General features: G+C 32.6%; 6 protein-coding genes across 8 annotated transcripts; 3 read left to right on the plus strand and 3 right to left on the minus strand.

Moving 5' to 3' along the window:
* Window positions 1-1,858: 1,858 nt before the first annotated feature.
* LOC126979262 (uncharacterized) lies at window positions 1,859-289,636 on the plus strand. Of its 3 annotated transcripts, XM_050828544.1 has the most exons (3): window positions 1,859-2,126; window positions 287,982-288,049; window positions 289,500-289,636. In XM_050828544.1, the coding sequence occupies exons 1-3, from the start codon at window positions 1,939-1,941 to the stop codon at window positions 289,505-289,507; spliced, it is 264 nt and encodes an 87-aa protein (XP_050684501.1). In that variant the 5' UTR covers window positions 1,859-1,938; the 3' UTR covers window positions 289,508-289,636. The 3 variants fall into 3 exon arrangements, with proteins under 3 accessions (XP_050684501.1, XP_050684499.1, XP_050684498.1); XM_050828542.1 differs by lacking the exons at window positions 287,982-288,049; window positions 289,500-289,636 and adding an exon at window positions 2,833-2,976 and having other exon boundaries at window positions 1,859-2,194; XM_050828541.1 differs by lacking the exon at window positions 1,859-2,126 and having other exon boundaries at window positions 287,690-288,049.
* LOC126979240 (uncharacterized) lies at window positions 22,165-25,174 on the minus strand. Its single transcript, XM_050828515.1, has 2 exons — window positions 24,261-25,174; window positions 22,165-22,252 (listed from the first exon to the last, which is right to left on the minus strand). The coding sequence occupies exon 1, from the start codon at window positions 25,164-25,166 to the stop codon at window positions 24,291-24,293; it is 876 nt and encodes a 291-aa protein (XP_050684472.1). The 5' UTR covers window positions 25,167-25,174; the 3' UTR covers window positions 22,165-22,252; window positions 24,261-24,290.
* Window positions 97,154-125,908, minus strand: LOC126979211 (sodium-independent sulfate anion transporter-like). The gene is made up of 12 exons (XM_050828466.1): window positions 125,644-125,908; window positions 120,530-120,713; window positions 117,990-118,185; window positions 116,703-116,923; window positions 112,152-112,329; window positions 108,071-108,235; window positions 104,819-104,980; window positions 104,485-104,625; window positions 101,053-101,198; window positions 99,375-99,734; window positions 97,860-98,004; window positions 97,154-97,540 (listed from the first exon to the last, which is right to left on the minus strand). Exons 2-12 carry the CDS (start codon window positions 120,704-120,706, stop codon window positions 97,491-97,493), a joined length of 1,941 nt encoding a protein of 646 aa, XP_050684423.1. The 5' UTR covers window positions 120,707-120,713; window positions 125,644-125,908; the 3' UTR covers window positions 97,154-97,490.
* On the plus strand, window positions 264,706-278,026 carry LOC126979246 (uncharacterized). Its single transcript, XM_050828521.1, has 6 exons — window positions 264,706-264,949; window positions 269,334-269,500; window positions 270,999-271,182; window positions 272,698-272,837; window positions 276,896-277,115; window positions 277,790-278,026. The coding sequence occupies exons 1-6, from the start codon at window positions 264,889-264,891 to the stop codon at window positions 277,849-277,851; spliced, it is 834 nt and encodes a 277-aa protein (XP_050684478.1). The 5' UTR covers window positions 264,706-264,888; the 3' UTR covers window positions 277,852-278,026.
* A 110,696-nt stretch (window positions 289,637-400,332) lies between the features above and the next one.
* On the minus strand, window positions 400,333-430,974 carry LOC126979248 (uncharacterized). Its single transcript, XM_050828524.1, has 6 exons — window positions 430,717-430,974; window positions 415,601-415,767; window positions 413,596-413,779; window positions 407,778-407,917; window positions 403,334-403,553; window positions 400,333-401,716 (listed from the first exon to the last, which is right to left on the minus strand). The coding sequence occupies exons 1-6, from the start codon at window positions 430,745-430,747 to the stop codon at window positions 401,625-401,627; spliced, it is 834 nt and encodes a 277-aa protein (XP_050684481.1). The 5' UTR covers window positions 430,748-430,974; the 3' UTR covers window positions 400,333-401,624.
* Window positions 430,975-516,286: 85,312 nt separating this feature from the next.
* LOC126979021 (uncharacterized) lies at window positions 516,287-516,607 on the plus strand. The gene has a single exon (XM_050828168.1). The coding sequence runs from the start codon at window positions 516,287-516,289 to the stop codon at window positions 516,605-516,607; it is 321 nt and encodes a 106-aa protein (XP_050684125.1).
* The last annotated feature ends 19,607 nt before the right edge of the window (window positions 516,608-536,214 follow it).

Consider the following 536,214-nt stretch of genomic DNA (forward strand, 5'->3'; position numbering starts at 1 on the left):
TCTGCAACCTCGATTTCTACTTTATCCGTCAAAGAATTTGTTTTCTCTCAATATTCAGCCAAGTCCGCAAGGAATTTAGGAATTTAGTACATTATTATGTAGAACAAACATAAAAGCTTTATAATGTATATTTGATATATATACAATGAAATTCAGAGAAAACCGCATTCAAATTTGTTAAGCCGTTTTTTGATATAACCGTGCACAAAACAAAGACAAACCGAAAATACAATAACAAATCTGAAACCTGTTTTTTTGCTTTGCTTATTTAAGTACGTATATATTTTTTTTTAAATATAACTAACAGACACTGCATTTTTACGATTAATCATATTATGTACAGATATATATATATATTTAATTTTCGTACTAACAAGAATGTTAAATGTCATATATTCATTGACCATACATAACGTTTAGGTAATAGAAATAACACACAACACATTACAGACCCACGATCTGTTTGCATTATCTGTCCTTGATTCTCATCAATAAATACAATAAAAGTATCTGTGTTTATATAAATAATATAAGTACATGTAATATTATATTGATTATTAAACATGTCCTGTTCGTACTTATCTTATATGTTAATTATCTACAGTTGCAGTTTGCAGTAATTATTTATCTCAGTAGTACAGTGTTGCCTGAACTCAAACTAGCTGGTGGCCTTACCTTACTTATTACGTATACAATTATTAGTTTCATATTTATAAATTTATTCAAACAAAACAAATCTTATAACTATATTTAAAATACTATGACTATATAAAATTAAAAATATCATTATGTGCCAGCGTTTGGGTTTCCAGTAGCCTTACGGCCATTCCCAATATACTATCTAGAGATAGAGATAAATTACTACCTTATACTGTCAGTAATTAGCTGTCACCAATCGCATTATATTGGGACTCGACAGTTGCAATTTCCATACAAACTTCTATCACTGGTAAACTATACGTCGTCCCATTGACAGACAGCGTGTACGGATAATGTGAGTTACCGTCCGTAAGTTTATTGGGACAGAAAGGTCAACGATAGTTACGATTTTTATCTCAAGTAAGAGATGAATATTGGGAACGGCCGTTATTGAGGCGCGAAACTAGTATTTTGAACATTCTCCGCGCCTCTGGGCTCCATGGGCCAAGTGTCTCGACACCAAACGGGACAAACATGTATGTATGTATTTTTAAATCATTTATTTATCATAATATGTTGATATTATCATTATCACATACACGGCTTGTACAGTTATAATATATCTTTATGTTAGTTTGGGCATAATGTCATGTAAATATTGATTAAAGTGTAGCAAAAAGTTTTCTGCCACTTCTGTTTACTAAAGCTCACTTTTTTCAAAGTGATATAATATCATCTTTTGGTGATAAATAAATCATCTTTTTTGACGTAAGTGAATAAATGAATGCATATTATTTTATGAATTAGGTTCAATAATTATTTAGCTAACTCATAGCACCTTACGTTTCAATTATAGAAATTTAATACAGATATTTAAGTATTAGCTTTATTACAATTGACTTCTCATGTTCAATAAAGATGAAAATGAATTTATACATTAATTGAACTAAGATTGTAATTTATGTAATTTAACCTCATTTCGAGTAAGTAACAAAATTAAAAAAAGTTTGATAAGTAATATCAGACTTTTTTTAATTTCTTAATATTTCTTTTGATAATAGTATTTGAAATTATTAATAAAAAATATAAAAAGATACAACAACAAAAACAGTTACAAATAAACTACAAATTTTTACTGGCAAATCAAATCACATGGCAACATTAACCTTGACAGACTATAAGTGGCTGCATCAAACAATCTCTGACATTATTAGTTCAAACTTCACATCAACAGCGCGCATCATGCGTACAGTATCTGTATTCTCTTAATTCATTGTATGTTTGTTTTGTAGTATTAAAATGGCAACTGGAAGAAGCTTATCGGAAAAGCCACATTACAAACTAGAAGATGCGCCACAACTATTTGAAAAGTTTATTAAAGATTACGACAGAAAGTACGCAAATGATGAAGACAGAAAGATTCACTACGACGCTTTTGTGAGAAGCTTAGAGAAAATAAACAAAGCAAATGCTTCCAATACAGCCACCTTTGATATTAATAAATTCGCTGATTACACACCGGAGGAGAGCAAACATTTGTTTGGATTGTCAAAACGTGAGTACTTCACTGTAACATTAAAACATAAAACAAGCCATGTGTTGTTATTAAAATAAAATACAAACAAAGCTGTGACCTTGTTTGACTTTATAAGAAGTTATGTGCTCGTATATACTATGTTAATTTACGGAAGAATCTGCAATAAATAATGGGAGCTTCATTAGCAAATTATACACTGTAATATATGTTTGTTTGCTGTGTAGCGTCATGCGATACAATCGGGATCACATCATTCTTCTCCCGTAATACAAAACTTGGAATGATTGGAATGGAATGTTTCATGTGCTCTCCCGTAACCCCCGATAACAGTAACGAAACGATATAGTTGTATAGATAGTTTCATACATCTTCTTATAACCGGTTGTACACAGTATCGATATCGTAACCAAGAGCAATGTCGTGCCGATATCAGCAGACGACACAATGCACTTTAAAATCACACACCAGTAAAAGTTTTTGTTGGCGCAACCCACACTGATATATGACATCCAAACTCACGATATTCGTGTTTCGTGTCGTTACCGTTATCGTCCAATATATAAAAGGGCCAATCATACCGAAACCAAACAATATATTATAATAGTACAAGTACTGACACGCAAAAATTTAAATTATTCTTTTTTCTCAACTTTCAGGTACATGATTCATAATATTGAAGTTGATGATGTCAGAGTACGTCACACAAATACATTGTATGAATACTCATTTTATATCTAAATCTTAAACAGTTTGTAATCCATAAAGCGATGTCTTTAAAAATTATAAACATTTTTAATTAATATGAGTTTTTTATTACAATCCACCAGCGTCATTCCATCAGGACGCTTGCCATCGCGGCGGGTAATAACCATTTGGTTCTAAAACAAGCGGCAAATTCCCTGCGGATGACTTCATTAATCATTGTAACAGATACATAATATTAATTAATATAATTACTTAATAGCACAGTAATTAATATCAACTTGGTCCTTGATGGCGAAGGGTTAATTGTCTTGAATGAAGGTGACTCAGTTGATAAGTTATTTATCGTCCGATTGAATTTATTTTGTTATAAAAATGGCACCTTCACGCAATTTTGCAAATTTATTTCATCTTCTCAAATAAAGTATATCCGATACTAGTCATATGGGAAATAAGGGTTCTTTCTCGATATAGTTAATAGTAAGTTAAATAAGGTGAAAAAAAAAATATATCAAACATAAAAAACAGTGTAGTTGGGATATAAAAGGGTAACTTTTCACAAATTTCGTGGATTTTTTTTGTAAAAGGCTAAATAAAATAAAAAACTATAATTTTTCATATAAATTTTCTTCTTAATCTTTCACATAATATTTTGATTAGGTATCACAATTATGCTATTGCTTTTTTTCCATAAGACTTGTAGTTTTGCCGGAAATCGAGATAAACTATTTTTCGGTTGGGTCGAGTTAGTAAGTCTTTTGTTGGGCGATGTATATGCTTCTACAATATGATCCCAGAAAATGTACAAAACAAATGTGTTACGAAATTTAAAAAATTTGTTAAAAAACGTTTGTGTGGGAAAGGTTATTGTAGCATAAACGATTTTCTTAATGACACCACGGACTGGGAATAAAGCGAACACACCGGCTCTTTAATTATAAATGTTTATTGTACGATATCACATTGTAATCCATATTTTATATAAAAAAAAGCCTGCTGAGTTTCTTGCGCCCATTCTTCTCAGGTCTGAGGCATTCTATTTTGAATGGGTGGTAGTTTTTGACGTTCAATAAGTGATTTTAAATCCTATTTTGAATAAAAATATTTGAATTTGAATTTACCTTTAACCACACCCTTCCACTTCCCGACCTCGGATCATCCGTAAATTAATTTTCCTTAAATTTTTGTGATATTTTCTTTCTTTTCCAATGGATTTCATCCTACTACATATATTACTATTTTTTGTTGCAAAAATTATCGACCCCAACCTATTGAGTCAGTGAATTTTTATGTCTTATCAATACCACAGAGGATAGATGTTACAGTCAATAAATTTATATTTTTTTTTACTTTTTATGAGTTTTTTAATAAGGTACATTGTAGTATTTCATTTTTTCAAACCGATTCATTTAAAACTTAAAAGTGCATTGTGTTAAGTCAAAATAAAGAAAAAATACTAAAAAGTGTAAAAAATAAAAAAAAGAAAAAAAAAACTTAGCTACTACTGAAATTTTATAATTTACACAGGTAGAAAATAAGATAATGCATGCTTATATAAAAGTAGTTCTTTATATTACTATATAGTAACGGATTTATCATATCTGATCTGTAAAAGGAAAAAGTTTATTTGACTGCCTGGGAAAATGCTAAATATTGTTAGGGAAATGTTTTCGTATTCACACAGTATACTGTTTTCAACTAGCCGTCAAAGGAAGTGAAGAAGACGCTACTAAAACGGAAAGTTGGGATCAAAATCCACCACCATTGAGAGCTTTACCGGTTACACGTACCGGTTTATACCTGAACGTGTCTGTTGAAAATTTATAGCAATGAGAATGATGCAAAATGTTTAAAATGTTGGAGCAAAAATCGGAATCAGGGGGAATAAATGCACATCATATATTATCTAGATACATCTGGATATACTTCGTTAGCTAAATATTACTTCCAAAATGAAATTTATAGCTTATTAATAGAGGTAAGACTAAGAATTCATAATTGAAATATTTTAATTTATAATATAAAATCACTTATTGGAAGTTAAAAACTACCATCCGTTCCCAAAGGAATGTCTCAAACCTGAGAAGAACGGGCGCAACAAACTCAGCGGACTTCTTTTTTTATATAAAAATATGGTAACGATGTAAAATTGTACAATAAAATATATTATTTAATAGCTTGTGGGCGGTCACTCATGTCCCCAATCAGTGGTACCATTAATAAAGTAATTTATGTTATAGTAAGTAACCTTTACTACACAAACGTCTTTTAACAATTCTTTTGAATTCCGTAATACATTTGTTTGGGTGCTTGTTGTAAAAGCATATACAACGCCCCACAAAAGACTTACTAACTCGACTTAGTCGAGTAGTAGGTATTATTAAGTTTATGGAATGGAATATGGAAAAGATTTAACTACCGGAGATAATCCTCTTCTTGCGCTACTCTCCGACAGTGACGAGCCAGTAAGTGTTTTATTGTTCGGTTTTATTTGCGGTTCAATTAAAACTTCCTCAGCGGAAATTGCAGTTTACCCAGGGGAAATTATTTTAATTATTTCTTTGAGACATATAAAATTGAATTTGAAATGAAAATTTATGTTAATTTACTATGTTTTATCACTTTTAAGTTCCTTGACATTTTTACCGATTTCCACTTCTATTATTTTTCTTTGGATTCTTGATTATGAACAGATTTTCATCTGGAATGTAAAAGTAAAGTATCTATTTCTATTTTATCTATAACCCAGCCTTTTTCTAGTTGTAGGCAAAGAGAATTTAAACACTACGTTGTTGTAGGTTGGGCCCGCTAAAATATTTGAAGTTTATTGTCACATGACAACTTTGAATTCCTTTCAAACATCAATAATATTTAATGTTTACCTTCTCACGCTGTTTTAGGAAGTGGTGAACCAGGTGAAGTGACTATCTAAGATGATTGACCATAACACTAGTTGTAAGTGGGAATGAGACTAACATCACACGTGGGACTTTTCTTAGTATATGTAATGGTTATGTGGACGTGTTCAAATATTGAATCAAAATTTTTAAATGAATGTTTATATCGAAATGTAAATGGTTATTATTTTTTCAGTATATGGATATAAGCTGTAGATATTAGGTAGTAAATCTTTGATCTCAACAAAATATTTTTCCATAGAATATATTCCTGTGATCCTTAAGGCATTACTTTCAATCTCAATATAAATACAGCCATGTGTGAAGCTTCGGTCTTAATAAGAAGTTTAGAAAAGTATTTTGTCTTCGAGTAAGGTATGTATTAAAAGTATCCAGTTGTCTAACCCCTTGTTTACACCAAGGTATTATACATGTATTTGACAAGTTTCATGCATTTTTTTTGAATGCAATGTTTTCAAAATACAAAAACATGAAAATTGTCGTCCACAAAATTTGTATGAAACTTGCCTGATGAAATTGTTTGTCACCTACTAGTTGTCTACATGTGTACGAACTCATGTTTTATACTTATTGTAGGCTTGTAGCTAAACTTGTGCAGATGTTGATAGATATTTCTGTTTAATTGACTACTGGTAGAGACAATAGAACTTCACTTTCTAGTACTACGGAACTTTGCTTCATGAGTGCAGTATAGTTGTACATCATAAAAAATTAAGGAAATTCATGAAAACCACGCAAGGACTGGTCGCGATCATTTTTGAGGAGACGACACCAAGATAGGACCTATCGTTCCTTATTGAATAACTTAAGAATAGAAGACAGAAGTGGATTTAGAAATCTTGTTAGAATGACACCAGGAAATTTGGAGAATTTGCTTCAAAAATTATACATTTTTTAGCAGACTTCACATTATGGAGATACCATCACTCCAGCAGAGCAGTTATTTTTTTGTACATGGAAAAGGAGGACAAACGAGCCTACGTGTCACCTGGTGATACGTGATCACCGCCGTATTCTTGCAACAATATCACAGGACCGTTGCCGGCTCTTAGGGCCGGTGTACGTGCTTTTTTTGTTGGCTGTTTGTTTGAGATTTCTAGCAATTGGTGATTAATTTTCATCTTTATTGTATTTGCATCAGATATCAAAGAAAAATCTAGTCAATGCATCACTAATACTTGCGAAACTATTATAAAAGTATTGAAAGATCTTAATGTAAGCCAAGATAAATATTGCTACTAAAGTTTGTTTCTTTGACCACTCCATTTATCTTTTTATTTTCATCTTTAAAAAAAGAGGTTTGTCTGGTGTTTAAAACATTATCCAACAAGCATGGATAGAGTATAGAACTTGTTTTAAATATGTATTATACATAAACTTGAATAAAATTAACAATACTTGTTAAAAACATGTATGCTTTATATTGGTGTGAACGCTGTCAATGTATTAGACTTAATCAAACATGTCTCAGACCTATAATTAAACGCAAATGTGTTTTAAACTTGTATGTAGACTTGTTTGCAACACAGTGTGAACGAAGTATGTTTCAGATACTTATACGTTTTGATGAGTATTCTACAAGTTTAGTATAAAACAAGTTTTTGACATGTTTCTCGGTGTAATCGAGGGGTAACGCTCCAGTATATTTGTAGTCGGTATTTTCTTATTAGGTTTATTTGTTTATTAATTATTACATTTGAGTATACATACTATATACAGACGAAACGACCAGTGTTGTTTACAATTCATTGATGTCTCTTTTTGTGCCAAAATCAAATTACTTTTTCCATTTAGGTCATTAATTAGAATAAGTTATTTGTACTACTTACTTTAATTATGACGAAGATATTTCTTCATATTATCTGTATTTTTGTAAGTTTATTAAGATGTAACCTTTTAAGTAAGCAGAAGTGAAATAGTTTGACATTATACTGTTGTGTACTAGACCAGTGATGATAACAATATTCCACGCAAATAGATTGCTTGAGCAGTGGTATAGAACTAAATGATGCCCAATTCGGTTTTAGACCAGGCTTATCAACCGAAACTGCGATACTGTGTCTCAAGCAAACTGTCCAATATTACACGGCAAGAAAAACACCAGTCTACGCCTGCTATCTAGACCTATCGAAGGCGTTCGATATGGTGTCGTATAATATCTTGTGGGAAAAATTACGTCGTGATGCTAGTGTAACAGATGACATTATTTCACTCCTAAAATTCTGGTACGGTAATCAAGAAAACGTGGTTAAGTGGGTTAATGCCTATTCGGATGCCTTTGGTCTGGAATGCGGGGTGAGACAGGGGGGGATCAGCTCGCCTCGTATTTTTAATTTGTACATAAACTCCCTCATTGAGGAGCTCAGCCATACCAGGACTGGGTGTCAAGTGGCTGGTGTATGTGTCAACAACATCAGCTACGCAGATGACATGGTTGAAAGCAAGAAAGCTGCTGAGAATATGTGAATGTTATGCGGAGGCCCATGGTCTTCGATACAATACAAGTAAAAAGCGAATTAATGATATTTAAGTCGGGTAATAAAATTTACGAACATAAAGAACCTCTATCGCTGTGTAACGCACCACTAAATATGGTAACGAAGTTTAAATATCTTGGCCACTGGGTCTCCGACAACCTAAGTGATATCCTAGACTTAGAGAGGGAACGTAGGGCGTTGGCTGTCCGCTGTAATATGCTGGCCCGAAGGTTTGCGCGTGGCAGTGAACAAGTAAAAATAACTCTGTTTAAGGCTTATTGCCAATCATTTTACACGTGCAGCCTTTGGACCGGCTATACTAATAATAACTAATACTTATGGATGTATAGTGTCCGAAATAAATAATTATTATTATTATTATTATTCTTGATCAATGAGTTTCCTAAAGGGTGTAGGGCCATTTGCAGGAAATGTATTTTTTCACCACTTGCAATATTTGCGTAGTTTTTCTCAAATTTATATAAAAAAGTTTTTGTAATGACTTAGAATCGTAAATCTCTTCAGATGTTGTTAATTGGCCAATTTATTTCAAGTGGTATAATAATAAAACTTTTGAGGTTACTGACATGTGGGATGTTGATTCAACAATAATTGTCCCGATAGACGTTTCGGTGACCGGTCTTATAGCAAAGAGCCTCGACCATCATCTCAAGAGGCTCTCGCTTAATAAGCGTCAGATACAGAAGGTAGCTATTTTGGGTACGTCACGCATCGTGCGGAAGTCTTCAGTCTGTCGCCCTAACGACCGTCGGAATTGAAGTGAACCTATGCCAGTCGCACTCTGTTTTTTATATTTATATTGATAATTTTATTTTTTATAAATTTGTTGTAATTATAAACAAAGAAAATATGACTAAGTTGTAATAAAGTATATAATAATAATATTGATACAATTTTACACAAATTACCTTGCACCAAACTAGGCAAAGCCTGTAACTATGGGTTCAAGACAACGATATATTGAATGCAATATATTTATATAAATATATATAAATACAAAACAAATATCCATGACTCCGAAACAAACACACATATTCATTATATAAATGTGTGTACCTACTCGGATTCGAACCCGAGACCTCCAAATCCGTAGGCAGGGTCACTAGCCACTGTACTATACCGGTCGTCGATAGTACAGGTATACTTCATGTTGTTGTGTGATACTACTCTTGAATGTATGTTTGGAAGTATTTTAGCATGATTATTCAGACGTTGATCTGTATCTGGATAACAAATGTTTGAAAATATTAAGAATCTTTATATTTAATTTTGTTTGTACACTAAAGATAACATTGCATGGTAGAATAATGCATAGGACTTAGATGAAATGATGGCTTCTTATTTTGTAGCTCGTAGCATCTTGTCATTGCTCGTAGTCGCTGACGTAACCACCTAATATTTCATCACTTGGGCTGGTTTGAATAAAGAACACGCCTGTCATTCGGACGCAGTGCTCGATATAACAATCGTTAGTTGTGTTGGCCTGTTATTCCACGGTCAGAATTCCAGAATTTCCACGTCGGATAGCTAGGCTGATCCATTGACCGAAACAGCTGCCAGTGCTTGGGTTGCCAGTGCTATTGAGGCGATAAGACAGTTTATTATTTATTTTACTGTTTATTTTAATTTTACAACTTTCATATGTTAAAACAAGATAAGAGTAGATTTATAATAAAGTAAATCGAAAAGTACTTTTAATATTGAATACAAATGGGTTTGAAGAGTATAGTATACAGGTAAATTTTTACTGATTCGAATTACGCGTAGCTCGGTTGGTTCATTTCTAAATTATTCTCAAATAGCTTATATACTAACTTACTTAACCTTTTGAGTTCCGGGCTCTCCAAACGTTGAATGTCGCCTGTTTACCGCGGGATTCAAACATTTCACGTGTAGCAAAAGAGTGACCACCACCGTGTGACGTTTACCAGTGGGAGGCTCCTTTGCACCGGATGATGGCTAGATTATGGGTACCACAACGGCATCAATTTCTTCCGTGAAGCAGTAATGCATAAGCATCACTGTGTTTCGGTCTGAAGAGCGCCGTAGCTAGTGAAATTAATGGGCAAATGAGACTTGTCATCTTATGTCTCAAGGTGACGAGTGCAGTTGTAGTTTCGTTCAGAATTTTTGGGTTATTCAATCATCCTGAGTGGCACTACATTGTAATGGGCAGGGTATCAATTACCATCACCTGAACGCCCTGCTCGTCTCAACCATTATTTTCATAAAAAAAAGTCAAGTATAGTTACGGTTATTTCAGTGAATTTATCTGAAAGCTAGTGAAACAATTTATTGAATTTGTGCTCCGTAAATTATCGAAACAGGATTCGGTGATGAAAAAAACCTCACACTTAAAAATACAGACCAGCTAAATGAGACGATTCATTGGTCGGCCATATTTTCAAGTACCATCGGATGACATTTGCGGAGTTCTTCATCAAAATAATTTACTTCGTCTGGTAACGAAAAATTAAATCTCTATTCGCTGTTTTCACAAAGAAAAATGGACAGTATAAAGGGAGACGTTATATCAAAGAGAAAAACATGTTTAAAAAACAAGAATTTGAAGTGTCCCTTTCAATAGAGGGACGCTTCAAGGATTTTATATTAAATTTGTAACAGGAAGGTGTGACATTAATTACAGGTGTTCATACAAAAGACATTAAATTTATATTAAACTGTTATTAGCTCCTAACAATATGTATATTTTTTACAATCATAAAAACAAAACTTTATAAATTTAAAGTCACGAATATTTAGAATACGTCTGTTCAGTCTTTTTGAATGTTTGTTCCGCATCTTAATTAAAAAAAAAACACATTAATGACAAAAAATGTTTCTGAAATATTATTTATTTTTATTCCATTATTTCACATAGCCATAAATTACTTTTTTGTATACATCGTTTATTTTTGTATTTATCCTCATATTATATTATAAAAACTAACTGTGCCCCGCGGTGCTACCTGAAGCTTATGAATTATCCCTCAGGAACAACATTATTTCACGGCGAAAAGACATAAACAAAAACACACAAAGGCCTCCGGGGTCTAATACTTCCAATAATACCCAATTAAAAAAAAAACAATAAAAATTAAATTAATATTTGTGTAGCCGTTATTACGTCTTGTGAATATTCACACTTCAACAACTTGGATTTGAAAAATGATCACCAAATCGTTCTCTGCACCCTCGAGAACCTCGGGTACGATATCCATATTGCTGAAATCATAATTTTGTGCGGCGGCCATCTTGGATATCACATATGATCACAGAATTGTTCTCTGCACCCTCGAGGACATCGGACACGATATCCATATTGCTGCAATCATAATTTTGTGCGGCGGCCATCTTGGATATCAAATATGTTCACAAAATCGTTTTCTGCACCCTTGAGAACCTCGGACACGATATCCATATTGCTGAAAACATAAATGTTTGCGGCAGCCCTCTTGGATTTCAAAAATGATCATAGAATTGTTCTCTGCACCCTCGAGAACCTCGAATACGATACCCATAAGGTTATCATCATAATTTTGCGCGGCGGCCATCTTGGATTTCAAAAATGATGCCAAAATCATTCTCTGCACCCTCGAGAATCTCGGACACGATATCCATATTGCTGCAATCATAATTTTGTGCGGCGGCCATCTTGGATTTCAAAAATGATCACAGAATTGTTCTGTGCACCGTCGAGAACCTCGGACACGATATCCATATTGCTGAAAACATAATTGTGTGTGGCAGCCCTCTTGGATTTCAAAAATGATCACAGAATTGTTCGCTGCACCCTCGAGAACCTCGGACACGATATCCATATTGCTGACATCATAATTTTGTGCGGCGGCCATTTTGGATTTGAAAAATGATCACAAAATCGTTCTCTACCCTCGATCGATTTGATAAAGATAGTGTAATTGAATAATCACAACGTAATAAATTCTTCCCCTTTTCATAGAATTTTCAGCTGACTTTATTCATTGTGTAACAGTAAGAGGCTCTATCTAGATGTATAAATGATCTATGGTAAATTGTATTATCTATGGTAATTACATAATAATCTCACATAATATTATTTTGTTATAGCAAAAGCAACTCACTGAATATTGTGTATAAATCAAAAACAAACAAAAACTCAGCGCACTCACGGAATTAATGAAATCCTGCCACACCTGAGTCGAATTTTGTGGATAAGGCAAGCAGGTTAACTAAGTTTATGCTCGGGAAATAAACTTAATTCAATTACTAACGAACATCATAATGTATATCTAACTTTCCATTTGAAAAATATAACTCATATATATTGGCGCAACTTAATGCACAAATGGTCTTCTTGTCTGTTTAAACTATATTTAAAGGGCTTCTGAGCTGTTCTCCTTGACCAAAGTGACTTAATAAAATTCGAGAAAGCCCTTTAAAAATCTGTTCTGTCGGAAACTGACAACACAGTAACGTATCGAAGGACAATAAAGTAAAATCAAATAAGTTGACTATATTATGACTGAATAGTTTATATTATGCATAAATAAGATGCAACTGTTGTGTAATAAGGGGTATTAAAACACGAATGTGGATTAACGAGGCAAAGCCGAGTGTGTTTATATCACATTAGTGTTTTAATATCTTATTATCAACAGTTGCATACAATACTTTATCTACACCCATAATATGAATCCTCTATAAAAGATTCTGAAACAGTTAGCTTACTGGTACCATTAAAAAAGCCAGTCCTAGTAACCATAATATCATCCAAAGGAGTGTTATTATGAAAACGGATGATATAATGTTGTACTGAATTTCATTATAACACTCGTTTGGATGATGTAATGGTTATTAGGACATTGGACGTTTTAATGTTTGCAATAAGTTAACTGTTTTTTAGAATATTTAATAGAGGAGTTAAAGCATGGTTGTAGATAATAATTATTAATGAACTAACAAAAACTATCGCGAGAGTGATATTAAAAAATATCTTGACAATATATTTAAAAACCTTGTGGTCTGCATAAGTTTGTCCAAGATGAAGTTTTTATAGATTGACATTAAAAAGAGCCTGTGGAAATATCGTCAGTATAAGCGTGAATGTTATCATTTATCAACAGCAATACGTTCGGTAGTAATCTACATTGAGCAGAGTAATGTGTGTGTGAGCTGCGGTCAGCCACATCAGAACACGTGCAATGTTGATGTGGAAACCACATCGCTTGCTTTAATATCTACATTATAATTCATATCCCATATAATTATAATATATAGTTTGTATATTACACTTAATGCACGGATTAGTTCATGAAATTTAATAAATAGAAAGCTTTTACTTTGTGTGCTCAAAATTTATTATATATTATTGAGATACTAGTGGCTCGCCTCAACTTTTTTTTATTTTTGAAGGATACTAAGGGCTTTTGAAATCACTAAATTGAACCAAGTTCCTTAATCTAGGAACGCGTGTCAGAGGGCACGAATAACATTAATTTTAGGCCAACATGTATAATATTACAAGATTAAATCATGAACTAAGGAAAGACCTTCTAAAGCCTCGGAACATACTTGACGTATAAAAATATAATTTATATTAAACTTGCTATGTGTGTTACCATTTGAGTGACTTTGAATATTTTGTATTAATAGCTGCAATCCATATCATAAAATCATAGTCATTACTATTCATGCAATAGTCTCCTCCTCTTGAATAAAATAAAACTGGAATTTATCTCATTGGAGGAAAAAAGTTTAATTTCCGTGGGGTAGATTTAATTTAACCGCAAATAAAACCCAGCTATAAAGTATTAGTCGTCGGAAAGAGGTCAGAAGGAGGGAATGATCACTGGATCCGTTGAATTATTGAATACCGTCTTTATTCACGTAACAGTATTACTATCCCTCTTAGTTCTAGTCGTTTATATAATAATTATTTCAAAGATGAATTCTGAAACGTAGAATACCTTTACTTAATCTGTATGTCTCAAAGTTGTTTCAGCCCAATAAATTGATATTTTAGACAACAAGCGATAAGATAAGAAAGGAAAGAAAAAAGGTACTTTGGAAAAGGTTGAGGTTTATTTATTTATTTATTTATTCAACACATACTGTTTAATGAGAAGTGGCATGAAACTGACTGTCATTCTTTTAAATCAATATTTACAACTTCATAATTATGCATATTATTTTAATTACAATCTATTTTATAAAATCTGATACTTTGTATTGCTAAAAGATTTCACAACCCGACCTAAGACAGTATATTAACAAGCTTTGGCTGAATGCTTTTCTCCTTTTTCACAAATTTATTTTTGATTGCTTATTTCAACGAGTTCCGGCTTCACAGCCTTTTTAGTTCTTCCAGCACGCGGCCACCTTGATCTTTTATTGTCTTCGACAGAGTATGCAGTATGTGTTGGTATATCTACTGATGGTAATATATGAATTTGATAGCTGGCTTTTAAGGTGGCTTTGAAATGATTACCGTTAATCATTTTATACCAACTTTGTGCAAGGCAATCGCTGTAATTATTTTTCTTTATTGCGAATTCAAATTTACCTCCAAAAATGTGTGAAATGATAAAAAGTTCTAATATTATAATTGCTTACTATGCGTTGCCTTTTTACCAAAAAGCACTTGCTTTGTTAGATCTTTTGCTATTTTTTTTCTCGGAAACGCTAACGATATAACTTCATCTTTTGAGCAAAGTTGGCATTTTCATATATTTTACAAAGAATGATATAATGTTATATTTTGATATTATTATTCATCAGAAAATAAACACTTACACTTTTTACAGGTGAGGTCATTATCAGGTTCTTGATTTTCTCTTTTATGCTTATTTATTGATGAAAGAGTTACATGTTCCTGGGATTCCGCCATTTTATTTGACTGATTATTATTTTCATTTTATATTCTACTAGCTGACCCAGCAAACGTTGTATTGCCGATATTAAAATCGCGATACAAAAGTAACTGTTGATCGTAGATGGGTGAAAATTTGAAGTTGTATGTATTTTTTAATGCTGACTCATAATCAAATAAATTTAAAAAAAAAATGTCAAAAAAATAAAAAAATCGTGTGGACCCCACCCTTAACCTTTAGGGGAATGAAAAATAGATGTTGGCCGATTCTCAGACCTACCCAATATGCACTCAAAATTTCATGAGAATCGGTCAAGCCGTTTCGGAGGAGTACGGGAACGAACATTGTGACACGAGAATTTTATATATAAGATTTATAATTCATTAATACCATTTGCACATATTAAAATATTAACTGATTAAATAAAACAATTGATAATGAGAAATTGAAGGTTATATTAGCATGAGATATTAATGTGACGTTGTTATTGAATTTAACGAATATGGCTGTATGGGCTCGAACCCTTTGCCTATAATGGACGAAGAAAGCAAAAACAAATGTCAAGAACATTCTGATAACTTATATATAATTTATTGCTAAAGTAGAAATAAATAAGAAAATTATACACTTGGAGATATTCAAAAAATATAACTGATCATATTGAAATGTTCTTTTTAAATCTGTAAAATTATAACGGCTTAAATTTTTTTTTCAATTGACTTTTTGCTGCAAAATTTCTAAGTTACCTCCAAGTAACGCCTAATGAAGTTTTACGTCTTCAAAATTTTTACATTGGAAAATGTTGTCTCTGTAAGAATGAACTCTCGCCGATGGAATTTCGTAAAATCCGTTCTTAGCTGACCTCTACTCGACGAAAGGAATATTCCTACCAAATTTCAAGTCGCTACGCCTTATAGTTCTAGAGATATAATGATGAGTGACTATATACGTGGAAATCTGTTATATATATATTTATAGATTGACCATGGGAAATGGATTTTCTAGATTAAGACCACAAACTTTCAAGAATTGGCCTTGAGATTTGTTAATGGTAATGGCGAATTAAAGACGGATCGGAAATTAAAGATTTGCGGGCTAACTCAACACGCAAATTCTTCATGAAGTATTTGCTGTAGATCATGAAGAATTGCTATTATCATTGCTGCATGTCTTTGATCTCTTCATGTCGTTGTTCCTCCATGGTGCCCATGAAATATTATTGTTAAAATTTATGGTGTGCATCTTCGGGAGATTGCAATGATCCAATTCAATGGTGAATCTGTCCTTGTATCTACAAAATCAAAAGCAAAGTCCGTATTACTGATTTGTAAACACTTATTTTAGAATTAGCATACATAATACATAGGAATAAGTATAGTAGGTATGTTATTCTTCTACTGTATTGTGTGTAAGAATATAAATAAATTAATACCCTGAATGTCGGATTAAATCGTCGTTCTTAGATAATGTCTGCCCCAAATGAATGTGCTGCCGGTAGTCTCCCACTAAGGCAGCACAATCCTGGCGTTTCTCCGGAAAAAACTTGCAAACAACGTCCATTGACTCAATGTGAACGCTAGTATGCAAGCGGTAATCAGTACTGCAATCGTATCGAAACTTCCTTCTTCATAAATTTCTTCTTGTGCGTCGAAAATTATCTAGTTGTTGATCTCTGAGGTTTACTGGCTGCCTCGCTTTGCTCTTGTGATTCAGAAAAGCAACGTCGAGCCGATACTAACGCGGTGCTTTTTACCTGCAATTTCGCAATGTTTCGAATCCTAGTTGCATTACGTCTATGTCGGGAAAGATAGCACAATAAGCTAATAAAAACTCGAAACAAACACACCCACCCAATGACATTCTATACATAAGCACTTCATTGCACCCACCAGTCAACTTGAATAACTTGACGTGCACTGTCAGTTGTATTTTATTACTCATGTAGCGTGAAACTAACAAAAAACTTCATTGAATTCTTTCTATTCTCGAGATGTCATGAAAATGTCAATCCATAGAAAATGTATGAGAAAATTAATGTTTTTATAATAATATTTTTCTGTGATTTTTTCGATATTTTATTACTTACTATCCTATTCCATACTAAGAGAAACCCAAAAAATCAAACAACAGAAAAAATGGTCTAGCCGTTCTTGAGTTATAAATGGTGTAACTAACACGACTTTGTTTTATATAAATATATAAAAGTATGGGCAGCTGCTGGACTCTAATATTAATATATTTAGATATAAAATATTTCAGTATATATTGAAGTATGTATTGACTCATCACTGTATGTCTGTAAGGATAAGGCGAAGAGACTTGAAATTTGGCAGGAATATTCTTTTCACCAACTGGAGGTCACTTTAGAACCGGTTTTATGAAAAATCTCTTGCAGGTGGTTCCAAGATATTTCATAAAATCTTTTCGTAAAATTCGTAATAAAGTTTTTCTTATAATGAACAGAACATCCATCGGGTCACCTAGTTCATTTGTATACTTATACGAATCTCACAATAGCTAGTCATTGTTGGAATAGTATAAACGTTTCAGAAATCTTGGTGAGTCCACACAAGAACCAAGATTCCTTTCAAAGTGACGAAAGAAATAAAAGTACGCGATAAAAGAAAACCGTGCATATGCTGCGGTCAGCTTAACATCAAAGAACCCATTTTAAGAAGCACCTTACTAAGATACTGAGAAATTGAAAATTAGAATTAAGATAAAAAGCTGCTAAAAGCTGGTTATTTGCAGGGACTAAGCAGTTGCGGCGGTACCGGCAGAGAAAGCATTAGAATGAGTTTCATCAAGTTTATAAAGTATTGCAATCAACGAAACTTATTTTTGTATGTTATCGTCGTTTATTGTTGAGATATAAATAACGGGATCACACGGAAATTACATTATATTACTTTTTTTCTAGCTGGCCCAGCAAACGTTGTATTGCCATATAAAGTAATAAAAAATTTTTGGGGTATAGAAACATATGACGACCGATTCTCAGACCTACCAAATAGATCGTACATAAAATTTATCGTACTACAATTATTGTATTTGATTTCCATCTTGTAAACCCTATTGCGGATCTGTGGATAGAACAGAATAATTTAAAAATTGTGATACAAAAAGAGGTGTTCATCGTAGAGAGATGAAAATTTGATGTTTTATGTATTTTTCAATTCTGAATGATAATTAAATACAAATAAAACATTTTGTCAAAAAAGTAAAAAAAGTATTTAGAGGTGGGTGACCTTATTCATATATATCATAGGGATATGAAAAATATATGTTGGCCGATTCAAATTCAAATTCAAATATTTTTATTCAAAATAGGATTTATAATCACTTATTGAACGTCAAAATCTACCACCCATTCAAAAGAGACTGCCTCAGACCTGAGAAGAATGGGCGCAAGAAACTCAGCGGGCTTTTTTTTTATATAAAATATGGATCACAATGTAATATCGTACAATAAACATTTATAATTAAAGAGCCTGAGGGTGTTCGCTTTAATCCCAGTCCGTGGTGTCATTAAGAAATCGTTTATGCTATAATTACCTTTCCCACACAAACGTTTTTTAACAATTCTTTTAAATTTCGTAACAAATATGTTTTGTACATTTTCTGGGATCATATTGTAGAAGCATATACATCGCCTAACAAAAGACTTACTAACTCGACCCAACCGAGTAGTAGGCATAACAAATTCTCAGATCTATCCGACACGAGAATTTTATATGTATGATTTACATATTTTATTACTTTTGACAGAACGAAGTCAATCCGGGCAACTCGTAAAATAAATGACTAAAGTATACTATATTGTTCTAGTACCTACTACAAGTACATTATTTGATATTAGTATGTTACGAGTATTTGAAGAACTCGCTTCACACATCTCTACGGAAATATAAATACCAACATCTTCCTTCACGTTACTCTTCATCACATAACTAAGCTTTCTTTGTGGCTTCAAGTCTGTATGATTTCCCGATGGACTTTACTTACATCACGTGTTCATGCAATCATGTTTGCACATGAGTATAACCGACAGTTACATATGTGCTTCATTTGAAACACAGATTACTAAATATTTATGTTACAGTAACGTATTACTGTATTTAAATGTTATTTTCGGATTTTAAATGATTGTTTAGAAAAAAACATGGGTGTCAACAATATTCTTCAAGTTGTAAAAGAAAAAGCTCTGACTTCAAATATATGTATATCTCAAATCGAGGTAACTAAAAATTTTGTTTGTAAAACATAAAATTTGAGAAAATTTAAGATTTATATAGGTTTCTATTATATTATCAAGTATTTTTAAGACATTATCTACAATCTATATACAAGATTTAAAAAGGATTCGCTCAAGTTCAATCGGTGTAGGTATAGAATGTAATGGTATTGCGTAATTTATTTGGCTCAGGTTGCTGTAATAATTAATAACTACTAAAATGTTATACGAGTTTAAGTTATAAAATTGTTGTAATTTATTTTTAAGATATTCCTTTCTATATTTGAAATCGATATTTTATTCATAAAATAGTTATGAGATGCTGGAAAATATACTACTAAGTATAGGAACCAGAGTAAGTACAGTGTTTCAATAATAAATAAATTTGTATTTCATCATTAAAACAGAAAACAGTGATTTTTTTTTAATGAAAGTAAGGGACTAGACGAGCAGGACGTTCAGCTGAAGGTTATTGATACGTCCTACTCATTACAATGCAGTGCCGCTTAAGATTCTTAAAAAATCTTCACCTTGAGACATAAGATGTTAATTTGCCCAGTGATTTCGCTAGATACGGCGTCCATCAGACCGATACACAGTAATGTTTACACATTACTGCTTCACGGCAGAAATAGGCGACTTTGTGGTACCCATAATCTAGCCGGCTTCCTGTGCAAAGTAGCGTCCCACTGGATCTTGATCGTGATCTTTTGATTAATACACCAGTGCAATCTATTTTCGCTCTTTCGTATGTTAATTAAAAGTTTAACATCATGTACAGCATAGAACTACAATGACTACATTTGATAAGCTCACTCACAGGTAGAGTCACTTAACCGTCATAATAAACAAATAATATAATTCATCTACATTAATTAAATTCCCATAATATAATTTCAGATCAACCTGGTTTCTGAGTCTCAACAACAACAACCTAGAAAATAAAAACATACCAAAAATCTGGCGCAACGCCGGGGTCATTGCGTTACTTACGCCTGGCAAACCTGCTGACGATCCCAAAAACTTCCGACCAATTTCCCTTCTTCTCTTTAAGAAATCTGAATTAAACCTTTTGCCAGATTGTCAGGCAACTGCTGAGCAACCGCCAATTCCAGATTACTACACAATAAAGACGCAAACACGGAACTTAACATCACATGGCAAAACAATTGTCCCATAATAGATTCCCCAAATACTTGGGGAACGGTCGGCAGTCGCAAAGCTGATTGACGTAGCTCTAAATCAAATCAAAATCAAATCAAATCAAATCAAATATTTATTTATTATTACAACAAAATACAAAATACAATCAGTGTTGGGGTCTCCTTTTAAGCAAAGAGTTGCCTGTAGTAGGAGGCCCCGCTCTTCCATAGCAAAAACATAATAATGAGGTGTAATAATAGATAAGTTGACCTTAACATATACATAATTAATTAACTAAGGGAAAAAAAAATCTACTAACAATAATATACTAAAAATCTATTTATTTGTAATCTAAACTTAATGTGCTGTGTGTGTGTGGGTGTGTGTATGTATGTATGTGATTGTATGTATTGGTGAGTGTGTGTGTGTGTGGGTGTGTGTGTTACTTTGAAAGAAAACTTAAAGATTTAGTACGTAACTATAAGTAGGTTTTCTGTGTCTTAATAATTAAATGACCTTATCCACTCAATTATTATTTTCTTGCATTCATAGTATGATTTTTCATATATATTGTTTAGTTTATTTATTTTATTATACAGTAAGGCCGCACGTTTTTCATACTGTATACTTGCAAACGATGTTTTGGTGTGAGGTACATGAGCAACAGTGTGTTTAATTCTCTTATTTAGTAATGTACTATTATAAGGAATAGTTTTATGTATTTTTAGTACCGTATGTACTATATACAACTTTCTAACTGTTAATAAGTTACTGTCAGAATAGATGGTGTGCGTGGGATGACGCCGTTTTTTAAAATACATAATTTTAATTAAAGCACGTTGCGCCCTTTCAAGTTCTAAAAATTTGGATTTTGCTGCGCCTCCCCAGATAGGTATACAATATATGAGGATAGACTGGACTAACGCTACATATATTTTATTCAGAAGATGCTTAGGCGTGTTTGCAGAATTTGAAGAATTTTCAGGAACAACGTGTCTTAAACTTCTGAAAATCCAGGTAAGTTTCCGAATTCTCTTAGTAAGTTGCTCAAGATGTGGGTACCAAGATAATCGCTGATCAATCATGATTCCTAAATATTTGGTGCTGGCAACTTTCCTTATAGTGGGGCATTCACAAGTTTTACCATATATTATGTTATCACACTTATGAACTCTAATATCAAAGTTCTTTGGCTGAGAGGGATTAGATATGCTGAAACAGATATAATTAGTCTTAACTGTATTCAGTGTTAATAAATTCATTTGTAACCAATTAGCTACATGTATTATTCCTGATTCAGCTTTTTCTCGAACCTCATTCCAAGAACTTCCGCTAAAGACAATAGCAGTATCATCAGCGTAAGATAGTATACGAGCACCTTCTATATTCATGTTGCAGAGGTCATTTATATAAATTAAAAAAAGGGTAGGACCTAGAACACTGCCTTGAGGAACCCCAAAGGATATTATCGCATCATCGCTTACATTCTCACCAACCCTTACTCTTTGTGTTCTGTGAGTGAGATAACTTCTAAATAATTTAAGCTGTGTTCCTCTTATTCCGATCTTCTCTAGTTTGTCTATAAGGTTTGGTATTGAGACGGTATCAAAGGTTTTTTTAAGGTCTAAGAATACAGAAATACATTTGTTACCTTTGTCTAATTGATCTGTCACTAAAGTTGATAAAGAAGCTACTGCATCCTCTGTCGATTTACCTCGTCTAAACCCAAACTGGAATGGAGATAATATATTAAATTTATTTAAAAATTGTACCAACCTATTATTCAGTAGCTTTTCTATTATCTTTGAGATACACGGTAAAACAGATATAGGTCTATAGTTATTAATATCATCCTTATCCCCCCCTTTATGAATCGGTGTAATTATAGATCGCTTGAGGAGGTCAGGAAAAACACCTTTTTCAAAACATAAGTTAGCTAGATGAGTGATAACATGTACAACTTCATGACGTATGTGTTTCAAATAGCTCGTAGGTATGTTATCCCAACCCGCTGCACTAGACGACTTAAGACCAATTATAATTCTGTTTATCTCCTCTACGTCTGCCTCCAGTAAGATCATAGAATGTGGTATTGATTGATTATTGTCATTCTTTAAGGATTGCACAGAAGGTGGAATTTGTTGAGCCAGTTGTGTACCAATGTTAACAAAATAATCGTTTATGAAATTCACCGACTCTGATGCAGTATTTTTTATGTTGAATAATTCTGAGTTTGAATTATTAGTTTTATTAGAATATGTAATTAATTTAATATTTTTCCACAATAGTTTATTATTGCTTATGGAGTTAGCTAAAAGATCCCTTTCGTATTTCCTTTTAAGTTTTTTTATTAAATTATTACAATAATTTCGGTATCTAGTATAAGTTATTTTAAGTATTACGTTGTGCGGTTCCTGACGACATTTTTTTTGTAATTTATTTCTATTTTTTATGCAGCGTAATATACCCGAAGTTATCCATGGTTTTAAAGTACGTTTATTGTTTGGGATTCTTGTATTGGTGGTGTTAGTTAAAATTGATTCTGTTAACATATTAATCAGTTTATCAGTCAGTAGGTTTGGATCATGACAGAATAGTAATTGAGGTAAATTTTGATCTATTAGATATTTAAGGGCCTTATCATAATCTATGATTGTTTTGATTTTATGAGCATTATATTTTAATTTAAGTTTAGATAAACGTAAGAAGGTCGTAAAGTGGTCAGTAATAGAAGTATGGAGAATCGCTATATCTGCCGAAACATTCTTTTTATTAATTTTTAACATAAAATGATCTAAGCATGTTTTATCTCTGGTGGGTATTGTGTGTCCTGGGAGAAGCCCATGCGTTGCCAGCATATTAAGGTAGTTGAATCTATTCCTATGCTGTTGGGAAGATTCTGTGTCTTTATAAATAATGTTAATATTTATATCGCCAGCTAGTACAATGTTTTTATGAGTTGTTAATGTACCAAGATGGGTACTTAGTGATTCTATAAAGGTATCAGTGTTAGTGTACGATGGGGAGCGATATATACATAAGATTGTATTATTCAATATGTCTACTTGCATACATGATGCTTGAGATAGCATGACTTCCTTGACTTTATGTCTGAGTTCTTCTTTAACATATATCGCTACTCCATCGTTTTGGTTATTCTGCCATGTGGTATGATATGCACAGTAATTAGATATTTGCGGTATTAGTTTATTACTTTTAAGCCTGCATTCTGTCAAAATGATAACGTCAGTTTGAAATTTAAAATCTGCCAAAGTTAGTAGAAAGTCGTCAAAGTTGCAATATATACTACGGATATTCTGTGATATAATAGTCAAATCATTTTTATTAACGTTTAAAATTTTATTTAAATTTGAACTATCACATTCAAAAGTACGCGCGATTTTAATTTTGTCTATTTCCTGTAAAGCTTCAATTATATCAGCCATTTGTAATAAGAAGAAAATAATAAATTTTGTAAATAAAATAAAATGGGTTGTATGTTAATGAATGATGAGGATGTACTAGTATACCAAAGTGATATTTGTACAATCTAAGTGTGCAATATTTATAAGTTTGAGTGCAAGATGTGTGTATGCAATAAATATGATTATAAATAAGAGTGAAAGGTGTATTTATTGTTGTGTTGGGTGTAAGTTTTTTGCGAGTGAACGTGTGTAACAGTTTTATATATGTATAACAAGAATGACTACATTTATGAACTAAACTACTATGACTAACCAGATATCTTATGACTACAAGAACAGATAGTCATTTTCTTAAAAGGAGTTGGTGAACTTGCTCTTCACTTCTGATCCGAATTATTGGGGAGTTCTCGTCCTTCCTCACAAAGACCTTGCCATATGCCGTCCAGCAGAACTTGTACGCCATTGATTTTACCAGATCGCGAGCACGAAAATGTAGCCGTGAGCCCTTCATCGTTAAATGTTCTCCTAAGAAAACCGGTGTGTCTTCTTGGAATTTTAGGCCAAGATGCTTACAACATAACTTATTTTTCTGCCTCACATTAAAAGACTTACCCAGCCTTAGAAAATTGGTTTTTATCAATGTGGAGCCGGTTTCCACAATAATTGGGCTCGGTTTATCATTGTTTTTTCCTCGTACTCTGAATATATCTTTGATGTCGGTTTTACTTATTTTACAATCTATAGTTTGTGAGAGACATAGGGCCATTTCAATAAGATCCTCTTTCGTTTCGTTTTGCTTTTTAGGCACGTTTTTTATCTCAAAGTTAGCTTTGCGGCTTCCCATCTGTAGGTCTTCAATTTTATCCTCTAAAACAGCTATATACTTTTTGTCTTCTCTGGATTGGTTCTCCAACTGTGCTATCTTCTTTTTAAACTCTTCGTTTTGCAGTGTGAGGTATTCCATCGATTTTCCGATACTAAGGTTGGACTCTTGTATATCCTTCAGAGCCGCTGTAACCCGCTTAAGCTCCTGTTCATTTGTATGCGAGCTGCGTGAGATCATTTGACGCATATCATCTCTGAGTTCGTCCAATTGCTTAGTGATTGCGTCATTAAATTCATCTCTAGATCGCTTTAAGCGTGGAAACACATATCTTTGCGGAGTATTAGTAACAATTCCCGTCAGCTGAATATCAGGATCTGACGCGGATTTAGTCATATCCGAATCCATAGTGTTGCTTGTAAGTACGCTTCTCGCGACGACGACGTCTTCTTGTCTATGCGCTCCTGGTAACTCGCGTAATTGATTTAAGAATTTTGAACGATATATTCGTTTATTTTAAACACAAATATAATAAATTTTAACACGTCTGCACCGTGCAACTGGCGTAATTGATTTAATGATTTTGTACGAAATATAATTTAAACAGAAATGTAATAAATGATCTTGTTACACGTCTGCACCGCGCAGTGGTCCGGGGGTAAGAGGAAATCTAAATGAGTCCAGTCGTTTAATATGTTAATGTTGTCTGAAGCGAACCCCTACCAAAAAACTGTACCAGCTGGCAGGAATAGCCACCACTGAAGTGTAAAGACCGATGTCCAGCTCGCTAGAAAGAACAAAGCAGACACAGGTTAGCCGCCAGGAATAGCTTCTTACACTCAGCGCAGCACTCAACCAGCCCGCTGAAACTACGCGCTTTGCTATGTAGAGGTCACGGCTAAGTATCTCAAACCCGAACATCAGCGTGAAGTACAGACTAGCCGAAGGATGCAACCTCAGCTGGCCTATATGGACGTCGCTCCACCGCCTCAGAGCAGGAGTGGGGAAGTCTAGGGTAAACTTATCGAGGTGGGCTACATCTCTGGACATGATACGGAGCATCTGCATCTGCGGTCATCTGAGACAGACCATTACGCACATGACTGCGTGCCCTACAACCTGCACGAACGAGGACCTACACGAGGCTACCAACCGAGCTATAGCGGTTGCGGCTTTTTGGGCTGCCTGTATTTGAGGTGCCCGTCGACTCAGGAAGAAGAAGTCACTAGTAAATTTCATCATTTCTACTTTATTTCTCAATTATTTTTCTCAATTAATCATTGATTAAATCAAAATTTCTCGATATACTTCTCAACTGAAATATATTTTCGGACCAATCTGGAAGTTAAGATTTTCAAATGAAAGGATAATTTGCAAATTCTAAAAAAAACAGGTCGGTACGGTCCAAAAGAATAAAATAGCTTTATTCTTCGTAAGTTCCAAAGCCTTTCAGTATTAGCAAGAAGGACAACGTGGTAGTTGGTAAGCGGCAGTTCTGGTGAGCACGGACGATGTAGGAGAACTGAAACCATATGATATTACACCAGCAAAGGTGTAGATCGGTTGACCTGTCGAGGCTGCCTCTCTTCGAGTTGCACCACTATTGCTTCAAACATCAAATGCGGGGCGTCAAAGAGATTTACATATATACACTGTATATACAGTACAGAAAACATTCATTGGTAATTTTTTTATCCAAATATGCCATGTGCATGAGATAACCTCATCTCTAACGCAAGCATATAAGTTTATCCCTTTCAAAAAATTCTCTACGTCGTTAAAGCGCATTTCAAAAATTATATAAAAGTCAATAACCATGGTGAACATTTCAGCCAAAGTTTGATATTGTCCAGGTATTGTATCGAATATATTATGACTAGGAGAAGTCATTTACGGAAAATATCTGCACTGAAACGACAATAAAGGAAATTGGCAATGCTATTCAAAATCTAAATTCTACTTTTATGGTTTGGGTTAATCTGGGGCTTAGCAGTACTATTGTAATGTATTTTAGTGTATGACCATAAGACTTTTCCGTTATAGATTGAACTCATGAATAAAATTATGGAATAATTTTTAATAAAGTGTTCCGTTTGCTTTCAGTAATATTAATTAAGTAGATCCAGCTGTTTCTATGCTTAGCCAGTATAATCAGGTAAATGTATTTATATACTGGTATTTAAAAAATTTAAAGATACCAAAAGCTGTTTTTAAGATATTTGCTTATCAATTTGTAACCAAAACACTAAGAATGTTATGAAATAATAACTCTAAAAATAATAACTGAATTCAGAGCTATAATATTATTCTGAAAAACGCTAAAAATAGAATTCCGCTCTCCAGTCGTATACAAACACATGTACACCATCACGATTAAGTGGAGTTCACTTTATTGGAAGACGTGAGTCTCACTTGAAAATATTTGCCCAAGTTTTTCTATTTCTCTCTTACAGTTGCCAGATATTTTTCATTTAAACAAAAGTAACACATCAACAATATTTTTGCGGGGCCTTTCCTTTGAAATCCGTAAACAAAATTTTTTTCAGTAATGATTAATTCTAAAGGCAAGATCGTGAATAGGCCCATCAACATGGCGTAGCTAAAAGCTCTTTATTCATTGCCTATAGGACCATAAAAGTTATTCCTTCTCAATTTTTTGCCTTATCTCAAAATCATTATTTTTTTTGAAGCAAATGTGAGGACAATAATAAACTATTATTAATGAGCTGTCCTTCATATTGTTAGCAAGTTTGAAAGTTTCCTTCACTCTATTTGGTTCCTGACAACTTTAACTACTAAATAACCCGTGACTCCATCGTAGAGGTAAACCTGACAGGCAATCTCCGGTGCCATCAATCAAACAGAGAGAGAGAGAGAGCGTACTCTTTGTAAGAGAGACAAAGTTAGAAACGTACGAAGGCTTGTTATATAAGATAAAATAAGCTTCACACAATTCCAAAACTCAATTTCATCTTTGCCAAGGTGAAACTGCAGAACAGCTCAATATTTTTTTTTGTGATACGTATATTATATATAAATATTAATTTGATACGCATAAACATGCGTTTATTAATATTTATATATTAGCCAAAACTGGCAAATATTTATTTGACTGCTTGACTTTTTTTTTAAATGTTTCACTCGCATTTCGTTAACATTAAAATACATTCTCTTTAGATTTAATGATGCTTAACTTACATTCCTTACATTACTTACTTCCTTAAAATATGAAATAGAATAGAAATATATTTATTTACCATAGAGAGTGCGAATAATACAACATATTGCAATAACACCAACAAGATACAAGAATTTCTTATACAAAATAATATCTGTATGAACATTGAAGAGTTGATTAATTTCTTAAAATTTTTGAAACAATAAAATAATCACATGTTACGAAGATTTTTCTTACTCATAAAGACCTATCTCTTCGATAAAAAAGTTAAAATAAAAAATAAAACAGGATTTAAGAAACAACTAACATGTGCAGCGCATGGAATAAACCTTAAATTGATACGTCAAACAATTTTTTCTTATTCCCAAGCCGGCACTTCAAACAGGTTGAATCCCAAGAATTCTCTAAAAACACACTCACACTCCCATCGGGGTAGGCCGAGACAATAGAATGCCACTTGTTTCTATCCTTACAAACCTCACGCGCTCACTCTTTCGTCACTCTTTTTATACATGCTCGCCGGATCCGGGTGCTTCGGTCGTTACCTTTTCCCAAACGTCCTCAATTTTCTAAACAGATACGACTTAATTGATTCAATTTTGTTCGGTATTTAAATTCACGTGCTTATTTTGTATTTGTATATGTTTCAATGAATTTCAAGCGAAGTTGACTATAATGCCAGTGATTATATTAAAAAACACTAATTTTAGTTTTAGTTAGTGAGAATGTTAAGTAAAGTTTGGACATAAACATTTCTCGAGTACACCTTATAATTTTATTTCATGAATATATTTTTTGAAGTTATATCTCTTTTGGCGCTCTTGAGAAAATTATGGGAGTGAATTCTATCGATGCACGTACCGTAGGTTACGTCACCATAATTTGATAGCTTTCCCACTAATATAGTTTGAACTGATATTTAACCAGTTACATTTTTGAAACATAACAATACTGCACGGTGCTGATAATTTTGTATTCAATGTATAATTATTTGCTTGTGGCGGCGTCGTATGTTGGCTCGCCTCGTTCCCTTAAAAATGTGTTAATAAATAAATCATTGTATTTGTTGGATGCGATTACTAATTATGACAGTTTTCGTGATCATCATGTTCACGAAGCTTTCTTACACAATCAATGAATTGAAGCTGTAAAGGTTGATGCATCCAGTATACGTGAATTTATATTTATATAGTTTGTGTTCATTATTACTTTTTATGTAATATAAAATTTGCTTTAAAACTAATTTGTTAAGTATATTACAGCCATTATAAAATACTCTATTTGATTGAAAAGAGTGGCCGTTGACTTTCTTATCTGTTCTTCTCACGAGCTCTACTTTTTTGGAACATAATATAGTAGATTCAGTAATTTAGAAGAAATATTTATAGTGACGATTCATAATTTAAAATGACTTTGACATTATATATTATACATACACCAACGAAGTACATATAACTTTTTACGTGTTACGTTTTGTTATAAATTTGATGTTATAGTTTATAATAACATTACTATGGGTATATATTTTGACTATACAACTATGTTGATAGAAGAGATTGATTGTTTATTAACATGAGACGTTCAACACAGTAATAAGACAACACTGCTTGATTAATTGCCTCAAGCGTTTCCTTGATTGATTGATAACCTAATAATATTGTTGTTGCTAGTTTTTATTTTATTTTTACATCAAATAACTTTTTTTTTGCATTGAAAATTGTAGTGTAATCTGTGGCTAAATCGCACAATTCTTCAACTACATATTTTCGGTAGTCGATCTTTTCAAGTAATTGTAAATTTATAAAAAGTTACAAATATTTACATTTCAAAATAAATCGACATAAATTAGTAGATAAAATGCGACAAGCTTAAACTACTTGTATATGCTAGACTGATATTATTTTAGTAATCATAAAACAAAGATCTCGTATTCAAATAATATTTTTTCATATCTTATTCACTTAACCTAACAATATAATTTCTCTTTAAATTCCCCACTTCGTCAAAAGTCAAATTTCTGATTTTTGACCAGAAATATTCTTAACCATGTAATAATTCAATTATATGCAATATTATCAAGAAAAAACCCAAAATATTTCATAGCTATTGCTAACTAATATATGAACAAACACCGTGTTCTCACAATAGTAAAGTAAACACAATATCACGGTAGAGAAGAGGATTTCGATCACGTGTTCATCTTGATATATATATTTCTTGTGTGCGTGTGTATGTCACTGAACTCCTCTTAGACGGCTGGACCGATTTTGATGAAACTTTCTTTGTGTCTTCAGGTGGATTCGAAGATGGTTTAGATTCACAATTGAACTACCTCCTAAACGGCTGGACCGATTTTGATGATATTTTTGTGTGTTCCAGTGAATTTGAGATTGGTGTGTGTCTTCAGGTGGATTCGAGAATGGTTTAGATTCACAATTAAACTACATCCTAAACGGCTGGACCGATTTTGATGATTTTTTTGTTTGTTTCAGTGAATTTGAGATTGGTTTAGATTCTCAATTCCGTCCATATTATATAATTCTCCTGCTCATGCGTATGTTAGTGAACCCCTCCTAACGGCTGGACCGATTTTTCAAATTTAAGACGTGTGTACAGGACAACGTCTGTCGGGTCCACTAGTATACCGTAAAACGTAAAACCTTATAAAATATAACATAAGATATTTATCAGAGTTTGTGGAGATTATGATTTCTTCTTCTATCCTATACATTTTATTTAAGAGGTATATTATTCAGTACCTATTTTAATTCATTCAATTCACGTTTACAGCAGAAAATCTTGGGAATAACAATGGTTCATTAGACGCTTGATTCTATATTGCTATACAATTTGTTATGTTTTTAAAGTGATAACCCTCACTTCTAGGATTAATACACAAATAAAATTTGATGAACGATGCGGGACTCGAACCCATGATCTCTGCCGTTCCGTGCCACATGAAGCCACAACCTTAGAGTTGACAAAGCATGCAAGATTTTATGGCGAAACGTCACTCGAACGGTTAGCTCAGTTGGGAGAGCACTGGCACGGAACGCCAGAGATCGTAGGTTCGAGTCCCGCATCGTTCATAAAATTTTGTTTTTCTTATTTTATTTGTCCATATTGCTATAATAAAAACAGAAGTTCTGTGATCTCATCAAATAGAAAGCATTCTATCTGCTGAACATATTTAAAAATAACAAAGAAAATCGAGCTATGGCAATCCGTTAAAGATTATAATAATTTGAGATAATTAATCATAGCTTTGAATGTAAACCTGTCGAGTAATAGTACTCCTGTTATTAAAGTTGTTAAAACTTGTGTAGTTACAAGAATCTTGACTGAACAAAGTTCTGATAGATGCGCAGGTAGCAATAATGAGCAACTGGATACTCTTGGATAAAACTATATAATATCAAAATGTCTGTAATTAACTAAGAGGCCTATTGAATTTAAAAAAAAAAAACAATTTGATTACAAAATAATCCACAAACTATTAGTAACTTAACAAAAACCGAAAATAAATTAGAATCTTATATAATTTATACGTCTAGATATAGTCTCTTGCTGTTAGAAAACCGATAAAAACAGGCCATATTAGCTTAGTGTATGCGACAGGCTACGTCTTACACTTGCGATCTGTATGACTCTTTGTGTTAGTGTGTGTGAATCGCTCAAAATAGAGGTTAACTCAATCTAAACTCAATTTTATTCGACGTTCTCACAGCTGTCATAGTCTATTTAATTATAAATGATCCAAGCTCATAATATTAAAGCGGTGGGAATAGAAATGGTTGTTTGTCACGTATTAATATTATTTTTAAAAGATAAGATATAATGTTGAAGTTTTAATAATTATTTATGATTGTTAAGTATTATTGTTTCGGAAACTCTTATAGTTTTACGCCAATGAGGCCTAAACATAAAAATATTTTTTTTTTATTTGTGTGTACTACAATAAATTATGTAATACAAAAACTTAATAAAAAAAAAAACAGTTTTATTGCGAAGGAAGTTGTATGGCACCGCCATCTTAATAATAGATGCTTATAGAATTATGGACAAAAGAACCTACCGGGTCTAATATCTGTCTACCACTCATATTCCCTTGCTATAAAACAGACAAAAAATGAGGAATAAGTTATAACAAAACTACTAATAAGCCTGTGTAGATATAATATTAGGGTACAATATAGTCATATTCATATCTAAGAATAATAAAGAAGGTAGTTGTACAGTGTATATTTTTTTGGAAGGTATGAGTATCATTTCGACTTGATCTGACTGCGCTCAAAGGTTCTTTCAAAATCGCAATGTGGAGGAATTCCGCACATTTCGACGATAAGAATAATATTTTAGTTTGAGGCGTCGGGCGTTATTTAAGTAGGTCATAGGAATCAGGGCAGACAGCTCTCCGGTATACTCATCGTGATTTATGCAATTATATGATAAGATACATAATCAAGTGACGTCTCCAGGCATTAAAGTAGCACTGATGCTATCATTAAAGTCAAATGCTAAGGTCTATGGTCTCATTGATATTACAACTCTCCAAATCTATCAAGACTCCCTTCAAACATTTCTGTCGCAAACTTTTTTGATAGTCGAAGTTGAAATCATAAATGGTTATATAACTTGTACTTCCTTCGCAGACGTAATCCTGAAACGCAATCTCCGGCCATCAATCAAACCGAGATGGACTGCACACTGAGAGAGGACAAACGTTTTCAAAGCAAGGATTGTGAACGCACAATTAAACGGACATTCCTGTCCATGACAGCTTAAATGATTTATACTTTGATAGATGTATTTATATCGGGTAGTAAAACTATGAAAAGCAATAAACGCAGAATATTATGAGATTAATTAAAATATTGTATTAAAAATGTTTATATCTCAGAGCTATCAAATTATGGATTATAAATGTATAAAAATTATGGAAATGACTTGTAAGTATGAAAAATATTCAGTCTTATAAAAGTATATAAAGGATTCTTAGATCCTGTTTAACTTTGCAATGAATTTCAAAATAAGTTTTTAATTGTTGAAACACTAAATTATTAATTATAGGTAAAATTTAAATAAATGAACACTCGCGAGGCCTACATTCCATATAACTTGTAACTAGAGTGACTCGGGTACGCCAACTTAGGCGTAGTATTTTTGCAGTAGTAACATAATATTAATACTTTTTTATTTAATAGGTTTATACAACTCTTTTACAGACGTATACAGACAGTATAAAATTTTATTACTCGCACCTATTTCCTTAAAAATTCAGTACCCTAAAACCTGATTTTTACAGATTAACAAACTTCATACTTTAAATTATTTTTAAGAAATATGATCCTCTCCATCAAACAGACGAACAGATGAACACACGATTAAGTAATCCCATACAGGATTGTCATTTACAGTCCAGGTTGGAAACCAGAATGAACTAAGCTTTAATATTAAACTTCCTTTGCAACTATGTTGTGCAGTTGAAATTAATTACACAACAAACGAGTTTCAGAAACAGCAATATGGATAATAATATATAAAATGAACACCCGCCTTCCGTTTAACTAATTAACTTTGTGATTCCAAGTATCAAAACTAAAACAAGGGAAATAATTAATTGTGTGGAAGGAGTCTAGATATTTTTATGGTTAGAAAACTGAATATAGCAGTTTTATTGATTTATTTGAGTTTCACATTTAAACAAAGTAACGAACCTTTAAAGTCACTTTAGTCCATTGAAATGTTACATGAGCTTTGTATTGTTTTTAAAGTTATAGAGCAAAAAGAAATATGTCATAGAATTTTTCTTACTTTTTTGCTAATAACTTCTTTAATTTTAAGTAAAGGGAAAAAGTTATTGAACATAATATTTGTAGCCAAAGTGATTTGCTACTAATTATGTCTTTGCGAATTTTTTGTAGGACGCATAGTTTCCGAGATATCGTGCAAAAGATGTTTGCACCCCTTTTTCCAAGATAGCGGCCGGCGGATAAGGGCTGCAACCCCACAAACTTGGGGTTAAGCCATTATTGACCCCCCACATATGTCCCAAAAATAAAATTGCTTACTCTAAAAATTTCAATATTCCATCCTTAATTTGTAACATTTCAATGGACTACTTCGTCTAGTTGACATATTCATCTCTCAACCGATTTCACAGAAACTAGGAGGTCCTCTATATGTATTGTACATGGACAAGCCGGGCAAACGAGAAAATGGGTCACTATGTTAAATAACCGCCTATATTTATACCGAAGAGCTTTGAAACTAATTAACCGATTCCAATTTTTTTCATTTAAAGTGTGTACTTCCACATCGGTCTCATTCCCAAAGCACATCTTATTCATATTCCCTGAATGCCGTAACATTGATAGGCCAACATGTATTGTTTTTGGTTTTTTAAAAAATAAATCAAGCATTTGTATACATAAAGTATCATTTGGTTAAGTATAATTGATGAAAGATTTAAATACAGACTAACTAAAATAATAATAATGACACACTTTTACACAATATACTCGTATCTTGCCCCAAATTTTCAAAGCCTGTACTATGGGTACAAGACAACGATATATTAAATACGATATACTTTCTTAAACATACATAAGTATATATATATATATAAACATCCATGACTCGGAAATATTCATAGTATTATAACTGTTTGCACCTATCGGGATACGAAAACGGGACCTATAGTTCCGTAGGCAGAGTCACTAACCACTGGGCTATATGGGTCGTCAAAAAATGTCACAGAAAATCTTAAAACAACGCGGACTTTACAGTTCTCATCCAGTGTGTGATTTAATGAACACTTCAGTTGTTGTCTTTTTTTAATGTCAATGTAAAAAGGAAAAAACGACTCGTCAATAATTTTATAGAAAGGAAATAAAAATTAATTTATAAAATTCAGGAAAAAAACAACTTTTTAAAATATTTCATAAAAGTAATAATTCCGACCTTTCATGTTATTGCATCAGACAGATGTCGCAATTCAAACGCTTCTCTGTAATCTGTTTGGGAAGCCTCGCCTATAGTTGTTACATAAATTAGCTCCAGTAAGAGTACCCAAATGCGAAGGCCAAATAAATGGACAACGTCGGCTGTTACGAACTAACTAACGCTGACTACCAAAATACAGAATGTAACGGAAGTTTATTAGAGGTCCAGCGCGCGTGATCACCACAGACAATTAAACTGTTTTGCCTCTAGGCTTTGACACTGACCGAAGCCCATAATTGGAGGAAAAAATTAAACGAAGTTAATTTTTCTATGCGGACACTTTTAATTATTTGTACGGAGTCTTGTATCCACATGGCTATACATAATATATCATTGATGCGGCTACTATGTATATGAATTAGGGGGAGGCTCCTTTGCACAGGATGCCGGCTAGATTATGGGTACCACAACGGCGCCTTTTTCTGCAGTGAAGCAGTAATGTGTAAGCATTACTGCTAATTCGTATTTCGGTCTGGAGGGCGCCGTAGCTAGTGAAATTACTGTGCAAATGAGACGTAACATCTTATGTCTCAAGATGACGAGCGCAGTTGTGGTGGCACTGCATTGTAATGGGCAGGGCGTATCAATCACCATCAGCTGAACGTCCTGCCCATCTCCTCCCTTTATTTAGATAAAAATTAGATATATTTTGACGGGAGCTCCACTGATTGAATGATAAACATAAGTTATAACAATAAGGTGTAACGTAGACTATTTTATATTATAAATATTAAGGGTTCTGCGCAAAATATTGCACATAATCCGATTATTGCATCAAATTTTCACGGTAATAGAGGCGAGTAAATTCACATGCGGCCGCTTGTTCGGAACGAACCAGCAATAAAATTGCTGTAAAAATATTTTGTCGTAATTATTGCCGACGGCTTTAGCCTCAATATGAACAAGAATAATAAAATCTCTTATAAATGACTTTTTTGTAAATATATTAAAGCTTTCCATAATATTTATTGTAATAATTTCATACTCTATCGCCGATCTGTAGGATTTGTTCTCCTTAAACACAAAGGGAAGATTATTTAAGTGCTATATTAGCAACGCATAAAATATTGTGCTAAATCTAGAAATAAGTTAAAACGATATCTTAATATATATAAATCTCGTGTCACAGTGTTTGTCCTCAATGGACTCCTAAACTAATGAACGGATTTCAATGGGGATTACTTCATGGAGTGCAGTTTAGTCCAACTAAAGAGATAGGATAGTTTTTATTTCGATTTGGGACCCATAATTATTTTTATTTTCAATATTTGTTTTGTTTGCACATATTTTCTGTGAGAGTATTTTTGACGCGCGGTTTGACAGTTCTGCTGTGAAACAATTTCATTATAACAACAAGGGGCATATTATTATGTTACAATGAAAAATTATTGACAAATTCATCAAAAACGGTATTTTATTTATTATGTACAGAACAACGTCTGTCTGGTCAGCTAGTAGTTTTATATAAAATTGATATCATAAAAATAATTGCAATCACGGAATTGTTTGTGGCAACAAATTGAATGTAATCAATCTTGTTTTTACAAATCTTTCAGAATCGTAATTGACGAGTCAGACATTATTCTTTCTTGGTACGAAATGTAATTAGCAGGGAATTGAATTCGCAAATGGCAATACTGATCAATATATCTCAAGTTAAATTACCGGGAGTAATTGCGAATTTAGTAATACCGGTAATTTATCTAATAGATTCGATACTCCTGAGAATTATTGCTGTCATTTACCTACGTTTATTATAACATTTGGTGCAGTTATAAACCGTGCAAAATTATAACAATCTCAATTCTAATACATAATCATGTTTAATCTGGTAGTTATAGATATAAATTCTCAGATCACAACATCAAAAGATTAATCGCGTGTTTGTTTTCTTCCGTTAGAAATGGCTTTTCTAGTATATAAAAGGTATTTAAGTCACTGAAATCAACGAAAACAATAAGTTGTCAACAAAATTGAACCTAAGCTACGGCATAATTTTTTTTTATGAAAATACAGGACGATACGAGCAGGACGTTGAGCTGATGGCAAAGGATACGCCCTGCCCATTACAATACAGTGCCGCTCAGGATTCTTGAAAAGCCCAAAAATTCTGAGCGGCACTACAATTGCGCTCGTCACCTTGAGACATAAGATGTTAAGTCTCATTTGCCCAGTAATTTCACTAGGTACGGCGCCCTTCAGACCGAAACACAGTAATGTTAACAAATTACTGCTTCACGGCAGAAATAGGCGCCGTTGTGGTACCCATAATCTAGCCAGCACCCTGTGCAAAGGAGCCTCCCACTGGTCACGTAACTAAAAACAGCAATGATGCAGTGTCATGTCTGCAGTTAAAGAATGAAAACTTTTAATAGGTATGCAGTAGGATGATGAGGTTTGAGGACCCCATTGGGGTTTATTTATTATATTATTAACTTAATTTATGTTAATCGGCTTTACTTTTAGTTGTAGGACCTCCGAATGGTCCGAAACAAGCTGGTACCAATAACGATGTGTTTGTTGTAAGTTAAGCCGATTTAAATAAATAAACTCATACACTATTTGAATTAAATTTATACTTAAATTATTATTTATATATATTTAAAATTTGTACCATTTGAATTACACACTTATTATATTTATACACTTTGGTTTTTAGCGTTGAGAAGCTAGTTATTCGCATCAAACCGCTGTACAAATAATACACGAGTGAAATGAGTTTGTACCTTCAGGGGTCCTTAAACATATTTTATCATAAATTCAAACCATTTCGGTGATTCCATGGAAATATACTGGTTTTCTTTAAATTTTAAATATTCTTAAATAATAGGAAAACAATAAACATAATATATTCACCGCAAGTTCTGTATAGTTATCTCAAAGTACGAAATACTTCGTGTACAAATTCAAAACTTTGGCTGGTTTATGTATAGTCAACGTATTATATATATATATTTAAATACAACAAATATAAACCATCGTAAATATGTACCATTGTAAATTATAGTTGAAATCATTCTTTTGTTTTAGTTTACATTATTTTTATTCACTTTTTTGTTCAGTAAAAATTTATACTATATTACCCGAGAAACACTTATTAAAATATAGAACTACAGTTTCTTAGCTTTTTAAATACTACATCATTAATTATTTTATATAATACAAATTCTTAATTATAGACATAAGTTTTGATGAGTTAAATAAATTTTTATAATCTACTTTATATTTATATTTAAAGCAAACAATATTAACACTAATTAAAGATTATACCATAATATAACAAAATAATTATTTTTTATGTTTGAAAAATTGTGTATTATATTATATTGTTACATATCACAATAATAAAAGATATCTTAAATACATTTACGGGCCACTGAGGTAAAGCACAATTTATCTGAGTGATCCAAATGTATGTTAGGTTCTGAGTCCCAATAAAAAAACCTGTGACTAAGAATTTTTGAAATGAAGCAATGAACTTGTTATCCTCTTAATTATATAATAAACGGTGGAAGGTTACTCAGGCGAAACCTAAACTACTCTAAGATATAACATCTTATAAACTTAAAAAGTCTAAATATAACTACTTATGCAATACTATCACACGTATCGATAAACGCATGTTGATAAATCAATTAATAATAATATTGACATACTCATACATAAATTATCTTTTTTTTTTCATGATAATTAGGGACGAGACGAGCAGGATATTTAACTGATGGTAATTGAAACGCCCTGCCTATAATAATGCAGTGCCGCTCAGTATTCTAGAAAAATCCAATAATTCTGAGAGGCACCACACTTGCGCTCGTCTCCTTTAGACATAAGATGTGAAATTTCATTTTCCCAGTATTTTCACTAGCTACGGTGCCCTTCAGACCGAAACACAATAATGTTTACACATCACTGTTTTACAGCCGAAAAAGGCGCCGTTCTGGTACCCATAATCTAGCCGGCATCCTGTGTAAAGGAGCCTCCCACTGGTAGGTATCTTGCCCCATCCTGCATAGCCTGTGCTAAAGTTGAAAGACAACGATATATTTAATACGATATACATACTTAATCATACATAAATACATATCCATGACTTGGAAAAAAACCTCCACATTAATCATGTAAATGATTGCACCTATCTGAATTTGTAAACCTGGACCTTTAGCTCAGTAGGCAGAGTAACTAATCACAAGGCTTTGGCGGGTCGTCGTATAATCAAGACATCTGGCATCGAAGCAATTCTGTAGACTTCTAAATCACGATACATGAAATGTATTGTGATCAATATATATGCAGGAAGCTAAGGGCATCATGACCTGGAGTCAAAAATGGTTGGGCATAACTGTAAATAGAATATTTTGAAATGTTATACTATTCGGTAAGAGTCAAATCAAATATCACTTAACAGGAAATCCAAAAAGTAAGCAATATTCGAAGAAAGATTTAGAAACGTTTAGACCACGGGGACATAGTACTTAATACAACACATCAGTGCCTGGTTTGTGTCGCCGAAATTCCAGAGTATTAGGTATATATTACCTATACATACCTGGTTAAAAAAATTGTCGCATTAATCTCAATATTTTACTAAATATACAATTAATAATGTAATCCATAATACGTAAACCAAAATATCACATCTTATATAAATGAATGTCTGTCTGTTTCTTACGGCTCTCTCTCAAGGTGCGGGAGAAATTTTAATTGGGGGAAAGTTTATATTCTAACGATTAACTAAAGCTTTTGTAGTAAAATGAAAGTTATTCCCAAAAAAATCAAACGCATGAGATTGTGACCTAAATAAGCAGATTTCAACTTAAACGAAATGTACGTTGGTGAAATTGTGGGCACACGAGAAATTCACTAGAATCACAAAAGCCGTAAATGTCCAGTAGTCACACACTGTAATCAATTTCTAAAAGCTAACTCGTGTACCACACAAATTGGCTGTAGTTAAAAGTTTTAATGGGTTGCCTGTTGACTTCAAACTAATGGGTTCCTAGACCGACACATTTACCGAATTTCTTTGTTGAATGTGCGGCTCAAATTCCACTACATATTTATTAAAAATTTATGAAATTACAATATACTAGCATACAGACAAACAAAGGTAACTAACTCCACAAACATAAACAAAATATTACTAGCTCAAAAAATATGCATAAGAACTGTGGCTGATACTAGCATATTCTAAGTCTATATGTAGTTTGAATTTTGATATGTTATTGTGTTTGAAATTATGCTTATTTCTTAAGTTAACTTTCAAATTTCCTCACAATAAAAAATCAGTGAACTTCGAGTCTGATTGGCTAAGAAATGCTTCAGTAACATTGTTCAAATATTACACTATTTAATATGTAATTATCATAAACGAATTAGTTAGCTAAGAACTAAATAAATACAGCTTCTCATCTTTACTATGACTCGGAAGCAAACATTCACTATTAGAATTCGAGTCTGAGTTACCAACCACCAGGCTACGAGGTCTCGTATTAATTCACAGTTCGTAATGTAAGCAAAGCTTAAGAATTTGCCACGAGTATGAAATTCCTGTAGTTTATCCTGTGCTGATTGTTCGAGTCCTACTACTCGCGAAGGAAGGGTTCAGTATCATTGTTCAAAAACTACACTATTTACTTTGTAATATTTTTGTAAAATAATATTAATTTTTAGCAGGAATCGCGGCCATATTGTAGATTCCACATTAGTTTCTATTATTTCGTTATCTTGCCAAGTTAACCAAATAAACTTAATTAGAAAATTTGGAAATAAACTGGAATTTAGAAAAATAGACCAAACAAGCTGTATTCACATCAGTCAACTTACATCAACATCAGGCAAAAGCTGCAGAACTCAGTCTATTTGCTAAGTCATCGAAATATTGGCCCCAATTTAATATCTATAGTAATTCCAAGAAAAACACTAGAGTTCACTACAAATTCCAGAGTTTTAGAATCGAATATTACTTTAACCTCTATTTTATTTTTACTTTTTAATTATAGATTATTATTTGTGAAGCAATTTAATACTTTTAACATAGTATCATTAAGCATTTTGCTATCAACTGCCTTTCCGTTTTATTTTGACTAAAGGTGACGTGTCATGAGCAAATAAAACTCTATCCTCGAGTTTCTCTACCATAATAATGGAAGATGGTTAATATAGACTGAAAAGAGAAACGGGCCAAGGGTCGAGCCCTGAGGCACGCCTATATCTAAACCGGAGCCTTAATAAGTCTACTGATTTGTAAAACGATGAAGCTGTAAATGTTGATTTCAATGATTGATTTTCTTGCCACTTTTTCTCATTAAAACTCAACCTTTTACATCGAACTGGCGGTATATTTAAAAATAAACGAAAACTTGACATTCATAAATGTCATTTCCTTGAGCTACATTAATAAAGTGATTTCCATTTGATTTACTAATGGCCCACCACTTTACAGAAGCTGCTCAACAACCATCTGCAATAACAATAAAATATAATCCAGATTTATTTAACATATTTGACCAGATATTAAAAAGACTACTACAACAAGAATCATAATATATGTAATATTATGTGATCCATTACCAATTCATGTTTTAACATTGCTCCTACACAATAAGTACAAAATTTTAAAACAGCCATTAAACTTCTCAGTTAGTCGACCGGGTGAGTTTCATTTTAAAATCGCTTGCGATATTTCATTAGCGCTGTAAAAACTATGCAAACGTGAGTTGTACGATCTAGAAAATCCTAAAAACTTTTCCAGAACCTCGGTTTCATTACCTGCAGTGCATAACGTTTGTGATTAAATTGAAAATTCTGTGGGAATGTACAATTCATTTACACTATTGGAGTAATACGAGTATTATATGTTAAAAAAAGTCTTTGTGCGGATATATTATATTTATTCATTATGAGATTTGTCATTAGCTCATATAATTTATAAAATTATATTATATGCGATATGGACTGAATAAGGATTCTTTTACACTAAAATCGGAACTTATAGCTGTGGTTAAACTTAGCACCTAGGGATGAGATATTGGATTTGATACGACCAAAATTATTAGATATCGCGAATGTTTAATTGGTTTATTTTTAATGGCGCTGATTAGGTCAGCCCGTTCCTGCCACCACAAGCAGCGCTCGTTCACGAGCATGACGCATGAGCCAGCCATCGCCTCCCTCAATCACATTTAAGGGAAGGGGACGACCCGTCCCCAATAAATACGTTAAAACAAGAGTTATTGAGTACGGTCATGTCGGACTATCACTGTATCAACAACAATAGTAGGCCTTGGTACAGTAGATGCATCAATCTACACAAACCACATATAAATAAAGGTATTTAGCGACCATTTTATTAGCAATTATTAAAAATATAATATTTAAATTTCAAACCATGAAGCAGAGTTTCCGGCTACAGGATCATCCTGCCACCACAAGTAGCACACGTTCATGAGAATGACGCATGAGCCAGCCATCGCCTCATTCGACCATATCTTAGGGAAGGGAACTACCCGTAGTAGGAATCTAAGCCCTTGGTAGGACGCTTAGTCTTGGATGGTGGAGCCCAAACAAAGATCTCAATCTTCTTCGGTTCCTAGCCTGATGTTTCTTTGGATTGATTTTGGCTTGAGTGCTTTAGACTGCTTTAGTTTGCTAGGTAACCGACGGCACCGCAAGGTACGCATACCAGTGGCTCCACACATTCTATTTTAGCATTATCTTGTGTACCATTACAATTGCTAATTTTATTTTGCCATTCATATATATTTGTAATAAAACCATACTGGCGAAAATCAATTGATCACAAAAAGATGACATTTAAAAGTTGATTTGTTATTATATTTGTATGCGTGCTATAAAATTTATTTAAATAACATCTTCATTATTTTACAATTGATAGATGCAACAAGCATCTCCAAAGAGCTGTAACAATAGTATTTGACTATAAAAAAAAATTCACCGCTATTTGGAATGTAAATTAGATTCTAAGTGATGAATGTGTTGAAAATACTAAAATGGCTGTTTTATTGGCTTTGAATTTATTATCATAATAATACAGCTACCAGCACTATCACTGTTTGGATCATAATTTACAGTAAATTGAACAGGATTGTTGTACAATGATTACCTTCAGCTCACAAGCGACGTGGCAATTTATGTAATCTATTGGTTGATGATACACAGTATTCATGCTGCAAAGTTATTTAATGTTTTTAATTTACTTATTATTGTTATGTAAGCTATCAACGGCCTACTATGGGATTTACTCGATGGTTAAAGATAACTTATCATTCCTCATCCCTTACCTCACCCCGTCACAACATTATGATATGTCAAAGTCTTTTGTAACCGGAAAATACATCATAACATCCCACAACAACAAGGAAATATCCTAATAAATTTCAGCACGTAGTTTGATTATCAGATAGTTATACCACTGGTGGTTTAAGTATCAAAATCATGATATTACAAAATGATTCAAACTGACTGTCTCATACTGCACTAATACAAATAGTAACTGAACTCAAACACTAGACAGAACAACGATATTATAACATATACATGTATATTCATATTGCCACGGTAACGAAATCTACTTGGATGAATCAGCTGACTGTTGCTCGTATATTAATAAAAAGAAACAACTTTAGCGCTCACCGCAGGCCGTATCTCGTTGTGAATTATGGCGTAAAAAAACCACAGAGCAAAACTATTAAAGTTGCACGTTGTGGTATGATAATGATACCTACAAAAATTTCATTTTCGGTGAATTTACAAATTATAAGTGTTGCTTGATCGATAGTTAAGAACGCCTCTATCCCGTAGTAGCTTTATTATTCCAAAAACCCTAAAATACATAATATGTGCAGTAACTCATGACAACTGCGACCCTTGCTCTGTGAATAATAAAAACAAATCTATCACAATGGATTTTATTTCAGTATATAATCTCATTTTAGAGATTAATATATCATTATGAGTAATTTTCGACGCTTCTGGAATCTAGATAATATATTATATATCCAAACTAATATAAGGAATGTATACAAGATTAGGTATAAACGATGCAAGATTCAAACCTAACTTACGCCTCCAAGAGGTGTTACTTCTAACTATCCATAAAAACATTCATTTAACCACTTAATAAGTCTTGGACTGTTTGATTATCTCTATAACTAAAATCATTGGTCACTCGTCGAATCCTACTCGGATGGGCAGCGTTCGGGAAGCTCCGTAAAATCTTCTCGTCCCAAATACCACAGTGTCTGAAGACGAAGGTTTTCAACCAGTGTGTGTTGCTAGTAATGACTTACAGTACGCAGACGTGGTTGCTAACTATGGGCCTTATGAGAAAGCTCATGGTCGCTCAGAAGATAGTGGAGAGGGCTATGTTCAGAGTTTCCCAGCGAGATCAAATCAGAAATGAAGAGATCCGTAGGAGAACAAAAGTTACCGACATAGTTCAATTGATTGCGAAACTGAAGTGGCAGTGGGAAAGACCTCGAATGACGACTACGTGCCAGAAGACGCAGTGCTGGTAGGCCCCCCACAAGATGGACCGACGATCTAGTGAATATCGCCGCATGAGGGCAGTGCAGGACCGATTGTCGTATAATTGTTATAGTAACCTTCAATAATTAACATTGCAAAAGAAAGCTTGCAACGAATTATTTCAGTGTGATGTTAGCTCACTTATATAACACTTATGATAAACCAGGAGTTAAGAATATGTTGGTTGGATTAGTGGCAGAGATAAATTAAGGTGACGTTGATATATAGCGGCCGGGCTTTGTGGACCACAACGTTAAATGAGTTTCTCTATCTATTTACTAACATTCCATCTTGGGCTTGACAAATTAAGTCAAGGATAATCAAGTAAAAACGAGTTTTTTGAGTTATGAAGTGAAAAAAATGTAGCTACAATTTAATGATTACTAAAATCGATAGTCATTTTTTATTACTACAACTAGGAACAACTGAATAGCATATTAATAATTCTTGTATATTCACAAATAATAACATTTTCGGTATAATTGAGGAAACGGACCAGTGTCAACAAGTGTGTCCATAGTGGTAATACCACAATCTATCAATTTATACGCTACGCTACTACAGAGAGAGAACATCTTACAGACCACGGCTTGATTGACACGACTTTCTTCAGCGTAGCTGTAGGCTTATATAACACGATTTGTTATGTTTTTAAAGTGATAACGCTCACTTCTAGGATTAATACACAAATAAAATTTGAAAAACAAAATTTTATGAACGATGCGGGACTCGAACTTACGACCTCTGGCGTTCCGTGCCAGTGCTCTAACCAACTGAGTCAAACGTTCGAGGGACGTATCGTCATAAGATCTTGTATGCTTTGTTCAACTCTCGTTGTTCTTGTTGTGGCTTCATCTACAGGATCTACTTTTCAGTTGATAACCTGCCCAACCCCAGTATTAGCATATTAGGAAATTGACTTGAGATGTCGCTCTTGTAAATCTAAACAATTTATTATGTTTTCAATGGTTTTCAGAGGTCGTGGGTTCGAGTTCCGCATCGTTCATAAAATATTGTTTTTCAAAATTTATTTATATAAGACGCATAATACCAATTGGCTTGAATTGCACACAATATACATTAGGGACGATCGGAGCATAACTTTGTCCTTACCTTACATTTCTCTCAATTGATAAAGTAACCCACGTGTCTCCTTGTTGTTGAAAGTTATACCGTCCTTGTTTGGATCTTTTGTTAAATGGACTTGTATAAGACAAGTACAATAGATCACTATATCTATGCGAATGTTGCATTTAATTAAAAAATTAAAAGATAATACAAACATAGCCTCAGCTCTATACAGTATAAAATTTTGATCACATATACACAAATTTATAGATTCTCTCAGAAACACATTTTCAAAAATGTATAAAGCCATATAACACCAAGAAATCCCTAAAACTTTAACCTCAACCCTTAACTACCAACTATAATGAAAATCGATTAACGTATAAGTACTGGTTTAATAATACAATAAGGCTTAAGAGTGGAACAAACAAAGAATAATTAATTCGGGTAGTATTTGCCCAATTCCTTGAAGTGTTTATTTAATACCTTCTCTCTTGCCTACGGGTATGTGAAAGATCCTTTAAAAAGAAACTATTAACTACTATTAACTAAGCAAATGTGAACGAGTGTTGAATAACATTATTTATCATGTCCTTAAGATTTTGTTTCTTACTTGCAGTTTATTCTAACTTAAATATCTAAATTCCACGTGATATTTTTATATCATTTATTGGAAAATAAAAATGTGTGTGCATGTAATCTTTACGCGCGATTGAAACTTTTACTTACTTTTTTTAAATACTTTTTTTAAATACTTTTTTTGCTTATCTGAAAGCTCATAGACAAAATATGTTATTTTCGTTTGCCCTTGTTTGTCCCACCTATTCTAGGACATCAAGTATATAACAAATATTCTTAAAAAGTTGAAAGACAAGAATCAACCATCAAATATATAGTTACATTAATTAAAGCCGTGTTATTAATAAATAATTTAATAAAATTAATGAAATTATTAATATCACAACTATCAATATAGCGTTGTTATTGAATATTAACGAATATGGCTCTATGGGCTCGGATCTTTTACCTTTCCGATGGACGAAGAAAAATTAACGAATGTCGCAAACGTCAGACTGAGAACTTTTATTTATTAAAAAGTAGTCATTAATACACTTGGAGATTTTCAGAAAATATTACTGAGCTATTTGAGACAAATTTTTAAACCATTAAATTATAATGGTTAAAAAATGTTACAATTGACTTTTTTCAGCCGGAAGTACTAACGTTACTTTCGTCAGAAAAATATTCTGAGTTACCCCCAAGTCACGCCTAAAAGAGTTTTACTTCAAAATGTATAAATTATATAAAGATACATATACGTTTAAATTATATGTATAAATTGTTTAGAGATACACAGAATAACCGAAAGAAACACAGCTATTTTTTTAACCTTAGAATAGCAATTCAATCAAAGTTGCAATATTAATTTAAATACCTTATATACATTTGAAATACTAGTAATAGTAGCCGCGCGCTAACGTAGGCAGTAACGCCTAATTCATGCTTACTAATTGTCCCATGCTACGCCGTAGCCGTTCATAACTCATAGGTGAATAGCACCCACATAAGGGTGTATAAAAATTTGTTTCCTAAATTTTTAATTTGTTTGTATAAATTTTCAATTATGTACATACATTTTTAGATTTATTATGTATAAATTCGGTTAAGTAGTATTAAAAAATAAAATTAAAATTTACTAAAAAATAACCGACTTCAAAAACACTATTCCAAAACAATAGATACAATATGCACTAAAAAGTATAAAAATACGCAATTATTTTTATCCTTTTTGGTGCATATCATTGTTGAAGTCGGTTGTTTTTTTGTTAATGTTTTTTTTCTAAATCGAGGTAATGACTCCTTTCATTTTTCTCTAAATCTCGTAGTTTCCGACTTGGCTATCACATAAATGAGTGTGTACTTACCTCATATATATATAGTGTATGGTCGAAGCGTTGCTACGCGTCGACTTACAATATGTATATCGTAGAATCCAGTTTTTCACATGGTCAACTGAATGTAGCTTGTTCACGCGTATGACAGAAAGAAAATTTATTCGTTTATGCACCACCACAAAACTGAAAAAGGGCATAAAAAGCATTTATTTTCTCAAAATTGATTCCTTAAGAATTGTTTTTGATGTCAAATTACTAAAAGTATAATTAAAAATGACCCAGCGAAGCAGGTATTCACAACTGGTTGATATATAAAATTATTATATAAATACCAAATGTAAAGATAAACATAAATACTTCCAACTCCATTGCTCTGTGATGAGTTCTATCAACTGCATAAGGTTGGAGTGGGCCGTGGGAGGCCTAACATTTGTACTCTTAGTATATATTATTTGATATAAAGTAAAAAGATTTCGATTTAATTTATCTATTAATATCAAACTCATAGTCGATATTGATATTCACACCTTCACCAATATTATAATGGGTCCGACCAAGCTTACTTAAATCACCGGCAGATGGTGTTATAAAAAGGCGCCGCAGAAATTAAAACGTGCTATATAAGTTCACCGACATCTGCTAATAACATTTCCCTTGAGCACCATCGTAGTAAGCTCCCTACAAAAAGAGCGGTCCTAATCCTCAGACACACAACAGACACCATACTACTGTTAATATGGTGAGGAAAGTTTTTCTAAGGACCATGACTGCTCTTTTTGCAGGGTGCTTACTAATAATAAAACTTAATCCTTTAAATTTAAATAAATGTATAATACAAATTAAACTTATTCTTAGACTTTAATAATGTGTGTTTAGTATTAGTAATTAGTATCCTTTACACGCGAATGCAGTGGAACTCGATAACAAATGTAATAGCTTTAGCCTTTCGGAATTACTAACAGGTTTATATACAGAGAGGTTTTTGAGAAGGGCGGTGATGGCCAAGTCGGAAAATACGAGATTAAGAGAAAAATCGTGAAAGGAGTTATTTCCTCGATCTATAAAAAAATAAAATAAAAAACAAGCGACTTCAAAACCACTATTCCAAAACAATAGATATAATATGCACTAAAAAGTATAAAAATAATTGCGTATTTTTATACAATCTAAGTAATTAATCTTATTCTAGTTACGATTGTTATGTCTTCCTTCTTACTCTTCCGTAAATCTTTTTCAATAAAAAAAGAATTATCGAAATCGGTTGGCGCGATATACAGATATTCGTTAATTTATCATCCACATACGTAAAGCAAATTTAAGACTTTTATGGTTTTCTCATGGATGTCATTGTTAGATCTGAACCAAATTTCAATGGGACCACACGAAAAGCACCAGCTTTCAAAAATGAATTATTAAAATCGGTTCACCCAGTCGAAAGTCTTGAGTTAACAAACATAAAAAAAAACATACCGACGAATTGAGATCCTCCTCTTTTTTTCGGTTAAACAGAGTGTCAATGAGTTATTATCTTCTTGACACTTCTCCCTATTAAAGCTAAACTTTTTGCGAAGTGTTGGTAAATGTAAATAAAAAAAGAAAACTTGACATTCATAAGTGTCATTTCCTTGATCTAGATGAATAAAGTGGTATTGATTTGATTTTGGTTTAGATCTGCCCGAGTTTTAATTTAGTTTCGCCATTGCAGCACCACGCTGTAAAGACTAAAAAAAATATTTATTAGATATTAAACGCCATATGATTATTACATAGTTCTAGTAGTAGACAGGTCTGCTACAATGGGTCTTAGCATATATGGTAATAAATATTAAAATAATAAACCAAAAATCATAAAATACATAAGGTTGTATTTAAATGAATCCCCTGAAATTTGTAGCGGCTAATCATTCCGAACTGCTTGTGCTTCACGGCTGAAACGCGGACGAACCAAATTGATGAACATAGGACGTGCCTTACCTTTTATACTCTCTTGATAAATTGCATTGTTTTATTCGCCGAACTTGAAGATTTTAAAATTATATTGAGAATGACCTGTTACTTTATTATAAAGGATTGTTGTTTATGTTATTTACATCAATGTTTTTTCGGAAAATTTAAATTATCAACGATCGCAATGATACACAGCTATTTTTGTATTTTTTTAAATACCTAATTAAATATATTTACTTTAAATATATTACTTGTCTGGATTAAGCACTACAAATTCGTCGAAATATTTATTTATTTTAATTGCTTTATTATTTTGATAGTTAGTAGAGCAGTCTACTGGATATCATTAGACCTAATGCGATATTAATACTACTACCATTATAAAAAATCAAAAGTTAGGTAATAAGGGACTATTATCAGTAACTTAACGGGTACTGTGCGCCTATGTTGCGTGAGGTACGTTACTTTTCAAATTTTCCCTCACCTCATGAAAACTCATAAAATATTTCTTTGCGAGGCTTGCGAGGATCGTACTTAGGAAATAAGTACGATAATAATAATTTGTTGCTCTGTACTTAGAATAAATAATTAAAAACTTATTTAACACTTCAAATACACATTTAAAATAAGCTAACTAACAACTTAAAAACTACTAACTAAAATATTTTTTACAGTTAAATATATAAATTGTACAATATAGTTATATCATAGTTATCTTCCATTTTTCCACCGTAAGATGGTGGTATTAATGCATAGATTTATTTTTTATTTATTATTTGACAGTGACGAGACTGGCCCTGTCCAGATTCTTGAAATACCTATGATTCTGATTTTTAAATGAGCCACGGTTTTTGTCAAATTGAGACATAAGATTTGAGTCTTATTAGCTCAGTAATTCTACCAGCCACGGTGCTCTTCAAACCAAACAATAATAGTAGTACTAACTTTTATACAGAAATAATTTTTAAATGTACTTTAAACAATAAAGGTATCTTATATAACTTTAGTCAGAAATTTTGAAAGAAGCTAAACTGCATTAAAATATTGTTGAGTCTGTGTTGTGCCAGATATAGAATCATTGTTAATGCAAAAAATAAAGCTTAGTACAATTTTAATCACTGATTTATCATCTCAAGTCCAGCAAAAGAGACTTCGTAATTTCCCAAACTACCGAATGTAACTTATACTACTTAACAAAGCTGTATATCCATTACAACAAACTTCAGTTTCAAACAGAGCGACCCAACCGAAACGGATACTGTGTTTGAATGATGCTTTAATTAACCTTCTGGTTTCCATCACAATATAGTATGAAATGACTACAGCCATTAAAAAATTCAACATTTTCATTTAAATAATAATTTCATTCGTTCAGAAATATTTTTATGTCAACTAATAATGTGACAAGAATCTCTAGTGTCTTTTCGTCATCTCCCTTGAAATTAATATAAACAATAATTTATTAATTAAACTAAATATTTTTTATAAGAATATAAATCAAATAATATATTAATTTACGCATTGAGTTGAGAGGAGTTCTCACGGATAATACGATATGTGGACGGTTGGCTTACTTGGTAGAGTACTGGGAAGTAACCCGCAAAGAGGCGCAGGTTCAAATCCCGCATCGTCCATACATTTAATTTGAACTTAATTTTTGTCTCTTTTATGGAACAAACGAAAGTACGAGTCGCCGATTTTCGGTGATCACCGCCGCCCATATTCTTCTGCAACACCAGTGGAACACTTCGACTTTGCTGGCTTTTTGGAAAGGTGTGCATACGAACCCATGTTTACATTATACCGATCCATGTTTCAGAGATATATTTAATAAGCTGTAGGTAGGTATCTACCATACCTAGGAAACCTATACCTATATTTAATAATCGGTACTTTATATCCCAATTTTACAAGTCATTACCAAATCGAAATTACCTCTATTTGTTATAAGTAAGTATAATATATCGATAATATCAGGTTATATTTTTGTATTTGTAGGTATAAAATTGAAATACTCTCTGGATGTACTATTTATAATTAAAAAATTTAAAGAAATAAATATTATGACTGTTCATTGTCAGTACATTTATGAAAATTTAATATACGTTCACAAAAATCGTCACCTTTTTGCTCTTAATAGTGGTTTTCATTATTATAACACTAGAAATAAGGGATTGCTTGTAACTAATTCTAGTAGGCTTCATAAGATACATAATAGCTTTAAGGGTAAATGTATACACTTCTATAATAAAGTCCCAGCCACTGTTCAGGCATTATCTATAAATTAATTAATTTAAATGTTTTATAAAAAAATGGCTCTGTCGTAAATCTTATTACTCCGCTGCTGAATATCTAAATGATCGGACAGCCTGGGACTAGATTGTGATTATTTTATAGCGATAGAAATGACTGTACAATATTGTATATTTTTACTGAAAAGAGCGCAAAAAAAAGATTGCTGGGAGAGTTTCTTGCGCCGCTTCTTCTCTCTCAGAGCGCCATTTGTTTCCGAAGCGGTAGTAGTTCTAGTAGTTATTAGAAATGACATCAAAAAGAATTCTAAAGGAATCAATTTTGAGAAAATAAATGCCTTTTATCCCTTTTTATATCTGGTTGTGATACCATTTGAGAAGTTTTACTGAAGACTGAGAGACTTAAAGCAGTGACAGTTAAAAGTTGTACAAAATTAGTTCAAGAGTTTTCAATGCAGGAATTTTGTTGTAAAAGATGCAGTTCGTTCTGTATACTTGTGACATAGATAAAGAGGGTTCATTGTTTTAATTAGTTTGAAAATGTCTGAGTATATCAAATATCTACATTTGTGAGTCCGACGAGCTCAATGACTATTGAATCATACATTAACCTATGGTTTAATTGAATCGTCATGTATCCGAACCATTTTTGAACAGATTGACCACCGCCAATGAAAATTAAATCCTCTTCAATTCAATAAATGTAGAATAATTTCTATAGAGAATAGAGAATGAGATGAGGTGAAGTTCAAAGTTCAGGCACAGATGTGAACGGTTTTCAAACTCATTATTTATGCTCTCGTTGTAGAACCCAACTAGGTACTAAAGCCACAGCAAAAGTTATGGTTTGAACACAATATACGATTTGCATGAGGCTTCATTATGCGAATAGGGAATATGGTATGAACTGAGATTTTATTTGTAGACTTTTATTAAATCACCAGTTGACCCGACAGACGTTGTTATGTATATCTATACTAATATTATAAAGAGGAAAGATTTGATTGTTTGTTTGTTTGCATTGAATAGGCTCCGCAACTACTAAACCGATTTGAATAATTCTTTCACTGTTGGGAAGCTACATTATCCCCGAGTGTTATAGGCTATATAACATTTTCAAAAAAAATTGGGATCCCTACTAAAAGTCCATTAATGTAACCCAAGGTGTAAATACGTACGCGAACGACGTCGCGGTGTATCAGCTAGTAATAAATAAAATAATGTTTTTTATGAATTTGTCAATAATATTTCATAACATCAAGAATTATTTCGTAAAATATACTCCATGTTGTTTTCATGAAATTGTTTTACAGAAAAACTGTTAAACCTTCTCTGGACTTCCACAAATAATTCAAGACTAAAATTAGCCAAATCGGTCCAGCCTTTCGCGAGTTTTAGCGAGACTAACGAACAGCAATTCATTTTTATATATATATAGATTTGAATTTATCATCGTTCTATTAGTTATATAATGAGTTCAGTATCTATTTTATTAATTAAATATATTAAGTTTAATATTATATACCGCATTTTATTTAACTTTATCATCATAATAATTTTTATTTAAAATAAAAAAGGGTTATTTTAGTAAAATTGTATACTGCGCTTAATAGTTATCAAGCTGTTTCCCACAATGTAATAGGAATACTTAATATCGTATATTATAATATGTTCAATTCCACATCAACTTCTAAATGTAAAAAATATAGAATTTTGTAACCTAAGTAGGTAGGTACTGTGAAGTTTAAAGTTTATTTAAATAAAACGCAATGGCAAAATTTGCTTTGCAAATTAATAATGCAATGTGATTAAAACTGTAATGAGATATATTGAAACTGTGTAACTGTATAAGCCTGTGTTATCCATTTGTTTGATATTGACACTTTCAGTATAATTTTGGTTTCGTCCGTGTGTGTTCAGCAAATAAAATAAACCAAATATTAATATGTCGTATTTAGTGCACAGATTATGTAATATTATTTAAATGTAATGTTGATCTTCTTATTAAGTGGGTTATCTTGTTTTTATAATATTAGTCAGTAATATTTTGCTGTCGCCAACAAGATTTCAGTATTATTTATTTTATCCATTAACTTAGTCAATACATGTATATCAAGGTTAATGTCAACAAGCCTTCCAGGGAGCGCTTTTTAAATTAGCTAACTATAATATCGATAAGTATACCTAATTCAGAGATTATCTGTTGATAACGCTTACATAGATAAAACGATAATTTCTTACTTCGTGTTAAGATGATGACATGACGAAGGATCAGTATCAAATGATCATTGAAATCAATCAATGATCAAACTCAAACCCACATGCACACACTCACTCACACAAATAGTTTTCAGACTTGTTTTAATTGTGCGATAATCGTAAAATTTGGTTCTTAATCGTTTTTGTTTATTTCTATATTGTTTACCAAATATTATGTATCCGCTAAGGAAGTTGCGAGATATTTCCAATACAAGTGTCCTAAGACAACTTAATGGAAAGTCTCATCCACTAAAATGTATATGCAATCTCTGAAATAAACGAAATTTATTATTATAATGTAATGATGAGCTGAATTTTATGACTTAGGGACCTTCAAGGTTAGAACTTGCTCCCACCTTAAAAGCCGGCAGCGCTTCTCTCGAACTAGAGTGGTAGAACAAATTCTACTCCGTAATCTACTGCCAAATTGAACACTTTACTGAAAACGGAATAATACATAGATTTTTAAGAATTATAAGTATAATACCTTATACACAAATATTCAGAAATAACAAATTATAACAGCGTTAAAGGCCAACAGGACCCAACCAAGCTAGTGCATTTTAAAGACAGATTGACAGAAACAACAGAAAAAAAACATTCTAATTTTAAGCATCTGTGCTATATAATGGTTTGGTTCCCTAAAGAACCCGAGTGCTAGATTTATAAATAAATTAATTTGATAAAATGAAAAAGAGATGTATAATTATAAAATCATGATTTCAGTCCTAGAACGGATACATAGAAAAGTACGCGCAAACCCAGCTAATGCGACAAAAAGATAATGATGACATATATTAAATAGCACAAGCCTCACTGATGACAGAATATATAAAGCTGACAAATACCCCTGAGGATTAGCTCTTACAGTATCCGCCCATTTATAAGCGTAGAGTGTATAGACAATAGAGTAATATTTAATCAGTATTACAGTTGTTTTATCTAACTACACTAAAAGAGATGAATATGATTTACCGTAATTTATTAATTAATTAGCATGCCTCCTAATAATTTATTTACTTATTGCAAATCGAAATCAAGTAACAAAACGGACATAAACAGTGCATTAAATACGTTTAAGCAAATTATTATAACAACAAGAACAATATCGTACAACATACAATATAAATAAATTAATATTAGCCAAAGATGAATTGTAATACTTATTGTAAGTAATTTTTGTACTTCATATGAATATAAATATAAATAAAATGTATCTAGAAAGGACGTCAGCAATTTATAGCAACAAAATTTCCGCTCAAAATTCTCTCTGTTTGCATATCACTCTGTTATTACGGTATAGCGTTGACGAATTGAGCCAAAATGGTTGTCTACAGTACGAGTAACTGACACTTTATTTTATTTATATCTTTACTACATGGAATAAATATTACAACCAATATATAATTTATAATTAATTAAGTGGTAATCACTTCTGACACGTTTCTAGCCATTCAAAAGATGAAGACATAAGTAAATTACTAAGATTAAATATTGGTCATTCGTAAAGATTTGTGTTATAATATCTGATGATAATCAAATCCATCATACTCGAAACGTTGTTTAAATTGCAAAATTATCAAATGTGATAATTACAATAGTAATAAGAATAGACTAGAATCAACCAAAAATAAAAACATATTAATAAATATGTTTTTATTATTGGTTGATTCTAGAATTGACGGAATCATCCGATTATCCAACATTTATATTTTTTTATGAACATTACTTTTTAAAAATTAATGATAAATAAATATCCTTAATTATTTTTCGTAGACCAATGAATAATGAAATTTACATCAATGAAGTACCATTGTTAAAAGACCCATACGACTTGATTATAGGTACCACAACGGCGCCCAGGACGCCGTAGCTAGTGAAAGTACTGGGCAAATGAGACTTAACATGTTATGTCTCAAGGTGACGAGCGCAGTCGTATTGCCTGCCAGCCAGAATTTTTGGGTCTTTCAAGAATCCCGGGCAGGGCGTATCAAATACCATCAGCTGAACATCCTGCTCGTCTCGTCCCTTAAAAAATACTTACAAAGGAGGAACACAAAGCACATTGCTAATAGCTCATTGGCTGAAACTCGTTGTATAAAGGCTGTGAATGGGCAATTTCCTGAAGAATCGGTGTTCTCCCCATGACGTGCACTCACTACTTCAAGATGAATGTAATCCGTCACGAAGATGCTATTCTTAACTTGCTTTATTTTTAAATCAATACTTCGGTATTGATTTGAAATTTATTTCGATAAAGATTTTTTTAATTAAATACAATTAAACAAAACATATTTATTTAGGGGTTGTAGTTCTATTATGCTCTTTACATTTTAAAAGATCTTACTTGTCTTAATATAGAAGATGACACAATTAAAGTGAATTAAAGTTTATAATATTTTTTTAGGGCTTAATATTTTTTTAGGGCTAACAACAAAATAAAATTACAAAAACTGATCTCATTAAGTATATGTATAATAAGGGCTCCACGAAGCATATAAATGTATTATTAAAACGTTTATATCGTCATATATAACAGAGATTGGAAAAGAAATAATATAAATTTTCGAAATATTGACTTAATTTTTGTCCTAAAATATTTAAATTAATTTATGTTACTTTTTCGTTTAGCGGCAGTGCGACCACAAAGGCCAAGTGGAGATCTTTTTCCGTTGTTGTATTAAAATTACAAATGTAAAAAATAAACTTTTTCAATTTCAAACAACTACATAGATTTTAAATACATTTTAGATACATAAAAATAGTTAATGCGTTATTAACGGAAAGCTAAATGTGTTTTTTCATCATAATTTGTTTATACAAATTGCACATTTGTATGTGTATACAATATACAAAAATAGATACATACTATACATTTTTCTAGCCATTATTCCAAATAGGTCAGTCCCATCGCTCATATTTCATCAGAGGTTTATCAAGAAAAGCAAGTTGGAGTTAATGACAAATAAAACAAATTACACCGTACACACAGTCACCAAGAGAAGCAGTCATCAATCAAAAAGGCATCAAAATTACATATCAATTACAGCTAGAGTTCGGGTTCGAATCCCGGTAGGATTTATATGATGAATATGGATGTTTGTTTCCGAGTCATGGATGTTTAAATGTATTTATGTATGTTTATATGAATTTATGTATGTTTAAGTAAGTATATTGTATTAAATATATCATTGTTTTGTAACCCATATCACAGGCTATATATGCTTAACTTGGGGCAAGATAATTTTGTGAAATGTGTGTCAATATTATTATTATTATATCAATTAACATTTTAGTTAATTTAATTTATAATTTCAAATAATATTCTGTAATAATTGTGTCCAAACTGTGTAAATAAGCAAATTTCGGAACATGTTAGGGGCTTACAACGTTAAAGTAATCCGACCCTCCAACCGACACATACTGCAGACGAAAGCTCAGCCCAAATATTACTTAAATAAATGGCTGACGATTAGACCTTTCTGTTTTTAACTTTAAGTAATATTTGTTCCTAAGCTAATTTTGAATTTTATAAGTATAACGTACCTATTTAAAATTTTATGCAATACTGAACCATTCTTATTTAAATTCTATCATCCTCCTCATTTATAATTTCTATTTTGTAAAATACCTTAAATTTTGATTAAACAATAATTAAAATCGAATACTTAAAGTTATTATAAAACAATACACAATTTTGTCATTGTTTTCGTGTTAGATTGTAACAATAAATGTTGTAAGTTGTTTTTAAGACCAGAAATAAATATCTGAGTGTTTTCGCAATTATTCAAATACTTCAACGCATCTTAACTATCTTTCACACTAACTTTAATGGTCGATTGTACTTTTTATTTTATTTTTTTTTATATAAGAAGGGGCAACAGGGTTACGTTACCTATAGTCTTATCATGTCGTGAAAACTGCCGCCGGTAACTGATTCAACATATTTTTTTATGGAAAAGGAGGACAAACGATCACCACCACCCACATTCTCGTAAAACACCAGAGGAGTCACAGGAGCGTTGCCGGCCTTAAATAAACGTGTACGCGCTTTATTTGAAGTTTTGCATGTCGTAACCACCCGGAAACACTGCACTGGGAAGCACAGGTTAGTTGTACGTGGAAGAAGATACCCATTTTTGCGTTTTTCATTTCCAAAACGTATCAAACTCTAAATTTTGCGAGTTATGGTGGATGTTATGTTGCATAGTAAAATGGAAAAAAGTTGTGGATATTATAATCACTAAAATATTATACATACTTACATTATTTGTATATTTTAATTTTTGTGTATTTTTATGTTATTTATACTTAATTATTATTTTATTTTTATTTACCTCTGTAAGTCTTTTCTACTTGTATTATTCTGTGTGGTTTGTGTTTTTTATTAATAAAGTTTTCATTCATTTCATTAATTCATTAATTCATAATGAATATCCGTCCTAACGGATTGCAGGTTTGATTCTTGCTGGTAGTCATTGGAAATATTTCGTCGAGAGTTTGAAATAAAATAATTAAGATTGAAGAGAAACCGGTAAAGATATCGCGGATTACACTATCATTATATTATCATCCTCAATTTGTGTGTGGTTGTGATCACCTACCATAAAGTGAAACAATTCTTATCTCTTGATAAGCTTAAGTATGAAATATAATTAGCAGAAATTATCTATTATGAGGAGAACAGCAGAATATCATAATGATTCTTATGATTAATTCGTGGCATACTTAAAGGAAAAGTAATTATTGTTTTCGTTTATTTCCTATTCACGGTCATAGAATTAAATGAGAAGGAATATTGTAGGAAATTAGAGTAACTCGGATCATTTGTATTTAAAATTTACCTTCAGGATATTATTGCAATAAACATTTAACATCAAGAGCTCTAATTGAAATGAACTGTTGTTTATTTCTTGTTACTAATTTCAAAGCGATGTAATATTTCAAAGACAATACCTATTCTTATTGTAAGTTAATTACTAAAACGTATAATGATAGTCTATTATATTGTGATGTTAAAAATTTAATAATTCAATATTAAGCAAAGTCTAGGACAGCCAACTTAATAATTGTTTTAAGAAGTGATTTTACCACTGTCTAACTAGTTTTAGTTTTAGAATCAAGAAATAGCAGTTAAAGCTCTAAATAACTTTCTTATTAATTTTTAAAAATCAAATTAATGTGGCACACCCCGTGGTCCGTACTTATAAAAAATATGGCAAATGTATAAGTGATACACGAAAAGCAACCTCCTTTATAAGTTGACAAACCAGATGATTCTAAAAGGAATTCATACTGAAAAGAGCTGAAACATAATATAGTAGCTATCTCCGGTAGATTCACGAGCCTATTGTTTCTAAAATGGCTTTATTTGCTGCTTGTATTGTGTAACAGAACCATAGAATTATATAGAGTTTAGACAGACACAGTATGCGAGAGAGAAGAACATCTCTATCAGAGATACAGCAAGAAAGAAAAAGAAAGCGAACTGTTACTGTAACTGATTTTGAGTGACAAGTCGTAAACAGTAAACAACTGAACATGCTTGTAATTAGCTCTATAGTATTTTGAATATTAAACTAGCTAATACACTCATTTTGACTAGTTAAAATTTGTTACATACTATCTGGCTGAGGGCTGTCGGGTCGTATATACGTTAGTATATTCTAAGTTTGCGATCAGAACAGAAATCCTTATTGGTTATAAAAAATTGAAAATTTGTACAAATAAAATAAATATCTTATGACCATTTTATGAGTGTTTTTTGTATGTGACTGTGAAAAATATAAATAATTTAGTCACATGTAATAACTACTTAATAGAAGCTATATGATATAAACAAAATAAATAAAAATGGTCGTTTCACGTAATGGTGGACGACTTACTCACGAATTTAGTTCAATCTTGAAAAGGAAACGGTTTCTTTGACAGACAAAGTAGCAATCAATGTTGCGAAACGTTTTCGTATGCACACAGAATACTGCGCTCAATCAGTCCTCAAAGAAAGCAAAGGCGACGGAAGACGGAAAGTTGGCGATCAAAGTCCGACGGCATCCTATACCTTAACAGTTTCCGACATACGAGTATACCTGAATTGGTACATTAATAATTTATGTAACAGAAACTTCATGCAGATTTTTGAGTAACATGTTTACATAAAAAATGTTTTTGTGAATATGAATATTAACTTGAACGTTTTGATAACTATCAGAAGATCGTTAGAATCTTTCAGAATATCTGAAGTTTTTGAAGAGAAATTTATTTAGTTTCCCAACCACAAAGTCAAAATACCTGATCCGACTTACAGAGTGCGGTATCATTCTTTGAGCTCTCACTTGAGTGCAGTTTATCCGAACTGCTATTACAAACTACTTATCTATTGCATTTACGTTCTCAGTTGGTCTCACAACTTGAACTCCTCGCTACAAACTTTTATGTAACATAGAGATGTTTTACGTGAGATAAGTCTGACACGTGTTTTTGTTTCGTTGAAGCTCATGGAATAATTTGATAACGTTTTGGATTTTACTCCTTAAAAATCGATTTTCATAAAAGGCACCCGGTATAAGAACAATATGGAGAGTAAAACCTACTCATCAAATGGGATAGTAACGTTTTTGGTGCGCATCATTTCTCGCACACCTTTCACTTATTGTGTGTGTATATATACTTGTGTGTAGCCAGCATACAGTGTATACTGCCTGATAGCTTACGAACGTAGTATAATATACCTATTAGGGGGTACCAAAATGTAACTTCCTTGATGGACCTTTTAAAATTGGAATTTTGAGTTCCGCTTTTAATAGGAGTTGTGTTTATGCATTTCCTGACATATTTTGAGCGTTAAGGATTTATTAGATTTTAAAAGAATTCTTTAATTAATACGCTTTTATTAGCTTCTGCTGTATGTCTGTTTGTAAGCGACTCCATTGGACTTGATTTTGTTTAGTACCTGTTCAAAGACAATCGTTCTTGAGGAGTAAACTCCAGTCGTGCGTTGGAGCTGACACACACTTTTTTGTTTGTGCATAGTTATTATTTCATTAAAATAAAGCCGTAAGCTAAAATTCTTGTAGTGGTAATCATAGACACAAAGTAGATATAGTAGTATAGATATAAGCATACAAAGTAAGTAAAATAAAAATGGGATAGTTTTGTGGTCCTAAAAATGTCAAGATGGAACTATAGAAACAAATATAGGAACAAGGGGAACAAACAAACATATGTCTAACACTAATACACCTGATGAAACGCATTATAGCATCCTAAGAAAATGCAACATGCTTCACTCCCATCAGTGTTAATCTTAGCCTTCTTCTACGGAAATATTGATAGCTTTATGAAAGACGTTGAGTTATACATACAGTTAATCTGAAAAGAGCGTAATGAGTACGGAAAGATCTAAAGTCTTGATTGCAGCAACATACATTTTTATTTACTTTACTTTTGTTTTTTATTGTTCTTTGCTTTACTTGGGAACTCTAGAACAACAAGAGATTGAATTTCCCATGGAATGCATGGTCAGACAAATTAAACACCTGCATTAAAGTGAAAGGTGGTTATATCTGATTTAATTATTTATTATAAATTGCTGAAACTTAAATACATAAATACATATTATTTTTATTAAGATTATAATATGCAATAAAAAATAAATATATTTTTAACAGATCATATTACAAAACTAAGAATGCTACTTGTTTATGAATTATTAATTAATTAATTATATATTAAATTATTAACCACGAATAGATGAAGTTATCAATACTACCGTGCACCCTCAAGCACACGCCTTTTATTGTTGTATATACAGAACCAAAATTGCATAATACTTTAAAACAATAAAAGTATGATTTGTAAAATTATGAGCATGCAAAAATAAACATGGCGGAATTCTTAATAGCTTTTAAAACAATGTTTATCCAAATGTCCTTACAAACTTAGTAAAACACAGAACGCTATCAATTCATCGGAGCGAACATACTATATAGCAACGTCGAGAGTAATTCATTGGGATGTGTTGTCGAAGCAAACACTCACTGTATTCTGAAGTTCATCGCACTTAACTAACACTAAATTGTTTCACCCAACAACCACAGATGTTACACAATGCTTATTATCATAATTAATATACAGTTTTTACCACTCGTTCTAAGAATCTGCATTTTTAAAGCGAAAAGTTTTCAAGCGTTTTGGTAGGAGGGAAAGAAATTAAAATGTATTGGTATATCTAGTATACGTGTAATTCATATTACGATATGCGCGTCTTATGAATTTTGTATAGGTGTGACAATATTATAAGTATTCTATGGATGTGTGGTTTAGTGGATGGTGTTGATCGTGGGCATTTCTTCCAAGTTATTCAGCATCAGATATGAGACGACCAAATTGTTTTTTGTTTTTTCGTGACTCGCTCAAAAATCCAACTTTATTGGGTTAATGCAGTTTTCAGTGGGAATTTCGGTTATGTTCGTTAAAATGAATATTTTTCAATGTACTTTACAAATTCGCAATTACATCACTCTCATATTGTTGTTGATCCAAAATTTATTGATTGTTTCAAAATTTATTATTTATTTTCTACCGTTTGAAAGTTCCGATATAGCAAGGCTTCAAGGTTTTAAATGCCTTGCATTATTCTTATACGGAACAACTTGATGTTTTTTAATATATTTGTGTGCGTTTTATATTCACTCGCTTATTTTAAAAATGCATCCATTAATTTCTAAGGATTAAGTTGGTTAGTTAAGCAGCCTACTAGAATACAATTAAGCAATTATTTCATATATCATCCGTGTGACAATGAAATTCACTGTTCAAACGGAATGAATCAAATAAGATCTTATCCGAAATGCTCAAAAATCATACTTGAATTTATCTGATAGAAAAGTAAAAAAAGTTGGTGATTTTGACACAAATAAAATAATTTTAACTGAATCAATCAAAACATGTTTTTTGTGGTAGAGACGATAGGTTTTCGTGGTTCACCGACACGAATCCTAATGAAAAAATTGTCCAAACGCCTTATGAGATAAGATTTACTGATGACCTCGTAACATAACAACGCCAGTGAAGTCACGGGTATCCACTCATATTGTATCAAAAAACACAATAATATACATGAATGATGAAAAAATGAACCGCAGTATAGTATTTGATGTCTTCAACCAACGGGTCATAAATATAATATAACATCTGTGTTTCTAGATTTGTATTCATTTGAAATTTACTCCCTCCCCGCTTCAGTAAATGAAATTATAAAACATGAAATATAAACCGTATATTTTCCCATTTACATGTAGATAGTTCTTTTTTATATTTGTCAATAAAGTCCCAATGCTTGATAGCATCGTTATTTTTACGGTTATATATTTCTGGACTCAAAATCAAACACATTTTACGACGGATTGTGAATCACAGCAACTCCCTGAGGAAGTATTAAATTGAAGTGCGGTTGCTTTACGGATATAAGCTCCACAAACAGAATATCAAGGATCTGTGCTTACAATTTCTGTATTTGAATTTCATTCGAATAAACGCGTGCTTGGCAATCAGTCAGCATGTAACGATGGATTACGTAAGAACTAAAAAAAATTTAGTTCGTACCTGATGTTATGTAATCATAAAAATGTTATGTAAGTATCCATATAGCACCTAATCCCATAACAATTGGGAACTGTACTCTCGAAATGTCGACGAGTACGTCTACCTCGGACAAAGAATCTAGTAAGGCAGGTCCACTTTCGCGAAAGAGGCCACTCGTCGAATCCAACTTGGATGCCCAGCGTTCAGGAAGCTCCGTAGAATCTTCTCGTCCCAAATACCACAGTGTCTGAAAACGAAGGTCTTCAATCAGTGTGTCTCCAGCCAGTGATGACTTACGGTACGCAGACGTGGTCACTAACTATGGGCCTTATGAGAAAGCTCATGGTCGCTCAGAGGGCAATAGACAGGGCTATGCTCGGAGTTGCCTTGCGAGATCGAATCAGAAATGAGGAGATGCGTAGGAGAAACAAAGTTACCGACAAGTCCAAATGATTGCGAAACTGAAGTGGCAGGGGGCAGGCCACATAGTTCGACAGACAGATGGCCATTGGGGCAGTAAAGTCCTCGAATGGCGACCACGTACAGGAAGACGTAGTGTTGGTAGGCCCCCCAAAAGATGGACCGATGATCTAGTCAAGATCGCCGGAATACGTTGTATGAGGGCAGCGTATGGAGAGGATCGTCGTGGAAATCTTTGGGGGAGGCCTTTGTCCAGAAGTGGACGTCTTCCGGCTGATGATGATGATGATGTTATGTAATCACCGCGACCCATACTCACTGGTAACAGAATAATCTCAAAAGCGTTAACTTTACTCGAACCAGCGCTACATAGCCGCGCGTGACAACAGAGTCTCATTCCAAAAAATATTGTATTCAGCGAACACAAAAAAGTTTTAACTTCATTAAGAATTTTTGATACAATTTTAGTAGTCACGCGTCTCACAAATTGCTTATTTAAGGAGTTTAAAAAAAATCAAATTTAATTTGCAATTTTTTATTCGGATTCGCGTGATAGTTTGTTTTACCTCTTGTTTTGAGAAAAAGAGCAAGACGTTACCCTCATGGTAAGTGACAGTAGGAAACTCCGCTGCGGTAGCATCCTAGCATCCTGTACAAAAAACCATTCCACTGGTCAAATTGAATGAATGAAATAATCAAACATAAATTATTCAATACCTTAACCTCAGTCCCCCTGAAAAGACAACAAAACTCCTATTTAAAATTTAATATTTATACAATAATCTTGTAAATTTTTCTAATCAACCAAAATAAGATTTTTTTTTACAAAATAAATATTGACAAGAAACATATAGACACATAAAAAACAGTAAATACAAAAAAATATCAAACAGAAATCTAAAGGTAAACGGTGCAGTTCCCTTGATTTCTTATAGATCTAATCATAAGAAATCATGAGAAATCTTATCAGATCAATTTTTTTATGAGTAGGTACGAACTTTAAAACGATCAAACGGCGAAAATACAAAAAAACGTACAAACAGAATTGCATCCATGCTTCTTTATTGAAATCGGTTGAACATTCCGTGGGAGGTTCTTTTGCACAGGATGTCCGCTAGATTATGGGTACCACATCGGCGCCTATTTTTTCCGTGAAGCAGTAATGTGTAAGTTATACTTTGTTACGGTCTGAAGGGCGCCCTAGCTAGTTAAATTACTGGGCAAATGAGACTTAACAGGTTATGCCTCCAGGTGACGAGCGCAGTTGTAGTGCCTTTCCTTTAGTCTTTCAAGAATCCTGAGCGGCACTTCATTGTAATGTAGGGCGTTTCAACTACCATCAGCTGAACGTCATGCTCGTTTCGTCCCTTATTTTTATAAAAAATAAAAACAAAATTTAGTTCTTTAATTTGATATATAATATTTAAAGTTGAATTTGAATCATTAAGATCGTTCGTTCTTTTCTTCATTATACATTGAACATGAGGCATGTTCAACGTTTGTAGCGAAAAATTCAGACAGTGGCTTCGCAGAGATATAAATCAGAAACTTCCTAACATTGAATTTTGATATATATCTTGTAAACTACCGTTTAAAATCTAAAGCGTTATCTTGAAGGGAAAACTTTGAGTTGAGAGATTTGTGTTTCATTCATTTTGAAATACTGTGCATGCAAACTGAATAACGTAGCAATTTCAGCTGTATTTATCTTTGAAGCTATTTTAATTAAACTGCAATAAAACTGCCTTGGAGACTCGACAACTAATTAACATTTTTATTTCAAAGATACACATCATTAGTTAACTACGGATTTTATTTCAGACTGACCGTCGGTATCCAGATAAAATGGTAATATAACTAAATATTATGGATTTATTAACTTTTAGATGTTTAACTAAAAACATCAAAAATCTTTATTTATTACGATTATTAATCCCAGAAGTGAGGGTTATCACTTTAAAAACATAAATTGTTTAGATTTGCAAGAGCGACATATCAAGTCAATTTCCTAATATGAAAATATTGGAGTTGAGCAAGTTGTCAACTGTAGAAGTAGATCCTGTAGATGAGGCTACAACCTGAGAGTTGATCAAAGCATACAAGATTTTATGACGATACGTCACTAGAACGGTTGGCTCAGTTGGAAGAACACTCGCACGGAACGCGAGAGGTCGTGTGTTTGAGTCCCGCATCGTTCATAAAATTTTATTTGTGTTTTAATCCCAGAAGTGAGGGTTATTACTTTCAAAATATAACAATTTAAATATCTTTATTTTACTAAAATTTGCAGCGTTACTTATTACGAACCTTAAATTGAAAGAAAAATTAAAAAAAACATACAATAAAAAGTGACAAAACGAGCACTTCTGAGATCAACGATAATTTTTTTCATAAATTTTTCATAAACAGAGCAAACACTAGTCTTAATATGAACTTAATACAGTATCAAAAGACACTTATATGCTATTTTACTTTAAGCGAAGTCTCATCAGAGCGAACAACGTAATCATACAACTTGATACAAGATTACACTTTACGCCGACCGCCTACAATAATTCTTCAACGTTTTCTTCGGAAACGTCGAGTAAATTTGTCGGAGAGTTACTTTATTAAAAGCATTTGTTACTCTCCGCTGAACCGAAGTATTAAATTAAAAAAAGCAAAAGCGACCTTTTTGCCGTTTAAGATGACATTATCATTTAAATAATTCGACCCGATTTTGAATGCATGGAATATGCCTCAGTATTTATATGCCCAAGCGATCATTTAAAGTGTTTGTCAGACTTATTACTTATCACTATTTTAAGAGCTGAATTATAAATGAAAGATTAAATCATAAAGCATCTTGATTGCACTAATTAATTAACTGCTAAGGAATATCCACAAAAATTATCTATACATATAATATTCTTAATGAATCCTACACACGCTATCATTACTCGAACAATTTCTGCTCAAAACTCGGTCGTATGTGTAATGGTCCTCATCGAGCGTTGAACACTCAGCAAGACCCGAGATAGCCTCTTGTCGCGCGCCGATGTGGGACGTTGTACTCTTGTGAAATTACTTTGTTATCCAAGAGAACAAGTAAAATGTTCAATTAGTGCTATTCTTTAAGTGCAGTTTCAATGATAATTTTTGTTGCACGCCTCAGGAGGAAAGCGATGAGGTAGCGTTCTACTCTCGACTTGACAAAAAAGCAGTTTTCTCGAAACTAAAATTGATTTTCTTGAAGTAAAACTTCTATTGGCGCGACTTGGGGGTAACTCCAAATTTTTTTCTGACGGAAGTAACGCTCAGTACAAAAGTCAATTGAAAGATTTTTTTAAGCCGTTATAATTTAATATTTTAAAAAATATTTCAAATTGCTCAGTAATATTTTTTAAAAATCTCCAAGTATTTTTATTGTTTATTTATTACTACTATTGCAATAAATTATATAAGTTTTCAGAAATTTTCTGACTTTGTTCTTGATTTTTTTTTCGTTTCCATTATTAGGATAGGCAAAGGGTTCGAGCCCACACAGCCATATTTATTATTCAATAACAACGTTATATTGATATGTGCTAATAATAAAGTAACCTTCAATTTCTTATTATCAATTATTTTATTAATGAGTGAATTGTTTTATAATGTGCGAATTTTAGTAATGAATTATAAATATAATATATTATAATGAAAATAATAAACAGAAATTTTTTACACTTTCATCAATAAATAAGAATAAAAGAGAAAATAAAGAACCTGATAATGACTTATGTTTATTTTCTGATGAGTAATAATATCGAAATATAACAATATAATATAATTCTATCCAAAATATGTGGAATCTCACTTGATAAAAGAATATAAGGTAAATATATTATATATTAATAAAGGGATAATTTATTTTAGGTAGAGAAAATGCCAACTTTGCTCAAAAGATGTAGTTATATAGTCAGCTTTTCCGAGAAATTAAAACCAATAAATCTAACAATGTTCCTAGCTCTTCAGTAATACGTGAGTGCTTAGTTGGTAACACTGTTTTATTTTATGTAAATTTAATGTAATATATGTATGGGTTAATGATTCCTAAAGATTATTATTAAGTTTTACTTCAATCGCGCCTAATGATTACTTGCACATACTTTTTATTTATTTATATCGAACTTACAGGTTAATACATATTACGTATATGAGTGCACTTATATCAAGTCAATTAATCTATGAGATAAATAAAATATATTCCAATTACAATTATTCTGTTTAACATAGTAGATAATAACATTAAAAATTATCTTGTCTGGACGTCCGTGTGTATATGTGGTAGTGAAATTAGGATTTTTTTAAATAACTAAAGTAAGAACACCCTGCGGACTTTCTCAATTAATAAATTAATATGAGTTTTCAATTCACTGTCGTTTAAGTATTATTTATGAAACACTATATTATTTAACAGATGGCCGTTGGGGCAGTTAAGTCCTCGAATGGCAACTACGTACCGGAAGACACAGTGTTGGTAGGAAGATGATGGACCACTAGATGGACCGAATGAGGGCACCGCAGGACCGATCGTCGTGGAAATCTTTGGGGGAGGCCTTTGTCCAGCAGTGAACGTCTTCCGGCTGATGATAATAATATTGTTTATAACTGGCATTGATTACTTCTTCACAATTATTTTTACTCACCTTATAATTTTCCAAACTTTTTGTTCATTAGGGAGCCAGGTTAAAGAATTTCATATATTCCATAACAATATGTATGTTTATTATTCCTTATCATTTATCACTGAGTGGGGAGTACAATATTTTTTAATGAAAATACGGGACGAGACGAGCAGCACGTTCAGCTGATGGTAATTGATACGCCCTGCCCATTATAATGCAGTGTCGCTCAGGATTCTTGAAACACCCAAAAATTCTGAGCGGCACTAAAACTGCTATTGTCACCTTGAGACGTAAGATGTTAAGTCTCATTTGCCCAGTAATTACACTACTACTTACTGACAATACTTATTTACTTACTTTTCTACTTATTAACAATAAAGTTAGAAGTTTTCAAATAGTAGTTAAAACATGATGGAAAGGTGAATATGACTTAAACCTTTCGGATATTGCTAATAATTTATCATGATTGGTTTAATAATTTGACCATCTTTAGTTAAGTCTACATGAATACTTTCACTACAAATATAGAAACTTTGTAAAGGGCTGACAACGCTCCTGTGATTCCTCTGGTGTTGCAAGAGAATGTGGACGGCGGTGATCACTTAACATCAGGTGACCCGTACGCTCGTTTGTCCTCTCCTCCCTTAAAAAACTGTTGAAGCTAATTAATTCTTGAATCAGAATTTGATAAAAATCTTATCATTAAGTCTTAAAGCATATCATTAAATCCACACCAATACTTTTACATGCTATGATTATCACATGAAATACTAGTTTATTTTATGGAAGTAAACTTTATTTAATGTTGACTAGGGATATCACATGTTTTTATACAGACTCGTGTCGACTACTGCGCGATTTACTTTCAAAGCAGCTATACATTTATACTTTTTTTAATTTATACATTTTTATAATAAAAAGTTCTTAACACTTCACAGTTCATGAGTTGACTTTTATATTTTTGAGAAGAAAATTTGATTATTTGTGTAAGTAAGCGGAAAATGTAAAGAACTCTCGGAAAATGCCAATCGAAGTGTTAACGTCATGCCAAAAATAAATAACAAAATTTCATTTTTATTATACTTGAAAGTATTCCTAAAGATTTGTAATTTAATTTGATGTATCCAATATTTTTCGGAGTCATATTTTTATGTTGGAGTAAATGATTTTTCAGAGCTTTATTAAAATAACGAAAGCCCTGTTAAGATGTTAAATTTAATTAAATTTTTATATTTGTATTATCATTCAAAGCCTTCAAATAACATCGTGACTTAACTGTACTATGGAATTTAATTAAATGCTTAAGTTAAATAGCTTTTTTTGAAAATAAAATACTACCTTCGAAGAATTTCTTATACGTAACACTAACTTCGCAACCATCTTCATAGTATCAATCAATTTATTTTTTTGGGTAACGCAAATGGTTAGATAAACCGTAGATCTTCGCAGATGTAATCCGAACGTGCAATCTCCGACTCCATCAATCAAACAGAAAGACCACCCATTGTGAGAGAGATATAAAGAAAAACATATTCAATGAAGGGATTGTGAACGAACAATTACACGGTATTTGAAACTTATCTTGTTATAACTAGCATAAAAATAACCTTAATGATTGAACACATCTTACTAAAACTTTAGACTATGTACTACAATAACATGAATCAATGAGATATGCAGTATCTGCAATACCAAGATTGTGGTTATATAATTTGAAAATATTTGAAGCCACTACACGTGTATTGCAGGAACATATTTCTGTTACAAATTATATTTAGAAATAAGTCCAAATGAAACACATTTCAATCTGACACCAATGTTTATATTTACCACGAGGCTGATGCAAACATGATTACACAGCTTCAATGAATATAAACATGGAAATATAGTCATTTGGGAAATCACACAGACTAGAGTCACCAACATATTAGGAAAATAAGTTATATGACGGAGTGGTTTCTACCACAAATACTTCTGTACTACATCTGATATTTTATCAAATGTAATAAAACATTTACATTTTGAAACTCGTTGGTATTTTTACAGCTACCAGACTCAATACTGAGTAGCCTGGTCACTAATCACCGAAAGCACGCTAATAACCAACCACCTTTAATATTTTTAGTAAATGTAATAACTTAATCACCTATTCAAGAACAAAGTAATAATAATTCATAAAGGAAAGCTTCTGAGAGCGCCTTCATATTGAAGTGACAACTTGGCATATAGTAAATCATTTAATTCAAACAAATAAATATACAATCGGAAAAGTTGTATAAATATCTATTACAAACATAGATTTATTGTATACATACTTGATTACAAATGTGTTCAAATATTTTTAATTTGGTATTGAATATATTGACACACGGCGATAAAAGCCATTTAAAACTTACATACATTGAAAAGTATGAACAGTTGAATTTTAAAACAGAGAAATAACTGTAAAAATATTCATCAATTCGCGAGTTTGTAATTGACTTGTGATTAAAACATACTGATTCAGTGGATATTAATTACGGTAACAATAATATTATTATATATGAAATAATATTACCTAATGAAATATCTCGTTACTACATACAATACAAATTTATTACTTTATCTACTTAGAATGTTTTCTTGTAAAAACCACGTATTGAACATTACTAGAAGTTATTAAGTATTTTAAAATGTACGAAGGACCGAACTATAAATCGTTAAAGGTCCCAAACAATAACAAAAATGTCATTTTGATTTGATTGAATTTTTTCGAAACAATCTTGTATTTGAGCTTACGCCTTGGATTAAAAAAAATTGAAGAATGAATGAGTCACAGAAATTATTGTTTTACTAAAATTCTCGAGATTACGAGACCTAGTATTCCGATACTAGGCGAGGCTGTAAGGGAAGTGTTGTCGAAGAGTTGATTCACCTGATTCCTGCCGCCGATTTCGATATGAATACGACAAGGCCAAAAATTAGGATATCATTCTCACCATCTGGATGTGTGGCGGTCCTTCACCGTGCGGTTTTCAAGGAGGGGCCAGTGGGAGGCTCCTTTGCACAGGATGCCGGCTAGATTATGATTATGGGTACCACAACGGCGCCTATTTCTACCGTGAAGTAGTAATGTGTAAGCATTACTCTGTTTCGGTCTGAAGGGCGCCGTAGCTAGTGAAATTACTGGGCAAATTAGAATTATGTCTCAAAATATGATATCTTATGTCTCAAAGTGACGAGCGCAATTGTAATGCCGCTCAGAATTTAGGTTTTTCAAGAATCCTGAGCGGCACTGCATTGTAATGGCAATGCGTATCAATTACCATCAGCTGGACGTCCTGCTCGTCTCATCCCTTATTTTCATAAAAAAGGAGCTTTCTTCCACGTACTACATAGCTGAGGAACGAGATTTCTTGTGTGGTGTTTCCGGGACGATACGACATGGGTACCTTCAACAAAAGCGCGTACATCTTCCTTAAAGGCGGGAAACTCTCCTGCGATTCCTCAGGTGTGTGGCGGTGATCACTTACCACAAACTCGTAAAAAAAACTGTTTTATCTTAAGATTGTTTTATATTTTGACACTATTCTATTAATTAATTTATTATATTTAAGCAATGCAATGTTTATATGAGCTGTAAAATATCATACGCAGATGTAATACAGACAGAACCAAATAGAACATCTATCCATTGCGACGTATCAAGAACCAACTTACAAATAGTTATAAAGTTTCTGAAGTTAATTACACCAAACTAAACTAGGTTTATTCAGTCTTCGTAGCTCGTATTTGGCGTCAGAAGAATAACACAATTCCAGAACTATCTACTCTGTTACGGTAGGGATGGTTCTTTACTTTTCAAAACCTTGATTTGCATATATCAGTGATTTCATTCAATGATATCAGCTTATAATACACCTTTGGTATTGTATTTTATATAGCTTTATTGATAAATATACAAATATAGAGAAAATTAAAATTATAATGACCTGTTCCCACGAATCACGTCAGAAGACAGTTGTCTTACGGCCGTTTTCAATAACCTATATATCCTTAGTTTAACTTACTAGTGGTAGACAAATCTATTCTTTTACGCTTACTTACATTTCTACAACCTATCGTAAAACATAAACCACTGGACTATAACCAAAGCTACATTGGACATAACTATGGATAGATAAGAACTTGTCATGAAACGGTAACAGCAATGTATCCGTAATTAGAGATACGTTGTTGAAAACGGCCGTAAATGATTATGAATATTAGACCATTGGGTTGAATCAAGTGTCATTTGAAGTCCTTAAAATTAAATCATGCCTAAAAGAATAGACTTTATTATGTGTAAGTCTAAACTTTCAATATAATGTTTGCTGTTCTAACGTCAGTTATATGTTGTGACCATTAGTATATTTCGTCTCAAATAGTTATCTAAGTTAGAAATAATTATTAGTGATGATAACAAGACGCCATCTAGCCTGGATACTAATTGGTAGTCAATTTACGTTGATACTTACAAAAAAAAGGACCAGCTCGTTGGATATATTCAATAATAATTGAAAAAATAGCGCTTAAAGTTAAGTGTAGGACCCCAATAGTTTCCAACCGTCATCAATCACCAACCATAATAATAGTTTGTCGACCCGTGGTTAACATGAGTTCTGTTATATAAGTTTGTATATAGTTCACAGTTGATGCTTCGACTAATATTGATTTAGGACTATCTGAAGCTAAACAATTGTTTCGCATTTTAGAGGAACATGTCGTACAAATTAGTTTTTTATTTATTTACTCCTCTGTATTCATATTGTTTTTATTTACAATTTTTGTAATAGTAATCTATATTTAAATGAAAACTTTTTGTACGATTAAAACGCGTGTATTGTATTATATAGTATTATTTAGTTAACCTGTCGCGACGTTTGGCGTTAAACTTCATAATGACAACTACCTATGACAGGTACTATCTTGACTCATTTCATTTACCCCTAAAAACGAGATCTGGAAAGGTCTTGAAACGTCATGTTAACTAAAATAATAATGAATATGTAAATTTTACGCAAAAATCTACTGTTAATACAAAGTTACAATTACATACTTTAAAAAGTGCGTGGCCATTCCCAATGGCGACGTGCTTGCACAGATCCCCTCCGCTGAAATCGTAGTCTTGGTGATTTCAACGGGCGCAGTGCCGAATGGCTTGTATCACGTACCACAGACTACGCAGGGCGATCTATGCATAGTTTCGCATTGGCGTATGATCTGTCCCAATTGGTTGAGTCGCCAACGCGGCTCCCGGATGTGGATAGCCACATGCAGTCCTTATTGGATCTTCTGCTGACTACACATCTTGATAGTTACCAGGTCTCTGTCAACGCCCCTCTCGAAACGTCCGACCATTGCCTGGTCAAGAGTGTAGTGCCTATCCGACGCCAACGTCGCAGACTACCAGCGTCCCGCCGCATTTGGCAATACAAGTCATCAGATTGGGATATATGCGTTCCTTTTTTGCATCCTACCCTTGGGGCAAGGATTGTTTCCCTTCGGATGATCCTAGTGCCTGCGCCGTTGGAGTAGCCGATGTGATACTGCAGGGCAAAGATATTTTTATACCAAGCTCTGTAGTATCGATCGATGGCAGATCACAGCCCTAGTTCAATGCGTCATTTAAAGCAGCATCTGACTGCAAAAAACAAGCGTATCGAACTTGGGTTGCAGCGTAGGGCTCAAAGGATCCGAACTGCAAAGTTCTAAAGAGGAAATATAACCGTGCCACCAGATTTTTTAAGCGGCAAATCGCCCGTGCGAAGTCAAAGCATGTCATCAAAATCCACATGCAGCTTTCCAGTTATCCGACTGGAACACGCAAGTTCTGGTCGTTGTCGAAACCTGCTCTATGTAACTTCAACCAGCCGTCCATGCCGCCGTTGTACATGAGGAATGACACCCTGGCCCATACGGCAAAAGAGAAAACCGATCTCGTGTGCGCTATATTTGCCTCCAACTCGACTCTTGACGACAACTGAAAAACACCGCCGACCATCCCGTTGTCATAGCTCTATGACTGAAGTACAATTCAGACAGAACACTGTGAGGTGAGCTCTGTTTTCGTTGGACGTCAGGAAGTCGAGCGGGCCGGATGGCATTTCTCCAATCGTGCTCAGAACGTGTGCCCCTGAGTCGATGCCGGTGCCGGCCATGCATGTCTCTCTCGGGAAATCGTTGACCAGTTCCGGGAGAAACTTGTGTCTTCTAAAAAGCCCCAATTGCCGTATCACCGCTCTTCGACAACACTTCACTTAAAGCCTCGCCTGGTGTCGAAATACTGGGTCTTGAAATCTCGAGCGACTGCCAATTCCGTGGCCATCTGGAGGGCAAAGCCAAATTGGCTAGCTGGGCGTCATTAATAAAGCACGGCAATACTTCAGGCCGGCCCACATTCTAGCACTCTACAAAGCGCAGGTCCGGCCACACATGGAGTCTTGCTGTCATCTCTGGTCTGGCGCACCCCACTATCAGCGTGCAACGCAGAGCAGCCCGAATTGTCGGGGACCCAGTGCTCTGTAAGCGGCTGGATCACTTGGCATTGCGTAGAGATGTCCCTTCATTGTGTGTCTTCTACCGCATTTATCACGGGGAGTGTTCCGAAGAGCTGTTTAACCTGATTCCTGCCGCCGAATTCCACCTTCGCACGACATAAAACAAGTTAGGATATCATCCCCACCATCTGGATGTGTGGCGGTCCTCCACTGTGCGGTTTTCAAGGAGCTTTCTTCCACGTACTACAAACCTGTGGAATGAGCTTCCTTGTGCGGTGTTTCCGGGACGATACGACATGGGTACCTTCAAAAAAAGCGTGTACTCCTTCCTTAAAAGCCGGCAACGTTCCTGTGATTTCTCTGTTGTTGTAAGAGATTGTGGGCGGCGGTGATCACTTAACACCAGGTGACCTGTACGCTCGCTTGTCCTCCTATTCCATTAAAAAAAGTACCGTTTTATAGTAACCTTTAAAATAATAGAAACACGATCAGCTCTAAAAAGGTCAAAACAGTTTGAACTTCAAAGCTATAAATCGAATAAAACGTATTTTCTGCAATTACAATTAATAATAAATCTAGCTACTGGACTAAGAGTTCGTCGCAGTTTGAAGATAGGTGATCACCGTTGCTGTTGTTTTTGTTGTTGAATTATTTTAGAAGTACCAACCAAATTGTAGCATTTCAGATGTTTTCCATTAAATTAGAATTTTAACAAGGTTGATATTAACATAATTCCACATCAACCAGCTGCTGATTCCGCAAATTAGGGTACGTTCAACACATGTTAACTTACTTATGTTTATTATTTTATGCAAAGCAAAATATATATGTAAAATATTTTGCTAAATATTGTCAGGTAAAAACGATTTTATCCAGCTTCATATAAGATGAAATTTTAATACAACACGTTTGCTCATCAATAAATTTGGCACAGTGAGAAACAATATTTTTCTAATTATTTTGAGATGTCCAGTAAACATGAGCCCTGTTGAACTGTATATTAAATATATTTAATATTTTTTAGAGCGCTCTTTGTTTCCGTGACGATGGTTTTATTGACTCTTATGACTTTATCAAATCTAATTAATGAGCAAATATTAGCAAATAAATGATAAAAGTAGTAATATAACCACTTATATAACATGCTGCTTATATTCATATATTTACAAATTAAGCTATACAATGCGATGTATAAATGTAATTATCGCTTAGAAGTCTAAAGTCTACTACTTACTATGTAAGTACTTGTTTGTTTCAAGACGAGCCAGGAAATAACAACGCAGGCTTGTGTTAGATGTAGCTCGTTAATTAGTGCGGAAACATCGCATCGCCGTACCGCGAAGATTGTTGGCATGTATTTCGAAAGCTTATTGAAATTTATAGTGCCTATGCCTTGTAGTATAATGGAAACATAAATTATAAATTTCTCTTTATTTTTGAAAATTAGTCGTAAAATATGCAAAGGCCAAGTAACGGTTTTCAATAACGTATCTCTAGTTACGAGTACATTGCTGTCACCGTTTAATGACAAGATCTTATCTATCCATAGTTATGTCCAATATAGTTATAGTCCAATGCTTTATGTCGATAGGTTATTGAAATGTAAGTAAGCGTAAAAGAATAGATTTGTCTATCTCTAGTAAGTTAAATTAAAGATAGATAGGTTATTGAAAACGGCCGTAAGATAACAGACACCTGACGTGATTCGTGGGAACACGTCATTATAATTTTAATTTTCTCTATATTTGTATATTTATCAATAAAGCTACATAAAACACAATACCAAAGGTGTATTATATCCATCCTTGAATCAAACCACTGATATTTGCAAATGAAGGCTTTGAAAAGTAAAGAACCATCCCTACCGTAACAGAGTAGGTAGTTCTGGTATTGTGTCATTCTTCTGACGCTGAATACGAGCTACGAAGACTGAATAAAGCTAGTTTAGTTTGGTGTAATTAACTTTAGAAACTTTATAACAATTTGTAAGTTGGTTCTTGATACGTCGCAATGGATAGATGTTCTATTTGGTTCTGTCTGTATTACATCTGCGCTGTAAAATATTTACAGCTCATATAAACATTGCATTGCTTAAATATAATAAATAAATTTATAGAATAGTGTCAAAATATAAAACAATCTTAATGATAAAACAGTTTTTTTTTACGAGTTTGTGGTAAGTGATCACCGCCACATACATTCTCTTACAGCACTCTCTCCCAAAAGCAATTTGAAGACGAGCAGCACAGTCTTGCAGAGAGAGAAGTTTTAAAATCATAAAAAAATCATCGCTCTAAGATCTTTTCGACTTAATTCCATTTTTCGTTGTGTCCAAGAACTTTGATGTGTGAAAAAAACAATTGACACATAATTTCCGCCAATTTCTTATTACTAAGAACGTTGCAACGTTTAAAACATTACATTCGAAATTAAAATAGTTCCGATTAAGATTAAGTGCAAAACTTTTACTGTGCCCCATGTGTAGCCGAGTGGTTAGCGATCCTAGCTACTAAGCTAGAGGTCCCGGGTTCGAATCCCGGTAGGTGCAAGCATTTATATGATGAATATGGATGTTTGTTTCCGAGTCATGGATGTTTAAATGTATTTATGTATGTTTATATGAATTTATGTATGTTTAAGTAAGTATATTGTATTAAATATATCATTGTCTTGTAACCCATAACACAGGCTATATGGGCAAGATAATTTGTGTAAAAAGTGTGTCAATATTATTAAGTGTCAATATTATATGTATTGTGTGTAGACTGATATACTGACACTCATAGCTAGCCATCGAAATTCTAGCTAAATAGCTATGAGTTTATTTACACACAAATAATATTCACACATTTTTGGAAAGCGCTTTCGTGCTGATATGTGATCGCAGAATGTTGGTAGTAAGACTATTTATTATTTATTTGATTAATTTAGATATTGTGTTGTGTTATTATGTCTAGATATTGCGACTTTAGTTAAATAGTTTTATTACTAATTGTTAGGAAATTAATAAAGTATGATGCGATTTAAACTGTAAAATCTGTTTAATAGTGAAATTCGGAAAATCATTAGTCAGTCCGCATAGCCCATTAATTCAGTGTTTCAATTTAAAACAGGTCATTTAACTACGGCCAATGAATGCGGTACACGAACAGCTGAAGCAGATTATAGAGTATTCGGTCTGGTGTTCACGGCTTTTGTTAATTACGTGAATTTCTTTGGATTGAGTAGTAATTGTTCATTATTAAAAAAAATACGGGAGTATCACATACTGGCATCGAAATGTAGTTTTTGTTTATTTCTAAATACGTGTCTTCTCGGTCACACTCATAATTCTGATAGCATAAAAATATAAAAAATAGTGGACATGATATAATATTACTAACTGAACCAGCAAACGTCGTATTCCCATATAACATATATAAAAATTTTTGATGCAACCGATTCTCATACCTACCAAATATATCGTTATATACAATTATAGTATTCGATTGCCATTTTGCAACCCTATAGCGGTTTGATGGACGGAACAGAATAATATAAAAATCGTGATACAAAAATAGCTGTAGATCGTAGAAGGGCAAAAATTTAAATTTGTATGTATTTTTCAATGCTTATATCATAATAAAATAAAAATAAAAAAATATTCAAAAATTATAAATAAAATTTGGGGTGGACCACCCTTAATATTTAGGAGGATTAAAAATTCATAGTAGCCGATTCTCAAACCTACTGAATATGCATATAAAATTTGGTAAAAATCAGAAAAGGTGTTTCGGAGGAGTAAGATAACTAACATTGTGACAGGAGAATTTAATATATAAGATGTTTGACAATATATTATATTATTTGCGGCTATGACAGCAAATAATAAGAACTTAAATTGGTCAATTCTATAATTGCTGCCAAACAAATTTAATTGTATTCTCAAAGATGGAGAAGCCTGATAATATTTTAAATAAGTTAACAAAACAAATACAAACATAACACCAGTTAGGTGCCTAATTAGATATAGTAAGTAGGTATATTTTTCTTCTGTCATTGTGCGAGTTGTAAGGTTGCTTTGGCCTTGTCAGATTGACCTAACTTACCTAAGAAGGAGTAAATAGCCGCCTAGTGACTGAGCGAGCATCTTCGCGAAGCAAATCCTCGGTCGGTCAAAACGTGCCTCACTAAGAAATGCACGCGCTGCCTAGCCGAACCATTCACAGAGTACTTGTACACGTATAATGCGAGCGATTCAGGGAGCATACTCCTAAAATCGATATTCGATAAATCGTGGTATTAGTCGTATCGAATCGTACTCTTAGTTACATCGTAATCAATGTCGAAACGATGATTGAACGAACGAAACATTATTCGATATTATAGGTCCTAACCCTACTCTAAGTTGAAAATGTCAGAGACGAATATTCGAATTTCACAAATAATCAAACGTCACTTTTACGATAATCTCAACGACACCTTCTAGGCTGTCGATGCTATTATCGTTTCAAGTTGTATAGATATATTTGCCATACAATGTACAAACTTAATTAATATTATTGAAATAATTATATGTGATTTACGATTCAACAGAATTTTTTTACTACTAAGTCATTTAAGTCATTTTGTTGATCGTTTAATGCAAATGGCCGCCTGAAAAATAGGAAGTCGACGAGAAGGGTTGAGTTACTATTTTTTACATTTTATTATCCGCAAGTTTTGTATTATTTATTCAATTTTAAATGGACATATTATATTCGTTACATATTTTTTTTTAATATACATTATGTGTAAATAATACCAAATTGGTAGTGCAGAGTCTGGCATAGTACTCGCCTAACTATGTTTTGACTTTTGACACTTAACAGCGACATAGCACAGATAATGTTTAGATTTGAACATATTTCATCCACACTAACATCGTAAAAAAATCAAAATAATAGTCTATGGTAACGATAAACGATAGGGAATTCGAATATTTGTTAGAGTAGGATAGTTGCGATATATTCGGAGTATTATCGTATCGTTCCGATTGTATCGTTGTCGATTTTGCGAGTAGACCTCCTGCACTGCCACAACATACTTATTACACGTATTATAAGTTTCGATATGAGAATATCAAAACGGATATGAAGATTGCCTTAAAACCAACTAAATTTATTAGCAAATACTGTATAAGAAACAGGAATATTTGTGTGATTGTAAAATGTATTTTATAAGTGTTTATGGCTTTAATATATATTACGCTAATTTAAACTAATTCAAATTAAATTGATGACTTCTTATATTTAATCGTTAATAATATCTTCCTTTGTACTGATCTAGTGAACTGCTATCAAAACAGCCAAAAACTATGTGCCATATTTAAATGAAATTCATTCAAAGTCAATCTCTTAATAAAGTTATTGAAATTCTCGTTAGCTGGTACCGTGGATGCTGAATTGCAATTTTTAACCTCAGTTATTATTAGATAACACTGAAAGCTATAGTAAGATTTCAAAATTATATTTATAGCCCATATCAGGAACGTTTTATCTGAGCAAAGAATACTAAATTTGAAATGAGTTTCTATGTTTATAGAGTACTCACCTATTAAATGGTTTCATTAACTAAATTGTGGTAACGAACTTAATAGATTGCTTTCGTTTAGTGAAAATTGATTTAAGAAAATTATTTGAATCAATCATGTGGGTCAAGCAGTTTCTAATATGGTTATGTATATATTTAATCGCAAGTCTAATGTGTAAATATATTCATACATATTCATAACAGTAGTAGTCACTGACCATTTTCTATTATCATGTCACTTTAAAAAAATAAAAATTTCACAATAAAATGATTTTAACATTATTATACAGACACAAGCATTCTGATGCCGATAAATATTTGTCGAAAATAGCACTCGCTTATAAACCTTATTTGAATTTCATGCTGATCCAAAGTTCAGATCTGGAAAAGCCCCAAACTGTATTGAATTGTGAAAAACGAACAAAGGTCTATGATTGCGGCCGATCAAACCGTGTGATGTAACAATCTCGTTTGATCCACAGACTCACTCACGAATGTTGTTACTTCTTTAGACAGTGGATGAATGGAGGCAAAACAAGTATAAAAGTACAAACATCTATAATACTATTCTTTAGCTGTCTAAATAAAAATTAACACCCCATGTAGTGATCTTTTTTATTTCTGTTCTAACTGGTTTTACTTTGAATTGATAATATATTGTATAGATTTATTTAATTTTGACTTTATTTCTCACGCCGTTTTCAAGGAAGTTACTTTTAATCTAGTACAGGAATTACTGATTTTATCTTAGATTTTTGAAAAGAAATAAAACCAATATACATCAAATGGTCAAACATTTCCGTCAAGCTTTTGTTTCAATGAGCAAAAACCTTGTTCAAGAATGTACTTTGCATCTGCAAATGCATCTTATATTTTCTCGTCATAATGCGATATTTTCTTGAATGAATTATTCATCTCTATAATTGCTTGTAAACAGACGGACGGACACTTCCGTGCTCGCGCAACAATATGCTTGATTATTTATCTATATGAAAACTTCATAGACGCGTCGTCGTATTTATGTCAATGGCATGAATAACTTGAAAGGAAATTTATTTTCTTAAAAATTTTGAATCTTTTATTTTTTTCTTTTTGATCGCAATTAAATAAATACCACCACTTCGCTGAAAATGAAACTCTGAAAGAGAAGAAGGTATCGTGTCGATAATTTTGTAATTCAGTAGCTAATAAGATTTACAGCACAGCTGATTTTAAATAAATCTTTAATTTTTTGAGATATAAAGGCTGTTAAAGTCTATTATTAATAATTAACTAAAAGGAACAAGCTTTCTTAAGCGATGTTTCCAGAATTATTAGTTATTCTTCTAAAATCATTTGATTGTTAGTTTTCAGCAACTGTAAATGACCCGTCTGCTTACATTTGTAACAAGATGATCTTGTCACAGCTGTCACTTTCGAAGTTACAGAAGTCGCAAATATTTTAAATTTTGCCTTTTTTTCGTAGATTTTACTGAATTTGTGGTAATTTGCATTCCTGGGTACTCTATGGCCATTATCATTGGAGCGATTTTTCTGCCAAATTAAATTATTATCCATGCATTTAGCGAGACAATATGTTGCTTATGTAGATAAACAATAAAGGAGTATACAATAAACATACAATTATAGCATTAAAAAGATAACTAAGAAATAGTATATATGATACCACTTAATGGTTTATCGAATATAATATGTGAAGAACCATCATTCCCACCGCGCCCAATTTTATTGTTTTAATTAATTATCTAACAACACTATACAATTAATAAAATAAAACAGGGTAAGTACTCTTTACTAACTAGAACAAACATAATATGCTGACCAAAAAGACATTGCGACAATATTTAAAAAAATGTAGGAACCAGTAAATGTAGCAGATGTGGCTCAAATTACAGTGACGTCACGTATGAAAATAATGTATGTCTTTTAAATGCTTAACTTACCTAATTATAAGTCCCGTACTTGTATATCATGGTTGAGTCTATATGACACAATCATTAACTTTCCGATGCAAATAAGTATCAACTAGTTATCGCTAAACTAGGAAACATGTCGTGGAATAAGACTGATATTTTAGTCAAGTCGCGCGCCGCTGCTGCAGAAAATATTATGATCTGCATAAAGAAACTTTGTTAAATATTTTTACAACTTTGTTAAATATTTTTACAAAACTATTTCGATTGGGTGGCAGTTTTTGAATTTCAATAAGTATACTTGAAAAATATATTTAATGGTAATATTATTATTAATTATTTACCAAACTACTATGTATTTAAAAATCGTTCTGGTCGATTTTCGTCAAAAGTTGAAGAAATTTAAAAAACTAAATATGCAGTTATTCGTTACATATAAATCGAGGGCATGACTCCTTTCACGACTTTCCTCTAAGTCTAGTAGTTTCCGACTTGACCATCACTGCCCTTCTCAAAAAGGCTAAGGTTAAAGCTATTATAATTAAGTTTTACTGCATTCGAGTGCAAAGGAAACTAATACTAACACTAACACTAAACAAACAGTTTTAACTTTTAAAGCTTAAAGTCTATTAGTATTTAATATTATAATTATTTATTTAATTGCATTAATAGTATTTATTTTATTTAAATTTTAAAATTTAAAAGAGCCTTCATGCTAAGTAAACTTATGCATGTAAGCACAATTAAAAAGAAATAAGTAACATTCTTATTTGAATTCGTTTTTATAATATATTTATAATATTATAATTAAATTACAATGTTCCGTATAATTAACTTTTAATATTGCTGCCTCAATTAACAGGCTCATTCATTACTTCATCTTCTGGTAGAGACTTTCAAGTAAGGACCGAAGGCCCGTCTTGCTTCCAATTAAATTCTTCAATCTAATTTTATTTATTGAAGCTAGCTCGAAGCAAATATCAAATAGGTAGATAATATAATACATGTCTAAAATGAAAATTTCTTAGTGTTTCAATGTTAATTGCACTGATTTTTTAAAGAAATGTAAATATTAATGGCTCCATAATTCCAACGCATACAGATCTGTAGGTAGACAGAATTGCAACAATGAATTCATTAAGAACCTAAGTAAAAGAAATTTAATTAGTAAACGCCAATTTTGATTGATGATTCATTGAAAGAAATTACATAAATTACATCAATGATACACCCAATTTGAAATTGGAATAATGGAAAATTACCTACCGGAAACTGAAGACAAAACAACAATTTAAGGGTAATTAAAAATACAATATTTTATCTAAGGAGTCGGGAATTCAGAAAGTCGGAATATATAGTTGAGTTTCAGAGTTATTTTATTGTTTTGATGTAAACAATTCCAAAACCAAATTTATAGAGTAATTTACAATAATATGTATTTCCAATATTAACTTCTCATGTGGGTTTCTACAAGTGATTACTAATTTACCTTCTAGCCTGTAATATTTCATATCATCATACATTAAGCTTCACAGGGTATCTGAGAACATATTATTTTTCTAGGCAATTCGTTTCGCTCGTGCGGGATCAAGTTATTATAGAAATCGTAGGTATATTCTGATCCCTTATTTTATGTGAAAAACAAGGAAATATACACCGGTTTATAGATAACCCGATGTGTGCTTACGACAGGCAAAACATCAAATAAACACTTTTCATCGTCGCTATAAAGATAGAAGACAGGATAAATCGTGGGTTTATACAAAAATAAAATTTCTATACAAGCCAAATCAGTAAAGTTAATATTATAATACAGTACCAAACTGATTTAAAACCGAATATTTTTGAATTATATGAAAGGAACTAATGGTACTACTGTAGACCTAGCCAAGATACAATCGTTTGATATTTATTCTCCTTCTATGATTGTTAGCGCGTTATGACTAAGTTACGTTCAGACAATTCGATCGTTCTGACCAAGTGACATAACGGAAAAACTTGAAGCATTTTATTAGTTTTCATAGCGCTAGCTATTGTAGATAGTAAACAATATGGGCAAGCCTGCTGGTTAAGATAAAAACCCAAAGTTATGAAAATATTGAATGTCTTAGAAACAATTCCAAATTTTAAAGCAAAGACGTTTTAAAATTTTTGAAAACAGATTTCGATACATAGATGTTATAATATATACAGGTCAAGATAATAAAAGAGTATAAAAAGAAATGATATTACCAAACTATTTAATTAAAACGATACCACCTAACAAATTTGATTTTATGAAGGTAGCGTACATATTATGTTTTGATAGAGACGGTTATGGAATGATACCGTATGCGTTATAGGAACTTACTAGAGTAAGTAACTACAAATGTTCAACATGAATATTAATTTAAATGTTTAAAACAGTGCAATGAATTCTGTAAAGATGAACTCGTATTATTAGATAGATTAGTATTACCATGTTTATGTTTTAAAATTTCTTTTAAATTAATTATTTAGGGTTACCGACGAACCTGAACGAACTAACGATGCCATATTATTAGTGAGATTCTATCCATCAGTCTGTGTGTTGGCAGGCTGTTTGTCATAAACCGCAATATTATTGCGGTTATGACAGCAAATAATAAGAACTTAAATTGACCAATTCTAAAATGTGCTAAATTTCTAAATGGCTGCCAAACAAATTTAAAAGAATATTTATCTTACAAAAGTATTTAATGAGTACATACTTAAGTGCTTTTGTTATTTATAATTTGGTTGGGGAAATGTTTCCTTGTAAGTTCCGGCAACGCTCTTGTGATTCCTCTGGTGTTGCAAGAGAATGTGGGCGGCGGTGATCACTTAACACCAGGTGACCCGTACGCTCGTTTGTCCTCCTATTCCATAAAAAAAAAAGTTATACGAAAACTCAAGTTTTATTTTTAAACTTTATTTACATTCAATTAGTTCCAGTAGGTACTTAATTGGTAAGCACATAATATTTATTTATTTGTTTGATCTGAGATCTTTACTTATTTGATCTGAGTAAAAGTATTCTCAACCAACTTTATTTATTAGCAAATGCTGTATAAGAACAGGAATCTTTGTGTGATTGTAAAACGTATTTTATGAGTGTTTATGGCTTAAATATATATTACGCTAATTCAAACTAATTTATATTAAATTCATAAGTTTTTCAATTTAATCGCTAACAATATCACGTTGGTACTGATCTAGTGAATTGCTATAAAAACAGCCAATAAGTATTCAAATAATGTTAACTGTAGACAAAGATTACCTGTGCTATATTATTTTAATGACTTTAATTTGAAGGCACCTTTTAATAACGTTAAAATTCTCGTTAGATGATAACCTTGGATGCTGAATTGCAATTTTTAACCTCATTATTAGATAACACTAAAAGCGCTATTATTAGAATTCAAAATAATATTCATAATACTACAAACACATAAACCTATTACATTAAATGGTTTCATTAACTAACTCGTTGTTACAAATTTAATAGATTGCTTTCGCGTAGTGAAAATTGATTTTAAAAACAATTATTTGAATCGATCAAATAAACACTTTTCATCGTCGCTATAAAGATAGAAGACAGGATAAATCGTGGGTTTATACAAAAATAAAATTTCTATACAAGCCAAATCAGTAAAGTTAATATTATAATACAGTACCAAACTGATTTAAAACCGAATATTTTTGAATTATATGAAAGGAACTAATGGTACTACTGTAGACCTAGCCAAGATACAATCGTTTGATATTTATTCTCCTTCTATGATTGTTAGCGCGTTATGACTAAGTTACGTTCAGACAATTCGATCGTTCTGACCAAGTGACATAACGGAAAAACTTGAAGCATTTTATTAGTTTTCATAGCGCTAGCTATTGTAGATAGTAAACAATATGGGCAAGCCTGCTGGTTAAGATAAAAACCCAAAGTTATGAAAATATTGAATGTCTTAGAAACAATTCCAAATTTTAAAGCAAAGACGTTTTAAAATTTTTGAAAACAGATTTCGATACATAGATGTTATAATATATACAGGTCAAGATAATAAAAGAGTATAAAAAGAAATGATATTAACAAACTATTTAATTAAAACGATACCACCTAACAAATTTGATTTTATGAGGGTAGCGTACATATTATGTTTTGATAGAGACGGTTATGGAATGATACCGTATGCGTTATAGGAACTCACTAGAGTAAGTAACTACAAATGTTCAACATGAATATTAATTTAAATGTTTAAAACAGTGCAATGAATTCTGTAAAGATGAACTCGTATTATTAGATAGATTAGTATTACCATGTTTATGTTTTAAAATTTCTTTTAAATTAATTATTTAGGGTTACCGACGAACCTGAACGAACTAACGATGCCATATTATTAGTGAGATTCTATCCATCAGTCTGTGTGTTGGCAGGCTGTTTGTCATAAACCGCAATATTATTGCGGTTATGACAGCAAATAATAAGAACTTAAATTGACCAATTCTAAAATGTGCTAAATTTCTAAATGGCTGCCAAACAAATTTAAAAGAATATTTATCTTACAAAAGTATTTAATGAGTACATACTTAAGTGCTTTTGTTATTTATAATTTGGTTGGGGAAATGTTTCCTTGTAAGTTCCGGCAACGCTCTTGTGATTCCTCTGGTGTTGCAAGAGAATGTGGGCGGCGGTGATCACTTAACACCAGGTGACCCGTACGCTCGTTTGTCCTCCTATTCCATAAAAAAAAAAAGTTATACGAAAACTCAAGTTTTATTTTTAAACTTTATTTACATTCAATTAGTTCCAGTAGGTACTTTATTGGTAAGCACATAATATTTATTTATTTGTTTGATCTGAGATCTTTACTTATTTGATCTGAGTAAAAGTATTCTCAAAGATGGAGAGACCTGAAAATACCGCATGAGAACCAACTTTATTTATTAGCAAATGATGTATAAGAACAGGAATCTTTGTGTGATTGTAAAACGTATTTTATGAGTGTTTATGGCTTAAATATATATTACGCTAATTCAAACTAATTTATATTAAATTCATAAGTTTTTCAATTTAATCGCTAACAATATCACGTTGGTACTGATCTAGTGAATTGCTATAAAAACAGCCAATAAGTATTCAAATAATGTTAACTGTAGACAAAGATTACCTGTGCTATATTATTTTAATGACTTTAATTTGAAGGCACCTTTTAATAACGTTAAAATTCTCGTTAGATGTTAACCTTGGATGCTGAATTGCAATTTTTAACCTCATTATTAGATAACACTAAAAGCGCTATTATTAGAATTCAAAATTATATTCATAATACTACAAACACATAAACCTATTACATTAAATGGTTTCATTAACTAACTCGTTGTTACAAATTTAATAGATTGCTTTCGCGTAGTGAAAATTGATTTTAAAAACAATTATTTGAATCGATCGAGATAAATTTATGAATTTCAACTATATTATTATGTGGTTCAAGCAGTTTATAATATGGTTATGTATATATTTAATCGCAAGTCTAATGTGTAAACAATCAAACATACATAGAAATAACCTTATTTTGTTTTGTTATTTCGAAACAAACAATTTAAAGGTCCATAAGCTAAGTAAACGAAGACTAACTAGCTGGGCTCTTCATGTTATCTATTATTCAATGTGTCAGGGTACGAACAACTTGCGTCTGAAGCTCTAGAGCTTTTCCACAATTACCTTGAACTTGAATTTTATTTTACAAAAAGTTTCTGCGATTGAAGATTTTCTGTTTTATATTTAAGTCTAGACAAATTGCTTTTTTATATAATTGTTCTTAATACTATATAAACCAAGAAACAAGGGAATAATATACACACTTTTTTGAGTTGAGACCATTGAGCGTACATATACAGACGATCAAACCGGAACATTGTGATGAAAGTCAACAATTAAAATACAAATATGAACGACAATTGTTATCTGTTAGATTATTAAAAATATATTATTAATTTTCTAAGTTATTTATTCCGAAAATTATTTCTTCAAAATATCAAGTGTGAATAGTCTGTTAGTAATAAACGTTTATAAACCGTTATAGCTTTTTCAAATATTACGGTTCTTAATATTATAACAGCGAAACATGTAATTTTAAATTTATAACAAATTAATAGTTTCGTTCTATGTTATTTTCACGTCATATCTGACAGCCTGATACTGCGCTTTCTCGGACTGACCGACGAAAAAAAGTGCACTAATATTTTAATATCGTGTGCGATGTGAGGAACAAAGATATTTATAATATTAAATGTGCACGTCCTTGTTGTATACGAAATGAATATTTTGTTACTGCATCAAATTTTATCATATTATAAATCTAACTATAATATACAGCTGTTAAAATATTATGTTTAACAGGATCTACAGTATTTTGTTCTAATTGTAATTAATTTTTATAATCTGTATGTTTCTTCTAGTTCTTAAGATTAGTTTTTTTAGTTTTATTTGTGCGTGTGTCTTAGAAAATGTTTTTCTTTCTTACTGTAATACTTAGCTATTGTAGTTTATGTATGGATGTTTATAAAGTTTTATAAATATCACAGAATGCTTATCTTTTAAGTTATATCCAATCAGAACGTTGGTATTACTAAGGTACGAATTAAATATTTTCTAGCCAGTAATAAAAGAGGTCTCTTAAAATCTCACCCCATAGCACTTATATAGAATAAGGGTTTGTCGTTGTATGCGAAAGGAATGCTTAACATGTGATTTACGACCCGGATGAAACTTAAAGAAGACACAACACATCGTACCCTTTCGATCAGCCACTTGCCACATATTTACTTTTGGCGCCGGAGACAATCGAGGTCAAAGGTTACTTGATATTTATTTTGGCAACGATTACGACAACGTGACGATCTGATGTTAATATAATATATTTGTTTACATTGAACTTAACGATTTGAAAATGTCAGAATGTATTACTAATTATAACATAGTTAAATATTAAACATTTAAATGCCAAAAGGATTGTTGTTAATGAAGCTTGATATAAGTTTCTTATATGGCAATTAATAGTTTAAAATAAATCAGTTTCCACGGAAAAAAAGATCTAATATGTAGTGATTAAACAATTGAAATAACCAAATAAAGTGGGGCAAGTTGACTGATCGGCGGGCTGCGGTAAGAGGGAGACATAACGACATTACATGCCGACGAATAACAACTATAACTTTCTTTCGAAACGCGTGTAATGGGTCCGCCATATTATCCCCTTGCGCTGCTAAATTCTATGCTCGATCACGATTTTGCATGAAAAAATAATAAAAAAGTATGTATATTGATGTGAACAGACCGCTGTAGTTCTTCACATTTATGTTTCATGCCTCCTATAAATAATTGATTGCTGGCCTTCCTAATACAAATCACACTCTGCAACGCATTGGTGAGCACTGATCGTGTTTGGTCTGATTGAAATTTGAAAAAGGCGGCACTGAAAATTTCAGGAATCAAGGAAGTGACACAACATTACTATTTAAAAATGTATTAATTGCTTTTCGGAGTATTCTCCGCGAAATTTGACACATTTTTCCATACGATGGAACCAATCATTGAAGGAACCATTCCATTCGGAAGTTGGGGTCTCCAATATAGCCGTTTTGTAGGCGTCCACAGCTTCATCAGGTGATAAAAATCTCTGACCACGCAATTTATTCTTTATTTTAGGGAAAGTATAGACATCATTAGGGCTTAGGTCGGGGATGTACGGCGGGTGGTCTAATAATTTTATGTTTTCTTACTCTAAAAACTCTTTTGTTCTGTGCGCGGTGTAAGAACTCGCATTGTCGTGATGGAGGATGATGCGGCGGTTTGCAGTTCTCCTTATGGAGTTCAGAAACGACCTGTGGCAAACAAATGCTAGCATACCATTCTGCATTAACCGTTCTTTGTCCCTCAAGAGGAATAGTCGCAACATGGCTAGTTTTGGAGATAAACGTGGCCACCATTTTTTTTGCAACTATCTGAAAACGAACAATTTTTTGTTGGCTTTAACTTATTTTCGAACACCCAAACTCGTGACTGGTTTTTTGTTTCAGGTTCGTACGCGTATATCCAGGATTCGTCACCTGGTACGATGTTGTATACAGCATTTGAGGATCCTGCGTGGAATTTTTCGAGAGTTCTGACGCACGCGAGCCGCTTTTTGCACTTCACAGAGCAAATGCGGTATCCATCGGGAAAACAACTTTTTTACACCTAATTGTTCATGCAAGATAATTTGTATTTGACTCATGCGAATGTCTATAATTGCCTGAATTTCGCGGTATGTCACATGTCGATCTCCCTCAATCAGCTTACGCACAGCATCAACGTTTTCTTTGGTGACTGCAGTTTTTAGAAAACCTTGACGGGGATCATCACTGAGCTTGACACGTCCACGTTGACATTTAGCAAACCAGCGATAAATTGTGGTTTTGGATGGGGCTTTATCACCAAATGCAGAAATCATCCGGTCAACACACTGTTTTTGTGTTAAACCACTTCGAAAGTCATAATAAATCATCGCTCTAGAATTTTATCGAGTCAATTCCATTTTCTCAACGACTAAACAAGTTTGAAAAGACCTTGTGACAAGACCGAGAATCTTTATTTAAATAAATAAATGGTATTCGATTTTTAAATCAAGGAGTTTTCAATTAAAAATATTTTAATATGACAGGAACAGTGGAAATATTCCATTCCCGATACTTTTAGTGCAGCCCTCGTATAATGGTATTGTCCATCGTTATTATTACTACTTGTTCGCAATTGTTGTAGTTTATATTATGCAAATGTCTATAATATATGTGTAACCAGGGAAACTAGAAATCTAATATTTTTTATATACTCAAATATCATAAACCCTGCATTAGAACTGCACATGTGACCACCATAAAAATAGACTGTGTTGTTTGAACGAATTTCTTATCTGTAAAAATACTGTCGTTGCTAAATAATAACATCGATCTTGATAACACTATTTCATTCAATTTTCGAACATCTCTGTAAAACAAAGATATTTGATTTGACCTGTATTCTAATATCATTAGATGACGTATAGATGACGTTTAATTCGAAATGGAATGTCAATTTGCAAAGTGACAAATTTTGCACGTAATTAAGATATCGAACGATATCATAGTTGAGGCCGACTCAAGTTTGTCTCTGATTTAAAAATAACTACGAAGCTGCCAGGAAACATTTCATTACCACCATTACCGATTAAAATGTATGGTAGTCATAATATGCGGCTCCTGATCGCATGCCAGATAAAGTAGTGTATGTATGTAACTGTACATAATTAGACATTAAAGCACTCGTGTAATTTTATTTTAAACCCACACTCGTGTCTAATGCCCAACATAAACTACTATAAATGTATTATACGAGTAATACCTGATAGTGATAGAATATAATATGAGAAAAGGCCAGCGGCCTTGCAACGAGAAAGATTGTGGAATATATTGCTGAATTACTAAAGAATGAAGTATTTCTAGCATAGTTTGCTCATTTTTTAAAATTCAGCTTATTGTTACTATTTGTGTGCCAATGTAAAACGCTGATACTATTTCGTACAATACGTACAAGCGATCATACTATGATCTGGTGTACCTACTTAAGTTTTAAGTTCTGTCTAAAATGAATCGGTGTTCATAACAAATAAAACTAACTCTCTATTATTGTTACTGTGTCAGTCAAATAAAGTGCTATTCTTCAAATTTATATTTTTCCTGTTCATAAAGTGTGGGTTAAAAGTTAATAAACATATTATTGGCAAACTGTCATTATAATCACAGAGTGAAACTTTCCAGGGTTCACCTGGGTTAAGGCTGAAGTGCGCAATCATTATTTTCTACTTTTTGCTTCCCTGTTGTAAACAATTGTAGATGTGCATAATAATGTGCATGTTTGAGGTCAGTATTATTATGGTATTTTTAGTTTTTGAAATCATGATTTAATTTCTTCTTATTCATTGATCTCAATACACCATAAAAAACTTATTGCTCTAAGTTCAAAGTGTGAAAGTTATTGTTTATAGAGGTTAAAGAGATTCAGACCGGTCCTCATATATTGGAACATTCTGTTACTTACATAAATCGATACACGTTATGCTAATATAAAGGAAATAAGGTGTTCCCAGCTAATATGTTATTATGCAGTTATAGGTGTTTTATTATAATATTGTTACATTACTATTATAGCAGTGTGTGCCTAAGAAAAGTGAAAAACGAGTTTGTATATCTGACACAATCTTTTATAATGAATGTCAAATATAAATTTATGTGTATATTATATGACTTATATATTAGCACAAAATTTGTATTCGAAATGATAATAATTATCGTATTACCTACAAAAGAAAAATTTCAAATTAAAGCTAAAAAAATGCTATCTAGAATATAATAACCAGGAATACCTATGATGTTAATTTTAATATTACTTCTATATGTTATATTGAGTCTTAAGTAATGAAAAAATTATTGTAATGCGAAATTACCACTCGCACATAAACCTTAGAGGTTTTGGGAGTATGTCTATATTATTATATATATAAAGATAATTTTGTTCATTGAATAAATGAAATAAAATAAATAAATATAAATTATTTAGTTTGTTTTTAACTTTCCCGAGGACCATTTAATTTTTCGGGATAAAAAGTATCTAACACATTGTCTGGCAATATAAGGTACCAACATGCCAAATTTAATTTTATTATGTGCATAAGTTAGTGATTACTAAGCTTTATACATTAATTAATTTTCTTAACTTTTCCGGAGGACCTCTTTATTTTTCAGGATGAAAAGTATCTACGACGTAGACCGGCAATATAATGTGATGATACATGCCAAATTATATTTAATTATTTGCATTATATTGTGTTCACTAAGCTATATAGTTTATTTTAGTTTCTCAACTTTCCCGAGGGGACTATTTAATTTCTCTGCATAAAAAGTATCTAACGCATTGTCTAGCAATATAAGGTATCAATATCCTTAATTTTATACTAATTAATGAGTTGTTGTGTTCTAAGCTAAAAGGTACTGTAGGTTTTCAACTGTCCCATGAGCACTCTTTAATGTTCCGGGATAATAAGTTTCTAAGATGCTGACCGCGGTTGTAACGTACCATCTTTCAAAATTTCAATTCAATTGCTCCAATACTTTCAGATAATAGCCCGTACAAACAAAAAACAATTAAAAAAAAATCGAGACTTGTTCTTTCTCTTCTTATATCGGTCATCCTCTGACTCGAGAAATTTCTGTACAGTTCTATTATAAGTATAGATGTACAGACGTCTGTCGGATCAGCTAGCCATGTTGTTATAAATAATTCGTAAGTTAGGCAGTAATTATCTTTTGTGTTCATGCACTGGGAACTAAATCATACAAGTGCAATTGTGTTAGCCAAAACCAACATTAATAATAGCTTTTGTAACTACGGTGATATAATGAAGAGAATCTACCAACACAGGTCGATATAATAAATGATGGTTCTAGTCTGCAGCTCTATCGCAGTAGCGATCATTATTTTCAGTAAATTGAACAGTTCGGTGAACCGTGATTACCGCCAGCCGACGTGAACGTGGCGGTTACGTTATCTACGTTGCTAGATCATACATACAGTATTTTGTGACGCATTATACATACGGTGTCATATTTGTGTTAAAGACACATACTTTAATAAAATATTGGTATCTTAAGATTCCATTCATACTTCAATTTACTCTCAAATACGATATAATATCGAATTACGATTTTAATTTTTTTCTTGGCTACATCTTAATTAGGAAGCTTCATGTATTAAGCGGTTCAAGGGAGGAAAATGGAAATGCTAATTTCATGCGTTCAAGCACTCTTAAGTGGCACAACTCAGATCACCTTAATATTTCAACCACAGCAGGGTGTGGAGTGTGGACAGACGCGCAATAACTACATAATAAAATTATATTAATTCATTTTATCTTCTGTATGAAATAAAGTGAATTTAAGATCTCAGACACTTGATTTATTTTATAACAGTAAATAAACACGATCATTAAGAATTAACTGGGTGGTGCTGATCACTAACCATCAAGTGAGTCCTGTGACACATCCCCTCACGCAATAATCTTCTATTAATATATGGTTAACCTTCTGCAACTGACGTGACTTTGGTGGAAATATTTCACTGATGTGTCAGACGTCACTTTAAACAGGACCTATTTTATATGATTTGTATAGTTTAATCATTTTTATAGGAAATTATGGTTTATCATACATTATTGTTTTATTTAAATATGAAAAAGATTATTAAAATTAAATCATATTACTTAAAAAAAAGTTTTAAAGAAATATACAACTTTTAAGGATTCTTACTATCAGCTTGATTAAAACATTATTTTTTTATAAATTTAGAAACTCAATTTTTTTTCTTTTACATTAATTACTAATTATATTTTAAATCTATAAATAAAAACAAGGCGATCACGTAGTTCATTTAGGCACAAATTAGTCTCAAAGACAACGTTATTTTTTTACAGTCTTGAAAGAGTTGTACCTTACATTGAAGGCAAATTATTTTTTTACAGGAGCAACAAAAGAATCTAGCCTGTCTTTTGTTTTAAGTTTGCTTCGACATATACTTCATAGTTTTCTTGCTGGTGGTCCTGCAGGCTGAGGCTGAGGCTGGGAAGGAGGCAAACCTTTACCTAAAACTCTTTTAATGTCAAACGCCCCTTTTCTCTCTCTTATTGACAAAGATCCCTTGGCAAACACTCATTATAAACTCGTTCTTACAAAACTGGAAGAACTTAATACCTTACCAATGATTGAAGAAATTTTTCCCAAAGGCAATTCACGTTCCAATCGGTGTTTGTACGTACAAAGCTATTCACACCAGAAGCATCTCATCAATACAAACATTTGATCCTAGAGTGAAGATTTTTTGAGAATTCACCACGAATTAATGAAATAGACATGAGATAGTTTCGGAAGGATCACTTGCCAAGCGTTCTTCACGGTGAAGAAAGCTTGAGTTAGTTGTGGTCCGACATGTATAATGTTTTGAGCTGGATTTCTTCTGGTGCAGGCGACTTAAAATTTTCGACTATAAAAATACATTTTTTTTTTAAGTTATTTGAAGCACCTTGACCACGATTATCAGTAGCTATTAAATTTAGTGGTATATTCTCGTTATTGCTGTGATCGTTTTTACATTCATTGGATTCACATTCAATTTGATTTTCACAGTCGTGACTCACTTCTCTTACCCTATTTTCACGTACAAAGCCAGGATCTTCAAAATCACTAAATGCTTTCTGCTTTTCTAATTCCTGCTCAATTTGCTCTTCATCAAGAATATTACTTCGAAACTTTCCACTAGGTACTGTCTCGTTTTGTAACTACAGTATTAATTTTGGTTCGAAAATCTAGTTAACTAAGAAAATAGGCACGTCAAGAATTTGAAAAGGAAATAGATCGAAAAATTCGATTCGTCTTACCATTACACCATACATTTTGTATGGTAGTTACATTTGAATGTGATTTATCCTTTAAAACCACAAAAAACAAATTAAAATATTTAAGTATACTTTTCTTACTGAGGACACGTATCACGTACACTAGGGCACAAGCATGGCCTTAGTGAGATGATGCCTATTAGAATTAAGTAATTATTGCTGTACTTACGTCTGTGAGACACCAGTACCTCAAAACACCAAAGGTTCGCACGGCAAGGTGATCCGGCCGCAAGTGTCTCATAGTTAAACCATTTTAATAAGGCACTGAGCGCGACAGCAATAAATAACGCGAATTAGCGATCTGACAACGCATCATTTAGTAGCTGAGGTACAAAACGTCAACTATTGTTTACGTTAGCTTCATATAACATTTTAAAAATATTTATAGGTCAAACTTTTTTAGTTAATTTCCAACACATTGCATGGCGACTAGCGGTTTTGTTATTAAAACTACTTGACCGTAATTCGAAGCTTATATTTGAGATAGGCACTTCCGTTTCCCGTAGATTTTACAAATTTTTCATACTCTTTGTACCTGTGGATGACGTATTTCCTGTGTCTCACCGGCAGTGGCGCCACCTAAAGTGGGGGTGGACTGAGGCGTTAAACGCAGAAATCATCCGGTCAACACACTGTTTTTGTGTTAAACCACTTCGAAAGTCATAATAAATCATCGCTCTAGAATTTTCTCGAGTCAATTCCATTTTCTCTACGACTAAACAAGTTTGACAAGACCTTGTGACAAGACTGAGAATCTTTTTTTAAATAAATAAATGGTATTCGATTTTTAAAACCAAGGAGTTTTCAATTAAAAAGATTTTAATATGACAGGAACAGTGGAAATATTCCATTCCCGATACTTTTAGTGCAGCCTATGTAACATCATTCTTAGGGCCATAAACCGAACTGTATGTAATAACACACACGTGCATAGTAATATTACATACTAGTGCGTAATACAATTATCCCTACATAGTTAATAACTAACTGGAAATCATATCAGAGTAAACAGAGCATTTTTAATTTAACCGGGTAATGCAGTTTTTTTTGTAACAACAAAGAGGTTTTATGCCGCTGAAAATCCATTTACGGTTAGAGAATTTATTTCTCATAAGAATTTACATATTCACTTTTAGAGAAAACAATTTTATAACTTAAATATAATAGTAAATTCTGGTAAACTAAGTTTATATATAATAAATATAATTTAATAAAAAAAATACGGGTCGCGGTCGGGAGAAGAAGTGAAAACTTGAACATTATGGTATTATCCTTCTATCGATGAGATTATCAAACGGTGGTAAGACTTGTCATAATTCTCTCATTTGTAAAAATGGCGACTATAAGCGTATCTTCTAATTGTATTTGACACTAGTAACACTTTCACACATTTTGTTGACTTCTTCAGGAATCAGTTGTCGTCATAAATGAGTATCACCAATATTACTTGTGTGTGTGATGGTTGTGAGACCTGTAAATATATTTAATGTTACTCATATCGACATGCACTATTAGTAAATATGTATAAATGCATGCCTTTCTCTAAAGTGGTACAATAATTATTTGTTTACCTAACTAGTCTTACTAATTTTTTAACGGTTCAAAAGACTTACTAACACGAAATCTAAAATGGTTACGAGAAATCTAGAATTGAACGATGCTCGAATTTACAACATGTGCAATGATCGCTTCATACAATGTATTTTTATGTGTATTACAAAGATAGAAATGAACGCCTTACATAGTTTTATTCTCTGTTTTTATACAAAACAATATATTCTATATATTACCTATCAGTATACTTGGTAACTGGCTGCTATCACAAAATATTGGTTCTTGCAGAACAGTAGCCAACTGTTTCCTTATCATTGGCTTCACATCGCACCAGATTATAATTCCGTCTTGTGACCACTCATTTACTACCTGTTTGGAACTCTGAAATAATTGAAAATTATAATATAAGAACCCTACAAGAACATATACTAGAAAGAATGGAGTGCTTAGGGGCAGTCAATAAATAGTCAGAATGAGGAACTTTTTGAAATCTAAAAAGTAAATACTGGCTTGTAAAGATAATATTGATTAGAAAGATTTTGGTTTCAGTTTTCTACAAGACGCTACAACATAGCGTCTTGTAGAAAATGGATAAAATTAAATTGTGTGCAGTTATTAATTAGTGTGAAATATTTCTGTAATAATAAGTTAATCAAAATTTAATGGATATTTTAAGTGCAAATGATCTACTGTATCCTTCAGTTGCACGTTGGTGTACCAAATCAAAACGTAGAGGAAGTTACCCCACCATAGGTAACCCTCACTCAGGTTGCCCAACAATTGTGGTGACCTATTAAATGGTTATAAAATTGTTTTAGCAGATCGTCAACGTTAGAAGTAGTAAAGTAATAACGTAGAGGGCTATGTGCCACTATTTTATATCAAAGGATGAAAGTCATAGTGCGCTTGATTCCTAAAATGCTTAATGTTGCATAAAAGCAAACCTGACTGAACATTTCTAAATCATCTTTGAAACTGTCACAAAGAAGAACATGAACATTACTATTAGCTTGATTAATGAATATAAATACAACGTGGCTACACCATTATGACCCAGAGATAAAATAACAGACTATAACCTAGAAGAGGCAAATATCTCCCAACAACTAACAATTTGCAGGCGAGTTTTGACTGCGTCAAAAAACTATGGAACTCTGAGGCAATGTAGCAAAAACGTTCCATTACTATAATGCCCCGGCTCACAGGTCCATCATTGCTACGGCTGCACTATTCGAAATATTGTTTACGATAACTTGAGCATCCTCCAACTTCACCTGATCTAGACCCGAGTGATTTGTATTTATAAAAGACAGAGATTCAAAGATAATAAAGCGGCAGTTACTGCATTACAAGATTTTTTAAGTAATATTTAAGTAAAAAAAGATATTCCAAGTAATTCCAAGAATCGACTAGACTAAAACGTAAAATAAAATTAGATTTAGTTACCGGCAACATACGCATTCGCACTATTTATTGGACGCCCTAAGCTTCAATGACAATATTTTGCATACTGCTTTTTGTTACATTGTGAACGCTTAACAAAAAATCAAATTGAGTCGGACCCAATAGTCATTCGTCATAGACATTCGTCAAATATACGTTACTGCTTGCCACCTATTATTTAATGAATATTGAACTTCATCTGCACCATGAATAGTTCTATTGTCTAGTAGCTTATGTTATAACTACGAAAACGCATCAGGGGTCAGTAGTTAAATTATTTGAAAATTTCTTTAAGTGATATTACTTACTTGTAAAAACGTATAATCTAGTCTACTGAGAGCATCACAGTATATCACTAATATCTTAGCTGATACAGCTTCAAATAATTCTCTCTCAGTTCGTAAACTCACAGCATTTTGTAAATTGACTATATTTGTTTCATTTTGTGTATCTATTTCTGGTGTAATTTGTGTAATGACATTAGGTGTAAAAGATGCATCTATGTTGCGTGAACTGAGTGAGTTTATTGCATGCTGTGCAAGTACTGACTGCAGTGATATCTGTTTTGGATGCTTAAATGCAAGAGACGCCAATTTGCTACGAACGGCCTCTGCACTTGCAAAGTAAAGACCACCTTGGGGTCGAATTGTGTAATAACTTGGAACACCCTGAAAGAAAAAAAGTATTTTAAATTATAAAATAGAGAACCACTTTTACGTGATTTCTTGTACTGATTGAGTTATAATATATAAAAACGTTTATAGTGTCATTATCATTTCAATATTAAAATTAAATTAATGGCAATCATGTAATACCTTACTATATTATTCTATGAAAATAAACCAAGTCAACAGTCTTTGTAGTCAAACCAAACGTTTTTTAAGAATACCCTCAGTTTTATTACTGACCGCTCAAGTACTAAACAGTAATATGTATGGTAGACAAATTTTATTTATATTCTCGTAGAACTGTAAAAAATGTTTTTCATAAGTTAAAATCTTATATACGCTATATTTTATGTACTGAAGTAACTGTAAAAAACAATGTATCTTGAAGTAACTAGTATTAAAATACAGGCCCGGCCTAGTTTAATGCTAGTGACAACTAAAATAATATAAAATATTTTAACTAACTATTAGAAACACTACTTATGTAAAACTATAATTACTTTCGTCTTACGCTTATTTCTTGTGATAATATTCATATAACGTCTTCACAGCTATAATATTGTTTTAATTTTATCTTTGTATTTTTAGCTGTTCGTATTATATTTGCAAAAAATTTGTATCGTTAAAATATAGAATAATAGATTAATGATTAGTATAAGATTAATATTAATGTTAGTAGTTATTATAATAATGAGAACGTTTTAAAATTTTATTAAAGTGTGTTTGTACCAGTTTTCGGCAGTGTATATAATGCGGTGTTAAATTTAACGTTACATGCTATGGATATGTATAAAAACGTAAACGTTTAGGTAATGTACGAAATATTATTTATTTTACTTTACTAGGTATTCTATATAATATCGAATGAGGTAATTTGTTCGAAAGATGATTTTTTAAAAGGAGTGTTAAGTGATTCAATCGATCGAGATTCAATTCAAGGGATCTGCGCTGCGAGCGCAATGCAGGTGGAATTCTTTTGGGTTGTTATAAAAAAGTAACCACAACAGCTGAGGCGAGAGCGAAGCAACACACTAGAAATACTTTTGAATACCAAATACTGATTGACGATAAAATTGAGTTGAACAATACTATCGTGTTACCAAAAAAGGAGTTTTGTTAAAAAAAATGGATGCTCTACACAATTATGGAATACCTACAGAACAATACATAACCCGAGGTAAATAATTTCATACAGTTTTAAATATTGCCTGGACAACGCAGTTTTTCTATACATAGACACTGTATTGAATGCCTGAATTATACAGATTGCCGGTATCATTTATTTTTTTATCACTAATAATATGTATCGAATACTTACATTAATAAATCTGATGTCTATTTTTGGGCGTGACTGGTAATATAATATTAAAAGTGCATCAATAGCCATACCACACCCCAGTCCCACCTCAACTCCCAGCAACAACCCACATACAAATGTGCCCACAAGTGGAATGAGATCCAGTCCTACGGCAAAAAATAATTTCAATAAAAAGTTTATATTTTTATGTCTGTATCTGCAATGTGTTTTAGAATGACCTATATTTCACGTACAACCAAATTTTTGCATAAGCTTACTTGTACCTTCTTACTAAGTCGATGCAACACGAGTAGTTTTAGGACGTTGATAGTAGACTAGTATAACGGTCATTTGTCATCATCATCATCATTAGCCGGAAGATGTCGGTCCTGTGCTGCCCTCATCCAACATATTCCGGCGATCATGACCAGATCGTCGGTCCATCTTGTGGGGGGCTTACCAACACTGCGTCTTCCGGTACGTGGTCGCCATTCGAGGACGTTACTGCCCCAACGGCTATCTGTCCGTTGAACTATGTGCCCTGCCCACTGCCACTTCTGTTTCACAATTATTTTGCCTATGTCGGTAACTTGATTCTCCTACGGTCGTTTGTACTTCTAATTAATAAACTGTTGTGTTGTGATCAATAAGAAATAGAACTTACTACATCATAGTAATGATGTATTAGTAAATAAATCGCCACTTGAGTTTTAATTGTAACTTAGAGTACAGGGAAGAATCAATGAGAACAAAATTCAAAGAAATTAATATCTTGACTCTTGCTTCTAAATATATTCTTGATGACCAAAAGTATTACGTTAGTCAAAAGAATTGTTAAAAAGCGTTTGTATGGTAACTATAACATAAATGACTTTCTTAATGACACCACAGATTGGAAATGGTGCGGCCGCATTCAGGCTATTAAATAATAAGAATAATTTTACAATATTACTTAAAATAAATTACCTTTCGAGTTTTGCGCCCATTTTTCGCAAGTATGAGGCATTGGTTTTGGAATGGGTGGTAGTTTCTGACTTTTTAATAAGTGATGTCACATCTTATTTTGAATAAAAATATTTGAATTTAAATGCTCTGCAACTTGCTCTATACATTAACATTCTGGGATTCGTTGTTCCTTTGAAATTATAATACTCACATTACTAGCAGTCGCAATATACTCAAGCAACAACATTATACTGTGTATGAATGTGAAGATTAAAGTAATAATAGATTAAGTGTCAACATTATTATTATTATTATATACAAAACAATCCTGTTTAGGATCTAGCCCTAAGTAACAATTAGCCAAAATTCATTTGATGCTGATTGCAAGTCGGAGCGGAATGGATCAATATTATGCAAGTGTTTTAATTTATTGAAAATAATTGAAGTGCGGTGGACAAATGCATTAGCTATGTAATTTAAACGGCTACGCGGGACACTGAGAAGGTTTCTTTTCCGAGAGTGCTGGTATGGTAGACATAAATTAACTTTGGAAAGGAGGTATGGTCAATTGACTTAACATTGAGCTGTCATCATCAATAATGAAGCGTCAGCGATGTTTCTACGTAATGTGAGTGGTAATAGATGTAAACGTTTACAACGATTTTCATAAGATTTATCAAGTATTTTTAACTTATAGCAAATTCATTTGGTAAATCATTATTTCTACTTGTAGTAATATCTGAGACACAATATTATAATTATCAAAATAGGTAAATTTTCGGGTAAAACTAAGTACGACACATGTAGCCTTAATAGATCTTTCTGAAGTAGCAGTGCGTCAAAATAATCTACAACTCTATAGATTTTCATGTCTTAAGCAAACATTAGGTAAATAGAATTCACAAAACGTTCATTCAAATGTTGTTGATGAAACATACGAATAACAAGGGACCGAGCAGTGAGCCTTGTGGAACACCCGATGGAATAGTGACAATAGCTTAATAACAATGTAACAGTACATTGTGGAACATGATAATGATAATGATAATGTATGTTACCTGTAGATTTTCCGATCGTTTTTATAATGATTATAATATTAATAAAATTAATATAATATTCATAAATTCAGCCTGGCCTCGCAAAAGTTTCGTTATCGCATTAATTTTGAATTGGCAAAATAATGAATGTTAAAACAATATGTAGTGTGCTCGTTATTAAACTACATATTATAAACATTTTATAAATATAGCAATAAAGTCGGAACACTTTTTTGCTTAATCCTCTGTCGTATAATACAATTTATTTGTCAAACAACAACTAGGTAGCTGGAGCTTAGTTCGTTAAAGCAAATGAAAAGTAATTAAAATTTGAGTTAGTGGTGAGAAAGCTGAAACTTAGTTCTCGTATACGATTCTTTTATAAGCCAATGCTATTAATTATTACTTTATGTGGAAAACGTAATTAAATTAACACTGACTCACTTTTACATTTAATTTATTAGACATTAGATTTTACGTGACTTTGACAAAAAAAGCAATGGTGACTTTTTTATTAAATAATTAATTTAAAGAAAAATATGAAATTGTATCAAACACATATATTTTATTCCCTTTTAAATCGTCTAAAATTTTTACATCCCTAGACACCTACCCATCCTGAATTCGGCGAGTATACCTCGAGCAGAACTTTTATAATATTCAAAATCTTTTAGCACGCGTATTATCTTTTGAGGAGAACACTATATTTTTGAGAGACTACAATAATACTAATCGTTTGAACAAATAGGTAAGACTTAAGATTATCTTACAAAGCAACTTGCCGACTGTAGAACTTATAGCGTGCTTATTAGTCTATATGGAAGATGTCAGTATATCAGAGGAATAATCTGATAACGAAGCTGAAGAACATGATGATCTAGGTAATCTTGAAAACGATAATACCTCAATACAAAATAGTTGTCCAATCCAAATGACACTAAAGATATTATTGAATGAACGAATATTGATGGATGGTGTGTTAGAGCCACAAATATATCCTGTTGTTAAGCTCACGTAATAATCCAAGTATTTTGACAATTGTCGGTCCCATCATATTTGAGATAAAAGCAAAACATGAACCTTAAACAGGGGAGAAACAAGGACAATAAGGCAACTCATATTATGGAATAGAAAACGTTTATCTGCAAGTACCAGTAAAAATATCAATACGTCATCCCATGGATGGATTGAAAAATAAATCACCATAAAGTTCCATAGATCGCAATGCAGACAACATGAGTTCGATTTATATATTTTTCACGCATTGAGAATGATTGTGATGAAATGTAGCTAAAACAGAACTACTACTCGAATAAACTAAATTATTTAATATGTCGGAATGTTGAGACTACGGTATAAAAATAACATTTTTACTATGGACAGTTTGAGACAAGGTCTATCTATAAAATAAAAGTAATTTGTAATTATGTTCAGCTGCTGTCAAGTTATCAACGATACTTTATGTACTTACTGCTCGTTTTCCATAGCTTGCTTACAATATCTATATCCACCATATGCAGCACGGCACAAACTATCACCGCAGCTAAAGCAGCTCTTGGTATGAAGTAAAAATACGGAGTTAACAGCCAAAGCGTAAATAATACTATTAAACCTGCCGGAGAAAAATTAAAAAAAAATAAAACTTAACATGTCGTTTTGTTCGAGCACTGAGAAAACAATTTTGTTATTAAGCATACAATATATAGGCAAAATTATGTATTTAATTTTGAAAACTAAAGCGTTGCGGGTATTTTGCGCTTCTGTTATAAATTTAAGACTTGACGGCATCCATTACAAAAGCTTACTTGTATAAAACCCAGCTGCCGGGGTTCTCACTCCGGAAGCATCGCTAACAGCACTGCGTGTGAACGAACCGTTGACTGGAAACGATCGGAAGAACGATCCCACTATGTTACATATACCCAGAGATATAATCTCTTGAGTGGCGTCCAAGGTCTTCCCTTGCGCTAAAATAAAAGAAATAATACATTAAGTAAATGTAGTAAGAATACATACTTTGCTTAATATTGTTATAAAGATAAATATTCGTTGACGGGACTGTACCTGTAAACACAACATTGTCACGGAGTCTTCCAACCCATAAGCCTTAAGGGTTCGGGATGGCTGGAATCAGCAGCTGTATGAAATATTATTTCACGCAAAATAACCTGAGCTTACTCCCCCCATCTGGCTCTGCGTTGAATCATTGCTCAGTCAGTGAGGACATTATTTAGTGATGATAAAATGAAGTTAGAAAATTAACATTTAAAATAAGCCAAACATATTGAGCGTACAATTTTAATATGGCTACATTATGATTGCGAGGTCACGTAGCGAGATGCCGCTGCAAGTGTAATACTGATAGTTGTTGGTAGATAGCCCGGCGTGGGGCAACAAACTGACTTGATACAACTGTTTACTTCCACTTTATTGCTATTGGTCTTGCGTTTTATGTATATCAGCATTATGAAATGAAAAGCTGTTTTTTTATATATATTTGCTGCTAACTTAAAACATACAGTTTATACGTTGGTAGAATGGAGATAGATGTACAGATAGGAGGACCACAATGGACAAGAATAAAAAGGAAGGAAGAATGGCAGATCTTGGAGGAGGCTTTTGTCGAAGGATAAACAGATAACAGCAAGAGGACACCGACTGTTTAAAAATTACTTCATATAATTAATAATTAAGTTGATTTAGATATAAAAGTTACTTTAATTTATATAAATGTATGATATATATTGTGTTATTAATAGTTGCTACCTTATGAAAATTATGTAATATTAATTAAAAAAATCTTATTTTGCAAATTGTAAAATAGAATAATTTTATGAAATTAATGTACTGTCATCGGTGTTCGATAAAACGAAGTTTGAACGAAATGTGGCCGTTTAAAGAGGGCTAGAATCGCATCGAAATGAGTCGGTTAAAAACAAACATACATACAGGTGAAGCTTATAATAAACGTGTCATAAAGATTCGTAAGAACATAGTAAATAATTATTAAACACGTAAACATCGAGACCAATCTCTATTATACGAGTAGTGTAACACTTTGCTATTAAAAAGGAGTACGGCAGGTATATATTATGCTATTTATTTGTGAGGGTCCCTGAAACTCATCCAAGGTAAGCAACTAGTTTCATATATTATCATAAATTTAGAGGTCAGTTAAATACTGCAGGTACAGTCCTAATCAGTTCTACTGATGCTCATAAGTTACAGTAAATGTACTAAGCTATAATAATATTTTACTCTTCTAATATAACTTACCATATGAATGTTACGTACCACAACGGCACCTGTTTCTGCCGGGAAGCAGTAATGTCTATACTTTATTGTGTTGTGGTCTGAAGGGCGCCGTAGCAAGTGAAATTATTGGACAAATGAGACTTAACATCTTATATCTCAAGGGGACGAGCGTAATTGTCGTGCCTCTCCAGATTCTTTGGTTTTTCAAGAATCCTGAGCGACACTGCAGTGTAATGGGAAGGGCGTATCAATTACCAACAGCCGAACGTCTGCTCGTCTCTTCTCTTACTGTTATTAAAAAAAAATAATTTGAATTTTATGACAATACTAATAATATAATTATGATATAGTTTTGTATGTTTGTTCTTCATATTCTAAGTGTGTGCATTACGCTCTATAAAGTAGGTTGTAAAAGTGATATGAGACAATATCACAAAAGCAATAAGACAGTCATAACATGTCGGTGTACGAAGGTAATGCATCATCTCGGGTACATTACTTTCAACGGGCGTTAACTCATATTGCATATACTTTAATGTTTATCTTATAGGTTGCTATGTTCTGAATACAATGCATTGAATAATTAACCAAATTTATTTTACCTTATGGTGCCGTTTTAATTTTATATTTTTCTATTTTGTGCATGAATTATTTACAATTTTTAGATAAGACATTTTTTTTTAAACTGTCTCCTAGACAGTCTGTTATATCCAAGATGGCTGATTCAATTTCAAGGACAGATACCTCCTGTTACATGTAATAAAAAGTGACTTAAGTTACTCTGATACGGCCTTGAATCTTAATAATATGCATAAATCCAGTGTCCTGATGTTTGTTTTCAGTGAGCTCCTAAGCTAATTAACGGACTTTAATAGGAATTACTTAATGGAGTGCAGTTTAGTTTAACTTGAGAGATCCTCCTCGCGTCGTTTTCCTTATTACTGAGGGTCGTGACTCCCCCGCTGCATCAGTTTCTCCCGTACGATTCCCCTCCATATGCTGCGATCCTTAGCCTTATGAAAGGCATCATATGTAATTTATTTCGATTTGGGACCCATAATTAGTTTTGTATGGATATATTTTCTATGAGAGAATTTATTGACGCACGGTCAGACAGTTCTTCTGTAAAACAATTTTACTATGACAAAAGGGAGCATATTTTACGAAATAACTCGTGATTTTATGAAGTATTATTGACAAATTCTTAACAACAGTATTTTATTTGTTATATAGTACTTACAGTTACAGAACAACGTCTGTCGGGTCAGCTAGTTTAGAAAGAGAATCACGTGTTGGAGTTTGGTGAGGCCCTTAAGCCTAACCCTTATGTTGGGGGTATGCTTTAATCTTTTAAGGACCTTTTTTTATGAAAACTGACACAAAATGACTGTGCAAGGCAAGAAATTAAATGGTATTTAAATATCCGCAATATTTGAATACGAAAACTCAAAAATAAATTGATGTCAGTATTACTTTTAAAGTAAAAGCCAGGGGAGATGAGGTAGCATTAAAACAAGTCCTATGCTAATTAATCCGTTGACGACATAAATAATAATATAAATTAGAAAAGTCGAACGCTCGTTCGTCTATTACACTAGTATGCTATGCTTATGCTTAGTACTAATCTTGAGCTCTGTATTCATAATATAATGGTGACCAATGAACAGGCTTCCATATACAAAATTTCATTTATCTGTACTGTTGACAGACGAAGAGTTTATGTGAAGTTAATCCTGGATGTCAATTTAAATTATAAGAAATTTATAAAATATAATAGCTTGTGAAAATATAATGATACTTACAAAACGCTTTAGCGATTGCAACATTAGAGATGACCCCCACTAGCGGCACGATGAGAAGCCCAGAGCCAAGCTTCGAGAACATTCCACCGACATTTATGGTCGCATTGCCGACGGTGGAGTGAAAAGGTGGGACTTCGGGTCGAGGCAACCCAGGTGTTATGTGACCTGAATAAAGAATTATGACCACAGTTATATATAAAATGAAAAAACTTCTAATATACCTACACAAACTTGTAAACACTCTTTTGGGTTGTTAAAAAAAATGCTAATTGGGGCATTCCCCTTCCCATGGACATACCAACCTTTCGGTTATCAAGATCTACATCCCATTTGCGCCAAGCCACTACGACTCCGACACCAATGGAGGGGCACTGATACCCAGTGAGCTCCCCTCCCCCATATCCCCCGTGTCGGTAAAGCTACTTCCACCACGTTTGATGGGTAACCGCCGAGGAACCATCTACTTCAGGTTAATTGAAGGCCACCGCGCCCGTTGCTCGGATAACCGAGATGAGCAGGCGACCACGTAACGGAAGACGCAGTGTTGGGAGAGATGAAGAAGATGAGACAAATGAGCCTGAGCCTCTGCCGAGCATTAAAGAAGCTCTGAAAGCAGCTGATCGTCGGTCCCACAAGATGGACTGACGATCTGGTCAAGATCGCCAAAATACGTTGGATGAGAGGAGCGCCTGACTAATCGTCGTGGATCTCTAGGGGAGGCCTTTGTCCAGTAGTGGATGCCTTCCGGCTGATGCTGATGATAATATGGTCAATTGGTTGAGTCGCCAACGTGGCTCCTGGATGTGGATAATAGCCACATACCGTCCTTATTACATCTTTTACAGACTACACATCCCGATAGTTACCAGGTCTCTGTCGACGTCATAAATAGAGCACGGTAATACTTCAAGCCGGCTCACATTCTAGCGTTCCACAAGGCGCAGGTCCGGCCACATATGTGTAAATTATTTTGCCCTAAATTAGGCATATATAGCCTGTGTTATGGGTTGCAAGACAACGATATATTTAATACAATATACTTACTTAAACATACATAAATACATATAAAGATACACATTACATGACTCGGAAACAAACATCCATATTCATCATATAAATGCTTGCATCTACCGGGATTCGAACCCGGGACCTATAGCTTAGTAGGTAGGATCGCTAGCCACTCGGAGTATTGCTGTCATCTCTGGTCTGGCGCACCCCAGTATCAGCTCGATCAATTTGACCGCGTGCTCTGTGAACGGCTGGATAACTTGGCGTTGCGTGGACATCGCTGCATTGTATATCTGCTACCGCATTTATCACGGGGAGTATTCTGAAGAGTTGTTTCACCTGATTCCTACCACCGAATTCCACCTTCGCACGTGGCGTGCACAAATTAGGATATCTTCCCCACAGTGCGGTTTTCAAGGAGCTTTCTTTCACGTACTACAAAGCTGTTGAATTAGCTTGCTTGTGCGGTATGTCCGGGACGATATAGCATGCGTACATTCAAAAAAGCGCGTACACCTTTCTTAAAGGCTGGAAACGCTCCTATGATTTCTCTGGTGGTGCAAGAGAATATGGGCGGCTGTAACCCGTACGCTCGTTATTCATAAAAAAATAAATCGTATTAAAATACTAGTTTGGCGTCATAGAAATATAAACAGGATTCTGTGGCATACCCCTTTAAGATGACCTCAGCTGAGTTGATCTGAATTCTTAAGGTACTTTATATATCAATCATCTACAGACGATCATGAACTCATTTGAATGTAAAACACGAATTATTAATTATACACCGCAGTAAGATGGATGAATCAAATTCAATAAACCAAGAAGTATACTGATAAATGATGAACGTTACTATCATAAGAATATCATTTATACAGTTTAAGTCTTCCTATACTTGCAAATCCTAAAGGGAATCAAAACGGTGTCTACTCTTAAACAACGTTAGTAATCTTTAGTTTATTTGGTAAGCCCTCATCATTAATTATTCTTTATCATTGAGTGAAATCATGATTATCCCCGGAAAATCAATTGTTCTAAATAAATTGAAGGTTATTTTTTGAAACGGAAGTCTAGTAATTTTCTGCGATGTAATTACTTGATTGAAATTATTTCCACAATGATTACCTGTATATCTTCGTATGACACATACTACGAAGTTATTGCCGTTTTATTATATAAAAAAATCATTAGGTCTTCATACTCTTGACAGGAGATGAAATACTTAGTCCAATACAAGCCTTATTTAACTGGTCTAAGGTAAGAAGTAGGCAAATTAAATTTATATATTTTATTCCTGGTATTTATTAATTATAGACTGAGACGTAGACCATTTGATCAACAAGCGCTTCAAAAGCCAGACACCACCCGCACCACCGACCAAGAATAATGTCAGAAATATTATCTTTCAAACCAAAAATAAACCGGTACTACAGACAAGACACGTCAAACTTAAAACATTCGTTTTTGCTTTTTGTGTGATATATAATATTTTCTCAATACAATAATCACAATTATCAATAACTCCATGGCTATTCAAATAATCGTATTAAGTTACTCAAGGCGAATCTATACAAACAAGTTTTTTATTACACATTACATCATATTTTAGTTCGCTTGTAAAGTGCTTGCATCCGCAATGTATTGTCAGTAAATTGTCTTGGTAAACGTTCATTGCTATGAGTCAATTCCGTCTGCGAAACCGCTGATAAAATACTCATATATTATAATATTCTCCTCTGTTTCTTTAGGCTCTTTAAAATGTGCTGTGGAGTACCGCTAGGTTTTATTCTTGGACCATTATTCTTCCTAATTTTTATGAACAATCTACCTCTTCTAATAGAAAAAACAATATTGTATTGTTTGTGTATGGAATTATAGCAACAGCATATAGTCGAGTTACCCATTCTAAAGCAACATTTTGTCGTTTCACTCGCAAATAATTAATGATCATCTGTCTGACAAATTCATACATCGAACTTTGCTGCATTCAATTCAACAAGTTTGGTTTCGTATAGTGATTAGCAACTATGAAATTTCTAGGTCTGTTGATCTAAGTTTACTGTTGCAGTTGTATTGGACAAGTTAGTATTTGGTATTTAGATATTGTATAATTTGATGAGATAACTTCGAACTAGCTTTGTATCTCTCAGTTAACTCATTTGGTCTGTAGTTGTATCATAGTGAAAGACCATAAACGTATATACTGAAGTAGAAATTATGAGTCATGATAATTATTATTATTATTATTATTATTGTACTAAAGAGTTACAATCATTAAAATCGATTATTTTTTTTGTAATTTCGACGGTTCCATACTTTTTAAAGGAAAATAGCTTTTTAACTCCAGATACCCGTTCGTCGAGATTTTTTTCAGGAACGGGTTGGGAAGTCATATTGTACAAGCATGTACTAGTCTATCGTGGTACCTGGCCAATATAGTCATCGGGAACTCTATTTTTGTAATGAACCTTACATTTGTATTTCAAATGTGACGATTTATGTATTATTTCCGAATCCATATTCTTTCTAAGCTTTTTCAACTTAAATTATAATTTTATTTATTAAATTAAACTGTCAGACGCGTCAACCTGTAAATTGTATGTGCAATTCGTGCAATAAGTTGTCGGTTGCCCACGAAAGCGAAGTTGCTTTCACTGCTCGTCTTTCGCTTGGGTAATATACTATTATTTCATTACAAAAGTTATTGGTATTTATTTTCTAATATAAGTAATTTTTATTTGATTAGAATAATACAATTTTATTTTGACGTATAACTTACATTTTATAAGATATAAATATATTTTATACATAAGTATCTATCTGTACTCTGTGCTAGTAGCTTCTTTGACAGCGAAATCCAACAGATAAATAAACATCGGAAACATATACTAATAAGAATACGATATACAATATTTTTTCAGAGAAATATACCTCCTCTTATTTCTACGAATAATACCTGGGGTTTCGCGCTCGTAAAGTATACAATTAAAAACGTGAACCAAAAAATGAGCGAATATATTTGATGTTGAAAGTTCATAAAACTCTTTGAACAATCTGTAACGCTATAACTCACCCGTCAGAATAAATGGATTTCGTTCGTCTTGTTGCAGTATAAAGGCAACCACAGACGCTAGGACCACAACGAACGCGTTCCGGGACACACCAGCGAACCACACGCTGCGCTGTAAGATCACTTCGCAGCTACTCGCTTTTTCTTCATTTGACTTTTTTATTCGAATTTCTTTAATGACCTTAAAGTGTAAAAAACAAAGTGCAAATTCGTAAGAAAACTAATAACGTGATTGTTAAAGAAACTAAGGTTAAAATCACAGTTTAACAGAATTACGAAATAAAAATAACAATTTAAAGTCTGCTGAGATTCAATAATATTTCTACGAGTAAGCCAAACAGTCTATCGAATGTTCTTATTGCATCACTTTGCATAGATTATGAAATTAATTTGTGTATGTTTTGTTTTTTTTTTTCCCATTAACATGGAACCAACAACAGAGCTGGTGTGGCTTGTGAAGCGGCTGACAAAGCTAAAGCATGCAAATACTGTGATTTGAATTTGATTGTGATTTGATCCCATTCGGTGTCGAGACCCTTGGTTAAAGTATTAGTCTAGCTATTCAAAGGGGGAACGCTGCCAGTATTTTCGGAACTTTGCTTAAATGGACTCCTTTTAATAATATATTTTACATCTATCATATTCGATATGTAGGTCCTTATTACCCCCAAATGGGGCTTGTAGGTGACCAATTAGCGCTCTAGGGTAATAAAGCCCTAGGGCGGTAAGTAATTTAAAAAAAAACTTTCGCGTACATCTAATCATCATACTGGCAATAGACATCATGCATGCATGTCGAATGACAAAATAGGTCGCTTCGCTATTCAGCCTTGTCTTCGTATGAGTTTAATAGTCATAAATTTCAAATATGGAACGCCGAAGCAAATTTCATTTTTGAAAAAAATAAAAGAAAAAAAGGTGGGAATAGAAAACTTTTACTTTAAATATTGTTTGTTTTTGGGATTTTTTATAATTTCGTGCTAATTAGGAAATAAACATGAGTTCTGCAAGTGATGAAGATATATGCTGCACTCCCGATTCAATAAAAATGGAAGCTGAAGCAGCAATTAACAATGTTTTGCCTGAAAGTTTTAAAGAGAGATATTTGAAAACTTACGACGAGTTCATGAAGTGGCGAAAAGAAAAACGATTAAAGTCTTTATCTGAGACTGTATTTTTAACATACTTTAGTGAGCTATCAAAAAAGCTGCAGCCATCTAGTTTGTGGTGCATTTATTCAATGTTAAAAGAAACTACGAGCGAAGTACTGAGCGAGTACCAAACACGACATCAATATCAAGAACTTTTAAAAATTATCATTTTTTCTAAAAAGACAATCAGCTGGGCACAAAAGCAAAAAGTCAAAGGTTTTTACAGCGCAAGACGTGAAAACATTCATAAATGAAGCTCCTAATGACATATATTTAGGTGTAAAGGTACGTAAAATATCAAATCACATAATGGTAATACTTCATCATTTATCTTTTAAATTCTTACAATCCTATGAAACATACTTATTTTTATATTTCGCTTGTTTTAGGTGGTTCTTATCTTTGGTATAACTGGCGCATGCCGAGGTATTGAATTGACAAATATAACAATCTAGAACATAGAACATCAGGGTCAGTTGTTAATAATTAAACTACCGAACATATACTAAAATTGACCGAACATTTGTAGTTCCTCAAGAATTCTCTGAATTCGTACAAAAATACAGAAATCTTCGTCCTGAAAATGTAAACACGTTTTTTTGAAGTACCACCAAGGCAAATGCTACAAACAAGTTATTGGAAAAAATACCATCACAAGTATACCATCCCAAGTTATTTAAAGTTAACAAACCCGGAATTGTAGTAAGGTTACATTGAAGATTCCATACAAAATAAAAGTAAAATTACCCAACAAATAACGGAATCTATACAGCTTTCAAAAAATGAAACATCTTTCTCAAGAGATGATCCGCAACCATCAACTTCTGTTGAAGAAAGCTTCATCCCGTCAGATTTTGTACATGACCAACAAATATCACAATCTCAAACTAATAACATACCCAAAAAACACCTGTCCCTAATTTGAAAATTGTTCTCATTTCACTATAAATTCTAACTAATAAAATGTATTTCTATTGTACTACTAATCTACAATTAGTTATTATAATATTATATTTTTTAAGGTTTTCAGTTTTAGGTTCATTGTTCTAGTATATAAGTTTAAGGTTACGATTCATTAACATCCTCAGCCGTTAATACTTACTGATACAATTGTAATTATTGTTATAAGTTTGTTTTTCACTTACGTGTAATTTTTTCAGTTATTTATGTTATTGTTTTATTTTTAATTTACTCTTTGTTTCGGCTCTGTCAATATTATTTATGGTACGCCGATAAAATTGAAATCAAGAGTATATTTAAGATTTTAATTTTTATTTATGTGCCGGTAATTGTTGCAAATAATTTATATACATTTTCGCCTTTTAATTTTAGAAAGGGCTCTGACAATAATAGAAATATTTCAATATTCAAATTCAAATATTTTTGTTCAAAACAGGATGTGATATTAATTAGTGAAAATCAAAACCCATTCCAAAAATTATGCCTCAGACCTGAGTAGAACAACAAACTCACCGGGCTTCTTTTCTTTCCATAAAAAAAATGGTTACAAAGCTATAGTCCAATTAAACTTATTATTTAATAGCCTGAGGTCGGTCGCTCTATTCTTAATCTGTGGTATCTTTAAGAAAGTCATTTATGTTTACTAACCCTTAGCACACAAACGTTTTATAACAATTCTTTTGAATTTCGTAATATATTTGTTTTAAACATTTTCTTGGATCTTGTTGTAAAAGCATATTATACATCGCCCCACAAAAGACTTACAACTCGACTTAGCCGAGTTGAGACAGTTTCTAGTATATTCTGCAATATAATACACCTAATTATTTTGTTAATTTTAAATTATGTAAAATATTTTTAATAAGGTCTTGTTTATTAGTATTATATTGAATTGATTTCAAGCAAATATAATTACTTCAACAACAAAATTCAATAATGAACTTTGTTATACAGAATTACATACAGTTTTAATTAATGCTTTACCATGTCATAGCAAATGAAATGAAATTTATGTCAAAATATTAAATTAAGTTGTTGGAAAATGCAGGAATTAGAATATTATCATTTTGCATTGACATTAATATTTTTTGATGACGATATAATTATAACATAAATGAAGTTCTATACCATTTCAGGTGGTTAGATCTACTTATTGTAACAAGAAGTAAAATAACGAGTAATAAGTTTTTTTTTCACTTACGTGTAATTTTTTCTGTTATGTATGTTATCAGTTTCTTTTTTAATTTACTCTTTGTCAATATTATTTATGGTACGCCGATAAAATTCATTTTTACATCTATAATTGGGAAAATAATATTGTAATTTGACAGCAATTTAATAATTTTAGATCATATTGATCTAAGTAATATATATTTAAACCGTACAACTTTGTCACCAAATACTGTTGTAACTTAATAATAGTTTTCTGTATTTATTATACCTACTTAACAATGTTGTAAGTGGTTGTAAGTCAGTGTAAGACATTATTCTCAACAGCCATACATAACGTAATGACATTTTGGTTGAGAGATTGCGTCAAATATTTTTTACTTATAAGTAGATAAGACAGATAACTTAAGCGTTAAAATAAAAAAAAATGCTATCAAGCTTCAACTTTAACAATAATACACTGGTCATCGAGCGAGTCTCCCGTAGTGGACTGTAGCAGACTTTACCTGAACGAGCAAAACGCCGAGCGTAACGGCTTAAGCTCATTCAATACAATAAATAAAATAAATTAAGTGCTAAGTGCTCTTAAAGAAGTTTCTACCCAACAAATGTAATTAAGCCAAAATAGTTTGTACAACGAACAAAGCTTTTCACACTAACTAGCCGGGTCGAGGAACTAAAATAATATATAAAACGTACTCGTATTATTACAACAGCGATTGTTACAGTACTTATTAAATGGCAATTTGGGAACAATAGAGATGTAATAAGTTGTAACATTAGTTGGTACTACTGCGCGGCGGACAATTATATGAACAATTATGTTCTGCAATCGTACATACTTATAGCCAATGTTCGGTTAGTTTTAATGGTCCACCAAATGACTTTCGTACAAACTTTGACAATAGGGCTAGATTTATTTATTCAATGACTTACTAAATGTGTGAATAGCGAATAGTTTATTGTTGTATTGTAATACCACAGAGTAGGGATGGATGGATACATAAGGTAAAATACTCTCAAATAATACTAAAAATACTCTTTCAACATATTATACAATAGATGCATGTAATGTTGTAATTAATATTACGTCAGAATTTTAAAGAAAAATCTATATTACTTACTAATTATTAATTTCACAAGGTACCATTTTAATAAAAGCAAAAAATACAGCAGTTTAAGCATCAACCATTGATGTATGGATTTCTGAAAAGTGACAATAAATCCATAGTAAACAGTTGTAACAGATATTTAATATTTTTCCAGTTCATACCTTCATTCCCATCAGAACAATACAACAGACAAGTCCAAGCAAGGCGTCGTGTAACTTAGTGTCTCCAATGTTGTGTACGAGGCCACTCCAGCTTGTCATGAAACTCTCCGCTTCATACTGTAAGCCCAGAAGTGATTTCATTTGTGACGACGCGATTGTTAAAGCTGCCGCTGATGTGAAACCGGACACCACTGGCGTAGAAACATATTCCACCAGAAACCCTGGGCAGTACAATTAAACACTTAAACATAAAAACATTTTTCATAAATTGTTACAAAGTAATAATATTTTGTGATAGTAGAGCTTAGAACTAAAAAATGCAGCTTATTCATGGTCTCGTAAATGGCATGATTATTCGTAAGTGAATATGGTAATGATGACACTTGGATGGGATAGTTGTCTTCCCCATTAATTATTCTGTATATTTTTTCCCTTTTGGATTTCTCATATCTTTATGCTTAAAATATCATATATTTGTCATGTCTTAACTATTTTCTGATTCATTTCATTCACCTACTTCTATGCCTCTTTGCCTTCGACTCAACAACCCATCTGAGTATATATCAGGAGGACGTAAAACAACACATTTTGTTTTTTTTTCTGCTCTCGCTTTTTTTTTATGGAATAGGAGGACAAACGAGCGTACGGGTCACCTGGTGTTAAGTGATCACCACCGCCCACATTCTCTTGCAACACCAGAGGATTCACAAGAGCGTTGCCGGCCTTTGAGGAAGGTGTACGCGCTTTTTTTGAAGGTACCCATGTCGTATTGTCCAGGAAACACCGCACAAGGAAGCTCATTCCATAGCTTTGTAGTACGAGGGTAAAAGCTCCTTGAAAACCGCACTGCGGAGGACCGCCACACATCCAGATGGTGGGGATGAAATACTAACTTGTGGCGTGTTGTTCGAAGGTGGTTTTGTGTTAACTATGGTCGAACTACAGCTGACGTGTGGACTGTAGCTGTCCTTTAGTAATGATACATATCACTCTTTGAGGATACAAGAAAGGACAGAGTACTTTTTCTTGCTAAATAAAAATTATTTATTTATCAGTATTTTGTAATTATGTGTAAGTCACGAAACATTCATACGTATAATAATTTGTATTAAAAGAATAGCAATTGGCGTGAAATAATTTACAGTCTCATTAATTTTCGCTGTCCTTTAGGTAGTTTTGTTAATATATAGAGTTAAATATGCTTATTAGTTGTACACTTTTGTATATTATCTTATATCCAGTGTTATTATATATAGATACACTGTATCAGATAAATTACATACACACCTAATTGTGCTACACCAGCTATGAGTTGTACAACTCCACCGATGAAGCACAGAAGTATAGCAAAGTCAGGGTTTGTCCCATTAGTATAGGTAAATGTAAGTAGAGAGAGCAACGCGGTGGGTCCAATGTTGATCTGAGGAACTGTGCCCATCACGCCGTACACGAAGCCTCCGGTGAGCGAAGCGTACAGTCCATACTGAAATAATAAAATATTATATCGCAATGGAAGAACTTCATTGAAGTGAAATGAGTGATTTTTCGCGAAAGTGAAAGCCTTAACAGAATTCGACAACTTACTACTGATATTTTCTGAGCAAATTAAATTTAATATCAAGAACTTTTCAGTGACTAAGCGGACGAGAGAAGGTCATTTTCTATTAGGATACTCTACTATTATGTAAGAAGTATAAATAATTAATGAATTAGGGCTTGACTACTAGGAAATTGAGGGGTTAAGTAATCATATCGGTGGACACATAGATCAAATCAAACCAAATCAAAATCACTTTATTCATGTAGGTCAAGGAAATTGACACTTATGAATGTCAATTTTCCTTTTCTTTTTACATTTAGCTCCACTACGCAAAAACTTAAGCTTTAATGAGAAGAAGTGGCAAGAAAGTCATAGTCACTCTTCTAAATCAACATTTACAGCATTATCATTTTATAAATTATTTCAACTAAGGTAATTTAAAAAATGGTCAAATGTCAAATACTTAAAAGTAATTTTAACTTACACGAGTAATTAAAAAAATGTAAATTAATACGTAAAAACTAAAGTGATTGAGTAAAGTATAAATCCACACATATCGTAAATAAATAAAGGTGTTTATAAGCATTTTATCAGCGATAGTAATAAATATAATAATAACTTTAATTTTAAAAACATGAAGCAGTTTCTGGTAACAGGATCATCCTGCCACCACAAGTAGCTTTCGTTCATAACCATGACACGTGGCCCAGCCATCGCCTCGCTCAACCATATTTTAGGGAAAGGAACGACCCGTCCCACGTCACAGCCACAAGCCTGTCACAAAAACTCAACTAAATAACAAAAAAGAATGTTCATCTATATATCGGTCGCAGTCTTGGTCTAGATCGTGGGTAGTGATTGCAATGTTTGTGATATATTTTATATTATGTGTATGTTATCTGCATTTTTGTTCCACTGAAAGCACAGTGTGTGCTGGATCATAAATTTCTCATATTACAGCATTATTATTTTCTTTGAAGCGAAGTTTTAAAATAAATTTTTAACTTTTCTTAGAAGTAGCATAAATATTTTACCTGCTACAAATATTACGTCATTATTTTAATGGATGTACATGTAGTTGGGATGGATACTTACGTGTACAAGTCATTAGCATAATAAGAAAACTTTTCATTCATCTGTGTAAGCACAAGTTTATCTATGTGAGTATTAAATTTAGTTTACTGATTCAGACGATTGGATTAGCAAGGTTTAAATGTAGAGTCGAACGTCTATAGAAATGTTATAAATTTAAAAAAAACAACAATTTCGCAGCGCAACACTGTTGTTACTTCATAATTTTGATGTAGGTATTTATTTATTGTGCCTAATTTTTGGTACAGATTATATTATTATTTCGTTTTGGTATGTGGGTTAGGCAAAAACAACTTTTGGGTGATGTATCCCTTCTACTTGCGTAGTTAAGAGAAAAATTACAGCTGGTTTTAGATAATAGATTAATAGAAATTTATAAAAAAGGTATTTTTTTTACTATTCTACAGGAACCCCTGAGTGGGCGGAGGTCTCCACCAAAGAACTCTCGAAGTGTCTCTATCCTGAGATTTTTGTACCCAGAAAGGTCCGGCTATTTTCTTTAGTCCGTCCTCCCATTTTGTCATAGGTCTGCCTCTATTTCTTTATCCAGGTGGGCCGCGCGATTTTCTGACATTTTAGGGATGAATGGAATGGCCGGCCCATTTTAATCTTAGTCTGTGTTCAAAGTTCCAGGCATCTATTCCATTGGTTCTGCGCCTTACTTTTATATATTAATAATTCAGTATAAATTACTCTGGTAAACTATCTCTAACTGATCGTGATGTAAGCCCACTCAAGCTGACTTTACTCGAAAGAGCATTACAGCCCAGTATTATTTAGTACCCACAAAATAAAGTGGTCACAGCGCCTAAAGAAGTTTAAAAGGCCCTACAGTCTGAGCTGTCTTTTAAATCATACAAAATTTCCAAAAGTATTTTTTTATTATGAAAATATGGGACGAGACGAGCAGGATGTTTAGCTGATTGTAATTGATACGCCCAGCCCAATACAATGCACTGCCGTTCAGGATTCTTGAGTAACCCCAAATATTCTGAATGGCACTACAATTGCGCTCGTTACCTTGACACATAAGTTGTTAAGTCTCATTTGTTCAGTAATTTCAAGCTACGTCGCCCTTCAGGCCGAAACACAATAATGTTTAAACATTACTGCTTCACGGCAGAAATAGGATGTAATATGATAGTAATGATGGAGTTGTGAATTTAAGAAATAAGAAAACATTTTTCAAGAATACCTGTGGCTCAAATCCAGCGAGTGCGGCGTATGCTATCGACTGCGGTATTAAGGTGAGTGCCACAGTGATCCCTGCTATCAGATCGCCGATACCGGTCCGCATGTCGTACGTCCTCGCCCATACCGCTATCGGGAACACGCGACCAACAAGTCGCTTGGGATTATGCTTGAACCACATCCTTAAACTAAATTCAAATTTTATTATTTTTATTCAAAATAGGGTTCATTATCAATTATTGAACGTCAAAAACTACCACCCAATTAAAAAAGACTGCCTCAGACCTTAGAAGAACAGGCGCAAGAAACTCAGTGGGCTTTTTTTTTTAAATATTGATTACAATGTAATATCGTGCAATAACATCTATAAAGAGCGTGAGGGTGTTGGCTTCATTCCCAGTCTGTGGTATCATTAAGAAAATTCAACAAATTCATCAAATTAACAATTTGTTTTGTACATTTTCTGGGATCATTAGCATATGCTATATCACCATCACCCAATAAATGACTTACTAACTCGACTGAACCGAGTAGTACGCATAACAAGTTTATGTTTGTTCCATGGGCTTCTTGATAATAGGATATTCTTTATTTGGTTTTTGGGCGTCGAAGTTTTCAAAATATTTCCGGTTAAAGTTTGTTTAATTATTGTAAAAGTCTAAAAAGAGAACAGCCTGGTTTACTTCTAACCACATAATCTATAGTTTTTATGACACAAAAGGACGAGAGATAGCAGTTGTTCTTGTGATGATAATAAACCCACAAGTACTGGGTCAGTAATTTCCAATAGCTACGACACCCATCAAATCAAAACCCATGAACCAAATGTTTGAGGAGAACTATACGAAGTAAAACATAGAGTAAATTGAAAATAGCAAATACGGGCGCGTAGTTTTGTTTATGATATCGAGTTTGGATTTATTATGATTGGAAAATTTCAATGTCGATTTGTTTAACAACAACATTTGTTGCTATGTTATTGTGACTCTCTTAAGATATCTGAAAAAATGAAACATTGAATATGTGACAAGTGACAATTAATGACAAGCACTACACTTTAGCTTTCTTCTTCTTCGTCGGATTACTCTTGACAGAGCAGTCGTGGTCACATCGAACGACGAACGATTCTACGCCAGTTATCCCTGGCTGTTGCTTCTCTGGCACATGTGTTGAGGGGAGTATTGGTTAGGGCTTTGATCTGGTCTGTCCAGCGCATAGGGGAGCGTCCTCTTGACCTACTGCCGTTGACCCTTCCCTGAACAACAAGTCTCTCTATGGCATGCTCGCACACTTTTGCTTACCACAATACTTCTCACACTAATTATACTTCTTCACGCATACCTATTTTATCTGTTCCATGACACTAGTCAAAAATAAAAACAATAAGTCTATTACTCGTATATAGACTTTTTGTTTTGGGCTCTTAAGTGATTTGACTTCAGGACTTCAACACACTTCAGTATTTGTCATATTATGTAAAGAACTTTAGATTTTTTTATTGCATTGCTTCTATTTGCGTGACTGAAAAATCGAATCTTTTAATTAGTTGCATTTGGATAATTGTTTGCAGCAGCTTCAAGGGATCCCAGATTCTGGTATTTTTTGTTAATTTCGTATTAATTACGTCTCGCGTTTACGTAAAGAAGGACAGATAGACGTACTTTTATAAATAAATAAATCCTTTAGAGGCTTGGAACTCTACAGATATAAAATAAAAATGAGAAAAAGAACTTCATTTGCGGGTGCATCACGTAAAAGGTACTGGATAGATTTCAATTAAGGCTTCTTAGTTTGATTTCTCAGACATTTGATATAAAGTTAATTAAAGTTTTCAGAACCTATTTTTATAAGCACTGTGTGTTCAGTCACAAGGACGAAGTTGCGGGAATCAGTTAGTAGTTTAATAAAGGAATTTGTGTCTAAATTCAATTTCAAAACATTATTATCCATTTAAATTGAATTGTTTAAGATACGAAACGAATACAATGTTATTGGTGGAACATTAACATCCTTTGATAATATTCGTATTTGGAAGTTTTCATTACTAAGACATTAAAATATAGTTGACACCTAAAAATTATCATTAACTCTAATTAAATGTAATGATTATACAACGTGTATTTTAATTTATTTTCTGTTTTAACGGCAGATAAAGTGAAAATATAACACCTACATAATAAAACTGGTTGATATCTTGAAAGGTTTACTTTGAAATTGGGGATTTTAAGGTTTTTGTTTTTTTTTTATGAAAATAAGGGACGAGACGAGCAGGACGTTCAGCTGATGGTAATTGATACGATACATTACGATTCAGTGCCGCTCAGGATTCTTGAAAAACCCAAAAATTCTGAGCGGCACTAAAATTGCGCTCGTCATCTTGAGACATAAGATGTTAAGTCTCATTTGTCCAGTAATTTCACTAGCTATGGCGCCTTTCAGACCGTAACACAGTAATGTTTACACATTACTGCGTCACGGCAGAAATAGGCGCCATTGTGGTACCCACCTCCCACTGGTAAATTGATATTATAGACTGCCAATTAAATTATATAGATTCGTTCTTCCTTGGCTTAATGGATTTTAATATAGTAATTGGAATTGTTGACTCTACCTTCACCCACAGAGTCCAAGATAACATTTCAAAAAAAATAGGCTTGTCTTAACTTCTTATATTAGCTTTCTCCCTATTTAGAATAAAATTACACGGAAACAAGATCTAAGCAAGTGAACCCTCTCTTTGTTTCTATAAAATAATATAATAATATTTTACTGACGATGTGTTACTCGGGCATTTCAAGCAAATACTTATCATTTTATGTTGTATTATTTTTGAAGCAAGAGGCAATGTGTAAAGTTGATTTATTTATGTATGTTTTAGTTACCTTTTTATATAGGTAGTACATGATTGTTATCGGTATTTTTTTTTTGGTTAACATAAAAAAGTGGGGAATAATTTAGGCCCAAACTATAAAACTTTTGGTATTTTATCACCAACTTAACTCCAAAAAGACTTAACTATAGATTTTTATTATTATTTTTATGTCTCGGTGGAGAATTAATTACAAAAAAATTAGCTTTTAAAGACTACATTATTAAAATATAAAATGAAAATAATATTTCAAACAATTGTGCAATAATATTTCTAAAATACTAATATAATAAAATAATAATACCTAACTATATAAAATCCTCTGTCTTATAACCGTGACTGTTTTCGTAATGCTCTTGTTGACACCTTTAATCATATTTAAGGCGCGGTATCCACAATTTCTCAACATCCACATAAATTGGTTTCTTAGAGAGTTCATTACAACATAACGCAATAAAAATATTCCGACGCAAAAAAATCATAAGAAAAAGGACTTAAAGAAAGCTTTGAACCGAATAGAACATTTATAAGGGATAACGAAATTCCGTTTTTTTTTTAAATTTAATAGAATTTGTATTTTTCTAAAACTTAAACCGAACAATTATTCAATTTAAAATGTGTATTTAGAATAAACAAAAGAAAACCAGTAAAATATATGCCCATTTGCAGCTTAGCCACATGATCAACACAAATATTGTACTTTAGGTTGTAGCGTTTACAATCCTAGTCAGTCCGCGCCTTAACAACTTATTAACAGTACCGTTTTATGATAACACGATGTAGGTACTTAAAAGATAAAGGGATTATTGTAACGTTATTCAGTGGCTGTGATAAGTATTACAACTATTGCAATGTATTGACAAATGTTATTAAAATATATATAGGTCATATTAATAAATCAATCAACTAGTTATTGTTCGCGACTTAAACAGCGTTAAATTCGTATCGCATTCCGTTGGCAACCCTACAGACTATTAATAAACCCCGTTTACTGTATCCCTGATAATCACCAGTGGGAGGCTGCTTTGCACAGGATGCTGGCTAGATTATGGGTACCACAACGGTCTTTTTTTCTGCCGTTTAATAATGTGTAAACATTATTGTGTTTCGTTCTGAAGCGCGCCATAGCTAGTAAAATTACTGGGCAAATGAGACTCAACATCTTATGTCTCCAGGTGACGAGCGCAATTGTAGTGCCGCTCAGAATTTTTGAGGTTTTTCAAGAATCCTGAGCGGCATTGCATTGTAATTGGCAGAGCGTTTAAATTAACATCAAAGTCCGTCTCGTTATTTTCATTAAAAAAAACCGGAATAAAATTTATTTCTTAACAATATAGTAATATATATATCTGTAATAAAAAGACAGAAAAATCAAAAATGCTCTCGATCTAGTCTACCAACTTTCTCTGTAGATATTAACCAATAAATCTACAAAACTTCTGAAACTATTTAACACTGACACATCAAGAGATAAATTAAATCAATAACCGTCTTCATAATGTGGATTAGCTTCGTGAATTGCAATTGTTTGCAAAAATTATTTGTGTTATTGTAAAAAATATATAATGCTTAAACTTTTAAACGTTGAAGTTTATAAAAAAAAACTACGTTTAAAAATCGACTTATAAAACTGGAAAGTATAAAATAACCTAATAAAGATTTAATTTAATACACCTCTTATGCAAACCTCATACCTTTACTATTTATAAAATACTACCTTTTGATAGAGGTTACCTAAGATGAATCATGTAAATCGGATCATAAATCTCAGCGTAATCGGTGAACATACATAAAAAAATACCGATCGAATTGAGAACCTCCTCCTATTTGAAGTCGGTTAAAAATAATGTTCGGAATGCTTAGCTAATTGGTTGACCGTATTTTAATATATATGTTATTAATCCTGCCCCAAATTAGGCAGATATAGCCTGTGTAATGGGTTGCAAGACAACAATACATTTAATAAAATATGCTTACTTAAACATACATAAATACATATATACATACATAAACATCCATGACTCTGATTCATCATATAAATGCTTGAGTACCTACCGGGATTCGAACCCGGGATCTCTAGCTTAGTAGGTAGGATCGGCTATACAGGTCGTCTATATACATATACCTCACTAATATATCATAATAAAAAAAAAATAATAAAAATTTAAAGGGTTCCTGTTGTATGGAAAGGTTAAACTTTGACAATCTTAGAATTAACAAGTACTTTATTGTTTTAAGTAGATACATACGTGAATAACTAATTAGGTACACCCGCAACTTAATTTTGAATAACAGTAACGAAATTTTTGAAACCAATTGATAATATCAGCCACATTATAAATGCGCAATACACTTAGTTTACATTTAGTTTTTCTGTATAATTTTCCACTTAGTTACCGCTAAAACTCCCGGTTAAATAATAAGTACCACAGAGTAAGCGCGAGTGAACCTTTTATAAACTGCGCGTTCGACAAAGCCTAGGGCCGTGCTGTTTCGTTAACAACTGACTACTTGAACTGTTGCATTCAACCGCCTTTAGTCCAAATGATAATAGTTTTCCTCTTGCTAAGTACAGTACATTCACAATAGCGGTAGGTACACTACTGTTTGCATAAGAGATGAAAAGTTATATTAATTATTGTACTGCTGGGGAAACTTACGAATAAAAATATGGGTTATATAAAATGATATAATTAAACAAATCTTGGTGTAATTATTATTCAAGTAATGATTATTATTTACCAAGGCAAACTGTAGACTTATTATTGTTGCATAATTTTTAATGTATCTTATATCTAAGATAGGTAAAGGAGTCTTACTTGTACATCTTTAATATATTTTACTTTAGTTTTCTACATATTTTATACATATTTTGCGAATTTCGGAACCACCTCTTTATTTGAATATAACTTATGATTCTCCAGAGTGGGTTTTTGAAATTCGCTTCCCGATCTAGCTAGATCAATCAAGCAAATATTTTATTTATGAAGGTGACTTTTTTGCAGTAGAAGGTGAATTATTACAACTAATGATTTTGTCACGGAAAAGAATTCAAGGCCAGTTTATAAAAACATAAAAATTATAAGTTACTTTGCTGTTGTTGGTAAAATGTAAATATCTTAAGAAGTATTTTTCTATAAAATGTAGTACATAATATTATGTACTCCACATTGTCTTCTTCAAGAAAATTACTGAAATGCTGCAATAGACGATATGTCCTCCTGTTTAAAATTTTCATATCTAAAAGATATTGTAAGTAATAGTACAATATGCTGATTATTTCAGTGCGTACAGCATCCAAAAGGTATTCACATACACGAAGCGAGACAGCATCCAGATCTTTTGTTTAACGATTCTCTTTCATTCTATTTAAAAATCAAGAATTAAGTTCAAGGAGATTTTTTATTTTATATTTTCTCGTCTTTAATAAAACTTCTCTGTTTATAAAATTCAACTAGCAAAATTTGTTTTTGTTTTATTTAAAAAATATATATATTACTACCTGACCCAGCAAACGTTGTATTGCCATCATAGTTAACAACTGTAGTTAATCTACCAACTATAGGTTGCTAAGATTAAGTTTGTTTTTACCTCCTGAGAAAGGTAGAAAGATACAAAGATTCTCATTAGTTATTCATTTTAAACTATTCTTTCAATTTGACTTCTGAACGACGGGGGACACATCAAAGGAAAAACAAAATTGTTGTTTTTAAATAATTCTGAAAATTTTCATATTTATTCAGCTTTTATACCTTCTCTGGACTTCCACAAATAATTCAAGACTAAAATTAGCCAAATCGGACCAGCCGTTCTTCAGTTTTAGCGAGACTAACGAACAGCAATTTATTCATATATATAGATAATAAAATAATGCAGGTATTTCATTCATTACTGTAAACATTTTATACGTTTGTTACCAATTTCGTTATTATTGTAATTACCTAATTAGTATTTATTGTAACTCTGTGAATAGGTAATTATTGTAACTTTAAATATTACGACTAAAATAATGTATAGTACGAGTATATACGCTACGATTTGCCACTCATGTTAGTTTAAGTATATCAGTAAGTGAATTTATATTCTTTTTCAGATAATAAAATATTCTGAAATCATAAAAAAAATATTTATTTTTATTTAGAGCCTTTCCTTGTTTATTTATTTTTGTGACATTTGCACATTTTTCTAGACGCCATAATGAGTTATCGCTATCGCACGTATTTTAATTCGCATTAGCAAATATTAATACGTTATTAAAATGTTGACTAGACTATATTAATAATTTGATATTATATTTGGTGTAAAATATATAAGATAATTTGCCACGTTTTTGACGTTCAATAAGTGATTTTCAAATATCATTTAAATTGAATATAATATTATATGAATTAAATATTCATACATGGTAAATAAATTTCCTTGAGCGGTGTTTCCAGTTAGATGGTTAATTTTAGAGAAGGATGTTCACCTGACGGTAATTGATACGCCCTGCCCATTACAATGTAGTGCCGCTCAGGATTCTTGAAAAGCCCCAAAAAATCTGAGCGGCACTACAATTGCGCTCGTCACTTTGTGTGTTAATTTTCATTTGCTGAGTAATTTCCTTAGCCACGGCGCCCTTCATTCAGTATGAAATAAAATAAAATAATGTTTACACATTACAGCTTCACAGCAGAAATAGGCGCCGTTGTGTCCGCTTACAGTTAACCCAGTCTCAAAGGTCGGCTACAAATTTCTCGACTTCTAGTAATACGGATGTTCATAGCGGTTGGTTTTTTACTTCAAATCACGTGAGCTTCTTGCCCCATCATATATAATATTTCAATTAACATTCATAGAGTCCGACACTTAAAGCAAATCTATGTAGTCTGCACACAATATTTTAACAACGGTTTTTCCCAAATGATTTCATAGCAAGTAAACATTGTAAGAATCATGTCGAGCTGACGATAATATTTTTATTAGCACCCAAATAACCTTTACCATATAACTACGGTAGTTACCTTGAAATACTAATATAATTATGTGTATAGGTAATTTTTTATTCTTAAATCAATAAACACTCCTTGATTTCTTTACGTGCGCTATGTGTGTCTCTACTTTTTTTTTATTAAACAGTTTGACAATACCGACTTCAATAGCATAATATATTTGACTATAAGTTACCTAAATATTAAAACAATAATATTTTGCTTTAGATGGATGTCGTGAATTCTAGTTGGAAAATTCTAACGGGGTCCGGTGAGCGCTAGCGTTGTCACTAAGAGTAACATAATGCGGAGCGAGCAAAATATTCGTCAATTTTAACCATAAAGAGATATCTTGGCATTGTTCTTGCGTCCATAACATGCTAATAAAAACAATATTTCGGACTAAGGCTAGCAACTACCAACCGAGTAATTTTGACAGCGTATATTGGCAGCGATATGCCTCCCCCTTAGGATCCATGGACCTCTATTACTTTCCCGGTGTTGTTACTGAGGTACAAAAACACAAGATAGCGATTACAAAGTGTTCAATAATTCGCAAATTGATTATCCCACAGCTGAAAACCATCTAACCAACGGACATAGTTTTCATCTGGAACCGATCTCCAAGACTCACTTTTAACTTCTGAGCCACGAAGCATTGGCTTCAACTCTCTTCAGGTATCGTATTCATTTAGACAGTTTCTTTCATTTTATCCATGACCCATCACCTAAACAGCAACATGTATAGAATTTGAAAAGTCTTACGGCCTTACAAATAATCTTGGTATAAAGTTATAACTGATGATAATCAAAGAAAATGCAAAATGTTTACAATATCGTTGACAACACTGTCAGTACAATGATAATTCTGGCCTATGGACTTGCATCCCGTGCCACTAAATAAATTAAAAAATGATAATTCTGAAGTTTTCCGATTGACAAGCTGCCTTGCAAATAAACGCGGGAAACGTTATATGTCCGAACAAACCATTCGTTAACCAAATATCTATTTGTAAACATTTTACATATTCTTGGTTTATGCTTAGTTATAACTTTATGCCAATTTTATTTGTAAGGCCGTTACAGTTTTAGAGTCAATATTAAATTGCAGGTTTCTATTTACAAAGTGTATTTTTATTTAGTGTTAAATATAAACATCAAAAATATAAATTACTTAGAAAAAAGTTTAAAATATTAAAGCCCTCTACGCACATTTTTAGGCATGACAGGCATATAACCTGGTTTGTATTTAAAAAAATTGCTATAAAATAATATTTATTTGTGCGTAAGTTGATTGGAATGACACAAAAAAGCAGTTGAGTGAAATAATTGTACATTTATAAAGCTATATAAATAATCTATTATGCAAAGGTCAGGATCAAGATGCATGAAAACCCGTCTTGTTGACATTGTAACCTTGGTCCTATGATATTTGTATCGATTCTGGGTCATACCAGTTGACCAGGTCTCGAGGTAAAATATCGCTGATAATGAAAGGCGCCTAGATAAAGATTATATGACTCATATAGATTATATTTTCTTTAATACTGTACAATCACGATTTACAAATTACAGTATCGAAATAATGTAACTTTTCTTTTATGTAATTTAAAATGCTAAAAAAAATAAAAAGCAGGACTGCCGATAAACAATTAAAATAATAGATTAAGTTTTTAAATTATGTGTAGTATATAGGTACCAAAGTTTTGGACTTCATAAATTATTGTTAGTTAAATTATAATAAACAAATAATATACTTCTATAGCAAGTAGGAACTAAACAGGCAGAAAGCTTCATATTAATAATTATATATAATCTAATAGCTATACATATAGCAACTATTAACAATAGGATTAAGGATGTTTATGACACAACTCAGTATTCGTTTGATTTGTGATTATCGCGGCTAGTTTACTAAAATTGGTTAGGGCCCCTAAAGATGTTTTTAATTTCATAAATCACATTATCAGCATATCATTATATGAAGTATTGGGAGGCAGTTTCTTCCCTTAGAGTCAAAATCAAGTAATTCTCATATGATGAGGTTGTCATCATTTCAAATAGTATTAAAATAAATTTATTCAAAACAAGACAATGCCTATAACTTTATTTCGGGTATACAATGAATACGTAGGTCACACTAAAAGTTTTGCGTAACTTAAGAAAACAACATGTTATAACCATAATAATTTTATGTTTATTGCTTTTCAAAATACTATCCTTTACATTTTAAACATTTTTTCATACAGGAGGAACACAGATCTTAAGGCATGTTTTCTACGTGCTGATTGAACGCTTTCACCGCCTCTTCGGAATGTGTAAAAGTGAAACCTTTAATCAAATCTTTGATTTTTGGAAAAAAACAGGAATCACAGAGTGCTAGGTCAGGGCTATGTGCAGGATGAGTGACGAGTTTTATTTTTTCGGAAGCTAAAAATGACTTGGTTTTGTTGGCCGTGTGTGAAGAAGCGTTGTCATGATGTAGGAGAACGCGGCTTAAAAGTCGTCTTTCGCGAACATTTTTTAACACCCTGAGTAAACAAATGTTAGAATACCACTCGTGATTGACACTCTTTTGATTTCAAGTGGGAGGCTCCTTTGCACAGGATGCCGGCTAGATTATGGGTACCACAACGGCGCCTATTACTGCCGTGAAGCAGTTATGTGTAAACATTATTGTGTTTCGGTCTGAAGGGCACCGTAGCTAGTGAAATTACTGGGCAAATGGGAATTAACATCTTATGTCTCAAGGTGACGAGCGCAGTTGTAGTGCCGCTCAGAATTTTTGGGGCTTTTCAAGAATCCTGAGCGGCACTGCATTGTTATGGGCAGGGCGTATCAATTGCCGTCAGCTGAACGTCCTGCTAGTCTCGTCCCTTATTTTCATAAAAAAGTGGAATTGTGCAAACGGGACCCGTGGTTGGGAAAAAAACGCGATCATTTTTTTACCATCGTTTCTTTCTCTTTCGGGTGTTGAAATGAGAACGGGCTAACTAAAGTGACTGCCTCACATTCACTAGATTGCTGTTATTTTCGGGTTCAAAACAATAAATCCACTTTTCGCCTCCTGTAAGAATATCATAAACAGCACTAAAATGTCCATGGTCGTACTTCATTAGCATCTGTGAGCACCATTCCACGCGAGCCCGCTTCTGCTCCGCTGTCAGTTCATGAGGAATCCAATGACAATAAAGTTTCCGAACTTTCAATTCATCGTGTTAAATTTTCTTAATTTGGTTTATACCAATCCCCAATAGTCCTCGAATTGTCTCATCATCATTATCAGGTAATCCTCGGGTTTTCTTCATTTACCCACTTAATAGTAGCCACGTTATTTTCGTTGACGGCAGTTGAAGGCCGCTCTACACGAAATTCGTCATGTGAAGAAACCCGACCTATATATAGGAAAATATTCATATATTAAAAATGTGATCTATGACGTTATTACAATAGATTTATGCTATTAATATACAAAAATGTGTATAAGCCAAAAATGCTAAGACTTGATCATAAGTAGATAATCGGGGAGTTAAAATACATCCACTCCCCATTCCTTAGGGTAGAGGGGATGGCTGAAAAATAGAGCAGCATGAAAACATGAATCCATTATATCCATGTCAGGTGAAGCTGAGCCTTTTCCTCATTCTATTTGTTTATATAGCCTAGCCTAATTTAGCATTTAATTTTTTGTTATGTTCTATAAGCCAATAAAGTATTTATTTATTTATTTAAATTACTATTTATTTATTTATATCTATTATCTCCAAATAGATTAAAAATACATTCACAACTATACATTACAACTTCATGTCCATATGGCATCGATAAGAAATATGTGCTGTGCGAGTAGACATATTACTTTCTCTATCTTTAATGCAGAGGAAGAGAGTTACTAAGAGATAATGAATAACGCTTATCGCAGTTTCTATTCTTTACTTGTAAACTTTTACTTCCATTACTTCCCTTTCGCGATAAAATCTATTATTTTCATCAGATAAGTAAGGGTCTGTTTAGTTAGTAACTTCCTCTGCAATACGATGATATTTTTTTTGAATAGACTACTAATTTTATGTATAGAGTTTACATTGTAGTGTACATATTATTAGATGATATAAAAATCCAAAAAATATATACCGTCGTTTCAGATCTCCTCCTTCTTTTAAGTCGGTAAAAATTCATATAGCAACAAAGCCCACCTCCGCCTCCCCCGCCTCCCACCGCCTCTATCATTATAATTGTTTTTTTTTTCAGTTGTGATTTCATGAAACATACAGCAAAATAACACAATTCTGCTAAATAGCATCTATATTTGAACGACAAGGACAGTGATTTGTCAAAGTAGACGAATTATATTATAATAGAGTACGGTTGATGTGCGGAACGGTTACATTGAATGCAAGGTCGTGTCTAATACTCATTTGTGACTGATTTACTTGAGCACAAGGAATGGTTCTGTACTAGCTTGAGTAAAAAAATTACTGAATTCGAAATCATTTTATTCAGTGTTTTATTCAATATAGGGATGTGTACGCTAAAACTCTAAATTCATCTGACCCTTTTTATCAACATATCCACTTATCCTAGTATTCCTGATCTTATAATATTTTAGAAAATTACTTTGTTTATTTGGAGGTGTTGCCTACATTTTACATACTTTTTCGTTCTAGTCTTCTAGTAAATCCTCATACATTTTCTTACACTGAAATTAGAAAATAATACTCAATAATTTATCATATTATGACTAATCAAATAATATAACAATTTAGTAACATAAAATATAAGAATTCAAATGAATTAAACAACCTTGATTAAAAAGTACTTTGAATTTATAGCGATACGGATTGTAAATGACATTAAAATTCATTTATTTCCTTTACGCTTATTATATTTTCTGCTGCATTCTTGTTTGTTGCTGTATTAAGTAAACATCTTATATTTATATTATCTCTAGTACTAATACCTCTCCGACAAGCGATGGTTGGCAGTCAGCTTTGAAAAATAAACTTTGTTCTTAGCGAATAAATTTTTCCGCACACGCAATTTTTGTCCACTCTCGAATGTTGCGAAGTAAAGATTTTATTATTATCATAGCATAGCATCTTATGATGATTATTAACAACAAATAGAGTTGAAGTAAAAAAAAACAACGCTTTTAATATTTTTAATAGATAAGGAAGGTTAAAGAGTGTACAGGCACATCAAGCAATCGATCCGTTCACATAGTAGTTGCTTGTGACGTTACTGCACAGAGTATGTTCTGTTCTTATCGGTGAAAGGTCTAAGACTTATTTCAATCAGCCCTGCAAAATGGCCTTGCTTCGATATAGGACTGCTATCAGATTGGATCGAAGTGGTGACTTAAAAAAATAAACAACAGCAATTTATTGCCAAGGTGAAACCGAGGCACATCAGCTACATCCTTGGCAAGTTGTGATTTGTGAACCTCTCCTCGGAAAACAGAGCATTCTAGTCATTCGCTAAGGCCGTCCAAGATCCACAGATCACAATATTAAAGAGTAAGCTACTATTCCGACTTAAACTAGTCTGATAAACAAGATTTGTTAAATGCTGTGTATAATTTCATGTCTAGTGCCCCTGGTAGTAGTAGATATATCAATATGAAATCATACTTTTCCCATTTATTACAACTACAAAAATATATGTTTCATAAATAAAAATAATAAAATTGACACCAAACCTTCGAAAAAGGTAGTGCAGTATTCCCAGAAATCAATTCAAAATAGTCCCACCGCTATGGTAAGAATAAGCGGTTCGTTTGTTAAATTTGACATCGATTTCCGTTGCAACCAGCGATTAAACGTGTCGGAGAACAAAATTGCTAGTGCTTGCGGTCACCGCACCAGATGAAATTGTATTGGTTTACTCACAACACAAACGGTCTAATAGAAATTTACTGACTGCACGAAATCTTTTTTATTATCATAATATGTTTCACTAATAGAGGATACCTTTACGTACATCTTATTCCAGAATAGTCCGGAAAATAGCCGAATAGTTATTCTGTTTAGACTTGGTTTGAAGGAATTATTGACTCTAAGTCATTGTTATAGCAGATAATAGCGTTTTATTAGATGGTTGCTCGTTTCTTTATTTATTTTCTTATAAAATAAATTGGATTAATACTTAAATGCTTCCATTTTATAAAGAAGCAATAAATAATAGATTTAATAAGAACTTCTCGTCATCGGCTGAACATCCTGCTCGTCTCGTCCCTTTTCATAAAAGAAGATATGAATACTATTTTCAAGGTGCTCATGGTGAACAGAACAAATTGACGATAATTGTAGAAATTCAAGATGGCCGCAGCTCAATTATCATTGCAACAATATGGATACAGTTTCCAGAGATCTCGGGGCCGCATAGAAGGAATGTGGAGCCATTTTCAACATACAAAATTGCCGCTTTGCAGAATTATATATATATATATATATATATATATATATGTATAGTAATAATTCGTAAAAAGTCAGCAGTAGCTGACTTTGTATTATTTATTCATCATTATATAATTGGAAAAAAAAAGTAAAAAAATCGAATCCCATTAATGTTGTAAACGATTAATATAAATTTTCCCTCAATACTGATTGCGACAGTTATTTAAAGTTACAAAACAGTAGGCCATAAATCGTTCTCGAATCTCTGAAACATTTAAATATTCAGGAGTGGAGGAAGGTCCACAAGCCGGTATCGATACGCCTATCACTGTCCCTTTGTTCAATAAATCTCTGTTTACTTTGCTGAAAAGGTCCTCACGAGTACTTAAGTTTCTTTCATCAGGTTCATTAAGCGAAGTGATCCTATGCAAATATTTATATATAGTTAGAATGTTTAGTTACCAGTTAGTTTATTTAAATACATTTTAATGTTGATTATATTTTTGAGAGACTAGGAGTAATGTGTTGGGGAATGAAAAACTTGACGGTACCGGCACGGTACACTTGTATTTTTACTGCTATTTGAATGACGGTGATAGATGAGCCTTCTGAATGATTTATGGATTTGAAAAATAACATTAGCATATTGAAATATAGATCGATTGCAGGATCACTTTAAATCTGGACTAAACATTAACCTAAATAAGAGTTCAGATATTGAATTAATGGCCATAAGTCAATAACTGAGGAACAAGTAAACAAATTTAAATTCCTCGAGCATAATGTCCAATAAATTTATTAAAAAAAATATACAGAGCTATAAAAGTAGGCTAGAATGTTGTTAAGTTTGTTACAATGTTAAAATTCTATATTGCAGTGGACTGCGTTCTAAAGAGCAATGCGTTTGTTTATGAATGAAAAGTACTTTTACATTTTTAAGCATTGTGGAGGCAAAGTACAAAGAACGCATTCGAATGTTTTATAAATCCATCAAAAGATCAGGCCCGAGCCAATTTTGAATGCATGTAAAAGTTTCAAACGGAAATCACGCAAAGCAAATCGAATCCTCGGTCTTGGAATCGTCACATTTTCGATTAACAACTCACTTCTATATAATCAAAATCGTCATCATCTTAGCCGAAAGACGTCCACTGCTGGATAAAGGCCTATCGCAAACATCTCCATGTAGATCTGTCCTGCCCTGCCCTCATGAAACTTATTCTAGCGATCTTGGCCTGATCATCGGTTCATCTTCCACCTTCATCTCTTCCAATTACTGGACTTTCCAGTACGTGGTTGCCATTCGAGGACTTTATCGCCATAAGAGCCTTTTGTCCTTCAAGCTATCTAACCTACCCACTTCACTTTTATATAATAAAAATAATATAAATTATGTTAATTTGTTCCAATAATAAATCCTCTATGGTTCTTTACTTCCTTACGAAATTTATGCACACCGATGTATTCATACACTTCAAAAGCATTCACATCAGCACCAGATATCTATACTTACCTGGCATAATGTTACACTAGATAAATAATTAATAAAATATAAATTGATAAAATAGTTAATACTTTAGGTATATTTTAGCTAGACGACTTGTTTTAAGTTTTTGAAACCATTGAGCGTCTAAGCTTTTCTTTTATGAATAGGTAGAGCATTCAACACTCTGATAGCCTCAACCATAAATGAATTTGAAAAAAAAGCTGGTAATGTTATGAGGAACACATTAAATTCGATTAGCCTCAGACCGCAGCTTGAGCACACGAGAATCACCCAAATATAAACCCTTTACTTTAAATGTTGAGGAGATTTTGGGTCGAAGAGAATACAGTATAGAAGAGAAAGAATATAAGTGTTCCGGCGAAATCGAATCGGGAGCAACTTGAGCTTTGTCCAAATGTGTTAAAGTGGATGGCACTAGAAAGTTGCATAATGCTATTGACTGATATAATAAAATCGGCATTGGCATCAATGATAACTCTCTAAACAGAGAGACATAAAAAGCATCAAAAGGCGCATCACAATTGTCCGCTGTTTTTACATAGCAATCACGACCTCAATGAGAGCGTAGAGTGTGACTCTGATACTTGAATTTGAGTATAATATGTAGATAATATTGAAATAGATATTAATGATAGTACATTTCTTAACCGTGATAATATGTACGTTATACAGATGGAGCACAAGCCAGAGCTGCCAAGGAATTCACAACAATGTTCGGTAAGGCCTGATTAGATTAATTGCTGTCGACGCGGTGCTCTCCTGATTGATAACGTTGTAATCTTGTTTGTGGCATGATTAATGTTATAACAGCTGTACCTCATATTTTTATTCAGTCGTAATTTTGCCTAATAAATTTGAACTATTAATATGGCTGAAATAAAAACGCCTTACAATAAAATTGTCTCAATATTCACCGTCGTGAATATTAGCAAACAATTCTAAAGCACAAATTTTATTTGTATTTTTTAGAAACCAGCTTAATAAGGAGTCTTTAATGTAATAAAAAAATACATCATTAAATCCCATACAATTCTGTTTTCTGTGGCAATATAGAGTTTGTCGCCTATTTTTGCATTCCGAAGTGAATTTATTTTTTAGTTCCCTAGTAAGGGATAAGGGGGATTTATAGTATTAACAATAGTGTTAGTCGCTCTCTCATGTAATTACACCACAATATTATGTGTTTGATCTTCTAACTTGGTTTTCAACGCATGATGTCTCTACTCCTTCTTCTTGTGTTCCAAGTAGCTGCTTCACCTGATATCTGATGCTGATTACCATCATATTATGAAAATAACAATCTTTTCTATCGCTTTTCTTTGCAGCGTAAGCCTAGAAGTTTTTCAAAAAATAAAAGATGGCAATACCCTGTCAAGTCACGTCTTACAGCTTTGTCAGTATGTGTCGACCACAAAACAGTTTAGAGAGATGTATTTTACCTGTTCTGTGGTGTCGACTGAAGTCTAATTACCTTGGATGGCGATTGTCATGGTGTACAACAGTTTATTATTCTACCTCAGTTTATTATAATTATTCACATTTATAATAAATTACTTAACGGCAATACTTTTGGTATTGGTATGAAATATATCCATAAACGGATGGGTGAAGGACACTTCCAATTCGAATCTTTTGTTGGGTATATTAGTTAAATGTAAATCACCAAGTATCCATATTATCAATAAATTTTGTGTTATTAGTGCTGTCATTGTTATAGAACAATACAAAACATTTTTATAATCCTTATGTAATGCGGCTATGCAGGAGAACCTGGTAAATAAAAAATATTAACAAAAAAAAATACCGACTCCAAATATCCTATTCCAAAACAATATAATATGTTAAAAGTAAAGAAAACATTTCGTATACTTCAACTACATAATAATCAATATAATGTCGTGACAATTATTACAATTTTTCTTCCACACAGAATCAGTGTTCTTCCACCCACTTGTCCTCTCTTCTCGTCACAATGCGCGTGCGACACAAGCACATCACACCTATAATTTTGTATTTAGTTACAAACCTACCTCGGCTTACACCACCACTCCAAAAGTAACAATAAGTGTAACGACATGACCCTGCTGAGCTAGAGGTCCCGGATTCAAATCCTGGTAGGTGCAAAGATTTATATGATGAATAATGATGTTTGTTTCCGAGTCTATATGTTTATAAGTATTTTATGTATTTTTCAGTAAGTATCTATATCGTATTAAATATATCGTTGTCTTGTACCCAAATTATTAAAAATTAATTTAAATTATGACATGTGTCCATATTATTAGTTTTTAAAAGTCTGTTGTTTTTGTTAATTTCTTTGTTTGTTTGATTTTAAGTGATTCTGAAGTACACTAACTAATTTGTTTGCATATGTTTAGACCTACTAAACGTGCTGCTCATATGACCGCACAAATTAAATAAAATAAAGGAAGGCGCATTGCAATTTTATAACAGACAGAAATTCCGCCACAAATTGCTTCCTTACTGTTTGCCGTTAACGAGTGCCATTGATCATCATATTCGACGATCATATTCATAAAAAAGATTGGCCCGAGTATCGTTAATTTGCTCCTAAGAATTGAAGAGTTCTGTTACTTTGTCATGGATTAGTCAGAACCTAACCAAACTACCCTAAACGTCCTTTTCAATAAAAATATAATCATCATAATCGGATCGCGTGATATTTAGTTATTAGTTATTTGGGGCGCACATACTTGATGCTAATTTAAGACTCACATGGTTTACTCATGGATCTCAATCTCAGAACCGGACCAAATTGAAATGGGACTACACAGGAAGATGTAGCTTTTAAATAAAATAAGAATCATCAAAATCGATTCGTCGAAAAAATAAAAAATACGGTAGAATTAAGAACCTCTTCCTTTTTTGAAGTCGAGTGACAGACCAGCTAAGAAATTATTATCTGAAGTAAATGAAACCAACAAGTACTTGTAATTTTCCATTATTACAGTAATAGCACTTAACGTCCACAAAATAAGATACACCAGCTTGGATGAACAATAACCATAACAATAACCCGAATAGTGATAAGGTAATAATAATTTACCATAAAGGCACTTACTACGTACGTTACACCACATTAAGTCCACTCAAGTAACGTAAAGAATAAAAATGCAGAAGTGACATGAGAATAAAATACCAACAATAAACTACCACGCAACAATGTGTATATTATGTCGGCCCTCTGACAGCTCTATCTCAAACTGAATGAATAATATGCTTTCTTTGAGGTATTGTTATAGAGTTTATTTGATATTGAATGTGCAAGTAGTTTGGATAAATCATTTTTAACATATCATGGGAAGTCGTTTATGTTCTGTCACTTTTTTAATCTATATATATAAAAATGAATTGCTGTTCGTTAGTCTCGCTAAAACTCGAGAACGGCTGGACCCATTAGGCTAATTTTGGTCTTAAATTATTTGTGGAAGTCCAGAGAAGGTTTAAAAGATGAATAAATAGGAAAATGTTGCTAAATTAAATAAAAACAACAAATTTGTTTTTCCTTTGATGTGTCCATACATAATTTCTATGAGAGAATTTATTGACGCACGGTTTGACAGTTCTGCTGTGAAACAATTTCATTACGACAGCAAGGCGCATATTTTACGAAGTAATTTTTGATGTTATGATATATTATTGACAAATTCATATGAACAGAAATTCATTTTATAATTGCAGTTCCCTAGCATAAACAGTATGGTATAAGAAAATACCAAAATAAGAAACATGCGAAGAACATTACACTTTTTTTTATATTTATAATTATTAAAAGAGACAATTTCCTATAGGTACAATATTATATAAATGCTGTGGATTGGTGCTGATATTATAAGATAATGGAAGAACAGTAAAGAACTATAATACTAAGCAAAAATATTAATATATCTTCTTTTAACATAAAGTGTCGTAAAAATAAAGTCCTCAAGCTATTTTCCTGATTTATGTCTCAAGAAAGCAGTAAATCTGATGAATCACCTCAGCTTTAGTCGACACTCATATAAGTACATTTCTACAATCGCCAGAGGTCCAGGGGAGTTCTGACTAATGTTTCGAGATGATAGAATTTATAAAAACCACAACCTGAGAGTTGAACAAAGCATGCAATATTTTATGACGATACGTCACTCGAACGGTTAGCTCAGTTGGCAGAGCACTGGCACGGAACGCAAATTTTTATTAGATATAATTTGTATATAGCAAAATATCTTCAAAGAAGAATTTCCAATAAATATGTGAATGTGGTATTTTATTGGATTTCAACCGTTTACTTCACACCTATCTATCTTGAATCCAACAATTTATTACGTTAAATCCACAATATTTGGTATTGAGAACTGTTGTTGTATATTTGCAACTGTTATTTCTCACCCCGTTCCTCTCAAACTTGATCACTAATAATTTTTTTTTAAGTAAAGTGTATCAGCGATGAATCACTAAAGAAATAAATTTGTGTTACAGGGAACTGGATGGTGTCTATCTCTTATTAAGTAAATTACAATCATCAAATGAAAGTTCGAAAATAAAAACAACGACGACATTTTAAAATATTTATAAGATTTCTACTCAACAAAAATTTTCGCTTCGTCAAAATAATTTTATTTTCTGCGACAGAAAATACTAAACAATTTTCATTTATCATGTTGCAATTATATCATTAATTAATTAACTATCAACTCATATACGTTGTTATTTATTTTAGACGTTCTGAGGTTGGCTATTATTTATTACTGGGCTAATAACACATAAATTATGTGTTCTGAACTGACATAATTGTTACATCCGGGAAAAATAATGAACTTACTTCCCATAACGTATTTTAAATCGACGTATATTAATAAAATAACAACAATTTGACATTACATATTTTAATCTAGGATTTTTCCAACATAAATAGTTCCACACAGTAAGTGTGGTGGAGTACTTCACTTACCATAGTTAAAATATTTTAGTTCTCTCTTTCTTAAATCAAAGAACAATGAAACAATTATGATAAAACAGAAAAATATACGACAGATTATTTGTAGCCATTGTGAAATTTAAAATGATTTCTCCACAATATAAAGATTGTTTTTTTGTTGACAGTCCTAGTTCAAGAATACCTCCACATTGCCTAAAAATGTTAAAGTACACTTAATTATTTTTAATGTATTCCGGTGCAATTAATAATAATTTTAAACAATGTTCGGGACTACATTTATAGAAACGTATTAATATATTACTTAAGAATCATTTTTAAATTGGATAACTCTTCTAGTAATAATATATTTCTGTATCTGTTTCAAAATTGTACATTTATTCAGCCAAGATAATATTTCTAATTAGTCATGTATAACTTTAAAAACATTAAAGTTTTCTTTATTCATTTGTGTTGAAATTCGCAAAGTGACTACTCTTAATTCATATTAATAATTAAAAACTCTTAAAACAAAAAAATAATCTTAATAAAATTAAATTGTTACATTGGATGCACATTATTGCTTCAGGACCGAAAAAATCCTTTGAAAAATCCATTCCACTTGGTAGTAGTCATGATAAACAAATACTAACAATTTATTTATAAGTAAGAAAACAGTAGTAATATTACTCACTGTGTAGCTTCAATGATTGAAGACGTTTATGTATGAGTAGAATTAATCCGATCTCTTGCAATGTATTGTGAACGACATATGAATGAAATGAGAAAACTGCAATTGGTATTCTCATGAAAGTTTATAATAATAAAAAAAAACCACTAATATATAGTTTATTATCTCATCTTAGAGAAAATGAAACACCGAAAAATTTACGGAACAATTAACTCAGTTTGAGAGCCCTAACTTTTTCAAAAGCGACTTAAATTGTCTTTGAATAGGGAAATCGGCTTCCTTATGAAACAGCCCGTCTTAGAGACGCTATTTTATGGTTTACAACATTACCTAACCAACAACTCTCTTCTAATAGTATTTTAAGCAACAGTAGTATAATGAGGGTCCAAAAACAAGAGTGGTGTGGGTTCGCTTGCGGCTCACATCGATATTAAAGATGATGTAAATACTGCGTAATAAGAGGCTGGCTGTATAAAATTGAAATTTTGTTTAGTATGAAACGAGCAGTGAGATTTGACTTATGTTTAAAATTGTAATTACAACATTAGGCGATGAAGTATAATCCTTATATAATAATCCTAAGCTTGGAAGCGAACAGTTGTTAAAACGTTGTGGTTTTCGGCTATTTCTGTTTTTTACAAGATTTTACCCATCATCTGTCAATCTATCGTTTCGTATAATCGAGTGAATCGCTTTTTTTCTAGAGTTACAATGAATGACGTTATGAACGTTATTTGTCCAAGTTATACAACGTGTCGCAAACAATAATTATAATTTTTTTCGATTACTAGGTAATTTAAAATAAAACAAAAATTAAACAAACATGAAATGGAACAAACATGGAGGAAATGTGTATACATACTTATCTCAGGAGAGTGGTTTCATTTTACCTTCAAGAAATTTCAAATCCCTTATAAGAACAGTCAACGTTTCAATAATTAAGTGTCAGAGACGCCTTTGCAAGATTTTTAGATAACAATGTTAAAAATTTTCGTCGTTAGAATCGTAATCGTTTTCACCATCTGGATGTGTGGCGGTCCTCCACAGTGCGGTTTTCAAGGAGCTTTCTTCCACGTACTACAAAGCTGTGGAATGAGCTTCCTTGTGCGGTGTTTCCGGGACGATACGACATGGGTACCTTCAAAAAAAGCGCGTACACCTTCCTTAAAGGCCGGCAACGCTCCTGTGATTCCTGTGGTGTTGCAAGAGATTGTGGGCGGCGGTGATCACTTAACAACAGGTGACCCGTACGCTCGTTTGTCGTCCTATTCCATAAAAAAAAAATTCGTTGCTGATTTTAGCTAATGTATAATGATAAAAACAATAATGGCCAGTTACAATTGTAATACAATATACGTGACAGTCTTTGCCGAGAGCTTTTTGAAATCTTTATACTTAATTTTGCAAAGTTGATAAGTGTAATTAATTATTTTTTCTAAAGTTTTCAATATTTATTTTTTATTTTCCTCTTAAGTGTACCGTAGTGGTGAGGTTAAAGAGGTAAAGGTGAATGATGGGGTAGAGCACTAAGTGTAACTCAGTAGTAAATGGGATTTCATTATTTGGTTGTTACTTGTAAAAATTCTTGTAAAAATAGGAATAAAGTTCTCAGCCTCACTTTACACATTAACATGCCATACATTTACATGCCTTCATATTACACCCTTATAGGAATCAATTGTATTATCTAACACATGTTACATTATTATTCAAGAGACATTGTTCAATAATTATTGTATCAACAGTAATATACTGGAGCTCTCCTCCCAAATGCGCAATTTTATTGAGACTAGGTACATGTAAATAACTCGTGTTTGTGAAACGTGTTCTGAAACAACGTTATACGAGGCATGAGATGTGAATGTTGATGGCTTTTATATTTCGGGTAGTGAATTACATGCTATATTACAAACTGGGACATAAAAATAAATACTATCTTTTTTATAAAATAAATTATTATAACAGGAACACCTTGCTACATTATACCCACGGTTGTTATATATTTATTATAAATTTTATAGGTATAAAAAATATTATATAATAATAATATAATATTGACACACTTTGACACAAATTATCTTGCCCCAAACAATGCATAGAATGTACTATGGGAACAAGACAACGATATATTCAATACAATATACTTACTTAAACATACATTAATATATATAAACATCCATGGACTCGGAAATAAACATCCATATTCATCATATAAATGCTTGCACCTACCGCGATTCGATCCCGGGACGTCTAGCCCAGTAGTAATGTCGTCTATATAATTTGGCGTTTTTAGTTTTTACTATAAAGAATCAAATGTCATAAACCAAATAAGATAGATAGACAGAGGACCATTCGAAAAATGTTCTGACGCAGACGGTTATAATTCAAATGTTAAACACAAGTATTTTGCTACATGTGAAAGAGAGGCTTTCATCAATAGTCAGAGCGTGTATTCTCAGATACTTCGGAAATATCACGCGACGGAGACGGAGAGCATGCCATAGAGAGACTTGTTGTTCAGGGAAGGGTCAACGGCAGTAGGTCAAGGGGACGCTCCTATTTAAGAAGTATTTTACAGGTGATTTAGGCACCTCACTTTTAAAATAAGATTAAAAAGCACTTTTTGAATGTCAAAAACTACCAGCCATTCTAAATCTGAGAAAAGGGTGCAAGAAACTCAACGGGCTTCTATTTTTTTAATAAAAAATCGTTTTAATAAAATTTATTATCAAACAGCTTCATGGCGGTTGCTCCATTCTAATTCTGTGGTAGATATCACCTTATTATTTACAAGGAAGTGAAGCTCAGGGTTCCTAGTTGAACCCAAAATCGATGAGGCACTGCGATTACGCCCGTCGCTTTGAGACGTAACATGTTAGGTCTTATTATCAGTAGTTACATTAGCTACGCCGCCCTTTAAACCAAACACATCGTCAGGAAACATGCCGCAGTGAACCCATCTAGCCCTCATCTTATGCAAAGAAGCCTCTCAATACTATGTTTTTTGCCTTAACAAGTAGAGGCAATATTATGGGAATAGTATGTAGGTTTCAGGTTATTTATTTGTTTAACTTGCCAGATATTTTTGAGAATTATTAAGTTTTATTTATTTCAACCATAATTATAGCCGAGTTGTGAGTGGGTCACTTACTACTAAGCTAGAGATCCCGGGTTCGAATCCTGGTAGGCGCAAACCATTTATATGATGAATGTGAATGTTTGTTTCAGAGTCATAAATATGTATTACGAGTAGTATTAATGTATGTTTAAGTAAGTATATTGTATTCAATATATCATTGTATTACATCCATTCCACAGGCTATTCCTTATTTTAGGGCAAGATTATTTGTGAAAAAGTGTGTCAATATGTAACTGTCAACTCTTAAAATGTATTATTAAAACATAACAACTATGTAACTGAGAATAATTTCATTCGAGTATTTCTGCCTATAGAGCCTCCGCCGATATTTTTACATATATTTTCACTATGTACCCTGCCATAGTACCATACTACTATATAATAATATTTTCTATTTAAATTTTATTGCGCGTTGGTAAAGTACCTGAAAAAGATAATTTATAAACTATGGATCATATCTAATATAAACAGAAATAATTTAAGCGTACCAATAACTCATTGGTATAAAAATTTGAAATTGGATTTAAATAAAAAGTCGTGTAATTCCATTATTCAGGTTTCTTTGGAAGGCTGTATAGCGGTCATTAAGCAGTGCTAAGTGAAGTGGTGCTTTCTGAAAGTTCTGCGTGTAAACCGTTTTACAAAGACCGCATTTCATTTCCTTTTTGTGCATTTTATTTCCTTTAAAAGCTTTTGCACAGCATTTTTGAGTTCCATTAGAAATCCAAGTAAGGCCACTATCATTCAACTGTGTAATTGTTTGTTCTTTATAATTCGGAAGATCTTTTACAACATTTAGTGAAATACACACATAACGTGTTTTATTCCAAATATTTTGTTATTAGATATAATAAGTTTAAAATAAAAATAGCGACAGTAATCAGAAATCACTGTAATAATTTTTTACGGATTCTATAAATATGTTGGTGAAATCAAGTATGCATTAATATTATTATGTTATATGATTAATATAAAAATAAAAAGAGCGCTATTTATGTAAATAAATTTCATGTAAATTTTGTGAACAAAAATTATTTAAATTCATTCTACTTATAAATACAGGTACTTTTAACACTTTTGTTTTATTTTAAAGGTTCTTCCAGAACCCCAATTTTTTTTTGTTTAAGAAGATAGTATAGATATATATAGATCAATATTGAAAATAATTTTTGTTTAAACAGATTAAATTGGCCATCACATGAAAATACCACAATTATTTCACGAAAACCACAATTTATCTCACAAGTAATACATATTATGTACTTACAATTACATTGTTAAGTGCGATGGCCAAGTCATTCTATCTTACTGAAAATTTAGGCTTCTAATCTTATCCACAATGGCATTGGCATTTATTTTCTCAAAATTGATTCCTTTAGAATTATTTTTGATGTCATTTCTAATAACTACTAGATACTACTACCGCTTCGCAAACAAATGGCGCTCTGAAAGAGAAGAAGCGGTGATTTAGAAACTCTTCCAGCATTCTTTTTTTGAGCTCTATTCAATAAAATTATACAATATTGTACAGTTATTTCTATCACTATAAAATAATCACAATCTAGTCCCAGTCTGTCCGATCATTTAGATATTCAGCAGTGGAGTAATAGGATTTACGACAGAGCCATTTTTTTATAAAACATTTACATTTATTTATAAATAATGCCTGAACAGTGGCTGGGACTTTATTATTGAAGTGTATACATTTACCATTAAAGCTATTATATCTTATGAAGCCTACTAGAATTAGTTACAAGAAATCCCTTATTTCTAGTCTTATAATAATGAAAATCACTATTAAGAGCAAAAAGGTGACGATTTTTGTGAACGTATATTAAATTTTCATAAATGTACTGACAATGAACAGTCATAATGTTTATTTCTTTAAATATTTTCTTTGAGAGACTGTCTATAACCAAGCAGATATATAGCACGAACAGCTCTCTTTTGCAGAGAAAACACTATATCAATGTCAGCAACATGACCCCATAGTAAAATACCGTACGTCATGATGCTGTGAAAATAACTAAAGTACACTAATGTAGCGGTCGCAACATTCGTGTACTCTCTAATCTTTCTAACTGCATATGCCACAGTGCTGAGTCTATCAGCTAGATGGGCAATATGTGGACCCCACTGAAGCTTTTTAACTAACGTGATACCTAAGAAGACCGTAGTGTCCACAAGTTCCAATCTCTGGTCATTTATAAGTACGTTGGATTGTACCTCCGCTGTGTTTGGTGTGATGAACCGTAAATACTTTGTTTTTTTACTGTTTAAGTGCAGATTATTCGTCTCAAACCAACGCACTAACTTTCAGAGTGCATTGTTTACCCCGTCATCTTAATCTGCACGTCGCGGTCGCTTCATTTTAAAAATAAGTGTTTTCGCTTCATGACAAACTACTTTAAAGAGCTTGGAGTATTTTTTACATATATTTATAATTCTTCACCATTATTGTAATGTTTCTCATAATAAAGGTCATATAAGCGTTTACGACTTTTGTGGATACCCATTGTTGCCCAATCATTAAAGGAATGATTGTTGTTTACTTTTACCTTTACTGGAGTAAAAATCTGGGTGGCCTGCCTCCTCTCAGGTACCATGTTTAACCAATCTGAAAGATATTCACCCTGTGTTTTACTATTTTCAGGGATATCTTGTTATGAATCTTCAGGAAATTAAAACGCATGACTTTATCGTCAATGTTCCGCAAAATGTTTTTAATTAAATGTTTGTAATTTGTATTTTATCAACGTTAATAATAAAGATGTAGAGAGGTATCACAATATAAATGAAGCTCTAAATATCCCGAGTAATAACACAGTGGAGCGTTAAATATGATGAATCACTCGAGCTTCAGACCACAATGATATATATGAGTACAATTTCAGAAGCGGCAAGGGTCCAAGGGACTCCTCACTAATAACCTCAAGAATATATAATTTATTAGGTGACCTGTTTACAGAGAACATTTCTAATATAAATGGTAATATTGCGGTGATTTTTTAGACTTACTTCAACCATTTACTTGACTCCTAACTTCTCGGATCCTGAAACTTATTACGTCATTTTCGCGTCTCGTCGTATAAGGCGATATAGTTTTTATTATTTTTGTGCTGAATTTTACAACTCGTGCGGGAACGAGTAAATTTTCTTAATTTACTGAATATTCTGTTCAAATTATCTAAAACTGTTATCGATCCTGGGGTCGTATACTTTTCCTACTTTACACCGCAGGAGAATAATGGCTTGACTGACAGCAATAACAACAAAATGAAATAGGGTTTAGTTTAGGCTGTACAATTTTGGGCTAACTAATTTTATGTATAATAGTATACTTCAACAAGACATTAAAATTTTAATTGCGTATTGTTAAAACATGTTTTTAAATGACTTAAAGACTATACGTACAAAATTAGAACTACTTTTTTAAACAAAATCAGAGGCAGTAAGATTTACGTAGTTCAATCACAGAACAATCATTATTCAAAGATAAGGCAGAGAAAGGATGAATCCAAACTTTCAGCAATAGTTATGAGGTGGCCTTAATTTGAAATAAGTAATCCGAGCTATAAAGCGGCGACGACACTAACTCGTACAAATTTCAACAAAACTCAACGCGGACGCTACTTTCAGAGTTTCATAGTCCTAATTAACTCGTTAAACTATGCTATGGGTAATAACCCGTCCCAATTTAAGCAGAGTTTGGTCTAGTTTATTTGAGTTGGTGGAAAAATTAAAGAAAAGACTTACGACATGTCGGCAAATAGTATTTTTTTGTAACATAAGGAGGGCCAATCGGCCAAGAGGAGAATTGGTGAGGCAACCCGCCCTTGGTCATCCGCCCAGGGGTAATGAGATGTGTTGCCGCCTTTAAATTTAAGGGAGTATACTCTATGCCTAAAGATCCCATATTAGCACCTAGTTTTATATCGGTATATGTAATATGATAAATAAATAATAAAAAAATATATGTATACATGTTATATAATCTTAAATTCATACACTTGTACGTTTTGAGTTGAAATATAAACAGAATACAGATACGCATTAGGTATTTTATGATTGATTTATAGTGGTAGAATAGAGGATTGCGTATCATTATTTATATAACATAATTGTAGATTATAGTATTATACAGGTATAAATTCAAGTTTGAAATTAATTAAACACTAACACTACTCTTTGGTAACACCAGAGGAATCATAATGTATTACACACATCAAAAAAGTCTAAGCAACATGCATGATATTACAAATTTACCATTCATATTAATTAATTTCTAGGTCTTTACTGACTCAAAGTGAAATTCATTTTCTTCAGAAATTTCATTTTGTTAAAAACATGTTTAGCTGCTTATTGTACCTTAGTTTCTGCAGTATATTCTAATATTGTTAATTTCTGCTATTAAAAGAACTTATAAAGACACAGCTACAAAAGCTATTAGTTTTACATCATAGGATCCTAAAAATATTATTTTAAAAATAAAATACAACGTTATAATGTGAAAAACCATCCTAAAATTTAAATTTGTACCTGTGTGTAGTAGCAGTATATCTTTCCTTATAAAATCTTAGCGTCGAATAAAGATCGGTATGTGACAAACGAGGATCAAACCAGCGATGTTTTTAAATCTTGTCAAATTAAGGAATAAGGTAACAAAATATTTGCTGTCGTGAATTGTCAGCTGAAGTGCAAAAAGATCAGTATTCACATCACATGCCTTCTAGTTACGATGTTTCAGTACACGTTCTGCGAACACAAGCTATTTACATGTAGCCTATAAATTTGCTACGCGTGTGTTTCTTCTGTATAGCTTGTTCATAATATAATATTATAACAATAGTACAATATGTCTTGAATATTAACGAAGTATTAAATTTAAGAGATTCTCATTTACTTCAGGGTTTCAGCGTGGTGCCGATTCTTCGGTGGAGGGTGTATCTAACTAATCCTTCCTATAAGTCGTGGGGCTGGGCGTTGGGTGTGTTCTACATGTAGACTAAAAAATATTAACGGATTTAACAATTAATGTTACTTCATAACCATAACTTATAATAATCATTAAGAACAATAATCATAATAATCATAACAATCTATCAATAACATATATTAATAATCAATAAGAACAATAATCATAATAATCATAACAATCTATCAATAACATATATTAATAATCATTAAGAACAATAATCATAATAATCATAACAATCTATCAATAACATATATTAATAATCATTAAGAACAATAATCATAATAATCATAACAATCTATCAATAACATATATTAATAATCAATAAGAACAATAATCATAATAATCATAACAATCTATCAATAACATATATTAATAATCATTAAGAACAATAATCATAATAATCATAACAATCTATCAATAACATATATTAATAATCATTAAGAACAATAATCATAATAATCATAACAATCTATCAATAACATATATTAATAATCATTAAGAACAATAATCATAATAATCATAACAATCTATCAATAACATATATTAATAATCATTAAAACAATAATCATAATAATCATAACAATCTATCAATAACATATATTAATAATCATTAAGAACAATAATCATAATAATCATAACAATCTATCAATAACATATATTAATAATCATTAAGAACAATAAGCATAATAATCATAACAATCTATCAATAACATATATTAATAATCATTAAGAACAATAATCATAATAATCATAACAATCTATCAAAAACATATATTAATAATCATTAAGAACAATAATCATAATAATCATAACAATCTATCAATAACATATATTAATAATCATTAAGAACAATAATCATAATAATCATAACAATCTATCAATAACATATATTAATAATCATTAAGAACAATAATCATAATAATCATAACAATCTATCAATAACATATATTAATAATCATTAAGAACAATAATCATAACAATCTATCAATAACATATATTAATAATCATTAAAACAATAATCATAATAATCATAACAATCTATCAATAACATATATTAATAATCATTAAGAACAATAATCATAACAATCTATCAATAACATATATTAATAATCATTAAGAACAATAATCATAATAATCATAACAATCTATCAATAACATATATTAATAATCATTAAAACAATAATCATAATAATCATAACAATCTATCAATAACATATATTAATAATCAATAAGAACAATAATCATAATAATCATAACAATCTATCAATAACATATATTAATAATCATTAAGAACAATAATCATAATAATCATAACAATCTATCAATAACATATATTAATAATCATTAAGAACAATAATCATAATAATCATAACAATCTATCAATAACATATATTAATAATCATTAAAACAATAATCATAATAATCATAACAATCTATCACTAACATATATTAATAATCATTAAGAACAATAATCATAATAATCATAACAATCTATCAATAACATATATTAATAATCATTAAGAACAATAATCATAATAATCATAACAATCTATCAATAACATATATTAATAATCATTAAGAACAATAATCATAATAATCATAACAATCTATCAATAACATATATTAATAATCATTAAGAACAATAATCATAATAATCATAACAATCTATCAATAACATATATTAATAATCATTAAGAACAATAATCATAATAATCATAACAATCTATCACTAACATATATTAATAATCATTAAGAACAATAATCATAATAATCATAACAATCTATCAATAACATATATTAATAATCATTAAGAACAATAATCATAATAATCATAACAATCTATCAATAACATATATTAATAATCATTAAGAACAATAATCATAATAATCATAACAATCTATCAATAACATATATTAATAATCATTAAGAACAATAATCATAATAATCATAACAATCTATCAATAACATATATTAATAATCATTAAGAACAATAATCATAATAATCATAACAATCTATCAATAACATATATTAATAATCATTAAAACAATAATCATAATAATCATAACAATCTATCAATAACATATATTAATAATCATTAAGAACAATAATCATAATAATCATAACAATCTATCAATAACATATATTAATAATCATTAAGAACAATAATCATAATAATCATAACAATCTATCAATAACATATATTAATAATCATTAAGAACAATAATCATAATAATCATAACAATCTATCAATAACATATATTAATAATCATTACAAACAATAATCATAATAATCATAACAATCTATCAATAACATATATTAATAATCATTAAGAACAATAATCATAATAATCATAACAATCTATCACTAACATATATTAATAATCATTAAGAACAATAATCATAATAATCATAACAATCTATCAATAACATATATTAATAATCATTAAGAACAATAATCATAATAATCATAACAATCTATCACTAACATATATTAATAATCATTAAAAACAATAATCATAATAATCATAACAATCTATCAATAACATATATTAATAATCATTAAGAACAATAATCATAATAATCATAACAATCTATCAATAACATATATTAATAATCATTAAGAACAATAATCATAATAATCATAACAATCTATCAATAACATATATTAATAATCATTAAGAACAATAATCATAATAATCATAACAATCTATCAATAACATATATTAATAATCAATAAGAACAATAATCATAATAACCATAACAATCTATCAATAACATATATTAATAATCATTAAGAACAATAATCATAATAATCATAACAATCTATCAATAACATATATTAATAATCATTAAAACAATAATCATAATAATCATAACAATCTATCAATAACATATATTAATAATCATTAAGAACAATAATCATAATAATCATAACAATCTATCAATAACATATATTAATAATCATTAAGAACAATAATCATAACAATCTATCAATAACATATATTAATAATCATTAAGAACAATAATCATAATAATCATAACAATCTATCAATAACATATATTAATAATCATTAAGAACAATAATCATAATAATCATAACAATCTATCAATAACATATATTAATAATCATTAAGAACAATAATCATAACAATCTATCAATAACATATATTAATAATCATTAAAACAATAATCATAATAATCATAACAATCTATCAATAACATATATTAATAATCATTAAGAACAATAATCATAATAATCATAACAATCTATCAATAACATATATTAATAATCATTAAGAACAATAATCATAATAATCATAACAATCTATCAATAACATATATTAATAATCATTAAGAACAATAATCATAACAATCTATCAATAACATATATTAATAATCATTAAAACAATAATCATAATAATCATAACAATCTATCAATAACATATATTAATAATCATTAAGAACAATAATCATAATAATCATAACAATCTATCAATAACATATATTAATAATCATTAAGAACAATAATCATAATAATCATAACAATCTATCAATAACATATATTAATAATCATTAAAACAATAATCATAATAATCATAACAATCTATCAATAACATATATTAATAATCATTAAAACAATAATCATAATAATCATAACAATCTATCAATAACATATATTAATAATCATTAAAACAATAATCATAATAATCATAACAATCTATCAATAACATATATTAATAATCATTAAAACAATAATCATAATAATCATAACAATCTATCAATAACATATATTAATAATCATTAAGAACAATAATCATAATAATCATAACAATCTATCAATAACATATATTAATAATCATTAAAACAATAATCATAATAATCATAACAATCTATCAATAACATATATTAATAATCATTAAAACAATAATCATAATAATCATAACAATCTATCAATAACATATATTAATAATCATTAAGAACAATAATCATAATAATCATAACAATCTATCAATAACATATATTAATAATCATTAAGAACAATAATCATAACAATCTATCAATAACATATATTAATAATCATTAAAACAATAATCATAATAATCATAACAATCTATCAATAACATATATTAATAATCATTAAGAACAATAATCATAATAATCATAACAATCTATCAATAACATATATTAATAATCATTAAGAACAATAATCATAATAATCATAACAATCTATCAATAACATATATTAATAATCATTAAAACAATAATCATAATAATCATAACAATCTATCAATAACATATATTAATAATCATTAAAACAATAATCATAATAATCATAACAATCTATCAATAACATATATTAATAATCATTAAAACAATAATCATAATAATCATAACAATCTATCAATAACATATATTAATAATCATTAAAACAATAATCATAATAATCATAACAATCTATCAATAACATATATTAATAATCATTAAGAACAATAATCATAATAATCATAACAATCTATCAATAACATATATTAATAATCATTAAAACAATAATCATAATAATCATAACAATCTATCAATAACATATATTAATAATCATTAAAACAATAATCATAATAATCATAACAATCTATCAATAACATATATTAATAATCATTAAGAACAATAATCATAATAATCATAACAATCTATCAATAACATATATTAATAATCATTAAAACAATAATCATAATAATCATAACAATCTATCAATAACATATATTAATAATCATTAAGAACAATAATCATAATAATCATAACAATCTATCAATAACATATATTAATAATCAATAAGAACAATAATCACAATAACCATAACAATCTATCAATAACATATATTAATAATCATTAAGAACAATAATCATAATAATCATAACAATCTATCAATAACATATATTAATAATCATTAAGAACAATAATCACAATAACCATAACAATCTATCAATAACATATATTAATAATCATTAAGAACAATAATCACAATAATCATAACAATCTATCAATAACATATATTAATAATCAATAAGATAATGGCCAAGAGCAGAGCAATTGGCCCAACGGAAGACCAGCGCTGGTTTTCAAACCAGCAATTATGCTGAGTTGGGACCACTTTGTGACGTATATAAAATAATATTTCTCAATTTTGTTTTATGTTTTATTGTACTTTATCGTCATGAATAAACTATTTTTCTTTCTTTCTTCTTTCTTTCTTTCAATGTATAACAAGCATTATATTGAACATGAAGTGAATCAATAAGAAAACAAATAAGAGTTACGCTATATTCAGTAAGAAACCATCAATTCTATAAGTATTAGTATTCTATAAATGGGCCATCTCACACACAATATCGATAAGATACAATTAAAAAACTGAAATCTAAGAAGTTTAAGATTAAACGTCTCAGTCTTGACTATAATTACCTATTGAACATAGAGCTGAGTTCGTCAAAAGTACTAAGTTATTATGTATTGAAAAAATAATACAGTGGCCTCATAAAATAATAGCAATATCCCGTATTATGATAACGTAATAATAATTTACAGAAAAGCCACTTACGATTACTATGAACCTTACACTACATTTGGTACAGGTACACTTGAGCTGAGCAGAGAATAAAAAGTAATTGTCAGAAGTGCCATGAAAGTATATATTTGTAATACTCTGTAATATAGATACAATTACCAAAGGCATTCAATATTATTTTTATTGAATTTCTTGAATAATTGTTTTGCTAAATAATTCATTTGACATCGAATCTGCTTCAGTACATCTGCTTAGTTAAATTGTGACTAATGAAATAGGGTATTATATAAACAGTTACGAAATTCTGAAGTCATAATAATATATTATAACTAATTTTTTTACTATTAACTATATGCTTAACATTGACTTAGAACACTGTTTAAAGACTGAAAATCTTCAGACTGATAGTAATTTTAGTCTGTTATAAAAATGGAAGTAACTTAGCACTATTGAAACGACTACCATTATTGGATTACATAAAATCTCTTTCATTTTTTCGGATTATTCTGTAAATTCCAGGCACGTAGATAAACTATCATTTCTCCATTATTTCACGCTGTCGATGCGTGAGTATGGGGAACCCTTCCATAGATTGACTAACGATTTGCGATCTACTTTCACGCCCCAGCAGCGGGTGCGAAGGTAATAAATTATTTAAGACATTTTATTAAAAGACGGTATTGAATAACATGCGTGTACTGTGTTGATGATAATATTACATTTATTTGTGAAGATTAAGTGATTTTTTTAGAAGACATAATTATATTAGTTCTCAGTGCTAACAAGAATTAAATGGATACTTTTATTTTCAATCTTGATCAATCATCCGGATATTATTCTTCTTGTCTAGGAGTAAGTGTTATGGGCTAACTTTAATTAAGTTGATAAAAGTAAAGGTTTGTGTAGTTTTGCTATAATCCCGGACTATATCTATAATTACCTCTCTAGGAAAACATAACGTAATGCCACATTCAGTTTTTTTATGAAAATAAGGGTCGAGACGTGCAGGAAGTTCAGCTAATGGTTATTGCTACGCATTGCCAAATACAAAGCAGTGCCGCTCAAGATAATTGAAAAACCCAAAAATTCTGAGCGACACTACAACTGCGCTCGTCACCTTAAGGCATAAGATGTCAAGTCTGATTTGCCCAGTAATTTCACTAGCTACGGCGCCCTTAAGGCCGAAACACAGTAATGCTTACACATTACTGCTTCACGGCAGAAATAGGCACCGTTGTGGTACCCATAATCTAGCCGGCATCCGGTGCAAAGGAGCCTCCGTCAGTGCTACGAATTGACTTAAATTATTATATCGGTATGCGCTCATAAATTTATTTATATCATTGGTTGACTAAAATTAATTGATTGGTTTCTGTTTGAGAGGATGATGCCAAATAAATAAATCTTAATAAATATTTGAAGATCAATTTTGTCAAAAAATCATTCCTTGCATATATACTTTAATCCAATTATAAAATAAGAGATTTTTTTACTCCACATCTTAAATTTTAAGAATTCGGGTCTTAAATGTATATATTAAATGAAGAAAATAATATACTTCAGCAGGTCATTAAACATTTATCATGTCCAGCAAAGAGAAAATTTTAAGAAGCATACTTTCACATAAATTATGTACATAAATATACAGTTTGTGCTGCTTTTAAATTATATCTACAGCATGAGTCAACTAAAAGTATATTTATTTATGTAAAAATGAAATGTTGTTATTTGAAGCCAAGAATATCGTTTATGTTTCAGTTCCATATCGAAACCAACAAAAATTCTATTACTAAGACTACGTTTCTCTATTCTTCTGTATTGTCTGTACGTACATCCGTTTGTCTATCTCATAAATCGCTATAGTTAGATAGTCAACATTTAGACAATACAGGCTATAATTAAAAGTTATAAATACCAAGATAGCTGAATTTAAAATGGTAGAAATACAAATAATAAAAAATGTTTCTTTTAGAAAAATATTTAATATGTGTAAATTTTTGTGTTACAGCTTATGTAATGGCCGTATAAAATTCCGACTCACTACAATATCATTAAAAATAATGAAGATAACTCTTTATAAATAGTTTTGTTAAAGAAACAAGAGAAGCGCTATAGCAAAACGAATGGCTGCCATTTTGGATTTATTTATTTTTAGTTACTACTCGGTTAAGTCGAGTTAGTAAGTCTTTTATTGGGCTATGTACATGTTTTTACATAGGTTCCCCACGAAATGTGTAAAACAAATGTGTTACGAAATTTAAGAGAATTGTTAAATAACGTTTGTTTGGGAAAGGTTACTATAGCATAAAAAATTTCTTAATGATACCACAGACTGGAAATGAAGCGAACACCCTCAGGCTCTTTACTTATAACTGTTTATTTTACGATATTACATTGTTATCCATATTTTTATTTTAAAAGAGCCTGCTGAGTCTGAGTGTCTTGTTAGGTTAGGTTAGGTTTTTTTTTTCTTATACCTCCGGCAATGAAGGCCGCAGTCTTTATTTAACTAATCGAATCATTCATACAAGTTCTCGCTTTTATTCCTCTCGTACTTTCGTTCTTCATACGAACTCTTTCATACATCAATCATTTTTTCTGTTACGGCTGGGATTGCCCCCTATGCTCCTATGTATTCTTATTTTTATTCTAGGTTAATAATTGTTACACTTCCTTTATTTATAATACTGTCTTACATTACTATTTTACGTTTCTATACAATATGAATTTAGGAGGGATACCTTCTTGTTTTCTTTATCTTACATTAGTCATTTTACATTTCTTTTACTTATCTTATATTACTCATAATATGTTGTCTTAAAATATTTATATAATACTTTTTTAACGTACTATTCCTTATTCAGTTTTATTTATTTTTATTACTTTTTCAACTATGCTTATACAAAACTTTAAAAATTTCTCTCTTTGGTTTCCTACCATAACAATACTTATATCTTCTGAGGTGATTTTAGTATCTATTTCCTGTTCGATGTTATATCGTTCTATGTCGTGATCAGGACAGTCGATGAGCACGTGCAGCAGGGTCTTGTCACTGTCGGTTTGGCAAATGCACGATGGAGTTTCCTTGCACCCAAAACGGTGAAGATAGGCGGACAATCCACCATGCCCAGTCAGGACTTGAGTCAAAACTCTGGGTTGGATTTTACTAGCTATTTTAAATGCTGAAGTGGTGTCGGGGAAAAATATTTTTGTTGTTTGTGTGGTGTGTTCGAATTTATATCTATTGTCCCACTCTATCAAGGACCTATCTCTTATGCACTTTTTTATAAAAGAAATGGGGCACTTATCATAATTGGGGCGCGTTTTAATATTTTGGGCAGCTTCCTTGGCAAGTTGGTCAGCTCTTTCATTGCCGTCCAAGCCAGCATGCGCTTTTATCCAGTATAAACCAACAATTTTATTGTCCTGAGATAAGGTTTGCATGTTTTCCTGGCTTGGACTGCAAGTTGGTGCGTAGAATCTAGATTTATCAAATTCTGCAACGCCGCCGTTGAGTCACTGTAAATTGCAAAGCTGCCTTCAGTCCTTCGCAGTGCTAATCTTGTCGCCTCACATAGTGCCAGAAGTTCCGCCTGGTAGACTATACAGTACGGTGCTAGACTGAATTTAACGGCTTTAATTTCGGATTCCCTATTCCATAAGGATAGGGCAGCTCCGACCCTGCCTCCAATCTTGCTACCGTCTGTAAAGATCCGTATAGCATAATCACTATTTGCATCTACCTCTGTCTGATCCTCGAGAGTGCGGAACTCCAGACCTGCCTGTTCAGCTGGATGCGGGTGACTGGTTGCAGCGACTCTGGTCTCTACCTCTCTGTTAACGATTTCCTCCACATGAAGACCCCTTTTTGCCTCGTAAAGAGAAGCTGTTTCCTTAATTCGAATGTCCAGGGGTAAGATTCCTGTTAAGGCGAGTGAGGAATTGAGGGAAACAATTTGGTAAGATTTACAGATCTTTTGAACAAAGCCTCTTTGTACACCATTCAGCTTCTTTTTTATAAATAACTTATTTACTGCTGGTGCCCATACGCTGGAGGCATATATTAATATGGGTTCTACCGTAGCTTTATAGATACTTTTTAGGACATCTGTGTGGAGCCCCCATGATGTTTTGGCCACTCTAGTTAGCTGTTTGTAAGCTGTAACTGCTTTCTTACATGACCTATTTACGTGTTCATTAAATGTGAGTTTTTCGTCTATAATCACCCCAAGAATTTTAATTTCGCTCACAGCATTTATGGGTTTACCTCCCATGCTCAAGCGTGGGGTATCGTATTTTCAACGTATCGTCAACATTCGCTTTAACAAAATTTATGTGATAATCTGTTTTATATAATATTTTCTTTGATTGATTGACTTTGATTAACAATAGTGTTTGTTACACATTTAATTAAAATACATTACAAAAAAGAATTTTATTATTATTTTAGTAAGCCCGATGTTTCGTAACTTGGCCAGAGCACGTTTTCAGGGGGGACTGCGGTTTAAATCAATCAAGATAGATATACAATTTTGTCATAGGTTGTCATTATGAAGTTTAGCGTCATTTGTTGCCGCGGAGGTGGTGTTTGCTGTAGACAGTATCAAACCAAAATCAAATAATACATTTATCATAAATGTAATTATACAACTATAAGATATGTTTAAAAAAACAATTTAAGTTTATCGAAGTTTAAATCTAATATATAAGGAATATATTCGTTACGGCGAATTTAATCTACCTACAGTATGTATTGTGTATTCACTTACACAGCTCACTTTTCAACTGGAAGATGAGTTTCAAGTTGTATAAAGTGGCTCTGAATAACACATGAGACAGAACGGTCAACAATGAAAAGTCCTTAGACCTTCGATTACTATCTTTACAATTGGATGGGATTAAACTTTCAGTTGTAGTTTTAGAAATATGTATCGTTTATTCTTAATATAACGTTAACCACAGGTATTACAATATGAATATGAAAGAATTAAAATACTATCAAAGATAAAGTTATTTTTTATTTAAATCAAATTAATCTTTTGGTCTGCTACTAATTACAGATTTCTTACCCAGATTCAAATTAATGGACTAGATCTTGAATTTTCTTGTTTGAATTATTTAGTTTTATTTATTAATTTGTAAAGTACCTTTCTATTTCGTTAATTGATTGTATCTGACTTACTAAAAATATATGTTATTTCTTCATTCAAGTGGTTCTTATAAACGCTTTATGGCGGTCATTAACCAGCGCTAAATGAAGTGGTGCTTTGTGAGAGTAAGCCGTTCTACAAAGACCGGCTTGAATTTCCCTTTTGGTTCTTTTTATTTCCTTTAAAGCTTTTGTACAAAATTTCCGAGTTCAATTAGAAATCCTCATTGCGCCTCTATTTTCCAACTGCTGCAATTTGTTCAGTCCATATATTTCGGACCCTTGCTCGCAACGGGACCGTTTTCTCAATGGAAAGTTATATGACGTAACTGAATAAATTAAAATGACGTGTATTGTTATTATAAACTAGTTGATCCGACAGACGTTGTTCTGTATATCTATACTAATATTACAAAGAGGAAAGATTTGATTGTTTGTTTGTTTGTTAGCATTGAATAGGCTCCGCAACTACTGAACCGATTCGAATAATTCTTTCACTGTTGGGAAGCTACATTATCCCCGAGTGTTATATATAATATTTTCAAAAAAATTAGGGTCCCCTAGTAAAAGTACAGTAATGTAACCCAAGGTGTAAAAATACGTACGCGAACGACGTCGCGGGGTATCGGCTAGTAATAAATAAAATAATGTTTTTATGAATTTGTCAATAATATTTCATAACATCAAGAATTATTTCGTAAAATATGCTTCCTGTTGTTGTAAGAAATTGTTTTACAGCAGAACTGTCAAACCGTGCGTCAATAAATTCTCTCATAGAAAATATGTCCATAAAAAACAAATATCGGACGACGAGGGACACATCAAAGGAAAAACAACATTGTTGTTTTTATTTAATTCCGAACACATTCATATTTATTCATCTCTTAAACCTTCCCTGGACTTCCACAAATAATTCAAGATTACAATACAAATACGATTACGATACAAAATTAGCCAAATCGGTCCAGCCGTTCTCGAGTTTTAGCGAGGCTAACGAACAGCACTTCATTTTTATATATGTAGATAGCAAACATAGAATTAAAAACTCTATACTAATTTATTGGTAGATAGTATATTATTAGGAAATGTAAAAAAAAAATTAAGATCAAATCCGAATAAATTTTGCCTGAGAAAATAGAAGCTAGAATTGAAATATAGATCCGTGTAGAAAAAACCACAACAACTTGTCTGTGTTATTTGAATAAAGTCTTAGTCTCTCCTGAATAAATGAGGGATATAATGAATATAATTTATCCTATCCTTTCGTGGCAAGTTTTCCCTAATCTAATGATGGATTTGTTAACTCTTAATTATTAACTAAGCGCATATCACTTACTTCAATGTTCATCAACTAAATATTATTTAGTCGTGGGTATTGCAATAAATGTTTATTCACAACACTAAATTTATTTTGGATAATGCATCAAATCTCAGAAATTTTATTTCTATTATAAATTATTATTTTGAAACTTTTCTTCGACACAATCTACATAAAAATAAGCTCAGGGTCACCAAGCACCCGCTTCTAAATGAAAGCCTTTCAAACTTGTAATTTCGTTTACATAATAATATGAAATGTATTCAAAATTGAAACCAAACTTCCATTTTCGGTGCAAAGCGTCATTATTGTACGTTATTATTTCAGACACTTTATAACTGAGCGAAGTAAAACAATTTTATCATTTACAAATAACTATTACAATTACTTATGTTTGGGGGTGAAATACTTTTACCTAACAGATTGTGATTTCTGTATCAAAAGGTTACGGTACCAAAATATTAATATAATAAAAACATGGAAAATATACGGAAGATCTTAGTGACTGTGATAGGTTCTCGGAATTACACCGTGAAACCAAACGTTTAGATGCATAATGCTATGATTTATTTGTTGATAAGGCCAAAATGAATATTTATAACAATTCTAAGAAATTCTGGGCATTTGTAAAATCTAAGCGAAGTAGTAATTGTATTCCAGACAGTGTGTACTATGATGATAGTGGATAAGACGGTCAAACTATATCTAATATGTTTAACACATTCTTTAGATCTATTTTTACCAATAAGCTATAATCAAACTTTTGTTAGAGCTATAGAAATTACACGTGATAAGGTAGAAAAGTACTTGTTAAAAATTGATCTATCGAAAGGAAGTGGTCCCGATCACTTACACCCAATTTTATTAAAGGTTCGTAGTAGACAAATTTCAATTCCTTTCGATACACTCTCGTTACATTCAGGTTATATACCAACAATATGGAAAATGTCTTTAATTGTCCCCATTTTTAAAAGTAACGACAGACATAATATTGGGGGTTAAAATATGAATTTGCCGATTTGTACTGAAAAATAAATATTAGTTTTTTATTAATTTGATATTTATTTAATCAAAATATTTACCACTTTTATCTAAACACTGCTGCCATTTAACGGGAAGGTCATTGTTGCCTTTGCGATAGAACTGTGGAGTTCTAGATTCGAAAAACTGTGTGAAAGCATTTTGTACTGGGTCCTGAGCAGAAATTTTTCTATCACGTCGAAAATTGTCAAAATCAGAAAAAAAAAATGGTATTCCGTTGGAGCAAGATCTAACTAATACGGACGAATGGTTCCTTATCGCAGTTTATTGATATCACTAATGTATTATATTCAAAGATTATGAAAGCCTTTTGCCTTTTGGTTTGTGATAAGGGTTTGAGAACGGTAGTGCTACATCGATGGTGCTATTAAGCACCATTGATTCTCACCTCCAGTTCAACCTTTGCCCGCCATGTACCAATGTGTTTTAGGTTTTCGAATTAATATTATGATTATTCGACGGAATATAAGATCGGGAACGCTCTTGTGATTCCCCTGACGTCTGTTACAATAGTGTGTGGATCGCGGTGGTCACATACTATCGATCGTATATATTAATTGTATTAAATGTTCATTTTATTCTCCTCTGACATAAAAATGATGTTATTTTCTTTTCATTATTTAGTATTGTGCATAAAATCGTAACATCGACATTTAAAGTTAGTGATCGTCATCCTATTTCGAATAAAAATATTTTAATTTTAATTTGATACGTTAATACAATGAATAAAAATATACTAAGTCTATTTAATATTATGTAAATATTTATTTGAGTGTGTAAATTGTTCTAGTAGGGGTCGTAATTAGTTTGGGTATATAAATAATTTGTAATTAAATGCGTCAAATATTAGTAAAGAGAGCTGTGACAGATGGCGTTTACATAAAACTGGGGTAAAGATTACCTTACATTGAAATTTACCTTAGTATTTCAGAATTACGATTATTTATACCGTTATTATTGTAAGTTAAGGCAAGTGTAACAAGAAAGGATGCTATGAATAATAAAGCAATAGGAGTACCTATATGTTAACAATGAAATACATCAAACTTTAACAATTATTGCTCTATCTATTATTGCTGATCTGTAGTTACAGTCTTACATTCTCTGTTTACAGTAATTCGCATGCCTAAGTAACATCTAACATGACCTAAATCTTTCAATTTAATTTAATTCAGAACTTTACACATTTTTCAATTTTTCATTTACAGAAGTACAGTAAGAAAGTAAGTAAGTTTGAAATAAATTAAAATTCATTAACATATGTGACTACTATAATCTTTACATTTTCACAAAAAATGTAAATAAGCATGGTTCAAATTTACTTATTTTGTTATATTTATATTTAAAGCTAATTAAACAATCTTTCACTTCTTCAAACCAGACTAAAGAAGATTGTTTTAGTCCATATATAGCTCTTTTTAGTTTCAAGACCTTTCCACTTTGATTATGTACAAAACCGTATGGAATATAAATATTACTTATTAAAATTTTATGAAAGTTGCGGGACTCGAACCTGCGACCTCTCGCGTTCCACGTGGCACAGTGCCGCACCCTCACCATAAGATGTTTTACTTCTCAAACTTGAAGTTACCGATCCATTCTTTAAGTATACTGCATGTATTTGCCGCATCAATCCAGAACTTATTTTCTAGCTTTGCATCAAAAAGTGAGTCCGGAGCTTTTTCTACAACATTTCTATTTGCCCGTTCACATATACCATTTTGCTCAGGTGTATATGCATTTGTCTTCTGGTGAACTATTCCTTCTCTTTGTAAGTAATTCTCCATCTCAAATCGAAAACTTTCCGATGCAAATAAGTATCACTTAGTTATCGCTAAACTGGAAAACATGTCGTGGAACAAGTTACTGATATTAAGTCAAGCCGCGCGCCGCTGCTGCAGAAAACATTATGATCTGCTTTAAGCAAATTTGTTAAATATTTATGAAGAATCGTAATCACGCCAAATACAAAACTTTTTCGATTGGGTGGTAGTTTTTGACTTTCAATAAGTGATATATCCTGTTTTGAATAAAAATATTTGAATTTGAAAAATGTATTTAATGATATAAACATTAATAATTATTTACTAAATATACAGGTTGGTTTTTTTGAGAAGGGTGGTGGCCAAGTCGGAAACTACGAGACTTATAGGAAAGTCGTGAAAGGAGTAATGCCCTCGATTTATAAGAAACTACCAGAAAAATTGCTATTTAGTCTCATTTTAACTTTTTATTATTTGTAAGCACCCTACTACATAAAGAGCGGTTATAGTACTTACAGACAAATTTTCCGCACCATACTAATAGTATTACGCTGTTTGTTGTTGGATTGAGGACTACAACCGCTCTCTTGTAGGGTGCTTCGTGTGATGTTTCTTAAGGGAAATGTTAGTAGAAGATGTCGGTGAAATTATATAGCACGTTTTATTTACTGCGGCGCCTGTTTATAACGAACGCCATCTGCTGGTGATTTAAGTAAGCTTGGTCGGACCCATTATAATATTGGTGAAGGTGTGAATATTAATATCGACTATGAGTTCGATATTAAAGGATAAATTAAATCCAAATCCGTCGAACGCGTAGCAACGCTTAATTAACATAATTTTGTATTAAATTATTAATGGTTTATATTCTCCAGAGTACATCTTCTGATAGATTTGTTTAAATATAATATTTTTCTAAGTAGTTTTTAATTATTTGAATATAATTTTGTTTTAAATTTTTACTGAGATCTTACATATTTTATTAAGACACACCTTCGAATGTAATCGTATTTACACCGTGAAAGCTTTTTTTGGCACGTTACAGATTATTTTTTATTAGGAATAATTTTTCGTGTCTTTTGTGTTCCAAAGAACTGTTCCTGCAGCACCTGATTCCTGCCGCTGAATACCACCTTCACACGACACGCCACACATTAGGATATGATCCCCACCATCTGGATGTGTGGCGGTCCTCCACAGTGCGTTTTTCAAGGAGTTTTCTTCCACATACTAGAAAGCTATGGAATGAACTTCCTTGTACGGTGTTGTCGCGACGATACGACATGGGTACCTTAAAAAAAGCGCGTAATTCTTCCTTAAAGGCCGGCTACACTCTTGTGATTCCTCAGGTGTTGCAAGAGGATGTGGGCGGCGGTGATGACTTAACACCAAATGACCCGTACGCACGTTTGTCCTCCTTTTTCCATAAAAAAAGAGAATAAGTCTAAGATGAATTTAATTTCTTTCTTTTCTTTTCAATAAAAACGGTGAATGGCAAAACTTATGCATCACTTATCTTTTAATCAACATAATATATCAAGTATTCCATTTATTACTTTCAAAAAAATAAACATCAATACCATAGTTAGTGACCTCTGACTACCAAGTTCCCGGGTTCAAATCCAGCAAGATGCAAACTTTTGTTTAATGAATATAAAATATTATCTAGACCTGACAAATGATGTACGAATGCAACAAATACATTCTCCGTGATCAAATATGACTGGATACCAATTATTTTGGAATTTTTTAATTATATAGATGTTGGTGTGGTACAGGAGCACCTGTTAGGAGCAACATATTTAAATTATAAATGTATGGAAATATGATTATGATATATTACATAAGATATACATAAAAATTGCAAAGGCGATAGGTTGAACGATACAGAAGTTGATATGGTGCAGCGCCACCTTGTGGGGAGCCGCAAAGAGACGTCTCTTTAGCCAGACCTTTTCCAAAAAATACGTAGACATGGCAAATTTTCATAGTGATATTAAGTTTATAGGCGTTTAAGTGAAACAACCATGTCTTATAATATAAAAACAACACCCAATTAAATATTATATATTCAAATGTTCTATTTATATAAGTATTATATATCTGAATAAATTATATTTTTATATTTATCCGTTCCTAAAGGGTGACAATATGTTGCTAATTTGTTGTTGTACTGACCTGTTTATAATATTCATGCAAATTTGGATTAAATCTAGATTATAAAAATTGGTGTATTATTAATAAATATTTCACCAACTGCTCATTTAAAACCTCCACATTGGAGGCCCCGAAGTGATCTTTCTAGTACCGGTGGATGAAAACTTATAAAAACACTGTGGACAATGTTTAAAAAAATTATCGGCACCAGTGAATATAGCAGATGTAGCTCAAATTACAGTGTCGTCACCTATAACAGACTGTTATATCAGCCCCGTACTTAGTATGAATCTGTATTTTAAATTAAAAAACTTTCCGATGCCGCTAATTAGTAACAATTTGATATCGCTAAGCTGGGTAAACATGATATTCGAGTTAAATCGTCTGCAGAAGAAAAATATGTTTTGCTTAAAGCAACTTTGTAACATTGTCGTTTATTTATGAAGAATCGGAATCTCGCCAAGTACAAAAACTTATTAGTGGTATCTCGGAGTCAAGAAATCATCACAACTCCTGCGTCACATTTGTGAGCTAGCTAGGGTCCAGAGATAGAATTAACAACGAAATGCTCAGTATCCTCTTTACTACTTCAGTTCAAGTAGTATTTAGTAGTTACTGATTTTGGATACGAACTTCGTGTATATAATTAATTAAATAATTAATAAGAATTAAGAGCCTTACCAACTTTAATGTTAATAAGTCACCCTTTAAACTTAACTATCCAGGAGTGTTTAAACAGGATAGATTATCACGTTAAAGCTTTTGATATATTAAAAATCAAGAAATACTTTCGAAATTTAATGTCGTTGTTAATTTAAAAAAAAAATATTGAATTAGGCGTTACTTTGCGGAAATCCATAATTATACAAATGATTTAAGTTTTCTTTCGTGTTAATTCCGCCAATATTTGTTTTTAAAACAATTCGACACGTGTTTCGCCTCTACACGAGGCATCCTCAGAACGTGTTGTCTCGCCAATTTGGCGGAATTAACACGAAAGAAAACTTAAATCATTTGTATCGTTGTTAATTGTAAACTTAAATTTAGTCGGTTACAAACTCTTATCATGATTGTTTACCAATTGTATTTTAATATTGCCGTCGATCGGATCGGGTAAATAAGGTGATTCACAAACACATGGATTATTGTAGGGGATCTAGTACATTAAGGCTCAATTAATTGACATTGCGTAGGGACGTCGCCTAATTGTAGGTATTCAATCAGATTTATCGGGGGGAAAGTTCCAAAGAGTTGACCCCTGCCACGATTATTTCGGTTAGGACAAAGGAGCAGACAGGTCCCATGGTGGTATGTGATCACTGCAGACCATACTCTCTTGTAACACCAGAGGATTCCTAAGAGCGTTCGTTCTTATAAAGCGTCGAATATGAATTAGAAAACTGAAAACATACTGGTACGTGGCGGGCGAGAATAGAATCGGGGGTGAGAGTCAACGGTTTAACCTATTCCACTAGAAGTCACAATCTTAGGTGTTCCAATATAGTGCGTTTTAAAAGGAGAAGCTTTTCTATTGTTAGATAATATAACTAGTAAGTATTCTCGACTTGACCTCTTTTTAATATCACTCCTACCTGATTGTGGCATGAACATTGAACATCTAAGTAGACCTCCAACATTTCCTTCCACATTCACTCCGTTGCTTGGTGCAGTCAATTTCGTTTCGTCTATCGTTTCATAACCAAACCAGCCCAATATTCTTACTGATGACCAATAACTGTCATTGTTTTATATTCTTATAGTTAGTAACAAAGTTTTATTTTATTCATAATTGAAATAAGTTCATAGATGTAAATGCCTCCGTTACAACTAAAGTATACAGCTGTTATTTTGAAATAACAAATACAATATTTCATTTCTATTATTAACCGGATTAGCAGAATAAATGTCATAGCACAAATCTCTCACTCTGATTTTGTGAAACATTTCTTCATCCCAATCTACATAAAATGAGCTAAGGGTCACCAAGCACCCGCTACAAAATGAAGATCGTTTGAACTTATAATTTTATTTACATTATAAAATGAAATGTATCTAAAATATAAACTTAACCTGCAGACCGGATGATAAACCTTTATTAATCTCCCAACCTACGTAAAGTAAAGTAAAAAAAGTAACAAATAAAATACTGTTAGGTTTCGAAGCTACTAGTGGTCGAACGAAGTTTGAAGCCATATTTAGAATAGAATAAGATAAAACTATTTCAGACTAATTAATTAATAATTTATTTATAACCTCATATAAGTGCTACTACAGTTCAGGTTTTTTAGAGTAAGTTATCTTTCGATACGAAACAATATAAAGTCCATTTTTCCTGTTCTTGTTGTTAGTGTTTACTTCATACTACTTTCTGAGTAAGTTCACTTTTTATTGTTTTTATCATAAATTAGTATTATAGCTTATAATAAGAAATCGGCACATGGAATCGAGAATTCATGGTAAGTTGTGCGAAATATCAATACTCTTACACCGTTTTATATTCCTCTTTTAAACTTATTGCTTATTGTTTTTACTATCCCTCGTATTAACCTCGTACTCAAATCAAGCAGAGAAGGCTGTTCGGAAGTGGTTTTACTTTCAATCGACTATCATAAATATATAACAGATATATAAAGGGAATACCAAAAAAGTTATAATTTCCTCTTATTTAACAAAAGCAATAGATTATTCATTATCAATTTTCTTGAATGACTTTGTATGGCATTAATATCTACCTAAGTTTATTACAGAGTAGAATAACAAAAAAATATATAAAATTAGTTTATAGTAAAACAGATATTCCCAGCGGAGCATATATGTTTTATCGAGCCTCTCTTATATGTTTTATGAAGCCTGAAGTACCTAAACCGCTTTATTGCAGCAAAATACGGCCGCGTTCCATTATACTCAACACTCCATACGGCTTTTACGTTTAATAAAAATATGTAGGTATTGTGTTAAGTATAGACTTCACTTAATATAGACTTTCAGCGTAAAGTTTCATCATCATGAATAAAATTCTAAAACTACTCATTTTGTACTCTACTCAATGTTTGTTTTGATTTTCAAAAACGAAGGAATATTTTAATTGTATCATTTCAATATTCGAGTACAAACATAAACTTATGCGCCTCTAGAGTAATTTTTATATCTCTATAGGAGTTTGTTAAATTTATACATTACTAGGAATAAATCTCTTGCTATATAATAATAATTCTTTTTTTTCTGGCCAATTACGTCCCATAGTTAACATTAATTATTTATTCTAATTAAAAGTAAACTTAAAAACTAGAAAACCATCACTGTATAAGGGTGTGGTGTCCAAAATTCATAATATTAATTACATGTCCAATTTATTTTTTGTATGTGTATGTAAACAGATATCCATCGTTTATATATAGTGCTCCTGATATCGTCAGATAAAGCCGTGAGGATTTTATTTTCTGAGCTGTGCAATCGACTCCAAAATGTCGCGATTCTCGTTCTTATTACAACGAAGAAGTCAGGGACCCCACCCTCCACGAACATGCCTGATGCGCTGCAGCATCTCGGAAGATTCATAAGGGCCCTGTATGTATCATTATACTGGACCCTTATTCTTCTAAATACTTTGTGTGTAAATGTTACCCACAGCTGACAGGTGTACATGCCTAGGCAGTAAGCTTTGAATAGGGTAGTCTTTACATCCCTACTGCATTTAGCGAATCGTCGCGCAAGCATGTTTCCTCTTACAGCGAGGGCCCTTCGTTCTCGCTCGATATCTTCGTCATCCTGCAGCTATCCGTAAGCACGTGACCTAATACACCTCAGGTACCCTATCCGGACCTCCACGGAAACGTTATATTTCAGCGTATAATATAATACTCCTTTGTGTTTTGACCTGGACATATTAGTATCAAGAATTGTGTCGTAGTTATTAACTGATACAATTATTTATAGTAATATAATATTGTACATTTTAGTTTTAAACTATAAGTCCCTTCTTTACTTAGTATTTTCTTTGACTAACGCGAGTGTTACACATTTAAATAAAACACGTTTATAGGATTTAAACGCGTGTAATCGTAACTGTTTTTAGATTAAATTTTGGCGTAAAAGTTACATTTTATTTAAAACTCGCATTATTTACGCCTTTTGATCGCTAATGAACCCAAATTTAATGTAACCCAGTCTAAGAAGTCAGGGAAGTAAAGGCTTTGACTATGATAAATACCTAAATATTCTTTTCGAATTTCGATAGAAAATTAGTTGACATTGATATTTTTTTTTGCATGTGTTATGATGATATATTTTGAATAATATCTTATTACTTTTGACATGCGAATATACTTCTGCCTTTTTATTTAATTTTAAAATGTAATTAACTTTATTTACTTACCAGTTATTGCTTGTCTGTATTAAAATAATTTGTATGCCTAGTAAAACCTGTCGTGACAAATTGTGAAACTGTATTTTTTTTCCATTCATTAGAATCAAATACTAACGCAAAAATTTTATTTGATTTATTTGTTGATTATTTAAACCACAAAAACAATTTATAAGTATTAGATTTGATTAAGAACTACATTATATTAAATCTTACCTGACAAATTGTTTAAATTGAACCTTTATTAAGTTATTTTTGACTTCTCGGTTTTTGAAGACGTGTTTTTTAAACGTAGTTCTTTATTTTTACTTTTTAGTGTCGTAGGTCATCGGTTGGTTACAATTTACAGTAGGATTTTTCTAGATTACATGAGGAAAATTACTATAAGGTTTGGTTGCTTTTTATTGTCATTTATATTGAATAGATTTTTTATAATTATGTATGGGTAAGCCGACGAAAGGTGCCGCGTGCCTTAAAAAATATAAATCCCAAGAAACGGGAACGACAAAATGATATCGACCCCCAAAAAATACTGTTCGAAACTCTATTTCACGTTCTTATGAGATCCTGAAATGAAGAACGTTTGTTAGCTATGAATGACAGGTAGCATAAGACCCATGTTCAAGCATCGAACAAATAATTATTTTAATAATGTTATTTAGGTCGATAGTTACAATTAGCACAGTTATTCTCCATCTAGTAGCGACCTAATACAGTGCATTAAGTAATACGTAAACCGTACAACCCACTTATCGGGACACGGGTTAATACTTAATAATATATAATCAACCCACATGAAAACTCCTAAAAAAACCGTACACAAACTTTTATTATATCATCCACGTAAATAAAAGTTTTCATAAAATGAAAAGTACTAGGCCAAATTATGTAAAATTTTTATGGGACCTAATGGTAAACATTCTGCATCAAACTAAAATCCGGATCATAAATCTCAATGTAATCGGTGTACATATTATAATAAAAAAAAATCGATCGAATGGAGAAGCTCCTCCTGCTTGAAGTCGGTCAAAAATGATGCGGAGTACATTAAAACGTAAAGTTACATATTATAAAATTGAACAAAAGGCAAAAAGCAACTTATATTCATTAATTCCAACATGGAGGCCGCCATTAAAACATAGAGCAAAGTGTTGTACCCCATTACTGTTAATGTGAGGATTAATGTTGTTGCTTCCATTATTGTCTAATTTTTGCCGAAATATGTTTAACAATTCAAATTTTACTATATGTGATATAGAATCAGAATATGAATGCTAAGGATAAGTGTAAGATTAAAGATCATCATGACAAAATTAATACTAAACTCTATCATTGAAAAAACGGCTTACGACAAAAGGGACAACGTCACCAAGACGAGGGTAATATTACATAACATATTTTTTTTTGTTTTATATTTACAAAGTTATTACATTTATATTATACATATCTATAATTGTGTAGGAATATCTAGTTTTTCTTCTTCCGGAGGGCGTCGTATTTGGTATTGTTTAGGAGTTTTTATCTTTCATTTTGGCTCTAGTGTCATCTCGTTGTTAATTTTTAATGAGTTAGAGTTTCTCTTTTAAAGAGCTGAATATGATAATTTTGTAACAATTATCACTGCTTGAATTGATTCCTATTCTTATTTCTCTCTTTAATGACAGCCTGTGAAAGGCTGTAAAAAATATCTCCTTTGAATAACTATCATCAAATAATTTAGGTTCAAGGAGGACAAACGAGCGTACGGGTCACCTGGTGTTAAGTGATCACCGCCGCCCACATACTCTTGCAACACCAGAGGAATCACAGGAGCGTTGCCGGCCTTAAAGGAGGGTGTACCCGCTTTTTTTTAATGTACCCATTTCGTATCGTCCCGGAAACACCGCACAAGGAAGCTCATTCCACAGCCGCACTATGTTGGACCGCCACACATCCAGATTGCGGATGATATCCTAACTTGTGCCGTATCGTGCAAAAGCGGAATACGGTGGCAGGCAAAACAGCTCTTCGGAACATTCCCCGTGATAAATGCGGTAGAAGACACACAATAACATATTTTTCTTTAGAAGTAGGTACTACTTCCTCCTTCCTACTTTTTCACTTATTTATACTTTTATGGTTACTATTTTTTGTTGGTTAGGAGCTGCATTTTCGCTGTCTAGGAGATATCTGTATAATCTATTTATGTGATCCGCATGTATGCTCATTTGTCCTACTCGTTTATAAAAAAAAACTTGACGGGTTCATAGCACATTTACTGCGTACGTATAATACGGCGTACTGCGTACTCCATAAGGGATATTTTTGCAAACATAAAGTCTGTGCATTCTTAAACTGTTTTGATTGGATTAATTCTGACGAAACACCGCACCGTGAATCAGATTAGAATTCCACTAACAGTTATCAGTGACCTTTTGGAATCCAGACCAACCTTTGGGTCAATGAGGGCTATTAATCGCCAGCAGCTCTATCCCGCTCATAAAGCTAGGTCGACCGATCCTTTGATTTTCCGGGTCATCTCCAGATTAATACATTAAACTAATCATTATATATAATATCGTTTGCTTATATATATTTATATTAAAAGCAATGGTTATATTTTTATAGCACTTAAGTACAAGACGTAGTGCAATGATTATATATAATACAAACTGAGTCAATTGAGTAAATAATCAATCTAAAATGTCATTATTTTTTAATTACACTCTATTGCTAGATAGCATCTGTGAGTCAACTCACAGATGCCACAGTATAAAATAATGATTTATTAACTTTATTCAAACAAAACAAATCTTATAACTATATTTACAATACTATTACTACATAAAATAAAAACTATCATTACGTGGAAGCGTACCGAGAATACTGGCAGCAATACCGCGTTGGATAGCAAGGCTGATCCGTTGACCGAAATAGCTGCCAGCGCTTGGGTTTCCAGTAGCCTTATTGAGGCGCGAAGATAGTATTTTGAACATTCTCCGCGCCTCAGGGCCCCACGGGCCAAGTGTCTCGACGCCAAACGGCACAAAGATGTATGATTCACTGAGAACAACATATTTGCGACGCTTGCTGTCTTCGGCAGTCGAAGCAGCAGCCCCAGCACCAACTGACGTCACTTGGAAATGAGAAGGAGCCAGAGTGTCGACGCAAGTAAAGTCCCACACCGGCGCCCTTCCCCGTGCCCAAGCCACCAGCGTCATTCCATCAGGAAGCTTGCCATCGCGGCGGGTAATACCATTTGGCTCTAAAACAGTAGATGACTGATATGGCCTGCCGATTTTAGGCAGGATAACCCGTGACGCCCAAGAGCACCACACCTGAACACCACATCTAGGTACATGTATTGCTACACTATTATTTGCAAATAATCTTTTAGTTAATGACACATTACCTTTAAATCAATTGAAGAGCAGAACTGTAAGTGAGAGTCAGCAATTTACTTTTTTTTTAACCACACTATCATAACTGCAAATATAAACCACATATATGCTTATTTTAAACGGAGCGCTTTGGTCGTGAGGTTCTGTCTGTCTGAGGTCCTAAGATCGAGCTACCAAACCACCACAATCATATAAATGTTTTATATCGATTCGTTTGAATTCCGTAACACATTATTTGTTTTAAATAGTTTCTGTTGTAAAATTCATGATGTTATAACATAAACATTACCCTATAAAAGTATTACTTAATCGACTAAAACAACCAAGCGTAACATAGTTTGTTGACTTAACATTATTAACATTAGAAAATTCGATAGTGTCTCTAAACACTAATACGCTTGCTCGTAAGCTATTAATGTGCGTCGATTGAACCCCCGAAGAATTGTCATATAAAATCATTTCCAGCTCCACTCATTTTTTCATACCTGCTCGGCTTATCGGCCCTCTCTACGTGGAGCTTATGACGTCATAACTGTGAGAACAAGTGTAATTAGACTGAACCGTGGGAAAAATGCTTGCACATCGTTACTCGGAATTATTCATAAATGACGAGGAACAGCACAACTAGAGACGATTTTATTCATTTTTGGATGTTAATATTTAAATTTGCTGGAACAGTATCCAAGTTTCTGTAAGCTGGCCCAAAAAAATAGACCAATGGCTTGAGAATTGATGGATTAAGCCGAGTGCATCCAAGTCTACACATGTGACTTTCACACTAAGAAGAGAAACCTGCCCACCAGTGAAACTGGGAGACAAAGAACTGCCACAAAGGCAAACAGTGAAGTACCTCGGACTCCATTTAGACAGGGACCTTACATGGAAGAAGCATATCATAGCAAAGAGGGATGAGTTGAAAACAAAATACCACAGTTCCTACTGGCTAATAGAACGAAATTTTAAGCTTGTAATATACAATCAATTACCAACATTAATGTTAGCCAAAGGCAGCAGAATACTAGGCGAGGTTTTATGGGAGGTTGTCGAAGAGCAATGACACAACAAATGTGGTTTAGTGGTGTACGCGCAAACTTGAGACTTCTGGGGACCCCATTTCTTGACCTTCTCAAGAGAGGACTCGATAGACTATACAAGTTTCTCCTGGCACTTGTCGACGGTTTCCCGAGAGAGACCTGTATGGCCCGTGCATACGGAATCATCAGTACTGTCGTCTGAAACAGTGTAGGGGATAGCACACAGCCTTGGGGTACTCCAGCGTTCACGGGCTTAACGTCGAGCAATAACCGTCGACAACGACCTTTATACCAGTGAGGAAGCTGGAGGTCCATAAACTCTCGGGAAGTCGAAATGGTCGAGTTGAAGGCAAAATGAGCGCACAGATCAGCGGGCCTACCATGAACTCTTATTGCGATTCAATTGACAACCTAAAATGAACTGCTTTGCTATTTCGTACCACGACGTGATTAGAGCTATCTAATTTAGGTTGACATCAAATCAACTGATTAAATCGCAATGATGTCAATTGAATGTCAAAAATGATATCAACTGAATCGCAAAATGATTTAGTTCGTTCATTCATTCGTACCATGAGGTTTTATTTCAACCTAAACTGGATAGCTTATTTGTCAAAGTGACAGATTCGTAAGAAGTTGCTACTTCCTTAGAGGAAAGTGAATCGTGTTGTTAATAACTTTTAAAAAATAGTGAAACCATAGAAAATAAAAAATTTATTAGTTAAAGATGAGATGAGAATACTTTATTGGACTTTTTTCTAAAACAAAATACTGATAATAATTACCAAAAATGAAAATACCAAAGATGAGGCAGTAAGGGCCCGAGCTATAGCCTGTTCGCAGGAACGAATTATAAAAAAAGTACTCTGTGGTCCTGTCAAATCTAACATCAATGGAGGTGCGTTCATAACTCGTTATTTTTACGAAAACACATTAGCAAATATTTAATTTGTAATTCAAAGAACTATATTTATTTATATTACTATTATCTAATAAGTATAAAAAAGGGCTTAATGGTTTATAATTTGACGCAAATGCGCAATTTTAAAATGAATTTTGTTTTAGCGAGACTAAAGAACAGCAATTCATTTTTATATAAATAGATATATAGACTAGCGGACCTGACAGATGTTCTCCTGTACACGTGTTAAATTTGAATAATCGGTCCAAACTTTAGGAGATTACTAACATACGCAGGAGAATTATATATGGACTGTATTGCGAATCTAAAAAATCATCAAAATCGGTCCAGCCATTTAGGAGGTTGTTCAATTGTAATCTAAACCATCCTCGAATCCACTTGTACACACACAGAAAAATTAATTCAAATCGGTCCAGCAGCTTAGGAGGAGTTTACTGTCAACACACGTACAGAAGAATTAATTATATAAAGATAAGGTGTATTTGTATAGGTACAAATTTATAGCCGATAAATGATTGCCGATATATTTGCAGGCAGATTAGAGTTGCATTAATTAAAAAAAAATATCTAGCCTTTAAGTAAATTCAATTATCACTATGAACTGTTTGTAACCCGAACTCTTTTAATTTACTAAAAGAGCTGCACGTTACAATGATAACACAAAACAACAACTGAGGTAAATTTGTATACGAGCATGGTCTTAGTAATAAAATATTTATTAAAAGAGAATTTGTGATGGTAAATATAAATTCTACTACATACATATTTGCGCATTTTTTTTAAATAACTGGTTTGCCATATTTTTACCGATTGACTGTTCCAAAATCATTTTAATAATTGATATACATGATATACATGACCTAATCGGAACAAAATTCAAATACTGTTAGACATTTTTCGTAAATTTGTTTGTATATGTAAAATTCGTATTTTTCAAGGTCACTGTTAGTATCCTACCAATGAGTATTCATTCTTAAAACATGAGCTGCATTTGTATAACATTAAATAATCTGTAAACGTACACCCCCTTATTCATAATGGTCCGCTTACTTTAAACAGCCGCTTAGGAGTGTTTTTTCTCATTCTAACTTAGGTCAGTAGAAGAAGACAGAGTGAGAATTAGCAATGCTTTAAGTTAGCAGACTATTATGAATAAGGGGGACATTGTATAGGTAGGACCGTTAGTCACTTACTCAGGATCGAATCATTTTACAACACACAAAATCTTGTCCTGAAAGCTCAAGATCAAGGTGCTTACGTTAATCCTTTAATAATGATACAAACGTAATCAGGTGCTCGTCAAATATCCTTGAAGAAAATATTCTTATCATTAAACTAATCGCGTCGGATCGTACATAATCCGCCTCTCACCAAAACGAGGACGATATCGTGTATTCTTAATACTATTCTAGGGAGAAATTCTTATATCATGAATAAAATACAATATAAACATACATTACATAAAAGTATAAGCGTATATTCTATGATTACTCAAAACACCATATTTTTATTTTGAATAATAACTGTGTAGTGGTATATATTGTACAAACATTATTGTTGAAGAAATGAAAACAATATCATAAAATAACTTGTTTGAAAAAGTAAAAATCTAATCTAAATTATTTGTAAAACAAATCATTGTCAAATGAGAATATTTATAATTAACATTATTTTAAGAGAAAACAAAATTAGAAAACTTTAAGGCTCTTATTCGTATATTGAAATATAAATAAATATTGATTGAATTAAAATAATATTGTATGAGTTGAAGGTAGCTATTCAGGTCGGATTAATGTATTTGTAAGATACACTGTGACAATAATTATTAAGTATTATTATAGCATAGAATATAATCTTTCTTAACATTTTCTAAAATATTTTTGATTATTTTGATATGCCACGATATATGTTTATAGTTTGTTATTTATTTAAGTATCGAAATTTAATGAATTAGGATAATACGGCGCCAACATGACCATGTTACCATTGGATCCGAAAATCTTTATTTATTAAATAGATTGTAATATTACAAAAATTTTCAAGACATAAAAAGATTCTTACAACTATTATAAAAAAAAATGTCTTAATAAACAATCTTAAAATTTTGTTAAATTATTTATTTCCTTTTTTTTACACAGCGATTTACAACATAAACTCAACTAGTACTAATTTGATAGAAAAATTTCACTAAGTAAGTACCAAAATTGTGAATCAGCATGAGAATTGTAAAATACATCAGTTGAACGTGTTTTTAGTGTCGAGGGGGAGAGAGGGCACACCGCTCTCATTTATACTGTACCCCTTCGCTGCTCCGTCTTACCATGGAGTTAACTCACTATAAGAAATATAATTGTAACTGTGTGGTTAAACAGTTACTGCAGCCGACCTATCAGTGCACTTGTACGTTATCATGAGTACATGGGATGTTCCATCTTAAGTCTCATGGGTGAAGGGCGCAGAGCGATGTGATAGAGGTCGAACCACATTACGCCACGCTTCAGGTCATATTATACTCATTTCATATTATATTTGTTGCGTACACGCCACGTAACATTAGCTAGACCATGTGAAGTTTCCGTTAATTACATTTTACACGTAATCTCTAAGGTGTAATGTTATAGTCTAATCTAATTTAAATAAGGCGAGCGTATTACACCTTGGAGAAAGTGATTGTTAATCCAACAAAAATTACTAATGGAAATGAAGTAAGAGTATAGGGTAAAGTGAGTAAATAATGCAAATTCAAAAAACACATTAATACAGCCAATAAAATTAAAAAGGTCGTATTTCTTGTGAAACTTCAACATCACAAAATCTTTGAAACTCGTTAATCTAAGTTTGCTGAGTACTTCTCGGCGTCTGACTCCAACTGCCTTCAACAGAATCCCCTATCTCCAACACCAATTTAAATAATAATAAAGTTCAATGGTCTCTTCGAGATAATCGGATTATTATGCTACAAGCAAAATTTTGATTTGTTTATCTTATTTGATGTTATGAAAACTAAGATCTCTGAGCCTTATATTAGGCACTCAAATAATCCAAGCTATGTATATATTCATATAAAAATTTTGATCTAAAACAGCTCAAACTTCCTTTGAAATTCGTAGTGTTCTGGGGTTCTACTCTCTTTGTCCGAATCGAAACTTCGTAAATGAACGAAATTTAAACAAAGCTTCGGTAGTGTTATACCCTACTCTATTTTATTTTTGGACGTCGACGAAATTCGGAACAATAGACGATATTCGTGAACAAGTGGAGAACGATTAAAATGAAAATGATTTTAATCCAACTAATTTGAAGAGTTCTATTTCATTAAAACGTTGGGTAGTAACTTATGATAACCAAAAATATCTGTATTACAGACGCAATGTAAACATGTCAAATTAGTACTTATGGTTAGTTATTTGAATTCTTTAAAAAGTTTTCTAAAAATAGTTCTCAATATTATGGGGCTAATAAATGATCCTATATAGTGCTTTTTAACACACCTCGCAATCGCGATACTTACTCGCTCTATCAGAAAGTTTCAAGTAAATATCAGTTATATATTAGGTAATTTGTTTTTTTTTTTTTCACTAATAATATTGCCTCTACATATTACCATCCTTTTATAGGTACATCTTTTGCTGCTGCACATATTATGATGATGAAGCTATACTTTTTATTTTATATATTCAAATACTCAGGTAGGTACTCTTTGTTAGCTGTGAGTTTTTCTGTTATAATAAAATAAAATAATAAATAAATTTTGTTCTTTTATGAATAACAAAAATGAAATTTATTTTAAAGATAGGAATACTACTACTGTTAGAAAGTAATAAGTAAGATAAAGTTCTAACTTTAGCCTTTCTAACAGTTCATGCCCTTCAACCTGTACAGCTTGAGGTGTAGACGCAGCTGATTAAGAGGGAACCCGCCTGCTTCATTCACGTTGGAATTCATCCTCTGCGAACTTGGGAATATTAATACCACCCTTGATACTAAAAGCTAGCAAGCAAAATGTACACAGAATGCTATAATTTACTTTATACTGTAATTTCCTACAAACTCTAAGTCAAGTAAATCAAATTTCACTAATATTAAATTGATTGCATAAGCGGCGTCGGTTTCTTCTATGTTCTCAATGTTCTTCACGTAGAGCAGCCTCGATTAATAGCATTCTTGAAACCATTTCAAGCCAATTTGCAACAAAATACACACAAACGAAAATCAAAAGGTAACTTTGGTTTCGTCAAATAATGACGTTAAAACTCCGCACAAACAGCTGTTATCTTCAAATTTTCGTTCGGAACGTAAATGAATTAGAGTAGGTTTAGAAATTCCAAATGTTGATTGAAACGTTGAATTAGAGTAGACCTACTGTTCTGCCAAAAATGATTTTCAATCAACTGATGTTTTTATGGTGAGTGTTAATAAACGACTTAATAACACACGTCATGATGAAACCATTACATCTGAATGTAGCAGTATCTTATTAAAATCATTTAAGATAAAAACAGCTGGACAAATACTATTGAATATTGTACAAATAGAATGTTTTATCAGGTCACACATCAAACCAGGTGACACAATTTAAGCTGTTTCACGCAAAATAATATAAATGTGATTTAGTATTCGACAAGCTTTTTGTATAATAAATTTAGTCACGTGTGTAGTTGAGCCGATTTTTTCAGAGAGCCGATGTTTATCACAAAAACTTTTTGATCCTAATCTGCATCCGAAATGAGTTGACAACTCAAACTTTCCTGTAAATTTATCAAACAATACAATAATAAGAGTGAGTATCGCGTGGCATCGCATAATTTTTAGTCTTACGATATATTTGCTCTGAACTAAACAATACATGGCAATACTAAAGAACTACGAAAATTTTTCTTCGGTATCTGATTACTAAATGTATTTTCTGCGAGAGAGTATTTTTTTTTGCATTTATGGAAGATGTAGTTCTTAAGCAAATTCCTACAAATAGGCATCGTTTTCAATTTAAAAAAGTATCGAAAAAATATCTTCCAATCGTGTTTCCAGTTTAGGCAACGGGAAGAAAAAGGTTTGAAAATGCATATATCAAAATATCTCTTTGATAGAATATTTCGTTTAATTCTAAAATCAGTTATAATTAAGGGAGCCAAATTTGATTCTTGGTTCAATGGTTGCTAGACTAATATTGAAACTTAAAGAAAACCTATTAGACCAGTATTGAAGCCATTGAAAATAATAAAAAGATCTGAGGTTGGTAAGTGGAAGTGGGGCACGGGGGCCGTGTTTATCAAATTTGTAGGTAATAAAAAGATCTACAACTTTTGTTTTTACACTTTTTCACTTCATAAATTTTGTGAAAAATTCAAATAACAAGTTTTGAGTTAAATATCGAAAATGAACCCTAATTTTCATTCAAAGATTCTCACGTCAAAACATCAACTTTTTCAAAAAAATCTGTGGGGGTTTTTATTTGTTAAAATCTCTGTTTTTTGATGTTGTGTAAGAAATTATACATTGTGGTAAATGTTTGGAAAGTGTTAGCGCATCAAAAGGTATTTCATCGAAAATTCAAACATGTTATTACGTAGCAGCAAAAATATGGATTACAATTAATCAAATATATTTATAAATGAAAAAAAAAAAACGGTAATATAAAAATAAATATCCTATTTACAACTTTGCTATTTAACTTTTTTCCATAATACTTGTACTTTCGCCGGTAATGAAGATAAACCGTTTTGTATTCTTAAACCCTTCCCCCGCCCGACCTCAGATAGCCCGTGAATTATTTTTCCATTAATTTTTGTTATATTCTCTTCCTCTTACAATGGTTTCATCCTACTCTCTATATATATATAAATTATCGACCCTGGACTATATTACAATTGACGGCTTAATTTAGGATTTATTTCGCTTCCTCTCTTAATGGAAGATATATACTAGCTGATCAGGCAAACGTTGTTTTGCCATATAATTTATTTTAAGTGTGACAGTTTTTTGTCCGACGTATTTTACAAATACAAGCACTATGAAAAAGTCTTTTCAGTTTTGGGTTAGTATATAAAAATTTGGCTTTCTATTGGTAATAGAATTATCAAAATCGGTTCAGTAGAACCAGAGATAAAGGCCAAAATTAAGATTACCCTCTAGAAAATTGTGATAAAGATTTAAAAAGAAAGAAAGTATTATCTTTTTGCGTCAATTTTTCTATGATTATTATTAATATTATAGGTAAAGGCGTATTAAATTAAATTTTTAGTTATTTGATACTTTTCAGTTTTTGAAGTCGTTTTTTTTAAGCGTAGTTTTTTTTATTTGTTGAATTTGCGTCCGTCCCGAATAGCAGAAAAATATAAAATCATAGAAAAATTGACGCAAAAAGATAATACTTCCTTTCATTTTAAATCATTGTCACAATTTTCTCGAGGGTAATCTTAATTTATGGAAAAGGAGGACTAAAGAGGGTACGGGCCACTTGGTGATCTGTAAGTGATGCCGTCCACATTTTCTTGCAACATCAGAGGAATCACAAGAGCATTGCCGGCCTTTATCTCTGGTTCTACTGGTTTCGATAATTCTGTTACCAATAGAAAAGCCAAATTTTTGTGAGTGTCACACTTATGCTATATATTCACCCAAAAATGAAAAGACTTTTTCATAGTAGTTGTATTTGTAAAATAAGTCGGCCAAAAAACCGTCGAACTCTAAAAATAAATTATATGTCAAAACAACGTTTGCCGGGTCAGCTAGTAATTTAATATTTTGTTTAAAGTTTGGAACTACTTTCTAAACTTATACATATTACAAATATACATTCATATTATAATTGAAGTAATGATAGGACGTAAGCTATTAGTGAACATCAAGACTAATATCGGAATGTGGAAAGCAAATAGAAGCAGTTAATGTATATTGTAAGGTTAATGTATCGGAAGATTAATTAAAACGTCATAGCCAACTCTCAGCCGGGTCGCTTTGATAAATCAATGGCTCTTTGAAAACAGATCTGATCAATACTAATGAAAGTGGAATCACTTGACAAGAAAATAATTGTAATTGTGGTTAACAGTTTAAAACAGTACGATAATTGTTATTTTTACGTATTTAATTACTTTAGAATTTGTGTGACATTCTTTTTATAAATATTTAGCTAGGATGCTTTTTTTTATACTAGTATAGAGAATCATGTGAAAAGTTATAAGAAACCGTTTTAGCATGTCTTTCACTTGTTAGAGCATATTTTTGATATGTATGTAGTATCCAAAATATATAAAAGGTTTTTAAAATATAATGTGAAATAATAATTATTTTGAACATTATAATGAAAAGTTATAACATAATGTATAAAAAAACTAACTTGTACTAGTGGCATAATAATGTTAAGATGAATATACACTGAACTCTTTATAAATGATGAAATAATGACTTTTTGATATTGTCCAGTTTAAAAGTTGTCTCAATAATAGCTAAAAAGTAACTATTGATTATTCGTAATTGACAAATAATAGTGGATTTAGATCAGGGGAGTTAATTTATCACGCTGTAATGTCATCTCAACCATTCCAGTCATTTAGGCAAACCTCATTTAATAATTTATGACTTGTCTTGAGACACTGTAGGATCCTACTGTACCCACATCGCCTCATTACATATTATTACATTTTCTAGATTTTTGCGTATAAATTGGAGGTAATATATATAGGTTAAGTACTAAGGTAAGTTAAAAATGGCGCGAAAATCATGCCATCCAAGATTCCTGCCCACAAATTGACTCCAAGCAAGCGCTGAATTCTGTTTTCTTTCACTATTCTCGGATTTACAAGTAAAACTCTTCTCCATCACTACAATTCAGTTGATTCGCTCAAACATGCAAGTTTATTATCTCACTACATTTATTGCATGCACCTTATTTTATATAGCTTGGTGAAAATGTGTATGAGAATATAACAACATTTTTTTTAAATAACCTACGGTAATAAATCTTAATGTGAGCTCGATATTCAATCGAGGCTTATATTCATTCAGCCTCATTTGAATATCGAGCTCATTGTCTAGTTGATAGCAGCTTATTGATATATAACGCCTTTTTCTTGTCAGATATTTTGTTGAATACAAATTTTCATGAGTTTTCAATTTTATATCTTGGGTGAAAATATTACTCTTAATAGCAAAGCTACTTCACAAAGAGAGAACGAAATTTGTTTTTAATGAGTTATCTTAAACGCCAGATAAGGTTGGCTCAGAAATTCTTTGAACAAGTTACAAAGCCACCTAACCGTCATCATCAATGCGCCCCTGAGTTCTGACTTAATTAACTGTTACCAAAAGCAGTAGTAGGCCAATCCTGTGTTATTTTTATTATATATGAATCTAAGCATCTCTCATAATAGCGAGGCGATGTGTTAATCTTTCATTTATTTATAATTCTAAATTTAAGATGTCTAATTACCCTATTTCTGAGTTACAGCCAGGCACCTTTAGATGTGTCAAAGTTTATATATTTTATGGATATAATTTTGTCAAGTGATTACTGCTCTAGAGTATTTTGTATTATATAGATACCTATAGAGTATTTAGTATTTTATCAAAAATAGTTAATATCAAAATACGTACTATAGCGTGATATTAATTGCAAATCTCAAATAGAACTCCCAAAATTATCAAAAGACTTCGATAAAAAACTGTAATTGCATTAAAAAGTGTATCGTTTTTGTATGCTTCCTCAGAGCACCGTCATACTTCCAAATTAATTTGCAAAAAATCCCGTTTTCGTGATGGGATCCATAAGGATAACTAAATAGACATCTAACTATAGTCGACCATCATAATATTTTTTTAATTATATCTTTAGTGAATAAGTTAATCAGAAATATGACGAGTCTGTGGTAATGACATAATATTAAATATATTTTTTTTTTAAATATAAACAGTATATAACTAGCAGCTTAAGCGTACAATTTTTATTTCATTCGTATTACACTGAAAAATTGTATGAGAAATGTGATGCACGTGTTACGACTTGGTCGTAGTAAAAGTTGCTGGCTGTAACATTGCCTGAATTCTTTATGATATGGTTATATTTGTGTCGGGAACATAGAATTTTATTACAAGATGCTTTACATTCAGTGTTGCTAAAGAACGAATAATTTTTATTCTTTGATGGGTTCAATTAAGATACTTTAGTTTTATATGATATAATATCTTAATCATTTAAATTTAAATTATAAAAAAAAAATACTGATGCTTGACACCGAGTGACTCGATCACCCAGGTCTATGATGTATCAAATAACGATTCAATAAATAAATAATAATAATAAATAAATTTAAAATAAAGATTTTAACGAATGTAAACCGATTAGATTCCAAGTGCAGAGTGCAGATGACCTAAATTGCTGAGGAATACGAGGCTACTTCAATTTCGTCGATTTAGAAGTTCTCTAACTTTCCAAACTTTGGTGCGATTGACTTCGAAGGCAATTACAGACCTCTATACTTGGAATTAGCTAATATACTTCTCTGTGTAACAACTTCTTGTTAGAGTTTGATTTTTCTTGATTAAATTTTATTTAACAGATATTTTTTAGGATTCATTGTCTTCGTGGTGAAATATCACCACAACACAAGTATAAAAATGTCATGTTTAATTATGTAACCTTGTAAAGAGTTTTAGATTTTGTTTTAGCTTAGCGTAAACGTACAAATAATGTTATAAATTAGGGTTAATAAATTGTAATGTGACACATAGGCCGAAGGTGCATCATTTATTTACAAACAAATATAAGGTTTAACACATTTACATCTGTTTATAGTTGAATGTCAAGATGCACTTTAGTGTAGACAGTTAATATAGTACATTGAAATATTGCCACAGCCTGGACCATCGTAGAAAAGTAGATTAGAATAGCTAACTAATAACTGATTGAAAATATGATTCTGTCGAGGTTTCCTCATCGAAAAGATATTTGTGGAGTAGGCCTACTAGGAATACCATGTAAAAAAACCCGCCTAGGGTCTCTAAAGGTGATAAAACTAAGTTTAACATTTCGTTTTGACCGGAATCTCATGAGCATTGATATTTGGAGCGCTGTAACTGCGTTTTTAATGAATGAAATTAAAAAATATATAAAATAAGGTTTTGTAAGATGTATGAAACAAGTTATAGAGTAAAAAAGAAAAATTTATAGAAATTTTCTCACTTTTTTGCTTATAACTTCTTTAATTTTAAATTTAGAGCAAAAAGTCAAGTGAACATAATTGCACGCAAAGCGATTTGCTACAAATTATGCCTTTGTGAATTTTTTGTATGACGCATAGTTTCCGAGATATCGCGAAAACGGTGTTTGCAAGCCCCTTTTTCCAAGATGGCGGCCGTGGGATAAGGGCGGGAACTCCACAAAATTTATATAAAAAAATTCATGTCACAGTGTTTGTCAATTTTTTTTATTAACCTTACCGCTCGTTAAGTATAAGTTCTGCTCTCAACTCGGTAAGCAAAGCAAGGTCAGCTTGTCTTAAAAATTAAGAATCTGTTTCAAATGAGATACTTTCAGTGTATACATTTTGAATGTAAGTAAATAATATAATTTACCACGAGGGCACACGAAATTTGCCAAAGAATGATTAGAAGTATAACTCAATAAATACAAAACAATTTAGACTTTCAGTATTTTACGAGGACTGTAATTGAAAACAAACATCATTTTTCATTAGATGGTTCGTCTTTTTCCAACATTATCTTGCATTTCGCTTATAGCGAACATATTATGTTCTGCTTTTTTTTACTTTTTGTACAAAAGAATTGTTTAAATTATCATGAACATTATATCGGAAAATATGTTTATAATTCTGCTTTTTTTCTTAAGCTGTTCTTATACCTGATAAGTGGTTGTACTTTATAATTCCATTTTGTGTGGTATTCATGAATGGTCTTTCAAACAAGTGTAAAAAAAGGCCTTCAAAAAAAGTGCGTACACCTTCCTTAAAGGCCGGCAACGCTCTTGTGATTCCTCTGGTGTTGCAAGAGAATGTGGGCGGCGGTGATCACTTCACACCAGGTTACCCGTACGCCCGTTTGTCCTCCTATTCCATAAAAAAAAAAGTGTACCTATTTGATAGTAGTGATTATGCTCATAAGCATTACCAACATTAATTTACATACTAATAAAAGGAGAAAAATTTCTAATTTATTTTAAGAACATTGCGCGCGCTGTATAGCTACAAACAACTACAAAATACATAAAAAAAAATATATATTTTTTTGTGAAGTCTACAAGATTGTGGACGTGGAATCTTGGCAGATAACTGATAACAGATGGAATGGCAGATAACAAAGGTAATTTAGCTCTGCCATTAAATAATAAAAAACTCATAATATAATATTTCTTCTTAAAAAAATCTAGAGCTGTGTATATTATCAACTGCATGTTATCTCTTTTATTCACATTAAAAAAATATTTTTCACTTCTCATGCTCTGAAATTGTTTATTTGTGCACGATAGTATAAACGTATCTACTCGTAAATGTATCTAATATGTATCTAATATTAAGGAAAAGAAAATGAGCCATACAGACAAACACAATAAAAAGTTCAGAGATAGAAGTTGTTATTTTATGATATTTACTTTAATTTATTTTCCTCGTGTGTTTTTTAACACATAAAAGATATTAAAATTTAAATTAAAATACGGTAGGTTAATTCATTAATTAAAAAAAAAATTATTAATTTTTTTTTTTATAAATTTAATAGTAGGCTGTATAGGTCTGGAGCCCAAGCCTAATCAATGTCGTAATATTTAAAAAAAAGTGGCGGGATACAGGTCTTGTTTTTTCGTGCGTTTAGTACTTTCGCCAAATTTGCTAAAATTGTTAAAAATGTCCATGTTATATTACTGTTTTATTTCATCGCAATCGAAATGAAAAGCAGAGTTCTCGTTCTCGTCCACAATACATCATGTTCATCATTATGGTTCATTTTTTGCACTCGTTGTAAAATCTACTATTAATTAAATGAGATTCCTAAAATAATAATTAAACATAAAAAATTAAAAATGTTAGTAAATCCTAAAAAAACCCATGAGTTTTTTATGTTATTATTTCTTAGTTATGCATGAATTAACATTCAAATAAGTAAACGTATTATGCGAATATCTTAAATAATCTAATACATTAAATTCTCGTGTCACGGTGTGCGGGACCGAACTCCTCCGAAACGACTTGACCGATTGTCATGAAATTTTGAGCGCATATTGGGTAGGTCTGAGAATCGGACAACATCTATTTTTCATCCCCCTAAATGTTAAGGGTGGTCCACACGAAATTTTAATTTTTATGTTTTTGACATTTTTTTTAATTTGTTTTATTTTTATTTATTTATTTATTCGATCCACCAGTGATAATTACATTAATTCAAGCAACAATAAAAAATTTAATCTAAAGCTAATTCTAAATGCATTATCGTTTAAGGTAGATACAGCATGCAATTAATATAAAGCTTACAAATATTTATATCAAATGAAGTACTTATACATAATTGAAAAAACGTATTAACTTATTATCGAAAAAAAACACAGTGAAATAGTTCTAGGTAGTTCGCTAAATTGAAATCAGTTAATATATGTTTGATTATGAGTCAGCATTAAAAAATACATACAACTTCAAATTTTCACCCATCTACGACCAACAGTTACTTTTGTATCGCGATTTTAATATCGGCAATACAACGTTTGCTGGGATAGCTAGTTAAAATATAAAAAAAAAACAGCACATGCAGGTTTCTTGATGACAGGAACATCGAGAAACGACAAGTAGCACCCGATTACAAGCATGACGCGTGATCCAGCCATCGCTTCTCTTTAACATAATTTGGGGTAGGTAATGATCCGCTTTATGAATAAAAAAATTGGAAACGAGCAACGCAGTACGTCGCTTAAATTTATGACCAATACCTCTACCATGAGTTTACAGGGATCCTACTCGCTACTGACCGCGTGTATGTAAAATTATACAGCGCCTCTGGCAGACACCTATACAACTTATTGGAACGAAGTTCCTTACGGCAGGCTTGGAGGGGATAGGGATTTTGCTGCGCGACCGAACTGAAAAAAATGTGATAATAAAACCGTAAAAAATCCGTGGAAAAAAGTGCGTGGAAAAGTGCGTGGAATAAAACCGTTTCTACCTGGTGTCCCACGACACCACATCATTTTTTAGGTAGTTTGAGTCATAAAGTAAAAAACCTATCAAAATCGTTACGCTAGCCACTAACGTTTTCAGTGGTTTCTTGACAGATGCTGTCGAGAAATACTGTTTCGATTGTAGTTACGTCATTCACTAGTTTATTGGTTTCTCAGATATGTTTTCTAAGCAAGAATTTAATTTAAATAAATATTGAAATAATATCGGGCAGACGTTATTTAGCATGAAATATGTTAACGCCGTGAACGGCATCAAATGTATACGAATGTCGTGAACAAGGAAGTTAACAAGCTAGCGTGTGCTTATAGCCTTGGAAACACATCAGTAAAAATAATTTTAAAAAAGAATACAGAATTAACAAGGAAGCCTTTGAAGATTTACACGAAGTATTAATACGATACATGGACTTCAAATCTTTAGAAAGAGTAGCACTTGATCAAAGGTTAATTTTATATCTACAACTATTATTACTGTTTTAAAACGTAGTAACTGTGTTTTCTCAGTCTACGTTTTAAAACAAATACTAAATAACTTAGGCAGCCGTAAATGTGTCAACTGTCAACAACAACACCCGTGTCAGCGTCACTTTTACAAAATACAACCATTACAAAATTTGAAATCAGTATTGCTCTGCATTTTTCTCATAGTCTGTGACGACTTTTGCTCGGTAGGGTTATACCATATTCGGGTTAAGAACGAAGGCTTGCTATTTTTCTCTGTCATATAAGTAAAGTTAGGAAGAGACGGATACTTTAGGTGTGAAGCTAGTTACTTGCTGTTCTAATTTCACAATGACGACAAGAAAACTACACTCGATATCGAGTTGAATGCTAGCAAGTGCTTGTAACTCATGGTACGAATTAAACCGAAAACTATCCGATTCACGTTTACTCGCTATCGACTGTAGTAAGTAAGCGCACGATTCAACTGCTAACTTATGGTGGAGGTACTGACATCTGTATAATGTATTTCTATAACGGTTTTTTTTTAACAAAGTTTGTTGATACTTTTATGACACTCTCCTCATTATTCGTATTAATGTACTGCTATGAATATACTTTGATATACTTCAATAAATATATATATTAGATCTGATTGTAGAAACACTTTTGTATTCCTTATAATTCATATGTGTTGGTACAAATTTAATATTAATAAATATAATCCTGCAGACTCCTGCCGGCGTCAGTTCTATCACCAATCATTGCGCATCGGCAGGGTATAAAATATCCGAAACAAAACACTGTTACAGTACATTCATACGTGATAATTTAAAAAAGGATCGAGTTGGTAAAATCAAAACAACTACTGATGCGGTACACAAAGGGAGGTCACAGAAAAATTTTGCTTACGTATGAGATTTTTTTTACAAGTGAGTAACATTTTGACAAAAAATAATACCATATTTATGTTCAAAGCTCTAAGGAAGCAGCCCAATCAGTTGACAGAGTGCAAGGCGGGCACTATCCAACTTTAGTGATGGTTTCATGGCTTCAGTGCGGTATTAGCTACAAAGGACTGACTGAGCCATACTTTTGTTGAAAAGGTATCAAAACATCGGCACAAGTCAATCAAGATATCATTCTTGAGAAGATAGTGAAGCCCTTTAAATTTACTATGTTCACTAACGAGGAATGGTCCTTCCAGCAAGGAGGAATTTACCATGGAAAGATTGCGTGCTTCTATTGATAACTGGCCTCAACGTTTATGACGAAAGGATCACTTTCCATCAGGCACGTTCAACTCAAGTTCGTTTGTCCCTCTCGTCCATAAAAAAATTTAATTTATGTTTTTGTGTTTATCATAAGAAAAGCCGCCGTTACTATGTTAAGAAATAGATTTCCAAGGAACAAAGCAAAAGTAGTAATCCGCATTTTGTATTCGAAAATCGGCTCATCTTTGTACGTTGTCGTAATCTGTATTTGTTATGTTGTTTGTATTTTGTGATATAAATAATATTGATTTAGTTTCAAATGATTTCATGGAAATACGAAGATTATATATACTTATTCATATATGTTGTTTACACTTATAAATTTTGATATAGTCCTGTCAATTGAATCTAACATCAGCTCCTTTTGCTACATGTAGCTTCCGGAAGGCAGACTATGATTTTGTAATTTCTGAATTAAACAAAATGGACTGGCATACTGAAGTAAAGAATTGTGATAGTATCAATACGATGGTGAATAAATTCTACATTTCTATTCAGAATATTATAGAAAATACTGTTCCTAAGTTGATTTATAAGAACTATTAATTTGTGTTAAAATGCATAAATTAAAAACACAATCAACCGAACGTTGTACATTAATAATTTGCCCTTAAGCCAGAACTAGGTGAAGCTTATGAAAGTGAATATTCGAAACTAGGGTAGTGTGCTTTGTACTATAAATAGATTAACTGGATTAGCTCCAACATAATAAGGTTACTGCACCATAAATTGCTGGAGCGGGGATTTCGTTTTTTTATGGAATAGGAAGACAAACGAGCATACGGGTCGACTGGTGTTAAGTGATAATCGGCGCCCACAATCTCTTGCACCACCAGAGGAGTCACAGGAGCGTTGCCGGCCTTTAAAGAAGGTGTTGGTATGTTACTAGCATAGAAGATTAAAAATTATTCTCGCAGAAGACAACAAATAACAGAGATGCTTGCAACATAGATTCGACGTTACTTTTTGTTACGTTACGTTACGATTTGTTTCCAAGAGATTTAATTAAATGCATGAAATGTTTACATTAATGTGTTGTTTGCTCAAAAACTTTAGAAACTCACATCAATGTCGCCCTGTCTTCTCTATGGACCTATAAATTATTTTTATAACAATCATAAAAAACATTTTTATTACTGTTTGACTTGTAGGTAGTTTAAGTATTTGTAAAATTTATTGGGTTGTATAGATGCGATTATACAAAATAGTTTTTTTATAAAACTAACTTAATATTAAAATAATATAAATAAGAGGAAATTGTTATACCACAGTGTAGGGATGGATAGTTACGTATTTATACAGTTGGTTAAATCACATCAAAATCACTATATTCATGTAGTTCACGGAAATGACACTTATGTATGTCAAAAAGATATTTTTCTTATTGAATCTACCGCTACTTCGTAAAGGGTTGAGCTCATGAGAAGAAGTAGCAAGAAACTCATTAGATTTACAAATCATTACAATTACAATATAATATGTAAAATGATGCAACAAACATACTCAAACGTATATATATATATATATAACTTTTAAAAATCTGAAACCGAGTATCCAGCAACAGGATCATCCTGCCACTACAAGCAACGCCCGTTCACGAGCATGACGCACGAGCCAGCCATCGCCTCCTAAAATCTGTGATCAGCGCCATCTATCGAGAACCGTTATGTTGTCGTATTACTCGATAGATTCAGTGTTCGATTCGATTCGACAAAGTCTGTTTTTATTTAAATGAGAAAAACGTTGCTTTCCAATTTAATGAGAAGATTTTACTGTCCATATTTTTCTCATACCATAGTAAACTCCAATTAAAATAACATAATTTATTTGAAAATTAAATCATTTATTTGAAAATTAAATCCGTGAAAATTATTTTTAAATTAAATTAAATCACTTTGTATACTCTTTGGTTCAAAAATTTGGGCAATATATATTTTCGGGCTCTGATTTCTTTTCCAAATTCATTTAATTACTTATACATTTACTTACTTATTTATATTTTTTTTTCTTCAATTAATTTAAATTAAGTTATTTGACAAGGGAGGACAACTCTTGCAATATCATACAAAATAGGCAACATTCACCAAATATAAATGTTACTGCTATAGATAATCATAATATAAAGCTCATAAATATTGTTCACCAGAATATACAAGGTATCTCAAGTAAGGAATTAGAAATTGAACTGTTTTTGAGCTGCTGTAATATAGATATATTATGTATTACAGAACATTGGCGTAAGAGTCATCAGCTCCAGTTTAGTTTTAGAGAACATAAAGTAGTCAGTTCGTTTTGTAGAAGTAGGGCAATACATGGAGGTTCCCTAATTATTATTAATAATAGATTAAAATGTAAAAATAGAAGAGATATTGTTAATCTCTCTATAGAACAACTAATTGAGATAGCTTGTATAGAACTAGAGCAATTTATTATTGTAAGTGTATACCGCCCCCCCACTGCATCATATGAACAATTCCAACATAGAATGGAGGAGGTACTATCAAAATTTAGCAAAACTAGCAAGTCAATTATAGTGTGTGGAGATTTTAATATAAACTTGCTTGAACCTTCGGCCAATTGTACTAGCCTTAAAAATTTATTTCAAAGTTTTAATTTGTTCAATGTATTTTGGGAACCTACTAGAATCACTTCTACAACAGCAACCTGTTTAGATAATATTTTTACAGACGTTACTATTACTAGTAAACTCATAATTAATAATCTTCAGTCCGACCATAGTGGGCAACTTATAAAAGTAAATACAAGATTGGACAATGTCAGACCAAAAAGGTGACGATTATAGCAGTTACGGGTAGCCGTCTTGAGAGGTTTAGAAATAATTTGGTAAATACGATACCATTTTTACACTGTGGTGAAACTGCTAATTTTCACTATAACTTAGTCTTCAATTCCTTCTGTGAGGAATTTGACAGGATTTTTACTCCAGTAACGGTGACAGTAAACAACAAACATAGTTTTAATGATTGGGCAACAATGGGTATCCACAAAAGTCGTAAACGCTTATATGACCTTTATTTTGAGAAACATTACAATAATAGTGAAGAATTTAAAATATATGTAAAAAAATACTCCAAGCTTTTTAAAATAGTTTGTCATGAAGCGAAAACACGTTTCATTGCAGATAAAATTAAAAACAGTAATAATAAAGTAAAAGCGACTTGGAGTGTAATTAACAATGAAACTGGTAGATCGAATTGCCGTAACACCTCTATCTGTTTAAATATTAATAATCGCGTTATAAATTCGGAAATAGAAATTGCAAATGAATTTGATAAATACTTCTCCGAAATCCCGATTGTCACGACCAAATACCTTAACTCTTCGCCAAACGCAGCATATGATATGCTTAAATTACACGTACCAGTATCTTCTACTGACTTGAAATTTAAGTATGTTACAGGTAGCGATATAATAAAAATCTTCAAATTAATTAACCTAAAAAATACAAAAGACCAATGGGGCCATTCGACTAATATTGTTAAATACATACTTGACATTATAGCACCTGAATTATCAATAATATTTAATGAATGCATAGATGAGGGTGTGTTCCCTGACCTCATGAAATACAGCAAAGTTATACCTTTGTTTAAATCGGGCAGTTCTTTTGACCCTGCTAATTTCAGACCCATTTCAGAGCTGCCTGTTTTTAGTAAAATTTTTGAAAAATTTTTGCTTCAACAGCTACAAATGCATTTTTGTAAATTAATGAACAAAAATCAGTTTGGTTTCACTAGGGGTTTATCAACAATTAATGCGGGTACTAGACTCATTGAGCACATCTTTGACGCCTACGAAGAGTCACAGGATGCATTGGGCATTTTTTGTGATTTGTCAAAAGCATTTGACTGCGTCCACCATGAAACTTTACTCCTAAAACTAAAGCATTATGGAGTGAAAAATAGAGCCCTAAATCTGTTAAAATCATATTTAAGCGAAAGAGTTCAGATAGTCGATGTAAATGGCAAACGGTCTTCGGGTAAACCTGTGCGAATAGGTGTTCCACAGGGTGTATTCTCGGTCCTTTCTTGTTTCTTATATATATTAACGATCTACCGTTTGTGGTAGATGATAGCCATGAGATTGTATTGTTTGCTGATGATACTTCACTTATTTTTAAAGTGAAGCGACGTGCGGATATTGATGACGAGGTAAGCAATGCACTCTCAAAGATAGTGCGTTGGTTTGAGACGAATAATCTGCACTTAAACAGTAAAAAAACAAAGTGTTTACGGTTCATTACACCAAACACAGCGGAGGTACAAACCAACGTACTTATAAATGACCAGAGATTGGAACTTGTGGACACTACGGTCTTCCTGGGTATCACGTTAGATAAAAAGCTTCAGTGGGGTCCACATATTACCCATCTAGCAGATAGACTCAGCTCTGCGGCATATGCAGTTAGAAAGATTAGAGAGTACACGAATGTTGCGACCGCTAGATTAGTGTACTTTAGTTATTTTTTCACAGCATCATGACGTACGGTATATTACTATGGGGTCATGCTGCTGACATTGATATAGTGTTTGCTCTGCAAAAGAGAGCTGTTCGTGCTATATATCAGCTTGGTTATAGACAGTCTCTCAAAGAAAAATTTAAAGAAATAAATATTATGACTGTTTATTGTCAGTACATTTATGAAAATTTAATATATGTTCACAAAAATCGTCACCTTTTTGCTCTTAATAGTGATTTTCATTATTATAACACTAGAAATAAGGGATTGCTTGTAACTAATTCTAGTAGGCTTCATAAGATACATAATAGCTTTAAGGGTAAATGTATACACTTCTACAATAAAGTCCCAGCCACTGTTCAGGCATTGTCTATAAATAAATTTAAATGTTTTATAAAAAAATGGCTCTGTCGTAAATCCTATTACTCCACTGCTGAATATCTAAATGACCGGACAGCTGGGACTAGATTGTGATTATTTTATAGCAACTGTACAATATTGTATATTTTTATTGAAAAGAGCGCAAAAAAAAGAATGCTGGGAGAGTTTCTTGCGCCGCTTCTTCTCTCTCAGAGCGCCATTTGTTTCCGAAGCGGTAGTAGTATCTAGTAGTATAAGAAATGACATCAAAAAGAATTCTAAAGGAATCAATTTTGAGAAAATAAATGCCTTTTATGCCTTTTATGCCTTTTTATACATAGGCTGCACTAAAAGTATCGGGAATGGAATATTTCTACTGTTCCTGTCATATCAAAATCTTTTTAATTGAAAACTCCTTGGTTTTAAAAATCGAATACCATTTATTTATTTAAAAAAAGATTCTCGGTCTTGTCACAAGGTGTTGTCAAACATGTTTAGTCGTTGAGAAAATGGAATTGACTCGAGAAAATTCTAGAGCGATGATTTATTATGACTTTCGAAGTGATTTAACACAAAAACAGTGTGTTGACCGGATGATTTCTGCATTTGATGATGAAGCCCCATCCAAAACCACAATTTATCGCTGGTTTGCTGATTTTCAACGTGGACGTGTCAAGCTCAGTGATGATCCCCGTCAAGGTCGTCCAAAAACTGCAGTCACCAAAGAAAACGTTGAAGCTGTGCGTAAGCTGATTGAGGAAGATCGACATGTGACATACCGCGAAATTTAGGCAACTTTAGACATTGGCATGAGTCAAATACAAATTATCTTGCATGAACAATTAGGTGTAAAAAAGTTATTTTCCCGATGGATACCGAATTTTCTCTGTGAAGAGCAAAAAGCGGCTCGCGTTACTTGGTGCGTCAGAACTCTCGAAAGGTTCCACGCAGGATCCTCAAATGCTGTATACAACATCGTATCAGGTGACGAATCCTGGATATACGCGTACGAACCCCAAACAAAAAACCAGTCACGAGTTTGGGTGTTCGAAAATAAGTTAAAGCAAACAAAAAATTGTTCGTTTTCAGATAGTTGCAAAAAAAATGGTGGCCACGTTTATCTCCAAAACCAGCCATGTTGTGACTATTCCTCTTGAGGGGCAAAGAACGGTTAATGCAGAATGGTATGCTAGCATTTGTTTGCCACTGGTCGTTTCTGAACTCCATAAGGAGAACTGCAAACCGCCGCATCATCCTCCATCACGACAATGCGAGTTCTTACACCACGCATAGAACAAAAGAGTTTTTAGAGCAAGAAAACATAGAATTATTAGACCACCCGCTGTACATCCCCGACCTAAGCCCTAATGATTTCTATACTTTCCCTAAAATAAAGAATAAATTGCGTGGTCAGAGATTTTTATCACCTGATGAAGCTGTGGACGCCTACAAAACGGCCATATTGGAGACCCCAACTTCCGAATGGAATGGTTCCTTCAATGATTGGTTCCATCGTATGGAAAAATGTGTCAAATTTCGTGGAGAATACTTCGAAAAGCAATTAATACATTTTTAAATAGTAATGTTGTGTCACTTCTTTGATTCCCGAAATTTTCAGTGCCGCCCTCGTATAGGGTCCCATTAACACTTTTGCGCTATAATAAGGGAGGTCAAGACTCATTTTTAATAAAAGCACTGTTGCTCCCCTGTGGGAGTGGCTTTCTAATGTTGTTAATAACATTAAATAAGTCACGATTCAGGGACGCCATCATCCTGACCCTTAAGTAGGCTCAGCTTTGTTACCATTTCAAAGGATTTACGAACCAACTCTGTTCCGAGGAGCCTTTTCTTTCGGCAACTCATTAAAAACAAATTTTGGTTTTTCCTTTGTGGTAACTTCGCTATTAAATGTTATATTTAATCTCAAAACCTTTCGCCTGCTGTGAGAAGCTTATGAAAAGTTCTTTGTAATGAATAAAATATAAGTTTTCATAAACACGACCGAAATATTGCCTCAATATATATAAGCAATTGTTATTCTTTTCATATTTTTAACTTCATATATACTTAATTATGTTCTTAACAGTAGCAATCTTCTTAAATCATAATTTGAAACGACATTCCTCTTTATAGCTGAACTTTAACTGAACAAATCCATCAAAGAACCTTTTTTTATTCATAACAACATTTTCCTTATCAATATCCATAACCAACCCAGCAGTTACCCAGCCTGACTAGGCATCTTTTGCTCGAATCGGTAGATGCAAAAGCATGCACTTTTACCGTCTGATGAATATTAAATTATATTTAAGATATTTTTATTATATAATAGTAGCTGTGCCCACTTCTTCGTCACCGTGCACTCAAATCTATCTTTACTTACTTTGTCATTATAATGACGTAAAAATATTAATAAAGTTTCAAAAATAATCTATACGTGTAATAAAGGTTCTAAAGCAGATAATTTGAAAAGTGTCATATAATGATTTATATACATTGTAATACCGAATTTATCACATACTTTAGCTTTGATTTGAATGTCTGCTGGTAATAAATCAATGGATTGTCTACCTACACTCATAAATCGAGGACCGATTGACGATGTCTCTTGATAGTTCTGTACTGAATGGGTTCGTAAATTACTGGATAACAAGAATCCAGTTCAATTTATGTCCACAGCCGAGGGTACTATAGGCAGACAATCGTCTTCAAATCCGTATTATTTGGTGTAAATTTAGACGTATTGGGCCATCTTTTGTACAATTCTGGCCAAATATGAATACATGATATGGTTTGTTCATACTTTTTTTATTTTTTTATTTTATGGAATAGGAGGACTAACGAGCGTACAGGTCACCTGGTGTTAATTGATTACCGCCGCCCACATTCTCGCGTTGCCGGCCTTTAAGGAAGGACGTGTACGCACTTTTTTTTGAAGGTACACAGAAATACCGCATAAGGAAGCTCATTCCACAGCTTTGTAGTACGAGGAAGAAAGCTCCTTAATACCGCACTGTGGAGGACCGCCACACATCCAGATGGTGGGGATGATATCATAACTTGTGGCGTGTCGTGCGAAGGTGGAATTCGGCGGCAAGAATCAGCTTAAACAGCTCATTGGCGTGATAAATACGGTACAAGACACACAATGAAGCGACGTCTCTACGCAACACACACACTTTATACAATGAATTGATTTTGTGTTTATGATATCTCGATGAACGTTGAGTTTTTTTTCGAAATAAAGAAGAAAGAGATAATGAAAAATATTTATTTTGAAACATGACATCTGGATACGAACCGGGATCTTCTGTTTTCACTTTAACGTTGTTACATCACGTAATCACGTAATCGATGTCACGTTTGTTACATCTTATGTCAACTGTCTATTATAATTAATGTTAAAAAATGCAAATGTTTTTTTTATAACTGGCAAAAGTCAAAGTACTAATTGATAGCTGCATAATACTTTTTTTTAGATCTTATAAGAATTGAGATTTTGTATTTTGATTTGAAACAAGGATAATTATACATTTTTGTTAACATGGTTGTCACATGTGATATGCGAAGTAATTCACTACAACAGGTAAATAATATTGCAAACCAACAATATCTTAATATAATATATAAATCCAGTATCCTGTTTGTTCCAGTGAACTGGGATTACTTCATGGAATGCAGTTTAGTCCAACTTGAGCGATAGAATAGTTATTATTTCAATTTGGGACCCATATTTTTTATCACGCTTTTTATTAGCTTCACCAATATGTATAATGTTTATTTGACTCATTCGGGTGCAATTTTTCCACTTTAAACGGCCAAATTTCATTGAAACTTCGTAGTTTTATCGAGGACCGATGAAAATACATTAATTTGATAAAATTTTTATTCAATGAAATTGAAATGTTTCAATTAGCCAAAAAATATTTTTGTTTATTTATATATATTTTAACCTACTTTTTAATTTATTTTCAATTATTATTACTATTTCATTATTACAACAGAGAGCATATTTCACGAAATAATTCTTGATGTTATGAAATATTATTGACAATTTCATAGAAAAATAAATAAAATATTGTATTTTATTTATTATAATACAATATATAGCAAAATCTGTCGGGATAACTAGTTTTGTTTATAAACCTTCAACATTGCCTATGATCGCACTGGTTACTCGAATACAAAGTCAGCTTGATGGATTTCGGAATGAATTCTTTCGACAGCTATATAGTTGGGCGGGAGGCTATGAAGGGTTGACAAATCCTGTAGACGGCTTCACTCAGCGATAAAATTTGTCAATGTGTGTATCCAATTTGAATTTCAATTTACTCTAACCTTGTTTTGGGACGTACAAATAGAGTGTCTTATACCGGGTCAAAACACATGGGGTCACGTAGGACTCACCCCGAGGTCATTGGTCACATCAGAGTCTTGATAGTCTTGAAGTGTGAGTAGTTTGGATCACAAGATTAGCTGCCACGTAATAAAGTGCACAGAAGAAACCTTTACTTTGCTTTTCATTTCGGTTAGTATATTTACGTTCAGTTATACATTTGTTATTCGATTAGATATAGCTTAAGTTATTAAGTATTTTAACAGCTTTTATAAGAGATAGTTTGATGCTATTATATTGAGAAAAAAATATTTCTTAAATTGAAAGATTGTTTTTAAAATAATAACATTATTTATTTTGAACATTTGTGTTTTATATGTATTAGATTAGAGTTTAGCCGGCTTTAGCCGGCTAATTTAAGGGAGCGCGATCAACCACAGCAAACTTCACCAGCATTATTTATACATAAATATAATTATAAACATACTAGATATTATTATTTTTGGACTATTATAGGACAAATAACATTGCAGTTGTATGTCGTATTATTAAGAGTAGACCACCAATTTTAAACGACCAACGGTATTATGATCGGAGTGCTATGCCGGTGTTCCCAAAATCTACGAACGGGAGATTTTCTGATATCAATCACGAGCAGAACTTTTCACTTATTTAAAGAGCTTTTAATATAACGTAATTATGAGTATAAAGTTGCATCAATTTGCTTAGTTTTTTTTTTAATATGTGTATTATGATGAAGCTAAATATGTAATAAATTTCAATAAATTTCTAGCCACTTCTTTTCATTGAAATTCAAATTTTCTGACATGGCAAATGGTCAAAATGTAACTTGATATTCATTTTTTTATGGAAAAGGAGGATAAATGAGCATACGGATCATTAGGTCTCTTGCAACACCAGAGGAATAACAGGAGCGCTGTCGACCTTAATGGAAGGAGTATGCGCTTTTTTTAAAGGTACCCATATCCTATCATCCCGGAAACACCGCACAAGGAAGCTCATTCGACAACTTTTATTTTTAATGAGATATTTAGAGCGATAGATTGATTTTGAGATTGTAACTTAACGTGCAATTATTTTGGTGAGATATCATTATCTATTCTATATAATTATAGCACGAATAGCTATGAAATTAAGTATAGCGATTTTCTTATAAAATCCTGTAATATGGGTATGGAATAGTATGCCCCTTTGTATTAAAAGTTGCTAGCGTGACTTTCCTCTATTGGGTGATGCTGCAATGGAGAAGGAGCAGCGGCAACCGAGAAGGTATAATAATATTTCATTTCTAATACAAACACCAGTGGGATGCTCCTTTGCACAGGATACCGGCTAGATTATAGGTACCACAACGGCGCCATTTTCTGCCATGAATCAGCAATGTGTAAATCCTTCAGACTTAAACACAGTAGGATTACTATTATACAATTAGGCGCCGTAGCTAGTGCAATTATTGGGCAAATGAGACCTAAAATCTTATGTTTCAAGGCGACGAGTGCAGTAAGTTGTAGTGCCGCTCAGAATATTTTGGTTTTTCAAGAATCCTTAGTGGCAGTGCATTGTAATAGGGCGGGCGTATCAATTACCATCAGCTGAACATCCTGCTCCTGTCCTGTATTACGGATCTTTCTTATTCAATAATATATTGAAATAATAATTTACGTCGGCTTTTAGAAAGGAGAAGGTACTGTGTGTATTAGTTTAATGATGTGTCTTATAAATTCACAACATACTAAAATATCTATTAATTGAAATAAATTATCCACACAATATCTTACATTCCAATATTAGATGTTAAAATATATGTTGCAATATTTATTAAGACATTTTTGTCAAAATATTTTAAATAAATCTAGTCTAGTCAAGTCGTTCCAAATTACTGTTTTTTGTAAAAAGGAACGTAATAGAAAATGCAACGTTCAGTCAGCCAAATTACTTTTTATCTTAATCCAGGGTTTTTATAATATTAGCTGCGAGGTCAAAATTTTATATTGTTCTTGACATGTGTTTGATGCAAATATTTTTTGGCGTGAGCTTAGTTGAGCTTTACGCGTTTGAATAATTCTTTGTCAGGAACATAATTTATTTATGAACTAACGATAAGCTGATTTGTTCACATCCAGTGTACATTTTTTATATTTTTTTTAATATTATCTTTTTTAATTATTTGATACTTCTTTAAGCACCGAATCGTTAAATCGCAGGCAGTCGAATCTATTATTAATAATGTTTAAAGAATGTGCAAAGATGCGCATTATAATGTTATAATAAAGGTTATGAAATAAAAATACATTTATGAAATATATATTAAATAACGTCATAATAATATTATTAGGAATATGAAGGTTGAGATTACTTCAAAAGTTACTAAAGTAGTTAACTATCTACACGAAGTAATCTGGTTATATTTCAACAGATTATGAATTTTATAATTATTTCATAAATTTTTACATACAATATTGCAGCACAAGGTATTAAGCGTCAGACGCCAAGAAGTACCAACTCAGTCAACTAGTAAGACATAAAATGCTATATATGCAATATTTCAGAGACCCACAGCATCATGATTTCCTAACAGGAAGAAAACATTTGTAGAATATAGAATGTTTTAATCAGACTGTCAGTTAAAACTGAATCGGTTCCATATGTTATATAAACTCAAATAACGCTGACAGAACAATGCGAATGGTTTATTATGGATTTAATAAAAGGAATTGTATTAACAGCTTACAGGGAAAGTTACACAAACAATGTTGCAGTGCAGACATTGTCGTACAATCAAATCAAATAAAAATCACTTTATTTATGTAGGCCACGTAAATGACACTTACGATTGTCAAAAATCATATTTTCTAATTGAATTTACCGCTACTTCGTAAAGTGTTGATCTAATGAGAAGAAGTAGTAAGAAACTCATTGGCACTCTTTTAAATCAACATTTACATTTTCATCGTTTTACAAATCATTTCAATTACATTGAATGTAAAGTGATGCATTAAAATTACTAAAACGTCAAATAGTCAATCCCTTACACGAGTAAGTCAAGTGTAAATGAATACAAAACAAAACTTATTGAGTATAGTATCTGCATTATCCACATGCGAGAATTTTATAAGTGATTATAAAAAAAAATAGCTTATAAGTATCTGAAGCAGTGCTACCAGTAACAGGATCATCCTTCCACCACAACTCGTATGAAAAGAGTCCTTCAGATCACTTGTTTACTACTTACGAGTAGCGTCCGAGTGGTCGTCCGAATGTACTCGGACAGTTAAACTCCCGCTTCAGTCTCTTTTATTATTCCTTCTTAGCAGCTTAAGTAAGCTAATATTAGTAACATCATATGTGTTTCACGGAAGTCATCAAACTTTTCAATTTATACTTCACAATTTTTTCTCCCTTAAATATGACCACAAACACTTATATAGTATCGTTTTTACGCATTAGCACAACGCACGACGGCATTTTTAAAATATTTTATTGAGACGCAAACTGATCTGTCATGGACGATGAAAATTCTCATAATGGCTGCCTATCGGCCTGTAGTAGTGTAAGTGTGTGCGTGGGGCTATGTATTTACACGTTAATCGGCTTGTTTTGGTGCTACACTGTTATGTATGACACGGAGTCCTTATTTTTTTACTAGTCCGTGGCTTGATGCGCATTATGTGATTTCTAATAATCACTTTTGTTTAAGACGCTTGGACTCCTCAACATGTACATTAGACATCGGATGTAATAAGCGAAAATATTTTTCTAAACGATCTTATTTCAATAAAAGAATAGCAATAATTATACAATGCCTTTTTTAATGAACAGAATTATATCAATAAAATGCTCCATATTTTAATATAATCTGTCTAATGTTCACAAGTTTCACGTAACATTTCGTAACCATATGCGAAATAAATCATATTTGGTGAGAGAGCGCAGAGGAACATAATAATGAATAATTTGCTTGAAACACGAAACAACGAACGAATTTTGAACCGGGAGAAAATGCTCCATTATCCTGGTTAGAAATATTTCAAGTAATACGCTGTTTGTATTATCACATTCTCGTGATGTAGAGAATCGCAACGTGTAATTTTCATAAAGGAATATAACAAATTCATATTAACAATGTTAAAATAAGCTATTTTAAATGAAGTTTGGTTAACAAGTTTTGTAATATCTATTACTAGTTGACCCAGCAAACGTTGTATTGTCAATTAAAGTTATAAAAATTTTTTTTGGGTATAAAAATAAGATGACGACCGATTCTCAGACCTACCAAATATATCGTACATATTTTTTTTTACAATAATTATTATATTCGATTGCCATCTTGGAACCTTATTGCGGATCTGTGGGTGGAACAGATTAATATAAAAATCACGATACAAAAATAGGTGTAAATCGTAGACGGTTGAAAATTTTAAAATGTATGTATTTTTAATGCAGAATCATAATACAATAAAAATAAAAAAACTGGCATTTGCTTCCTTTATGTTGGCAAAATTCAATAATCCGCACATAGACCATCTGAAATAGAAGGTCTTTCTGCAAGTTTTTATATTCTTATACTAGTTGATAACTTCTTAAATAATCTAGTTAATTAGTTCCCATCTCTAACTTATGAAGTAGAAAATAATCTTTTGTTCACGCCTTTACTAGAATAGTTTTTAACAAAGAATATTCATGCTAAATTCATCTAAATGCATGCTGACGGAGGTTTTCCTACGCGGGGCTCCCTTTTATTGATGCCTGTAGCAATTGCTACGCCTGCTACATCGTTTCTCTGGCACTGATACGTGGAATACTATTTTGTTCTTAATAAATATATCATTTATCATAAGCAGAATTTATATTTTAGCAATATAACGAAAAAAAAATTGTTTTGAATGTCTAACACACACGTATATCAAGGATATTAAGTATATAGAAGCCGAAGTGTATAGGCGTGAATAAGATTTTTTATATTAGAGAGAGTGAATTTTAACAGTATCAAATAATCTTGGGTTAATAAATTAAATTAAATTAAAATATTACATACTCGTTGGGAAGGGGAATTTAATGAAACAGAAATGCCAATGATAAGCGTAGATCGTGCGACCGATTATGTTTGTGTAAGTGAGAGTCGGCGTGTGTGTATGTTTGAATGTAGGTTTGTGTTCGTATGTAGTAGAAAAATAATAATTAATTAATAATTAAATTAATAAAAGTAATTGTCATGTTTTTTTAAATAAAATGCCATCGTAAAATCATCAAATTATGCCCTATAATATTTGAGAGATTAACTCATAAACTTAAAACACATATACACAAACACATACTACACGCACACATACACATTCGAACATATAAAGACAATAACCGATTATTACATAATAGATAATATATATTAAAATAATGTTATTAATGTATTTATAGTTACTTGTGTATTAAAGTAATTCATTTTTTTGTTTAAATAGGGAAACCTGTAATTGGCTGTTTTATTAACATTAATTTTAACGACTCATTTGTAACATTTATGGTGTTGGTTATTCCAATGAATAAATAAATAAAATAAATAACTCGTTCTATGTATCTTAAACATTAACCATAAGCTGATTTTAAACTTTCGTGTTTATGCTGCGAAGAAAGTTCTCGAAACATTTGGTGCCTTCAGCTATAAAACGAACTTCATCAAACTGTTTGGCTGACGATAAAGTTAACACAAGATATAAACTAATAATCAGAAGCTTTTGTAATAGTTTGTGATGTGAGGGGATTGTTGATATTTGTTAGATACAATGTGGGCGATATACGATACAATTTAGATAATTGTAAATTTTCTGCGATGAGATTTATATACATACGGTTGATTATTAATAGGAATTGGGTAAAATTTCGAAAAGATCAAAACCTTCACCTGATGGTAAGACATACGCCCGGTCACACTTTACCTAGTAGAGAGGTCAGCTAAGGAATGATTTACGACGCTTGGACTCGCAAGACTTTTTTTTATTACGTACAGAACAACGTCTGTCGGGTCAGCTAGTATATTACATAAACACTCGTAATCACTTGAAAGAAATAGAATTATTTGAAAAAATAATGCGTTATACACAAGTTTCACGCAATATTCCCTAGCTATGTGTGAAATAAATCCTACGTATTTGGAGAGAGAGCGCAAAGGTACATAATGAATAATTTGTTTGAAACATGAAACATGAACGAATTTAAGCCGTGAGAAAATGTTGCGTTGTCCGTTATAAATATTTCAGGTAATAGTCTCTTTGTATCATAACATTCTCGTGAAAATAATTATATTACACACTGCAATTTTATTACACGTTGCAATTTTGTACACCATGTGTATAAAATTGCAACTTGTAATAATAACAATAGATCACAAGAGCGTTGCTTACCTTGTTAAGCATTTTAACGAGGTAAATTCAGAAATTCTAAACTGAAAAAACATTGGTGCGTGGCGGGCGACACCGTTTTTTAGTAATCTTCTTACCTCTGTCTATACATAATACGGTACGGATATAAAATTTTCTGAGAAAAAAATGATTTATTTTTAAACTGCTATGTTTATGAATGTCATAATTGTGAGTCTGATGATGAGAGAGAAACAAAAAATAACTTTAAACGACATTTAGTTTATACTTAAAAAATCTGATATGAACTGCCTGTGAAAACTGGAATAAAAAATTGATGTTATAAAAGGATATCAAATCAATTTAATGTTAAGGTCCAGGTTTAAACTATTTATGCCTCTGCGAGGATGACGGAGAAAAAGAGAGAAATATTGTTGTTGGTGATGATGACACTAGATCGTATCCTAGTCATATTACACATTAAACTATGAAACAAATAGAATTCTCAAACAATATTACGTGTCTGATAAAACTTTTTAAATATTGTTTCATTCATAAGCAGATAAAGAAATATTAGTTCATTTGCGAAGAGGACACAGCTGGCTTTTGCTCGTTGATGTTGGCAAAATTCAATAATCCACACAAGAACCATCTGAACTAGTCTTTGCAACTTTTTATATACTAACACTTGTTAAACTTGTTGTTAACTTTCATTGTGATATTAATAAATGCGAAATAATGTTATTCAATTTTTACCTTTATGTTACCTTTGTACAGAATACATTGAATGTAATTTTAAATATGGAGTTTGGTGTTTACTGACGGAGGTGGGTGCTGGTTATGTGGGGCCTGTAGCAATAGCTACGCCGTAGCCAAAACTGGCCGGTGCTGATACGTGCTATCGTATCGTCAGTAGAGTAATTATCAGCATTATTTTACCTCGAAAAGAAGTGATAAAATTATAGTTGGATAAGTTAAAGTGTTGAATATATTTTTTTTACAGAATTTATTTATAGTAAAGATTATATAAAATACTTGACAAAATCACTGCTAAATTTGAGCAGGATCTTTCTATGTATCTTTAACATTAACTATAAGCTGATTTAAAACTTTATTGTTTATGTTTCGAAGGAAGTTCTCGTAACATTTGGTGCCTTCAGCTATACAATGAACTTCATCAAACTGTTTGGCTGATAAAGAGTTTTTGTAATAGTTTGAGATACGAGAGGATTGTTGATCTTTGGTAAATACAATATGGGTGATACACCATACATTTCAGGAACTTATAAGCTATGGACATTATATCATGTGATAATTTTTTATCAGAAAAGTGACGAACTAGGCGTTGATGGTAAGTGATACATACGTCCCTCCCATTACCTGCAGTACTGCTGTGGATTCTTATAAAACACAACATTCTGAGCGACATCTCAAGGAAATTAAGCTTTTTACTTTGAGACATTTATTTATTGATTTAATGGTTGTGCAACTTATCCTTTATAACGCCTTCACTGACTCGAGAATTGGATTTGGTATTACCAGTTATGACAGAATTGTTAAGACTTGTTTGTATTCTCCAATTACAAAAGAGAATTTGTGCTAGGAATACATAAATGGTGAAGTAACCACTAAATATATTGTTTCGAGGCTACTAAATAATCTAAGCACCTTTTTTATTGATAGCATTACAGAAGAACATTTGAAAGACAAAATAAAAATATTTTTTTTAATAAAATTCTATACGTGGCTTGTAAGTTGAATCGGGTCCATTGTTTGCTCGGAGGATTAGTGTGTTCATTTGCAAATAAGATTGAAACCATTTTAATTTTCGTAATTTTTCTTGGTTTGTGATTTTTTTCTGTGTGTTTTATATTGTATATTTTGTTTTTTTTTTTTTTTCTATCGTCATTAAGCATTTTCTTGTAAATCGCAATGTAGAACGTACGGCACCCCACGCAAACACAAGTGGTTTATGTAAATTTATTATCAAGAAAGAGAAATAATAAAGGAAATGCAATTTTTGAAGTAATTTTTAGGTATAATTATGAGTGTTTTGTTAAAATATTAATTATTATTTTATAATTTTTTTATGTTTCAAAAAATATTTTGAGGTCATTAGAAATCCGCGGCAACAAGCTATTGAAGCCAAAATTGGCTCTGTTACCTTTCATATATAAAGGCTTACAGTTTATAAGCATATTGTTACGTTTTGGAACAACAACGACATAAGATGTGAAGCTCTTCAAAGTGATAATTGAAATACATTAACAATGATAGGGTCATTATATACAAAATACAAATATTTTTTTGTTCTACATTACACAGTTTGAACTATAACGTAACTCTATAACACAGTGTACAAAAATCAATACTTAGTAGAAAATTTGTTTGGATAATTAGATATTATTAGCTCAATTATCATTTTTAATAGCAGAAAATATAGTCTAAATTTGATATGAATTACAAACAATTTTATAAAACAAATTATTCATAATTATTTTAAATTATATATTACTTTATCCGACTAGAAACATAAAATGTATATATGTATATTAAATATATGGCACATTTTAGCAAAGTAGACGGCAAATACGAGTAAATATTAAAGTGTACTATAGCCTCCACAAATTACGACGAGTACCTATGAAAACCGTTATGAACATACATTTTATTCTACTCTTATCATTGACACGAAAAAAATGTACTTTCATTGACACGAATTTACTCTAACCACATGAGTAACTATACGGTACAGAGGAAATGCTTCTTAAGAGCGAGGTTACTTATTTTGGTAGGATTGTCACAAAAAATGAAGAGGATATAAACAAAAAAAATATAGCTAATTCTAGCTTTTTTATTGAGATACAAGATTTTATAAATAGTTACAGTTAAAGGTGTCCGCATTAACATATTTAAACATCTATAAAATTACTATTACAATTTATATCTTATCGTCTCGCTTAGGTTAGACCGACCAGTAAGCAAGAAATATGAACCATGTATTGATGATAATCTTTCATTAAAAATTCTTTTTTAACTTAAGTGACTTAACTTAAGATTAAACAAATTTTAAAAGTTTCGTGTTCATGTTACTAGCCGTTGAGTGTTCCCTCGTGAGGACCTGAAAAACCGTCCTATCTGCAGCTGTAGTTCGTGGTGAAGATAAAATAAAAGGAGATGCCTTGTGTCCTCTACACGAAACACGTATTGAGATGAATTTTTGTGAAGATGGGCGGAAAGAACATTAATTATCATTATTTTTATAAAGGAATTATTTTAACAAACAAATTTTCCCGTCCTTGCTACTAACTAATAATGAGTTTACTCGTAAGGTGACAATCATCACTGCAGCAGCAGTTCATAGTAAAAACGAGACCATGCTACTTACCGTTGAAGACTTTCCAATTGAAGAGATAATCCTGGCTACGGCATCAGATATAATATCATATCATATAATATCATATTATTGCATTGCCACCGTAGTCATGCAGGTGTACAATTTTAGCCAATCAGATAACGGGAAGTGTTATAAATGCTACTAAATACGCACTTAAACTATAAAATAAAGTTACATTTTGCGTGTGCAAAATAATAGTGAAGGTAAATTTTAAGCATATAGCATGTATGTATATAGCAGCCAACCTTCAAACTAGTAAATCTTTCCAATAATAATAATAAAATGGTGACAATAATAATAATAGAAACATACCGTGACTCTTCTCATATCCAAAATAATAGTAAAAATATAAATATCAAATATTTACTAACCTATTGTAGTCCTTGGGACAGTTAAAATATGAAACATGATATACAAAATAATACGTGTGTCCCGCTAATCATGAGATTGTCAACTGGCTGTGCGATCGTCAACAGGTAATAACTAGTTCTGCTGCGTACGCAACAAGCGGTCAGTGGACACTGACACATGCTTCGGATCATTGTAGTAGTGCAACCATTTCAGGTGGTTGTATGAAGCTTTCTCTCTGTATTCGTTCGTTAGTATTTAGTTCTGTTTTATTTATTTATCTACATCCATGCTTTAAATCCTCTCTTAAAAATTCTGAAACAGTTCTTATAACCATTACATCATCCAAAAGAGTGTTGTAATGTTGTACTGAATTTCATAACAACACTCCTATGTTTTTTTTTATCCCTTCATGCGCAAAGAGTTTCAACAGACAACATTCTTATTGCTCGATGCGTGGTATCTGTATGAATTTCAAAAAAGAACATTTCGTTTACGCGCGTTCCACACTACCAGAACGTCGCGCGCCGTAAATAAAGTAGGTTATTCGAATCCCCGCCATTTTTCTTCTATATTTTTATTCTTTTGTTTACAAAAAAATGAGCGATTCATTTTAAACGCTGCAAAAGAACATTATATTCGAATGAATTTTAATTATTGCACTATACTAAATGTAAATTACTACTTAATTAAATAATTGTTTCATTAATACTTAGTTTATTTGTATATAATCAGTAATGAATGATATTAGGTTACTATTAGAAATGGTGTTTTAATGTTAGCAGTAAGCTTAATGTTCCAGAATCTTTTAGAGGATTCATATTCTGGGTGTAGATAAAGTCTTGTAATAGGTATTAAAATCCACATTCGTGTTGTAATACTCCTTATTACACAACAGTTGCATAAATAACTATTATGTGCTCTAAACTAAAACTAAATCAAATTTTTCAACTGATGATCTCACACACTACGAGTACCTATGTATTGTAGAAATCAGATTTATTGTTTTAACGGATTTTAATTATACGGCGTCATTGCTTTAACAGGAAAATATTATTATGTTAAATGCACATACACAATATATAAAAGGATTGTTAAGACTCTCTTAATCGAAATTTTGATGATGTTAATTTTCTATAATACGCGTGATTTCTTCTTCTTATATAAAATTATATCCTATTTCAGATTTGAAATGAGCTATAAAACGAATGTTGGAACGAAGTTCCTTACGGCAGGCTTGGAGGGGATAGGGATTTTGCTGCGCGACCGAATTGAAAAAAATGTGATAGTAAAACCGTAAGAAAAAATCAGTGGAAAAAAGTGCGTGGAAAAGTGCGTGGAATAAAACCGTTAAATGAGACCTGCGCAGGCGCGACAGTCGCATACACAAGCGAGTAGTGTATAATACCTAATTGAGCACGATTTTGTTTTTGCAATTTGTGTCGATTCTACATTAGCCGAAGGAACTTCGTTCCTACCCGGTGTCCCACGACACCACATCATTTTTTATGTATTATATTAATCTTTGTTTTTTACTGCTATACGCATGCTTATTCTATAGAAGGAATTACCAGATACTTGTCACTACAAGAAGAACGTTGTTGACCAGCTAATTACTTATAAAATTCTAAAGTATCGTTGCCTCCTTTAAGTAATGAAGCTACATAGTTATATGTTCTCATAGTAATGGCCAGAATACACCGCTGAAAAAGTTTGTTACATCGATAGCTACACTAATTGCACTTCGTGGCTTTTAAAAATTGTTTTACACGTCTTTGTAATTTATTTATACTTCCAATATAAACACCTGTGATTTAAATAAACATTTAATGACAGGCACACGAGATATCCCATTTTAAGTCTCACGCGCAGGTGAATTGATATTGTGGCGAAGGTCACAAGCGCAGTGTGAATTGATAGTCATCGGAAGTGGAATTATTGTGACGTCATAAGTCGTTTAGTGTTGGTTCAATCGAAGACCAAATCGATATTGAAAGGGAACGCAGGGCACTGGCGGTGAGGAGTAATATGCTGGCTCGCAGGTTTGCTCGATGTAGCAGTGAGGTAAAGATAACGCTTTTCAAAGCATATTGTCAAACCCTCAAAACGAGCAGCCTGTAGGTCAGATATACTCAAAGAACGCTTAGTGCCTTTCACGTTTAGTACAACAATGGTTTGATGTTGGGGCTGCCCCGCTTTTGCAGTGCTTCAGCAATGTTCGCGGATGTGATGGTGGATGACTTCCATGCCATCCAACGCAAAAGAACCACTTCATTGCTGAAGAGGTTGCGGGGTAGCCCTAACATCATTAGGTAGTTTATGCAACCTATATAAAGTCAATTTATTTCACTATTAATTCCAAACCACTTTTTAATAAGCTTTTGCAAGTCTTTGAAGAGCGTGACTATTTACTGATTAGACTAATTGAATTTCTAACTAAGACTTTTGATTTTTAGCCAGAGTCCCAGACTCCCTGTTGAATCTTTTATCAAAATAAATTGTGTATTATTTAAATCCCTCTTATATTTTTAACAAATAAATCCCTAAAGTTTCCGACTTTCTTTTCTATCCACGAAATTCTTACTCGTAATAAAATGCCTCAAATTATTTCAAAATGCACATTTTAACTTATTAATTAACAAGAGTCTTGTATTTCATATGAAGTGAAGACAGCTGTCATTTGACAGCCGGTATGTTTTAGTATAAATATTCCCCAATCGTTAGATTTCAGGTATATTCGAAATTGACTACATGCCCATGATCAAAGCGAATAGGACCAGTTAATCTTGCTAAGAGGATTACAGCGTCACTTCGATTCAAGATTCACTCTATCCTTACATAACGAAATGTATCTAAGGTTCGGGATAAGGATATATTTTAATTATTTTAATTGAACCCTGACGAATAGCACCTCTGTGACCTCATATTAGAGCTGATTTAAGACTATTATTCGTTGGATAAATTTGGGTCTATTTATCTCATTCAATAATCAAACACCTTTCAGAGTATTTTAAAAAGGCATGATCAACAAATCACAAAGAGAAGTCGCCTTTATGATGCGTCGATATCATGTGTCTGTAAAGAAATATTTTTTTAGGTAAAACACTTTCGATTCTATGCACTGAAGTTAATTTGCGAAATTTCCATAATATGGAAACTTATTATTATTATGTATTTGTTATTATTATACATTTTCATCATATTATGATGTGAAATTAATGTGTGCTAAAAAGCTTTTGCTTCCATAAATCATAAAACGATGACATTGTTTTCTGGCGTCAAGAAACAGTCACTAATTCGATTGAATGCCGCCGTAACTACTAATAATACTGTGAAATAAGTACACAAATGAAACTGAAAACAAAATTTACGAACAATGCGGGACGCGAACCCGCGACTTCTCGCTTTCCGTGCAAGCGCTCTTTCCAACAGAGCCAACCGTTCGAGTGACGTATCGTTAATAAAATCTTGTATGCTTTGTTCAACTCTCAGGTTGTGGCTTCATCTACAGGATCTACTTTCTATTTGTGAAATTATGCCCAGAAGTGAGGGTTAGCACTTTAAAACATAAAAAAATATTAATAACAATATTACTATGCTATTGTGACTTCGTCTGCCTTGGTAGCTAATTTGGATGTTGAGTAATCTTTATCGATAGATAGATAGATAGTAGGGGGCATACGGTATACCATCAGATGACTTCTCGTCCGTCCATTTTTTGTTTCTTTTTCTAGTATTATTCCTTGGAACATGACAAAATTTATTGCATCAATTCTACCGATTTGGTTATTACTACATTAATTTTATCATTTCTCGACTATAAGTTTTTCAATACGACGACCCATGTAGCCCTGTGGTAAGTAAACCTGCCTACTGCGCTAGAGGGCCCGGGTTCGAATCCCGGTAGGTGCAATCATTTAATATGATGAATATGAATGTTTGTTTCCGAGTAATGGATATTTATATGTATTTATGTGTGTTTAATTTAGTATATTGCATTAAATATATCGTTGTATTGTACCCATAGTACAGGCTTGGCCTAGTTTGGGTGAAGATATTTTGTGTAAGAGTGTGTCAATAAATTTTAAAAAAATATTGTTTATTTTCATAATAAATAATAAACTTTTTTATTATTTTAAATTATTTGGTTGAGTAAATAAGTTGATGAACATCAATCGTGCATGTATTAACTACACACTTTCAATTTTTTCTGCTATAAAAGTAATTGTAAGTTTATCTTGCTAGATCAGAAAACAGCCAGAAATCAAATAAGTAGAATGCACAAAAATACTTTTCCCCTCATACTTGTATAATACAGTCTCATTCATAAGCAGATAAAGAAATTCAAGATCATTTACGAAGTGGACACAGCTGGCGATTGTCTGATTTCGTTCACAATAATCCTAACAAAAACCATCTGAAGTAAACTGTCTTTGAAACTTTTTTGATTCTTGCAGAGAAATGTAACTTCTTATATTGTAAGTTTGTTTATTTTAAGCTGAAATTGATATATAAAATAATCACAATTCATTTTGATAATTTTTATGCTACCTGAACTATGAATAGTATTTACATATCGATAAAAAGTCAATTGAATTGTTGATGGTTTGATTTACGATATTTAAGTTGATTAAGATATTAGCGACTATATATTTTCTTTATTATCCACATTTATTGACTTAATTTAATATGCTCGAGTCGACTAAGGGAGCACGATTAGTAAGAACGAAAATTAGCTGAGTAATTTGTACACGATGTATTATATATTCTAAATATTTCTGGACACACATTTCTAACAAAACGTAAAAACTCGGGACACCCACCATCAATGTATTTACGACAAAGACAATTTAAATGAACTAAAGGAAACTTGTACCTTATTTGCGGCACACTTTTCCAGTATCTATAATAGTCCAATAAACAATTAATTAAATTTACCCGACTTGCAGCAACAGCACTCTAATAATATATACCATATATTCTTAATTAAATGTGTAAATTCAATTTTATACCCCTAACAATTTACTTATAACTTTTCACTTAAAACTTGACATTGGAATTAAGCACGAATAGTACCTATTTATGAATGAAAATGATGGAAAAAAGGAACTTTACGGTATCCAATAATTTGAATCACTTGTTAACCCATTCATATTCAATCATGTTAAAGACATCTAAAGCAATACAAACATGGGTTTATATTTAAAAAAATTTGTTATAAAAATTTGATCAATCATGTTTCGAATCTTATTTATTCGGTTGACATAAACCTATAAGCAGATGTAATTTATACTGAATTCGCCAAGGCATTTGATAGGGTGGACCATGATATACTGGGAAAAATCTCTCATATTTTGGCATTTCTGACTCATTTTTAAGCTGGTGCAAATTCTACCTTTCTCACCGAAACGCCAGATCAGTGATTGATGGTGAGTGTTCAGACTGTTTCAACGCTTTATCCGATGTTCCGTATGGCTCTAATTTGGGACCATAAAGGTCTCGTCTATTGTTTTTATTTATAATGATATCACAAATTTATTAAAAAATTGTCTGATTTATCTGTTTGCAGACGATATAAAAATAGCTAAAATTATAAAGCTACTCGTAGAATCTGATGTAACAGATCAACAAACGAATCATGACAGACTTGTTTAATGGTGTGAAGCAAATCGAATGATGCTTAATTCGGGAAAATGCAGTTTTATTAAACTCACTAGAAAAAAAATGTCCATAAATGAGTTCATACAACATTCATTCGAGACCTATGCGTAATATTCGATAACTAATTAAAATTCTATAAACACATAAATTCTGTAGTGACAGTTTCTTTCAAAATTCTCGTGCTTTAATCTTAGATCTTAGAAAGATTTCAAAAAGGTAAGGTAGCAAACATGAATATTGTTGTCAGGTGTGGTCTCGCGTGCAATGTCACATTTACAGATTCGAACGTGTTAAAAAGAGAGTCATTAAATACAGGATTTTCCGATTTAAGATCTCAAGTAATAGAGAGTGCTACAAAAGTATGCTCGATTACAATTAGAATGAAACCAATAGTAGTTCGATCGATAGATCTCTTCTAGATATGAAATTTATCTATAAAGTTTTCAATGGAAAATAGACCTCGTAACCAATATCCTTTATTTAAAACCAATAACGCTTGAACGAATCTTTGACAGACGATCCAACAGCACCTATGTCACGCGTATACAACAAATGTGTACAAAACATAGCAACACTGGACATTGGCTGTGACAGGGTCTCACTTATGTCATTTCACTCTGGCAAATTAATTAGTCGCTACCTTTTTTATTTTCATTCAGAAATCTCATTGTTTTTATTAAACTTATTTTTATGACACTTAAGTAGTTTTCCGTCACATTATAGGCAAATTGTAGTCACTGTTATTGTTATGGTATGATGTGTTATACTATGATTGGTAGCACATACAAACGTAAATAGATATAAGGCATGTGTCACATGTAAGTTAATATTACATACAACTGTTGGAGATATAAACAAATAAATAAATAAATAATCTGACTTTAATGAAGTTTATACTTCGCTCGTGTGTTCAAGAATACTCATCGTATTTTATACTCTAGTAACATTTATAGTATAAATAGATAGATAAAATACATAGATATTTATTATTTTATTATGGTTCCTAAATAAGTAATAATATTAATCTATATCTCATAAACATTACATCCCCAAACGAGTGTTGTAATAAAATTTAATATAACATTACAACACTCGTTTGGATGACGTAATGGTTACTGGGACTGTCTTTTTAAAACATTAAACTAACAAGCACTAAGCTAACTGTTTCAGAATCTTATATAGAGAATTCATATTATGGGTGTAGATAAAGTCTTGTATGCAACTGTTGATAATTAGGCATTGAAACACATGTGATACTATTACTACACTCGGCTTCGCCTCGTGTGATAAACCCACATTCGCGTTTTAATACCCCTTAATACACAACAGTTGCATAAATAACTATTATGAATCACCTGACAGCAGTTGAACTATAATATTGCTAATAGAATCGTTATAAAGGGAATTTACATAAAGATTGGATAACATTAAAATTCCAATGAACCCTTTAAAAGGAAGTACCCGTTTACGTTTTATTTTAACTCACTATATAAACCAAGAGTTAAGTTTAAGTTATCGCCTCATTTTGATGCAAAATTACTTTTGAAAGTTTTCGAGGCGGAAAATAAAATCTTGCGTACCTCATTAACTCGTTACTAACATAAACTCAGGGATTGTAAATGTGCTTTTATTAGAGATTTATGTAAGTATTTTGTATTGATCTGACTTTAATGAAGTTTATACTTCGCTCGTGTGTTCAAGAATACACGTCGTATTTTATACTCTAGTAACATTTATAGTATAAATAGATAGATAAAATAAATAGATATTTATTATTTTATTATGGTTCCTAAATACGTTATAATATTTATCTATATCCATGCTTTAAATCCTCTATTAAAGATTCTAAAATAGTTAGCTTATTGCCAAGATTAAAACACCCAATGTCCTCATAAGCATTACATCCCCAAACGAGTGTTGTAATAAAATTTAGTATAACATTATAACACTCGTTTGGATGATGTAATGGTTACTGGGACTGTCTTTTTTAAAACATTAAACTAACAAGCACTAAGCTAACTGTTTCAGAATCTTATATAGAGGATTCATATTATGGGTGTAGATAAAGTCTTGTATGCAACTGTTGATAATTAGGCATTGAAACACATGTGATACTATTACTACACTCGGCTTCGCCTCGTGTGATAAACCCACATTCGCGTTTTAATACCCCTTAATACACAACAGTTGCATAAATAACTATTATGAATCAACTGACAGCAGTTAAACTATAATATTGCTAATAGAATCGTTATAAAGGGAATTTACATAAAGATTGGATAACATTAAAATTCCAATGAACCCATTAAAAGGAAGTACCCGTTTACGTTTTATTTTAACTCACTATATAAACAATGAGCTAAGTTTAAGTTATCGCCTCATTTTGATGCAAAATAACTTTTGAAAGTTGCCGAGGCGGAAAATAAACTCTTGCGTAACTAATGAACTCGTTACTAACATAAACTCAGGGATTGTAAATGTGCTTTTATTAGACATTTATGTTAAACTATTAATAGTATTCTATCCTGTTTTGTGATTTTGTTTTCGTTTGATGGAAGCTACCACTCATCTTTCCACCCTAAAAATATGCTACAATACAAAAATAGATAATATTGATTGATTGTTATTATTAAAAAAATAAGTTTATGTTTTCAAGACTTTAATTTATAAGTACCTACTTTAAGGAGGAAACATATTTTATGTTTTTCTATCTATGTTTGTAATGTTTTCACACTGAAAGTACTAAAACGATCTCAAAAATTCCCCTTAATCTCAAAAAACCCTTAAAAAGCTGCATCTTCACTGAGTAACGTAGGCTATATCCCTGCTAAAATAACCCAAGATGTGAAAGAATTAGTCATAAAAAATCTGTCCGCGCGACGCTGCGGATACTATATGCTTTGTATTTAGTAAATACAAAAATATATCACGGGTACCACTGCCCCCTTATATAAACTTTTATTGGTGTGTGATACTAAGTTAGTACAATAAAAGATGTAAAGGTATATAACATAATATTAGATATAACACAGAATACGGTTTGCAAAATGAATAACTCAATGTTTCAATAACAGATTGCTATGAAGCCAAATCTATACTAATTACAAGTGGGTTTATTATAGCATAACATTAAAGTATTTCCAAGGCGGATTCATTCAAAAAAGCGTAGTTGCTTAGACTGAATCTACATAGTCAAATGTTATAATGAGTATTATATTACTTTAATCCAGGATAAGGATTCTAGAAAGCAAAGGTGCTTTTATCGTATTTTTTTACACCACAAAGAATTAAAATATGTACCTATGACTGGAATAAAATCAGTATTACGCGTCACGGTGAGCTATAGATAACCCTCATATCTTCCTTCAAAGAATATATTATAGTACAAAAACAGATTGGTGCTTACTCTCAAAGCAACTCCATTACATAAACGATAACCTGTAATAGTTTAAAATAATAATTGTCTAAATATTAGCTTTAATTTAATAATACATAAGAAGGGTGGTTTTGTACGATAAGAAAGGTGAGGTTATATTAGAGCTAATTTATAACTCAACGATAAGTTGAATAACTATTTGGTCATTGTTTGATATTTTATATTTGCTATGAACTTAGGCTATTAATGAAAATTATTGAAACCTTCTACTACTCATGAGTAATATTTTCGAAGGAAACATTACTTATACAAGTTATATTTTTATCACATAAGGGACGAGACGAGCAGCATGTTCAACTGATGTTAATTGAATGCAGTGCCGCTCAGGATTCTTGAGAAACCCAAAAATTCTGTGTGGCCCTACAATTGCGCCCGTCACCTTGAGACATAAGATGTTAAGTCTTATTTGCCCGGTAATTTCACTATCTACGGCACCGTAATGTTTACACTAATGCTTCACGGCAGAAATAGGCACCGTTGTGATACCCATAATCAAGCCAGCTTCCTGTGCAAAGGATCCTCCCACTGGTAAATAAAATATAAATAATAAGCTTCTGAAATAAGATATAACATTAATACCTTCCAGCGATTGGTAATATTTATAAGAGTTTGATTTAGCAAGAAAAAAAGAATTGATTAATCACCATATTACCCTTGATAAGTAAAAAGGGCCGTTATAGTCCACTACTGAATATTCTGGCTTTTAAGCGTCGACATGAAAAATTCGATAGGGAGCTCGATCACTCACAGTAAACTACCACAAACATGTCGAGAGAAGATCACTACTTCAACGTTTCGCTTACGAGGTGTGCAACACAATAACACCTACAATATAATATATTGGGATATTGTGGATATTATAAGATATGAAAGAAACATTCAAGCGATGATGAACAAATAAATAATCTATATTATATATATACAACTTATTTCCTACTAATAAAAGAAATGCGAAAGTTTGTGTTTGTGTTTGTTTGTTATTTCTGTACGCAAAAACTACTGATAGGATTAAATGAAACTTTACAATTATATAGCTTACACATCAAACTAAGACAAAGACTAAAATTTAAAAAGGTATAGTCTGAATTATTCAAAATATAATGTAATTTAAGTGTCTAGTAAGTAGAAAAAATACTGCAATGCAAAAGCCATAAGTGTTAAAAATATACATCCTTCTAAGAATTTATGGATGTCTGTTACTTTTTTACGCAAAATAACATACAGGCATAAATTATAAAGATATAATCTGAATTACAACGATAAGTGTCAAGTAAGTAGGAAAATACCTGCCATCTGCGAGCTATTCTGGCGTTATCCGCAAAAACCGTTGGAGTTAAACGTATATAAAGTATAATGAAAGTTTTTATCTTCAATAGTCCTACAAAACCGGTACAGCATATGTCTGTCTTTTATGTGTAAGCCATCATTGCTAGTTTATTGAATGACAAATACAATAAAAATTGATATTTTATTTCAAACGCACATAATTTGGTAGTAACAAATTAATCTTTTATCAAAATATATACTATCATCGCCTCTGGTATTTAAAGCAGACAATCTTCGTCCTTTATGCAACATTATTTGAACAGTTATGACTATGACGATAGAAAACCGAGTGCGCGATATGTGGCGCGGTCCGGTGGCGGGCACGCGGGCGTACGCACAACTGCGGGTGGGGGATTTTTTAATTCTAAACTGCCGCAGTTCTAATTCAAAGTTACATTTTCATTGACTATCAACAAATTGCAAACAATTTTCATATCTTAAAAGAAGCAGGCATACATTTGGGTATGCTATGTTTTTCATACGGCCTGCTCAACGAGGCTTGTTGGTTTAAGATAGTTTAGTGGAGCATATTGGAGTTTTGCATAACCATCAATCATCATTAACATTCATTCGTACCTGTCTATCCTTACATACTATATCGTTTATTATAAGTATTAGTGAGATCATCGTATAAATACTTAGTTCAAATTTACAAACATTACACGATAGAGTTATTCGAACACTTATATCTGGAGAACGGCTGAATCAATTTTTATCATTTTTATTGGATTTGCTTCTGTTCCGAATAGCAGAATATTATAAAAACAAGCCGATAAAAATACATTTTTTCATCTAAACTCAGAAGAAATTTGAATTATTATCAATTAAAATTTCTCAAAAGTTATAATGATAAATATGGTAATGGTTATATTAGGAAATATTAATAATACACTAAATAAATTCAAAAACAGCTTCCAGATTTTCTGTTGAAGATTATCTAAATATTATATCTTTCAAATGAATTATCCTTCGTTAGGAACGAAACTGGAATATTACCGGGCACAGACTTGTTTCTAGTCAGATAGCTATTTGTTCACAACAAATGCTACGACTCAAAGTATACTTTGTTTTAATTCAACCATTTTGGCACGTCCCAACGGAACTGCCGATCACTTGTATCAGTAATTCAGATAATGGGATCCGGGACACAACGATGTAAGGCTCTTTAATGGATGTGTTTTACTGTTCCATCTAAAACTCTTTTATATAATAATCAAAGACGTTTTGTAAACGTGGGTCAAGGTAAATATGATAGATTTTTTTTAATTCGTATGATATTAACAAATATAATATGAATATTCATTATTCCACTCGAATAACTACAGTTTTACACAAGAGCTTTGGTAGCACAACACACATAGTAATTAATTAGTGATTAGGCATTAAATTAAATTGAGTACAGAATAGGCGCTAACTCAATTTTTTTATATTTAGCTCTAGAAAAATTTTAGTAGATATAAGGTTTTTCTAAATAATGATATAATTAAGTCACTCAAAAAGAATTTGTACAGGCTAAAAATTGTAACGTGGAGACGAGAAGAGGGAGCCCTTGTTAACAGGTAAGTGTTGCAAACGAACATTGGCTACGGTACTAATAGGTAATATAACATGGTCATATAACATTCATATTTTATCATTTTAGTCATTTCAGGTCTCAATGTTTTTTGACAAAATTACTATCAATAAAAAAATACAAATATTTTGTTCATAAAATTCGTACAGATAATATCAATAAATAATAAATGTGAGGTTTTCGTCTACCAGATGACCCGTGCATGATCTACTCCGCACTCAATAGACACCATCAATAGAATTAATCTTTCAAAATTAATGTTTTTATTATTACAGGAACTCATGATATTAATTGAAGTTGTCATGTTTACCAGTGGGAGGCTCCTTTGCATAGGATGCCGGCTAGATTATGGGTACCACAACGGCGCCTATTTCTGCCGTGAAGCAATAATGTGTAAGCATTACTCTGTTTCGGTCTGAAGGGTGCCGTAGCTAATGAAATTACTGGGCAAATGAGACTTAACATCTTATGTCTCAAGGTGACGAGAGCAGTTGTAGTACCGCTCAGAGTTTTTGGGGTTTTTCAAGAATCCTGAGTGGCACTGCATTGCAGCACAGCTGAACGCCCTGCTCGTCTCTTCTCTTATTTTCATAAAAAAAAAATTGCAAGCTCGTTTTCATCCATTAATGGTATTAAATGTGTATTACTGTGTCGTGACTGACTCGTGTTATATTGCAAAACTATATCAGGTTTTGCTTCTCCTTACATCGTCTATTCTTGACATCTAAGATGTACTTGTTGCTCCTAAAATATAATCTTGTGAAAATATTCAAATGTTGGAACATAAGCAAAAACCTACATTGATGTTGCTTGGAACTATTTTATTTTATCATCCATTAGTGATGCGTAGTACATTGTGCATTGTTAAGGATTTCATATATACATCTCATTGTTGGAACTAGTTTTGATGCAAATATTTTACAGTTCAAGTGATGTTATTGTTATTTTACTTATATTGTTCAGCTGTTACCGCTTTCAATTTGATTTTAAGTTTTTTATTATACTGGGAATATAATTGAGACCGCTGTACATCGTACATCTGTTCGATTACAAGTGTATTACAAGTTGTGCTATTTCATTGAAATTGTGTATAATTTTGCCATCTTTAAAAGACGGACAAAAGCGTATAACCGTAGAAAATAAATACTTTTCAGTAGACAACAGAGCGGGGTTACCATATCATACCTAGTCTTGCCATAAATAATGAAACAAAGAAAAAAATTTTCAATTGCAAATAACAGTTATTAGAAACTCTTGCTGTGTGTAAGTTTAATACATAAATATAAAAAGCTTACTCGAAGTGGTCTCCATTGGCTGCAATACAGTCCTTTAAACGTTGAGGCCAGTTATCAATAGAAGCACGCCCTCTTTCCATGTGAAAATTCTTCATATATATAAAAATCTTTAATGACAATTTTTTTTATTTATGTTCAATTTAACGTAGGAATACTATTCCTACTTTTAATTATTATGGGTTAAATTTTTTAAATTTATTTTAGTACCGGACAGATCTTATTTTGAATGTAGGTGGGAGTGATCTCATAGCCGTTTTACTAACATAAAAAAACGGGTAATTAAAATGAGTTAGTGTTCAACAAATTGTGTTCTCATTTTATTTAACCATTATGTCAATTTCCGACGGAGCTGCAAATCATTTGTATCATTAATTATTCAGATAATGGGTTCCGGCTGACAACGTTAAAAGACCATGTAACAGAATATTATTGTGTTGACTGTAATTATAATATCGATAATAATAATTTCAAACAAGCTGTAACAATAATAAAATTTACGGGCCAAGTTTCATTTTACAATATACGAAATAATAGATATCAAATTCATTAAATATCTTTGAATGAATACAATCAACGAATTAAATCCGTGACTAGTTTCTCAAACGCCAGTCGTAAGTGACCTGGAAAACAGAATAGTCAATTTCATCTGATCATCTTACATCCACAACTATTTGGCTAATATGTCAAAATAAAGATCCTGTGTTAGTAGTAATATAATAGACTAGCCGACCTGCAAACGTTGTTTTGCCATATAAATTATATTTGTAACCCTTCCTTGAGCTTTAACGAATCTATTACGAAAGATTTCATTGAGATCAGTCGAATAGTTTACGAGTTATTAGGGAACATAACTCTCTTGCAAAACCAAAGAAACATAAGTCATACATTTTCGGGAAGTTGTCGATACAGTTAATGACTTCAACTGATGGTAAATGATCACCACTGCCCAGGCAAGAATTATTTACATCGGTAGAATAACTAGAGATGCAAACGACATGAGGAAATTGTTCCAATGAAAAAAAAAAAATTATTTCATTCATTTAATATAATTTGATACTTTACATTCACAAACAATAATAATTGCATACTGTACATAATACACAGCCTTAGATTATTAAACTTTACATATTAAACTAGTTTTCGGGAAAATAAAATATAAGCAGTGATAACACCTACGAGAAAAACAATATCATGTTTATCATCTAATATAGAAAATTCTCATGTCGTGGTGTTTGTAGTTAAACTCCTTCGAAACGGCTTGACCGATTCTCATGAAATTTTAGTGCATATTGGGTAGGTCTGAGAATCGGACAACATCTATTTTTTATCCCCTAAATGTTAAGGGTGGTGTCATCCACGCCACTTTTTTTTTTAATTTTTTTGACATTTATTTTTAAATTTGTTTGATTATGAGTCAGCATAAAAAAATACATACAACTTCAAATTTTCACCCATCTACGATCAACAGTTACTTTTGTATCGCGATTTTAATATCGGCAATACAACGTTTGCTGGGTCAGCTAGTATTTTAATATAAGCAAATAAATTTCAAATATCAATTTTGCACATTTATAGTAAAAGCTGTTTGAACTATTTTTACAGAATTCTTCAGTATGTAATAAGGGGACGTAGTTTTGTATACATTTATATTATAAATATTATTTTACAATTGTAATACTTGAAAAGTGTTAAAGTATGTATTTACATATAATTTTTACGCTAGCATATTTTTACGTAATAATTAAATACAAAACATTAATTACAATTTAGGGGTACGAGGTGGAGAACCGTAGCTGAAAATACTGCCACATGAAACACAATAATGATCGTTAATTAGCCGACGTGTTATTTTGGCCTCTGAGTATAACCAATAACTGTTGAAATATAATAGTAATTAACATTAGAATTAACTTTGAAACAAATTAATAAAGTAAGAGTGTTGGTATCAAATTATCATTAACATAATTAGTTATGAAAATTTTGTTTTATGTTTACATAAAATGTGAGCCTTTTGAATATTAATGGGGAACCAGTTATTCTATAAACACACTCACATAATTTAATTATGAAAACCTCTTTTACATTTTGTTACAACACAAAAAATACTTTTTAAAATGAGAAATTGTAATTTAAGTACCTCTGCAATTTAATGTATCGCGTGTATAGCTTTCGAAGCAGCAGAACCTAATGATTTTTTTTTTAAATTTTCTGTTGATTTGGGAATCTTATGGTTTTCATGTTAATTAGATTCAAGTGTAATGCACGTTACTATCAACCGACTACAATAAGAAAGAGGTCTGGATGGATAAGTTTCGTGATGTTTTAAAAATTATATTCAATGTAATGGTATTAAAATATAGATCACTGAATTTTTTAATTCCATCAATAAATAAATTACTTACGGCCGTTCTTAATATTCAGTCTATCTCTTACTTGAGATAAAAATCGTAACTATCCTTGAATTTTCTGTCCCGCGCTGTCTGTCAATGGGAGTACGTATAGCTTACCAGCGATTGAAGTTTGTATGGAAATTTCAATTCACGAGTCCCAATATAAGGCGATAAGAATGACTTATCGGGTATATGGGGACAGCTTCAGATTATTGACTGCTAATTACTGACAGTAGAAGGTAGTAATTTATCTATATAGCCTGTATAGCCGAGTGGTTAGCGATCCTACCTACTAAGCTAGGGGTTGGCCTGGGTTCGAATCCCGGTAGGTGCAAGCAATTATATGATGAATATGGATTTTTGTTTCCGAGTCATGGATGTTTAAATGTATTTATGTATGTTTAAGTAAGTATATTGTTTTAAATATATCGTTGTCTTGTAACCCATAACACAGGCTATGTATGCTTATTTTGGGGCAAGATAATTTGTGTAAAAAAAAGTGTGTCAATATTATTATTATCTATATCTGTAGATAGTATATTAGAAACAGCCGTTAGATATGATAATTAAAGTTCACGCATTTTAGTACGAAACGTCTGTGGTTTCTGATTCGCTTGTGACGTTATTCGACCTATGCGATATCACTGCACAAAGAATCATTCAAGTGTTTTATAGGTTCTGAGTCACACTAGGGCTCTTTCTACTTTCTTCGAAGAACGCTTTGTCAAAAGACAAAGTTATATTTCCTAATCTGTATAATATTATATTTGTATAAGAGATTTCCACCTATGTATTGAATTATTATGATTTCTCTTGTAATATTATATCATTATGATGTCACTCATCCAACTCGGATGGGCAGCGTTCGGGAAACTCCGTAAAATCTTCTCGTCCCAAATACCGTCCCAATACAGAGTCTGAAGACGTAGGTTTTCAGTCACTGTGTGTTGCCAGTGATGACTTACGGTACGCAGACGTGATCGGTAACTATGGGCCTAATGAGAAAGCTCATGGTCGCTCAGATGGCAATGGAGAGGGCTATGCTCGGAGTTTTCCTGCGAGATCGAATTAGAAATTAGGAGATTCGCAGGAGAACGAAAGTCACCGACATAGCTCAAATTTTTGCCAAACTGAAGTGGTGGTGGGCATAGTTACACGGACAGATGGACAGTAAAGTCCACCACGTATCGGAAGATCCAGTGTTGGTAGGTCCCCTACAAGAAGAAATATTTGGGGGAGAGGGTTTTCCAGCTGATCATGATGATGATGATGATGATATCTCTGGGACCATAAGACGTAGAGAATTGAAATTTGGTAGGAATATTCCTGTCAACGAGTAGAGATTTTAGGAAAGTTCAACTGCAAGAGTTTTTTTTAGTATGATCAGAACATCGTCTGTCGGGTCAGCTGGTATTAATATATCACAGTGAATAACCTATTTAAAATATTTTCCTTCAAATCCGTCTTATGTTAATGTTAAAATAAAAAGAGTTAAGCTTTTAACGTAAGTAACTTACGTAAAAAGTTTTGATTAAAAGTGTGTACTTTTAACTTTATTTCAAGAGCCTCATGATCTAACTTACAATACATTGTTTTCTTAATAAAAATCGCTTAAAAATAAAAAGATTGCCGTGTTTTATTGAGAGAAACGATATGATATGTATCGATATTTTTTCAGAACCGGTCGAGCATCTTACCTAGTAGAAGCTTTTGGATATGTTCAAGTGAAACGTGAGGGGCCTTATATGTACAGTGAAATGCAGAATTTTGACATTATGCAACTATAAAGTGCTATAACTTTATAATTTCTTGAGATATTTTATCGAATCTTTCACGTCTTTAATTTATTTTACCTAAATTCGTATACTTTATCCATATATAAAAAAAGAATATTCGCCATTCGGTCCAGAACACGTTGAAATTACAATTGGGGCAAGATACTTTGTGTAAGTGTTTATTACTTTTTAGTTATTACAGCGTGGTATTGAAGTCTTACGGCCGTTCCCAATATACTATATACACATAGAGATAAATTACTACCTTCTACTGTCAGTAATTAGCTGTCAATAATCTGAAGCTGTCCCAATATACCCGATAAGTCATTCTTATCGCCTTATATTGGGACGCGTGCAGTGAAATTTCCATACAAACCTGTAATGCTGGTAAGGTAAGTAGGTATACGTCGTCCCATTGACAGTCAGATTGAAAAGTCAACGATAGTTACGATTTTTATCTCATGGAGGCCACAACCCGAGTTAGACTGAATATTGGAAACGGCCGTTAGTAATGTTTTGTTTAAGTTTTTTGACAAGCGGTAAGATCTTCCCATAACAGTGAGTACTCTGAGATATACGAGATACAAATAGGATAAAAGAAAACATAATGTAACATGCCGTGAGCTAGTGAGCCATACATATCAAGTAATTTTCGTACACATTACGATCTCACATTTGTTAGCACACCATTATCCCGCCACGGTCCAATATTACTACTTACAGCCCAAATTACACACTTAACGACAATGGTTCTCTGTGGTGGATGATCCCAAATAAATCTATTTTATTTCAATTTGTTTGTGTAGGCTTTCAACGAGTTTTCTTAGTTTGATCTCTATGTGAGAAAATTTGCAGGTGCGGCTAATGTTGGGTTATCGAACACTATAAAATTGTTTCTGAACAGCTACTAATCATTGATATTGTATAATGTTTTTTTTTATATGAGAGGGGGCAAACGGGCAAGAGGCTCACGGGATGAGAGGTGAGGCAACCGCTCATGGACATCTGTAACAACGGGTGTGTCAAGAAATGCGTAGCCGGACTTTAAGGTGGGAGTATGCTTTTTTCTTGAATGTCCCTAAGTCGTATCTGTTCGGGAAGACCGCTGCCGGTAGTTGATTCCACAAAGTGGCTGTGCGAGGCAAGAAATTCCAAACAAAACGGGCGGTTGTGGAATGCCAGACGTCTACGTGATGCGGATGGTACTTTGCACGTAATGTCCGGTGGTGGAATTTGGCCGCTTGAATCAACTCGAACAACTCCTCTGAGCACTCCCCGTGATAAATGCGGTAGAAGATGCAGAAAGAACCCACATCCCTACGCAATGCTAGAGAATCAAGCGGATCGGAGATGACTTGATCGTCGATTATTCGAGCCGCTCTTCGTTGTATGCGGTCAAATGGAAGAAGCTGGTACTGGGGAGCACCCTCCCAGAGGTGAGAACATTACTCCATGTGAGGCCGAATTTGCGGCTTTTTAAAGTTTCAGGCGGTGGCTTTTAGTGAAGTACTGTCTCGCCTTACTGAGTACACCAAGCTTGTATGTAAGAAAACTGTTTCCATAAACAGCTTCTCCACCTAAAATATGAATAGCAGTAAACTAATTCATATTTATATTCTTGGACAGAAGAAAAACAAAAAAAAGGCATTGAATTCCTCAACTCTTTTGATGATTAAAGTACTACCACCGCTTTCGAGAGAAATGGCGCCCTGAGAAAGAAGAAACGACGCAAGAAACTCTCTCTCTTGCATGATTGATTGTTGTGTTTATTGCATTTTATATGTTGGTAAACCTTTTATATAATAAAGTGTAAAAAGCAAAAGAACGTGATTGATTGGTATCATAAATTAATATATTAATTACATTATAATACTGTATTGTTTATTTATCACACGGCACATCTAAATATCCGGTCATCAATCACTTACCGAACAAAAGTTTAGAAGCATCTCAGTGTGTACGGTTCGATGTAAATACAAGAAACCACATCACTATTGTTTTGAAGTATATCTCGTAACTGAACGCGAGAGGTCATCTGTTCGAGTCCCGCATCGTTCATAAAATTTTGTTTTCAAATTTTATTTCTGTTTTAATATTTTTATGTTAGTCATCAATGAGAAGAATTTTCACAAAGGGCTCAATTACGAATAATTTATCTTATATATCTATATTTAAAATTGTACTGTAATAAATTAACTCGAATTTATAAAGAGGACGTCTCATGAAATTCTAAAGAGTTTGAATACAGTTAGGAGATTAATTTAAATATTGAATTGTTATCGATCGATGTCAAAATATTGAATGGCGACCAAGTACCGGAAGACGCAGTGTTCGTAGGCCCCCCACGAGATGGACCGACGATCTGGTTAAGATCGCCGGAATACGTTGGATGAGGGCAGCGCAGGACCGATCGTCGTGGAAATCTTTGGGGGAGGCCTTGTCCTGTAGTGGACGTCTTCGGGCTTATGACGACGATGATGGTGAGATGTGATGAATATTCAGATGACAGCAATTATCAAATCTGTTCATGTCTATCTAAGTCGTATTTACAGATTGTAATTATAATCAGCTCAACTTAATATCGCAAATAGAGTATAGGAACATAAGAAAAAAAAGGCATTGACTTTGTCTCGATAGTCCGATCATGGTTAACCATCCAGTTTAAGTTTTATTTGACCAAATATTTTTTTCTAACAATTCGTATGAGTTTTTCCTCAAAAATCGTCAACCGTCGTTTTTTTTTTCAGAATCCAATTTGCTTGCTCGGAGATAAATTTTCTAAATTGTTGTAGTTGTTCAACTCTACAGCGCTTCACTTCTTCTCCCCTCTGAAACAAAAAATACTTTATTTTATGATGTTTAAAAGCATAGAATGTTCAACGAAAGTTGTTATCGCAAAAGATTTTGTGATTTGATAGGACTTTACGTTAGAATTAATAAACAATTGAACAGCAACACAATTTTTAGATGCAGAAAATATTCAACATATTAAGACATGACTTAATTTAATATATATAATATGTTTTTATAAAAATTTGAACGTTAACTATTTTCTCAGAGGGCCAGTGGTTGCCAAATGGAATTTAAAATTAATTATTAAATAAAGTGGTTTAAAAAAACCTAATTTCAAAGAAAGAACATCTTTTATTACATTTTTTATCCGTAGGCGCGGTACGAGTACTTCAATATAGTTTGGTCTTTCTCTGCTATCGTTTAATTACATGACTTTAACAAGAATCAAGTTTTGCCAGGCTTTCGTGTAAGTTTAATTACTTACGCTCCCTTAGTACGATTTCGTAGCGCTTGTTAGTCAAGAATTATCGCGCACGTTTGCTGTTTCCAACTGTATATTAAGTAAATTGTAAAATCTGCAGAATTAACTTATTGTGTGTCGCACATATTAAGCAAGAATCAAAATTTTCGATATATAGATTTTAATATATACACCGTCGCAGTATGCAAGCATATATAGATATTTTTGGAGTTACACAATGAAAAAAAACCTGATAATCTACTAAGTAAAATAGATTTAATGTTATAATTCAGTATTGATTATGGTTGTAATGGTATGATAAATATTATGTTATATATATTTTATTATACTTCAATTTCGTTGAATTAATTCAAACATGTTCATCTCTAATTTCAGAAACACGTTATTTGTACTTCTGCTTATAATTTTAAGAACTTACATGTTTCATTAACAAAAATAGTAAACATATTAAAATTTTAAATCATTGAAATTTCTGTAAATTTTTTGATTAAATTCATTTATTTCCTACTTCTCATGGTAGCCTTATGTGTACCTTGAAATAATCAGTATTACAAGCTATTGTAAGTTAGAATAAGTTTAAATGAAGACATTATGATAAATTACTTAAAATAATATGTTGTGTTTCATGTTTGATTTTATTTAATAGTTCAGAAATAGTATAATTACGGTTTTTAAAGACAGAAAGCGCAGAATTTCAGTGCAAAATTTATTGCCATAATATAAATGAAAATATGTAAAGGCCTATTCACTATAAAATCATATCCGTTTTCACTTTCAAAACCACATCATACTTACGTTTTTGCCTTTAAAAGAAAGGGTAAATCAGACCGTAATATTTTAATCTCAGCAACCTAAAGTGACCCAAAGAGTTTCGGGGGCGTCTCTACGCTCGCTAAATCATTAATTGATCCTTAACATCGGAGTTTGCTTGGTTGTTATTTTAATACTAATGAATTTTGAAGTATAATCTCTGTATAAGTAGATTTTTTATGAATGAGAAATTTATCGTAATGTGTTTTTTTTATTGAAAAAGGAGGACAAACGAGTGTACAGGGCGTATTACTGCGTTTGTTGAGAAACAGGTCTTTGGAACACTCCCCGTGATAAATGCAGTAGGTGCTCTACACAACGCCAAGTGATCCAGCCGTTCAAAGGGCACTGGGTCCCCGACAATTCAAGCTGCTCTGCGTTGCACGCGGTCAATGAATCGAGCAGATACTGGTGTGCCATAGGGCGCGCCAGACCAGATATGATACTCCATATGTGGCCGGACCTGCGCATTGTAGAGCGCTAGCAATACATCAAGCCGGCCCACATGGCCGGCTTGATGTATTGCCGTGCTCTATTTATGAACAGCTTCTTCGTAGCAAATTTGGCTTTGCCGTCCAGATGACCGTAGAATTGATAATCGCTCGAGATTTCGAGACCCAGTATGCCAATACAAGGCACGGCTTTAAGGGATATGTTGGAGGTATCCAACATATCATTGATATGCTGAAGAAACAGTGTCGGAGATAGCACAAAGCCTTGGGGCACTCTAACGTTCACGGGCTTCAGGTTCGAGCAATATCCATCGATAACGACTTGTATGCTCCGCGCAGTGAGGAAGCTGGAGGTCCACGTGCATAAGCTCTCGGGAAGCCCAAATGATGGAAGTTTTGAGAGAAGCGCCTTGTGCCATACACGATCAAAGGTCTTCGCTATATCCAGGTTAACTGCCAGGTCTTCCCCCATGCCTTCGATTATCACCCACCCATATATCTGTTAGGTATACCAGAAGATCGCCTGCCAACCGCCCATGGCAAAAGCAGTACTGCCGATCATTGATCAACTGGTGACCTTCGAGGTATACCAAAAGCTGGCGGTTAGTTATGCCTGCAGTTTACTGGAACCAAACTGTCTCCTTTCTCTTGGATTGGATGGACAAGGGCTAAGTTCCATGAGTCACGGACTACACGTTTTGAATAAGAGTGCCGCAGTAAAAGCGTTAGCACCGGTGTCAAATCAGGGGCACACTTTCTAAGCACGATTGGAGAAGTGCCACCTCACTCGCTCGACTTCCTGATGTCCAACGAAAACAGAGGTCGCCTAACAGTTTTCTGTCTGAACTGTACTTCACGCACAGAGCTCGACACCGCGGGATGGTCGGCCGGCGGTGTATTTCCGCTGTTGTCAAGAGTCGAGTTGGAGGAAAAAAAAGCCCACAGAAGATCGGCTTTCCTTTTGCCGTACGGGCCAGGGTGTCATTCCTCTTGTGCAACGGCGGCAGGGAGGGCTGGTTGGTAATGTGACATTCTACCATAGACAAATAAATAATATTGAAATGTCTCTTTGTGATATCATCGGCATTAAATCGACCGTCTTATTTATAATAAAAGTTATCAAAAATATAAAACCTAATTATTTTATTAAGCCTATCTAAAGTTAGAGAAAATTCTTTATTCATAATCGTTTGTTAAACCTCCAATAACTAATATTCCTTTCTCGTATACAATATTATCATTTCGAAGAAAAAAAAGTGATTTTAATCTATCTATCGAGGTTTTTTCATTATTTAAATCATTCAAAATATCAAAAAGTTATCAAACAGACAAATTGGCCAAAATATAAGCAAAGAAAAGAAGTTAAATGTATGCGGGAAAATTCAATTTCGTTATGGCTAACGTCTAACTAGGATCACATATGAGTATTATCTCCCATGTTATTAACACGCTGAGTTCCTATTCGTTTGGTTCACATAGTTTGATTTAATTTAGTTAAACATTAACAAAAATAGATTGTTACGAGAATTTCAGATTTATCGAATTTCAATCTAAAATCCTTTTTTTTTTCGCATCGATGTAATTAAATTGTTAACATTGTAGAAGGGGTTGGTAATTGAAACATGTTTAAAAAAACTGTAACATTTGTATTTTAAATTTTCCTCACTTAGAATTACAATATAATTATATATATAATATAATATAATTATATATATATGTATAATACAGTTATAATGCATAGATGAGGGTGTGTTCCCTGACCTCATGAAATACAGCAAAGTTATACCTTTGTTTAAATCGGGCAGTTCTTTTGACTCTGCTAATTTCGGACCTATTTCAGTGCTTCCTGTTTTTAGTAAAATTTTTGAAAAACTTTGCTTCAACAGCTACAAATGCATTTTTGTAAATTAATAAATAAAAATCAATTTGGTTTCACTAGTGGCTTATCAACAATTAAAACGGGTACTAGACTCATTGAGCACATCTTTGACGGCTGGGAAGTGTCACAGGATGCATTGGGCATTTAATGTGATTTGTCCAAAGCATTTAACCATGACACTTTACTCCTAAAACTAAAGCATTATGGAGTGAAAAATGGAGCCCTATATCTGTTAAAATCATATTTAAGCGAAAGAGTTCAGATGGTTGATGTAAATGGCAAACGGTCTTCCGGTAAACCTGTGGGAATAGGTGTTTCACAGGGTTCTATTCTCGGTCCTTTCTTGTTTCTTATATATATTAACGATCTACCATTTATGGTAGATGATAGCCATGAGATTGTATTGTTTGCTGATGATACTTTACTTATTTTTAAAGTGAAGCGACGTGCTGATATTGACGACGAGGTAAACAATGCATTCTCAAAGATAGTGCGTTAGTTTGAGATGAATAATCTGCACTTAAACAGTAAAAAAACAAAGTGTTTACGGTTCATTACACCAAACACAGTGGAGGTACAAACCAACGTACGTATAAATGACCAGAGATTGGATTAGATAAAAAACTTCAGTGGGGTCCACATATTGCCCATCTAGCAGATAGACTCAGCTCTGCGGTATATGCCCTTACAAAGATTAGATAAACAACGATTTTGAAAAATAAATGCCTTCTTATTAATTTAAACTTATTATTAAAAGTTAAAAGACAATTAGGGCAGCGTTACCCCTTACAATTCACAAATAGTAATGTTGCCTCGATCTGAGCGCATAGGGCACGACCGTCTACCATAAGGTTTTTTTTTTCGAGAGGAGGAAAATACATTTACGTATTTACGAACGGGGCGTAAAGGTGCGCAGTAATATTAGCCCTGAAGGATTTTACAGCGACACAGGACGTGGGCCGTGGAGGCCGAAAAGACTACGCAACAACAGTCGCGGGGCGTCTCCTAAAGAGACTCGAACCTCGGACTCGGAGAATGAAAATGTACCGTTTCTACCGTAATGATGCTAGATGCCACTACTGTAGTGCTAACTTACACGAATCAAGTTAACTAAAGATCTGAATATAATATGCTATTATTGTTATTTCTTGTTATAGTGATTATTATATTAAATAGTATTTAAGTATTAACAGTAGTTAAATGAATGTAATTATTAATTGGGATATCTTATGACAGTTCATGACGTTGGTAGTGCTTGTTAACACATCAAGCTGACAGTATTATAAGTTGACTGGCATCGAAAATCAAACGTCAAAACGCAACAGCTAACCGGAGTCGGCCATTTTACTGTTATACATGAAACTATTTATTTATTCCGCAGACAGAAGTTTCTTTACGAATAACATCAATATGTTAATTTTTGAAAACGTTATTGGGTATAAAAATAATAAAATCATTACAATAATGATGATAATATGTCACACGTGCTCAGAAGCGCAATAACGGTTAAATATAACGATGCCAAATTAACCTTTTGCTATAACGATAATTTGACTTCATATGCTATTTTTAATTGTTGGTTAACCAGATTGTGTAATTATTTCTCTCAATTAATTTGGCAGAAAGTTTATTTAATACAAAAATTTTGTCATTTATTTACAATTTAAACTAGTTATGATCCGGCGGTTACGTAAGCGTTATCTATAAGAAAAAGAAATGTAATAACGCCGATTCGAACGTGCTAAGGATTAAACAAATGTACTATTTTATAATTTGCCCATCACAAAATATTACGCCTTGGCAGGTGGATAAAGCAGATCATGAGCGTTTTTACTTCCAGATAAAAACAATATTGGGAGAAGTCGTGCTTGTCTCGTCCCTTATTCTCTAAAAAAATATAATATCAATTAAATATGAATATTGCGACGGGACCAGCTCATTTCCAGGTTATCCTTGATATGTATCTGACGACATCTGTGGACTTTGATCATTTTGTTGATACCGATAAACTATATTATTGTATAAATTAGTTATAATGATAAATTTGCCAAAAAATGCGTAAACGTTCAAGCGATCCTAAATCTTCAATAATGACCTTTTAAAATACCTTGTTGTTACAACACAATGCTGTTCTTTTATATTCCATATAATATTGTTCGTAGATTAATTGTTTGCTCCGCGATGAATATGGTTTTTGAAATTCATCAATATTTTTTATACATGACAATGGATATAAGATTGAATACAACTATTACTATTTCCTTTTGTTTATCAATGTTTGCTTCGTATTATATTATAATTATTGGATACAATTTGTGTTACATTTTTTTATGAAAGAGCTGAACAAATGAGCCCACGTATATAATATAGATATATATATATACACTAGTGGACCCAACAGACGTTGTCCTGTACACACGTCTTAAATTTGAAAAATCTGTCCAGCTGTTAGGAGGAGTTCACTAACATACACATGAGCAGGAGAATTATATTATATGGACGTAATTGAGAATCTAAACCAATCTCAAATTCACTGAAACAAACAAAAAGTCATCAAAATCGGTCCAGCCGTTAAGGAGGTAGTTTAATTGGGAATCTAAACCATTCTCGAATCCACCTGAAGACACACAGAAAGTTTCAATAAAATCGGTCCAGCCGTCTAGGAGGAGTTCAGTGACATACACACGCACACAAGAATTATATATATAAAGATATATATATCTTGTCTGTGTCTTGATTTATATAATACTGTGTATTCGCCTAAATATTCTTTTGTTTACTTATCTTATCGTTCTGTTGTCATGTCTGTAAAATTCTATTATTTTGTGTTCTCAGTGAAACTATTCTAGGATATATCCAATATTGTAATTTGTATATTTATTTAACTTAATTTTGTACTATAGTGATGAATCTGTTTGTTTCCTTAATAAATAAATAAACATATATGTATGGTATAGTCACATAGTGTTCCTTTCTGAGACAAAAACATTACAAAATGCTGGGATATTATGTGATATGTTATAGTTTTAATAGCTTGCCCCACTCTTCTCAATAAATCGTTAGAGTAAAGTTGAACAATATTTGGTACAGACTTTGAAGAGGTAAACACTGCAGCCAGGTATTTAATATCTTGCGTTTCTGAGGGTGATACGCAATTAAAGTGGAAAGGGAAAACTTTGCTTGGAACTAGTTGTTTGGAGAGCTTTTAGTTGTAATTAGATGTAAATCCTCTAAGGCATTGTGACTTTCTTATGAGCTACAGAAAAATCGATTTCTCTTTCACCCATGTTGCTATTGGAATCACAGACACTCGGAAACTAACCACTTGGATTTGTAAAAAAAAATAAGGTTTCCTTATGTGATAGTAAAAGCAACCAATGTTTTGCATTATTTCATGACTACATAATTAGTTAGTCTGACATATTTATGGCATTAATGCCTGAAGAATCAGGATTGATACCTGCTTCTTTTTTCAAAATAAATGCATTGCGATTTTTTTTAATATCTAAGGGACAAGGTGAACACGCTTATAATTATTTATTTATTTATTTATTCATGTATAGGAAACAAACAGTATTATGATAAATATTAACAAATCTTACAATTCACACTTTCATCCGGTGAAGTTTCCAACAATTATACGACACTTTTAGTTATTAATTACTAATATTTAAGTCGGAAAATCAGGCTTCTGAGGGTTAAATTATCAAAATAATCAATAATTATTTATTATAAAAGGCTCCTTAGAAACCTGGAAAGGAAATGATTTGTCACAAATACCGCGAATGATATAATCTTGACTATTATGACCGTTTGAATTTAAATTCACAAATAAATTTTATTACTAATGTACTGTCTTGACTACCGACGCATATCCAAAACTATTGCTGTATATTTTGAAAAAAATTTTTTTTTATACCATCTCCTAATGAGGATTATTCATTTCATCATAATTGGGAGAAATGGAGTAACTATTAGTAAATTTTCATAACAAATACTTAGCTTTAAGATTAGGCATTTATAATTTAAAATTATTAATATATCTACATTATACCAAAAATATGTAACTACTACTACGGGAAAAGATTAACGGAATATGTTGTGCCTAAAATTTTTAACAGTATAGAATGGTTAAGAGAGGATAAAAAAGACTGTAATGTACCACTTAAGAAAAAATTAAAAGAGCACTTTCTTAACGTCTCCACGTAAGTTTAGTTATATTTATACAGGTAAGATTTTACTATGTTTTTAGGAATATTATGAATGCATAACTAAGTAATGATATGTGTGTAATGTTATATGTGTATATAATGATAATAGTGTATATATAACGAACAAATAAGGTATAATTTATTATAGATGCACATTAGTATAGTATAGTCTAAGAGCGTAAACTCGCCAACAATACAACTGTTGCAATACTTTGGCGAGACGTAAAATTTAAGTACCATCTGTGCATATATTTATGATAAAATAAATTGAAAAAAAAAAGTACCTATCAAGATTTCTGGATTATCACATATATGGCGCGAAAACAAGAAATATCAATTCAGTATTATTAAAGGTCAGAATATTTTTTTTTACTGCACACACTTATTTAGATAATAATAATATTTCAGCGAGACAGAAACAATATTGAAACACATAAATATCGAAACCAAATGGAGAAGCAAAATAAAATAGCTTTTAAACTAAATATAGCTGTGGTGACAAGAAGAAGAACGAAGTAGTAATTACGCCATAAGATTCGGAACCAAACTCTATCCTGTTTCTTCTGTTAGTTTCCTATGAAACGACGATAGCAATATTACCAGGTTTCTCGTACTGGGAACTTTAATAGAGACAGATAGAAAGAGAATAGAAAACACACTTAATTTGGAATCATAAATAAAAAATCTAGCAGAAATCAAATTTTTAAATAATATTTGATCAACTCATTGTTGAATATTATGCGGATACTTTATTTGATATTTATGATGATGAAAAACGGTAAGAGATTTGCGTTCTTAAGTGGTATTTGACCGAAAAATACTTAATTTTTCATAATTATTGAATTTTGTGACAAAAAGGAATATATTTCTTGGGTGAATCGAAATCTTATCGAAGAGACACAACTCTGGTGTCGTAAATGTTTTACACTTTCTATCAGGTGAGTCACCTGTTCTTGACCTGACTGATATAACAAGTATAAAAGATCACATTGTTATATCATTTAAATCGATTCCACTAAAGCGTCAAAAAATATCAAAATATACTGAGCAACGTTATTACTTAAAATTGAGTTGAAACTAGACAATAGTCACTATAAATTCAGATAATTTATTTGAGGTGTAAATACTTAAAAAAACAGTCATTTTTTAAATTCATCTAGGAATTTTGTCATTGACTAACGGTCGGTGGAATAACCACCGCAGTAGTGAGTCCAATAGTTTACATTAATTTATCATTTAGCAATATAAAATTCAAAGCACAACGAAGCATCATTGCTCACTTATAACTTTGACTATGTATTCCTGTTATGCATAAAATGTTTGACTGCACGACAACTGTCCAGCAATATGGAAATGTATAGAAATTCTTGAAGCAATTGAAAGCTTTATTGACGTAAGAAATATGAAAGCTAACAACATCGAGTTACTAGGTGGCTTCAGTTCAATGAAATGTAAGCTTTGGTCGAGCTAGTACAATTTACAATCAACACAGAAACCTAGTTATGTTGCTTTCGCTAGCGGCAAACGTCTATGTACCGTGTTAGTTAAACCTTTGGGATTATCACCGCACTGTGTTATCGACCTTAATTCGTTTGAGCGGTGACCTAATTACAATAAGAAGTACTTATTTTTTTCCACAAACGAGAATTTCATGTTTCAAATTTCTCGCACGAAACGTAAAAAAACGTAAAGAGTAGTCGTTAAAAACATAATATTTATTAGAAAACATACTTCACAGAAGTTGAAAATATATTTGGTTTTTATTTAAATGAGGTTGATGAAGCCTGAGGTTGACTTTTGGCAAGTGCCCTCTAAGCCTTCATCGAAGGCGACCTTCTCTTGGGGCAAAGAGGCGCAAGCGGCACTCCCTATGGAGAATCCACTGGGATAATGATTTGAATGCAGATTTCTAGTTTGTGACCTGTTTTAAAAAAATATAGACTGCGGGTCTTATTGTGATATGCGTAAGGTCAAAATAATATGGATATTTATTGTTTTATATAAGTACAATAAAACTATCAGGAGGCCATTTTGTATTTGCCTACATTTTTTTCTCAAAGACTTCCATCAACTTCTTGTAGATCTCATCATCAGAACTAAAATGAGAGCAATCTAGAGAATTCTTCCATAAAAAATTCAAGTCTATTCATAAACGACCGAGTTCTGAGCGAACAAACAAACATAATATACGAGTTGAGAACCTCCGCTTTTTGTAAGTTTGGTCGTAAAATACTACAAAACTGAAAGAAAAGACTTGTAACGGTACAGCTTACACAAAACTAAGTAACAACAGATAGCAGAAATAGAAATAAAATAGTAAATAATAATATGATTCATATTATATTTTCATATAAAATTATATTCTATAAATATATCCCATTCATAACAGTGCATATTCAATAAGCAGGTAAAATGATTTCCCATTATGTGGAGCTACATAAAATGTTAATATTGCTCGCCATTTATCCATTGTTTAAATTCAAAATTTACAATCTCTATTCTGTAGTTGAACTAATTGGATCGGTGTGGAAATGAGGCAATATTTGATCTTTTTGTTAATTCGTCGGTTTTCTGCAAGAACTGACTAAGTGCAAGAAATCATTAAGTGCGAACATCGTCTTGACGAGCTCTATAAGATGCAAAAACATACGTATTTCTAGCTGTTTTAATATGGAAGTTATTACCTATGCATAAAGTTTAAAATTACAATTTTGGGACTATTGGTTCTATTAAAATCATTAAATCACTTTGTAAACCCTTAAAAAATCAATGTAGTTAAATAATGAACAATTACTTTATTACAAAACTCATTTATGTTATTAAGTGATTTTTTTTTTAAATATGACATACGAAAATCATTTTAGAATAAAACTTGGTTAAAAGTCATAAATGCGCTTAATTACTATTATAAACAATAATGTTATAATAAGACATATTAAACAACTTTAATTGATTCTATCAGATCAAGTGATGACAGTAATTATATTAAACTTTGTTTATCAAAAAATAATAATTGTTTTCTTATGATTATTCATTTTTTTTTTATGGAATAGGAGGATAAACGAGCGTACGGTACGGGTCACCTGTTGTTAAGTGATCACCGCCGCCCACAATCTCTTGCAACACCAGAGGAATCACAGGAGCGTTGCCGGCCTTTAAGGAAGGTTATCATTGCTCTTACAATGAAGTTGTAAATTAATTTTTATATCGATTAAATCAGTTAGTACCGTATGATGGAATTCATTATCCCTCTATTATTATTTAGTGAATTTTGTTATCTTAAAACCAATAAATAAATATTGGTGTAATATCTCAGATAACACGCGGGGTGGGATACGTGCAACGGTGGATAACGCGCGGGGTGGGATGAGTGCAACGGAGGATAACGCGCGGAGTAGGATAAGTGCAACGGAAGATTATGGGCGAGGTGGGCTGCTTCGTCCGGCCGATTCGTTCGGTAGTCGGTCACTTAATTTAACTAAACTATATTACTAAACAACTAAATTATTCACTCAACTAAGTTGTGGTAGAAAGCTGAAGCTATAATATGGAATGGCGGAATTTCGTATAATCATTTGCACATGAAGGTGTGCGCGCACTAGATGCCATAAATGCTAACGCCACTGGATAAGTAGCGTCGAGCAAAACTTCGCAGGAGTTTTTGGGAACCTGGGACGATAATCCTGATTATATTTTTACTCGTATTGTCAATGTTAATGAAACATGGATCTGACAATATGATCCGGATTAAATGGAAAAACTGCCATGATTATTCATGGCCACTGTTTTTAGGTATTGTGAAGGGATTTTCTTGACGATTACATTCAAAAAACTACGATGAATGGGGATTTTTATGCCGCATTGCTGACATGCGTGAAGTGGTATTCAGTTTTTGATGCCTTATTTAACTCAGCGCGAGTTGCAATGCGTGCCCTAGATTAAACAGGGTTTGAAGAAATTAACCACTTTATGAAAAATGTAAGAAATGTATAAAAGGAGAGGAGGCCTTCATAGATAAATATTTTCACACCATTCTTAATACATTAGGCTCAAAATATTTCAGCCGCCCTAGTTATGTTGTAAGATTAGCCATATCAAACAGAAAAGTAGAAAAAAGGCGGAACTATAGACGGTGGCTATCGGTAGGAAGGGAGAAGGTCTAGCAGTTAGCCTGGTCTTTGATCGTGTATGCCACAAGGTGCATCTCAAAACTTTGATCATTTGGGCTTCCCTAGAATTTATGCAAGTGGACGTCCAGCTTACTCACTGGATGCAGCATACAGATCGTTGTCAATGGTTATTGATGAAAACCCGAAGCCCGTGAACGCCGGAGTGTCCCAAGGCTGTATGCTATCTCCTACACTGTTCGTTTTTCCTATTTCTTCTGTATGTCAATGATATGTTGGACACCTCCAACATACATTGCTATGCAGACGACAGTACTGGTGATGCCGTATACACGGGCCATGCAGGTCTCTCTTAGGTAATTGTTGACCAGTGCCAGATGAAACTTGTATCTTCCATTGAGTTCTCTCTTGAAAAGTTCACGAATGGGGCAAAATTAAACTTGTCCAATTTGACCCCCAGAAGACTCAAGTTTGTGCGTTTACTTCTACAAAAACCCCATTTATCGTATCACCGCTCTTCGACAACACCTCCCTTAAAGCCTCGCCCAGTATCGGAATACTAGGTCTCGAAATCTCGAACGAATGCCAATTCCGCGGTCATCTGGAAAGCAAAGTTGATTCAAGTAAGCAATTTGGATTCAAATTGGATTCGAGGAAGCTGGTCGTCATTAATAGAGCATAGCAATACTTCAACCCGGCCCACATTCTAGCGCTCTTCAAAGCGCAGGTTCGGCCACATATAAAGTATTGCTGTCATCTCTGGTCTGGCGCACCCCAGTATCAGCTAGAACCATTTGACTAACCGTACAACACAGGGCTACTTGAATTGGCGGGGACCCAGTGGTCTGTGAACGGTTAGGTAAACTGGCGTTGCTTAGAAACGTATCTTCATTGTTTCAAGAGAGCTCGGATAATCATAAGTATTGAATTGTAAAATGTTGTTACTCTCTGTTATGTATTCGTACCTACTGTCGAGATTAAACTTTCCAGGTCAATTAAAATAGTTGTTTTAATTGATTAATAGATCTCCTTATGTTCACGACGAGATATAAATTACAATTCAAAGTTTGTGATTTTTAATTATCCCTCTGAAATGTTTTGTGCTTTTATATGATAGCGATTTAAGATTTTCAAAAATTGCTATCTAGCTAACGAGACCTAGTCTAAATTAAGCTTATTTACTATTATACTCAAAATAATATATCTGATATCGAAATCAAAAATTTTAAAATGTCATTCGTAAGTGTTACGTGTTAACAGTTGCATCACCTATATTATAATTTATTCCCCACTGGTTCATAAGCTGTTAGACATAAATCACCTCAACTTCCTTTTAAGGCCGGTTAAAATAAGAGCAATGTTGAGAGGCAAGAATTAATTAATACCGATATCTTTCATGGTGTTTCTTTAAGAGCAAAGCTCAGCTAAATCTGCAACCGTTTAGTTTATGACACTGACTTATTAAATTACATTTTCATGGAATGCCTTACCTACCTTACCTCTTTGAAACTATATATTTAAATATCAAATGTTCGGTTGTTCAAAGTCAAAGTGTATTGGACTTTGACTTAAACGTGAAATACTTTATTCACATAAAATCAACAGATTGCTCGTTTACGTCAATCAGTAAATATTCAATTTAAATACAATATGCTGATTTTTGCAGTTAATACATATATATTTTAATAATAATTTACTACGAGAATGAGTCTAGATAACCAGACTCATTCTCGTTATCCAAACTCATTCTCGTACATATACAGATTTTATAGAAGCTATAAAGCTTCTATAAAATCTGTGATAGATAAAATAAATACAATAAGTAAAATAATATAAAACAGTGATAAGATTATATAAAATAATTCTGTATAAAACTGTTAACAACTAGTAGCAGATGCGACCTCGGTGTAGAAAAGGTTAATTGAGACCACGAAACTAAAATTAAACTAGGTATTTCGTTATAATATGAGAGTGTCGAAGCTTCGTACCACCAAGCTTACCTGAAATTTAAACTTTGTCCTGTAGTGAACATAGAAGTTATAATTTAGTGAAACCTAGTCCAGACTTGTAATTAAACTTTGAATTATTTTCTTTATTATTCAATATACCCTGTAACATCTACGACTATATTGTCGTATTTTATTTAGATTACAACTAAACAACTTTCATGGCCATTTCAGTGGTGATTTTGTCTTCATAATTTTAACTTTGTATTGTATTTTTATTTAGGTACGTCTGGACTATTTAATATATATTTTTCTCTGAAAGTTTTCAAATTTATTTTTGACAGAATGTGTTTGAATAAAATGTCTGGCAACCACTAATTAGCTTTTAGGTACGCATATGAATTTTTCATTTCTTATACTCGGAAAGTAATGTTGTTTTGATCTGATTATTGGGTGGAAATGCTGCTTCCCTCCTTAGAGAGGGAAATACTGATACAAATTACTCCCCACCTAAGGGCTGGAGTGAACTTTAAAATAGAACTGCTGTCAGCTGTGAAGAGTTTTATGTTAAAAAAAAAACAAATTTAAAAAATGCTGCGGCCATGTGACTTTCTAAACAGCCCGTGTGAACTTAGCGCAATCTTTTTTAAGCGGAATAAGCCGCAGCAATTACACGGTGAGTTCCATATTTAAAATTTAAAAAGTGGACATAAATTGTCCTATTTAAACAATTAATTTTAAATACTACTACGGCACTTCTTATATTATTATATATTATCAATAAATAGTTTAGATAAACAACTAGTTTTATTTTCCTCATATTCGAAATGAAAAGTAGAGTGTTTAACACGGGTAAAAGAATCAATTTTTACTCGGAATATAGCCGCCCTCGCTGTGTTTTTTTTTTTTTAATTTTAATAATAAATTAATGTCATGTTAGTTGGGTTAATAATTGTTTTTTTGCACCATTTGTACCCGAAGTAGTGGAAGTTTAATGATGTTTTACTATGACGAAATGTTATATTATCTTGATTATATTTTATTTCCTAGTTTGTTAGTTTTTCGTAAGCGCACAATTACAAATGTAATGTTAACTAATATATTTATTTGGTTCGAAAATTCATATATCCACTCACGCACAGTTAAAACAAAAGAAGTAGTTTCAGATAGGTTATTGGATTTCTTACCACAAATGGTTCGACAAAACTATTTGGATTCGATGTTTGTGGTTTTATAACAATGCCACTTTCAACATTGTTTATTACGTCCTAACCAATACGAGTCTCATTTTGAGTAATGACATGCCTTGGTCTATCTATCTGAGGTCAAGCGGCCTTTGATGTATTATATGAATATTTAAAATCATTTGACTTTACTCATCTTAACTTAGGTACTTCAAATATGTTAAAACGTATAATTTTTTATGTATAAGGAAAACAATTTCGCTTCATAAGTTTTTAGTCCAAAGACGATATTATAATTATTGGGTCAAGAGCGCATCACAGCTGTCAAGAACATTCTACGATAGCGCTTCACTTGGTCGTTTTAATAGGTAATTTATAAGTTGAACTAATATTTATATTGAACCTTTAAGGAATTTTTAAAAAGTATATCAACTATAGATAGTTATGATGAGAAATCTTAGTGTCTTATTTAAATGAAAAATTTAGTATTTACTTTGGCCCGATTTATTCGTGGCCTTCACTGGTAAATATCATATATTGTGTTAAGTATGTAAGTATATTTACCCAGTTGTGTTAAGTATAGTTACCCAATCAAAATTTTAATGTAACTGAATCTTTGAAATTCAAATTGTCCGATTTATATGAAAATTTGCACGAGCTCTTGATTCTTTACCCTATCCTTTATTATATTATCCAAACTTGGATCATCACGTTAGTTATTGAACAAAAAGGACACATATATGATATCAGAAGGAATCCAGCTATTAAATATAAGTTTAATTATATTTGTTTATTGGAAAAAAAAGAAAATATGATACAGTTTATGAAGTTAGAGAGTTGCTCTTTAATAACAAGCGAAATAATATAAAACATACAGGGATGTTATTATATCTCGGCATAGAACGAAATCGCCATAATATTGCAAAGTAATTTTCTACTTATTATAAATCTCCAGACCTGACATAGGTGTGGTAAAAGTACGACTGAAACCTGATTATTCACATTATGTAACAAACTTGGTTAAGTTAAAACTAAAATATAATTCTATTGTAAATGACCAGCTGTTAACTGTCACCAATTGTGTGTTGAAATGTTGTTTCGTTCGACCGTAAGAAATAGTGAAGCTCGTTCGGTTTGGCATCAGTCCAGTGGATGATTGTGTTTTACTCTACCGTTTTCTTTCATCGGTGAACTTCTCAACCGTGATACGATCGACTGGACATAAAGAAATCATTTCATATATGATCTAATATACTACTATCAGATACACTCATTTGATTGGGCGTTGAATTGTTTTCATGTTTGAGGAAAACTACATGTTGTTTTAACTGAATACTACAGTTAAAATCATAAATATAAAATTATTTATAAGAAAGAACTGAAAGTGTCATAAGCAAATAAGTTAATTTGTTAGAAACTGTCATAACCATAATGTTAACACCGGGTACAGACATAACCTTATATTGCCAAATGTTCAAAACAAAAGAATTACGTTATTCAAAAGAATTGTTAAGAAACGTTTGCGTGGTAAAGGTTAATATAACATAAATTACTTTCTTAATGATACCACAGATTGGGAATGGAGCGACCGCCCTCAGGCTCTTAAATAATAAGTTTAATATTTGTACAATATTACTTTGTAAACATAATTTTTGATAAACACAAACGTCCGCTGAGTTTGTTGCGCCCATTTTTCTCAGGTCTGAGGTATTTGTTTTGGAATAGGTGGTGGTTTTTTTTTTGACTTTTAATAAGTGATGACACATCCTATTTTGAATAAAAATATTTGAATTTGAATATGAATAGCCGCATTAAACACGTCACCGGACAGGTCTTATAGGCCACCAGAGACTAAGTAGTAATTGAGTATTAATATTAACGGCAGACGTGAAATAACGCGTAAATATTGTAGTATATATCGGTATATTTTATTGTAACAAAATGCAACTACACCAAAAAGTACTACATGTAATGGGTAATTCTTTCTTTAATTTCTGTTTGTTTTTAATTGCACCTAACATTGTTGCAAGCCGTCTAGCGACAGTCATCCTGCAATAAATTATCACTTATTTTCATTATCTTCTTCTTCTTCATTCTATTACCTTCTTATTTAGTTTTTATGGTTCTAACCACATTACTGTCTAAGCTCACACCACAAATCACACACTTACATACATTCACACATACATATTTAGAAACACACATACATATTATATCACCGCAATCGCCGGGGAGTGCGAAGTCTCTTCAAACCTAGAGTCCATTGGACTAACAGATATATTAGTTCGTTAGTGATCTTCTCTCCTTTCAGCCTAGTGAGCAGGCGGTTCAGAGGTTCGAGCCTCCTTCCGAGATGCCCCACGCCTGTGAGCTACAAGGCCTGCAAGGCCCCTGCCCGGAGTCGCTGTAAAAGCCTTTTGGGGGTGTTTACGCCCGAGCCCGACATTCTTCAATACGTAAATGTATTTTCCTCCTCTCGAAAAAGAAACTGTCTAAGCGTGAGCTATAACATAATACGACGACACTTAAACGATATCATCATTATAAGTTGTTTTTTATTATGAGGTGATAGCTTGATTTTACATTTAGTTTGGTACATATTTCACTTTTTATACTGCAATTTCTATTACTTTATTCAAATAAATAAAATATACTTTATCTAATACAGAAGGAAAGTCTTATACAGTTATTGTAAGTTATAAACATATAATTTACACATGTTTTATATAAAACATATCAAATTACTATTCCAGCTTGTCTACTATTAAAGTAGAGAGAGACTTCAAAGTGATGAATATAACTCAGAAATTAAATGATATTATTTAACATTATTTAGTAGAACAATCAGACGTACAATATATTAAATAAAATTAATATAATTGGTACTTAAGATCGGTGACAACAGGCGTTTCACATTATATAAGATATGGCTATAGAGGATTTTATCGTTTAATGAATTTCGATTCTTGTGTGAGTCTTGACATTCGAGCTTCCTCTTAAAGATAACATCGTAAAAATTTTACTAAATTTAAATTGAAAATAGTGTAAAAAAATATATTTCATTATAAACAAAAGCGTGGGGTGTAGAAGAATTATTATTTTAATAATATCTTAAAAAGCACCCCACGCTTTTTTTACATAGAAATATATTTTTTTATAATAATTCTTATACACCCCACGCTTTTGTTTATAATGAAATATATTTTTTTACATTATTTTCAATTTAAGTTTATTAAATTTTATTTTCTATTTTTTAATTGAATTTTATATAAAGCGTGTTTTTTAGTTTTTTTAAAACTATTATTATTTTTTAATTTTTTAGTTAAGTTTTTTAGATTGAATGTAGGGATTTTAATATCTGCGAATAAAAATATTTTAGTTAATTGGAAGATCACTTAATTCAGCTAGCCGGAGATCAACGAACTAGCTCTTATAATAAGTAGCTCAGTTAAATCACGCATTAATAATTTATAATGGAAACAGAATACTTAAACAGCGCCATCTTTTCGTAAATAAAAACATAACTAATTCATCATTACAGAATCATTTGTATAGGCGTATATTCCATGATATCATTTCATAATTGCCTTAAGAGTTTATTAAAATGCTGCTAGATCGTTTACAAACATACAAATATACAGGTGAAGCCAATAAAAAGCGTGTAAAAATACAAATATTACAACTTATGTAAAGTGTAAAGTGTAAAGATACAAATGTGAAATCAAATAGTTTTAACTTAATCTTAAACAGCTCAGTATTTTTATTGAGTAATATCATGTCATAAGATGTGTTTAATTGTACAAATACCTCACGTAAATATTTAATAGATACGACATATTCATGTCTAAAGTTTGGATTACCTGTTTATTGACCTATTTGGTTAACGATATACGAGGGTTAGACTAGACCATATTACATATTTATGTAAATCTACACAACATAATATAAACAGAACAAGTTGAGTTACCCAGACGTTTGCGGTTTCTTGTCAAGGTAGGCGGTTACTAAGTTTAGAATATTCGCCTCATATAATACTAGCTACTAGAATAAACTCTTATTCGCTTACGCTTGCCTCGTGGAGTGTTCCGCAGAAATTATGAAGAGACTTGCCGTATCCCTGACATTATCTAATAACAAAGAAACTGATATAATTAAGCGTTATTTGTAGAATTCCATATAAAATTATATTAATTGAGAAATTTATTCTTAATTGCAGGTTTCACCGAATAACTTCCATATGTGGCAAAGGGCTAACTCTCGTTCCAGCATTTGGCAAGTCAACAGCTCTTAGAGATTTCTCGTGTAGAGGCGAGGCATGTGTCGAAGTGATTTTGTGAAAGTTAGTCGGAATTCACTTTTAAGATCTACATTGATTAACATTTTATAAACCAGATAATATACTTGTCTATGTTTTATATTTATTAGTTATTTAAAGCTAATTTTTCCGACAGCCGACATACGATTACATTTTAATATTTCTAAACTTAAAGAATTCCCAAGTAAGCCTGATATAATCGGGATTCGAATTTGATGCGGATGAAGCTGCATACAAAAGTTATAAATTTAAACATGCAATAGATTCTTATTTATGCTTAACCGAACATATATTAACCTGAAAATAATGGTAATCACCGCAATGATTTTGTTTCCACAGTGACCAAAAACAATCCTCAATAATGCAATAAAAAGGTAAGCACAACACCATTCTGATATTTTCCAACGAGGCTCCGATGCTGAACACAATGTGTGAAAACAATATAAAAACCTAAACGTATTAACGTGCTCTATTATGAGTTTTGTATTAATTTAACTGCCTTTTAATAGAATTAAAGTTTCAATTGACACCGGCTGTATTGAGTCTTCATAAAAATAATAATTGGATTTTCAGTATTGAAGAATAATATAATTAATTCAATCTATGCGAATTATAACTTAATTTTTTTTGCTATCTTTGATTCAGGTTCTCTCGATAATTATATCATTAATTTGTTAATTAGTTTTTGGCAGATTATGTATTATTTTTATTAACTGGACAAGAGCATTTCTTTTAAAACATTTAGAAATACTATTAAAAGGAGTATTTTAATTGGGTTCGCTGTCCAATCATTCAACGCTTTTTATTAAATTTATTATATTAGAGTGACTTTACGTAGGAGTTTATATAGTTCAGAGGAAATAAAAGTATCAGGAGGGAAATGGAAAATCCATTTGTATATTTTTAATAGTTACGCAGAGCACATTTAATTTTTTTAAGCACTTGCTTAAATTTTTGTACTTTCTATTGTTATTACAAATTTTCATAATATGTAATAATACTTTTTAGCCTAATTGTATTTTATTTAGAAACACCTGACTTTGTCCATTACAAACACATTCACAAAAACTTAAATATTTGTCTTTACAAATAAAAAACATGTTTTATGTAAGCCTTTGTTTATATTAAATTAAATAGTTGATGAGCCTTTATTTTACTTAATTTAGTTAACATTTTTAATTGTGACCGGTTTTTTATATGAAGGGGCAAGAGGCTCAAGTGATGGGAAGAAGGGAAGCAACCACCCATGGACATCCGCAATACCAACTCTTATGAGCACTCCCCGTGCTAAATGCGGCAGAAGATGCAGAAACAACCTACATGTCTACACAACGCCAAAGAATCAAGCCGATCGAAGAAGACATGATCGTTGATAGTTCGAGCCGTTCTTCGTTGTATGGAGTCAAATGGAAGAAGCTGGAACACCGGCCCAGAGGTGAGAACAGTACTCCATGTGAGGCTCACTATGCGCCTTATATAATATATTGCAGGCAATAGCTTGAAATGAAGTACTGTCTAAACTTACTGAGTACACTTATAACAGCCCTATTGAAGTGGTTCATCTAACTTTAGGTGACCACCTATTTTGTACACAATCAGTATTCAAATTTTAGGCAAGGTTTTGTACAATGCATATACCCTAGGTGTTTCTTAGGGTATCTATTATATTATTGTGAACATTGTTATGATCAAGACTATTTAAATTATGATTACAAATTTCAGCTCAGTCAGTTGATGATATTAAATTATTTAAAAAAACAATGATAAAATGATATCATGTAATAAAATGCTTATAACATTAGAGCAGAAAGCAGTAAGATTGTCTTATCTTCACCACCGTAATGTCTGCACCGTCCTTAAAGCTTTACATTAGTGTCTAGTGTCACTATCAACGATATGTCAGCTCAAGTTGTCGAATGCTCGGCATTCTTTCCTTGATTTTAAAGCTATTTCTAGTTTTAATGCAATAAAATTTCGTACCGATTAGTAAAGGCTTTTGAGCAATTTAAAATTAGATCGTATGTATTTTGTTATATGTATTAAGCAGATAGGTAGAACAGGAGTCGTTATTGGGCTGGCTGAGGCGAGATGGATTTGAATGGTTAAAAAATATATTATCTTCATAAATGTAAACTTATTCTTACTTATATGGTAAACAGACATGAGACTCGATTGCATATTCACATGTATGTTTATTCTATATTTAAGATCGGCATCGCTTTGTAATTCCTCTGGTATTACAAGAGAGAATGGGCTGGGTGATCACTTACCATCAGGTGACCAGTATACTCGTGTCCTCTTCTTCCATAAAAAAAAACATTGTTAAAACCTAACTCTTTATAAGTACATAACATTATCTAAACCTAGACTATTTTTAATATTAATTAGTCTTACATCGAGACGCTAAGGAAATGCTCCTATATATCATTGTCTGGCACCCACAGGGTAAGCCTAGTTGTCAATAAGACAAAACGGAAATATTCATACAAAAACGACTTTTATAAATAAATTACAAAAGCATTAATAAATACATATAAGTTTTATGAAATTTGATTTTGTTCGGACTAAATATGATATTTTTACAAGCTTCAACACTTGCTATCACAAAATGCCTGGTTTCCTGACAGGAATATATTGAGGGAACATCCCTTACATTTATCAATCAAATCTTTCATTATATTATATTATTACCAGGGGGAGGCTCCTTTGCATAGAATGCTGGCTAGATTATGGGTATGATAACGTCGCCTTTTTTTGCTGTAAAGCAGTAATGTATTGTATGTAAGAAGCATGAAAGTGCGAGAGGAAATGCGAGAACTAGTATGAAAGAGAAAACCGCGCAGTATATAGGCTCCGATTATGTTGGAGGTATAAAAAAAAACTTAACCTAACCTTTTTTTTTTATACGTGTGGAAACCACCACGGGCCTATACCCCACCGGGGTTTCGGTAGGGTGGTGTGTCGGAACCGAACCGAATAAAACCACACGGTGTACCGTACCACGCCTTGGTAGGAGGAGTCCGGGAACGGCGTTATTAACACATCCGGTACTCCTCCTGGCGCGTGCCCGCATGAGTGCCGGCACCATCTTCTATATAAACTCTCAATTAGGCTTCGTCCAGGTACACGCGGACGTCGCCCTTACGCGGCTGACCACTAAGGCGGGTGGATGGGTAAACCCGTCCCGTCCACCCGCGGCCACACTCATGGCGGTATGAGGCACATGTAAGCGCCCCTCCGCCGCCCGGTTCGCCGGCGACGGATACGGTCCGAGTGGACACCGTCCTCCCAAACCCGCTCCGCCACCTCCTTCTGCGAGATGACATCCTCGCAGAAGGACGCGACCGCGGTAAAATGCCTTTCGCTGCCGGCCATGGAGCGTATGATGGCCGGCAGCGAGAGATCCTTTCCAATGACTGCAGTGAGTCAGTAGTAGAACTTAAGTCCATGCGACGGGAGGCTATGGACATGCTTACTGAGGTGCGAAGTCTGGGAGCTACAATAACTAAGCTCCTGGAGGAGCCTGCACAGGCCAAAAGACCACCTTCGTATGCGGCTATGGCCGCTAAGGCGCAGGCTAAGTCGGTCCACTCTATCGTGGTGACTAGCAAGTCACCCGATGATTCAAGCGACAATGTTGTGGGTCGGAGATCTTTTATTATTTTATTTATTCCTTAGTATTTATATATTTTTCTATTTCACTCATAAAAGGTCGCATACTAATACAGTACAAATATGTACTCATAAAAGGTCGCATACTAATACAGTACAAATATGTGTGTTACAGTTTTAACAGCTGGTATTTGTTAGGAGCTGATGTCTGAAGTAGGTTTACATAAGAGTACTTGTTTCTGTTATAACTAAATAAATTAAGTAAATATATAAGTTTAGTCTAAGAGACTTATTTAAGTTGAGTCTTTAATTCCTTTTTTGGCGATGTATATGCTTTTTAGATCATTCCAGAAAATGTACAAAATAAATGTGTAACGAAGTATAAAATAAATGTTAAATAACTATTATGTGGTAAATGTTATTATGACATAAATAACTTTCTTAATGATAACACAGGTTGGGAATAAAAAAGACCGCCGTCAGGCTATTTAAATAATATTTTAATATTTTTTATAACGAAATATCGCTGTAAAAGAAAGAAGCCCGCTGAGGTTTTTGGGCATTCTTCTCAGATCTGAGGCATACATTGTCGAATGAGTGGTAGTTTTTGACGTTCATAAGTGATCTTAAATCATACTTTGAATAACAATAATTGAAATTGAAAACTATAATAATATAATTATAATGGCATTTTAATTTATAAATGTATACTTCTTTGGAAAGCCAGAAGGTGGGGCTGAGATTTTACCTTGGTTGTAAGATTAACTATGTATCCGATGTACCTATTTATTATGTCCGACCTAAATGACTTGTCGTTCTCACTCTTTGCTGGAAATGCTTTGGTGGAAATGACGTCCATCACACACATTTTTTAAATATGAACTAGCTGACCTGACAGACGTTGTTCTGTATATAATAAATAAAATAATGTTTTTATATGAGTTTGTCAATATACATCAAAAATTACTTCGTAAAATATACACCCTGCTGTCGTAATGAAATTGTTTCACAGCAGAATTGTCAAACCGTGCGTCAATAAATTCTCTCATAGAAATTATGTATGGACACATCAAAGGAAAAACAAATTTGTTGTTTTTATCTAATTTAGCAGCATTTTTCACCATTTATTCACCTTTTAAACCTTCCCTGGACTTCCACAAATAATTCAAGACCAAAATTAGCCAAATCGGTCCAGCCGTTCTCGAGTTTTAGCGAGACTAACGAACAGCAATTCATTTTTATATACATATATAGATAGATAGATATGGCTATGTGGGGCTTTGAATTTGTAATGTTATACTTTCCCGCGGGAACCCGTGACTCTTATATTATTAGGGTATTTTTATAATATTCATTGTTTTATCGGCAATATAAGATATCAACTTGACAAATTTAACTAAATTAGGTGCATAAGTTGTGCTTGTTGTTGTAGTTGTTAGTACTTTCTTTTTAATTGTTTTTAATTAATCGTTTAGTTATAAACAGGTTAAGGCGAAGGAATTTAAGTGTTTTAAGCGTCAATACAAACATGGTTATTATAATAGCATACCTTTTGTCGATGTTCTTAAAAAGAAATGAGTATAAAAGAAATTGCAATAAATACTATACATAGGCGGCGGCAATATTTGATTTTTGCTTAATTTTATCCACAATATTGGATAAAATTAAGCAAATATATTGATACAGAGATTATATTTTATTTAGCTATGGATGTTTTGCTTCAATGCTTCGAGTATAAATAATCGATAAACTTCAGTTTATCAAGATTGTCTGAGGTCCTTGAGATAACCCACAGGAAATAATCAAATGTCGCTAGATCTGTGGCGTTGTTTTTGTCAAAAGTCCCATCGTCAGTTGCTTAATCGTGGATGTCACGCTTACGAATTCAGGAGACGAGCCAGCCGCTAACGAGTCGACGAGACAAGTTTACGAATGTCAACGCAATTCTCAACGGAACCGAGTCCCTTTACTAACTGGATTTGAATTATTAACACGTGTAAATACCGACTTTGTTCAGCTCATTAGAATAAAAACATTATTACTTCTCACCGTATTAACAGCATTAGTACTTTGTTAGTTACAATATTTTATATATAAAATAATGAGAATTATCAACCGATGAAACAATTGCCAAAATGCAACTTCTTCTAATTGAGAAAGTCCTATTCAGGACTTGATATTTTGTTTACTAAATGACCTTATTTCATTAGTTAACGTTTTTTAAGAGATTGTAGAGCCTTTTGCTCAATTAAAACCATTCAATTGAAATTTTACCCTTTTTTACTTTCGCCGAGTCATTTTTCGTGAGAGGATTCCCAATCAATGGAGGAATCTAAAAAAGCTTATCAGGCTAGTCAGTCCTAAGAAAATATAAAAACAGTTTTTTGTTTCACCTTCGCAAGTGGCCATTTCAGGTAGATATTAAGTTAAAAGATAAGAGTAAGCCAACTGTAGCCAACCACGACGTTATTCCACGGCTTTACGCTCTACGTGACCCCGCTACGGTACTGATAAGCTTTTGTTTGTTTTATCTCCCGTCTGTCGTGTCGCTCGTATCTCACACAACTGCTGAATAAAAAATGTTCCATTCTAATTAATTTAATTGTTATAATTCAATTTATTAGGAAATAAATATGCTGATAGTGAGTGTCACTGAATTATAGACCAGTGGGATCCTTCTTTGCATAGGATTGCGTCGCTGGGTGTTTCGTAGTTTCCTTTTATGTTGTCAAGCAGTTTTGAGCAACTATTATTGTATTTATTTTTGAAAGTAAGCGCTCCAGTTAGTTTTACAGGTCTTATAAGACTTTCCATCTCACGTGTCAAAGTGGCGAGAGAAATTGTGATATCGCTCAGAGTTTTGTGTTCAACCAAATAGCCTAAGTGGCACTGCATTGTCTTTACAATGGCCTTTGCCAGGGCGTATCACCCTCTGTCAGGGTAACATTACAAATCCCGAGTATTTTTAAAGTGAAAACTTGGTTTACATATTTTTGTGGTTTTATTGAGTAAGTTTGAGCTGCATAGGAATATAAAACATAATATCCATATCTACTCGCTATTGTTTACAGAAATGTTTCAGATATCTCAATTGCACGAGATCAACGGCTTGATATATGGGTGTCTGTGATTATCTCAGATATTTTACGTGAAGTAAGAGCAGTTTCGAGCGATGTTAAAACTTTTCTTTACGTGATAAACTCGAAAATTGGGCACATTCATTCAATTCCATGGGATTGTCGCTAACCTTATCTGGATTGAATTGCTCTTTATTAAACTTCATATACTTTAAACAGAAAACTTATTTCTTCTGATTGACATCTTTAAGGACACGATATAGATGCATCTATAAATTTCAATAAGATACAATATTCAAATTTCATACTTAAGTATTCCATTGAGCATATAGGGTTGTTATTATATAACATTGCATCACTAAATTGATTATTACTGAAACTTTTTTGATAAACATTCTTATTCCACAGAGCTTTAAAATTGAAATGTTATTTGTCACATATATATAATATCATATAACTTATGTTCAATTGTTTAAAAAGTCGTTTACGGTAACTGGCTTCTATTGTCAACGAAAAACTCGGAAGCTGCGAGCGAACCAATTAAAACTAGTGCTGAAAATTTGATTGTGAGAACTGATATTGGTACCCTCAGTGACCTTCACGCATCAGCTGTTTGATGGATGAAAATATTTTATAAATCAAATAAAATATAATAAATAATATATCGTGAGGGGTTGTCTGCCTTGAATATTTTGACTTCCATTCCTACATTAATTTTTGTTAATTATACACAATTTATGTGTCAGCTATGATCAGTTTTAATATTTTTAAAGACTGTCAGAAAGATTTATTCTTTTAATTATTTTCGTTTTCATTTAAATCTTAGTAGTAAGGCACTACTAATAAGGCTTAGTAGTAAGGCACTATTTATCACTCAGGGGATAACGTGATCAAACACTAGTTTAGTACCAGAGTTTATTGAGTCCCTTGACTTCGCTGCATCCTTTGATCAAATTTGCACACTCGTTAGAAATCGTTTTTTGCTTTTGTGAACAATGTAGTCCGAGTCCCGCATCGTTCGTTATTTAATAATAATGCCGACATTTGGAGAGGATACAAAGTAAATTCCTTAGTAAAATTGATTTCCAATATTGCTTGAAAGCTGTTATAAACTTAGCTTACGCAATCGTCGTACTCTTTTTGCAATGACATTCTACAATATTTGTAACAATATTATATATGATTGCATCCAACTTAACAATAAACTTAATTACTCAGTACCACGCGTAGCGCATAGGCGGACGGTGCGCACACAGCAAAGCAAGTGAATGACATTTTAAGTGAATTTAAGTGAACAGGATGTGTATTTTTTTTAAATCTCATTAACTCTTTTGTTTAGATGTATTGTTATTTTGTAAATAATTCAAATTTAAGACGTCTAATTTTGTATTTACATATTACTTTTATTATTGTTAAACTTTTTTATTCATCATATATTAGATACTATTAACTATAAAATCAACCTGTGGATAACGGTGTGGGCTCGCACTAGAAATTAATTTAATATCTACTGTACTTTGAAATTATAAAATGTATTGTGTGAACTGTTATCCCTAAGAAATAAAATAAAAACATTTTAAATAATTACGACACGCCACAAATTAGCATCCCCACCATCTGGATGTGTGGCGGTCCTCCACAGTGCGGTTTTCAAGGAGCTTTCTTGTACTTACTGCAAAGCTGTGGAATGAGCTTCCATGGGCGGTGTTTCCGGGATGATACGACATGGTTACCTTCAAAAAAGTCCTCCTGAGATCCCTCTGGTGTTGCAAGAGTACGGCGGTGATCACTTAACATCGGGTGACCCGTACGCTAGTTTGTGCTACTTTTCCATAAAAAAAAATTAACGACGTTTCGCGTAAGTGTGACCCTAGCTTCATATTGTTCATCATGTGTTCAGATTGGACATCGAGTAATGGTCAAGTAAGTTCCGCCTTTTCTATGTTCTTGTTTTTCTTTAATGTGAATGAACACCTTTATCAAGAGCGAACCGAAAGTTCAAGCTGATTTTCAAATCACAAAAAATATGGTATATTTTACCTATTGTCTTACTTATGTTTCAAAAACTATTTTTTTATCCAATATATGTTATAGATATTGATAATAACATATATATTATCATATTTATTATTGTAATAGTATGGGAACCTGCTGATTCGTAGATATTTTACAATATACTGCTAATTTACAGTAATAAGAACATAGAAACTTTACCAGTGGGCTCCTTCGCACCGGATGCCAGCTAGATTATGGGTGCCACAACGGAGCCTATTTTTGTCGTGAAGCAGTAATGTGTAAGCATTACTATGTATTGGCCTTATGTCTCGAGGTGACGAGTGCAGTTGTAGTGCCACTCAGAATTTTTGGGTTTTTCAATAATCTTAAGCGGCACTGCATTGTAATGGGCTAGGCGTATCAATTACCATCAGCTAAACGTCCTGCTCGTCTTGTCGCTTATTTTCATTAAAACAAAGAAACCATCGTTGCCAAATACAAAAGAAATACTTTTTATTCTACTCAACAATATACGGAATCGAGTAAATTAAGACAAGTTTGTGAGTAACGAGCGAGGAGACAATGATAATGTACGTGAGACATGTTTTAGGTGTATTCACGCTGTGCTAAGCAAGAGAATGTTACCCTCAATACATTAAATTATCATGAAATGTGCTTATTGTTGCTTCTACTAAAAATCTATATAAATTTGTTTCTAGGCAGAGTTTTTGTATATCTTCCGTGTTATAATATATCAACTGACTTATAAAAATGTTCCTAAGTATGTAAGTTTGCATTGCATAAAAACATATTTAATATTTTGCTTTGCATACTTTTAAGAATACTTAAAGGTTTACAAATTAAATTGATTACAAATTAAACTCAATGAAAAGAAACACAGTTTGGCTTATAGACGCGAAGATTCTAATCGGTTAAAAGTAAAATAACATATTTAGGTTTACCTAACGCTTGGAAAATAAGATACACATATTAAGCTCTACCAATTATCAATATATAAATCAATATTAATATAATGTTACATTCACAAACAAATAAATTATGTTTTCAATAATATATTAAATATTTAAACTTGTGCTGAAAAATGAGAACATCTCTTTAATTTTGTCCTAAATCTAAGTACTTAAATTTCGCAGTATTAAATAAATCTTATATAAAGCATTGACAGAAGATTTAAACCAAGCAAAGAAGCACAAACAATGAAACTTTATCTGTTTATTAAACTTAAACCGTTGAGATTTAAACGGAACCGTTACATTCAACCGAATTGTTAGAATTCACGTTACGACGCGAACATTCTCGAAGGGTTAATCTAGTTGGGAGCGTGTTGTTTGTATTCAATGGACGGAATCATCATAAACATTGAGACAACCCCGTTCTTACATAAAAAATGTAGACGTTGATATTCACTTTGGTTACAAACGATATTCCAGGGCTTCCAGATGAAATTGATTATAATGTAACTTCTTAATCATATCTAGGAGGTAATCGTCGAGTTCTATCTGCTTTGTAAATTTATTTCACATACATATATTTACTTACCCTCAATCTTACAGTATGAAAAAACTGTCATAGCCTTTTGCTCTTTTTCCCTAAAATTTTCTGGGAGGCGTCAAACTTTTTAACAGAGTTATGATATTTTATATTTGCTCCTAATACGAAGAAATTTTCAATTCGTAGACATCATATTGTACTTGAAAGATATCATATGATATCAACAGTTTTCTCTAAAATAAGTTTATTACTACATGCATTTGCAATATGTATCATAATATATTATCTATAGGTAAAACACGAAACTTACAGCCAACAGCAAGTTTAAAAATATAGTTGCTCCCACTCAAAATTCGACCCCAGTTATAGTTTTAATTGGTTTTCTTAGCGTTTCGTTGACAATAGAAACTGGTTTCCGTTAACCGTTATGTGAGCAATTGAACAAAACTTTTTGTTCGAACGATACCCGTAATAAACATTTAGATACTGTGGCGCCATGAGAGTAGGTTTGTTACGAAATTGGAATTTCCTGAAACGATTCTAGCGAGGTCACGTTGAAGGCAATGGAATTTTCACAGCGATATGTGTGAAAATAGGCGGACGAAACCATCTCCGAAATATCTTATACTATAACAACAGATTAATTCTTTTATATTTAAATATAAAAAGGTATATCAAAGTAAATTAAAAACAGCACTTATTATTTGTATCAAATTATTATTTAAACGGAGTTTGATAATATGGTGACTTTTGTGAAAAAACACGATTAAGTGCTAAAAAAGTTTTTTTTTAATAGAGAATAAAATACACTAAACCTTGGGGAAGGACATAAGCCATAATTTTATTAATTAAAAGGCATGAACTGATTGAAATTAGGGATTAAAAATTGCAAGTGAATTCGTTATTTTCAGAGATAAAACGATGAAATGTTGTATTTGGGCACTTGATAAACATTTGAGATTTATAAACATTTGTTCGAGCATTTTTGAAACTAACACACATGGGGTTGAAATAGTGAGGTCCTATAGTGTTTATTTCACAAATGCTTACTTCTATATTAATAATCAGATATACTATTATTAAGACTGTCCACAATGACATGGGGTATCCGCTCTATTATCCGCAGCGGAAAAAGCAGTTTGTATGTATATTATTTGCAAAGTATCCGTAAAAATGGAAATGCTACCCAAAGTAACTACCATGCGGACGAAGTCACGGGTAAATGCTAGTAATATACAAATTACACCTACGACAACATTTTCTCTCGAATTAAATATAATAAAATTTATAAAGAAATACAAGATTGGTTTGGAGCAATTCAAGCTGGAAAACATTAGTAAAGATTATTTGAGTGTTGATGAAATGCAACCAATACTGATTACTGACAGCGTATATTAACAGACCAAGAAATGTATCAGCACTCCTCAAACTTGCATGAAACTTCATGTAAAAAATTTCAGATATTACAATTATAAACACGACTATTTGAAGATGGTTTGGTGGCAATAAAGTGCCGCGTTTGGGTTAGATCCTGAAGAAGCTGAAATGCTTCAAATTGAATAATCGCTCTCAATTTATTTTAGATCGGAAACACGACTACCAAGTCCAAGACCAGCTTCATATTGCTGATAAAAATATCTGTTTGTTCGCAGTGTAGACTGGGGATGAATACCTAATGAATGTCGTCAAAGTTTGTAAAGGTGATTTATTTTGGCGTAAAAAAATGTTACCGAAGTTGACAACATCTTAATCTTAAAGCACTATCAATGCCAATGCGAGAGATCTTTTTGTATTATTTTTCTCAAATTTTATAATATGTTTAATTTATGGACCCTTTTAAGTTTTTTCATGTACACTATAAACCTCTGGTTGCTTGCCTAATAGTCTTCGGACTCTTGATTTAAAAAAAGTTGTCATCTTATTCATATCATATCATAGTGGGTACCGACTAGTTTCGGACCATTTGGAGGTCCTGCACCAGGGTGAGTGTAGTGGGTTCGCTAAAACGTCCCGTCTCATACTCAAAGCCGTGTTAAATAAATAATGTTGAGACAGTCTCACGAAAATTTTAATTTAGTATCAAAATTGTTTCGCGAACCACATTTGTTCTTCCAACGCATACCTTAGTAACTTCGCGTATTGACACGCACCACCGTGCGGGCATGATAAATGAGCATTGACGATTCGTAATAGGACTCTTAAATCTAAGCACATATTACTTAGTTTTATAAGTTTTTATTTATTTTAATAAGAAGTTAAAAAGTCACCATGTAATAGAAAACAGACCATTTACAAATAAATATGACTTTTCAGTTAGATATTTCATAAAATTTAAGATTTATTAATTTCGGCTGATTGAAACAAAATTATTTTATTATTATATACCTTAATTGGTAGCGACTTGCGTGACGTATTTATTCAACGGTGATGTTAATGGAGGCTCGGTCACTCTACCGGTAAAATACGCAATGCAATTTCAACTGAAGAAACCTATTTATAACGTTTTTTAATTTTTCATTATTTTTAATAATTATTCGCGAGCTTCCTCATGAAAATTGAATTAAAAAAATAAAATCAACCATGGAGGCGAGGTACCCCCGTTTTCCATTTACAACCGCAAAGGGCGCCGGAAAACAATCTCGCTTTATCTTGATAGGATTCGGCAGGCGTTGTCGTTGTTCTTATTATTTCAACAGTACGAAGCCCTCGGTGCTTAATTAAGACCAGCACTTGTCCCCTTCTATTAATAAATTTATAAGAAATACGTTCTCAGGGTACTGAGATTGATAGGAGACGTGAAAGTCAAAGCGATGTCAATGAGATGTTGGGTGCGATTTACTGAAATTGTCCTTTTCTGTTTAATGTGTTTGATTTTAGATTTTAAACTTAAGGTTAATGGGACCACCTTTTCTTTTGAACAGGTCAATTAATTTCTTGAATCTTGTCAAGGGAAAATATTGATATTGTAGGATTCGAAATGTCGGGTAAGTAATAAATTTTCATTTTTACCAGACAAATAACTTAACATTAAAACCTACGTAATGATTTGAAATAATTGTAATAGGCATTTTTCTGAAACTGTATTTTTTTTAAGTTATAGATATTATTAATGTTTGTCTAATTTACACTTAATCGACAAAGCCCAGTCGTTAAGTTTTTGCTGTAACCAACAGGCTTAATTTTAAAACATTGGCATATTATTGGTTGGCTTAAGTCCTTTATAAGTCATTTACCAGTAGGAGGCTCCTTTGCACAGGATGCCGGCTAGATTATCGGTACTTATTTCTGCCGTGAAGCAGTAATGTGTAAACATTATTGTGTTCCAGTTTGAAGGGCACCGTTGCTAGTGAAGTTACTGTGCAAAAGAGACTTAACATCTTATGTCTCAAGATGACAAGCGCAGTTGTAGTCCCGCTCAGAAGATTTAGGATTTTTCAAGAATCCTAAGCGGCATTGCATTGTTATGGACAGGGCGTATCAATTACCATAAACTGAACACATTGATTGTCTCGTTCCTATATTCATTAAAAAAAATATAATCCATTATAGTTTAATATGTAAAAAAGTATCGGTAATCTAAAAACTAAAATTTCATTGTTGAAGTACGGTCGATGTGGCCGTACAGATTTAATAAAACCTAACATGAACATATTATTTTGATATGACGTGATCTCGATATTAAGCTTATTAAGTATAATATAACTTCTATCCATCTTAATAATTGTTTAAGGCTGAGTTGTGGCATAAGAAAATCTACCAGTAGATATTTAAAAACTTTAAAAAAAGTATTTAAAGGCGTGTAAGCTCGCGTTGATTAAATAAGATATAATAAATTATTAACAATGTAATATTGGGTTATCCAAAGACGTTGTTTCCTGGCATAAAGTTAATCAACTTAAGGACTATTTGGGGTATTGGGACGTATTGCGCATGTCGCAGTTAGCCCCTGCTGGAGTAAACCAATGACGAACTTTAAAGCAGTTCCATAGCGCAAACCTAACAGCACGCTTGTGATGACTGTCTCTATGTGAATCACTGAGTTCTACCGCGATCGGAACATTAACAAACAATAATAATGTCTTAACACTTTTTGTTCGAGTGTTTTCATCAATGAAATCAGTGTTATGTGAAGTATAAATTTTGGAATTTTGTGATGTATTCTGTTGGATAAATTACTATGAAATTGGTGGAAATCGGAAACTTGAAGATGACTTTTTTATTGCTGATATGTCTGTGTGGTAAGTGGATTATTTAATACATCTTGAAATACTGTTTTTAAAGTGGTCCATTTGAATAAAATAAATTATTTTATGTAAAACTAAAAATACGTACGAGAAATTTCTCAGGTAGTTTATTAATATTTCAAATAAATTGTAATTTTATTAATATTTTCAAAGAAGATAGATAATTTATCATATTATGTGGGAACAAGCCGATAAATATCACTGTATTAATGCCTCCATTAAATAATGTCGTTGGTAGTCTTTTATTGTACAGTCTGAAGACAGGTTGAAACTTTATCAGATAATCTTAGTCTCATATTATCTTTCTTACAATTATTGAACATTTCCATATACTTTATAAAGCATGTAAAGTGTAAAACACAATATAAATTGTATTAATATTCAAAGAACTTATCAAATATTAAATTAAAACAAAAATGTTCCTTGTAAGCTAAATAAAAAGAAAAACGTATTTTTTTGAGGTGTTTTACCTACTTAAACATTTTTATATTTGTTTCAAATTTGTTCGCGAGTAAGCAAAAACATTATTTGTAAAAATAATGTCAATATAAAAAAGGGTATACCTAGGTAACACTGAAAATATTTAGAAAATGAAAAACGGCTTAATGTAGAAAGTTGCCAATACTTTTATTGTTTTTCCAAGTAATCTCTGTTCCTCTCTACACATCGTCGCATTCGATGGAACTACTGAGAAAAGCAGTGGGCCCATTTTTATACGCCTTCACCGCATCTTCAGGGCTCGTAAAGTGACTACCTCGAATTGTATCTTTAGTTCTTGGGAATAGATAAAAGTCGCAGGGCGCCAGGTCAGGACTCTATGGCGGATGACTTATTATCTCCACACCTGCCATAGTCAAATATTCAACAGTCCATTTCACGGAGTGCGCTGAAGTATTGTCGTGGTGAAGGAAGATCCTGCTTCGAGGGCGCTGCCATCGAATTTTTTATCATTTTTTTAAAGAACGTCACTCACGCGGATCATCATTGCGATTGCTACGTCCATGGTTAAACTCATTAAACCAATTGTAAACAGTGGCACGAGATGGAGCTTCATTAAGAAATGCTAATCGCAGCCTATCATAGCTTTGTTGTTGACTAACCCCACAACGAAAGTCATAATAAATCATTGACCGAAAATTTTCTCGCGTTAGGTTCATTTTCACGTGTAACAAGAGTTTTAAATTTGCCGCCAAATCACAAAAACAAATAACAAATGAATGCAATATACTACATTAGGTTACCAAAGAGTTCTAAAATTAAATTTCCAAAAAAGTTTTCATTAGCAATGTTTCTAATTGGTCAGTTCTAAGCATTTTCAGTGTTACCCACGTACAGTGCATTATGTGTAGCGATGTACATATTATTAATAGGATAATGATAGGCTTATAAATCTGTAATACATAATATATTTAAATGGATTTGAGACCCTCATAGGGGACTGAATTTTCATAATATTGGAATGTGTATTGTAGAAACTTAAATGAAATGAGATTTTATTTGATTACACTTAAACAGTCCCTCGCGGTATATTTAACCAGTAAATTTATATTTATTAAAACAAAACAAACCTTAAAACTATATTTAACATACTTTGATAAAACTAAATTAAATAATAATTGAGTTGTCTATATTTTGTTTTAAATTTATTTTTAGTAAGTGTACATACGCACATTACGGCTTTTATAAAATCAGTTTAGTTTGATGTAGGAAATTCTTGAATTTGATGAAAATTTATATTTTCGAACAACTTTTCGCCAAAAAGATTTCGGAATATTTTAGAAAGTTTGAATCCTTTTTTTAAATATATCCGTCTATTAGTCATAATGACAGCTTCAGCTACTTTGCAAACTTTTATCATATCATTTGATGGATATACGAGGCCACCTTTATCTATAACCATCAACCTCCTATAACTGTACTTGCAAAATTTTATAGCTCAAGGTCAAAATTCTATAAAATATCCTAAAAATTTTAGATAGAATTTTTCTCTTGAGAGTGTCGAAATATACGTTTATTTTGCAGCATAAGCGGCTGTATATTTTTGAGGCTGTAGGCTTGAAGTTGTTTTAATTTTAGCTCCTAATGCGTCCACGAGCTTGTCTTTACAGACTGACAGACGGACGGCGGTAAACAAAGTGGTCCTCTACGGGTTCTGTTTTTTGCTTTTGAGCCCAAAAATATTTTCAATTACATCTGGACAAATAAAATAAATACTTTATTATAAATGCGAAAGTTTGTAAGAATGTCTGGATGTATGTTTGTGACTTTATCACGTAAAAACTGCTGACTGGATTTTAACAAAACTTTACATTAATATTATAGCTTACACATCAGAATAACGTTTAGACTATAATATTTAAAGATATTGTGTGATTTATCCCAAATTATACGATAAATGTCAGTAAGAAGGAAAAAAAATCTGCAATCTGCGAGCTATTCATGCGTGCACTGCGAAAATCTGTTGGAGCTTCAAATCTTATAATGTATAATATAATTGGACGCAGTTCCTGAAAACGTTCCAAGCCACAAACATCACATTTAAAGGAATTCGTGTTTAAAGTTTACTAAATATTAGTAAATCCCGTACTTGTGGGTTGGGCTACTTAGTCATGATGTCATTTAAAGAGTAACATTAGGGTTGCCATTTTTTGTCAGTCTGTTAAGGTGAATCACTTGACCAGTTTTGTGTTCTTAATTCAATTTCGGCATGATTGTGGTTTGGAATGTTTTTCCGGAATTACGTTCAATTGTTAATCTTAAATATTCCTGGAAAAAAGCCCGCGAATGCATATATATAATATATCTTTTATGTGTAAGCCATTTTCACGAAAATAGTGAATCATGAATTATTAATATTATAAACGCGATAGGTTGCACGAATGTATGGATGATGTAGGTTTGTTACTCTTTCACGCAAAGACTACTGAATGGATTTTATTGAATATAACGATAAGTGTATAAGTAGTCGGATTTGTAAGTAGTAAAAATTCTACAATCTACGAGGTAGTCATGTGTGCACTGCAAATAACTCTTCTCTTACTAATATTATAAATGCGAAAGTTTCTAAGAATGTATGGATGTTTGTTGTTACTCTTTCACGCAAAAACTACTAAATGGATTTTGAAGAAACTTTACAATGATTGTTATAGATTACACATCACAATAACACATAGGGATATTGATAAAGATAACGACTTGACACAGTAGGAAAAACCCGTTGAAGTTACTCGTATATAATATATAATGGAAATGTTTAATCTTAAATAGTTCTACAAAAAAGCCCGGTTTAGCATATATCTCTCTTTTATGTGTAATCCATTATCGCCATAATAGTGAACCATAAATACATTTAAAATTTATATAATTATGATATATATTTATTTCTAACGCACATATTTGAAAGTAGCAAATTGATCATTATACCAAAATATGTACTTTTATCGCATCTGGTATTTAAAGTAGATAATATTTTTCTATTAAACCACATTGTTTGAACAGATATTTGAATGGTTATGACGATGACGATAAACAACCAAGTGCTCGATGTTATGGTGCGGTCCGGTGGCAGGCGGTGGGACGGGCTTGCAGGCGAACGGATGACTGCGACTTTTTAATGACTATCAACAAATCGCAGGGTCAAACCTTAAAAGAGACAGGCATACGTTTGCACATGCCATGTTTTTCCCACGGCTAACTCTATGTGGCTTACGAATTTCTAAATCGCAAAATCTGCATGTTTATTCTGACAGAAATAAATCATTTAACTTAGTTTATAGGAGTTTATTGCATTAGCCTATAATGCCAGTAGTGTATAACCTATAACTTTTGCGTTACCAATACAGCCATACCTATATATCCTTACAAACTAAAGCACTAATAATACCTATTAGTGAGAACATCATAAAAATACTCAGTTCAAATTTACATATATTACACAACATAGTTCTTAACGAAATAAGAAAATAGTTTCTTTCATTTAAAATCATTATCAAAATTTTCAAGAGAATAATCTTTTTTTATGGAAAAACAGGACTCACCAGCGTACAGGCAACCTGGTTTTAAGCGATCACCGCCGCCCACATTCTCTTGCAACTCCAGAGAAATCACAGGAGCGTTGCCGGCCTTTATTTCTGGATCTACTGAACCGACTTTGAAAATTCTGTTACCAATATAAGACCACATTTGTGAGTGGCATTGATATGCTGTATATTAACCCGAAAAATGAAAAGACTTTGTCGAAGTAGTCGGATTTGTAAAGTACGTCGGAGAAAAAACAGTCGAACACTAAAAATAATTTGTATGGCAAAATACCATTTTCCGGGTCAGCTAGTATAGTCTAAATGTTTGTCCTGAATTCTAATGAGGTTGTTGTATTCAGCGATGACGTCAGCGTACAAGATCACTCAGCTGAAGGTGCCGCTGTACGCGGACCCCCGCCGTGCAGCCGAGCTGAGTTGTCACTTCATAATGGACGACTACGAGCTGCATTCTGTCAAGTTGTACAGAGACCTGGACGAGATATTCAGATACAATCCCTCGCAAAAGGTAATTTATAATGAAGATATTATCTAATGTATCGACAAAGTTCATTATATTATGTGACTTCATGTATATTTTACAAATTCCAGTGGAATTATGTATGCAAAATAATGCATTGAGCATCTCATGCAAATTATTATAACTCTTGTTTCATAATAGAGCTTTTGTATGCAAATAATTAGCGGGCTAATGTACTCGTTGAATGGCTCATGTATTATTATATTGAAGTGTGAAATAATTCTACAGGTTAAGGAAAACTTAATATGATTATTTTGTATGACTAGTATACCCCAAAGGCTTATTGGGAATGAAATTTTATATTTTCCGATCTCTTCGGTAGTTCTGAATGGACTGAAATTATTTTCCTTTGTTACTCGTATTGTGTTATGAAGTAAGTGGCTCCCATATGATGGTAGGTTGGTAGTGACAACTGTTTATTTTTATTTCACGACTGGAGCGATAATTAAACTAATCCAAAACGTGTAATCAACATGTATACCTTCTTCATGGCTAGGTTTTTCAACTTTTCCTGAAATAAGTATGTTTTTGATTTTAAAGAGAAATGCATAAAATACGACACACAAGGATAAGAGGCATCACCAAAGCTACAAACACTTTGACCTTCGCCCAAAATCGGAAATGGCATGGCTGGACATGTAGCGAGAATGGCTGATAAGGTGGACCATAAGAGTTACCAATTGGAAAGGACCTTCAGGCAAGAGGAGAAGGGGAAAACCCTTAGCCCGCCGGGACAATGATCTGAAAAGATTAGCTGGCATAGACTGGTGCTCCATAGCATAAGACCGATAAGAATGGGCATCTTTGGTGGAGGCTTTTAACCCATAAAAACGAACCCTTAATTTTATATATTTTTAATTTAATCTTACACTTATAATACTAAAATTAACCAAAGCTAACTTACAAATACTATGTAAATTTGTGTTTAGTGTAAAAAACTATTGCTAACAAGTAACAAAAAGGCTTATTATAATAATTATTGCTTTAGATTTTGATTTAAATAATTTGCAAAAAGAGGAAGTAATAAAGGTTAATTTATAAAAATGGTAATGAGTTTCTTGTCACTTTTTCTCCTTAAAGCTCAAATTTTTCCGAAGTGGTGGTAAATATAAATATAGTAGTATAATGGATAAATTTTGTTCATTAAAGTTATTTTTTGATTTAAATGAATAAAATTCTGATTTGTTTGACTAAAAAAAAACTGACTTAAAAGGAAATGTATTAAAATAATTCATTCTACTCTTCTACTCGGAAAGCAGAATGATTTTGCAATCTATCTTATATATCTTTTGATTTTTTTATCAAAATTTTGATAATTTTCTAATCTATTTTCAAGTAAAATCTGCTGCCGAATTTTTTAGTTTGTTAAACTCAAGTGATTGAATTGGAAATATTACAGGTTGGCCCACTTTTGATAACAATATGGAATAAAAGCTTGTTTTTAAATTAATTTTAATTGAATTTCCTTTTAATTAAATTTTAACAGCCTTCGATACGTTTGTACAACGTGACCGACGTGATGGTTCAAAGCGGGGAGTGTGAGAGTCAGTGGTGTATGGTACGAGTTATGCCCGCACCGGTAGCAACACAAGCCGCCTACACCTGTGAGATATCAACAGAAGGACCCAAGTTTATGATAGCGAGGAAGACTAAACAGATGACTGTTTTAGGTGAGATACTGGTTACTTATGTAGAATATTGAGTGTGTGGTGTCTGGTGCGAGTGATGCACCGGTAGCCACTCGCGCTGTCTACAACTGCGAGATATCTACAGAAAAACCCAAGTTTCTGATAGCGAGGTAAACACATGACTGTTGTTGGTTAGTATTGTTTGTGTTATATTACCAGTTAGACCACCATACGTTGAGTATTACTTTTTAACTCCTGTGCAATTATTATTTATCTGACTGTACGACGTTAAAACCTATATTACAATTTTTTTTTCATTACGAAGGATATTATTTGATTGAACCATTCCACTACTTTAGAGATTAAGATTGCATTGTTCACGTCATCAAAAGCAGTATTTTGACAATGTAGTTTAAAAAGTAAAGAAGTATCATCTTCAAACAATACTATCTCATGCTTATTTTGTACCCAGCTGACCTTTTACCGTTCACCGCAAAAATATGAATCCTGTTGCCCAAATAAGACTTCAAAAGGCTAAGTGCTTCTTCCTTGATACCATAATGATGTAGTTTCCTGATTAAAATTACATAATGAACTCAGTGTGAAATACCTTGGATAAGTCACAGAAGACACCAACGGCATTCTGAGAATTTTCTCAGGCTTCGAAAATTAGCTGATAAAACTCATCACCAGCGTCTGTTTTTGAGCGTCCCCTTGATGAAACAAATTGTTTGGAGCTAAAAAATGGCTAAGCAATTATTCTCAAATACGCTTTTCAAATACTTTTCTTAGCGTTGGTAAAATAGATATAAGCCTAAAATTTGTGGGGTCAGAAGAACTACCGGCTTTTAATAATGGTATGACTTTACTCTGCTTCATTAAATCAAAAAACACACCATTGTCAACATGTATTGATTAGGCAATGATTATTAGATTATAATTTTCCCAAGTGGGGGTAGTGATTTAAATAAGATCAAAAGTAATTCTTGAGGAATGGATTTAAAATAAATCTTGTGAAGATTTGAGTACCTTTCACAATATGCTTTGCAGTTGATAAATTGGAACCGGTTAGGCTCACTCACAAAAATCGCTTATTACCTCCATTAACACTAATAAAAGTGTAAATTTAACACAATACTGTGTTTAATGAGAGTGAAGACGATGTCTGTTGCTACCAAAGATGGTCGCTACGTAGACACATAACGTCACGACTTGTGTTCGTCACACAAATAATGTAAGTGAACGACGTCTGTAGCTGCACAAGTTACTCTCGGCTGTGAAATATCTACTGAGACTTTCAACATAGTTACGAAATTGTTCCGAAGTGTACGCACTTTCGCTGTTTCATTTTCTGTAATGTAGATACGACTGTGTGAATGAGTGAAAATCAATATCAAATCTTAAATTAAGAACAACAGATCACTCGCGAAAAAATTTTGTTCAAAAATATAAAAATACTAACGTTTCCTCTTTATGATATTATTATGGACGTGTATATTATGTGATATTGTTATAGTGCAGAAGAAGACATTATTAATATTAACTATTACCCGCCAGCTCTGCCAGATCGAGATCCGGTTATAACTGGTGCTCCGAGATTATTGAAGCCTGGAGAGCAGGCACTGCTGAACTGTACCTCGGACTATTCATTACCAGCGTCTGTTATCAACTGGTATATAGACGACGAGTTACAAAAGGTATCTATGATGAGTTAGTTACACGTACGTCATATAGAAGCTACCGTCAAACATGTATTAGAATCTGATACTATATATTATCTAATAATTAGATGAAAACGGCCGTAAAATTGGCAAGAGAAGTAATAAACATATTTCACTATGTATCATTCGAACAAAGAGTGCGAACGCTAGCGAGCTTTTAAATATTATTAATTAAAAAAATACACTTTGACACGAAAATGGTCCTACTTTCTTATTTTCATATTAAAAATTAGTATGACTATATTTAATTTTTTAACATTAATTCAAAAAAAATATTGTATTGTATATTATTTTTATGACTAAATGAAAGTGCGAATTCAATCACATGTATTTGAATTATGTCTAATTGACTTCGCGGTGCGATTTCAGATCGAATTGTCAGTTAAACCTTTACGGCCTTACAAATAAATAAACTTGGTATAAAGTTATAACTGATGATAAACAAAGAAAATGCAAAATTTTTACAATATCGTTGACAACACTGTCAATACAATGATAATTCTGAAGTTTTCCTAATGACAAGCTGCCTTGCAAATAAACGCGGGAAACGTTATACGTCCGAATAAACCATCCGTAAGCAAAATGTCTATTTGACACATGAAACATTTTACATAGTCTTGGTTTATGCTTAGTTATAACTTTATTTGAGCTACTTTTAGCTACTTTTATGGGATTGCCTAGGTACTGCAGTGCCTCGGGTATGTTTGCTGAATCAAGGGTGCCTCATTTCTATGCTGTGATTGGAAAAGAGTTGCTTCCTTCTGGGATAGACTCCGCAAATCTCAGAAGCGCATTCTCCAAACGGTTTGTGACGGGATGCCTAGCAATATTTTTTCATATTGGCTATCTGTGCATAAAAACAAAAAGAGTAAATAAATGACGGTGCCATGACTTTATTAACCTTTCCAGATAGATTATTATATAATGTATTAGAATATTACAACTTATTTGTTTCATAATATGTATAGTGGGTAATTTTGCCTTTAATAAAAACTTATTATTATAATTATTATGCCAATTTTATTTGTAAGGCCCTACGACGGTAAAATTTGCACTAATACATATTTATTGATTAGTTCAAAACGAGTACGCTAAAACACTCAATATATTTCTTTTGCACGTAGTTTTTTAAAATATTTCGGCTTTTCCTGTTGTATTTGTGTTTGTATTTGATTTTTCTGTTTGCTACAAAAACAGTTGAATAAGAGTTTCGAATAAATGTGGTAACAATGCTATTAAAATGAACATTCAATCAAAAATTCATCCCCGAGCAAATTAAACTGGCTAACTAGAAATTGGAATAACGTTGTGTTAGTATAAAGCAACTCTCGCATCACTGAATAGCCTGCACTCTCTGGATGGCCTAACACGTTTAAACCATTTACCCTCTGAGTTTATTCATGGAATCAGAAATGCTATTTATTTCGGTTACTATCACTTATGTTGGCCATCTTTAAAAGTAAAGCAAGCCCAAAATTAAATATTGGTAATATTTGTATTGGTAATCATAGAAACTTAGATCGTTTATGGCCGTTTTCAATAACTTAATTCTAGTTACAGATAGATTGCTATCACCGTTTAATGACAAGATCTTATCCATCCATAGCTATATCCAATATAGTTTGTTATTAGTTATAGTCCAATACTATCTGTCGATAGGTTATTGAAATGTAAGTTATCGTAAAATGATAGATTTGTCTACCTCTACTAAGTTAAACTAAGGATATAGGTGATGGAAAACGGTTGTTATACGTCTAGATAGACTATCGGCCGTTCCCAATATATTATCTACAGATAGAGATAAATTACTACCTTTTACTGTCAGTAATTAGCTGCCAATAATCTGAAGCTGTCCCAATATACCCGATAAGTCATTCCTATCGCCTTATATTGGGACGCGTGAATTGCAATTTCCATACAAACTTCTATCGGTGGTAAGCTATACGTCGTCCCATTGACAAACAGCGTGTACGGCTAAGGTGAGTTACCGTCGATGAGTTTATTGGAACAGAAAAGTCAACGATAGTTATGATTTTTATCTCAAGTTAGAGATAGACTGAATATTGGGAACGGCCGTATGACAGCTGTGAAAACGTCGAAATAATTTAAGTTTAGAACTAACCTCTATTTAGAGCAATTCACGCACCCTATCACATAGTGTCATACAAATTGCGAGTGTAAGACGTAGATTGTCACGCACACTAAACTAATATTTCTGGCCTGTTGTTATAAGTGTTTTAACAGCGAGACTCTGAGAAATGAAATTGTAATGTCTGTTTGCCCTATCAAAATATTAACACCAAAAAATTGTTCACTTATTATTATTAAATTATTAATTAACTCTCTGAAACTACTGTATATACTTCTATATGGAAACATTTTCCGAACTCTTTTATTGGCAGATAATTTATATTAATATAGTTATGTTACTAGAGGACCAGACAGATGTTGTTCTGACCGATCGTTACAACTTCAGTATTTTTTTTGATTCGTTGATTTGACAATAATATTATAGCTTTACATGGTAAGGCCCAACCTCAATTTAGGTCTCATCAAAATTCTGACACAGAATCTAAATTTTTAAATGACAACCCACCGACCTTATATTGGGACACAGTTTTATCGTTCTTAAATTACTGCATAAAAATACATTTCCAGAACTGTTGGCAATGCCATTCAGATATAACCGTTTGATAATCATAAGGTTAAGAAAAGACTTACTTATCTCCACGAGGCCACCGTTCAGACGAGATGAAACATAAAAAACATTTTACTTGGATCAAAAATGTCATGTTGACAGTGTCAAAATTAAAGATGTATTCAAGGTATTCTTTTTTGATGGCAGATTTAAATTGGCGGGCTTATTTAATTAAAAAAATACTTTTCAATAAAAAAATATTTTTCATATCATAATATTAGGTCGCTGGGCCGCAATTTCATGATTTGAAAAACTGTCTTGGGCCGAAATGTCCACATATTTTTTTCGATAAATTAGGTCATTTGGCCTTACGACGATATTGCAATGAAATTAAATCAAATAAAATATAAAAAAAAATTAAATCAGGTATTAGGGTTAAACTAAATCACTCATCACAATCACAGTGTGGTCACAGTTACAAAACTTGAGAGGCATCTAGTTGATAGAGCTTTGGTTGAAAAATAAGTTGAACGATATTGTGTGATAATATAGCAACCCTATTGGCTTGAATTTCCAGCTGTGCGATTTTATGTTAAATGAAACGGAACTAACATGATTTTCAATGAGGTACGTATCAATCCTTTGAATAAGAGGCATCATGAAATAAATTATGTATAATTTCAACAAAAAATCGGTTAAAATGTTTCCTTTGGAATTAAGAAATATGTGATTTTTCAACGATATTTTACTTTTCATTGTACTCGTTCCAATACAACATCAAAAAAGCGCTTACACCTTCCTTAAAGGCCGGCAACACTCCTGTGATTCCTCTGGTGTTGCCGTACCACTACAGGTGAACCGTACGCTGGTTTGTCCTCGTTTTCCAAAAAAAAAAATCATTCGATTGTTTAATTCTTTTCAATTTTATACAAATATTAAAAAGTAAGCAGATGTTTTATATGATTAATTTTGTTAATTTTACATTATAAATTCTCGTTATTTATATCCATTATAGATATATCGTTTTGAATAACTAAACGACCTATTGATTGAAATCAATCGTATATATCCATATTATCGTACTATAAATCGATACAATTAACAATGTTGTTTTTGGAATTTTTCTCGAAAGCAAAATTAATATTAAAATGTAAATGAAATATCACGCAATAAAAAAACTCTATTACTTTGCCCTATTTGGGTTTTGATTTAGGCAATGATTTTAGATATGATGATAAAAATATTGATGAAATAACGCGAAAAGTATTTAAATATTGATTCTTTCGTCATATTGAGGAGTTTTGACGAACTCCCTCGCTTAACTTACTGTATTATTCCTAATTCTAATATTTTAACAGGATTTATAATTTCATTGAAAAAATAATATATGTAATAGCCTGAACCTTGGCTTCGGACGGAACTGAGTGAGCCACAGCCAGGTGGTCTTCGGGCATCGTCGAGGGTACTTCGCTTGAAGATGCCTCCAGAAACCACAGGCACGTTGAGAGTCCGATGTGAAGCAGTACTTATGGTGGAGCCTCCAGTTGTTAGAGATACTTCAGCTATCGTAACTTTGCTGTCTCAAACACAACTCTCTAAATACGTGTCAAAAGCAGGTTTGTTCATCCTTTACATACTATAAAGAATAAAATTAATATATTTTAAGATTTTCAGAAAGGTTTAAATTGTAAGATTAAAAAAACTACACGAGCTAGCAGCTGATTCCACCAATGGTTGCGGCAAGAAATGTGTTGCGAATCACATATTTTAACGTGGCGGTCAGTAGTCAACCTTGGCTGCTTATATTTATTATATATACTTTATGTATCCAACAATTGCTCCGTACATATACTAGTTATATTATGTGGTTCAAAACTCACAGATGCCTATAATCTTTCCACAATTGATATTGTAACCAATAAAGTTGTAAAAACATTTTCCTGGTTAAATTAAATAAATTCATCTGTGATATATCAAGAAAATTATATTCATATTTATATTATTTTAAATACCAATGTACGATAGAGGCTAGAGTAGACTAGAGACTAGCTAGAGGGCACAATCTTAAAAGAAAAACTTCCTTATTATACGAAAAGGATGTTTCTGGTTAGAGAAGTGTGCGAAGATTTAATTTAAATAAGCTCCTTGTGTTGATTGTTCACGTGAAAAGGAAAATATCTCATAATATTATCATGATAAATAAGTTTTCTCCGGGAAACTCTTGCAGAGATATCTTTTTTATGGTGTTATATAGTTTTTAAAATACAGTAATCATTTTTCTTTGTTTCAGATATAAATACAGCTCATGTAGTAAACATTGCTGTTATATGGACTTTGAATAATTTTTTTTGAGTCGTTGGCTTATGAAACAGAGCCGATTTCTTATGTGATATATAAATTACTTGAGTGTACGTTATATTATAAATTAATGTTAACTTTAAGATAATATTAATTAATTTAAAATTGTAACTGTTTTGTGAATTAAGTATTCTATTATATTCGCAAAATTATAAAAATTAAATAATTATATGTCGTTTTTATTTATTGACAATAGGAATATACTTTTATAAACTTTCATAAACTTATTACTATGCAAACAAACATTATCTTAATCTAAAAGTATCTTTTTTAAATATATAATTGGAAAACCACTAGAACAAAAAATAATAATCATTGATTCACATAGTTCTTTGCGAACGCAAACGCTTAGCGATTTGCGTGATTTTTGATTCGGTAAAGTAACTTTAGCCAATAAAACTATTTTTGGCGAAACTAAGAATATGGTTTAACCACATCTAGTAATGCAGTAGTCGTGCTCCTATGTTTCCTGAAGCCGGACTGTAACTGTGGAAGCAGATCATTCTTTTCTAAGAATCCTCTGAGCTGTTCACATATTACTTTTTCTACGAGTTTTGAAATACTTGGTAAAATACTAATCGGCCTGAGGTCCTTAAACGAAGATGGATTTGTGGTTTTACGCCAGGCAGATGGAAAAGTTGACGATGCAAGGAGAAATTGATTAAAGCTGTTATAATATTACTTGTGTGCGGTAGAGATAACTTCAACATGTCTAATGAAATTCCATCACACCCCAATGCATTTGAATATAAACTTCGAAGATAGTTAATAATATCAGTATCTAATATAGTAGTAATTGAGAATGAGAACTCCCCTATCTTATGGTTAATGTAATAAACAATTTCAGAAACAGGTGCAATTTTATTCCCTCCTACATTCTCCGCCATACAGAGGTGGTCTGGAAGAACAGTTTCCCCTTTGTTATGTATGTTAATATTTTTTTATGGTCTTCCAAAGAATGCGCGGGTTGTTCCTATTTAAATTTACGTAGATACTGAAATAGTATTTTTTTCACGTTCTATGGCATCACAGACGATTTTTTAAATTCCTAATAGTATAATTTATATGCATTGTTTTTTGATATTTTAGATCTTCCACGCATGGTCATGATTTTTTATTTTTACGATTTTTACAGGAGCAAGTATATCAAATATAGAAAGCAAGATGTAAAAAAAAGGGGAAACGTTGGAATTTGAAAATTAATAAGCCATAAACCATCTAGGATAAATTTCGCATCGAATGGTTGTAGTTTCCTGTCGATACGATCAGTGGTTAGGCGTGATTGAGCCTCAAACAAAGACCATTTTCATTTTATATATGTATAGAGTCGTAGAAAAAAATTACGTTGCATAACTAGGTCAAAAAAGGCTCGTGGCGTCATTATTTGTGATGTTCGCCTGCGGCTCACAACTACAACCGACGACGCTCTTTATACAACTTGCATAAAATACTATTGCATGACAAAAATTTACGAAATTATCAAAACGTTCACCTTATGGTAAGCGATACCTACTTCCCTCCCATTACGTCTTCCCAATTGGGCTCGTCACTTTGCAACGATGTTTTCTGTTTATTCCAGTATTTTAACTACGTGTAGTGTCCTTCAAAGTGAAACTCAATAATTTATATTATTACCACTTCACGACAGAGAGGCGCTGTGGTTCTCACCTTATGAATATTTTTAAAATATTGTATCGTTTTCTACGAAAATATCTATAATTGGTAGGGAGGGAAGGGATTTTTGAAAATTTCACCCTTAAAGGGGTGAAAAGGGGCTTGAAAGTTTGTATGGGGATGGAGTAAAATTTTAAGTAAGGGACTTGAAACTTCGCGTATGGACTCCTTATTACAATATAAGAAATTGAATCTCAGCATTTTGAAAAAATTTACCCCTAAAAGGGTTAAAAAGGCGTGCAAAGTTTGTGTGGGGATGGAGTAAAATTATAAGTAAGAGACTTGAAACTTTGCGTATGGACTCCTTATTACAATACAAGAAAATGACTTTCAGCGTTTTGAAAAAATTCACCCCGGTTAAAAAAGGGGTTAAAAAGGGGTGCAAATTTTGTATGAACCGATTTAGATGAAATTTGGTATAGAGATAGTTTGAGACCCGGGGAAGAACATAGAATAGTTTTTATCCCGGAAATCATCCCCTAAGGGGATGAAATGGGGGGTGTGGAGGTTTGTATGTCGCTACAATATTTAAATGAGACCCACGCGGACGGAGTCGCAGGCAGAAGCTAAATAGGGGTGCAAAGTGTGTATGGGGAAACTCCTTTTTTGAGCTATAAAAATAGGGGGTTAAAATGTTTTTTTTGACATTTGGTTACATGGTATGGAGTGCCCACCTCAATTTTTTTTTAGGGTTCCGTACCCAAAGGGCAAATACGGGACAGTATGACTAAGACTCCGCTGTCCGTCCGTCTGTCTATCTGACTATCCGTCACCAGGCTCATGAACCGTGATAGTTAGAAAGTTGAAATTTTCACAGATCCTTTTGCCGCTATAACAATAAATACTAAAAACAGATTAAAATAAATATTTAAGGTGGCTTCCATAAAACAAACGTGTTTTTTTGCCGTTTTTCTGGGTAGGGTAATAAATTTAATATTAGCAAAAGTAAGAAATAACCGGGGTATCGCTTTGGCTGTCGCGTCATCAGGAATCGTTGCCACACTACTGGAGGGAGGCAAAACTGATCACATAACTTTCAGGCTGCCTCTTGAATTACTTTCTTCACTTCAGATTTATTAAATCTTAATCATACCTAAACTCCATTGTGCAATATCCCAAAACAAAGCAACGCAGCACAAGTGTTGCGCGATTGCAAAATTATAGTTTGGGACGAAAGCACTATGTCGCTTCTGTCATTAATGACACTATTGAAGGCGTTCGAAGGCGCTGAACTTCAATACAACTCTGTGGACTCTGTAGCAAATACGGTAGATGGTGTTCAGTATCCTGTGGAATTCTTGAATGCTTTCAACCCGCCTGGACTACCAACTCATAAACTTGTCCTTAAAGTGGAAGCTCCAGTAATGTTACTGCGTAATCTGAACCCTCCCAAGTTGTACAACGGGACCAGGTTGCGTATAAAAGCGTTACATAACAATGTGGTAGAGGCCACTGTCATTACTGGTTGCGCTAGAGGTGAATCCATGTATATACCATGCATACTTCTAATACCATCTGACTACCCGTTTGAATTTAAAAGGTTGCAGTTCCCCCTAAAGGTCTGTTTTGCAATGACCATTAATAAATAACAGAGTCAGTCGTTAAAACTGGCAGGGATTGACTTAAGGGGGGACTTCTTCTCACACGAGCAGGTTTACGTGGCTTGTTCTAGAGTAAGTTCGCCGAGGAGTTTGGTCATACTAGCAACTCAAGGCAGAACCACTAATATAGTGTATAAGGAAGTACATATATAGCTAATGCAACAACAATAACAATATTGTTGTTTAAACAACAATAATATCATGCATTTACAATAATACATTGTAATTTGTAATATCACTTTGTTGGAAAACTTCAGCACAATTCTACCACCATACCGAAAATAGCGCATAAACCTTATTCATTAACCTACCTGCTAGAGTATTTCAAGCGAGTCGTATCATCGTTGCAAAGAGCTACGATATAAACAAGTTCCACGCGGACGAAGTCGCGGGCAGAAGCTAGTTACCTATATTCTCAAAATGATAATCTTAATTTCGCCTTTGTGTCTATTTCAATAAAAAATAATTCAATATCTTAAAATGTATTTGTCATTGCTGGTCTTTATTGTACAATAGTAAATAAACAATTTAGCTGTTTTCGTTATAACGTTCATATAAATGGGCAAAATTTTAAGTCGCAAACAACCAAGTAAGAGTGTCTCAATAAAAGTGAATGAGTCTCCAAGGAGTATTTGTAATTCCGTCGTCTCCTCGTTGGATCATATTATTTGTTTTACTGATACAAATGATCTGCGGTTCCTACAGAACGTGCCAAAATAGTTAAATTAAAGTAAAGTACAGTTTGTTGGTAAAATTGTTATGTATAAGACACTAAAATTGTAAATGTCTGGCGGGTATCCAGCCCCCAGAATTACAATAGAATGTAAATATACGGTCTTTAATTTAGTTCTAAGGCAAGGTAACTGAATAAGATTCTAATTTAATGTCCCAAAATAATGATTTTGATTTGTCCATAATCACCATAATCCTGTATACAGTTTGCTACATTTAAAGCCAACATTAAAAATATCATCTCCAAAAAATTTACATGATATTGGTTGGTTGCCGAGATGAGTTCATAATGATTTCACTGTAAAACAGTTATCACAATATCTCTAGTTGAGACAAGTTGTACTCGTAAGCACTGATTCTATTAAAACATGTGGATTGGCGGCAATTATCCATTCTCGTTTCTTGTAATTTGGTTATGGCAAATAATAGTGCAGACGATTTTCTGTAGATAGAGAAATACCATAGACAACAGACTTATTGTCATCTGAGCGGTAAACTTATGACAGTTGTCTCTTGCGCCGCATAATATATTAACAAATTGCCACCGAGCAACACATTTCATGACCTAATCGTTAAGTTCTCGGTGTAACGCAACGCAAAATCTTTTTCGCACACACACCTTAGCACCAGGAGTTCGTAGAGCATTAGCGGGGTCCCCCAGCTGCAGACCATCTGGCCTCGGTATCTCAGGTACGTCGGCCTATTATTTAACCATAACTGATTTCCATTTTAATAATATGTGTTTGTCTACACACGCGCTAATACAACATGGGTGCAACTCTTTTGTCACGTTGCGGTTTTTTGATACACATAAACAATATTATCTTCTACAAGATGTAAAATTAATTTTTCATCGTACACGTGAGGTTTGCCCCGGCGAGTGGCGTTGTGTTTTATTAATGAAAGGTTAAAGGCTAAATTAGTTTGCGAATCATCTAATTACACATGAACAAAGCTTGCTACGATCTGTCGAAACAAATGTTTTTTTTTAAGAATTTTGCACAAGTAAAGCTAGCAGCTATACCAAAACTTTATTTAATATTATGTTTCTGAAGTTATACTTCTTTAGGTGCGTCATGAAAAAATAATTAGAGTGAAATTTTAAGATGCGCTGCATCACTGTAACACAAAAGTAACATGTTGAAGTTGGTTCCCAAAATTTTTGATGTTTGCGTCATTCGTTTTTTTTTTTGGTTTCTTTGTCCATTATAAGGACAGACAGAGGGTTCAAGCCCATACAGCCGTATTCATTATTTATTAATTAATTGTGAAAACCATATTTCTAAGATTTTACAAAATTGTTCTTTCTAAAAACGTAGAATAGCACTAGGGTTAAATCATTTTCATGACTTTTACTTCGTTAGGTCCAGGAACTATAACTTCTTGCGTGCATACATAAGACACACACACTTTTTTTTTCTTATGGAATAAAACGATAAATGAGCATACGGGTCATCTAATGGAAAGTGATCGCCCACCATACTCTTTTGGAACCCCCAAGGAATTAAAACAGCGTTGCTGAAATTATAAAGCATTGAAAAAATGTACCTTCAAAATCCGATAACACATTGTGGTACATACGCGGCGGACGAGGATCAAACCAGGGGCTTCGTGGTGAAAGTCAACGGCATAGCATATTGTAATACTTATAATTTGATATATTTAATCTGGATGAAAAATAACGTAATATTCATTAAACATTACTAATAATTTGCGAATGAGAATAAAAAAAGCATGAAACTACTTTCTAGTTGCAATTGAAAAGTACAATATTACTTTAACGAACCACTATTGCATAGGTTCACTTATTATAGAGCCAATATACATATATAAAGGACCACAAAACACTTTGACATTATAAAGGGAATCTTATAAAGGATCTGAATGGGCCATTTCCTGGAGAATCCTTATCCCGGCTGTATGACGGGCATTATCCCTGCGTGAATTTGATTCGCCACAAAAACCTTGATTTAACTCAAGAATAGCAATTATTTTATAAATCGTAAGGGACTCTATTGGCAGTAATTGACGGGATATTTATAATTATTCGAGAGTATGAGAGATTCCTGATTTTAATTAAGAAATTGTCTTGAGAGTAATTGTAATATTTAAGGAGCTTTATTCAAGAATAAATACGTTTTTGAACTTCTCGAAAACTAATGTCCACGAATGCAGCGCACAGAGTTAATCCTTGTGCTTTTAAATAGTTGCTGATTAAAATAGAATAAAATTAAATGCACACTTATAAAATTAAATCGGAATTCTTAGGAATTATATAAACTGGAAGCATAAAAACACCATTGTCTCCTGCAAAAGTTTTTGTCGTATCCTGCGAATATTGAAATTGGTAGCAGGAATTATGTCAAACAGCTTTTGGAAACATTCTCCGTAATTAATGCGGTAGAAGACTCTACGGCACCCTTAGGCCTGGGACCTCTGTAGTCCTTCTACGCCTCTGTGAAGCGTTGGGCAACAGCTCTGCGATTCTTCAGTCAACTCATACAGACTTTACTCGAACGAGATCGTTCAGATATGTTATATATCAGAATATCACAGCTCAGACTCGTTTAATATCCACAAAATAAAGAGTGCCTTAAGTAGTTTTCACGTCAAAAGTATTTCAGCGAAGTGTATAACTTGTACCAATACCATTATACCAATACCGTTATACCAACTGCGTTTATTTGCTACTGTACTCATGTAAAATATCACTGCAATAACACCATACTCCACTTTGTATAAGCTTTTTAAATTTGAAATTGTTTTACATTTGTGTATTAAACTAAGATACTGTAAAAGTAGTAAATCTCATTTGCAATTTTTTTTTTCAGTATTTATGGCAAGACTAGGTGTATATCAGTTCTTGTATTTGTGGGTATAATTTTACTTATAATAAAAACTTATTGTTTCTGAAGTAGACTGCGAAGTCATGGATAAAAGCTAGTTAAATAGAGATCCACCCTTTCAGATGATATTGAAAACATAATAGAATTACTTGATCGTAAACGAGCTAACGCCAGATGCCTTCATCCTTTAGCAAACGATCACTCCACTCTATCTTTTCTCACAAATGATGTCAGTAAAACCATGTTATAAATAATGTAAGTAGTCGGCAAAAGCCAGATTAATTTTGATACGCCAATGAACCCGTCGTCAATCTTCACGTATTGTTTTATTGAAAAATGATTATTAGAAATGGAATTGGAAATATTTCAATTCAGCCGGAAACAATGTAGGATGTATAAATAAAATTCTCATTTAATGAGACAAAGGATGACAGATTTAATATAAGTATTCCGAGTTTCTTGGACTGAAAGGTAAGTACAATTCAGTCGTCGAAATATATATAATCCTGATTTTTCCAATCTAAATTATTACATGTTACGAAATTCAAAATAACCGTTCAAAGACATTTTTCTAGTAAAGGTTACTATAAAATAAATGACTCACTTACTGATACCAAAAACTGCAGCGACCACCCTAAAGTTTATTAATTTTATTACAAATGTTTATTAAAAAAGATGGACCACGCTATGTTTTTGCGCCCGTTCTACTCAGGTCTGAGGTATAAATTATCGAATGGGTGGAAGATGGTAAGAAGTTAAATAAATTTGTATTAGTCTTTAATGCTGAGGAGAAATGGTTGAATAAATAAATATAATCTCAAACAAACTTATTACGGATTATATGAGGGTTTTATAAGTTCACGTAATCCGATCCTTACTGCAAATGAACGCTGAACCCAACTTTGTTTGAATAAATGGCCGACACGATTAGATCCTTTCTGTTTTACAAAATGGAATTATAACAATTTATAAGCTAAAGTCTTAACAACAGCGAAGTAATAATATGTTTATAATATATAAATATCTTACAATAAAAAAATATATTATCCTTCGATTTTCATATTCGGTAGCAGTAAAAATATAATAGTTCAGCTTTAGTAAAAGCGAAGGAAATAGAAAAATCAAAATTTATTCTTTTTTATTTTTTTCCATTGCTGGTTCTTATAACGAAATTGTAGAGTGAGTTTCAGTTCAATATGATATGGTATACATAATATACTAAACTCCATTTGTCGTATCACCGCTCTTCGACAATACTTTCCTTACAGTTACGCCTAGTATCGGAATTCTGGGTCTCGAAATCTCGACTGATTGTCAATTCCGAAGCAATCTGGAGAGCAAACTAAATTGGCTTCGAAGATACTAGGCGTCGTAAATAGAGCATGGCAATACTTCAAGCCGGCCAACATTCTAGTGCTCTACAAAGCTCAGGTACGGCCACATATGAAGTATTGCTGTCATCTCTGGACTGGCGCACCCCAGTATCAGCTGGATCCATTTGACCACGTGCAACGCAGAGCAGCTCGAATTGTCGAAGACCCAGTGCTCTGTGACGTCTGGATCACTTGACGTTGCGTAGAGATATTGCTTCATTGTGTGTCCTCTACCACATTTAGGAGTAGAGTGTTCCGAGGAGTTGTTTCACCTGATTCCTGTCGCCGAATTCCACCTTCGCATGACACATGCCCACCATCTGGATGTGTGGCGGTCCTCCACAGTGCGGTTTGCAAGGAGTTTTCTTCCACGTACTACAAAGCTGTGGAATGAACTTATTTGTGCCGTGTTTCCGGGACAATACGACACAGGTACCCTCAAAAAAAGCGTGTACTTACTAACCTTAAAGGCCGGCAACGCTCCTGTAATTCCTCTGGTGTTGCAAGAGAATGTGGGTGTCGGTTATTACTTAACACCAGGTAACCCCCATAAAAAATACGGTAAACAATATACTAAACAAAACTTACTCACAAGAATGTTAACTATCATCTATTCGATAAACAAACACAACATTAATGTCAAGGTAATTCAAATTACAATAATAATATGAACAGTATTTACAAGCAACACATAACTGACTCACGTTCTGTTTTCATTATCTGTGTATGATAACAACAATAAAAACAATAAATTTATCTGTGTTTAGTCATAACACAGGGCCTGTGCGTACTTATCCTATATAATTATTATGTTCATTATCTACAGTTGCAGCTTGCAGTAATTATTTATCTCAGTAGTACAGTGTTGTCTGATCTCAAACTCGCTGGTAGCCTTACCTTAATTATGACGAATGCAATTAATACATTTCGTATATTTTAATCTTTCTATAATTATCATACACACGTATTATACAGTTATTATAATTTTTTAAATTAGTTTTGTAAATATTGCAAGGTAAATAGTGACAATAAGGGACGACACGAACAGGACGTTCAGCTGATGGAAATGGATACACCCTGCCCATTACAATGCAGTGCGGCTTACAATAATTGCGCTCGTCGCCTTGAGACATAAGATGTCTCATTAAATCTTGACTAAACAGTAGCAAAGTGTTTTCATTATAGCTCACCTTTTCCGAAGTGATGATAAATGCTATCTTCATCTTTTTTGGCGTAAGTAATTAAATGATTATATATTATTTTATTGATATCAGGTCAATAACATTATTTAGCTAACTAACTTAACCTAAGTAATACCTATGCAATTTAACTTATCTTGTTCAATAATTAAAAAAAAAAAAATTATACATAAATTTAACTATGATTTAAGTTTACTACATGTAATATATCAGATCAGCTTCACTTATTCATATTTAATATTATTAATTTATTTATATTATTAAACAGCTTTTGAAATTATTATGAAAAATATAAAACAACAACAAAATATACGGTTTTAAATGCAATTCTACCATAAACTAGTTATTTAAATCGGATAACCGTCTGGCAACATTAACCTTGGCAGACTATAAGTGGCTGCATCAAACAATCTCTGACATTATCACTTCAAACTTCACATCAACAGCGCGCATCATGCGTACAGTATCTGTATTCTCTTTATTCATTGTATGTTTGTTTTGTAGTGTTAAAATGGCAGCTGGAAGAAGCTTATCGGAAAAGCCACATTACAAACTAGAAGATGCGCCACAACTATTTGAAAAGTTTATGAAAGATTACGACAGAAAGTACGCAAATGATGAAGACAGAAAGATTCACTACGACGCGTTTGTGAGAAGCTTAGAGAAAATAAACAAAGCAAATGCCTCCAACACAGCCACCTTTGATATTAATAAATTCGCCGATTACACACCGGAGGAGAGTAAACATTTGTTTGGATTGTCAAAACGTGAGTACTTCACTGTAACATTAAAACATAAAACAATTCATGTGTTAAGGCTACTGGCAATCCAAGCGCTGGCAGCTATTTCGGTCAACGGATCAGCCTAGCTATCCAACGCGGAAATGCTGCCAGTACTCTTGGTACCCTTCCCCGTAATGATAGTTTTAATTTTATGTAATCATAGTTTAGACTTGTGTTGTTTGAATAAATGATTAGTCATGGGTTGTAACTTTAAATATAAACGAAGCTATGAACTTCTTGATTAAGAATTAGTCTTCGCTGCACTCCAACTAGATACCGTAGGCGTAGTCACAAAGTGCAGCAATTAATACTACGCCAAAGTGTGCGTACTCCATCCAGTCTCGAACAATGTGTAACGTTGACGTGGCACATGTCTTACTCAACTTTGCTTATAATTAAAACCTAAAATGCCGGGTTGCGTAGGAAATCATTGTAAAAAAAGTACTTAGTAGGTACAAGAAATATAAAAGATCCTGGGGTCACAATATTCTCCCTTTTTTTGTATTTTATTGATTCAATAAGTTACAAAATTTAAAAGATGCCATTGAATGTCAAGATGACACGCACACAAGCATCTTTACAAAATATTAGCCAATACACACTACAATTTAAAGTTTCCGTAATAACAATGCTATTGTTCTTAAATCTTAAGTAGTACGGTATTTAGTTGGAGGGCAGTGGAGACCCATCCTTAATCTAAGTATGTATGTATGTTAATGAATGGAAAAATCTGTGATTCATATTTTTACTACGGCATGAGCAGATGATACACCTACAAGTAAGTAGTAATACGCATAGCGCATCACCTAACAAACAACCTAAGATGTAGCGTCATGTGATACATTCCGGATCACATCATTCTGCGCTCATTATACAATATACTTAAAATGGAATCATTCGTGGGCACCTGTTATTGGCGTTTATTTCTTATTAGGTGATTGTAATACACAAAGTCTTCTTATAACCGGTTGCACACTGCATCATATTCGTCTCCAAGAGCAATGTCGTGTCGAGATATAATAAATAAACAAATACACATAACAAAAAAGAAGAGGAAATAATCAGTAAATTCTACAACCTTCTATTTATAGCAAGTACCACCGCCGAGGCAATAAATGTTGTTAATCTTCATAATGACAACTATTAAAACTTTGACTCATTTCATCTGCAGTGCCCCGGAAAACGGAATCCTTTAAAGGTCTTGAAACGTCGGGTTAACTAAATTAATACTAAAATTGTAAAGTTTACGCAAAAATCGAATGTAAAAAGACATTACAATTACAAACTTTCAATTCATTAAATATATCGTCCTATGATATCGTTGTCATCCGAGCTGACGATATATGTGTCATGTCGTTATCGTCCAATGTAAATACGGCCAATTATTCCGACACGTAAACAATTATATGATAATTCTGTTGTTTTCAAATTTCAGGTACATGATTCATAATATTGGAGTGACAAGGTATCTAACACGTATACAATGAATGGATACCCATTTTATATCTAAATCTTAAACAGTTTGTAATCCAGAAAGCGATGTCTTTAAAAATTATAAACATTATTAATTAATATGAATGTTTTATTTACTTAAGATACAATAAAAAATATACATTTTAAAGTAAAGTTATTTCATATTTTATCTTAATTTTCTTCGAACCTTTTGAAATCGGTGCTTATTTAATTATAAAAACTAATACTTTTAGATTGATACATACAGGTAGATATAATGCAATAATGCTTATGCAATTTGTATTGGTCTGTGGTAATATTCACCGGAGTGAATATATTGTTTATTGATTTATTGTATATGTACATTGTTTAAGTTATTCATTATGAGAAGATATAATAGTTCAATGTTACCTTAGCAATCTCTTTATTTTTTACTGCATCCATCATTTTATAGTCAAGCAACAAATATTATTAAAAATATTAAAAAAGTCGAGATACGATTAAATTATTTTATATAATTGTTAGAAAATAACAGCAACGTTAACCACTGTACCAATAATTTATTTACTTTTTCACTACGTAACAGCGCAATAAAAATTTATGTTTATCAAAACCATAGAAATGTTTTTACCAAAAATATTTATATCTGATTAAATAATGGAAAATATTAAATAGTTCAAACATACATACAAAAACACAAATATTTCTTCTATAATATATTAGTTTAGACAAATGAAGATCGTTTCTTGATGGTTTAGTGACTTGCATAACCTTTATGTTAGAGTAAAAGGGATCACGACCGCAACACTTTAAAAAATCCCGAAGTTATTTCCAACTTAGTTTTGAATAGTAATTTTGTATTTCTTTGTTAGAACTGATCTTCTACAACGATCCATGATAATAGGAATAATCATTGTAACAGATACATAATTAATTAATATAATTACTTAACAGTAATTAATATCAACTTGGCCCTTGATGGCAAAGCGTGAATTGACTTGAATGAAGGTAACTCAGATGATAAATTATTTATCGTCCGATAGAATTTATTTTATGTTATAAAATCGGCCCCTTACCTATTTTTGCAAATATTAAGTTTCCTCGTCTCAAAATAATTAATAAAGTATGTCTGAGACTAATCATACATACCTAAAAAGCGTGGGTAACTCGTCAAACATTTTTCCTTAAGTACTAATGTGTTGCTGGTTTTTGATTTCATATCATATTAATTTCATTCATTTCATATTAATTCGTTATATAACAGTCCCCTTGAAGGCGTTGGGGCAAGTTAATTAAGCCAAGACCTTAGCAATAAAATAACAAAACATACAGCAGCTTTTACAAATTAAATTTTTAATAATAATTGGGTGCAAATATTAATTAATTAGACAGATTTTAAATGTACAATACTCACGCTAGTTAAAGAATTTTGCTTTAAAAACAGGGTTCCTGCTCTTGATGTTAGATTTAAGCGGAAATTTTCTCGCGTTCAATTATCTAGAATGAAGTTTTTCAAGACATTAAGAACACAAGATATAAACAACGCAAGCGTCTCTCTATAAAGCTCTTAAGTCTAACTCATTAACATAGAAATGCACATAATTTACATTCACATACTATTAGTATAATGGAATAATGGTGTTAAGTTCAAAGAATGGATATTTGGCTAACCGCCAAGATGTCAACGTAAGCCTTCTAGTTAAATAATTCGACGCCAGAAAGCAATCTTGTCGTTACTCGAAAATGCAACTTTGCACTAGACCCTTAGAAAAACTATTTCGAAAATTCATATTATGTGAACTACAGAACTTACAAATACCATTTCTCTAGTGATTAAATTTTAAACTGCAATTCATGGAGTTATTCTCAGATTATGATAATTGGCTTAATTATCTGATACAGCAATCTGTTTTTGAAATATAAACAACGAATATGGTGTATCTCAAAATATAAATGTAAAGAACAATACCAATTTATTAAAATGGGCGGGAGCAAACTAGCTGTATCTGAATATAATGTTTTTATGATTAGCATTACTTTGTTTAAGTCAATATTTATTTTGAAGTGCGATTTGTGGTAACTAGTACTACTATCACAAGCGTCGTACAAATAAAATGCTGTATGTATGAAAATGTATTTTTTTTTAATAAAAAAACAACGTAAAAAAATTTCAACCTTTCAAAATTTCAAATTTCAAATTTGGTGAAAAAGATGTGGTGGTGTCGTGGGACACCAGGTAGAAACGAAGTTCCTTCGGCTAATGTAGAATCGACACAATTTGTAAAAAAAAAAAAATCATGTTCAATTTTATGTAGGTTTTCTTCATTTTTCTCTTAAATTTTGCAGAATAGTTTTTATTTAAGTACAGGAAAGTATTTAGGAAATTCAGTATTTTAGGAAATAATAAATTACGTAAAATAAAAAAAAAATCGTAATCCAAATTATCAATTAAAATAACAAAATATGTCTCTTTATGTTTGTTTGACAACATAAAATTACATAGAAATAGAAATAATTAGAAAAATACACTACTCGCTTGTGTATACGACTGTCGCGCCTGCGCACGTCTCATTTAACGGTTTTATTCCACGGACTTTTTCTTACGGTTTTAATATCAAATTTTTTTCAGTTCGGTCCCGCAGCAAAATCTCTATCTCCTCCAAGCCTGCCGTAAGGAACTTCGTTCCAAAAATATCAATACTAAAAACTACGTAGGTAATACACAAATTGAAATTGCAATACTAAACATGACCTAGATGTTCTTTCGATAAATACACTTCCTAAAAGATTTTAAAATCCTTGCTGCCTTCTTAGCTGAACTTCCCTAAATTATAAAATTATATGTTCCTCCTATAACACAGCATTATATTTTCTTTTGAGTATTTTGTAATATTTTAATAATATGAAACTTGCAAAACACAGCTGGATAAGGAACATAAAGATTTTGATGATATTTAAAATCCAGTATAAATACGACAAATGTAGTTTACATTGGAAAATTAAGAATATTAGGATCTTTTCTGCAATAACGCGACTGTACCAAAAATGAATTATTAAAAATATTTAATAGCATAATTTATCAAATTTTTAAGCGTGTTAATATAACTAACTACCGTTATTTTTACAGCCATCGAATTCGAAAATCCTTCGCATGAATTATTGTTTAAAGCCGTTAGATATTTTTACATTATAATCATCTCTCTTACCTTCACTTTTTTTATATTAGAGAGGGAAAACGAGTAAGAGAGCACGTGATGGAAATTGGTAAGGCATGGATATCCGCAACAGCAGAGGTCAAGAGATGCGTTGCCAGCCCTTAATTTGGAAGTATGTCTTAAAGGTGCTCTTCTTCTCCTTATTCCTTCTCCTTCGTTTATATCCGTAATTCTATTCTGATGATTTGCCTTTATCTTTAGTACATTTTGTTTCCTTTTTTATAGGATTATATATATAGATTATATTTTTATAGGATAGGTTGGCAAAAAACAGTGTTTTTTGCCAACCAATCCTTTTACTGAAAGCCTTAAAACCTTAAACTCTAATAATAAGTGGAAGATTGGTGATTAAATCTGGCAACGTCTTCCTTCTGTTATATTTTGAAATTACAGAAGGATAGTCTTAGACAGCAAACCACTTCCTTTGTCATTAGCCATTCCTGAGGATTTTTTTGTTTTCTTTAACAATCTTTTTGTTTCTAGTTATTATTCCTTTGTTCATCTGACTATCATGTGTGCCTGTTTTCCATTTATAAGTATTTCCTTCGTTCATTTTATTTATCATGCGCGCTAAGCGATTATCTTATCATATTCCCACAGACCATAAACATGGTATAAAACCATACCTGCGCTGACAAATAAAAGTACAAGTCTACCTAATAAGAAAATAATGAACAAGAATAAAACAAAACATAACCTATTCCACGGTTTACTGACACAGATTGTCTTGAACGGAGATATATTTTTTCAAGTTCATTTTGAATTGATACATGGGGCACACTAAAAGTTTGGCACTTCTAGCTAACCGGAAGTATTTGAAATTCGAATGTTATATTTTTTGTTAACGTTGCAACTTTCTTAGTAATAAAAAAAAACAATTGGCGGGAAATCATTTGTTAATTGTTTTTTTATCACACACCAAAGTTCTACGTACGCAACGAAAATGGAATCAACTCGAGAAGATTGTAGAGCGATGATTTTTTATGATTTTAAAAGTTGTGCCGTAAAAGACTGTGCCGCTCGTCTTCAAAATCCTTTTGGGAGAGAAGAACTTGATTGAACACCGTGATGCAATGGTTTGCTGAATTTGAGAGAGGTTGGATTTCTTTACATGACAAATTTCGTGAAGCTCGCCCTTCACGAAATTTGTCAACAAACAAGAATTGAATGATCGGAAAATTTGTTGTCGTTGGATCCCTCATGAACTGACAGCGGAGCAGAAGTGGGCTCGCGTGGAATGGTGCTCACAGATGCTAATGAAGTACGACCACAGACTATCTAATGCTGTTTATGATATTGTAGGTGACGAAACGTGGATTTACTGTATTAAAACCCGAAAAAATACAGCAATCTTGTGAATAGGTGTTTGAGAATGAGAACAGGCAAACAAAAGTTAGGCAGGCGAGAAACCGCATTCTTTTTCTCAGCTACGGGTCCCATCTGTACAATTCCACTTGAAGATCAGAAGAGTGTTAATGCCGAGTGGTATTCTACCATTTGTTTACGTAGAGTGTTAAAAAAAGTTCGCGAAAGACGACCAAAAAGCCGCGTTCTCTTACATCATGACAACGCTTCTTCACACGCGGCGAACAAAAGTAAGTAATTTTTAGCTACCGTAAAAGTATAACTCGTCACCCATCCTGCACATAGCCCCATCCTAGCACCCTATGATTTCTGTATTTTCCCCAAAATCAAATATATGATGAGAGGTTTCACTTTTACCAATTCCGAAGAGGCTGTGATAGCGTTCAATCAGCTCGTAGGTAAACATGCCTTTAGATCTGTGGTGCCGGTGATCCTGTTGTAAAAAATGGTTCGATGGCATGAAATAATGTTTAAAATGTAAAGGAAAGTATTTTGAATAGCAGAAAACATAATATTTCAATTATAACGTGTTGTTTTTTGGGTTACGCAAAACTTTTAGTGTGCTCTACGTATAGGTACTTGATACTTATTTATACCTACATATTATCATTATAGCATAAAAGTATTTATGTAAAAAAACAAAAATTCATTCCTTCCTTGTGCTTAAAGCGCACATTCATGAAAAAGCAAAGAATTTATAATACTGGGAAAAGGCCGGTTCCGCTCTCTCTCCGCCTCTGGCATTTCAAGAGAGAGTGGGCGGCGGTTATCACTTACATCATATGAAACGTACGCTTCTTTGTCAGACTCTTCCATAATAAATTACGCAGCCTTATACACCACGATATAATTTTTTTAAATACGAAACATGAAGTAATTTAAAATAAAAATGACGTGTGTCTGTTTTAATTCTTATAATTATTCGTGTTATTTACAGCGAATGTAGGTCAAAAGTCATAATTGAATATTGCTTTGAAATTATCTACAGTTGCAGCCTATAATCATATTACAATAATTGTTATTCTGTTATCAACGTTTGACAATTTATTATTTTATTATGTACAGCTACATAATATATACTTGAATACTATTATTTAGATGTTCGTACATATCTGGGGGGAGCTAAGCAGCTAAGGAGCTAAGTGGTACTGGTAACGGTTGTGATATTGACCGAGTTTGTTTTAACAACTTAAGCTACGCTGATGACTTGGTGCTACTTAGCCCCTCAATAAATAGTTTCCGTTAATTAGTATTGCAAACATTATGCTTTGAGACATGTATTAAAATACAATGTAGGCAAATCAGAAATGATGATGTTTAGAGCTAGTAAAGGTTCTTAAAATCTTCGACTTAAAAAGTGTACGGGGTCCCTGGGCGACGACTTTGAGATAGAACAAGAGCGAAGGTGGTCTAAACGTATTGTATGAGTTTTTAAACTTCACAATTATGGATCAACTACACCAAAAGATCCTTCAACATCCGCGGGGTACTATATAATAATGCACTTCGCATTTTATTAAAATTTCCCAGGTATTGTAGCGCGTCGCGCATGTTCGCCAACGCTGGAGTCCCGGAATACTACACCGTTATATGGCATAGACTAGCGGGTTTCTGGCAAATAGTCCGTAATTCTAATAATAAGATGATAAAAGTCGTCGATCAGGCAACCCTGACAATGTGTTTTAAAAACACATTATAGGTTAGGGATCTGGTGTAACCTTTGCCAGATCCCTAACCTATAATGTCTTTTAATTTTATATTAAATATTTATTAATTATTGTTATACATATTATTTTAATTTTTATATAATTTTTATATATTCTGACTACTTATATTAAAACATTTTTTATATGGGTCACTGACCTGCAATAAAATGATTTTATTTTTATTTTATTTACTTATTTTTGTATCTTAACTAAACCTATTTTTTTTTATTAGAAAGGTTAACGTGCAAGTAACTCACCTGATGGAAAGTATATAGAACCAGCTTCTTACGGACAACATCAATACCACGGATTACAAGATGCGTGGTTGGCCTTGATAGGATGGATATATATTATAATATATCTATAATAATATTAAACTACATAATATTATCTGGCTGATACTGTACCTATAGGTATATACAATACTCTTAAAATCGGTTAAATACTTTTATATTTCTTCCTTTATTATTATATTCAAGTAACGTTTCTTCTTTATAAAATTCAGTTCAGAAAATGTTGAAATACAAACATCAAAATTTAAGCTTTCACGAGTTCCATTATACGATATTGTACTACGAATAAAGCAATTTGAGAAACAATAGGTTTGTCATTTTGTTGGAGCTTGTATCCATTACAGCTCTTTTCAGTGCAAACTCCCTCTAGAATAAGTCTTAAAGAGATAAACATTTGTATTTAGTCATATAGTTTTGTTTAGACCGGTTTCATTTGCCCTTTCGAATGGGACCAACCGGTGTGTGACCAAACGTAGATTTAAAATAGAATTCGGATTGATTCGGACCGGTAGATATTAAGAAATCTAAAAAAACACGAATTAGTTTTCATATTTGTTTTTTTTTTTGAATAACGTTTAAAGGGCTTTACTGATCGCTTCTAAAAACTAATCTGCTCTTAACGTCAAAAAACCACGTCGATCGGTAAGCAGGTCAAAATCGGTTAACTCGCTCGTGAGTTATCATTGACTTAAAGAAACCTGATCAAAGTGTTTTTTTGGAATTAATTCGATTTTCCGAGTTTCATCAATTATTGCCATTGCCGTTTGAAAATTAGAAATTATAAAATAGGGTTTAATTTAACTTATGTCAGACTTTTCAAAAATAGAACAGCTAACTCTTTGAGTTCGAAGAGTTCAAAATAACACAAATAATAATTTTGAGCTCTAAGAGCTCAAATCGTCATAAGTGTAATTTGAAGAGTTTAGGTATAGAATTAGCGGGAAGTAGCAGGGATGGCCTTTAGGGTCCACCGTTATCCTATTTTTTTTTCTTACTTGGTGGAGTGTAAGAATATTTGTGTATTTTTCTAGTGTTAGGAGTAACTAAAAGTAAATTCACCTTTCACCTACACGTATAGAATTATTATATTATATACTCTGTCGTATGTTTAATTAAATTCAGTCATGTGGTGGGTTGACATCCTAACTTTTAGCAAGACCCATGCTGTTAATAAAATAAAGATATTCTTTACAATTCCCAATCATATATATATATTGAAAACCATGACTCACAATATCTTTACTTCCCAGTATTTATTATACCAATCTTTAGTACAACGGATACAAGATAAGAAATAGCAGGAATAAAGGTTTATTTTAAAATTATCCAAAAAGACAGAATAAATTTTTAAATTATTAAATACACTTCAACTTATAATAATAATATGTCTTCTGTTGATTTCGTTGTTTGATAATGTTCAACAGAATATTAAGTACAACTTATATATTTTACCACAACTAATTTAATAAAAAATCCACGATTCTCAATTGTTTCACTATGATGATTTTTAATCATTATGACTTTAAAATTTCCTTCGCAAGTCCGTTAATTTTCCTAATTGTATGATAAAACATTGTAAGAAACACTTATAGACCATATTATGTATATGAAACCATAACATTTCCTGTGACTTCAATACTTATTTCTAAACACTTTATTATTTTTAAGTGAGGGCACTTACAGTTAGAGTTTGAAAACTATGAGTAAACATCTGTGCCTGAACTTTGCAGTTCAGTACGTCTCACACTATAAACGTCTACAGTTATTGTTATGCAGTTATTCAATAAGTTAACTAAGAATTGAAAGAATATTGCATAACAGCTACTAGTGGACCCAACAGACGTTGTCCTGTATACACGGCTTAAACTTAAAAAATCGGTCCAGCCGTTAGGAGGAGTTCACGAACATACACATGGGTAGGAGAATTATGTATGGACTAATTCTCAAATTCACTGAAATAAAGAAAAACATCAAAATCAGTCGTGCCGTTTAGGAGGAGGTCACTGACAACACACGTACTGGAGAATTATCTAATATATAAAATTCTCGTGTCGCGGTGTTTGTAGTTAAACTCCTCCGAAACGGCTTGACCGATTCTCATGAAATATTGAAAATACATATCTATTTTGCATTCCCCTAATTGTTAAGGGTTCCCCCAATTTTTTTTTTATATTTTTGATTTATTTTTCTAATTTAATTTTATTATGATTCAGCATTAAAAAATACATAAAATTTTCGTCCTTCTATGATCTGGAACTGTTTTTGTATCGCGATTTTTACATTATTCTGTTCCATCCACAAATCCGCTATAGGGTTGTAAGATGGCAATCGAATACAATAATTATAGTACGATAAATTTGGTAGATCTGAAAATCAGTTGCATCTACTTTTTATACCTCAAATTTTATTTAATTACTTTTTATGGCAATACAACGTTAGCTGGTTCAGCCAGTATTATATAAAGATTTGTGATACTAAATTATTGATTTAAAGTTAGAATTTTTCTTTGAAACTCTATATATGTATTCCAAATGCAAATATTATTATTTCTTTAAGTTATAGGCTACCATATTACTTTTAAGATGGTATTACACTATAAATTAAGAAAAACTAAAAAGAAAATATAATATTTAGTCATTCCCATTGATACCTACCTACACAAATTAATAACAATAGGAAGACTAATGCAACTGTCTACTACAAATATCACGAGGGGCTGCTAAAAACCATTGTTGTGTTGGTGTCTTCTGCACTGACCAACAATATACTGAGTCAGCTCCTTTTAGCAGGGAATCACGCTCACACTGTTATTTTTATGACTTTATTTTTAATCTTTATAATATTGTTACTATATTTAATTTAGTATTTTAAGATTTTAATGAATATTCTTAATTGTTGTGTTTTTGTGTGAGTGTTTTTTTTGCAAATAAAGTGTTTCTATTCTATTCTATTAATATATTAAATATTGCGATAAAATAAAAAGCAAGGACACTAACAACAACAGTAGTTACAATAATTGTGTTTAAAATATTGGTTGAATACATTCATACAGTGGTCATAACAAACAGTTTATAATTGCTGTTAGATGTTACAGAATGTTGAATTCAACACATCATTATCTCGGTCGTTTATCAAATGGATTCCGAGCCCTTATACGATTTATTGAATCTCAAATGGTTGGTTTTATGGCTCGGTTTATCTCAACGTTCACATCCCTTACAAATTATAGGCACATTTTATCAGATATTTAATATATTCATAACTAAAAATGTCTCAAGGTCACGAACTAGATATTTGATATCAAAGTTCTGTAAGGTTATACTAATTTATAAGTTGTCTCAGATGTGGAATGGCCCAAATTTTGGATATTTTTCTCAAACACGTGTAGCTCATCAACCATGGCTATTACTTAGGGGCTAAGCTTTGCCTTGCTCTGTAGAAGTTTTAATCCCATTCTCAAGGCTATAGAGACGGTACATAGACTATGGAAACATACCCTTACTAGTAACACGTCTTCACTAGCTTGTTGACAGAATCTGCATAGACTGGATTCACCGAGATTTATTTTGGATAAGTTTCCATTCAGCTTGCAGTGACTAGAGGAGATACCTGTAGTAGTCTCCTGTTCATGTTTTTGCATAGAGTACCTTAAATCATTATTGGTTTCGTGTTCACAGAATTTAACAGGGTGAACGTGTACACGAAGAGAGTTGAAAATTTTTGATTTTGTAAACAAAAATGCGAGTTTAATATGCACTTTATTCTAGTTATACTGGGTCCTATATAAATAACGATGGAAAAACAAAACTAAAGTAATGCGTGCATACTACTGAAATTTAAATAATCTTTACTCCCTCCAGCTGCCAATCTGATAGCGAATTGCCCAATTCACGAGGACCGGTGAAATACACATTTTTGTGAAGTAAGTAAAGAAGGAATGAAATAGCACTCGTGAACTAAGAAATCATTTAAAAAATATTGATCATCAGTACAAAAAAGGATCGATATACCATAAGCCTATTTAATGTACACAAACCCTATAGAAATGTGATATCAAAGTACACGCTAATGAAACCACAGGGCACGAGCTATTCAGAATTGAAATCCCTCTAAGCAGCCCAATAAGAATAGATGCAAGAACATCATTTTCGTTACCAAAAAACACTAACTACACAACACTCGTTCATTTTATGTACGAACTAACTTGACATATCTCTGAATTTAAATGAATCGTTGGAAAAAATAATTACACTTAACGTAAGATAAACAATAATGATATGATATTTATGTGAGGTCTAATCTAAAATCTAAACCAGTAGTTAATACCATAACACTCTTCAGTATTCCTATCGTAGTTTCTAAGGAAATGCCAAAATGATTTTTACTGAAAACGTGACCGTGTAAAATACACGATTCTTTCTGAGATCGCTACGTTAACATATTATCTAAAAGCTAATATGAAACATGACACGATATTGGGATTCTGCAGTTTCTGTTTTATGACGTCGTGTATCCGTTCTAATATTGTTAAAATAACAGTACTTTCTGTTCCTGGAATATACTGTGCAGATTTTAATTAGAATGAGTATTTTTCACATGATAAATTGTATGAAAGAAAATAAAATCTTAAAGTAATGTTTTATTGAACAAAAGAACTATCGCACGCATTTGTTTATAGCTATCTCACTGCTAAACATGTGTCATCACTGTTAATCAGGGTTTGAAGAGAATGTATTATGTGTATGCAAAATTTTATCAGAATTTGTTCGTTTTTGAACAAGTAGTAGAAGTAATACTTAACTTTAAATAAGTCAGACTGTAAAGAGAATTACTTTCATATTTATAATAATATTAAGTAATTGAATATTGTAGGAAAATTGATGTCATATGGAAAATAGTTCCGATATTTGATTTTGTAAAGTCTTATACTAAATACCTTCATAGATGAACCAACACTATTTGTATAGTTAAATTACATGACTTGCCATATTGCAATGCAAGCCAAAATGCTAATTCATCTAAATTGTATAAAGGTGTTTTATGAGTCCAAAAATAATAATTCTCTAATAATTATTAACCGATAGTTCCTATATCATACTTGTTAGTTACTAATATTTAATGATATTCCTAGCCAAAACTTCATTTCATTATCATGGACCTTGAATAGTTAACCACATGTGCCGCTGTAAGATAATGCTCGGTTCACATTATTCCAGTCCAGCAATTTAGCTGGACTGGATCATATCATCCACATTATTCTAGTCATTCAAAAAGTGTAAGATCGGTAACACTACAGTGACAATGCTTTCAAGGAAGAAGAGTATTGTGTTAAAGCTATTCTTTTATTACTGTTAGAAGAAGTAACCGACGTAATGGAAAAAAATAACTAAAAAGAAGAAAGTGGATTTGAGTAAGAAATTATTTAAGCAAAATAAATGAAAAATGAGGTAAAACGATGCTTTTGCAACAGCTGGCTGAAAAAAGGAAAAGGTCTTTGACTAGAGATTGGCAATGAGAATGGCAGCAGAAAATTTTAAGGAGTTGTTATCATTACTTTTAAACGATATTTAACGTAGCGATACATCATTAAGAGATGCCATGTCTGTATAAATAAAACTAGAAGTCATTCTTTCTTTTTCATCTACTGAAAATAGTTACAGAAGCCTCAGTAATCTGTTTCGGTTGCCAAAATCATATTATATCCGAATAGCAAATTATATCTGAAGTTTATCAAGAAATGAAAACAGCATAAGTTATCTCATCAAGGCCACTTTTCTTACACAAATTTTCTTACACACTATTACACACACCTTTACATTTCACATTTAAAATAAAATAATAAAATACTTCTCTGTATATATTCTCTGTACAAAGAAACAAAATGAGGCTTAGGTAGAGTTCTACGAAAAAACAAAATGCGTATTCACTGTTCAACATAATATTATAATCAAGCACTGGATTGGCCGTTCACTCTATTCCAGTGGCGAGCTGGAATTATAATAAACCGTCAATCCAGTCCAGTTGACTCGATTACGGTCGGATGACGGTTCATTTTAATTCCACTTTAATCTTAGTTTTTAGTGCATATTCACATTATTCCAGTAGCATTTCATCGCTGCACTAGAATAATGGGAATTGAGCATAATGTTACATTTGACCGATGGCTTTTTCATCGTCAATGAAAAGATAACTCGGCACTAAGTTGCTATGGATGGCAGCTTTTGCATTTTCCTTGGGGATTCTTATCTAGAGTTTGCTTCGATATATAGTTGGATTCCGAAGGGAGTGTCAGTTATCTCCATTTGCGGCGTTGAATCTTTTGATCGTTTGGTACTTTATTCGAGTGTTCCCATGCTAATTTAGACTTAATTTAGAATTAATTTAGTTTTTCCTTTTAGACAACCATGGATCAACAATCTGATTAAATTGAGCAAGGTTCATTTTACCGCATTTTGCGATTTGCACAAAAGCAGTATCGATAAAAAAATACAACTTACTTCGACCACTTGGAGACCATTTCCTGAGAGAGAGCTGCATGGCTAGCGTATCTGCATACGCCTATGTTAATGTCAATTTTGGTGGTATCCATAATATCATTGATGTACAGATGAAAAATTGTTGGAAATTGCCCATAGCCTTAGGGAACTCATTCCACTAGTGCAATGGGCTAATGATATTGTGGTAACTCAGTCGTCTTGTCTGTAGATTGGAGTAATCTGAAATGTTAATGTAATATTGTTATGAGCTCTCAATCCACTAAGCCTTCATTTCTATATATTGAAATAAAAACTTCAAACATAAAATCAACACCATAGCGTTTCACAGCTGATCTTGTGCCAGTTTAACATAAGACATTGATTGTCGATTAAAAAAAAAGCTTTCTTGCATTTTATACGTTTTAATTTAATTTTAGTCTAAAGTATTTTGTATTATTTTACTAACAATTTTAAAAGTTATTTTGATATAAAATTAACAATTAAAATTATATATTAATCAAGTTTACCTGCCATCTTATTATCATCTTTCTATAGAGATTTCAAAGTACTTCTGGTAACAAACCCTAATAATGAATAAAATTTAATTTTAATTTTAATGCATAGTCAGAACTGCAGAATCTAACTTCAAAATCATACAAGTATTTGCAATCGCCGCGCGGGTAGGAAGCGGCACGTTAGCGCCGCAAAGTGTGTTTAAAGTGTATTGAAATATATTTTATTTAACAAACTTTTATTTTGTGCAGAGATTGGTTAATTTAAAATTTCATTGATTTTTACCTATTCGAAGGACTCACTCACTAGGGAGCAGATTTAACTATTTTCATAATATTGCGAAATTCATACTGTTATTACAAAAATATTTTGAACATATATTACTGTTACTGCTTTCACGAATAATTTTCTGAAATTGTAATGAATAAAAATAATGAAAGGGAGAACACTTCCTTGCTTCTTAGTGACGACTAATTACCCATTTAATGAGACGAAATTAACAACTCAAAGGATCCAAAGATTTTCCTTTTCTTTTAACCTATTTCCGACGACGACCAACTAAGAGTTTTATTTCAGGATTTTATTTGCGGTTAAGTTAAATGTTTCCCGGCGGAAATTAAAATTAAAGCTCTAGGAAGATTATTAGACGCCTTATAATAAGCTTCGCTTGCATCTGTTTATGTGGTGTAACGTTAGGACCGATGACACTACAATAATTGGTTCTCCGTGATAATTAAAATCGAGCTTTAATAAGTACTTAGGTGAAAGTAATAACTACTCTCAAACTTTTCTTCTTTTCTTTCTTCTTGTTCTTTCTGGAGGGTCTATTAAGACTGGGTCACAGCCTAGTCTGGTCAATTGTACAGTCAATCGTTGAATATCTTTACAGTTGTGTGTATGTTTGACTTCACTGTCACAGTATTGAATAAAATTACATATACCCAGTCTAAGAAAATACCCTATAATCCACAGAGGTAACTTCCTTCAACTATATATCTGAAACTTAATATATATATTGCTATAGAAAAATTAGAAGATGATTATTTTTTTTGGGAAATCATATTAATATTTTTTTTTATTTATTTATTTATTTAAGATTACCTACAGAAACTACAACATACATTCCACTATAACGCACGATACATAAAATGGAATCTGACAATTTTCAAAATCTACATTTAAAATTTTATATTGATGTGAATTTATAAAATAACAAAAGTATCAGGGTGAAGTTGGTTACAAAAATTGTCTGACGGTTGCGACATTCGTTATTCTTTTTTTAGTTTCTTCATCCATTAGTAGGATGGGCAAAGGGTTCAATACTATACAACCGTATTCGTTGTTTAATATTATATTGTCAAAGCCATCGAATCCATGCAAGATTTTTACAATATTGTTCTTTCTACAAACGTAGAATAGCACGAGGAATAAATCATTTTAAGGATTTTTGCTTTGTTACTCCAATGAAATATAACTTCTTGCGTGCGTACATAAGTTTTGAGAGTGTTTAAGAGCACACACACTTTTTTTTTATCTAATAACGAGTAAGTACAGGTTGGTATTATTTATTACACCCTATTATAGAACAGATTTATAGGATACTCTGTTTGACACTCAGAGATTTATGTTTCAGCCGCGGATCATCAATAGCAATATTTTAGACGGACTGCAGCAATAAATCTTTCATAAGTCGAGATTAATACGAATTTTATATCAGAGAATTATTACAACAAATTCCAAAGATTTTTTAAATGTTTGTCTGTGTTTTGCATTGTTTACAGATTCGTAAGTATTTCGATACAGCTTTGAACATTAGATAAATAAAAAAAAAATACCACTTTTAAGCCTATTTAACCGATTTTAAAAGTCATGTGAATTTTTTATCCGCTGGTAAACCTCAGATCTACGCTGTCATGAAAAAAATTGCAGAATGCCTCAATGTGTAAAATAACATGTAGTATTTTCTGAGTTTTAAACAAAACATTAATTATTTGTACGCAGATAGTTTGAAATTGTGACGAAGAACCACTATTAGCAAACGAAAATTCTCTATAAAATTATTTTCCGGTTAGAAAGTATTATGACTTATATTAAGAACTAGCCGATCCAACAGACGTTGTTTTTTTTTTATAATAAAAAAAATATTACAGATAAAAATTTCCTAAAATCCGTTCTTAGGTAACCTACGGTCAACTCGGCGAAAGGAATATTACTACCAAATTTCAAATCTCTTTCTCTTATGGTTTCTGAGATATCGTGATGAGTCAATACATAGATGGAAATCTGTTATATCTTAATATATATATTTCTTTTGTGCGTCTGTTGTAACTGAACTACCTCTACTGAATGGTTTTCAATGCAAATTTTTCGAATATTCTATTAATTATTACCTGGTTTTTATATGGACACCTACAAAAAATTTATATAAATTTTACGCTTTAAATGTTAACAAATAATTCCTACAACTTTTTAGAACCTAACGGACAGAAGAAATTATAAATATTACATCATCAGTGAATTAAATGAAATTTCAACCAAAATTTCAAAGTCAAAATGAGCTTTAGAAAATGGAATTTAATGAGCGCAATTCAATATTCATGGTTCGAATTCACAAATGGAGATTGGGCGTCAGAATAATGAGGTTCTATTTGAGTTAGCTAACCGGGAAACTTTGATAACTACACTCGCAGACGGGAAGGGCCTATTAATAAAGCCTCTACTAGTCAACCATGACACACCGTGTTTCAATTCTATTTTCAAATGGACTTCTGTCTGCGGATGTTCAATTTTGAACGACGTGGCGGCATTGTGTTAAAATAGTAAAATATTTGGAAATTATTTTACAGTATTGTTGCAGATTCCTATTGTGTAAATATTATATTGAGACACTAACACTTTCTAACGCTTTCATTGTTAACTATTATGACTATAATTTTATTTAAATTTGAAAAATTCATATTTACAATATCCACAATGTGTATAGTGTTTTATATGAAAAAAAGGGACGAGACGAGCAGAACGTTCAAATGATGATAATTGATACGCCCTGACCACTACAATGCAGTACCATTCAGGATTCATGAAAAGCCTCAAAAATTCTGAGCGGCACTACAACGTCGCTCGTCACCTTGAGACATAAGATGTTAAGTCTCATTTTACCAGTAATTTCACTAGCTACGGCGCCCTTCAGACCGAAGCACAGTAATGTTTATACATTACTGCTTCATGGTAGAAATAGGCGCCGTTTTGGTACCCATAAACTAGCCGGCATATTGTGCAAAGTAGCCTCCCACTAGTGGCTAATTATCAGAAAGTAATATAAATTTTGTTTATAAATTGTCACTAGGTTGAATAATCAATGGAATATTTGAGGTTCTCTACGATCTTATTACTTTATCTTTCTTCATTTCCCCAAGTCAGATTTTGATTCAGATGATAATTTTTGATGCATCACTTTTCATAATAATATAATGCAAAATGCTGAAGCTGTTAATAGAAATATTTTTTTAAAAGAGTTTCAGAAAAATTATTTATTCTCTTCATATTAACCGAAGTGATGGTAAATGGTAAAACGTTGTGTCACTGAACAATGTTAATAAATGTTTTTAATATTTAAATAAGAAATTATGCGATCCAATACATCCTCAACTCTGATCAAATTTCCATGAATACAAAGCTCTACCAAAATTGACTCAATTACGAATATTATGTAGTTCTCGAGTTGTTTGTACCAGAATAGGACACAGGTGTAAAAGGATTGCTTGATTACTATCCTAGGTTCTATTAATATTGTTATGAGCAACACAATTTCTGTACTATTTCGAATTTTGACGAGCCCTTGGTCCAGCTGATATTGATATTATGAATTACTTACTAGGAGTCCCGGTTCCACATCCCGGAGAGTGCAAACTTTTTTATTATGATATTTCCAAGTCATGAAAATAATGTTAATGTTATTTTATAAAATATCCTTACACTCTATTATTGCGCCTGGTTTCTAACCTTCGTGAATGTGTCTCAATAATAAATCAATTTAAAAAAAAAAATCAGCTATTAAAATTTTCAAGGAGAATACTTTTGAAGGCTTGTTGAGTACTTTCAGGACGAAAGAAATAAATATGACTTTTTCTTTGTATGAGCATATTTAACTCAAAAAAAAAATATTTACTTATTACATTAATTTTAATGTTTTGTTTTTTGAAGTTATACTTCCTTAGGCGCGTTATGAAAATATGATGAGAGTGAAATTTTAAGATGCGCGCCCATCACTGTAACACAAAAGTAATAGGGTGAAGTTGGTTCCAAAAATTTTTGACGTTTGCGACATTCGTTAAGTTTTTTTTGTTTCTTCGTCCATTATAAGGATAGGCAAAGGGTTCAAGCCCGTACAGTTATTTAATAATTAATGGTCAAAGCCATCGTTGCAAGATTTTTACAATATTGTTCTTTCTACAAACATAGAATAGCACGAGGAATAAATAATTTTAAGGATTTTTGCTTTGTTAGGCCAAGGAAGTATATTTTCTTAGGTGCCTACATAAGTACACACACATTTTTACTTATTTTACACTAGGGACTCAAATTGCTGTTTTGGCGTACTGGCTTCTTTGAATTAAAATAAAACTTCCTTGGCAAGATCTGAAAAGGAACATTTTTAACAAGACACCTCGAATATTCTAGATTTAAAATATACAGTACAAGACTGGATTGTTGCGATAGTAAAGATGTCAAACATAGAAACAGCTCGTAATGTTAATGCTCTATGTCGAGAGGATACGACGTTTGATCGTACCGTGCGTTCTTGGTGTAATAGCTTCCAGTGAAGGAACTTTGACTTTTAATTAACTCAATATTTTTTGAGTATCACGAACTAACTACTGCAACTATATGAAATACTATAAATTCACATCAGTATCAAATTGTAACTGTAGATTTACAAAATTGTCAGATTCCATTTTATGTATCGTACGTTCACAGAGCGAATTCTTTATATTTGCTGAGTCACGTTTTAAGTGAACACATTTCAAAGCATTTCTTTTTCTAGAACACTAGCGGGAATACCAAACAGCATCGTCCTTACATCTATGACGACTCCAGAGGGATATTAATTTATATTTGTATCCCAATTTCAGGCTTAGAACATAACCGTTATCTGTTTATAGTTAGTTCTAATATAGCTTGGCCTATTTTAAGCCGTCAAAAGAAGTAAAGAAGACGTTGATAAAACGGAAAGTTGCGGAATAGTCCGAAATAAAATGCGTATTTGTATCGAATGTCTAAACAGTAATTTACTTACCTTAAACTCCATCTAACTACCGTAACTACTGTAACTACCAACCCAGCGCAATTTTAGCTTATATTAGTATTGATGAATTTGACTGACGATTAAATGAGACTAATAACGAACTCTCCAGTTACTAAGCAACGACTAATTATTCGTGTAATGAGTCGAGCTGAACAATCCAGCGGTCGTCCTCTTCCTGCGCTACTCTCCGACAACGACGGGCCACTAAGTGTTTTATTGTTGGGTTTTATTTGTGGTTCAATTAAAGCTTCCTTAATGGAAATTGCAGTTTACCCTGGGAAGATTATTCAAAGTTTTTCTTTTAGACTTATAAAATTGAATTTGAAATGAAAATATAGATTATTTTACTATTTGTTATCACATCTATGGCAAGTTTGCCGATTTTCACTTATAACTATTTTCTTTCTTTGGGTTCTTGACAATGTGCAGATTTTCTTCTGTAATTTAGAGAAAACTCTAATTATCTTATTGTAAGTCAGCTACTAAGTTGCACTTTTTTAGCACATGACAGCTTTGAATTTCTTTCAAGCATAAATAATATTTACTGTATACTAAAATCGTAAATCGTATTTGAAGTGGTATAATATACAGGCTTCCTTCATATTGTTGTATCTTCACACTCTTGAATGTATGCTTAGAAGACGTATCTAAGTGTTAATTTTTTCCGACGTAGTTTTAGAAATCTACCAACACTTATAAATATTATGAATCCATATCTGTCTATTAAATTTCATTTATTCACTAAAGACTATACAGCATGGTAGTGATATAAGGCATATGACTTAGAAGAAACTATTGCGCCTTGTTTTGTAGCTTGTAGCATCTTGTTATTGCCTCGTAGTCGGTAACGTAACCAGCTACCATTTTGTCACTTACGCTTAGTATAACAAGTCAGTCAGTGCTCGTCAGCAGTGCATTCGTTAAATTTTTACTGAATCGAGTTACGCATGGCTCGATTGGTTCATTGCCAAATTATCTACCAACGAAAACTAATGGAATTCTGAGGGCAAAAAGTTTATTATTATTATCTTACTAGGTTACATTTGGTAAATTAACTTACTTGTCATTAATAATAATTAATATCTTGTCATTCATGTTAAAAGGACATAATATGTACAGCTAGGTATTCACTGTTTTGTGGAAAACAGACACATCAAATAAGTTGTTTGACAAAATTAATTATTTATGTACAATCAAATCTATCACGTGAGCTATATTTAAAAATATGATTACAATATATCTTATAATAGTAAGTTTCTTATAGGCGATTTTTTTATAGATTGACATCAAAAAGAACATGTGAGAAGAAGCAGTATAATTGGTATAACAGTGAAATTTTTCATTTATCAAACATACAATAATGCAAATAATTATAGTCTTCCCGTTAGATAATAATCTACATTGAGCACAGTAATGTGTGTGTGTGACCTGCGGTCAGCCACATCAGATCACGTGTAATGTTGATGTGGAAATGACATCGCTTGCTTTAATATCTCATTATAATTCACGTCCCATATTATTATAATATATAGCTTGTATTTTCACCCTAATGGACGGATTACTTGAGGTAATTTAATTAAGTAGAAAGCTTTTAGTTTGTGTGCTCAATTCGCTCTAAAATTGATAAGCTACTAAGCTTGCCTCAACTATTATTTTGTTTTTGAAGGAAATACTAAGCGGATTCAAAACTGCCAGACCAATGCAGCATAAAAATTATGCTATTTAAATTTTTGAGTGAATTAAACCAAGTTGCTTAGTGCGGAAAAACATGACATGATGAATAATAATTATTTAAGCAACTGTTGATTAAGGGGTATTAAAACACGAATGTGGGTTTATCTGGTATATTATGATTTTAGTATCACATGAGTGTTTTCATACCTAATTATCAACTGTTGCATACAAGACTTTATCTACACCCATAATAAGGATCCTCTAAGAATCTGAAACAGTTAGCTTACTGATAACATTAAAAAATCTAGTCCAAGTATCCATTACATTATCCAAACGAGTGTTGTAATGTTGTACTGAATTTCATTACAACACTCATTTGGATAATGTAATTGTTATTAGGACATTGGGTGTTTTAATGTTGGCAATAAGTTAACTGATTTAGAATCTTTAATAGAGGATTTAAAGAATGGGTGTAAATAAAATATATTAAAAAACAATAAGATAAATAAATAAATAATATATTATCATTTTCTAACGGCTTGGAAAATACGTGACTTACAAAAATATAATTTAGACTAAAATATTTTGTATTCAAAGCATCAATTCATACCATAATATCATAATCATTTATTATTATTCATGCAATAGTTTCGTGCTCCTCAATAAAATAATTGGAATTTATATCATTGGAGCAAAAAAGTTTAATTTCCGTTGGGGAGATTTAATTCCCGTTGGGGAAATTTAATTCAACCGCAAATTAAACCCAGTTTTAAAGTATTAGTTATCGGAAAGAGGTGAGAAGGGAGGGGAGAGTTACTAGATTCCTTGAATTACTGAATACTATCCCTCTTAGTTCGAGTACTTTATATGTTAATTATTTTAAAGATAAATTCTGAAACGCATAATACCTGTACTAAATCTTAAAGTATGTCTTAAAGTTGTTTTTAGCCTAATTAATTAAATTAATATTCTGAGCATTAAGCGATAAGATAAGAAAATAAAGAAGAAATATACTCTGGTAGAGGTTGACGTTTAATGAGAAGTGGCAAGAAACTCATTGTCACTCTTTTAAAGCAATATTTACAACTTCATAATTATGCAAATTATTTTAATTACAATCAATGCGAAGTAATGTAAAGAAAACTCAAACATCTGTCTGTGAAATGTTTTATAAAATCTGAAACGTTGACTAACAGCCAAGCATGGGTAGTTCGTGCATTGAGACCAGGTGCAGTCTTCCCGGAAAGTCCAAGGTATATTTTTCTTGAGTGATTGCTAACATATTTCCAAACACGATCTAAAGATCAGTCTCTTGACACACTTTGGCTGAATTCTTTTCTCCCCGTCATAAATTTATTTTTGTCTCCTTATAGGATTTCAGCGAGTTCCAGTTTCACAGCATTTAAAGCCTTTTTAGTTCTACCAGCACGTGGCCACCCTGATCTTTTATTATTTATATTATTTACAGAGTATGCTGTATGTGTGTAAGTTTCATTATTGAAGTTTACTCCTTAAGAATCGATTTTCATATAAGGCACTCGGTATGAGAAAAATTTGCAGAGTAAAACCTACTCATCAAATGGGATAGTAAGGTTTTTGGTGCGCATCATTTCTCGCGCACCTTTCACTTTTCAGTTGACGTGACAGTCTAGACTCTCGGTCCCTATATTAGTTGTATTGCTATATGGGTAGCAAACATCATTCTTCTTTTCTTATATTTTGAAGCTTTATTATATTATTGAAATTGATTTATTATTATACTTTTATAAAGTTAAGAAATTCTATAAATTATGGAAGAATGTGGATAAAATAATAGTGCCGGAAAATCTGTTAAGCACGTGGGTACTAAGTAAGTTACAATTCATACATTAATATGACATGTATTCAATGACATTCGATACATGTAAACAATGCACCTCATAGAAAAGACACCATAATAAGCTTCGACTGCTATGTCTATACATTTCTGCGTTTACTCCAGTTTTTTAAATTATTATTGGTCCATACGCAGCAATATAAACACTATTTCAGTTTCAGCTGCGTATTTTGAATTTAGAACCCGATTTGGACAGTGACATCGGTGGATAAGCATTTAGGTATTTTTTTAAACCCTGACCAAAAAGAGGTTTGCTATAAATTTTACGTTCGTCAGTCTGTCCTTATTTTCCGATCAAAATTTGTTCAGTCGGATATTTTTTACGTTTCTAGTCAAAATTATCTTTCATATTCTAAAGAGGAAAGTTTGTATGTTTATTTATGTGCACACTTAGGCTTGTTGTTTGACGCACACTTGACACACGACTAAGGAGAAAAGTGTGCTTAGATTGTCTTTAAGCACACTTTTGCCGTTGTCAGACTGCGAATGATATGTCCATATGTATAGAACGTCATTACATGTATGGTATTGGTATTGAATTATCAATATAGTTCATACAAATTTATATGAGCTCTGTACATAATTAAATGTTTAATTTAATATGGAGAGTAAATAAAGCGCATTTCACGCCGAATAGACAATTCTTAACCTTACCTATTATTTTATTTTTTTAATATCTTTATTTATTTTTAATTAATACGCTTTTATTAGCTTCTGCTGTATGTCTGTTTGTAACCGACTCCACTGGACTTGATTTTGTTTAGTACCTGTTCGAAGACAATCGCTCTTGAGGAGTAAACTCAAGTCGTGCGTCGGATCTGAAACACACTTTTTCTAATTTCTTATTGCCTGTGTTTCAGTACGTAAAATATAAGGAACTTGTTATAGTTATTGCGTTTTCGAAATTAAAAAATAGAATAATTCAGTAAAGTATGCTGTTTGGCATATCTATATGTCCCAGGACAATGATAATAACAGAGATTTGGTCAATTCCCTAAGTGATTTGATCAAATCACGGAGTATGTTAAAAGTACAACAGATTTTATCATTTCTCTAAACATTACATTCCACCTTACCTGTCTGTGTCGGGGTATGACACACGACTAATGCTCGCCTCGCGCCTAAGTTCTTCTTGTCGCGTCACTCATTGTCGTTTCACGGAACCAACTGTGGCATTTGGTCAAATCACTAGCTTGCTTCTTGCTTTACAACATTATAAAATCGTGTTGTTATTTTAACATCTTCCGAGTTTTATCAAAATCGCTGTTTTTATCATATGCGACATATATATTAATATAAATTCTTTCACTTAACCTAACACCTATATTATTTAGATGTAATAATTTCTTTGTTTTCCTTTTTCTTATATTTTCTAATTTGATATGTTAGTCCCTAGAGCACCGACAAAAATCTCATAGTTAAATAATATTTAGCAGTGTCGAAAATAAAGGAATACATAATTTTTCAAATAATAATGTTTACTTCTTCTATTTATATTTCTGTTAATGCCACATTACGCATGAGATCATCATAAAAAATACGAAGTTGCAAGTATTACACAATATAGTAATTCGAACACATATAACTGGAGAACGGCTGGACTGATTTCCATAATTTTTAATTTGTTGGACTCGTCTCTGTCGCCAATAACAAAATAATAATATTGAAATTCTTCCGAAAAAATAAAATACTCTCTAAAAATGATACTCTCTGGATCTCTACAGAACCGATTTTAAAATTTCTGTTACCAATAGAAAAAAATTTTTGAGAGTGTTTAAGGCTTATTAAAATAACTATTATTATATTTATTATAATATATATGTATAATATTATATTTATTATTTCAACGCGAAAAATTAAAGAACTTTTTCGTGGTAGTCGGCCATAAAAAGTAAGTCACAGAAAAACCAGTTGAACACAATAATACTTAAATAATTTACATTGCAAAACAACTTTTGCCGGGTCAGATAGTATAAAACAAATGACTTATGTATACTGTTCTAGTACTACATTATTTGATATTAGTATGTTATTTGAAGAACTCGTTTTGCATATTTCTACGAAAATATAAAAACCAACGTCTTCCTTCACGGTACTCTTCATCACAAAACCAAGCTTTCTTTGAGGCTTCAAGTCTGTATGATTTCCCGATGGACTTTACTTACATCACGTGTTCATGCAATCATGTTTGCATCAGCTTTGTGCCACACATAAGTATAAGCGACAGTTACACATTATGAGCTTCATTTGAAACACAAAGTAGGTACTAAATATTTATGTAACAATAACGTATTATTGTATTTAAATTGAAATATTAATTTCAAACTTTTAATGATTGTTCAGAACAAAAACATGGGTGTCATCAATATTCTTCAAGTTACAAAAAAAGGAATTGACGTCAAATATATTATGTATATATTAAGACAAGTAAAGTAACTTAAATATATTTTTTCTCAAAAATTACCACATTTAAAATTTAAATAGCTATTAATTACATTATTAAGACATTACAAATGCTGGTTATGCTAGTAATCAGAATTATCTGTATGTATGACCAATCTTTATCTATAATGCTTTGTTTGGTTTGCTTATGAACAATCATATAAACAATATATTTAATAATCCAATCATTTTGTTGGTTTTAATGTTTTTTATTTCTACATATTATACGCAATATAACATAGGAATAATCAAGTCTGCACATTGCCTTTCTATTCTCTGACTCGAGTTGAAGTTACTTTATTATAATATTATAGTGTAGTTTAAAGAAGAGTATGTCTGGTAACAATTCTAAAAGGCCCAATCATAGCTAGGAGACGTGGTTTATCCAGATCCAATGCTCGCCTAGTAATAAGTTGCAGTACCCGTTTTCATGAGAATCTTTTTAATTTATCGGATTAAGGTCACTTAAATTATCTTGTCACTATAACATTGTAAAGTTCGTGTGGCCATTTTTCATCAATTATACTTCACCAAAATGGTAACTTCTGTATACCAATGCTTGATTAATGGTATGATTTTTTTTTAAATGCAGTACTGTAAATATTGAATATTACTATTTCTCGCGATAAATATATTTTTATATTTGAAATATTAAATCATGGCACCAATCCAGTAGTTAAGTTTTTCAAATGAAAGGAAAATTCGCGAAATAAAATAGTTTTGAATTTAAAATATAAATATTTCGGGACTAGATAACCACCGATTATATAGTACGTCTTAAAAGTATAAAATAGTACTTAACCTATGTTCCTCGTAAGTTTCCAAAGCCTTTCACTAATGTTAATACGATAAAAGTGGCTTAGAAATGCGATCTATTTTCTAGAATAACCGTAATCCGCAAGAATTACAAGCACTTCTTAGTATGCTCGCATATTATCGTTGAAATCTAGCATTCACGCAGTCGTTAACAATTTTTAAACTTATATTTGTTTCTTACCTTTTGTTTCCTACTATGAGACATTTCTTATTTTGTTATATCTTAATATATATATTTACTTTGTGCGTCTGTTGTAACTGAACAACCTCCTAAGCCACTGGACAGCTTTTGATGATTTTTTTGTGTGTTCCAGTGAATTTGAGATTGGTTTAGATCCTCAATTCCGTCCATATAATATAATTATCCTGCTCATTTTTATGTTAGTGAACTCCTCCTAACGGCTGGATCGATTTTTCAAATTTAAGACGTGTGTACAGGACAACGTCTGTCGGGTCCCCTAGTATTATATAAAATTATTTATCGGTGAGAATTATTTTCGGCATACAGCCTGTTCCCTCGGTAAGTAATTCAGTATTTAACTTATTTTTTTTAAAAACCTTGAAAAAATATTATATGTGAAATAGATAATATTAAAGAGAAGAAAGGGTACCCGTCTCTCTCCTAGTATTCGGACAAAGTACACCCAGACATGTATGCCTCGTGACCAACAGGTTCGTGGAGTAAATTTTTTATTAATTTAGTGTATTTACCGTCTCATATTTTTAGTTTTTTGTGAGCATCTGTATGAAATTCTATTAATAAAACTACTTACCTCTAGGAAAACTCTAGTTGTGAGAGAAATAATAATTATCACTTTCAGTTAGAAACATAAACAGAAACAGCGAAAAACACATTCCCTTTAAGTCACGGATATCAATAAAGATCTGTTGATAAAAATACCACTAGACAACCTCTGATAATTATGTATATTGGTTTTAGGTATACGAAGTTTTATTTTAATAAAGATTTGATTATACAAAATTTTCCCTTGGTTCGCAATATTTCACGCTTACTTAAGCAAACAATAATTGTATTCCCTTGTCAAAAATATAAGACTCGAAACACGAGCAATTTTACGAAATTTTTTATTACAAATTATATTTAATTTATAGCTGTTTCTTTGTGTTGGTTCTTATATCGAAAGTAAGCCCATTTTACTGTCGAATTATTTATGAGAATGTGTTAACTTGATATTCCTGGGGAAAATATCCTTTCAAAGAAACGTATGACGAGAAATATTCTTTCAAATATCTTTACCGTTCTCTAAGTAATTGTGATTTTCACGGCTTGAAATGTTTTTTTAAAACATCAAAGTTAATCATTACTGATTTGTCAATGAAATCAATTTAAATTTATCTTCAATTTCTTATTCTATTGCTGTAGTTATTGATTGCCCAAACTAGTAATGAACAATGAGACGATAGAAACTGTAGATTCCACAGTGTTTCTGGGCTTCACATTCGATAGGAAACTTCAATGGGTTAGGCATATATCTTGCTAGCTGGAAAGTTAAGCTTTGCTGCATATGAAGGAAGATTAGACACCTCACAAATGTTGAATGCCCTAATTGGTGTACTTTAGCTATTTTCATAGTATGATGTCTTATGGTATTCTGCTTTGAGGAAATGCAGCTAATATCAACAGCATCTTTGCTTTACAAAAAGGGGCGGTACGATCAATTTATCAGTTTATATCAAGATTATCCCTCAGGGAGTTTTAAAGCACACATTTTAACGGTTACTTATAAATATATATATGTGAATTCAATGCCTGTCCGTCAGAACATAAACTAGTTCGAAAGAGAAGTGACAACACCTTCAACATAAGACACAAGCATAAATTGTGTACAAATTATTATCGTCTGCAAAAAGTACATTCTTCTTTTGTGGGAATGATGTCCGCATTTATAATAAAATACCAATTTGCCTGCAAAAATTGCCTTTCATAGATTCATAGATTCATAGATTTATATGTAATCAAGAACATTTTAATTAAAAAGGCTTGTTACACTGAATATCAAAAATACGTGGTTGCTTAGCGAAATACAAAGAGAAATACATACTGTCACAATAACATAATAAGTAATTTAATTAAGATTTAAAGGAGATATTTCTTTTTGTTCGAGGAATAGGCCTACCACGAAATGTGATGTATAGTAATGAAAAATATATTGATTTATTCCTTATAATCTCTAGATTACAATGGTATATTTATCTAGAAATGGTCTAACCGGAATACTGAGAAATACGACAAAATGTGAACGTCAAAATAACCTAAAAATCATATATAAATGTTATTAATAAGCTATTACGTAATATCTAGACATAAAACAGAAACGGCCAAAATAAAGTAGGAGTGTAAGCAGTACTATCTGATATCAAAATAAACAGAGCCTGTAGGAAGAGTAAGGATACAGCTGATAAAAGATGGTTTACAATGATGCACAGAACACAAATGTTCATCACACTAGTATATTAATAGTCCCAGGCGTGTGTACACCGACACCCCAATACTTCAGTTTAGCAGTCAGGGCAATCAACATAACCACTATACCACAAAACCTTGCCAAAAATACTTAACAACCATAATTGTAATTTCAAAGTCGTGTCTTAATAAAATAAGTAAATACTATTGAGGTAAGGTTTTGTACACTATTTATCATAGGAAGAAATAACACGTTGCTTATAAAGTATAAATATTTATTAGTCATCATCATTTTTAAATTCATCTTTTATAATTAGAATCTCATCCAGAAACGATGCAGGGGGCTCGGTCTCATCTTGATGCCCTGCCTTAAATACCATCCAACAGACATTTCATGTTCACAGCAACCAACAGAATGTTTACCCACCAAACCATTGCAACAGTAACCGGCAAGATCAGCTCGAGTATTAGAAATCGATGGGTCAACCAGATAAGTTTTTCTACTTGTGTGCCTTGATTGTATCCTACCCCGAAGAAGGTTCTTAGTTTGAACAAAATTTTGTATTCTCCGGAGGCCCAGTTCAAGTCTTCTGGTATCTCAGACACTAATTAATGTTTTCGCACATTACGATGAACGTACTGCACAATTTACACAACGACTCTCTGGAGTATAATATGCTGTAAATGCGATATTTAAATCTATGAAATAAATTTAATAATTATAATAATGCAAAGAAAACTTTCACGCAACTCGAAAGAAACGAAGAATACGGAATTCTGTTTTGACAACATAAAAATCAAAATGACAGATGCACAGTTCACAGATATAGACTTTGTCTATGTTACTTTATTCCATTGCACGGTTATATTAAACTATGTACTTAATGCTAAATTAGTATAATCTCTAAAATAATAATTGAAATGAGGTTCATGGATCCAATACATATTTGTTACTTTTCAAAAGCCGATAATCACTGTTACCACCACATTTTGCAGTAATATTTTTATTTTCTCACATGAATGTCACAAATGTTTCATTGTACGCTTTTTATTGCCATGGTGACGATTACTGTATACAGGAAATGTATCAAGCGTTTGCCTTTTTATTATAATTTAATGAGTCCGGTTAGATTTTACAACAAAATATGGCCTGTTGACAATAATAAATTAATTACAATTTTACTAGCATAATACGATTAATAAACATCACCATATCCAGTAGGCCCAAAAAAAAATGTCTCCTTTGTTTACAGTATTTTAGAAGTACAAGTGTATCAAAATACCAAAGTGCTGAATAAAAATCATTGTTCTACTGAAAATAAAATTTATATTTAAAGTACTCTATACATTGTTTACGTGTTGCTTCATCTCATATAATATCTGAAAACACAACATGCATTTGTTTTCAGCAGACCTTTAAAAAGAGCGGTGTTTTTAATACCTCTGGTGTTGTATGAGAGTGTGGGCAGCGATGAATATATTTATTGTACTTACTATATGTATTGTACCATAGATTTTGTATTAGTTAGTAATATTCTATAAAATAAAATTATCTTTATCATCAATGAAACTACAATGTAACAGCAAGAATCCTATATTTCAGTTGTCCTATTTTAATGAAATAGTAATTACGCAAGTCTACAACTAGAACTATGTATCTAGCATTTTTCTTACTTTACAACCCTTGACACCGAGCATTATATTACAACGACCAAGTGGTGAAAAGAAATTGTTGGAATAATTAATGTTTTTCCTTTTAGGATATAACATGTAATGGCTTAGCAAAATCTATAACTGTATAGAAATGTTTTCTAACAGTCTTTATATTTTTCGACGCCTACGATTTAGCTTATCTTGTGCTTCATATTTGTGTATTTTGAAAATTGTATCAGTTTTGGCTTATAGTATTTTGGATATAATTTTAGTTGGTGTATTTTAAATTTATGTAATTATTTTTAATTGTTAACACGTTTACAGGTATTTGCCTAATTCGTGATAGTAACATAAAATTATCTATTGTATACTCTCCATTTATTCAGAATAATCAGATAGATACAGAAAAAAATCTTTTTCTAATATATATACCTTATTACGTATAAATTCTTATATACTTATACCTACGTATAAAATTTAAACTTATAATATATATATATAATATTTACGAAACATAATATATATGTAATATTTATGAAAAATACGCTGAATGTAGTTTTTTAGCTGTACGGCCCTATATAATATAAAGCAAGTACACCCTCAGGATTACGTGAGTCTGATTTGAATATATATGTCTAAGATTTTCTGTTTCCCCCTAACATATCAACATAATTGCTAGATATTCTTCACTTTAATAAAAAAAATACATTTGCAATACTTTTGTGAGGCCTATTCTTTAATTTTTTAGTAAATGTTTTCTTTATTTAAAGAGTATAAAAAATCGCCTTCTTACTTGTAACTACTCAAATAATTTTTATAAAATATTGTTTTTTTTTTGTATCACTCTTTTTAGGTATGTATAGTATAGTGTCAAGATCTTTGTTTATTGACTATAGATTCATAAAAAATATAGTTCCACCATTTATTGCCATATCTCAAAAGTATATATTTTATTTGAAGAAAATATGAGGACAATAATAAAGTTTTGTTAAATGAGCTGTCCTTCATACTGTTACCAAGTCAGATAGTTTCGTTCACTCCATTTGGTTCCTGACAACTTTAACTGCCAAATAACCCGTGACTCCATCGTAGAGGTAATCCTGACAGGCAATCTCCGGTGCTATCGATCAAACAGAGAGATAGAGACTCCTTGTAAGAGAGACAAAGTAAGAAACACATTCAAAGTAATGTTGTATTAGATAAAATGAGCTCTACACAACAGACAAACTCAATTTCATCTCTACCAAAATGAAACTATTAAACAAAAGAATATATTTATACTCGTAGTTCATTATTTTACTGGCAGTTGGTTTACTTAGAACCATATTCTATAGAGAAGTTTAAGCCAGTTTTTTTGAAGTGAAACTACTTTAAGTGCATGAGGGTAATCTTTTGACGAATGAAGCGCAATAGAGTGTCACGAAAATTTGAGACGTTTTTATTCAAGAAGAGAAGGAGGTTTTTGTTCAAGGGAGAGAGCGATTGACACAGATTGATTGAGAAAGAGTATTTCTTACTCTCGTTACTTACTTAATTATTTGAATAAAATATACTTAGAACTAATAATTTTTTTTTTTCATTTTATGAATATAAATGATCGTGTTCGAATCGTGGTTAAATCGATATAATTTTATATGTATAAGATTGATATCATTATAATAATTGATATCACGGAGTTGTTTGTTACCTCCAATTCGATTAAACTTGTTTTTACAAATCTTTGAGATTCGTAACTGACGTGTCAGATATTACCATCCTTTCTTAATATACAAAACGTAATTAGTGGGAAATTGAATTCGCAAATGGCAATACTGATCAATAAAGCTCAATTTCTCCCGGTTATTGCGAATCTGGTAATTCTCGGTAATTTATCTAATTGATTGGATACTCCAGAGAATTATTGCTACAATTTACGTTTTTTTTTTATTTATTTATAATTATTTTTGTTAATGTAAACACAATGAACAAAACACTATATCTAATTTCTAGTTATATTTTTGCATTGTTTGTAACTTATATAACAGATTAATTAAAAATTGTTATCTTTATTTATTTTAATCGGCATTCCTCATGATACATTAGTATTAAAGAACCTCCGAATGGTCCGAAATAAGCCGGTTCCAACACTGATCTGTCTGTCGTGAGTAAAGCTGATTTAAATATTTTAAATATAACACTTTTAAAGGATTAAAACGCGTGTAATTGTAACTGACCCAACGTTTCAAGACCTTTCCAGATCTCGTTTTCAGGGTTCTTCTGAAGTCAAAATAAAAATGTAACATTGACGCAAAAATCTAATCCTAATTTTATCCTAAATTTCGTAATCCTTTAAAAGTCTTTTATTTAAATGTGTAACACTCTGACTTAAATAAATAAATATATATATATCGTTTGAATTTGTACTTTAACTTTTTTAACCATTAAGAAGTAAGTACGTTAAGTACAAATAATACTCTATCTAAATAAGATTGTACCTTCAGTGGACCCTAATAATTTACTTAGGGCGTTGCCTTGAGAAAATTGAGTTCCAATTGTGGTACAAGTGGCCTACTGATATTTGATTTAAAACATCAAATTTACTCCTTGATTAGATAATAAAACCGACTATAAAATACACTTGCACCAGTGGGTGGCTCCTATGCACAGGATACCAGCTAGACTATGGGTACCAAAATTGTGCCTTTCTTTGCCGTGAAGCAGTAATGTGTAAACATTACTGTGTTACGGTCTACATGACGCCGAGGGCTGACGAGCGCAATTATAGTGCCGCCCAGAATTATTGGGTTTATCAAGAATCCTGAGCGGCACTGCATTGTAATGGACAAGGCGTATCAATGACCATCAGCTGAACGTCCTACTCATCTCGTCCCTTAATTTCATTAAAAAACACTTGAAACTGTACAATTCAATTAGTTATTTTTTAAATAAATTCTAGTTATTACTAAATTAATATCAATTATCTATATCTCTATCTTATCTTTACTTATAATAATTCTGTAGAGATCAAATTTCTGTACAAAGAAAACAAAATAATCAAATGCGAGTCAGGGGGTTGTAAGAAGAGAAGTCCCGATTTTTTTGGAATTTCTCTGTCTGTTTGTCTATTTGTCTGTTGGTACAGCTAATCTCTGAAACTATTGGACCGATTTAATTGAAATAGTGCATGATGATACCTTACATCCACGTCAACATCTTAGATACTTTTCATCCCGGAAAATTAAAGAGTTCCCGTGGGAATGTAAAAAATAACCTCTACTTTCTATAATATTCTAACATAATTTGGCATGTTGATACCTTACACCATACATCGATACATACTAAACTTAATCTTACAGCCCTGTGAGGCGTTCAGTAAATATTGATAATGAGGTGCAAACTCTTTGGAACTGTAAAATAAGTAAGTAGTGGCTGCTAAGTATATAACACTGATGGGATTAAATTAAATTGAATATTATTTTTCATTTTTTAAAATTGTGATACTTTTGCTAAAATGTGTTGTTGCAGAAAACTGTGCTGTTGAAAATGGATGATAGTGCCCTTATTATCTAAGCTTGAAGAAATTCTGTACGAAATAAGTCAGTCAAGGATTGCAGAATAGTAAATGCTCCGTCGTATTATACAATTGCACGTTGGTGTGCTCAATTTTAACGTGAAAGAATATACACCAAAAACTAGCTCGCTCCGGTCGCCCTAGAATTGCAGTATCTGAAGAAATTGTTAAAAAAGTTGAATAAATTGTTAAAACATACATTGTGTCATAGTACATTTTATAGTCTATGAAAATAATATTTCAACTGGTAGGTAGTGTGCATAGCATTTTACATGAATGCTAGGGAATTTTAATTCAAGGATTATCGACAGATATAGGCGCTTGTTTAGATCTAAATTTTGTCGCCTTTTATTTCAACAACAACGCATATTTTACATATCAAAGCTGGCTCCCAATTTAGTTTCGCGTATTTGATAGAATTGTGCATGAATACATAAAACCGTAGATAGGAATTATGAACAGTTATTTGAGTATCCATACAAAAATTTATTAGGTTTATTTAAAGATTCCAGATTTTTATATTTAAATCAATGTGAAGTTATTACGAGGCAGCCATTATTTTATTACGTTACTTTTATTTCTAGGAGGTTGTTGATAGCTTTTAAAGCAGTTTATTGTCGACGACAGCGAAGGCGATGAAATGAGACCGTTTGAATATGTATGAACTGTGAATGAAAAATCGATTCCATTACAGATTATTCAACAGGGAAGCTCATTAACTTGGGTTTGAAAATAGCTATAAATTTACTTACACTTTGAAAGTTATGTTGCGTATGAAAGTCTTTCAAACATCTCCATATACAATATTTGATTGCAAATATGTAAAATGAGTTATTATGTTGCGAACGTGTTTTCAAATACGATGTACCTATTGAATGGCCGTGGTATATATCTATGGCCACGTACCGGAAGACGCAGTGTTGGTAGTGAGGAGCCCACTAGATGGACCGACGATCTGGTCAAGATCGCCGGAATACACTGGATGAGGGCATCGCAGGACCGATCGTCGTGGAAATCTTTGAGGGAGGCCCTTGTCCAGTAGAAGACGTCTTCCGGCTGATGATGATTGTATTTGAATGGAGTTCACAATAACTAAGAATAAACACTACCTGACATTGCAAAATTCGAAAACTTAAAAACCTGGACTAAAGATGATTTACAATAAATTTAACTTACATAATACAAATGAGCCGTGTCCAAAGCGTTAGGATAAGATATTGTTTATATAGGGAGCAAATTAACTAACTAGAGTAGAGTCGACAGCGAAGCAAAGGTTTCTTAAGTTAAGAATCTTAAAGAAATTGTAAAACAGTTTAAAATAGTTATGAGGTGGACATAGTTGCTGCTACTTCTGTCTACTACATTTTAATTTTAACCCTCCATGAGAATAGTGCGTTATTTTTTTTAGAAAATAGAACTACATAAATAATAGGAATTATATTTTAATAAACGTTCTAGAACGTCATTGTTCTACACAATTCAATACAAAAATTTGAAAACAGCTTTTAAAGTTCTCAGTGACAAGAGATTTGCAGTGAAATTAAATTCACCCGTGAATTTCATTAAAATCATGTGCGTTATTTCAATGCCGGTGCAAAACTATGCAAAAGTAAGTTGAACGATCTGAAAACTTTTGCAGTACCTCGACTGCATTACCTACAGAACAAAACTTTTGTGATTAAATTTAAAACTCTGTGGGAATGTGGAATTTATTTCCACTATTACAGTGTATTATTATTTATGTTAAAACAAATATTTGTTGCTTACATCTTATTGTATTAATTCATTATGAGATTTAACACAATCTAATAAAAAATATACTTATAGTTAACATAAGCAACATTATTGTATTCATGGAATGATGATGGATTGTTGGGAAATGGAACTTGCAAAAGTGCTTGCACTTAGCACCTAGGGATGATTGAAATATTGGGTTTAATGCCACGAGAATTATTAGACTTCGCGTCAAGACAAACCTGAGAAAATCTCTGAGTTTCCTAGAAGTCTACGTGTGCAATGATACCGTACACAAGAGGGACATCAGCGGCAGCGGAGGTTTTTTAATTATTGAAAAGGAAAAGGAAGGAAGGAAAAAATACGAGCGTCCGAGTCACCAGGTGTTAAGTGATCACTGCCACCCACATTATCTTGCAACACCAGTGGAATCACAGGAGCGTTGCCGTCCTTTATGTAAGGTGTACGCACTTTTTTTGCGTCCAGTATCGCGGCGCAATCACCGAAGCTTTCTTCCGTGGACCCAGGGGTATCGAGCGGGAGGCTAGTCGTAATCTGATGGATGCAGGAATATTCCTGGACGCTAATGCCACGGTTGCGACTTCCTTGTAGTAGGAGGCTAAGCCCACGCCCTGAGTGTGGCCGCGGGTGGACGGGACGGATTTACCCATCCACCCGCCTTAGTGGTCAGCCTCGAAGGAGCGACATCCGCGTGTACCTGGACGCCACCTAATGGAGAGTTTATTTATAAGGTGATGCCCGCGCTCATGCCAGGAGGAGTACCGGTTCTAGTCGGTTCGATTCCGACACACCACCCTACCAAAATCCCGGTGGGGTGATGGCTCGTGGTGGCAGCCACACGTATAAAAAAAGGAAGCTAAGCCCATGGTAGGTTGCTTAGTATTGGATGTTTGGGCCCGAATAAAGATCTCGATCGCTTAGGCTGCTATAGTTTGCTGGGTGACAGACGGCACCACAAAGTACTCACGCCGACGGCTCCACACATTCTTTCTCATTTTCTTTAAATTTTTCTTGTGTACCATTTTTTGTATTTTTATTTTAATTTTATTTTCGCATAGATTCACCGGGAGATTCACATGTCGACCACTTGTGGCAATCATTTGACCACAAAATGATTAATTTATAAATAATTCCAAGTATTTTGTCTTTTATGTATTTATTAATTATTATTATTTAATTGAAATGCAACAAGCTTCCAGAATGTCAGATATCAGAAAAAAATGCACTGCATCTTGCTTACTGCAGTGTAAAGAATATATTATACTGAATAACATAATAATCAAGAAATTATAATATAACTGTTAATTGGTTTTAAACTTATTATCTTAATCATTCAGCTGGCAGCACTATCGCTGTTTCAATCATAAGTTTCAGCAAATTTAACAGGATCGCTGAACAATTGCCTTCAGCTCACAAGCAACGTGGCAATTTATGTAATCGCCTGGGTTATGATTTAATGTATTCATGCTGCAAAATTATATAATTAATATAGGTACCTACTTATTAATGTTAGGTAAACTATCAACGGTTGAGACAGCGATGTTGCAACAAATCCGCGGGTCGATAATAATACATAAAATATATTTAACTTTACATACTCGTACAAAATAATTGTATAAGATTCTAGTAGTTATACACCAATTTCACACAATTTTGCTGTCATCTATTTGTATAAAATTGAAGAACAGAACAAACAGATAGTTTGTAATTCAACCTTTCAAAATTATATATTTTTTCAGTCTGTCTGTTACGGCTTTTTGTTTACGAGACTCTTACTCGTAGATATTATATGTAGCAACATAGGCTATTTCTAATTTCAAAAACAGAATATTAATACTCATGAAATTTTAAGCAAGATCCGATTAGATCGTCATTTTGCCACGAAATCTATTCGGATGAATCAGCTGCCTGTTGCTCTTATATTAATAAAAATAAACAACTTTAGCGCTCACCGCAGGCCGTATCTCGTTTTGAATTATTACGTGAAAATACCACATAGCAAAACTATTAAAGTTGCACGTTATGTGGTTTCACGATTTACTAGAATTTCATGTTGGGTGAATTTATAAATTATAATTAGTGCTGCTTGTACGAGCGTTAACACACAGGACACAGGACGAGATATTTACATTGCAAAAGAAAGAAGAATTGCTTCAATGTGTTGTAAGTTCACTTATATAAGACTTGTGATAAACCAGGAGTTAAGATGTTGGTGAGATTAGTGGCAGAGATAAATTAAGGTGACGTTGATATATAGCGCGGCTTTGAGGACCACAATGTTAAATGAGTTTCTCTATCTATTTACTAACATTCCATCTTGGCTTGGCAAATTTAGTCAAGGTTAAGGCAACAGAACAGTTTAAAAATATTAGAAAGGATTTGTGATCGGGGCAGGCGAGCCGCAAATATGAGCGACGTCTCACATTTGCGACGAAATTAGCTTCTTCTTTATTGTAATAACGTACTTACCATGTGAATAAAATATATTTTGTCGATATTCTTTATCCCATGCGTAACAATTGCTATTTAAGTAATTTATATAGATTAGATTTCTGAAAAAAACTATTTATGTATAGTCAGGTTGTTCAGGATGAAGTAAAACATTATCGATATGCTAGTTTAACTAAAAAAATACGAAACTTCATAGGCGTGAGCTGTCAAGCCAACACACGCCCGTGTTAACCAATCATAGAGCTTCGTTAAGGATGCGTATGTTTGCGTATGCTTGTGTTTGTTTGTCTTGTGCATGTAGTAAAACCATCGAGTGGCGACAGTGGTTGGCAAACAAATGGCTTGTTTTACACACCTGATACACTCAGTTCAATTCGAGCATAACTATGCCTTTATCTTACATTCTTCTCAATTGGTAGTCACCCACGTGGCTGATAGATGTTGAAAGTTATAATGTCCCTGTTATCCTGTGTTAAATATATAGTAGAAACTAGCTGACCCGACAGGCTTTGCTGTGTTCATAATAAAAAAAACTCTTCCGGGTGGAATTTCGTCTTAACTGTCCTCTACCTGGTGAAAGGAATATTCCTGGCAATTTTTTTTTTATTCTAGATAAAGCGTGATGAAAGAATATATAGATATAGAAAGATTATAGATCACTCTTGTGGCAGTTGCAGTGAATAAATAGACAAGACACATAGAGCCTCAGCTCTATCCATTACAAACATTTTAATCATCTATAGTTTCTCTCAGAAACACCTTTTCAAACATGTTAATAGCCGTATTACTCATTATACAAAGAAATTCCTGAAACCATAACCTGAAAAATTAAATAGGTTAACGTACAAGTACCTGTTTAGTATTTGAATAAGGCCGTAAGAACTAAACAAGCAGAGGAAAACTAATTCTGGTAACATTTGCTCAATTCCTTGAAGTGTTTACTTAATACCTTCTCTCTATCCTAAAGGTATGTGAAAAATTATTTTAGTGAAACCACGAATTAAGCAAATGTTTACGATTATATTTTAACTTTGGTTATTATGCCTTTACAAATAAGTTCTTTAGTTGCACTTTAATAAAACTGAAGTATTTTAAATACACGTGGGAAATTTGTAATTTTTATTGTAAAAATGGACCAAACATTTAAATATACAGACTCAAATTTGAGAATAAACGAAATAAAAATAAATGACCAGAGATTTTATTTCACATTGAAATTGCAAATCAATTTGTGGCACAATATTAATTGTATGATTATTACATTAGTTTTATCACCCACCAAGATAAATTAATATTCAACAAATTCTGAAAATGATTATTTTACTTATAATATAATAATTATACTTATAAAGAAACTGTAGGAATCACCTTTTTCTAGAAAGAAATAAATGCTCAAAACAGGGGGGGATATAAGAAGAGACATAGAACAAGACACGTTTTTTTTCAATTTTTTTGTTTGACTTAATTGTCATACTATCTGTTCAGTTGTATAATAAATTAAATCTAGGAAGTGACATGGCAGAGCTACTCCCATATCCTTTCTCATTCTGCACCTATGTTTAAAATACCTTGTCCCTTTCCAACATCCTAATATGATGCAATCTCGCACCTGATTGGTTAATTGGCTGCTAATCGACGCATCACACCACGAGCAGTTTTTTACTGCACTTACTGAAAATTCGTCTAACCGTTTCGACGCTCGCGCAACATATTATTTACTGAAGAAGAAATTATTAAAGGTGCTTTAACAATTAATTGATATTTGAGAATACTTTATATAAACGCCGGCCGGCTAAGTGAGTGAACCGTAGTAGGAAAAGATATATATTTTTAGTGCTGTGTGAACACGTGGCGGCGCAATTTCTTCGAGACATCGAGACAAGTGAGTTGCATGCATGTCCTTTACCACCTTATCTTTAGTTCTGTCAGTCACTAAAAATATTGGAGGAAAACACTGAACCAACGTTTTATAACGCACAAATACAGTCCACTTAAAAATAGTAACAGAATATGGTTTTTAAAAAACCTCCTAAATAAAAGAAAATTACACACCACTATCTACTGTTGATTATTAGCGCCAAAAAATCACACATCAAAGTCACAACACAGTAAACTGTCACTGCATAAAATAAAGAGTTATTGATGTTGAATCTAGGTCCACTTTAGAATTTGCTTTTTCAGTTACTTTGTCATGCACTGGAACTGGTCTTTTTTTAAATTGTTTACAATTTCGAATGAAAATAAAAGTAAATCTACGTGATTCATAAACCCATTCGTTTACAATTGTTATTTCATCGAAATGGTCTTATTATTCTATCAAACGGCTTTGAAACCACAGAACTGCCTTGGTATACTACAAACTCCGATTGTGAATTTAGGTAATTAAAAGTTTGAAACGAAAACTAACTGGAATATGGTCTCATTATTCTGAGGTCAAATCTCATTTTGTGAATACTGAATTACGCTAGTAACGCTTGATTTATTAATTTGTATAAAACTTTATTAATTATTACTTTGATCCAGTTACCCAATTATGTATACAGACGTGTTAAGTTAATTTAAGTATTTTATTTGTTTTACTATCGGTTGTGTTAAAAACACTATTTCTTGAGTCCTTAGGAAAAGCAATCTTGAAAAACGAGCCTAGGATCTGGCATACCCAGTACTAATCTGACTTAAAAATACAGTCAGCAATCCGATGTTAAAAAGAAAAGACTTTGATATGTATTCATATTAAAAAAGTTTGAGTAAGTTTTAAAATGAAAGAGTTCGACGAAAATACTTACCTACTGTTCATGATTAATTGCTCACAAGAAAGCCGAAAATTTTAGTAAAAGAAAGGGGATACCTCCTACATACATTGCTTTGCAGACGGTAGCATTGGTGATGCTGTATACACGAGCAATGCAGGTCTCTCTCGGAAAATCGTCGACAAATGTCGGAAATAACTTGTGCCTTCTATCGAGTCCTCTCTTGAGAAGGTGGCTGAATAGGATGAAATGAATTGTGTGTCCTCTACCGCATTTATCATGAGAGTGTTCCGTAGAGCTGTTTCAACTGATTCCTGCCGCCGAATTTAACCTTCCCATGAGACGCCACAAAATTAGGAACTTTCTTCCACGCACAACAAAGCTGTGGAATAACCTTCCTTGTGCGGTGTTTCCAGCACGAAACAGGTATCTTCAAAAAAAGCGCGTACACACTCCTTAGGGCTGGCAACGTGATTCCTCAGGTGTAGCAAGAGAATGTGGGCGGTGGTGATCACTCAACATTAGGTCGCTTGTCCTCTTTTTCCATAAAAAAAGCTTAATGGGTTTTCTCAGATAACACAATTAAGACTATTTGATTTCTACGATCCCTGTCCTTAAATCAGAAAGATAATATATACTGATTAATAATCATTACATAATTAAGTCTTTATAGATGTATTTATTGAACCATTTTTGAAGCAGATTATAATTATTGTACTCTTTTTTGTTAGCATTTCAAATACTTAATTAAATGTCAATAAATAAGACTTCTTAAAGAATACATACATTATTACTCCATTACTCAGTTCATTTTGGACCGAACAGTAAAAACCATCTTAATTTGATCAATCCAGTCGAAGTAGTACAATAATACTGTTTCACTTATCTATATGTGGGAATAAATACTTATATAATAAGCCAAAAAAATTATATAATTGTTGAGTTGTATTTTAGTGAGCCCAAGCAATTTGTAGCGACTAATCTTAACCATTAGCTTCTGTGTTCATTCCGAACTGCTTGAGCCGATAACGTTGACGGATGAAACATGAACGAACCAAATTGATGAACGAAGTACGTGCCTTACCTTTTAATACTCTCTTGATAAATTGCATTGCCTTAGCCGCCGAACGCCGAACCGATTTTGTTATAATTTATTTTAGAGTTACTTAATAAGACATTTTTTTTTTCTAAAAAGTTATAGGTAAGCGGATAGATAGGCGTTATGTGAACAAACATATTTTTAAAATACTCCATTTAATATTTATTAATTTATCTGTCTGTGTATATTAATTTAATGCTTTCAAGTTACTGCCTCACGGTAAAAGAAGACTCGCGTGGCCGGAGAGCAGCCTCTAACTGGTTATCATACCACTACCAACCATAAATCAAATCAAACTAAAATCACTTTATTCATGTAGGTCTCAGAAATGACACTTATGAATGTCAAAAAAGAAAATTACCTTCGTGAAGGTTTGAGGGTTAAAAATAAAGGTATTATGCGATTATTTTAGTAGCAATCATAAAAAATAAAATATCATTTAATTTCAAAACGGTGAAGCAGAGTTTCTGGCTACAGGATGAGGAAGAATGACATGACGCTTCTAGCCATCGCCCATATATTAGGGTAGGGAACGACCCGTCCCACGTCGCCGCCACAAGCGTCAAGTCATGATGAAAACTGTCACGAGAACTCAAACAAATAACAAAAAGAAGAATGTTCATCTATGTATAATATATTAAGCAATACTTACTAAACACCTCTACTTACAATTTGAAGACTAAATACAAGCATACGATATAGATAGAACGGAGTGAATATTTCGTGTTTTATATTTTGTAGGTTTAAAAATATAGATACCATTAAATAGACGACATTTAAAAAAACAACATAATATAAAGATTCCCCACGAGTTTTATAAATTATATTAATGACGAAGAAAAAGATTTTTTTTATTAAAAGCAGCGAATAAATTTGTAAAAATAGACTTAAAACACTTATTTTAACAGCTGTTCTAAATTGGTTAAAGTATTTTCAATCCAGGAACTTTGATGTCAAAGTCGCTTATTCTGGTCGCCCTGTTCCATTTTAAGATAAATTTTTTTAATGGATTTTGACTGGCATTTTAATACTTATGACATAGCTGAAGAGCTAAAGATTGATTATAAAATAGTAGAAAATAATAGTTTCGACTAAAATTGTAAATTGAAAATGTGTGACTAAAAGTATGTTTAATATTTATGTTTCAGATGTACTCATTGACTATTGGATGGAGTAGGTACTAATTTGTGCTTCTATATTCATATTTGAGCACGTTAGCAGAAAAGATTGACCACCGATAATAAGAAATGCAATAAATGTACAAAAATATCTACAGAGAATAGAGTGTGAATTGTAGTGAAGTTCAAACTTCAGGTACAGATGACGTGAACGGTTTTCAAACTGATTATTTATGCTCTCTGAGCGGAACACAACTACGTACTAAAGCCACAGCGAAAGTTATGGATCGTATACAATATACAATTTACATGACAGAGCCTGTAGTATACGAGTAGAGAAATTGGTTGTTTGTTAAAGTTTCTTCATAGTTTCTTTTTATTTTATTTAAACCGACGTTTCAAGACCTTTCCACATCTCGTTTTCAGGGGGACTTCAGATAAAATGTGTCAAAGATAGTATTTATCATAGTTATCATTATGAAGTTTAGCGCCATTTATTGCCTTGGAGGTAGTGTTTGCTATAGAAAGATGGTATTTAGCAAAATTTACTGACAGTGTCTTCTTCTATATATATGTGTAGTTGTGAGTTTTAATTTAGAGATAATTAGATATTGTTAAATATTTTAAGACCGTTTTTTCAGTTGAAATTTGGATGTTTTTTAATTTCAGTGGCTTCGCGTACCAGTCTTGGAAGAAATCTATTCTCTTTTTATAAAACTTTTGGTTGGTCGAACTGGATGTAATGGTTAGGACGGTCTGCGTTAGGTAGGTAGGTTTTGTGTTCACATAGAGCTAACTTAGAGTAACGTCTGTTTCTGATATCCGCCGTTATGTTGGCGCCTTAACTCTGTTACGGTGCTGACTATGAGGCTGCAGTTTGTTCTCATGGAGTACTTTCTTGACATGCTGTAACTCCTCATTGAGATGGTCAGTATCACATAGGCGGTGGGCTCTCTGAAACAAACATTTAAACAAAAAAAAGAAGATGTAATGGTGTAATTGTTTAGGTAATTATGAGTGTGAGTTGCTTTCTGCAGTACGCAGGTCGCAGGTGCCTGCGACTGCGTTTGCAGAAGTATTTTCTCCCATCTACTTGATTGATGACAAAGTCAACCTCATCTTACGTTACGACTTAATTACTTCATTCTAGCGCCGTTGGAGAAACGAATATTTACACACCTTTCAAGTGAGGCAAAAATCTAACGTTTTAAAAATCTGATAAGCGTTGTTGCTGTAGTTATCTTAAACACAGAAAATTTTCCACTTCTGCATTGGCTGCTAGGCATTGTAGAAGAAACTTTTACAGGAAAGGACAGTGCTACAAGAACGGTCAAGGTATGTTCCGTTGGTGGATCGTATCGTCCTGTTGTGTGAATTCGTCCAATACCTATCTATCTCGCATGGTTGTTAGCGTTCTTAATTAAGTTTAGTTTATTAGCTTAATCTCATCAATCAAGTTATTAAGCTTAATTAATTTAATCATCCATGTTTTATTTTATTTAGCATCTCTCATATTTGAAACTAATCTCTCGCAGCTTTAATTTCGTATTTCATAATTTTCGTTTGATGGGAACCCTTCAAGCGGGGGAGGATTTTTGCCGCCATATTTAATTTGCTAATTTCGGAACGAACTTGTAAGTGTCAGTGTCAACGTCAGTTGTCAAGTTCTCTTTTCCATTCTCCGCTTATTCATCCCTCTTTCCGCACCTACTTTCTATTCTAACCCTACAAACTCTCTCGTCGGTAGATCTCGCGCTACCACACTTGCTCAGCGCTCCGTGAGAATACGCGGTTCTCGTAATTTTAATGGAGTCTAACAATCTAACTAAGTGACTTAACCAAACACGAACTATACGAAGAAGAAATGATTTATATAAAGGCCAATTTGTCTCCCCCGGGAGCTGAAAAGTAGCACCAGCATTTACCAGGTCAGTTCCCTCCGTCCCTGTATATCATTTCTCACCCGCACACCCACAGTCAATTTATTAAGTCCCTACTAAAGAGTCCTTCTGTATTAAGATACAACGTAATTCGCTACCCTAACAACTTTAGTCACCACATCAATATTGAAAATATTTTATGTTTTAAATATGATGGACTTAGCTCCTTTATCCTCAAGGTTTAATGTAAATACAAATTATTCGAGTTACACTGATATTCCTTTTTGTCAAATTCTATGATCGTGAATAAAGAATAATTGAAAACAATAATCATTTTCCCTTTATGAAGGCCACTAATGAATTATAAGAAGTGCGTAGTATAATATTCTGCTGATTCCTCAAAATGGACAATGTCTGCTAATTATATTATTAACACATATGTTTATAATATAATTAGCAGACAAGACAAGACAGCTTAAGTCATAACTTAAGCTTATCATGAGATGAGAATTGACTAACTAAATGGTAGGTTATTACAACCACATCATACGATATGTGTAATCCGTGATATCTATACCTCTTTCCTTCAACCTTAAAGATAAAACTTCAAACACTGGATGAAAAATTTTCAATAATTGCCATTAAGAATCAATACTGCAATCTGATAGTACGGGACAATAATAATAATGATAATTCATTAGACAAAATCATCACAGTAGATCTTTCTGCAACGTCTTATACCATTTTACTATGCAACATAACAACCATATTTCGCTTGCATAATGTAGATGTATAGCCTAAAACTACGTCTTTTGCGAGAAACTTTTAAAACGCACTAATGTTGAACGAGTTACCGGCAGCAGTTTTCCCCAACAGATACGACTAGGGTACCTTCAAGCCTAGAGCATAGTCCACCTGAAAGGCCTACAACGCATCTCTTGACCGCATCCCATCACGGGACCCTCTTGACAGCTTACCCCCTCTTATATTAAAAAAACCACAGCATAATATTTGATGTTAAAACCCAACGAGTCACAAAGAATACACCAAAAAATTTGTTTCTAGATTTGTATTCATCTCCCTCCCTGCTTCAATAAATGAAAATATAAAACATGAAATATAAAACAGTATTTTCGATTTACATGTCAATAGTTCGTTTTTATATTTGTCAATAAAGTCCTGATGCGTGATAGCGTCGTTATTTTTACGGTTATATATTTCTGGACTCAAAATCAAACAACTTTTACGACGGATTGTGAATCACAGCAAATCCCTGAGGAAGTATTAAATTGAAGTGCGGTTGCTTTACTGATATAAGCTCCACAAACAGAATATCAGTATAACCTTGCTTTTAATTTCTGTATTTGAATTTTATCCACATAAACGTTAGTATAGTAAACAGTTGTGTATATAACGATCTAACATTTTTTAAACGATTTCAAAAAAGGAGGAGATTCTCAATTCGTCGGTATTTTTTTTATGTTTGTTACCGCAAAACTTTCGACTAGGTGAACTGATTTAGATAATTATTTTTTATTTGAAAGCTGGTGCTTCCCGTGTGGTCCCATTGTAATTTGGTCTAGATCTGACAATGGCATCCATCAAAAAAAATCATAAAAGTCTTAAATTTGCTAAATTGGATGTAAAATTTACGAATAACTCAATATCGCGCAAACCAATTTCAATGATTCTTTTTTTATTCGAAAGGATATACTTCAATAATAGTGTGGTGAGAGTTTGGTAAGGTTCTGATTACGGAATCCATGGGAAAGTAACGGAACTCTTCAATTAAGCGCTTACGTTCATTGCGTTTTTTTTTGATAATAAATAATGAGAGTAGCGAAACGTTCACGTGAAGGTGATTCGCTCTGCTCATAATAATGCAATGCCAATCCGGATTTTAATTAGACTCAAACTTCTGTGTCTCATTAGGGTAGTAATTTCACCCGCTACGGCGCTATACAAACCGAAATACAAGAATGTTGGCACGTTACTGCTTCACAGGTGCACGTGACAGAATGAATGTCTAAATTAATGAATGTATCATTAAAACATGCATAATCATAGAAATAAATGAAAATAAACATTCGTAACAAGATGCAGGTATCTGAAAAACCCTATGACTGAGGCTTATCTTAGTACATGGGGAAAACTAAATGCAGTTTTTTTTTTAATGTGTCTTATTGTAGGTCAAATAACATGAATAATTAAAATCCTACTTCGATTTAAAATGCATTTATATCATAACATTATTCACATGGGGAATTTTAAACTTATAACGAAAAATTTAGACGGTGGCCTCGCCGTGAATACGAGTATAAATCAGAAACTTCCTAACATTGAATTTTTATATATTTCGTGTAAACTACATTACGTTTAGCTTAAAATCTAACGCTTTGTTATCTTGAGGAGAAAAGTTTGAGTTGAGAGATTTGTGTTACATTCGTTTTAAAGTACTGTCTGTGCATACAACTTAAATAACTTAGCAAGTTCTGCTGTGTTTATCTTTGTAGCTATTTTAATTAAACTCCAGTAAAACTGCCTTGGAGACACGACATCGACTAACGCTTTTATTTCAAAGAAACGCATCATTATAGTTTGTCCAACCATTTATTCTCTTTTGTGACAGGTTACGCCAATAAATAACCGTTATTTTTTCGAAATAACATACTTCACTAATGACGTACTTTATTGAAGCCCACTTAGTGAAGTGTCCTGATTATAAAACAGTTCTTGAAATACGATAAATCGATCATTAAATTGCCTTAAAATGTAACGATGCAAGTGTTAGGATAGCTACTATAAATAGAGTATAGGAAATTGAAATTACAAGTAAAGCGAATATGAAAGTTATCTTATTATATAACGTTGATGTTAAAGTAAACTACCACAACTTTAGAAATATATTTATTCAAACGTCTTGAAGCTACATCAGTTCGTAAAGGGGATTTGTCATGGGAAGAAGACTTATTAAGAAAATCCCAGCCCATCTTTGAAATCACATAATATATACAGTTATTAATCACGCACAGAAATCATTGTCTACGTACAAAATACATCCAACAAGTCAAGGATTCCTTAATAAATTGTGCTTATGTTACTAAAATAACTCTTTCCAGCCTCATATAATATTTACAAGAGGTGACGCTATCAGATTACTAATAGATACTTGAAGGTAATATCTGAATAGAAAATAATGAACAATTATTATAACAGTTAATTACTTAACACTCATGTGTCCGTTCGGTGCAGCAGCTACCAGCCATATGTAACTAATCTTTGATAACCTAGCCAATACAGCTAATCAGAAACAAAATCCTGTTGGCTTTCAAATACAAATATTTTTTTAAATTTGAATTATTTTCATTAGGTTTTATTCAGTGTTAAGTACTTCTTTGAGATTAAAAAATAATAAAATGAAAGGTTTATAATCTAATACTCGCGTTAGTGAAATTCATCAAAGTATCCGTCTTTACTTTTAAAGCCAAATGGATAAGCCGTGTGAGGCAGACACAGGCTGGATGCCAGCTAGATTATATTAAGGCTTAGATCTATAAGAGCGTACATATACTTTGCTCAGACTTCCTCACGTAAGACATAGCAAAGCAAATTCTTTTATTTCGTTATTAAAGTCATTTGACAGCTGACGACCGAATTTTTTTTTAATGTATACTTAATCTTTTAAAAAATTTATGTTTTATACAATAAAGGTATTGGGTAAGTACTAAGCTCTCTGTTTGTTCAATCTTCAGGCTTTTATTGTATAACGCGCTATTAGATTTGTCATTTTAAACTTACAAAGTGGGTTTATGGCCCTTTTAGACATTATAGTTTCTTTGTATAATTGAAATTCAACTTTAATCATATTATGAAAATCATGGCAAATTTTATTACAACACAAATTTATCCTTACATATGATTCATATTATTTTATCGCAGGAAAATATATTTCAGTTTCAAATACGAATCTGTTCAGTATAAAATAATTTAAATAATCTGACGCAGAACATCCTTGACATTCTCTTATCTGTTGCTCTAATTCAGATTTAGTGTCGCATTATTGTTGGTGTAAAGCGGAAACATCTGGTCGTCACTCGCTTTAGATAGCATTTTGTACAGCAAGAGTTACCTGTTAATTTAAATTTTATCACATTGAATCTGATATGAAAGTGATGTTTAAAATGAGTTTGTTTTTAAAACTACAAATTTGTTATATCATTAAATGTTGCACTTATATTCTAAGAATACAAAATTTTGAATTACTAATGAATAAAGTATACAATAAAATTTGATATGAATACGAATGTAAAATAAACCAACCACATTGATTTGATTTATATACAAACTATGATGCATAATGTTAAATTATCGGTCACTGTGTAGGCTTCGGTGATATTATTCAAATTAATATAATAACGTTAGCCCAGTCCGTTACTAGTCAGGAAATTGCACCTTCTGATAGTAATTACAGTTACAATGCAATAGGTTTCTAACTAAGCCGCTAATGATTCTGATAATTTTACACACAATTTGGGATGGGAGACCAATGATAGCATAGTGTGAGACATGATAAATAAATTTTATTATTCTCCACTGTCCAATTGATCTGAATAAATTATTATATCACGTACTCATATTGGTAAGATAATATTCAAATAAAAAACCCTTGAATTTGTAGTATTGGTTATAAAAATATTAGTAAAAATTTTATTTGATAAAATATTTATAAAAAAAATATAAACATTTTATAAGTATACCTTACAAGTACTAGTAAAACCTAGACCCTTAGGAATAACTAAAGTTATTAAAGAGCGGAAGAGATGTTAGTAGCGATTAATCGAATCTTGATTGGATCAATACGCAAATAAATATTTTGATGGCTGAAATAACGTGGAAAACATTTAGTATATCTTTTTCAGTAAAATGTTTTATCAACTGTACAAAAAATGCCACTTCATTCTTTGTATAAATATTAAATATAAAAGAAAACTTGAGTGATTTTCTGTATCAGAACTAGACTGAAACAATTACGAAGTGTCAGTATAGGTGATTCCCTGGATTGAATCTGTTTGAAGTTTAATACATACCTGGAAATAAGGAAAATTTATTTTGATGTACGAATTTTCCTTTAAGTATTTCATATCTGAGTTGAATCTCTGCTTATTGTATCTACTGTTTATAAATTTTCCTTATTGAAAAAATAATTTAAAAACTTTTAACTACAATTTAAACATTTTGACTCTCGTTCGAAAAAAAAAATAATTCTAAAAGACACAACTTAGATATTTATAGTTTCGAGTTACCTAATTCCTTTGATACTTAGGATTAAATCTTATCAAGTTTGGTCAGATTATCATTCTTTTAGAAATTCATTTGAAAGTTAGACTAAGTATTTGAAACCTATGTAAATTCACCCTATGAATTGGATCAAGCGCGGGCTTAGTGGTACCAATACGAAAGATCTTACAATTTATAGTTATTACTTATTAATACCCTTATTAATACCCTTTGTCAGTAAGTCAATATTTATGAAGTTATACTTCTTTAGGCGCGTTATAATAAAAATTATGAGAGTGAAATTTTAAGATGCTCGCACATCAGTGTAGCACAAAAGTAACAGGTTCCTTAAATTGTCTGACGTTTGCGTCATTCCTAATTTTTTTTTGGTTTCGTCCTTCGTCCATTATTAGGACAGGCAAAGGGTTCAAGCCCATACAGAAGTATTCATTATTTAATAATTAATTGTCACAGCCATCTTTGCAAGACTTTTACAAATTTGTTCATTCTAAAAACGTAGAATAGCACGAAGTATAAATCATTTAAATGATTTTTGCTTCGTTACGCCAAAGAAGTATAACTTCTTGCGAGCATACATAAGTACACACACATTTTTGTTTTATATAAGAGTGGGAAAACGAGCGTGAGACTCACGTGTTGGAAAGTGGTGAGGTAGGCGCGGATGGACACCAGGGATCAAGAAATACGTTTATGGCCTTTTCGGCCGAATCACATAATCGGAAATTTGCGTTGCGGCGTCGCGAAAGAGAACGTTTTACTATCTTAAGGTAGGGTAACATAGTTCCTCGTGATTTTTATTGCGAATGGATTTGTCTCTGGCATAGATCGTCGTAAGAAACTTATTATTAAGAAACTTGTTATCAAGAAGACATTACTCTATTTTAAATATTACGACACAGAAGATACTGGATACATCTATTTAATAATGGCTATGAATCTCGATCAGTAAATACTGGTCGATCAAGGAAATTTTCAAATCAAATTTGCCAATGAAGCTTAAAACAAAAGCTATGGACACCTGTTTAATGCCATGCCTCACTAACGCTTGTCAGACATGGCCTCTAACCTATTGAAACTTAGAAAAAATTAAAGTTTGTCAGAAAGGAATTGAGAGAGGTTATATGGGGCTAAGAATAAGAGACAAAATTAAAAATATCAGAATAAGGCTACATCTTTAGCCTTATCTGTTCTACGTTTAAAATGGAAATGGGCTAGATATATACAAAGAACTAAAGACGAAAGATGGTCCAAAGTATAACGAACCGGTACGCTATAAGTAGGAAACGAAATCGGGGCAGTCCTAATAAGAGATGGAGCGATGACATAGTAGAAACAGCTGGAAGGATGTGGACATGAATTGCAAGAGACAGGAACAAGTGGAAATCATTGGAGTAGGCTTTTACCGCTAAAGGCGGTCCTTATGTCGAAAATAATAACTAATTATACTAACAAAATAGGTATTTTTATTTAAAATAGTGAAAAACTAACACATACTAACAAATACAATTTATAAGTAAATATCTAAATGTATAGGATATAAAGCTATAATTAAAAAACTTAATAAAAAATTAATCCCGATGGCGAGTACTTTTCGCAAGTATACAAAGCATTAAAAATAGACGAAAAAAAGTAAAGCGGGTTATCAAAATATGTAAAGAAAAATAATATGACAGAAAGGAAACCTGTTACTGCTTTGAAAAGCTGGGCTTGACTATAAGGTAAAGTAAAACGAAAACTTTTTATTGATATTTATTGCAACAGAAATCCTAGGGAAATAGATTGATTAATTCAATAAAAACCAAATTCTGTCTGTCGTTTCGTCCAGTGTAAATGGTGAATTTATTGGACGCTGTTGGTTTATGTTAGCAAGAGTGATAGTAACAAAACTGAATCATTGTCAACAAGTATGACGTCATAACGCAGTTATGTGTTTCGGCCCTCTATGTTCCATTATGCCCGATTTTTGAAGGTCACTAAGTCGTTAGTTCGAAAGACTGAAGCCGGTAATTGATTCCACAAAGTGGCTGTGCAAGTATAGTAATATAGTGTAATGCACAAATATCATCTCCTAGTGTGGAATGCCGTATTATAAGAGTATGACTCTGAGTATAATAATATACATTGTAACGACCATAAAGGAAATTGGCAATACTATTCGAAATCTAAATTCTATACATTATGAATTTGGTGACAGTAATGATATCGCTTTACAAAGATAATATCTCTACACCCACTTTATACGTATTATTAAAATTATATTGTAAGGTATCTGGACCGTGGTGGACAATGTTTAAGTAAAAAATATACCACTGTTTTAATACCAACTACACATCAATATTTAATGATACTTATTAAAATTAATAGGAAAGTTTAATTCTCATATAAATTAAGAAAATAAAATGTTTACTTATCTCTTTTTCTTACTGCAGTTACAAATATGTAATTGATATGGGTACTATCAACAACATTAAGGAGTTATAATTAGGTATATAAGATACCTATTAACCATGAGATAGGTAAAATAAAAAATCTGATTATAAAAGATCATCATGACAAACATATTTTCTTATAAATGGTTTTAATTTCTGACTCATAAAAATATATTATGATTTGAATTTGGGATCTTAAAGGTTCAAAAAATGGTCCGTCTAATATGCATATTCGGAGAAAAACGATTGATCGAACGAGTTTCTGGAACGATGCCTTAACGATGAAGAGATATATGATTTTTTAACCGACTTCAAAAAAGGAGAAGGTTTTCACACTTCGTCGGTATGTTTTTTTATTTTTCTTACATCAGAACTTTATATTTTACTGTTATTTTTGGAGGCGGTGTCAGCCAATGGAGGTTTGTTACTACATGCATATATAGGTGAGATGTGCTTGAGTCGCACGTTCGATGTGAGGAGGCGATAAACGAGGGCGGGGTTGCGGCGGGCGGACACCTTTTCCAAAAATAATAATGATCATTACTAGAATTAAATTAACTAATTAGATTGTATAAACATACGCAATAATTTTTATCCTTTTTAGTGCGTATTACATCTAATGTTTTGGAATAGTATTTTCGAAGTCAGTTGTTTTTTCATATCATACGTATAGCAGCATTGAAACACCAACGAATATAGTTACAGTGGAAATTGTTGACGAAGTCGCTGGTAACAGTTAGTTCTTAATAAAGTATCCTACACACGCTATCGTTATTCGGACAATTTCTGCTCACATTTCTGTCGTATGTGTAATGGTCCTTAGCGTTGTAAACTCAGCAGAATCCGGAATCCTCTTGACGCGTGCCGACGTGGCAGAAACGTTGTTGACTTGCGAAATCACTTTTTGATGCAAGAGAACAACTGAAATGCTACATTAGTGTTGTTCTGTGAGTGTAATTTCAGTGACATTAACGTTATATGTAAACTTATGTAAAATATATGTATTATTTTAGTACTTAAGCATATCTAATGGGTTGTTATTATTCAGTTAATTATTAACTAATACCTTATTGTTCTTAAGTCATTTATACGTCTAGATATAGTATGAAAGCTGTGGAAACGTCGGTAAAAATTGTGTTTACATCTAGCCTCTATTTTAAGGAATGCACGCACACTGACACAAAGTGTCATACAAAGACGAGATGTAAGAAATGTACACATATCAGTCTACTTCCATGCATAAGCTGCACTAAAGAACTTGATTCCAATACTACAATTATTACGTTTTTACTCAAAACGTTTAATAACATAAATATATTTTTATGGCAAAGGAAGATAAAAGAGAATGCATTTGGGTCACCACAACCGAGGAATCACAAACGTAGTTGATTTAATTTTATAATCGTATTCAAGCTGTGCGACCCTATATGATTGCAACAAGATTTATAATGACATATGTAATTTAATTAAGATTTTAGGTTAGAAATTATTTTAATCTGTTTGGATTGCCTTATAAATAAATAAATAAAAAAGGTGTTTCTGATCTTATAAAGAATCGAGTACATAAAATTAATTGAAAACCTAAAAACACATTGGAAGGTGGTGGGCGAGGATTGAACCGGGGAACCGTGGTGGAAGTTAATGGTTATAACTACTGCGTGCCCAGCGCGTATAATTTTATTCTAAAAACTAATTACCCAAAGTAATATTACACTGCAATATTGAAAAGTGCAAGGCTCACATATCATGTTAGTAAAAGTCTCCGAGGCAATACTGCTTTGGCTCTTGTGGACTAAAAAGACTGTAGAGAAAATTTTTCGTAAACGAAAAATGTAGTGATAAAAGGTGAAGAAAAATGTGTTTATATTACTTAAATCTTTTGGAAAAAGTCAATAGTTTATTATGATTACTTTTATAATATAAACACTACTACTATTTGTTTTACGTAATACTTTCATCATCTTCGTCACAAAATATAAAAACTGTCAAAACAATTAGGTAACGCTTAAATCGAGACTTGATGAAAATCTTATTATTAAATCTTAACCTTATCTTCGACGAAACTTTTACGTATAATTTATTATCACTTTAAATACTCGTTTCTTTGAAGAAAGTCGTCTTTATAATATTATGCTCCTTGGGGATACCACGAGTTCTTATACAGAGTCGCGCAATGTATTGGTTTTACACTCAATTTAGGTTGCAGCTAAAATATAAAGCTATACATTCATACATTTTTATAAAACAAAAGATGACATTATTATGCGTGAGTTAGGTCTCATATTTTTGAAAAGAAAATATAATTTTTTGCGTAAGTAAGCGGAAAACGTAACGAACTCTCGGAAAATATTCTACATTCGAAGCTTTAATATTTCTCCTTGCCAATAATAAGGAATCAATTTCTTTCTCATATAATGTACTTGTTTTACTTTTGATAGTATTCGAAATCATTGTAATTTATTTTGAAGTAATGGCAATAAATAATATAGTTTTTTACTTAATTAATATAGAACATTGTTAAAACCTCATAGGCACTATTCAGATGTTAAATGGAGATTAATTTTAACATAATGTGTACATTTTGATACAAAATCAGAACTTGAACCTTTCAAAGCCATTGAATTAATTACTAAATATAATAACTTTTCTATGAAAGAAATATAAACCTTACGAAGAATTTTTTATACGTATCACTAATTTCACAACCGACCTCATAGTATCAATTAATTATTTTTTTTTGGGTTACGCAAATGGTTTAGAGAGCCCGTAGATCTTCGCAGATGTAATCCGAACGTACCATCTCTGATCCATCAATCAAACACAAAGACCACCCATTGTGAGAGAGATAAAGAGGAAAACATATTCAGTGAAGGAATTGTGAACATTCATTGAATAAATAAACTGAACGTATCCTATTACAAATAAAAAATAACCATAATTATTGAACACATTTTAGTACAACTTAAAACAAAATACTAAAACATCATGAATCAATGAGATATGCAGTATCTGCAATTGAGATTCTTTAAGATTGTGATTATATAAATTGAAAATACTTACTACACGTGTTTTGTAGTTACATGACATTTCTGTAACAAATTATATTTAGGAATTTAGTTCCAAATGAAAAGCTATACAATCTGACAGCATTGTTTATATTTACCACGAAGCTGATGCAAACATGATAACAGAGCTTCCATGAACACATACATGGAAATGAAGTCATTTGGGAAATCACACAGTCTGGAATCTCCAACATAATATTAGAACAGTAAGTTGTATGATGAAGAGGTAAAAATACTACATGTGATATTTTATCAAGTATAATTTAAACTTTAATCTTTGAATTTAAATTGGAATTTCTACAGCCACCAGATATAATATAGAAAGAATTAGCTTGCTTTACTTACAATAGAGATACTTGATTAAAAACATGTTCAATTACTTTTAATTGGGTATCGAATATTTTGACAGACGGCGATAAAAGCCAGTTATAATTTACTTGTATCGAAACCTTTGAAAAGTTGAATTTGAAAACAGAAAAAGAACTGTAAAAATATTGACCGGTTCGTGAATTCGTAAATAAATTGTGATTACAACTAACTAGATCTGTGGAAATAAATAACGATAACAATAATATAATAATACCTACTTGAAATAATTTTAACCGAATAAAATATTTACAACATTAATTTAATTTAAGTATTTTGAAATATACCAAGAAGCAAACTATAAATGGTTTAAGTTCCCCAAAAATAAAACCCATGTTGATGATTGAATTTTTTTCAAATCAATCTTGCATTATTATTTTATGTAAGCTTACCTCTGCACAGAATATTCTTTAATATTTCATCAATTTAGTTAACCATTTTCTTAGTCATCTAGTAGCAAAAAAACTGTTGAATAAAAAGTAATTTTAATGAATAATCAATAGAAAATTTGCATTACTTAAATTCTGTTATTTTATTCAAACAATAATCTTTCGAAACCATTCCTTACATTAGTTTTGAACATTGGTATGTTTATATATACTGCAAAATATCTTACACAGATGTTATCCAGACAGAAACAAACAGAAGGGCTAATCATTTTTACGTATCAAGATCCAGTTTACATATTGTTTTGAAGTTTATTTAAACTTAACTTTATTCAATCTCCATGGTCGTATTCAGCGTCAGAATAATGAGACAAAACTCCAGATAGCCGTCCCTGAAATTTTAATTACTCACACTCCGTTAAGGTAGGGAAGGTTCAATTTACGTGTATCTGTGGTTCAAATCTAGGATATCTTGTTATACAACTTTAAATAAGAGGTATCTCATTGAACATATAAATTATTGCGAAAATTGTGCTTAAAGTTGTAGAATCCCCATAGTATTCAACAAACATAAATCACCGACCATAAATACTTTGTCAGCCAGTGTCTCAAATAAGTTCTGTTCTATAAGTTTGTATTAAGTTCACGATTGATGCCACAACTAATGTTGTTATGTACTACAACCTCAAGCTAAGTAATATTTCACATTTTAGAATAACATGCAGAATAAGTTATTATATTAATTACCTATAACTCTGTATCGATAGTGGTTTTATTTGAAATTTTGTAATTGTAATCTATAACTTAATATGGTTAGTTTATCATCATTGAGCTTCAGTCCTCAGAGTTCAATTTTAAAGAACCGTTATAATAATAGAATAACAATTCTTAATCAGATTCAAGTCAGTTTCAGTTATAAAGTAGTACTTTAAATGAAATTGGTAAAAAAGGTATTGTTTCTACAATTACAATTCTCTTGCTGCAGCAATTAATAATTAATCTAGTCACTGGACTAAGAATTCATCATACTTTGACGATAGGTGATCACCGTATCACGCTGTATTAATTACGTTACACACAGATGATACCACAAATTTAAATTAAAGAGCATAAATTTAAAATAAAGAGAAATAAAAAGGGATTTGAGATTAGAAGCAAATACCGTAGTGTGGATCTGAGCTGAATTAGCTCCTAATTAATATACAGTCCACCAAAAATATTACAATATAAAATAGCTCATTAAAGATCCACCCCTCAGACAAAAACATTTCTGAGGATTGCCAACTATCATAATTATTTTTTATGCCCCCCTAAATATACCAACCAACAAGGCAAATTATCTACCAGGTACTAATCCAAGTGAGTAGACATAATGCTTTTTTTCAAAAAGATTACAAAACCTTAGACCTTATTAGTGTTTTGTATGAAAATATTTAATAATCTTTACATATATATTTCCTGTGTGCGTGTGTTTGTCACTGAACTCATCCTAAACGGCCGGACAGATTTTAATGAATTTTTTGTGTGTCCTCTTTAGATGGCTTCGAGAATGGTTTATAATTACAATTCAGTCCATATATCAATTTTGTCCATATATTGTATGTTAGTAAACTCCTCCTAAGCAGCTGGTACAAACAGCACCTACAATGATGAATTTTTTTTGTATTCCAGTGAATTCGAGAAAGTCTTGGATTCACAATTCAGTCCACTTGAAAATGTTTATATAAAAAATTCTCATGTTACTTATCTTACTCTTCCGAAACGGCTTTACTGATTTTTACCAAATTTTATATGCATATTCAGTAGGTCTGAGAATCGGCTACTATCTATTATTCATCTCCCTAAATATTAAGGGTGATCCACTCCAAAATTTTTTCATATTTTTTTGGACGTAATTTTTTGTCTTAATATTTTTTTATGATACAGCAATAAAATACATACAACCCTAAATTTTCAACCCTCTACGATCAACCCCTATTTTTATATCGCGATTTATACATTATTCTGCACCATCCACAAATCCGCTATAGGGTTGCAAGATGGCAATCGATCAATACTTACAATAATTGTAATACGATAAATTTGGTAGGTTTGAGAATCTGTTGCATCTACTTTTTACACCCCAAGAATTATTATTTTATTACTTTATATAGCAATACAACGTCTGCTGGGTCAGCTAGTATATATATAATATTAAATAAACATACATTGTGTACTAAGGCGGCACTGAAAATTTCGGGAATCATGGAAGTGACACAACATTACTATTTAAAAATGTATTTATTGCTTTTCGAAGTATTCTCCTCAAAATTTGACACATTTTTCCATACGATGGAACCAATCATTGAAGCAACCATTCCATTCCAATGTTGGAGTCTCCAGAATGGCCGTTTTGTAGGCGTCCACAGCTACTTCAGGTGATGAAAATCTCTGACTACGCAATTTATTCTTTATTTTAGGGAAAGTATAGAAATCAATAGGGCTTAGGTCGGGGCTGTACGGCGGATGGTCTAATAATTCTATGTTTTCTTGCTCTAACAACTCTTTTGTTCTGTGCGCGGTGTGAGAACTCGCATTGTCGTGATGGAGGATGATGCGGCGGTTTGCAGTTGTCCTTATGGAGTTCAGAAACGACCTGTGGCAAACAAATGCTAGCATACCATTCTGCAGTAACCCTTCTTTGTCCCTCAAGAGGAATAGTCGCGACATGGCCGGTTTTGGAGACAAACGTGGCCACCATTTTTTTTGTAACACTCCATGAACGAACAATTTTTGTTGGCTTTAACTCATTTTCGAACACCCAAACTCGTGACTGGTTTTTTGTTTCGGGTTTCTTACGCGTATATCCAGGATTCGTCACCTGATACGATGTTGTATACAGCATTTGAGGATCCTGCGTGAAATTTTTCGAGAGTTCTGACGCACCAAGTAACGCGAGCCGCTTTTTGCTCTTCACAGAGCAAATGCAGTATCCATCGGGAAAACAACTTTTTTACACCTAATTGTTCATGCAATATTATTTGTATTTCACTCATGGCAATGTCTAAAGTTACCTGAATTCGCGGTATGTCACATGTCGATCTTCCTCAATCAGCTTACGCACAGCATCAACGTTTTCTTTGGTGACTGCAGTTTTTGGACGGTCTTGACGGGGATTATCACTCAGCTTGACACGTCCACGTTGAAATTCAGCAAACCAGCGATAAATTAAGGTTTTAGATGGGGCTTCATCACCAAATGCAGAAATCATCAGGTCACCACACTATTTTTGTGCTAAATCACTTCGAAACCATAATAAATCATCGCTCTAGAATTTTCTCGAGTCAATTCCATTTTCTCAACGACTAAACAAGTTTGAAAAGACCTTGCGACAAGACCGAGAATCCTTTTTTTTTAAACAAATAAATGGTATTCGATTTTTAAAACCAAGGAGTTTTCAATTAAAGAGATTTTAATAAGACAGGAACAGTGGAAATATTCCATTCCCGATACTTTCAGTGCAGCCTATGTATGTGCACACTCTCTATCGTTTGTTCGAATTGCCCAAGTTTAGTAACTGTTGATCTAATGAAATTTGATATTGTTTGAGGTTTTAATAAAAAATTTAATTAAAATGTCCAAACTGTTAGAGCTTATTACAAAAAAATTTAAAATTTTTAACTTTATGATATGTATACAGGACAATGTCTGTCGGGTCAGCTAGTAATGAAATAAACTTCCAATAAGGATATCATCCCCATCATCTGGATGTGTGGCGGTCCTCCATTTAGGAGAAATTTATAAATAAGTTGATTATTTAAGTTATAGAAGAATACGGAATATTTTTTGTTTTGAAACAGATTTTTTAAGGTTTGTTGTTTCCATGTTTATTTTTTTTAATCTATTCATATCATATATTCATATATATTTAAAACACAGAGTGCTGAACAAAAGATGTAAAAATCGTCTCATTAAAACATAAGTATAAAATTTAAAGATTTAAGAATAAAGTCATAGATATAAGCAATATATTGGATATAATTTAATATATTGTTGTAGACCCTGTTCATAATCGGCTGTACGATATTTTACTGTCGCTTAAACTTACATGTAGAATAATATTATATTGATATCATAATAATGAATTTCCAAGACAGGATTTTCGGTTTACAAATATAGTATATTCCTACCATTTCAAATTTTAAATAAAATTTAATTAAAATCTTATATCTAAAATAGACCATTGAGTCGGTTTCCGCAATGTGCTAAAAGCTCTTATAGTTTTTCTTTTCAGAGAGATAGAATAAGGATTATGATTGGAAAATCATTTCAGTAATTTGCATTTTGTTTTGTTATAAATAAAATAAATTGATAATTTATATTTTAAGAGATATAATTCAGAAATGTAAATACACAAGCTGATGAACCGCATTAACGAGTTTTCTGCTCAATGAACCGAGCACTCGTCAGAGTTGTTTGTCTTTAATTTGTTAAATATTTTCAATAATATTAATAGTTGATTTGATTGAATTAATGAGAAAATAAAATAATGTATGTTCAATATATTACAATTAACTTGGATTATCATGATATACCTGCAGTATTTTGTAATATTAAAAATAGCTAGTCTGATAGGCTGATATAAACAACGACTAACGATGTAAACTGCCAATCAAATAATAAATCATTATTATAAAGTAAATTATTGTATAAACTTATTTAATTTTATATCATTTTAGAATGGAACCACAAAACGCGAGGCTGTTATAGTCTACTGTCTGTTACTTGCAATAAGTGCTGAAACTGTTACTTCGCACCCCACAAGCTTCTTATAATTGCACGTTTATGTATATGCTGCATGTTTTCTTTGAATGTATTAAATAATGTCTTAAGATTTATACCGTAATAAACTATGTGAGTAGTGGGTGAATATTCCAAGCAGTGCTACAACATTAAATAACAACGTTACGTGAAATTACTGGGCAAATGAGACTTATCATCTTATGTCTTAAGGTGACGAGCGCAATAATTGTAGTGCTGTGTTGTAATTTTGGGGTTTTTCAAGAATCCAGAGCGGCACTGTCCTGCTCGTCTTATCTCTTATTTTCATAAAAAAAACATTGCCATATATTAAGAAGCAAGAATCATGTAATGTGTATGTTCTCTTCCTGTGCTTACTACTAGGAATATACTACTCCTACTAATATTATTACCTATTCCTTCTAATATTTCTAGGAATATAAATTAAGTACTCCGAGTCTTTATCGACATCTTCATCTGTTTGTCTTTCCCAACAAACCCCTCATCCACAATATATGTCCACTGTTTTTGAAAATTTTATGCTATCATAAAGAATTATGAATATAAGTATTTATGAGTGCGAGCGGGAAGGGACGTCCTTAGAAATGGAAAGAAAAATCGATGTCAGTTTGTGATACTAACTTTTTGAAACATTAAATACCCCTCTTAGTCATTTGCGTGTCAATCCTCTTATACATACACCATTCGTTAAATCCAAATACAGGCAAAATTCCTACTTGTGGCAAGTGAGCAGTAACTTTAATAAAATTTATAAGCGAGTAGGCTTAGATCTATTCGGCTCAAGCGTAGCATCGGCCAAGCACATGTTGAGTAACTAATTCTTTGACTAAATTGTTATAGTATAGGTAAGCTTTAAGTATGTAAGTATGATATAAGTAGATCTACAACTATCTTTGACAGTATTAACTTAAGTGTTCATAACTATTTTATACTAATACGTTGCTATCCGTGACCTATGATTGGCTTTTTGTCACTATTAGATTTTATTTAAAACTATTGTTCCCCTTTGGTCTTTCTATATGAATTCAATAAATAAATAAACATAGTATTTATGTAGATTTTTCTGTTATGCACAAATAATAAGAAACCTTTTCATCAGTAGCGCAAACGACTGTAAAACCGAAGTTAATGCGTACAATGTGACGGAGAGTGATTTTCGCGTAATTAACAAAAGTCGTGAACACCAGAATGGACACTCTGTAATCTGTTCCAGTGGTTCGTGTACCGCATTCATTAGCTGTAGTTAAAAGCACCTTTAAATTGAAACACCAAATTAATGGGCTACGCGGACTGACTAACGATTTTCCGAATTTCAGAATTGAACGTAAATCCAGTTTGAATCGCATTATGCGCAATTTGTTCACAACAAGTGATAAAGCTATTTAACTCAACTCGAAATATCTAGAAACAAAAGGACTATTTGGTTTTATAACCAGACTAATAAATCTCAATTAAAAATTTTGATTTTGAACGTGAGAGCTATGTGGAGTCTTCATGACAGCCTGACATATGAATGTGTCAATTATAATTGATCAGCATCGTAATCCGTGAAAATATTCAATAATCCAGGATCAATTCTCATACAAATTTTCTGCCCGTTTAACTACGATGATTAAGGATTTTCATACAAACTTTCTACGTACAAAATATTACATACATTATGGCCCAGTTGACATATCAACACGAAAGCACTTCCCGAGAGCTAACTTTGTCAGTTTGCTGAATGTTTTGTTTTTTAATAAAATTGCATTTTGACTCTTACTTAGTAATTGCTAAAAGCTTTGCTAAAGTAATAATAATGTATATTATGTAATATAAAGTAGCATTAAAAATAAAAAATAACATTACGTAAATAAAACATTAACAAATGTTCAAATATAATATATTTTAACGCTGAGCTTTTCTTTCAACGTTTCTAAAAACAATTTACGTTATTATGTTATCTGAATCCAATACTGTGCTGTGTCTACATAGTAATTAATAAATTATATAAATCCAATAAATTTTTCACCAAATAATTAAATGCGATTGAAATCAAAACTTCGTCAAGATATAATTAAATTTGTAGACTTAAATTATAACGTTTCTTGATAATAATATTTGATAACATTGAAAATCTAACAAAGCGACGCTAATAACTTTCAGATAATAAACAGATCAAGAAGTAATTGAGAACTTTTGAAATAATACGACGATATTAATTTCATTCATATGTAGAGAGACTCTAATGTTATCTTAATATATAAAAATATGTTTGTCAGTGTCATGAAGTTTGTTGATGTCCCAGTGAACTCCTAAACTAATGAACCGATTTTAATGGAGATTACTTCATGAAAGACAGTTTAGTCCAACTTGAGATATATGATAGTTTTTATTCCGATTTGCGACCCATATTTATTTTTATTTCCAATATTTGTTTTCTATGAGAGAATTTTTTAAGCCATGCGTTTGGCAGTTTTACTATGAAAAAAAAATATTTCGTTCGTTATTAAAAAGAATTAAAAAGAAAAACCATATTTTATACATAATGTACAGAACAACGTCTGTCGGGTCAGCTTGTTTTGAATATAATTGAACATCTAACGAAAAAAAAATATTAATGTCTGATATTTATGTTTCGAACTAAATCAGCGTTCGCCGATAATAATATTTTACACAGCATTTTATTGTGTATATATCCGTTGTGATATTATGTTTAATCAAATAAGGTTTATTGATTTAAACATGAATGAATGTTTGCTAAATCCAACAGAAAAGATGTATCTATTATGCACACATAATATACCGAAGGTATTATTACCAGCAGGTATATTCTATACATCGTAAAGTTTAGAATATTTTATATATTGTCTCGATGGCTCATAATTTCCAATATATAAAAGGCATCAATCATACACTTTATGGAAATATACATAAAATTGTACAAAATAAATTTTCATTCAGCTGATGGGACCAGCAAGAATTTTATACATTGCCTAGAATAACTAAATTATACATATTCCCGGCAACATATAAATATACAGTTTTGTAAAGAATCACTGTAAAAATACTCCTTTGTCTAAATGTGGCACGGGTTGAATAAGTTAAAGATATTTTACTTCCTTAGCAAGAAGAATCCATTCTTGATTATAATAATCTACAAATCAGTAGGTAGGTACATAAAGTTTTACAATCTGAATGTTTTTTCAGTAGGTAACACTTGCAGCTACACAATAAAAAATAAATTATTTACATTCTTATTAGAATTACGGAGCACTAATTATTATTTGATGAGGAGAAATTATGAGCCAACCCTTTTTGTAAACAACATTCTGTCTAATTAGCTTTTAATATCTATCCTTCGCCACCTCAATTGACAGACTAATTATTACGTCATCAAGTAGAAACTTCTAAGTAAAGATTGAAGACCCGCCTTGCTTTCAATTAAATTCTTCAATCTAATTTTATTTATTGAAGCTAGCTTGAAGCAAATATCAAATAGATAGAAATATTAAATTACTAAAATGCAATTTTCTTAGAGTGTTTCAATGTTACTTGAACTGATTTTTTAAAGACACGTAAATATTAATGGCTTGATATTTCCACCGCATACAGATCTGTGGTTTGACATTTAATAAGTTAATGCCTATTTATGTCTTTCATAAAAAAGAATTACATAAATTATATCAATGATACACCCAATTTGAAATTTGAGTAATGGTAAATTACCTACCGGAAACTGATGCTAAAAACAACATTTAAAAAGTTAATGAAAAATACAATATTTTATAAAAGGACTCGTGGGAGCACTCATGTCTCAGAATAATAGCTGAAAGTTGCAAAGTAATTTACAGTGTTTTGATGTAAACAATGCCAATACCGAATATACTTAGTAATTAGAAAAACATGTATTTCCATTTTTCACGTCATGTAACATTTTCTACAAGTGCTAATTAATCTACTTTAAGACTTTAAAATATATAAATAATTTTCTAGTCAGTAATACACACATCAAAAAAGTCTAAGCAACATGCATGATATTACACATTTACCATTTATATTATAATATCTAAGTCTTGATGCACTCAAAGTGCATAGGAATGTGAACTTTTTTGTGATATCTGTCGAGAGATAAGTTTGAGGCTACAAAATTCAAGTGGTGTTGATGTAAGTCCCCAAACTGATACAAGAAGGGTGCGAGTGTACCGTCGGCCCGGAAATACTGAAAGGCTCAGGTGCATTCACGAAGTTCATCCATACAGCGGCTCAACAGTTATGGTAAGGGCGGGTATTATGAAGAACAGGCGAACATAGCTCGTTTTTGTAAATGGAAACATGAACGCTAAAAATGACGTTGAGGATATTCTCAGACCTTATGTCCATTCATTTGCTCAAGTCTTTGGCTCCGATTTTACGTTAATGCATGACAATGCGCGTTTACATACAGCTCGGCAAACCAATCAATACTTGGCAACGGAGAACGTCCGGGTATTGCCCTGGCCTGCACAATCGCCAGACCTCAACCCCATCGAGCACGCATGGGAGATGCTCCAGACACGTGTTTTGAAGGACTTGGACGGAGTGACAACAACCCAACAGCTTTCAGCAACAACAACAATTCTATTGGGAGCGAATACCGCAAGATGACATAAACAGTCTCATTAATTCAATGAATAATCTTTGCCGACAAGTTCTGAATAGCAGCGGAGGCCATACTTTGTATTATCCTATTCGTTCACAATAAATTCATTTTCTTTAAAATTTTCATTTTGTTAAAAAAATGTACCTTACCTGTGCTTATGTACCTTAGTTTCTGCAGTATATTCTAATATTTATATTAAAAGAACTTATTAAGACAACAGCTGTTATTTATACACCACACCCTAAAAATATTATTTTACAAATAAAATACAATATTTAAATTAGTACATGTTGCTAAGACTTTTTTGATGTGTGTATAATATGTCATAACATACCTCAGTAACCTTCACAGGGTATCTGCGAACACGATACTTTTCTATTCGATTCGCTGCGCTCGTGTGGGATCAAGTTGTTGTATAAATCGTAGGCACATTCCGATCCCTTGTTTTATGTGACAAACAAGGATATATACACCGGTTTATCGCTAGCGTTATACGTGCTACGACGGGCTAAAAAATTCACATGAACACTTTTCTCTTTGTCGCTATAAAGATATCAGAAGACTAGATAAATCGTGTTTATTTTTATGATTTATTATAATTGCCTAAATTAGTAATTTAGTAATGACATAAATATTAAAATACTGTATTTAATTAACTAAAAGATAAAAAGTAAGTTGTAAGTTAGTAAGTAAGCCAAGTTATGACAATATTGTATTGCTAACAATAACGTACAATACATATAGACAATGCACCTCATACAAAATCAAAGTGGAAATATGGCACATGCCACAATTGACACCATAATAAGCTTCGACTGTTATATTTATACATTTCTGCGGTTACTCCAGATGCTTAAAATATTATTGATAACACTATTTCAGTTTCAGCTGCGTATTTTGAATTTAGAACCCGATTTGGACAGTGACATCAGTGGAGTAGCAGTTAGGTATCTTTTAAAACCCAGACGATAAGAGAGGGTCGCTATAGGTTTACGTTCGTCAGTCCGTCCCTATTTTCCGAATATAAAGGCGAAAGTTTGTATGTTTATTTATTGGGTTGAGTTTATATTTATTTCTTCTTTACGTTCTAAAGGGATTTGGATTTAATAAGTTAAGGTAAACTTTGATGAAACTAATACTTAAATATAATATTTTTAATCACATAAAATAATTAGTTAAACTGGTCATTTAAAGTAAGATTCCTTGAATTAAAAACAATGTTTTTCTTTTAGACTTAGATATCTTTTCCAATATATCTTTTTGTGTATGTAGTACATCAACATATATCTGTATGATAGGTTTCGTCAAATTTTAAATGTGTTTAAATCCAAAAAACTTAAATACTTTTGTAGTGAAAAATAAATATGCTTATTTGGTTTGCAAATTTCTTCACATCTCTCTCTTGCTACCAACTGGCACCAATTCTCTTTCATTATCTCGTGTATTGGAAAGCTGAAAAATATTAGCTTGTACATACTTGCGATGTAAATAAGTATCGATTATTACTAGGTAACGATACTTCTGTGATAACGTGTAAATCGCACTAGTATGTAATTGTTCACGTTCTTGTAAGCCGTTCACATTACACAAAATACAATATTGCTAATCATTGTTCACTAGGCTTAAAGTATAAAAATAATTGACTATTTTTATACAATCTAAATAATAAATCAAGGAACGATTATTGTTATTTTTAAAACAGTATCGTCCCGCCGCGGCACGCTCTCGCCTCTCGCCTCCTCACGTCGCGTGTATCGCCTCAAGCACATCTCACCTATAACTATGTATGTAGTTACAAACCTTGGATGACACCGACTCCAAAAAATAACAATAAATTAGATTTTTTAATTAGATTGTATAAAAATACGCAATAATTTTTATACTTTTTAGTGCATATTATATCTATCGTTTAGGAATAGTGTTTTTGAAGTCGATTGCTTTTTATCAATATTTATTTTTATTTTTGGATTTTATGTGAATCTGAACTACACTTACTAATAATTTGTCTTAATTTGCGTAGATATCCTAATTTATGCAATGCAGAAATGAACTGAAGCGCATTGCAATATTATTACAGACTGTTAGAAATTCTGCCACAGATCGCACCCTTACTGTAAGTCGTTAAGGAGTTTCATTTATCATCATATTTAGTAAAAATACGACATTTTCTTCACCATAAAGATGTTACGGTAGGTGACTTAAATATCCACATAGCATAAAAAAAGATTCGGCCTAGTGTCGTTGATCCTACGAATTGAAGAGTTCCGTTACTTTGTCATGGCATATCATCCCATAAGCAGAACCTATCCAAACTATCACCAAATTACCATTGAAGTATATCCTTTCCAATAATAAAAGAATTATCGAAATCGGTTGGCGCGATATTGAGTTATTCGTAAATTTATTGCGCAAATTTAAGACTATTATGGTTTTCTCATGGTTGCCAATGTCAGATCTGGACTAATTGCAATGGAAATGGACCACATAGGAAGCACCAGATTAAAAAAAAATCAAAATTGGTTCACCCAGTCGAAAGTTCTGAGGTAGCAAACATAAAAAAGCACACCGACCGAATTGAGAACCACCTCCTTTTTTGAAGTCGGTTAAAAAGAGCGACTCTATTGTTTTCATTTCTGACTGTGTCCTTTCATTTGTCCCATTCTGACAAGTGGGTCTTGTCTGGGGACTTGTCAATAATTGTACCATATTTAATGAAAAAACACTCGATTTTATTAAATTACTTACGCTCTTTGCATATCAATCTGATTTAAATAAATTAACCTTACCGATGATCTTTTTTGAGTCGTAAATGTTTTTTTTAAGCACTTTTTATAGCACACATAGGCTTGTTGATTGACACACACTTGACAAACTACTAAGGAGAAAAGTGTGCTTACATTGTCTTTAAGCACACTTTTGCCGTTCCGTTATCAGACTGTGAATGATATGTCCATATGTATAGAAAGTCATTGATTGTCATCAATCCTTTCAAACTTTTCCCAATTTTAAAGCAAACATGACGCTTGAAATGGTGAAAATACCGTTAACAGAATTCGTTACATAGATAGATACATATCAAGATAATAAAAGCCTATAAAAAGAAACGATATTATGTAAAGTGGCTGGCATCGGATTAAGTCAGCGCGAGTCAGACAGGGACCAAACTATTGAACTGTAACAATACCACTTACGTAGTTTTATTTCGCTTGAGATGTTCTACAAACAAATTTGTTTTTATGAGGATATACCTCTTTTATATGTTTTAATAGAGACAGTTACGGAATGAAGAAGTTCAGAGTATTATCTAGTAAATATTATAAATGAATACTCGGTTTATTTCTACTTGTTCTCATGATGCCTAAATTTTATTGACCTTAGTGAATAAATAATTTTTCATTTTTAATTATTTGGTATCAAACTTCAGTAGGTCATTGTCGATTGTGATTGGATACGGGTCGTTATAATATGGTATTACTTACTTACAAGAGCGTTGTCATTTTTACGACTCGGATGAAACTTAAAGACAGCGTAACCTTGTAGTCCATCAGCCACTTAATAAATATTTACTTTTGTGGAGGAGACAATCCAAGATTTCTTTGTATTAGGGACGAGACATGTAAGACGTCAGCTGATGTCTTCTCTGACAGCTGATGACCCTTAAAAAACCCAAAATTTCGGAGCGGCTCAGTTGATCTCATTTGCCCAGTAATTTTACTAACTACGGCGACGTTCAGACCGAAACACAATAATGCTTACACATTACTGCCTCCCACTAGTGGTGAGGTCAAAGGTTACTAAGGAAATATATTTCTTTTGGCAAGATTATGATAACATTATCTGATACTAATATAGTAGACTTATTTACATTGACCTTAACGATTTGAAAATATTGGATTATATTACTTAATATTAAACAGACACGCATTGACAAGAGCATTATTGTCAAAGAAGCTTAATCCAGGGTTTCCTAATTGGGCAATTAAAACAATATTATTAATCAGTTTCCTCGGAAAGAAGAACTAAACCAATAGAAATAACCAAATAAAGTGGAACAAGTTGACTGATAGCTGCTGCAGGAAAGGAGACACGGACGGATTACATGCCGACGAATAACAACCAATTTGATATTAGAAATGTTATGCCTAATATTATTTTGAACTATAATAACATACTATGTCTCTTAATACTTAATATTATTTGTGATGAAATAACGCTCTATTATTCCGTAAAAAGTTATGTTGTATAGGACCGTGAAATGGTTTTCAAATTGTAAATCAGTTGTTCAAAATAGCTTTATTATAAATCTTATTCAAAATTTTATTATTGATTTTATATACCGTGTATATAAAATCATCGTATTTACTCAGTGATCATATAAAACTGAAGAATGCAAATGCAATCAAGACGCTTGTAACAGTGCTGATAGAGGTCAGCTAATAAAAACTAAATTGATGATTAATAAGTATGAATATGCGTGAAAATAACACTATAAACAAATTTTTTCAAACAAAACAATCTTAAAACTATATTTACAACACTGATTGCATAAAATTTAAAACGTACCAAGCATACTGGCAGCATTTCTACGTTGGTCGGGCTAGGCTGATTCGTTGACCGAAATAGCTGGCAGCCCTTGGGTTGCCAGAAGTCCTATTGAGGCGAGAAGATAGTGCTTTGTACATCCTCCGTGCCTTTGGTCCCCACAGAATCAATCTAGGAATTTACTCGATGACTTCCTAACACATTTTTTATTATTCATTTTTATACATTCTTTTACAATCTCTCTTTTCTACCAATGAACAATAAACTGTAAACCAAAATCAGCTTTAAAGTTCTCTGTGACAAGAGTCGACTGGTGAATTTCATTAAAACTGCAATATTTCAATAGCAGCGGGAAACTGTGCAAACGTGAACGTTGAACCATCTGAAAATAGTTGAAAACTTTCCAAAACCTCATTTCCATTGCCTACAGCACATAGTTCTGATAAAATCTTGAATTCAGTACAAATGTACGATTAATAATGGTTTTTGAAAAGAAAAAGCAATGACATAGGTCAATAAATTTATTAATTATTTATTCTCGAGTCAATAAGTCTCGTGGAAGCTCATTATCACTCAGAGAGCAATGGAGATGGCTTATGGGCTTGGAGTTCCAATACGAATCATCTATCAAATCAGAAATGAAATAGAACAAAGTAAAACTCATCGGTACAATTACACGTATTTTAATCCTTTAAAAAGTTCATTCAAAGGGAAATATTATCAAATCTAATGTATTGTGCGATAATTTCAAGTTGACAGACAAAAGAAAAGCATCTTCAACCTAAATGGATGGCAACTCTTGTGAATGGGCGGCGGAGATTACTTACCATCGCGTGACGATAATTTGTATTGTACAATAAAAAAGAAATATATTTATAATTATAAGATACATTGATGGCATTGAATTGAATTAACTGTTATATATCATAAAACGACTGTAGATTACGAATTAAATAAACATAGGAGAATTGGTTCTGATAATATTTGTCTGATATCCTGAAGTGTTTATAATAAAACCCTCCTGCTTAAATTGAGTACGAGTTGTGGATGCTCAGCCAAATTGCAAACTTAGTGGCTATATCGTTAAATAACTTTATTCCTTTATATAATATTACATTGTTTGCGGTTTTTATTCTTGCTGAATTACAAAATAGCATTAATATAATAAAATACAGCATGAATACTGTTTGAAAATAGTTTTGACCTTAATGTGCAAATGATTTGTTATTTCCGTTGCTTTTCAAGAAACTACTGCGTGGATATGAAGACTTTTTAAGCAATCTATGAACATTATATTAAAGTTCAGAGATTTGTATTTTTTTAGACTAATTAAACTCTAAAATTACTTAACCGATTTTAATAAATGTTTAATGATGAAATCAATTTTATTTTAATTTAATAAATATATTTATTTATTTTATACAATATGACAAATTATCGTCACGCGATGGCGAGAATTCGCCGCCGCCGCCACAAGAGATTTGCCATCCTTTTAGGTCGAAGACGCCTTACTTCTTTTTTCTGTCGACTTGAAATTAAAAATTATAATTAATAAATATAGCCAAATGGTTAGTGACCCTGTCTACTAATCTATAGGTCCCGAGTTCGAATCCCAGTAGGTGCAATCATTTATATGATGAATATGGATGTTTGTTTCCGAGTCATGGATGTTTGTTTATTTATTTATGTCTGTTGGAGTAAGTATATTATATTAAATATATCGTTGTCTTGTTCCCATAGTACAGTCTATGCCTAGTTTGGGGCAAGATAATTTGTGTGAAAGAGTGTCAATATTATATATATATTTATATTATTATGCCTTTTTTGCAAGTTGATCGTAGGGTGTTAAAATCCGTGAAATCCCTTTTTCATTATAATGAAATAGGAACATTCCACTTAACGGATATCAATCAGCATCAACGATAAATGTGACCTTAGCCTGCAAAGTGTTAGCAACTTGCCTCAGCGACCGTCTGACAAAGACAAATTAGGGAAGTGAATTGTGAGTTTTTATAGGGATCACCTTTTCAATAGTATATACTGTTTTATATAGTACGAAACTATACAAATTCAAAATATATATGGAATAAAATCGCCAGATGTTTGCATAGTAGAACTCAAATTAGCAGAACTCAAATCGTCGAGAACTACAATCTGAATATATTACGAACTTAATCAAAACATTCAAAAGGACCACGCTACGTGCAGTAAATTGCTTTCTTGAACTTCTCAAGTGATATAGAACTGAATCTCTAAAAGTGGTAAGCTAGGTGAATAGTTCGGACACCGCCTTACTAGTGAAGCCTTTGTCAGTCGACAAATAATAATATAGCTTTTTTCATTTCTCTATAACAACAAAAACAAAATTATTTTTTTTTAAATTTTAATTTGCATAATATTATAACATGAATTCCTTTTCTGTCGATTGTATAAGGATTGTAACCTCGTAACAATTAGTACTAATTAAACAAAAATAAGTTTTATGTGTGGCCCTGAAATAGATATCCTAAATCAATTTCCGTATTACAAATACAACATTAAATTGTGAAACATAAATGTTTAATTCAATTTTAAATATTAACTGCTCTTCTCTTGAATTACCATAACATTAAAGTCAAATTAACTTTATTAAATTATGCTTAAGCTAAATGCTTTTGAATCGTCACTATAAGTATTTCGTTTAAATTACCGAATCTGCCACAATGTTTGGAAAAGATAGAAATTTTGAGTAAAACTTACAAGAAACTCAACGGCCACTCCTATCAATCAAATAGGGTATTTTACACTGACTGTAATATACCTAACAAATGAGTTTGTTAGATGCTGCATCCAATTATATTAATCGCGTTTTAATAGTATCAAATATTTCATAAAATGTTATAAAGAATAAACTGTAAAAATATAATATATTGCTTGCATCAATCTTTAGAGCTCGAATTTACGGTTTGTGTGAGGATGCTTCGTGAACATGTTGGTCGTAATTACTGTCAAAGTTAGAATATCTATATATATAAATGAGAATGTATGTTTGTATCTTCCCTAATAACTCCTAAACTATTCGACCGATCTCAATGAAATCTTTTGAAATAGATTCGTTTAAGCTCAAGGAAGGTTTACATATCTTATATCTTTAAACGAGCAATTCTTGTATATATATATATAATCTGAATCTCGGAAACGGCTCCAACGATTTTCATAAAATTAAGTATGCAGGCGATTTCGGGGGTGATAAATCGATCTAGCTAGGTTTCAATTTAAAAAAAATGGTTTATTCCATGTTTGAATGAGAAACAGCTACAATAACATTAGAATACAAAGGTAAATTTCGCCGCTATATACAAGACTATTATAGCTCAGATGGGACATTGGGTGATCCGGAAAGCAGAAGACCCCGGTTCGAATCCAGATGTCCTATTAGTTTTTTTTTTGTACAAGTTTTGTACATTCTTAAAAATCCGAGCAAGGCTCGGTCGTCCGGATATTATAATTTATATGGCAAAACAACGTTGGCCAGGTCAGCTAGTATTTAATATCCAAGAAATACAATGATTTATGAACTATAACTGGTCGACTTCATTAAGTCTCTTATTCATGAAATTTAAACCAAAAATGTTCAAATCTAGCGATGCCATTATACTTATTTGTTAATAATAGCTGTGTTGTGTAAGTTGTGAAAAATAAAGAAGATTATTGCCTACAACTACTTTAAAAAAAATTAACTTCTTCGGAACAATTTTATCAGGACAGTTAATTTTGGAAAGGATTACACAGTAATTAATCATGATTTTTGAGCCACGTAAATATTACGTTCCATTTACATTTTCCGCGAATTTACGATTATCTGATGATGTATATTATTACTATTGAGAACATGATAAGTCTATAAAATAAAATAGTCTTATAATGATTTGGTTTATTAGGACTATTTTGTAGTGTTAAGAAGATTTAAATCACAATTTTTAAGAGTATTTGTTATTCAATTAACTACAAAGGTTTGCTGTAATAGTTTTGTTGTAAGGTAATTTTATTTAATTGTACGTGAGTGGACGCCACTTCCAAAGAACTCCAAACGTATCTTATATGAAATGATGGAAATTTATTGATACAATAATTGGTTATAATCTAATATTGAAACCTTCCGTCTCATTTTAAACAAAAAATAGTGAAGTTCGAGCTCTGCTCTGTTCCGGTAATTTAGAATGCTCATCGCGCTTTTGAATACAATAACATTCTAGAAGAAAATCTACGTCATGCTAGCTAGGCTAAGGGTTTCGTTTCCGTACCAAATAACTTACAACAATTATTGAAGTGAAAACTTCTTTAGCCGCGTTGGGCACTTTTTGGTAGGGGACAATCTAATAGGTTTACGTCACCGACATTCTCATGACTGGAGCACGCAATAAATAAATAAATATTGTAGAATAGTTAGGAACTTTTTGGATGGGGGAAATCCTGTGAGTTCGCGTCACCGAAATGCTTATAGCAGTATATCTGTAGCTATACGGCTGACGTATTGTGCAACATTAGTGCTGTGTATATCTTAAAAGTGAAAACAAAACAAATCTTATAACTATATTTACAATACTAATATATAATTAAAACTATCATTACGTGGAAGCGTACCAAGAATACTGGCAGCATTTCCACATTGAGTAGCTTGGAAAAATTGTTGGAAATAAGTTTAAAAATAAATTGGTTTTAAACAAAGTGAAATTTCTTCATTCTTATCGTACTCCCACGGTCGGTCACAACCACGGCCACTCCCACTGACTCCATTTTGACCGTCCTTGTGATAATGGTTAAAATCGTAGGTACAACTATCATATAATACACACAGGCGTGCACACGTATAGACATAATGTAGTCATATCCTCGACATGCATAATGAAGGCATAAACTCAAAATAAAAAATACATGCATGATAAGTTCTTACAAAATCGTTTAACTTTAATGATTTTCTGATAAAAAGACCAATAATACTGCATAGGTATTTAGCAATAATGAATACAAATTGCTGGAAGTTATTTACAGACTTCAACTTATCCAAGAAACTTAGCGAAAATAATGAACTACTTACAATATTAACTTATAGAAGCTTTCAAGATAACTTTTAAAATATTTTAAGAGTCAATTATAATACCGCTGAGGAAATAAATATTAGCCGTAGCCTCGGGCAAGTTAAATACGAGTTATAACGAGGTATACATTTTTTCCATTTTTACATAAAATTTTCTGGTTAGTGGAAAGCAGCTAGCGCTGAATTAAGTAAAATTTGCAGTAAAGAAAATATTGAGATAATCTGCTTTTAGTAGATTGCAAGGTTGGCAATGTTAAAAGCAACACAATAACAACTAGAAAATATTTTTAACTGAATTTTCGTATTATACATATTTATAATATGTGTGACACCCACGCAAATTAAGATAAATCATTATATATTTTTAAAAGTTACAGTATTATAAAATTAAAATTGAATTATTTTCAAACAATTGTGTATAAAGCTTCCAAAATTTATGAATGTCTCGGAATTTGAATATGAGTGAACGGAAATTTCATCCGCAACGATTTAACACTTAACTCTGAATTTATGTAAACTCTGTATTTTAATCTATTTAATGTCTTATAATATGTAAGATATACAAATATTGAATGTTAAAAATATGGTAACCTTTAACACATAAAAGACTATTAGCGATTCTTTTAAAATTCGAAAAACGTTTGTTTTGTTTTCTGGGATTATCTTGTAAAAGCATAAACATCGCCAAATAAAAACTTACTGCTTAGTTAGATTTCGGGATGGAGCGATTGGGTTTTTAAAATAGAAATTAAAATTAATATTTTAGAATCGAAATAAGAGTTTATTATTTATGTAAGCTCGGCTTACAGAGTTTTTTTTTTTATGGAATAGGAGGACAAACGAGCGTACGGGTCACCTGGTGTTTAGTGATCACCGCCGCCCACATTCTCTTGCAATACCAGAGGAATCACAAGAGCGTTGCCGGCCTTTAAGGTAGGTGTACGCGCTTTTGATGTTAGTTGATGCAAGACTGATCTTAATAACTAAAATATATATGCAGAATGTAACTTAAAACTATCTTACCAGCTACTGTTATAATAACAAGTCACCCGGAAGGGCCGACTGGTAAGAGAAGTGCTGCGTTAGGCTCTACCGCAGCGTGAGAGCTTAAGGCTCTGTTGCACTATGGGATAGGATATATAACTACCTAGACAGATCCATGGTATATCCTTTTGACAATATTAATATTTGTGTTTCAGTAACTATATTATTATTATTGTTTGGCTTGATGGCGTCCTTTTAGATTTCGCCAATGACGAGTGTATATTAATCAACCCTGTTATATATGGCTTCGTGAATAAACAAGATCATAACCTAAGAAATTTGTTGCTGTTGAGATCATTCACCGCAAAGAATACTGTTGATGTATCTAAAACAAAAAAGACACACACAATATGTAAACCATATATACAGAGGGTTAGTTGGTTAAAAGATAACCAAACTAAAGTTTAATATTATTTTGGTTAATTAATGAACATAGTATATAAAAAAGGGAAATTTATAAAGTAGAGTGAGGATTTGAAATCAGTGGGGTGAGGGATATCAGGAGGGAGGAGATATGAACTGTATGTGTTGGAGGTGTCGGAAAAAAACCGTCTTGGAGCTTTCAACGAAAACTCTATCCTATGAGATATAACAAAATAATCTATGGAGGAATTTTGTATCTTATATTATATTTCTACAGAAAAGTCAGCGATGGCTATCTATTACGGAAAAATTATAGTATGTAATACTATATGCATTTTATTTTATTTATTCTATTGACAGAACAGCGTTTTCACCTAGTATATATTATACAATAACATTGAACTAATGTCGTAGGTAAAAATGTTAAAGACAGACGGCGTAGACAAAGTTATCTCGTGTAAGTTCTGAAACGACTTCGTATTTTATGACATAGTGAACGAGTAATGAATTAATAACTACGAAATTTATAATCTTTGCAACATTTATTCTGTTTCTTTATTTCAATTGAAGATAAAATATGCAGTAATCGACTTTATTTATATGTAACTAAGCAAAGATTTTCTGCTTTCATAGCATAGCTCATATCATAGCCCAATGCACAATAATAAGTAATTATTATTGTAGTTATTATAATTATAGTTCTCAACCAAGTTCTTTCCCAAACTAATATCGTAAAGTCGTAAAACTCATTCACAATTTTTTTTTGTTTTAATTAATAAATTATGTTTTAAACATGTTGATATTTTTTTCTATTAACATCGATTTAATAAGATTAGTCCATAAGCCGAGTAAGCAAGGTACGCCTGAGCAATGGTCTGAACCAGGGACATATATTACACGGTCATTATCGTAAATCTGGCAAAGACTGGTTGATTCCTACAATAAACACTAACATTACTTGATTTGATTGGATGATTAAACTTAAATTATTAATTGAATATGTGATAGATTAATTGATAGTCTTACTTAATAATATAGTATTTTAAATGCGAAAGTTTTTAAGAATTTAGGTATGTATGAATTTATGGATTTTAGTTAAAGTATACAATAATATATGTTATACACCAGAATAACACATAGGCTTTAATTTAAAAAAGATATAGTGAGAATTATTAAAAATAAATATATGTTTAAGTTGGAAAAAAGCTGCAATCTGCAATTGTAGGAGTTACAAATATTATAACGGCGTAAGTTTGTAAGTGTGTCTGTATGTTTGTTTCTTCTTCACGCACAAATGGCTGAACCAATTTTGATATTTTTTTTTTGCAAGATGTTGACACCCAGAATTAACAAAGTTTTTGTATATGTATATACACTTTGTATATATAAAAATAAATAAAATAAGAAAGAGTTTTCCTGGTGAACGCTGCAAAAACAGGTATGTATAGAACAATAAAATGTTGTAAGGTATAATAGAACTTTAAAATATATATGTGGGACTTTTCAGCGTCTATGAAGATAGACCTTCTCGACGTCTAGAAATAACAGAACGTATGTCATCTCAAAGTTCCGCTGAAACATCTAAACAAGCATTTTGTCGGCGTCAAGAGAACGCGGAACTTATGGCCTCGCAGCCTGCGCTGAAACACCTGAAGAAACAGCATTTTCTCGACGGTACATGCATGCCTAGGTAATGGATAAACAGCGTGTTTCTGAGAAAGCAGATGAGGCAAATGCTTGCCGGCTCGCAGTTGCTGAGCGTCAAGAAGAGAGCCAGCAAATAACAAACACAAATACACACGTAAAAATACCAAACGATGAATGAATGAGACTAAACGCATACGATGTAGCAGAAGACACATTCTTCCTTCATTCAACATATTCGACATATTTAACTAAAAGCCTAACACTATTAAATCATTAATTTCAAAATATTGGTTTTGTAAATTTTAGTGTAATAAATTTAATGTATGTTTGAATTAACTATAATTCTGACCCAATGTTCTGACTATTAATATTATTTTATCTTCATGCTCTTAATTTATGTTCTTCAGTAGTTTAGAGTAAGAAACCCTATGTAATTAAGTATTTTCTTGAATAGATTTATCTAGTATTATAGAATTCCTGTTGTATTTTACTTCTAAGTTACTGTATTTTACTTTACTGTATATTGCAATAATTGCTATTTTTAATACAACTAAATAAAATAAAATACATATAAGTGGAAACTGTATTGGTGTGAACTGTAAGTTTTCGAAATAAAATAAAATTTCTTTAGTCACGGGGCGTTCAGTCAATCAGTCAATTATTTATTTGTTGAAAAGGGTACGTACAGATACAACATAATGAAAATGCTATTATTAAAAATGTTTAATTAAAATTTTCCATGACTATTCACAAAAGCATATAGACTAGATGTGCCGTTGTCTTTTTGCTGCTTCATAGCATCCAAGTGGATGATATAAACTAAAGATCTCATAACAATTTTAAAGTAAAATCATTATGAAGTTATCTCAGCGATCCAACTTACATGAGAAGTTTTTGGAGATGATATTTTCATAACGTAGTAAATTGTGTATAAGATTGTGAATATCTCGGGACAAATCAATACGTAATTTTAGGACATTAAATTAGAGACTTATTCATAAATAAATAAAATAAAATAATAAAATAAATAAAAATATTATATTTCGGACAAATTATACCATCCATAGCCAATTTTGCATTTAAAAAGGTGTATAACATTACTTAATTAATAAGTTAACATTAATTAATTAAAAAAAATATAAATTAGAATTAAAACGTATAAATTAAAAATTACAAACTGAAAATTATATATTAAAAATAACATTATTATATAAGAAAAAATTTAGGTGCATTTCGGTGGTAATGTTTTACCGTTTTCAATATACAATTATTATGACTATTACATAATCTCGTCAGAAATCCCGCTTTAGCCATACGCATTACAGCATAAAAATCGCCAACCCTGTGCATCGCAAACATACCCGACGCGCTACACCTTCATGGCAACCCCAGTAGACATCGAAACGCATTGTTATATTGCACTCTGAAAGCGTCAAAAGTGGCTTTGGCGTAGTTGCACCAGAGCTGAGAGGTGTAGAGCGCCTGGCAGTAGGCTTTGAACAGGGTGACCTTTACTTGTCGGGAATAGCGGGCGATACGCCTAGCCAGCATATTGGTTTTTGCAGCCAGAGACCGTCTCTGTCTCTCTAGGTCCTCATTATCTTTCATCGTCCCGCTTAATACATGTCCTAGATATTTAAAATTAGTGACATATTCCAGTTCGGAGCCTCATAGCTTATAGGCAGTACATTTTACTTGGTTAATTTGGTTTGTATACCAAAACTGTAACAAATCCACTATCCTACTAGGGACTTTGGTAGCTCGTAGTTAATTCCACAAAATATTGTAATTAATAGCATCGAATGCTTTGCTCAGATCCAGGAAACATCCATATACGGATGTTTCCCGAGTGAGACAATAGTTAACAGTACTTTTTAAGGCAAAAATGGCTAAGTCTGTTGATAAGCCGCTACGAAAACCACTGTTTGGTTTTCCGCAGTGTAATTTGATATTGCAATTTAACAATCTCTCAAATATTTTTGTAAATATTGTTGCGAGAGAAATCGAGCGGTAGTTTTTAGGGTCCTGTCCTGATAGGATAATTTTAATATTTGCTTAAATGTTTTTCTAGAATTAGACATCTCTTCAAAAATATCTCCATGAGAAGGTCGTCCATGCCGATTCCAAATCAGATATGACTGTCTGGCCCTGGCATGGGAATCCCTCACATGTCGATTCAAGCCCACCACTGTCTTTTTCCTGGTTTTTGTTCCTCCTGTGTAGGTGTCAGTGGCAGCCCTAGATATACATTAAATCATGCTAGCATATAATGAATCTATATACTGGTGGTGATCGCGCATGTTACAACAAGTACCATAGCACGGCAAGTTTTTATATTTATAGTTATCTAGATATGGACAACATAATTCGGTATATTCACACTGCTGGTCAGAGGTTCTATATCCCCATTGAATTTTATTAACATGTGTTTTATTTCAAATAACACTTTTTGGTACAATTACATCAAAATCGAAGTCAACAGCTAAAGGATAATGATCCGACCAATATACATTATTGAATACACGCACTCCACTGAGCGCGCGCAGGGCAGCACTCGTTACTACGACATGGTCGATCCAGCTAGTCGTGCCATGCGTGTCGCTGAGGTACGTGTACCTGACGTAACGCCTAGTGTACTCACATCCGCACAAATCCAGTCTTCCTCCTCGCAATAGGCAACTAATTCACGACCAAATAAGCTATTTTTATGTGACACATCACCATTAAAATCATCGAGACATATGACACTTTCTACGTCATCATGTGACGCGATCACTGCACTAATGACTCCTAAGCATTCGGTAAACATAGGTAGGATATCCCCAGCCTCTGTGGGCATGTACACTGAGACTACTATGATACTGCGACGCGCGAGTTCTAAGCGGACTCCTACTACAGTCTATATGGTTGACTGTAGGGAACATATCCTTTCTCCATAGTATGGCGACGCCTCCATAGGGTCAACCCTTGAGTATACCACTCGTCGTAACAACCGCGGACACACCGTACGCTCCAAACTTGTCATTTATAGTACTCAGGAAGTCATATCAGGTAGGAGCCTTATAAAGTAACATTTGCATTTTACTGACAAATATTTAAATTTTATTGTAAAAATTTGTGGGCTGGATATCCGCCAGCCATTTACAACTTTATTGTATTATACGCAACATTACTACCCAACTGTACTTTATTTTAATTTAGCTATTTTGGCACGTTCCGTAGAAACTGCGTATCATTTGTATCAGTTATACAAATAACATGATCCGAGAGGCGACGACGAAATTACAAAGACTCCTTGGAGACCCATTCACTTTTATTGAGACACTCTTACTTCATTATTTAAGACGTAAAATTTTGCCCATTTAAATGAAGGTGATTAAATAAAAGTTGTTATTTTACTATATTATAAGAACAAGAGGTGACAGTTAAATTTAAAGATATTGCATAATTTTTATTCAGAGAGACACAAAGGCGAAATAATAAAAACCATTTTTAGAAAAGAGTTAAATTATTTCAAAACTATAGTACTATATACTATAGGGACATCGTACTTACCCAAACTACCTTACACTTATCCAAATGGAAGGGAACCCTGGTTTAAAATGCTATTCGATAAGAACTGGCCAAAGTGCGAATCCATCGTAATATACCATGCATATTATAGGTATTTTTGTTGGGTTCAGTAATGTATCACTTACCATCTGATGAACGTCATGCTCGTTTCGGAAATTATCTTCATACAAAACGTCGTTCTTTAAATAAATTGCTTTTAATTTGGGTTTTTAGGATCACTTGCATTTTATAACATTCATTACTTTGTGAGTGGAACTAAGTTCGTTTTGATATATTTGTTTCTGTGTAAACATTACTGCGCTTCGGCTGAAGGGCGCAGTAGCTATTGAAATTACTGTTCAAATGAGACTTAACATCTATCGTCTCAAAGTGACGAGCGCAACTGCAGTGCCAAAAATTCTGAGTGGCATATCAATTACATAATAACGTCCTGCTGTCTCGTTGCTTATTTTCATAAAAGAAAAAAAATCTATGTTGGTAATTGAAAATCACCAGTAAAAATCCTTCGTTGTAATCATTCTGTAAAAGAGAGAAAGAAAGTATATAATACTTTACTTGTACAGCGCATTTTGTCAGACAAGGTGTGTGTTTGTGTCAGAAGATCACGCCACCATGTCAGTACGTCTCGAGGATCAGATCTCGAAGCCTATTCGACTGCAGCTGGGAGTCAGACAAGGCGATGTCATATCGCTCAAGTTGTTCACCGCTGCGTTGGAAGATGTCTTGCTTCTGGGCTGGAACGGACTGGTCATCAGCATCCACGGCGAATACATCACTCACCTTCGATCCGCAGACGATATCGTAATCATGGCAGATACCATGGACGACTTAGGCCATATGCTCGATGGCCTCAATACAGCTTCCCATGGTGTAGGTCTCAAAATGAACGTGGACAAGACGACGATCATGTCAAATGTCCATGTCGCACCTACTCCCATAACAATTGGGAACTGTTTTCTCGAAATTGTTGAAATTGTCTCGGATAACCAATCCAGTTAGGCAGGTCCAGTTTCGAGAAGGAGGTCACTCGTCGAAGCCACCTCGGATGGGCAGTGATCGGGAAGCTCCGAAAAATCTTCTCGTCCCAATCGTGCGGCTGAAGACGAAGGTTTTCAAGGTACGCAGACGTGGTACGACTATGAGCCTTATGAGAAAGCTCATGGTCGCTCAGAGGGCAATGGTGAGGGCTATGCTCGGAGTTTCCCTGCGAGATCGAATCAGAAATGAGGAGATCCGTAGGAGAACCAAAGTAACTGACAAAGTCCAAATGATTGCGAAACTGAAGTGGCAGTGGGCAAAGCACATAGTTCAAAGGACAGATGGCCGTTGGGGCAGTAAAGTCCTTGAATGGCGAAAACGTATCGGAAGACGCAGTTTGGTAGGCCCCACACAAGATGAACTGATGATCTGGTCAAGATCGCCGGAACACGTTTGATGTGAGCAGCGCAGGACCGATCGTCGTGGCAATTTTAGGGAGAGGCCTTTGTCCAACAGTGGACGTTTTTCGGCTGATGATGATGATGTCAGAAGATCATACGTAGAGATTGTATATTCTGAAGAGGTGAGGCGTTTCTTAACATATTAAGTTGTTCAGGTAAGTTGAAACATTTAAGTATGTTTGTCTTTTGATGGGTTGTATAAATATTTTGTTATATACTAAAACTGTAAATATTGGCTAAAACTATGTGTCTGCTTAGCCTCTTTAAATTCAATTCAAATTTAACTTTCCCAGAGTACATAGGATTGTTGTTCATAACAGGATAGGTGATACCGCATCACATTACTTGGAGTATTTTCTGATTCGATCCATATTCACACAGGTGATCCGGAAAATGGTTTCCTTTCCCGATAAAAAGAAAACAAACACTGAATTTATTTTAAACTTTTATCAATATGACATAATAGCGCGATATACAGTATTTTTTTTTATTTAAATTCTACTACCTCCTTTTCTGCACTCTCGAGAGGACAGATTTTTGTCAGAAATTTATCAATTACTCTCTAGATATCACTGATACATTATATAATTAAATATTGTTTGTAATGAATCTATTAGAACAGCGACGTCTGTCGTGCATTCAATCGTCGATATTCTCTGTCTACTGAGCGTACATCTGCGTTGTGACTCATACTGTAACATGAGGTCTTGTGTTTGACTTCAGTTGACATATTTGAACAATCGGTTAAACGTAGTGGTTAAGTTCTTTTTGCATTCGGTGTCTGATATGTGTCTGATTGTTCAAGTAAATGCTAGTCAGGACTAGACTCCTTTGGCAGGCAAAGAGAATTTAAACACTTGAGTACTGTTTTTTTGTTTGTTGGGTGAATTCTGTGATTTTATTTAATTGTTAAAATAATAACTTTTTATCTATTTATCAATTTGCATGTTTGTGTAAACTTGGTTGTGAAGTAATTTTGTAATCGTATGAAAATATCTTGGAGATAAGGATTTCTTATGTAGTGTTACGATATATGATCGTAATTCGACCATATTAAGAACAGAGTTGTTTGTGATGACCATCATTAAACTATACAGTAAATTCTAATGGTTTTTCAATAATATACTATAAAAAACTATTAAATTATGTCGGTGTTTTTGTATGTATTATGTACGTTATAACCTTACCAAAATAATATAAAATTATAATATTGTTACGAATAAAAAAAATCTATGTATGTAATGGTTCATAATTTGCGATTAAAATGGAATTAAAATGATTAAAATAATTCACACAACTGTTTTAATTTTAAAATAATTAATTCCTTAAATTTAACCTTAAGTTATATAATGTACGCTCAAATTATTTTTATCATAGACAATGCCCTCAGTTTTACAAACCAACGACTCCAAAAATTTTATTCAATGTCCATATAACAGCAAACTTTACTGCATGAACTGTATATCTGAAACAATGAAAAATGAAGATTTACTTTAAAAACTATATTATCTCATAATAAAGTAATCTCTGTAAGATTTTCCCGGAGAAAACTTATTTATTATGAGATATTTTCCTTTTAACGTGAACAATGTTTTCCGACACAATGGGCTTATTTAAATTAAATCTTCGCACACTTTTACCAGAAACATTCTTTGCGTAAAATATGGAAGGATTTGTTTCACGATTGTGCCCTCTAGCTAGTACCGTACAATGGTTAATGGAATAATATAAAAATGAAAATATTTTTCATGATGTATCACAGATGGTTTTATTTAATTTAACCAGTAAAATGTTTTGACAATTTATTGCATACGATTCGATATTTAAGGTATCCAAAGTAAATATAAGCATCCGAGGTTGACCACTGACTGTCACCATAAAATAAGTGATTCGCGAGAAATTTCTTGCCTCGCGCAGCCATTCATGGAATCAGACTACAAACTAGCTCGTGTGTTTTTTTTTCAAATCTTACAATTTACATAATTCTGAACGTGAATCTTAAAATGTAATGATTTTATTGTTTATAGTATGTAAAGTATCAACTAACCTGCTTTTGACAGGTATTTAGAGAGTTGTGTTTGAGACAGCAACGTTATGATAGCTGAAGTATATCTTACAACTGGAGGCTCCACCATAAGTACTGCTTCACATCGTACTCTCAACGTGCCTGTGGTTTCTGGAGGCATCTTCAAGCGAAGGACCCTCGATGATGACCGAAGACCACCTGGCTGTGGCTCACTCAGTTCCGTCCGAAGCCAAGCTTCAGGCTATTAAATAACATTATAAAATTACTTTACGTATTAATGTTGATATTCCATTACATAAAATATTCAACAATTTAGAATCTAATGGGTACTTTAGAGCCATTATTATAGAAAGGAGAATCGAACATAAATTATGTGTCATATATTATATCTGTTCAAAAATTTATATAAGATTGTTGACATGATGTTTTTCTTCTTATTTTATATTGAAGTATTCTATCTTTGTAACTTAAAATATTTCAATTACTAGTGACGTCACTATTGACATATTGTTTTGCATTAAGTCAATCCGTGTAAAGAATTTTTTTGTCAGGGCAATAATTTAACGGACTTCGTATTCAACGTAAGTTCTTACAAAAAGATTGTGCTCTACTACTTACTACACTTACTGAAAAAGTTGATGTATTAAAACTTATTTATATCTAAATTCAATGTGTTAAACAACAAAAAAAATGTCAACCGAAAATATAAAGATTGTTTGGATCACTGGATCGTATTCCATCTTTTTTTCTAAACATATTATTAAGTATATATATTATATTTATTTTGATATCTATTTAGCTTACGAAAATCTTTTTCAAATATAAATTAAAAATTCTATCGTTCTACCGTTTTATCATATGGATTATTTCCATTCTCTACATTAATTTATCAGCAAATTTTATTTATTAATAATTTAAAGTTAGCTGATGTATCAAACAGATAACTTGCTTCTTATTACTTGTAATACATTTAAAAATGTAACCAATAATTAATAGAAATACAATAAATTGTTAATTTGTATATTATTTATAGAGCACCTACTCAAAATATATGATTACGAGTACAATAAAAAATAAAATATCGTAAAAATCTCACCAACCTTTATTCCCAAAAACGCAATTTTATTTCATCATTATTCAAAGTGTGTTTTATAAGTCCTGTAATTCCAAGGATTGATACGTGCCCCATTGAACAAGAGTTTCATCACGTTAGTTCCGTTTCATTTCACATAATATCGCACAGCTGGAAACTCAAGCCAATAGGGCGCTATATATATTGCATAATGGCGTTCAATTTATTTCAACCAATGCTATTGTAACTGGGACCAAAATCTAGATAACTCTTGAACAGCTTTTGATTTAAAATAAGATACAACAACATTTTATTAGGACTGTTTATTGTAACAGTGTCGAAATAATATGCTATATCATATTGGATCTTAGAATTGATATCGTAGAAAATATTGAAGTAGGACATTATTTACTGGTATTTAATGACCGATGTTAATTGTAATACATCTGTTAGGTTCTATAGTTATTTTATATAATATTATGAATAACATTAGGTTTCTGCTAATTAAAATGCAGTGAAAATGTTTGTTTCAAAAGTTGGGCAGAACAGAAAAAAATCTCGTTTTTCTGGTATAAAATATATTTTTACTAGCTACACACAATTCCTTTAATATCATTAATATTATCCATAGACAAATCGAAACCCTCTATTTCAATTAGATTTATGTTAATTTATAGCTTGTGTTGAAAGGTGCTTGATTAATTTAATCGATAGTATGCGTAACTGCAGCAGATTGGATTGCTGATTCCATTACTCAACTTGGAGAGTAAACGGTTCAATCAGGTTAGGTCATCTAGAGTGTGTAGGCCAACCTATGATGCGAGGTTGTGTTGCTTTATCCTAGTACAATAATACTTTAATTGCATCTTAGCCAATGATTTTGATAGCTTTACGCTTTACTTTAACAAAAAAAGAATAGTTTTTTCTTATAGCTTATAAGATATCATAGTTAACTGTCTGATGGATCGCCTGACAGAGTGACAAGCATTTGACAAAATAATGTCAATTTCTATAATGGTATGGGAGACTAAATAGGGATAAATAACTTATATTGAATAAATAAATGCTTATAATGAACTTTATTTGTTAAAGTACCACTTTAAAAACAGTACTTGAAGATATTTTAAATAGCTCACTTACCACACAGAGTAATCGGCTATAAAATTGTCATCTTCAAGTTTCTGATATCCACCAAGTTTATAATAACTTATCCAACAGAAAACATCACAAATTCTAAGCTTTAAACTTCACTTAACACTGATTTCATTCATGAAAACACTCGAACAAAAAGTATTAGTCATTATTATTGTTTGTTAATGTACCGATCACGGTAGAACTCAGAGATTCACAAAGAGCCTTGATCACAGCGTGCTGCTAGGTTTGTGCTCCGGAACTGTTAGAATGTTCGTCATTGTATTACCTCAGCAGGGGCTTACTATGTCAATGCGCAGTACGTCCCGATAACCTAAAGAGTCCTTAAGTTTTATCTTTATATATATAATTCTTGTGACTGAACTCCTCCTAGACGGCTGGACCGATTTGGATGAAATTTTTTGTGTGAGTTCAAGGGGATTCGAGGATGGTTTAGATTCACAATTGAACTACCTCCTAAACGGCTGGACCGATTTTGATGATATTTTTGTGTGTTCCAGAGAATTTGAGATTGCTGTGTGTCTTCAGGTGGATTCGAGAATGGTTTAGATTCACAATGAAACTACCTCCTAAACGGCTGGACCGATTTTGATGATTTTTTTGTTTGTTTCAGTGAATTTGAGATTGGTTTGGATTCTCAATTCCGTCCATATAATATAATTCTCTCCGTCCATATAAATAAGAACTCCTCTTAACGGCTGGACAGATTTTGCAAATTTAAGACGTGTGTACAGGACAACGTCTGTTGGGTCCACTAGTATATATATATAGTATTAACTTTATGCCGAGATAATAACCAATGTCTTAAAGTTTAGCTAGTTTGTTCTTTACAGCAAACCCGTAACGACTTGACTTATTTAGACGGGAAAGTGTAAGTTAGACTTCACTTGATAGTGTTTTCATTGACATCTAAGTTATTTTTAACCGACTTCAAAAAAGGAGGAGGTTCTCAATTCGTCGGTATGTTCCTTTTTTTATGTTTGTTACCTCGAAACTTTCGACTGGGTGAACTGATTTTGATAATACTTTTTTTATTTGAAAACTGGTGCTTCCCGGGTGGTGGGACCACATTGTAATTTGTCCAGATCTGACAGTGGCATCCATCAGAAAAATCATAAAAGTCTTAAATTTGCTATATATACGTATAGCAAATTGGATGCTAAATTTACGAATAACTCAATATCGCGTCGACCGATTTCGATGATACTTTTTTTAGTGGAAAGGATTTACTTCAAAGATAGTTTGGTGAGAGTTTGGTTAGGTTCTGATTACGGAATCCATGGCAATATAACGGAACTCTTCAATTAAGCGCTTACGTTCATTGCTGCATTGAAAAATTTAGTATATTTGCACATATTTAGACAAGTTGTTAGTTAATGTACTTCAATTTCACTAAAAATCAAAAAATAAAAAAAAATTAACAGTAAAAAAAAAACCGACTTCAGAAACACTATTCCAAAACAATAGATATAATATGCAAAGTATAAAAATAATTGCGTACTTTTATACAATCTACTTCTAGTTACGATTATTGTAATTTTTGGAGTCGGTGTCATCCAAGATAGGCTTGTAACTACATACATAGTTATAGGTGAGATGTGCTTGAGTCGTCAGGAGGTGAGAGGCGAGAGCGGGTCGCGGCGGAAGGACACTGATTCCAAAAATTACAATAATCGTAACTAGAATTAGATTGTATAAAAATACGCAATTATTTTCATACTTTTTAGTGCATATTATATCTATTGTTTTGGAATAGTGTTTTTGAAGTCGGTTGTTTTTTTGTTAAATTAATTTTTTTAAAAATTTTTAGAAAAGTAATATCATGTATAATAATTTCAAAATATTACCATGTTTCCAATGTAAAGTTATCTGGTGAAAATCTCTCAAATGTTGCGACGTGGCTTCGGCTGGATTTGGCGACCATCTGCCAGAGCTTGAAAGAAGAGGCCGCGCCGGGTGGGAACAACTATATTTATTTTGCAATATTCAATAAAATATGAATTCTAAATTAAATTATGTTGAAATTGGTTTACTAAAAGTATTCCTGACAGTAAAAATGATTTACTGTCATCTAAGGAAAGAAAAAATATGGCTGAATTTGTATTAAATTAAGTATATTTTATAAATATTATTATTTACAGCTGAATATGTTATTATAAGAGATAGTTATAATAATATTGAAATAGTTCACCATGAAAAGAGTAGGTATAGACGAGACCCAAGCGACCTGCTTCACACTCAAGCCAAAACCGCATGAAACCAAATGCTGGTTGGTACCGCAGGACTGGGAAATGAACGTTTATAATTAACCCGAAGGTTCGTGTCTTAAAGTATCAATGTTTTTCGCTTAACAAGATTCAAGAAATTTCTTGACCTGACAAAAGGAAACGAGCCAGTAATCACAAGTGTAAAACTAAAAAATAAACAAACCTAAAAGAAGACACTCAGTAAATTTTACCAAAACCATTCATCTTCTGTAGATACTCGTATCACCTCCGAGGCAGTAAATGGCGCCAAACATCTCATGAACAGCTTTTACTATTACTTTCTCGTCTCCTGTCAACCTCAGTCCCCTGAAAACGTTTTTCTTATTAAGTAGTGCCTCCATAATTGATTTTATTTTGTTAAACTCAATTTTTTTCTGACACTGAGTCTTAGAGTGACTTTGCATCCCACTCTAACATCACCATTGAACAAAGATGTCACCCAAAACTTTATCAATTTAGTAAATGAATAATAAAATAATGTTGATTCAATCTGCCACAGTTAAATAATCCAAAATTTTTTATGAAATAGGCAATTCAAAAGTATTTTTTTTTTCTATTATGTGATTTTGAATATGTTTCACAATTTCATAAACTCTAATAAGGATAAACAAGTACTTAGAGCTAAAGCTATTTTAGATAAGAACTTTCTACTTACCAGTTAAAAACGAAAGTTTTATAATTATTAATAGCGTAAATACATTTATTACTAACATAATTATTAAATGTATCTTGTACCGCAGATTACAATATATCATAATAAATTGTTGTTGCCGGTCTTACTTCCGTTTACTTCAAGTCATGAACATCAGTGTGATACCCTCGCACACAGTTTATATTGAGGTGAGTGAACTTTAACAGGGGTCGCACCCACCCAGGACCGACTAATAATTTATTTTATGCGTCATACTGACCGACGGTACAATGCATGCATTTGTTTATGGCCGTGTTCAATAACCTATCTACCCTTAGTTTAACTTACGGATACATTGCTGTCACCGTTTAATGACAAGATCTTATGTATCCATAGTTATAGTCCAATGCTATCCGTCAATAGGTTATTGAGATGTAAGTAAGCGTAAAAGGATAGATTTGTCTACGTCTAGTAAGTTAAACTAAGGATAGATAGGTTATTGAAAACAGCCGTTAGTAACCAATGTCAAGATTACAAGGTTATCAACTCTTATTTTTTAGTCCGTCGTTACCGATTTTTATTTTTTTTTTTCATTGGAAAGGGAACAGACATAACTCTCCAGGTCAAGTGGTAATTACTTGTGATTAATTTAATCCGTATTGGATAGCATTACACTCTTTAATATAATTACTAGCTGTTACCTGCAAAATTATCCTCGTTGACATTTTATTAATAAAACATAATATGAATTAATCCAGCTTAAATGCGTCCATTGAATCGTTTTGGCGTGATTGAGTAAAAAAACATCCATAAACACAAATTATCATACTAATAATATTAATATATATTGGAAATCGTTATATAAATATTTTACTTGGCAATAAAGGCCGGTCTTTTCAAGCTGCGACCTCTGGATTTTGACTCTGCTGTTCTTCCGCTTAAACGTGAACGTGCCGGTCACATAAGATACGCCCGAAGTACTGTAGTACTTACTATTTCTCTCTACAGACATACGACGACTGCCCGTTGTTTTATCTTGAGCTCCATCAGAATCGACTGTTTTTTGTTTATGAAAATAAGGGATGAGATGAGTTAGACGTTCAGCTGATTTTAATTGATACGCCATGCCCATTACAATGCAGTGACGCTCAGCTCGAAAAACCTAAAAATTCTGAGCGGCACTACAATTGCGCTCGTCACCTTGAGACATAAGGTGTTAAGTCTCATTTGCCCAGTAATTTCACTAGCTACGGTGCCCTTTCGACCGAAACACATTAATGTGTGTACAATACTGCTTCACGGCAGAAATAGGCGCCGTTGTGGTACCTATAATCTAGCCGGCATCCTGTGCAAAGGAGCCTCCCACTATTTGTCCTGTGACCTGTAGGTAAATGTAATATGCGCTACCAGCACATTATGTCAATCGCCTACAGTCTCTTTTATTCATGGTCAACAACCGTGCACAGGATCGGAAGGGCCTTTGAAAAGTTTAAAAAAAATATATTATAAGAGTTTACGTGAAGTTGGTACAGATACGTAGATGTATGTAATTGGAATATCTGATATATTTCATGAGATGTTTCAAGCGTTTTCAGCAGTGGTGAAACATTTCTTGATGTGATAAACGCTGTCACAGATCGGCCACATTTTCTAAAGAATCTTGTCTTTTTGTTCGCCGTGAACTCAAAAACTACCACACCAATTTTTATGCTGTTTTGTGGATAGCATGGTTCTCGAGGACGGTTGAAGTATATGTATGAATTTGTTATGTATTTATATACATAAACGATATTTGCTAGAGGTGTCGGAAAAAAATAAGGCGTCTGAGAGCTTTCATTAAAAACGCTGTCTGAACCCTATGAGATATAACAAATGTTTACACAAATACTATATTAATCCTCATCATTTTAATACTACAACCAAAATCATTCAGAAATACGTTTTGTTTCATTTTAAACTCATTATCATAAATCAATGCGCGTTCACATTCAGCTCGGCGAATCAGTCAATACTTGGCAACGTCCGGGTATTGCCCTGGCCTGCACAATCGCCAGACCTCAAACCCATCGAGCACGCATGGGACATGCTCCAGAGACGTGTTTTGAAGGACTTGGACGGAGTGACAACAACCCAACAGCTGAAGGATTTGCTACAATTCCATTGGGAGCGAATGCCGCAAGATGACATAAACAGTATCATTAATTCAATGAATAATCGTTGCCGACAAGTTCTGAATAGCAGAAGAGGCCATACTTTGTATTAAATTATCCTATTGTTTCTCAATAAATTCATTTTCTTTAGAAATTTCATTTTTTTTTAAATGTTTAGTTGCTTATGTACCTTAGTTTCTACAGTAGATTCGAATATTGTTAATTTCTGTTATTAAAAGAACTTATAAAGTCAAGCTGTTATTTTTACATCATAGGACCTTAAAAATATTATTTTAAAAATAAAATACAACGTTATAATGTGAAAAACTTTCTAACTGAAAAACTTCTTTTGTTGGGTCAGCCAGGATTATATATATATACAAATTCTCATTTTAATGTCGGCTGTATTCGTATTATTACATATTGTATATATCAAATAGCAGCGGAAGACGGTAAACTTGGTCTTCCTTGGTATCTGCTATTCGATTCATGCCGTCTCTTTTAAATCTGAAGTCCAATTGACTCAATAATTTTATCAGAGGGGTAATGAAAATGTTTGAAGGGTAAAAGCTCAATTAAATCAAGACTTTTTTAGTACATTATCCGGTTTTTTCAGAAAATTCACCATAATATTATTATCAAACTCCATGTAAATACAAATTTTCATCAAATTATTAGTGTTTTTTCAAAGTTGTCTTCATATTCCTCTTTACATTTAAATTTAAAAGAATAAATCTGTTAACAGTATAAGATATCAGATATTCAGAGATGGTTTCGTCCGAATGATTTCACACGTGCCGCTGTGAAAATTCCATTCATTGCCTTCAACGTTGCATCGCTAGAATCGCTTCAGGAAATTCCAATTTCGTTCCAAACCAATTGCCACAGAATCTAAAAGCTTTTTGTCGTTCGAACAAAAAGTCTTGTTCAATTGCTCACAAAGCGGTTAACGGATACCAGTTGCTATTGTCAACGAAACGCTAAAAAATTGCTAACAAAACCAATTAAAACTACAACTGCGCTTGAAATTTGATTGAGGGCAACTGTATTTTTACTGTGTTGCGTTTTGTGTTTTACTTGTAGATATTAGTACATTACATTAAGACATTAGTACATTAGTACATTAGTATTGGATGACCTACGTGCGCACGATTATCGTACACTATTTTTCCTATTAAGTTGCGCAAAGTTCGACCACTATAATTATTTTGAATTGGTACGTATAGAATGGTGGCCGTTGGGGCGCTGGGACGGTGGGTCGCACGTTATGACAGGTCCATTCCAGACGACAAAGATGTAAACAAACTGGCGAGCGCAAGATCGCTCGGGCTCGGGGAGACAGTGTTTCTCGCACGTGTTAATGCGAAAAGAGTGCCAGAAATGGGGCGCGCGTGTATACCTTGGAATCGCTCATATACTCTTATAATTTCCCGCACGCTCAGCTACATTACGGCAAATGCATGCGCAAAATTGAACTTTGCGCGCGATAGTAGGATAGGTAGTCATACTTGGTTGCAAATGCATACAGTAATAACATATTTTAGAGAAAACAATGATACATTTCATGTACGATATGATGCCTACGATGTACTTCGCCTGCCCTAATGCGGTAGGACCTACGCGACGTTTGCGACTGTGTTTATATACTTTGAACCATTTTATCGATATGTTAGTGACGAGACTCTCGTTCAGTTCTTCAAGCAGCCGTATTACTATATCTCTATTTCTTTCGCTAAATAACGCCGCACTGGTTGGTTCAGAAAAGAGAGGATTTTATGTTATGGCAAATAACTACATATAGCGTGGGCCATCATTTTGAATCGTCATTTATTACAATTAAAAAAATGTATATAATAACATTAAATCAATATATCTGACATGTTGTCAACTCCCAAATTCACCATGTTTAAAAATATATTATCTACAGTAAACAGATAAAACAATTATCTAATGAATCGATTACAGCTTCACAAACATACAATGAATTGAAAACCTCTTCGTTTTACTAGCAGTTTGATAAAAATTTTAGCATAACTCTGTTAAAAATGTTTGACGCCTGTCAGAAATTTAGAGCAAGTCAGTTAACAGTTAAGGGCTATGTTTTTTTTTATATTCTTAGGGATAGGATATAACTAAATATAAGTGAAAGAAACTTACAACTCGACGATTAGATATTATTCAGAAGTTACATTATAATCAATTTCATCATGAAGTTCTAGAATATCGCTTGTTACTTGACTAAAACTTGAATATCAACGTCTACTTTGTGTAAGAACAAAGTTGTCTCAATATTTATCATGATTCCGTCCATTGAATACAAACAACACGCTCCCAGCTAGCTTAACCCTTCGAGAATATTCGCGTCTTAACGTGAATTCTGACAATTTGGTCGAATGAAGTGGTTCCGTTTTAATCTCAACGATTTAAGTTTAATAAAGAGATAAAGTTTTAGTATTGTTTGTGGTTCTTCGCTTGGTTTAAATCTTCTGAATTCAAAAACAAATTAAATTCCTTAAAAGAATAATTATTATGTACCCTGAACATTAATGTTTTTTATTAGCTTTAGGACAAAATGAGAGAATTTATTGTTTTTAAATAAATACACAATATATTTCATGACACAATATCATTTTACCTATTTTGTGTATTATTTGAGATGAATAATTGTAGTTATAGAAGGTAGCATTACCTTATTGGACTTGATTTTATATCACATTTCAAACTCTTAGGTAAATATAAAAGTATTCCTGTTTTTATAAGAGACGGAGAGCACATTTGTCTTAAATTTTGCTAAAATGAAGTCACACAGATTGTATTGTTTAGGAAAAAGAGACGTAGAAAGATTGTTCAACTATATTGGTTTTCAAAGAAAATAAGCTAAATATAAGAAATATCACGAAACCTATTCCCTTGGCTAGCCGTTCGGTGATGAATTCGCGTGGGAGATATTAAATCGAGCATCTACTGGGCGCACTCTCTTGTCACGCCATCTTGTGATTGTATTTTAAGATTTGAGCTTGATTTTTTAGTTCGAATATATACAAAAGAAGTAATAGTTTATCCTCCTCTAAGACTAAAGTAATTAAAATCAGGGATTTTCCTTAAACTCTCAAAATTGTAAATGATGCAGTAATTTAATATTGGTTTTTGTAAGTAATCTCTCAAATTCTTGGATTAAATATACAAATTTAATTTTCATCATAATTCATGGATGATACTAGGCCTCAAAACCACGCTATTTGGGTACGCCCCAGCGCTCTTACCACCTAGCCCAACCGTCCGAGTGATGCATGCTCCGTAAATCTTGGTACCTATGTTTGAACATTTCTCGAGTTGTAGCGCTATCATTGTGGATCTAGAATATAGTTAATAACCTGCAAACCTCAATTATTGCATATCAGGAAATTGACTTACGGCCGTTCCCAATATACTATCTACAGATAGAGATAAATTACTACCTTCTACTGTCAGTAATTAGCTGTCAATAATCTGAAGCTGTCCCAATATATCCGATAAGTCCTCCCATTGACAGTCAGGTGAGTTACCGTCGATAAGTTTATTGGCACAGAAAAGTCAACGATTTTTATTATATTAAGTAGGCCACAACCGGAGATAGACTCAATATTAGGAACGGCCGTTAAGATTTCGCTATATCTATCTATCTATCGATAAGCAATTTGTAATATTAATCGTCCATAAATTATGGTACAATCATTATTTTTAACAAGTCCACCAACGTTTCAATGCTTTAATAGTAGTAACAGAAGCAGGGGCACAACTAGACGAGTTAGATAGATATATGTTAGTAAGGTTGAACCAGAGACAATGTGCGGACACGACCTTTATAGGTATATAATTATAAATAACACGGTGCATGATGCTTTATGATATATTATATACTAGTGGACCCGACAGACGTTGTCCAGTACACACGTCTTAAAGGAGATATTTCTTTTTGTTCGAGGAGTAGGCCCACCACGAAATGTGATGAAACACATATTGATTTATTCCTTATAATCTCTAGATTACAATGGTATATTTAAATAGAAATGGTCTAACCGGAGAAATACGACAAAATGTGAACGTCAAAATAACCTAAAAATGATATATAAATGTTAGTAATAAGCTATTACGTAATATCTTGACATAAAACAGAAACGGCCAAAATTAAGTAGAAGTGTAAGTAGTACTATCTGATATCAAAATAAACAGAGCCTGTAGGAAGAGTAAGGCTACAGCTGATAAAAGATGGTTTTAATGATGCACAGAACAAAAATGTTCATCACACTAGTATATTAATAGTCCTAGGCGTGTGTACACCGACACCCCAATACTTCAGTTTAGCAGTCAGGGCAATCAACATAACTACTATAACAGAAACCTTGCCAAAAATACTTAACAACCATCATTGTAATTACAAAGTCGTGTCTTAATAAAATAAGTAAATACTATTGAGGTAAGATTTTGTACACTGTTTATCATAGGAAGAAATAACACTTATTAGTAGTATAGTATAAATATTTATTAGTCATCATCATTTTTAAAATCATCTTTTATAATTAGAATCTCATCCAGAAAGGTTGCAGGGGGCTCAGTCTCATCTTGATGCCCTGCCCTAAATACCATCCAACAGACATTTCATGTTCACAGCAACCAACAGAATGTTTACCCACCAAACCATTGCAACAGTAACCGGCAAGATCAGCTCGAGTATTAGAAATCGATGGGTCAACCAGATAAGTTTTTCTACTTGTGTGCCTTGATTGTATCCTACCCCGAAGAAGGTTCTTAGTTTGAACAAAATTTTGTATTCTCCGGAGGCCCAGTTCAAGTCTTCTGGTATCTCAGACACTAAGTTTTCGCACATTACGATGAACGTACTGCACAATTTACACAACGACTCTCTGGAGTATAATATGCTGTAAATGCGATATTAAAATCTATGAAATAAATTAAATAATTATAATAATGCAAAGAAAACATTCACGCAACTCGAAAGAAACGAAAAATACGGAATTCTGTTTTGACAACATAAAAATCAAAATGACAGATGCACAGTTCACAGATATAGACTTTGTCTATGTTACTTTATTCCATTGCACGGTTATATTAAACTATGTACTTAATGCTAAATTAGTATAATCTCTTAAATAATAATTGAAATGAGGTTCATGGATCCAATACATATTCGTTAATTTTCAAAAGCCGATAATCACTGTTACCACCACATTTTGCAGTAATATTTTTATTTTCTCACATGAATGTCACAAATGTTTCATTTTATGCTTTTTATTGCCATGGTGTCCATTACTGTATACAGGAAATGTATCAAGCGTTTGCCTTTTTATTATAATTTCATGAACCCGGTTAGATTTTACAACAAAATATGGCCTGTTGACAATAATAAATTAATTACAATTTTACTAGCATAAAACGATTAATAAAAATCATCATATCCAGGGGGTCCAAAAAAAATGTCTCCTTTGAAAAATTGGTCCAGCCGGTAGACGGAGTTAACTAACATACACATGAGCAGGAGAATTATATTATATGGATTTTCATTCGAACGGTTAGCAGTTAGTTAGAGCACCGGCACGGAACGCCGGAGATCGTGGATTCGAGTCCCACACCGTTCATAAAATTTTGTTGTTTTTGAAATTTTATTTGTTTGTTCTTCATAAAGCAAAACTCATTGATTATATTATATAGAAATATATCATGAAGTTGATGTTCCGTATAAATCTATCTATATATATAAAAATGAATTGCTGTTCGTTAGTCTCGCTAAAACTCGCGAACGGCTGGACCGATTTGGCTAATTTTGGTCTTGAATTAATTGTGGAAGTCCTGAGAAGGTTTAAAAGGTGAATAAATTTGAAAATGCTCGGAATTAAATAAAAACAACGATTTAGATTTTTCTTCGATGTGTCCCCCGTCGTTCGAAATCAAATTAAAATAATAGTTTATAATGAATAACTAATTAGTTCATAACTGTGTGTCTTACAATATCAAATTGAAGCCTTAAATACCCAGTATTTCAGGAAAAATCTGAAATAATATTTATTTCATTCATACCGGGGATTTTTTTTTAAATAAAAAAAGGATTCCTTTTGTTTGTTTTAAATTTATTTTATACAAAAATTTTGGTCTTTTATTTATCGATTGAGGCAGTACGAAGTCTGCCGGGACAGTTAGTAAATAAATAAATATAATAATATATATTATATAATAGAAATACTGTTGAAAATTGCCTCACCGAAATAATCGGCGTAATGCGTGGGCGGTTTCTTTTAAAATAAAGATAGTTTCCTTAAAGTATCACAGCATCAAATTCAAAATTTTGTTTCAATATTTGACCCATACATAACTTGAAAATTCATTGAATATAGTGAGTCTCGATCAACTGTGAGATAACTTATTTTGTCTTCTTGAAACAGTAGCTCGCCTTAATAACTTACGACTTAGCTTAGTAGACTCGCTTAGTCCTCAAGTTCTAAAATTATAATTTATTTTTATAAAATTTGTTAAGAAGTCTATTGATAAATTAATAGAGGATTGTATAAGAGCCAATACATTTCGCAATAATTTAATATATTTGAAGCATGCCTCAGTTAGTACATGTATCGTACAAATTTCGTACTTGAGATTATCATTGTCTCCTCGCAATTTACTCACAAACTTGTCTTACGGCTGTTTTCAATAACCTCTCTATCCTTAGCTTAAATTACTAGAGGTAGTCAAATCTATCCTTTTACACTCACTTACATTTCAATCACCTCTCGACATAGATCATTGGACTATAACTATATTGGACCTAACTATGGATAGATAAGATCTTGTGATTAAACGGTGACAGCAATGTATACGTAAGTTAAACTAAGGATAGATAGGTTATTGAAAACGGCCGTTAATTTACTCGATTACTAAATAATAACTATAAGAATGTATATATTATATATATGGACTTTGATGGCATATATTGAATATTTTAAAATCAATAGTTTTTAAAGCATTACTAAAAGATTAGGTAAAATATACTATATTCCTTGTGATTTTTTTTAAACTTTCAGTTCACTCTAGATAAAGGTGTATATTCACATTAAAGTAAGGAGTACACAGAAAAGGCGGAACTTACTTGACCATTACTCGATGTCCAATCTGAACACAAAGTTAAGATTTAATGCTGAGTCGGTAAGAAAACTCAATTTCTGTGAAGCTGGGGCCACAATAACGAGAAATGCCGTTACTTTTAACATTTTATTGTGGCTATTGTAATAAAATTTAAAAAATATTCACATTAAAACATTTTATAAAACATGAACGCCAACTGCAAAATATTTCTGTTAATTAATGTTTTTTTTACTAAAAGAGATTAAGTCTGACACAACCAATTAATCTTCATTTGTTTTTTTACAAATGAAGAACAAAAGAACGAAAAAAGTGCTCAGTGGATTTGTAAAAATCGGTCTGTATACATTTTCAGTACATGTACCGATTAATGGGATGACCCATATAATCCAATGGCTAGTCACACTGAGCTAGAAGTCCCGGGTTCAAATCCCGGTAGGTGCAAATATTAATATGAAGTGTATTTGTATTCCATTAATAGATTTTTATATGTGTTTGTTAAATTATATATTTCGTATTATATATTTATATCGCTATCTTGTAAGATAGGTGTACCTTGAAGGTAAGAATCGGTTATCTCACCAACATGAAAGTTCTTTCAGAGGTGGTATAACATAATGTAGAAAAACATTTATTAATATACACACACACACATACTCACGCCTTGTTCCCGTCGGAGTAGGCAGAGACAATAGAATGCCATTTGCTTCTATCCTTACAAACCTCACGCGCTTCCTCTACATTCATTACTCTTTTCATACATGCTCGCCGGTTGCGGGTGCTTCGGACCTCTCCTTTTCTCAAAACGTCCCCAATTTGATCGACGAATGTTCTACGAGGTCTCCCGCGACCGGCTTGCCCACACACACTTGCCTTATATATTTGATGCGTCATTCTTTCTTCACTCATTCGCTCCACGTGTCCAAACCATTTAAGCATTCCTTTTTCAGTCCTTGTCACAACATCCTCTTTCAAACCACAGCGCGGTCGTATTACCGCATTCGGAATTCTATCAGTCAGTCTTACCTCACACATACTACGCAGTGATCGCATCTCAACTGCGTTAATTCTGCTTTTATGCTTTTTCTGCCATACCCAACTCTCACTTCCATACATTAACGTGGCGACAAGCACTCCATTATGTACAGCCATTCGCGCTTCTATTGGCACAGTCTTACCGTTTATAAAGGCATGCAGCGCTCCATTCACACAATTTCCCGCAGTCACTCTCCTTTCAATATCACCTTCATATCTTATTAATATATGTAAATAAATACTCAAAATACCCAGTCGCGGTATAGTTTTTCATATTATCTATATCTTATATAAAACACTTTTCATCAGACAGATGAAGGTCGACTCCTACATTATGTTAATAAAATAAAAAAACTCATTCACAATTGGCTGAAAATACAAATATCAAACATACAAGACATAAAGAATAAAAAAAATCTGATGTTATTAACTATCACAAATTGATAACATGAGGGTAGTAGCAACATAGTTTGACAAGCAATAAACTTTCCTGCACTATAGTTTTAATTGCTTTGCTCGTATTTTCCCAGTGTTCCGTTGACAATAGAAGCCAGTTACCGTTATCTGCTATGTAAACAATTGAACATAACTGTTATGTATTTTGCAAAATGCATTCCGAATTTAAAGCTCTGTGGACTTAGAATGTAAATCAAAAAACTTTCAGTAACGATCGATGTAGTGATGGAATATTATAATTACAACCAATTTCAGAATATTTATTATCTCAAAAATAATACAAATTCACTTACTGAGATGATTAAACTGACATGATAATATAACTATTGTGCGGCAAGTCGTAGTCGAAACTATACATAATTTTGGTCATAATATTCAAAGTTACAATAATTGGGAAGTAACTAACTAAGTAACTAACTGGGAAGAGACTGACCCCCATGTCACGGGCTGTCCTAGTTTGGGGGTCGAGGGTAATTTTAAGCAAAATTGTATTTTTTCTTTGCAACAAATAAAGATTTATTATTATTTATTATTATTAATTACCTATTTACAAAGAAACACAATAATACATGAACTGCTTGACGACAGAAAGTGTATTACAGTACAGTACGTGGGCATTTTCTGTCGTCAAGCACTAATCCTTCCACTGGTCTATGATCCAGTTCCACTCACTATCAGCATACATATTTTGTATTAAATTAAATAATAAGAATGGAACATTTTTTATTCAGCAGTTGTTGGAGATACGAGCGACATCGCGCCGGTGACGACGGAGACGGGAGATAAAACAAACAAAAGCTTATCAGTACCGTAGCGGGGTCACGTAGAGCGCAAAGCCGTGGAATAACGTCGTGGTTGGCTACAGTTGGCTTACTCTTATCTTTTAACTTAATATCTACCTGAAATGGCCACTTACGAAGGTGAAACAAAAAGCTGCCTTTATATTTTCTTAGGACTGACTAGCTAAAGATTCTTGGTTTTTATAGTTTCCTTCGTTGATCCCTGTAACTTCTAAAATAAGTGATTGATAAAACTTCAAAAAATATATTATGATGTATATTATGAAATCTTCCACTGAATTGGTTTCAACGAGATCTATTACTTTAGTTTTTTTTAATAAGTCATAAATCGTAAACCGCAATTTACCTTTCATTCAATCAACTCAAATATTATTGTTATTATCATTAAATAACTTTTATATTATGTTACTTGTTGCTGCGAAACCCTTCATGGGCGAGTCCAGCTCGCACTTGCCCGATTGTTTCTAATATAATATAAACACAGAGAAAAATAAGTTAATTTAAAAAAAAATCCTCTCATGAGAGTTCTACTGCATAAACAACATTCACGTGCGATGGCAGATATGTTAAGATAACGATTGTCAGCTTGATGTTTTAACTTTTATATAATTACCACTATATTTAGAAATAACTATAATAGCTTATAATATTCGTTATTTAGTTAGTTGACTCTACGGCAGTGCCAACTAAGGAAGGTAGGTAGCATTGTCACGGTGGACGGTCGTGCGATTTGCCAGAACGCTAAGTTCGAGTGAACATTACTTATTGTTGTTCATCATCATTTTCATCTTCTCTCCTTCTCACAAGCACACAGCCGGTTCGAGGTTCGAGTCTCCTTAGGAGACGCCCTGCGACTGTTGTTGCGTAGTCTTTGAGGCCTCCACGGCCCACGGCCTATGTCGCTGCAAAAGCCTTTGAAGTCCGACATATGGGCCCCGTTTCGCGGCCTTCAATACGTTAATGAATTTTCCTCTTCTCCAAAAAAATAAATAAATTACTCATTGTGAATTCTAAGGGGTAACGCTGCCCAAATTGTATTGAGTCAGTTATTATTATAATTAAGTGGAAACTGTAAAATACAGATATTTCAACTTTTGACTTTTAAGTGCGTGTAAATTACCAACCCCTTCTACACGATGGTAAAAACTTCAATAATTTTCAAGTTTTTAATAAAAACCGGCAACATTAGCCATAATATTATACATAATATACCTAAATATCAGTTTTTCAACTCAGACAATATGAAGACAATCTCATGTATAGTCAAATGATGTAGTAGTAGTATGAAAACGAAGATAATAGACAATCCAATAGAAAAATGTCAACAAACAAAATAAGGTCCTTCTCTAAATAAATAAATAAATATAAATAAATTGGTACGGTGAGAAGTAGATGCTGTTATTCTAATGAAGGTACAAAGTCGGTATTTACACGTGTTAATTCAAATCCAGTTAGTCAAGGGACTCGGTTCCGTTGAGAATTGCGGTGACATTGGTAAACTTGTCTCGTCGACTCGTTAGCGGCTGGCTCGTCCCCTGAATTCGTAAACGTGTCATCCATGATTAAGCAATTGACGACGTGAGTTTTGACGTAAAAAAAACACCTCAGATTCAACGCCCTTTCATTATTTCCTGTGGGTTATCACAAGGCAAAAGTCTATAAAGGTTCTGAGGATAATCAACCACTGGGAAATAAAATATAGCCTCTGTATCAATAACAATGTTGGAAACACTTAAGTGAAGCTTCAAATATTGCTGCCGCGAGTGTATAGAATAAACACATATTTTCTCCAATATCGTTTAAAGCATTTAAATTCCTTCACCTCATTCTGTATATAACTAAACCTATTTCAAGAGGACCTACAATTTAATCTTATTTTCAAATTGTAGGTCCTAAAATGCTAAAAGCTGCACACACGTCATTGACGTACTCGTATACGGTACATGAACGTGTTTGATCAATCCTCGAAATCCATTTAGAACATCAGTGTTTTGACCATAAGTAAAGTTTAATTCTGTGTCAGATCAGAATTACATGAGCATAAATAATTATGATACAATCACTGAACTTAACTATTGAAGGGGTTATGAAAGAAAAACCGCAGTCTGAAAATTATCCAACAATAAATATATCATAATAATTAACAAATCATTAGCAATTTTTACACAATTCAAACTTTTATTCATAAGCTGCTTTTAACTAATTTAAACTCATGTCCCTGGTCTCTTTACTGACCCCACGATACTCTACCCCGCCTCATGTACCTCACTTCTAGGATTAATACATAATCGCTGTTGACTTTCTGTATTATGGTCCTAGAAGAGATGTCAAATTGTTAAGATTTACAAGAGCGACATCTCAAGTCAATTTCCTAATATGCAAATATTGGGGTTGAGCAGGTCTCAACTGTAAAGTAGATCCTGTAGATGAAGCCACAACCTGAGAGTGGAACAAAGCATACAAGATTTTATGAGTTTAAGCACTCGAACGGTTGGCTAAGCTGGTTAGAACTCTGGCACGGAATGCCAAAGGTCGTGGGTTCGAGTCCCGCATCGTTCATAAAATTTTGTTTTTCCTAATTTAATTGCGCGAATATTATGTCCATTATATTACGCAAGATTTATCATAAGTTTAATAACTAATAAACTCTGTGAATGTATAATCCAAAAAAAAGCAAACCACTGTTAATTAAAAAAATTAGTAATATTATAGCAAGAATATGTGAAGTAAGACAAAATAAAATAATATAAAATTTTACTAACTGAATAAAAAATTAATTGAGCGCCATGAAGTTCATGTTTATTTTCCACCCAGTTGATTCAGAGTACTTAATGATTTCATTTGTTTACATTTGTAAACAGCGGATAACTGGCCCTACGTTATTCCACATGCTTATAAATTATTTTATGTTTTAAAATTATATTATTCATATCTTTTCCTCAGCCCTGGAATTGTGATTCTGACTTGTTTCAATAATGTATGTTTAAAAAAATATACAAACAAAAAGTGTTTATGACCTCTTGTATACATAAGGTATAATTTTTGAAATTTAATTTAAATAAATATATTTTTATAATGTTTTCTACATTTTTGTAGAAATAACAGAAAAAAGGTTGCTGAGTTTCTTGCGCCCGTTCTCTCAGGTTCGAGGCATACTTTTCCAAATAGTTGGTAATTTTTGACTTTCAATAAGTGATAAAATATCCTATTTTGAATAAAAATATTTCAATTTGATTTAAGTATGAAATTGCCATTGTGTACTAAAAATATAACTTCTACTGTATACAATAGACACCTACTGCTATTGCTTGATCCGATCTGAGGTAGCTGAAGTGAGCACCAAACAGTTATCATAACTTTTCTATGCGTAAGCTTCGCTTTAAAACCTTGTTGCGACGATTGGCCTGGAGTCAGCTATGGGGTGTTTGCTTGCGATACACATTAGAATTTATGAAGGCATCATAACTCGCTTCAAAATCCCATTATTTTTGTGCCAGTTCATCATGCTAAGCTTTCTACTAGCTTCAACTTGCAAATTTGATGTTAGAATTCACAATGCAAGCAATTAATTGGCTTTAAGCAAACGTGCTTAGCTGGTCTTCTCAAGCCTACAGGAATTATGTTACAGAAATAATTAAATTTCATTTTCCTGAAACGAAAACGTGTACTTTACATTTTGATTTGTAATTTTTTTTACAAATCATAATGCAAAATTCATAATAAAATATATAATATTTTTAAAAGCCTCAACAATTGCTTATCATAACAACGAAGTTAAGCTGAATTGGTAGCATAATCCTTCATTAAGCCTGGTGTCCTGACAAGAATATATTGAGGGGACAACGTTTGTTATTCAAATATTTATCTTTCGTTATGTTTCCTAAGAGATAATTCGCTATAAATACAAAACTATATTTTGTAGGCTTACTTTATAGTTTATATATGCGAACTTGTTTTTTTTATGAGGGACGAGTCAAGCAGGACGTTCAGCTGATGGTAATTGATACATTACAATGCAGTGCCGAAATGTTCTGAGTGGCACTACAACTGCGATCGTCACCTTGAGACATAAGATCTTAAGTCTCATTTGCCCTGTAATTTCACTAGCTATGGTGTCCTTTCTGACCGAAACAGAGTAATATTTACACATTACTGCTTCACAGCAGAAATAGGCACCGTTGTGGTACCCATAATCTAGCCGGCATCCTGTGCACTGGTTAAAACAATGCATTAAAATTGGCACAGAAGTGTTTCGGAATTGTAACCAAAGAAAAGTTATAATGGAACCAATTGAAGTAAAATAAGAACATGGGCGAATGATTGGCTCAAAATATCACAAACAGCAGCAAAGAGGAGGCCAAGACAGCATCACCTGATAATAATTAAATTATAATAAGTAGTTGAGTTTATAACACTAGATTCAGATTTAGGTTTAGGATTTCTTTTTTTTTAATATTCAGATAAAGTATGGAAATTTTATATACATTCATACTTAGATAAAAGGATTGGTCTCTGCTACGCCCCAACTAGGTACCCCACTACTTAAGAACAATAGCTTTTTAATACTGCAACTATTAGATGCTTGTGTGCATATAATATTGACATATTGGCACTCAATGGCATTTGTCAATTTTTTTAACACACGCTTCGTGTTATTTTACATTGAAATTAATAAAATACAAAATACTTACTGATGATATGTGATCCCAGTGATTTATTTCTTGTAGTATTATTTTTACAAAGTTTTACTGCGCAACCCGGCATTTTAGTTTCAATTATTAGCTGAACTTTAACAGAACATGGCACGTCAACGTCACACATTTTTCGGGCTCGAGCACGCCCACTTGCGCAATTCAAAAAATGTGCCACAGTTATTTTCCAATAAGGAAAGCAAATGAATATCAGAAATCTATTGAAGTATTCCATAGTGAAGAAAACGATTTTGTTCGCAATTTATTCGGCTCAAGGGTGACTGGAATATAGAGTGAGGCATTTCCCGTTCGTCAATGTATTTATATATCGGTGGACATTGCGGTATTAGACCGGATGAAACATTGGCCTCTAGCATTGATCTTGTGTTGAATGAAGTGGATATTATGTTTCCCTTTGAACACTTAGTCGTACATTCATTCTTGACGATATATTTAACACAAGCTGATGCCCGCAACTGCCTCCGGGATAAAGGGTTTTTTAAAATAATAAGCAAGATTGGAATCTCATGTTCTACTCCAGTTTCAGTTCCCGTTTTCGCTCCCGTTCCCAACATATTATGTGAATCTTATTTCGAGGAAAATTGCTATGGCAAACTAAACCTACTATTAGTAGTATGTAGTAGCTCATCAACGTGAATTTCAATATTACACATTTTTTCCGGGATAAAATGTAGCCTATGTCCTTTCCCAGGGCTTAGTCTATCGCTGTACTAAATTTCATCAAAATCGGTTCAGTAGTTCCGGCGTAAAGGCGTTATAAACCAACTAACATTCACATTTATAATACTAGTAGGCATAATATGGCATATTCTGATATTTTTGTACATAGTAGCAAATAAATGCGCACTTGTAAACATTTTTAGACTATTCACAGATGCTTTTTGTAAGTTTACGTATGTTAAAAAAAAAACATTTTCATTTTCAAAAATAAATCGCTATGGATAGATACTGGATCCGAAATTTTTACAACTGACTTCAAACGCAGGGGTGGTTCTCATGTTGTATGTATTTTTTTTAATAAATAATTATTATTCAAGGTCATCATATAGGTAACACATAATATGAGTGTCAAAAGTTGAACACCTCACCATTTACCCCTACTTCAGAGACGTTGAGTTTTAATTCATTAAATAACAAGCAAGAAACTTGTTGTCAATATCATCATCTTCATCAGCCGGAAGACGTCCAGTGCTGGACAAAGGCCTCCCCCAAGGATATCCACGACGATCGGCCCTGCGTTAATAACTTATTGTCACTCTTTATAAATTATTATTCTGCACAATTTCGTCATTGTATTTTAAATACAAATATCAGCATTTTAAAAAGAAGTTATTTTTAATCAATAAAAAATAATAAATATAATATATTAAGTAGTATCTACTTTTTCTTATTATTACTTATAATTCACCTGCTATGCTGCCTAATATCGGCAGGCTGTATCAGTCGTCACGCCAGCACTAATGAAGTCATCCGCAGGGCATTTAACGCTCTTAATATACCAGCTGTTTTAGAACCAAATGGTATTACCCGCCGCGATGGCAAGCGTCCTGATGGAATGACGCTGGTGGCTTGGGCACGGGGAAGGGCGCTGGTGTGGGACGCGACTTGGGTCGACACTCTGGCTCCTTCTCATGTCCAAGTTACATCAGTTGGTGCTGGGGCTGCTGCTTCGACTGCCGAAGACAGCAAGCGTCGCAAATATGTTGGTCTCAGTGAGTCATACATCTTTGTGCCGTTTAGTGTCGAGTAATTTGGCACATGGGGCCCAGAGGCGTGGAGAATGTACAAAGTACTATCTTTGTGCCTCAATAAGGCTACTGGAAACCGAAGCACTGACAGCTATTTCGGTTAACGGATCAACCTAGCTATCCAACGGCCCAACGAAAAAATATCACAATCTGTTTATATTCACAGCCGGCTTATTAAAGGTCTGCGTTCCATTTGCAATTCCAGTCAAACAATTCGTAATTTTCTCTTGTCGACTCATTAGCGGCTAGTAAGCGTCCTGAATTTGTAAGCTTGTCATAACTAAGCAACAATGACCTTCTATATATAGAACATAGAACTGACGTCATTGTATTATAACAACAAACGAGAAAACACGTCAACTGCAAGTAATCACCGCCAACGCTACTCTCTTGCAACACAACATAAAGGGACAATAAGTTCCGTAGGTTCACACACAAGTGGTGCGGTCTACGATTTAATCGTTGTGCCTTTAGTTAAAGAAGTATTTTCAAAAATGCTCAAATGTTTGAACAGAAGCAAAACACCTACATTTATGTTGCTTGGGAACATTTTCCTTTATTATCCATTAGTGGAGCAAAGTACATTGTGCATTGTTAAGGATTTCATATTTACATCTCATTGTTGGAACTAGTTTTGATGCAAATATTTATCAGTTCAAGAAATTAAACTGTTGCCGTATTTGTATTGCTTAATTATTATCACATTGAATTTGTTTTTAATATTTATGTTATACTATGAATATAATTAAGACTGATGTCTTTAATCTTCTGAAAAGGAACGGACTAGGCATCAAAATCAACGGCGAATACATCACTCACCTTCGATTCGCAGACGATATCGTAATAATGGCAGAGACCATGGAAAACTTAAGGCATATGCTCGATGGCCTTAATACAAGGACTTCCGAAGGAGTAGGTCTCAAAATGAACATGCATAAGATGAAGATCATGTCAAATGTCCATGTCGCACCTACTCCCGTCCGTCCCATACCTAGTACGTCTCCCTAGGACGAACAATAGACGACGAATAGTAGCCGCAATAAAAAAGCTATTATTCTTAGGTAGTGCGGTATCTAGTTGGAGCGCAGCGGAGACCAATCCATAATCTACGGACGCTACTATAATAATATTATGGTGTAATAATTACAGTAAAAATTTCAAAAGATATACAATGGATAATTGCGATTTTCATTGGCTTTTTTATATATATTTTCACACTACGCAAACACAGCGCAAAATACATTGCTACGGAGTTAAATTATTTGAATTTAGTTGGCCTTAACTAAGCAATTCTTACGTCATATAAATATAGTTATATTTATTTTTTTGGAAAACCTAACCGTGTCCTCGACGCATTATGAGAAATCGACGAAATTATGGGAGATGTGATCTCATACCCGTCAATTGATGACTAACATTAAATACTGATATGTTTTATTATTCAAAAAATTTTATTCCTGTTTCAATTGAACCATTATGTCATGTTCCGGCGAAGCTACAAATTATTTGAATCTACCTAGTAATTCAGATAATGGGATCCGGGCGGCAACGATATGAGACCCTTTAACAGATTATTGTGTTTCACTTTTGCCTGAACCTATTTTATTTATTTACCTCAGGCATAACATAAATAATAGATTTGACGATATAACGAAATAAAATTATGCAATAATAAGTTTAATATTATCGTTACAATTGCATCTCCATAACAAGAAAAAAAATGGTTCCTAACCCGTCGGAAGTTATTAATTAAAGCTTTACAGAACCCGAATATATTATAATATACCCACAGAAACGCCTGAAATTGGACAAATGTGCATTTTTCCCAACGGGAAATAAACCCATAACCAGTTTCTCAAACAGCAGTCGTAAAGACTCGGAACATAGCATTTCTTCTGAGTTCCAGCTACTTGGATATCAAATTAAATTAAGGACCCTGTGTTAGTGAGGTAGTTGCAAATAAAACGTCCGTTCTTTACACACTTCGTTTGATGACTAATCGTATCAGACCACAATCCGGTTCAAACACTACAGTTAGTAGTAATATAATATATTGGAGCGTACGTGTCGTCTGTTAAGTTAACACTGGCTCACATTATCATATTCTCTTTCTATTAAAGTGAAACTTTTATAATATCGTCTCAAACTGTGTGTTGCATGTCGTGTGACGGCCGGGCGGGGCGTTTAGTTCGCAGCAGCTCACCGTGTAGTGTATAGACTATTACTCATTTGTGCCAGTGCTCCACGCTATTTTGTTTGTTTTTGTCAGTGTTTAATGTAAGTTCAATAAAAATATTAGTTCAAGACTTAGTATACCAAGTATAACATTAACTTAATGGAATAGTATTCCAAAAATTTTTAAGTTAAATGTCTATAGTGGAAAAAAAAGTTTCACTTTTACCGTGCTTTCATAAAACCACACAATCCTTTTTATTACTATTCCAAAGAAATTACGAGTCATATTATGCGGCAAACTTGTTAGTACACTTTACTTCCGTTGATGGTAAGTTATCACAAATCTCCAGGCAAGAATCTTTTACATCAGAAGAATACTAATGACACGAACGATATGAGTACGAACTTTCAAAGAAAAAATATTTTTATTTCTTTCATCATAATTTATTTAATATAAATTGGACACTTTACATTAACAAAATATTTCATACTGTAAACAATACACAGCCATAGATTATTAAACATTAATTAAACTAGTTTTCGGGAGACTAAAATATAAGCAGTGCTATAATTGTGTACAAATTCAATAAAAGTTTGTGTTGTGCTAGAAGGAGTTAAAGTTATCGGCAAAGCTCGTGGCATTCGCGACATGAAAGAGATTGCCAATACAGCGCGCTTGCTCACACTTAGGTACAAAGATGCGATGTGATATTATCGTCGGTTAGTTAACATAACTGCCTACGAATTTTAATTGTACAAATTACTCTATTTCATTCTGCTCTAGCAGACGTTACTCAAACGAGCGTAACAGCAGAGTCTCAGTTTTCGTTTCAATAAATACTTCTTTCCTCTCTTTCTTATACACGAGAAATATTTTCAGTTTAGTGTGCCAGGAGCTTTGTCTGATTGTAATATTACTATAATAACATACATCAATTATTTTTTTATTTTCTATTTATTTTTTAATATATATGTAGAAATTAATATAAGCATTGTACACACATATTTTCATCTATAACAATAAATATCAATAACAATACCTTAACACATCAGTATTCTATTCCGTTTATTTATTAAAACATTTATGTTTCAAAAAAGCAATGCTTAAAGGTAAAATATAATGGAGGTAATGGGTACAAGGAAAACTAACTTGAATACGTCTTACGCTAATACTTTAATAAGAAGCGATTTTTTATTTCTTTTGTCCCATTAAATGGTTGGCTTTCAATAGTAGAAAACTAAATATCATTATTGAACTTTTTTCGACCTTTTTAAAATTTTCACAGCTTTAAAAATAATTTTAGTTACGTCAAACAATATTGAAGTGCATTTATTGTTTTTTTTTTAAAGCTTCCCAGTAATAACGTATATTGCAAGAGTTTTGAGCTAATGATACCTTTAAAGTTTTGAATCCAATTTAAATACTAAAACCTTTTTGTCTCAACATTATGAAGTATTTCAAAAAGCGCTCAATTATTATTAACTGCTCGATCTTATTATTGTCAATGCTAAGAAAACATATAAAATTATTTGAAAAAGTAATTAGATCAAATATGCAGATATTTACAAAACAGTTATAATTTATAACGCACTCTAGTACGGTTGAAAAATAATTAATTTGATATATTTTCATTCAGTTAATTCGTGAGCTGAAATTAATTCAATTATGTCTTGATTAAAACATTTATGCTACCATAGTTATACTACGCAAATATCATCAATACTTAATTCTTAATCTATACTCTTATATTCTCCATATTACTGATAGTATCCTGTTTACATTACTTAAAATTACTGAGACTAACATTAGATCTCGATATCCAACCCGTGCAAAACCTATAACAAAAAGAAAAGAGATATTAATTCATAAGAGTCTAGCGAATTCTTATTTATTTATTTAGAGATTTCTTTCCTTATATATATACAGTTAGGTATTTACTTATAAATTGTATTTATAAGTATGTGTTAATATTTCACTATCTATATATATAAAAGCGAATGTATGTTTGTATGTTCCCTAATAACTCCTAAACTTCGACCGATCTCAATGTAATGCTTTTGTAATAGATTGGTTTAAGCTCAAAGAAGGTTTACATATATAGTTTGTCGTGTCACGATCCCACCCACGTACTCACCCACGCATTCACCATATCTCTCGAACCGTTTATAGACAGAACAACGTCTGTCGGGTTAGCTAGTTTTAAGTAAAAGTATTTTGTTAGTAATATTATTTATTATTTTCGATATAAGGACCACCTTTAGCGGTAAAGACCTCCTCCATTAATTTCCATTCGTTCCTGTCTCTTGCAATTCTTGTCCACGTCTTTCCTGCTGTTTCTACTATGTCATCTTCCATCTCTTAAAAGACATGCCTCTATTTCGTTTCCTATTCACAGGGTACCAGTTCATTACTTTTTTGGACTATCTTTCGTCTTTTGTTCTTTGTATAAAATGTTCAGCCCATTTCCAATTTAAATGTAGAACAGAAAATGCTACATCTTTTGCTTTGGTTTTCTTTCTTATTATGATATTACTCATTTTGTCCCTTAGTCTTAGCCCCATATCATCATCATCATCAGCCGAAAGACATCCACTGCTGGACAAAGGCCTCATAAAACTTCTCTCAATTCCTCTCGCTCTTCTATGGAGTAACTATGGAAATACAGCTGAACAAAATATAATATAAGACATAACAAACTTTTTCCACATACAAACAGACTATGAAATGAACTTCCATGTGCGATGTTTCATAGACTACGGTACTTTCAAAAGGCCGCCAATGATCCTGCGATTTTGTTACACTGGAATATGGGCTTAAAACGACCATTTGTTCTCCTCTTTGTCAAAAAAAATTAATACCAACCATATAGTTGGAAATGCTGACGATGGTTTTACTGACATTATGATAAAAATTAACAGTGTTTTATTACCAAGATAAATTCTTTTTTCATATTCATATCAGCAGAAATGATAAAGAATCATGAGTGAGATATATTAGTTATTTATTAGTCGCATTAGATGTAAAGAAAATATTTACGAAAAATAACCATTACGTTCACCAAATCAGAACGTCTTAAGAATAAAAAAGGATAATATAATTAAAAATCGATAGAATAGCTAATTATACAACTGAAGTAAGTAGGTTATTTTAACTCGTGTGTTACTTGAAATAAGAACGTAAAATATTTCTAGAAAATTTAAAAATGAAATGAATTTATTTAGGAGAAATGTGAAAGCCCAAGCAGTACCTACTAAGAAGATTTTACTTGTTTCTTGCTTATAGTTATCACTTTATAGTAATACTACAGTGTTATCAGTGTAGAAATTCGAATGAATGTGACTGTTACCAAAAATATAAGAAAGAATAAGGAATATTATTGTTCGATAAAAAAGTATATATATACCCACTTCTAAATTCTAAATGTAGGCCAAATACAAGAAAGTAATACACACCTCTGTTAGACATATATTTAGATAGCTGAGTACGAGAGAACAAGGTCATTACGGCTGAAGTTTCACGGATAACCGGCGGCTCGACAGTGAGAACTGCCTCACATCTCACTCGGAGGGCGCCGATGACATCTGATGGCACGGAGATTCTGAGAATACGCCACGAAGCACGAAGACCCCCGGGCTGTACTGCACTTAGTCCAGTGTGATGCCATAGCTCAGCCTGATAAACGACAATTATACTCCATTAAATTAAACAAACGTACGCTTTAATAGCAAACTGAAAATGTCATAGATTTAGTTATAATAAGTGAACCCAGAACTTTCTTAACTTGTGCAACTAAATTAACATCCATGCTGACGTGATGTGTCCTGCTCCTCTGCATTGCGATTTTTAAAGACAAACTCCATGCGCTACAAAAAACATGGAATGGACTGCCTTCTGCGGTTGTAAGTCGATATGACCTAAATACATTTGAGAATATAAGATATCGGTAGATCCACCTAAAATGGCAACAACGCCCCTGTGATTCCTAGTGTAGCAATGGAACGGTGATCACTTGTCTTTAGCTGACTCCTGTTTCTATATCTCATAAGGAATTCACACTCGCTTAGATGTATTACATCTAACACCAACTAAAAGCTCTTCAACAAATAGTTCCTAACAAGGTTCTCCCCTTCCACTGTAATTGTGTTTCACACTCAGAAACACACGATATTAAATACCTGGCTGCAGTGTTTACCTCTTCAAAGTGTGTACCAAACATTGTTCGACTTTGCTCTAAGGATTTCTTGAGAACAGTGAAGCAAGCTATTTCATTTGACATAGTATCCCAACACTTCGGATCCAAGCCAATAGGGCGCTGCGCGTCACATAATAGGATCTAATTTATTTCAACAAAGACCTTACTACCAAGATGTCAATAATGTCTTCTGCTACTTGTTACTAGATCTAAATATAAATGACTGTAATATGTTCTTAACGATTGCTAAGATTGGATTCACAGTATCTCCGTAACATTGTCTTTTAATTTTTACAGCTAAAATGTTTGTCATATTATAGAGTTGTTATAGCACCATTATAATTGAAAATTTTATTGCAATGTGCATATACGAGGGGAGGTCAAAAAGTTCGCGGAATGACTGGGAAAAAAGATGAAATGATACATTATGTTATTTTTCCTTTTCAATATATTCCCCCTTAACACGAATACATTTTTGGGATCTGGCATATAACTTATTAATACCGTCGAAAAAATAGGTTTTGTCTTGGGCGTCAAAATACGCCGAAATCGCCGACTTGACTTCATCATCGTCTCTAAATTTTTTTCCACGCAGCTCTTTCTTCATCTTTGGGAATAAATAAAAATCGCTAGGGGCCAGGTCTGGACTGTAGGGTGGATGGCGTAGTTGTTCAAAACCGCATCGATGAATGGCAGCCGTCGCAACATGACTCGTGTGAACGGGCGCGTTGTCGTGCAAAAGGAGTACACCTTTTGTCAGTTTTCCTCTTCTTTTTTCTTTAATAGCTTCTTTTAATCGGTCCAATAGGGAAGCGTAGTACTCTCCCGTTATAGAAACACCACGTTCTTTATAATCGATCAAAAGAATACCTTCAGTATCCCAAAAAATAGTCGCCATGATCTTTCCGGCCGATTGCGACACTTTAAATTTTTTTGGGGGTGGTGTGCCTTTTTTGTGCCACTGCATCGACTCCTGCTTTGACTCAGGCTCATAGTGGTGAACCCAAGTTTCATCACCGGTTACAATTCGGGCCATAATTTCTTCCCTAACTTCTCCACAGCGGTCCAAATACTCGCGGGAACAGTTGACGCGCTCACGTTTTTGCAGCGGCGTGAGCATTCTCGGGACCCACCTTGAACACACTTTACTCATGCCAAGATGTTGATGAAGAATATTTAAAATTGTGGTTTCTGATACTCCAACTGATGCTGCAAGTTGTTTCTTCTTCAACCTTCCGTCTTCCAATACAAGTTTTTCAACTTTTTCAATGATTTCCGGCGTAGTGGCCTCAATGGGCCGTCCAGGTCGAGGATCATCTTCAATTGACTCCCTTCCTTGCTTGAAAAGGCCGTGCCATTTGTAAATCATGGTTTTACCAGGAGCAGAGTCTCCGTAAACAGCTAACATCTCTTGCAAAATAGTTTGAGGCGTTTTTCCTTGTTTGGTGAGGAACTTTACGACGGCGCGATGTTCAATTTTCTCCATAGTGGCTAGTTTGTTCCCGATTTACTTGTTCACTCGTTTGTAACTCGAAAGCTAATGACCCAATTAGGCTAGAAATTGGCATATATAGTAATTATGAGTTACTCAAGTAGCGGCTACCTGGAGGAGCGACCTCACCCCCGCCAACCCCGCCATTCCGCGAACTTTTTGACCGCCCCTCGTAGTTTTCTTTGTACGATACGTTATTTTTCTTTCTAATTTTTTGTCTAAATAGGACCACCATGTGAGGCAGGCTCACCTGTTCCATAAAAAAACAAATTTAATAGAAATATCAGTAAGTCTCTGTATCACCAATTAGAGCAATTAACACCGATTAATTTTAAACACCATACTATTCATTGCGGAGTAAACAATTAATCTACGAACAATATTATATGGGATATAAAAGAACAGCATTGTGTTGTAACAACAAGGCATTTTAAGAGGTCGTTATTGAAGATTTAGGATCGCTTGAACGTTAAGTCTCTAACAAAGAGTCCCACTGGCAAACAAAATAAACGTTATTTAATGCTTCTATGGACTTCATATTTATTGGCACATGTATCATTATAACGAATTTATTAAATTTTAAGTTTCAAAAAACTTTCAAAGACATCATGATCGTATGATTTCAATTACAATTTAAGTACCTACCAAGTTTTGTACCTTAGATAATTTAAAGGTCTAGACAGAGCCTCTTGCTGCAAGACAACCGATGAGCACAGGTCAGGTTTATTGTAGCTTGAAAATCATTTATTTTTTAACACAGACGCGACGAGATAACGACTTCAAATCATGGACTAATAAATCTAGTAAATTTTATTTTTACTACGGAATCCATTATTTTCGTGGATAAGAAAGTTAAGATTGACAAAAAAATTCAGAAATAGTTTATGGGCGTTAGGCGTGGACTTGAAAAGCAATTTTCGAGCGTCAATGTAAGCGACGGGATACTGCTGAATATGTATAAGATTAAATATCAATTCTGTTTGTTATTCAATCAAATCAAATCAAAATATTGGCTAGATAGAGCGTCTTGCTGCTAGAAAACCGATGAAAACAGGCCAGGCTTATTACCGTCGTGCGTCTTAAACTCGCGATTTGTATGTCACTTTGTATAAGTGTGCGAGCATTGTTCAAAATAGAGGTTATTTTTTTTGCGACTTTTTCACAGCTGTCACAGTCTATTACGATAAATAATGTAAGATTTGTACTTATTCATGATATTTTTTTTTATAATATTGTCTATCAGTGTCAACAATATGATTTAAGTCCGTTGATGTCGTCAGACACATATCAAGCCTAATCTGGCAATGTAATTGTTGAACACATAGTGAGGAGACGTCATCTTAGAAAGGAAGACAAGAGGCGTCATCGTAGAAGGGATGACAGTAGACCTCATTGTGGAACCAATGACAGGCAGTGATGGTGTAGGCGAGTCTATATAAGCCATCTAGCCACTGACCTCTACTATATACTACTGGACTGGCGGCTGTCAAAGTGCTTTTATGCCTGTGTGATATTCGCCATTTTGGCGCTGTTGGTCATGTAGCGAGAGTCTACGGTACTAAAACTAGTGATGACAACGTCAGCAAACATTGATAGATTGTGGGAAAAGATTTACAAAAAAAAATTGTTTTCTTTATTTCGTTGATTCTTCAAGTATAAATAACACGGAAAACAAACGAAATTAATTAAATACCGTTCAGAGTATTGAACTTTCCTTCGCAGCCATTTGTATGATACGTCAAAATTAGTTCTCTGGCCGCTTGCGAATGGCGCTTCAAATAGGCACAAAACATTTGCTGTCAAACATATGGAACGGCCTGTCCAGTGGTATTTATACAGGTCAGTGATATAAGTCCATGTGCGCTTACGAGAAGAATTTCGTGGGACTCTGAACTATTGTAAGAGGAACTCAGTGGACTTTCCAAACAGCGTTTGGAAAGTCAACCTTTTACTGTTTGGTATCTTTTCAAATTATTAATACGTTAGAACTCTTATTTTGTAACTGAATTTGTTTAAATTTCTACTAAAAGTATAAATGTGTGTTTTTATATTTTACGAGAAACAGGACGATTATGAATTAAGAATTTTCTCGAACGTTAGATAGGGTTAAAACACGATTTGACTAAAATAGGTTGAGATTTTCTAAACATTATAATACAAATAATGTACTTATTATATTCTATTATTATAACTACACATTAATGTCACCCACCTTTTGTAGTTCGTCGTTAATATACCATTTAATGTCCGACGGAGGTAAAGAGTAATCTGAAGTACAATTGAGGACTATCTGTTCTCCAGGCTTCACTTGTTTTGGTGCTCCATAAATAACTGGGTCTTTATCCGGCATAGCTGTAAAAAAATAACTTAAACGTCCAAAGTAATCTGTATTAAAATAACGACCTAACAACTCCTGATGTTAAAGATCCAATAATGATTGAAGGAGTGTAGAGGCATCCCCTATACTCTTTGGGTCACTTTTAGGTTGTCGAAGTTAAAATATTACAGTCTGATTTACTCTTTGTTTTAGAGACACCGATGCAAAGATGAATTGGTTACGGTGAAAAGGCCTTTACATATTTTCAATTCATGATATTATGGCAATCCGTAATGCACTGAAATTCATTGCTTTGAAAAACTGTAAAAATACTGTCTCTTATGACGTATCAACCATAAGGAGCACAAGAACACAATATAGATTTATTTTAAGGACATCTGAAATATCAATAAATTAATAATAATAAATTAAGATCGATAAAATGTATGATCTTGTGTCTATACAAAATTTGTCACATACAAATGTTGTACACCATTGCAATATTGATTATGAGATATAATCAACGAATTTAATTTCAATATTTACATAATTAAATTTCTGTTGTGTAAATATTAATATAATTTTACTCGACCCAACAAAAAAGATAAACACGTATCCGGTCGAGTAAGTACAGTGTATTACCCCCTTATTCATAATAGTCTGCTAATTTAAAGCATTGCTAATTCTCACTCTGTCTTCTTCTATTGACCTAAGTCAGAATGAGAAAATACACTCCTTAGCGGCTGTTTTAAGTTAGCGGACCATTATGAATAAGGGGGTTAGTGTATACTTGTATAATATGTCTAAACATGACTAGCCGCTATATATTTGGTCGCTAGACCGTAAGCGCATTACTGCACGAGCATGTCGAATTCAAACGTGACGCAAACCCATCACTTTTTCCCCACCAAAAACCTCTCAACGCGGCTGAAAATGTTTTTATTTCCAAATACTAAGTATTTGTCAACTCGTTTCTTTAATGATGATAATATTAAATCTATTTTACAAATCAGCTTATAAGTAAATTGTGCTGTGGATCTCCAAAAATATATAAAATTGTTTGCATACTGCAACCCTTTATATATAATAATTAACCTGATTCCTGCCGCCAAATTCCACCTCCGCACGACACGCCACAAGTTAGGATATCATCCCCACCACCTGGATGTGTGGCGGTCCTCCACAGTGCGGTTTTCAAGGAGCTTTCTTCCACGTACTACAAAGCTGTGGAATGAACTTCCTTGTGCGGTGTTTCCGGGACGATACGACATGCGTACCTTCAAAAAAGCGCGTACACCTTCCTTAAAGGCCGGAAACGCTCCTGTGATTCCTCTGGTGTTGCAAGATTGTGGGCGGCGGTGATCACTTAACAACAGGTGACCCATACACTCGTTTGTCCTCCTATTCCATAAAAAAAAAAAAGATGTTTGTGAAATGCAACATATAATTAGATAATTCTGCAGATTTTACATAATAAACAGTCGGAACTGGCAAACGTGTTACATAATTCTTGACTAACAAGCGCTACGAAATTATACTAAGTGAGCGTATGTTATTAAACTTACACGAAAGTCTGGCCAAACTTGAAAAGTTATGCAATTAACAGGTAGCAGACAAAGACGTAACTATAATAAAATACTTGTACCGCGTCAGCGGAATTAAAAAGTCATCGATATTGTCATCAAATATAATGTTGTTTTTTTTTTTTATGGAATAGGAGGACAAACGAGCGTACGGGTCACCTGCTGTTAAGTGATCACCGCCGCCCACATTCTATTGCATCACCAGAGGAATCACAGGAGCGTTGCCGGCCTTTAAGGAAGGTGTACGCGCCTACTTTGAAGGTACCCATGTCGTATCGTCCCGGAAACACCGCACAATGAAGCTCATTCCGCCACACATCCAGATGGTGAGGATGATATACTAACTTGCGAAGGTGGAATTCGGCGGTAGGAATGATGGTTAAACAGCTCTTCGGAACACTCCCCGTGATAGATGTGGTAGAAGACACACAATGAAGCGACGTCTCTACGCAACCCCAAGTGATCCAGTCGTTCACAGAGCACAGGATCCCCGACAATTCGAGCTGCTCTACGTTGCAAATTGTTCCTCAAAATAAGGTTACCACTGTAATGATGATAGTGATACATTTAAACTTCCATTTGGCAACCACTGTCCTCTTAGAAATAATTATGTACGAAGCATGCTTTAGTTATAGCATAAAGCTCATTTATTATTTTCAACCCAAATAACATAATAGCATTATACTTGGAATGTTAGTATAGTGATTATACATTAATTGTTCTAATACCAAAACATTTTGCGAACAAATAATACTAAAACGGGATAGGGTTAACAATCAATCAATATTTTTTAATCATAACATTGATTGGGAATAGACCAACGAACCTCAGGATATTTAAATAATAAATTCGATAGCAACGAATTCTTATAAAAAAAGTAGTTGAGCAGGAAGTTAAGTAAAACTTAAGCTACTTGCGCCCGTTCTCCTCAGGTCTGAGGCATGCGTTTTCGAATATGCTGACGTTCAATAAGTGATTTTAAATCCTATTTTGCATAAAAATATCTAAACTTGAATTTGAATCGGACTATTCTGACAAGGACAATGGGGGGCGGTCTGTGTACGTGAAATAGCTAGGAATAAGCAAATATATTAATTATGGAAATATATCAACATAAATGAATTGCTGTTCGTTAGTCTCGCTGAAACTCGAGAACAAATGGACCGATTTGGCTAATTTTGGTCAAAATGTGAAAAAATATGAAAATGCTCGGAATTAATTAAAAACAACGATTTTGATTTTTCTTCGATGTGTCCCCCGTCGTTCAGAAATCAAATTAAAATAATAGCGCCACATTACCACCATCTCCTCTAGCTTATAATGAATAAGATATAAATAGATATAAATATAACATAACTGTGTGTCAATATCAAATTGAAACCTTATGAATTGCCAGAATTTCAGGAAAAATCGAAAATAATAATATAATTTCATTCATACCGAGTATTTTTTTATTTATTATAAAAGGATTCCTTTTGTTTGTTTTAAATTTATTTAATACAAAAATTTTGTCTTTTATTTATCGATTGAGGCAGTACGAAGTCTGCCGGGTCAGCTAGTAATAATATATTTTATATCCTCTATTTAACCATATAGTAAGCTGGTTGGGATTATTCAAACTATTTATATCTATTATTAACAAGCAGACCAGGCAATTATGAATCTTAGACCCATAATTATACGATATACGCACGTCACGGAATATTTGGACTTAATTTTATAATTTTATTAATTACTTTATTTATTATTTATTTTTTTAATTACTTAAAGAAATCCAATTAAGGTACGGTCACACCTCAATATCGCCAAAAATTGGTTTCTTAGAGAGTCGATTACAACATAACACAATAAAAATATTGCGACACAAAATACAGTGCGCAAAGAGGGACTTAAAGAAAATTTTGAACTGAATAGAATATTTGTATATACTATGAAATATCCAATAAAAAATTTGCTTCCTAAAAATAATCTTTGGAGTCAAAAATCTCTGAATTTTCAGCGATAACGGCATTATTTTTTTAAAGAATTTAATAGAATTAGTTCTTTTCTGAAACTTGAAAAAAACAATTATTCAATTTAATATGTAAATATTGAATAAACAAAAGAAAACCAGTAAAAAGAAATGCCCATTTGCAGCTTAGTCACATATTGACACAAGTATTGTTGCATTGGTTGAAGCGTTTACAATACACGTATCAGTAAGGATCAATGACAACAGAGTTATTTTATTTCTCTTCCTTGTATCCTAACCAGGATCTCTAGGGTAATTATGGTAATAGGACACACATATGATATAAGAAGAATTCGAGCATTTGAATACTCAGTGCTGCTGTCAAATAAACCTTTTGTTACAAACCGTAACCGTTTGTTAATGCAAATATAATACTTATATGGTTTCCCATGGGTGTCATTGTGAGAACAGGACCAAAGGGGAAGCACCAGCTAATAAGAAAGGAATCATCAAAATCGGTTCACCCAGTTGATTGTTCTGAGGTAACAAACATAAAAAAATACAGTCGAATTGAGAAATCTTCTCTTTTTTTGAAGTCGGTAAATAATATCATCTTATGTTAGTACTAATTCAATAACCTGCTTGTCAGAACTGGTTAAATTGAAAAATTAAGATTGCATCGTTTTATCTTAATTTTATTTTTCAGTAAAAAAAGGTAATGTATTTAAAGTTGATCTGTAGTCGGAAATGTAATTTGAGATCAAAAATGTTAACAAAGAAAATATGTTACTGTCAAAATGACAATACAGAGATTATCAACATTTTTCTAGGTAGTCTTATAATACATTTATTTTGATTCATAAAACATAAATATATATATTTTTTATTAATAATGCACCATCTACAAAATCATCCCCGTTTCCAAATTAAATTTGAAAACAAAATTTATGAACGATGTGGGAGTCGAACCCGTGTCCTCTCGCGTTCCATGTTATAACATTACAGTTAATAACCTGCTCAACCCCAATATTTACATATTAAGAAATTGACTTGAGATGTCGCTCTTTCAAATCTAAACAATTTGTTTATTATATTTAATAAAGCAAAGAGTAGACTGGAGATGTTACTCTTTCAAATCTAAACAGATTAAGTTTAACATAAAATCTGTACTGTTAACATATTAACCTTTTTGTTGTAGGTTACACTTCTGTAAAAGAAAGCATTTACTTTTCGTCTTATTGCTCAAAAAGAAAATTCATCAACGTTTTCTGGAATATTCTTTTTAGGGCCAGTTTTATGAGGTGGCTTAAATTCTTCAGTTTCAATTAATATTTTGCTCACTGTTATCGCAGAAATACCCAAAATCTCTGCGGTCTACTTTGCAATCACTTAAAGACAAGAGGCATTGATTATCATAACCTTTTCAGACACAGAAATAGGAGTGCGTTCTGTCTTTTTCGGCGGTGACAGCATCTCCTGTTTTGTTGACGGACCTGGATCAGTATCCAAGATTCTTTTTGATAAGATAACAATGAAATAAAACAAAATTGATTAACAAAATCAAGAAAACTTAACAAAAAATAAAAACATCATAAGTACAACGGGAAAGCAAGAAGAGCACAAACCGAATGATCCCAACAATATGGTCACCAGTGATACCTGTCACTACCGCCAAGATTTTTTGTAACATTATTTACGTTTTTATTGTGTAGATGAGCAAAATGTTTATAGCTTCTATCTCATTGCCAGTGTCAAAGCAAAGTTTGCACAATAAATTTACATTTTAATTTTTGGATATATTTTATGCTATATTACAAAGAGAAAACGTTTTTATGTATCTATACTAAACTTAAAATTTCAAAATGATATTTTAGTATTTTTCAACACGCACAATGGATAACTTTATTATTTTTAGTTGGCAGCACCATTGTTTACAGTTTTGATCTCGAATTACATTTCCGTTTATACTACCCTGTAGTGTTTTCATACAAAAATGTGCACGAAGTAGACGCGGAAAATAGCAACTATATCTTTTGTTTTAGTTCCTAGTCCTCTTTCAACGAATCCGGTACCTGAAGAGATACACTAGTGACTAGTCACTCAGCATCACCCCTGTCTATACTTCATTCTACCCTGTCACAGGTCACTCAATATTCTACATAAGTAACCAGTATCTCACCTAGAACAGTCATCTGTTTAGTTTTCCTCGCTATCATAAACTTGGGTCCTTCTGTTGATATCTCACAGGTGTAGGCGGCTTGTGTTGCTACCGGTGCGGGCATCACTCGCACCAGACACCACCTACTCTCACACTCCCCGCCTTGAACCATCACTCCTGTCACGTTGTACAGACGTATCTGAGGCTGTTAGAAAAAAAAAGTTAAATTAGTGTTTTTATCATTAATTGAATGTAAATAACCGTTTAAATGAGCAAAAACAAAACAATGACTTTAAGAAAACTACATAAATTTAACAAGACTCTCTTCGATTTGAGATGCCCATTTAAGGGGTGAAATACGTGTGGTGGCTAATGAGTGTGAGTTAACGGTGATATTAACTCGAATGGTGTTTTTTATGTCAGCGATAAATGGATGTGTATAATATGAATTATTTGATAGTTCCTGATTGGCCCCGCGGTGTCTCTGGTCGAGGTTTTCTTGTAACAGAATACGATATCATTAAACGTTATAAGTAGTTTTCGTAACCTAACACCAAGTGATAATCACCTACCATTGTGCATTCAAGAGACACGAACAGGCTAGAAACAAAGTGATCAATATAAAAGAATAGAGTATTCTTAGTTCGATTATATATAGCATGTAGCAAGTAGCAAGGCTAAAAAACTGTTCAGTGAGTAACGTAGTTATTATAACAAAAATAAAAAGTATTTACGACGTGGCAATATTTTGTTGGAACTTGCAATAAATATTGAGAGTAGCCCACTGCCAAGAAATATAGTTTATGCATCGTTACTGTTATTATATACTTTAACTGGCAAACGTTGTTTTGCCATATAAAGTATAATTCACGCGATAGTTTTATAAGTAATAAAATATTGCCTATATTATAGCCTGTACATCATTTTTTTCTATTGTCAATAGTTTTTGCAGCGCACGCAAAAATAGGTTTTCGATTTTACACCTTGTGTTGTAAAATAGCAATTTTATTACGGATCCCTAATTTTGAAAAAAAAAACATAGCCTATAGCCTTCCTCGATAAATGGACTACCCAACACTGAAATAATCATTCAAATCGGACCAGTAGTACCAGAGATTAGCGCGTTCAAACAAACAAACAAACACTGCAGCTTTATAATATTAGTATTGATGGTACGTATCAGTCTTATCACTACTTCTATTAACAAGACTGGCAAAGCTGTGATTGTCCTAACTATTGAGACAACAAAAGATTCAATTGGCAATTTTGTCATTAATAATTATTAAAGTCCTCACATTCAGATAAAGTTACGGAACGTATTTGAAGTCTTCAAATATAGAACTAATGACGAAATTGCTATTTAAGCCAGACTTAACACAATCCTCTATTCATAAATTTTTGACTCTAATTTTAAGATGACATAAGAAGAACACCAATTGACCAGTGGGAGGCTCCTTTCCACAGAATGCCGGCTGTATTATGGGTACCACAACGGCGCCTATTTGTAAGCTTTACTGTGTCGATCTGAAGGGTGCCGAAGCTAGTGAAATTACTGGGCAAATGAGACTAAATGTCTTATGTCTCAAGGTGACGAGCGCAAGTAGTGCTGCTCAGAATTTTTGGGCTTTTCAAGAATCCTGAGCGGCACTGCATTGTAATGAGCAGGGCGTATCAATAACCATCAGCTGAACGTCCTGCTCGTCTTGTCCCGTATTTCTATAAAAAACAAACACGTTGTACGAGCCCTGAATTGGATATGAATCCTATGAAGCTATTAATGAAGAGACCACTTGAGAAAGACTATTCCAGTCCAACTTAATTTTAAAATAGTTCCAACGAATATGAAAATGTATTTAAAATCTGGCCTGAAGTATCAAAATCCAATTTTTTCGTAACCCAACCGTTACAAGTATATTTCTACTTTATGGCATTTTTCTGTTACTTGTTGATAATTCTCTTTTCAGACCTTTCTAAAGGGCTTAAGCATGACAGTTTGCTTCTCTATTTTATTAAGTAACTATTATACCTTCTGTGAGGGGTTGTATCTGAATATCTCGTCCAGGTCTCGATACAACTTGACAGAATGCAGCTCGTAGTCGTCCATTATGAAGTGACAACTCAGCTCGGCTGCACGGCGAGGGTCCGCATACAGCGGCACCTTCAGCTGAGTGATCTTGTACGCTGACGTCACCACTGAAAAACGACTTTAATCATTATTGAATCAATAATGATCGTTTTCTGCGTATCTAATAAGTGTTTCAGTTTAAATAAATTAAATTGGCGGCTCACCGTTGTTCTTGTAAATACATTTGACGTCAACAAGAAGGTGATTTACAATTCTACTGTTTGTAATTTTTATGTTTGTTACCTCATATCTCTTTTCATGGATCGATTTGAAATAAATCTTTCGTTTGGAAGATTATATGTAAAGTAAATTAATGGAAGGGTCCCATTGTTTAAAAATATCGATTCTATTCAAAACTTTAATTTGATTGATCGAATCTATGAGTTATTGAGGAAAATATTCCGTATTTCTCGTTCTTTCAAAGATATATTTCTTAGTTACTTTAATTATAAAATTTATATTAGTTATTTATGCAACTGTTATGTAATAAGGGGTATTAAAACACGAATGTGGGATTATAGACACGAATGTATGTTAATAATATCACATGAGTGTTTTAATATCTAATTATCTACAGTTGCATACAAGACTTTTACTACACCAATAATATGAATCCTCTGTAAAAGATTCTGAAATAGTTAGCTTACTGCTAACATTAAAAAATCCAGTCCTAGTAACCATTGCATCATCTAAACGTGTGTTGTAATTTTGTACTGAATTGCATTACAACACTCGTTTGGTTGATGTAATGGTTATTAGGATATTGGGTGTTTTAATGTTATCAAGCTTTAATAGAGGATTAAAAGCATAGATGTGGATAAATTAAATTAAAGAAGAATAAGTTTAAATTACAATATTTCTTAAATATTTTTTTCCATTCTTTGATCATTATTCGGAAACTCTTTGTGACTTTATGATACTATTTCCTAATTGCGTTAGTTGTTTTTCTGCACGTAGCGAGAAAGACCTCAAATAAATTAACACTAGCAATCTGGTTCCCTGTTTATACACCACCGTACACACTCGGAAGCTTTCAAACTTTTGTTCATCAAATGATGGATGACCAGCTATTTATAATATGTATCGTGTGACAAACGAACTGTATAAAATTGTAATAAATTCATAAATAATACTAATCCATCATGTTCCTCTACAATTTAGATAATTAAAACACTTAGGTTTTTTACTTTACTTTATTATATAAAAGGGTTTACCAACACGTAACATATTAAGCACAGATTTAGCTCAAATACATACATACTTTCCTGATTTCTACAATAATTCTTTGAGAGTACTGACTTGACATTTACATACGCAAAGAAAAGATCGTGGAATGTATGCATATGGGACCTTTCTTAACTCCTACACTAACATAAACTCCATATATAAACGTAACGAAAGAATTCGCAATTATTTAAAAGTTATTAAACTAAAAAAAAATAGTATTATTTTGCAGTTAATTTTATTACTCAAAAACAGATTATCTAAACGAAGATGCAGGCGAGCACTGTAAAATAATTTACTTTAGTAATTACTTGTGCATCCGCACAAAGTGTAACACTTGTAGGAATGGCCAACATTTTCCTCAAAGTTAACGAATTATATTTCAGTTACGTTATTTCAGATTCTACGTGTATGAAAATATATGTAATAATAATAACAGTAATAAGTTAAGCCCCTTGATTCAAATATTATAAATTCGTCTCATAAAATTTTTTATTAAATAATATTCGTCTTTAGTATTATATGCTGTATTTAATCTAAATTATATAATAAAAAAAATATAAAACGCAAAACCACCATTATAATACATCAAATATAATTGGGAGCGTAAGGAATTAAATCGAGCTAATTCCGCATCAGATTTAAATACATTAATTTCTCCGTTAAGATGAATTGCGATCTGGTAAAGTGACTAGATGATGAACTTCGAAAGATTTAAATTATTATATATGTGGAATGGTCATTTTTAGATTTAAGTTTTCTATTTTATTGTTTTATTGCACCTTTGTACTTAGCAGTAAGTATTGTTTTCAAAAGGTTGTAAATAAAGGGATTGAGAAAAATTCCCAAATAACAGATGTTTAGTTAAGATATTTTAGAAAGCGTGGGAACGTAAGTATAGTTTTGTCTCGTGGCAAAAAGGTACATTATAAGTACTGAGAGTGTAAGAACGAAGTATGACTGATGCGGGGGTGAGAACCCAGGTAGTAAGTAAGATATAATTGTATGGGATTGAGTCCCAGCGGGGAGTTCCTACTTAACTTCGATGTACGACAGACCTCTGTCCTTTAACTCTGTCAATTTTTCTAATAAATATACTCACTTTAAATTAACCGCCCCGTGATTCCTTAATTATAACATCTTAATATATATTACCATTTAATGTAAACTATATATAGAAAAAATATATATATATGTATATATAAACGAAGTTACGCATCACATTTATTGCTTCATTTTAATGAGTGACAAATCTTTATATCAACGTATACTTTATGTAAGGGAGGGTTACGAAATTAAATTATGTGAATCAAGAAAATAACACATTCCTTATTAATATTCAAAGTACTCACATTTTACGTAAACTTAAAACAAAATTCCTAAAACTAATAAAGTTAATGATAATTTGATTTGAAATAAACTGTTTAGTTAGGTTTATAGAACTTACCACGCTCTTACTGTTAATTAATTTGTTTCAACGTTAATTCAAATGTAAATTTATAGTTACTTTATCTTTATTACTTTCCAACAGTCATTTGTTTTGCCTAGAGGCCAAAACAACACGCTGGCTAATTAACAATTGTTATAAAGTTTCATGTTGTAGGATTTTCAGCAACGTCTAAAGTAGAATCTTTAGCACGTACAGTTAAAATACAGTCAAAAATTTTGTTAGAAAAACGTCACGAACAACCGAAATACGTAATTTATTACGTACAGGGGGTCTACTCTCTTTATCCAAAACGAAAATTCGTAAACGAACAAAATTTAAATAAATTATCGATGGTGAAAGATTGAAATTGAAATTATTTTTATCCGACTAAGTTGAAGAGTTCTATTTCATGCTAACGATGGGTAGTAACTAATAACAACCAAAAATATCCGTATTACATACGCAATATAAACATGTCAACTTAGTACTTACGATTTTAAGTTTGAATTCTGTAAAAAAATTTGTAAAAATAGTTCTAATTATGGTGCTAATAAATCATCTTTTAAAGTGCTTTTTAACACACCTCGCAAAAGCGATACCTACTCATTATATCAAATAATTTTCGTTCTCAGCGTAAAATGAATTAGAGTAGGCTTAGAAATTCAAAATTTCTAACAATGACGTTCGGGACGAAACTTCGGAACGAATGGAACTGTAGTAGCAAACATCTGAAACTTCGATCGAAACTTCGTTTTTCGTGGAATTTGAGTAGACCTACTGATTTGTGAGGGAAATAGTTATACAATTTTAATACTGATTTGAATGCTTATTTTTAGTTTGTGGCCCTTTATTTAGAAAAAAAATATATGGAGAGTGAGTTATGACAATAAGTCCTTCAATTATGTGATATTATTATTTCAAGTAATTCTTTGAGCAAAGAATTATGTAATGTTGTATTTTTTAATATTATTCTATAAACCAATAAGTTGATTGAGTTTGTAACTGGTTTTTATATTCTAGAAGCAGAAAAATGACCAGGAGATAGGAAATTGAAGCTACAATTACTTATCTTCGAATTTTATCCTCATTATCTTCCTGTTACATTAAATACACAAGTCAACCTATAAAGTCAGCGCAAATTCACAAAATCACGAACCGTAGCGTCAATAAAGTATAATGTTTTATTTGAATGTAAATGTAAGTCTACCAAATGCTGTCGGTTGAAGTAAAAAGGTGGAATTGTGAATGCTGGCTACGAGCCAGTTATCTCGGCTTCGATAATTTAAGGCTTTAGTTTTACGTCCTTGCGATATTCGCGCTATTGAACATGTCTGAAGGATATTCAAGAACGCACTACTTCACAATCATATAAAAAACTTAGAAAGTGATATACTTACTTAAGAAAAAACAAAGCTCGAGCTTAAGTAAGATCAATATTGTTGAACATGATAAGCCAAAATATTCTAAAGGCTTGGTTGAAATTTCACACATTTGTTTCGAGGTTAATATTAAATCACAATAATCGAATAGGACATCCAACATCACAAGAAATGAAGACTTACGTCAAATCCTGACGCTATTACTCAATCTTGGCTTGAAGACAACGTTCCAGAAATCTCTAGAAAAATCATGTACTAAATTACCAATGGTATAATGGTGTAATGTAATGTAAATTCATTGATTCGTGACCAGACAATACAGCCAAAGGTATTATTAAAGTGAAAGGTCTTTCACCTAGAATTCTTTTTATTTATTATTGTCTTTAGTAAATAAAGACATAATATAACTGCAACTGACTGAAAAATGCTATTTTTATAACAGATCTGGCTACAAGTATATATTAAAATCTAATATTGGTTTGTTCAAAATTGCTTACCTCCTAAATTTTCTTTCGCGGCCATTTTGAAATTATTACAGAACAATATATTGTGCATCAAACACAATGAAGCTGGGCTTAACTAGTAATGAATACTGCCTTAAATGGATGTAATTCCAGAAAAACGTTCCAAACCACAATCATGTCGAAATACAGTTAAGAACACAAAACTGGTCATGTGATTCATATTAACAGACTGACAAAAAATGGCAGCCCTACTGTCACTCTTTAAATGCCCAATCCTTATAATATGTGGAATACACTAATATTTATTAAACTTTAAATACGAATTCCTTAAAATATGATGTTTGTGGCTTGGAACCTTTTTCAGGAACTTTGTCCAATTTTATTTATTTATTTGTTTATTAAAAGGTACATCAACAGTACACACATATAACAATTACATATAACACTATCTAGGAAATTACATTACTGATGCGAGTACCAATAATAGATGTACACAACATTCACAGTTGCTGCTGTGACTAGTATTAATTATTACATACTTATTATTACTAACTATTAACTAATTACCAATATAATTTAAAATAAAATTTAATAACAATTTAAAGTTGATTATAGACTTTAAGTTGCATAAGTTTAATTATTACATATAAAAGGAAAAAAGATATTTATTTATTTATTTCTATAAATACCGAGTGTTTTTTATTTATTGTTAAGTTTCCGAAGATTACGTTTAAATTCTTGTAGACTATTGGAAAATATGTCTATGTTCACTATTTCTTTATTTAATTCATTGTACTGCCTAAGCAGTCGTGGTACTGGTGAAAATGAGCCTAAGTTTGTTCGATAGCATGGTATATCAAAAATACACGAATTACCTTGACGAGGCATGTTGTGAGGGACGTATATTTTAACAGCTTCTAATAATTTAGGACAATAAATAATACTATAGCCATAATACCAAATTATAGTAGATAATGTGTAAATGTAAAATATTCCATACCATACAGCACACAGTACGTGTTTTATTGATTGTAAATAAAACATTGACAAGCTGAAGCTCAAAGGTTTAAGTTTTTTTTTTATGATAATAAGGGACGAGACGAGCAGGACTTTCAGCTGATGGTATTGATACGCCCTGCCCATTACAATGCAATGCCGCTCAGGATTCTTGAAAAACTCAAAAATTCTGAGCGGCACCACAATTGCGCTCGTCACCTTGAGACTAAGATGTTAAGTCTCATTTGCCCAGTAATTTCACTAGTTTGAGTGATGAATTCTTACCCCTTGCCATTCTTTACAATTGTCCTTTTGGATGCTGGGTAAGATTATTCGTGAAATGGAATATTGAGCTTCATTTTAAATATTTTTATTGTAAGACAAAAAATATTAAATAGCTTTCACTTGATTTATTACGTAAATGAGTCTACTGGGCTGCTATAAAATAGAGTAAAAATAAAAGATAGAACAAAAATGATGCAACAAACATTAATGAGATTAGATAAAAAATAAAATAATTCTTTATAAAACTGCTACGCTCAGATGTGACCTCGGTGTAGAAAAGGTTAATTGAGACCACGAAACTAAAATTGAAGTCCACACGGTGTTTCGTTAAAATTTATATGAGAATGTCGAAGCTTCGTAACTAGCACGCCAGCTAGAAATTTAATACTTCGTCACTACATAGGAGTAATAATTAAGATAAACCTAGTCCAGACTTGGAATTAAACATTGAATTATTTTCTTTATGATCCAATATTCATAATAACATCTGCGTCACTTTAAATTACATTTTTACGTAAATAACAACTTTTTACAATTAGAAGTCTTCATACAGATTATAAACGTGGACGTTTAGTGTTCATTTGTCTTCATATCATTCACAAGACTTTTTATTGCATTCTTATTTTAATGCAGTAGGTCAAGAGGATGCTCCCCTATGCGCTGGACAGACTAGATCAAAGCCCTAACCAATACTCCCTTCAACACATGTGCCAGAGAAGCAACAGCCAGGGATAACTGGCGTAGAATCGTTCGTCGTTCGACGTGACCACGACTGCTCTGTCAAGAGTAATCCGACGAAGAAGAAGAATTTTAAGTACGTCATATTTACAGTTGGGTATGAACGACCTGGCATTAAATGCATCTATCATCCATAGTAAAGGATTTTGAGGCGAACTGACGTTGACTTGTCTCTTGTTAAAACTCATTGCTTCTATACATAATGGTTACAATTTAATTAAACCTATTGGAACTGCAGTTAAAGTTCTACGTATTGTCTTTATGATGCTCTATTGCTTGAAACTTCTGCGGCATTTTTAATCGAGTTTTATAAAAAATCGACTAGGTAATTTAATTAATAGTGATGTAATTCTGTCAAAAATCAATATTTTTTTAGTGTTTGACCGCGATTTATGTGTGTTTTATGTATAATTTGTAGATTTTATTTTTAACTAAAATTTGTATCATATTTAAATAAATTAACTTTTCTGCAATTCGGAGCATAAGTAATATATTAATTACAAAAATTGAAATGTCAAATCGCTAGCAACAAAGCAGAAGCCATTGTTGCACTTTCATATAGGTAATGGGTTTTCTTACCATAAATGGTTTGAATAACCTATCGATAAAAAGATCCGATATTTTTGGTTTTGCAACAATGCCATTATCAACAATGTTGCCTTGTCGTAAAAGATCCCCGTAAAATTTTGACAAAAGTAGTGGTTTGGCGCATCCTAAGTTTCTATTCTATCAGCTACGAGATAAAATTATCTCTACTGTTAATTATATATCGCTTATTATTTACATAGTCGTTAAATATGTGAAAACAAGATGGGTTGCTAAACCTTGACATTATTTCTTATTGGTATATACTATATAGTTGGAGAATTAAATTAGTAATGAAAAACCTGTACATCTTTAGTATGATTTTTCATGGTTTTTAATGAAAAATACAACTAAATACTCGAGGTATCTCGGTCTTTGAAATGTTTTAAAAACATGATTGATTTAATAGAAACTTAATAATACATGAAGCTGTTTAAATTATTCGTAGTTATAAGAAATATAGTTTTGCCCTTGTTTTAAGCCAATGACACAGATGTCAAGAACATTCTACGATAGCGCTTCGGCGGGTCATTTGCTCGGTTAGGTACGTATACCTTGCCCCTTCTAGGCGTTTAAAAAGTATATCGACAAAATATAGTGATAACTGATCCAGGTAACCTTAAATAGACGAGTCATTTATTTTAGACATGATTTTCACTGGAAAATAGCTATGTTAAAAGTAATAATTATTCAGCATTCCGTAAAAAACGTTAATTAATTCAATTATCAGGTTGACTACAGACATAAACTCGTTATTAATTTATAATTAAAGTGACAGATTTGTAGGAGATACGGTTGAAGACTGAGGCGGTAAACGAAGTGATTGCACATCTCAATGTCTGGCCAAAGTATAAAATAGATAATAGTTGAAATAAAACTAAAACACATGCTTTAATACCACACCAAACGAAAAAGTACAAAATAATATTCGATAAGTATAAATTAGAAATTGTGAGATTAACAAAAAAATATTTTATTGTAAAAAAGCATGGGGTGCTTAATTTCAATTGCTAAAAATATTTTATTGATAGATATTGGTAAAAGTTGGAACATTTAAAAAAAATATTAATATGTAGGATAAACAGGAGTTGAAAAAGTCATCCCAATCCCAATGTGTGATACTCAACTTACTAAACCAAATCTAAGATAACAAAAATTAAACCAATCGATATGGACAAATCCCACGTAACATGTAGTTTCATTAATAGCACAATTTGATACAACGCAATTCGTAAAGCCAATTATATAAAAAGCGTATATAAAATAGAGTTTATAGGAAGCGCAATAAAAATATTTATTTTGAACTGAGATTTTTAGAGAGAGTTTTTGATATTCTCGGAAGTGTTGCTGTTAACTCGATGGTGTTAATTGGTGAGTGTATTTTGGCGAAACATTGGTAACCATAGGTAACTCAAAATTAAATTTTACGTACATGGTACATGTGTTAAGATTGTCAATTAGAAAAGTAATATTATTGCACGATACGTATGTCAACGTAATAAAGCTGCCAAATACAAAGTTTGGTAATTCCTCTAAATTAGTAATCGTCTCTATATTTGAACGGGATTTTAACCCAAATCAAGGCTTCCATTTTCTTCAAAGTTGCATACTACCGAGTTCTCCCTATTTTAAATACTTTTCTAATTTAAATTTACCTCAGACCCGCGATAGCATTGGTAACTTTTCAATAAAAAGCCAATATCTGCATCATGTAATCCGTGTAACGTCGGCAAGTGTATTTACATTCACAAAGAAGGCATGGTGTGCTATTGACTCGAACAGGACAATCTCAAGTTTTGTAGATAACTGCCGGACTATCCTGAATACTCTGGGAGAAATAAACATATTTATACTTCGATGGGTGTCAGGAAATGAAGGCATCGAAAGCAATGAACTCGCCGAAGAGTTCTTCAGCATGTTATGTTATGTTGAGTTCTGCAGCTTGAACTATCAGACAACTACTGTGAATGGCTGGATCACTTGGTGTTGCGAAGAGATATCACTTCATTCTGTGTCTTCTAGCGCATTTATCACGGGGAGTGTTCGGAAGAACTGTTTGACCTGATTCCTCCACCCTTCGCATGATGCGCCACATATAAGCATATCGTCCCCACCTTTTGAAAGTTGGGTGTTCCTCTATAGTGCGGTTTTCAAAAAACTTTCTTTTCAACTAAACTTTGGAATGAGCTTGACCTTGTGCGGTGTTGTCAGGACGATACGACATGAGAACCTTAAAAAATGCGCGTAAACTTTTCTAAATTGCCAGAAATGTGCGTGTGATTCCGCTGGTGTAGCAAGAGAATATGAGTGGCGGTGATCACTTAACTACAGGTGACCATATGCTTTCTTGTACTCTTCCATTAAAAGGAGTCTTTTCAAATCAACCCTTGAAAATTTAGAATACTCTGGTGCAACACTCTGGACTTAACCAAACCTAATACCCTTATCTAAGCTTTCAACGAAAGCCTGCACAGTAGGGAGTAGGGCTAAATAGAGAAAAGTTACGCATCCCAACCACGACCCTAACGGAGCACTGCAGATTAATCAAATATCTCTGAGTACTATTTTAGAGCGTGTTATATTGAAACCCTTTTGCATCACTTTGGGAAGTCAAATTCTTGAACTAGTAGAGATACGTCAGTTCACTGCAAAAGATGCATAAAAAGAATCAATCTTAGAGATACAGTTAATAGTGGCGATCAAAATAGATCACATTTGCATTGGTCATAGTGAAACAGAGTTACGCTGAACTTTATTGAAGCCATTTTATAAACCGTTACAACATAACGATAAATATACAAAGATAATTAAATATAATTCTATTGTAAATGATCAGCCGTTAACCAATTATTCGTTCAACCGGAAGAAATAGTGAAGCTGGTTCGGTTTGGCATCAGTCCAGCGGATCATTGTGTTTTACTCCACCGTTTGCTTTCTTCGAAGAACTTTTCAACCATGATAAAATCGACTGGACATAAAAGATTTTTTAAAAGATGCACTTTAAAATACCTCTCAATCTAATCTAAGTCAGCTTATCTTTGAGAATCGATATACATATTCGATCTTCCAATCTATTGTCTTAAATGTTTGAGAAAAACTATATTGTATAAATTTAAATACAGAATACTAATGGTATAATCTTAACCATCTCAATAAGTTATTAGAAGTGACAACCTATAGACCCCCACGGTGTAAGCTGTGATTGCAAGTAGTAATTCTCATGTTCATACTCAATAACAATATTTTGTAGAAGTCCATTAAAATGATATAAATAAAGATCTTTATTGCTTATTCCGGTAAATTTCACAGAATCACTTCCACATGTAACACCGAGTTCAACTGTCGTTCTAGCGTTTGGCTTCTGAAGACGCTTCATGTGGAGGCATAACTCTTGTCGAAGTTATTTTTTTTTAAACTTAGAATTAACACCAAAGATCATTGTTAATATTTAAATCTGATATAGGTACTTGTCCGACTTCCTCCAGTTGCTTTCATATTAGAGTAATTTAGAGTAGATTTTTCCGACAGCCAAGGTTTTTTATTAATATGATTCATTTATATTTTTACATTTGTTATGAATTTATCGTGGCTATTTTCTTAATTTCTAAGATCTACATGATATGAACTGACACAGGCGTCTTTATATAAAATTGGCAAAGATAAGCTCATAATTTTTAATAGTATTCATAAATTAAAAATAGAGTTAAGATTTAACTATTTAATAATAATAATTCCTTTATTTCAGGCTACAAGGCCCATAAAACCTTATAGTCTAACATACATATTATGTATAACTTAAATCTAATTAATATGCGTTTAATATTTTTTAACTAAAATAATAATAATTAAAACAAAACCTTATATATATAAAAATAATACCTGAAATTATTATACGAATGAGTGTTTGTTTGTTACGCTTTCACACTTAATTACTCATGAAATATGAATTAAGGACACACTTAGGTGTATGGAACAAAACATAGAACATGAATTTCAATTTAGATGTATGAGATATATCCTTAGCTTAGCTTAGCTCCTTCATGGGTCTTGGTATTCAGTTTTACAGCAAAATAGCAGACATAATACTAGGGCTTGCTGAGCACAAATTAAAGAAATGTATTATATGCGACAGTTGTATAAGAAAAAAGAAAGCATACAAGATTTTATGACGATACGTCACTCGAACGGTTAGTTCAGTTGATTAGAGCACTGGCACGAAACGCCAGAGGTCAGGGTTCGAGTCCCGCATCGTTCATAAAATTTTGTTTTTCAAATATTATTTGTATAAGAATGTGAGTGGTGAGGGTTGCGATGTGAGCCCCAAGCGAACAACGCAATGAATGATGCTACGAGCGTTTCTTGCCATAGTTATATAACGTGTCGCATACAGTATTTTTCTACGACTTGGAAATTTAATTTATTAATACATAAACAAATACAAAAAGTTTTCGAGTTGCTGCTTAAATGGGCGGGAAAAGTATTGTATACGTAAATACTTATTTTTGGTGAGCGGTCTTATTTTTACTACAAGAAATAGCAAAAATACGCCCAACGCGGGATATGTGAAAATTACAGAATGTACAAATTACCAGCATATTGGCAAATTATATAAACAAGTTTTTTTTTCTTAAGTTGACATTAAAATGTTTATCTATTGATTTAAAAATGTAAATATTATGTATGTTTTATAGTATGTACTACGTATTACCTTCCATTTCTATGATCGCAAAACACCCAACCTAGATTTAGTTGTCAGAGGCCCAAAAAATACGGTAATCAATGCTTTTTAAGACCATAGAGAATTTTTCTAAGACTCAATGAAGTATGTACTTATATGAATAAATGGTTGTATAAATGGAATATAAAAGTAGAAATATATATAAGCTTATTTGACAAAGATGGCTTACTATAGAATAGTAGATTATATTATAGAAGATATTATAATAATGCATGGTTCTTGTCTGGTTCTGCGCAGGCTACCTCAAACTGCATAGCATTATTTTAAGTAGACTAAGCAGTTTTCTTATTCAATGATTCAAAGGTGGACTGCGAGTTGCTCATCAATAACTCCTTGTGTCAAAGCCCATGACTTCACATATTTTCACTCCTTATGGTGTATTATCTATTCTATTGTGATATAATAATATCCCTAAGCCTAAGAATTTCCCGAGTGAGTGTTGTAACGGAATTCGAATTCAATGCGGACAAGTTTGCCGGAAGTAGGTTTAACATTCAACAGATTGAATAGATTCAACCAAACATATTATATTACTGAAAATTATTATTATAACAGCAAAGTGTTTGTTTTCACAAAGCCCAAAAACAATACCTTAATATCTGATTCATTCAACGAGGCTTGATATCGAACACATTGTGTGAAAACAATATAAAAACGTAAACTACGAACATTGGCCAACCGCCAGAGAGTTGTCGAAGACAGAAACGATGTAACGTTTACGTATTTTGTTTTAAATTTAACAGCCTTTTAACCGAATTAAAGCTTTCAATTAACGCCGTGTTGAGCCTTTCTAATAATAATTGGATTTCTGGGATCAAAAGGCTTCATAATAATAATTGGATTTTGGTTATAAAGAATGAAATAATTTTAATCTTTATGAAGTTATAACTTGTTTAATTATTTTGTTTGGCTATCATTGATTCAGATCCGATAAATGCTCAATTATGTTATTCTTTAACTCTAATTGATTTTTACTTAAATAAATCTTTTTTATTTCTACGACCAGTAACTCTCTTTTAAAATCTTTAGAAATAATATCAAAGGTTTATTTTATTAACTTTATTCTACAGTGATATTACGCAGGAGTTTTTGTCGTACAGAGGGAATAAAAGTATCAGGGGGGAAATGCAAAGTTCATTTTAAATATAACTAATAGTTTCGCAGAGCACCTAGTAAAAATATATGAACTGCCGAAGACGGCAAGCGTCGCATATATGTCGGTCTCAATGAGTCTTACATCTTTGTGCCGTTCGGTGTCGAGTCACTTGGCCCCTAGGGCTCAGAGGCGCGGAGAAACAACACAATAAAGTAATATTTACGCGTATCAATAGGGCTGCTAGCAACCCAAGCACCTGCAGTAATTTCGGTCAACGGATCAGCCTAGCTAACCAACGCGGCAACGCTGCCAGTAATCTTGGTACACTTCCCCGTAATGATAATTATAATTGTATGTATATATACATATATTATTATATAGTTTTGTAAATATAATTAAAACAGTTGTTTTGTTTGTATAAATATAAAACAATTTACCCCATTCTACTAAATACAGATAATAAATACATTATAATCTCTAGTTTTTTATAAAAAATACGCCAAATATTATTTCCAATATTTTGTTGATATTATCTTAAGTTTATTAAATTTATATCCTTTCTATGTTGCTCAAGTCTATAAACATAAAACAAATATGAAGATCCGTCTGTTACGTACATTGGATGAGCTATCAACCTTTAACTCTATTTTTAAGTGTAATTGAAGTTTCACTTTATTGCACCTCCCCTGTTATCTAATAGTGATAAAATAGATCTTTGCACACAATGACCCTTTTTTCACGTTTTATATAAGTTATGTTATGATTGATGATATAAGTTTTCATTCGATAGTACATGAATATTTTTAGTAGAAATCTGATCAAAATTTTAAAATAAATACTTAGAGTAGGAGACATAATAATATTTCACATTATTCTAAACCATAAAACAGATGCTTCGTTTTCATTATCTCAAAATATATCCAACCATGTAGTATGGGAACAAAATTCCTGAATAGAAATAGTGCAGATCTTAAGAATTACTACTTTTTAAGATTTAATAATAAATCTTACTAAGAAGATAAAATGATGATAGAAATAAAAATAAAAGTATTACATGAATAACCGTACATCTTTATTATGACTACTTTAGTAAATAAATTCTCAAACCATTCGGTAAAACTAATAAATAATCTAAAAATTATTACGTTGTTAGTTTTACTTATATATTTAACTGACAAGATTTTTCATTAATGATTAGGAACGATAAGAATCATTTATGAATAATCCTTGCATCTATAATATGAGATTTTTATTAAATAGTCAAAATTTTCTGAGGCATTTTATATATAATATTATTATATTTCATCACTTTTATAAAAAGAGTGTTATATATTACGTCTTCTTTAAATATACAATACTTATGTAAAATCTCTGGCTGAAAGGAAAATTATCTTCAAGAAGAGTCACTATAATATAATACGAGCGATAATTGTCTTGACATGAACAACAGCATATCAGAATTTGGAATTTCTTTGTTAATAATTTAAAAAAAACACGCTTTGGTTGACAAGACAATGGTTGAAATTTAAAATCAATATCAATTCCTGCCTTATCGACAAAAGATGGAAAAATTTCATAAATTAACAAAAATCTTATTTTGTAAATTGGAAATGAAATAATTTATCAAATTATTGTATTGTCATCGGTCCTCGATAAATCTACGAAGTTTGAACGAAATCTGGCTGTTTAAAGTGGGTCAAAATCGCGCCCCAATGAGTCGGTTACAAACAAACATACATACAGGTAGCAGGCACAGTGATTTGAGTTTTCTGCTTCAGTCAATCTTATTTTAGTAAAATTATTGTTTTTACTTTTCTTCTTGTTTTTAGTTTACACTTTTAATATAATCGATAAATTAATTGATTAATGTATTTATAAACATAGAGGTGGAAACAATTTTATTTTTATTAATAATAATTAATTTTCTATTATGCAATTAGTGTATGTTACATACAAAAATACCATAAAATTTTCGCGCAGCAGCCTTACAAATATTCAAAATATATTTTGAGAGATGGGTATAAAGCCTCTTTTATGCAATGAGAAAAATTTTGTTTACATATCATCAACATGTCATACATACCACACAAAGCTATCAGTGTTAAGAGCTTCATATTTATGATTTTTGTTGCAAGGCAGATTCAAACACTTATTAAACGTTCATGTTGCAACTGGCACAGTTTTTCACGTTACATACACCACATTAACTGCAGTTCCCTTCACAGTCTTAAATAAAACTTTAAAATGTTTTAAACTTGATTCATATCTTTCCGCATCTTTCGTCACACGCGATGGTATTTGTTTACCGTTCGGGCTGAGGATTCAGGACTGACCTCTGCAAAGTTCGCCCGCGAAATGCTCTTTCGCACAACATCTCGTTCGAAAGGGCATGCGCAAAGCGAGAATCCGAAAAAGGATTGTTAGGAGATAGTCTTCAAATTTGACAGGTTTATAAACTGGCATCAACTTTTAAGATGGGATCGTAAAGTGGAAAGTTATGACGAAAGCTGACAACTTATAGCTCGAGGTTTAACACGATAATAAGTTGTTTCAGCGTGGTAAGCTTCGATTTAAACGGAGATGATTGTATATTTTACGTCGTCTTATCATACTTATTATACTACACGTCTTTGCTTTTGTTATGCTTAAGTGATATTTAGCGTAAAGTAGACGCTGTCAAATGTCGAATATTTGTGATTTCTCATCACCTATATTTTTAATAATATCTTATGGACTTTTGACAAAAAGGTCAAAGATTTGAAAAAAAAAGATCTCATATCATTTAAAGTACTTTCAACCAACAAAGGAGGGACTTTAAATAAGTTGCACCATGTATATCTGTCTGTCATTCGTGGGATTAGGTATTCCTATACTCAATTTGGTATGAGTATACATAGTAGTGAAATAAAATCTTGAAGAATAAAACGGGTAAGATAAGGATTAATATTTTCTCAATGTGTATTGCCACCGGGGATTTAAAACCATTTTGTATTAAATTAGTAGCCATAAATCCATTTATGTGTTTGTGAAATTATCTTTTTTTTAAATAAGTTCTTTCACGGATAAATATCGTCTCATTTGGAAAATGGGTGATGATTGGTTCAGTTTCTTCCTACGCAGGTTGGATACTATTATTATTTATCTTCTGTTAATTACATAATATTTCAATGAATATGTGTATGACTAAGTAGTTTATCAAATGAGAAATTTTGTAATAGGAAATGGGTAAATGTGTTTTTTTTAATGAAAATAAGGGACGAGACGAGCAGGACGTTCTTGGCCTTGGCCGTTACAATGCAGTGCCGCTCAGGATTATTGAAAACCTCTAAATTCAGAGCGGCACTACAACTGCGTTCGTCACCTTGAGACGCAAGATGTTAAGTCTCATTTGCCCAGTAATTTCACTAGCTGCGGCGCCCTTCAAACCGAAACACAGTAATGCTTACACATAACTGCTTCACGGTAGAAATAGGCGCCGCTTTGGTAACCATAGTCTAGCCGGTATCCGGTGCAAATGAGCCTCCCACTTGTTAATAAGTACATATATTATTTAGTATATTGAATATAATGTCTGACTCACAATATAATATCAAATTTTTAATAAATGAATGACATATCTAAAATAATAAATAATCCTCAATAACTTTATAAGTAACTTTTCAATATTTGTAAGCATGATATCTTCAAACAGATATAAGTTCTGCGAGAGCTTAACAATGAGGGTTATATTTAATGTTAGTTTAGGATGTTGTGAACTAATATGAGTTACAATGTGCTGGCATTTTGAATATTGTTTTCGTAACTTAGTTGTAGGTGTAGGTGATTTATTATTATATTTTATATGTTTACAAAATACATGTATTTAGTTCCCTACGTCTTAAAAATATCCCATAGGATAACTTTCTTACTCTATGTCATGGCTATATTTTTCTTGAAATATAGAAGTGAGAAATCCGTTTACTATTATTATAAGTTTGAAATTAAAAATACGTTAAATATTATTCGAAATTTGATGTTAAAATTTAAGAATTTTCATAATATGGTTCAATAACAGTCTTCTTAACTATGTATATATATGTTAGTGCGAGTTGGACGCGCCTTTTCTATAAATGCGACTTGTAGTATAAGTCGGTATTACTTGCCAAATTCTACGTTTAAAGATTGTTAAAAAATATTTTTGAAACTTCTACCACCAAAAAAGTAAAAAAGATTTGCAGACGAAATAATATTTTCAGGGGGTATTAAATCATGTTCGCTGTCAGAGTTCTAAGAGTGAACGGAAATAACTGAAATATTACACGCCTGTGCATTTGACATGCAAAATGTTTTATAATTATGACCAATGTGTGTGGAAACCTAACTCAGATGGAGCACTTTAAACAAATCAGCAAATTTTTGCGAACCTGTTACCATCCCTGGCATTTAGAACGGTATAAAGTAAATGGCATACAACATAACGATAGTGTTTGCGGTTTCCTTTTAAGCTGCATAACTTTAAATATTCATCTTAATTCCCATAGGCTACAGAATTGGGAAGGTTATTGTGAATTTTGAAGGTTAAGTGTCGACTTAACACGATAGAATTCAGTGCCAGAAGTTTGACCACGGACATTCTAATACTGTTTATGAAATTTTCACAGGCGACGAAACGTGGATTTATTGTTTTGAACCCGTAAAAAAAAAACAATCTTGTGAATGGATATTTAAAATGAGACAAGGCCAACAAAAGTGAGGCAGGCGTGAAACATTGGTAAAAAAAGATCGCATTTTTTTATCTCAGCTACGTGTCCCATCTGCACAATTTGACTTGAAGATCAAATGAGTGTTAATGCCGAGTGGAATTCTACCATTTGTTTACCCAGGGTGTTAAAAAAAGTTCGCGAAACAGGACCAAAAAACCGCGTTCTCCTACATCATGATACCGCTTCTTCACACACGGCCAACAAAACAAAGTTATTTTTAGCTTTCGAAAAAGTACAACTCGACACCCATCCTGCACATAGCCCCAAACCAGCACCCTGTGATTTCTGTATTTTACCAAAATCAAAGATTTGATGAGAGGTTTCACTTTTACTAATTCCGAAGAGGCAGTGATAGCGTTCAATCCGCACGTAGAAAACATGCTTTCAGATCTGTGGTCCTCCTGTTTTAAAAATTGTTCGATCGCATGAAAAAATGTTTAAAATGTGAAGGAGAGTATTTTGAAAAGTAATTAACATAATATTTTGGTTATAACATGTTGTTTTTTTAAGTCACGCAAAACTTTTAATGCTGTCATCTTTTTCAAAAATACGAGATAAACAAAAGATCAGTTAATTATTTGGCGGGCAAATTGATATTATCTAAGTCGCAGTTTGGATGTAGGTCAAAAGTATCTACCGCCGATGCGGTACATCATCTAACTTAAAAACGTCATCACACCATGGGACTTGATGGATTAGATGCCACACATGTTCCTGGATCTTGCTAAAGCATTTGACATAGTTTCTGTCCTTATTATTTAGAGTTTTGTTAGAGGGTCTCAGTTGAAACTATTTTCTAGATTTGTAGTGAGCGTACCCAATGTGTGAGGATAGGCTATGTTATAATAAGGATCAGAAGGATTCCTCGCTGATAACATTGCAAATAATCCCTTTCTCAGTAGATGCATTCCTGAAAGTCAGCATGGATAATTCAAGACATTTCACACATGGACATGGACACACAATTCATTTTCCAGGCTATGTATCAAGGCTCTAATGTAGACAGTATTAACACTGATTTTCGATAAGCATTTGACACAGTAGACCATCTGATTTTGCTGGGGAAGCTCCAATTTAACGGCGTTAAAGGTTACCTTCTTAGGTGGTTTGAATCGTCACCACCATGAGAATAGACACCAGTCTGTAGTCATCAATGGCTTCTCATCTTCCTTTTGTGCTATGAGGGGTACCGCAATGGTCTGTCTTGGGTCCGTTTCTATTCATTATCATCATTCACTATATCAGCAAATATTTTCAGCATAGTAAAATCCTACTATACAGCTAACGATTTAAAAATATAAAAATGTACAAACAATGATGACGAGAAGACATCAAAAGATTTGCTTTATATTGTACATTAAATAAATTATCCCTCACTATAGCTGAATGTAAAATAAAAACATTCACAAGAAAGCGCAACCAGAATACACACAAATACACCATTTCTAATCAATAATGCTGGACTTCAAAGCTATTATTTGACCAACATATTGTGATTGTTGTTACTAACAATTTTCAATGGTAGGTTTTGTTTATCACGTGACAAAAAAATTAAAAAACAAGAGAGCAATCACCAGTCTGGAACTTCATATACGACATTTATAAATGCTGCGATGAATATCTGTAGCGAAAATTCACGAAAATACTATACACTCGTCTCAAAAAAATATATCAGCCACCGACGCCCTTCAGACCGAAACACAGTAATGCTTACACATTACTGCTTCACAGCAGAAAAAGGTGCCGTTGTGGTACCCTTAATCTAGGCAGCATCCTATGCAACAGAACCTCCCACTCCCTCTATGAAAACATTACAAACATACATACAAAAGCACAAATGTTTCATCTTTATAATATTAGTTAAGACTAAATAAGATCTGTCAGAAACCATTACGATATCAAAAACCAACATTTTCCACAGTGTTATTTTATTAGCTATCAAAATGTTCGTGCCGACGCAATCCAATTATATAGCTCTTCACTTAGACTGAGTGTTGACGCCATTGCTCTCGCATTAATACAATTTTGATAGTTTTGGTTCAGATAAAATGTTTATTATTCGTGATATAGATATAACAAAGTGTTTATTAGCGTGAAAACAATGGCTGGCTGTGTGCTGTGCAATTGTGGTTTATTTTATATTTGGCGTGAAATTGTGCGGTCTCTTGACATAGCTCTTTAAACGTAGCTACTTAACAGAAATGATATTTTGTTATTATTTAAAATCTCATTAGAATTTCATGAAGTATAACTATGTTATATTATTATTATAATTACTGAGGGTTTATTTTGATCAACTAAAAATCTTTAATATATTATAATCATCCTTCAAGTCGAAGTTTCCTGTGCGATAAAACTAAAAACGGGCTGTTCATTAGCTGTACTCTCTGCAAATACAGCATCGATATTTCGAGCCGTTTCTGCTACGTTATAAAAGTCTTACTCAAAACATACTGTAATCTTTAGTTTTGAAGCTGAATGAAAAATTAAAAAAATTAATGTTTTCATTTTTAAATGTAGAATGTTATACATATGCTGTGTTAAAGCTTCTGACCCAATTTCATACGATATCTCCCACCACCATTATTATTATTTTGCAATTAATTACCTTTGAAAATCATCCAAATGTATCGAGAACGGAATGTTGAATTAAAAATGATTTTGTCCATAATCTCTTTTTATATTTATTGTGTAGTAACATCGTGTTAAGCGTCCAATAAAACGTGACTTTTCCCGAGGGAAGATAGGAACTCCTTGCTAAGAGTAAATTGGTTTTAAATGGGGAATATTCTAGTTTGCTAAGTGAATAACGTCAGCAATATCAGCTCAAGCGTACACAGCTATGCTTTACACGATATTTCGTTCTTTTTTTGCTAGTATCGATGTTAGAGCTAAACTAAAAAAAACTGGATTTATCCGGTTAATAAGCTGGAAATTTAGGCACGCCGAATACGAATATGTTTTCTGTTTCAATTTAACAAAAAAAAAAATTAGTATTTAATACAATTATTTTAAAACTACTAAAATTAGAATTCGCAATACATATTTACACATACATATTTTTGTGAAATGATGCCGTAGTGAATCTCAACTAACTCATTAGTATCATTTCAAAGTGTCGCTGTCATTGTTATTGGAATCCATTACGTTGTGTTGTATTTTATACATATTTATTACGGCAACTAAAAATCCTGAAAAGGACGCTCCTCTTCATACCCAATGAGATTTAATTAGTGAATCAGGGAATAGCTGCATGTTGTCCCACATTAGTGAGATTGCGTCTCTGCACACCCCAATTAAATTCCCCTAATGTTGTAAAAGTCGACATTAATCTAAGAGCGGGTTACCGTGATGATCATACCTCGATTGACCTCGGATATGGGCGGTTCTGTCCACTTATACCCAGTACACGACGGGCGGCCCGTGCAAAAATGCTCGGTGAGGAATTCTCCGAGTCTGGTAGAGCCCGGGCTCTCCTGAGGTAAAATCTCTTTGAAGATAGACCTGGCTCCGGTTTAAATAGAGTATTAATAATCCTTTTATATGTATATGGGCATTAAAGCTGACAATATTTTTCTGGTAAAACAAAGACTCCGTAGATATAATAAATCTGATTTATAAAATACACAATGAATGAAGACATCTGTGGAAAAAATTTTCTGTTTTCGATTTAGTAATCATCACTGCAGCGTAAGTAACATAAGAAAAATATTGTGTCAATGAAAGTACTTTCATGGAAAATGACAAGAGTAGAATGAAATTTATGATCATATCGCTTTTTATAGGTACTCATGGAAATGTGTGAAGGCTTTAGTACACTTTAATATCACATTTACTCGCATTTGCCGACAACTTCGGTATAACGGGCATTATAAGTATTTTAAGTTTTATTAAAATATTGTTATACAGAGCATTTTTTTTTTAATAAAATAATTCACTCGTTTTATTAAATTGTTGATATTACATCATATTATAACAGTACAATTTAATTAATGAAGTGATGTGTTTTTTTTTTCATAAAATCTACAACACACGTCTTATTATCTACATGTTACAATAGAAATCATGGGACGACAGAGTTTATTTAATATAGTAAAAAATATATATAATCCTAAATTTCTTAAATAACCTACTTGAGATAAAACAATTAAAGTAAAGAAAGAATTAATAGTAGTTAAAAAAACTAAAAACACGCTTTTTATAGAAAACCGTAATGAAAAATAGAAAATTTATTTTGAAAATTAACAGTGATTCCTGCCTTATATAGATGAAAATTATATAAATTATCAAATTAATGTATTGTCATCGGTCATCGATAAATCTACGAAGTTTGAAGTGGGTAAAAATCAATGCCCACATGAGTCAGTTACAAACAAACATACATACAAGGTGAAGCTAATAAAAAGCGTATAAAAATAGTATGTATATTGTGTTTACTTATCCCAGCGGAAACTCCATAGGGAGTGCCGCTTGCGCCTCTCTCTCCCCAAGAGAAGGTCGCCTTCGATGTAGGCTTAGAGGGCACCTGCCCAAAGCCAACTGCAGGTGGTGTTTAGTGGGTAGGCACTTAGGTTTTCACGTGAGTCCCACATAACCAACGCAGACTTAGGCTGCGTTGGTATGCATGAGCATTCACCACCTCCCTCCCGTCGTTATCCCGGAGGGTAGCCCATTCCCTTGCTTGGGCGCAAACAAAAAAAAAAAATGTGTTTACTTCTGTGTATGTGTTTAGGAATAAACGTGTGGGAACGTCATGTGTGTGGGGTGTGTGGATATTTATTATAAAGGGTTAATATAGGTGTATTGATCAGGTTTTTCGATAAATATTCCCAATTTCTGCCATATATCATTGTTTCGCGTAGTACGCACTCAGTAACTCAAGTGTTATCAGCAAAAATACGGCTCATTAGCCACAAGCACCTTAATGTTTTCTCCATTATTACTATCTTTAACACAAACTTTAAAGGAGATATTTTTCCCATGAATTTTTATGCAGCTTTATACAATATAATTTAAAACCAGAGTTAAAGTTGGTAGTAATTGTATTTGTATCAAATCTTAGTAATGTAAATTATAATAATCTAAATGAATTCTAAAGGAATCAATTTTGAGAAAATAAATGCCATTAATGCCTTTTTATGCGTTTTACCATTCGCATTATGTTATTTGTTTTTCTTATTCTATGTTCAATTTTGACCTTATGTGTGAGCGAAACGTAAGTTTCAGTCAAAATCATATATTGAGCTATACAATATAAGTGAAAACTTCAGTGTCCCTTATTCAATTTGAGCCAACTTTGGTCCAAGAATGGTTAATAAAGCCGAGTGTGACGGCCAAGTCTCACCTAAAGAAGTTTTACTTAAAAAAAACAGGACTTTTACATAATATCTATTAAAAATTACAGCCTTATTTGAGTAAATAAGTAATTCGCACGATTCATTAATTTGTTTTAAAAATTAATTTATATAAGGACTCCTCTTCTTTTTTGTATTTGTAGTTGTGGGTTTTAATTTAGAGATTATTGGATCCCACGTAGTGGTGGGAGTGGTTATATAATTTTAGACCATCTTCTCTATTGAAATATGGGTGTTTTTTAATTTAAATAGCTTCACGTACCTGTCTTGCGAGAAATCTATTATCTTTAATACCAAAACTTTCTGTATATGGATGTAGTGGTTAGGACTGTCTGTTATGTGTTCACATACAGCTGACTAAGAGTGATGTTTGTGCTTGATACCCGCAACGTGTTCTTTAAGTCTGCTTGAGATATTGCATTTGGTTTGCCCAATGTAAGAATGACCACAGTCGCAGTCTAATTTATAGACACCCGCATCATGCAGTGGAATATTGCACTTTACTGGTCTCAAGAATTGCTAGATCTTCTTGTGCGGCTAGAAATTTGGTATTGACCGAATTAAATTTCTGTAGGACTAGCGGACTGGCCGAAAAGTCCGCAATGTTGATCAAAGTTATCATTTGCATTCTTTTTCTTATTTTAATAAATTATAGATAAAAAGTTATTATAAATTAGTATCATGGAAAACCTTTTTATTAAAATAGGAAGATAAAACTGTAACACACATTATATAAAAAAAAATTCATAGAAAAAACCCGACATCAAAAAACACTATTCCAAAAAAACAATGCAACTTAAATAAAAGCTACTAAAATGGTCACACTGATGAAATAAGACCGTGTAATATAATGCTTACAGTATTAGAACAGAAGGCAGTGTTATCTGCAGGGTCCAGCTTTACATTAGCGGTTAGTGTCACTATCAACTATATGTCAGCTCAAGTTATCTTGTACTCGCCGTGCTTTCCTTGCTTTTACAGCTATTTCCAGTTTCAATGCGATTAAAATAGTTCGCCTTAACTTAGGATTTTGTGCAATTTAAAATTAAATCGTATATGACGTTTTGTAAAATGTATAAGATAAATAAAAGATAGGTAAAGGAGTCGAGTTGAGGCGAGATGGATTTGCCTGCTTGAAAAATAGATTATCTTTACCTTGTTTCACAACTTACCAGTGGGAGGCTCCTTTGCGCAGGATGCCGGCTAGATTATGGGTACCACAACAGTGCTTATTTCTGCTGTGAAGCAGCAATGTGTAAACAATACTGTGTTTTGGTCTGAAGGCGATTGAGATTTAACATCTTATGTCTCAATGTGACGAGCGCAAAAAGGCGCTCAGAATTTTTAGGTTTTTCAAGAATCCTGCGAGGCACTGCATTGTAATGGGCAGGGCGTGTCAATTACCATCAGCTGAACGTCCTACTCGTCTCGGATTTTCAAAAAAAAAAACTCTTGCTATACAATTGTGGATGACGGTGAATATACAGGTATATATACAAACCCAAGCACAATCACAATCACCAAGATATTGCTGATATCCATATTATAACCAAAGGAAAAGTGTTGGTGATGTAACACAGATTTGACGTTTAATCCAAACGTTAATGTTCTAGATTCTAAAACTTTCGACGCTTTTATTGAATGTTTAAAGTAGCGAGAGACGAAAATTTCTTACTTACCTGTAAAATAGAAAACTTTGGAAGCGCCATGAAAGCAGACATTCAATTATTTATTGTGAAACGTACGTAAGTTAATTTGTTGAGGCTTTTGGAAGAAATACCATTAATAACGTGGAGCCTATTGTGTGTCTTGGTATTGTATTGACATTCATTTATAATTTGTTAAATAATTTTTTGTTATAATTTGTATTGTGAAGTTGAGTTATTTGCAAGATCAAATAACTAGCATATGCATCGGCTTGGCATGAGTTTTTGTTTTTCCTCCGAGTACAGGATTAACTGATAATAATAAGAGTTAAGCCTACTCAATTTTTTTTAATATACTTTTCGTTCTCTATATGACAAATATTTCTAAATAGTGTTTGTAATGTAAATGTGTAATAATTTCCAAAGAATTCCATTTTAAATCTTATGTGTGCTGCTATTAATATATGCGATATAATTATAAATGCAGCAGGTTTCTTTGTAGGTACTTGTGGTTGTTGAACCTTAAAAAATTCAGATTTATTTTTATTTTAAAAAATATGATAAATTTCCAAATAGCATTGATTAAAAATGCAAATACAGATAAGCACATTGGTTTATTCCGGGCAGATCTTTCTTGTTTTTGCGGATAGATTTTATTTGAATCAAAAGAATTTAAAATAATATTATTTGAGCACCAAATTACCAATTATAAAGGAAGTACGACAGATAAAGCTGAAACGAAGATTGATTGTTGACATAAAAGTAAACAAAGAATCGTTATGACCTTCACGTTAGTTACTCGTAAGTCCAGTGTAAATGTGTTGAAGTAGGTAAGAAACTTGAGATTTCATACAAAATTTCCATTTTACAATAAAAAAAAGTGTGATATCATTATAATTATGTCGAGATTAAAGAAAAAATAAAAGGTTTAATCCTCTTGATGAAAAAACAAAAAAAACATTGATATTTTTTTCATTGTGACATCCTTTGTTGCTTAACAGTGACATTCTTTACATAAAAATATGCTCTGTGTTGTCACAATAAAAATTGTTTCACAGCGGAACTGTCAAACCGTGCCTCAATATATTCTCTTATAGAAAATATGTCCAATCAAAACAATTACATATTTGAAATAAAAACAATTATGGGTCCCAAATCTAAATAAAAACTATCCTATCTCAAGTTGGACTAAACTGTACTCCATGAATAATCCCCATGAAAATCCGTTAATTAGCTTAGGGGTTCACCGGAAACAAACACCAGGACACTGGATTTATATATATTACTAGCTGACGCAGCAAACGTTGTATTCCCGATATTAAAATCTCGATACAAAAGTAACTGTTGATCGTAGATGGGTGAAAATTTGAAGTTGTATGTATTTTTTAATGCTGACTCATAATCAAATAAACTTAAGAGAAATGTCAGAAAAAGTTAATAAAAAAAATCGTGTGGACCACCCTTAACATTTAGGGGTATGAAAAATAGATGTTGGCCGAATCTCAGACCTACTCAATATGCTAACAAACATTCATGAGAATCGGTCAAGCCGTTTCGGAGGAGTACGGGAACGAACATTGTGACTCGAGAATTTTATATATAAGATTAAGATGTCGTTTTGACAGCTCATAGCTTCTCATTGGCAGAAAGGAAAAACCATATAACTGTATATAATACTTATTTTTTATAGGAGGTGGCTAACGGACAAAAAAATTACGTTAGGGAAGTAGTCAGTGGGTAAAGAATTGTATTGCCAGCCTGTAAAGTTGGAGTATGTTCTATGTTTTAAAGTCCTTGGAGTCGTAGGGGTTGGGTTAATCACAATATTTTCAACCAAAGTGGCGTTTTATTTTATTTTTACTTTCCACTGACTTGGACACGGAAACTTTACCAAATCTATAATTTCACACAATTATATTTCACTGCATAAGCATAATGCACCTGTAAGTGTTCTACGATTGATATAGTAGATATTGATGTAATAGTTCGATTTAGAAATAAAATTCAACTGGAGCTACCACAACGGACATAATATAAATATATTATAATATTCAAATACACACCTATATCCTAATAATTTTAGGGTCTCGATAATATTCATGTAAAACGTAGCTTTCAATGTAATTTGTTCACCAAACTGTCCAAACAATGCAAGAGAAGTCATCTGAAATAGGTTTTCTTTATTGTTACAAACAAATTTATCGTCTGGAGTCGATCCAACGTTTATCCCTGCATACATTGCGTCTTAAGACCCAACTTTTCTATCACGTTGAAGCTTATGATTTATTGAAGATGAAGAACTGACATTATATCAGTATTGATCATAAGCTTAAAAACTTTTTATAATTGTTTTCTACACATTGAAAGATATTTTATTGAAGCCATTGCTCGGATGGATACAGGTGATTCACAAGCATATGGATTATTGCTCATATATTTTGTCTTGTGAACTCTAGCATCTCAAACGTTCCGACCGCATGCTAATCAAATTGTAGGGGATCTGGTTCTCTCAGGCTCAATCACTTGGCATTATATAGGGCCATTGTCTGATTGTGGGTATTCAATCGCATTCATCAGGGGGAGAGTTCTGACGAGTTGACCCCTGCCAGTGAAACTTACCATTATTTTTTTAGTTAGAAGGACAAAGAACCATACAGTTCTTATGGTGGTACGTGATCTCTGCAGCCCATACTCTCTTGTAACACCAGAGGAATCCCAAGAGCGTTCGTCCTTATAAAGCGACGAATTAACGTACATATGAATTAGAAAACCGAAAACACTCCGTGGTGAGAGTCAACAGTTTAACCTATTCCACTAGAAGCCACTAACTTGGGTGTTCCAACATAGTGCGTTTTAAAAGAATAGGTGTTTATAATGTTACATAATATAACTGTTAAGTACTCTCGAATGGACCTCTTTTGAATATTGTGTGTTATCATGTGGGAGTCATATGACACCCACCTGATTCTGGCATGAAAATAAAACATCTAAGTAGACCTCCTCCAACATTTCCTTACACATGCGCTCCGTTGCTTGGTTCAGTCAATGTCCTTTAATCAATCCTTTCTTAATAACCAAACCAGCCCAATATTCCAATGTTCTATTTCCATGTTGACCGATATCTGTCACCATATGTTTTATATTTTTATCTACACCCATGCTTTAAATCCTCTATTAAAAATTCTAAAATAGCTTATTGCCAACATTAAAACACCCAATGTCCTTATAACCATTACATCATCCAAACGAGTGTTGTAATAAAATTCTTGTTTGGATGATGTAATGGTTACTAGGACTAGTGTTTTTAATGTTAGCAGTAAGCTAAATGTTTTAGAATCTTTTAGAGGATTCATATTATGGGTGTAGATAACGTCTTGTATGCAACCGTTGATAATTAGGTATCACACCCAGATTACATTGATATTAGATAGACCCACATTCGTGTTTTGATACCCCTTATTACACAACAGTTAAATAAGTATACTAATAAATTAACATAAATAACTATTACATTGTAACAAAAGTTTATTTTATTCATAAAAGAACACGGTTAATAGATGTTAATGCCTCCGTTTTAAATAAAATATACCGCTGTTGTTTTGACATAACAACTAATATTACTTATATTACTGCACAGATCTACTCTATATTTTTTGAGAAAATGTTTCAAGTCACGGAATGGCAGAGTAAATGTCATTACACAAATAAATTTTATCCTCAGCGTCAAAGTCTGATTTTGCGGAACTTTTCTTCATCCCAATCTACATAAAAAATGAGCTAAGGGTCACCAAGCACCCGCTACCAAATGGAGACAGATTGAGCTTATAATTTTATTTACATTATAAAATAAAATGTATTTAAAATATAAACTTAACCAGTGGGAGGCTCCTTTGCACAGGATGCCGGCGAGATTTTGGGTATCACAACGGCGCCTATTTCTACCGTGAAGCAGTAATGTGTAAGCATTACTGTGTTTAGGTCTGAAGGGCGCCGTAGCTAGTGAAATTACTGGGCAAATGAGAATTAACATCTTATGTCTCACAGGCGCAGTTGTAGTGGCGCTCAGAATTTTCGGGGTTTTTCAAGAAGCGCGTCACTGCATTGTAATGGGCAGGGCGTTTCAATTACCATCAGCTGAAAATGCTGCTCGTCTCGTCCCTTATTTTCATAAAAAAAAAACTTAACCTGCAGACTTGATGATATACCTTTATTAACCTTCCCACGTACGTAAAGTAAAGTAAAAAAATAACAAATTAAATACTGTACGGTTTCGAAGCTACTAATGATCAAAGGAAGTTTGTATAAATATTTAGAATATAATAGAAAACATCTATTTAAGTATTATTTATAAGTAATTTATTTATAACGTTATACAAGTGCTAAAGTTCATGATTTTGAGTAAGTGTATCTTTATTATCAATATTCAGTTATTTTATCCGTATTTCATTAAACCTGCTTTAAGTCCATATTTCCTGTTCCTGTTGTGGTTACTTTGTACTACTTTATGTAAGTTATCCTGCGGTTATTATTGTTTTGGTCATAAATTACACATTTTAGCTTATTATAAGAGATCAACACATGGAATTGAGAATTCATGTTAAGATGTGCTAAATATCAATACTCTTGTAGACTATTTCATGTTCCTCTTTTAAACCTATTGCTTTTTGTTTTTACTAGTCCCCGTACTAACCAAGTACCCAAAACAAGCAGAGAAAACAGTTCGGTAGCGGCTTTCTTTTCAATTGATTTTCATAAATATATTATAATAGATATAATCATCTTAATATGATTAATGACTTTGTATCGCAGTAGTTTTACCTTAGTTTTTTACAAAGTAGAATAAAAACAAAACATATAATATTAGTTTATATAAAAACAGATATTCCCAGCGGAGCATATATATTTTATCGAGCCTCTCATAATGAAGCATGAAGAACCTAAACCGCTTTATTGCAGCAAAATGCGGCCGCGTTCCATTATACTCAACACTCCATACGGCTTTTACGTTTAATAAAAACATAGGTATTGCGTTCAGCATAGACTTTTATAGTTTGATATTATAGACTTTATATAGCTTACAGTTTAAAGTTTTATCAACACGAAGAAAACTCTTAAACTACTCATTTTGTTAAATTACAGTAATAATGTTCGTTTTGGTTTTTAAAAAAATAAAGAAGGTATCAATCATATCCTTCAATATTATAGTAAAAACATAAACTTTGTTAAATATGACGTGTTGTCACGTATCTCTAGAGAAACTTTTAAATATCTCTAGAAATCTGTTAAATTGATACATATGATACAACAATACTTTTGCTATAATACTCCTTTGTATTTTGACCTGGGCATAATCAGGGTTGGCTATTAGGGTCAAGAACAATTATTTATAGTAATATAATATTGTACACTTTAGTTTCGAACTATAAAACCCTGCTTTCCTTGTCAATTACGTACTCGTACCTTATTAGCAATTCAATTATCTTACTTGTATCGCGTATTAGAAATTCGACCCCCGTTAAAAGTTTACCACTTTATTTAAAATTCACATTACTTACGCTTTCACGGTTTTTGCTCCCTAATAACCCGAATTTAATGAAGTCCAGAATCCAGTCTAGGAATTCAGGGAAGGAACGACTTTGAAGGTTAATTAAATGGTTTTCTATCTATAAATGGTCTATTTTGACGGCTTAAACACTATCTGGTAAATAGTAGATTTTACAACGAGTGCACAAAACGAACCATTTTCATCCGAGGATAAAATGGTTTTGTGGACGAGTTATAAGATCTGCTTTTCGTTTCGATTGCGAGGAAATAAAACAGTAGTATAACATGGACATTTTTAAAAATTTTAGCAAATTTGAAGAAATTAATAAACGCACGAAAAAACAAGACCTGTTTCCCGCCGCTTTTATTTAAACTTAAGACATTTATATTAGGCAAGCCTAACCTGGCCAGACCTAGGTATACAACCTACTTTTAAATTAATTTTGTAATATGCATATTTTTTTAATTAATAAAAGAACCTACCGTATCTTAATTTAAATTTTAATATATTTTATGTCTTAATAAATACACGAGGCAAATAAATTAAAGTAAATATTATAAAATAACAAATTCTATCTCTCAACTTTTTATTGTGTTTGGCTGTATGGCTCATTTTCTTTGCCTTAATATAGATACATTTAAGAGTAGATACGTTAATGCACTTGTGCAAAAAAATCGATTTTGTGCAGCCTATATCGTGCACAAATAAGAAATTTCAGAGAATGAGAAGTGAAAATAATATTTTATTACTTTTGACATGCGAATATACTTCAGATTTTTTATTTAATTTTCAAGTGTAATTAACTTTATTTACTCATACCAGCTATTGCTTGTCTGTATTTAATTAATTTCAATGCTTGTTAAACTTGGCAAAATATATTGTGAAACTGTAATACTGTATCATTCTAATATATTATGTTTAAAAAAAATTGATTTATTGATTGATTTATAATAATAATACTACAAAAAGTTTAAAATAAATTTTATGTTTATATACAGTTTCTAAAACGTTTGGTATAGAGACAATATATTTTTTAATCTGCAGTGGAATATGATTTTGTTACAATAATTATATCCTATAAAACATTTTCAACTAACAACAATTTCATGATATGAATCGCTCTGAAGATTTCTCTTTTGATCGTAAATCTTTGCCTCAGACATGATATCTTATAAATTATATGATACACGTTGCCTTGCACAAAACATATTGTTTCAGTAAGATACGCCTTGAATAACAATTTTCCTTTTATACTAATAAAATATTGATGAAGAATGTTTGTCAAAGAGATCCATCAAATCAAACAAAAAAGTTCAATATTGGCTCGGAAAACTAATCAATTGATTAGTTACAAAAGAAATAAATAATAATAAGATATTTCGTTTTTAGAAATGAAATTCTTTTGTATTCCGTTTTCGAATCAGTATATGTATATCATGCGAAGAAATAATACTCTTATATTTAATAGAGCTAGAAAATTACAACGTTTTACAGAAATTTACGTTTACCATAAGTAAGTAAGTATAATACGACTACAAATAAAAACCACTTTTAATCCATAAACCTTTTTAATAATTGAATCGAAAATAACGAGGAGAACACTATAACCCAAAGATACAATATTAAAAATAATATTTAACAAAAGGGAACACGCAACATATATTCATTAATTCCAACATTGAGGCCGACATTAAAACATAGAGCAAAGTGTTGTACGCCATTACTGTTAAAAGTGAGGATTAATGTTGTTGCTTCCATTATTGTCTAACTTTTGCCGAAATATATTTAACAATTCAAAGTTTACTATATTATGTAATATAGAATCAGAAAATAACTGCTTAGGAGATTAGGAGAAGTATAAGATTAAAATGCATCATGACAAATTTAATCCCAAAATTTACTATTTAAAAAACGGCTTAAGACCACACGACGGAAAAAATAAACTAAAGAGGGAAAGGGAGAACTTCTCCAGGACGAGGTTAATAATACACATAATATTTTTTTTGTTTTATATTCACAAAGAAATAACACTTATATTATAGATATTTATAATCGTGAATGAATAATTAGTTTATCTGCTTCATGAGAGCGTTATTTTAAAGTGTTTGGATTTCGTCCCATAGAGACCAGCCAGGTATGGACTATAAGATACGGTTGTATTTGGTTTTCTTGAGGAGTTATCAGTTTTCTCATTGGTTTTAGTGTCATCTCATACTTTTGAGTTTGAGTAAAAAATTCTCAATGAGGGAGTTAAATGATTATTTTATAACAATTGTTGCTGGTAGTGTTCCAGTCATCGATTTCGAGAGGAATTGATTCTCAGCCTTTCAAAGCCTATAAATATCTTCTTTAAATAACTCATGTAGTTTAGATTTGAACTAATTTCTCTTTATAAGAACTAGGTCCTTCTTCTGGGTTATTTTTTACTCATTTATACTTTTATGGTAACAAATTATTATTGCCAATGAGCTGCATTATCACTGAAATTTTAATTTTTTTATTCATAGTATAAAACGGCGTACTCCTTAAGGGATATTTTTTGCAAAATAAAGTCTTTGTAAGTCTTACACGCGGCTACCACTAGCAATTAGCAATTAAAAGAATCCTGATATTTCAATACAAGTACGGACTCTTAGTTGATCTCATTTAGATTTCATTTCTCGTAACTATTAAAGACTTATTTTATAATAGTTAATATGTTTTGATTCTATACTGCATCTAATTAAAAATAAAATCCAGACCTGTTAGAGAGTCAGACAAAATCTGGACTAGAGTCATGAAGTCCAGATATGTCCGGTTTAATCCGGACGGATAGTTGCTTTATATATACATCACCCAACACAGGACTAATTAACTCGACTTAAACGAGTAATAGGCATAACACGTTCACATTTGTTTAATGTCCTTACATTATCTGTCACACTTTCTAGAAAATTCACTTATGTGGCCATACGCTTCTCCGCTCATAAGCTACAAATTACATAAAATGTAATAAAAAAGTTTGCGCGTCTTCTAGCTAAATAATAAAAATTCCATACGTTTTACTGCTACATTTTACTATTTTATGTGGGGAATTTTCAACATTGTGCATTTTCTATGAAAATCTTGAAAGGAAAATAAAAAGAGGCGATAATGACGGCTGCTTGTCTGAATCTAAAGTACCATCAATAATGTTCCAAATACGTGCTTTATTTACATCATGAACTTCTCCAAACTAGAAGCTTATACAGAGTATTGTAGAGAAATGTAAAACTTCTACTAAGTAGGTGGGTAAGACCATACAACGGGTATTTTTTTCATTGCGTATATATTTAAATATTCCACTAAAGTAAACCATAAAATATGATAATGTTTAAATATGAATTCCATTACTTATAATTAATAATTACATAAATATAATGACATATAAACAAAGTACCTGACTGAAAACTTTTTGTAAGAACATACTAGTGAACAACTTCCAAACTGTTAACCGACTTCGAAAAGGAGGTTCTCAATTCGATTGGTATTTTTTTTATGTATGTACACCGATTACGCTGAGATTTCCGTGAGTCTTGAATATTTGACATAGTTTCGCTTAGTAGTTTTCATTTTATGAATATTTTTGTTCACGTGGATGATGTTATTGTAGTCTGTGTACTGCTTTTTTTGGATTTATAATAGCACATACAAACAATAATATTCTGTTAATATTAAACGTATAGGATTTGCATAAGAGGTGTATTAAATTAAAAACTCGGATTTTTAAAACATGTGAGAAAACCAGAAAAAAAGAATGCCTTAAATATCCTTTATACGGTATATAAAGTATGGAAGACAAAACTATTCCCTGTTATCTACTACTAAACTTTGTAACACTCATAATGAATAAAAATTCCCAAATAAATATAAATACACTTCTTAAATTGCGTTATTATTCTCGTATTACAAATATTTTCCTTCAACAAAATCAGACAATAATTTAATGATAAGAGTCCCATCTGCACTAAGCAATTCGAGAGAAGTCATTCAAAAAAGGTTTTCTTTGTCGTAACAAACAAATTCGGAGTCTGGAGCCGCTCCAACGTAGTTCGTTTATTGGAGCATAAATTGCGATCTAAAGCCCAGCTTTTTGTATCACGTAGATGCTTACAAAACGAGGCTGAGGCTTAAAAACCGCTTGAAAAAATAATTGAAAACTTTAAAAAGTTATAGTCATTTTGTGTATTTAAAACAGTTAGAATTATATTATAGTAAAATTATAAATAAGTAATAGTAAGATTATGTTATAGCTATTTGTTATTTTAAAATGATAACCCTAACTAGTGGAAGTAATTGGGAAGCAAGGGTTTTATTTTAATGTAAAAAGGAATATATGGTTATAGTTTACAAAAGCCTTTATAATATAATATTTTACTTTAAAAAAGCAAAATGTTTCCAGACAGATAAGAGTTGCTTTAATTTGAAATGAAATTATTATCTTCCCTTTATGTAAATTCCATTAACAAAAACCTTTTGCAACCCGACCTCGTAAAATCTATCGCTTGTTATCTTTTAATTTTCTAAAAGAGCTGCACGTTACAAGCTTAAAACATATTTTTCCACAAAACAACAACTGAGGTAAATTTTGTATAGGAACAGGAGTTTATAATCATTGGAGTAGAATTTCCACTGTAATCGCTACCTCGCAAATTAAATTACATTAATTTTTAGCTCTTTAATTTAAAACACAACTGCTTTAAGAATTTTATCAGCTGGATGTGTCAAAATACATATTATAATGTTTAATACCATTAATCGCTTACACAAGTTTTATGTATTCTTAAACACAGAAAATCTTCTCAAGCTCAAGATAAAGGTGCTTACGTTAATCTTTAATAATGATACAAACGTAATCAGGTGCTCGTCAAACATATCCTTGAAGAAAATCGTCGTATCATTAAAGTAATCGCATCGGATCGTACATAATCCGGCTCTCACCGAAACGAGGACGATATCGCGTACTCTTAATACTATTTCAGGGAGTAATTCTCATGTTATTCGACATTAAGTTACATTATCCATTGTTATTGTGTACGGTATAAAGTCAAATACAAGTGGGAGTATCGATCATACATAACTTCAATGCAATTCTGTGAAATACTACCACTTATTATAGCGCGCGCACATGTACATCTAAAAATAATAGGATGAAATTGTTTTCTAAATGTCTCTCAAATTATCTTGGTAACTATATTGGAGACTATCAATATTCAAATATTTATGAATCTTTAACACACGTCTTCTATTTGAATGGGGATAAAAAATAAAGTTATAACTAAAACTAAACTAATTGTAAAAAATAATCAATATTAATAATAATACATATAATAAGACTGTAATTTAGGCGTTTTTAGATATCTGTATTTGAAAATATGTTAAGAAGACCCTCAAAATCAATAACATAAGATAAAAAGGATTAAATATTCGTCTTGAAATGTTAATAAGCATCAATTTAAATAGAATAAAATTCTATAAGTCGAAGATAGCTAGCTCCTCAGATCGGGCTAATGTATTTTGATAGCTCTTTCCAAGATTAACGTGTATTTCTTTCGTAAGCAATAATATTTATGTTTTCTTTGAAATATTACAGTAGAAAATGATTTTTTCTAACATTTTCTAAGATAAATAAGATTTTATTTGTGTAATTAATCCCAGAAGTGAGGGTTATCACTTTTAAAGCATAACAAATTGCATGAATTAGATGGTTACAATCGAGTTTTTTTTTTAAATATGTCATTTTAATAACAGAGGTAATACTGAGCCTACGTCGACCATGTTTAGTTATTTATATAATTTATTTATTTATGATTCCTTACAGGTAACAAAATGTAAAGACTATATTAAAAATAATACAGAAAATATACGCCATTTAAAAGGAATACTATGCTTATGGTTTGTATAGTGGCTTTGGTCCAGTTCAGTGCAGCCCTCTTTCACCGCTACCAATGTGATCTATTGTGATAGCCACTGTTGACTACAGCTCACTGGTAAGATTGATTCTTTTCATTAATCTTATTATATATTTTGCAGTGAGCTGACATGTCTCAAGTAATATTAATAACAGTTCAAAAGTTTGTGACAATTTTTAAGCTTAAGAAAAAAACCAAAAATGCTACATAAAAATTAAGAAAATGTATAAGAAAAAATTAAATAGAAAGAAAAGAAGAAATCCTATCCATATTGAATAACCGAAATGGTGAATAGGTTGTGTGGTGTGAGTGAATGTAAGTGGTGTGAGTGATTGTCAGTGGTGAAACTGAGTGTTTGTTATCTTTTTTATTTTTTCAAGACGGTCAATATAACATTGATATACTCAGCCGATCGGCCTATTTACAAGAAGGGTTAGCGGGATGATTACAATAATTACCGGCCCATCACCATACTGCCCTGTGTTGATAAAATAATAGAAAGGTACTTGGGAGTAAAAATAAATAATTATTTAACGCAGCATTCAATAATAAATAAGACACAATATGGTTTCTAAAAAATAAAAGCACAACAGAGCTACTAAGAAACTTTACTAACAAAGTTAATACGTACCTAGACAATAAACTTCACGTGCTTCTTCTACTAATTGATTTCAGTAAGGCCTTTGATGTAATAAATTATGATACCCTATTTAACAAACTGTCTCAGAGTGGTATACAGGGTCCTTTATTAGAACTGATAAAAAATTATCATCGTAATCGAAAAACCACTGTAAGTCTAGCCAAACAAAGGAGTGACCTAATATCAACTACACAGGGCACAACGCAGGGCTCTATCATTGGCCCGACTGAGTACCTGTTATATGTAAATGATATGGTAAACATAATAAACGAGGGAACTGTGTACAAATTTGCAGATGATACTTGTCTGCCAGTAGCTCAGTAGCCCAGGACATTTTGCAACATAATTTTAATCAACTTTGTTAATGGGCACTCATCATACACCATGTCTGAAAATAAACACTGAAAAAACCAAGTATATACACATTCACTCGTCGCACAACAAGCCAGATATCATACTAACTATCGTGGCCCACAACTACTCTTTCTTACACTCCTCCAAAACATGTACTAAATAAAAATAAGGAAAATTATGATCAGCTCCTTAGATATTGTTGTGTCATGAATATGTATGATAAAGCTAAATATTCTATTTTAACCGAAATTAATAATCCCACCCAGTTAATTGAAAAAAATAGACCCTTAGGTTTACGACAACTTGATGTAAATCAAAAATGCATTTTACCAAAAATTAATAATAAATATTGGAAGAGAACGGTCAATTACGTAATAACAGATAACATTAACGAACTGCCCAAAGAGCTGCAAGAAATGTACATAGATACCACGAAAATCAAAACTCGCTTTAAAAGATACTTCCTGAAAAAAGAATAGGATTTGAAAAAAAAAAGAATCAAAACTTGAAAATTAATAATAAATTGAATGGCTCTAGGTACCCAGATAAACCCGTGAGGTTTTGGTGGTACCTATTTCATAAAAATGTATGTATTTGTTCTGTATTGGCCAATAAACTAAAAAAAAGGCAAAAAAAATATGTAGGGCGCCAAATACGCTATACCACTAAAATTGTATCTCAACATAGTCTCCTGATGTAAGATCATTTTCTCTCTCTCTCTGCGACTGAGGATGCTGGTGATGTGATATATCTTATGATCTGCCTTCATCGGTGTATGTCCATTGCACCTCTGACAACTCAACAGGACTTGTCGAAGGGCCTTTCACTTAATCGCTCCATCTGGTAGAGGACTGATTTAAGGAAAATGTATATGAGCCGCTAATACTATTATAAAAGTTTATAAAAAATAACATCGCATTTCTTATTTTAATTATTAGAATTAAGTATTTAAAGTCAATTGCAAATAAATTAAATAGAAATCTGAATCTCATTTCCCACTGTGTGCTATGTGATAAAACAGCAGGTTATTGAAATAGAACGCCTTTATCTTGTTTGATATTTTGTTGAATATATTTTTTATGAGTAGGCATCCAATTTTACAGCTTGGTTGAAAATATAACTCTTAATAGCAAAGTTACTTCACAAAGGGAGAACGAAATTTGTTTTTAATGAGTTATCTAAAGAAAACGCTACTCCAGATAAAGTTAGCTCAGAAATCCTTTAAACAGGTTACAAAGCCACCCAACGGTCGGGGTCAAGGCGTCCCTAAGTTTTGACTTAATTAACTGCTTCTCACAACATTAGGGGCCAATCCCGTGTTCCTTTTATTAAACATGAATCTAAGCATCCCTCACTACTGCGAGCGGACGTGTTAATCTTTTATTTACTCAACTAAATTTTAGGTAGTTAATTACCTTGCATCTAAGTAATTGCAATTAATCGTATATTGTTGTTGTTTGATACTTTACAAATCTGACCTACTTTCAGATTGGTCTCATTTGCAATAAAATCTAAGGATGGGACCCATGAGTAACAACAGAGTCAACCATTATATTTTTTTATTAATCATATCTTTAATTAGTCAGATATGTCGATTCTGCAGTGATTTCGTATTAAGCATTAAATTTGTAAATCATAAGAATTATCTTACTAGTAACTTAACGGTACCATTTTTATATCATTCGCATATAATACTGAAAAATTGTATGAGGTATGTGATGCGCGTGTTACGACTTGGTCGTAGTGAAAATAGTTGGCTGTAGCATTTCCTGAATTCTTTATGATATAGTTATGTGTGTGTAGGGAACATGGAATTTTATTATGCGATACTTTACAGTCAGTATTGCTAAGAAACGAATAATAATTATTTCTACTGTGAATATAGAAGGATAGATTAAATTAGAATATATTTTTTTATTATTTAATTTCTTTATCTTTTACGTTTAAATCTGTTATTTATTTACAAAATAATATTATGTATCTGTATTTTGCGCATATCGAAATCACCTCTACGATGAGATCTACTATACTAGGAAATATCTATCACCCAGGTCTATGATGTACTTAATAACATTTCATTAATAAAAATTAATGTTGATGAACATTTTAGTACAGTTTTCACATTGTTGTATCGAAAAGTGACATTGTACCGAGGAGTAGAAAAAAATTTATTTCGTTGATTCGTTGCCTTCAACAGCATTCATGATATATTTTACATATAAATCACTAAAAACGATCTACAAGTAATAAATAATTATCGTTAATCAGTCTTCATAAACCTATAAAACCATAGATAATTCAATATAGAATTTAATTAAATATAAATTTTAGCTCTTTTAATAAGGTCACTTAAATATATTTCTTAAACGAATGTAAAGCGATTACATTCCGAGTGCAGAGTGCAGACGACTTAAATTGCTGAGCAATACGAAGCTACTTCAATTTCGTGTAGATTTAGAAGTTCTCTAACAAACTTTGGTGCGATTAACTTCGAAGACAGCTACAGACCTCTATAGTTGGAATTAGCCAATATACTGCTCTGTGTAAAAACTTATTGTTGGAGTTTGACTCGCTCGATTATATTGTGTTTGATCGATATTTTCTTCTTATGCATTGTTTTCGTTCTCACCGCATTTTTCATTAATTTATTTAAAATTTGCTTATTAAATATTTTGACCATCTGCGATACGATTTAGTTATAATTTACATACAAACTATGTGTCAACCTGACATTATTTTGACCCTTGACTTGGTCGAACTTGTACTACATTAATGTTTTACTACAATGAAAGATTATACTATTAAGTGCCAGTTTTGTCCACTCCAGTGCCAGTGCTTTACGTTCACGTATAATAATATCTCAGGTCAAATAGGTCAAAATAAGTTGCATAAAATAATTTATATGGCAAAACAACGTTTGCCGGGTCAGCTTGCCTCATACAAATAAATATTGACACACTTTTACACAAATTATCTTGACCCAAACTAGGCATAGCCTGTACTACGTGTACAAGACAACAATATACTTACTTAAAAAGTATATAAACCTCCATGACTCGGAATCAAACATCCATAGTCATCCAATAAATGTTTGCACCTACCGGAATTCGAACCCGGTACCTCTAGCTCAGTAGGCAGGGTCACTAACCAAAAAATATATAAAATTAAGTTTCTGTTTCAATAGGAATACTTTCAGTGTATATATAATACTTGTGTAAATAAAATATAATCATATAATTTACCACGAGGGCACACGAAATTTGCCAAATAATGATTAAAAGTAAAACTCAACAAAAATAAAACAATTTAGATTTTCAGTATTTTTTACGAAGGCTTTAATTGAAAACAAACATTTTTCATTAGATGGTTTGTGTTTATCCAACATTATCATACATTTTGGATAAAACGAAAATATTATTTGCTTCTTTGTTTTTGCTCTTTGTACAAAAGTTTTGTTTAAATTATCATCAACTTTTCATCAATTATCATAAACAACATCAGAAAAAAATATCGAAATTCTGCAAAGAATAGAAACTAAACAAGAAAACAAACACTTACACTTTTCACAGGTCAAGTCATTTTCAGGTTATTGATTTTCTTTTTTATTCTCATTTATTGATGAGAAAAATCTTTATGGGATTCCACCATTTCATTTAACTGATTATTATTATTCATTTTATATTCTATTTATAATTCATTAATAATACTTGCACTTTTTAAAAGTTTCACTCATTCAATAAAATTAATGAAAATAAGAAACTGAAGATTAGGTTATAATTACCACATATCAATATGACGTTGTTATTGAATATTAATGAAGAAGCAGGTTTCTCGATGACAGGCTCATCCAAAAACGAGGAGCTTGTGAGGAAACTAACCTCCAGAAAGAGTACAACGCAATACTGAAAACCAAAAAATAAATAAAATAAAACCGGAAACGAGCATGACTCTTGTGACTGTGACGCGCTGGACTAAGAAGATAACCTGGCTACAGAACCTACAGGAGTAGATGATAGGGTTGGAATCAAAGCACTGACATCTAGCCTTCACGACTGAAGAGCCACTTAAGAAGTAGAAACTTTACAAGTGAAATATAAATTATCTTTTTTTTTACACCTTAAAAGTCATTTAATATTTCAAATTATTTACATATGACTTAATAATTAATAACGCTATTTATATAAATAATAATAAAATAAAACTTAAATAATCTAACAAAATTAATTAATTACAAATAGAAAATATCATTAAGATCGCTATCGGCAGGTAAGGTGCCCATGAAGCTGGCAACGTTACCTCTTTGTATAGCCAAACTTATCCTTTGACAGAGATACGTAGCAGATCTTGGGTCACCTGTTAAATCGGTTAATATATCAATTATCTTTAAAAATAGTTATTGTTCAAATTATGTTATGGTGTTTACATTTCAAAGTTAAATTAATTATATTATATTTACCAAATAATTAATTATGAATCCATTGTAAATAATTTAATTACATTTTATTTAGATGGGATCCCATTATAACTTTTGCGATGTAATAGGGGACGTCAAGGCTCATTTTTAATAAAAGCCACAAGGGAGTGACTTTCTAATGTTGTTAGTAACATTAAATAAGTCACGATTCCGGGACGCCGGGACCCTTAAGTAGGCTCAGCTTTGTTTCCATTTCAAAGGACTTACAAACCGTTGGAGTAGCCTTTTCTTTAGGCAACTCATTAAAAAAAATGGTTTTCCCTTTGTGATGTAACCTTGCGATTAAATGTTTTATTGAATATGAAAACCTTTACGTCTGGCAACATATGAAAAGTTGTTTATAATGGATAAAATATTGTATTAATAATACTTATTTGTCTGTTTTACTATTTTAAGTTATTATTATTATTATAAGCTTAAGCATACCGTGGGAGCCTATATTCTTTCAAGATAACCAGGATTCTCTAGGGATTCAAGTTAAATATATATTTTTCCCTTCTCAAAGTATGAGAATTTAAAGACACACTACTCTTATGGGAGCAATAACCTCACACTGGCGCAGAACGGCTAAGTTATAATTTATATATCTTGGGGAAATTGAAACAGGAACGACTTCTGTTGAAACTGTTTGAAAGAAGTTGACATGTTATTGTTCTTGAATTTCCTGCAAAGAAAAAGTAAATATTTACATTTTGCGATTATGGAGCATAAGATACCAAATTATAAAGTTGGTTATCCTTTGACAGTCCCTTGATTATATATCCTCAGGCTTTGGGCGAATACAGCGAGGAGAGGAGAGCGTTAACTATCGACCGCGGAAACACTTAAGAACACAAATCAAGTGTGAAAAATGAAAGAAAAGTTTGACAAAATCGTTCTTCAATCAACAAGAGCTTCCTTTGCAAATATTATAACTTCTATGTTATTTTTCACTATAAATGTGTGCTTTAATATTATGTAAATCTTTCTTGTATTATTATTCTTATACTGCTAAAATTATACGTTTTGAATATAATTTACATTAAGTGATTTAAAAACATTTTTTTCTTGGTTATCATTTATATTTAATTAGAATCAAATATCAACGAAAACGATTATTTAATTTTAACAATAAAATGTAACACCTTAGATTCAACAACATCATGATTATGAATTGATATATAGATTTTATTACCCAAAGGATGGGTTTTAGTTTTTTTTAAAGAGACGCTTACCTTGAGCATTGATATTTACAATTTTTCATCTTTTAAAGTCGTGACATATCACCAAATGGACTTAGCATTGCGTTATATTTCTCAAATCATATTATCACTGGAATGATCTATACCGGATCTGTCATTCATCAATGTGTCAATTCATCGCGTAAAAATGGTTCTATGAGCAATGAGAGTGAATCATTCAAAAAGAGTCGTATAGTAACTAACTTGATTACATTTATATAATTATCGAATTTAACACATACTTTAGCTGTGGTTTGAATGCCTGGTAGTAATAAATCAACGGGTTGTCTACCTACACTCATAAATCGAGACCTGATTGCCGATGTCTCTGGACAGTTCTGTACTGAACGGGTTCGTAAATTACTGGCTAACAAGAATCCAGTTCAATTTATGTCCACAGCCGAGGGTACTATAGGCAGAGACAATCGTACTCAAACTCGTATTGTTTAGTGCCAATCAAGATGAACTGGGCCAAGTGCAGAATTACGCAATCCTGACCAAATCACAATAGGTGTGTACGTATCGTTTAAATACCGAATTGAGTTTGTACTTATGATATTATCTGGATGAACGTTGAGTTATTTTTATATTAGAGGTGGTAAACGGGGAAAACTCATCTAACGGATTGTAAAAATCCCGCGTCTAATGGGCAATAGGAATAGCAGAGGTCAAGAGATGGGTTGTCGGATTTTAAGATGGGGGGAGGCTCTAGATTTGATGTTCCAAAGTCTATGATTAATGTACTCAATTTCCTGAAATATATTTGGTTTTATTTGCGAAAGTTTAAACTAATCGCCACTGTTATTGCTTAAAATGAAAATTTTTATATTTTATTCTTTTGCTTAAAACTCACAGGGAGTAGTGTACCGTGTACCGTATATAATAAACTGCAGATGTTAGGGTCGTTTAATTGATTTCAGTTGAAAGTGCTTTATGCGCCGAGTTGTATTTTTTATTGCTTTATTTTATTCGCAAAGGTGCATATAAAAGTTCATTTGAATTTGAAGGACGGCATTATAGCTATGAATTGGAGCTAACAGTGATTTACATTGACCAAAACAATGTCGCTTAAAACTTTATTTCCCTATTGATGCAACTTATTTACATCGGACAACTGAGGAGAAACTCTCGTAGCTTTGTGTTTCTTGTAAGTAAAAAAAAAGTAAAATAAACCATTTTTAAACGCACAGCATAAGAAATTATTGTGAGATGCAGGCAAAGAAATTTTTATTATGGTTCAGGTAACTGAATACGTTGCAAATTAATAAAATTAAACTTTTAATTAACATACCACCCTTTAGAATTATCTTGATAATTTGGTTCATTAGATAGATGAATCAAATTATTATATAAATTGGTGTCAGAGAGCGTATCGAACAAAAAAACCGAATACCAAATAGCAGGAAAACAGCGCTATCAGATTTCATGCCCTATACCACTTTATCATTTTTTTTATGAAAATCAGGGACGAGACGAGCAGCACGTTTAGCTGATGATAATTGATACGCCCTGCCTATTACAATGCAGTGCCGCTCAGGATTATTTAAAAACCCAAAAATTCTGAGAGGCACTGCGCTCGTAACCTTCATAAGATGTCAAGTCTCATTTGGCCAGTTATTTTACTAAATACGGTGCCCTTCAGACTGAAACACAGTAATGCTTATACATTACTGCTTCACAGCAGAAGTAGGCTCCGTTGTGGTACCCATAATCTAGCCAGCATCCGGAGCCTCCCACTACCCGGGGAAAAAACCTGTGATCCCTTCAAATCATGTCGCTCGTGAAACCACTACTGAAATAATCGGCAGAGATTCACTACAACAAACATGCAAAATATATTGGCAAACAAAAAAAAAATATTTTGATAAACTAAAATATTTGACAAAGCTTCAATATTGCCTGTGACGACCGCGTTACTCGAATACAACGTCATTGAGGGATTTTGGAATGGATTCTTTCAACAGCTATCTAGTTGAACGGGAGTTTATGAAGGGTTGACCAAATCCTGTAGACGGCTTTATTCTGTGATCAAAATTGTCAATGTTTGTATTCATATGAATATCAAATTACTGTTACATTGATTTGATTCGTTGAAGTAGATAGAAGTATCCTTTGATATATACCGGGTCAAACACTGGGGGTCATGGAAGACTCTCTCCAAGGTTATTGGTGACGTAACCTTTATTTACGTAAATAGTTTTGATTTATAAATGATTGGTTGGCAATGCTCTTGTGATTCCTCTGGTGTTGCAAGAGAACATTCTGTGGGCGGCGGCACTTAACACCAGGTGGCCCGAACGCTCTCCTCGAAAAAATTGTGATAATTATATATATATGATAGAAAGTAGTTTCTTTTCTTTATTTTCGTCAATTTTTCAATGATTTTATATTATTCTGCGATTCGGCAAATGAAACAAATTAAAAATCATGAAAATCAGTAAGTCGTTCTCAAGATATGAGTGTTCGAACAACTATATTGTGTAATTTACTCGTACGTTAGTTTGTACTAAGAATTTTTATGACGGTTTCACCAATAGGTATCATAAACGCTATGGTTTGTAAGGATAAATAAGTCAGATGCATGTTTTTTATGATGATTGATATTAATGCAGAAGTTAAAGGTAGTTACTGCAATAATATATTCCTATATCCTCCTAAATTATGTTAAACTATTTATTTCAATTAGCATAAACATGCAAATTTTGCAATTTAAAAATGCGTGTGCAAGTCACGTAGAAATGGCCTTAGGAAAAACATGGCATGCCCAAATGTATGCCTGCTTCTTTTAGGGTTTGACCCTGTGATTTATTGATAGTCATTGAAAATGCAAATTAATAGGAACTGCAGGCGTTTTTAATTAATAAACCTCCACCCGCAGCCGTCCGGTCGCCCCCAAGCCCGTCCCACCGCCTGCCACCAGACCGCAACTCAATATCGCGCACTCCGTTGTTTATCGTCATCGTCCTAACTATTCAAATATTTGTTCAAATAAGATAATATAGACAGAGATTAGCTACTTTACATATCTGTTATGTAAGTATGACTCTGATATGTAAGCTATATAATCCGACTTCAGTGATGGTTTGGTGCCGTATTAGCTATGATGGAATGACGCAACCATATTTTTTGTTAAAAAGATATCAAAACATCGGTACAAGTGTATCAAGATACCATTCTTGAGAAGGTAGTGAGGCCCCTTAGCAACAGCATGTTCAATAACCAAGAATAGTCCTTCCAGCAAGACTCAGCGTCGGTTCATAAAGCTCAGTCTACGCAGTCTTCGTTAGAAAAGAACGTTTCGGACTTCATCAGAGCGTAGAAGTGAAGACTGGCGACTAGTGATCTTAACCCGCTGGATTATGATTTATCAGTTTAAGAGAGTACAGCCTGCTCTAGACGCCATGATAATTTGGAGTCCCTAAAACAGTCCGTACGATTGGCAGTGAAGAGTTTTCCCATGTAAAGAGTGCGTGCTTCTATTGTATTTTGATTTTAATATCTTTCGTTTGAGTAGAATATAATCTAGACCACACAACAGATGTGATCTCAACGTTTAGTTTGTTTTTACAATACAAAAATTTTAACGAGAAAAACTAATACTATGCTGACTATATTATTAAATAATCACATTAAACAAATCTGATTTCCTAAAATCATAGAGGCAAGAGTTTATAAAGGAATCGATAAACGTTTTAATATTAATATAAACAAGTTCACTATTGTCATGTGGTCATTAGTACACACCGTTCTTTTAATAACTGAAAGATAATCTCATTTTTAAATTTTTTTGATCTATGTATTATGATGATATTAATTCATCTTTTACTTAAGTTCTTCGCAACTTATTCAAGACATATTAGGTAACATAAATCATAGGCATTTGTGTGAGACAACGCAGAGGTAACAGAAAATACATTCATTATAATGAATAATTTATTTGACACACGACATAACGAAGAAATCCGCAGCTTGCGAAAATGCTGTTGTTTGACTATAAATAATTCAAATGTAACGTTTGTAATATCAAATTCCTTTAAGCTAAGCAGAATGCTCGTTTCTGAATAATAATGTTACTGTCTTTGTTAATATTCTGTGATTAATTCCAGTTTTTGCAACTTATTTCAATGAAAAATAAAAAATAGTGTGTTTTAAATACCACACACATTAGTAAAACCTTCATTAATAAGAAGTTAATAATATGAAATGCAAATATTTATTTGGTTCTGTATTCATAAAGTGTTTGTAATTAATATTGTGAATAAAATGCTCTGTCAAGTTTAATTATTAAAATAATTCACTTAGTCGACTCGAGCTAACTTTATTCGAACAGACGTTACAAGCCCGAGCCTGACTGGTTGAGCTCATTTATTTAAACCTTTCATTGTAAAAATTAAATTCTATTTTCTTTTGACTACAATAATTCAAATTTTAACGTTCTATTATTAATTTCGTTTGACTACTTATTTATTTCTTTATGGAAAAGGAGGACAAACGAGCGTACGTTAAGTGATCCACATTCTCTTGCAACACCAGAGGAATCACAGGTGCGTTACCGGCCTTGAAGGAAGGTGTACGCGCTTTTTTTGAAGGTACCCATGTCGTATCGTCCCGGAAACACCGCACAAGGAAGTTCATTCCATAGCTTTGTAGTACGTGGAAGAAATTTCCCTGAAAACCACACTTTGGAGGACCGCCACACATCCAGATGGTGGGGATGACATCCTAACTTGTGGCGTAACTTGAACTACTAATTGTACACATAAAAATAATTCCTTTTCAGTGCGAAGTATCTTTTGTTTGATTGATTAAGAAGCAGTCAAACATACAGCCAAGCAGGCGGTAAGATGGACAACTAACGGCCGTTTTCAATAACCTTTCTATCCTTAGTTTAACTTACAAGAGTAGACAAATCTATTCTTTAACGATTAGTTACATTTCAATAATTAATCAATCGACAGATAGCGTTGGTCTATAACTTATATCATAACTAAATTGAACATAACTATGGATAGATAAGATCTTGTCATTAAACGGTGATAGCAATATATCCTTAACTCTATAAAGAATAAGATTTCACAGCGCTTAGGTAAAAAATGGTCTCTGACTTTAGTGATGAAATAATGTCTACTCTAATGAACTCACAAAGTATCATTATAATTTCATGTAAATTGCGGGATCTTATAAGGAAATTTGCAGACCATTAAACCATAAATCATCATTATTTTTTATTCAGCTTCCAAAGGTGAGCGTGGAGCTAATTATCGAACGAACCGATGGCTGGTCCATGCCTCATGTTCTTAAACGGGCGCTACTTGTGCCTGAATTATCGTCGCGTAGAGAAAATTTTGTGGGTAAATTAAAGGCCAGATTTTTTTAAATACTTCTTTTTTAGAGACTTTTTATTATTAGATTACTTTTTCTTCAGGGTTTTTACTGATTTATTAACATTTTTTTCACTTACTCAAGAGTTTCACTCACTTTTTTTATTAATTTACCGAACGTTTTGAGTTTTTTTGCATAACTTTCCTAAGTTTTATTTAAAATATTTATATTACGACGAAATTGAATAAAATTAAAATCCATTAAGCTGGATTTTTTGAAGTTGTGGTAAATGGTAAATTCATATAACATAATGTGTTGACATTCATAAGTGTTCTTTGTTTTTTGAAGTTATTCTTGTTTAGGCGCGTTATGAAAAATGATGAGACTGAAATTTTAAGATGCGTGCGCACAACTGTAACACAAAAGTAACAGGTTGAAGTTGGTTATTAAAATATGTCTTTTAAACATTGACAATTAACAATTATTGACATTGGACACATTTCTGACAAATGAACATTGATTGTTTGTTTTATTGAAGTTATACTTCTCTAAGCGCGTTATGGAAAAATGTTGAGATTTTTTTTTTGTTGACTTTATTAGGACAGGTAAAGGATTCAAGCCCATACAGCCATATTCATTGTTTAATAATTAATTGTCAAAGCCATCTTTGCAAGATTTTTACAAAATTGTTTTTTTTTTTTTGGTGTCTTCGTCCATTATTAGTACAGGCAAAAGGTTCAAGCCCATACAGCCGTATTCATTATCTAACAATTAATTTTCAAAGCCATCTTTGTAAGATTTTTACAAAATTGTTCTTTCTAAAAACGTAGAATAGCACGAGGAATAAATTGAGCAAGGCATTTTAATGATTTTTACTTCGTTAGCCCAAAGAAGTATAACGTCTTGCAAGCATACATAAGTACACACACTTTTGTTTTCAATCTGCCACTTTAACGTGAAATTATTTTAGTGATCTATCAATATTAACTTCATATAGTTATAGAAAGAATCTCCATGTAATTAGTTATTGTGATTATGCAAAATAAACAATAATAAAATATTACTCTTTCAGTTCATTAAGATTCATATAGACTTTATTTCTGATTGATTATAAGTTTATTACATTGACCACAGCACTGTTGCATACTGTGACACAGTACTACATTTTGTAGCTACTCAGTAATGTTGTTGGCTGTGTATTTAACATTTATAATCATGTACTTGTAAATACCCAAGTTATAAATATGTGTAGGATCATGTAAGCACTAGTGACACTTGGCGCATCTTGACTTTCAACTTTCAACAGCTGTGTAATGACGTCATTAGAGTTTAGTGTCGCTCATCTTAGTCTGGTTGTTACATCTCATTCCTACACAAAACAAAGTATCTTATGTAAAAATACTGAATATTGCGTTATATTTTATTTATTACATACTGAATATTCTAACTTAAGAATAACATATTATTTCTGGATGTTATATGCATAGGGAAAGGCAACAGAAAAAAAATACACTTAAATTCGTTTGGTTTTATTTGATTAATAGACGTTCCCGCCCGTTTTGCTGGGCGAATTTTAATGGGAAATAAATTAATGAAGGAACGTTGTAAATCGAAAAATCAGTCGCCATAAACCATCTAGGATAAATTTCACATGGTTGCAAATGGTGGTAGTTTCATGTCGGTACGATCAGTGGTTTAGGCGTGAAAGAGCCTTAAACATAGACTATTTTCATTATATATATATAGAAGATAATTATTTATGAGCATCGTTTTTGTAAAGAATGTTGTACTTACATACGCCAAAGGATTGCCTTATCACAAAAGAAGGATAATTTTCAAAGTGGTGTAAACAGAGATGTTATAGTTATTTATGCAACTGTTGATAAGGGGTATTTAAGCACGAATGTGGGTTTATATTGTGAATAGTATCACATGAGTTTTTAATAACTAACTATCAACAGTTGCATACAAGACTAGACTAAGACAAGACTTTAGACCCATAATATGAATCATCTATAAGTGATTCTAAAACAGTAAGCTTACTGCTAACATTAAAAAAGCCAGTCTTTATAACCTTATTATCCAATATTATGGAAACGGATGATATTATGTTGTACTTAATTTCATTACACACGTTTGGATGATGTAATGGTTATTAGGACATTGGGTGTTTTAATTGTTTTAGAATCTTTAATAGAGGATTAAAAGCATGGGTGCAATTAAAATAAATACTGTACATTTCATAAAATAATTTCCATGTTGAGATTAGTTGGGTTCAAAAGTTATTTTTTTTATTGAATAGGAGGATAAACGAGCGTACGGGTCATCTGGTGTTAAGTGACCACCGCCGCCCACATTCTCTTGCATCACCAGAGGAATCACAAGAGCGTTAATGCTGATATTATTAACGATTTAATTATCTACACAATATGATCTGGTTATATTTCAGTGTATTATGAATCTGATTATTATTCCATTGATGATTGACATACGAGATTACTGCACAAGGCATTTGGCGTCTGACGCTGTGATACTCAACTTCGATTAACGAGTTTATAAGATTTAGTGTTGTTGAAGTTCCTCAAGATATTCGAGGTTTTTAATTTAATTGGCTGTGCTTATTTGAATTAATAATTTTATTGTGATGTTTATACTCGCGACCATGTTAAAAGTATGATATTAGAAAAATTTTCGCCAGAACCCTATTAAAACACTATTTGAAATTTATTTATAATGTAATAAAAAAGGAACTTGAATTAAATAAAACAAAAAAAAATACTGTGATAATACTATGTCAAATGGTCTGACGCAAATAAAGTTTTGAAATTACAAATCTTGAATACCTAATAATAGTATATAATAATAATCAAATACATATTAAAACTTCTGAGGATCAAAGAGAATACGTCATAATTTGAACTTGTAATAACTGAAATAAAAAATATATCATTGTGTAATCAAATACAACAAATTAACTAGAAATTATATAATTAAATTAACAGAACCGCTGTCTATTAGATATATTATAATATAAAATGCTACAATAATTATCACAACCTTTTTACTTACTCTACAATCTAGAAACTTTCTTCTACTTCGATCTACCCACAGCAAGGCAATCATCAAACAAAAATTATACATTACATTATACATTATTATTTGTTCATTGCCCAAGTTAATTATATTATAAGAAACATTTATTATTCAAACAAAACAAATATTATAACTATATTTACAATACTGTGACTACATAAAATTAAAACTATCATTACGTGGAAGCGTACCAAGAATACTGGCAGCATTTCCGCGTTGGATATAGCTATCCAAGCGGCCTAGCGGCTGATCTGTTAATCGAAATAGCTGACAGCGCTTGGGTTTCCAGTAGCCTTATTGAGGCGCGAAGATAGTATTTTGAACATTCTCCGCACCTCTGGGCCCCACGGGCCAAGTTTCTCGACTCCAAGCTGCACAAAGATGTATAAATCACTGAGTCTTCGGCAGTCGAAGCAGCAGCCCAAGCACCAACTGACATAACTTGGACATGAGAAGGAGCCAGAGTGTCGTCGCAAGTCGCGTCCCACACCAGCGCCCTTCCCCATGCCCAAGTTACATTATAATATTAAGTTAATGAAATATTGGATTAAAATAACGTGAAAGGCACGTGAAAATATATATAATGAACCTATAGCCATCGGGCTTAATAGAAAGACTTACATGCCACTGGAGCAATACGTCATTTAATATTATGATTTATTTAAAACACATAATAATATATGTTTTTAATTCAAATTTATTAAAAAAAAATGTGTTTTTAAATAGAAAGATGGTGATGGTGTTTGGAATAGATCGCATCGAGCTATCCAGTCAGCTTAGAGGCTGTGAAGGGTTGACAAATCCTGTGGACGGCTTTGCTCGGTGATCTAAATGTCAATATTTGTACCCAATCTGAATTTCAATTTTATGTAGCTACCATTGTTTTAGTTTATATAAATAAACGATTCCCTCGGCTTATTATTTTGCTCTATAAAGTTTTATACCTACTTAACAGTGGCTTTATGTTTTAATATTGGAAGAACTTATGGCAATCTAAAATAATATTTCGAAAATGTAATAACAAATTGAGTGTAAATGTACTATAACTGGATATTTTCATTAAGTACTTACATATAAATATAGTTATTAGTTTTGTTGCGCTCACACAAAGAGAAAGGGCTACCCTCCGGGATGATAAATGACAGGAGGGAGGTGGTGAAAGCTTATACATACCAACGCAGCCTAAGTCTGCGTTAAGTGTTCGGTACCCGAAGTATAAACCAATTTCTCTGTACGTTTCTCTCTGTTTCTTATAAAGAACAATAGTTAAATCTTGTGAAAGTAGGCATGCTCTGGACGCTAATGCAACAAACAAAAACCAATTTGCTGAATTTAGATATGGCGGTAAATCTTCCAAGAGCATGCAGTAGTATTCAAATTAAAAAAAATATTCAAAATAGTTCAAAATCACTTATTGAACGTAAAACACTACCACCCATTCAAAGTAGAGACCTGAGAAGAACGGGCGCAAGAAACTCAGCAGGCTTTGTTTTATAAAAAAAATTGATTACAATGTAATATGGTACAATAAACACTTATAATTAAATAGCCTGAGGGTGTCCGCTTTATTACCAGTCTGTGGTATCAATAAGAAAATCGTTTGTGTTATAATAACCCATCCCACACAAACGTTTCTTAACAATTCTTTTAAATTTCGCAACACATTTGTTTTGTACATTTTCTGGGATCATATTGTAAACGCATAAGCATCGCCCAATAAAAGACTTTATAGCTCGACTTAACCGAGTAGTAGGCATAACAAGTTTATGTTTGTTCCTCGTGTTAACATTATGATTATCACAGTTTCTAGCAAATTCCTTAATGTGCTTATAAGCATTTAGAATATTATCAAGAATATATTGAGATGCAACAGTCAAAATGTTTTTATCTTAAAATTTTTCTCTGCCCTCTTCTGTAGCAGAAAGATGGTATTAATATCGGTTGCACCGCCCAATAACAATATACAATAGGACATACTCGTAATACTATGATAAAAACTAAACTAGTTGCGCTGTATCTATGTCACTTAACTGTCTAATTTTTTTGATCGCATGTGCTGCAGAACTAAACCTATTCGCCAATCATTCAATATGGGCGCCTCATTGCAATTTTGGAGTCAAGACTCTTACCGCTGAAACAAACAATAAAAACTAAGATGGAGATGTTTATGAGGCCGCCATCCAAATAAAAAATAAAGTTATAGTATGTTATGGATGGGAATTTTCGTGTACAATTTGGGCGGTTTTATAAAATAGTACTTACAGTAAAAGTTGTTTTCAAACCACCTCAAAAGACTAATAATGCTATGGTAAGTCTCTTTTATATTTTTATACTGTTCTGTAATTAGTTGCTGCCTGTAAATAACGTATAAAATATTTATTTACGTAGCTTTAGTTAATAAAAACTTGTAATGAAGAAAAGTCTATGTCAACATTATAAAACAAACTTAATCATCGTTCTCGAAGTCGAGAGGGTAAGTTTTAATTATTTATTTATCTTGTTAGGAAATTAAAAAAAAAATAAGCTACTACGATAGAGTGGGATAGAGTGGCTTAGAATTTTCAATTTGATGATAGATGTAATTGGATAGAGATATAATTAATAAACCTTCCGTCCAATGTAATCATTCGACTCTACGTTATTATTAACATTTTCATAATTATTAAAACGTTGAACATAATGCCATTACTATAGTATATTATATATTACATTACATTATATACAAAGTCCTCGAATGGCAACCACGTACTGGAAGACGCAGTGTCGGCGATCTGGTCAAGATAGCCTGTATACGTCGGATGAGGGCAGCGCAGGACCGATCGTCCTGAAAATCTTTGGCTGAGGCCTTTGTCCAGCAGCGTACGTCTACCGGGTGATGATGATGATGATAATATATTATGTGTTTATTAATTTAAGTGTATAAAGTAAACCTATTTATTTTTTTAACTATCTAATTTTTGGAATGATGAGAATCGATTACATTTCATAAAACAGTGACATATAAGATGTTTTTGAGACTCAATAGGTCAGTATTATCTTTATACATAAGAATGCTTGCAGAACAATACGCTGCTGCAGTATCACATAACCAGCATCCTGCACTGAGGAGCTTTCTACTGGCTTTATCAATAATCACTTATAACTTGTTTATTAGGAATTTAATAAAGGTATTATATTAACAGCAGCAGAAAGTCAAATAAACTAAATAATGTAGTGCAAACATTTTCATACAATGTATTTCGCTGCAGTGGAATCGTCTCATGGAATGTTATCAAGACCACAGCCAGCTTTAATATGTGAGCTGTTATCAACAAGAAACAATTTGTCATGCAACAACGAGATATGAGATAAGTTTGTTTCAATATACAATATATGTGACATCAATTCAATATGTGTTGCTCTGGTGTTTAGAAGTATAAAAATTAAGTAAGTGCTTCGCCATCCTGAATTTTTATTATTTGATAGTTAAATTACAATTATTTGATAGTTAAACAAAAACCCAGAAAGCAATACACATTTGTAAAAACATAATACCTGATAGAGCCAAACTTTTAACTGTTAATTCAAATTATTCTAAGGTGACGCCACTAACAATTTACCTTCGAGTAGTCATACAAGTGTACTCGGACAGTGAAACCCCCGCTTTTGGCTCTTTCATTATTCCTCCTTAGCAGTTTACAAAAGTTCGATATTCAGTTATTGCATATTAAAATTATTAGTATTGTATTACGTGTCATGACTGTACGTACAGGCTTAATAATAATATATTTTACAACAATAAATTTTGTTTCAACTACTTGCACCGGAATCTCTTCAACTTATTTGTTAGACGTCGTATGAAATAATCGAGAATATTTTTCTAAAAGCTTACAAATATTTTATTCCAAGAACCAAAAAACCAATACTCTTGGTCTTTTAAAAATAGGCAGAACTACTTCAATCAAATGCTTCATAAAATATTATCTGTGTAATGTATTAACATCTACAAGTTTCTGGAAATATTTCCTAGCCATATGCGAAATAAATAATATTTGGAGAGATAGCGCAGAGGTCCATAGTAATTGTTTGAAACTACGAACTAATTTGTACCGTGAGAAAATGTTGAAATGTGAAATGTTCACGTGATATTAATAAATTAATATTCATATTAAGAAAGTTGAATTAAGCCATTTTAAATGAAATTTGGTTTACAACAACATTATTATTATTATTGTTGTTTTATCAAATAGAAGGACATTCGAAACAACTGATGATATGTGACATTTACGTCACCTACTCTGTTGTAAAACCGGAGGAATCTAAAGAGAGGAAGAACAAGAGGGTTGTTACCAAGTATCAAATAAACGTACATAACTTGTCAATCATAATAACAGTCTCATTACGTTATATCATGTTAAGATATGGATATACTTAAGTTACCTAGAAGTCGGTAAAAACTAACAAAAGGAAATAAATCCAATCAAGCTCAAATAACTTAAAATATATTTTAATTAATAGGTACAACAAAAATGAGTTATTGTAACTAATTCAAGTGGAAAGATATATGAGGATAAGGAGGGTAAATATTTTGGTTTCATTAATATATTTTGCCTTACATAAAAAATGTTTGGATTTTTTCACACGATAGCGGCAATTTCATGCTGTCATTTTAAGCAAATGAAAATGACACTTATGTGGCGGGCGAGGATCGAATGGTTGTACTGTTTTTTATTTTCATCTTAGTGATACGAGGACATACCTGTAATTTTGCTAAGAAGAAGAAATGAATTATGTTTTTTTTAATGAAAAGGAGGAAAAACGAGCGTACAACCTGGTGTTAAGTTATCACCGCCGCCCACATTCTCTTGCAACACCAGAGGAGTCACAGGAGCATTTCCGGACTTTAAGTAAGGTGTATGAGCTTTTTTGAAGGTACCCATGCAGTATCGTCCCGGAAACACCGCAGACGGAAGCTCATTCCACAGCTTTGTAGTACGTGGAAGTACGCACTGTGAAGGACCGCCACACTTCCAGATGGTGGGGATGATATCCTAACTTGTGGCATGTCTTGCGAAGGTGGATACGGCGGCAGGAAACAGGTGAAACAGTTTTTTGAAACACTTCCCGTGATAAATGGTTAGAAGACACACACCGTGTTGCACGCGGTTAAATGGATCGAGCTGATACTGGGGTACGCCAGATTAGAGATGACAGCAATACTCCATATTTGGTCGGACATGCGCACAAGTGCTTGAATGTGGGCTTTAAATAATGCCTTTGCAATACTTCAATACTTTGTTTAAACTCCTATGTTTGTGAATGTCATTATTGTGAGTCTGATAATGACAGACAGGCAGAAAACAACTTTAAACGTTCTTAAAAAAATATAATATGAGCTGTATAGGAGATGAATAAGTTGATGTTATAAAAGGCCACCATTACAACGAATAAAATAGATTGTCCAGATCTCTTATCGAAAATATCTTTTTACGCACCTTCAATTTTAGATCGTAAATATGCTCCAATATTTATATCCCCTGTCAGCACTAACTATCGTCAAAATTCATTTATCGTACGTGTCAGCAATAACTTAAACAAATTATCAAAACAATTCGATCTTGACTTATTCTGTAGCAGCTCTAATTCCATTAAGAGTCAATTAGGAGATGAGTTCTTTCGTCAATTTGGTGGTCGAGCTGATAATATGTAATAAGATAAGTAATATAATAATTGTTAAGCATTTGATTCGTATACGAAACTCTCACATTGTAATTGTTATTGTTTTATATTTTACATGGCTACTCGTGAGAATCTGTAAATGGCTTTCTGTTATTTTATCATGTTTGTATTGTAAAGTATTCAGCTGTAGATTTTCAAATAACATAAATAAATAAATTAAATCAGTATAACTTATAGGTTCAGGGTTGAGTCTTTTTATGTCTCTACAGAGCTCTATGAGAAGTTCGGCAGAATCACGGAAGAGAATAGCCGTTGTTGGTAACGATGACGCTAGATTGTATGCTTCATATTACACATGATATGAAACAAATATAATGCTCAAATATTATGTATCTGTTAAACTGTTTTAATATTGTTTCATTCATAAGCAGACAAAGAAATATTAGATCACTTACGAAGTGGACACAGCTGGCTTTTGCTCGTTTATGTTGGTGAAATTCAATAATCCGCACAAGAACCATCTGAAGTAGATAGTCTTTGTAACTTTTTATATAGTAATACTTGTTGAGAACTTCTTATATAATATAGTTAGTTCCAAGCTCAAACTATTAAAGAAACAAAGGAAACTTTTGTTCTCACCTTTACCAGAATATTTTATTAACAAACATTATTAATTGCTACGTGGTTGACCCGACACTGACACGTGCTACCTATTGTATCTATTCTTATTATTGATGTGTTCATAGTATGTATTGGATATCTAAAGAAAAAATAAATAAAAGGGTTCTTGAATTTGCTAATGTAGTGTGGAATCCTGTTCGCTGTTCGTATGTTTTGCTCGACTTGAAAGAGCAAAAAAAGGCACATATTCGTTGACTGCGAGACTGGCTCAACCCAACATCTCATTCATTCATTAGAAAGACGTCTCAACTATTTGGACTCTATTTTTAATTTCTTAATATTTAATATCGATTTCAACCCTGAAAAATTACTTTTATAAAATACCTTCCATTTAAAATATTTTCGTCTTATGCTAGGAACTCATTCGTAAGTAGTTCATGTAGTTATTACGGAAACACTTTGACGTAGATTTTTTTTTTTTACCTTGATTATAAGAATATAGTTGACAAAATTATATATGGATTAACTTCACTGTTATAAACGTTTGTTTAAATAAAATACTTTTTAAATGATTACAACACGATTACGCGTGTAATAGTTGTACTTTTATTTTTTTTTGTTACCCTTGTACGTTTTTCTTGAAATACCTGTTTTTAATAGATGACAATGATAGCGAACTCTGGAACAGTAGAAATTGATGGATTCAGCGTGATAGTAAAAATATACTTTTTTAAGTATACTAAGTAAATAAATCTGATACATAAATAAGAACGTAAAATGTACCTAAGCGTGGTCTTCTTGCACAGTTTTTCCTCACTTTACGAAAGTTCACTACAATACCATACTTGTACCAGTTTTGCATCTGTCATAATTTTATTCTAGTCCTTACATACAACTCAGGCAAATCAACATAAATACTTGGCTCGCTTTGTGCACTGTACCGCGTGCAAAAAAGTTTTTGTTTCCCTTTCACTTCCTCGTATGAAAACGACTAAATGTTATTTTTTATTTTTAAGCATCTTATGCAAGTATATTAATTATTAATTTGATGAATCGATTTTATGTTGTAACCTGTAGTTGTCTTTCGATTAATATGGAAATATATTACAAGAAATACTTCATTCAAACCTCGAACAAAGGCCCAATGGCAAGAATTCATTAACTTTACATTTTATTTTTTTAAATTGTGGATTGATAATATTTTAAAAAACTCACTTGATTTTAATAGTAAAATATATATTCAGCAATGTAATAGTATTTTACTTTTCTTTAACATAATCACATTTAAGATGATATAGGGAAAACAATATTACTAAAAGTAAAAGTGACTTAATGCATAGTTCTGTTTTTGTAAGTTAATGAGTTATTGCAGTAAGCTGTCGAATTATTATATATTTATTTATTATATTATAATATGTTATGCAATATAATTTATTTACAGTTCTTTATATTTAACAAGAGCCTTACTATATTAGTAAGTCGCCCATCCAAAAAGTATTTAATTCAATAAATTTATCTATGTGGTGAACTTGTGATGTCATCTCACGCGCGCCCGAAGGCGCGTGGGGGATGATTTTCGGGGCTAATTTGCCCCCTGGATCAGGATTCAGGCGCTGGGCATGAATGTGCCCAAGTCGTCGGGTGGGGGTGCGGGTGCACCCCTTTGAGGTCGTCCTCTTCTTGAGCTTCTCATTAAGCCCCTACGAAGCGATCAGCTGAGCGGTGGGACGAGCACGTCGTCACTCCTCCTCTTCTTCGACCCGCGACAGAAGGTCTCGCGGGAAGCGGCGGCCGTCGAGTGGCCTCGCGTGCAAGGACGCCAGGTTCCGCAAATGTGCGACCTGGTGCCCTGAAGTCTGACGCGTCTGCTCGCGAGAACATTGCGACGGCGAGGCGCCTAATGAAGGCGTCCAGGCTCTCAACTCCCAAGTCCCTCTGGATCGTGGTGTTCCTCACGAACCATGGGGCGCCCGCGACTCGGCGGAGAATCTTATTTTGTGTAACTTGTAGTCGCTTTTTTGAGCCGCATGTCACGAGCGCGTTCCATGCTGGTGCTGCGTACGTGAGGCGGAATCGGATGTAGGTCTTGTAGACCCCCACCTTGTTCTTCAGAGGGAGGCTGGAGGAGAGCACCGGACGGAGGAGCGCTGCGGCGACGTTGGCCTTCGTCACAGTGTCTTCGACGTGCTGCGTCATGTTGAGGCGACGTTCTATCGTGACTCCGAGGTACTTGACCATCGAAGACCACGGGATGTCCTCTCCGCAGAACTTCAGCTTTTGCAGGCTTATGGACTGCCTGTATAGGCAGATGGCCTAGTATTTGGATATTAATTTGTTATATTATAATAATCTTTGTTTAGTATTGCTCAAAGGTGTTTGTCGAAACGTCTTAAATACCATAATTCTTTATCAAATCAAATTATTTAAACTCTATTTCTTAGCTTATGTACAGAAAAAAGAGAGTGAATATTTTAAAAATTTATGAATTTTCTAAAAACATAAAAAAGGATTGCGTGGTTTTATGAAACCACGGTAAAACTTAAAAAGTGAACCTTTTTTTTCACATTTAACTAAACAATAACAACATTTACATCAAACACTGACAAAACCAAATAAAATTGCGTGGAGCACTGGCACAAATGAGTAATAGTCTACACACTACACGGTCAGCTGCTGCAAACTATAGGCGCAGCCCGACCGTCACGCAACATGCAACACACAAAAAAAAAAATAGTACAGTCTGTTCAACTGTTGTATTCTTAAATGCAAAATTATGCGAGTACACGATTAATGGATGCGAAAACTAATATAGTTTTCGCCACATCCGCAGTTCTGCCGTGACCAGGATTCAAGCAGTTGGATCGAAATATGGGCTTTAAATAAATAAAATATCCTGAGTAACTGTTAATAAAAATGACATAAGTTTCGTCAGAATCTTTCCGTGTTGGTATTTATTAAGTGGCATATTGAGTGAAAATACTTGCACGGGTCACGGGTCATCTAGTACTTTTAGATTATAATATACGTTTAGATAGAGCCTCTTGCTGCTAGACAACCAAAGAAAACAGGCCAGGTTTATGAATTTAGTGTGCGTGACAAGCTAAGTCTTACACTCGCGATTTGTTTGTCACTTTGTGTTTGTGTGCATGCATTGCTTAAAATAACGGCTAACTTTCAACCTCAATTTTTCACATCTGTCACAGTCCATATAGACCTATAAATGTGCTAAGCTAGTACTATTTAAGAAGAAAAATATATTTATGAAAAGTTGAAAACCTTCTTATTAATCATTGGTATAATTGATGTGTATATTTTTTTTTTAAATAGAATTGTATTTTGTTTGAAATGAATAATTTCAAGCACAATTTGACTGATTTTAAAAACTGTTGCACCAGGAGAATGATCTATAAACACTGAGTAAATGTCCGGGGATTCCTTTCAGTGTGGACTACAAGGATCTATTCTTGGACCGTTTTTCTTCCTTATCTACATAAACTATCAACCAAACCTTGTAGAAAAAAATACACCAGCTAATATTGCGGATACGACTTCAATCATATTCAAAGTGGAAAGAAGCCATTGATGAAATAAAGAAGGTTCTGTCTGCCATCGTTTACTGGCTAAACACTTTGAAATAGAAAGAAGACAAAATATGTAAAATTTACCGTGCCAAATATCAAAAACATAGGCAGAGTTTTTGTAAAATGGAAATGTGATTAAACCGGTGTAATGTGCTCTATAGTGTTGAACTTTCAAATTTTTTTTTTTATGACAATAATGGGCGAGACGAGCAAGACATTCAGCTGATGGTAATTGATACGTCCTGCCCATTACAATGCAGTGCTACTCAGGATTCTTGAAAAACCCAAAAATTCTGAACGGCACTACTACTGCGCTCGTCACCTTGAGACATAGGATGTTAAGTCTAATTTGCCCAGTAATTTCACTAGCTACGGCGCGCTGCACAAAGGTGCCTCCCACTGGTATTTATTCATATTATTAAAATATGAACATAATAAACAATTATCCTTCAATATTACGTATAATCCGTGTTTACAGAAACGTCTTTGATTATTAAATAAAAGAGTTTCAGAGGGAACTGTGAAACACAATAATCCCTTAAAGAGCCTTTCATCGCTGCGTCCCGGATCCCATTTTCTGAATTACTGATACAAATGATCGGCAGTTCCGTTGGGACGTGCCAAAATGGTTGAATTAAAACAAAGTATACTTTGAGTCGTAAAATTTGTTGAGAACAAAAGCTATCAGGCTAGAAACAAGTATGTACCTGGCAATATTCCAGTTTTGTTCATGTATAATTATTGTTTATTACAAGTATAATTAATATATTATAGTTTCATATAAATCCCCAATAAAAAGGGCGCACTTACAGTACCTGAGTTTATGTTATATATAAACAAGTTAACGAGAGCGGGTTCCACCTTTTATAAGTTTTAAAACTTAGTCTGCATCAAAATGAGGCGACAACTAAAACTAAGCTCTTTGTGTAAAAAGAGTGAGAATAATATAAATCGTAAATATTACTTAAACAGATACTTCTTTCATCTATAAATATATTTTCTTTATAAAGATTCTATCAGTAAAATACTACATAATTATTCAACAAATGTCAGTTGAGTCATAAATATTGAAATATGTGTAGGAAACATATTCGTAACTTATGTAAAAATATATGGTGTTTGTTTAATAACACGATCTAAGTAACTTCATACACGCGAAGTTTATAATAGAAAATATTATATACATAAAGTATACAGTAAACAAACATATAATATTTATAATATGTTAAGTAATAATCGCGTACCAATTACTCTGGTGATTTTTGTTTTAACTAATGGTGCTCCCTTAGTTGGATCAAGCCGATTTCTTGGTCTCCTTTAACTCTGACAAAATAAAGCGCCTAGCGTGCCTAAACAAATTCACTTTAAAACTTTATATTTTGATAAAAATTTCGACTTCAAAACAGGTTTTGCAAATAGACAGGTATATAGATAGTAGTCCCTAATTTCTCTGTATGTTACAAACGTTAAAGAACACATTTTTTAGTTATCAACGGAAAAAAAAATTACAAGAAAAAGTATTTATTTTACAGATTACAACCCAAAGTAATATTAATAATATTTCATAATAAATATTATTAAAAGGATAAATGTTGTGATACTTTTATAACGGGTTTAGCTTTTTGTTATCTCGTTAACATTCGTTTGCTTATTTATGTAATATCTCGACAGTTCTGTTTCTATTCTGTAATAATACTTCAGTACATATTTAAAATGTTAATATATTCGATTCGTCGCACAACAATCTCTCTGTACGGGTGGAGTCATCCACTGAGATATTCAAATCTTGCTCGCTGAGCTCCTGAGCAATTTTCCTTAAGCTTGCTCAGGATGCTTCTTGCTTGAGCGTATACATACCTACAAATCCAACCACAAATAAATCAGATTTCTATTCGATAGGACACAGCTAACATAATCAATTACATATTAGATACATGGACATCGAAATTGAAATGATTATAATTATGATTATAATACTAGCAAGTGATTAACGGCCGTTTTCAATAACCTATCTATCCTTAGTTTAACTTACTAGACGTAGACAAATCTATCCTTTTACGCTTACTTATATTTCAATAACCTATTGACTATTAGCATTGGACTATAACGGCCGTTCCCAATATGCTATCTACAGATAGAGAAAAATTACTACCTTCTACTGTTAGTAATTAGCCGTCAATAATCTGAAGCTGTCCCAATGTACCCGATAAGTCATTCTTATCGCCATATATTGGGACGCGTGAATGGAAATTACCATACAAACTTCTATCGCTGGTAAGCTATACGTCGTCGCATTGACAGACAGCGTGGACGGATAAGGTGAGTTACCGTCAATAAGTTTATTGTTACAGAAAATTCAACGATAGTTACGATTATTTTCTCAAGTAAGAGTTAGACTGATTATTGGGAACGGCCGTAACTGTATTGGACATAACTATGGATAGATAAGATCTTGTCATTAAACGGTGACAGCAATGTATACGTAAGTTAAACTAAGGGTAGGTAGGTTATTGTAAACGGCCGTTAATCTATTTAAGACAGCATTTTCTGACAATATAAGACATTTGTGAAAGTGGAAGATACTATTCTTCTGAACATTAAAGTTTAAAGTGAATAATAAATAAAATATGTAGTCGTTAATAATTTAATACTCTTGGGAATTCATCAATAATTTAATAGATTTAATTCGATATGGAAATAATATTCATGGTACAGATAGCATGAAAATAACCAGCATGTATTGTGCTTATTATTACAGTTTTAGCTTGATACTAATAAACTCACGTAAGTTTCATATCTCTGCAAGAATCAAAAAAGTTGCAAAGACAGATTACTCCAGATGGTTCTTGTGCGGATTATTGAATATTGTGAACAAAATCAGACAATCGCCAGCTGTGTCCACTTCTCAAATGATCTAAAATTTCTTTATCTTGAAACTGTATTTTACAAGTATGGGAGGGAAAGTCTTTTTGTTAAATATATTTGTTTTGTGCATGTTTTTCTCAACTAGCAAGATAAACTTACACTAACTATTGTAGCAGAAGAATTTGAGTATGTGTTGTAATGTAAAGCACGATCCATGAAACATTAAATCAAATAACTTAAGACAAAAAAATAATTTATAATTCTTATGAAAATAATAACTAAGCAAACGGTTTATTCAAAAAAGAGTATATTACTATCGAGTTTTAAAACCAATTTGAAAACCGATACCGATAAATGATAAAGTCCGCTTAAAATTAATTTGTTACTAACCAAAGTGGCTTTTATTATATAATATATTAAATTAATGCTAAGCATTTCGAATTACAAAGAAAAAACACTTAAGTTTTGTTTTGTGTGAAGGTTAAGTTTAAAATTTATAGATTATTTATAGAAGCTTTAATCACTTATTAAAATAACCTTTCTTTGTAAATTTAGCTGAGGCTTTCGATAAATAGACCTAAAATATTTATCTACACCCATGCTTTAAATCCTCTATAAAGGAAGTATCTTTATCTTTATCAATCTTTATCCTCCTCTATTGATTCTGAAACAGTTAGCTTATTGACAACATTAAAACACCCAATGTTCTAATAACCATTACATCATCCAAACGAGTGTTGTAATGTTGTACTGAATTTCATAAAAACACTCCTATGTTTTTTTTTCGATCCCTTTATGCGCAAAGAGTTTCAATAGACAGCCACATTCTTATTGCTCGATGCGTGGTATCCTTATGAATTAAAAAAAAATAACATTTTTGTTTACGCGCGTTCCACACTACAAGAACGTCGCCCGCCGTAAAAAAAGGAGGTTATTCGAATCACCGCCATTTTTTTTTCGATATTTTTATTGTTTTATTTACAAAAAATGAGCGATTCATTTTAAACGCTGCAAAAGAACATTATATTCCAGTGAATTTTAATAATTGCAATATACAAAATGTAAATTACTACTAAAATAAATGATTGTTTCATTAATGCTTAGTTTATTTCTATCAGTAATGGATGACATTAGGTTACTACTAGAACTGGTGTTTTAATGTTAGCAGTAAGCTAACTGTTCCAGAATCTTTTAGAGGATTCATATTCTGGGTGTAGATAAAGTCTTGTATGCAACTGTTGATAATTAGGTATTAAAACACGAATGTGATTCTCACTGTGATAATAGTATCACAGTGAGGTGTTGTCGAGTCTAGCTAGTTTTCATGAAATCGAAACAAATGAATGATATTAGCAACAATCTAGCTACAATGCTTCTTTTGTGTTTGGACAATCACGGTTTGCTTTTGTTTTGGTTTTACGGCTGTTTAAATAATTTGATTTGATAAAGAATTATGGTGCTTAAGTCGTTTCGACAAACACCTTTGAGCAATATTAAACAAATATTATAATAATATAACAAATTTTACGAAACAATTCTTGATGTTACGAGATATTATTGACGAATTTGTTGGATGTTGTTGTACTTGATTTATGTTAAAAGAGTAGGCACTTACTTTGGAATATAAAATTAATATCTAAATACTAAGCGTAAAAGCATACATAAATACTTACCAACTTCGTTGGTCACGTGTAGAGTTCTACCGATTCTTATAAGGTTGAATAAGCGAAGGCCTAACAGTGAGAAGCTTTTAAAGCCTGATTTATATTAATCTTTAACAATCGAATGCACAGACGATACGAATATTCACATCTTCACCGTCGCTATTAAATTAAAATGTTAGCTTGGTTTAACCAGCTTACTCAAATCACCGATAGATGGCGTTATAACCAGATGCAGCAGAAAACACAACGCACTATGTATGTTTATCGACATCTGATGTTAATATATTTTAATTTATGTTCATTACCAGATTAATAGGATAATATATTTGTTCATCACTTTTTGGATGGGCGACTTACTAATATAGTAAGAGCTCTTGTGAAATATAAAAACCTGTGAATAAATTATATTGTTATAATTATTTTAATATAAATTTATAATAATTAAAGTTGAGATTTAGTAGGATAAATGCAATACTATTTACTCGGTATGACGGTGACTGAGACTCAAAAGTAAGTGACCAATACCCGTTACAAAATACAAGCTGTTATTTTAATACTATCTGTGAAATATAATATACTAGCTACTGTACTGGAGCGTATATTTTTCGTTGTTTTGTGTTACTTGTTAGGGCCATCTATACGTATTACATAGTACTTTATCTTGTGGCAACTTCGAATTTCAAAAGTTCTGTTTAGGTAAAACTGTACTGACCTAATTATTTTAATAGTTTTGATGTAATAAAAATAATCATTATACTTTCGTATTCATTATATTTCAATACTACCTATGCTTGCCTAAACAGTGATCCTCACCTAGTACATAATTAAAATGTGCCCTTATCATTCAAACAATTCAGGAATAAAGAAGAAATAAACATCATTAAATATATTATTCAGTAGGCACTATCAAGTTACCAATATAGTTTTTTCTTACGAAGAGGTGAGCTGTGATACGAATATAAAAACTATATCAGAAACAAAAATTTTAGGTAGATACCTACCTCCATAATGGAAATAAAAACAAAGTCTTTCATTTGAAATTTACTTTAATATTTTAATTACCTAACTAACTTATCTAAGCAATAGTATGTTAAATAAATGTATGGATGTGATGTATCTATTATTTACGAATACGTCCGAAAGAAAAATATTCAGTAGACAATATAAGTAAACAGGGTTTTCCTTATCCAACATTTAAGGGTTGAGCCATAACTATTTCAAATTAACCTTTTGAATCAAAAATAATATAACAGACCTATAAATCACACAATTATAGCTGTAATAAAATACTAGTTGTTACCTACTAAATACTCCTTATCGTTTGACAAGTAACAGCTATTACTTAAATATCGGTTGTTACTAAAATACTAGTTGTTATTAAATTCTTGTCCAGTAACAGTTGTTACTCAAATATCAGTATGTATATTAACAATCAATAATTTAAAAAAATTAAATATAAAGTTAATGAATTCTTGCCATTGGGCGTTTGTTCGAGGTTTGAATGAAGTACTTCTTGAAATAGAAGTGTATTTTAAGAAATACGTACTATTTGAATAATGAATAGAAATAATGATTTTTTTTGTGGAAAAAGAAGGCAGATGGGCATGAGAATCACTTGATGGAAAGTGATCACTGCCGCCCAGGGATTTAATACACTGCGTTTCTTGTATATTCGATTCGAATATGAAGCAACCATAACACAAGAAGCCAACAAGTGAAAAAAAAAAATTCGGTCACAAATTTACAACACAATGACTTTTAAGTAATATTCCTTTGGCGTTATAAAAATATACGAAGACTACATTTCAACTTCCTACCTAGAAAATACAACGATTTCACAAAGAACAATATTGCTACCAAAGACAGTCTACGAGGGAATGTACAATATTCGATCAAATTTACATTTTAAATTACAATGGCAGCTGGTATCGACGAGTTTCAGAAGTTGTTAACTAGAAAGAACTCGGAGACAGATAAAGTTATACTTGAAGTTTATATCAGGTTATATTATTAAATATGGAGACAGTAAGGTTTGTTAATGTTCAGACGTTATCAGTTCAACACATACAAGGCCCAAGTGATAGCATCCACCTGGTCTGTTTGGTTGATCTTTATTATAAGAATCTTTCAATATGTAGCAAAGGCAGTTTAATCCTTTGTTAATAATGAACATTTGCAAGTTTAATTTATTCTTATATGTATGATCACTCGATCGGTATATTATTTTTCTTCTTAAAACTAAATGGTACTTCACGGACGTGAGCAGAAAAAATTTCCTTTTTTATATTTCTTGAGTTTCGAGTATGAAATAACGAAATAATCTGATATTTTCAATTCTCTGTTACCTAGAAGGAGTGTTAATTTAATTAAACATTCAAAACAAATTTAATATATCAACTAATTTTTCTATTAAATCTTTACTTTTGTGAAATATTTTGCTCCTATTATAGAAATAATAGCAGCGCAATTTAAAATCATGTTTTGCTCAAAATCACTTAGGTATTTAATAATAAACAATATTTAATTATTCTTATTACGTCCAACTTATAACACGTGATTAATTTGAACAGAGCTATAAACAATTTTAATCCCTATCAAATAATAAAATATGAAACATTTCATCAAAAGCCATGAATACATTTTTAAACATGCCAAGAAGGCCAAAAAGCATTTTGGAAGTATATTTTTCCAACTCCAGTCTAATAATACTCCCAGCTATGACGTCAGAGTTTCAGATAGAACAAATGAGCCGAGCAGGTTTGAAAGAGTCAGTGAGGCTTGGAATGATGTTACGATGATGTATTTGCCAGGGTTTGTTCTGTTTTGAAATTATAAGGTGCTTGATTATTGATTGATTGCAGTTTTTATTCGCTCATAAATTAATTAATATCCGGACGACCGAGTCTTGCTCGGAATTTTAAGAATGTACAAAACTTGAACAAAAAAAAAAGGATCTACTGTTTTCCGGATCACAAAATACCCATCTGAGCTATTGCAGTCTTCTATACTCGTATAGTGGCGAAATTTACCTTTGTAATCTAATGTTATTGTAGCTGTTAAAACACGTATAAAACTACATCTTTTTAAATTGAAACCTAGATCGATTTATCGCCCCTGTATACTCAATTTTATGAAAATCATTGGAGCCGTTTCAGAGATTCAGATTTTATAATGTACAAGAATTGCTCGTTAAAATATATAAAATTCTGTTATTGTTTCTTAATAAAAAATTAAAATTAAATCAAATACAGCTTAATCTCTGAAATGATAATGAAACTTTGTACATAAATGACATGATGCTAAACACCCAAAATGGAAGTTCCGTTTCGAATTTGAATACATTTCATATTATTATGTAAACGAAATTACAAGTTCAAAAGGCTTTCATTTAGAAGCGCGTGCTTGGTGACCCCGAGCTCATTTTTTATGTAGATTGTGTTGAAGAAAAGTTTCAAAATATAAGCAGCTGACTCTGAGGATAACATTACGTCAAAATTTATTATAGTAATGACATACCTGTGATTTGAAATATTCCCCAAATTTAATGTTCAAGAATCTATAAAATTTGTGAAGAAATGTTAGTAATTCCAATACTTACGCCTAAAATCTAAAGATGCTATGTAATGAGGTAAGTGATAATATGCGCCTAATTAGTCGTTTTATGCATAAGAAAAAAAAAATAAACAAGTCCGTTATAATGTTAAGGAACAGTTGCCCCGAACATTAACAATTAACAACAACAATTAAATAATAAACATAATCTTATTTAAAAATACTTTTTCAGAAGAGAATAACGCTTTGTTCACATAACACAAACATGGTTTTTTGGTTTTTGAAGTTATACTTCTTTAGGCCCGTTATGAAAAAATAATGAGGGTGAAATTTTAAGATGCGCGTGCATCAGTGTAATACAAAAGTAACAGAGTGAACTTGGCTCCCAAGATTTCAGACAATTTTGTTTTTGGTTTCGTTGTCCATTAGTTTTCAAGTTCAAGTTGTTCAAGCCCGTACAGCCCTATTTGTTATTAATTAATTAATTAATAATTAATTATTGTCAATGCCATCGTAGAATAGAACAAGTAATAACTAATTTCGAAGGTCTAAGGACTTTTCATTGTAGACCGTTTTGTCTCATGTGTTATTCAGAGCCACTTTGGACAGCTTGAAACTCATCTTTCAGTAAAAATGTGAGCTGTGTAAGTCGATTAATATTAATTATATATTAATTAATTATATTTGAATATATATATTAATTAATTAATATTAAATAATTATGTATTTATATACTACTAGCCGACTCGACAGACGTTGTCCTGTACACTCGTCTTTACTTTGAAAAATCGGTCCAGCCGTTAGTAGGACTTCATTAACATACACATAATAATTATATATGGACTGAATTGAGAATCTTAAGTCTAAACCATTCTCAAATTCACTGGAACACTCAAAAAAATTCATCAAAATCCTGTCCAGCCATTTAGAAGGTAGTTCAATTGTGAATCTGAATATTCCTAAAATCCACTTGAACACACACAAAAAAATTCATTTACATCACTCCAGCCGTTTAGGAGGAGTTCACAGTTAACACACGTACAGAAGAATTATATATATATACAACGTGAATCAAAAAGGGTATAACATTCCTTCAATGCTACGTTATATAAGTCATATGCAATAGTATTGTGATGTTTAAATTTGAATAAATAAAATAAATAAGAGTAAAACAAGCCCCTACAAAACAAAAATATTATTTTTCAATTCCTTTTCTCAGACAAACCTAACTTTTAAAGAGACCGCCATTTAATATGGGCGGAACCGTTGTTTGTAAACAAAATTAGGTAACCTACCTACGGACTTAAACATTAGGTATTCGATAATAATAGTGCATACCAATCTTGCTGCGCAGCTTTTTAACACTCCTTGAGTTTCACATACACAGAAAACACCACATCACGTCATGTTGATTATGTTTTAGGTAGTTAGGTACCTAAGTAGATACCTAGTTATTTCATCACTAGTACATACAAAACAGCCCAGGTGCATCACACATGATAAAGTTATAAGAAGGTACGTAGATTTTGCAGCAACACCACTAAAGGAAGGGTTCAATCATGCACCAATCTTCGGAAACAGGCGTATGAGGGAAGTCTCCTATTATCATATTGTACCGACGGTGGTACAATTCGCGAGCCGCAACCAGATTGTTATTTGTCACCGCACCAACACACAATATCATGTCGTAATATTCATTGTTCCCATCATCTGCCATGATTATCATACGAAAATACTGCAAACCAAAAGTCCAACGCGACGATCTAACAAACATGAATGTCGGAACACCACTAATTACTAAAGTATAAAAATTATTAAATAAAATGTCCATTGAATTTGGTATTATGATTAAGGGGTCTGCACACTCGCCGAAATAACACGCGGCTTGAATTTTTTATGGAAAGGGAAGACAAACGAACGTACGGGTCACCTGGTATTAAGTGATCACCGCCGCTTGCATTCTCTTGCAACACCAGAGGAATCACAGGAGCGTTGCTGGCCTTTAAGGAAGGTGTATGCGCTTTTATTGAAGGTACCCATGTCGTATCATCCCGGAAACACCGCACAAGGAAGTTCATTCATAAGAAAGGTCCTTGAAAACCGCACTGTGGAGGACCGAATTCGGCAGCAGGAATCAGGTGAAACAGCTCTTCGAAACACTCCCCATGATAAATGCGGTAGAAGACACACAATGAGGCGATGTCTCTACGCAACGCCAAGTGATCCAGCCGTTTACAGAGCACTGGGTCCCCGACAATTCAACCTGCTCTGCGTTGCGCGCGGTCAAATGGACCGAGCTTACTGGGGTGCGCCAGACCAGAGATGACAGCCTATTTGTCTTTGCTCTCCAGATGGCCTCGAAATGACAATCACTCAAGATTTCGAGACCCAGAAGTCCGATACTAGGCGAGGATGTAAAGGAAGTGTTGTCAAAGAGCGGTGATACGACAAATGGGGTTTTATTTGTGGTATACGCGCAAACTTGAGTCTTCTGGGAGTTAAATTGGACAAGGTTCATATTTACCCACATTATATGGGCAAGCCTCCACATTTCTAAACTCTGGGCTGCTACTCAGAAATTTCTTACTAAAACCCCAATGCTTTGTAAATGCCCGGCCCGGGAATGAAATACCTACCTATCTAATAGGCTCCTATTAAGAACAATTTCTTAATAGGAGCCTATTAGAATTATCTTTATTGGATAATACATTTTTTTGTGTTAAGAAGGGACAAGACGAGCTGGACATTCAGCGAATTGTAATTGATTCGCCCTGCCCATTACAATGCAGTGCCGATCAAGAGTTAAGATAAACCCAAAACCGCGTGCTGAACTACAATTGCGATCGTCATCTTGAGACATCAATCATTCAAATAATCCTACATTAAAGTGCTTAGGTAATAACTTATCAAAAATGAGAACTCATTTAATTTCCAACACAACAAAAATATCTTGAATTAAAAATGGTCCGGTGTGAAGGTTCCTTTACAATCGGCAATCCCTTTGATTTTACAAACACATAAACATTCTCAAATTACAGAGCAGTAAATATTTGAATCATGATATTCACATACCCACAATTCAAAGAGTAAAAATGCCGATAGGCCGAACTTTTTAACCTAAAAATATGCATTACAGAGTTTCATAATTGGATTAGAATTACCTATCTTCATTGGTAATTAAAGTAAATACAAATTTAGAATGATTTTCAATGTCAGCTAACGAAAATGCACAAACAAAATAACTTCGTCTTCATGGCAAAATGAGATTATAATTTTCCTCACAGGTGCAATGAGCAGTAGGCATTTTAATATTATCTGATATTATGTCACATCTACGTTATTCATCTGTTTTAGGTCAAAGAGAGTTCAGAAAAACAGCTGATAAGTGTTGCGGGATGCATAGTTTTTGCGAAAACTGTGGACTTTAAATATTGTATTTAAATTTGACGCTAATTCATTTCTGACTTCACATAGTCATTAGAGATGACCTAAGGAATGTCGGGTTCAAAGCATAGTATACCCTTTTTGATTCACGTTGTATAAAGATAGATTAAAGTCGCCTTAACAAATATATTGATTTTGTATTAAATAAAAAACTTCGATAAACTTAAATTTCATATTGTTAAACGTATCTTTATTGTTGTTTAAATGAATTTATGATTAATATATTATTACTTGATAACCATGAAAATCATAGCTGTTTCCAAATCTAAATTTTAACGCATCGACGACCTATTTACTAAAAACAATGACGTTTTATGTATAAGAAAGTCATTGACTAAAAAGAAATGAAAACGCTTTCGGCTAGAAGGTGGTATCATTATTAACATAGATATAATATCAAATCACAGTAAAGGCAAGGGCTTACGATATGTTATCATTCATAATTCACCAGTTACCAATTGTATTGTGATCATAAGCTGACAATTGAACATACAGTACATCTGCTCACCCCAGTTGGTTAACTGAATTGTTTGCAATATTAAGGTACATGAAGGCAATGTAATGTAAAAACTGGTGTATGAGCTGGAAAACATAGATATATATAGATAAAATCCTAAAAATTTTGGGTTTGGAAGGACCTCTAGAATTGTTTTTAAGGATGTTACCTCATCAAAGGTTGATATCAACAAAATAAGATAAAAAAAGGTATATATTTAATCGAAAATATCTATTGATATTGGTGAACATAAAAAAAAGAAAAAAAAAACAACCGACTTCTGAAAAACTATTCGACAACAATAGATATAATATGCACTAAAAAGTATAAACATAATTGCGTATTCTCATACAATCTAATTAATTAATCTAATTCTAGTTACGATTATTGATATTTTGGAATCGGTGTCCTTCCGCTGCGACCCGCTCTCGCCTCCTCACGACTCAAGCACATCTCACCTGTAACTATGTATGTAGTTACAAACCTATCTTGGATGACACCGACTCCAAAAATTAGAATAATTGCAACTAGAATTAGATTAATTAATTAGATTGTACAGAAATACGAATTTATTTTTATACTTTTTGGTGCACATTATCTTTTGTTTTGGAATAGTGTTTTTTTTTTTGTTTTTTTTTTTATGGAATAGGAAGACAAACGAACGTACGGGTCACCTGGTATTAAGTGATCACCGCCGCCCACACTCTCCTGCAACACCAGAGGAATCACAAGAGCGTTGCCGGCCTTTAAGGAAGGTATACGCGCTTTTCTTGAAGGTACCCATGTCGTATCGTCCCGGAAACACCGCACAAGGAAGCTCATTCCACAGCTACGTGGTACGAGGAAGAAAGCTCCTTGTAAACCGCACTGTGGAGGACCGCCACACATCCAGATGGTGGGGATGATATCGTAACTTGTGGCGTGTCGTGCGAAGGTGAAATTCGGCGGCAGGAATCAGGTTGAACAGCTCTTCGGAACACTCCCCGTGATAAATGCGGTAGAAGACACACAATGAAGCGACGTCTCTACTTTTCTTTTTTTTTATTTTTTTTATGGAATAGGAGGACAAACGAGCGTACGGGTCACCTGGTGTTAAGTGATCACCGCCGCCCACACTCTCCTGCAACACCAGAGGAATCACAAGAGCGTTGTCGGCCTTTAAGGAAGGTGTACGCGCTTTTCTTGAAGGTACCCATGTCGTATCGTCCCGGAAACACCGCACAAGGAAGCTCATTCCACAGCTTCGTGGTACGAGGAAGAAAGCTCCTTGAAAACCGCACTGTGGAGGACCGCCACACATCCAGATGGTGGGGATGAAATCCTAATTTGTGGCGTGTCGTGCGAAGGTGGAATTCGGCGGCAGGAATCAGGTTGAATAGCTCTTCGGAACACTCCCCGTGATAAATGCGGTAGAAGACACACAATGAAGCGACGTCTCTACGCAACGCCAAGTGATCCAGCCGTTCACAGAGTACTGGGTCCCCGACAATTCGAGCTGCTCTGCGTTGCACGCGGTCAAATGGATCGAGCTGATACTGAGGTGCGCCAGACCAGAGATGACAGCAATACTCCATGTGAGGCCGGACCTGCGCTTTGTAGAGCGCTAGAATGTGGGCCGGCTTGAAGTATTGCCGTGCTCTATTTATGACGCCCAGTTTCTTTGAAGCCAGTTTGGCTTTGCCCTCCAGATGGCCACGGAATTGGCAATTGCTCGAGATTTCGAGACCCAGTATTCCGATACTAGGCGAGGCTTTAAGGGAAGTGTTCTCGAAGAGCGGTGATACGGCAAATGGGGTTTTTTAGTGGTAAACGCGCAAACTTGAGTCTTCTGGGGGTTAAATTGGACAAGGTTCAACTTACCCCATTCCGCGACCTTCTCGAGAGAGGACTCGATAGAAGACACACGCATCACCAGTGCTGTCGTCTGCATAGCAATGCATGTTGGCGGTGTCCAACATATCATTGATATGCAGAAGAAACAGCGTGGGAGATAGCACACAGCCTTGGGGCACTCCAGCGTTCACGGGCTTGGGATTCGAGCAATAACCGTCGATAACGATCTATATGCTGCGCCCAGTGAGGAAGCTGGAGGTCCACTTGCATATGCTCTCGAGAAGCCCAAATGATGGAAGTTTTGCGAGGAGCACCCTGTGCCATACACGATCAAAGGCCTTCGCTATATCCAGACCAACTGCCAGGCCTTCCCCCTTGCTTTCAATAGCCGCCGCCCATCTATGTGTTAGGTATACCAGAAGATCGCCAGTCGACCGACCATGGCGAAAGCCGTACTGCCGGTCGTTGATCTACTGGTGACCCTCAAGGTATACCAAGAGCTGGCGGTTAATTATCCTCTCCATGATTTTGGAGAGTAGGGAGGTAATAGCAATAGGCCTGTAGTTTGCCGGATCCGATCTGTCTCCTTTTTTTGGGATCGGATGGACAAGGGCTGACTTCCATGGATCAGGGACTACACCTTTTGAATAAGAGTACCGGAATAAACGCGTTAGCACCGGCGTCAACTTAGGGGCACACATTCTAAGCACGATTGGAGAAATGCCATCCGGCCCGCTCGACTTCCTGACGTCCAACGAAAACAGAGCTCGCCTAACAGTTTTCTGTCGGAACTGTACTTCAGGCATGGAGCTCTGACACCGCGGGATGGTCGACGGTGTTTTTCCGTTGTCGTCAAGAGTCGAGTTGGAGGCAAAAAGAGTGCACAGGAGATCGGCTTTCTCTTTTGCCGTATGGGCCAGGGTGTCATTCCTCATGTGCAACGGCGGCATTTTTGAAGTCGATTGTTATTTTTGTTATTTAGAACTATTTAAAGGAAAGTATTTCATGTGTCGTGTCGTGGCAAGATGTTGAGATAGTATAACAAACTAAATTTTAAGAGAATGGATCGTGAATGTTAGCATCTGATCTCCTTAGAAGCATATACCTATATAAAGCGTATTTTGCCGTATTAGAATTATCATGAGTCTTCCTTTTCTGAATTCACCACTTTTAGACTATAGTTTAATTGTCCTGCATTCGTTGAAGTGGCAAGTAGACATAATATTATGTCTGGTCGCGGGGGGACGGCAGATATATTTTTTTTCTAAAATTACACGGAGTAAGACAAACTACACAATATACCAAACGAAAGTTCATTTAACTGACTGTAAAAGTAAAAATAGTAATATATGAAACATCATTTGTGTAAAATACGTCAAACCGTCAAAATGGGGTCAGCCGTAAAAATTGTCTGTAGCAGTCGATTTAAAAATTATTTTGATATCTTATGCGGGTACATTGTTTTAATACTAATACAATTATGTGTTGGTATAATGCTGTTCTGAAGGCAATTTCTTTCGTCTGTTTCATTGGACGCATTTTGAGCTCTATAATATGATATTGTACATCGTTTTAAAGCGCGTTCATAAAGTTAACAGTGAATTTATTTATTTATTTATTGGTTCCCATACAACATACATGTATGAATAATTACAAAATAACGCTAGTACAAGTAAATTATTATTAATATATACGTCAATTAAATGGAAACACTTATGATGGTAACACGTGATATTTAACTTAAATAAATGTAGAGTTATATAAAACAATAAATAATTTTATGTTACTATCACGACTTAGGAAAATGCATGTAACTTGTTAACTAAGATAAAATAAACATAATTCGACAACAATAGATATAATATGCACTAAAAAGTATAAAAATAATTGCATATTCTCATACAATCTAATTAATTAATCTAATTCTAGTTACGATTATTGATATTTTGGAATCGGTGTCCTTCCGCTGCGACCCGCTCTCGCCTCCTCACGACTCAAGCACATCTCACCTGTAACTATGTATGTAGTTACAAACCTATCTTGGATGACACCGACTCCAAAAACTAGAATAATTGCAACTAGAATTAGATTAATTAATTAGATTGTACAGAAATACGAATTTATTTTTATACTTTTTGGTGCATATTATCTTTTGTTTTGGAATAGTGTTTTTGAAGTCGATTGTTGTTTTTGTTATTTTTTTTATTTTTTAATTTTTAAGTACACTAACTAACAATTTGTCTTTATATGTTGCGTATGTGTACTAAATTTTTCAATGCAGCAATGAAAAATCTAAAAATAAATGTAAGTTTATCATACACATACGTATAGCAAATTTAAGACCTTTATCATTTTCTCATTGATGCCATTGTCAGATCTGGACCAAATTACAATGAGCACCAGTTTTCAAATAAAAAAAGAAATCGGTTCAACCAGTCGAAAGTTTTCAGGTAACAAAAATACCGACGAATAGAGAACCTTCTCCTTTTTGAAGTCGGTTAAAAAGACCCTACAAGAAAGGAAATTTTCAAAAAAAAAATCTGCTACTGGAAGAGATAGAGACGTCTATTGCAACTAATTTTAATTTAATCCTGAAGATAGTGCTCAACGTACTAGCACTTAAAATCAGATGATCTTCTTGTTCATCTCATCAGTATAACATACTATAAAGCAAAACTGATACAAATTTCAAAAAACATAAATATGAAGCACATAAAGATAAGCTAAGGCTCTAACAGGCACAGAGTGTCTAAAACTAGGCGTCGAAAACTGCACTGACTATTAGAAAAAATATCTATACAATTATTGATATTTGCTAAGTCATTATATGACTGAGATAATCTATTAACTGGTGCATTATGTGATGTCCACAAGCGAGAAGTTGGAACAAAGAAAGTCCTTACATTTCTAGTCCTACAAGGATTACAGTATAGAGAAAACCTGGACAACAGTTTAGTATGAATATGATGATTTACAACTTTATACATGTATATTAGATCAATTAATTTACGGCGCATTTCAAGAGAGTCTAGATTAAAATATTTTAATCTAGCTTCATAACTATGCAGTGATTTTCTAAGTTTGAAACGGTTACACAAAATTCTCAACAAACGTTTCTGAACATTTTCCACGGTATCAATGTGGTTTTTATAAAAAGGTGACCATGCTACTGAACCATATTCTAAAATACTACGAACCAGAGATTTATATAATATTACAACACTATGTTGGCATTTGAAAGGTTTTGAAATGCGCAAGATAAAACCTAGCATCCGATTTGCTCTTTCAGCAGTAGTATCAATGTGTTCAATGAATGATAGTTTTTTATCAACAATGACACCTAAATCTCTAGTAAATTCTTTATGACTTAAAACTGAATTCGAAATGTGATAGGAAAAAATTACGCTATTTATCTTATTAGTGAATGTGGCAACATGACATTTGTCAACATTTAGTTTCATTAAATTATTATGGCACCAAGTACTGAGAGCAGAAAGGTCACGCTGTAGATTGAAACAGTCATCAATGTTTTCAATTTTTCTGTATAGTTTAAGATCATCTGCATAAAACAGATATCTACTATTGCAAGTAAAACATGATGAGACATCATTAATGAACAAAGCAAACAATAAAGACCCTTGAGGTACTCCAGATGGAACCAAAATGGCGTCAGAAAAAAATCCGTTGATAGCTACAATTTGTGTGCAATTTTTAATATATGACGTGATCCAACGCATTAAATTACCATGTATACCACATTCAATTAGCTTTATAAGTAAGAGCTCGTGGTTGACCTTTTCAAACGCATTTTGAAAGTCTGTATAAATAACATCTACTTGTCCCTTATCATCGATGGTCTCAAATAGATAGTCAATATATTCAGTTATGTTAGATGTTGTTGATTTACATGATACAAATCCGTGTTGTTCAGGAATCAGTATAGGTTTAATAAAGTTGTAAATATGTCTATATATAACGCGTTCAAATATTTTCGCAAAGCAATTAAGTATACAAATAGGTCTGTAGTTACGAGCATCTGTCTTTTCACCAGATTTGTGAACAGGAATTACATGAGCAATTTTCAACTTTTTAGGAAAAGCTCAATGAATATATTAGTCACGGACTCTTTGCTACTCGACGTCTTCTGTGCTCCTTTTTTGCGTCAAAATATCTTAGCTTGCCCTTTGAAAGCGCAGCGCCAGTCGATAATACTCGTAAAAATAATAATAAATAATTTTATTTAAGGCTACAAGGCCCATAACATAAATACCCTATAGTCTAACATACAATCTTATATTACTTAAATCTACTACAAAATTTTGCGGCGATCTGGTCGGTGACGTCCACGATACTTGCGTATCATGACCCCCTTCGGCCACAGCTTGACGTCCCGGAAGGTCCATACATGTTCTGCTTGACGTGTCACCAACTTTTCGACCCCCAACCGGAACCTTGTCTTCTCCACCACCTTGGTGGTGTAGTGAAAGCGAGAGACGTAGATACGTCGCTGTGTTTAAGGGACGAGCTGTTCCGGTCCTATCGGTGCTGTGCCACATTGATTACAAGTAGGAGGCCTCCTCTTCTTAAACTCCACCTTAATGAAACCAAAATAAAATATGCTACCGAAAGTACTTATATCACGTGGACGAAGTCGCGGGTTAAAGCTAGAATTGTATATTTGATTAAAAAGAGCGCAAAAGACCTTCAGTTAAACTTATATTTGATGGCCAAGTATTTTATAAGTGAGGTAAGTATAACCTTTGGCACCGATCGAATACTAAGATGGAACGCAGCAGACTTTATTTTGAATTACAGATAGCTTTTGTAAATCAATTGCAGTGTATGTTTTGTTGTTCACAAAAGTCCGAAATAGTAAATTATTGTCAATTATTAAATTGCAAGGAGATTAATATATAGTTCTTCTTCCTTTGTTTCACGCTTTTTTAACTTGAGAATGATCCCTTTAGTCAGGCACTTTAGGTGAAATACGCATTTCACTTTTAAATGTTGGCTAGCCCCATTTTGAAACTGTAATAAATATTGAATATAAATAATAGACTTGGTTTCTTATTTAAAGTCTTTGATTGATAGTGTTTTAATTATTTGATAATCATATTGTAAAACCTGTGAATAACCTGCCAATAATTAAAATGTGAGCTGTGTATGTCGATACATAATACATTATATATTTATTTATACTACTAGCCGACTCGACAGACGTTGTCCTGTACACTCGTCTTAACTTTGAAAAATCGGTCCAGCCGTTAGTAGGATTTCATTAACATACACATAATAATTATATATGGACTGAATTCAGAACCTTAAGTCTAATATAGGGTATAACATCCCTTCAATGCTACGTTATACAAGTCATATGAAATAGTATTGTGATGTTTAAATTTGAATAAATAAAATAAATAAGAGTAAAACAAGCCCCTACAAAATAAAAATATTATTTTTCAATTCCTTTTCTCAGACAAACCTAACTTTATATTTTATATTATTTATTTATATATATATAAAGATAGATTAAAGTCGCCTTAACAAATATATTGATTTAATATTAAATAAAAACTTCGATTAATTTAAATTTGATATTTTTAAACGTATTGTTGTTTAAATAAATTTATGATTAATATATTATTATTTGATAATGATAAAAATCATAGCTGTTTCCAAATCTTAATTTTAACGTATCGAAGACCTATTTACTAAAAACAATGACGTTTTATGCATAAGAAAGTCACTGACAAAAAGAAAGGAAAACGCTTTCGGCTAGATTCATAAATTTTTAAAATATTCACTGTCTTTTTTTAATACATAAGCTAAGAAATAGAGTTTAAATAATTTGATTTGATAAAGAATTATGGTATTTAAGACGTTTCGACAAACACCTTTGAGCAATATTAAACAAAGATTATTATAATATAACAAATTTTATGAAATAACTCTTGATGTTACGAGATATTATTGACGAATTTGTTGGATATTGTTGTACTTGATTTATGTTAAAAGAGTAGGCACTTACTTTGGAATATAAAATTAATATCCAAATACTAAGCGTAAAAGCATACATAAATACTTACCAACTTCGTTGGTCACGTGTAGAGTTCTACCGATTCCTATAAGTTTGAATAAGCGAAGGCCTAACAGTGAGAAGCTTTTAAAGCCTGATTTATATTAATCTTTAACAATCGAATGTACAGACGATACGAATATTCACATCTTCACCATCGCTATTAAATTAAAATGTTAGCTTGGTTTAACCAGCTTACTCAAATCACCGATAGATGGCGTCATAACCAGATGCAGCAGAAAACACAACGCACTATGTATGTTTATCGACATCTGATCTTAGTATATTCCAATTTATGTTCTTTACAAGGTTGTCATATATAGATATGTTTATTTAATAATCACTTTTTGGATGGGCGACTTACTATTTTTGTAAGAGCTCTTGTGATATATAAAAACCTGTGAATAAATTATATTGTTAAAATTATTTAATATAAATATATAATACTTAAAGTTGAGATTTAGTGGGATAAATGCAATACTAATTACTTGGTATGACGGTGACTGAGACTCAAAAGTAAGTGACCAATACCCGTTACAAAATACAAGCTGTTATTTTAATACTATCTGTGAAATATAATATACTAGCTACTGTACTGGAGCGTATATTTTTCGTTGTTTTGTGTTACTTGTTAGGGCCATCTATACGTATTACATACTACTTTATCTTGTGGCAACTTCGAATTTCAAAAGTTCTGTTTAGGTAAAACTGTACTGACCTAATTAATTTAATAGTTTTGATGTAATAAAAATAATCATTATACTTTCGTATTCATTATATTTCAATACTACCTATGCTTGCCTAAACAGTGATCCCCACCTAGTACATAATTAAAATGTGCCCTTATCATACAAACAATTCAGGAATAAAGAAGAAATAAACATCATTAAATATATTATTCAGTAGGCACTATCAAGTTACCAATATAGTTTTTTCTTACGAAGAGGTGAGCCGTGATACGAATACAAAAACTATATCAGAAACAAAAATTTTAGGTAGATACCTACCTCCATAATGGAAATAAAAACAGAGTCTTTCATTTGAAATTTCCTTTAATATTTTAATTACCTAACTAACTTATCTAAGCAATAGTATGTTAAATAAATGTATGGATGTGATGTATCTATTATTTACGAATACGTCTGAAAGAAAAATATTCAGTAGACAATATAAGTAAACAGGGTTTTTCTTATCCAACATTTAAGGGTTGAGCCATAACTATTTAAAATTAACCTTTTGAATCAAAAATAATATAACAGACCTATAAATCACACAATTATAGCTGTAATAAAATACTAGTTGTTACCTACTAAATACTCCTTATCGTTTGACAAGTAACAGCTATTACTTAAATATCGGTTGTTACTAAAATACTAGTTGTTATTAAATTCTTGTCCAGTAACAGTTGTTACTCAAATATCAGTATGTATATTAACAATCAATAATTTAAAAAAATTAAATATAAAGTTAATGAATTCTTGCCATTGGGCGTTTGTTCGAGGTTTGAATGAAGTACTTCTTGAAATAGAAGTCTATTTTAAGAAATACGTACTATTTGAATAATGAATAGAAATAATGATTTTTTTTGTGGAAAAAGAAGGCAGATGGGCATGAGAATCACTTGATGGAAAGTGATCACTGCCGCCCAGGGATTTAATAGACTGCGTTTCTTGTATATTCGATTCGAATATGAAGCAACCATAACACAAGAAGCCAACAAGTGAAAAAAAAAAAAATCGGTCACAAATTTACAACACAATGACTTTTAAGTAATATTCCTTTGGCGTTATAAAAATATACGAAGACTACATTTCAACTTCCTACCTAGAAAATACAACGATTTCACAAAGAACAATATTGCTACCAAAGACAGTCTACGAGGGAATGTACAATATTCGATCAAATTTACATTTTAAATTACAATGGCAGCTGGTATCGACGAGTTTCAGAAGTTGTTAACTAAAAAGAACTCGGAGACAGATAAAGTTATACTTGAAGTTTATATCAGGTTATATTATTAAATATGGAGACAGTAAGGTTTGTTAATGTTCAGTCGTTATCAGTTCAACACATACAAGGCCCAAGTGATAGCATCCACCTGGTCTGTTTGGTTGATCTTTATTATAAGAATCTTTCAATATGTAGCAAAGGCAGTTTAATCCTTTGTTAATAATGAACATTTGCAAGTTTAATTTATTCTTATATGTATGATCACTCGATCGGTATATTATTTTTCTTCTTAAAACTAAATGGTACTTCACGGACGTGAGCAGAAAAAATTTCCTTTTTTATATTTCTTGAGTTTCGAGTATGAAATAACGAAATAATCTGATATTTTCAATTCTCTGTTACCTAGAATGAGTGTTAATTTAATTAAACATTCAAAACAAATTTAATATATCAACTAATTTTTCTATTAAATCTTTACTTTTGTGAAATATTTTGCTCCTATTATAGAAATAATAGCAGCGCAATTTAAAATCATGTTTTGCTCAAAATCACTTAGGTATTTAATAATAAACAATATTTAATTATTCTTATTACGTCCAACTTATAACACGTGATTAATTTGAACAGAGCTATAAACAATTTTAATCCCTATCAAATAATAAAATATGAAACATTTCATCAAAAGCCATGAATACATTTTTAAACATGCCAAGAAGCCCAAAAAGCATTTTGGAAGTATATTTTTCCAACTCCAGTCTAATAATACTCCCAGCTATGACGTCAGAGTTTCAGATAGAACAAATGAGCCGAGCAGGTTTGAAAGAGTCAGTGAGGCTTGGAATGATGTTACGATGATGTATTTGCCAGGGTTTGTTCTATTTTGAAATTATAAGGTGCTTGATTATTGATTGATTGCAGTTTTTATTCGCTCATTAATTAATTAATATCCGGACGACCGAGTCTTGCTCGGAATTTTAAGAATGTACAAAACTTGAACAAAAAAAAAAGGATCTACTGTTTTCCGGATCACAAAATGCCCATCTGAGCTATTGCAGTCTTCTATACTCGTATAGTGGAGAAATTTACCTTTGTAATCTAATGTTATTGTAGCTGTTAAAACACGTATAAAACTACATCTTTTTAAATTGAAACCTAGATCGATTTATCGCCCCTGTATACTCAATTTTATGAAAATCATTGGAGCCGTTTCAGAGATTCAAATTTTATATGTACAAGAATTGCTCGTTAAAATATATAAAATTCTGTTATTGTTTCTTAATTAAAAATAAAAATTAAATCAAATACAGCTTAATCTCTGAAATGATAATGAAACTTTGTACATAAATGACATGATGCTAAACACCCAAAATGGAAGTTCCGTTTCGAATTTGAATACATTTCATATTATTATGTAAACGAAATTACAAGTTCAAAAGGCTTTCATTTAGAAGCGCGTGCTTGGTGACCCCGAGCTCATTTTTTATGTAGATTGTGTTGAAGAAAAGTTTCAAAATGTAAGCAGCTGACTCTGAGGATAACATTACGTCAAAATTTATTATAGTAATGACATACCTGTGATTTGAAATATTCCCCAAATTTAATGTTCAAGAATCTATAAAATTTGTGAAGAAATGTTAGTAATTGCAATACTTACGCCTAAAATCTAAAGATGCTATGTAATGAGGTAAGTGATAATATGCGCCTAATTAGTCGTTTTATGCATAAGAAAAAAAAATAAACAAGTCCGTTATAATGTTAAGGAACAGTTGCCCCGAACATTAACAATTAACAACAACAATTAAATAATAAACATAATCTTATTTAAAAATACTTTTTCAGAAGAGAATAACGCTTTGTTCACATAACACAAACATGGTTTTTTGGTTTTTGAAGTTATACTTCTTTAGGCCCGTTATGAAAAAATAATGAGGGTGAAATTTTAAGATGCGCGTGCATCAGTGTAACACAAAAGTAACAGAGTGAACTTGGCTCCCAAGATTTCAGACAATTTTTTTTTTGGTTTCTTCGTCCATTAGTTTTCAAGTTCAAGTTGTTCAAGCCCGTACAGCCGTATTTGTTATTAATTAATTAATTAATAATTAATTATTGTCAATGCCATCGTAGAATAGAACAAGTAATAACTAATTTCGAAGGTCTAAGGACTTTTCATTGTAGACCGTTTTGTCTCATGTGTTATTCAGAGCCACTTTGGACAGCTTGAAACTCATCTTTCAGTAAAAATGTGAGCTGTGTAAGTCGATTAATATTAATTATATATTAATTAATTATATATTAATATATATATATTAATTAATTAATATTAAATAATTATGTATTTATATACTACTAGCCGACTCGACAGACGTTGTCCTGTACACTCGTCTTTACTTTGAAAAATCGGTCCAGCCGTTAGTAGGACTTCATTAACATACACATAATAATTATATATGGACTGAATTGAGAATCTTAAGTCTAAACCATTCTCAAATTCACTGGAACACTCAAAAAAATTCATCAAAATCCTGTCCAGCCATTTAGAAGGTAGTTCAATTGTGAATCTGAATATTCCTAAAATCCACTTGAACACACACAAAAAAATTCATTTACATCACTCCAGCCGTTTAGGAGGAGTTCACAGTTAACACACGTACAGAAGAATTATATATCTATACAACGTGAATCACAAAGGGTATAACATTCCTTCAATGCTACGTTATAAAAGTCATATGCAATAGTATTGTGATGTTTAAATTTGAATAAATAAAATAAATAAGAGTAAAACAAGCCCCTACAAAATAAAAATATTATTTTTCAATTCCTTTTCTCAGACAAACCTAACTTTTAAGGAGACCGCCATTTAATATGGGCGGAACCGTTGTTTGTAAACAAAATTAGGTAACCTACCTACGGACTTAAACATTAGGTATTCGATAATAATAGTGCATACCAATCTTGCTGCGCAGCTTTTTAACACTCCTTGAGTTTCACATACACAGAAAACACCACATCACGTCATGTTGATTATGTTTTAGGTAGTTAGGTACCTAAGTAGATACCTAGTTATTTCATCACTAGTACATACAAAACAGCCCAGGTGCATCACACATGATAAAGTTATAAGAAGGTACGTAGATTTTGCAGCAACACCACTAAAGGAAGGGTTCAATCATGCACCAATCTTCGGAAACAGGCGTATGAGGGAAGCCTCCTATTATCATATTGTACCGACGGTGGTACAATTCGCGAGCCGCAACCAGATTGTTATTTGTCACCGCACCAACACACAATATCATGTCGTAATATTCATTGTTCCCATCATCTGCCATGATTATCATACGAAAATACTGCAAACCAAAAGTCCAACGCGACGATCTAACAAACATGAATGTCGGAACATAACTAATTACTAAAGTATAAAAATTATTAAATAAAATGTCCATTGAATTTGGTATTATGATTAAGGGGTCTGCACACTCGCCGAAATAACACGCGGCTTGAATTTTTTATGGAAAGGGAAGAAAAACGAACGTACGGGTCACCTGGTATTAAGTGATCACCGCCGCTTGCATTCTCTTGCAACACCAGAGGAATCACAGGAGCGTTGCTGGCCTTTAAGGAAGGTGTATGCAATTTTATTGAAGGTACCCATGTCGTATCATCCCGGAAACACCGCACAAGGAAGTTCATTCATAAGAAAGGTCCTTGAAAACCGCACTGTGGAGGACCGAATTCGGCAGCAGGAATCAGGTGAAACAGCTCTTCGAAACTCTCCCCATGATAAATGCGGTAGAAGACACACAATGAGGCGATGTCTCTACGCAACGCCAAGTGATCCAGCCGTTTACAGAGCACTGGGTCCCCGACAATTCAACCTGCTCTGCGTTGCGCGCGGTCAAATGGACCGAGCTTACTGGGGTGCGCCAGACCAGAGATGACAGCCTATTTGTCTTTGCTCTCCAGATGGCCTCGAAATGACAATCACTCAAGATTTCGAGACCCAGAAGTCCGATACTAGGCGAGGATGTAAAGGAAGTGTTGTCAAAGAGCGGTGATACGACAAATGGGGTTTTAGTTGTGGTATACGCGCAAACTTGAGTCTTCTGGGAGTTAAATTGGACAAGGTTCATATTTACCCACATTATATGGGCAAGCCTCCACATTTCTAAACTCTGGGCTGCTACTCAGAAATTTCTTACTAAAACCCCAATGCTTTGTAAATGCCCGGCCCGAGAATGAAATACCTACCTATCTATTATTAATACGAGAATGATCAAAGACATCCATTTTGACTAAAGTTATCCGTGAAGAACAATTTCTTAATAGGAGCCTATTAGAATTATCTTTATTGGATAATACATTTTTTTGTGTTAAGAAGGGACAAGACGAGCTGGACATTCAGCGAATTGTAATTGATTCGCCCTGCCCATTACAATGCAGTGCCGATCAAGAGTTAAGATAAACCCAAAACCGCGTTTTGGGTTTTGCGATCGTCACCTTGAGACATCAATCATTCAAATAATCCTACATTAAAGTGCTTAGGTAATAACTTATCAAAAATGAGAACTCATTTAATTTCCAACACAACAAAAATATCTTGAATTAAAAATGGTCCGGTGTGTAGGTTCCTTTACAATCGGCAATCCCTTTGATTTTACAAACATAAACATTCTCAAATTACAGAGCAGTAAATATTTGAATCATGATATTCACATACACACAATTCAAAGAGTAAAAATGCCGATAGGCCGAACTTTTAAACTAAAAATATGCATTACAGAGTTTCATAATTGGATTAGAATTACCTATCTTCATTGATAATTAAAGTAAATACAAATTTAGAATGATTTTCAATGTCAGCTAAAGAAAATGCACAAACAAAATAACTTCGTCTTCATGGCAAAATGAGATTATAATTTTCCTCACAGGTGCAATGAGCAGTAGGCATTTTAATATTATCTGATATTATGTCACATCTACGTTATTCATCTGTTTTAGGTCAAAGAGAGTTCAGAAAAACAGCTGATAAGTGTTGCGGGATGCATAGTTTTTGCGAAAACTGTGGACTTTAAATATTGTATTTAAATTTGACGCTAATTCATTTCTGACTTCACATAGTCATTAGAGATGACCTAAGGAATGTCGGGTTCAAAGCATAGTATACCCTTTTTGATTCACGTTGTATAAAGATAGATTAAAGTCGCCTTAACAAATATATTGATTTAACAAATATAAAAACTTAACAAATATAAAAAACTTCGATAAACTTAAATTTCATATTGTTAAACGTATCTTTATTGTTGTTTAACTGAATTTATGATTAATATATTATTACTTGATAACCATGAAAATCATAGCTGTTTCCAAATCTAAATTTTAACGCATCGACGACCTTTTTACTAAAAACAATGACGTTTTATGTATAAGAAAGTCATTGACTAAAAAGTAATGAAAACGCTTTCGGCTAGAAGGTGGTATCATTATTAACATAGATATAATATCAAATCACAGTAAAGGCAAGGGCTTACGATATGTTATCATTCATAATTCACCAGTTACCAATTGTATTGTGATCATAAGCTGACAATTGAACATACAGTACATCTGCTCACCCCAGTTGATTAACTGAATTGTTTGCAATATTAAGGTACATGAAGGCAATGTAATGTAAAAACTGGTGTATGAGCTGGAAAACATAGATATATATAGATAAAATCCTAAAAATTTTGGGTTTGGAAGGACCTCTAAAATTGTTTTTAAGGATGTTACCTCATCAAAGGTTGATATCAACAAAATAAGATAAAAAAAGGTATATATTTAATCGAAAATATCTATTGATATTGGCGAACATAAAAAAAAGAAAAAAAAAACAACCGACTTCTGAAAAACTATTCGACAACAATAGATATAATATGCACTAAAAAGTATAAAAATAATTGCATATTCTCATACAATCTAATTAATTAATCTAATTCTAGTTACGATTATTGATATTTTGGAATCGGTGTCCTTCCGCTGCGACCCGCTCTCGCCTCCTCACGACTCAAGCACATCTTACCTGTAACTATGTATGTAGTTACAAACCTATCTTGGATGACACCGACTCCAAAAATTAGAATAATTGCAACTAGAATTAGATTAATTAATTAGATTGTACAGAAATACGAATTTATTTTTATACTTTTTGGTGCATATTATCTTTTGTTTTGGAATAGTGTTTTTGAAGTCGATTGTTTTTTTTGTTATTTTTTTTTTATTTTTTGTTTTTTAAGTACACTAAGTAACAAATTGTCTTAATATATTGCGTATATATACAAAATTTTTCAATGCAGCAATGAAAAATCTAAAAATAAATGTAAGTTTATCATCCACATACGTATAGCAAATTTAAGACCTTTATCATTTTCTCATTGATGCCATTGTCAGATCTGGACCAAATTACAATGAGACCACATGGGAAGCACCAGTTTTCAAATAAAAAAAGAAATCGGTTGAACCAGTCGAAAGTTTTCAGGTAACAAAAATACCGACGAATTGAGAACCTCCTCCTTTTTGAAGTAGGTTAAAAAGACCCTACAAGAAAGGAAATTTTCAAAAAAAAAATCTGTTACTGGAAGAGATAGAGACGTCTATTGCAACTAATTTTAATTGAATCCTGAAGATAGTGCTCAACGTACTAGCACTTAAAATCAGATGATCTTCTTGTTCATCTCATCAGTTTAAAAAGTGAACATAGTGTACTAATGTTGTCTTGACAAAGTCAAAGTTGAATATTATTACTATATATATATACTTATATGTATTATTAAATTTTTTCAAACAGTTATAAAAATACTTTCAAATTGTCAATTAAATTATTATCACTACCACCGATTTGTAAAACTGCTTTGAATAAAATCATATTTTATAAAGTGTTTCTTTTATTTTTGTTTTTCCCGACTAGACTCGACACCAAAGAAATAATAATAGGTATGATCTTACAAAAGATTAATGTGATATTTGCACAAAGTAATAATTTATTGTGAACCTTCTGAAAGTTGAGACTTCACAAATTAATCACTTTGCTGTGAGGCCCATCTTGTTAATTAAGTTATGATTGAAATTATTTTAATGACTCGTAATATTGTACCATTACTATCTGTAGGAATGCAATAACATGTTAATTATAATAAAATATCTGTATCAGTTATTATTTAATCAAACTGTAAATGATTTAATAGGTATATACATTTTTCCTCCTTTACATTTAACTGTTCGTTTTTATAAAGATAATTTCGAAATCAGCGAAGCACTACTATTGCAACGTATTAATTTGATAACTATTAAAGTGATTAATTAAACTAAATATTGATGACTTGAGATATATAAATTTGTTAGGATACCGGAAGACGCAGGCTTTGGCAGACCCTCCACAAGATGGACCGACGATCTGGTCAAGATCGCCGGAATACGTTGGATGAGGGCAGCGCAGGACCGATCGTCGTGGAACTTTTTGGGGGAGGCCTTTGTCCAAGATGTCCAATCTTGGACAAAGGCCTCCCCCAATTTCCGGCTGATGATGTTTATTATTATTATTATTATTATTATTACTCGCACACTATATATTATATTGTCTATGAATGACACTTGTGAATGAAGACTACTATTATTTTTTTCAACCGACTTTGTACAAGTTCTCAATTTGGGCACTCTTTCCAAATTACCTCTGCCGCTTATGAACCAATTTCAAAGCAAATAATTATATATTATAATAGAATCTGGGAGAAATTGAAATAACTCTTTAAATTTTATATACATATAGCGTTTTTGATATTTTCAACATCAAACCAAGCACTTGTATACAAAAAGTATCATTTGGTGCTGCACAAATGTGTACTGGAACTATTTAAAGGTAAGTATTTCATGTGTCGTGTCGTGGCAAGATGTTGAGATAGTATAACAAACTAAATTTTAAGAGAATGGATCGGGAATGTTAGCATCCGATCTCCTTAGTAGAAGCATATACCTATATACAGCGTATTTTGCCGTATTAGAATTATCATGAGTCTTCCTTTTCTAAATTCACCACTTTTAGACTATAGTTTATTTGTCCTGCATTCGTTGAAGTGGCAAGCAGACATAATATTATGTCTGGTCGCGGGGGGACGGCAGATATATTTTTTTTGTTAAAATTACACGGAGTAAGACAAACTACACAATATACCAAACGAAAGTTCATTTAACAGACTGTAAAAGTAAAAATAGTAATATATGAAACATCATTTGTGTAAAATACGTCAAACCGTCAAAATGGGGTCAGCCGTAAAAATTGTCTGTAGCAGTCGATTTAAAAATTATTTTGATATCTTATGCGGGTACATTGTTTTAATACTAATACAATTATGTGTTGGTATAATGCCGTTCTGAAGGCAATTTCTTTCGTCTGTTTCATTGGACGCAATCTGAGCTCTATAATATGATATTATACATGGTTTTAAAGCGCATACATAAAGTTTACAGTGAATATATTAGTCACGGACTCTTTGCTACTCGACGTCTTCTGTGCTCCTTTTTTGCGTCAAAATATCTTAGCTTGCCCTTTGAAAGCGCAGCGCCAGTCGATAATACTCGTAATTATAATAATAAATCATTTTATTTAAGGCTACAAGGCCCATAACATAAATACCTTATAGTCTAACATACATTCTTATATTACTTAAATCTACTTCAAAATTTTGCGGCGATCTGGTCGGTGACGTCCACGATACTTGCGTATCATGACCCCCTTCGGCCACAGTTTTACGTCCAGGAAGGTCGATACATGTTCTGCTTGACGTGTCACCAACTTTTCGACCCCCAACCGGAACCTTGTCTTCTCCACCACCTTGGTGGTGTAGTGAAAGCGAGAGACGTAGATACGTCGCTGTGTTTAAGGGACGAGCTGTTCCGGTCCTATCGGTGCTGTGCCACATTGATTACAAGTAGGAGGCCTCCTCTTCTTAGACTCCACCTTAATGAAACCAAAATAAAATATGCTACCGAAAGTACTTATACCACGTGGACGAAGTCGCGGGTTAAAGCTAGAATTGTATATTTTATTAAAAAGAGCGCAAAAGACCTTCAGTTAAACTTATATTTGATGGCCAAGTATTTTATAAGTGAGGTAAGTATAACCTTTGGCACCGATCGAATACTAAGATGGAACGCAGCAGACTTTATTTTGAATTACAGATAGCTTTTGTAAATCAATTGCAGTGTATGTTTTATTGTTCACAAAAGTCCGAAATAGTAAATTATTGTCAATTATTAAATTGCAATGAGATTAATATATAGTTCTTCTTCCTTTGTTTCATGCTTTTTTAACTTGAGAAAGATCCCTTTAGTCAGGCACTTTAGGTGAAATACGCATTTCACTTTTAAATGTTGGCTAGCCCCATTTTGAAACTGCAATGAATATTGAATATAAATAATAGACTTGGTTTCTTATTTAAAGTCATTGATTGATAGTGTTTTAATTATTTAATAATCATATTGTAAAACCTGTGGATAACGTTATATAAAAGAAAAAACAATACATATTTCCAACACTGCAACTGAAAGTTTAATTCCATCCAATTGTGAAGATAGTAGTCGAAGGTCTAAGGACTTTTCATTGTAGACCGTTTTGTCTCATGTGTTATTCAGCGCCACTTTGGACAGCTTCAAACTCATCTTTCAGTTAAAATGTGAGCTGTGTATGTCGATACAATTGTATTTATATACTACTAGCCGACTCGACAGACGTTGTCCTGTACACTCGTCTTAAATTTGAAAATCACAAAGTCTCAAATTCACTGGAACATTAAAAAAAAATCATCAAAATCCAGTCCAGCCATTTAGAAGGTAGTTCAATTGTGAATCTGAACATTCCTAAAATCCACTTGAACACACACAAAAAAAAAATCATTCAAATCACACCAGCCGTTTAGGAGGAGTTCACTGTTAACACACGTACAGAAGAATTATATATATATAAAGATAGATTAAAGTCGCCTTAACAAATATATTGATTTTATATTAAATAAAAACTTCGATAAACTTAAATTTGATATTTTTAAACGTATCTTATTGTTGTTTAAATAAATTTATGGTTAATGTATTATTATTTGATAATGATAAAAATCATAGCTGTTTCCAAATCTTAATTTTAACGTATCGAAGACCTATTTACTAAAAACAATGACGTTTTATGCATAAGAAAGTCACTGACAAAAAGAAAGGAAAACGCTTTCGGCTAGATTCATAAATTTTTAAAATATTCACTGTCTTTTTTTAATACATAAGCTAAGAAATAGAGTTTAAATAATTTGATTTGATAAAGAATTATGGTATTTAAGACGTTCCGACAAACACCTTTGAGCAATACTAAACAAAGATTATTATAATATAACAAATTTTATGAAATAACTCTTGATGTTACGAGATATTATTGACGAATTTGTTGGATGTTGTTGTACTTGATTTATGTTAAAAGAGTAGGCACTTACTTTGGAATATATAATTAATATCCAAATACTAAGCGTAAAAGCATACATAAATACTTTCCAACTTCGTTGGTCACGTGTAGAGTTCTACCGATTCCTATAAGTTTGAATAAGCGAAGGCCTAACAGTGAGAAGCTTTTAAAGCCTGATTTATATTAATCTTTAACAATCGAATGCACAGACGATACGAATATTCACATCTTCACCATCGCTATTAAATTAAAATGTTAGCTTGGTTTAACCAGCTTACTCAAATCACCGATAGATGGCGTTATAACCAGATGCAGCAGAAAACACAACGCACTATGTATGTTTATCAACATCTGATCTTAGTATATTTTAATTTATGTTCGTTACCAGGTTACCATGATAATATATTTATATTAATCACTTTTTGGAAGGGCGACTTACTATTATAGTAAGAGCTCTTGTGAAATATAAAAAACTGTGAACAAATTATATATTGTAATAATTGTTATAATATAAATATATAATTATTAGTATTGAGATTAAGAAGGCTAAATGCAATACTAATTACTTGGTATGACGGGGACTGTGACTCTAAAGTAAGTGACCAATACCAGTTACAAAATACAAGCTGTTATTTTAATTCTATCTGTGAATTATAATATACTAGCTACTGTACTGGAGCGTATATTTTTCGTTGTTTTGTGTTACTTGTTAGGGCCATCGATACGTATTACATAGTACTTTATCTTGTGGTAACTTCGAATTTCAAAAGTTCTGTTTAGGTAAAACTGTACTGACCTAATTATTTTAATAGTTTTGATGTAATAAAAATAATCATTATACTTTCGTATTCATTTTATTTCAATACTACCTATGCTTGCTTAAATAGTGATCCTCACCTAGTACATAATTAAAATGTGCCCTTATCATACAAACAATTCAGGAATAAAGAAGAAATAAACATCATTAAATATATTATTCAGTAGGCACTATCAGGTTACTAATATAGTTTTTTCTTACGAAGAGGTGAGCTGTGATACGAATATAAAAACTATATCAGAAACAAAAATTTTAGGTAGATACCTACCTCCATAATGGAAATAAAAACAGAGTCTCTCATTGCAAATTTACTTTAATAATTTATTTACCTACCTAACTTATCTAAGCAATGGTATGTTAAATAAATGTATGGAAGTGATGTATCGATTATTTACGAGTACGTCTGAAAGAAAAATATTCAGTAGACAATATAAGTAAACAGGGTTTTTTTTATCCCACATTTAAAAGAAGAGTTGAACCATAACTATTTTATTACCTTTTGAATCAAAAATAATATAACAGACCTATAAATCACACAATTATAGCTGTAACAAAATACTAGTTGTTACCTACTAAATACTCCTTATCGTTTGTCCAGTAACAGCTATTACTTAAATATCTGTTGTAATTAAATACTTGTTAGTAACAGTTGTTACTCAAATATCAGTCGTTCCTAAAATACTACTTGTGATCAAATACTTGTTCAGTAACAGTTGATGATGATATTTAAATACCTGTGACGATAAATACGTCTCACCCCTAAATAATTCGACAGCTTACTGCAAGAACTCATTAACTTACAAAAACAGAACTATGTATGAAGCCACTTTTACTTTTAGTAATATTGTTTTCCCTATATCATCTTATATGTGATTATGTTAAAGAAAATTAAAATAGTATTACATTGCTGAATATATTTATTATTAAAATCAAATGAGTTTTTTAAATATTAACAATCCATAATTTAAAAAAATAAAATGTAAATTTAATGATTCTTACCATTGGGCCTTTGTTCGAGGTTTGAATGAAGTACTTCTTGAAATAGAAGTCTATTTTAAGAAATACGTACTATTTGAATAATGAATAGAAATAATGATTTTTTTGTGGAAAAAGAAGGCAGATGGGCATGGGAATCACTTGATGGAAAGTGATCACTGCCGCCCAGGGAAAATTTGGGATTTAATACACTGCGTTTCTTGTATATTCGATTCGAATATGAAGCAACCATAACACAAGAAGCCAACAAGTGAAAAAAAAAAAATTCGGTCACAAATTTACAACACAATGACTTTTAAGTAATATTCCTTTGGTGTATAAAAATACATGAAGACTACATTTCAACTTCCTACTTATAAAATACAACGATTTCACAAAGAACAATATTGCTACCAAAGACAGTCTACGACGGAATGTACAATGGCAGCTGGTATCGACGAGTTTAAGAAGTTGTTAACTAGAAAGAACTCGGAGACATATAGTTATACTTGAAATTTATATCAGGTTATATTATTAAATATGGAGACAGTAAGGTTTGTTAATGTTGGGACTAAATACTTTGGGTGAGGACAGCGCAGGTTCGATGGTCGTGGAGATCTTTGGGGGAGGCCTTTGTCCAGCCGTAGACGTCTTCCGGCTGATGATAATGGTGATGATGTTTAATCTCTGCATATATTATGATTTAAAATTTTCTAATAATTGTAAGGTTTATAATCATAAGGTTACGAGCACTATGTTACTACGATTGCGCTGTCCGTCAGTCATTAAACAGCTGATATATTATATCATAACCAAAAATCCAAAATAGCAGCCATTCGTATTGTTATATCGCTTCTCTTGTTTCTTTCAGTCTGTGAAAGAAACAAGAGTACTTAATACTTCTGTATTAAAAAACTACTTACATAGTGTTTGTTATCTCATACGATTAAGAAAACTCTTACCTGTCACATTCATAAAGAAATAACAAACTGAAAATACCAAAATACCACCTGCCTGTAGGTGTATTGAAAAAAAAAACACCAAAAAATTCCATAGATGGGTTATTGAAATGTCAACAGCAGGAAATAAATTCAAATATAAATCTCGTATCGTATAATACTACTTCAAGATTTCGAGTTTATATAAGTAGTTAAAACAATGAATAATAATGAGGATTCATATCATTCGGTGACCCGGTTTAATGACATGATGATGAAAGATTGTAAATAGAAAAAACAGTAAACGGTATAGTTATTGGATGTTATGACGCGTAACCATTTTATTAGTAGAATATTACATTGAAATAGGAAAATTATGAAAAAGACGTCGTTATAAGAGCGGATCTTTGTCAAATTATGTATGCGTCCAAATGTTTTGCGGCAATGAACATTCATGACTTTGGCTATCAAGACCTATACAAATATTTATTAATATTTGTTATGGAACAATATTCATTGTTTTACTTTACGTATTTTCCTTGAAGCCAGCATATATATGATATTAATGCTGTTTCAGGGTTCCGTACTTCTTTAAAAACTTCTGTTTTTTCCCAATTCCATCACCGTACCAGCAGCGTAATTTAAATATATTTCTCAGTATCTGGATGTGATGTATTCCACCATTAGACCAGTGCCGAAGCCTTTGAAAATGATAAAAAGTGAAACAAAATAATAATAGGATGAAACCCATTGAAAAAGGACGAGAATATAACAAAAATGAAGGGAAAATAAATTACGGGCGATCTGAGGTCGGGAAGTAGAAAGGGGGGGTGTTTTAGGGTAAAAAACGGTTTATCTCGATTTCCGGCAAAACTACAAGCCCTATGGCAAAAATTAATTGGCAAAGTTGTAGGTAATAAAGAGATCTACAACTTTTGTACTTACACTTTTTTCACATAACCTCAAAATTTATGTGAAAAATTCAAAAAACCAATATTTTGGTTGGTACCTTATTATGTCCCAAATACACTGTAATTTATTTGATTTAAAATATTTATTTTTTTGCCTTATTTTAACTTAGTATTATAAAAGCACCCTAATTTTCAATCGATAATTCTGACGTGAAAATATCAGCTTTTTTCAAAAAGTTTGGGGGCTTTTTGTTCGTTTAAATACCTACTTTCTGATGGTGTAAAATAAAAAATATAAATTACAATTGTAAATGTTCGGAAAATTTAAGTCCAACAAAAGGCATTTCATAAATAATTCACACCTGTTATTAAGTAGCAGCAAAAATATGGATTAGAAAATCAATAAAATTGAAAAGAAAGGTTAATTTAACACTGATTCATTATCCTTTTTACATTTATAAATAGATTTGATTAATCGTAATCCATATTTTTGCTGCTACGAAACATTATTTTTTGTTATATTCTCATCCTTTACCAATGGGTTTCATCCTACTGCAATTTTTTTTGGTTTCAAAAATTATCGACCCTAGTCTACATAGAGCGGAATTCACGGAACTTTCTTGCTCGTACAACTAAACTGTCACATGTTTTTAATTGCGTGGTGTTTCCGGGACAGTTTAAGATACCTTTAAAAAAACCAAAACAACCATCTAACAAGCCGTCAACGTGCCTGCGATTCCTCTTGTGTGTCAAGAAAGTGTGGACAGCGGTGATCGCTTAACAGCAGGTAGCGTACACTGGTTTGTCCTCCTCTTTCATATAAAAATAGAGATGGTAAGTTGTTACTATAATTCGAGTTATTTTCTGTAGATGAGGATGTTTCTGCTGGCCATTACAACGCAGTACCGCTCAAAATTCAAAAAAAATATTGAGCGGTATCGCGATTCCGCTCGTCAATTTGACACATAAGATGTTAAATATCTCAGTCCAGTTATTCACTACCTACAGAGCTCTTACCTCAGAGAAACATAGATAGTACTAGCAGACAACTGCTTGACGGCAGGGTCAAGCTGGCTCCCTATGCAAAGTAGCCTCCCCCTTAGTGTTATCGGAAATGTTCGACTACGAGCAGGTACTTCACACACCGCGGCATAGTGCTCAACCATAAGTGGTGCACGTCAAGGGCAAATATGAAGGCAAAACGAATTGACCCCTTCACCGCAAATTGGCCCGTTGCGTTCGTAGCTTCTTACAATTAGCGTTAGTGAGGATAGCTTGCTTCAGTGTCAGTTTGTGAAACTCGAAATGAAAATGTATCACATATTTATTTATATTTTAATAGGCTGAGTGGTCACGTACTCTTAAATGAGCTCCACGTAAGTTAGTTAAAAAAAATTGAATAAGAAAAACAGAAAACTATGAGTCAAATTGTTTTATGAGGGTCACAGACCTTTGTACATGATGTAAGACAAGATGTGGACTTATTAAATACTTTTCTAAAATAATTACTTTTCATTATTTGCATTTAGCCATTTTACAATTGGCCATCTTGGTATTTATTACTTTTAATTAAAGTGCCAGTAATTAGTACGCACACTGTCTTAATATTGGTTATCTAACTATAGCTGTTTATGGAATAACCACTGATTAACAAAAGGATAGACGTACAGAAGAACAGAGAAACGTAGTCTTAGTATGAGGATTTTTGTTGGTTTCGATATGGAACCCAAAACATTAACGAAAAGGAAGTTATATTCTTGGCTTCAAACAACAACAATTCATATTTACATTAATTAATATACTTTTTAGTTGACTCATGCTGTAGATGTAATTTAAAAGCAGCACAAACTGTATATTTATGTTCATAACATTTGAAACGAAAGTATATTTCTTAAAATGTTCACTTTGCTGGACATGATAAATGTTTAATGACCTGCTGAAGTATAATTTTTTCTTCATTTAATACATATTTTAGACCAGAATACTTTAAAATTCGAGTAAAGGAATATCTCATTTCATAATTGATAAAAGTGTTTATGAACGAAAAAGAATATTTTGTGAATATCGATCTTCAGATCGAAGAAAATGGAATTAATTATATTTGTTATTTTTATAAAACCTATATTACTTAAAACTCTAAAGGTTAACCAGTTCAGTAGGCGATTTGCAATTTTATTTAATGGTCATTCTGTCAAATATATGTTTTTTAACTTCCCGCTAAGAAAATTAAATTTTTTTGAAAATTCGGGAAGTTATTGGTTTTACCCCGTTTTTCGAAAGTCGAGTTTTCATCAGATCAGAAGCTTCTCTGACTATTCCCGTGATGATGTACGTACGTCTGTATGTATGTATGTGTGTGTGTATGTCTGTTTGTATGTAGTCCTCTTTTAACTTTTTTTTATCATATAATATGTTTTTTTTGGAGTAACTCTTAACATCAAAAAACCACGTCGATCACCACCAAGCCGTAGAAAATCGATTGATTCGTTCGTGGGTTGACGAAAGAACACCGAAAAATGTGTTTTTTCGGAATTACTTTGACATTCCGAGTGCGATCTAAGTGCGATGAATTGATACTCAAATATTCTTTATGAGGCTGAAAAAGCTGCGTTTAGGTAAGGAATAAGCGGGAAGTTGCAGGGACGGTCTTTTAGGGTCAACCGTTTACCTTTTTTTTAGATGATGTGCAGACAGGACTAGAACTACGATAAAAAATTGAAGAGCTGCAGAATGAAACAATGTTTCACATCACACACGTGGCTAACTTATACATTTATATCCCAGAATTATAAATCAGAACATCATTTATATTCATTTTCAATTGTCGTACAATAGTCCTTATAATAATATCTTATAAAACAGGCATAACAGTCAAGAAAGTAATTTAAAACCACTTTAAAACAAAAGGGTCTTGAAAGAAAAGCTTTAGTTTTCATAATGTGTTGCAATTTACAAAGTGAGGCGCCGGCATAATGTAATTGAGTCAGAGCATTTCTTGACTTGGCTACTTACAACAATTCTATTCATTCTTAAGGATAATGAAATATTATTACAAAATAGTGCATTTTGTTAAAAATTTAGAGACATGAAATACAACATTGTGTATTTAAATAACAAAATTGTATCGATATAAAATTTAATATATCTATTGATTTTAAGTGATTCCGTTGATTTAAGAATCTTAAAGTTCTTCAAAATAAGTTTAAACATTTATGTATTAGTGATGATCCAACATACATAATATCCTTCAATAAATACAGTCTAGAACATAATTGGTATTTAATCTAGCTTATAATTATTGCATAATATAATAGATTGGATAAATTCAGTGCAGGACCGATCGTGATGGCGATCTTTGGTGCAGGGTCTTTGTCCAGCAGTTGACGGCTTCTAGCTCAAATGAAAAAATGAATGAAAAAAAGGAGAAAAGCGCACGTGTTTCTACTGATGGTAAATGATCAAATCTCTCTTGTTACTCTACATGAGTCCCCACAGTGTTGCTGGTTGGAACGTGTTACTCTACACAACTCACCACAGTTTTGCTGGTTGGACCTTGTTACTCTACATGAGTCCCCACAGTGTTGCTGGTTGGACCTTGTTACTCTACATGAGTCCCCACAGTGTTGCTGGTTGGACCTTGTTATTCTACTTGAGTCACCACAGTGCTGCTGGTTGGACCATGTTAGTCTACATGAGTCACCTCAGTGGTGCTGCTTGGACCTTGTTCCTCTACGTGAGTCCCCACAGTGTTGCTGATTGGACCGTGTTAGTCTACATGAGTCACCACAGTAATGCTGCTTAACCTTGTTACTCTACGTGAGTCCCCACAGTGTTGCTGGTTGGACCGTGTTAGTCTACATGAGTCAACATAGTGTTGCTGGTTGGACCGTGTTAGTCTACATGAGTCACCACAGTGGTGCTGCTTGGACCTTGTTACTCTACGTGAGTCCCCAGAGTGTTGCTGGTTGGACCATGTTAGTCTACATGAGTCACCACAGTGGTGCTGGTTGGACCTATTTACTCTACGTGAGTCCCCACAGTGTTGCTGGTTGGATCGTGTTAGTCTACATGAGTCACCACATTAATGCTGCTTGGACCTTGTTACTCTACATAAGTTACTACAATGGTGCTGGTTGGACCTTGTTACTCTACGTGAATCCCCACAGTGTTGCTGGTTGGACCTTGTTACTCTACATAAGTTACTACAATGGTGCTGGTTGGACCTTGTTACTCTACGTGAGTCCCCACAGTGTTGCTGGTTGGACCTTGTTACTCTAGATAAGTTACCACAATGGTGCTGGTTGGACCTTGTTACTCTACGTGAGTCCCCACAGTGTTGCTGGTTGGACCGTGTTAGTCTACATGAGTCACCACAGTGGTGCTGGTTGGACCTATTTACTCTACGTGAGTCCCCACAGTGTTGCTGGTTGGACCGTGTTAGTCTACATGAGTCACCACAGTAATGCTGCTTGGATCTTGTTACTCTACATAAGTTACTACAATGGTGCTGGTTGGACCTTGTTACTCTACGTGAGTCCCCACAGTGTTGCTGGTTGGACCGTGTTAGTCTACATGAGTCACCACAGTGGTGCTGGTTGGACCTATTTACTCTACGTGAGTCCCCACAGTGTTGCTGGTTGGACCATGTTAGTCTACATGAGTCACCACAGTAATGCTGCTTGGACCTTGTTACTCTACGTGAGTCCCCAGAGTGTTGCTGGTTGGACCTTGTTACTCTACGTGAGTCCCCACAGTGTTGCTTGTTGGACCGTGTTAGTCTACATGAGTCACCACAGTGGTGCTGCTTGTACCTTGTTTCTCTACGTGAGTCCCCACAGTGTTGCTGGTTGGACCGTGTTAGTCTACATGAGTCACCACAGTAATGCTGCTTGGACCTTGTTACTCTACATAAGTTACTACAATGGTGCTGGTTGGACCTTGTTACTCTACGTGAGTCCCCACAGTGTTGCTGGTTGGACCTTGTTACTCTACATAAGTTACCACAATGGTGCTGGTTGGATCTTGTTACTCTACGTGAGTCCCCACAGTGTTGCTGGTTGGACCGTGTTAGTCTACATGTGTCACCACAGTGGTGCTGCTTGGACCTTGTTACTCTACGTGAATCCCCACAGTGTTGCTGGTTGGACCGTGTTAGTCTACATGAGTCACCACAGTAATGCTGGTTGGACCTTGTTACTCTACGTGAGTCCCCACAGTGTTGCTGGTCGGACCTTGTTACTCTACATAAGTTACTACAATGGTGCTGGTTGGACCTTGTTACTCTACGTGAGTCCCCACAGTGTTGCTGGTTGGACCTTGTTACTCTACATAAGTTACCACAATGGTGCTGGTTGGATCTTGTTACTCTACGTGAGTCCCCACAGTGTTGCTGGTTGGACCGTGTTAGTCTACATAAGTTACTCTACATAAGTTACCACAATGGTGCTGGTTGGATCTTGTTACTCTACGTGAGTCCCCACAGTGTTGCTGGTTGGACCGTGTTAGTCTACATGTGTCACCACAGTGGTGCTGCTTGGACCTTGTTTCTCTACGTGAGTCCCCACAGTGTTGCTGGTTGGACCATGTTAGTCTACATGAGTCACCACAGTGGTGCTGGTTGGACCAATTTACTCTACGTGAGCCCCTACAATGGCTGGTTGGACCGTGTTAGTCTACATGAGTCACCACAGTAATGCTGCTTGAACCTTGTTACTCTACATAAGTCGCTACAATGGTGCTGGTTGGACCTTGTTACTCTACGTGAGTCCCCACAGTGTTGCCGGTTGGACCTTGTTACTCTACATAAGTTACCACAATGGTGCTGGTTGGACCTTGTTACTCTACTATAGTCCCCACAGCCAGGTGGACACACAACGGCGCCTTTATCTGTGAAGCAGTAACGTACAAGCATTATTGTTTCTCGGTTTGAATGTCGCTGTAGTTAGTAAAATTTCTGAGCTGACACGTAACCGAACTGACATTATATTGTATCGGGGGGCCGTATCACATACCATCAGAAAGTAATTATTTTGAGTTTAATTAATGCTAACCTAGAATTTAAATGATTAAGTCATCCGACACATTGCACGTAATTCGCAATGTTTTGTGTAATGTTACTATATTATATGTTGTCAATTATATAGATCTATTCATAAGCGCACACCTATATAACAATATTTAAAGTCACTCCGTAGCACTGATTCTAGCACTATGGCATGCATCTAGATACCCGGTATTATAACAAAACTACACGAACCTATATTTAAAATAATAATATCGGAATGATTGATCCAGACATAAGCGCGTTAAAAAATGCTTCAACTTTGTGGTAATAATATACATTGTAATCTTGCTATAACTGAGAACGCATATAAATTACGTCTTCTAAAAAAGAAAATGTCACAAAATCTTCACAAATTGATGTAATATAACCAATAATCATAATAATTCAGTACACGCATGTTATTCAACACCACCTTTTAATAATATTGAGTCTTAAATAATTTACTACTTTTTTCGGCAAACTCTGCTGGAAAGTGAAAGTAAGTCGCAAATCGTTAGTCAATCTATGGAAAGGATTTCCCTAAACTCACGCATTGACAGCGTGAAATAATGGAGCAACGATAGTTTATCTACCTGCATGAAAGCCAGAATTATTCCAAAAAATAAAAGAGATTTCAGCTATTCAAGCAATGCGCATTTTTACGAGTAATGAATTACCTACTTCCATTATAATTATAACAGCTAATGTAACTATCGGTAAGCAAATCTTCAGTATTATAACAGTATTTTATAAATGTTTGTCAATGTGATTATAATAAGGTTTTAAGTCAGTGTTATATATAACCTTCAAAATAATATGGAGCTATGACATTATGACCTTCGAATTTGTCATAGCATATACATAGAAGCTCATATTACTTCCTATTTCACAGGATGAGTAACAATTCAACTAAGCTGAAGCACTCAAAAAAGATTCGTTGCCAAATGAATTATTTAGAAATACAATAAATTCAAGCACTTCTATATAAATTGTATTGAACGGTACTTGTACATAACATATTAGGTGCGAGTAATATCTACGCTCATAAGTATTACTTAATACGTAAGTATTCATCCCTACTGTGTGGGATAAGAAATATATATTTTCATGGCACTTCTGACAATAATTTTTATCCTCTGCTCGGCTCAAGTGGACCTAATGTAGTGTAACGTTCATAGTAAGTGGCTTTTCTGTAAATTATTATTACCTTATCATAATGCGGGATTTTGCTATTATTTTGTGAGGCAGTTGTATTGTTTTTTCAATACATAATAACTTTGTACTTTTGCCGAACTCGACTCTATGTCCAATATGTAATATAGACGTTGGGTCTTAAACTTCTTATATTTCAGTTGTTTAATTGTCTTATGATTCCTCTCGTGTTATGAAAGAAAAGTATTAGTATTTGCATTCAAATTCAAGTATTATTATTCAAAATAGGATTCAAAATCACTTATTGAACGTCAAAAACTCCTGTATTAATTGTACATAAACTACTGTACTTATCTGTACTAATTTCAAACTTGAATATATCTGTATGAATTATTAATATAATCTGTAATTATATTATGTATACCAAATTCTCTGTTCTACCACTATAAATAATTTATAAATTGGCAAAAAACAAAATTCAACTAAAAACGTATAAGTGTATGAATTTAAGATTAACTAGTTGTTATATGTATTTAAGACCATACTCCCATGAATTTAAGGGCACAACGCAACTTTTGACCCCCAGGTTTGCGGATGTCCAAGGGCTGGTTGCCTTACCAATTCTCCTCTTGCCGGTTTACCCCCTCTTATATAACAAAAATATACCAGTGGCTGACATGTTCGGCTTCGTCTCTGGACTTCTTCGATTGCTTGGTGACTACCTCTGTAATCGTAGGCAGTATGACAGGATCGGCATATTCGAGTCCCCGCAATATCACACGCTTTCTGGAGTTTGTCAGGGCTCGATTCTTGGCCCACTCCCAGTTCTGCAAACGTCACGACCTAGGGGTAATGTTTAATCATAAACTGAACTTTAATGATCATGTTATTGCTCTGGCATGATAATCGCATAGGCGCCTCGGCTTCGTTCTTAGAAATGCAAGGGATTTTCGCCACGCAAATGTCATCCGGCTGATCTACAATGCGTTAATTAGATCAAAATTAGTATCTAGCGCCGGCATCTGGAATCCGCACGAAGACGCCTCTATAGTTCTCCTTACAAAAGTTCTGAAGGTATCTCTGAGGTACGGCAGAGGTGCACAGTAGCGCATGCACAGTTAGCTATAGCTCTGACCCTCACCGCGCTGAACGCTCTTCTGAAAGCAAACCCCGAGTGTGACTTTTTCGTGGATGAATGGACGGGAATAATGTCATAATGCCTGACATAGGTACTGTGAGCGAGAAGAATGTCTGAATTAATGATGAATTGTATAAATAAATAAATGTGTTTGGTGTTGTTTTCATTCACTAAATTATATTTATTGACTTTTCAAATCTTTTGCTTCCCTATTATCTGAGATATCTTATGTGAAATACATAAAACTTATCAAAAATGTGCCAGTAGCTGTTTGTGTTAATTTTCATCACTTCAACTGCACTTTATGATATTTTCTGTAAATGTTTAATTTCATGTTAAAAATGGAACCAATCTGAAAAATATTTATCCTATCCTCAAGGAAATACTATCTATCATTGATATATTATAAAGGAATTCAGCAATCTTCAGGAAAACGCGTGACTTTATCTTCATTGTGCTTCTAAAAGGTTTTATTTAGATGTCTCTAATTTGGATTTTATCAACGTTAATAAAACAGAAGTACCTAGAGTGATGTCGTAATATAAATGAAGTCCTTAATATAACCGAATAATATAAGCGGTCATCAGTCCACATTAATATAAGTACAATTTCACAAGTGCCAAATTTCCAAGGGACTCCTGACTAATAACCTCAAGAACATACAATTTATTAGGTGACCTGTCTACTGAGAACATTTTCTAATATAAATGGAAATATTGTGGGGAATTTTTAGACTTACTTCAACCATTTACTTTACTTCTAACTGTCTCAAATCCGCTAACTTATTACGTCATTTTCACATGTTGTCGTATTAAGCGACAGTTTTTATTAAATTTGTTCTGAGTCTTAACGGGCAAACGAACAAATTGGCTACGCTTACTGAAAGTCAAAAAGTTGCAAATAATAACATTGAACATATTACTATGGTCAAAATGTAATTGGACGTAATTCCAGAAAAACCTAACAAACGACAATCATGTCGAAATAGAGTTAAGAACACAAAACTGGTCACGTGATTCATACGGACTGACAAAAATGGCAACCCTACTATCACTCTTTAAATGACATCATACACTCATATACTTAGTAGCCCAACCCACATGTATAGTAATATTTATTAAACTTTAAACACGAATTCCTTAAAATGTGATGTTTGTGGCTTGGGACGTTTTTCAGGAACTACTTGCAATTGATCTTCGGGTATAACACTCTATTATTATCCCAACTTCCTCGTTAAGTCAAAAAAGGCTTAACAAGGACAGCTTTATTTATTTTTAAACAAAGAGTGTACAGATTTAGGTAGTATTCAAAATATATAGCTCTTTTGAAAAAACGTACTACGTTCATAAAATAAGTACAACTACGTTTTACATAAGCTTCACGTTGTTCCATCACAGGACAATCATTATAAAGATAAGGTAGAGAAATAATGAGCCATAATTTTGAGCTTGACTTATGAGGTGCTATAATCCGAGCTATAAAATAGCGACGACTCTAACTCATACAAATTTCAACAAAACTCGACGCCGACACTGCTTCAGAGTTTCATAGTTCTGATTAACCCGTTTAACAACGTAATGGGTAATAATCCGCCCCATTTTTAGCAGAATTTTCTCTAGTTTGTTTTACTAGGTGGTAAATGGAACAAAAGTCAAAATACATTTATTTATTTATACAATTCATCATTAATTCAGACATTCTTCTCGCCCACAGTACTTCTGTCAGGCATAATGACATTATTCCCGTCCATTCATCCACGAACAAGTCACACTCGGGGTTTGCTTTGCTTTCAGAAGAGCGTTGAGCACGGTGAGGGTCCGAGTTATAGCTAACTGTGCATGCGCTGCTGTGCACCTCTGCCGTACCTCAGAGATATCTTCAGAACTTTTTTAAGGAGAACAATATAGGCGTCTTCGTGCGGATTCCAGATGCCGGCGCTAGATACTAATTTTGATCTAAATAACGCAATGTAGATCAGCCGGATGACATTTGCGTGGCGAAAATCCCTTCAATTCTAAGAACGAAGCCGAGGCACCTATGCGATTATCATGCCAGAGCAATAACATGATCATTAAAGTTCAGTTTATGATTAAACATTACCCCCAGGTCGTGACGTTTGCAGACCTGGGAGTGGGCCAAGAATCAAGCCCTGACAAACTCCGAAAAGCGTGTGATATTGCGGGGACTCGAATACGCCGATCCTGTCATACTGCCTACGATTACAGAGGTAGTCACCAAGCAATCGAAGAAGTCCAGAGACGAAGTCGAACATGTCAGCCACTGGTATCACCAGTACTGTCGTCTGCATAGCAATGAATGTTGGAGGTGTCCAACATATCATTGATATGCAGAAGAAACAGCGTGGAAGATAGCACACAGCCTTGGGGCACTCCAACATTCACGGGCTTTGGGTTCGAGCAATATCCGTCGACAACGACCTCTATGCTGCGCCCAGTGAGGAAGCTGGAGGTCCACTTGCACAAGCTCTCGGGAAGCCCAAATGATGGAAGTTTAGAGAGGAGCGCCTTGTGCCATACACGATCAAAGGCCTTCGCTATATCCAGGCTAACTGCAGGGCCTTCCCCCTTGCTTTCAATAGCCGCAGCCCATCTATGTGTTAGGTATATCAGAAGATCACCTGCCGACCAACCACGGTGAAACCCGTATTGTCGGTCGTTGATCAACTGGTGACCCTCTAGGTATACCAAGAGCTGATGGCTAATTATGCTCTCCATGATTTCGGAGAGTAGGGAGGTAATAGCAATAGGCCTGTATTTTGCCGGATCCGAACTGTCTCCTTTTTTTGGATCGGATGGACAAGGGCTGACTTCCATGAGTCAGGGACTACGCCTTTAGATAAGAGTGCCGGAATAAACGCGTTAGCACCGGCGTCAACTCGGCGGCACACGTTCTAAGCACAATTAGAGAAATGCCATCCGGCCCACTCGACTTCCTGATGTCCAACGAAAACAGAGCTCGCCTAACAGTTTTCTGTCTGAACTGTACTTCAGGCATAGAGCTCTGACACCGCGGGATGGTAGGCGGTGTTTTTAGCTGTCGTCAAGAGTCGAGTTGGAGGCGAAAAAAGCACGCAAGAGATCGGCTTTCTCTTTTGCCGTATGGGCCAGGGTGTCATTCCTCATGTGCAACGGTGGCATGGACGGCTGGCTGAAGTTACCAAGAGCAGCTTTCGACAACGACCAGAACTTGCGTGTTCCGGTCGGGTAACTGGAAAGCTGCTCGCCGATTTTGACGACATGTTTTGACTTTGCACGGGTGATTTGCCGCTTAAAAAATCTGGAGGCACGGTTGTATTTCCTCTTAAGACCTATGCAGTTCGGATCCTTTGTGCCGAGCGCCGCAACCCAAACTCGATACGCCTGTTTTTGCAGTCAGATGCTGCTTTAACTGACGCATCGAACCAGGGCTGTGATCTGCCACCGATCGGTACTATAGAGATTGGTATAAAAATATCCATGCCCTGTAGCATCACATTGGCTACTGCAATGGCGCAGGAACTAGGATCATCCGAAGGGAAACAAACCCTGCCCCATGGGTGGGATGCAAAAAGGAACGCATCCTATTCCAATCTGCTGACTTGTATCTTATATCGAATATCCAAACGTGGCGGGTCTCCGGTGGTCTACGACATTGGCGTCTGATAGGCACTACACTCCTGACCAGGCAATGGTCGGACGTTCCGAGAGGGGCGTCGACAAAGACCTGGTAGCCATCGGGATGTGTAGTCCGCAGAAGATCCAATAAGGACGGCATGTGGCTATCCACATCCGGGAGCCGCGTTGGCGACTCGACCAATTGGGACAGACCATACGCCAATTCAAAATTATGCACAGATTGCCTTGCGTATTCTGTGGTACGTGATGCAAGCCATTCGGCATTGTGCCCGTGGAAATTACCCAAGACTATGATTTCAGCGGAGGGGATCTGTGCAAGCACGTCGTCAATTGCCGCTTGAACGCAGTCCATGAGATGATCGGCTTCTGCGTTACCACTATGGGACCTGTAGACACACGCATAGATGCGGACGCGATCCTCTAAATCTACGCGGAGCCAGAGAGTGGACAGGTCCCTACATTCAAAATTGCCGAGACGGTGACAGCAGATATCCACCCTAACGTACACACATACCCCGGCATGACCGAAAAAATTGTGCTCAATTTTGTACCCGGGGTACGTTAAATATGACGTATCGCTAGGTCGAGATATCTGCGGCTCTGTAAGAAAACACAAGGCCGGCTGCGCCGTCTCAAGGTGGTGGTGGATGGCGTTTGATTTGGAGTGAATTTCCCTGATATTGCAAAAGTCCACGTTGAGTGTGGAGCGGGGTGTCGTGGTGTTATTGCCTCTTTTGTCCTTGGTCATGTGCGGTTCTGTGCCTTCCCCAGAATACGAAGGGCAGCCCGAGTTAGAGTGCTCGGGGAGGGATTCTCCGACTCTGGTAGAACCGGTGCCCTCCTGGGGTAAAATCTGTTTAAGATCCGCTGTCATATTCAGGTGGAGGGGTGGGGGGAAATGGCCACGGGTCCTCGACACTAACCTATGCGAAACATAGCGGCACTAGGCCGCTACTTCACGCCGGTATACTGTGCGAGTGTGGTAATTAGCCCGGACGAGTCTGGCCCGATTGTGCTGACGTCAAAAGACGGCAGCGTGACTTTCCCACTTCTAAAAAGCCCTTAGTCGCCTCTTACGACACCCATGGGCCTGGGACTCCCCTATTCTTTTTACTCCCCGGGGAAAGTACAGGGCAGTGTGTTCTGTGATTTGTTGTTGACCAAACTAAAAACACTATATATATAAAATTTGAGAAGTGCTCTCAATTGCTTCTATATTCCATAATCATTTGTATCTCTGAATTTTATATTGGGATTGATCTGGAAATCATTAAAAAATATTGACTATAAATGGCAAAAATCTGAATAATTAAAAATCTTATTCAATTTATTCAATTGATTGTAATGTGGGCTATGTTCGGAGTTTCCCTACGAGATCGAAACAGAAATGAGGAGATTCGTAGGAGAACCAAAGTCCGACATAGTACACATGGTTGCAAAACTGAAGTGGCAGTGGGCAGGGCACATAGCTCGACAGATGGCAGTTAGGGCAGAAAAGTCCTCAAATGGCGACCATGTACCGAAAGACTTAGTGTTGGTAGATCCCCCACAGGATGGACCGACGATCTGGTCAAAATCGCGGAATAGGTTGGATGAGGGCAGCGCAGGACCGACCATCTTTGCGGGAGGCTTTTGTCCAGCAGTGGACGTCTTCTGGCTGAAATGATGATTCATGGTAAGGCATAGTCTGATTTATTTGTTAATTTATAATAAAATTTTGTTAGTTATATGATATAATTTAATATATATCTCTTATAATAAATTACTTTATGAATTAATAAAAATGGTGTTTATTTTCATGTCCCAGTTTGTAATAGAGCATTAAATTTCTGAACTGAAGTGTAAAAGCCATCAACATTCACATCACATTACTCGCAGTAACGATGTTTCAGAACACGTTTCTCAAACACGAGTTATTTACATATCTTCTCTATAAATTTACGACTTTGGTAGGAGAGCTCTAGTATATTATTGTTGACATAATAATAATTGTTCAGTGTCTCTTGAATAATAATATTATAATTATATATATTGTTCACATGTGTTAGACAATATTAACGATTCCTACGAAAGTGTTATTCGCTGTCATGAAGTGAAGCTGAGAACATTACATACATACAAACAATCAAATAATGGAATCTCATTTTCTCTTGATTTATAATTTTTAATTTATTTATTTATTTAATTCAGAGCGATCTCCATACATATTTATTGTATACTGAAAAGGAAAATAAAAAGAAATATAACTTAAATAAATAATTAGACTTATCAAAGATTGGCTTACTCACACCACAAACTCTCACTATACAAAAACTTTTATGTTAATATTGTTTTTACTTCAGGTAAAATATTATTCCAAAAAGTACGCAAAAAAGCCGAGCAGTTATTCTATTGCGACCTTTTTGACTCTACTAAGTCATTGCTATAGCAAATAATAGCGTTTACTCAGACGGTGGCTCGTTTCTTATTCTATTGGATTAGTAATTAGTTTTTTTTTTTTTGTGAAAATCAGCGACGAGACGATCAGGACGTTCAGCTGAAGGTTGCTAATATTTCTCAAAGTAGTAAAAAATTATAGGTTTAATTAAGACTTCTCATTGTGATGTCATTTTGTCGTGTTTTTTCTTCTTTAATGAAGCAGATTAGCTTTCCTTTGTTCAGATTTTCAAAAAAATCAAATTACACGTTTTTGAAAACTGCACTTACAATTAAATAATTAAAACTACACTTAAAATATTCGTAATAATGTATTATACCCGGCCATACATACAGATAAACATTATACATTATGCACGGACTAGTAAAAAAAGAAGGACTCCGCGCCGTCATCGAAGCACCTATATGCTAGTGTGTGTGCGGTTACGGGTATACCCCGTAACACAATTTACACAATCATTTTTTCTCCCTTAAATAATCGTATATCCACAAATAATTTTATATTGTTGTTTTTACACTTTTTCACAACGCACGACGGCATTTTTAAAATATTTTATTGCGACGCAAACTGATCTGTCACAAACGATGGCAAATCTCATAATGGCGGCCGACCGGCTTGTATTAGTGTAAATGTATGCGTGGGGCTATGGGATATAGGGCAAGTATTGTTTAAAAAATATTCAATGTACAGTTTCACATTAAAACGATTGTATGATATGTACAAAATTTAAATAGTAAGAAGGAAATTTGAAGAAAATTGGCTGCCCCTGTTGTGGCGAATATTAATTAGCGCAACGGCCACGGTGTTCTGCTGTCCGTGGACAAAATAATATATTTATTGTAACGCCCCTGAAACCTGACTTTATTTATGATTTGTATGAGAAATAAGTGTTTATTAGTATAATAACATAATACATGGTATTGTACATTATTTTGTATCTAAGTTTGCTGTTTCGTGGCTAACTATTATTTATAATTTCGCAATTTAATTTTTATTGTATAGTAAGATGATTTAAAATATTATTTTAATTGTAGGTATATAGTGAATTAATAAATTAAATTTATCTCATTATAAATAATAAGAAGTAAATACTTTAATTTGTTCATTTTGAGTCCATTGTAACCAGTCCAGAAATATTTTCCTCTAAACGATTTCGTTCTGTTTTCACAAGAAGGTGGCTTTTAACCATTGATTGTTGTAACCATCGATTGTACAAAGCAATAATATCACTGCTTTGCACACACAAAATTGTCAATGCTTTTTGACTCATATTCGATGATTTATTGTAGTTGGTCAGTGACGTATTAGTAATTTAAATATAGAATTCATAATAACATCAAATAATTAGGAATATTTAGCAATGTACTTTCGTATGCCAGTCCACTCATTTACACTATCCATCGAAAGAGCTTTCAGTTACATTTAAGGGTAGTTATTAAAGGCCTCAGTTAAAGAGATTACAGAGAGGGCATCCTGAAATTACCAATACCATAGGGGAACATTTAAATGTCACGGCACGGCAATTTTATTTGAGTTAATGTTTGAATACTTAAATAACATAATCATAACCTGTTTGTATATTTATTATTGAACTAATTGCTTATTTTATTGCGAACCAAACTCGTATACATCAGATTATCTATTTTCGTTTAATCGTTGTTTTTTTCTGCAGCAAAGATTTGTAGGAGTTATACTGAAGAGGCGGTTTTTTCTATCTCTTGCATAAACTGGTCCAGGCTCAACACAGATGTCTTGTCGTATGGTGACCAAAATAAGGCAACAAGGGCAATGAAAATATATCCGTAAACCATTTTGGCATTGTTATTTTAGATTTAACTACGAATTTACACTATTCATCAATCTAATTAGGTAAATTATATTTGACAAATTTATACTAATGTATTATATTAAAATAAACGCCTAGTTATATGTATTCTATACAAACTACTTTCATGCTTGAAATATGTTAAATTACCTACAGATTATCTTCACACATTACTTATAAAACGGACACTTCTGGATATCGCATTATTTAAAAAAATGTATCAGATTTTGAGGTTATAATTGAGCAGTCAATAATAAAACTGAATATTTAAGGCCAATAAATATTTATTTAACACACATTAACCTTCAATGTTTTGACTATATAAACAAATGAATTCTCTTCTGCCCTTGTAACATTGTTGTTACTGATAAAAAAATATCAGATAAGTTTGACATTGACCTATCAGTATTATTCATGTTATACTGTTATCTTTACATATTTGGATAGCAAATTTATTTTTTCATCCTTGTTCAAGATATTCTTGGAGTTTACTCTTTAAGAATCGATTTTGCATGTAAGGCACCCGGTATGAGAAAAATATGGATAGTAAAATCTACACATCAAATCTCATAGTAACGTTTTTGGTGCGCATAATTTTCTTCGCGCACCTTTCACTGTCTTGTATTTTGAAGCATTATTATATTATTAAAATTGATTTATTATTATACTTTCATAAAGTTAAGTGAAAATTCTATAAATTATGGAAGAATGTGGTGTAAATAATTGTGCCGGAAAATCTGATAAGCACGTAGGTACTAAGTAAGTTACTATTTATACATTACAACACTATGACATGTATTGTATCTATATAAAATAAACTTGTGTGCTTTGTATTTATTAAATATTGAATTATTCAATATAGTTCATACAAATTTATATGAGCTATGCACATAATTAAATGTTTAATTGAACATGGAGATTATATATAGCGCATTTCACGCCAAATACACAATTTTTAACCTAACCTATTATTTTATTTCTTTTAATATCTATAATTTTTTTAAAGTTATTATGATTTATTTTCTATTAACTATTTTGTAGTTTCAGTTACGACAATTAATGATTCGATAGTATGATTATAATGATGTATCATGTAAGATTAACTTAAATGTAAAATATTTGATATACTTATATCGAATAGTCGTAAAAAATGTAAATTAAATAAAAATATATATAATCTTTAAGAATTTTCATTAATGCGTTTATTTATCTTTACATATGATTTCGATCTTTTTTAATTAATACGCTTTTATTAGCTTCTGCTGTAGGTATGTCTGTTTCATGGACGTGCATTCAATATAGGCAAATAGGCAGATATAAATTAATATTACTTGAGATATCTCTGATGGTGAAAATTTTAGTCGATTGCTATTACTTTACAATACCTTCAAGTAACAACACGAATAACACCGTAAAAACAGGGGTAAGCAAATTAATATCATTATTACCTACTTAATAATAGACTACTTACAATATGTAGAAAAATATATTAGTTTTTAATGATGAGCAGACCTATTGTACTGTGTAATTTGTATTTTGAGTTTATAAGTTGAAAATTATATGGATTGAGATTAAAGTTGTTTTTGAACAAATGTTTCAAATACATATTATTAGAATAATTAGAGTTCACATTGGATCATGGATGAGAGACAGCTACTGCCTCTACTGGTGACTTAAGAAATAAAAAAACCTCCTCTGTGCTGATAGTCCTGAAGGCTTTTACAGCGAAGCCGGGCGGGGGCCTTGGAGGCAGAAAATGTAGCTCAAAGGCGCGGGGCGTCTCGGAAGGAGACTCGAGCCTCGGACCGCCTGCTAACTAGGCAGGATGGAGAGATGATCACTAACGATGTAATATATCTGTTAGACCAGTGGACTCTAGGTTTGAAGAGACTTCGCACTCGCCGGCGAGTGCGGTGATATATGTATGTAAATATGTGTGAGTGTATGTAAGTGTGTGACTATTTGTGTGTAGTGTTATTGTAGGTGTGTGATTTGTGATGTGAGTGTGAGTGGTGTTAAGCGATTACAGGACGAGGACTATCTCGTCGGGCTTCTATCAAAATGTATGAATCGTATTGTATTAGGTTGCGGCCACTGGAAATCGTTAAAGTGACGAGTGGCAACGGTTTGATGTAGGTACATCACATGCAGGTACATGGCCGCGCCTACGTCGACTTAAGAAATATGAAAGTACACAATACAATATCATGTCATTATAATATTATTAGTAATCGTGAAATCGATGTTAAATTTATGCAACATCACAAATGCATGGAAAATCTACAGTGACTGCAATTTGTGTCTTAACCGCTAGAGGGCGGTAAAAATGAAAATATCTATATCAGAGTTAATTTTAATTACAAAATTTTTGAACAAAAACTACGCGTACCTATTATGGTTATGGAGCTACAATAGGAAAACCAATTAACATATTCTGAAGCTAACAAAAAAGCGGACTCTATGTCATTTTTAAAGAGTTTAATTTAAATCATATCAATATAAAATTATTTTGTAGAAAATATACGATGAATAATTAATAAAATTAATATTGTGCTGTGCAATACCTAAATTATTAACTACATAATTTCATATTATTAGGTACTTGTACCTTCCTAGAGTGATAAAAACTTAAATATTAGGTTTACCATTTAATGGTCCCGAAACTATACGCGTAACACAAACAACTTCAATATTTTGACCTCAAAACCTAGTGCTGTCAAACTAAGCCCAACTACAATTACTAGTTTAATCTACATGCCTACCTTGCTGGAAAACAATGCACGCCCCTGGTCTGTTTGTAACCGACTCCATTGGGCTTGATTTTGTTTAGTACCTGTTCAAAGACAATCGTTCTGAGGAGTAAACTCCAGTCGTGCGTCGGAGCTGACACACACACTTTTTTTTTGGCAAGAGAGGTGCTTTTTTGTGTTATAGTTTTAAGGTGTCCAGTATTAGGGAATATGCATATTATTTCACATTAATTGTCCTTATATAAAATAATTATTTATTAATTTGTATTATTTTTTTATAAAAATTATAAGATAAAAGTAGCCAACCGATATGCACACCTTAAACTTGACATCACATTTCAAATAATTATCTGTGTTTCAAAAAACAGCGGATTTAAAATTATTTTTAAGATAGATAAAGTTTACACTATGTAATTGTAAGTTGGTAGGTACCTTAGTAGGAACTTATAATATATTGACTAACAAAGCAATCAACCTACAGTCTTAGTACCTAACCCAGAAATCAAAGCAATTTGCCAGCAATCAGAGTAGATATCGAATAGCTGACTTATAAGAAGGTACAATTAAAAACAAAATTATCGAGAAGTTGAGAACACACAATACAACAACGAATATCGAGAGCGAGTGACAGTGACAGCACAAACTAATAAGAGTGACAGCGAGAGACAAATGTATTTTTTACCGTTTTTTAGTCAATGTAATAAATAATATATAAACTGTATAACATCGAATTGGCTTGTGATCCTCATTTATTTTTGACTGGTAAGTGGTTCTTTCTTTTCCATAATATATTCAATTTGACATTACTATGAAACAACATATAAAAAGGTACCTACGGAGGATTTAGGAATAAAATGGATTATGATTGTATGTATTACATGTCAGCTATCATTATAATTCGTCAAGCACAATTATTTTTAAAAACGCCATTTGATTCATAAGTGTCTGTTTGATACAAACATTTGATAACATAATAAATAATCGACAATAAAAGAAAATAGAATCCATTAAATGTTGCAAACGGTTAAATTGCATTTTGCTGCCGTACTGATAGCGACAGTAATTTAAAATTACAAAACAGTGTGGCAGTAAATCGTTCTCGAATCCCTGAAACATTTAAATATTCAGGAGTGGAGGAAGGTCCACAAGCCGGTATCGATACGCCTATCACTGTCCCTTTGTTCAATAAATCTCATTTCACTTTGTTGAAAAAGGCCTTCACGTGTTCCTAAGTTTCTCTCGTCAAACTCATTAAGCGAAGGGATCCTTAGTAAGGATTTATATATTATTAGTATGTTTATTTACCAGATAGCTTATTCAAATAAAATGATGTCTGTAATTTTTAGTAACCGTAATAATATTATTTTTAAAGAAGTTAATTGTGTTCGGATATTTTTTCATATAAGTACTCAAATAAGAATGGGAGACAAAAAATATGTTATGAATTGAAAAACTAGCCTGCCCAGTATAGTATTTTCACACTGCTAATATATAATAATAAGTCTACTGGATGCTACATGTATTTGGAAAATAAAATTAGCATATTGAAATGCAGATTCAGGATTATTTGTAAAATCACATTAAATATGGAGTTTACGGGATCTAAAATAATAATTCATATATTGAATCAACGGCCGTAAATCAACAACCGAGGTAACAAGCAAACAAATTTCAATTCCTCGAACATACTGTCCTTTTACGTCCTATATATAAAGTAGATCTTAATAATATATAATATATTCTATTATTAAGTTTTTTGCAAATATTCTAAACTCCATTGGACTACATTCTACCGAGTCATGCATTGGCTTATTAATTAAGAGTATTTTTATATTTTTAAGCATTGTGTGAAAAATATAATCTTTATATTGTATTACGTTAACAAAACATTTTATTTTTCACAAAGGCTAAGAGTAGGATACATTTATGTTTTTATTAAAATCCTCCAAAAATTCTTCAATATCTTACCCTATTAAAATCCACCTCTCATTTGTGTGTTTTATAAATATTTGAAATTTACAAACATGAATCACACGAAGCTATTCAAATCCTCGGTATTGGAATCGTTATTTTTTATTAAACAACTCCAAAACTCATCTCAGCCAAAAAACGTCCACTGCTCGACAAAGGCCTCTCGCATTGATCTCCACGACGATCGGTCCCGCACTGTACTCATCGAACTTATTCCAGTGATCTTGACCAGATTATCGGTCTATCTTGTGAGGACCTACCAACACTTCGTCTTCCAGTACTTGGTCTCCATTCGAGGAATTTACTACCCCAATATTCGTCTGTCCTTCGGGCTATGTGCCCCACCCAGAGCCACTACACTTCGATATAAATAGTTGAATAGAACAAATTTACAAATATGTGAATTTGTTCACTCATATTTCAGTCAGCTGACAAAAGTCACACAGAGCAAACGTTTGTACGTCGTCGCTAAACGAAATTACCGATCGTAAAGTTATCAGAGGTGCCAAACATTTTCTTTCTTTTGAAATGAAGTGCAAAATATGTAAGGCTAGTGTCGGTGAAGGTGTTCGATGTCAATGTAAATCAGAAGATTCATCGTCGCCAGGTAGAGACGAGAAATTAGACGCTATTTTGAACGAGTTAAGCAAGGTAAAACAAAAACTCACTGTTCTACCAAAACTAGTCGAGGAAATTAAATCCATTAAATCCGACTTTGCTGAATTGAAAAAAGCATGTGAATTTAACAATGCTAAATTGGAGGACTTAGAAAGCAGATTACAAGAGTCCAAAAAAACTTCAAAACAGGTGCAAATTCTACAAGATACCCTAAATGCTACACTACTGTAAATCGGCAAAGCAAAGCAAGAGCTTGCCAATAGAGATCAGTAGGCACGACTCAATAATGTTGAGGTAAAGGGCGTGCCGGTAAACAAAAGTGAGAACCTTTACACTATTGTTGAGAGCCTATGTAGTACTGTAAATTACAGTGTGCCGAAAACACAGATTAACTATATTTCAAGGGTTCCAACACCAAATTCTCCAGAAAAAATTATTGTGATTAACTTCTTAAACCGATATATAAAGGAAGATTTTATAGCTGCGGCAAGATTGAAAAAAATTATAGTTGCAGGTGATCTAGGCTATCGCAATGAGTACATCCAGAAGTGAATATTTATCAACGATCACTTAACAGCTGATAGCAAAACACTGCTCAATAAAGTTAAACAATTTGCCAAAAAGAAAGGACATCAATATGTGTGGGTGAAGTTCTGCAAGATCCATATACGCAAAAACGACGAGTCACCTGTCAAAGTTATAACCAAAGAGACTGATTTAAACAAATATTCATAGCTTATTTTAAATCTGTGTTGCTTTCGGTTTACATGAACGCACTCATTACTTCTATTTTTCAGTTTAATCAATTCTTGTTATTAGAAAATGTTAGCTGCTTTGAAATGTTTGTCATCCCTGGCTGGCACGTCTTGCGTCTTCGCAATCAAAACCAGTTTTTATACCGAGTGACCGCGCTTCGCACTAGTATTTCATTTGTGATGTTACTGCTTTGCTTGTGCGTATTAAGTATTTTATTATACCTACGGCTCGCTAATTACCCTGTTCAACGTTATAGCTTAATTACTTTACTTTATTTATTCACTTGCATTGTTTATAACGATATATGGGAAGTTTATTATCGTTTTGTTTATATAACATGTATTTTGATTGTTTTTGCTTAATTTTTTATAAATGCTGAATACTAAAGTAATAGCTAAAGACGTGTTAACGACATGTCTATCTATTATCAAAACGCAAGGGGTTTACGGACTAAGACTAATTTGTTTTATAGAAACGTATGTACACAGGAATTTGATATTGTTATCATAACTGAGTCTTGGCTTCTGGGTAGTATATGTGACGGTGAATTAATCCATACCAGGTATTCAGTATGGCGCCGTGACCGTGACTATTCGAATACGGGTCAGACCCTTGGTGGCGGCGTCCTAATAGCAACGCGGAAAGATTTACAAGCCCGGCCACAGCCCGCATTCTGCTCTTCGGCAGAAGACCTATGGATTACACTAGCTGTAAAACTAGCTTCAAGTAACAAATATGTTAATCTACATGTTTGTGTGGTCTATATTTGCACTCAAAACCTGGGGAACTCATTCTCTCTGCAATTATTAAATTATTTAAACAATATTAACAATATTATTGCTGCCCATCCGGATTATAAATATTTATTAGTAGGTGATTTCAACCTTAGCAATATTATCTGGCTACCGGGTCCCGATGGTTCATTGGTGGCTACCAACGTATCATCTGATGACGAGTACTTATTGACTGACGAGATGACCTCTCTTGGGCTTAATCAATTCAATGGTGTGCGTAACTGCTTCGGCTGTAATCTCGACTTAGTTTTGTCAAACGACTCAGTACAGGTGGCTGATTTTAGTCATGA

This window comes from Leptidea sinapis, chromosome Z, assembly GCF_905404315.1.
Source record: "Leptidea sinapis chromosome Z, ilLepSina1.1, whole genome shotgun sequence".
Taxonomy (NCBI): Eukaryota; Metazoa; Arthropoda; class Insecta; order Lepidoptera; family Pieridae; genus Leptidea; species Leptidea sinapis.

Coding starts and splice junctions, on each gene's coding strand:
- LOC126979240 (XM_050828515.1), bottom strand. CDS start 25,166: ATGACTAAATCCGCGTCAGATCCTGATATTCAGCTGACGGGAATTGTT.
- LOC126979211 (XM_050828466.1), bottom strand. CDS start 120,706: ATGTGGTTCAAGCATAATCCCAAGCGACTTGTTGGTCGCGTGTTCCCG. Junction 104,981..108,070: donor TGCAATCGCTAAAGCGTTTT/GTAAGTATCATT, acceptor CTTTTATTTTAG/CGCAAGGGAAGACCTTGGAC. Junction 104,626..104,818: donor GGCAGCTGGGTTTTATACAA/GTAAGCTTTTGT, acceptor TTTCTCCGGCAG/GTTTAATAGTATTATTTACG.
- LOC126979246 (XM_050828521.1), top strand. CDS start 264,889: ATGAAATTGGTGGAAATCGGAAACTTGAAGATGACTTTTTTATTGCTG. Junction 272,838..276,895: donor TAGACGACGAGTTACAAAAG/GTATCTATGATG, acceptor TATATGTAATAG/CCTGAACCTTGGCTTCGGAC. Junction 277,116..277,789: donor TAAATACGTGTCAAAAGCAG/GTTTGTTCATCC, acceptor TCTTTGTTTCAG/ATATAAATACAGCTCATGTA.
- LOC126979262 (XM_050828541.1), top strand. CDS start 287,737: ATGCGTACAGTATCTGTATTCTCTTTATTCATTGTATGTTTGTTTTGT.
- LOC126979248 (XM_050828524.1), bottom strand. CDS start 430,747: ATGAAGCTCTTAACACTGATAGCTTTGTGTG. Junction 413,780..415,600: donor GATACAACCCCTCACAGAAG/GTATAATAGTTA, acceptor TTTTTCTAACAG/CCTCAGATACGTCTGTACAA. Junction 403,554..407,777: donor TTAACGACGAACTACAAAAG/GTGGGTGACATT, acceptor GTCGTTTATCAG/GCTGAGCTATGGCATCACAC.
- LOC126979021 (XM_050828168.1), top strand. CDS start 516,287: ATGAGTCCCCACAGTGTTGCTGGTTGGAACGTGTTACTCTACACAACT.